At 37.4% G+C, this 546,574-nt stretch overlaps 11 protein-coding genes, 1 long non-coding RNA gene and 1 other non-coding gene across 22 annotated transcripts; 4 read left to right on the top strand and 9 right to left on the bottom strand.

Annotated features, from left to right (window-relative positions):
- Nucleotides 1-26,617: 26,617 nt before the first annotated feature.
- Nucleotides 26,618-32,723, bottom strand: LOC130407799 (NACHT, LRR and PYD domains-containing protein 3-like). Its single transcript, XM_056731042.1, is given in 8 exon segments — nucleotides 26,618-27,327; nucleotides 27,395-27,441; nucleotides 27,583-27,632; nucleotides 27,634-27,757; nucleotides 27,833-28,006; nucleotides 29,347-29,670; nucleotides 29,672-31,266; nucleotides 32,700-32,723. Coding segments are annotated over 7 exon segments (2,802 nt in total). The 5' UTR covers nucleotides 31,231-31,266; nucleotides 32,700-32,723; the 3' UTR covers nucleotides 26,618-26,803.
- Nucleotides 32,724-44,606: 11,883 nt separating this feature from the next.
- On the bottom strand, nucleotides 44,607-226,511 carry sorcs3a (sortilin related VPS10 domain containing receptor 3a). 2 transcript variants are annotated; one of them, XM_056773193.1, is made up of 27 exons: nucleotides 225,717-226,511; nucleotides 148,815-148,882; nucleotides 125,703-125,802; nucleotides 118,121-118,279; nucleotides 90,352-90,425; nucleotides 89,437-89,501; nucleotides 88,169-88,287; nucleotides 84,285-84,374; nucleotides 82,980-83,159; nucleotides 79,990-80,136; nucleotides 76,724-76,826; nucleotides 75,026-75,102; nucleotides 74,832-74,923; nucleotides 72,839-72,946; nucleotides 72,639-72,756; nucleotides 72,427-72,560; nucleotides 68,065-68,178; nucleotides 66,611-66,782; nucleotides 61,524-61,710; nucleotides 61,302-61,435; nucleotides 60,881-61,004; nucleotides 58,655-58,767; nucleotides 54,369-54,503; nucleotides 52,819-52,918; nucleotides 51,319-51,424; nucleotides 50,152-50,312; nucleotides 44,607-48,640 (listed from the first exon to the last, which is right to left on the bottom strand). In XM_056773193.1, the coding sequence occupies exons 1-27, from the start codon at nucleotides 226,416-226,418 to the stop codon at nucleotides 48,582-48,584; spliced, it is 3,741 nt and encodes a 1,246-aa protein (XP_056629171.1). In that variant the 5' UTR covers nucleotides 226,419-226,511; the 3' UTR covers nucleotides 44,607-48,581. The 2 variants fall into 2 exon arrangements, with proteins under 2 accessions (XP_056629171.1, XP_056629180.1); XM_056773202.1 differs by lacking the exons at nucleotides 90,352-90,425; nucleotides 125,703-125,802; nucleotides 148,815-148,882; nucleotides 225,717-226,511 and having other exon boundaries at nucleotides 118,121-118,225.
- Nucleotides 226,512-258,946: 32,435 nt separating this feature from the next.
- On the bottom strand, nucleotides 258,947-329,651 carry cfap58 (cilia and flagella associated protein 58). 3 transcript variants are annotated; one of them, XM_056730691.1, is made up of 19 exons: nucleotides 329,497-329,651; nucleotides 328,630-328,884; nucleotides 328,361-328,506; nucleotides 327,011-327,167; nucleotides 326,048-326,242; nucleotides 325,596-325,733; nucleotides 323,291-323,450; nucleotides 318,479-318,561; nucleotides 317,215-317,406; nucleotides 312,132-312,293; nucleotides 310,680-310,826; nucleotides 297,174-297,314; nucleotides 295,623-295,846; nucleotides 285,264-285,375; nucleotides 285,067-285,171; nucleotides 277,725-277,844; nucleotides 273,889-274,022; nucleotides 271,157-271,223; nucleotides 258,947-259,277 (listed from the first exon to the last, which is right to left on the bottom strand). In XM_056730691.1, the coding sequence occupies exons 1-19, from the start codon at nucleotides 329,500-329,502 to the stop codon at nucleotides 259,083-259,085; spliced, it is 2,739 nt and encodes a 912-aa protein (XP_056586669.1). In that variant the 5' UTR covers nucleotides 329,503-329,651; the 3' UTR covers nucleotides 258,947-259,082. The 3 variants fall into 3 exon arrangements, with proteins under 3 accessions (XP_056586669.1, XP_056586677.1, XP_056586687.1); XM_056730699.1 differs by lacking the exon at nucleotides 271,157-271,223; XM_056730709.1 differs by lacking the exon at nucleotides 258,947-259,277 and having other exon boundaries at nucleotides 270,889-271,223.
- Nucleotides 329,652-329,663: 12 nt separating this feature from the next.
- neurl1aa (neuralized E3 ubiquitin protein ligase 1Aa) lies at nucleotides 329,664-386,844 on the top strand. Of its 2 annotated transcripts, none has more exons than XM_056730722.1 (6): nucleotides 329,664-331,102; nucleotides 361,419-361,660; nucleotides 362,783-363,104; nucleotides 376,084-376,779; nucleotides 381,315-381,464; nucleotides 382,745-386,844. In XM_056730722.1, exons 1-6 carry the CDS (start codon nucleotides 331,021-331,023, stop codon nucleotides 382,984-382,986), a joined length of 1,734 nt encoding a protein of 577 aa, XP_056586700.1. In that variant the 5' UTR covers nucleotides 329,664-331,020; the 3' UTR covers nucleotides 382,987-386,844. The 2 variants fall into 2 exon arrangements, with proteins under 2 accessions (XP_056586700.1, XP_056586708.1); XM_056730730.1 differs by lacking the exon at nucleotides 329,664-331,102 and adding an exon at nucleotides 352,504-352,721.
- A 15,073-nt stretch (nucleotides 386,845-401,917) lies between these two features.
- Nucleotides 401,918-407,928, top strand: LOC130436469 (interferon-induced very large GTPase 1-like). Its single transcript, XM_056767124.1, has 4 exons — nucleotides 401,918-402,070; nucleotides 402,826-404,346; nucleotides 404,416-406,108; nucleotides 406,145-407,928. The coding sequence occupies exons 1-4, from the start codon at nucleotides 401,918-401,920 to the stop codon at nucleotides 407,548-407,550; spliced, it is 4,773 nt and encodes a 1,590-aa protein (XP_056623102.1). The 3' UTR covers nucleotides 407,551-407,928.
- Nucleotides 407,929-409,018: 1,090 nt separating this feature from the next.
- sh3pxd2aa (SH3 and PX domains 2Aa) lies at nucleotides 409,019-492,384 on the bottom strand. 4 transcript variants are annotated; one of them, XM_056766907.1, is made up of 15 exons: nucleotides 491,860-492,384; nucleotides 481,424-481,504; nucleotides 464,768-464,843; nucleotides 461,963-462,039; nucleotides 459,926-460,017; nucleotides 446,818-446,843; nucleotides 434,979-435,026; nucleotides 432,509-432,637; nucleotides 423,452-423,565; nucleotides 423,100-423,183; nucleotides 419,959-420,076; nucleotides 418,567-418,946; nucleotides 417,861-417,910; nucleotides 417,638-417,757; nucleotides 409,019-416,996 (listed from the first exon to the last, which is right to left on the bottom strand). In XM_056766907.1, exons 1-15 carry the CDS (start codon nucleotides 491,929-491,931, stop codon nucleotides 415,053-415,055), a joined length of 3,411 nt encoding a protein of 1,136 aa, XP_056622885.1. In that variant the 5' UTR covers nucleotides 491,932-492,384; the 3' UTR covers nucleotides 409,019-415,052. The 4 variants fall into 4 exon arrangements, with proteins under 4 accessions (XP_056622885.1, XP_056622902.1, XP_056622893.1 ...); XM_056766924.1 differs by lacking the exon at nucleotides 423,100-423,183; XM_056766915.1 differs by lacking the exon at nucleotides 434,979-435,026.
- LOC130436043 (uncharacterized) lies at nucleotides 491,577-494,986 on the top strand. Its single transcript, XR_008908908.1, has 4 exons — nucleotides 491,577-491,688; nucleotides 493,511-493,550; nucleotides 494,531-494,668; nucleotides 494,860-494,986. It is a non-coding gene; the product is annotated as an uncharacterized LOC130436043 (long non-coding RNA).
- stn1 (STN1 subunit of CST complex) lies at nucleotides 492,912-496,511 on the bottom strand. The gene is made up of 9 exons (XM_056766944.1): nucleotides 496,086-496,511; nucleotides 495,639-495,734; nucleotides 495,456-495,533; nucleotides 495,121-495,288; nucleotides 494,846-494,966; nucleotides 494,569-494,719; nucleotides 493,963-494,088; nucleotides 493,698-493,770; nucleotides 492,912-493,452 (listed from the first exon to the last, which is right to left on the bottom strand). Exons 1-9 carry the CDS (start codon nucleotides 496,201-496,203, stop codon nucleotides 493,295-493,297), a joined length of 1,089 nt encoding a protein of 362 aa, XP_056622922.1. The 5' UTR covers nucleotides 496,204-496,511; the 3' UTR covers nucleotides 492,912-493,294.
- Nucleotides 496,512-497,890: 1,379 nt separating this feature from the next.
- Nucleotides 497,891-497,962, bottom strand: trnae-cuc (transfer RNA glutamic acid (anticodon CUC)). The gene has a single exon. It is a non-coding gene; the product is annotated as a tRNA-Glu (tRNA).
- Nucleotides 497,963-498,506: 544 nt separating this feature from the next.
- Nucleotides 498,507-501,241, bottom strand: lrrc58a (leucine rich repeat containing 58a). 2 transcript variants are annotated; one of them, XM_056762850.1, is made up of 4 exons: nucleotides 500,613-501,241; nucleotides 499,787-499,915; nucleotides 499,462-499,712; nucleotides 498,507-499,351 (listed from the first exon to the last, which is right to left on the bottom strand). In XM_056762850.1, the coding sequence occupies exons 1-4, from the start codon at nucleotides 501,065-501,067 to the stop codon at nucleotides 499,158-499,160; spliced, it is 1,029 nt and encodes a 342-aa protein (XP_056618828.1). In that variant the 5' UTR covers nucleotides 501,068-501,241; the 3' UTR covers nucleotides 498,507-499,157. The 2 variants fall into 2 exon arrangements, with proteins under 2 accessions (XP_056618828.1, XP_056618820.1); XM_056762842.1 differs by having other exon boundaries at nucleotides 499,435-499,712; nucleotides 500,613-501,240.
- A 586-nt stretch (nucleotides 501,242-501,827) lies between these two features.
- Nucleotides 501,828-512,260, bottom strand: fstl1a (follistatin-like 1a). Its single transcript, XM_056762861.1, has 11 exons — nucleotides 512,155-512,260; nucleotides 512,015-512,071; nucleotides 508,095-508,196; nucleotides 507,856-507,985; nucleotides 507,642-507,674; nucleotides 507,269-507,399; nucleotides 506,771-506,892; nucleotides 502,950-503,062; nucleotides 502,727-502,837; nucleotides 502,539-502,639; nucleotides 501,828-502,453 (listed from the first exon to the last, which is right to left on the bottom strand). The coding sequence occupies exons 1-11, from the start codon at nucleotides 512,248-512,250 to the stop codon at nucleotides 502,412-502,414; spliced, it is 1,038 nt and encodes a 345-aa protein (XP_056618839.1). The 5' UTR covers nucleotides 512,251-512,260; the 3' UTR covers nucleotides 501,828-502,411.
- A 15,743-nt stretch (nucleotides 512,261-528,003) lies between these two features.
- Nucleotides 528,004-529,140, bottom strand: gja8b (gap junction protein alpha 8 paralog b). Of its 2 annotated transcripts, XM_056773276.1 has the most exons (2): nucleotides 528,280-529,140; nucleotides 528,004-528,195 (listed from the first exon to the last, which is right to left on the bottom strand). In XM_056773276.1, the coding sequence occupies exons 1-2, from the start codon at nucleotides 529,138-529,140 to the stop codon at nucleotides 528,004-528,006; spliced, it is 1,053 nt and encodes a 350-aa protein (XP_056629254.1). The 2 variants fall into 2 exon arrangements, with proteins under 2 accessions (XP_056629254.1, XP_056629245.1); XM_056773267.1 differs by having other exon boundaries at nucleotides 528,004-529,140.
- An 8,291-nt stretch (nucleotides 529,141-537,431) lies between these two features.
- On the top strand, nucleotides 537,432-546,022 carry gja5b (gap junction protein, alpha 5b). Its single transcript, XM_056737569.1, has 2 exons — nucleotides 537,432-538,359; nucleotides 543,730-546,022. The coding sequence occupies exon 2, from the start codon at nucleotides 543,746-543,748 to the stop codon at nucleotides 544,877-544,879; it is 1,134 nt and encodes a 377-aa protein (XP_056593547.1). The 5' UTR covers nucleotides 537,432-538,359; nucleotides 543,730-543,745; the 3' UTR covers nucleotides 544,880-546,022.
- The last annotated feature ends 552 nt before the right edge of the window (nucleotides 546,023-546,574 follow it).

Here is a 546,574-nt window from a genome sequence, read left to right as displayed (position 1 = left end):
AATGCCACCAGGGGCTCGGGGCTCAGCTGTCATCTCAAGGTAACTTTCACCAGCGCTTGGGGAACTGTAACTGAGTGTGTTTGTATATGGCTCTTCTGCGCAGTCAAGGGCACAACTAATTCAAACATAATGATGCAGTTTGATTGGCTCCATAAAAATATCATACCAGTTATGAAGTATAAGGCAAACCGAGCACCTAGTGCGTTTAGGCCATTGTTAATCAAAGACCCCGTTTTTTGGATGATAACCAGCACTATTCCCTCTCTGATTTCACGCTGTAGTTACTCCAAGGCCATTGACTCAATGTTCCTCTGGAGACACTGAACCCACAGTGAACACTGTCCACACTGCTGGCATCTCTGTTAGCAGCCGGCAGACTCGCTGCGTTTAATTACCTCTGGAGAGAAAGAGAAGAGAGAGAGAATGAGAGAGAGAGAGAGAGTCAGGCATACAGAAATAGGTATTGCTGATGTTTTTGGAATATATACATTTTTATTTATTTATTTAGAGCTTTTTCGTTCATTTCAATTCATCATTTGGGATTTCGAAAGTCTTATTTTATAAAATTTATGAAATAATACATCAAAATTAGACCTACACTCTAAAAACAACAATGTAAGAATGTAATTTTACAGTTTTTTGAAATACTGTAAAGAAAACGTTAAATCAAAGAAAAAAAATCGAATTAAAGTTTATTAAAAGTTGCGACATGTCCACACTGTGGAACAACATATAAATTGAAAAAAAAACTAAAATATCCCATGCTAAACTCATTAACATATTCAACTAATTGTACTTTTTTGGCCATTGACTCTTATAAACTGAAAGCAAGTTTTAAAGTTGCACATATCAGACTTAAGGCCAGAGCCTGGTCTGGGTGGGTGCCTCTATAGATTTTTCTCCAAAAATATCCAGTTGACATTTAAAATAATAAAAAATGATAAAACTTACTATAGATACTTAATAAATATTTATATGTATTATCTATAAAATATGAAAGTGCAATTTAATCACAGCTCACCCAAAACTGGAGATTCTTTCATTGTTTACACACTGTCTTTCTTTCTTTCTTCTGCACAACACAAAATTATATATTTTGAAGAATGTGGGTAACCAAACAACATTGACTCGCATTGACTTCCGTTGTATGAAAACCGAACCACTGAAACTTTTCTCAAAATATCGTCTTTGTGTTCCACAAAAAATGTGTCGTAAGCAGGTTTTCAACAACATGTTTGAAAAAGCCATAAAGTCTTATTTTTGGATATTTCGGATTTGGTTTTAATATTCTTCTTCTCAAAAGCATACTTTAATGTTTCACCGAGTGTTTCGGGAAACCCAGCGTCAATCACATATTCTCTCTCAAAACAAGTCACACTTCTAAGCGTAAATCCCTGAGACGCAGACAACTACCGTCCATACTGTGACTTGTCATAATTAGCTGTGACATCAAAGTGAGAAGAAGAGAGAGAGAGAGAGAGAGAGAGAGACAGACAGAGAGAAGAGCTCAGGTCCTTATCCAGCCATTCACTTCATTAACTTCCCATCTCTCCCCAGGGAACGATTGTATTCTCTAGAGGTTAAAGCAGGCTAACAAAGAGAAAGTCACTCACTTCCCTAAACTGATTTGCATGGTCTGCTAGTAATTGACATTCAGGAAAGCTGTATTTAGGATAACACAATGTCCTTATTTTACCGGCACCGTTGAGCTGGACACATCTGTCTATTGAAACAAGAACAATGATCGTCCGACAGCTATTTCGTGAAGATATTTTCCTCTGTGATTGATCTTTGTACTTATGTTGCAGACTCGAGGAAGAAGTAGATTTTAATGAGAAGAAAACGGAGCGTTCTTAAAGACACCTGGGGGAAAACAAAAGCAGGCCGACGGTTGCCGCTCGTGGGACTCCTTTCGGTTTCAAAGCCAGGACACCACGAATGAATTATATATTTCAAACGAATGGGTACTGAGTCCTGTTGTGTTCGGCCTGATTGATTACCGTGGTTAGTGGAACTGCGAAATAAGCAAACTCTAAATGATGCATATGTACTACCACTGAATACATTCATCTGCTGAGCCGAAGTACTGAAAAGCAACCTGTAAAATGTTTTCTTGTATCGATCAAACCCGTTCTTTACACTTTCCCACCCTGGCGCCCACTAAAGAAAGGGTCATTAAAAGCACTCGCCACTGAAGTGTGAAAACCACACATCTTGCTGACATCACGACTGCATTACTGAACTTTATTCTTTTTTTATTTTGCCTGTTTATCGGTAGCGGACAAGTCAAGCACAACACTCTAAATGGGATTTATAAGGTAATAAAGCCTTCGACACATTCATTCTCATTCCATTATGTTTATTCACACGCAGACTTTCCCTTTAAAAATGTTCTGCATCAGTTGACAACAATAAAACTGCTCGTACAATAACATTTATCTAACAAATTGTTGTTTCTTGGCCACCACGCTTAATGTTATAGGTGGAACTGTGCTGCTGATTTGACTTTAATTCATGAGACGTTTCTCTCAGCTTTACCTGTGAAAGCGGTCATGCAGCTGGGTCATGTGCCATGATGTCACAGAACTAACTGGGTCACGTGACATGATGAAAACAAGATGCGTCATAAAATATATTGGTTACCAAAGTAAACAAATAACTTCCCTCCAATAATTCAGCTCTAATCGAAACCATTAATCATGGTTGTGAGAAATAAGCACTTGCTCCAGCATTTGTTTTCGCTTTTACACTGTGGGGACATTAGCGAATGATTTATTTCATGATTACGGCATGAATTCTTAGTTATCTGAAATATCAGGGGATGGGTTTTATTGAGTAGATGCACACACAAGATCGCTTAAAACGTATTTTGTTGCGTCATACACCAAATGAATCCTTATTATGAATAAGTATTTTCTACATGATGAAAGTTGGTGGAACTTGCTTTAACTTTATCCTCTGTATATAGGTTGCAGTACCACCTGCTCTCTAAAGGGGGAGCTGTGGGACCACAGCACATATTGTTTGCAGTGAAGTTTATCCCACAGAAAAAAGAGGGGTAAATGATGGGCATTGATATTGCCTGTCACCCCAGATTCGTCTTTCTTTGTTTATACAACAATTACTGTCATATCTCACATCAGTTAGCTGAAATGGTGAATATATACACAAGTTTGGAAATATCCATAAGACCAAGAAGTGACAACAGAGAGAATATATATACAGGCACAACTGGAAGCAGTCAATGGCTTTTAAAATGACACTTTCATCACAAGCTATAGGTGAAGTTACACAAACTTGAAAGTATTGCAGTTTACAGCAAAGTATAGGGCGTTTTGAAAAGTTTTGTTTTTTTGATGCCTCAATCTGCCAAAGCAAGAGAAAAGGACGTTTATTTTTGATGGTACACTGTCATATCTCTCACATTATTTAAGTGCACACACACGTGTATACATTTTATATAAGATTACATTAAAACGTCAGCAGAAAGTGGACATTTGTGGCATGCAACAGTTTAAATAATATGTTCAATTTTTCTAGGATTTTCCAGTGCCCTAAGAAGATTCAGAATGCCCTGTGAATTCCTGACTGGCTTTATTAAAGCGCATTTGCAAACAAGGACTGAAATAAACCCTGTTTGTGAGGTGGCACCAGCAAACAATTGAAGATATTGAAAGTTATTCAGGTTATTCATCTTTTCGCATTGTTGCAAAGCTGTAAAGACAAAGAAAAGACAGGTTAAAATAATAAAAATAGGAAAATGTTATTTAATTAAAAAATATATGAAATAAAATTGTGTATGCATTTCAACACTTCAATTAAAAAGCAAATAAAAAAGTAAAGTGTATATATTACATAATATAAATATATATAATTGTTATAATATACATTTGATTTTTTTAAACATTTATTCAATAGATTTTATTTTTTAATCTTTTCCAGTTTTATATCTTCATGTTGACACATCTTTCATCTGAGACAAAACTGGCACCGAATACAGTGAGTTATGTGAAATTTCCCATCATCTGTTTCATTTCACTTATGTCTTAGATGTCTTACAGTATGTCAATGTATAGAGACATGTTTCTTGAAGGGGTGCTGCAATGATGTGTCATGCATTCTGACTTCTTTACAATGTTAAACGTGCTGTCTTCGTATGCTTAACATTGTCAACTTGTCAAAAAACGAGTTGGGCGTATTACGTAGTATTTCTGTGCTCAATACACTCCAACAGCGATCATACAGGTTCCTGACGGTTTTTTCAAACAAATAAAACTGTTTTGTTACAATTTTTCTTAGTCACTTATTGGACAATTCTCCCGGAAAAGCACGCGGCACGCCCATGCGGCAGCATGGAGATCAGGAGAAGGAGCATGAGTAGACGTTACTTTCACTTGTGTGCAGGAGAGAGAGAGAGAGAGAGAGAGCGTATGTTTGCGAAGTTCGGGTGTTTGTTTGTTCACTGCATTTCAGTGATGAACGTTACATAAAAAGGGGATAAAACACTGGATTTGGAGATCATTTGAAACTGATATATGGAGCCGTCCCAGCGCTTAAAGATGCCGGACATGAACCGCATGCGGTGGGTGACACTGATATCTGTGCCTTGATGACAATGTGCTTTAGTTCAGCCTACCCTTCCCCCCCACATGCGCTGTATGATTTCGGAAGTAATCTGACAGCAGTATCTATCTTTATAAATCTGATCAAACTAAATACACTTTGAAGATATGACGTATGCAATACTACTCTATAGGTACTCAAGACTAATATGAGATTTGCAGAAACCCTGCCGCTTTAAAAAAAATACAAGGCAAGCATAAAAGGAAAAAACATGTGACAAATATATTTTTTTGCACAAGAGGGTGAATAAATGATGACAACATTTTCATTTTCAGGTGAACTATCCCTTTAAATCTATGTAAAACTTAGCTGTAGTTTTGCAGCAGGTTTTCCAGTAACTAACTGTAGATTTAATTAGTCTTCTATTGTACTGTTCAAATTTTGCGTTAAAATTCTTTAACCAAAATTAATACACTTTGACATTTGAGATTCAAATTGAGCAAGAAGAGACTGGTCTCATTACTGGCATTGCACAGCAAAAATTACATTCTTCCTTTCGTCTTGTTTTCTAGTAAAAATATTTAAAACGTATTCAATAACGATATATTTACATAACAAGAAAAGTGACCTAAGATATTTAGTCTGGTTTTATAAAAGAAAATATAAGAACTAGGTAAGTTTATGTTTAAAACAAAATGGTGAATTAAATCTACAGTAAGATACTGGCAAACATGCTGCAAAACTACAGCAAAGTTCTACATATGCTAATCAATAAAACCATTTCAATTGGTTTGTGATTGAGTTAAACAGGATATTCATCAATAAAAATGCTGTAATTGATTCATAAAGAGAAGATTCTTGAGGACAGGTTGGAGGGGAGGAGTTCTGAGTGTTTGGTGACATCATCCGAAAAGAAAAGTCATTTCAGAGGCAGAGCGTGTTTTGACGAATGATTATTAACAAGTGTAAAATATAGCCCAAACTAAGTGAATTGGGATTAGTTGAGGTTCTGGATTAGTAGAGGTCGTCCACAAGTTTACACCAGAGTGAGACTGTTGAAGTCCTACCTGCAGTGTGGTCTCTTAAACAGAAGATGGCACTCTATATATACTGTTGTGTGACAAGAACACTTGTTTTGACAGTGCAAACACTTCAGGTAGATGCAACTCTAATGCTAGACAGTCAGACCGAAACAGGAGAGAATATATGCTTATAACAGAGCACAATGGTTCTCATTCAGTAACAAAAGTGTTGATGCATGAGCCGACAAGACAGAAAAATGCAAAGAAATATGCAAGCATATGCTCTTTTCCATTTGCGAAGAGGTAAATTATGACAGATTTGATGTTTGAGTTTAAAGTTCTGTATAATTTCACTTGTGTCTGCAAATTCTCCACTTCCTTATTGCCAGTTATAAATATCTCACACTACCTTTTGAAAGCCAATGCAGATGACAAGGTTCTTGAAGACATGTTGGCCAAGGGTAGGATATAAGAAATAATAATGCCCATGAGTAACTATAAAGAATACATTGACATTTGCCTTTAGCACATGCTTTTATCCAAAGACTTACAAAAATGAAAAAAGAGAACAGCAAAGATTAAACACGCACATACTCTTATGAGAAACTTGCAAACAAGAGTGTGTTCATATAAATTTTCTCTTAAACTCTATCTAATGTTGATGAATTAGGGTAATTGTAAATGAGGGAGTGTGCGTGCCTGCTTTTAATGAGCATAACACGTGCCCAGACTGTATTTACATAACAGCGCAGGCTTTTTCCGCCAACCTCTCCTCTAACGCTATTCGTCACTCGTGATAAACATGTAATCCTGACTGAGCGCGTACATAGAAACCTTAAAGCTAAGCCAAGTGTGCCATTCTCAAAAATGAATTGTTGAGTTAAATACTTTAAATTTTTCTGTAATAACAGTTAGGCTTAACAAAATCCATGTTTCTGAGGCAAAAAGGAGTCTGTGGTTGTGCAAAATGTGCTTTGAGTTAGTTCCAAATGTAACCCTGAATCATCAAATAATTTGTAAATACGACCGAGGAAATTCGCAGAGGTTTTACATTAGTGAATGAGACCCATTATCACAACAAACATATTGTTGCATTATATTCTCTGCTAAACAAAGAAACAGCAACAAGTACATTATTCTTGTTCACAAAGCATTTTCAAAATTTCCCTTAGGAACAAAAAAGAACACATTACAAAGTGCTTCAGACTCCAAGGTCCTGTGATGCTTTAAGTCTTAAGATTGCTGTCATACTTCCAGTGTCACGTCCTTCATTTGCTCAGAGCCTTTTGAAAATCATCAGACCACAGAGAAGTCAGTTAGCCTTAAATCCACTCTCCCCTCTATTTAGTCTTTAAGGCTTTATTCATTAATGTCACCCTGTTTAGACGGTCTGACCACCTACCTGGCAGCTACCAGTCAGACCTACTTGTTTCTCCTCATGTTTTACTCCTGAGATTTTAAAAACATGTGTTTTAGATTTTGAAGATGCCATGATGTCACTTGAGCCCGGTTTTATTTATTGTATTGATAATTTACAAATTGAGACAAGACTTTTGGATGGGAAAAACATATCCTTTTAGTAAATAGCCCATGGGCTTTAGACACAAACTATAAATTGATGGATTCTTGTAAGTCGAGTCAGTAGGGGGAGGGAGATTTTGAGTTTAACAGAATATGATTGGACAAAACATTTCTTCAAGTAAAGTGTTATCCGTATCCCTATTTGGAGAGTGGTTGACTTCTGATTAAAGAGCTTAGGCCACTCCTCTGACTTGCCTTACAAAACACAAGTTTATTGAAGTGTGCTATTAGCATACTTTTTTTAACTAAATGGGAAAAGAAAGTATTCTTTTAGTCTATTGTTTATGTGCTTACAATCAAGTATACTTGATATTTAGAAAGGAAGGATGCCATCCGCCATCAAATACTACAAGAAGAAGATTGAGATTGTGTGCAGAGGCTGCACATTATAGCTACTATTATTAAAAATGACGTTCAGTGTTATGATAATATCAAACGATCTGCTTCACAAAACGTTAACATGTCGCCAGGAGCCGCTTTACGTAATTATGTACTTTAGGAACTCTAAGACAGGTAGATCCCATAGACTCCCATTATATGAAGCAGAGAGGGCTGCGGATTTACCAAACAATCTTCTTTATGATTCTACTCAAGAAAAAATGTCATCCACATCTCAGATTGTCTGAGGGTGAGTAAATAAACTACAAATTTTAGTCTTTGGCTGAACTTTCCCTTTACGGTAAATCTTTTGCTGTTACTTTTAACTGTTCATAAAATTGTATCATATGTGTAGAACGAACACAATATTGATATCATGGGTTTGAAATCACGGTTATTGACAATATAGTAAACTTGTGACTCCCCAATTCTAAGTATTCTTGGCTTGTGGTTGTGTTTACTTTTGATAAGCCTATTAAATATTTTTCATATGAGTAGTAAACTATAAGCTTGATGTACGGTTTCCGTAAAGAAAACTTCCTGCAAAGTGCTTGCAGCATAAAAGCTATTTAACTTGCAGTTTAATGAGTATACTTCAAAATCCTTCATAAAATAAAACAAACGCGCTATAAAGATTTATTTAGTAAACTATAAGTATTCATTTACGTTTACTTGTAGTAGTTGCAATAAAAAAATAAAACAGCTGTAAACTATTTGTGTACTTTAATTTTACTTAAAGTATACTTTTATCAATAAAAAGTCTGCCTTTTGGTCTGAAATAGTACACTTCCAAGTATACTACCAGTACAGCAAAATTTATATAGTACATAAAGTATAGTTCAAATACACATTAACTTAAAGGATGCATGAATTAAAATCACAATTTTAACCTGAGCTTTTGTTATATAAGAGGGAATCGTATTCACACGAACATCATGTATATGTAATTTTTCAAGGTTTTATCCACCGTTTGCGAATAATGGAGGCTGCTTTGAAATGTTTTGGTATTATTTCTCTCCCGTTTGTATATTTATCATGGAAACTCTTGTAAGATTTGAGACCTGCGATCGCAGTGAACTTTTGCCCGGTTCGGGATCACTGGTCTAAAATGCTGACAGATACGGTCAAATATCATTAAACGCAATACAAGTATAGGTTATGCAAATTATATGCAAAGCCTTTCCATCACATCCGGAATAAAATCTTCCCATAATTTATAAATTACAGGAGGTCTCTAGATAATTCTGATGCCGTGCGAAAACTGTGAATGGTGCGAACGTGTAACCATTACGTTACGTCTCGAACCAAATTCAAAGAAGGCTCCAACTACGCAAACTGCTATCCAATCAAAGTGGTGGGTGTATATTTTCTAGTTTCTTCAATGCCCATTAAAACTGGGCGTTTGCAGAGCTGGCCTCAAAACCTGGGTAGAAAGTATCCTATTACTTATTGATTTTGTGGTTTTTTGATGTAAAAACCAAGCGAACATCATATAACAGTATAAGACAATAAACAAGTCCAGTTCATCAGACCTTTAAGTATATTTAATAAAATAAGTCAAATTTGACTAGAGTATACTTGAAAATGAAGTACACATATTTGTTTTATTTTTACGTAGGGCGACAGGTGTGAATTTTCCGGACACTAAGAACTATTTATAACTGTTTTTAGAAAGGAAGGAGCCAAGGTCTGAAAAATTGCGGTGTGTTGATTCTCACGTGTTCACACATTAACACACAGGCATCAACAGAACTCATTTAGAAAGCTTCTGCCCACAGCAACGGCCCATTTCCTGGCATACAACCCCCCCAACATTCACCACAAACAATTAATGATAAAAGCAAGTGCTCATTAAGAGCAATGTTCTCATTAAAACCTGTGATTAACTGTTTGTTATTTATGCCATATCTGTAATTCAACACCCACCACGAACCTCAACTACACCACTGCGCAACATCTTTGTTTTTTGTATGTTAGACGGTAGTTCGGGGGACTGGGGTTGTATACTAGTCTAATGTTTTAAATGTTGTAAGCCGTTACCCCTTGAGCTCTGGCAGATGGGAGGCATGCAAAGACACGACGTCTCGGGGGTGGGACTCGCAAAGCTATTTACACATTTCCTTTGCCAAACAGAGAGAGTAATTATCTGTCTCAAAGAGAAATCAATCCAGTGGCAGGGAAGGCACAGCAGCAATGCCAACGCTTCAAACCGTGATGATGAAAAAATTAGCTGCGTACAGTTTTTTCGAACAACTCGTCTGCTTAAAGCCTGGGAGTGAGTCTGTCTTTAAGCAAGGGATGGGTTGATGAACAGCAGCCATGTGACTCGCTCGCCTCAACTCTTATTAATTCACATATTTATAACAGTTACTTAAATTTTATAAATTCAGAAGGAATATGAAACATTTCTAACATGTATATAATATGCATATATATACATTTAGCTATTTTATATTAAAGGACACATGTACGATTTATTCGTCAACTACCCATATGCAGTTAACTTATAGTAACATTTTTCTTTGGGTAAGGTGGTGCATGTCATCAAACCAAACTAGAACTATAGTACTTAGTGAAATTAATTCCAAAAATAATTTACACCATGGCATTTAAAGAGCAGATGTAACAATATCATTCATCAAACCGTTTTTTCAATGTAACCATAAATCAGACAAAAACAACTTCTAATGGGACAGCTGGGCTGAATTCATCTCCGAAATCCGAGCCTGTCATAAAGCCATCCACTCCCCTCGAAACCGATGAAAAATTGGCTTTTTTCTGCGCAGTAAAATCTTCAGCTCCACTCGGACTCATTTTCTCTCCTAAACTGTGACATTACAGCTCGCCGGGCCCCGGCGGCTCCTAAATCATACTGCACCTCAATAAAATGTTTCATCTTGTCGTAGCACATCAGCGGCACTCCCCTGTTATACAGAATCCTGCCTGCAGTGACGGCCATCTCTGCATATTAATTTACGTCAGGTCTCCTTCAGCTCAGCAGGTGCGGGGCTCTGCAGAGCAGGCGGGCCGATGCATCAGCTTTCTAGTCTTGAAGGAGGGAAGGATCTATATTGGGGTGTCAATGCTAACAGGTAATCATTAGCTGAGCCTTTCCTGGACTGTAATTAAAGTACCGGGCTTCGTTTTCCAGAAGGTTAAAGCTAAGTTTAAGGGCCATAAATAAAGGTCTGAGAGATGGACAGCAGGTTGACTTTCTTTTGCGGTAAATCCAATGTAGGCTACTGCAGCTACCATGTTTGCTACGTAGACTTTCCTTAAAATACTGTATTCTAATCGGTATTTTAATGTATTGATACATTTTGATTAATTTACTTGTCATGTCTTTCTTATAGCTATCAGGTTATATGTCAAATTTTTCAGGGATCCACTGCTACAAAAACCCACCTGAACCCCTGCTTTACTGTACGGCGTTAAAACATTTTTTGGAAGTTAAAACACAATTCTGACTGACACATGTCTCTGAGATTCAGATTTTCATAGTATTCCATCAATCTTATTGAATTTCAGAACATGACTTTGTGTGCATACTTGTATCCGGATAACCAAACCCGCAAAATGCTAAAAGCAACATGGTGTTTATCATACGGTAAAATACTGTATAACAGTACAGCTATGACTACTGTTGCATACCTAGTCTATTATTACTGTATTTGCACTGGTATATTTTCATTAGCTGTAATACATAATAAAACGATTTAAGGACTCTTTCAATGTGTGTTCTCACCAGTTTCACACTATAAAGCACTTCATTTATCCATATTTTGAGATGTGCATAATTCAAAGTATTTTTGCCTGTATCAGCAAACAATTTAAAGCTGGAGGTATTGAAGCAGATCTTTAATGAGAGGCATATTAAAAGACCATCAACGACACAATGTAAATCCCTTCCAGCATTTGTAATTTCTTTAGATCTACTGTTTCAGCCGTTCACACTCACTGCTTTCACATTTATTAGAATTATTCTCTGTCTATAACACGTGGATCTTGACATAATCAACAGAAAAAAAATGTTGCCAGCAGTTTTTTTTGACAAGCCATGATAAAAGATAATTAATGCTTAAATAACAACACAAAACCATTTGACTCGAGACGTCTGAGAGCATTTCTTGTTAGTAATGTTATACAGACAGTATCGCATGGAAATATGAAGGGTTTGGAGAGAAGCACCGGCGCTACAGGGGGCTAGCTTTAGTCGTAAAGCTAACCCCTCTCATACTGGAAGTGATGAATGAGCTAAAGCAGAAGCAATCCATCACGAACAGGAGTATTAATTAATGTTGTAGGACTGCCAGAAGACCTGTTTCACATCAGCAAAAAGAGAGGGAGAGACTTCAGTCGGCCAACACTAGCATATAGCCTCCCCAGCAGACAGAGGCTAAGTGAGCGAAATGCAGTGTTTCTGTTGACAGATGCATGAATGTTTAATACAAAACCTGACAGCGGTTTAATCTAGTAGAACTATAGTTCATTGGTCTCATTGATTTAAATTTTGAGTGTAAAGATCGAAGAAGCATTTAGATTGTAGTGTAGCTTTTGTTTGCAAATTTACTTAGAATCCTATTTCTACATTTCTTTTCTCTGGTTAGCCCCCGCGGCTATGACTAGAAGCTATTCAAAATCCCTTCAAATAAAAAAATTTGTCATGATTTACTTGTTGCAAACTTGATCAAATACTTTTTTCTGCTTAGCACAAACGAAGACATTTGGAAGAATGTTTGTAACCAAATATTTCTGGGTCACCATTGAAAAGTCAAAAGTGCCCCAGAACTGTTTGGTTACAAGCATTCTTCAAATATCTTTCTTTACGTACAGCAGAACAAAGAAATATATACAGGTTTAGAACAAAAAAAGGGTTAGTAAATGATGACAGAATTTTCCTTTTTTGAATGAACTGTTCCTTTGAACTTCATTAGAGTATATCCCAGATCAATGTTAATGGACACACACAACATACATTCTTGTGGGATTTTTTGGATCAGATACTCAAATACATGCATGTTTTAAGGTAGACACAAACATATCAGATGATTAGTTTGGTTAATTTTTACATGTCAGGCTATCAAAAATTAAATAAATATATTAAATATAAAATAGAGATTATTTTGACTTGTTTAACTACTGATGTCTAGACCAGGGGTTCCCAAAATTGGGGTCAGGACTGGGGGGTCGCAAGGGCAGAAGGGTGGGATCGCAAGATGATTTCCAGAAATATTTTTTATTTTTTAGGAATAGCCTATTCAATCAATAAGTGTGACAAATTTTAGTTGAAAATAAATCCATGCAAATAAAAAGCCATCAGACTTTGGAATTTCCTCCCCGTCAATCATGGCCCCTGAGGTGATCACATCGCATTAGCAACTGCATTAGGTAGAGTGCAACAAGTCATACAGCACCACGTTAAATATAAATATGTGCACGCAGATAATTTTTTAGGCTTTCAATTTAGGATATTTTTCTTTTTTTATATGAAACGTTGGTTGATATCGACCAAAGAGAACATGGGTGCACAGTTGCGCACAATGTTTGTATACTTTACCCAGCTCCGAGGATAGTGGAGGTCTCGACTCCCTGCTATTGTTATGTTGGGGGTTGCGGGCTGAAAAGTTTGGGAACCCCTGGTTTAAATAACAGATTCTGTACAAGAAAACAACAACGGTTTAACCAGTGTGATATAGAGCTTTTTATTAGTTGTTCAACTAAAGCCACTTATTGTTTTATAAAATTAAAGCAGTAAAAGTAAAATGTGCTAAACAGGATATGGATTTGCCGAGTAGTAGCTGTTTACATACGTTAAATGGCATAAGTGTAAAAGTAATGCCGCCTTCACACAAGACACGATCCATATACTTGCATTCATACACGCATTCAAGTTTTTAAGACAGAAAATGCAAACCCACGCAAAAAAAATGCTTGCATTTTGCAGCATTCTGAAGGTCAACTTCTGTGAACTCTTATTGGAGGGAAATGTAAAAAAAAATATCACAAGATCCAATTTTGAACAAAACAGCTTTAAAATAACGAAAACAACAATAGTGGAAATATGTCACAATCCATAATATGTTAATAAAAAAACAATGATTTTAATGTTTTTTTTATACTATAATAAATACTTACGATCATAAAATTAAAATTAAACCAAAAACATATACAATTATACAATGCTGGAACATCAATTCTTTTGGTTGGTGGTCATATTTTAATAAAGAATTTAGTTTAATAATGATAAATTATAAATTCATGATACATTTTTATATTTCATAAAATGCCACAAAAACACTGGACCCTCTGGATCCATCTTGGGGCCCCCCAGGGGGCCACAGGCCCAAGTTTGAGAACCGCTGGTCTAGTGTGACTGCTGCATAACCATGAAGAAGGAATAGTTCTGTATATGTTCAATGCATTTGTGATGTTAAGGTGCAGAAAGCATTGAGTAAATCAGTATGCATTTAATGTTAAAGGACCTCCTGGCTCATTTGTTAACGTTCCCTAACGAGACTTGCCTCATAGCTGGCCAGCTGCTTATGAAAAATAAACCTTGTCATTTATTAGCAATGTAATTAGCAACACTCACCAACAAATGCCTAAGACAAACTGCTTCCTCATCTCACTGGCACTTTTACACAACGCACCACTTTATTAAAGCTGCATCCTGTCACATCTCTGGTGTCTTGTGAAGCCACGTTGAGAAAGTAAAGGGGTGAATCCTGAAATCTCGATAGTATTTCAAACATTTCACTACGACCCCTATAAACAGCCTGATGGGTGCAGAAAACATCTATCACTCCAACATTTAGCTCTGCAGCAGGTCAAACATTACGGGGAAATTATCACTGCCCATCGTTTCTCCTCAGGCATTATAAATGTGGCATTTATCACCAGCCTGGTCGCAGATGCGCTGGCAAAAAAATCTGATCTTATAGTGCTGATATGGAGAAAAAGCTCCCTGGAACATTGAGATGGGAACTTGAAGATGTTGCTGAAGGTTGGGTCTAGTTATTTATTAAACAAGGGTTTAGCTTTAAAGCTATGAACTGCATGTCCTTGTGCTTGAATTATTTTGTTGAAGCGAATATTAAACCTATATCAGTGCCCGGAAGGTAACTTTATGTTTACTACAATGTAAAAAAAAAATGATGCTGCCTTATACTGTAAGTTATAAGTCTAATTGCTTGATAATCTTTTTTTTTTCAAAGTACTATTTAAAAATTTGTCCACTGGCAATTTGCTGTATCCTGTAAAAAAGGTTGAAATTGCTTTACTCATATTGTTGAACTGAAGTACTGTAAAAGCCTTTCGAAAATTAAAGGTCCAGTATATGACGTTTAAGGTTGAAAATGGCAAACATCGGCTCATGCCACAGCTTGCCCTCCCTTTCGAAGCACTACAGTGTCTAAACTGAACTAAGATGTCGTCATGTTTTCGCATCTTTGCCGAATGAGATTTATGAGACGTATTTACGAAGTGCGCTCTGTAGAGCTGTTTGTCCGTTTAGGGCTTCTGTAGAAACAACATGGCGAATTCTCTGTAAGGGGACCACCTGCAGATCGAAAAAGGTAAAACAAACATAACTCTTCATTATGTAAGGATTTATACACCTCTGGAGACATAGTTATGGATATTATAAGGTAATTCTTTAAATATATCCTCCAAAAATTACACACAGCACCTTTAAAGTAATAGATTTGTAAGCCAATTTGGTCCTTAAATAATATACTTAAAGGGACACTGTACCTAAAAATGAAAATACTGTGATCATTAACTCACACCCATTTCAAATCTCTATGGCTTTCTTTTTACTGCAGAATAAGATATTTTAAATAATGTTGGTGACCAAACATCAGACATTGACTAAATTGCTTAAGTTTTGTGTCTGTACGCAGAAGTGAATGGGTACTGCCATTGGTTCCCAACATTCAATCAAAATATTCTCTTTTGTGCTCTGCAGAAGAAAGTCATCTGGGTTTGAAATGACAACAGGGTGCGTAAATGATGACAGTTTTCATTTTTGGGTGAACTGTCCCTTTCAGCAGCAAAGAAAAAAATACAGTGCACCTCTATTGACTTATGTGTACTGTACCTTGACAGTCCCTCTAGTACCATCACTCATACCAACCGTTCTTTGTGTACGTTAGTCAAATGTTTTTTCTCATTAGCATGTCTCATCTCCTTGTTTGTGCAGCAGGCAGTTCAGGATATTAGACCAATGACAGTCGCTGATATAAGAGACATTTGACGCACGTTGCCATCAAGTCAGCTATGCGACCACAGTAAAGTGAAATGACACCGCGTCTGCTCCTGCATCTGATTGTAAATTTTCCCAGCGTGCTCTTTTGCCTCACTGTAGCTTTTTGTCTCCGTTTGTGCTTTATGCCTTATTTTGGCGTTAGAATAATAAATACCTCCAGCTCCGAAGGTGTCTTGAAATATTTCAGCTTCTCGCCAATGGCATAACGCCTGAGTATCTCCTCAGCTGTCCCGGCCTGCTGTATTTGAATTTATGTGGGGCCGTAAAAGTGAAATTGATTTTCGATCGAGCAGAGGAGCTCGACTCCAGCTCATCCAGTCCCATTAGCTTTGCATCAGAGGAGACACGTGTAATTGCTGGCAATCACATATTAGGGCGAACCGTCTCTGACTGCTGACTGTGCGAAGACAGAAGCAGGAGTGGCAAATCCAAGAGACATTTCCATTCTGATTTCGTGCTGTGTTGGGAATATAATAACGCTCGATATAGGCTTTGCTAAAATGATCAAAAAGCAAAAGAATTCCATTTGTAAGATGCGACACGAGTCACACCTAATAGTGTATGCGTGTGATTGCATATGATTTTAGCAATTTTAAACCATACTGTACTTACTGTACTATAAAGCAAAATAAATCAAGCACAGTTTGCAACAAACATCCGAAGCGATAGTATCTGAGGTCTACCGACATTTGCTTGCAGATGCCACATGGTTTACTGTTTTGTTATCTATTGCAGTAAGTGCAGATAAAATACGCTTGGATGCTTTTTCAGGCTATTTGAGATCAAAGGCCAATTTTTATTTGCATTTTAATCACAAAAAAAGAAAAATCAAATAAGGATACAAAACATGTCTGGTATACAAACAGCCTGTCACAGCTATCTGTTGACACCACACGTTCTCCATGTACACACCATCAAAAGTAAAACCAATAAATTAAAAACAGAGATTCACAGCTCAATGGTTATTCACGACTTGCTTCTCACAAACCAAAGATTTATATCCCCAATTTTGACTTGACATTCTGCTGCTAGATTGTGCTGAATGGGACTCGGCAGACGCTCTGTGGGACATTCATTGCGCACAGTGTAATTCATCTCTTTTGAAACGTTCGTTCACGCCTCAAAAAAAATATTATTTTAGCTGTCATCCGTTTTGTTTCTAATCAATACCAGAAAAACAGAATAAAGCATAAAAAGTTAGATTTGATAGTGAAAATCCACTTTGTGGGTGGGGAACGTGCACGGATTGCCCACTTCCCCCAATGTGTGACTAGGTTCTTTTTGTGTGATGGTTTGTTTTACTGGTTTGAAAAACTGAACACTAGTCAGTTCATGATGGGAACCTCAGATGGCCAAATTCACTGTTATTCAGAAAATGGCACAAACACTGTAGTATTTATATCATTAAATACTGTGTTTACAAAAGTTGACAAGCACTTTTTGATACGAAATTTGATACACTTTGTGACTAATAATGATTATGACAAAAAAATAAAATCCCACAATATGGAGTTACAATGTTTCAAGGACATTTGGTTTTGATGTAAAATAATGAAACGTTTTTCACTCATCAGAGCGTGTCAATATTCTCCTGCTTTAGTCATTTTCTGTAAATTTATACTATTGTATGTTCGTTCTTACAGTCATCTCAGGGGCGTTCATCTGACTGTTAAATCCTTTGTCTGACGGCCTTTAATCTCACTCTGGGTCTTGACCCGTGCCCTAGTGGAAATCACGGATTTCGTATCTTTGAAAAATCTACTAATATAGTTGAATTTGAAAGAAGCTTATAGCGGATGATAGAAACTACACACACATAATATTTCTCTCTTTGTGGATCATGAAGCTGTTTGAATTTTTAACAGAATATGTGATTAAAAAATAGAAATGTTTGGTCTTGTGCATATAAATCAAGAACTCCCAATGAGGTGAAGCCATATGACAGCATTAGTAGAGTTTATCAACAGTAGTCAGTGCATAATGCAGTTTAATATCTATTGTTTTGACAGGATGGCAGGCCTAAAATTTCATTCTTTATAGGCTACCTTCTGCAAAATAACTTATTTGGTGCTAAAGGGTTCAAAACAAAAAAGTAAATGTTGACACAAATCTCATTTTTAAGTAAACATCACTATAAATATGTTTAATAACAACAGATTTTTAAGTAGATTTTTTTTGTTATTTGTATATCTTTTTTTCTTTCACTTGAAAAAGTCAGGACTTGTGAAGAACAGATAAAAAGAGCTCATCAATATTTCTTCTGTTCTCGTGTTGCTGTCTGCCTCATTTATAATCTCATAACAAATGCTGTGAGGGATTCATGCTTACAGGACCATGAGCTTCATGCATTACCACTTCCTTCCCGCATACACAATGAAGCGGAAGTTATGGCCAGGCGGAATGCGTCTGACACAAAACTCCACCAGTAAAATCTCATCTCGTAGAGGAAAGAGAATGAGTGTATAGAATTCAGTGAGGAAATGGAGTGTCGCCAAGGGATTTTGTGTAAAATGTGTATTGAGGGGAAACATACAAAAAAAATTGTTTCTATGAAAAAACTTGCCATCAAAGTAATGGATTTAAAAATAAATTTAATGATATTAGATAATCAAACCAGGATAAAGCATGTGCTGTATTATTTTAATAATAATAAATAAATAAATGCTGCCATATGTATTCATCCTCATGTTGTTGAAAACCTGTATGTCGCTGCAGTCCTTTTAAAACCTTGTATCTCCATATTTCGTTCATAATTCATTATAACAAATCATTATCATAATCACCATTTATGCTTGACACTGAGTTTTTGAAAATATCTAACCGAAAAAAAAGTTATTTTCAACTTTGAGCTTTTTCAATGATTGCCTACTGTCTTGTCAGTGTAATTTCCATTTCCTGAAAAACAGCAAATTTGGACATACAAGGTTTCAGAAGGACAGCGACGACAAACTGTGGAAGACAAAAAACCTATTTTGCGAAATGTCTATCATGTGTTTCCTTCTAAAAACGCCTTTTTCGGTAAAAATATCAAAATGATTTTTAAATCAAGATAACTTGAGTGGAAAGTGACTTAAGACATTTTGTCTTGTTTATGAAAGAACTAGTAACAAGTTTATGTTTTTTTTATTCAAACATACACTTGTTTAGTTCTTATATTTTCTTAAGACTAAATATCTTAAGTCCCTTTCCGTGTCAAATGTATCTATCTTAATTTAAGAATGTTTTCGATATGTTTTACAAGAAAATAAGACAAAATGCTTAGGAGGATTTTTTTGTTTTTTTTTATGTGGTTTTATGTCCATACAATGAATGTCAATTGTGACCAATTTTCTGAACTGGCGTTTTATAACCGAAGCAAAAATAATGAGCTCTAAAAAGGATAACAAGATAATAAACAGCCAAATTCAAGTCTGTATCTCACACAAATCCAGCAAATTACTTCAGAAGACTTGAAATATAGCTCATGAGTCACACGGACCACTTTAATGGCGTTATTTGTCTTTTTGGAGTCTGTTAGTAGTCTATAAATCATCATCCGCTTTCATTGTATAAAACTCTTTTTGTCTTTCACAGAAGAAGGAAAATACCAAACCCATCGCTGGTATTTTTAACAAACGTAATTTTACAAATGAAATACCACCAAAAAATAAGACTTACTAAGTATTGAATCCCCACTTCTATCTCAGCCCCTGAACCTAACATAACTGGCGCGAAAGGAAATCATACAAAAATGCATGAAAAAGATTGTACGATTTCATAGGAATTAGCCCAAATTAGACTCATCGCAAAATAGTTAAATTTTTGCCGTGAGATTGTGTTAAACTTACACTGGGCTAAACATCATGGGTGAGTAAATAATTTTGAATAGTTTTTTGGGGGCGAACAATTCCCAAAATGCTATAACTCCATTGACACTCCGCTCACACGCACACGAACAAAGGTACAGTGTGAGGAAAACACAGTCGAGCAGGTGTAGGCAGTCTAGCTCAGAGCATCAGTAGTCTTCCAGGACCTTGTCCACACTTCATGTCACAGACCGATCGCAAAGAGCATGTCTGCGTGTCTGAGAGCGAAAGCAGGGGACACCGACTGCATACTCATTAGCACAGCATGCTGGGATGTCTTTTTCTGATGCCACAAGAGTACCTGACTGCCTGTGATGTTCTCCTGAGGTCTATTCACAACACCTACACACAAACATGAGGTTCTGAAATATACAAGTTGGAAACATAAAGAGATGGAACAGTAGCAGCTTTTGTGTCGGTAACAAAGTTCGGTATAGAGTTTAAATCTACAGTATGTGGATTAAACAAAATATGCTATCAATCGTGTAGCTACACTGTAAAAACGTGAATTTAACGGAATTTTACGGTTTACAGGATTTTTTCGTGTTTTTACAAATTAGATTTCAGAAAAAAAACTGCAAGTTGCGTGTAAAAAAAACTTTTTTTAGAACCCCAGCTCCCGGATCTTTACCTTTTTTTATCAGATTTTTTAAAGTCCGCAGTTTTACTAACTTATAATACAAAATAAAGATAGTTAAACAAAAATGATTTTGTAATTTAATTATTTGGAATAGTGCACTAGGAAGCCAAATCGTTCTGGGGCACTATTGGCCACCATAGTAGTTTTGTTAATGTCTTCAATGGTGCCCCAGAACTGTTTGGTTACAAACAGACTTACAATTATATTTTTTTGTGTTCAGCGGAACTGTAAAAGGTATACAGCAGGGGTGTTCAATGTCGGTCCTGGAGGGCCACTGTCCTGCAGAGTTTAGCTCCAACATGGCTCAACACACCTGTTTGGAAGTTTCTAGTCTGCTTTGTGAGACCTTGATTAGCTGTTCAGGTGTGTTTGATTAGGGTTGAAGCTAAACTTTGCAGGCCACATGCCCTCCAGGACTGACTTTGGATACCCCTGGTATACAGATTTTAAAGAATTTAAGGCTGAGCAACCGATGACATAATTTTCATTTGTTCTATTCTTTTAAACTACACATTATTTAGTTTTTCTGGGACTCCAAGCCATGGCTTTAAAATTGTGATTAAATGGAGAGTAAATGGAAACTTTTGGTTGCATCTCGTGTCTCAGATATTTCTCCTGAATATCAAGACACAAACCTCACAAGATGAGAAATCTTCAATCTCACAAACTGAGTTCAGAATTATCAGATGAGCAATCAGGTCAACATTATTTAAGATCTCAATGAATTCAAACATTTCTCATCAAATTGACTTAGGAGTAAGTAGCATATGATTTTTAAGGTCCTACTTTGGTTTATGGATTGTCCAACAACAAGTTTATGAACATAGAAGGTGTAAAAACCCTATTATGTCATAAAAAAAGGTAATTATTGTTACCTTACTTCTTGACTGACTCTCACATGATTCGTTCCACGATTCATCCGTCTAAACCCCTCCTATCCACTACAAGCATGGCGGGACGTGAGCGAGTGACGATAATGAGTGTCAGCTGTGTTGCATGGGTATCGCTTCTCTTTGGAGGAGATCGGAAGCATAAAAGGACGAGCGACCAGAGTGTACGACGATAGAGGACAAGGCCTAGATTTTATGTTATGGTTTATGTTAGTGTGGCATTTTACGTTCGTTTTGTGGTTTGTTTATTTTTCATTTGTTCGCCAGTTACCGCCTCCTTCTTCCCATTCCTTGAACTTGTTACAGTGTTCATCATGTGTCGCAAACAAAACGCCTACCATCATAGCTGGATTACGGTTTACAGGTAATATATTATATACAGTGTAGGCCAATAGATAGAGATGGCAGGGATTTGACATTACTAGTTTGAGCCCTAGTCTGACGAAGAAACATCCAAAGACGATAGTAGATGACAATAGATTGAAAACTTAAATTAGACGGGTTCATAGATAGATAAATAAACTGTAATAATAATAATACCCCAGAAATAACGGTTATAACGTTAGCGTTATATGCATTAGCTAAACACAGATATAAGGTACACCAATATTTCTTGAAGTTCAGACAAAATAAATAGTCATACTTACAGGTTGTGATTGGGTGGAGCTGACAGGTCCATATAAGGTTGGTATTTCCCCCTTTCAAGGATAGTCTTTTAACATATCCAGCAGTGAACGTGCCAAGATTATTGTAACAATCTTTGGTGAAATGACGCGCTCACAGTAAAACCCTGGGGTTATACTCGTTTAAAAATGAATTGAAACCATTGTTTCCTCAGAAGTTCTTCCTGTGGTAGTTTAAATAAGACGCACTTAGTTTCACAACGTAAAACACAGGTTTTAGACGGCACACGAACGAGTGACAGTGTTTTGGGGGAGGAAAGAGTGAAGTTATCGCGGCATTCCTAGCAAAAAATAGGCGGGAACTATGTCTAGTGACGTAGACGCGGCAGATAGAGACACGTCTCGTTTATGTGATTCAGATTCAACTCACTTTTAGCCAATAACACTGCCATTTATTCACCTTAGGACTTACAACTTGGCAGACTGCTTACTTTCAAATACAGCAACATAACACACGGCATGAAATATATATTGTTTTCTACTTATTCTTTAAATCCAGATTATTTAACTTATACAATACATACTGTATGCACCTTTAAGAGAAACATCTCAGACTAATTTAATTATGAAACACAACTGAGAACTCTATGAAATCTCATAAAAGAGGGAACTCTGGGCAATAAAACTTGAAATTAAAACTTTCCAAATTTGAAATACCTGTATTTAAACACAGTAACAGTGCAAAGTCTGTTTTGGATCAAACTATGACCTGAAATTTAAACAAGATAAATAGTTTGAAAAAGCACTCTATCCTGCCTTGCAGAAAAAAAATGTTCATTGTATTGCATTTTTTTATGATGCCTTTCAAGTTTCATGGAAAGGAAATCCATAGATTTTATTACACATAATCTAATTCGGTGCTGATTAATTTATATTCGTACATTTAATGTAACGTGGAAATGTCACGAAGCAAGATGAATGCAAGTTTTCTCGACGACCAGGTGTGAAAGAATGTCATTAGTTTGGAGTTGGCACGGATGTATTCAATTTAATTTGTGATGTATCTTACTGCCAGATTTTCACTTTTTAATGGATTGGTCTACTGGCAGAAGCCCTGTAATCAATTTTGCACAGACATGATTGTGTGTTTGTTTGCCTGTAAAGCATTATCATTAATTGTTGCCCAACAACAATAAGAAAAGTTGTTTATTCACTCTATGGACGAAAAAACAGAACGTGGGACAACATACAGCATATTCTAATATATATATATAAAATTCGTTATCGCATCATATTATAGGAGAGGAGAATGAATAAACATTTCCTTTTTCATATTGCAACATATAAAACATACACATTGATTCTGCACACACAATGAATTAAAATGCAAACACAGTGCATGTAAACATATCCGAATGGCCTCAAAAGCCATATAAATCAAATACAGCAAAAGGTAAACCTGCAATAAACTTAAATACAGCTGCTATCTCCGGCATCAGTAACCAGCCAACTTGCCAGGTAGGACAGTGAAGGCATGCACAAACTACACACACACAACCTGTCACCTCATCTCCAAGCGTTAGTACATGTCTCAAAGGACCAGTCATAATAGTGTGTATAGAGTACACATCTGTGTGGAGACAGGTGGAAAGCACACAGGCATTCACACACACCCGCGAGCCCCCCAAACCACAGGCACCTGCGCTCCCTCTACGCAGTAATTACATTTACTACTCTATTTATGGCCACTGCCGCACACACACACACCAGGCGTACAGAGAAATCACTTTCAGCTCCTCATTTCATAGACACGAATTTGCAGATGTGCTCATCTGGATAGGTGATGGTGACGATGGTCTCAGAGGACCGGCTTATGTCAACACTGTCAAAGAAAATCTGTGAAAGTGTGAGAGGACAAATAGCTCCGCCCACCTTGACGTATGACTACAGTTTTAAAAAGTCAAGCTTTGCCTTTGCTGAGCATGATGGTTCCAATGTACAGGTGAGGGGGTTGAATCCCAGGGAATGCATGTGCTCATAATGCATCACTTGAACGCACTGACAGTTTGAATACCAGACAAATGTTTAATCTGTTAATATTCAGGCTGTTAATGTAATGTGATTGATTACAAATAAAATGATTCATTTATCAGTAAGCCTGACATCATTTGGGATTATAAGGAATTACATGAAATATAAAATTGTGAATTGTAAATTGTGCAAATGGGGGGTACATTTTTGTAACTATGGATTTTTTTATTCTTCATTGTTACATTAATGCATAGTTACAAAACAGATAATTATGTAAATGTGTATTTATATATAATATAAATAATATAGAAACTAGATTTTAGAGAAAAAAGGTTGATTTATAAGAAAAAAATGAATAGGAATAAAGAAAAAAGACATGATAAACAAGGGTGAAATATCACATATTTATGAAAACAGAAAAAAAACCCTAGAAAATTAACTTTCTGCCAAAAGACCAATTTTACGAATATTTCTGTTAACCCTTAAACCCAAATCAAAATATAGGTAATTCATTTTCTGTTAAAAACGTCCGCTATTTTAAAGATTATTTATTCATCAATTGTATTTTATCCGATTTTTTACAGAATCCGGTTCTAAGATGTCTGTATTTTATCTAGTTCTTTTATTTTAAAGTGGTCATATGGCCCGAATACGTGTTTTTCTATGTGTTATAAGTTGCCCATGCATGCAATAGAAATTTGAAAAAGTGTAGGAACATAAGATGCATTTTATTTAAAAGTACATTTCTGTCACACGCTTACAGTATTCGACCAATGACTACGCACTGGTTAACTGGCCAATCATAGCACACCTTGCTTTTCAGAGCTATGAGCTTTGTAAAAAATCCAAGTATTTCAGAAAGGCGGGGAAAGAGAAGATACAAACATGCACGGTATGTGGAATATATTGTGTTTTTTAACCTTAAATCCTGACACATTGCATTACATCAAAAACAAAGAATAATATTCGTTTTAATCGTGTCATGAACCACTGGTTTTGTTTCAGACCTCCAAGGGTGCATTTGGTAAAATATTTAAAAAAGACGAGTTATCCCACAAGAACATCTAATCTATTACAAAAATACAGTACATTCATGCAGGGAGGGTCCCCTTGGGGCAACCTGGAGTAAAACACTGGAAATGTGGCATTTAAGCAATGCTCCAGTTGATGGATCATCTCCAACTTTTTTAGAGTTGAACTTTGAAGATTTTTTAAACTGCCTACACAGGATTCACTAGTCTTTTCTATTTTGCATCCTATAGTTGCCAAGCTATACCTTAGGGAAATGAGGCTTGAAGTCCTATGATTAGACAAATGCTGTAATGGAAGGAAAATGTTTAAGGCTGAGATAATTACTTGTTTACTTCTCAAAGATGAAGAAAAGTAAAGAGTAAACTAAGTAGTGGAGGTGCTGAATTTTGAATTAGACTGAATAAATGCATCGCTTTGTTTAAAAAGATAACTTAACTAAAAAACTTTATTTAAAGTATGTTCTTGGGTATTACAATGGGTTCATTAGAAGGTTAATGACCATATAGTCTCCATATGTTTGATCACATGATCTATGCTGCTAACTGAAAGATCTAGTTAGTTTTTATTTAAATCTTTTATTTTTAATGATATTGAAACATCGCTACATTTAGGGTATTTGCACACTGTTCTGCAAAAAATGTGTGCCACCTCTTCTGCTTCATTATTGTTTATTCATCGAAATTGGATTTAAATTTTATAAAGTACTTCTTATAATGCACTCGGGTAATGCCACAGACGTTAAATTTCAAATAGTTCATACTATATCACTATATTAATAGCTTAATTTCTTAATAAATTAGTAATATTTGTTATAACTTTTGACATGAATGTTTTTTTACTTTTACTGTTTTACGGGATCCATAAAGACTTCATCTTAGAAATAGTTTTTTTTCTGTATGATACTTCTGTATGATACTTGCATGATGCTTGCATACTGAAGCGTACTGGTGCACAACCAACTCTCTAGTAGTTCATGTAGTGCATGTCACATTTGCAAATACATGAGAATATCGCTGCTGTCCTTCTAAAACCTTGTTTCTCCAAAATGTTGTGATTTTAATTTTTTGCCATTAATCATTATTATTAGGCACTCTTATGTTTGTCACTGGATTCTGCAAATATTTAATCAATAAAACGTATGAATAAAGTGCTTATCAGCTTTGACAACACAAAATGCAATCATTGAAAAAGTTCAGTGTTTTTTCTATTTCCTGAGAAACCGCAAATTTGGACATACAAGTTTTCAGAAGGACAGCGACTATATGTGACCCTGTCTGTGAAATCCATAATTAAGTCCCAAAATCGTGAAATAACAAGCATCATAATTTGACTTTAACCATTAATTTCACTACGATTTCAATCTTTGACATGACGTTACACTGCCAATATATTAAAGATATCAAGGTTATATTTTTACAGAATGTTCTTTACATTATGTAGGATGATTTTATACAGTACAGTAAAACACAAAAAAGTTAAGCTGAGTTTTTACAGGCAGGGTCCCATGAAGCTAATAAAGAATATATTACATATATTAATTTACTTTATTTAAGAACTAGCAAAATGTACTGTATAATGCAAAACATTTTTTACAGTGTCATCCACAATAAAACACAATCAGGAATCACTGTCAACAGTAATGAAAACAGAAGTCCTCTTTCCAGTCTAAAACAAAATACTTTTCTTAAAATGTCATATGCTCTGTTTTTTACTATTATTGTTATATGCATGCATTTAGTGGCAATAAAATTCTACAAAAGCAATAAAAGTCAACTTACTTGCTCACAAATAATCAAAACCTTAATAACCATGAAAGCTTTTCTGAACTTCCTAATAAAATAACATGCTAGATGAATTCTAGGGTGTTCTGTGTGAACCTGAGAAAAAAAAGAGCCCAATCTGGCAACTCTGAACAATGCCCACAGGAAGTTTCTAAATCTGACACAATGACACTGAATGATGAACCATAAATCCAGCATAGAGGGGCTCAGTGAACTTGCTTTTGACTGTGTGTATATGTGTGAGTGTGTACGTGTCAGAGACGCTGTAAAAGGACAAAATGCCGGCCGCCCAGTCCAGATACACTCCTATTCTCTTTGAGGGGACTGAAGTGACAGGTATGTCTTTGTTTGTATTATTGTACCAGAGGTTGAATCCATTAACAGTGCAGAAAAGATTCCAGGAATTTCTGTGAAGTCCAAACATACTGTTACTCCCTTCTTTCCTGCTGATTCCTTTATACGTCACGGCTATACGGGCCCACTCATCCCATTCAGCCTCCCAGTAACAGCGTCCAGTCAGACCCTCTCTACACAGGACCTGAGGAACGCCTTCAAATCTGTCTGGATGATTCGGGTATGGCAGAGCTTCGTTCACGTGTGTGATCCTTCTGTTCCCCTCGGATAGCTTGAGTTGAATGTTCGCTGTGTTGAGATCCAGTGTGAGAGCACATGCATCTGAACAAAAAATGGAAGATTTAGAACATTAAGGTCTTAATGTACATGTGTGAGAGTGGGAACCTACATTTTCGGAGTCCAGGTTTGATCATGCGGGGGTCTCCATGGTCCAAACTAAAAACAGAAACATTCAAACATTCACTTTTGTATCACTTTGATACAACAATTGAACAACTGTAATATAACTATTCTGCTTTTTTGGGGAGTGTAATTGCATTTCACGACCCCTTCAAAGTCTTTCGATGTCTCGCTTACTCGAGTTTCTCCAGTTTGCAGTTTGGATCATTGACTCTTTCAGAGAGCAGCCTGGACTCCAGTGTGTCCTGGATGATTGTAACTTAGATCCAACTCTCTCAGGTGTGAGGGGTTTGAACGTAGAGCTGAATCCAGATAACAACAGCCTTCCTCTGTCACCATACAGCCTGATAACCTGCAGACATCATCGTCTTTTTGTTACTGCAAACCCCAACCCAATATTTTTGATTTTATTTAGGTTCTCACACACCTCAGTATCTGCAGTTGGCAGTTGAGACTCTTGAGAGCATCAGAGAGGAGCTTCACTCCTGAATCCATCAGGTCATTGTTACTTAAGTCGAGCTCTCTCAGGAGACACTTTGATGATTGCAAAGACAAAGCCGTAATATTACAGTACTGGCCAGTCAGATTACAGTTAGCAAGTCTGAAAAGAAACCAAAAGATTAGGTTATATACTATACTGTAGGAAACTGGACTGGACATGTTTTGCATTTTTATCGTGCCTTAAATATATTGTACTGTAACTTACAATATGAACAATTATGAACAAGGTACTTAATGCAAGGACAGGTTTTGTTTCATGTTCAGGTTGGTTTGTATCTTTGTTTCTGTTGTTTTCCTCCATCCGAGTGGAGCACCTAAAACCCCCTTAGTTGATTTAAATCCTTTTTAAATCACGGCATTACTTGAATTGTCCCATTTTTCAACTAATTTCCAAATTTTCGTAAAAAAAATTGTCATAAAAATGAAATTAAGTAAACAATAATGTATAAGAGGCTGTGCTTTATCCTGAATAAATCACAGCTGAAGGACATTTGCGTCATGCTTGCAACCCCTTCAGCCATGATTTTCTCACAATAAAGCATTATAAAATGGTTACGACACAATACAAATATTAAATCCTTAATATATGTAAGCTACCTACAAGCAAAGTCACGTTAAGGTAGAGTGGTAAAGATGTGTTTTATCATGAATAAACCACAGCTATTGAAGAATCAGAATCGACTACCTGAACTAACCGTTTTATAAGTAAGCAATGTGTTTTATCGTGACTATATCACTACTGAAGGGTGTAAAGGCACAACGCAAAGCCTAATTGCATTTTTAAAACGGTTACCACACAAAACAAATACAAAAATTTTGTTAAGTCAGTAAAGTAAAGTCAGTAAGGCTCCAGATCCACCGAAGTGCTTTTATGCGACTGAAAGCACCAGGCGCTGACTGGAACGCCGGTTGCACAATTTTATTTTCAAGAGGGGGGCGTTGACTACTTTGATAAGCTGAGCCTGCGGAAAAGAACGCCAGCTGCTGTCATTTTCAAAAAACGCACGTTTCCATTGGAAACAATTGAAAAAACACGACGTATGCCGGCAGAAACGCCTCTGTGGACACAGCCCCTTAAAGTCTTCCTTCCCCTGGAAAAACTAGTTCCTGATGGACTTTAAACGGCAACAGAATGTTTTGTTTTTCTTCTTAAGGGTGGTTGCTAAGGCACAGCTATTGACCAATCAGAATCAAGGACTGGAACTAACCCTTAAACATAAAGATAAAACCGATGAAGATAGACGACAAGGATATTGAGAAATATTTTTCATCGACAAAACAGCACAGTTCTTAAGAAACACCAACAAAGACACAGTGGTGGAGCAATACTGATGTAAGGAGTTCACAGGTGTTTGTTGATTTCTTAATTAACAATGGCTTAAAAAAGCAACTAACTATAATTCAGATTTAATTTGTGAAATGCACATATTTAACACTCACAGGGCTCTTCTGCAGTTGGAGACAGCTGGTATGAGTCTCCGTTTGCCCTCCTCTGTTGTGTTGTATTTCTCCAGATCCAGTTCGTCCAGCACCTTCTCTGACATCTGAAGTATGTAGGCTATTGCTGAGCATTGGGCGGTTGAGAGCTTCTTTACCGAGCCTTTGTCTGATGTCACAAACGCCTCAATCTCTTTGTACAGAGTCTGATCGTTGACTTCCATCAAACAGAGGAACAGATTAATGGATCTTTCAGCTGATAGAGTATCATTTCTTATTTTCTTTTTGATGTACTCTGTAGTTTGCCTGATGGTCTCGGAGGTGTCATGCGTGCACGTCAGTAAATTCCCCTAAGAGTCTCTGATTGGACTCCAATGAGATGCCCAGCAGGAAACGCAGGAAGAGATCCAAATGTCCGGTTCCACTATCAAGTGCTTTTTTGATGGCCTCTCTATGCAGACACTGAAATACGTTCAGAAACTTCACTGTGTCTGTATTTTGGAAGATGTAATAGTAAAACACGAAAAAAGCAGCCAGAAACTCCTGACAACTCAGATGTACGAAGCAAAAGACTTTCTTCTGATGAATCAAGGATTCCACCTTAAGGATCTCAGTGCAGATGCCAGAATACAGCGAGGCGTCTGTGATGTCTATCCCACACTCCTTTAGCTCCTCCTCGTAGAACATCATGTTGCCCTTCATCAGCTGTTTATAAGCCAATTCAGCCAGTTTCATAATCAGTTTTCTGGACTGCAGGAGATTCTTTGGATCTCTCTCATCGTACTTCTGATTCTTCACATTGATCTGAATGAGCAGGAAGTGGATGTACATTTCGGTTAGAGTTTTGGGGATGTCCGCTCTGTGGTTGTCCCCTTTCGGGATGGTTTGAAGCACGATGGATGAGATCCAACAGAACACCGGTATGTGACACATGATGTGAAGGCTTCTTGTTTTTCTAATGTGTGAGATGACTCTGCTGGCTTGATGTTTATTGCTGATTCTCTTCTCGAAATATTCCTCCTTCTGAGCGTCATCGAATCCCTGGATTTCTGTCAATCGGTTGATGTATTTCGGGGGGATCTGATTGGCTGCTGCTGGTCTGGATGTGATCCAGATGAGGGCGGAGGGAAGCAGATCTCCTTTGATCAGGTTTGACATCAACACGCCTGTCGATGATGTCTCAGTCACATCTGACACTTTCTCACCTTCTGGAAACGTCAGCGTTAATCTGTTCTCATCCAGACCATCAAAGATGAACACAACTTTACACACGTCATACATCTTCGAGTCCAGATCTTGAAGCTCGGGATGAAAATCAAGCAGAAGCTTGTGAAGACTGTACCGCTTGTCTTGAATCAAGTTCAGCTCTCGAAATGAAAGCACAAACATGAAATCGACATCCGGATTGGCTTTTCCCTCAGCCCAATCCAGAATGAACTTCTGCACTGAGACTGTTTTTCCAATTCCAGCGATGCCTTTTGTGAGAACGGTCTTGATTTTGTCTGTCCTACTCGTTTTCTCTGTTTTAAAACCTTTGGGTTCGGGTAAGGCTTGAAAGATGTCATTGCAGAAGATTGGAGTGTCTTGAAAGTGACGTGTTCTGGTGTTTTTCTCCATGTGTAAAACTTCATGTTCTTCGTTCACTCCTTCACTCTCTCCCTCGATGATGTACAGCTGTGTGTATATCCTGTTCAGGAGGGTTTGGTTCTCAATTTGTTTGGTTCCCTCACATAAACACTCACACTTGTTCTTCATGCTGGTTTTGTGCTCGTCTTTGACTCTCTGGAGCACAGAATCCTGCTGCAGTTTTCCAGTCTTCCCATTCTCAGAGGTAAAAGCCTCATCATCATGTTTGGGGGTTGGAGCAATTGACTGGTCTCTGTTCATAGATGCAGTTTGGACACCAGGGATCCCGGTCTCTTCCTGGTTTTAAGATCAGAAAATACATACAAGTTTATTGCATTTTCATGAAACTAATTGTCAGCTTCCTAAGTTACTAAACTAAAAGTGCCTTTCTGGATAATATCTGGATTCGTTACTCCACATAGACACACAGCTGGTGATTGGAGATTCTGCATCAACCTCCTTCATTTCATTATTGAAATTCAATTTTGAAGAAGTGCTCCCTCCACTAGCAGATAATAGAGATGAGGTCTTTCCCCTGTAACAAGATGTTACTTTTAAATCTGCACATAGCGTGCATTTTTCTGTACAAGATCTTCTTGTTTTAAGAGTTTGTGTCCCCCCGAAAAAAAAAAAAAACATCATATAGAGCGGACCCCAATAAGACATGGTTAAATTTAAGCCCTGCTTCTATTGTGTATCCTGTTAAATGCGTTTACAATAAAACTTTAACAAACAGATTTAGTATTCATCGAAGTCAGCGTAATTCAGTTGCAGGCTATCCTGAACCCTTCAGGCTGTGGCCAAAATTGTCTTTCAAAACCAGAATGGCCAGATAAACTGGTTCATGAAGAAAACAGGAAGAAAACAACTTTTTACACGAAAGCCATGAACCCACTGTAATTACTTTGTAACACAGAAGAGTTAAAGTTGAATTGTGAAAATTATGGAAACTGTAACAGACAGTGGAATGTGCTGTGAAACATATGAATAAATAGAGCAAGAAGTAAAGAACACTTACCACCTTTATTTTAAAAAAGCACTTATATGTGACCCTGGTCAACAAAACCAGTCTTATGGGTACATTTTTCGAAATTGAGATGTGTATATAATCTGAAAGCGGAATAAATAAGATTTCTTTTGATGCATGAGTTGTTAGAATAGGACAATATCTGGCTGAGATATAACCGTTTAAAACTCTGAAATCTGAGTGTGCAAAAAAATCTAAATATTGAGAAAATCGCCTTTAAACTTGTTCATCAGGCGCACTGTGGCAAGCCATCCACTCACAAAAATAAAGTTTTAAAGGTAGTGAATTTACAAAAAATCTTCATGGATCATGATCTTTCCTTAATATCCTAATGATTTTTGCCATAAAAGAAAAATCTATCATTTTGACCCATACAATGTTTTTTTGTCTTCAACTAAAATGTTCCCGTGCTACTTAAGACTGGTTATGTTATCCAGGATCACATATGTGATGTTATTTAGAAATATTTCGATTATTTGAATTTCCTACTGCACTTTTCACATATAAAGTCATAGGTACAAGAGCTAAAAGGTTTGTTTTAATTCTTGCCGTGTAATCCAATAATCACCCCAAAAATCACATCCCAAAAAGCAGTCTCATTCCTGCATCCACACAAAAAGAATACCATCTCCACTTTTTATGTCATATCACGTTAAACAAATAAACTATTCTGCAAAAACCTGTTGTGCAGCTTTATACTTACTATGAGAAATGATGCCGCTGTTGTATGTTGTTCTGCTCAGCTTCTGTGTCATGTTTGTTGAAGTGTTGCAAGTTTTATATTTGATTTTACTTGTCCAACCGGTTGTGAGACTGTTTTTTGGATCCACCCACAACCTGCCTGACTCGAGAAGTTTATGATGTATCTGAGAAAAACATTCACAGACACAATGCTCTTCTGTGGTCAGATTAAAGAAATGACTCTTATAACAACACTTTTATTAAAGAACTGACAAAACTGGAGACATCAGACTTTACTTTACTATACAATTCTACAGGGGTTCTCAACCTTCTTGGTCAGCCATACCCTTTGACCTAAATTATGTTCTTGAAGTACTCCCTGAGAGGATGTAAATATTTCACTAATTTGATAGAACATTTGCATCTTTAACTTTCAAAACATTTATTTTGTATCTCTTTTGAAATTTATTAATGATATTTTACAAAACCATTGATATTCCTAAACGTTTTTATTACTGGATACATTGTACCTCACGAACCTTATGCAACTCCCTCGTAAAGAACCAGGGGTTTATATAACCCCAGTCATATATTTTTGACCTAAAAAGTAAACATATATATTTTTTGCCTGTTTAACACAATGCAGTTTTGTAAGTGGATAAAGTGCCTAGAAAAAAAGGCACTAGTAAAAAAATGATGTCATACACTATGACATTATCAACACATGTCTACTGTACACATCAAGGCTTACCTTTGCTTAGGTTATAACCTCAATTTTTTTTTCGTATTCTATTTTAATCTGATAGGCTGGTCTTTAAAGGGGATATTTGATTCTAGCATAAAGAACAAGATGATGAAATATTCACATCTTTTAGCCCCACTGTTAAAACTCCAATGTGTTTGCTTGTGTTCCAGACATTTGTCCCGACAGCTGAGATTCACTGATGGTGCACCCGAGAACTTTATTATTAACCTTTTTTTATTTTTATTGCAGGATTACACAGTAAACAAAAATGCAATTTCTTTCCACAAAGACTGTACTAAAACAACAGCAGGGCTAAGACATGCGTCACAATATATCAAGCTAAAGTATCATCAGATTTTATATTTTACTGCTTTAATACATCGTGAATCCATCGGGTCGACACAAATATGTACAGCAGCCTTAAAAATATCAGTTTCAGGAGTAGCCACTACACTCAGCTACCTTCTTTAATTATTTGTTTTTTCCATCTGCTTTAATTTGTGACAAGCTGCACAGAAATCAAATATGGTTGAGAGCCTTACACAGGTTTTATTTATTTGCATCTCTATATTTCGTTCTGAACCAGCAGGTCTTCTTTGACAGATTGTTGAGCACGAATACAGAAATCTACAGGGGATATTGACATTTGCAGGCTGCCGTTCAGCTGTGCCAGAATATCGAGTGGGATCAAACATTTCGCGATCCTGTAGTAAGGAATAATGTGTCGACGGTTTCCGCCCGTGGAGCTGACACTATTCCCGAAAGAGAGTTTTTATGGCCCGTTTCTGGTCAATGGGTCGGGCGTGCCTCCATCTGCAAAACCTGTTAATTAATTTCTCCATCCGTGCGGAGTCATTTTGCAAAAACAGCGAGAGGAAAATCAAACCTAATTGACCTTTGCATTGATATTTGAATTTGGCCAGATTGCGCAGTATCCTTTTAAACTGTCATTTCATGTTGTTTCATGTCAGTTTCTGTCCAGAAATAACATTCACCAGTCATGGAAACTATGAGGTTGGTGGTATCTCGTGGCGTGTTGGACCCAATGGAAGTTTCCCGCTGAAGAGCAGAGTCCTCACATAGAGTAAATGTCATTGCATCTCATGTTGGATGACCACACAGCCAGATATAAAGATATGTTATGCGTGTTCTTTTTATAATCTTATTTTTAAATATTCACATGCATATTTACTCTTGTTAATAAAAACAAGGGAAATCATTTAAATGATAGAAGTTTATTCAGATGTACTATTAATATACTTTTTTTAAACAAAATGCTAGATCACCACAACAGTGTGAAATAGGCCTATGAGCTAAATTATTATTGCAATGACTTTAGAGCATGGGTCAGCCAATGATAGACCGTATGTCCAAAGTTCGCACCTTTTGCCTAGGTGTCCCGATCAAGTGACGGTTTGTACTTAATCTAAATTGCAACATCTTGAACGGAGACGACCGTTTCAGATGTTTATTTCATGATTCTTCTCTTTCATATTCAATCAGAATTCTCCAACATGTCGGGCATCTGCGTTGAGCTCGACCAGTTTGTTATAAATGCAAATGAGATTTCTAGACAGACAAAACAGCCTTTGATGTATGAGGACATCCACGGAAGCGGGGATTTAGGATTACCATTAATTCTGAAGGTAAGGCCTAAAAATCCGTCTGGGGACCTAGTACAATCATCTGGTTTCTTTAATCTGATTCATCATAAGAAAGATTCATATTCAGCGGCTTTCTCACACTGCTCAAATCTAAGAGACTCGGCTCATTTGCTTGTGCACCACAGGGGAGACTGAGCAATCGCCAGAAACCAAACTTATGCATTTCTTATGCATGAAATGAGCAGGTGCAACACTGGAATTATTTAAGTAAACATTCAAAAACACGAACGTTCAATGTCAATTGCCGAAGATTTATCAGGGTAAAGTTGTTTTTAAATAAGTATCTCTGACGCAGTGGGACGCGGTGAGATAGATATCCAGGTTAGACAGAAGTTCTGCTTGTGCGCACAAAGATTAATCATGTGAAAAGAAACGAACAGATTACACACTGGTGCCTGTTAACCACCTGAGCACATTTTTTAGAGGGAGAAGATATTCAAGAGGCCAAGACAGTTAGCCCTTGGCAAAATATTCCATTACGGCTGGATAAATCTGGGCATTTATGCATTATTGAGGCGGTATTCTTGAGGCTGTTTTTAATTTCAGGTGGAAGATTCACCTTAGCATCCTCAGCTAATGGTGCATCAAGTATTAAAATTTGCTGTTACGCTTAGATCAAAGAGCCATCAGAATGACAGACTTGACTCAGAGTGCCGAGGACTCGCTTGAGGTGAACGAATAGGCCAAGGGTAGAAATTCTTTGACAGATGCATTGACCGGGACTAAGTCTTTAAAGTAATTTGAATCCTAAATATTGAAATGGAAGTTGATTTTCTAATGAAATCTTCGCCAGTTCCCTATCAGCAACACACTATATGGTTAGTTGATATCATCCAGTAAAAAAAAAAAATTCTTTTGTAAAACACAATTTTTGAAGAAAATTTGTATTTATTTTAAGAGGTAGCAATTTTTTTATTTTTTAATATTATATTTTATTGAGATAACTCATATCAAAATGCCAAAATATTTACAGAAATATTCTGATCTCTTTTACATATTGATTTTACAAATAAAAAAATAAAGAAATAACTTTACAATAACTTATACTGGAAGTGGAAAACCAATATCAAAGTTACATGTTAAAATAAAATAACCAAAAAAATAAAATAAAATAAATGAACTAAATAAACATCTACCTGTATATACGTGTATAGAGATAAATATACATAATTTCATAACTAAATAATAATTGGCACAGGTTGATACAAAGAACTTATTATAGTTCAATCGTGAGAATTAGGAAAGTACGAAATGTATAGCAATGTAGAGGAGACATAAACAAATAAGAAGGATACTGATACATACAATATAATAGTGTCTAATCACCTTCAACCACATTTAAGATCTAACTTAGATCCAAGTTCAAAATAAAGGATACAAAGGGTTTCCAAATATATTCAAAATATCAAAGTTTCCCTTTTTAAGGTATATATTATCTTTTCCACAGCTAAACTGAAGGACGTTTTATTGATCCACTGTATGATAGATAGCATTTATAATCTTTTCCAATAAAAAGCAATTAAACGCTTAGCCTGAAGTATGCCTATATCACTCAATTGACGAGTATTGCTACTAAGTACAATGTGGTCTGGGATACTTCCCAGAAAAAATCTCTGCTTCCATTGGGAGGTTTACTGAAACCACTACATAAATGAATGCCTTTCAAAATTCTTTCACCTAAGGGCAAATGTGTCTGGAATATTCAGGTTTATTTTGTTCAACCTAACTGGCGTAATATACGTTCTCATATATAAGACTATTATTGAGTGTTTGCGATTGTAAATTCATACATATTTCCTCCCATTTGATTAAAGAAATGTTTGATTTTAAGTCCTCATTCCAACAACTCAATTTAGGTTCCGATGATTCCTTAGAATTTGTTACCATTGTTTCCTCAGACTTTCTTCCTTTGGTAGAACACAGGTTCTAGACATGATGCACACACATCACGAACAAGCGACAGTGTTTGGGGGAGGAGAGTGAAGTTTTCGCGGCAGTCCCAGCAAAACGTAGGCGAGGACCATTTTTAGTGACGTAGATACGCGGCGGCTAGAGACACAGACTAGTTCACGTCTCGTTTGCATGATTCAGAGTCAACTCCCTTTTTTACAAGCCAATAACTTTGTCATTCATTCACCTTCGGACTTAAAACATGGCAGACTGCTTACATTCAAACACGGCAACATAACAGTCTGCATGAAATGTAATTTTCAAGATCTAATGTTACTTGCTCTTAAAGCATTTTCTCGATTATCGACATCGGTAATTTTTAAAGCTGATTTGCCAATAAATTAATTTAATTTTGAAATGCGCTATTTGGCTATTTCTCCCGCATCAGCTCATTATACATGATCTGCACAAGCCCCAAACAACGGCACAACAAAACTGCAAGATTCTTCATGAAATGTCTTGATTTTACCTTGCGTTTGGCCGATGTCATGCTACATATGTGGGGATCTTCAGAAAGTCTTAAACAAAGAGGAAACTTACATTCCCTTTCAATGACCACCACTTCGAGGATAAACGGTTTCCTTGTAAAGAGCAACATGAAGAGCGTCTTTCTGACAACTATTGTTGGTTTATTTCCTTACTGTTTACCATGGTGTTACTATAGTAATCGTGTAGTAACCATGGTTTTTGGGCAACATTTTTGTCAGAGCTCTTGTTATTCTTAACTTTAATTTTATTTTTCGTTTTTACACCAGACATAGCCTATACATCGGTTCAAAATATTGGTTATCGGTCTACTTGACCTGTAATCATAGATATCGACATTGGCCCTGAAAAACGCTTATTGGTCGACCTAAAGTACTTCTAAAATCGTATGCATTCATAAACTGTAAAAAAATATTTTTTTACAGAAATTTACTATTCTTTTAACAGATTATTCACGGGTAATGTAAAAAAACTTGTACAAAATGGACTGTTTTGTGTACATTTTTTTCACCTAATGCTTGAAATATGGTAAAAATCTCAAATTAAGGACCAAGACTGCAAATTTTGTAGAAAAACAGGGAGAACTTAATATTACTGAAAAAACTTTATTTTATTGTTATTACAGCTGCCGGAAAATTTCTGTTATTAAACTGAAGTTATTACAGTCTATTTTTGAAATATGGTCAAAAACTGTAAAAATACTGAGAAAACGTAATATATAAAAAACAATTATGGGATTTTTTTCAGTGTACAAATTTGCCACTTTTTAAAAAAGTTACTTATAACTTAAGTTACTTTATACTTATAAAATGGGTTGGTAAATATCTCCTATGGTGTGAAATGGCTAAAACGTTGAAAAACGCATAATAGTAAGCAAACATCACTTGAGATATTTTTCTCTTTATTGTTAGACACTCATTTTCATGTGCAGTACATGTAGTGTTCCTAATTTAATATGAAATTAATAATAAAATTATTTTCCTACATAAACATCATTTTTAATACTTTGTTGTCTTATCAACAGACAACAAAAACGAAACACTTTTATAGGATCTCAGTTTTATACCAGTTGTGAAAATGCAATGTCATGTCAACAATGTCGCAGTACAAATGCACAGTTGAGTGAATATTTTTTCTTTGAGTTATAATGTCTGTCTGTCTATCTCCTTTTGGGTGTTTGTCTTCAAACAACGTGTACAGAAAACCTAACTTTTTGTTTCATAGTCATTTAGATGAATATTTCACAAAATATCCTTTCGGCTTTTATCTTTTAAAATGCGTCTTTAAATCAGCAAGTTTTAAGCACTTCCAAAAAAGTACTTTTAAAGTAACTAAAGGTTATTGTCGTTTTCCGATTACACTATCAGTTTAGGACAAGAACACTTAATACCCTCAGGATTAACAGTCCATTAAGATAAAGGTGGGCAGCGGAGGAAGTTTGGGAGTCTGTATGAAAATGAAATAACTTCAGACTGATTCCATATGGTGGTTACACTAGATGGAATAGAAAGTGAAGGGCCAGATGTTGTCTGGAATCATTTGGGGATCCGACTTCATCAAAGAGTTTGAGAACTCTCATGGAATTCTTAAAGACCTTGTGAACATACTCTGTGTTTCCTGTCTTAAGTGTGTAACCAAGTGTATTATTGGTGCCTCGCTGAACGTGGCGATAAATTTGGTGCATTGGTGACGTTTCTGGGTCAATGTCATATTTATTGTGGTAGGAGTGACAGAGAGCCACATGGGATGAGGCAGAAGAGTCAAGTCATCATTATGATAATCTACCTTTTCGAAAAGGAAAGCAAAAATAGATTGGAAGATGGATTTGGATCAATATTTGGCATCACTGATGTTTCAGTTCAGCCGCGTCACACAAAATGAATTCATGTCCCTAAAATATTTTCTTTCAGTCGCTGTTAGAGTTTCCAATTACCATTTACTACCATGCGTGAATGCTCTCATCTTTATGAAAAAAGTATTTTCTAGATCTAAATTAGAATCAGTAGGGCGTTGTTATAATCTGGATATCAGAAAGACAATCATGGCATCCATCTTCAAAAATAGTCTTATTTCCTTGGATAATTTGCTTCAGCAATCCTTAAATATTAAAAAAAAAAATATATTACAAACTTTTTACAAGACTTTAGATAAGTTGCCATAATGTTTGTTTTTAATTTCCATACGTTTGATAGATGATAGTAACAGAGGTGCAGACTAAGGTGAAAAATAATAATCCTGACTGTCCGCCAGTTAACCTGAGGGTAAAAACTGCGATGAATATGCACTTTGTTGGCTGATAAATCGGCAATGGCTGATGCTGATCAAAAAGGTTCACATTAATTTCCACGTTGGGCATATTCTGAATATTTAGCACTTCCATCTGCTCCAAAGACAAGCAAGTGTACAGTCATACATAAATGTATGAAATCCCCCACTGTAACCTGTGTCATAGAAGATCGGAGATGTGAATACATTTTATACGATCTAAAAACTGTGAAAAATAGCAAGCTTTTTAACCCCAGGACTCAATTTATTTATTTATTAGGGTGTTAAGAATAGAATAAACATATGGCTATATACTTTACTAGATGTGAATTAGCATTGATTGCGCTTGATACATTTAAAATACAAAAAAAATATGTAGTGTGAGATCATTTAAGACTCAAATAAATGTAAACTAAAATGAGTTAGTAAAGAGCAAACCATCTCTTATTGTGATATCATGCATCTATAATCATCACAGAAGGACCATCACACATAATCAAGGGTTTCGCAAAAGTGCCACAAAGATTATTGAGATGCTGATTGTTCTTTAAAAGCTATTACACATCAGGAACCCACAAGCATTTTGATTCTAATAGTCATTGTGTAAGTTAAAGTCTTTCATTAGATCTTGTATTTTCACCAACCCCAACAAACTCTCAGGATTGTGAAACATGTGTCATGATTTTAAAAACAGTTCCGGTTTTGACCACTAGGGGCAGTTCGTTTGAGACGTTACAGGGGATACAGAGATGAAAACAGAACCGCGATTCTATCTCAAGGCTAAAGGTCACCGAATAATAAAGCGATAGAGAGGGAAAGATGAAGGGATAGATTGAATGTGAAAGAGAGTGTTTGAGAGAGAGAGAGAGAGAGAGAGAGAGAGTTTATGAGGAAGGTAAAAAAGACAGTGCTGTGATTAATCTAACCTGCAGTTTAATGAGGCTTCTGTCCGGCATGCCTCCGCCATAAATAGAGGAAAAATGGCAACTTGCCATCTAGCATGTCTAATCTATGTCAAAGTCGAACGAGCCAGATGCATCCCCAACCCCAAAAATATAAAGTAATGAAATAAAGTGTAATGGAGGAGACCCCATTAACTCTCAGCTTCTTTCTTAGCGTGCACGAGGGTCGACATGTCGAAACGACGACGTGAAATGACAATGCTGCCAACATCCCTGACATGAGTCTTTTATCAACTCCTGCGGAACGTCGGGTCCCAGTCGCTTCATTTCCGAACTGAGAGACTGATAATAAACGAGGGAGAAAATTATGGATTAGAAATCCAACCTACATAAACTTCCTGTTGATATAGATCACTGGCCAAAAGATGTGACGCGCCTGTATGTGCGCAGGCGTTTGTCTCATATTTTCAAGGCTACAAGCACGAGGCCCCTGGTGATAATTAAAGCGATGCCAGCAGGTGTTCTTTCATATATCAGAGTTTGATTACCGAAGTCAGTAAGTCACAGTCTCTTCGCCACTCAGAGAATTTATGGAGAGCTTCGTAAGAACACGGCCTTCATGTACTATACAGTAAATATTATCTTATTTGTCTGTAACAACTACTTACTCTGTATCGCAGTGAAGATATGCACTTGTTATTTTCAATAGGAATTTTGGTGAAGGGTAATTCACTTAAAGGTAGATTAAGTTGTAAGTGGATGGTATTGTAGCGCAAAGCCCTCTTATTCACTTGTGAACCATAGCACACAGTACTGTAACCTTGACCTGTTAGGTAGGCTGTAAATTGAAAGAGATGTTACCTTCCATTTTATGTATGGATGGAGCAAAATAATAAAATAAATTGTATGTAATTGTATATCATTTTTAAAATGATAGAAATTGCTATCATTATCATTTCAGGATTTTCACAAAGACCTGCTGTGTGCAAGTATGCATTACAATGCACTTTACAAACTTCCCTGGCTTTAACCACTATTCCTTCAGTGCAACAATACATTTATGTATTAAAAAATATTTTAGTATCTTCAAAATAATTAAGGTAAAATTTATTAACATGTTTGCATGGACGGTATAGAAATTTATGGCTCCAACTTATATAAAGAACATATTTTATGTTAAAAAAAACAATATATTCTGGTTTCACAGCCAAGTCCAACAAAGTTGGTTAATTTTCTTAACCAACACTGCATTAAACTGTATTGCCTATAGCCAGTGCTCGAATTGAACTTTTTTTGGTGGGGGTCAGTCTCGCAATATACAATTTAAATACACACTATATTTCAGAATATATTTTCAGAACTATAAACTACTTATTAAAAACAGGCCTACACAAAAGAACAGTCGTTTTGGGGCAGGGCGTTTCAAATATAGCGACATGACAACTAGCCTATAAACAAACTTAATATAAATTATTGTAAATAATTAATTCACAAAATTTACAGTATCCATAGAATGATTTATTCACATTTGTCATTATTTATTTTTTACCTCTTTAGGGGGGTCCCTAACGCCTTATGGGGGTCCCGGATCCCCCCAGGCCCCCCCTCAATTCGAGCACAGCCTATAGCACAGTTATCTCCGCCTATGTAATGACAACGTTTTATATAAACTAGAGCTAGTAAATTAAACATTAATTTAATTTCTGAAAGAACAGAACATAAATGTTTTTCTAACTTTGGGACTTGAAAAGTTTTCCTGAGACATTTTCCTCTAATGTCTGAGACCTGACTAGCAAGGGATGTACAGTAGTTTGTTCATCAAGTCGTTCCTAAAACTCATCATCTCTTTTCTGCTTTCCTTTCCCTGCTTTGCCTGATGTCCATCTTCAGTGCCTAATCATTATGTAGTCCAAATAAGATTATCAAAATTATGTAGAAATTTACTTAAGTTTGGTCATGTTTTCATAACCTAAGGGCCTTTGTCCACTGAGTACGCCTGCGGCCAACGTGTTCAATTGTTTTCAATGGCAATGCCACGCTTTTAAAATAATCCATCAGTTGACGTTCTTTTCGTGCTCAGCGCTGGATATATGCGTTTTTCCCACGATCAGCGCCGGCGTTAGACCAGGCACCTAGAGTTGAAAAATGCTTAGCTTTGGGCAAAACGCTGCGCCTTCAGCGGGCGTTTTCAGCGGACCTCCTGCCGTTTTCAGACATGAAAATGCGCCTCGGTGGACACAGCCCCTAATGTTACCACAGTCGTGTGTCATCACAATTTCGTGCCTGTGTGATGTCAACAACGTCTCACGGGAATTCGTGACGTTATTTACTAACATGAATTTCCCCCTTTTTCCGTGTCACTCAACATGAGTTTCAATCTAATGTATTTTAATATGCAATATCTTTCATATATAAATATATATCAACGCAGTCTGATGGGAATTCATACTTATTTTACAAAGTGGCTCATTCGTGTGAATTCCTATTTCCTACTATTGATATGTTTTGTTAGGATTTGACCTTTCCCCTGTGACGTTAGGTTTAGGGGCGGGGTTAGAGGAGCCATTTATCGTTGCCTTGCCACCTTGTGAAACTCGCGTGTGATTTTAGGGTTTCATGTGAAGTAAGGTGTAGGTTAGCCACATGGTAAAATACTTACGATTTATTTCGATATCAGGTTATAAATACATACATATAAATACACACGCAGTCTGTTTATTGAAAGTCACGCTGAGTGACACGAACAGAAAGTCGTGTTGAGTGAAATTAAAAAAGGTTGTGCTCACTGACACCATAAAATTAGGATATTCGTGTTGATGAACACAATTTTTTTGATTCCAAATTTCGTGTCTATGCCACGAACTGTGTTGAGACTGAGTTGGTGCAACAGTTGTTGAAAGGATCACACAGATGTATGTGGACATGGATTTCTGCGCGCAAGTAAGGCACGAGTTTGTGTTTTTGGACCAGTTAAAATGCGCGAATACGTCACTTTTACAAGCGTGAATTAGGTAACTTGCATTAAGATCCCTTTTTGCCGCTATTATCAATGTAAATGATTACTGACAAATAAACAAAATTGTTAAAACCTTAACTCGAAATTCCTACTTGGGCACGTGGTAGAAATAAATGGCTGCTGAAGAGCTAAATGTTTTTCATTGTTTTTTTTCTCAGATCAAAAATGGGAAATATCGTTTCTATTCACATTAATATTGTGCATATTTTCAGATTCGCACGTTTTTAAAATGTTCCCAGATTTTCATTCTGGACTTGTTGCAGAAAGTCTACGCTAGTCTGCAGATTTTAGTGCATAGTGTGTGATGCACTATTTTCTCTGCAAACTTTCAAAATGTCTGCAAGTGTGTGACATCATTTTTTTATCGGTTCAGATTTTGAAGTTGTCTATTGTATTCCAGCCATTCCTTAAAACATTTTAAACATGTTTTTTTTAAATGTAAAAATACTGAGTTATGTGTTATTTCAAGAACTTTGTAATAAAGAGCAGATTCATGGACACGCTTGTGTCAACACAATCAGTTTGTCCTCGTCCTTCTACCCTAAAAAAAAGTCCTTTTTATAAAGGAACAACTATCTTAAATCCCTTTCATACTCTTCTTTTATAATTTAACCACGAAACGTATCGCATAGTTGCATATCTCCAAATGTCCACCTTTGTGCCTCTGTTCATATATAGAGCTGAGATGCTCTTTTTCCTATTATTCAGCATTCAAAATTTAACCACAGTTGTGCACATACACACTGTCTAAATGTACTAATAAATAAATATAAGAAAACAAGGATTTACCTCGGTAAGCGTAAACATGTGATAATCAGACTATAACACAGACCACCAGAATCCGTATCAGATGTACAAAAATACATTTATTTGAAACAATTCCAAAATGACAGTAGTTTTCCATAGAAATATTGAAATAAAGATGTAACAATAACCATGGGTCATGCAGCTGTAGATTTATGTATTACAATTTCTTCTCAAAATATGTCTGGTTTCTATCACACGTAAATATTATGGCAAGTATCTTGTCAGTTTAATTTGCCGTTGTCGTTACTGTTACATATAATAGATCACAAAGAGATGGTTGGTAAAGCAATGAAAACAGCATTGAATAAGATTAGCAGGGAAAATTGAGAATTAGCCCATACTATTATATAATAAAAAAAAACTTTGAATCATGAAGTAATATGTTATGACAACTGCTTGGATTGCCAGACTAACCATAACCACTTCAATTGTTTTATTCAAGTGTGATGCTAGAAGTTTCCAGGGAATTGTTTTTGTCCATACTAAAAAATGTAAATCCTCCAACCAGAACAAATTTTACATTTAATAAATAGCTATAATTCACTTTTTTAATAAATATAACTATTAATAAATATAAATTATTTAGTTAATTATTAAATGTAAAATATGTATTTTATTATTTATTTAATATTCATTATTATTCATGAATAAATACCTAGGCTTTATTTATTTCAGAAACATCAATAATGATAAATAGACATTATTTATTTAATAAATACTGTATATCTAGGCTCAGTGGGTGTCCACAAATGAGAATTTATAGTGAGTGGAACATTATGACACCATGAACATTAAAAAATCAACAAAACTTAACCTCAATACTTTTTGTATAACAGATTTCACTTATGTGGATAATATATAATTTTTCAAGGGTCTGATACATTTTACAAGTCCATTAGATTCTCTGATCTTATAATAAAAATGATTATTTTAACTGTTTCATTATGGCCACAAATAGTCAGTAAGCCTGAATAAGACCACGACTGTGAATTTCAGAGATTAAGCAGCATGCTAAATTGAACCTACAATTGTTAATGAGAGAATGCATGGGAGAATGTTAAACTACAGCGTTTTCTCACATCTCAAAGGCTGTGCTGCTGTAATTGCATTGCTGACTTCAGCACAAAGCAGAGACTCAGAGAAGTAGGCAGCACAGATTAAGGGTATAAAACTGTTTTTTTGTCACGCTGTTTTGGACTCCACCAAATGCTAAGCATCATACAGAGAAGAGCAGCGTCTATAGTCAATTTGAAGATCCTTTATGGAGACAGCAGTGTATAAACCATTTAGCCATTGTGTCCGCACATGGCTTGTTTCAGGGTAAATACCATTTAAAAAATGAAACAAAAGGGTTCAATCGGAAATTGGATTCAGTATTTTTAAGATAATATCAAAAACTGTTTAAATCTGATTTAAGCATAAATATGAACAAAATATCTGAGTATGTTTGAAACAAAACCTTATCGTTCTCAGCTGTTTTTGTGCAAATCAGCATTATTTCTACATCAATAATCAGAAAAGCTATTTGCTTTCAAACTTTTCCATTTACATGTTTATCTTTGGAACGTGCTTTGATCAAATCACAAAATGGATCATACGGTTTTGTAAAAAAAAAATTATGCCAGCTTGAGTGAGTTATAAAATTCGTTCAAATCGTCAAATTCATGTTTATTTTTTCTTTTCCATTTCAATCCTACCTAATGTCAAGTACAATGTCTTAGTCAAACTCAATCTTAGATTTTCTAAGGATGAGGTCCAATTGGATATACATCAAGACTTCTGACTGAGGTTTTGGTTAGTCTGGCTGGAATATCAGTTAACTTTGATTCTCATATAATCAAAACTCACAGAGTGATATGTGCTCTGTTCCAAAGTCTAGATGCCAATCTAGGGAGCATTTTAAGGCACCACAAGCACGCCCACAATCCCAAGGCTGTTTTTTTAAGATGGGAGATGATGACGCTGGCATACAGTAACATCTTTTGGCTAGTATAACATTTTCAGCAGTCTTTCAAGGCAATCCAATAATGCATTGCAGTAGTCATGATGTAAAGAGGGCTACTTGTGAATACAATTGCTGTTTATGTAGGGCATTTCAAATCACTTATGTGATTCCTTATTTGATCAGATATTGCCTAAGAAGGCAGCACCCTATGAAGTCTGTAGACTGCCAGACAGCTCACTAGATTTTGGAACAGAGCATGCAACATAATGACGCATGCAACGGTTTATGATTATGGAAATGATACAAAAACGGTCGTAAAAAATGTAATTTCAATTCAATATTGATTTAATTTATTTTCAAAAACATTACAACCGATTGCCTTTTATCACTCAGAGAAAATCTGTCCAATTCTAAAGCCTGAACAAACGTGAACGAGACAACACAGTGTTGTTTGGTTTGTTATCAACGTAATTAATCAATTAAAACGGTAATTTATTTCTTGGGATGTTTGGCCAGCGTCACTTATATTCTGATCTATACATTTACATTCACAATGAAATCTAAGACACCATCTGCATTTTCATAAATGGTTATTTTCATTCTGTGTGAAAGAGGCAATCTACTCCAATTACAAAAAAATTAACTATATACTAAAACACTGCCAGCTATGACCTCGAGATAAAAATTCATATGGCAACATAGATGCATTATGCAACACGTGTTTACTCATTTCTTCTCATATGATGAATGAATAAAAAACTATTTACAGCATCGGCTTATGTACAGCACATCGATGAATCAATGGTCTGAGTCTTAACACTCTCTTTTTTAAATGTACCTTAAAGCAGACGTGTCCAGTGAGGTCAAGTCTTCACTCTTATATTTACAATATAACCTTAATGTAAATGGAAATACACTCACTGTATATACAGAAATAAAAATTTGAGATCTATTGAGAATACTGTACAGTTCTATGGATGAGGGATGAGACACAATATCGGTTGAAAATAGAGAAAATAATTAAAGAAACACTTGATCATAACCAGTTACCAGTTATTATAAATTACATTTCATTTCTAAATGGCCAGATATTATGATGAATACACGTAATTACAAAAAGGCATTCGTATTTGTAAGGCATTCACTGAATCAAACTTATTCTGTAAGCCATAAAAAAAAGATCATGTAATGTACATATTTGAAGGAGCTTCCTGTAATTTGCACTAGCTGAAGGTACGATGGATTCAAGGTTAAACTTTTGCTTTCTTTCCCCTTTTAGACTGATAAAGCTCCAGCACAACCACAATTCTGTTGAAGATTTCTTCCATTACAAATTCTCAATGCGTCATTCAGTAGTCATTGACTTTTAACAAAAACAACCTTGCTATAAGAGACAAGATTGTAGTTATATTCTCCCCTTGTAGAGATACAAAACCTTGCCGCACAAATAACATTTTATCACAGTGTTTTTGGAAAGATATTTCACATTTCGGATGAACTTTGCGTTCACGGCCTGATTTACATGAATGTATAATTAAAAGTTCAAATGTTAAAGCAACAGCCAATTGAGAAGCTATCAGGGCATGGTTATTTCAAGCTTTAATCTTCAAAGGGTTGTGAACGGGTGCCATCTCATTTTACTCCTTCAGTTAAAGTTCTAACCAATATATACGACAAGATCTACTAAACGTACTAAGAAAAAGAATAAAAAATAAATAAATACACAGTAGTCATTAGATGCACTCTTTATAATGTGTGTGGTTTTGATAACAAACATACTATAAAATGGCACAAAAGTGTAGTTTTGATATAAAAAATTGACATAAAAAGTAAAAAAAGCAAAGCAAACAAACTTGAACAACAATGAAATATAATTCAGATTTTGAGTTTTTTCAGCCTGTTGAAATCATACTCAATGAAATGTAGTTACTAGCGTGTCCGTATTTCCCTCACCGATCGTAACAAACGAGATGCTCATGCAAATCTGTGTAAATGAGCTCCTTAGAAAACTATTAACAATGAGTGTTTCCAAATTACAAAAAAGCAAAAGGATTACTGTCAGCTTTTAAAATTGTGATACCTCTGTACACATTATTACATTACACCACCTCCTTCCAGACTGTTTCAGACGCTGGTGCAGTTCGGAATCTCCCTTGTGCTTTCACAGGTGTTGATCACGGCTCCTGAAAGCACACACAAACAAACACATCAGCCTTGTGTAAACACAATCATCAATGTATGTTTCTGGCCTTACTCCGCACAAATCACATTCCAACATACTAACTTGTACAGTAAATGTTTTTCCAAAGTCACTTTTGTGTTGGTGTACCTGAGTCTCCATATATTTGGTAACGCTTACAAATGGAACCACATTATAAACAGTACAACAGATAAAAACCTAGTTAATGTCAACATAAATCACTAATGCATTTTTATAACAGAAAGATTTTCTTTTAACATAGTTAATACTCAATGAAAATAAGCATTTGTATTAATTCACATGAACAAAAAGGAATAAGTGCCATACAATTCATTGTTAGTTTATATTTTCTACTGCATGAAAGGTGCGGAGTGTTATTTTTTGGAGGATCTATTGATAGAAATGCAAAATAATATACTGCACATAACCAGGTCTTCAGAGGTGTATAAAGATCTTACATAATAAAGCGTAATGTTTTTATTACCTTAGAACGAGCCGCTTCTAACTACATAAACCTCGGGTCCCCTTGCATGGAATTCGCCATTTTGTTTCTACAGTAGCCCTAAATGGACAAACTGCTCTACAGAGCACGTTTTGTAAATACGTTATCTCCTTCGGCAAAGAAGTGAAAACGTGACGACACCTTAGCCCTGCTTCAGCCTCCATAGTGCTTCGAAAGGTAGGGGTGGAGTGAGATGTTGGTTGCGATTTGCAATCTCAAAATCTCAGATGCCGCTCAATTTCATACACTGGACCTTTAAATACTGTTAAAGAATCAAGCTTTATTGTAGAGTGTCACTAGTATTAACCAATAATATTACAGCCCACTTTAATCTGGCCGGTGAAATAAAAAAGCTTCCCATCCCATCGTTTATCCCACAAAATAATCTACTTTTCACTCAGTAACACACATAACGCCACATAGAAATTCATTCGTTATTTAATAAAGTGAAAATATTTCACAACATCAAACCAACACCACAGAGGGAGGGAGTACTATGATTTTCCTTGTGCTGGCAAATCGAACATGTTTTTCACAGGCGTTGTTATCACATTAACCCTAATATTACCTCAAGCGTTTTCCCTTTTATACTTTAATTAATCTTTCTTTATAATCGCTGCCAAATAGCACCAATCAAATATTAATTTGCCATTTTTATGCAATAACATGATCACAGACGCATCCACTTGGGAAACTAGGACATTTGGGCACACTGCAGATATTTTATAATCTGACAAATGTAATGATAATGAGAACTGATTTTTCATGTGAATTCATGAAAGCTTTGTAATATTAATTGCAAATTAAGCTGAACAGATAATGTCCACAATAGCAACTTTATAATATCAGACACGTCTGTATCTCAAAAATTTGTGAGGGTGAAACAAACCAAACTGTAAAAAAAAAATAAGTACAATAATTGCAAAAATTGCTAAAATGTCCTCTGGACAAAAATAACGTTAACACAAGATATCCGTAGAGGTTATACTGACGTTTAACGCGTGCCTCCATCTCTTTCTCCATCATCTCTTTCTGGGTGGAGAACTCGCTCAGGGTGATTTTGGGCGTTGTATCATTTTGGCCCACCGTACTGATCATCTCCTGCTCTTTCTCGTGGTTCACCTCCGCGTAGATGTTAATCCAGGGGATTTTTCTGCACAAAAGAGAGGGAAAGGGTGCAGTTTCACCGACCATGGCAAAAAGAGGTATCGCAATGACATGGGCTCAACCAAATGCAGCAATTTTTTTGAAGATTTTGAGATGGGACTCACACAAAACGTAGCTTGCAGCTATAATTTAGCATTAAGAATTCATACAGAATTTAAACACAAGACAACACAACGCGACCTATGAGCACAATATGCATTTATTAAATACTAATTTAATCCTTTCTAGTGTTCCTAATATAATTACAATGATAAATGCTGACTACAATGATTTTTTTTCGGAAACACTAGTTGCTTTTGGCTGTTCTGTGCCCAGGCAATAAGAGATAGCAAGAAGCAAAACACATCCAGCATTTGTCACGGGACAACCCTGAACCAATTACAACGATGTTTTTGTAATTCTCCCAAATTTCATGGTGTGCTTTACCAACAAGCAAAACACAACCGTGAATGTCATTTTCCAAGCGCGCTTTATATTTGATGAAACACAAGAAGGGTTTCCAGCCACATCTTTTCATTTCAAATTACTATTAATTTTGCGAGTTAATTGCATTGTTTTTCCAAGTGTGACATTTCCATAAATACGCTTCCTCTTTAAATTACTCGTGGAAAAATGACATACATTATTAATGATTGTTTCAACATTTCTCTCTCTTTTCCATTTGAATTATTTTGAGACGAAATAAATAATTCAAAGCGTTACAAAACAGTTTTCCAGTGGAGGAACCGCGGCTGCATATTAAACAATTCATTGATATTTTTCTCCCCTCTCACAGAATGTTTTTTCTGCGTTTCCGCCGTATGCAAACTAATAACTAGAACTCACAACTACTGTTGAGTAAAAATAGCTCAGTCTGAAAAAGAAAGTCGGATTCCAACCTATCATATCTCACTTTATATCATTATATATAGATAAACGAACTATGAAGCATGTAAAGGAATATGAATTTCAATGAATTGAGTCCTGGAAGAAGATATTTGTGACGGACGTACCTTTTAAATTTGTAGATGAGAAATACAGCTAAACCCAAGAAGACGACAGACAGGAGCATCAGCATTGCAGAACTGCTGTGTCTCGGGAGGGAGTCAACGAGAGGAGCTAAAAGAGAGAGAGAGACTTTGTATCAGTTAATACAAAAGTAAACACTGTAATTGTCTATAAGTTTCATTACAAAATATTAATGTTCCTTTTTACTTAAAATGTCCTTTTATGCACATCCAAGGCCTGTGTTAAAATTATTAACGAACACGAATGACCGCATTGCAAGACTTTTCCTGTGACATCATCTGCTAAAGATTCCCTTCAGCATTCTCAGAGGGATTTCTTTCCAGCATTGGCAACCCTTGAAAATCATTCACGGGAGCCTTATACCCTCTGGCTGTATTTTCCTTCCTGTGACCGTACTGATGAAAGAAAGACCCATGATTCCTTTGACCTTTTCTGGGAGAATCTTAAAAAGCTTTCTGGAAAATAATGTGAAACGGCTCGGCGAGGCTGTGTTTCCATGTTGAAGTGAGCTGTGGGTAATAGCACAGACCACGCATCACATGACACGGTTTACTCTGTTCTAGGTAAAGCTATTATCGCCGCAAGGCGTTAGTAACCCCTACCAAGTGGCTGGAAATACACAGCAACCAGCGCTTTTATAATACGTAATAGTACATAATGCTACATGAACCAGGTGAACTCTGGTCTATAAAATATTGATGTTCTGATGTTAATAAATGAGGTAAAACTGATCTATCTCTTCATTAGGTGTGGGAAATTAACAAAAAAAAACAAAAAAAAACCTACCCATAAGCTTTTTCCATTCAAACCATTACAAAATTATTTCTGGTGTGTGTTTTGGACAACACATAACACTCTTAGGCGACACCCTTATAGTTCCCATTAAATGCAATACAATTCCCATTATGATCAGTAAATCCATAACATTTTCATTTGTGTTTTTGGAAGGGTTTTGACATTTATGAATGTACCATCTGTAAGAAAGTTAGTTACAAACCATTCTCACTGTTTCAGTGAGCGAGTCACTTTGGTAAAAGAGTGGAACCACTTTGGATGAAGAACTAGTAATTAAATCTTATGAAAACAGATTTTGTATCAAAATCAGCCGGGAAAAAACAGACACAGAATTGAAATCCTTTCAGCTGAGACTTTCTTGCCATTCCATGGTTGCTGGTGAGCAATTATTCAATTATCTTCCATAACGGTTTCAGCATCCCCGGTGGAGCATACAAGTGCGTATCTCTCAACAATATATAGACCTGACAAGCCTCTCTGGACCCAAGAACGCAATCATCATAATTACACCAAAGAATCTGAGGAGCAATATACGGCACCCAACAGGGCCTGAAGAGATATATCAAGAGAAACAAGGCTTTTCATTTCAATCAAGTGTGCGCAGGTGTGTGCCACAGATGTCCTCTATTTATTTTAAAGATTAATATTTTCAAAGCTGTAAAAATGAATATAATGTGATTCTTTGTTACCTAAAGTTAGTTGTGTGATGTAAACGATGACCCGAGAGCCGGGCTTCAATTCAAACTCCACCGAGATCTGATTCAATGCATTGACCAGGACTTGTGATAACTGGAAAGAGAACACAACATTTAGGTTAAATACAGATCACAATATCTACATTAATGGCCTTGATGCCAAAAAAGGTCAAACGTGATTTAAATGGTTTTATAGTATTGCTATGTCGAGCTATGTGGTTGCTAGGGCACTGCAAGGTCGTTTTGAGTGACCTGAATTTAAAAAAGCCAACCAGCAACACTCTGGTTATTCTTTTCTTAATACAAAGCTTTACATAAATGTACATCAATGCATTCTAATTCATCTATTTAAGTGCTATCAAATCAATTTATCATGATTAGTCGATTCCAAAGTAATCTAATATATATTTGTGGCATGTATATTTTAATGGATATATAAATTAACTACATGCATATCTATATAACTGATATTTGCATAAATACATAAACAACTTTTATTTAAATATAATTTAATTTAATTTACATTATGTATAAATATCATCATGTTTCTTTAGTAATTTTGCATGTGTGTGTTTATATATATATATATATATGTGTTTGTGTATTGTGTATTTATTACTTATAAATATACATGCCACACACACATATATTTATACAGTATATATATATATATAAACACAAATATTTATTTTTAAATTGATCAGTCACGAATAATCGCTTTGACAGCCAATGTTATTTTAAATTACTAATATTAAAACTTTGAAAAGGTTTCTGTTTATTGAAATCAAATAAAATGTTGGCCTAAACATTATTGGAAAAAGTAAAACTAGATGAAAAATTGAAATTTGCCTCAGAAATAAACTGCCACTAAATTTATAATAATAAACAAACATTAAAAAATTTATTATTATAAAAATAAAATAAATGAACTCTAAATAGCAACATAAAAAAAGACAAAAAAATGTTTTTTTTACAACATTTTTGGCACAAATTGTACTAAAACCCCAAAAGCAAAGCTAACTTAAAAAACAAAAATAACAAACAAATAACTAAAGTAATTCTTATTTATACTTTTTATACTTATTATCTTATTTATACAATTATTTTATATTTCAATTATAATATTTCAGTTTAATAACTATTTTTATATAGTATTATATATTATTTAATTTACTGTACTTTATTAAATGATTCTATGTTTTATTGAAATATATGACATTTTTTGTAAAATTCTGAATGAACATAAAAAATAAAGCATTCCTAAAAGTCCCTACATGTCGTCCTTGCCATCTTACTCCAATTAGTCGCTGGTCCTTTCGACATTATCGCAGAGGCAACTGTGCCTTACGGGGAAAGAAAATTGGTGTAAACCGTGGTTAAAATGTTGTACGATCCCCTTGAGATTATTTTTTGACATACTGCCTCCTCTCCGGTGTCAATTACTTACCGCATCTCAACCTTTACCATTATCAGAAAACTGTAATCGTTTCAGAATACCATAATATCCATCTATATATATGTAAATCTATATGTGCACATCCAACCTGCTCCAAATCCTCCTCGCTTCTTTTCCTGCCATCTGATTGGTTCCTGGGAGGAAGCAGGAAGAGCTCGGCGGCGGTTGGAATTCCGGGAAACACGGCGACCAGCAGCTGGTCTTCGGGAATGTCTGTCGCCACCTGGTCAGCGCAAGATGAGAAGAAGCAACGAAAAGGGGGCTTTAAGGGTTAAATGATGTTTAAAATGAGGCTGATGGGATGGTATAATGAGATTTAATGGGATCAAAAATCCTGCTATTTTTATTCATCCTCATCTCATTGAAAACCTGCATATGACCTGTATCTGTAAAAAAAACAAAAGAAGATATTTTGAGAAATGGTTTTGTGTCCATACAATGGAACTCAATAGATATTTTGAGAAATGTCTCTTTGGTTTTGTGTCCATGTCATAGAAGTCAGTGGGGGCCAATGTTATTTGGTTACCAACGTTATTCTTTTGTGTTCTACAGAAGTGAGAAAGTCTCACAGGTTTGGGTTTACACACAGCATATCAAAAAACCTCAATCGATATTACAGACCTACTACGAAAGGTCTAGACGTGATTACCGACCATACAAGCAATAAAGTAATCATGTACTGTCCCAGAGACACCCATTAAAGTCCATCTGCCTCACAAAGCCGAAATTATCCGAGATCAGGTAAATAATTCAATACTGCAGAGCTCCATCGGTTATAAGCCACTGGCTCAGGACTCGACACCTTAAGCATAATTTACAGCGAGCGGTGCAGATCCAAGGCAGCCTTACAAATCAATACTCGGAGTCTTGGTTTGTCCTCAGCGTTGCAATATTGGAGAGTAAACCCCCGGGGCTCATCGAAGATTCAGTCTATGTGATATTCCTAATGATTAATGCACATCTCCACCCTCGAGCCCTTATTTCTCTCCGGCTCACCATTAGATTCGACATTCGCCCCTTTCTTTCGGCGAAATAAGGTCCAAAAAGGCCATTAAACGGCAAAAGAGAGATATAATGTAACAATGCTCTTAATTACACCCTACTAATAGCTTAAGAGTAATTGCTTTAATTAAACCTTTAAATGTCAAAACATTCGCCTTCCTGGACAGAGGAACTGCGAAATAACATTTAAAGACACGGGGGCAACAATTCATTATGTCAGTGGACGAAGTTGTTGTTAAAGAGTTGTTTGGACATCTGTTGTCTTCTCTGTCGGCCTACTTCATCTTGCCCCATTTAAGTCATTCCCTGCTCAGCTGTGTCTAATATCACCTCTCCGCCAGAATGCAAATCACGCCTAAAAGGAAAAGTTTCCCCACTGGCTTCGATATTTTTACAGAAGGCTCAGCTGTGCACATTCATATGTAAGATGCAACGTGCAACACAATAAAAAATCAATTGTCGTCATCTTCACAGAGGCAAGTAAATGATTCCTCTGTAAAATCATCTGTGTGAAGGTGCTCAGGCAAGTTCTTGAGCAGAGGTGCCACGGATAAACAATTTATTGAGAGGTTCTTACAAAGAGGCAAATTTACACAGCATGGGGCGGCTTTCGCTGAACTTGTAGAAGTGCTCTTTGGTCATGTTACTGTATACGCAAATATATCCAGACTGAATGTGGATGGAATTGAAAGACAGGGTCTGATGTAAAGGCCGGTTCACATTAGAACGATAACGATTAAGTGTTTAGGGGTGTAACGGTACATGGATGTTATTCACCTCGGTTTTGGGGTAACGGTTGGATGAAGTATTTGGTAACAATCAGTTACATAAAAACTGAAAAGCATCTCTTGTGTTAACTGTCTGTAGAGGCATCTCTGATCCATTACGCAATACAATGCATGGATTTAGCTTATTATTAAAATATGAAAAGTGTATTAGTTAAAAAAAATGTATTTACATATGATTTAAATACTACTGCGCAGTGAAAGAAAATTCACACGAAAAAAACTATTTTAAAAATGAACTAGATTTACTAAAGTAAAATTTACTTTTTGGTTAATTGGTATTTTCCTTATCATAGCTTTATTGTGGTTCATTCTAAGCTCTTGTGATGCAGTTTCAGGTTTTTAATGCTTTCCCCTCTAACCCATAAGTCCTCGTCCCTCCGTTATATTAATATCGTGAATCAATGTTACTCTTCTGTCTGTCTTGCTGAGCATTGTTATTTTATGTCTTGTACCGGATTACCTTGAAAGTAACTTGCCCCCAAGTCTATCTAGTTCTATCACCTTGCTTTCAACACCAAACTATTTGTGACGTGAATCTAAACCTCGCTTCTGACCCCCTGTACTCTCATCTCCCCAGGCCGCTTAACTGCTATCGCCCTGGTGCACCAGAACACCCTCTCCACTCTTCCGCCCATCCAATGTCTCAAATAGCCGTCTTCAATGGACCTTGACTTTGAATATTCCCTCCCTCCTTCTGTTTTAATAAACTGAGGTGTTTATCAGCAGCAGTATGGATCAAGAGTCTCCCTTGCCTCTAGGGAACTACGGAGCGCGCTTTAAACACGTTAGAAAAGGACGATTATACTTCCGGAGAATTGTGGGTAATCCTCTAATAGCAGGTGAGCTGGGATCTAAGGCTAGAAACCTGGGGTGGTGGATAATGAGTAAGAAAGAACGTGGAGAAGAGCGTGTGTGAGTGTGTTTAACAAGGATGTGGGAGATTGTTAGCCGATTTTGTGCTGAACCTCGTATTCTGACCTTGTTCTCTGGAAGATTCTTAATGTTAATGCTGTGAACTGTATTGGGGGATTGCGGTCCACCGAGATGTTAGGGGGTTATTTTGTGTGTGTTCTTGCATGTGTGTTGTGTGTCTGTACAGGTTCGGCTATAATTGTGAGGGCCAACTTTTGCTTATAAATAAAGTGAGATAGAAAGAGAGAGAGTTCTGGACGCATTGATGAGTGCAAGATGAATCATCATTATTTTCTGCTCATATTCCTGGAAGCCAAAGTCTTTCTGTGAAGCATAAGAAATCTCAAGTAAAAACCGCATACAATAAATATCCATGGATTGAAATGCATTATGAAAAGCGTGAAACGTTTTGATGAACACTGAAAAAGTGTACTATTAAATTCACATCTGCATAATGCGACAAAAATTACCATGGCGTAATTGAGCATTAAGCTGTGTAAGCCTCAGTCCACAGTTACGCTTTCGAAACTTCTTGAAACAATCTCAAGCAAAGTTAGAGTTTAATTGAAGCTGTAATTTGTAACTTTTTTCGTTAAAAAGTAAATCAATTGGGCAAATACATAAAAAAATCTATCTACTTTACCCCAATTGGCAATGATAAGCTTATTTATAGTTTGAGCTGGCATGTACAATTTAATGGGAAATGTCATTTTGACATGAAAAAATGGCAAAACAACCTGCAATTTTATGATTCAAACAGAGATGGCGATAGAGAAGCAAAAGTCACATATCGAGCTTTAAAGTATTTTTTAATAGATAAATCACAATTAATCGCATCCAGAATAATAGTTTGTGTTTATTGTGCATAATAATTTTGTATTGTATTTACTAACACATACAAATGCATGCACATATTTAAGAAAATAAGAAAATATAAAAATGAATAAATGTTTAAATAATTTAAATGATTGGTAAATATAAATAAATACATCTTAATATTTGCTAAATATACTTTATATACATGTATGAATATCTGTATGTGTTTATACATACAAAATTAATATGCACAGCACACAGACATGAATTATCCAAACACAAACTTTTATTCTATATGCCATTAATCACGATTAATCATTTGACAGCTTGATAATCTACAAATCTTAAGCACCATCAAGACCAGGTTTATTTCACATCCAGACCCTCCAAATGAATCTAGCGCTCTTTAAAAAAACCTCTGGGATTTAAAGCTACTTCTATATCAAGGACACTGATATTGAGCTCCAATGATCCAAGTATCAGACCGACAGATCCGGTAAAAAGTTAACTATGTGCACTGGAGAGAGTGCGTGCGTCGATATATCGAGCGGTGGGGTTCAACACTGGGACGCACAGGTGTCCGGACAACATTTGACATTTAAATAAACTTCACAAACACTGCAGAGGCCTTGAGCTGCGAGTCATTACATCACCAAACACATCGATCTCAATATCTAATGAAGAACCCTGTCCCTCCAAAGAGGGGGAGAGATAGAGAAATAAACAGAGAACCCAGAATAGATCTGGATTGGATGAAAACAGTGTAAAATGAAGAGATGAGGAGAGATTTGAGCGGGATTTCAGGGTGTTACGGAGATGAGCCGGGGAAAGACGGATGGAATAGATTCTCACTCACTTGGAGAACGGCCTTCTTAATTACCCGACCTACATCCTGTCTCCATTCAGGGATGTCGGGGTTGGCCTCGTCCAGATTAGGAGAGAAAGATAAAAGAAGCGATTTGAAGAATTCTGTCACAGATGGAGAAAGAGAGAGAGACCCTTAATTTCGTCTCTCATAAGATGCCCAACACCTTCTATCTGCAGTGATTTGTTCCAGATGATTTAGTCGAGCTGTAGCAGAGTTATCATTACTGACAGGTATGGAAAGGTTAGCGCTGATCACAGAAATGATTACAGTCTATTTGGCAGTTGCCAGAAGGGAGTTTTTATGACTCGCATACAGAGTCGAGACACAATTTCCAGTAATTTTAATCGCCCGGAAAGGTGTGATTATACATTTTATCGAGGGAAGGGTTCTTTATATTTATATATAGAGCGGATCAATGTTTTCTTTAAGGAGAACATATGAAACCACAATTACCATAATTCTTCGATTAGCAAACGCTAACAAGATGCAAATTCAAGACATGGGAATGAGCAGTTTTTAGAAGATTAAAATAATTATTTGCATCCTCGTTTTAAAAAGTTCACAAAAGTCTCTATTTATATCTTGATGTTTTATATGTTCACATTTATGCAATCGGCAGATGTTTCACTCAAGGCAAGTGCATTGACATTTTTTATATGAGCGATCCTTGGTTTGAAATCATGACCTTTGCATTGTTAATACAATGTTTAAACAATTGACTTTATAGAAAAAATATATTAAATACAATTTAAAAAAATATTGCTGTCCTATAATACGGGTGCATTTAAAAGAGAAAATAAGTAATGCAATTTTTTTGTGTATTAATTTTGCAAAGAAACGTAGAAACCATGCCATATTATAAAAGCATATGCTGTAGCATGTACTTGGCATGAGCTTCCAAAACGTCGAAGGGGTAAGACAGCCCAAAGGCATACAGAAAATGTCAAGGCCCCCATATTCTCTTTTACTAATAAGGATAAATAAGGATATCGTACAAACACAAAACATATTGTAAAAGAATGATAGTAGTTAAACATAATCAACATTTATTAACAATTTATAAGGATTGACTGTGAATTAGGTGCACTCCCATGTAAGAAAATTCTGTATTATACGGTAGTATATACTATACTATACTAAACTGTAAGATACATGGTTTTGAACATGACTATATTAAATATTAATTACAGGACACTACAACATTCCACGGTAAATAAATAATACTAGCGCAAATACGATTGTATACATTAGTGAATATATAAGACTATAGAAATACTACGGTAAATAAACAATAGTATAGAAAATACTACACTGCATTACATGAATAATACTATTGTGTACAACATTTAATAAACAATACAAGCAAATACTATAGTATACTAAAGAAATAATACTATAGCATATTGCAGAAAATACTATAGTACACTACAGTGAATATACGATACTATAGTAAATACAAGAGGGTACTACAGTACATAAACAATACTATAGCGTGTATTATAGTATCCTAAAATATCAAACACTACTATTGTAAAAATCATGATACACTAAATGAAAAATGTAACGGTGTACTACAGATAATAAATAATGCTTTATTAGATGCTATAGTATAATACAGGAATAATACTTCAGTGTCCTACAGTAAATAAACATAACTATAGTAAGTACAATAGTACGCTAAAATCAATAATACTATAGTGTACTACAGTAAATGAACAATACTATTGTAACCGCTATAGCATACTACAGTATAGTACTATAGTATACTACAGTAAATACACAATGCTAGTATGCTAGTACAGCAATAATACTACAGTGTACTACAGTAAATAAACACTAATATTTTGAATAATCTAATATTTTACAGCAATAATACTATAGCGTCCTACAGTAAATATACAATACTATAGTAATTGATGGCACAAAATTTGCTCATATTCGAGTGGAGGTGAACTTATAATAAATACATGGTATTTGTAATCCATAACTCTGCATATTACTCACAAATTATATCAAACTGTGTAACAGAATCGGCATAGTCAGTCTTTTGCTGTAAAAAACATATTTTAATTGAATATTTAGATGTGTTTCATTTACAGTTTGTCAAAATTTTGACATTTTGACATTTTAAAAATTAAGATTTGACTTAAATGTTGAACGTCTGACAAAATATTCACTTCAAAGAATTTACACAAATATCTTAAAAGATCTCACCTTGCACTGCGATGCTCCTGCTATCTTGTAGTAAGGACTCTCCCGATGACACCTGCACTGTAACTGTGGTCATACCCTCAGTGCTGAACGTGTAGGAAATGCTACTGTCCAACGTAATGATCGGCTGGTGCCACAAACACACGCACACAAAAAAAAGTTAAAGACAAATCACTGACATATGGGAAACTTTCGAACTACCCTTTTAGTGCGCTGACAAACAGTGCCAGCGTTAAGTTGACGTTTAAGCGCAAACCATGAACAGATTCCTGAAGCAGCGCATCTAAATACCATACAAACGACAAGAAGCGAATTATAACCGCTTCATTGCCCCTGTTCTGTTTATCTTCTTCCGTAAAATGTCTCGGAGGCCTCGGGCGGAACAAAGCCAGGCAGAAAATCTGTAATTAGGGGCTGGTCGTACCTCCGTGTTGTTCCCCAGCCACCAAAAATAGGTGAGCGTTCTGAAATGAGAGGGCCAGACCACTGCTGTCAGGTTCACCTCCTTGTTCTTAATGACCACATATGGAGCCAACAGCTGAATCTGCTCCACTGGGCCTGGAACAAACCGACACATACACACACGTACTCAATACTATAGGAACCCAAACCGGAGCAGCGCAAGGTGACTGCAGAGACAACATACATGTCACGTGCAGGTACAGAGATGACGTGTCGAACCCGAGGCTGTTCTCCGCCAGCGCCGTCACTCTAAAGATGCCCGCGCTGCGGTACACATGTCTGATTCCCTCCTGCGTCCAGCTCAGGTTCGAGTAGGACACCGCAGTCCCGTCCCCGAAGTCCAGCTGAATGTTTGTCCTCATGGAGTCGCCCTGAAAAAAACGCACACGGTTGCTTTCTTAATTACAGTGTGTCTGGCAAACGCAACAACAAACAGCTGCAACTTTACAGTACTGCTTACACAGACAATGTCCCATCTGCTTTCAAAGCCTGTTGAATTGTGCGTTAACTCTCTGATTCTGTGAATCATACATGAGGTTTCTTTCGGCAAATACAGGAGCAGGTTATTTACGTAGAGAACTCAATCAAACGACTCGGTTATGGTTAATAGTGTCTTATTTACACACTTTATATATATATATGGGTCAATGACGTGACATGTATTTTTTGTGTCCAAATTCATTATTTTCCTAAAAAGAATTTGAATAAATACATGTCATATATCAAATGGATCTACAATAGGTCCTTTATAAGAAACCCTTTTCATTTTATTGAAATTCAATAGATTTTTTGGGTTTTGGTGTTTGAAAGACCAAAAATGTCAGGTGGTGCGACCGTCCGAACATACAAACAGAGAACAAAACTGAGAAATAAATGTTAATTTTCTCAATAAAATTCTTAATAAAATATTTTGGCATGATTTTATGTTAAATTTCTTATATATGAGGGGAAAAATACTCAGTGCTAAATACATTCAACACAATGTAAATGTATACATTTACAAATGTACAATAAATCACAAATTTATAACAATGAACACAATACATTTTTTTGGACATAAAAATACATTTTCAAACTGTTTTGCTTAAAATATTTTTTTTTTCTTCTTGAAAATCTTATTTGTCATTGACCCATATATATATGTCACACTCAATATCGCATTGCTTCTCTTCTGTCTCAAATTTCCCAGTAGGTCAGTTGTTATCGTAACACAACCGCAGTCGTAATTAGGTTCGAAATATAACAATTTGTGTGTGATATGGCTGTAAATGAGAAGATGGCGTCATCTTAGTTTAATTTCTAAAAGATAGTAATTTACACAGGTTGTGTTTTCGATTCTTTCCTTCATTTCAACTTAATCTAAACCAAACTATAAGAACACCTCTTTCTCCAGAGTTATCAAACAGGTAATAAAGAAATACATGTTTGTGTTTATTGTTTTAAATCAGATTTAAAGCAGGTAACCGATAACAAAACGTGCTGCCGATACAATACAGTACATCCTTTTTGAACATGAGGTGTGACCACGTCTTGAAAAAGTGAGAAAAAGTCACGTTCCAGGAATATTTTTTTGTTATGCTCATTGAAATGCTCATCTTCACTTCCTGATCCTGAAGTAAAGTGGTCTAAATATACAGCTGCAGAAAAATTAAGAGGCAAGTATCTAATTTAATCAGCATTTCTAGATGTATTGTGGTCATTCCTGTCCAGTGTATTTTGAATTTCAGCAAATTCAAACCTCAGGAGTGACATAAAGTCATCCAACAACGTTGTTAGAGATGTGAAAGACTGACAGCACGACAAGACACATGAAAACTGTAATAAAAATCTAGGTTATCACATAATAAAAAATACTTTTCATAAATACATGTTGAAATATTACTGTTGTATTGCTTAAAAGTGAATATGACCTTGTTTTCTCTGCAGTATTTGAGGTCTAAAAAATACAGAGCATCTTTTCAGTTATCTTGACCTGTTTCTCCAGTTTTCATTTTCTGCAAATAAATGCAAATAGAAACAATATTTTTATTTGAAATTTGGGAGACATATTGTTAGTAGCATACAAAATGAAACAAAAATGATAATTTTACCTAAACACATACCTATAAATAGTAAATTCAGAAATATATTTAAATGGTTTGTAATTATATTTGCGTGGCTGTTTATACACACACACAAACAAGCGCACACACTAACACATAACGTTTTGTAAAGTGTAATGCCATGCAATGGAAATTTCATACAGTAGATAGTTCTTGAATAATTTGTCCAACTAACAGCATTCATTGCAAAAAGTCTGTTCACACATTGAAAAAAATCACATATCACAGTAACTTCCGTTAATTTCAAAACTTGTGTATCTTAACACTGTCAAAATAGGTACAAACTTGCTTGTGCATTAAGGCCACAGCTTAAACGTGTTGTAAAAGCTCATGTGTAAGAAGGTATATGAAAAGTAAAAAAAGGTAGTATTCTTATGAGGGATATATTTTCATGTTTAAACATCTTAAGAGCAGAGGACAGCAGGGCTTCTAAAGAAAAGCGAGAAATGGCTTAGAGAAGAATCGCCGCCTTGAACTTTTCAGTCTTAACATGCTTTCGCCCATAGTCTCAAGCGTCACATCTGGCCGACTAGCGGCGCAAGAGCAGGCACACATGAAAGTGTGCGATATTCCCAAATCCATACCTACAGTTCTCCAAATCCCTATTCTTTCTCTCTTTCTGCCTTCAGCACATTGTAGCGTAATGCTATTGGGATATTAATTTGTAACACTGCATTAGCAGCATATGAAGGGGGTGGTCTGTTTATATGCCACATAATGACAAATCCAAAGGCGTCTGCTTTATTTCTGTCTGTTTGCTTTTAAGCGCTGCTGACTGTGAAAGCGGCCCACCTCTGTGCGCTGGGTGGCTTTTCAAGATATTTCATGTCACTTTGTGCAGAAAATCACAACTAAGGAGTGGGAGGAGGAACGCGGAGACAAATGACAGAAGAAACAGCTTGTATTTTGAGATGATGTTACGGACACAGTGAGTACCGTGCACGAGAAGGTCACGCAAAGTCCTTTTAAGGGCACGAGCGGCGGCCATTTCATGAACGACTATTTTCAGTCATGCTGTTTAAACGATTTTTAGATTTCTAGTTAATGTGAATGGATTTTTTTTTACTTTGAACTGTTTTTAAACAATTTTTGGAATGTTGGAACTTTTCATACTAGTATATATTACATTCGTAAGTTTTTTTTTTTATATTTTTTTACTCTGGTTATTTTATGAATACAGTTTATTCTGTATTCATTATCTATGCTTAGATCTTAAATGGTTTACTTACTTGAAGGTGTGACCTTCAAGATTTTAACAAAATGCTTTTATCCAAAAGTTGCTTTGGATAAGAATGATATAAATGAATAAAAAAGGGAATACATGTAAGATGTAAATGAAAAATGAATTAATGTAAATGTGCAATTTATAGGTTTACCAAATCCTGGTTTATTGCAAATCTTTTGTCTTTGTTCATTCATGGGACATTTTTACCAAAACACATTGCAGTTCAACAGCAATATATTCCAAGGACATCCAAGTGATATTTCACCTCAAAATAAATATTCTGTCATCATTTACTCTCCATTTTGTCATTTCAAACATGTACGAAGATGTTTTGAAAAATGTTGTTAACCGGCACCCATTGACTTGCATTGGTTTTGTGTCCATACAATAGAAATTAATGGGTTGTATCTTTCTTCAAAATATCTTCTTTTGTGACTGCGAAAAAAAGTGAGTAAATGATGGGGGATTTTTGTGTGAACTTTCACTTTATTCTAGGAAAAACCAACCCTGTTTTACTAGTGTTGTAGTCGAGACCACCTAATCCAAGATGACTTTGAGGGGCCAAGACCAAGGAAGGCCGAGCCCGAGGCAAAACCAAGACCAGCAATCCTAAAATGCATCTAAAAATCCACTTAACGCAAGAATGAATAATTACAGTATATAATATACAATATGTACATAATATGTACAGTATACAATAATTACATGTATTTCTTAGCCGCACACAGAAAATACATCAAATACGAAATAAGTCAGTGATTGCTTTTAAAGCCAGAAGTTTTACATCCAACCACATTAATTAATCAAACCAGCAATGTAGTGTAATTCACACAGTTGTGGTCTTGACGGTCTTGGAATGACATCCCAAGACCACTAAGTCTGAGACCAAGAAAAGACCAAGACCATCAAACAATGGCCTTTACAGCATCTTGAGTTCTACAACACTAGTTCCTACCCGTTCAAATATACTGTAAATAGCCGAAAAATGTGAAATTCAGGCAGAATTCTAAGTCTCTTTTGCAAAACAATTTCAAGCCTATCTTTCTCTCCATATCTTTCTATCTTAATGAAGGTATAAGCCCTCATCTCCTCATCTCATCATACTGCAATGGGATAACTCCTCTGTGGTGAGATGCCTTGGGAAAAACACTTTACCTGGAATGAGTGTGTGTGTATCCAAAGACAGAGTGAAAAAAAGAAGAAAAAACCCTGTATGCATTGCACCTCAATGAAAAGCTATTCCCCTGTAGGCCTGTAATGTGTATCCGTCTAGAGCCGTACCATCTGTAGATAGTGACGCTTTCTCATATGCCACTGAGATCCAGCACAACTCAGAGCAGAGACCAACAGACACAGAATTATGGGAGGATTCTACAATGCTGCTCATATGTTTGGATGACCTATGTTATTTGAACGAAGGTGGTCCGTTTTGGATTCGGATTCTACAAAGGCCAAGAACGATAACTATACTCGTAACTATATAAAGTTGTCCATTATCCAACATTTAAAAGAAAAGCATGCACATCACAGCAATAACAATAAAAAAAGAAACAATATCATTATCATAATAAGTGATAAAATAATAACAGCCATTAAAAAAAAAACGTGGAATTTAAAGAGTCAAGTTCTTCAGGAATCTATGGCCTACATTTGTTGCAGGACTCACACGTGTTGTAAAAGATTTTTGCTCTATATTTCCTCAAGCTGACACTAACATCCATTTTGTGCACATTTAGATAACCAACCATCGACTTTTTTGGAGTTTCCACATCAATTGAATAATTATTTCTCTATAATTTAGGTCTTGACTTCATATCAGCTCCTTAATAATAGTATCTAGCCCTGCTGCATAAGACCTGATCAATGAAACTGATAATTTCATCATTTACCATTAGCAGCAGACCGTCGGCTTTTAGCACATCAGATTGTCGTGATGGATCTCACCTCCTCCAGCCGCACCAGGAAGGTCACATTGCTGCCCAAGTTGGCTGATAGTTTGTCGTCACGGGTTGCCAGGGCTAATCCTCGTGGCGGTCGATTCAGGCACTGCTGCTTTCTGGCCGTGTATAACTCCTTCACGCCTTTTGTGCAGTTGTTCGCAACCACTTTACGATACCTGAACAGAGAAAAATATGCATGGTAGACCCGTACATTTTGGGACAATAAAGCATCATGTAGGCAATCGGCAGACACTTTTTTCCAATGAATGTACACATGCAATTCTGGGGAACTGAACCTATGCCTTTACAACCTGTGCTTAAAGGTCCAGTTGAAATTTTGTGGCATCTAGTGGTGAGGTTGTGAATTGCAACCAATGGCTCACTGGACCGCTCATCCCTCACTTTGCGAAGCACTACGGCGACTGACAGAGGACTGACCCTTATTGACACTGCACGCATGTGCGGCGCGTTACCGCTCTTACGTGGCCACCGGAGCTGATCGTAGCCATTCTAGTTAATGCTTTTGTTTATACCAGCCCATTAGTGAAGCGTCCCAGAAGCATGACTCATAGCAATAAAAACAACAATATTCCAGACAAACATAATCATTTAGTCAACTATCTTATGGAATAACCCTAAAAAATTGAGAAAAAACAAGAAAAATTTAGAAAAACAATGTTGGACAGGCAAATCACGTGGTCTTACAAATTCAGCCGCTTCATGTTTGAGACCTTCCTGGTACACTGGCACCACATTGACAGACAAAAACCTCGCCGGAACGCGCCGCAGATTTAACAAGGGGTAAGATGACACCAAGTTTTAGCGTTTTACTTAATTTTATCTTATTGGAAACTTGATTGTCTCATGAAAAGATAATCTTTGCTTTCATTTTGACTGCAGCTGCATCTCCATTACCCTTTAAAATGCGCAAATTAAAATATCACATTGAAAATACACCACATGGAGACACGTCAATTTCGCAATGAGGTGGTTTTTAGGCAATACCATGAAGGCATATCTCGCAAAACTGCAATTTAAACCCTTTTTGTCGTATTTACCAGTCACGTTGTGTATAAAAAAATCACATGACCATTCGCGTTATGTTTTGGCAGAACATTGGGAAAGATAGGATGTAAGGAATTCACATTAAGTAATATCTTATATGATGGATTTATTAGGAACAGTGAGGTAACAGTGAGGTAATATGAAAATATCAGAATATATAGACATTTCTCTTCACTCTTTCCTCACAGTAGATGCACGGCACTCAAGTTGGTTTGCAGCCTGCCATAAAATGTAAAAAGAAGAAGTATGGCCGGAATGACCTATCGCGAGAAGACACAAAAAACTCTTTAATCGCTTAACATTGTTTAAAGGAAAGGCAATCATGCTGCTTTTTTTTTTTAAATCGACATCCTGAAATGGAAACCAGGCAACTATTTTGTGTGTGTTTCTTACCCAGTGCTGTTGAGGTAGTTTTGCCCCTGGCTGCAACTTCGAGATACAGTAGAAGGGTTGAACCAAAATGCTGGCAGACAGTTTCCATCACCTCTTCTCTCAAAACCGTAATCACTACAGAACACACAAACACAAATGCTTCGGTAAACAACAAAGTCTTTTTTATTTTCCAATTCAATTCTCAGATAAGCTTGAGGTTTTTTTTCTATCTCAAGTCATAAGTGATAGTTCACCCAAAAAACTGTAATATTAACTCATGTCATTCCAAACCTGTATGACTTTCTTTCTTCTGAAGAACACAAAAGAATATACACTCACCTAAATGATTATTAGGAACACCTGTTCAATTTCTCATTAATGCAATTATGGTTTCTTGAACATGACAATGAGTTCACTGTACTAAAATGGCCCCCACAGTCACCAGATCTCAACCCAATAGAGCATCTTTGGGATGTGGTGGAACGGAAGCATCGTGCATCCCAGAAATCTCCATCAACTGCAAGATGCTATCCTATCAATATGGGCCAACATTTCTAAAGAATGCTTTCAGCACCTTGTTGAATCAATGCCACGTAGAATTAAGGCAGTTCTGGAGGTGAAAGGGGGTGAAACACAGTATTAGTATGGTGTTCCTAATAATCCTTTAGGTGAGTGTCTTTTGAAGAACGTGGGTAACCAAACAACACAGTCCCTCATTGACATTCATTTTATGGACACAAAACCACATAGAGAAAATATCTTCTTTTGTGTTCCACTGAAGAAAGAGTCTTAAACATTAATTTTTTGCACATTTTCTTTCATTTATAATGCCTCTGTCCAGGCCGTTTGCACAGGTTGTCTGAGACAGGATTGTCTACATTTTTATCCATGTGTCTGCAAAATAGTACATACAACTATCCTAACATAAATATCGATAAAAATTCAATAAGATACGAATAAATAAACAAGAATGGATAAATAAGACTTATTATTGTGAACGATTACTGACAAATTCGTTCCCTTTGTGTTTCACAAATAACTCCCGTTAAACTGTGATTCTTACGTCAGCAATGTAAGTTCGAATCTGCCGTGCAACAATTCCTAATCCATCCCTCTGGTTCATGTCCTGACCTTATTACTTTTGTTTTTCATTAAAACTCCTTCCTTCACACATTCTTCTAACCGCTCCTATATACCTTCATTGATGCACAGCGAACTCATCTTGCATTCAAGCGTGTCGCCCTCTTATGCCCTCGAGACACCCAGATGTATTAATTCCCTCATGACAAACGTCTCTTCCACTCAGAGCTGTGGGCAGCGGCGTATATCCTCCATGTCTTTCCTCCAAGTCTTTCCACTCCCTCTCCTCCAAGAAGTGAATGTCTGGTCAAATATCTCCAGTGACGTTGATTTATCAATTAATTACTTGATCCACCACCCAACTCAGCGGACCACACAGTCCCTCACGGCAGGCACAAGCTTCTGTTTTCCAACAGGCTTTTAGGTTTTTAATTATGTGCCGTTCCAATTCATTTCTCAGATAAGACTCGAGTTTTATGGGACATGTGTTGTATGGCTCACATTGTTTTCATAGAAGTGTTTTATGACTTAGTTCTTCAAAAGAACTTGTTTGCTTATTTTACACAGTTAACTTACAATTTACATGTTTAGGAAAGCTCATATGCAGGAAAACTGAAGAACAAAATAACTATTGTTAATATGAAATTGCTTTCAGGAATGCTTGATTCTGTTTGTTCAGTTTCGTCATATCTGGCATCTGATATTCTTCAATTACACACCATTAGGTGAATTGCACATTTGACCACATATCAAGACTTTTGGGTAACACTTTACAATACTGTTTCTTACTTAATGTGTAACTAAGAAGGAATTACTGCAGAACATAGTAGTAATAGCAATAGGTAAAAGGAAGAAATGTCCACTGCTTGATTATTGTGATGGTCAATTGTGTATATGACTGTTTATTAGTAGTTACTTAATAGTTATTTATGTAGAATCTGAATTAGTAAGTAACTAATAGTAGTTCTCATGGAGGAATGAATGAATTCGAAAGCTATTGATTAGTTAACTGTTACTTAACAAAATTAAAAAATGCTTCTACATACTGTTTAGTAAACACATCTTCCTTAGTAGTTAATATAGATATCAGTATTAATGAGGAATTACCCATTAGTTCTGCAGAAATTCCTTCTTAGTTACACATCAAGTAAGAAACAGTATTGTAAAGTGTTACCGATTTTTGCATGATAAATAAAAAATATTTTTTTAACCTTACAACTCCTATTAATATTAACAATATCAATATTATTAATATAAGTTTGACATATTTGAGAGACATCATTTATAATTTAAAACAACACAACCCTTAACCAACCAGTTATTATCTGAGCTTTCACTTCCAAAGCTAGACGGACACTTTTTATTTTTCAAGATAATTATACTCCATATCATTTCACCAGCTTTCTTGTACATTCTCGAAACAAATTAAAATGTTAATCAAGAAAATGTATCATAATAAAGTCAGTCAGGAATTTAACTGGCCAACGAGTAAAATAAACATAAAGCAAAAAGATAAACGCACTCGAATCAGACTGCAATATTTTGACCTCTGTCAGAAAGAAATGAATGAAAATGCTTTAAATCTTCACTGTCTCCCCTCAATTTAAGATATAAAGCAAAACATTTGCATTCAAATGAAATCTGTTTAGTAGCTCATTGTCTCTGTATCATCGCAAATGTTGCCGGTACAAATCACGTAAAGAGCCATTACATAATAACATTGTGCATAATCGTTCTGTAATTACCCGGCAACAAAAAAAATATAAATTTGCCAAGATGTTGTCATAAATCTTATAATTTTTCACCTGGCAGATCTAATCCTAAATGTATTTAAACTCTAATCAACAGTTTAGGCAGACTTGTGAATTAAATATCAATATGTAATCAAAAAGAACTTATAAATATGTTAGATATGAGGAGTCATGGCCTAGCAGTTACAAAAACGCAGATGCTCGTGTGGGAGATGCAGGTTTAAGTCCAGCCTGCAGTTTTGTTTTTGCTTTTCTCTACAAAATAAATACTAAATATTATATATTTTATATAAATATTGATAGTGATCATTATTCCTGACAAAAAAAGAAATTCATATTTTAACCTATGCATAGTGGCTCAGGGTGCACTGTAAAAACAACCAAATTCACAGATTTTCCACAAAAAATGGAATTTATCTGATTGTACAGATTATTTTTTTTGTATTTTTTAAATGCGGTCAAAATAAGTAAAATTACAAGAAAAACAGGAAAAACGATTTAATATATATCCTGTCATTTTACAGGGGAAAAATAGTTACTTTTTCTGTTTCTCCAGCTCACAGAAAATTTCGGGTTTTTCTTACAGTGTGGGAGTATTTTACCAAAATCACAATGTGCAAAAAATGAGTCAGATCCTTTTAATGACTTTGAACAACTGCAAGAAAGAAACTAAATAGTTGCCGAGAAAGCTTTAAACATATAAAATCATGCATCATATTTTTAGAGGCTATAATCAAAACACCAAAGATTCAAAGGTGGACCAGAGAGATGCCCAAAATCCTTTTACAGTTAAGTAATCTTCAGTTTGACACTATAGGCAAAACTTTTTAAGTAAAAATCTAGCATAAATACATCTTGGAGACAGCATCTCTCTAAAACCCTTAATGCATTTCTAACATTTTAACCATTAGCTGCAAAATGAGACCAAACACGTGTTGAAGACATTAGGGTACAGAAACACGGTGCACTATTTGTAAGGTCTTGTTCTCAAATGAAAGATGACACAACTTGGTCTTTGAATGGTGTAGATCCCAAGGTTCTCATATATACTTTAAGAGGCCTTTTTGCAACAGACATACAAAAAAAGACCATAAAGATCAGGAGAGAGATGCATTAAAGTCCAGGGACTGTGATTATTCTCCATCCTGATCCTCGACAAGGTTACAACACCATTTACAGCGACCCTAAAGAAAAGGGTGACCGGCATGCTGTTTCAGGAACATTGTTCCTATTCTGAGATTTCTGGAAACAGCTCCCAGGACTCCGGTCAACAGAACACGGAGGCGGTACGGTTTCATAAGGACCGGCGAGCCCACCTTAACTGTAGACTGGACTACAAAAACACGGCCGTTCTGCAAAGGCTTAGCTAGACAAGACTCGTTTTTTAAAGTAGGTTCATGCAAAGTGGGCTTTGCTGTGATAGGGTTCATTAACATTACATTATTTTTTTTTTTCTTAGGATCGAACCAATGATCGTGGTGTTGCGAGAACTGCGCTCTACCAAATGATCTATGAACTTCAGCTATGCAAATGTTTTCCTCTGTTGACTTACCACTCAAAGTCATGCGCTCTGCAGATGCAGGGTTCTGCCGACAAGATCCTCGAGTTGTCCCATCCCAACATACAGTAGTTGCCCGGGCTACGTTTCATGTAGATCTGCTTCTGACCCATAATGCACGGCTCGCCCTGAAAAAAATTACATGACGGGTAGTTACAGCGTATAAAAACCTTCAATTCTGTATCTATATATTTTATGATTTTTACTTGGTTATGAAGGTGCCACGTTTGGTAGTCGCCCTCCGTGCACCTTCTTGTAAACACAGACTTGTAGTCGATTTTGATAAGCTGCCATTCGGAGCGATGGCTGAAATGGCCGAAAAACCTGCCAATGGACCGGAAAAGGATAGATCAGAGACGTTTTTTAAATGTCTTTATTTTAATTTATTTTGACCACAAACACTTACGTCATGATTTGGTTTTCTGCACCTGCCTCCACCAGAACTCCATCCACAAAGAGCGGCATGGCTGAGAAACTGTGACGCGTCCACTGGCGACCTTCATCAAAGCTCATCCTGCAGAGCAATGTCAAATCTCAGTGGAGGTGGATGACAAAAGACAAGATCACAAGCTTGCATTGCCAAAAGAACGGTTGGATTTAAATAAGAATCATCTGGCAATAATTATTTTACTGTGACAGATACAATTTTGCGAAAACAACTTTCTTTTAAGACTTGAATTGGGGACCACAGGGTCCTTAATCTCATAAAAATCTTTGGGATGTGCTTTAGAAGAATTTATGGAATAGCATTACTCTCCCATTGTCAATAAAATATACCGGCAAAAAAATAAACACAATTCAGAAATTTATCAACAAATCTGCACCAAAAACAAAGACGGTCCAAAAAATATCGGAGCATATACTTTTATTGCCAGGAAGTGTAGAGGAAATATTGTTTTTATTATTAATACATTTCTTAAATAATAAAATAATTTAATTAATTTTATATATATATATATATATATATATATATATATATATATATATATATATGTGACCCTGGATAACAAAACCAGTCTTAAGTAGCAGGGGAACATTTTTAGTAAAAGACAAAAAAACATTGTAAGGGTCAAAATTATCGATTTTCTTTTATGCCAAAATCGTTAGGATATGAAGTAAAGATCGTGTTCCATAAAGATATTTTGTAAATTTCCAGCCTTAAATATATAAAAATTTAATTTTTGTGAGTGGATGGCCTGCCACAGTGCCTTTGATTAACAAGTTCAAAGGCAATTTTCTCAATATTTTGTTTTTTTGCACTCTCAGATTTGAGAGATTTAAACGGTTGTATCTCAGCCAAATATTGTCCTTTTCTAACAACTCATACATCAATGGAAAACGTATTAATTCATATTTCAGATTATGTAAAAATCTCAATTTCGAAATATTGACCCATAAGACTGGTTTTGTTGTCCAGGGTCACACATATATATATGTATATATTTATTTATATTTTAATATTAAATATTTTACTTATATTCATTATTATTTGTAAACATTTATAATTATATGATTTAATTTCATTGACAAAAGGGATGGATACTTAAAATAAAAAAAGTGTCTGCAGTGTGTGCAGATATGGGTGAGCATCAAACAATTTGTTTCTGGATGATGCATTTAAAGGGTTAAAGTGCATAAAACCAGTCTGAAAATCCAGAGAGAGAAAATAAATATCAGGGCAACCTACAGCGACATGCACCAAACAAAAAATAGAAACCATTCATCTGCAAAATAGAGAGAAAGCAAACGCAAGTACAAGCAAACAGCAAAGGAGCTTGTACGACAAGGTTGAAACAAAACAGGGGCCGAAGTACGGAGGCGAAGCTGCTCTCGAAACCTTTGCTAAAAGCAAACGTCGAAGAGCGCTGACACATATCCATTAACGGAGCGTGCGGTCAGCCTGAAATCCGGAGTCACACTTGCGAGAAAACACGCGGCTGTGCGACTCTGCTCGCTGTCTCGCTTGAGTTGTTTAAGAGAACTAAAAATGAAGGCGCCACACTTCAGCGGTCCTAAAACTAAAGCCAAACGCTCCGAGTGATAAGAGAGAAAAGATTTTGCACTCTGGGGGATTAAGCGTCGCTGAAGCAAAACTAGGGAGGGCCAATTTGAAGAAGGAACCAATGTGTGAACTCGGGGGGGATAAGCGGGAAGCTTTAATATGGAACACTTCCCATGGTGCACGGCGTAAAAACTGTTTCCAATCTGTTATTTGGCAGCTTTCATGTCCTGCCGTTTTTATTTTCGCTCTCCTCGTGTGGTGGGGGTATGTTCGAAAAGCAGATATTTATTGATTTTAGTTTTTTCTAAGACTTAATCACATAAAGTTTCTGTATATCTAGTTATTTTTGTAAAACCTTATACATTAAATTACAGCGCAATAGGCCACTGGCACTTACCAAAGATGTCGGGTAGGAACAGTGGGTTGTTTTACTGCAACCAATGCTCCACCTTTGTCCAAAAACCACACGTTGTGTTCTTCCTCAAAAATCTGCATTATAGAAAGATGCAGATTTTTTAATGCATTATACACAAAATATGATACAACATTATTTGACCTACACTCTGAATGACACTGAGAATATAACGTTACCTGTCTCCAGGTGTTGCCGGCATCTGACGAAATGAACATCGCTACATTGTTGTATGACAGTTCCGAGCCAATATTTCCTGAAAAAAATGGAAATATGTCAAACAACACATCAAGGTAAAGCACTAGTGTGGTACGTTCAAAAAGCATGGTTAAATCAACAAATATTTATTTGTATATGGATGAGCGGCTTATTTAATTGAATGACAACCAAGTTCAATATTTGTACAATGCACGCTCGCTTAACATACAGATTCGATAAACACAAAACACACATACATACCCGAGCATGCACACCCACACATACAGCAAACCTTCCCATTAACAGGACATCTCATTGTTTCCTCAACAGTTTATCCGGTTTGTAAAGAAATAAAAAAATGTTAGTGTATAGTTTTAAGTGAGATGTTTTGCATATGCCATCTCTAGAATTTCAAATGATATCTTATATCACAAAATTTGCTCAGTTTTGTCAAGAAACCAAGGGATTTCAATAGAGAAACTTTTCTAAAAACATTTTTAAAGATCTTTTAAAGCTAAACACTTATGGTGTGTTCAACCACAAATTGAACTATTTGCGCAAGTAAATTATATACAAACTCAATGCAATGATGTGAATAGACACAAAGGTCGTGAACTGGGAGGCACGATATTTGCTTCAATTGTGTCTTCCGTGCAAGTGAAAAAAGTTCAACTCGAGCAGCATATTTCTTGCCAAGAGCTTATTGACTACTACGGCTTGACATGTCCGGATGCATAAAGACATTCCTCGTCGTGTGAGGTTAATATGTACAAAATAAATATTACTGTGAGTAATGTAGAGCGAGAAACGCAATGCTTTGTGTTTGGTGTGAACACACAGTTACCTTATGTAAATAATTTTATTTTAATTTCAACTCACTGCAGAAATTGTTATTCATTCCTTCTAAAATTAACGTAATTTTTTTAAATAACAACATTCAAGACAATACTGATTTGAATATTAAACACAACTAGGTCTCCTTAGGTCTCTGGAGCCATGAAGAGAAATCTCTGATCAATAAAATATTCCCCTGTGCTTTGAACCACTCGAGAGAGAAAAAAGACTGACATTTGAGGGACTCATTTATGTACGTGTGTGTTGTGATTTTTTCCATCAAGGGACTGCATATACACAAATGAACCGATACCCTCACATGGTCTCGTCTGTTTTTTATGCCTACATGCACCGGTTCACCCAAGCACGCCTCACGTCTAGAGTAAAAACCCGCCCGCGGCCTCCTTCGCTGAATGTCTTTGCCCTGTTCCATGCCTGTGAGAATGAACTTAGGGGTGATGTCTTTGTGTGTCCTCCAGTTGCTTTCTGAGAAATTAGTTTATTTCCTTCACATGACAACTTTAATAGCTGGCACCCTGGGATATAAAACCAGAGGACTGGCCTTGTTTGGAGAGTTCATGTACAGTGTTTAAAAGGAAGAACTATTACACAAAATAATACCAAAGACTACAGATATTACAAGACAGTTCTATTAAACACTATCAGTTGTAAAAGTTGTAAACCTCACCGCTAGATGCCGGTAAATTTCAAACACTGGAACTTTAAGACACCCAGCGTTTGGTGACCACATAGACATAACAGAAAAATGTAGGCTGATCACAAACATAACTACAACACACTTAAACACATTCACTGTCATTCACACCGAGACGTCTGTCGATTACCTGTTGCCACAATGACTCCCGGCACTGAGCTCTTAGTGGATATGGTGCCGGAGAGGTACGGGTTTTCTGACATCTGCAGTTGTAGATGGAGCGAACAAAAGGGCTGAGTGGAGAGAAAGTGACACATTCTCCATTAGCCACAACAAAGCTATTATGTAACTGTCAATCAAAACAAGCCGCCGTGACACCGCAGGTCTGAGACAAAAGCGCGGTGTATTTGCCGCGACAGCGGCGACTTTATGGTCGCTGTTACATAATTTATAATGAAGAAACAATTCCCATAATTCACAGTCGTGACAGGGGAGTAATAAGGTAAAGTCGTGTGATCTATGGCGGATTGCTTACTGTAAATCTGGCTGTGGAAGATAAGCGTGTAAACAAAACACAACTCAGGTAAATCAAGGCGATGGCTTTACATAAATCAATGGAGGGAACTCAGCCAATCGTGTTAAAGGATGATAGAGGACAACACCGTGTCAGGCTACCTCAGTTGTATAATGAAATACAACTTGGGAAATGATGATTGTTGTGGGAGTAATGCAACGTATTTATTTTCATCATCTTGTTGGAACTTTTCAATGCATTCTATTTGCTTTGAAGTGGATGTTTATCATTATCAGCGTAAATCTACCTGTCCGCCATGTTAACATGATGTCATACTGCTCCAAAATCAGAGAAATGGAGCTTTGCATGAGTTCCATGTCGGACATTTAAAACAAATTTGACGTAACATGTCAACGGTGGACTTTTAATCGCCATGTCCTTCCAATTCTCGTATGTCCAAATTCGCAGTTTTTCAGGAAATGGAAAAAAAAACACTGCACATTTTTTGTTGACAAGCACTTGTTGATCAATTTTATTGGTTAGATATTTGCAAAAACCATTGACAAATATAAAGGTTTACTAATCGTAATGATTTTTATCAAAAAATAAAAATAACAAAATATTAAGATACAAGGTTTTAGAAGGAAAGAAGCTAAATCTTATTTCATTATTGTGTATCACTGCTGTCGTTCTGAAACCTTGCATCTTCTTGTCGGAACTTTTCAATGCCTTTTATTTTCTTAAAAGTGGATGCATGTCATTATCCGCGACATGCCAAATCCGAGACATGGCTCTTTGCATGAGTTCCATGTTGGACGTTTAAAACAAATACAAATTTGACGTAACATGTCAACACTGGACTGTTAATCATTGCTGTCCTTCCAAACCTTGCATGTCCAAATTTGCTGTTTTTCAGGAAATAGAATAAAACACTGTACTTTGTAAATAATTAAATAGTGTGTTATCAAAGTTGAAAAGCACTTTTTAATAGTTTTTATTGGTTAGATATTTGCAAAACTCAGTGACAAATTTAAAGATGTACTAACACTAATACTAATATACTTACACATTTATAATACATATACTAATAAAACAAATAGATAGTGTAATGCAATGTAAGTCGCTTTGGAAAAAATAATATTAAAATTGTTATAACAATAATTTTTATTATTTGTTATCCCAAATAATTCCAAATGATGGAGATTTGAGGTTTCAGATGGACAGCAGCGACATGTTACTCTGTTATTGTATATCACTGCTGTCGTTCTAAAACCTTGCATCTCCATATTTGTTTTTGTCATAAATCAATAATGACACAGAATGTAATTTGAGAAAACCTTCATCACAGAGGTAATTTATCGACTACAGATTTTGAACTATGATCACATCTTATCCGATTCTCCAAAGTGGCCAAAATGGTGTCCACCCATCTTACTTAAACATTCAGCAGCTACAACACTTTCATGGACAGCCAGAAGCATGTGTGTTTTGTGATAAAAGGCAGGTGCGATGTTTTATTGCTGAGGTGCTTGTACTCGATCATAAAACGATAACAGGATAAAGAGAACAAATCAATAATAATGTAATGGGTGCTCCGCAGAAAAAAAAGACGAGACACAATTAATACAAAATAACATGTTTCAGCGTGGCCTCTGTCGACACTGCAACCCTTACAGTGAGCGTTAATTGCCTCTTCCAGTCATTACCCGTAAAGGCAGGGATTTGACATTAAAAAAGAAAAGCAACTCTCCTGGGACCTTTAACACAACAAAATGAAAATTACGTCTGCTCTCTGCGCGCTGCAAAATGTCCCTTTTCATCCTCTCAACGGATGGCGTGACATTATTATGTGGACGGCGAGAGGCGACGGGATTTGATGTTGGTAATCATAGGGATTATAGGGGTCTAATGAGAGTGTCAGAGGAACGCTGTCTACTTGGACTTTTCTTCTCTTCCCTTATTCTAGTGGTTGTTTCCCGGTGTTTTATTGTTTCTTTTTGAAGCAGGTTTGGATCTTAACATGATGTATTTTTACTGATAAGATCGTAAAAAATTTCCATGATTTTCCAGGCTCCGTATATGTAATGAATATTAATGGGTACTTTTCATTGAAGTATGACATGAAAAACCTACATGTAGAAAATGTACGATTCTTCGTGATTATACAACGCAAAGCCTATCGACTTTAATCAGATCCTCCGGAGAAGGACGTTACCTTGAGAAAATTGAAAAGTTAAGCCTAGTGCATTTTCAGGCTTCCTTTGACTTATGTTTTTGAAAGCTGTATTATTATGGAACATTTTTGTTATAACTCGTACAAAATAAGACAAAGGTCAGTTGAATTTCATGTTGACTTTTGCTTTGAAATGCCTTATGGTGAGTTCAGATTATAAGCGACTTTATCGATGCAAGTCGCCAGTGGGCGTACACGCTAGTGGTTGGCTGAGTGACGACATCCACTGATCACACTAGCTCTACCATCTTCCTATGGGCTGTCGCTTCTGAAAGTCGCCCTTCATTTGCATGACGTTGAAGATTTTTTAACGGTCGCCAACGGTTGTGACTGCTTGTGTCGCCGGAAGTCGCCAGGTTTCCAATGAAATCAATGGGATCTTGCTGCTTTTCGCTTGTAATTTGAACGATGGGATATGCTTTAAAAAGGGATTGGTTAAATTGAACCCATAGTTGCAGTTACTAACATTTCTGCAGAAGAAAGTCCTACAGGTTTGAAATGAAAAAGGGTGAGTAAATGAGAATTTTTCTGGTATCCTATATATGTCCCAACAACTCAACATGTTGGACTGGTCAATATAAACCCAACAGTTGGGTTCATCCCTTTTTAACTCAACGCTGAGAACAAAATAACCCAACATTTTTTAGTGTGTAGTCTCATTCTTTTCTAGTCTTCATATTTTCGTCTGTCAAAGCTCCCGCTAACTTACCAAAACACAATGAATTGGATTTCCAGCCAGATCAGTGGCGGGCGCCTGCAAAAGCCTCCAGTTGCGGCCCTTGTTGTAAGTGATGTACGTCTTCACCTGGTTCTCCACCTTCTTATTAGCGATGAGCATACCCTCAATTCCCTCTACCTGAAAAACACGTACAAAAATTAACATCTATATCCGCCGTTCCCACGCTTTCCAACTGTCACCCAATAAAGACTCTAAATTACGTCCAGACACTTGTGCCCGCTTGTACGACAGCTAACCGAAGCTGCCTGACATACTCTAGAGAATTTTGAGGTATTACTCCTCCTGACAAGCATCTAACCCACTGCCTGGCTGCTCATTCTTGGCTTGAAACCAGTCCAAAGTTAGCAACGAATCATGACAGCGGTGCCAGCGACCCGTTTTTAATCGCGGCCAGCTAGCGGATCATGCTCTGCGGCATGGTCCGGCTCTGTAAGTGGCACTAATAGGGAGTGCATTTGACAGTGTCATAGTGACGGAGCCACATTGGACGGACACGACTAATGAGGTTCCCTTCTCCGCTGGCCAGCCGTGTCAATCACAACGGTAATTATTTATTATTCTTTAAGCTTCCATCTCTCCGTTCCAATGCTCTCCAGGAGGAAGAGTGGATCGTATTCAGCACACTCGGCAAATTGGGATTGTAGAAACATCTCTGATCGGCTCAGTTGATGGTGTTAGTTTGTCATTGGATTCCAAAAGATAAATTCTTATGCCCCTCATGAAACCTTGTTTGTTATAGTCTGGATGGCACATAAAAAGCATGTTAAGGGATAGTGTGAAAATATCAATTCTTCAATTCTTCTACAAAACACAAAAGATGTTTTAAGAACGTTGGCAACATTGGCACCCATAGACTTCCATTGTATGGACACAAAACCGCTGAGACATTTCTCGAAATAACTTCTTTTGTGTTCCACAGATGAAAGAAAGTCATAAAAGTGATCCAAATGAGGGTGAATAAATGATGATGTAACTTTTATTTTCGGATAAGCTACCTCTTTAAGAAGCTTATCAGGACACCAATTCAAACCAAGACAAAAATGTTGACACCAAAATAGATCACACACGCCCTGCCAGAAACATAATATACATTTGCAAGCAATTCCTCAAATAAGAAAATTAAAAAATGCAAATTAACCCCAATTGCCGCTGATCAATACACAGATAAATATGAAAAATGTCAGTCTCCATCCCTGTCTATCCATCTGGAGCTTCCGTGCAAAAAACGGCCATTACAGTTTTCAATAAGCATTAATGAAGACTGCTGTAAGCTATTAGAGATATGGACGGACTGCTGATTCAGTATTGGCAGGGTAAGCGTGCTTCGAGCCAGCCCTGGCACAGCGGCGGAGAGACGCATCATAACCTGTGCATTAATGAAACCATCCTCGCTCACGAACACTAATGGAGACTATTTTTAGCTTCCCTGATGGGGGGAGCAGTATTTCAACTTTTTACGTGGACGGCTGCTAATTTTAAAGCAATATGATATAGTATACGCTGAAAGCAGCCATATTCTAATGCTAATATTTTACTGCAATGAAGCAGGAATGGGTTTACGTGTAGAAATCGATAGGCGAGACAATTTATATGGAAAGCAAAAAGACGGGATTATACTTTCTGGTGTTTGAATATGGTCGTGTGTTAGAGAAACAGCAGGATCGATATTGAACTAACGTACGCCTGTAGATACCAGTTCTTTATTGTTCCACACATAATAATATTCATAAATGCACTATTCATTTTATTCTTTATTTAGAAGGATTGAAAATGAACATGTATCGTAAGCATAAAAATAAGTTAAATGTGAAATTGTTATTTGCTGTGGTTTTTATATTAATTAAAGTTAAAGGTGTTAAATATATGATGTTCCTGTCACTTTGTCTTTTATTTTGTATTAGCTGAAATTTCTTTCTCTCTTAGACATGGAATGGGTGTTTGACCAAAACAAATCATGTAAAAAAATATGACAAGTGTACACAGCAAAGCTTCAAAAAGACTTTCACAAAATGAGTAACAATTCAAGCTTTGCAGTGCCCACTTTTCATTTATACTAGGAATTTTTGTCTATCTAACCACTTTTTAATCATCACCATGCTGTTTTAATGCCATAAAAAGAATAAAAGTACATTTCAATAGAGCGTGCTGGTTTATCATAAGTTTGGTGCTTACAGTGTGGAAAAACATGAAAGTTGTTAAATGATGAATTCTTTCTGTGAACCATTCCATTAAAGAATACGCCCCTGTTGATACGTCCGTGCTTGGTTGGGACAAAATTTTTGATTTTGTGATTTATTAATGCTGTCATTAAACTTAATGCTTTTCAACGGATTTAAACAGATGTACATAACGGATTTAAACTACAAATTAAATTCTGCCATCATTTAAGTTGCTCCAAACACTCAAATTTGGCATCAACAGTCATTCAGCTTCAGTCGCCATTCATCGTCAATATTTGCTTGATTTATGTTTCACCAAAGAGCATTAGTCATAGTGGTTTAGAATGACACAAGGTTCAGTTAATGACACCAGAAATTTAGACTCGGCAGAAGTAACCTTTTAAGAGGACTTCAAATATTATAAATCAAACCCTATGAATAGAAAAGCATACATTATGTACATATATTATGTAAATAATATACACCAGATAGACCAGTAATTAATTTGAGCTACACAAAACATGAGCAGTTCCTCCTGAGTTAGCAACCTCTCCCCTGAAGGCCGCCCTCAACAACATTTAACTACGACTCAATTCATCGCCCTGTCTTCTCTGCTAACTTTCATTTACGCTTGCTAATTCCCAGAGGCTTAAAATAATGTTAGCTACGCTTGAGTACTGGGGCGAGGAGTGAAGTCTGACATGAATTTTAATGCGGCCCGAGGAACAACTAGCATCTAGCGTGTAGCCGCTGACTTGAGGGAGAAAGTTAGGGTGTTAACAAGTTAGCGATGATGTATGCCTCATAAAGGTCGATCATGCTGTTGCCCCCGAGGCTGCGGCTGGTCCTGACGTTCTCCAAGGCCAAAGTGAAGTACGTCCCCCGCAAGTCGGATATGTAGAGGTTGTACGTGTCATTCTGATTCCACTCCTGGACAGCGGTAAAGACCTGACTCTGATCCGTACTTACGATATGCATGTCCTGTAAAAAAGAGAGAGGAGAAAGGAAGAAAACAGAAGTCATTAGCGAAGACCCCTTGTAGGTTTCGTTGGGCAGGAGACACAGGATTACATGTTTGAAGAGGGCTCGGTGAAACATGTGCTGTAACGTATACCAAGCTGACAAGAGGATGGCAACTGAAAAAAAAGATCTAGCACTTCAGCTACACAGTAAAAAGAAAAATGTGCGGGTTCCCTTTATAATCCTCGTTTTCCAATTAACATTATTACCCGTCTGACCAAAAATTACAATGTAAACATTAATTACAGCACTAACTTTGCGTTAGCCTCCATGTTGTGCATTAAAAGTTTAATAAACAAACAAATACCCCCCCTGCATACTGCAGTCATATAAATGGCCTGTTTAATTTGACACATTTCAACATAATGCACAATCAAGAATATTTTTTGTGTTGATTTTTATTTGAGTCATTTATATTCGAGTCATTTTTAATTCATTTTAATGAATAAAAAGTAGAGATGCACCGATACTATAATCGGTAGCTGATTATAAAGAGAGATATGCTGATACCGTCTTAATTTTCTTAATGTTATTAATTAATATAATGACTATTATATAATGATTGATCGCAATTAATTCCATTCAGAATAAGATTTTGGGTTTACATAATATATATGTCTGTGTGCTGTGCATATTTATTGTGTATTTATAAACACTTATATACTGCATACACATACTGTACATGAATACATTTTTAGCAAATATTTATATGCATTTATTTATATTTAACAATCATTTAAATTATATATTTATGTTTATTTATTTGTATTTTTATGTTTAAAAACATATATGCATATAATTGTATATTGTAAAATCAACTGAATTAATATGTGCAGTACACAGACAAATCTAATGTAAACAAAAAAAATTCTTCTGGATGCGATTGATCTCATCGCTACTATTGATATAAAACATCAAATTGCTAATGTTTTTTTTTTAAATTTTCTGTATTCAGAACACAAACTCTGGCCCTGATCATTGCCTGTTTTTTTTTCAGCGGACAGCTTGATAAATTGCTTTGTCGACCAATACCGATTATTAGCCGATATATCGGTGCATCTCTAATAAGAACTGTTAGAATCTTACCTTGGGCAAAGAATACTTAGGAATTTTAATGCGTATGAAAGGTTCTCTTTGATAGGACACATAGTAACTCGCCCTGCCTGTGGTCGTCACCTGTGTGTAAAAAAAACATATCTTACATACCAAACGATGTAAATCACCACAACTGAAACATTTATAGACAGCGTAATTTGTAGTCTTGTACTGTTGGTGGATGCAAACCAAAAGATGATTATTTATAACAAATATATTTGACTCAAAACAGCAAACAGTCTTTAAATCTTGCTGAGTCACGTTTTAAGCCGATGAAGAAATCCTTCGTTATGCACTTGTGTATACGTGTGATACAACATTATTGTTTGTACTCAAAAACAACATATTTTATTATAATTCATTGCTGCTAATTTGTTTAAACCGTAAAAACAAGTTCCTGGCCTCATTTCTCCCATTTCATATACTGTCAAACCACTCATCCGTATCCCAGTTCTGTGAATATTTGTGATTTAATGATAAACTCAGGTTTTAAACTGCTGGCTTAGACCATCAAACCGAACTATAAACTCAAAGCGCTGATTCTGTATCCACAGGCTACTTGTGGTTCTCTTTCGACCATGATTTGCAGGATACTACTTGGTTTGTCGATGGCCTTTGCGGTTCAGGAGTGGAGAGTGTAAATATCTGGTAGGACGATCAATATTCTCATTATTCTCTGTCAGGAGAAATCTTTAATTCTCGCATGCATCGCGTCTACTCCCACCCGCTCGGCGGGGGATTGTTGGGACTAATGATAGCGTGTGAAGCAAATGCACACTGGTTGTTAGCATACGCAGCAGGAACTGTCAAAGTCTTGTCATATCTACAGTTGCACGAGGGGGGCGGAAAATAAATTAAAGAATTTGTCCGAAGCGCAAAAGGTATTTCATTTTGTCAAAGTAGCAGACGGGTTTAATTCGGCTGATCTCTTTTCATAATTTCAATTGGAAGGCACATATGAACCCAAAAGGGTTCTGACATGAACATGAAAATAAAATGGGTCCATGATTATATGACAGAAACAATTATGGCTCATAGCAGAGAGAGACTTGAGAGAGAGAGAGAGAGAGAGAGAGAGACGGTCTGATGAAACTTCTAAACAAACTGCATTTTCAACGAGAATCCAAAAATGGCTCTGCATGCAACAGAAGGTGCGGGCAAGATCGATGGCTTCCAGGGGCAGCTGAACTACGAAAGAAATTGGGATGATCGATTTTTCTGTTTCACATTCTTTGGACTGCGTCGCAGCATCACAAAACATCGGGATTTAGCATTAAACCATTATCGCCAGAAATTATTATCTCCTCTGCAAAGAGACGTCCAAGAAAGTTGTGGGTAAATGTTTTGAAACTTTTTTTCCCGTAATGCTCAAACTTAACAAATAATACCCATAATGCCAATATATAATTCCCAAACCTTTCAGTAAGGAACTGCCGGTGACTATATATCAAGCATAAAATACTTCATCTGTACTGTGCTAAGACAACACAATTGAACCTTATAATTTTACTTCGATAAAAATTTGAATTGAAAAAAAAAAATACACATAATTATATATAATTAAAATCCCATTTAAAAATTATTATCAATTCTAAAATCCTTACAATATTTCTCCCAAATTTAAACAAAAGTATTGTTCCTATTTGCATTTATTTACAAAAAAATGAAAACATGTCTCCAAAAATGACGCTATTTTTGCCTTCTGAGTTTAAAATCGTCTTCTAGCCAACATCAAAAGATGTGATTTGGCGATGTACTAGTACATCGATGACGCATCTTATTATTTCTTTTTATGTTGCTACAATGTAAAGTATTGAGTGTACAGCTTGTATAATGACGAACAAGTGTTTCTTCAATAAATTCTATACAAGTTTTTTGAAAACAAAGAAAACAGAGAAAGTGACGATCACCCGATCTTTCTTCTAACACAACTGGATAAACACAACTGGATAGCAGCGTAGTCGAGTAAGAACATCTCCCAGCATGCATCAGAACACCGACTATTTAATCACTGTCAGTGTAAACATCCCTTTAGGGTATTTTTCCTCACTTACTACTCAGTCACCAAATGAAAGGGTCAAGTAACTAAAACAATATCTTTGGTCTTTTTTGTGGTCTTTTATCCTCAACAAGGTGCACGATCTCAGGCATGTCTAATAAATCAACCCCTGTTTATTTCAAGGTTCCAACAATATCCTCACAAAACACTGAAGCTTTGAACCGAAGCACTGGAGTGATTTTAAACAAAAAAACGTAATATAAACCTCTGTTTCACAATTACAGTACAGATTATCCCAATAATAGCAAGTTGATAAAGGGATGGTTCACCCAAAATGAAATCATTTTTCTAACCCTCTTGTCATTTAGAACCCGAATGCCTTTCTTCCTTCCACAGAACACAAGAGAAGATATTTTGAAGGATGTTGATAACCAAACAGCGGTGGCACCCATTTACTTGAAACCAAAGCAGGTAAATGGCTGTTGTTCGGTAACAACATTTTTCAGAATATCTTCTCTTGTGTTCTGCCGAAGAAAAAAGGTCACACAGGTTTTAAATGACAAAAGGCTAACGAAATGATGAAAGAATTTTCATCTTTGAGTTAACTATCACTTTAAGACTTATTCAGCCCAAAGATGATAATATAACTACAAAGTTTTATTGACTATGATAACAAAACAGAGGAGCATTAAAGTTGAGGGATCAATCTGAGAGTTTTTTGACAACTAATCAAAATCTATTCCAATTTAAGGGCTTGAGCATTTAAAATGTAAAACTTCAGCCCACAAATTTACAACAAACATAATGTCATCACCCATAGGCATGGACGCTTCTATGCTTTTGGTTACAGAACTTCATTCAAGCCTAAAGTTGGTGTTAACTTTTGCGAAGACTGTGTTCAACAGCATCACTATTCTGCTAGTGCAGGTATAAACAAGTACCAAGGGAAATAAAAGATACAGAAGTTTTCAGTTAGTTCTAAGTAAGAATACTGTAGACTGAGAGATCCCAACAGGGTTGTTCTTTTGGGAATTCCTTATCGCAAAGAATAGCGGTAAGACAGAGTGCTGTTATTGTTTGACACACTGTTTCACTTTCATAAATTGAAGATACCATTATATAATACAAAAATAAATAAAAAGTTGAAAAAAATCGGTTATGCATGTGGTATTCAATAGACACCTCAACGACATTGAAAAGGATTTCATGGTTATAATGGGAGTTTTGTTGGTTTTCATGGAAATCTCTGGGGGTCTCTACTTGTTATGTGTTGGGTTATATTGGTGAGATGTTGTCTGATGGATGGAAACCAATAGAACACCATTAAATCCTACTGGGAAAAGGCCTAAAACATACTACATTAAGTCTTAGTATGACCTTTTGTAATGATTTCAATAGTAAACAGCTCACGCTTCATAACTATATTTCTAATGGAAGCCATCGTGTTTTTCAGTAGCATAGGTTTTAAGTCCACTTTCATATACTTTCTCTACCCAGAAATTTACTTTAAAAAATAAACCCAACCTGAAAATGATTCACTTGAATAAGAAGTGTGACACCTAGCCCCGGTCTTGTATCTGTATTCAATATCACAATGTACACAGTAATTTGTGACTCTAATGAGGGAAAGTAATAATTACACCTTTTCGCTCATTTCCACAAACCCCTGAGGGGTTTCACAGTTTTTGCACTGATTGTATGGGAAAATTCAGGCTTAATGAAATATTGTAAAATGTTAAATAAATCAGGAGGTTACGCACACTTTATGCCGCATTATCAAATGAACCAAAGTACTAAATACACAAATGTGAAATATGGATGAGGGGGAAATTTATAAAGGACCTTTTGAATTAGTAAGGTAAGATTTGCTCCATACCTGCAAGAATATGTATTCATCTTGAACCACGAGTGAGTTAGTCTCAATATATCCGGGAAATGGATACGTCCTGCTGGATTCAGAGCAGGCGTGAGCTCTGCATGTCACATACTGACAATCTGTTGTAAGGAGAGATATGAGAGGGACAGAAAAAAAGGAACGGAGCAGATAATTAGATTCTGGTGGTGCGTTCGGTCCAATAACCCCTATCTGGATCTTAGAATCTCCCAGGATGTCTCAGCAGCAGAGAACATTAGGTGATGGAAGATCTGTAATGAGGCCAATATTAACAAATAAGAGAAAGACAGATCAAGAGAGACAGACACTCTGAAGAAAGTCTGGATCCTGTATTAATCTGCTATAAAGTGATATTCCTATCGTTGAAGTTATCCTGTCTAACAGCCTGGAGGAATGATATTCTCCTCAGCATCATCTCTTTCCCAACAAGCCATCTAAACCCTGTTAAGAAAATGTGGTACCCAATGCAAAAATAATGAACAAAAGAAAGAAAGAACAAATATTTCATATATTTGAAAAACATATATTTCAATAAATAAATACAAATAACTAGGTAAATAAACAAATAGAAAATGTGGTGTAACTCATAACAAAGAAGAAAATAAAGAGAGAAAAAAAAAACCCAGAATAAAAGTCCCCCCCAAAAATGAGCTAAAGAAAGCACAAATCACAAAAGGAAAAAAAAGACAAAGAAAGTGCGAAAGAATGAACACAAAAGTTTATAGAGACAGACAGAAAATATATTTAAAAAAAAGAGAGAAAGAGAAAGAAAGAACAGAAGACAGAGCGAAAGAAAGAAAGAATTGAAACAGTAAGATAGAACTAACTAAATAAATAAATAGAGAACGAAAGAGCGTATGAAAGTATAAAAAGGATAAAGAATGAAAGAGAGAAAGGAAGAATGTACCAGCAATGTAAATCAGAAAGTAAGAAATAAAAACTGAATGAGAGATCAAATCAATACAAGGGGTGAAAGAAAGAAAGAAAGAAAGAAAGAAATAAGGAAAAAAGACAGACAGGCAGAATGAAGGACAGAAAGAAAGAAAGAAAGAAAGAAAGAAAGAAAAAATGTAAGATTGAAAGATTGAAAGAAAACGGGTGAGCGAAAGAACAGACATAAAGATAGTTAAAAAGAAAAAAAGAAAGAAAGAGATCATCAAAAAGGTCAGACGAAAGGATGAAACAGAGAAGGAAAAAAGACAAAGAAAGAAAGAAAGAAAGAAAGAAGGAAAGAAAGAAAGAAAACTCACTGCCTTCAGACGTATGGGCCTCCATGTGCACCAGATCTAATTCTTTGTCCAGTCCTATTACTGACCTGCAACACAGACACACAAGCACAAACAGAACAATTCTTTATTACAATGACAAAAAACATCCCGCTCCATCAAAGACGTCTTACTGAAGCTCCATTACATCCAGCAAAGTAAAATAAGAGTCGCAGGATGCCACTTTCCCAAATGTCAGTTGTTGGGAAATGGAATCACAGCACAGAGTACCAAAGCTTCAGAACGCCCGTACCAGGGGCTGTCATAGGGACACAGTACAACAGAAAATGAGACTATTGGAAATGTTATTGTGTAGTATGAGTGTTCACACAGTAACACGCCTCTTGAACAACCCTACCATTTACTACACCAACAGAATCTTCTCCTGCTGGAGTGGACCGTAGCACATACTCTCTCTGCGCCTCTCCAATACATTATAAACAGACCGGCTAATAGCTCCGTTCCCTCACCAAGAGTTTAAATGTCCCTCAGCGGCCACTACTGAGTCACAACAGCAGGGAATTGAGTTTGTACATTTTTTAAAACTGTCCCGAGTCATATTTTAACAAATATGTCAACTTACTCTCAGATGTTTCTTTATAAAATATTCAGCAAGCAGACTTGAGAAAAAGTTTGTATTTGCTCTCCATTTAATCACATTGACGTCCAGGAGAAATATTAACAAAATCACATCTGTGATCTGAAATCTAAAGGACGCACCACAACATGATCATATTCTTATCACGAGACAAGATCAAAACGGCGACAATTTCAAGCGTATCCATTTTCTAGATCACTCAGATTCCTTCCACGTGTTTAGACTTTGGCAAACTCAACCAGAAAATTGTACACCGATGACAATGTCTGAGAAATGGAGATGAGATTGTGACTATCACATACCAGTAGAAACGGTTGGGAGTCACTCGCTCGTGAACAAGTTGCCACTTTCGACCAAAGTCAAACGAGCTATAGAGCTGAAAGAAGAGAGGACAAAGAGAGAGAAAAACAGGCAGTGGTTAAAATATGCAATCACTCGCTTTGTTAACGTAAAGCTATGAAACCATGTGAATAAAACTGATTCGCCGTTGTGATTTAGATTCTATCACATAGTTGATTCATTGTGTGTGGAGATTTTTCAGGGCACGTCGTGGAGCATTTAACCACAGTGCTAAAATCACTTGTCATGGTTAAGATGACCGCCACCGTTAAACCACTTATTATTGGTCGGGTTTTTCTAGGTAATTTAACGTGTAGTGTGAACTTTGTTTGTGGTTTGCTTCATCTATTTTAAGAATTGTATGGTGTATGCATGAAAACCAAATATACTGCATATAAGCACAAAAGGCGTATATAAATACAACTTTTAATAGACAAAACAGTACATTGTGCTCAGAAAACATAGTTACAGTTAAAGTTGTACTTTCAGAACATTTGAACACACATACGCCTTCCTGTAGCTCAGTGGTAAGAGTATTGTGTTAACAGCGCAAGGTTGTGGGTTCAATCCCAGGGGATTACACATACTTAGAATCAAAATGTATAGGATAATGCAGTGTAAGTCGATTTGGATAAAAAAGTGTACATGTAAATGTAAATTGCATCCAACATTTACAACTCAAGATGTTCAGATACTTGGCTGCCAGCTCATGGTAAGGTAGTGTGGGATAGATAAATAGAGCATTGTTTCTGAACGCTAGATGAAAGTCCTAAAATATTAGTCAAACCTTGAGGTGTACCTGCTTTGTGGAGCACCTCTCAACAAACCTTCGGATGAAACTAAACAATTGAAAAGGGAAACAGCTTCTATATTTATTTTTCAACAAGGTTACCGAAAATTTCAGCGTGACCTTCACACTTCATGCACTTAATTCAGAATGTTTGTGGACTGTGTTGTGAATCCATCTCAGTGTCAAGCAGGCTATGTACTGAGAAGAAGAGGGAAGATAAAAAAACTACTCTGGCATCAATCAAGAGTTAGCTAGATGTAAAAAAGTAGTATCTTTCTGGAAAGGTTGCAGACACACATGTAGAGAAAAAAATTGAAAAATTATATATATATATGTAAATAAAATATATTACATAAACTTGTAAAATAAAATAAAAGTCATATATATCATTTACATTTATGCATTTGGCAGAGGCTTTCATCCAAAGCGATTTACATTGCATTATCCTATACATTTATACTTAGGTATGTGCAATCCCCTTGGATTGTTGACACAATGCTCTTACCACTGTGGTAATATATATGCATATATACCCGTTTATGTCACACAACTTAACATTTAAATATACTACTTTTTTGCATATCTTCAGAAAATACAGCCGCAGAAGTAATTAAAAGACCCTTTTAAAATGAATTTCTGCTTTTATGAACAATATTTTTTTTTCATTCGGTGACTAGTAACAATATTTCTCCAAATTAAACTATAATTTGTAATTGCAGAAGATGAAAACTGGTCAAAATAACAGAAAATGTTCAAAATGTTTTTTTTTCATGTGATAATCTGGACATTTATCACAGTTTTCATGTGTCTTGTCATACTGTCAGTCTTTTACATTGCTGTTGGATGACTTTGTCACTCCTGAAGTTTGATTTTGTAGAAGTTCAACAGACACTGAACTGAAATGGCCACAATACATATAGAAATGCTGATTATATGAAATTTTAAAATGGTCGTATAATATTTCTGCTGCTGTACATCAGATAAATGATATATCAGATTTATTCATGTGCTCATGTACAGTCTATACGTAAACATAAGAAACAAAACAGTTTAATACAATACAAACTAACAAACATGGAGTAAAACAAGAGTAGAAAACTAGTACAGAGATCACATATAAAATGGCACTGATCATTTAAGGTTGGGCTGTTAGCTGAAGCTAGCCGTACGTAAGCATACAATAAATGTGTAAAAATGGATTTATTTGGACTGCAAGAAGAATGCTCAAGGGAGTCCTAATGGACAGGATGAGTCTGCATGGGTCTGCCGGGAATTAATTTGGAGGTTAAAGCCAAGATTTCTAGCTCACTATGTGTTCTAGTCTGTAGGTATGACAACAGCTCAGACACCCCCTTCAATATTCAACTGCAGCTTTCTAGAACCATTAGGGATGATTTTCTGTATGCTGAGACAGACTGTATGGTGTAATTTTCTATGCACTACACAAGACCGATGTGGCGTGCTCGAGTGGATTGGAGTTTCAAATGTAAGCAGTTTTGACCATGCAAAGAAAAATACAACCTTATTTTACATAAAAAATATATACAGAATACAAAAATATGAGGTAATATTATTAAATAAAACTTCATACTTCAACACATTAAATAATTTGACTTTAAAGTTCCCGTTTCTTCCTTTTTTTCGAAGCATTGATTGTTTTTTTTGGGTGTTTGACAATGGCTGTTCATGTTAAAAAAAAACTTTATATTTAACATATTTTAAGTCTAGCGTCCACCGCTGTCTCTCTTCTCACGAAACGACTGGATTCCTTCCAGTTTCTTCAAAGTCCCGCCTTCCGAAATGCTCTGATTGGTAAAGCTGACCAGGTCTGTCATGATGGGTTCCCCACTTAGAGTGTGTGTGAAGATGTCCTGGGTGATGCAATATGGGTGATACCATATTAGCGAGTTCCGCTCCTCAAGCTGTTGTGATTGGTCAGTCCCCCTCTCAGTGCACGTGAATTCATAAGACTTAGCATTTAGCACTAGACAGTAGCAATGGCATCAACTTCACTTGATCAGGGCGGATCGATCGAAGTGTATCGGAGGTCTGCTAGTGCATATGCAAATGTCAATCTTTGTTTGAGATCACGTTTTTTGCTGCTATGGCGAGGGAAATGACACCGGACCGAATGGTGTCAGAGCAGTTATCACTAATAACAGAGTTGGATAATAAAACAAGCAGATTGACCAGGAGACCTCAAGCAGGACTTCAGAGGACGTTTCATAGAAGTGTTTTAGACAGAGGTATGCGCGCACACACACAATATCAGTGTATTACACAGAACAGCTTTCACAGCCGATGTTAAAGTCATGGACGCTGTTATTTGACCGTTGGTTATCTTAGAATGTGTACAGCTGAATTCTTAAAACCAGCTGTAGTAGTATGAAGAAAGTGAAAATAGTTTAGAGCATAGCGCAGTCAAATGTTTACGATCTCTGATAACCAAACACTACTCCAGCGGCTCTTCTCTAGGGTAGACTCTGCACCTTTTTTTGGCATGTTCCTTTGGGCGGAGGTAATTAAAAGCACTCGGAATTGTGACATCATGTACCCGGGAAGTAGAGGGCTGTAGTCCGATCCAGCCGTTCTCTGTAGACCTTGAAAAGCGAATTCTGTTAGAGCCAATATCTCGCTTGGTACTGATCATTTTGGAGGTATTATTTATAATCTAACAGCAACAGTACACACTTACTGAAGTTTGAAAAATGTGATCGCGGGGAACATGCTCTTTAAATCTAAAAAGAATTGACTTTAATACAACGAAAAGTTTTTTGGAAAAATTATGAAAGAAAAAACAAAAATAATCGTAAAACAAAAAGTACCTTTAAACTTAAAATTAAATCTGTGACATAATAAAGCCAGTAGAAAAACCCAGTTATACTTATAGGTTCTTCACAGTGATGCCATAGAAGAATCATTTTGGTTCCACAAAGAACCATTCACATAAACGTTCGTTAAAAAAACATCTCTTACTGTTTTATAATCTGAAGAACATATTTTTTACCACAAAGAGCATGTTTTGTGAAACAGAAAGGTTCAGATGTTAAAGGTTCTTTATGGAACCAAAAGGTTCAATGGCATCGAAGAACCTTTTGAAGCACCTTTTTTAAAGAGAAGTGGTAGTTATATTTTCCTTCAAAAATACAATAGTCTGTTTAAAGTGTCTGAGGACTGCTACGTCTTGACAAGTCAATGAATGTAAAAAGAACAGTACAAAGATGCTTAGCATTAAACGCTGCGTACCGACAGCAGCTCATTCAGAAACACTACTGACGCTTTTGATTGGTTTACTGCCTCCCTATTGTGTGAGCCACTTTGATTCTAGCCCAGAAGTAAATTGGGTTCAAAAAGGTTCAGACACAACAAAAAAGCAGAAATACAAAGAGCAGCGGAGGTACATCACGTCAATTAGATGTTTAACCAGCTGTTTTGCAGGTCATATTCTGATACTGTATCTTTAAAGTGAATCTCCACCACTCTGACAGCATGCTAGGCATGCTTTACATTTAAACACACCTTTTTTGACCATTTATTTACATTATATACCATTAGAATTAGCCAAATTACTCAATAAAAAAGAAAAATGACTCTGTTTATAAAAGCCTACACTGTATTTTTGAAATACGGTCAAAAAACGTAAAATTACAGGAAAAGACAGAAAATTTAATTATTTGGACTAGAAGCTGCAAGGAGAATTCTCAAGCGAGTCCTAATGGACGGGATGAGTGTGCATGGGTCTGCGGGGAATTCATCTGGAGGTTAAAGCCAAGATTTCTAGCTCACTATGTGTTCTAGTCTGTTGATATGACAACAGCTCAGACACCCCCTTCAATACTTTATCACTGGTTTCTAGAACCATTAGGGTTGTTTTTCTGTATGCTCAGAGGAACTGTATGGTGTAATTAAGTGTAAAATAAGATAAGAAAAAAATATCATTATAAAATTTCATAAAATAAAACAATAAAATAATAAAGTAAAGTATAGTATAGTAAAAATAATAAAATAAAGTAAAATAATAAAATAACTTCAACACATTTAAAAATGTAAAATGACTTTAATACAACAAAAAGGTTTTTGTAAAATAATTAAAAGAAAAAAGCAAAACAAAAATCTTTCTTGTAATTTTTTTTTACAAGAAAACATGGAAATCATGTTTTTTTTACATTTTATTCTGGTACCCTAACTGCCAGAAAAAAAAAATACAAATTTATTATTTACAGTTTATTTTTTAAATACAAAAATGTAAAATTACAGAAAAGGACAGCAAATATAAAGAGAAACACAAGGGAAAACTATTTGTCATATATCCTTATTTTCTGTCATTTTACAGGAACATTTTCTTATTTTATGGTATCTTATACTTACATTTCTTTTTTTCTACAGATTTTTTTTACAGTGAACTGGCAATATTATGAATGCTTAACACGCCAACAGAGTACTTTGTGACCTAATAACACTGCTTTTAATTCCCAAGCACTGCTAGTTCCTCCCATCTCACAGCTCGCCCAATCATTACAGAGAAACATCGATTGAACGTATCGATCAAAAGCCCGATGTCCAATAAACAATCAGACTGTTTCCAACACACACAGCTCTCACAACGCTCTCAATGACTCACAAAGAATCCCGGCATCTGCGTGGGACACAAAATGATGTGTTTAGAGCCTATTTAATGAACATCGATCATTAAAACTAATGCTACAGGTATGTGCCATAGACACCCATTCAACAACATATTTAATGGGGTTTATAGGCATCCATTGACTTTAAGGCCAAACTCATGCAGTCACTTCTCTCTTTTAATCCTTTGAATCAAAATGGCAAGAAAACTGTATTTCAATGAGGGGGCAAACCAGACTGAATGTGGAACATGAAGAACGGACTAGGGGTGCTTGTTTCCATCCATCGTCTTACGAACTATAAATTGCACTCATATTTTCCTATACATAACGCTGACAGAAGAAAAATGCCAGACATATTGAATATGTTCTTAAAAAAGTGCTCTGTGACCACTACACGTCGCTAAACACATGGCCTAATTTCCGCTGCTCTAATTGTGTTTCTGCATGCCCAGCCGCACAATTAATGGTAACGCCCGGTGCGTTCCTATTACAGTGATTGATGCCTCTGTTGATCCGCCCCCTGCTGGGAATAGCATGTTATTATTCTAGTCGTACAGCAAGAAATCAGTGACCCAGTCAAGGTCTGGCCTATTTCAACTGAGATTCTTTACGGTTATTGATAGCGAACAGAGATGAACTAAAAACAGGTGTCGGGATGCAGAAACTAAGAGTAGGTTAACAGTTTTCATTTTTGAGAGTGTTAATGAAGCGGGGTGGCTCCGGAACAACCCCATTTTGTACGGCTTTTACGTGAAGGTGACATAAAATCAAAGCGAATGCGGAAACTAGCAATTTTGGGAGCGCGGCTCTGTTAAATTAGCTCCACTTGACGTGTGGAGAGAGAACTGACATTTTTCTCATTGGGAAAATATCAGACTTCATTAGGCGAAGGGTTTGGTACCTTGTCAATTTATCAGACCTTTCAAAACAAGTTTGAAGGTGAAGCTTGTCGTTTTTCGAGGTTCAAAAGTGTTCTCTATTCCAACGTAACATGCAGACAATACCAGGTTTGTCATAAGTATACCATTTCTCTGTTATATTATCCTTAAAAGTAAAATTAGTGGTGATATCCGAATTTTTGCCTAGTTTTTTTCTTTTTACGTCCAGACAAGCACAACACAACAACAGTGGATCAACCAATGGCGTGAGTCTGGGGGAGGGCTTCCTGTCTGGCCAACCAAGAGCAAATAAATGATGTCATTATTTATTCATTCTCGTGTCTTTCCAAACCTGTATGACTTTCTTCCACAGAACACAGAAGAAGATAATTTGAAGAATGTTGGTAACCAATCTCCATTGGCCCACAGTTGACTTCCATTATATGAAACACATAACGTCTGAAACACTTGTCAAAATATCTTCTTTTGTGTTCCACTAGATAAAAAATGAACATAAGGGTGAATAAATGATGAAAGAAGACAAACCTATCCCTTTAAGAAAACATGTTTGAAAACAGGTAACATTATTCAATCCGGGTAGCAGCACAGAACAGTCAATCATAGTAAATCTCAATCACCCTAGGCCTTTCACATGTAGTCCAAATACACAGAATCGGGACGGCCCAGCCGTCCCTCGCTGCCCACTGGACCACTGGTTCCCTCATAAGCATAGACGTTGACATATTGTGCCGCTGGGTGAGCTCAACCTGTGCTCATTCATCAGCCGAATGACATGCTCAATTTTAAAAGCTCCGAGCTGTCACAAAGTCGGCTTCATAGCTTCCCACTTACATCAATAAATCACTAGCTGCGGCAGGGACCCGCTGCTGACAGCCAGCGACTGCCAACAGGACGACTCCTGGGCCTTCTAATAGGAGGTGAGGGACACGGGGGAGGAAGAGCTGATTTTAATAATGTACTTATAATGAAAAAGAAAATCTATAGCGCGTATTTGCATAACGCCCTGAACACTTGGATTATTTCCATTAAATTGTGATGGAGAGGGAACAGGGACGAGAAGAAGATCCTGGAAAAACGAGAAGGAAGCGATGGGTGAAAGAAGAGTAATTTATGGAAATAAAGTTTATCCTCTTGATCTCTTCATTCAAGTTCTCGTGAAAATATTTCGGTTTACAGTAGATTTGACAGTAGATTTTTGTCTTATTAATGTGTTGTGTTGGTAAAAGAAAAGGTTACCAAATAATATTATCCAAGATATTTAAAGGGACAGTTCGCCCAAAAATGACAATTCTGTCATCGTTTACTCACCTTCTTATCAATCCAAACCTGTATGACTTGCTTTCTTCTGCCGAACGTAAGAGAAGATATTTTGAAGAATGTTGATAACAGAACAACGGTGGTGCCTTTCACTTCCATTGTATAGACACAAAGCCAATACAAGTCAATGGGTACCACCATTCAATAAAAGATTTCTAAGATCATTAGAAACATTCCAAAGTGCTTCCAAACTTTCGGTTCTGTAACATCTATTTTGTGGCAGATGTTTCATTGGTTATCTGTGTTTAGAAACGCCAACCGTTTACAGCATTAAGTGAATGTTTATGATGCTGGGACTAACAGTAAGTTTCAGCGCTAACAGCTTGATCTCCAAAAGTTACAGTAGATATCAGCTACAGTGTTTCATTTATCCATCAAGCCCAACATGTCTATGCGAGCCAGGCAGGTGTCAGATTTTGCCTAATTTATGGCTTAAATTAGCGGCAGGAGGACACATTTATGGCTCAGGCGTGGAAGAATTTATTTGATTCAATTAAAAAAATAACTATATTAAAATTAAAAAGAGACACATGCAATTTTGATGATATCGGACATCATTTGAAAGTATCACTTTCTGATATACATAAATAAATAAGACCTGTTTATATAGACAATTATTTAATTTAGGAGATCAAGTCGCATCATCTACGTATCCAGATGTATACAGTAAATTACATAGATTACATAAATAGGACAACACGGTGAGTATTGAATACATTTAGTTCATTAAAGCAATTGTTTATGCTACAATGGAAAGTTAATCTGTCAATTTATTCTCGACCCACATCTTGAAGGAATTATTTACCCCCAAAATTCCCGAACACCCATGTTTGTTTTTCCAGTAAATATTAAGGGAGATTTTTCTTTTTATTAAAAATTAATGCAGCTTGTTTGCATAAACACTGAAAAAACATAAAAGTAGACCGTGTGCTATATTCTGTCTTTCCGAAATCACAGCTTTGTACAAAGAATATACTGTATCAAAATTTTTGCCATTAATAATGGAAAATTGTCCTCTCCATTGCAGCAAAATAATATTTTTTCAGAAATATTGCTTAAAATGCTTGGGGTTAAACTTTTGTACTGTATTTATTACAACATTTAAATACCTTTTATTTCTTGTCAGATACTACTCAAGTTCCACACAATAATGATCTTGCCTGCGGAGAAGGAGGAAGAATGATAAGTGCTCAGGTTATGAAATTATGTAAATGAGCAACCGAGCGTTATTGTTCCTGAGTCTGACCATTATCATAATTCACTTTTATGCCAGCTAATTGAGTTAGCGATAAATTCCTGATGCACTTTCGTACAACACTCTAAATCATCCACCGTCCTGCAGAGAGCTTGCGATGGCAACAGCTGCACTAATCCTCCGTGTCCCGGCAAGTTAAGAACATGTACCTGACTGTGTGCTGGAGAACGTAAGCTGAAATATGCAAATCGTGCATGTGGTTATGAGTGGTTGTGGTTATCTTTGACGCCCAGGCCCCCAAAATTACACCTCTTGAAACCATGGCTCTCATGTACTTTTGCCAAATTAATTTGCCTCTCGAGTGTTTAGAACTGGTCCATTCACTAGCTCATATAAATAAAATGCTAACTCTTAAGTGCATAGCCTAATGTTCACTCCAACCCATATGAACCCAAATAAAATTGTCTAATTACTCTAATAATATTTTATTTTAAGTGTCTAAATTTCGACTAATGCACAGAAATTGTGTCTCTAAAAATATTATATTGTAAATGAAACAGAATTATACTGTTAACATGGATTTTACAAGTGAAATCTATATAGATACATTTTGACATTTTTATGCATTTGGCAGATTCTTTTATCCAAAGCATTTTCTACACATTGTTTCTGCCTACGTGCAATCCCCTGGGATTGAACCCATGACCTTGGAGTTGCTAGCGCCATGCTCTTACCACTGAGCCACAGGACAGCATATAGTAGAATAATAGTTAATATTATAATAAAACCTCAAATAACTTTAGACATTTTGAATGGATAGTTTTGATAGTTTTCATTATTTACACGCACTCTTGTCATTTTAAACCTGTGTGATACAGAAAACAAAAGAAGATATTTTGAAAAATGTTAGTATAACAGAAAACCGATAATCCCCGTTGACTTGCATTCGTTTTGTATCTATGCAATAGAAGTCAATGGGGACCAATGGTTTTTGGTTATCAACATTTTTCAAAATATCTTTTGTGTCTTGCAGAAGAAAGAAAGTCACAGAGGTTTAAATTAAATGATAACAGACTTTTCCTTTAATGGCAGAATTGAAAAAGATTGTTTCACGAATGATTTATCAGCGCACAATAATCACTCAAACACAACGTATTTATAAAAATGAGTAATTCATGCATGTATTAATGCACAAATTATTATGCAGTCAGAATGAAATACTGAAAGCAGAGTAATAGTTTCCAATGAAAAACCCTATGGAAATTTGTGTTTTTGGCTTTGCTTTGACCGTCACATCAAGCTCGGACCAAGGGAGAGCCAGGTAGGATCAGAGAGCATCTGTACATCGCTGTGGGGCAACAATTGATGGGATGGAACTGTCGCCCAAATGAGGGAGTCAGATCATGATAATTAATGAACTGATTTGGTTATTAAAAGCTCTATCAAAGAAACAGTCTTCCAGAACCCTGTCTGGCACATAAACACTAACTACAGGCGAACATGTAATTATAAAGAAAGAACAATTTACAGTAATGCCCTTCGTTAACATCCGCAATACGATGTTCATTAGTATATTAACCACACAACAAATTTCCTAGCTAACAATATATAAAAAACATACAAGAGTCTCTGGTTTGTGTTTGCACATTAAGGGAAGTTCACAAAGCCCGGGAGCATCGGTTGGGAGTCGTTCACGCGAGGCAGTGAGAGGAAGGTTAGACACAGAAAGATGACAGGCTGGAATCCGGCTAAAGATACGCGCCATCTGGATGAGCAGTGAGCTGAGAAATTCAGCTTCAACAGCATTGGAACAACCGACTTGAGAGCAAAAAGAGGTAAAGGTGCGCGCAAATACACTCAAGGGTCCCACGGGGAGGAACACAGACTGAAACCCAGGTAAAGGAAAATCCACGTATACAGAATCAAACACGGAAAAAAGCGATTGTGTATAGATCTCTATGATAAAATTCAATGATAAAAATGTATTTGCAGTGATAAATTACAAGGCCTTGATTTAAACCCAAAACGGTTGAAAGAAAATGCCCTAAAATGAGTAAGAAGTATGTGACAGAATGCACTTTTTCTATAGGCCTGGGATTAAATATGATACTGTGTGACAAGGTCAACTTTGTATTGAAGGTTAGTAGTTTTTCTTCTATTGAAGCACACAAGATGCTTTTTGAAACGTGGTGGAATGACATTTTTCGCACAAATCTGTGAAGGACATGGCATGCTGGACCGCATGCTGCCATTAAAGCAATAGGGGTCACAATGTATACTAAGAAAAACATTTACACTTTTCATTTCAACATTTCTATGTTCTTGTGCCTTATACATTTGGAATGTAAATGGCCGAAAAACGGACAAATAAATATTGTATCAAGTATTATTGCGAACAGACACGTGCAGAAATAGTACAGCTGAAGGCAGGCATCATTCCCCTCCTATTTCATCCAATGTAACCCTCTAAGGGCGCACATTTATAGCAACACGCTGGATCTTCTTTGCAAAGTCGTTCTGTATTACTAATCAAAGCAATGATGAATAAAAGGTGTCATTCCAGGCTTAAATTACACAATCCCATATGCTCGGTATTAAGAGACACAAATCCATCCACTTCAGTTAGACATGGTGGGTATTATAGCCGGTAATCTCTCGCAGACCCTCCAGAGTTATCCACAGAGACGCCGTTCCCTCAATTGCTATTAACAGCGCACGCTTGTGCTAATTCTCGAACACAATGCTTTTTACAGCAACACGACAAAAAGAAGCTTTGGTTTGTGTGTTTATCCTTATAATATTTACTCTCCCCATTTCAAACGCCGTCCCCATAGCTCGCGAGCTAGCGAAACTGTTAGCGATTATGCGTGAAATAATTAGCGGCATACATCTGCATCATTAGCAAAGCTCAAGTCAAAGAATGTTTACGTATTTAGAGAGAGTTTAGAAGCGTTTGGGTACTTGATGAGAGAGTTATCCCTTGGGATAAACGACTTGGAAAACTGTTCAATTTTCATTGGCAGGTTTGACTAGCAAACACAAATTCGGAGGTAAGCGCAGACAGCTAATTCGACCTCAAGCATGCAAATGAGGCCAGACTAGTGAGGCTGACTGCAAAACAAGATGTTTCTTTGTTGTTGTTCTGTTTTTGGTTGCCTCGCATGTTGCTGAACCTGACAAATGCCTATTGATTACATTTCAGGTAGAGCAAACCAATCGCAGTCTGCAAATGTGATACTATGTAAATGTAAATCAGTGCTGTATCTGCTCATACTAACAAGTAGCATCCATCTGCTTGGAGTAATCCTATAGCCTACAACAGATAATAACTTAAAAGACGTCAATTTCACAACCAAACATTCCATTTCGCACACACTCCCTGTGAAAGCTAATACCTATAATCCTATAGGCATCTGTCAGGTCAAGCTTATCCAGGTGTGGATGCATCTGCGGAGTGTTCATACATCTTCTGAAAATGTGTTGAATAAACCTTCTGTTCAAATCCACCCAAACTGAATTGGGGAATATACTTGAATCGTCTTTGTAAGATTAGTCGATGTGACTGTATGTAAGAAGTCATATCCTTATTAAATATAATAAATAATAAATAAAATATTTATATTATACAGGTATTTTAAATTTTATATGAAAGACTTATTTTCTTAAATATTCTTTTAAATAATAAATTAATTTAAGGATGGCAGCAAGTTTGCAAAGAATGACACTATTATTATAAAAACTATTAGTAGTAGTATTATTACCAATGCACTGTTATAGTAATAGTAGTAGTAGTACAGTAGAATTAGTATTATATTTATATTACTACTACTATTGATGATAATAACAATAATAAAAAATACATTAGTATTGACACTTAACTAGTATGTGACAGTTTAGTGGTATTAATGTTACTGGTATCTGTTCATCTCATACTCTTTAAATAGTGACATATCTAGAACTGTTTTTATTTTTCTCTCAGTAGTTTTATTTACTCTTTATCTCAGCAGGATATGCTGTTTATGAGGCTAAAGGTATCCGGCTCATTAGAAGCTATTTCTTGTTACACCTTGTTCTGTGGATCTAAAAACAATCTTGTTTATTCCCAGGTCAAAATTACCACACGGAATTTTTTTTAAAAGAAACGTATCGTATTAAAAATCAATTTTAAAAATGTACTATCTTAAAAATATTCAAGCACACAAAACTACATTAGTTCTGGCAATCAACAAACTTGGCTTTAATGGTCTGCTGTGGCCAAACTGTATATAGCAGTCAGTACTTAGTGACATGACTTGCTAACATAGAAACAACACTACCGCCTTCAACCAAAACAGCTCCACGGGTTTCTGTCAGAACTATTTTAACACCAAACAACCAAACATGTCTGTAATAAAAGGTGATGAAAACTGAAACCAGAATGAGTTTTTATAGCTTCCACTCCTTTTGAAAGAATAACACAAACTTTCTTTTTTCAGCCAGTCGGTGTATAATGATGAAACACTTACACTGGGTGCATTCAGAATTAATGGAGCTGGTAGGGAGTTAGTCATTAGTGGAATAGAAGGGAGTGCAAATGTAGAAGAAAAAGTGGACAAAATCGTACACAGCTGGCTTGCAGCGTGACACTTTGTAACTATAAATCTTTTGATCCTCTTCTGGGTCTCTGAACGCCGCTTGTTTTAAAAGGGTGCCGGCCTTCTAATTTCATAGCCTAATAAGTAAATGATGGTATACCTTCCCTAAATTATTTTTTTGGATAATGTGCTAAATGCACTGGATTTTGGTCATCAGAGGGGGCGGGGCCTAATATAAAACATTGATAAATGCAAACTAATAAATCTGATTACATTATAGTAAGGGACAGTGTTCCTTGGCTGGTAGATAGGTTGTGGGTTTGATTCCCAAGGAACATGCCTGCCAAATGTAAATATACTCCATGGTTTAAAGAAGGTGCCACACTTTGAGCATAAATATAGTTAGGGTTAATGATCTTTACAGTAATGGGTTAACTACATTCTGAAATCATCCTTCCCACTAAGAACATCAACTGATCTTTGGTCAGCTTCTGAATCTATGTAGCGCAAATGTCTTTTTATTGTACCTGAGGGACTCTTCAACAAAGAGGATATGCTATGAATTATATTTTTTGCAAAAAATTTGGCAAAGATTTTGTAATAATATGCTAAAATTAAAAATAACAAGAATCAATAAAAAAAACAAGCTTTACTAGGATTTAAAAAAATATTTCTAAAGCAGCAGACAAAAACATGTATTCACACTGTAGCACTGTAAATATTGTATTGGAATATTGATAAATTATATAATTGTGTAAATAATAATACAACAAGTTTTATTAAAATAAATACAATTAAACATATATATATACAACGAATAAGAAAAGCAATGTCTTTTTTTCTTTAGAAAGCAATCAACAATAACATTTTGGCACACTGATTAATAGATAATGAACATTTTTCACAAGCCTGTGAATGGTCAACGGTCATCAGCATCGTTAATCCTCAAAAGTTTTTATATTTATAATTTTTTTATGTTTGTACGTTTTATAACAATAAACTTTGTAGTAAATTACTCTTGCATCAAATGACATAAAAATTGTTAATAAATTGTACACGGTAAATTTGACATTTCTGTCTTTTTACTGCCATTTTTTGTTGTTGTTGAAAATAGTGAAAAAAAAATTGTTGAGATTTTCTTTTGCTATTTGAGTAAATGATAATGAGTCCCGTAAATGTGAAAACGGTCAATTTTAATGCGCTACACAGTAAACACTTACAAGTTTCCAGCTAGTAATATTTAAAAATAAAAAGAACCAAAAATGCTCAATTAAAAAAGCGAGCGAGACTGATATTTAAACGTAATTTTTGTAATGCAAAAGACAAATACATGTTTTTGTACCGTAGCACTGTAACACCTAAAGCTAAGATTAAATAATATTGATAAATAATTCAACGGTATAAATATAAAAAATAAAAGTTTAATTTATATATATAAATATAATATAAAAATATTAATAAAAAAGAAATACCATAAAACATATACAGTATGCAATAAAAAAGAAAAAAAAATGTTTATCAGAAAGCAAAATTAAACTATATGCTTAAGGAATACGGCTTTGTAGATTTCTTAATGTGCTACTTTAAACTCTTTCTATCCAGATTTAAAATTACTCTTACTCTAACCTAGCCATTTTCCTTCATTGTATTCAATCAAACCTGCACAGCTTTAGTTAAATTGAGTTCAGCGCTGTGAGGCCACCAGCGTATTGTCGCTAACGTTCATTCAAACAGGTCTTAAATTGAAATAAAAGATGGCAGTCAGTTGCAAAAATGAAACACTTTCCAGAAACAGTGCGGCATGATGAAATTGCATTTGGACTCCACTATTGAGTGAAACGCAAGCTCAGACCATGCAGAAGATGCTACATGCTTCACAGAAGGCTGCAGGCAGGCATCAGTGTCTGACATGCTGTCGTCTTTGTGAATCAGACATTTTTTATTCATTTGCTGTATGATTCTCTTGGTTGTCACTGCATGCTTCGTGGGCTTTCTCATAGTTGCTGCAATCTCGGCTTTCCACAAGAACGGCTTCTAGGCTGAAAAAGGTCCACTTCTTAAAATACTTCTCCAGTGTGTACCGTATGCTGAATGTCTCCTTCAGATGTCGAGCGAGTACTTCACTGGATCTCCTGCTGTTCCTTAAAGACCCACTAAACTGATGTAATTTCAATTGAAACAGGAAGTTCTTTATTAGCCAATAGCGCTAGCAAGCCTCAAAGCCTCGAATTTGATCAGAAGCTGAAGTGCAGAATGACTTCATAAAAATAGTTGATCTGTATTTATGTGAGACGTTAAATACTACTTATCGACTTAATTCAATAATTTGTTGCACACTAGTTTCAACTTGATTTCACGGAAATTCTTAATTATTTAGTATGAATACGTACGATACTAAAAAAGTTTCTCTATGTAATACGCATTGTTATCTGATGTCGGCCCTTCAATTTTGACTCTTTGAGGGTGATATGGGAAACAGATTTAGGATTAACTTTTAGTTACGAGGAATGGACATCAAGGTTACAAATTTATTTATAGGATTTATTTAACCCCTGTTCGCCCCCATAAAATATTTCACCATTACTCTTATTAATGTTTCAAACGTAAAGCAGACATTGGTATGGTGATCCATGTTTTGGGATTGTGTTAGATTGGAAAGAGAACCATACAATTACCCAAAAGAGAATTTGAAGAACTTTGTGTCTTAATCGAGACAGAGAGTGTGATCTGTACTTTGAGTATATTTAGCAAAGAAATGCATATTATTACCGTGGTCAACTCCTCAGATACTCAGTCAATTTGTGGATGAGCCAAGCAGCCACTCTTTTATCTTTTGGAAAAACTGACTTGTGATATGCACATTAAATACCATGTTTTCCGGCGCATTTGGTCTCTTTTATGGGACTTTCTTGAAAATGCTAAGTGACTTTTTTGAAGTGTAGTGTTTGGGGTTTATAAAACGCTATTATTTGTGTTTATTTACAAATTTTAGATATTATTTCATGTGCATGTATCTGAACATGTACATACAATGATTGTGAGAGAATATTTTTAGTGTCCTTTTTTTAGTGTCCTGTCATGTTACTATTTTACTGTATTGTTAAATAAACGTAAAAAGACTCAAAGAGTTTTCATTCCCTTGACAGACATCCGATGACTCCAAGCTGCTCCTTGTTTGAGTAAATGTCACCCATGACTATATGCCATATGTGGTATTTGATTGCACATAGGAAAGAAGGGTTCAGAAACATAGGCAGAGCCATAAGAACAGAGCACTTGAGCAGCAGAGCACCAGATGACTATCACCATGTGCTTAGGGGACGCCATGGGTCCCTGAATGCTGTGACTTTAGAAACTGCAAATGTACATACACTGAATAAAAAAGTTATCTCAGGCAGAGTCAACGTGAAGACGATCACATCATATGAAATAAATCTTAATATTTAGTGTTAAATTACAGAAAACATTTATTACAGCCGTAGGAGAAATTAGGAGACCAGTTCAAATATTTTTTATGTTATAAAATCTGTTTTATATTGATACATGTTTAGGTAAAATTATCATTTTTGTTTCATTCTTGAACTAAATGCCATTTGCTGCGTGTTCCCGTCTGATGGGCTCAGGAGCTGTTACTTCCCTGGATGGTGAGGCAGTTAAGGGATATGTCAACTTCCCCCAGGTGGAATGTGCAATCGTGGTGCACCGCAGACGCTGCCACTTGGAGGAGTCGACCAAGGCTCCCTTCGAGGGCATATAAGCTCTTTGACTAGTCTCCAACTGTCGATGCTGTGGGTTAAACTTCCTCAGGCCTCCACGCTATGGCGGGTTCATAATATTATGCCGACCCATCGGGTCAAAGCGTTAATATCTGGTTGTTGGAATGACCGACCCGGCTGCGCACAGGCCTCGTGTGACGAATGTCATGACGGGTGCTCTGGGTCAGACGTCCACGATAGTGGCCCAAGGGAGACATCTGTGGCTCAACCTTGTGTAGTGACGTTCAGAAGGCTCGCCTTCTAGATGCGCCAATCTCGCAAACGGGGCTGTGGGGTGAAACCGTGGAGGTTCTCCGTGATGAAGAAGCAGACTGCTCCGCCATGACCCAGCCAGCTATTGGTAGTGGAGCTCCCGAGCGCAGCCTGCCCCCCATCAAGAGGGTAAGGGAACTCCAGGCATTCTCCGTTTCCCATGTGTGACTAGAAATCGGGCCCGGTAATACTCACGTTAAACTTAGAACCCAGCCAGGTTATGTGCCTAAGGTTCCCACCACTCCCTTTCTGCACCAGGTGGTGAACCTGCAGGCGCTCTCCTATTGGGAAGGAAGACCAAACCTCCAACGTGTTATGTCCAGTTTGAGCATTGCGTCTGTTTTGGTGATAGCACAAGGGGAGGGCTGTCTCCAAACAGAGATAGGCACTCTGGATTGTGGATGCCATTGCTTTGGCATACAGGTCCCAGGATTGCTGTGCCTGCTTCCAGTGAGAGCCCACTCCACTAGAGGTATGGCCTCCTTGTGGGCACTGGCTCAGGGTGAGTCTCAGACATATGTAGTGCTGCGGGTTGTATGCATGGGGCGGGGACTGGCTTGCGTGTGCCATTCGCCAAAGCCTATTGGTGTTTTAAATTCCTTTCGAAGATGATAGGTTCTCAAGATCAAACCCCAGTCTGTCTCTCAACAAGACGTCTCTTTCTCTCCGAGACGTTTTTATGTGTCTTGTCATGCTGTCAGCTTTACACACTGCTGTTGCATGACTTTAAGTCACTCTTGAGGTTTGATTTTTGTTGAAATTCAACAAACACTGGACTGGAATGGGCACAATACATCTAGAAATGCTAATAATATGAAAATTTGGTATGCTCTCTTAATTGTTTTCCACATCTGTATATACTTTGTAAATAAATTAAAAAGTTTATATGGTGCCTACTCTTGCCTTTATTATTCATATAAATTACATACTATACATATTATCAATTTGACTTTGCTTTTTGGCTTGTTTGTGCATGTCTCATAATATCCCAAGTTTTTATCCTATCCTCTATCTGTCCATAATGCACGCCTTTCTAGTATGATCCGAGATCACAAAGGCTAACTGACAGCTCCTACCTTTAAGAGAACTGATCCGGCAAAAAAATAATAATAAAACAAGGTCATTGTGGAGGTGAAACAGCACAATGTCTGCATCTTAAAAACCATCAGAAGGCAAAGCAGCGGCCATTATTCAATCCGTCAGTAAAGTGCTTTTGAAGTAGCCTCGGTGAACTCAGTATACTGTAATGGTTCTATAAATAACTTGAATAATGAAGTGATATTTGTCTGAAATAGATATTACCCAGCATTTTAAACCTCAATCGCAACCCCTAAAATTACACATAATTACTCAATAAAATCTTAGAAGTGTAGCATTAGCTTTAGGCTGCGGGGTATGTGCTGTACATTTCTCCTTCTGAGCAAAATCACAATCCTTAATCCGCCATAAACAGGGGTGAGATTAAAACAATACCACCAAAATATTCAGAAATGATGTGTGCACAGTCTTGCTATGGAATTTAGCCAAATCCAAGAATATAAACAGACGTAAACAGACCCAAAGAGCCCCATTTGGTCCAAAGTACAATCCGCACACGTTTTATCAATGTTTTTGTCACATCATCTAACGCCTTTCATTTCTGCAGCACTTTACCCACAATGCACCATCTGCTAAATTCACAAAACATGCAGACTGTTTCTCGGTCCAACATGAGTGTTGTTTTATGTGTCTCCTGGCTGCCTGTGCCATAAAACAACAATACTTCGCAGAAACTCTATTTAACTTTAATTCCATTTTTTGCTCAGGGTGCAACCGAGTCACAGGAGTGCGGCGACGCATTCTTCAGAGGTTCAACAGACATGCCTTCAATCCTCCTGTCCTTTCATCTACATCCTCCATAACAAAACATATCTGGAAGGCTCAAGTATATTTACATCTGTTGCTTATTACTAATCACGATCACTGCTCTGTCTTTTCAATATTAATGTACGTCCCTCACTGACCGATGTTATATATATATGTGACGCATTCAGGGGCGGTTCTAGGGTGAGTGGATATCTGGGACTTAGAGACCAACACATACGTATGTGTTTGACGCCAACGCGTTGGTGCCAATACCCCAGTAGTTAGTGCACCAACATGTAGAGATAGTGCACTTGCAGCCTGATCTGAGTTCAAATCCTGTCTCGAGCGTCTTTTGCCGGTCCCACTTCCCACTTTGATTTTCCACTGTCCTATAAAATAAAGGCCAAAAGCCCCTTGACATGTGAGTGGCCCTAACATTTCTATGACAAAACGTTATTAAACATTAAACATTTAGCTACTTAATCCGCGATATCATTAAACACCTGTTAGCCCTTTTCAAATTTTCCCCTTATTTTGTTGAAAATAAATGCCTGATCTGATATGTGATGTAAATGTAGTTCGGCATAAGGTGGATTCAATCTTGCACTCATGTGTAACGTCGGTAGCCTACTACTTGTCAAGTGTCTTACTCACTTCGCCACAGAAGCTGATGGGAAGTTGATGTTGTTTTAGCACTCAACATTTTTTTTACGGAGAAGGACCCACTTACATTTGCCCGAGGATAGACTCGCAAAAGACGCAAAAAGGTAAAAGGCCCCCAAGTGAAATCTTTCGGGGCTTCAGTCCTCGTAGCCCACCCCTAGCGCCCATGGGTGTAAATCTAATTTAACAGTAGGGGGGGGACAATGAACATAACATTTCCCAAGAGCAATTTTTGAAGGGTTGACAAAGTCACCATACATCTACATTAAAGAGTGGTGGTTATTTTCCCATGTAGTACACTGCTATGTGCATAGATGTACTATTTTTCATGTTTGTGTACTCAAACAGTCAGTAACAGTGACAGATGCTTAAATTCTGTTTTGTAATCATTGATAAATCAGTCAACTGAATGTTTAGCTTAACCGCGGCGCACACACTGCACAAAATAGATGGTGAGAAAGCAAGCTTTTCTAACTAAATGAAAGCTGTGCACCATTTGTGGACAAAAGGGGTCTGAAATTCGCTAAATATAGTGCCAAAGTAGCTAAATTGTCACCGGTATGTGCGCGACTGTGTGTGACATGCCCCTGGTGACATTGATTAGAAATTAAACTTAAAAGGGGATTTAAACTTTTTGGTTCAACCAAAAATGAAAATTCTGTCATCTTTGACTCACCGTCAGATTGTTCCAAACCTGTATAACCTGCATAAATAACTTCGGCTAAACTTAGAGGAAGATCCGAGCAGCCAAACAGTGAGCTGTTGATTGCAATTGCCAACCTCACCACTACATGCCGCTAAATTTCATACACTGGACCTTAAAAATGCATCCTTTTCATTAACAATTATACAGAATTGTATATTGTACTAGCATGTTTGAGTAAATAAGGGTTTTTGTTTACGTCAGTGATTTTATGCAAATGCAAAGCCCTCTGTGAATGCGATTCCATCTCAGGCCGTGTGATTAAAACGTAATGTTCGGTAATGCCAATGTCAGTCATTTGTAATCTGCACAGCCATTAAAGCGAGCATGTCACTACGATTGATCTGCGGCCCCTCTCGCACGCTGTTTTATTCACCCGCAGTGAAAAGGCCGTGGCGTTTGATTGACAGTGTCTCTGCTGCGTAAAGTCTTGCTCGCTAATGTTCTCACTAAAAGCCCAAGTCATATTTCTCTGATAAGCATGAACTGGTTTTGTCGGAGATGTTTGAAAGCTTAAATAGTCAAACTAACAATCATGCACGGTGACTAGTATAGACAGGATTATCTATAAAATACATGTATCTTATGCTCATGTGCATTCAATTAAATTTAAATTAAAGGGATAGTTTCCCCAAAAAATGAAAATTCTGTCATCATTTACTTTACCTTCTTGTCATTTCAAACCTGTATGACTTTCTTCTGCAGAACACAAAAGAAGCTATTTTAAAGAATGTCGGTAACCGAACCACATTGACTTGCATTGGTTTTGCGTCCATACAATAGAAGCCAATGGGTACCGGCGTTGTTCGGTTACCAACATTCTTCAAAATATCTTCTTGCGTGAACACAAGAAAACAACAACAAACAGAAAAAAAATCCATCCTAAAACTCAGCAGAATGACAATGAAGCCGATGTAATGAACATTTCAGCTGCAGTAACCAGTTTGAAGGCCAAGACGTCTCAGTCTCTGTTTATTTCAGTCTAGGTGAGTCTGGAAGCTATGCTAATGTACTTTAAGGCAAGTGCATTTGCTTTTAAATATGCGACCCGTGGGAAGATCTCCAATGAGGTGCTGTTACAGTAAATGCATTCGGAAGCACGTCACCTTGTACTACACGTTTGGGGCTCTTTTTGATTACCAATGAAAGCCTCAGAATCCTTCGTGGAAGGTTACTTTTGTTTGTATTGAGCTTTTGTCAGATATTTCACACTATTTACTGATTCACTGCTGTCTGGTCAATTAAAAGGGCTGGGAAATGCCCAAGAGAACCACACGATCCGGAATCAGTTTCATTTAACAGCATTTTGATGCTTTCTAGCACTGTCTAGACTCTCCAAAGAGACGCCTGAGCAACTAAAGTAATACATATAGACTGTCATTCAGCACTGGACCGCACAGCAATGCTGAAAGATGCCCTCCGACGCTGATGTAGGACCGATCTTGGGCTTTAAGTGCCAAAGACAGATCTCACTGCCACAGAGACCATGAACTTGATCTCAGGCTGAAACGTTTGGAAATGTTAGAAATAGGAGTGTAGACACATGCCGGGCTGCTGAGAACAAAACTTGCTGCCCTAGAACATGACCTGAATACAGAGGACAAATAAAGTTATATAGGACATTATTACTTATCTAATTTAAATTTAAATAAAGAAATATTTAAAATAATATCATAATAATTTAGTATTTAATTATTTAATAAATATTTAAACAAGTGTAAAGTAATTATTTATTTATATAGTTATTAATAAATAATATGAATATAATGTAAATAAGTTAATAGAAACGTAAATAGAAACAATTATAAAATACATAGAAAACTATAAAAAATAATATATATTAAATAATATGTGTATGATGTGTATTCTATGTAAAGACTAATATCATGTAAAAATAATATATTTAATTTATACATATAATTTCACCTTTTTTTAAGTTCTTTACTTTTTTAAAACAAGTACACAACTGAACTGTTTAGAATTGCATTTTTAAACAAAAAAGTTGAGAAAAGCTTTAAAACAATGACACTGACTTCTCTCCACTACTCCAATAGCCCTTAATAATGCATTACTAACACCGATTTGTTTGTTTACAAAACGCTGAACGTCTCCTTCAGTCAATAAATTCTATTCGTCGGATTTCTTCTTCTCATTTCTCATTAAAGATAACTACCATGCACAGTCTTCAATGATTGTTTACAAGACCAGATTGCCACTAAATCTGTCTTTATACATTTTTTTATTACTTAAAAGATTTATTTTGCAAGATATCCGTAGACTTTTATCACTTTACCTTATCGTTGTGTAAAAATTACCACACAGCTATACTTACAACAACAACACCATAAATATAACCTGCAATCACTAAAATAATCTTTCCATAACAGTAAACAAATAATCTGCATGCTGAGAACTCACAGACCTTTCAAATATCAGCAAAATTGTTTAAAAGAATAATAAGAGAATATGGTTTGTCTAAAATATGCCTGTACTGTATGTTCAAAGTTATGAGTGACTTCATAAATACTCATATCGGACTCCAAAGATTGTCATGTCCACATCAATTAATAATTTGTATACAATTTTCAAATCTTATACATTTCGTGTGTACTGTTTTACCCTCCGTCAGCTTCTATTCCCCTCTTTCTGTTTCTCAGGAGGTAGATCGAGCTCAGTGAAAGATGTAGGAGGTCGAGAAGCACCTGAGGAGAATCCACATGCTTTTATGAGGCGTCCCATGAGGCAGATGGCCCAGGAGAGGGGTCAGAGAGCTGGAGTGCTACAAGCTGATGTGACTGGGTTCTGAATGTGGCGGATGGATGTGTTAGTTAGGACGGTGAAAGGTTACAGATAACATTGCTTGTGGGTGTTTGACATTGCATACAGTCATACTTCTCAGTATTTTTTAAGTGGCTTTGTACCATTTATCAAATCTATGGGTGTAACACATGCTACTAATAAAAAACAAATGATCTGTCTCCTTTGTTCCCTGTTTAATCTTACTCGCAACTTGAAGGAATAAGTGAGATCAGTTTTGTCATAATTCCATATGTCTTGATGTGAGCAGTCAGATACATTACAAACACAGACTCACACGTAGAAATAATTTTGATCTTTTACCTGATCGCTCTATTTATTCTTTAAATAATCCTGCTGTTTCTCTCGCTGTCTTTCATCTTTCCATCCTTCTTGGCCTGCACTTTTTTTTACTGCATTTTTATTCTGTTTTTCTTTATACATCTTTTTTCGAAGCAATGAAATGAGAATGAAAACTTGTCATTATGAAGAAGTCTAAAAACCCACAGGATGTATCAATCTGACGCTGAAACATGTTCTGTCTTTTAGCAGACAGGTGTTTGTTTTAAAATACTGAAGAAAAGACACAAGAGATGCTTAGAATGAGTCACATTGAGGAGGGAGACAGTTTAGCTTGTGTGCCGGATTTCAGAGATCAAGACGTGAACTCAGATTAATGTTCTTATGATTACACACAGAAAACATTTTAAAACACAGACATAGTGAGTTTTTTATTAAAATGTCTGGGTTTTTTTTAATTCGCTACAACACAACATATTAATATATACTGTGACATATAACACGGAAAATAAATATTATATAGTAAACGTAAACATATTATAAAATGTAATATTATAAAACATGAACTGACATAACAGGATATTGAGTAATAATGAAAACTTTGGTAGTATGTGTGTCCAAAACCTAAAGACAAAATTTTGCTAACTTAATTGTTTTAATAATAGTAGAAAATCAGGTTATCAAACAATTAATCGCGATTAATCGCATCCAGAATACAAAATTGTGTTGACATAACATATGTCTGTGCACTGTGCATATTAATTTTGTATTTATAAACACAAAAACAAACACATACATGAATACATGTTTAGATTTTTTTTACAAGCATTTATTTATACTTACCAATAATTTAAATGATATATAAAGTTTTATTGATTTTAATATTTTATATATTTCCTAAATATATATATATATATAGTATGTTATGCTATTAGAAGTACAAAATGATTATGCACAGTATACAGTTCCTTTATTATGTGAACACAAAGTTGTGTTCTGGATGCGATTAATCACGATTAATCACGATTAATCCTTTGACAGCCCTAGTCAAAAACAGTGCATGTTGACAAACCAAAACTGCATTAATATAATAAAATCTACTTTTTTTTTAACCAAATGATTGTCATTTTATCCCATGCTAAAATGGATAGAATTCTGGGACCATTGAGACCAAAATGCTGATGTGACAGAATGTTGCCAAGCATTTATAGATAGATAAAAGAAGAGAGACATTGATGATCCATTTGTCTTCCATTTGAAATGGAGGATTAGACTGAAGATCCAAAGTCGTGCCTAAAGGATAATGAAGGTTTTGTCATTTCTGAACCATCTGTTATGCATAAGTTAGCCTATGAATTATATTCTGTGTGCTGCCGATGAGTCAGACCCACAGTGAAGCACCAGACTGTTTTAGAAACTTCAAAAGCCTCACTTTATCAACAGAGAGATTCAGAATGAGAATGTTTAGTGTCAACTTTCAGCCAGAATCTAGAGATTCTCATTGGGTATGTAAAAAATAGTTATACTGGATGAGGAGATAAAAAAGGATATGTGGCAAGTTGTCTAATTGGCAATAGTTACCTTCCCTGATTTCCTACAAAGGAAAAAAAAGGTTTCTAAGAACCTTTTTGTCACCTTACTGTTAGATCAAATGGTCAATAACATCAAGCTATTAGCATCATTAAAGATATTCAATGACTCTTGCTGGTCAATAAAACATCGTCTTGAGATGGCAAGTAACAATCAATTGCTTGTTTTCAGGTTTTTGGACCACTGGCTACCCAGATGCTCCTTTATAGGAAAGGTCGACGGGTTAATTTGTTAGACTGATGTGGCCTGTGGTTTTCTAAAGGGTGGGGGGTTCATATCTTTTTAATGAATAGTCAAGAGGTGAATCTAAGCGGCATGACATCTTTCGATAAGACAATGCTTCAAGCGTTGACCTAATCAACAGTTCTGTTCGGTGACGAGTCTAGATATCATGTCCAAGCGCCCTTTCCCATTCAGAAAATGAGACACTTTAGTGCATGTTGCCACAGCTTTAATGTGTTTCATTCTGACACTAGTAATAATGGCTGTCTCCAAAGTGCACTAGAGTGTCACTCAATAGATGGCACATGGTGCATTAAAGTAGCTTAATCTTAAAAAAGCTAGTTTTAAACATGTCAACCAACAAATAAACTCAACCTTCAACCACGTTACCAATGTTACTGTGATCAAATAAATACATTTTAAGTTTAACAATAGCAATACACCAAACTGAATCTATTTATCTCATACTGTAGAGCACTGTACTCTTGTTCTTACTCAGTGAATATAGAATCAATTGGCTTTTTTCCATCGCAGTTATTTTCAGTTAAATGTTTATTCTTTTCGGATTATTAAACAGTTTCCCTTCAAGATTGTTACGAGTGGCATTTTAAAACCTGGCAGTTTTCCACCCGACTGACTGTCAAGTTTTCATCCCATCGCAGGTTTATTTTATGGTCCTAATGTGAATTTAAATGACTGATCACCCTAAAAGCAATACAATTTCTTGGTCGTTCTCATGCAAAATGACACACACAAACATACACAGACACACAAAACTTAACGCTCGTGTAAATTCGCATAAGGGTTCGTACATGCCAAATGATTCTGACTCGGTATATATTACTTGCAGGAGTATTCGTTTCTACATCCCCCTTAAAACTTCATACGATGGATAATGTATTTGCACGGATATGCCACTTAAGCAATAAAACAAATTCATTCAAAAGAGAACAAAACTACAACAAGTTGAAAATAATAATACCACATAACCCTCTTGCTTTAATTAAATTTTCATGACATTAAAATAAAAATAACATAGTATCAAGAAATGCCAAGATGCACCAAATACCAGTTACTGTAAACATAGCTTAAAAATCCTGAATATTATGGCGATCATTTCTAAAAGAGCAAACAAACTTTAAAGTCACATCTTGTTACAATAAAGCTTTTTTCGATTGCTAACACAACAATTCATGAAACAATTCACCATCTCCTGACACCTATTAACACAATCAGAACAATACACAAACAAAATAAAGCATCTGCTAAATGCCTGAATGTAAATGTTTTTTGTGCAGTTGTGTGCTGTAGTGTGTTGCATGACCAGTTCATATTGTTTTCCATGTTTTTTTTTAATTTTTGGGCTTGTAAAATCCTCTTAATCTACTTTACAGTAGTGTAATGTTTTTTTTTTCTTTTTCCAAAAGCTCATTCTTGCATTTTGCTCTATCTGCACTCTTTTATGTAGTATATTCTAATAAACACTAAGCTGTCGATTTATTCTTGAATCCCAATAAGAGGTTTTAGTAACAGTGTTTTGATTTGATCTCGCCAGTGTCTAAGACTATTGGCTTGTGTGTCAAGTCTGTGGAAAAGGTATTTTCAGCAAATTTAAATGGTTTTGAGAAGAGAGCTTAATTTTGACCTGAAACTAGGATGTTTGTAGAATTGGGTGAGATTTTATGGATTTGTGTTTCTGTTTTGAGAATATGGAGTTATCATTTCAAAAAATGTGTTTAAGCATTTGAGAAAAACTGTAAACCAAAGTCCCTTTAAGGAAGTCGGCCCACTCGGTGACCGTGTTTGCAATGCCTCCTGGCAGTTTTTTCAGACATTAAAGATAGTCAAAGGCCTTTCTACTTGAATGGGTAAAAAAAGATATCTCTAAAATCGCTGGCTGAAATCACCTTTAAATAACGTATCACCAACCAACAATTATACCTCAATCAACTCTACCGAATCACATTTTTTCAGCTACTGCATACACATTGGCAAACCTTCACAAAATTATATAAAACCACTCCCCAGAGAATGCTTTTACTGTAAATGTGGAAGATTCTTCAATTGAGCGTTGCATTTCCATTCATAGAAGAGCAGCATTTTAAATCTTTTCTTTGGTTAAACCCACATGCATCTTGACCAATTTTATTGAATTTCAACTTTTCTAAGTCCCATCAAAGCTTACCTTCTGGTCATGACTGTAGGCCAGTGCCCAGTCCTCCTGTGTGGGATGGAACAGCAGACTCAGGACATAAAAGCTCAAGCGATATTTCTGGAAGCTTGCACCTTCATCTGAACTGATGAGAATGCTGCTTTCAAACTCTGGGTCGGTCAGCACCATTATCTAGTGAAGAGAAAATGATAGAAATAAAGGTTCAATAGAGGTTTATGTGAAAAAGGTGAGTTTAATAAAAAAGAGAAAGAAATTAAGTTTGGGTAAAGAAATGTCAGCAAAGGCTGTGAAGGATCAAGTTAACTAACGTCCTTAAAATGAAATAATATTAAATATTAAAAACTTTTTTCATTAGTGCCAGTCCCCATTCACTTTTATTAGTATATTCTTTAAATAAAACATAATTTATGTTAATGAATCAAGTCTCACAAGAGCATGTGATATTGGACGAAAGCAAGTCATATAACAAGTATAACTCATTTCTCAGATTTTGGGGTGAACTTTTAATTGGTTATACGCATACATGAGAAAAACTCTGTAGATGGACAAAACGCTTAAAGCACAGACGCAAAGCTCCTCTGCTCATACTGAATTATGAAAAGCATTTCCTTTCATGCCCGTGTTCAGCCGCGTGCCTGCATCTGATCTCTATGATAATTAAAAGTCTGCCAGCTTGTTTAATGGGCTTCTGCCATCGCGGTTCCTGCCAGCGTGTAGCTTCAAACAGATCTCACCTGAACCCCAGCCACCGTGTTCGCTGTCATCATAGAGATTCTTATTACATTGTACAAACGAGCTTTTCGTGTAGTTATTCTGACACACTGGAAACAGTAGAAAAGACACAAACAATACTGGAATATCTCTATGAAGATATAAAGGAATGAATTTAGATAATCTGAACTATTCATTATGATAGCACAAAATAGGACATGAAAGACTAGTTCAAATGGTCACAACTGGCTTATCCTTTACAGAATTGTGATTGTTAACCTCAGATCAAATGAAATATTATATAAACCAATTAATTTTTAATTTAAATTACATGAGATTTTCAAGTTTTGCAACACAGTTACTATTAACTTTTCTAGCTGCTACACATATTTTTCAACAGCATGACAAGATGTTTTTTTGGCTTTCCATGTTTTCAGTATTATATAGGGGGTGCTGTTAAACATCTTCTGAGGGACCACATAATCTACTGATCCATAATCTATGGATTTAGATTATGGTTCTGAATTTGAGAAAAGTGCAATTTAGCCATCTTTTTTTGCAAATACTGTATTTTATGGAAAGAGTTCATAAAAAAATAATGAAGCTTCAAAGCAGAGGCCCTTTCCTTTCTTTTTACATTACATATTAATTGTTTGCATATTCATACAACAGAATATTCAATCAGGGTGGTGAAAATATTGTGAATATAATCAAAATTTGGAAAAAATGCTGGTCGAGACTCGAGAAAGAGTACATTAAAGGTAGCAATTAAAAAGAAAACATAACAAAAAGAAAAAATGGTCATACTTGATTTAAATGTAAGAGAATTGATTGATTGGTTTTTATATTTTTGCATGGTTTAATAACAGAATTGAAAAGTTGAGAAGGACAAATTCAGTCAACACAGTAACATGCTGTGTCAATATGCGAATAAAAGTCTATCTATAATATGTATACTAATTGTTAGAGCACAAAATATGGATTTGAAGCTTTAACATGCTGTAGAAAATAACATGGCACAAAAGCAATTTACAGTACATACTTTAAAAAAACAAACTGACCTCAAGCGTTCATTCTCCTATGAGGATTTGTTTTGTTGTTCCTAAGCCGAGAGTTATTTCACACGGAGAGTCGTTCATAATCCTATATATTTGTATTGCTTCAATGCCTTTCGGGGCTAAAAACAGTTGCAGACTTTTTCATTACGGATCGTTACCGCTTGCAAAAATATGACTCATGCGTCTTTGATGTCTTTTACTTTAAGCGCTGGAAGCTAATAGGCCCCCGAAGCATTTCAGAACACATTTGAAAAATGTGCTCCCCCTCCAGAAGCTAATGTAAGTGGGCACAAGCTGACATCTAGACGTGATAATATTTAGAAGGCAAGCTGTGAAACATAAGGACGAGACCCCCCCACCTATATTGTCTTTCTCTCTGGCTTCCATCCGCCCGGGATGTACACGGCGGCTGTTTTCATCCCTTAACCGGATTTGAATTGGAAAAACAGCGGTGCATTTGTCACTGACAAAAATCCCAACCTCTCTCCACAAGCTTTAAATACGAATCCTCCGGGGCGCTGATTTAGATAAATTGTTTTTCATTAAGCGCCAATAAACAGTCAGTCGAATCGCAGCCAGGATTTTGTTGGCCTGCATCTCCAATTTTGACTCTTCATTATGGTTACAAGAAGATGGAAAGAGGCCCCCTGTGTCTGCTGGTGTCTTCAAGCTTGTCAGATGCAATTCAGAGATTTTAAAGCCTCATCATTTTCCTTAATGTTGTATTAAATAACAGCTTTTCTAATGAAAGGAAAATTACTCCTCACCTTACGCTGTTGAGTTTTCTGTCAAGGCTTTATTTAAATAACAAGTGCGGAATGACTTCTGAAAGACAAACTTCTGTATTTGACCTAGGGAATTACATAACACAGTTTCACTCCTCTAATCGGATTGGACTCTTACTCAGCAAATCACAGCAATGCTCTCATTTGTGTAATATAGGTTTAGTAAAACATGCTTCATATAGATGATAACATTACATTTCAGTGATATTGAAATATACTGTATATGCACTTGCTTATGTATAGACGTTTCAGCAGCAAAAACATAAACAAACGTTATGTGGTCATAACGCAACTTTCAGTAGATCTCTGCAATGAATCTGTAACTGTTGAGAAGTTTTAGTTCAATTCAATACAATTAATATACAAATAATAGACATTATATAAGTAATATACATTTACTACATGAAATATATTTATTGATTCACATGAGCTACCACTTTTCCAGATTTGTAGCAATAATGATTTTATTGTCAGGTAGACTTTCATCTGTGTACAATGCAAAACTTGAAATGATAGAACTTTGCTTTACAAAGTGTTGCGAATTTGAATGATCTACAGATAAACTTTGTGATTGAAAAGCTTTCAGATGTGAACCCCCACTGTAAAATCTGGAGCGAAATTTTGAACAGTTTGTATCAGGGGTCCTCTGAGAAGCAGAATCCTGTTCAGAATGGAAAGATTGTCAGTTTATACATTTGGGTGCTTAATTTGAGTTTCGTCCAAAACTGTGACTGAAGCTAAATGTGTAACTGCACTAGCTGGCAGGATATTGACTATGGATTTACCATACAGACTGTTCGCCAACTTTATGAGTAAAGTTACAGTTGGTGAGTTAAATATGGTTGCCATCCCAATTTATTACAAAAAAGAACTGAATCAATATGGAGAGTCATTACAGACTGCTCAGATCTATATAACCATCTGAAAAAAAAAGTTAAACTGCAAGTTACTATAAAAAAAGTAGCTAGCTTCTTTGAAACGGCTTTGAATTTTTACAATGTCACATGAAAAGTATTTATTCTTGCAAACTACAAGTATTTTTGCATAGTTTTCACACAAAATGTTAAAGGATACTAAAGAATTTAAAAGGAAATAAATGTACTATAGCTAGATATTCCAACTGAATACTGTAGTATATAAAAATAGAGTTTGATAATTAGCCTACCATAATATTCTACAACAATAATATATTTCAATTTACTATAGATTTACTATAGTAAACAACAGTATTTTTACGTGATGTGTTACACCTGAATATGTGATACTGTCCTATGTTTTAAATAAATAGTTTGTAAACAATGTAAAACAATACTATTATCATTGTATTGTTCATTTATTATTTTCATTCATAAGATTCATATTTAATACTTAATATGACGGGGTGTCAAATATTTACCCACTTATGTACGTCCTTTACGATCTCTTCTCAGTGAAGCATAAAGCCACAATACATAATTACTGCAGTAGATGCCGATAATTAACCGTATCAGTTTGTGATCGAGTAAGAAGAAGAAGGCCGTTTCTCAATATGTGTTCTTCAGCGGTCTTGTGTCCTCATGTTATGGCTGTATGTCCTCAAAAAACGTCAAAGTCTGGTTCCAATACTCAAGAACAGAGAACAAATGAAATTATCCAAATGTGTTCTAGATCCTTTTGCGTGGACATGAAGTCCCAGAAGTCACTGCGACACATCCATCCAAGTTCGTTCTTCTAACGGCTGCAGACGTTACACAGTGCTGTTCTTAAGGCAGAACCGATCGAGCGTTTGGTCACGCAACGCCGCTTTTTTCTTACACAAATTATTAACTTCTGCAAAAGCTACACTTTTTACAAAGTAGTTGAGCTACCTTCAGGCTACAAAAAAATGTAGTTAAGTTAGTAGTGTCTTGTAGTTAGCTACTTCCCAACACTGTAAATAAATATATACTGTATATATTCTTGTCAATTGCGGCAGGTGTTAACACCAGTAACTATAGGCTGTGCCACATGCACGAAAGCCACAAATCTGAGGTCAGAGAGAAACTGGAGGTGCATCAGCGGATAATTAACTTTTCAAGCCACTAGCACGCATGTGAACAAACAGTCTCTACTGAACGAATGAGCAAAGACGGTTGAAAAATACAATCAATAAAAGGGGTTGAAGGATCTCTGCTATCTGCTGACACCCAGACAGCTAGCATCCCGCCAGCTAATCTACATGCAGCGCGAGAAAGTGATTGGCGCTAGTGCTGGCTGAGCAGTTTAAACTGTAGAAAATGGACACAATGTAAGATTAATCATGTCACGCAACTGCATTTTATAACAGAGTGGCGGAAATAAAAATAAACCTCATTTGTTGGAGATCGTCACATTTAATCTCCAGCCGGGCCGCCCACAACACCATGAATTCAAAGCACTTTGGATTCTCAGCGAGTCCCGTTTAAAGGCTCCGACCGAGCGGTCGAAATGTCATGCCCATCTCTCAAATGGAAAAGTGTTTTGCTAAAGGTTGGGCCTAAACTTTAAAATGGCCATGGGATCTGCCCCAGTCGATTCTTTCAGCAATGGGACTCGCAGTGTAAAAACAATGCAATCCAACAATCCTTAAACTTACAATAAACTACATCAATACAGTTGGGCTTTGTGCATGTCTGTTATGGGGTTACAATTACAGTACCTCAACATAAAAATCTTCAGCTTTTCAAAAGAGGTCATCCATCTATTCTGCTGCAAAATTGGACTATCGGGACCAATGAGAATGTCTGAGGGAAAACGGGGTCAAAAGTGTAAAAAGTATTTGACGTGATGTTGGATTCTAGTCTTTGTGATCTCGCGACCCTCAACGGGAGATGAAGATCTATCATTATTGTCAGGACTGTCACGTACCTGTATGTTTTTAAGGGGTCACCAGTTGGAATCCTCACTTGTTTGGGGTCCGTGCTGAGGTGCAACATGACCCAGGTAAACAAGGAAAAACTTTCTGACAACGTGGTAGTTCTGAGTATAAATATCAAGTGTTCCTCTAGTGTTCAAATCATTGTGTAATATAGTATTGTTGTTTTAAACAAAGCAGTCGTAATTTAAGCTGAATATGACAGCCATGTATTTTATGGAAAAGAGTTTTTTGTGTTCACAGGAAGTCAAGGAGGTTCTCAGTGACATGCAGGTTGGTAGATGACAAAAGTAGTTTCTATCCACATTTAGACACTTCGATACACAATTTCTGCCTTCTGTGGAAGTTGCAAAACTTGACTCTCATTTCAAACGAGTGTCATGCTTATTATATATATGAGATTATTTTGAATCAAAACTTTGCAGAAAAGTAATTCATGTTACCAAATGCACATCGTGCACGCAGCTCAGAGTATCATTTGAGCGAGTTGGGCAAAGATCCAGACACGATGAGTAGCTGTTTCAGAATCAGCTCATTAACCTTTCTGCCCTTTACGGATTATAGACAAGTTTAAATACTGGCCGCAGAGAATTTCCATGAACAGCAGCTCTGTATTGACAATGAGTCCATCCTTAAACTCGCAGTAGCAATTTGTTTATTTTTTAGAGGATTTATCGTTATAAACAGCAAGCAAAATGTTTGACAAAACCATGTAAAGCCCAGGCATCCATACAGCAGACTTTACGTTGGATTATATTTTTGCCCATCAGACATCATATTAATTGTTTAGTACATTTAGTTCAAGATTTGCTTCTATACATCATATATTGACAGTAATCATAACATATTAAATAAATGAAACAATTTAAGTAAGTAATGGAGTCCTGATAGCGTTTTAACCCTTAAACTTAATTATATTTTTTTGGGAATGTAAACATTATGATTAAAGGAAAAAAATGTATATACTGTACATTTCATGTTATTTATAGAAAAACGAGGAAACTTTTTATTGCTGTCCTTCCAAAATCTCGGATGTCCAAAATTTTCAGGAAACTGAAAAACACTGTACTTTTAAAATGGTTAAATACTGTGATGTCGAAATTTACAAAAACTTTTTTATACTTTAAATTGATTTATATTCAGAAAACCAAAATTATTTACGGCAAAATTACGGAATATGGATATACAAGGTTTCAGAAGGACAGCAGCAATATTGACATGAAAAAATATGACAAGTTTGTACTGTAGTAATTTACAGGATTTATATTGAAAATATTTTCTTGCTATGAATTTATTCCTAAACCAAATATTGTCAGATAATGTGAGTGTGGACCTTGATTTGAATGTCAATGTGAAGTAGGTTTTGATGAACCCGTGTTTCGATTCAAACTCACTCTCTAACTTTATTATACACCTCAACAGATACCTAAATATAATCTCTGATTATAAAATAACTGTTTCAAATGTGATTTTTTACAGTGTAGGCTGTTTCATACTTCCTACATGGGACTTCATTAAAGACACAAGATTGTGGTATAAGTTAAATTAATACATAAATAAAAAATAGAGATGGACCGATATATCGGCAAAGAATCTGTATCGGTTGATAAAAGCAGTTTAAAAACAGCCATGATCAGGGCTAATATATCCCATCAATTAAAAGAGGACAGAAAAATGCACTGAATTTGTGCCCAGTGTATAGAAAATGTTAAGAAACATCAGCAGTTTGATGTTCAATATTAATATTCATTAAACAAATGAATTACACTCAGAAAGTTAATAAATAATAAATCGTTATAGGCAGATATCAGTCTGAATAATGGGTATCGGTGCATCTCTATTCAATAATATTATAACCAAACAGGCAAACAGAAATAAATATCAGAGCTGCAACCAGAGCTTCAGGTCATTTAAGGTAAACATAGCCTTTAGCAGCTTTGGTTTTGCTCTATCATTCCAGGAGGCATTGCTGGTTGCTTGGCTTAAGTCAGACATCCCTGCTTTAGTACCACCTACAGTATGTGATTTTTGTAGGCCTTCAAAAACTGACACACAAAAAAATTATCCAAAATAACTGTCTTTATGTGAAGAGGAGGATATGTAAACACACCTCGACAAGAAGAAAGCAAGTTTTTCACGAGTCGGATGAGAGAGAGCAGGTGTCTTACCTTTCTTTTGTTGGTAGGGCAGACGTAGAGGTAACTCAGAACGGTTTTGACTCCCACTTTATCGTTCATTCTCTCATAGGTGCTCCCATAATCTGTTGATCTGCAAACAGAAAAATAATCCTCAACACACCATTCAACATGCAATTCTTTTTGTACACATGGATATGCATGCTGCATCCGCCACATAACACAAGCCTGTCTGAAAATAGCAAATTATGATCATGCGAATGCTTCACCGTTTCTTTATTTTACTTTTCTCATGCCTGTATTTCCCTGATCCTCGGTGATGAGTGGAGAAATCTAACAAACACAATCTGTCGAGCATATGCTGAGCAATTTCGCCTTGTTCTAGAGACCCGCAACCTCTGGGCATCACAGTTACAACCGTTCCTAAGCATACACTTATTTGTTTGAAATGGCTAATGATATTTACAGTCTTGCAAAAAAGATACTGATGTACATTTGGACAGGGACTGTAGGATTATGCTTCTGCCAAAAACAAGAGATAACTGAATAATGCCTGGCAATATTACTAGCGATTGCATCTTTAGTTAAGTATAATGTAACATACAGCGGCATTTTGTGCATTTTTTTCCAAAAATGAAAAAAATGAATTCCTTGTATATTAAATCAAGAGTTACTATTTTAACAGATACACATTTAAACGTTATAAGTATATTTATGAATAATACTTATATTATATTATTATGAACTGCCTGAGAAAATTGTCAGTGGGAGAGTACCCCTTAAAAATTTGATGTATGTCACTTAGGCCATGTATCTGATACCAATATGAACCTCTGAGGCAACAACCCAGGGACAGTTTGGGTAAAATTTTATACTGTTTTTTGATGAGGGTTTATTATTTAAAAGAGCCAGGATTGTTTTTTAAAATGAAGATCAAACAGTTTGGATGGTTTAATTTTGTCTATAGACCACTTCGGATGATGTAAACGAAGCGGGCCCAACACTGGTCCCGAAGAACTTCCACTTTCAACATTTAAACAGCAAACCGAACATTAATAACCAAATCAAAATGTTTAATCAAAAAACTAATATTTTTATAATTTAACTGTATATATGTAAGATTGAAAATATCTGAATAATAATAACATTTAAAATTGAAAACGGAGTTGCTTCTGAACAAGTGCTTACAACATGCAAAGTCGTCTATGAAAGGTAGTAGATATCAATAATATATTTTTTCTTAGAACACACATACACCAAATACACACATGTTTTATGAATCTGTTTTTGCAGTAAACATATATTTATAAATATATATATACAATACAAAATCTATAAATAAATAAAATTATCTGTGGACACATTTGTTTGGTAATGCATGAATGCTGTTTGGTTGTTTATCTAGGATTTAGTTAGTGACTCACAGCATCAGGTGGGATGTCAAATCCAAACCGATTGTAAGAATCACATGTTTTTTAAATTCATGAAAAGTGCATGCATTTTTACATTATGTTAAGCAGGCAACCTACTTAAGTACAGACTGTCGAGAATTTCTCTGTGTGTTTATATGTAGCTGTTCATCTGTCATTAAATTGAATCCACCCACCTTGAGATTCATTAACTTGTTATTTCGTGTACTGCATAAGCAAAGGTCACACAGGTTTGAAACAACATGAGGGTGTGTAAATGATGACAGAATTTTTCTTATTGGCTAAACTGTCCCTTTAAGTACCCCCTGAGATATACTGTACATACTCCTAGATGGGAAATCACTGGTTCGACCTTCTGTCGACCCTACGAAAGCCACTGAACCATTATAGCTTCTTATGTGACAAGTGTTTAATGGAAAGTGTTCGGAGTGCACGCATCGGTTCTTGATTCCCTTTTTTTGTAGCATGCTCCTTTTCCTCCCCTCCAACCCCAATTTTATCTCACCGACTCTATCTTGCCATTTCTGCTATCTCTATTTTTGCCTCCACCTCTCCAATTCTCCACAGCGTTGCCTATTTCCGTCCATTCAAATATGCCTCCAGTCCATGTCTCACCCACCATTTCCACTCATGAGCGGCATCCGTGTGGGCATATATCATTCTACGGCAGCCGCACGGAAACATGTTTGCTGTTCAAGCTATAATAACACTGATTTTCAGGGTTTTTTCTCTCATGACTCCTATTGTAAAACCTAACAGCGAAATTTTGTAAACGTATATAAGTTAATTTTACTTTATTTAAAATAAAAAGTTCAAGTTTAAAAAAAAGTTTGTTACTGTAACTAAAAAGCTGAATATTAAGCAGAACTCTATATGAATAACTTTTCAGAACCGATATATTAATTTATGAAGTTGCTTACACACAGAAATTAATTGTTCAATTGACTTAGTTTAAACAAGGTAATTCAACATGACTGGTTGAGGAGGAATCCAGTTCCCGGCATGCTTTGCGTAATATTGCATTTAGACAGTATTTTTGTTTGTTTATTTGTTTATCTGCTTTTCAGTAAAAACTTTAATTTCTCTTTGAGATTTAGTAGAGTTTGTTATATATTCAAGTTTTGAGGTTAGCATTTTTCAGAAAGTGGTACATGTCCTTAGGCTGTGGGAGGTTAAAGCACGGCCATAATGTGTATTGCATCTTTCAATGAGACTTCAACTGTGCTAATGATAAGTCAGTACTAAGATGTCATGCAGTACATGCTGACATACAGTAAATCTATATTGAATTTATGTATGACAACTAAAAGAACCATTAAGACTAATAAATATTGAGTTAGGTTAACATAAAATTACAGGCACAATTCAGAAATTTTTATTTAACTCATTTAAGTAAATTTGAGTCAGAAAAGTAACTAAGTATTTTGCTTATTTAAGTAAGTTATACGTTCAATTTTTTTTAATACAATTTAGTTAAGCTTACTTAATTGAGTCAAGGCAACAAGTTTGCACAATTGCATTAAGTAAACAAATTAGTTTTTACAGTGTATCAATGTCTATGAATACTATATATAAATATACTGTATATAGTACACCAATCTTGAAGATCAACGCATCAAAATAAACTTTCAAGTAACAGCTTATTAAAAGTCCCACGACAGCCTTATAAATAAAGCATTCAAATTTGCGTGAGTACCAACATAACATAAATAATTAATGCCCTCCAAATGACTTAGATACTTCATAAAATATAGCCTAAGCAAGAGCAAGTGAATAGACTCCACTTCCGAAGCCTGAATAATTTAGCAGGAGAAATGAGCTGTTAGCCAACACAATCCACTAATACTTCTCCATCACGTCCGCTTGCTGTTCACATCATCGGCACAGGGCGGATAGTGTTTTCAACACCGTCGCTGACCCCATATCAAAGCGACAACCTCAAAAACACAGACGGACGCTCGCCGCACCCACTGCGTCCACGGAGAGGCAATCTCATTTGAGAAAATTCCCATTCTCCGTCTCTCCATTCTTTTTCTCATTCCTCAGGTCGCCGTGCCAAAGGGGCAGTAATGGATTTCAGTAAAATTACAATGCAATCTTCCTCATTCTCCTTTATTCCGCAGTGGCAGCAATATAAAGCCGCAGAATTATACAGTAGAGACACGGTCACTTTCTCTGGATATTACAGCAGAGTAAAATCCACATACCGTACTGTATATTGACTCTAACCTGGCTCAGCTAGTATAATGATAGTCTGCATTGTAAAATTTACAGTGTACGAAAGAAATGTGTCGAATGAAAGATCATTTTCTAAATTTATACAATTGTAGACATATAGATGCCAATGAACATGGAGTAACACTATGTCCAATGTGATGAGGAAACTTGATCTCACGGAATTCTGTTGCTATTTTACGAGGTGGTGAATTTGGCAATTCGTAAAATCGTAGAAAACATAGGACTATCAGAACAACACCATGCTGAAGCCCGTCCCCTAACCCCACCCCTAAACCTCACTGTCACAAATTGTAAATCGTAACGATTTACTAAAATCACCGATTTAAAACATACAAATAAGATCGTTCAAATTCATACGAATGGCCACCTCGTAAAATGTTATGCCATTATTCTTGCATTGTTTTAGGAATTTAGCTTTTAGTCGATGAATTCTTATTGCAACCGATGTAAATACAACTGCTAACTTCAATCATATGCCTTCGTGTTGTTTCAAGGTGGACCGTTAAAGACGTCTGAGGCTGAGACTACTGCCCGACAGCAAAAAAAGTAATGACAAAATACTTTTAATTTGTTAAGTAGTTAAAGCTGTAAACCACGGCATTTCCAGTAAAAATGGAACCGATCTTATAAATCAGTATCTGCTTTGTGTTGGGATTTGGAGAATGGCAAGAGACTAACAAAAACAAACAAAAACTGCAAAAAATATGTCTTTTTTATATTTTTTAATAATGCTGAAATGTGTGTTATAACTCACAGTAATAATAATTATTAATTATACAAATTATTATTATATACTGGATCCTATTCAGCATTATTATTAATAATAAGAAAACAAAAACATGTGTGAAAGACAAAACAGACCTACAAACCAACACCTTCTGCTACAAGCATATTTTCTGCACATACATGTTTAAAGTTTCCACACACTGTATAATAAACTTTGTTTTCTTCTTTAAAAAAAAATGCAGACTAACAGGACTTCTTTTATTTCTGGTTGAAGACTAGGACTTGACTAGAATTAACTCTAAATCGCCCCATTGACAGAAAAAAAATGCTCATACTAAAACCTTGTCTCTCGATTTTAAGACGACTGAGGTAGTTCATTTTTTCGAAGTACCATCATGACTGGGAAAGAATAATGTTCATAATGTTCACGCTAGGGGTCTCATTATTTTTATGATGTCAGCTGAGTTATTATGAAGGTCTGAACTGTTTAATATGTGATGTGAGTGTGTGACAAGCTGATTCCATTTGTCCATAATTATTTATACCCTAGTGACACAGGTGAACCACACACGCTCGATAGTACAATAAAATCACAACAACCATGTTAAAAGAAAATTGCCTATAATTATAGTGTGGCATCCGCCCTTAGAATATTTTTTGCACAATTCCCACCGGAAAAGCTCCATTGAGACGGCCGATGCTGTTTGTTTATACACCTCTTACCGAGTTGGATACCATGTGTGGGACCTAAAAGAGCCATATAAATAACATAACCTCAAAAACAGAAGGCAAGTCAATTCAGGGAGGAGAAAAAGGAAGTAACAAAAGTTTTGTTAAGAGAGTTAAAAGACTGATAAAAATATGCCCGAAGGTACCACAACATTAGCACAACCCAACGAAGCACAGCATGGACTCTGTGAGCTTTTCCTGAAACAAGGACGGAAATGAAAGATACTTTGTTTTGGGTAGCCCTTGTGAAAATCCTTCTCAGCGATAAGATTTCATGTTTTAAATCTATACCATCTCACCGTGTTTCCCGTATGGCCGATGTCTTCCATTTTCACCTTCTAACCTTGAGAATATCAAAACGGCGGTGTGTTGCACAACAGGAAAGCTTACGTTTTTTAAAGAAAGAAAAGATGTGTGTTTCCTAAGCCCGATGCCGAGGTATGATTCCTGAGGTGTGTGACCATGTGCCATCTTTGTTTCGGTGAGAATGGGCTCAGCTCCCCAAATGGAGAAACGCATGCCAACAGGAAACCCAAGTCAAAGCAAACTTGGTAACAGAAGGCAAGCGAGCACGGGAGACAAACACATTGAGAGAAAATCGGGAAAAAGTGAGAATAAGTGGCCAGGTATCACGTCAGGGAGAAGAAGCCATATGGAGCGGCAGTAAAGCGGAACATTGTGGAGGCATGCGCACCGAACTCCAGGGATTACAAAAACAAAGAACGCTGCAGAGAACTGCAGTAAGAGCCATAACCTCTCCAAATCTCAGTCTCCCAAATGCAACATCAGAGCGAGGCCTCGCAACGTGCCTGGGAATCAGACTGGGTTTCATTTTTTAACAAACACAGGAACCCACCCGTTTTCATGGCATTCGGGTCTGCTATGCATTGCTAAAGTCCCTTAAAAAAATAGTTCACCTTCACAATGAAAATTCTGTCATTATTTACCAGCCCTCTTGTCATTTCAAACCTGTATGACTTTCCTGACTTGCATTGGTTTTGTGTCCATACAATAGAAGTCAATGGGGACCGGTTTTTGGTTGCCGACATTTTTCTAACTTTCTTCTTGATTTTACAGAAGAACGAAAATCACACAGGTTTAAAATGACAACAGTGTGAGAATTTTGATTTCGTAAGTGAACTATTTCTTTAAGTTACTGTTTTAAACCTCTGTGTTCAGGTGCTTCTAGACAAAAAAGTAAATGGTTCTTGTCGTGTCCCTCTGAGAACACAAAGGTCCGGTTGCTGATGTCAACAGGCCACAGACAGGCGGATAAGCTTCCGTGTTTGCTTTGATAATACCAGACAACAAACACGAAACTCTTAGAGGGAGACTTGTGTGGGTGGAGAGCCATGAAGTGCGGCAGAAGGAAGAAAGTATACTCAATGAGTTTGCCCTCAGCATTGTAAAAAAATTATGAAACTGAATTTAAAGGAACAGATGACCTAAAAAAATTGGTTATGCTGTGATGTAATAGACACAAAAAATTAAGAACAAATAAAAATAAATAATTGCTTATAATTGACAAGCAATTATACATTTTTCATGTGGTATAAGGAGCCGACTGAAATTTTGGGCATTGGGCACCAACAAAATTTAAATTCTGCATTGTTGGTTTTCTTCTTTTTTTTGTTCTGCATAAAGAATAAAAGTCATACAGGTTGACAATATCATGAGGGTGAGTAAATGATGAGAGAACTTTCATTATTGTCCCTGTGGTCCTCGTTCAATCTCACTGTATGGAAATGAGCACCATCCACATCCTTTAAAACGTCCATTCCACAGAAGAGAAAAATCCGTTTTGGAAGATACAAGGATGGATTAATGATAAGAATGTTCATTTTTGGGTGAACTATTAATGAAGATGAGACTATAAAGAGACCACAAAAGGTCCTTGGCTTAGATGCCCTGGGGCTCCAGCGAGCCTAGAGGATGGCAGTAAGCGCTCAGTACTGTCTGGATGTGTAGAGACAGAATGTGAGCTGAACAAGGGGTGTAGTGAAGACACGAAAATGGGTTTAAGATCTCATCATAATCTGTTAATGTAATTTGTGTCGGTAGATATGATGGGTAAAGTGTGCGTGTGCATGTGTGTGATGGGGTTAATCAGACTATGGTGTCTGACGACAGGAAAGCCTACCTGCATGGTGCAGACAGACAAGAAAGAGAGAGAGATAGATAGAGATTTGAGCAGAAAGCTGTTAATGACAGGAGGCCGATGGTAATCCTGTTGTGAATTTTTACGTTTACTGCCGATTTTTATGTGAAATTACAGATAATAAAAGTCACTTATGAGATTTCTTTAGTAGTTCTTTTCGCTCTTCTAGACAGCAGGATTACATGGTGAGAAACAGATATAATGTATTGAGTATATTCCCTGCTACTTGAATTTATATGTGTCTCGCTCTTAAGCTTCGGAGGACAGCTCAACAAACCCGTGAAACAGTACTCAAACATTCTGCGATCACAAGTCAGAGACTACAATATGATCTCCCATTAACCAAAATATGATATTCATATAAGTACATTTTAAATTCGATATTATTACTGTGTGTAAACAATTGTATCTGTTGTTGCTATGTTTCTGTTTCTAGATGGCTGAAGACTGTGATCAAATATGATAGTATAAAATGTAGCATAAACTTAGAAGTGAACTTAAGTAAATATGAAAGCTTTCATGTAAGAGCCTATGTAAATTCCAAAAGCCAAACCAATTTGACCCGAAATTTTAAGCTCCATCGCCATCTTTGCATGAAACATCACATTTTTGGTTATTTTAAGGACTCTTCTTTATCTAAATTGAAGTTCAATTCAATTCAATTCAAGTTTATTTATATAGCGCTTTTCACAATGTGTATTGTTTCAAAGCAGCTTTACAGGGGCAAACAGGAAAAACAGAAAAGTTAAAACACAGCACAGTGCATGTGAAGTCAAATGAAGTCAAAGTAACATTTCTTAAATTATGTTTTATTAACAAAGTTCGGGAGGAACCTAAGAATATAATCAGCCCGCCGGTATACCAGCAGCAATCAAATATAGCTCAAGCATGTGACATCATCACAATCATCTCAGCTGGTACAACATCAGCAATCACAGCATTCACCCTATCAGCACAAGCAAGCTCCATCATAAATAGACAAGCAGTCTTACCTGATGCTTCTCGCAAGTTCTACATCCCTCCTCCACCCCAGCTCCCCTCATTTTCCTCTTAGTCCCGCAGGACCACGGGGGGGGTGTGTTCTGGGCTCGAGCCGGTTCCGAGCCCGGCGCACTTGCCCTAACCAGGATAGAGTTCTTCGGGTTCGGATAGACCCGGTGAGCTCGGATCCCACTCCAAGCACAGCACACCATATACGCATAATCTTCATATCCATGCCTTACTAATTCATCCTACAACCTAGCTGCTTATCTGCGAGGGTGAACTCGTGAAAATATAGTAACCCTGAGAAATAATATAATAATATAAACTTACTTAGTGAATAAGGTAGACAATTTTAAAAACACTTACTTCTAATGTTCCTCCCTAAATTACTGATATTTTGTATATTCTTACCCAAGAAGTTACAAAATGCAGCTTTAAAGGTCAAGTTTAGCGCCATCAAGCAGTGAAGTCATGAACTGCAACCAATGGCTCAGTCCACTGCACTTTTCAAAGCACTACGGTGGCTGACACAGGACAGAGATGTCGTCACGATTTTGTTTCTTTTCAGCTTGAGATTATGTATTTACGAAACACTTTCTGTAGACCATGTTGTCCATTTAGGGCTACTGTAGAAACAAGGGGACCAGCGTGTGTGTAGATAGAAATATCTAAATATCATTCTAAGATAATAAAAGTGTAACGCTTCATTATGTAAGGTCTACATACACCTCTGAATACATAGTTATCTATATTATATTGCATTTCATTCAATAGATCTTTCTTAAAATAACATATTGCGCCTTTGAGACCTTTTTGAATATTTGTCATTTCAATCATGCTTGCCTGTAGATCATACTTTGCAAGTGATGTAAACAAACTCTAACTGTGGTGATAAGTTCAGCGTGTTAAGCAGCACTCAAACTTCTTTAGAAAGTGCAGAAAAGTTGTTTCTCCTGAAAGAAGAATAGTTGCGGAGATAGAGCGCTGTTGTCTACGGGGGCCAGATAAATATTACAGGAGGGTTACAGCCACGTGGCTCTTATAATGTCAAAAATATAAGCGACGCTTTATACCTTCTGACAGCTCGAATGTGTCGAGTTATTAATAACTAAAATGCAGACTGAAAAACCTTCTTGTGTATAACGGTACGGTTACAAAACACAGTAAATCTCCCAGATAAATGCTATTATCTCACCGCTACTCACGCGTGTTGATGGGTGAACTTTTCTAATCACTGTTATCTTCAGGACTGTCAGGATGAAATACTTGCACTATCGTAGCATGTCGTCTTTTGTTCATTTAAATCCTATTGTGGTATCACTGAAGTTCCATCAGGGGACTCAACAGAACTTGACTTCACACCCAGACGCATAACTGAAAGTTTAATGATGACTTAGAAAATCCATTCTGTTAAGCCACCGCACCGAAGAGAAAGAGACTGGGAGGGAGGAAGGAAATGGAGAACAGGGAGCTGGGGTGGAGAAATGACAGATGCGTTTGCTATCGCGGCGTCCGAGGAAGAGGCAGCAAATAAAATTTTCATAATCTGGACTTTCATCGGCCATTTTATCTCAGCACAGAGAGCTTTTGTACATGCTGTCATTGTGTTTATCGCTGGAATAAACAATCACACACAAAATGTAGCGTGTTCGCAAGTGTGGCGACGCACAAACAAATTCACAAAGCGATTTCCTCACAAAAACACACACACTGTGCGCAACCTTCAAATATTCCTGAGACGTTTAAACTTACAATGAATGTGCATTAGATGAAAAAAGTAGCTAAAAATGTATTGTTTTCTACAAACAACATTAAAAATGACATATGACCAAAAACCTATGTTTTGGACACATTAAAAAGATAAAAAAACAAGATATAACATTCCCGTGGATCATCTTGCAATATAGGGTCCTTCTGACGCGACTCGAACGCATCAACACAGACACTTTCAATCTGGAATACACCTTTCAATTTCCTCTCAGACACACAGCCAAGCAACACACACGCTCAAGACGTTTCGGGCCCCGGGCGGACCGGAGGCTGCGCCAGCATCTAGTCTCTAATAACAAAGCTCATTGAAGCGTAATTGAAAATGACTTCGGAGAATTGCAACGTTAGGGGAGCATTGTGGATATCTGCAGGTGTTGAGAAGAAACACAGTTCAGAGAAATCGAGTGTGAGGGAGCAAAAGATGAAAGCACCTGGGGGTTTCCCGACAGACAGCCAAAAAAGATGAATGCGGGAAAAGAGGGCGACAGGCAAAGAATTTAAAGGGACAGATCGTGGGTAAATTGAAGAGACGAAGCAATTACGTGTACACAGGGTGTAAAATCCGATGGACATTTGCTTTATTTATTGCTTTCCTGAGGTGACCACAGACATGAGACATCTTTAAGGTTAAGATAAAAAGGGTTAAGGTGGAAAAAAAGAAAGAACATTGGAAAAATGTATGATATATGGATGCATTAAATAAACAAAACAGCATGCATTCCTGCAGGAGAGAAAAAAGGGGGCGTAGGATATGAATGCTAAAACTTTGCTCTTAAAGCGATACTTCACCCAAAAATAAGGATTGTTTCATTATTTATTCATCCTCCTGTCGTTCAAAGCCTGCACAGAATATTTCTCTTAATTCTTTAGAACACAAAAGAAGATATTTAAAGAAATGTGTCCGTACAATGGAAGTCAACGACGCCCAATGCTGTTTGGTTGCCAACATTTTTATATATTTATACATTTTCTTTTGTGCTCTGCAGTTGGAGGACAGTCATATGGGTTTGGAACACGAGAGTGAATAAACGATGAAAGAATGTAAATTCTTGGGTGAGTTACCCCTTTAAGAAGGATTGAAAAAAAATGCCACAGACATACTTATGAATAAAATAAATCTACTATCAGGCAACGGAGACGTGGGACTTTTTTTAAGATGTTAAAAGATCAATTGAGTTACTCTTGAAAATAAAATATGGTATATTAAGGGTACGGGTCGCTTCACAACTCTTTAACACTTGCCCTGAATCTGTCTTTCTGACTTGAACCCAGCATTTAATGATTCTTAAATAAAGGTAACAGTGCCCTGCAGTCAGTCAAAGGTCTTGGCCTGGATCGAAACGGTCAAAAGAGGTTAGTCTTACACAGCCTGGCCTTTAATCTAGTGAACACAGTCTGATTTTTGTACTAGTTTACTCTGACCAAGAATCACCCACTTATCATACAACAATAATACACTGGTGCATAGTTATTACAGATTTTAATTTTATTTAGTTGTATTAATACTTTAAATAAGCTTCTATTTTAGAATTGTAGTTTGTATGTAAATGTTAGTTAAACTTTTAGCAATTTTGCTTTATGCGTTTGTCATTTTATGATGTATTTGCTGATTTGTTATGTTACCATTTAAGATGAATACATTTTTATTTTTGTTTTATTTTTGTTTGTGTTTATAAAATGTAATTTGAGTTCTTTAAATTTATATCAGTGTATTTTTGAGGCAACATTTCAATTTTTCAATTAGTTTAAGTTTTTCCAATAATTTTAGGTCAATATTTTATTTGATTTTGATGAACAGAAATGTTTTCAAAATGTTAGCTAATTGGGTCAACTAAATAACCTTGCAACTGCCGGAAACCAGCCAATCAGATTAGAGCTTTTCTGATTAAGAAACTGTTTTTCAGTTTTGTGTGCAAAACCCAGCGATTGGACTGTGGGTCTTTGGATGTGTCGTTTGAAACTAAACAGAAATGAGGAAAATAAAAATCAATACGATACAGCACTGCAACTCTTCTGCCCTGATATGAAATCAATAGACTTTTGTCAAGTATCAATATTTTTAACGTTATTATTATTACTCTCTCGAGTTTTGGATTTTTAAAACCTAATAAACATTTTTTTTTCATCTAATAGCCTAATGATATGATATTAATGCTTATCTTATTTTTCCAGTTAAACAGAGGATAAAAGAGATACTTCACATTGAAATGCTAGAGCATTTTTATGAACTGCATTAATGCATCACAATTGAAAAACAATGGTGTGACGTTCAACTTTGAGTAAATCTGAGAATTAATAAGCATGCAGAGACTCTTTAACGGGCCACAAGATTAAAACAAACTCTCAGAATGTTTACAATGGATAAACAAGACCACAACATAACATAACACAACTCATCCAGCCTGCAGCTATCCTCGGCAGACCTTCCTTTTGTCTTCTTGATCTTCGTAAGAGTTTTTATGCTCAGAAATAAATGTTTAAAATTAAAGTATTACATATCCAAAGAGAGTGATCATTTTTGCATGAAGGCAGAGGCATTCCCAGGTTGCAGTCACATCCATGCAAACATTGGTCTCACACACATGGTACATGGGGAAAAAATGCTGCCTGTAAATGGAGATCAGACTGTGGTCAATTCAGGATCATCCCCCGCATGACAACATCCAAAGCACAGAGCTGCGGAGAGAGAGGATGAGCTGCCTGTTTCTAGTGTAATCTAGTTTAAGTTTAGCAGAGTCAGCTTGTAGGGTTAAGCTTGGCTTACACGGAGAGGAGCTATAGTAAATGGAGAGGAGAACATCTTGACCATTATTATAAAAAGTTTTTTTTTTTTTCTTGTGGTTCCCCATTAAAAAAAGAAGATCTAATACATGCTGATGTTTTTATAATTCTTTGCCCTTGAACAGAACTTGCATTTATGAGCAAACAAGGCTTCTCATAAATACATCTAAACTGTTTTAAAGGTACAGTGTGTAGGATTTTGAAGGATTTAATCACCAAAATGTAATATATAATACAGAACTATGTTGTGAGTGGTGAAGAAATACCTTACAAAATGAAACGAGATGTTTATATTACCTTACAATGAGCCATTTTATGTACTGTATATACACCGGGGGCACACCCTTACATGTAATTTATCAATGTGCAAAGCCATGTTTCTATAGTATCACTACACGGACAAACTGAGCGCATTTTGTAAAACAAAGGATGCACGGGACTATGTTCTTCTTCTTCGGCTGTGTTTTTAGGCAGCTTGGAAAGAGACTACATTTGAAGGATTGGCAGAAGAAGAGGAAGAACAATAACAGCATTTACTTGTCGTGTTTTTTATTAGAAATATAAACGGTTCTTTGTTGCAGTAAGAAGCAAAATTTGCGATAATGGCGGACCACACATACTCTGCACACGAGCCGATAGAGCGTCAATCTGTTCTAAAAAAAGACAAAAAACGGCAGAAAACCCGAATAAACATCGATGTGGCTTTTCCCAAATGGAGGGCACTGAAGCAGGAAACAGGTTTGCGAAACAACGCCGAAGTTGCCAGCTTTCTGCTGGACCGGTAAGTTTGTCTAATGTCCGTAATATAAGTGAACTGTTTGTTTGATAGCTTTAGCTAATAGATGAGCATGAGCATCAAGTGAGTTTTTCCTTGTTTTTAGCACTTTGTAATTGACCTATAATTCCTTTTTGCATGGCCGTGTGCAACTCAAGTTAGAAATCATTTTTACAATCATAATTTGCATAAATCGGGTGTAAATTATATTATAACAATGCTTAGCTTCTGTGCATACAAATGTGTAATTTAATTATTGATAGGATAAAATCCAAACTTCCAAGTTGCATAGTTTATCAGCAATACAGTGTCAACGAAGATTTGAGAAGATACAATTGATCAATTGGGGTGATACCAAACATCTGCTAAGACTTTCGCGGTTAGATTACACGCCTTTAGCATTAGCAAGCGGTTTCAATAGGCAGTTAGTTACGATACAAGTTAACGTGCCAAAAAATGCTATGCAAAATAAGCGAATAAATCACTGACACAATGCTAAACAAGTAACAATAATATTCACTATAACGATTAGAGTAAATAATAAATTAAGTCAATTTAATTTATTTCTTTTTCTTTGTAAATAAACCTCGTCACTTGACTTGCAAAGGTTACTCTCAGCTGTCTCAGACGATGACATCTCTGTCCTGTGTCCGTAACTTCAGTCTGTTGTTCGCCTGTGAGACGTAGATTGCAATTATCAACACCGTCGATAATGGCATCTATCATTTACGAAACCTTTTGGTCCTGTAACGCCAACCGTAGCTTCTCTAATGGGAGGGAGAGGGGGGTATCGGAGCTGTAGGTTGCAATTTCCTACATCGCCAATAGTGTCATCTGAAACTTACACAGAGAACCTTTAAGTTGAAACAACTTTTTCTACTGTGCTATAACTGTGCCCAACGTAGGGCCCTATGGAATCCATTTTATCTTGTCCCAAATTTAGTGCGATTTTTTTCTCAAATTTAAAAATTTCCGCATTACTTCCATTTTTCATATTCCAATTTTCAGTATGTTTTTTTTTTCTTTCTTCTACTAAATATAAAGTAGTACTTTGTGTAATTTTACTAACATGGTTTCTACAATTTATGGAAGAAAATAATATAGCAAACTAGCTTTTGGGTGTGTCAATATGTTCAAGTTAACCAGACTTTTATTTTGAAATGCTTTTTAAATGAACCCCTGTGTTCCGATCAGCATTCGAAAAGTAGAAAGGAAAATTCAGTATGTCCCAAATCGTAGTAAATTGAAAGTAGTAATCCGGACGGTCTACTACTTGAAGAACAGGAGGATGCACACTCAGACGGCTAATATTACCAACAACTCACCCCGAGTAGGCAGAGTTTTAAGACGCTCCACTGCATTTATAAATTACATAACTGATGCTTTACTAAATTAACAAATGTAAGTGTACAGTAAACATTATAATGAATGAATAAATACCTTATAAAGAGCTGTATTTTGATGTGTGTGACAGTTACTGGCCACAATGTTGTATGTCAACTGTTAGTATGTCCCAGTTTGTGCAATCTATTTTGCCATGCTCTCAAAAGTACCTACTAAAACACAAAAACAGTAGCTACTATTAGGGCTAGTATAAGTAGGCGTAAATTAATTAAGTAGTATACATTAGAACGCTGGGGCACACTGTATAAAAGATGGAAGGTGTGACACTGCTTCCTTCCATTGTAAAGAACTGAGTTTAAACGTCTAACGATGGGCATCGACATATTACGCAAAATGACAAAACGTTGCAAAAAAACAAACAAAAAAAATGTAACACCCTGTAGTGATGATGCAAGAGTTGAACTATGGCAGCTGAGAAGGCCATTCTTAGTTATTTTTGAAAAAAAAAATTGTAGCCTGGTGAAATCGCTATAAATATGAATAGTTGGTTATATCTTCAGGGGGTGGCCAAAGAGCCCCCAGATGCACTCTTCAGGATGTGGAAGCACACGCAAATTAAAGAGAGAAACACTCATGAAGAAAACTCTCAGAGCAGCTCATTCATGCCAGTACTGGGACTCGAACACGGGTCTTCGGTGTGGGAGACAAATCTTTGCCACTGAGGATTGTGAGGACTTGAGCTGTAGAAGTGATGAATTTAATACCACTTCAAATATTCACAAAAAAATGAGGCACGAGAGAAAAAAAAACTTGTGAGAAAAAAGTATAATCCAGCAGAGGTAGTCTGCAAACATGGAAATTCAAAAATCCAACAAAAGATAATCCACAAAGAAAAAGGGGAAAAGAAACATGCCGTAAACATAAGCAAGCGCTCTAATAACTAGTTAGATTCAGTTGCACTTGAGAGACTGGCTAGACAACCATAAACACCAACCAACGAAACCGGGGACAAAAGACTACATAAACACACAGGGCAAACAAGGCACATGTGGAATCAAATGACAGTGATGAGGGGCAACAGGTGAAGACAATGACCTCTATAGGTGTCAACCAAACAATGACAGTCCCAAATTCTGACAATGTGTTCATGTTCCCTGTAAAGTGAAATGCAGACACGCCACATAAAACTCTGAGTGTTACGCGTGCAATAGGCCTACACGAAACCCTGCCACTTGTGTTATAACAATAAATACAGCAAATTCCGCTTTGATGCATGTGCAGAAATCATACACGGCTTTAAACACGTATGCCACATAAATGCACTATTCTCACCAGCGATTCAACAAAAAGAGAACAATTTAAATCAATGTCAATGAAAAATTAGCAAATTAAACACTATGCAAACAAACAAACCTATGTTGTTTAGACAGCAAAATGAGAGAAACAGATTCATGTTTCTGTTTTCACATCTCTGCTGATATTACACCTAAATCTGCAATGTATGGCTTCTTTACGGCATTATGTAGTCGAGAGGTTTTTAAAAGCAAAATATAAGGGCAGACTCCAATATTAGGACTTCTTGTTATTCGCCTTTCCGTCTCCTGACGCTTCTTACGCTTCCAAGGGGTGTTTGATAGCGAGTGCACGCAGGCACTCATATTCTCCTTAAACTCACTCGAGCGTCTCAAAAGACGCAAGAGGCTCATTGGTGCTGAAGACGACGCGCTCTTGCCAAAGATCCAGCCTGCGAGCGAAACCGCGAGTTATCATCTTCCTTCAATCTTTTCTTAGGGCTTTTTTAGTTGTCTGTTTCTTTCTCCACCAATTAGTGGCTTTAGATTCAATCAACCTGAACTTGTGGCTCTAGAGTGAAATATTGTTGGAAAACTCTTTTGGAAAGTTTTCTTTTCCTTGGCAAGGATGTTAAATCTAGCATCTAAGCGTCGCTGTTTTGAATCTGCGAGGGCTTATTTCCAGAGTGGTGCTATTTCAAGAGCATTTTTCAGATCTGTTTTGGTTGTGTAATACAATGTTAAATGTGCCATTACGGATATGCGTTACACGTTCTTTGTTTTATTTATTTATGGTATTCAATTTGGTGGTTTGGGTCTTGTTAATTAGCTCTACTGCAGGGATTGAGAGTTGATAGTTCACATAAAATAATAATTCAGTCATCATTTATTCACCCTTATGTCACTTTAAACCTTTATGTGACTCTTTTGTCTGTGAAACACGGAAGATATTTTGAGAAATGTCTCTGTGATTTTGTGTTCGTACAATGGAAGTCAATGGGGTACAATTAAGTTATTCTTCAAAATATTTTCTTTTGTGTTCTGCACTAATCAAATATGTTTGGAATGACATTATGGGGGGTAGATGAATAAATAATGTTTATTTTTGGACGAAATATCTCACCTAGCAATAGCCTAGCAACCACACTTTACCTTCCCACCAAACACACACAAATACCCCCATTTTTGAAATACAAAAAACCCCACTCAAAAGCAGCATTCCTGTATGCTAAAAATGATATTAAACAAATAAACACCTCGCAGAACTTACGTAGAGGTCAAACTGAAAATAACTATATTTCTTTCATTATATCGTTTAGCAATAACACACACAGCCCAGATCTTTAAATCCCTAAACTGTAAAGGTATATAGTAGGCTGCCTATTCTCGACATTTGTAAAGAACAGTTCTTTTAAACAGCCAGTGTGTCAACGCTAAACATATTTTCCTTGCACCCACTTAAAATGCAATACAAAAACCAAACACAGGACCATTTTCGTTTAAGGAAACACTATCAATTCTACAGATAAGCACGACTGACAGGCAAAATATGACATATGTCACCAAAATAAATAAACAGAGCCATGATAAAAGGAAAATGAGACCTTAAACCTGTAATCGTCACAGTGACAAAGAATATCTGTCAACCATACGCTCATTTAGACTCTATTCCCTCGAACGAAAGGCCCTCGGGGCCAGTTAAAACAGGACGGAATGCGTTCTCACTCCACTTTCCGCCACATCTGCCGCCTTGATGGGATTTTAATATGATTACAGCAAAACATAACAAGTGCCTCCAAGCCGGCGACCGAAACTCAAAACTGTTCTCCAGTTTTACAGAGAGCACGCGTTGAAGGAGGCGATGATAATCTCAATTTATTATTATGACAGACGCCAAATTAGAGCCGGCCCCAGGATATAAGGGGAAGTCCCAGCACAGCGTAATTAAAAAGGTAAGAATATCAATAGGAAAATAGAGTGCGGTAAATGACCTTCTGAATAATAATCCTTAGTGATTTATGAATGTAGTCGAAACGCAAGGAGGGGGAATTTTTTCATCAGTCTCATATATATTAAATCTGGAAGCATAATCCTGAGGTTTATGAGCAAGAACATAAGAGTAGTAGGGAATCAAATACAAGGATTTAGTGGTTTTGTTCAACATGCATGTGAAACACAGACCATAATGACATCCGATTATGAGTATGACCCAAATCCATCACACAAGTCACATATAACACTGTTTTAAAAGGATGTTGATATCCTCCAAAAAAGGACTGGTGGTACTATGATATTTGTCACCCTTTATGATTGTTTGTGACGTAAGCAAATTGTAACCAATTAAAGTGTAGAAAATAGCTGGTCAATATGTTTCATTATTTTAAAAAGGACCTTTTTTACAGAATTCTCAAAGTAGCGGGTTTTATCTATGTCAGGGGTTCAACCCAAAATAAATTTTAACCAAGCTACTTTAGTATACAGTACATTATTACATTTGGTAAAATAATGCAAATTAGTTTTTGATCAACTGCTGAATGTTCAATCTTGCAGGAAACGTTAGTTTCACGTCAGTTAGACATCAGTTTTACGTCCTTTGACGTAAAACTATGTTAAGTAGTCTGCATTTTTTTGTTTCAAACTTAAAACACATAATGGTATTACTCTCATTAGTCCAAAAAACTAGGATACAACATTTAAAGCAGCCCAAAACTTTACTTCATAGCAGCCGACGTAAATTCCAAACGATTTTGGCAGTCAAGATATCAGATTTTTTTATTGTATTAGAGAGTTAGAAGAATGTTTTTTTTTAGCTGACAGCAATATAACTGTCTGTGTTATCTGATAAGAGCTTGTTGTTTGGCAGCAGAAACAAATGTCAATTCCATAAAGCCACTGACACGGCAAACAAAAAAACAGCTAGATATTCTTCCCCCCTAATGTGAGATGGCACGAAGCGATTCCTGTGGAAATCGAACATCGCCAAAGTTCTTGTTTTTCCTCTTGCTGAGAGCTAAGTTCCGACTTCTTTAAAAGGTCACAGACATCAGGTGAGTCCTTCACTGAAAGGTCTGACTGGTGCTGAAGGCGCTGACCTGTGAAATATCAAGTCTATATAGGACCCGTCGTCTCCAAAATGATGCAATTTGAAAGTCTGTCAGTGGTCACCCTTGCGTGACCCCCATTGGCAACGGTGTCTGAAATGAGGGTAGATGGTCCAGAAGCACCTTCATCTGAGGGGCTTTTATTGAGGCGGAAACTAAATGTAGTGTTGAACCAGCAATTCTAGGCAGTGTTAAGTTTCAATCGGTAATTGGTAATTCGCTCAATTACACAGACTGATATCCAACACACTGACAAGCACATTGAGCAGAAGTACAATTTGATTTGTGAAGTATGAAGTAATCTGATGCAAATATGTGCAGTGAATATATTTACATCATCTTGGATATACAGTAGAAAAGAATATCAGGACATACATATTTAAAACTTGTTGGACGCTTTCATGTTTCTGGTGATCACATATGTGCAGTAAGGAAGGGATTATATTAAAAAGTATATCTATCTATTTTTCTCCCTACTTCTCTACCTACCTACCTACCTACCCACCTACCCACCTACCTATCTCTCTACCTACCTCTCTACCTACTTCTCTGCCTACCTACCCACCTACCTACCTACCTACCTACCTACCCACCTACCTACCTACCTACCCACCTACCTACCTACCTACCTACCTACCTACCTACCTTCCTACCTCTCTACCTACCTACCTATCTACCCACTTACCCACCTACCTACCTACCTACCTACCTTCCTACCTCTCTACCTACTTTTCTGCCTGCTTACCCACCTACCTACCCACCCACCTACCCACCTACCTACCTACCCACTCACCTACCTACCTACCTACCTACCTACCTTCCCACCTACCTACCTCCCTACCCACCTACCTACCTACCTACCTCTCTACCTACCTACCTACCTCTCTGCCTGCCCACCTACCCACCTACCTACCCACCTTCCTACCTACCCACCCACCTACCTACCTACCTACCTACCTACCTACCTTCCCACCTACCTATCTATCTATCTATCTATCTATCTATCTATCTATCTATCTATCTATCTATCTATCTATCTATCTATCTATCTATCTATCTATCTATCTATCTATCTATCTATCTATCTATCTATCTATCATCTATCTATCTATCTATTTAAAAATAAGTTTGCAGTAAATGCAGCAATATTTGCTCAACCAATGGCGTTGAGTTTGAGGCGGGGCTATGTGCATGGAAAGGCATGTTCAGAAACCCCTTTCTATACTTGAAAATGTATGTTATTCTGTTTGATCAAACTTTGTGGCACAAAAATTACATGTTTCAGTTTAAAGGCAGAATATGTATAAGCCTGCCACATAAAATTTGACAACAGTAATACATTCTGGCTGTTGTTTCTTTTCTGCACGCTGTTCTCTTTACTTTCCCTTTGATTAAATTCCAGTCCTCACAATTTGCAAAGCTGTATCAGACGTTAAAAGGCTCATTTTGCATCAATTAGAATTATAAATACGAGCCGCTTTCTGTACCTCAGAGATTCCTAATGTTCGCGTGACACGGCGCCACAGAGCTTTGAGCAAAACAAGTATCAGTTCTATTATTGACATCGATATTTCCTTCACATCCACGCGCACGGGGGGCTCGTCCGCTTTGAATATTATCTGGAAAAATGACTGATCTGGCTGAATTGTTTAAGGTCACGCTGTTCATTAAAACTGACATGCCGTTTCTCCGAGCGAAGCTGGTGCCCTGACCTTTCGCGAAAAGTCAACAGCTGTCTAGTTTTCTGGTGGCGGAACTAAACTTCTCCAATTGCTCATTCGAAATCTACCTCCGTCTTAATTGAACTTTGATCTCAATTAACAATGAAGAAGTGTGGGCCCTGGAGTATGTTTTATAGCAAAACACCCTCCGAGTGACCCAGACTAAATGCACACGCCGAAAGAAAATAGGGACCTGTTGTGCTTATATTCACTGTAAGTCTGTTTAAAAAAGAAAACAGGTTTGTAGAAAACTTTGTAGTTAAGCCAATACATACTTTCATTGCTTTGTGAACAGTCAATGTGAATTGTGGGTGCAGAAGCAGACCAGAAAAAAATGAAATACACAGTTTACATTTACATTTAGTCATTTAGCAGACGCTTTTATCCAAAGCGAATTTCAAATGAGGTAAACAATGGAAGCAATTGGCACAACATAAGGAAAACAAAAGCATAAGTGCAATAAAACTAGTCTCATACAGCCTACCGCATTATACAGGACTACGTTTATATATATATATTTTTTTTAATTAGAAAGAGTAGAAAAGAGATAGAAGTCAGAACTGATCGGTCAGTTGCTGTCTTCAGCCGATTCTTAAAGATCTATAATTCTTTGGCACTGTTTATATATGTCACATATATTACTGATTATCTTTTATATTATAATTAGATACAGAAGAAAAAGAAATGCCTGCAAGTATCTTAAATTGCATCATCAATTTTAAAGAAAACATTCAATCTTGCCATTACTAAAACACAGACCTGTCATAGCCTGATTTTTCTGTAACGTTGGACTAAAAATGAGAGAAATCCGTAAATAGTAAATAGAAAAAAGCCATCAGTATATCCCGAGAAAACCCATTAACCTTGAAATCCTTCCGCCCTACAGCTGCTCACGAGCCGAGCGTTGATCTTGTCATCCCAAATCAAACGTCATCCCGAGCCGTCCGACTTAGGCCTCCAAGTACAGCTTTATTCAATCTAAATTGAAGTTCTCAACTGACCATGCGGAAGGTTGTTTCCTATATCAACCTCAATTGCACAATACATTACCAAAACAGCAGTAAATGAGAATCTAACAAAGCCAATAAGGATTATAATAGGGATGACAAAATAAATTGATTTGAGATGGAGAATTTAAGAGGTAGATGAGTGTCAGGCTGCATGTTGGAAGTCATTTTTCTGCTCTGAATATTAAGAAACAATAAGAAATAATAGAAGATAGCAGCTACTTTACCAACCATTTGGTTACACCTAGATGTTAAATTATTTCAACTCACTCTATTATTTAAGTCAATTTTGTGGTACTCATACTGGATTTCAATCAATATGAATCTGTTAAGGCAGCAATTTTCATCTGAGATATTTAAGATTGTAAACATGCAGGATGGCATTTGATTTGGAATGAATCAGATCATGAAAATCTTAACAAACAGACAGTACATACATATACATATCATAAAGCAAAAAATGAACATTTTAAAATGAATATGCATTCAGAATGTACATATATATTGTATGTACGTATAGTTATAGGTATATGTATACATATATTCCAAATGCATGTTCATTTAGAAAAGTTCACCTTTACTTAAAGACGTGCTATTAAACTGAACTGAGATTACTATTACTGGTACCTAAAAAGCTTTGTTATTAACAAAAAAATCATGTAAATGAGCAACCAAGGGGGGGGGAGAAATATGTAGACATGACAACTGCTGAATTTTGTGCAAGTCCTGATTCCTTAGCCACAGCAACAATAGAAATCATCCATGCGTTCTGTTGCCTCTTGTGTTTGTAAATGTGAAGTCTCTCTTTCTCTTCCAAGCATTGAAGGGATATCACTATCATCAGTCTGAACATTTGTCTCCCAGTAATCTCCGACAAAACAACATCATTACCATGCTGAAAAGAAACAACTGCGAACATCTGAGACTGAGAAACAATGGAAGGGGAAAACTCTAGGAATGAATTTATTACGACATGTGATGAAAACAAAAGTGGAGTATGTGTGGGCTGGGAGCAGGGACACAAGGTGTAATAGAAAAGGGGAGAGAGAGAGAGAGAGAGAGAGAGAGAGATGGTAGCTTTTATCTCACCTCCATAGAGTGCTTTCCGTTACACTGCCGAGGTGAAAGTCGAACAGTTTGGTGAGAATCAGAATCACCTGTGAACAGAAATATCAAATAAATATTTAATGGCATATTTTTTGACAAATCTTATTCACCTCCAACACATTTATCTTTATTTCTCACCAAAGTAACCTACGCGAGACTGTTCAGTAATAATACAATAAATGTTTCAGGTTTTTACAATTTTGGTCTCTGAAACCAAAAATAAAAGAATGCACACATCATGCAATGACTGTAAGGGACGAGATAACATTAGAAGACACAGCACTATGACTGTACTGTGCTAAGAAGTAAATCATATAGGGGGTGTGTCCTAATGTGTTGCTTCATTTGAATATGACCTCTGAGGCGGCTGTAGGGGAGACCGGAGTTATTGTCATTTTTATGTTTTCCCTTATAACTCAGAGAGTAGCACAAACCTACATGTCATCTTTGGTATAAGAAACATTCTGATTTTTCAAAAACAACGTTCAAAGGTTCCTTACACATGTTAATGATGACATCTTTCACAACTGCTGTTGTGTTATAATTGGCCCAAAGCTCAGACACAGGATTATTTCTCATACAATAGCTACCAGCAACCAAAGTTAAAGTTTATTAAAACTAAAATTATTAAAACATTTCTGTTTATTGAAGTCAAATGAAATATTGACCTAAATATTCTTTTAAAATCCAAAAGTAAATGAAAATTTAAACTTTTGAGTTTTAGTTGAGGTCAATAAGTGAAGTTTTGAGTCAATTAAATGATTAACTTAATATAAATAGAACTATACTAAAACTAAAATAAATTCATATTTTATAGCAACATAAAAATAAGCAAATACATAACAATAACAAATCAAATATTAATAATATAAAATATTAATAATACTTAATATAATATGTATATAAATAAACAATAATAGCTAATAAAAAATATGATTAAAAGTTTAACAAAACTGAAAGCAAAACCATAACTCTGCAGCAAAACATTTGACAAAGAAACGTAGAGATAGAATAGATATTAATTTGAATTCACAAGCATCATAACCTTGGACATCTGAAGAAAACATATTTAACATCCCAAAAAATGATTTTAAGAGCTACTGAGCCAGCCAATCAGAACGGCAAACACGCATTCATGCAGATCACATGCAGAATCGCTTGTTCAAAATACCGCCCCCAAACATGTTTGACATTAAACAATCACAGAGAAATAAAGACCATTTTTTGCTTATGCTTTTTTTAATACTGGTGGAAAGACACTTTAAAATCATAAAACCCATAAACAACTGAAGTGGTACAAATTTAAAACATTGATATATGTGCCTGTCAAATCTACATTTGAGTTTTCTAGTAATTAAAAATGTCAGCTTTTTACATCTGACACATGTCAGACTATTGTATATGTTTGGGTTGTTTATTTAATAAATATGGCGTATTGATTAATGTGACTAATACCAAAAGAAATCTGAAGCTGCATTACCTTAACCATAACTTTTAACCCACACAAATGCAAGGCCTTATACTGCAACTGACAAACGCACAGCCATGGAATATCACTGGCGGTTGAAAAACACGGTGCCCTGTGTCGACACCGTACATAATGACGGCTATTTCCTTCTGTCAAATCCTTCTGTATTTCCTGTTCAGGTCTAGTTAGGCCCCAAATGATGGGCTTCATTTGCATAGTCATGTTCTTTTTCCTTTGATAGCATTGCCTAGTGTAAAACAGGCCTCTACCCTGAAGCGGAGCCACAAAAAAACCTGTCACTTTGAGTCATGTTGGTAGTAGCAGCTACACTGTGTCTGTTTCAGCAGATAAAATTAAATAAACCAAAAAAGAGGAAAGAAACTGCTTTTTCAAACCTTTCTTCCCAACAGCATGAAATCCTCGTCTGACCGACTCAATGGCTTGACAAAGGGAGGCTGAGTGAGAATGCTGTGTACCAAGACCATGGCTACTCACTTTTCAAATGGAGAGCAGGTGGCTCGACCCGAACAAGGTCAGTGTCCACAGAGAAAGGCAAGTTGTCGAAATAAGACCACAGAGAAAGGAATTATGGGAAAAAATGTGGAGTCTTGCCCAAGATGTTTAGTAAAGAAGGAAGGAGAGAAGAAAAACAGAAAGCAACAGAGGAGAGAAAATACAGTATGTGTGTGAATGAGATTTTTGGTGTCCCTCAGGGTTTCCATTCGTCATTGTGTGAAGCCCCTGACTGCTCAGCTGCAGTGGGTTTTACACAGATATACAGCGCAAAGCTTCAACCTCTTAATGCATTTCCGCATTTCACATTTGAGCAGATCTGGAGAAGTCACCTCTTATAACACCTCTTTTTACTGCTACTCGGCACAATACACAGGCAACACTCTTAAGTACAACCAGATACAGGCAGTTTCAAAATGAAGCAAAATTAAATACGTCTATCACCTAATACCATTCAACATGACTATAAGAATAGCTTCTATAAGAATATGCATTAATATTTTATATAACAAATGATGCATATGAAGTCATAAAAAATAAGAGACTTCAAAATTAGTTTCATTTTTATCTGAATGTACTTTTTTATAGGGATGTGTTAAGTAAAATGGTCATTTTTGTTTCATTCGCTGAACTAGTGACAATATTTCTCCCAAATTCCAAATGAAAGCATTGTTTCTATTTGCAAAAGATTAAAGAGGACAAACAGGTCAAAAAGACAAAACAAAGATGGAATGATTGCAGATTTTAAATGCTGCAAAGAAAACAAGTTGATGAATTATTATAGATTTGTTTTTATTTTTACTGTAGCTTTATAAATATTTAAAATCAGCATTTTTTATATTAATTCAAGTTATTCAAGTTTGCTTTTTTCATTGTATTTTTTTTTTTATCTTGCTATGTAGGATTCATTTATTTTTACTTTATTTTTTGTATTTTTATTTGCTTATTTTTTATGCAGCTATATTAGATTGTTTATTTTTATTTTAGTTTGAGTTTATTTTTTCTTTTTATTATAATTGAGGGGCCTTAAACTTATTTCTGAGACAACGTTAAAAATTTTTTTTTAGATTAGTTCAATTTCGAGTACTTTATAGCCCAGTATTTTATGTTTTTCATTAAACACAAATGTTTTTAAAGTTTTAATTTTAGTAAACTACAATAACTGCCAACACAATACTAATGTTTTCGTATTTCATGATCAGTTCAAAAATTATTATGATTTCATTTATCTTTGCATTTTCATTCCTGTTTTTTTTTCTGTTGAAATTCAACAGACACTGTACTGGAAGTGTGATTTTTTACAAATTCTGCGGCCCATAGTGTTTGTTCCTTGATAAATACCTTCAAAATGCTTCAAAGCAACAAAACTGCAAAACAAACATACTCCATTTTGCTTTCAGACTGTCGGTTTCGACGGCTCACCCAGCAGTTAATTCATTTAACCTGTCACATGGTTACTGTGTACAAGTTCAAAGACGACACAAGCAGACGCTACTCCTTCAGCGGCGCTTCTCGCAGCCAAACCCCAATTGACCCGCAGTTAATCGCAGAAATGTCAATTATCCATGATTCGGATTATCATCATTGGACTTTAATTAAAGCAACCGTGGCAAACAGAAATATTATTAGCATAACTAAATGTTCCGTGTCCACAAAGACCAATTTAAAGTGTCAAACTCAATTTTGCACACTGGAGCAGTCTGGCCCTCTTCTAATAAAGGGAGTAATGACTTCTTTAGAAAATAGCCTTTGTCTCTCTCTAACGGCGGCACTTTTAATTGTGTTCCCTCTCTCTCTTCGACTCCCCCTCTCTTTTGAAGTATTTCCAACGCTTTTATCTCTTGATAGCCGGAGGCTGCCACAGGGTCAACTATACGCCAACCTGTGTGGCCATAAATTAAGCATTGCATTTTAAGCAGGAGAGCGCGAGACCTGTTTATGAGTCACAGAAGTCGAAAAGTTGAGTCAAGATGAGGACCCGTCTGTAGGTGCGTGTAGATTAAATAAATAACTGCGATTTGCAATAAAAGAGAGAACGAAACAAGGCCTGAAAATCTTTTTCAACAAATGTGAATGTAGCTAAGCTTAATCTTTAGAAACTGTTGTCAACTTCAGCAGGATAATTAAATATTATATGCACTGTTTTATTTTCTGTTCATTTTGGCTTGTAGATTTTTGTGTAATTTTACTCGAAGTGAAATATTTATCTATATTAAGCATATCTCAAAATCATGTTTATATGCAATAGTCATTGCATTGAAAATTTGCAGGGGGTTAAAAATTGGCAGTTTTAAGTTTATTTTATGTTGGGTAATTCTGTATCTAACATACCCAGTAATTCCCTCAATCAATGTAAAGTATGGATAGATGCATCTTAATGTCCTCTGTGTGGGAAAACTGCATTCAATCAACAAATGTTTAGTATATGCAGCTGCAGTCTATTTCTGCACACAGTGAGAGTGCATACATGCGACGGCTCAAGACGAATCCTCATGAACGCCCACTGGTGCCCTTTGGCTGACACCTTTACAATGTTCACCATGACAAAACGGGTGTAGAACAGGTTATATCTTCCTCTGTGGTGGGAAATGGATGAAAAGTTTCAGGGCAACATTATGATGAAGTAGCACTGGAGATGCGGACTCTGAATCGCTCCCTGTGGATTATCCCGAAGTATTAACCTTGATCTGTCAACAGGTTTGAGTTAGATGCTGTAACAATAGGGATGTTAAATTACAGCCAAGTAAACCTGGAACGTTTAACCGGTTTTCTTCTAGCGAATGGTGACCGAGGCTGTCTCTGCTCTCAATTTACTTTTATTATAAAGACAAATGCATGCTTGGATTTTCTGCCACAGTTTTTTGGTTTCATGCAAGAAATGATGGTTAGTAAATGATTGAGTAGATGAATTTTGGGATGAAAATTAAGTATGCAAAATAAGAGATAGTTTAGAATCTCGGTGTAAGTATAAGCACATAACAAAAATGTTGCTATTTACTCAATTATATGAAGGAAGATAATGTATATAGTGACAAGCACAAATGGATATTCATAACACAATTTAGTTATGTCATTGTGGTTTGCAAAATACAAGGTTTTATTAATATGGAATATGTTGTGTTATAAACACACACAATCATGTCTCTCCCTATCTAATTGATTGTTTCATATGCCTCAGTAAGATATCAGACATTTGCTAGCTTGTGTTATTTCATACAACCTCATCAAAACACCAGGATCTGTTTTAATCTAGTCAAAATATATCCTGGATAAACTACTGAAATCTATTTGGAAAGACAAAAAAATGTTAGTTAAGACCCTCCAATGCTATGGACCCTTTATTACCCAAATGCAGACCAAAACCTACAGGAACCACAAGATTTGGATGTAGACTCTGATGCAGACCTAAATTAGAGCCTTAAAGGGACAGTTTACCCCCCCCAAAAAAAAATCTGTCATCATTTTATGACCCTCAAGTTGTTCCAAATCATATAATTGTCTTTGTTCTGTTGAACACAGAGAAATATTTTTGGAAGAATACTTGTAACCAGACAGTTCTTGGCCACCATTGTAAAAAAGACAATGGTAGTCACAAGTTCCCCTGAACTGTTTGGTTTCCTACATTCTACTAAATATTTTCTTTTGTGTTCAACAGAAAAAATAAAAAGCAATTTTTGGGAGTTTACGGTGGCAAAGAAATTTTGAGTCACAAGCATATCTTTCTCTATGTTTATCAAAACAAAGACATTTATACAAATTTGGAAGAACTCGAGGGTGAGTAAATGATGACAGAATTGACATTTTTTGGGTTAACTGTCCTTTTAAGTGTCACGATCTAAAATACTGACCAACGAATCAAAATGAAACAGCACAGGACAGCAAACACAAGGGCATTAAATAGAGGAACTGTTATGCGTCTATACTTCTTTGACCCAGCTTTTCTGTAATTGATCTTGTGTATGCCTTCTATGTATGCTGTCTTTTCTTTTTATTCTTTTTATATTAATTTTAACTCTGTTCAGATTGTGCAGCACATTGGTCAACTTCGGTTGAATTCAATAGTGCTATATATAGAAACGTGACATTGACATGTAACGTGTCTTTTGAGTCCATAGGAGGAGCTGTGGGAAAGCTACCTGACGTCATCGGGGACGCTGTAATGGCGTTCTCTCTTTCTCTGAGATTCTATATTCCCATTGCTCTCACAGTTGATCTCCCAGTGCATTTTTGGATTATTTTCTTTTGTTTTATTATGCTTGGATTTTTGATAATAATTTTGTTTTGGTTTAATTCAGCAGCAGGGGTAGAGTATTTATTTATAGCTTACGTTTTTTTATTTATTTAGAGCTGAGCGAGGGAAGCAGTTGACTGCTGATTTCTTTTTATGTTATTAATTTATTAGATTTTGATTATAAGAATCTTTATGAATTGTTATATTATTTTTCTAACAATTTAATTGATTTTCGTTATTTTATTTAAAATGGAGGATTTTTTTAATCAATCAGGTGTTCTGATTATTTTATATGTTTGGCCAGTTTTCCTCTTATTTAATGGTTTAGTTTAATGAGCCAAACTGATTATGGGCCGTAATAGGAACTAACAAGGGAAGATAACAATGGGCAGGTGTGGGTATTGAAACAACTTAATGCGGAAACAAGGGGGTGGGGTCAAGAGACAAGACTGGAGAGAATGTATGGCATGCCAAACAAACAAAGCCATGTCTCTCTCCACATTGAAAATGTGGGTATGTCATGATCCTGCCACAAGACTAAGAAAAACATGATCGAAAGAGGCAGAATCATGACAAGTCTCCTCTTCATCTTCAAGAACATCACAGGCACCTTTGTGTACCACAAAAGCACATCCACAAAACCATTACCACTTCATAGATATTTATGAGCACTAAACTGATCATTAGCTGCTAATCAGGCCAACAAGAAGACTCAAATGCAAAACTTAGTTTGCTGCCTTGTGAAGGTTTGACTGGAGGGTTCCTATCACCATCTAATTAAGCTACTGTAGTTCAATGCCATGGGCCGTCACACTGTCTCCCTGCACACAAGAGTAAAAGGACATGTTCGGTTAAGGTAATGTTCTCATGCTCAGATCCATTACACTGCAGAGAAATCACACATATGTTCCTACTGTAGATCACCACATCAAGTGTCAAAACAAACAGACAAGTATTTCTAATTAAAATCAATGTGTGATGAGCGCTCAGAACGGATCGGGCAGAGCTTTAATTAAGAGGATCTTTAAAACGTGAACCTCAAGACCCATCTGTCAAGCCTGACCCATCGTATCTACTTATACTTGATGACAACGTTAGTCGGTTAATAAATGAAAGAAAAGTGGATCGCATTTGGTGATGACAGAAACGATAAAGCTGATCTGCCTGATCCTGACGAAGTTTTTCTACTCAAGGAAAAATCTTGTAAGCGCTGACATTTTGCATAGTGTGAGAGCAAACCGATAACTGTCATCCCGACTTCTGGCGACAGCGGAAGTTCGTCGCCACGCTTGTGCACGTAGTCTAGTGCATTGCTGGCGGAACGTACTAAAAACATTAGCATTAAAAATTCAGAGAATGTTCAAACATAAACGTTTTTAAAACTTGATTGAAACGATACGGGAAAGTTTTTATAACGTTGAAATATTAGCTGGGGCTCTACACACAAGTAAATATAAGCATTAAGAGTTTCACTGAAGTGCCTGAAAAGGTACTGTTTGATCCATTGACATCTTTTCAACTGAAACAGGAAGTTAGGGTGGGGCATACAGAGTAGCGCCTCCCTCTTTTTAAACCAGCTAATAGTGTAATGTTCACCTCACAGTCTGGAATGAGATGGCTGATGTTTAGAATGAAAATCCATGATCTGTATTGGCAGAGAAGAAAGTTTGGACTTAAATGGATGGGTGGATTGGCACCAGTTTGTCGACTGAATCGATTTATATGAAATGAATCATATTTTCAATGCTTCACTAAAAATATGCTAAAAAGACCTCAACCAAAAATAAATGTGTCATTATTTATTTACTTTAAAACCATTCAAAACCTTGTGACTTTTCTAACAGTGGATCAGGAAAAGAAGATATTTTGAGGAATGTCCGTACAACGACCGTCAATGTGGTCCAATGGTCTTTGGTTACCAACATTCTTCAAAATGACTTTTTTTATGTTCTGCAGAAAACAGGTTTGCAATGACCTGATTTTCCGTTTTGAGTGAAATAAAAAAGTCCCCAAAACTAAGTAAATGTCTAGATACAAGTGACAAAACAAACACTTTGTTAAACAGAAATGTTTACTCTGACTTTAAATGCTTTTTGTTGATAAATCCATGCTTCGTCAGAGCCCGGGGGAGAAACAAGATTACATCATACATCTAGTGTCAGAGTTTCATCTTTATAAACATCTTTCGCCTCAAGAGATCATCTCGGCGCTCGTCTTTACTTTTAATCAACAATGTAATTAAAGGTTTCAATCACGCTAATGGCTGCCATTGATTCCCATTATCTGGGATATATATCTACAAAACAGATTGATATGTAATACGCATTGTTGACTCCACTCCTTCACCGCTTCAGCTCTTGAAGGAGAATGTTACTATGGCAACAAAACCCCCCACAAAAATATGAGGCTATATCAGTTTCACTCTTCACACAGGCAAACAACCATCAGACATTCATTATTATTATTTAAATGCATTTAGCCAGGAGTACAAAAAGAAAGTAAACAGAATCTATAAGAACTGTTCAAAGTTGATCAATTTAACTGCATAGACTGTCTTTGTTTTTGTTTAGTAACCAATGTACGATGCTGCAAATTATTATTGATTTATTTACAGCAGTGCCGTGTTATTTCCAATAAACTAAATTGCCGGTTAGTTAATAACATTCACATTTGTGTGCTGAAATACACAAAAAGTATTGCACTTCAATTCCTTCCAAAGTGTTTGTATCATTCTAAGCTGTCACGTTAGATACTATCATCTCTATAGAGGGCGATTATGCATTCAGCCAAACTATAAAAATATTCTTTCAAAAAATACATGACATGCTTGCGCTACTTGGATACTTTGACATTTGCTTTTGTGCGGATCTATTGTATTCTTGAACCTAAAATTCCATTGACACATCCTCTAAAAAGGGAAAATACACTGCAAAAGCATTTACAGACTAGCGTTTTCTCTCCCTCGTACGCCCACTTCCCTTTTCCCAGGGTGCATCTGCTTCTCCCTGGCTGCAACTCAAGCAAGTCGAGCGAATCAAACACTATTTGACTGCATAGAGAGCAGGTAGCCGGGCCTTAGTGTAAGACAAAAGTTAAACCCTTTGTGTAAAACTGCATCTCTCTCTTTATCTCTAATACAGAGAGCACCCTGGATCTTTCCAAATCTTTTCAATAAGGTCACTTGAGCTCATTTTCTAACTTTAACTTTATTTAATTTACCTTCCTAAGGCCTTTTTGTAATTTTTCGGGGGCCAAAACTCTGTAAACAAATGATTTAGTTTCGAGCACTTGTCGCCCGACTCTGACCTTAACATTTAAACAGCCATTCAGATATTATGCCAAAATATTTCTGTTAAAAGCGCAGTTTTTGTAATTTGTACATCTTTGTACCTCAGTTTCAATAAATTCAAGTGGAAAAGAGTTTAGAAAGTTACGAAAGTTACGAAAGCTTTTCACGCTTTTGACCAGAACAAAACCAATCTAAAAGGTATGCTTATTGTCAATCATTTTTATGTTAGTGAACCTTACAGAAATTATAACAAAGAATCGTGAGGTACAAAAAAAGTGATACAGCTACAGAGTAAACTAACACAAAACAGAGTGACTTTTAGAGCCCTGAAAAGAAGAAAAAAATGTGTATGAGACGGTTTCATAGGACGCACGCCCAAAGTTCTTCTGGTCTGTGTTTGGTTATAATAACAATTTAACATTATTATTATTTTTCATTTAATTTATATTAGTATTTTATTGAATTATTAATATTAGATACTAGTTATTGATTTATTGTAGAGGTTTACCATAAGTTAAGCTTAAGCCACATAGCGTTGTTGCCGATAAAACGTCTATACAGAGGAGCTTCTCTAATGATCCTTAATTGTTTCTACTTTTTCCAAAAATAAAAAACTTTGCTTTGTATACTGTGGTAGGCTATATGAGACCAGTTTATTGCATGTTGTTCCAATTGCTTCCATTGTTTACCTCATTTGCAAGTCGCTTTGGATAAAAGTGTCTGCTAAATAACTAAATGTAAGTGTTATACACAAACAATCATTTTTGAGAACATGGCGTGCACATGCATTTGGCTGAACTACACCACTAGTGTTTAATTGACTTTGATTTTTATGAAAATAATATTTTATTTTAAGAGGATAACTTTGTCCTGACAGGAAAAGCCCTGATAAAATTCAGTAGATAAAAAGAGCATTTATTTGATTGATATCAGGAAACAGTATCTTTGATCACATAACTACAAATTTGCGAAACAGTGACACGAGCTCATCCCTTCAAGCACAGTCGCGATTTAACACATGGTCATTGGCAGTGATCTCTCAGACGCAAAGACCTCTGGTGATGTATATGCCCGAAGCATTCCACTCTTCCGATGGAATCACAACAAAATGCTACACACTGTCCTCCCTTTCATCCTCACCTTACAAACAATTATCTTCATTCCACTCGAAAAGGAAAGCATCGCTTCAGATTTTTCACGTGTCATTGATTTTTTTATGCAGTGTCTCACACGCTCAGCATGTCTACTTGATTATTACCTCTCTACATCCTCCCGTCTTAATTATGTCTCTCTTTCACAACAAGCTCCTGTCAAACAGATCGCCCCAAAGGAAGCGAGGGGGGGCTGAAATATAAGGCACATCTGAAAAATGGAGACGAGTAACTCATGTGCTAACCTCACGTCCAAACATCAATCAGGCGAAATTAGAAAGGGAATATGTTGTCTGTTTTACAGCCTTGAGATACGACGTCTGCCTAGTAGGTGTTACCACGGAGACTGCTCCCTGTCATCCGTCAAGAAGTGAATCCTTAAGGATTATGGGATGTTACCTGATGGGCCATGCGCGGCAACTTAGCAAAGCGCCGACTGTCAAGGACAGCGTGACGTGAAAGCTAAAAGATGATGAGAGGTTTTGTTTTTTTGCATGATTTATGGGTTCTGTTCTATTAATGCAAGACCGTTTTATCGGACGTACGCGTCTGGCCCGAAGTTAACTTTAGCATTCGGTTATAATATAACAATTTAGCTTATATTTATTTTATTGTATATTTATTGTGTAAAAGGGGTCATATGGCGCGAATATGTGTTTTTCTGTGTCTTTGGTGTGTTATAAGTTGCCCATGCATGTATAAGACGCATGAAATTTCAAAAATGAAAGTGTCGGAAAGAAAGATGCATTTTATCTTAAAGCGAATGCTCACCCCGACCTGCCTGTGGTATGATTTGATGGCCCAATGTATACACAAGTAAGGTGGGCGTACCTGTCAGTACAATTGCTTAGGAACCCGATGTTCCAACTATGGTAAGAGGCGTTACGTTTCCCTCACACGCTTGCAGTATTTAACCAATCACTATGCACTGGTTAACTGGCCAATCATAGCACACCTCACTTTTCAAAGCGATGAGTTTTGTTAAATATCTGCACGTGTTAGAGAGGTGGGGCAAAGAAGAGAACTGTAAATCTTAGTGAAATTTCTTTGTGAAAATGTGGACGTGTCATTTGACCTGTCTAAATTACATTTTGAAGCTTTGCATAGAAGGTCAGTACGATCTTTTAATGCATGGTAAGAGCTGCATAAAGTTATAGTCTTTAATTCAGCCATAATGTGAATCAAAATTTACATATTTTGAGTAAACTCCTCATTTCCTAAAATCATCACATTTTTACGAAGAACTGTCCTCTGGAGAAAATATCAGAGCAATTCAGATGAAAAGCAGCAAAAAATAAAGAGAGAGAATAAAGCTGCTTCCATGGAAAGAACCAATGTAAAACGACTCAACGTGAGGTAAGGGAGACCGGTTTCAACTAGAAACACAAAAAAATATACGCATCTTGGACGTTAGTTTATATGGAAACAACGTTTTGGGGGACTGAAAACGCTTGAAGAGGGGTTTCAAAGTGCATCTTTTTTGCAAACACCGCCTTTTTCGTTTCCATGTAAACTGCAAGACGGAACTTTCTGATGACTTTACGCAAATGCGTACACTCGGTCGCGCGAGTATGGCCAAAACAATATGGCGGATTCCCGTATGAGCTCTCGCTGCTCGACTATGTATTAACGTTTCCCGAGCAAAATATAAATTTGATGCACCAATAAGACAAGCAGAGACACACAATTCACATTTGTCAGACTTTAAACACACATATACGTCGACCAGCCGTATTAAAAAGCACTTTTGCCTTATTACTGTGCATGTGTATGTGGAAAAAGGCACGTCCTGTTTCTTAACACAAAAAAATGGGCATCCACTGGCCTGGCGTGCATATTACAGCGTTTTTATCCGTTTTCCTGGATCTGTGTAAATGCAGACAGTTTTGATAACGCTGTTATGTGTATGTGAAACTTTTCAAAAATGCATTGTGTAAACGGCCCCTTAGACTTCCTAAAAATGCCTCTCTCCTCAGAGCAAATGCACAAAAAGCAGGTTGGCCATGTTTGGGGTGCAGTGATTCAGCCTGGCGTTCACAGAAAGCCCTCTCAAGGTCTGTACACATGAGTCACTGTTTCAACTCCACAACACTGAACTTTAGGCCCTCGGACACTCCACAGAAGTGTAGAATATTATCTCAGTAGAAAGGTGAACGACTAATCCTATAAGCACTCTGGGTTGATGGCTAGAAAGTGTTTATATAACAAAGAAAATTCCTCTTACATTGTGAGAGTAGCCTTCTTTTACTAAAATATTTTGCCAAAACTGATCCCAAGTTTAATGTGCCATAAGAGATGATTTAAAAATGAGATGATTTACTTTAAAAGACTAGAAGACAGATTTGATAGTATGCAACATTATATTTGTTTTGAAATGGTATACACAGCATGTGGCATTTATTAGAGGAGCACCGATACTAAATTTCTAAACCGATAGTCGATTATTCCGAGTAAAATGTTCCAGCACCATATAAATTCTGAAGATTAAATTAATATTTCTTAACTTTCTGAATGATATTCATATAATGACCATTATTGGTTATCAAACTGGTGAGGTTTATTATCATATTTTATACACAGAGCACAAATTCATTCCATTTTTCCTCTTTTGATTGACAGGATATCGGGCTTGATAATTGGGGGTGAAAAATTGCCTTTATCCTCCCATACGATTATTGGTCGATATATGGGTGCATCATGTATATCGGCCGTTAAAAACAGTCTAGTTCCAAAACAACTGTTTTTTTATTAGAGATGCACTGATATATTGGGCGTAAAATCAAGATACATCTTACATCTTCACCTTCAATTGCCTCCTAATTCATTTTGTACACAATGTTCCTTTTGATGATTTTGTTAAAAAACAATTAGCCCTCCAAAGGTCAAAGGCTCAGATGAGGGGAAAAAATTAAGTGTATGGGGTCTTTGGTTTAAATCTGACCACCAAAGCAAATGCTTTGCAATTCAATTTTGCTTGCTTATAAGAACACTTGAATTTGAGAGGAAAGAGAAATTAGTGCAGCGAAAAAGAGAGAGTTCACACTAAGTGTTGACCTTTTCCTGTTCCCTTCAAGTACTCACATTATCAGGTGTTTACCATGAGCACACTTCTGCTTTTGTGTGGGGGCCGGAACAACAAAAGCCATCACCCAGGAAACTAACCCTTCTGCATATTTTATCCAAAGCAGCACACTTCGCAAAATGACCATAATCGTCTATCTAAGGATGCTTTTAATCCAAAGAGATTTACAATAGAGTAAATGAAGCAGCTGACCTGGAGTAACTTGGGGTCAGTGGCCTCAAAAGAGAACACATTGGTGAGGATGTATAAATGCTTGATATAAGTTTCAGGGAAAGATATAAATGGAGCTTTTGATAATGCAGGACATGGACTAAATAGAGGGGAAAATCAACAAGTGTTTATCATACATGGGAGAAATATTCCAGGAATCATTTTATAAAATGGGTGTTCAGGGTTTTAATCTAGGAAAAATGTGGCTATATGTAGACAAGAAAAATGTGTTGACAGTTTCACTACTGTTTTGACAGATCACTTACCGTACATATTTTTGTTCTTAATATATATAATGCAAGAAATAGTATCATTTTAAAGAATAAGTAAGCACATCTTTTTATTCTAGCCTGAAAATGACACTATTTTTGTGTTTGTTGTCACATCATAAGACACCACATTATAAACTAGAAATTTGGATGATAATATATTTATGGGTGGTGTATTTTTAGAGGTATGGAACATCTGATCATACGCTTTATTAAGAAGGGTGGATCATCATTTAGTGAGTTATATTATTTATTTAAGATACTTTAATTAAAAAAAATCATTATTGAAGCTATTTTAACATGTATTTATTTTTAAATAAAACTATTTATTAAATAGACACATATTCTATACATTTCATCATTTCCTGTTTTTTTACATTTTATTCTTTCTCAGTTTTTTCTCCAAATTCTCACCCACTTTTGTTCCAGTTATCTGTATCAATCCTATTTAAGTATATACTGTAATGTAAAATTGTGAAAATTGCTTAACTTTAAATAAATGTAATTCACCATGTGTTCGATAACCAAAACTGTTTGTGTCCAGTGCCAATGCGAAGCTTTCCTACCAGTTAACCACTGAATTATATGTAGCTTTTCCATAGAACTCTCTGAATCTTACCGGGAATCTATTCGTAATCCTTTGAGAGGACATGTAAAAGAAATGAGTCTGTATTAAGGCAATTTATTACGACCATTAAGGCTTATTAGCCAGAACGTAAGCCTAATCAACTTTCTCCTTGATACTCTATATGCACCTTGAAGACAGCGCACACAAACAAACACCAACGCACAGAGACGCACAAATTCCCTGATCGTTACAAAGCGCTGCACATTTATTTTGTCTGTCAATATCCTGGACGCAGTCGATGCATCTCATGAATTTCCAATTCCTTAAAGTCACAAAGATCCAGAATTTCCCATTGAACCTCAGCAAGCTTTAAAACTAGTCTGTGTTATTTTCTTTCCTGTTTCATGCTTCGTTCTGATTTGATGGGCTCTCCTGTGTTTGCCAAGTGGTTGATATCCTTAGGACAACATCAAGTTGACCCTGGGACAACATTTAAACCAATCACAATTCAAAAATAAATTTACAATTTATTTTAAATTGAATCTTCCAGCCAGGATTAGGTGCTTCTAGACCATTGTTTTTTATTCATCATTTCCCTCTGATTTTATGGGTAAGTTATGGTTAGGGTTGGGGTTTGGTGCGAGTTTAGGTTTTATTTATTAAAATGTTGTTCCTAGGTCAACAAAAAATGTTGTCAGGTCGAGCGATTAGATGCATTTCATTATATCCTCTATATCCTCCTTGTTTATTGTTTAGCGTATAGATCACCAGTTCACTGCCCTCAAATGTATTTTTAATGTCTTCTGCTATCAATTACATACACAGCATGACTCCCTCCTTTGATAAAGAACACAGAAAACACACATTGTTTAAGAACCTCCAACGTGCCTCGATATAACTCAAACTAGCCCGAACCACATAGTTTATCTAACCCACTCTGAACGGAGAGCCCATATTATTATGGAAGATGGAGAACCAAGACAAGGCTTATGCCATGACTACAGACCATATCTCTGGAAAGACATCATATTTAATTTGACATCTGCCGCAGATGCATCATGGGCCCTGAAAAGAGAATTTCATCATAGCGTGTTCCACCTCTATATTTCGTTCTGTCTCTGTATTCTGTCTCAGTAAAGGTGAATTTTAAAGGACTGTGCAAAGAAGGACCACAAAGCTCACTACACACCCCTGCAGGAAACGGAGAGACTTTGAAACAACAAAGATCTGTCACATTGCTAGAAAAAGAGTAATACAAATGCCTTTCTGTTGTTTTTTTACTCGCTGTATTCCCCAGGTCAGGTCAAAAGTGTGACCCCCACTGTCAGTTTTGATCCAAGTAATAATCATCTCAAAATGGTGCATTCATAATTCTCGGTGGAAGGACTAACAGGTCACTTGTTAACTCAACACAGAAAGGAGAAAAAAACTGCTAGAGTTAGTTATGACATACAGCCCGAAATAAAAAACAAGGGTATAATCAAATATTCTTGGCTATTCATTTTCATTGAAGTGAACAAGGTTTGACATGGTTTTATTTTTCCTGCTTTTTAATGGAAAAACATGTAGATGTAAATTAAATAATCAATTCCATTTATCTAGTGAAGCTTGGAATGAGCAAATAGCGGGGTGGACCCATTTCCGACGTGGAGATGGAGAGAGGCAGTGCTTGTGTGAACAGAACATAATGTGCATGGCAGTCATGCATCTCAATTACGGCAAAGATAAAACTGGTTTACTTGTTTTTCTGCAATGTTTTTCATTAGAGTTTTTAAGTAAACACATTTTTTAGCACTGTAGGATTTAAATGTAATAAAAGCATCCTGTTTCTTCATTCTTGTTTAATATCGATCTAAACTATTCACAAAAACTATGCAATTATTTTACTAAAAAAAGTCTAGCGCCAACGCCCCATTCAGCTCATATTAAACATGCATCATTCTTTCCATAAACAGCCTGTAGGAAATTTCATTCCAAAAAACCGGTTGATGATTTTAGTTATTACAGTTCGGACCGGATGCTGTTCCCGAACTCCACTGTATATTAAAACAATTGCAGCCTGCCCGCAAAGAGAAAAGATGAATCTTAAAATATGGCATAACTTCACCTCTACCAAATATTTTCTCTACTTTATTGGAATATGCAGAATAATATGTAACCTCGGGCAGTCCTAAACCTGAAATAACCCAGTAACATGTCAGAATGTGGATCTATGATTACATTTCTGTGTGTGTGTGTGTGTGTGTGTGCGTATGTTCTAGTTCAATAACTCAATCCCCATGACATTACAATCTGTGTGATGTTTTCACGTTGTGTAGCTGTGTGTTAATCATCCGGGTGATCACTCAGGTGGGCTGCCTACGAAGACGGTATTTTAAGGCGCTTATATTGGGAGCACTGCGTATGGGTTGTTCCACACATATGTCAACCTTATGATATAATAATCAAGTTGAGGTGAGATGTCAATATTTGGTGGTTTAAATACACTTTTGAAGTTACATTTAAAGTTTTAAGACATATTTTAAAGCAAAGTTTCAAAGCGTGGAGTAAATTGTCTAAAACGGTCCATATTTCTTATTAATATTTTTAAGTATTTAAATATTCTATTTTTTCTTCATTTCTTGAGTATTATTGCTTTTGGTTTGCACATTTTAATTCACAGTTATCCTACAAAGTATGTTGTCTCTGAAAAGTGTGTATCTTTTTTTTCACAGCCATATAACGCATTCATTTTTGTCTTTTGAAATAGAAAACTCTTGCAGACACTGATGTCTGGACTCTATCATTAGAGGTGACTCATTATGTAAAAAACATTTTCTCAGAATTTATGCTGAAAATGAATGACTCAAAATGTAACATCCATAAAAGGTCTTATTCCGAGTAAATGGGCACAAGGAAATTTTAATGAAATAACTATTTTACAGTATGTACCCCATTTCTTTCCAATTTGCACATTTTAATTCACAAAAATCCTACAAAGTATGTTGTCTCTCAAAAACACGTGTTCTTTTTTGCCACATCCATAATGCGTTGATTTTTCTCAATTTTAAAATAGAAAACTTGTGAAGACATATTTTTCTGATATCAGGCTTCACTCACCAGGGGATTAGTTTAATATAAACAGATGCTTCAATATATTGGTAAAAAAAACATTATTCAAGAATTTATATTTTAAATGTTGACTTTAAATGTCACATCCATAACGCTGGATTTGCCTTTCTCTAGATGTTGTTGCAGCTATAAATAAAAAGACTTCACAGCAAGATGGCTCACCTGGTTTTGGAATCAAGTCACTGAAAATGCATCTGCGCAAATATCAACTGCAAAAACAACTCACGATTTTTTTCTGCCGAAGACCTACGGCAGTAAGACAGCATGACATATTGAACTGTTTTCTATCCTGTTTTGTGTCAGAAAATACAGCACCTACTCAGACCAATGCCAAGTTCACTTTGCCCAATTTTCAAAGTCGTTGCATCAGTGTTCTTTTTACACTGCATGACTATCTGAGGTAGCATAAAGTTGCTGCAGAATTCACATTGAACGATGGATCGGCGACAGGAGATTACACATTACTGCATGACTTAACAATAGGTCAGAAACTGTCTCGTCCTCAAACACATTTTACAACCAAAACGCTTGCGAGAAGTGATCATGTAGTGTGAACTCAGCATAACGTGGGTCATGATCCGGTCCTGCTTGTCAAGAGATTTCTAGTTTTGTGGACTGGTTCATGACAGAACCATGTCTATGTGTGGAAGCACATGGCCTTTGTTTTGTTTGCCTTATGCCATGTGCTCTCCTGTCGCAAGTCTTTGCCCCGCCCACTCGTTTCCTGTTAGTGTTTAATTCCCTGCATCTGGCCATTGTTATTATCCCTCATGTGTTTCCCCTAAATAATGCCCTTGTGTTCTCAGTCCAGTGCTGGTACATTTGGTTTTCCTGCTCCTGCCTGACCCTTTTTTTATCTGAGATTTCAGTTTATCCAACAAAAGTTTTTTGTTAGAATTGTGTGTTTTGATTTCTCATCGTGGGTTTTTGTTCATTAAATAAGTTTTTGTGTTCATCTGCTGTCTTCAACTGGATCCTGTCCTTCAGATTCATGGCAAAGGTCTATTAAGCTACGGGCGGGACACATTTTGGAACTTTTGAGACAAGTTTCTACAACTATGGAAACTTATTTTACAGAATTGAAAAAATTGAAACTGTTACACAATACTCTGCTCAAACTCCCGCAGGAGATTACTGTATGTCACTTTGCTTTGTTAGGTTTTTCCCCAGATTTGTTCATGTCAGTACAGGAAAAACTTTTTAAATCATCATCATGAATGATTCGTGTTTGTTTCACTTGTTTAGAGAAAAAAACTACTCAAACCTTGTTTGTCATCATAAGTTTTGTGGTTTTCAGGGACGAGTTTTTAGCTGGTAATCCTGAGGGAGACCAGCTAGTTTTTTCTATTTAACCCAAGGAAATATAGTTTTTTAAAACAAAAACGTTTTTCAATTTTTTTATATTAGATTCTCATAGTTTAAGACTGCAAACTGAGGTGTGGTGCAGGGCTAAAACGTAAATGAAGCACAACATTTTTTTTTTCTTTTTTTTAAGGCCAGTTTAAATATGAATTTAACAAAGTTTTTTAATATGTAATATGATGTTATGTTATATAATTTGGAGATGCACCAATACATCAGCCAATAATCTGTATTGGTCTGTAAAATCTAATTTGAGTTTAAAAACAGCCGATGATCAAATGCAATAAATTTGTGCTCTGTATAGAAAAATGTTAAGAATTGTCGCCAGTTTGATGTTCAATGGTAATAGTCTTCAGAAAGTAAAAAATTATTAAATAAATCTCCAGAATAGGTATCGGAAGATATGGCTATAAATAATCAGCTATATCGTTGGAGAAATTTTGTATCAGAGCTAGTGTTGTATTACTCGGGACCGGTCTCAAGACCATTATATGATGTCTCGGTCTTGAATGTCTTTGGTCTCGGTCTTGGTCTCAGACTTATTTATTTCAAGACCGGTCAAGACCAGAACTGTGGGGATTACAGAATTAAATTGCTGCTGCATTGTCTCATTTATGTGTTAATATCATTCATGTTATTGGATGTAAAATTTCTGGCTTTAAAAGCATTCGCCACTTGTTCCTTATTTGATTATTCTGTTACTTTTGTTTCTCTTACTGCTGGTAAGGGGCATTGTCATAAAGAAATCTGTCAACAAAATGAATAAACACAAAGGCCCACAATATCCGTGATGTGATTGCTCACTCAATGTTTTGAAGGTCACATCTTCCGTTTTTATCTTTTTATCTTTTTTTTTTGTGTTACAATAGGTCAGTGATAAAACATGGAAAATTAAACATCCTACATATAATATCTGCTCAATAAATCACCCAAGTTACTTCAATTATTTTATGATGACTTTTTAGTGTTTTGTGGATCTTTTGAATTATTTTTGGGAGTTCTGGTCTTGGTCTCAACTTGTTCTAGGCCTGCCTTGGTTTTGTCTTGGTCTCGGCCACAGAAAGTCTTGGTCTTGTCTTGGTCTCGACACTCTCTGGTCTCGGTCTTGGTCTCGGTTTTGGTGGTCTTGAATACCACACTAATCGGTGAATCTCTAATAAGTAAAAAAGTAAATAAAAAGTAAGGTTAAAACTTTCCAGGTAACTTTAAAAAACGAAAGTGTTGAATATAAATTTTAAATCGACCCTGAACTGCCCGCAGCTGAATAATGGCCAAAAACAATGACACATCATCATCATCAAACGGCCATCCCCTTTTCCTAAACGCGCACACACGGCAATTCATACCCGCTGTCACCCTGTCATGTCCTCTTCTCCTCAACGCCGCCTCTCTCAGGGTGGGTTTGCATCCATCCTTCAACAGCCACGTCTCTCCCGCCTCCGTTTCCCCCCGGTGCTGCCAGATCAATGCTCCTGAATGGCTAGCCTGCAGCATTTCCGCTGAGTCAGGTGGGCGAGAACAAAACACCCCCTCGTCCCCAGAAGCATCTCAACCCTCAATCTCAGCGTACCTGCAGCCTCTGTCAGACCTATGATGGCTCCCAGGATACATGTTGCATAAACACAAACCGGGACAAGCATCTGAGGTAATTTGTGTCATTGTGGGATGCCCCAGTCTGTTTGGAGTAAATCCGCAGGTCTGAACACACACACACACACAAAGTCAGCCAGCCAATTTGTCTTCATTCGTAACAATCTGTCATAACTTGGCCATGTTAGGATTTTCTGGTAAAGAAGTCTTTACCTCTTCTCCCTCATGTTGCTTTGGGCTAAACGTAAGGCAAGCCGAGCATAGCGGCGCGAGAGCTCCACGAGTGCGTGAGTCGCTGACCGAGTCCACCATGCTACGTCTCCGCCGGCGCTATAATTTCCATATGTCTCTGCGGCTACTCCTGCCATCCATCACAAATGTTCTCTGGGCGAGACAGCTGTCCTCTCCTTGGGAATATTCACAGCCCACCGGCCCATCAAATTATATCTAATTCTCTTTCAGTCAAGCCTGAGACTCCAAAGCCAAGCCCAAAACGGCCCCTGACCGTCGCTGCGAGGAAATTAGAGGCTCTCTGTTGTCTGAGCAACTGTTGCCGGTCGGGAGTCTATCGAGGGAGTGTGGGATTGTGAGGGAGTCGGTGACATTTAAGAATATAAGACTGGAATCTAATTTTCTTTGTATCTTTTAAACGAGAGTGAGGGAGAAGGTCAAAAATAGTGTGGGACATCATTAGAGTTTCGTTTTGGAAGTGACAAAAAAGGCAACAAGCAAGTATCTCTATCATAAGATACTTCCTAGACATCAGTTAGATGGAGAGCGAATGCTGCCTACAGAGTGCACTTCCTAGATGTTAGAACAGAGCCGCAGTCTGCATTCTCATCTATCTTGTCCTCTCCTTGGGTAAACCGTCCCTTTGCACAGTAGAGACTGGGAACTCGGTTTGTACATAGCCGATTTCCTGCATAATTGAACACAGCCGGCCTTGTGGGACGGCCAGTTTGTTCCATTCCACCCCAGCTGTTCTGGCATTGCGCTACATCCCCCCCCCTTCTCTGCGGACCCCTGCGCGTCCCTGTTCGTTCTTTAGTCTACATAACGTCCATTGGTGCTTGGCAGGTGAAAGGCAGTTTACGAGCCAATGTGCAGAGTGCAGCAGTAAAGCATTAAGAGACAGAAATAGTGGATAGTGTACTTTTGGCGAATCGGCAGATGCAGCAATTTTTCTGATGCTCGTTTTGATAAAAGATGCAGAACACATCTGGCATGCTCGCACCTCGGGCCCTTTTTAAGGACGCCTGTTTTTAGCACTTCCCGTCCCGCCTGCTGTTACACAATGGTGAGCCATGTCAACAGAAGACAGCGCAAGGGTGTGCAAGATTCAACATACAGTATAAGCTTTCTGATCACCTCACGTACTGTTATGTTTAAATGTGCTTTTGTTCTTTGGGGCCAATGTTGGTTCTGATGTGACCCCTTATGTGTCATTTATTTGATGTTGGCCGGCACCTTGTCAGTCGGTATATTCCCCTCTCACTATAGTGTTTGTCTTCTTTTTGTTCTCTGTTTTGTCCTTTCCCACTCTATAATAATAGTCTGATAGCACTAGAACTCTTACGTTTTTCTGAGAACAGGAACAACAGTTCAATTGGTAGTGCAATCACTTACGCAAAATAGTCCTATATAACTGTTAATATATTGACAAGCACATACAAAGTTGCCGTTTTTCATATATTGCAAATGTATTGTAAATATATTGCATTGTACGTTACGGTGAGTATATTCCAATATATATTTTTTTCGTAAGGGATGTGTTAGCTGATTTTTTTAAATAAAAACGGGTCAAATGTATAACTTGTATGCATTGTATTTAGGGCTGTGAAGCGATACAAAATTCTAATCTAATTAATTCCATGATGTTGCGATTAATTAATCTAATTAATCGCAAATTAATCACGCATACATGTTCAGCGAAAATGTCTCTGGTAATATTATTTGTAATTATTGACCAAAATAGTTTGGTTACCAATATAATGAAATATGTTCCTTTTCCCCAAATAAATAAGTATTTACGGTAAGTAAATATAAATAAATATAAATAATCTGAATTTTCTTTTTCGGGCAAACTATCAAAATTTTTTAGTATTGTAATTATTTAACTTTTTTTATTTTGATACTGTTAAAATTCTTTGAAGAAACTGCCAGTAGGTTGCGGTAAATGTCATTCATTCATTGGATTCACTGAATTCGTTCGGAATGCTGTAAATGACTCTTTATGAATGAGCCACTAATTTATTGATTCACTCAAGAAATGTATTAATTTAGAAACGAAACCACGCGCAACGCTTTTCCCGAGGCTTTATAAGTAATATTTTTGTTAAAAATGAAGAAAACAGACAAAGTTGTAAAATCTGTAAGGGTAATTTCTTATTTGTTAAACTGTTGTAAGCTTTAAACTCATAATTGGGTGTGCACTCATAGTTTTCTGGACAAAAATAGCACTGGTGTGATATGTGCTTGTGATATTGCATAACTTAATAAATATGAAACAAAAGCTCATTCAGAGTCATCATTTTGGCACAGACATCTTTAATTTCGGCTTCTTTCTGACAGAATTGTTATATCTCATATCTCAAATATCTTATAAAATAAATACTATGGGAGTCAATGGGGGATGAGATCTGCTTGGTTACTTACATTCTTGCAAATATCTCCCTTTGTGTTAAGAAGAACAAATATATTTATACAGGACTGAAATGACAAGAGCGTGAGTAAATGATGACAGAATTTATATTTGCGATGAACTATCCACTAAGTAAAGTCAAACATCAAACTGACATTTCTCACAAAAACCCATCCATCATTGAACAATCATTATTATAAGCTTACCTCTGTGAACTAGGTAGACAGTTTCCAAAACTGATTTAATATGTACTTGCTCAATAAATTACTTGCTCAAAGTTATGGATTGTAGATTAAAGCAGGGTACCATTATAAATCCACTTTAATGCATTGTTCCCCATGTCAAGCTATGAATCTGTGAAGTACAGAATACAAAGTAGGTTTCACATTTGCTATGTATACAGAATATTCTCTTTAACTTTTGAACTTTCACATACAGCTATTCATTAAATCTCTGAGTTGAATGTAGAGGGTCGTACCTTTTTCCAACCCTCAACGCTCAAAACCATGTCTCTTGGCAATTGGATTTCTTCTTATCAATTATCGGTCTATGAAGCGCCCATTGCCTCGTTATCCACATGATGCTCGGTAAGAGATGCTATTTGAACCCACTGAGTTGCATTCACTGTTTGTAAAGGTCAAAATCAGACTTTGGCCCCAGAAAGAAGCTCACAACAAATCACGATAAATAAAACAGTCCTGAGAGCTTCGCCTAGCTATAATGATGAGTAAAGGTCAGTATTTCTTTACCTGGCTGGGATTCAGCTAATAAGAAACAACATCTTGTTCAAGGAATAAAGAAACATGTATCATTATTGGGGCAGGACTGGGAGTTTGCTTTTGTGATAAAACAACCTTTTAATGTTTAAAAGTGAAGTGAGTGATTTCACGATACTGATTTGCAAAATGTTTGGATTTAAGTAAGCCTAACAGCATATGAATATACAATGATTGGGGGTGGTACTATCTGTCATTCCAACCAATGGCAGAAAGAAAAAACGTTGTATGGAAAAAAGGATATTTTGCGTAACTTAAACTAAACAAAAATCACAAATGTAGCCTAAGCAATTACCTGAAGTAAGTCTGGTATAAATTGAGTCACTAAAATGATTAACTTAACATAAGTAAAAACAATTCTAAAATTGATATAAAAATAAGTTTGACTCAATATAAACAAAATAAAATAATAAAATGACAAAAGTTTACAAAAAGATTAAACTAAAATGAACATAAAAGCTAAAAGCATAAAAATAAAGCTAATTTTAAAAATAAAACTACAATAAAAGTTAAAATAATTTCAAGTAAAATGACGTCAAACTGAAATTAAAGTAAAACTGTACATGATGGCTCAAATTACAAATCATTATTTAAGCTTTCCGCTAATTTGAAAACAAAATAATGACAAATGTATAAACTAATAAAAAATACTAGTGCTGTAAAATTGTATAATCGCGATTATACATCTTTGAAGCTTATTTAGTTTGATCACATTTATAAAAGATGGATACAGCTTTACGATTGTTTCCAAAACATACGGCGCGTGCAGGGGGGTGGGATAGGCTGAACTAAAGCACGCACGCACCCATTTCCAACAAAACACAGACATCAGTTTTACTCACCGCATGCGGTTCATGTCCACCATCTTTTAGCGCGGGACGGCTCCTTAAATCAGTTTCAAACGATCTCCAAATCCAGCGTTATATCCACAGTTTATATAACATTCATCACCATATGCAGTGAACAAAAACACCAGAACTTTGCGAACGTATGCTCTCTCTGTGTCTGAGTATGCTCTTTCTCGTGCTCTCCTGTGGCCGTGCCGCATGCTTTTCCGGTAGAATTGTCCAGTAAGGGACTAAGAAAAGTTGTTACAAAAAAGTTTTATATGTTTGAAAAAAACTTTCCGAAACCTGTACGATCACTTGGGGAGTGTACCGAGCACAGAAATACTATGTAATACGACCAGTTGACCATGTTAAGCATGAGAAGATGGCACGTTTAACATTGAAAAGAAGTCCTAATGCATGAAACACCATTGCACGGCTGCTTTCAGCAAAACTCCATCACGTTGGCTTTTTGCCATCAGATGAGTGCAGGCACATTCACTATTACTCCACATGTGTCTATCTACACATGCATTATTTGTTTGAATTCAGTTTACAGAGGTAGGCGATGAAAACAGAATCAGGACCAAGACCCTGAACTACAGGCCAGAAAAGGAATCCAGCCTGCAGGTAGGAGAGGTCTGCTTGGTCCCCCCGGATGCAGAAAGATAATTCAAAGGCATCGCAGCTAAAACCCTGACCCTGGTACTCTGTTTGCACATCCCTTCCCTTTTCTGTTAGACTTCCCTATATAATGAGAAAATAAATAGATTTCTCAAGTTTGAGCTTGTTTGTTTGTGCTTTGTTTGTTTGCTCTTTTGCTTTATGTGACCCGAACCAATCCATCATCCACGGTCGGCTTTTTCTGCTCACCTGTACAAGCAGCACCATATGGCAGAGACAAGCAAATGTGTACAAATCTGCATTTGTCTTCATTGCGGAAATTTATGGCTGGAAGACGCGGTCGGGCTCAACCAAATTGTGATGGCTTTTTCTCCTTCCTTGGCAATACAATTTATTTTGCAAAGCAATAAAGCACCTTGTGGTGCATTAACAGTGTCCTTATTTCAGGACAAATTGAGTCTGAAACAAAAATACAACGCAGCCCTCCCCTAAACACACATACGGGCCAACGTTGTCACAGTACAACGTTTCAAGTTGTCCGCCCTGGATGACGACCCTGCTGAGAATAACTTGAAAAACAGCACGGAATAAAAACCGATGGCATGTCCTCTTTTGAAAAGGGGCATTTTGCAAGCAAAGCAAAGAGGAGAAAGAACGTGTATGTCTGTCTGATGTCGAGTTTCATCTGTCAAATGAAAGTCAAGAATGACATTGACCTCAAGTTTGCATTTGGGCCTAAAATATTTGCTTTCAAGGGTCTTGAGAATTTTCATTTTTGTGTCCCTGATAAAATCCATTTACGAAACGTTTTAACCAAAACGTCTGTAAAAAGTTGACAATCTTGCAGCCCTGTTTCACAACATACAAAATATTTCTCATTGCAAACAACTGTTATTGTGCTACCTAGTTTACACAGATGAACCTTGTATAAGAAATACTGCAGATATTTGAACATAAAAGGGTGTTTTTAAGGGAGTCTTAAAAAAATCTGTATTGGCCTCAGAGCTAAACTTCTCAAAACAGAACTGTTTCTCTTTGTTCTAAAGCCTCAAGTTCAGCGTAACCCAGCAACAATTGCATAACAGGAAGAAGGGCTTATCTTTCATCATCTACATTGTGCATTCTGAGCATTATTTTATGAGCAGATACACAAAGACGACATTCATTTACAATGCCGCGATGTTTCAGAAAGCATGTCTTCCTTATCTGCACTGTAACCTAGAAAGATTGCCAGGAGCGTGTAGGACAGAATTGAAAATACCGTCTAATTTAGAGTCCCATCTGGGACTCGTGACACACACACACACACACACACAGACAAGCATGGTTTCACCTCTGAAACACACCAGATTCGACCGGGAAACTCTCTGTGCAGTAGTCCCGGGAGCTAACTGGGATTAGTTTCGCTATGGTTAATCCATAATTGTTTCTTTGTGTTCTTCAAACAGAGATCTATTGTGTAGCAAACAGGCTTTTATTTCTTTCAGCAAATGTAATTGCAAATCTCTGATCCCACTAATTTATAAACTTCGCCTTTGACAAGGTCCTTTACGCGTACAAATTTCATCATATATTAACCCATTTGACGTGAAATGCCCATAATTAAAATAAATTTCTCCATAAATTTATTTGTGATTTATTTCATCTTTATGCCGGTAGATAAATAGCTAGACTGGAAGACTGGAATGTGGGAGAGATACTAATTTTCATCTTTTGAAGTGACATTTCACCCAAAAATAAACATTTAGTCATCATTTATTCATCCTCATGTTGCTTCAAACTTGTATATGACAGATCTGTGAAACACAAAAGATGACGTTTGGAGAAATGTGTCAGTGGTTTTGTGTCCACACAAGGAAAGTCAATGGAGGCTGTTTGACAAGTTTGGAATGACATGAAATAATTTTTGCAATTCTAGTCATGGATGTTAATACATTCACATGAATACACAATTGTTATAAAGTTTGTTAGTACCATCATCTCAATGTCTAGTGTTTTTAAATAATTCCAAAGCTCTAGAAGCTAAACAATAGCAGAAAATACTGATGCTAATGGTCAATCCAGGCTTGTGGCTAAACTAGGGGTACTTTTTCAATCATGCTTCAACTATTCATTAAGCATCAGTGTTTGCTGCACCTGAACAGCGGTCATCTCTGCTCTATCCGTCCCAAAGGACCGTCCGTTTGTCTATCTGCACCTTTGATGTCTGTTTTTTGTCAAAATCTTCCTCGCACAATTTCTGTTCTGGTTTCCACAGTTGATGTGACCATCCGATCAAATAGTGCTTGTGTACATGTTTGTATCACAAGAAGTCCCTTGCATCCCCGATCCAAGATATCTGAAGAAAAATTGCAAAACCGTCTCTTAGCCCACGGCGAGTTGCCCGAGAGGAGATTAATATCATTTGACGTTGGATTAATTTGCCTGCATATTTTCTGGCAAAGCGCATTACGTGAAGCCAACAGAGAGAAAAGATGAAGAAGACATCTGGCTACGGGTTGTAAATGAGTTCCTAAAATCCCGTTAATTGTTTTCATCACCTTCGCATTCGTTCTCATACTGTTTTAATCAACACGGATTCGTAAATCCGAAACATTGGTATTAACCGATGACTTTGAAAGAAACAAAAAAAACGCTGGCCAAAAAATCATACGAAATCCATCAACACGACTGCCACTAAAAATCTCTTGAGCGTGCATTTCCTCGCCCGATTTCCATTATCCCATCACAGCCCACCTCCATCCGCAAAACTCCAACGTAACTTTTATTCCTCCATTGATGAATTTCTCCGCCTGACGGAGTAGATTTTCCATGCTCATTAACCTCTCGCCACTGCTGTAGCTTAGGGCTACGTTCAGGTTCCTTTATCTTTTGCTCAATATACCTGCTCAATAGTGCATCTCCCTGTCTCTGTGTCTTCCTCCACCAACCCATCTGACCTTAACTTACCACAGGCGAACCACTGCCACTCCTAACTACAGCCTGTCATTCTTTCCCCCGGGCATCAGGTTGCTGAATAAAGGGTTTCTGTTATGTTTTCGATACTGGTGGTCCGAGGCATCCACCTTAATGGATCTCCATTGTGTTGAATGAAGCTTTCAATGTTATTTAAGCTCAGATATATTCATAATTTTTGCTGGTAGATATAAACACACACAATGTATGATGAATAATATTTATTATGTTGTGTGTCATATACAGATGTGTTTAGCCAACCAACAAGCTTTACATACATATCACCATATAAGCGGCTAATGCTTCAAACTCCAAACACCTCCATATTCATTGTGTAAACATCCTCCATCCGTCGAGAAAATCTGTTAAACTGTTCATCTGCATGCCGCTGTGCTTCGGATTTAGAGCGTCGAGGAGGCTTTCGGAAACCGATTTTCTCCTAACCATGCCACGAATGTGGCGGGAAACCTTTGAAAACTGTTAAGAGTGCATGTGAAAATGGACTGGATTTGGTGACAGATGCTAAGAGGCAGTGTCAATGTCTTACAACATCAATCAACCTCTCTCTATAATTGATTTGTGACCCTGGACCACAAAACCACTCATAAATCACACGGGTTTATTTGTAACAATAGCCAACTATACATTGTGTGGGTCAAAATAATAGATTTTATTTGATGCCAAAAATCTTTAGGATGTTATGTTATCTTTATGTTTATGAATGGATGCAGCAAAATCGCAAAAAAAAGGCTGGAAACATGTCTACAAACTTCACTCACTGTTGTTTGCTCTTTGGGAATTACCAACTCAAGTTCGGTGTGTAAAGCTTAGAATTTCTGCTTTCAGGGTTCATCTACTCTCCACAACGTCATTACAGTGGTAAGCCTGTAGAGAGCGTTAAAACAAACTAATTTCTTCTAAGCAACGGCCTGCTAGCGCATCGAGTAGACAACTTTAAAGCTATTATTTCCACTTTTTGATGTCCCCTGAGATTCTAGATTTTCATATATATGTATCTGTCCAATCCCAACAAACCATACGTCATCGGAAAGCCTATCTATTCTGCTTTCAGATAAAGTAAAAATTTACTCTTATGACTGGTTTTGTGTTCCAGTGTCACATTTATTGTCAGAAATATTGGGATAGTGTTTACCAATTTTCTCTTGACTAAAGTGCATTTTGGACTTTAGGGGGTGCACCGACTGGATGACTGCGATCTCTAAAAATTCACTGAATAATAAAAACTACACACAACTTTTTATTTAGACACCCGATGTCTTTGTGTTATTTACATAGTGTTGAAACTCCTCACAAGCAATGTTCCCTCTAAACTGCGCGCTTGCGCAATCGCGCACTGCTCCCGCGATCTCCGCGCACAGCATATCTATGCAGCGCATAAAATAAAATCCTATCTGATCCGTAAATAAATGCATAAAAATGTATTCTGTACCATTTTGCAATGCAAGTCAGTGAGTGACAGGTGACAACGTCTTGGTTACGTATGTAACCTCAGTTCCCTGATGGAGGGAACGAGACGTTGTGTCGAGAACGACAGATGGGGTTCGCCCTTGAGAACCAATCAACTCTGACTACTATAGAAAAGGCCAATGAAATTTGGCGAATGCAATTTGCATGCCGGGCTCCGCCCCCGGAAATCCGGTATAAAAGGAGGCCGGCGTGCAGCATTCACTTACCTTTGTTCTGAAGAGCCTGAGACCTCTCAAACTGCAGCAGACTACGATACGTGTTCGTGGCATAAGGGACACAACGTCTCGTTCCCTCCATCAGGGAACTGAGGTTACATACGTAACCAAGACGTTCCCTTTCTGTCGGTCTCTCGACGTTGTGTCGAGAACGACAGATGGGGTTGCCTATGGAAAACGCCACAACGCTGTATCGCGTCACAATCTCTAGCGAAGCGACGGTAACAAGCCTGGGCGTGTCATCTCGAAGCTTTCGTGAGACTGTAACCTTCCAGTGTGGTGGTCGGGGGGTTCCAGAGCTTTCTTGGAGAAAGATGGGTACAGCCCTGACCGGTAACTTTCACGGACGGGGCCTTAGCTCTCTATAGGCGAGAGGCCATCCAGATCAGTTTACACCGGGTAAGCGCGACTCTTAATCAGAGAAGCGCTACAGAGGCCACCTCCTACCCGTGGGGAGGAATATGGTGGATATAGGTATGGTCTCGTCCTTGGAGGAGAACGCATGGAACGTGCGGACTGAGTAGTTAACCGCGAGGTGGAGGCCCACCTGGGGAAGCTCATGGGTTACCAGGAGTGGGAACCATTCTCATGAGGATACATCAGACGGAACAGCCCACGGAGGGGGTGTTACAGACGTCCGGTAGCACTAGGTCCGGTTAGAGCTATCTGTGATAGCTCACATGGTATCCCGGCCTAAGGGGGAAGGCTGCTCTGCCCAGCCAGCCCCCAGGGGGTGCTTGTTTGGTGATGGATGGAATGCCTATTCTTAACCAGTGTCTGGGTAAGAAGGGAGGCTGGTGAGGTACCAGTTTCTTAGCGATGTGTTCGGGTAAGAAGAAAAGGTAAATAGCACACTGACCCAACCTGTTAGAGGGTGGAAAGGTGCTTTCGCAGGCATACGCCCCCCCGGATGCCAGTCCTACATGTCGCCACGCAGGACGTGGGCTGACACCGGGTTTACGCGAAGGTTGTTAACCCTTGCGAAGGTGTTTGGGCATAGCCCAACCCGCAGCTCTACAGATGTCTGCTAGAGAGGCGCTTCTGCCAGTGTCCAGGAGGTGGCTAAACTCCGTGTGGAGTGAGCCCTCACTGCCAATGGGCATGGGAGATTCTGAGATCGGAATGCCGTCGTAACGGCGTCCACGACCCAGTGCGCCAGCCTCTGTTTGGAGACAGCCTTCCCCTTCTGCTGTCCTCCAACAGACACGGAGCTGGTCAGAGCTTCAGAGCTCTGCGTGCGGTCCAGTACGTACTGGACACAACACTAATCGGGTTGGGTCTTCCTCCCCTATGGGGAGCGCCTGCAAGTTCACCACTTGGCCCCGGAGGGAGTAGTGGGAACTTCTTGGGCACGCATCCGGGCCTGGGTCTCAAGATAACGTGAGAGTTTCCAGGGCCGAGTTTAAGGCAATCCAGGGACACGGAGGATGCTCGGTGGTCCACTACCCTCTTGAAAGAAGTGAGCGCCGTCAGGAGGGCCGTCTTACTCTATGAGGAAGATCGGAACCTCCGAGGGGCTCTTTGGGGGGCCCTGAGGCTCCCCAGGACCACTTAGGGTCCCAAGAGGGTATGGAGCGGAGATGAGGCGGATTCCGCCCTCTCGCTGCTTAGGAACCTGGTGACCAGGTCGTGTTGCCCTAGAAACTTTCCACCGACTGAGTCGTGATGAGTGGCAATAGCGACTACATACACTTTCAGTATGGAAGGGAGATGTTAGTCTCCAGTCTCGTGAGGAGGGGAACACAATCCTGATCAAGCACCTCAGTGGGTCTTTCTCGTTGAGAAAGACACCAGGACGAGAAGAGGCACCGTCTAGAGGCGTGTAACCGCCTAGTAGATGGGGCCCTTGCCTGGGTGATGGTCTCAGCCGTATAGGGGGAGTAGCCATCTTAGGATCTTCTCGTCCCGTCTAGAGACCAGACATGGGTGTTCCAGAGGTCTGATCTGGGATGCCAGAACGTGTCCTTCCCCTGAGAGAGCAGGTCCTCTGTCAGGGGAATGGTTCAGGGGGAGTCGCTGTCCAGAGCATCGGCTCTGAGGCCAAGTGCGGTTAGACCGGTGTGGTGTAACCAATAACACTTGGTGCTCCTGCTCCCTGACCTTGCACAGAGTCTGTACAAGAAGGCTCCTGGGGGGGGAAGGTGTGCTTCCGCCCATCCCGCGGCCAGCTGTGCGCAAGGATATCCGTGCCGAGGGCAGGGACTATCAAGCGGGCAAATGGTGGTGTTACGGGAGGTGAACAGGTTTTACCTGGGCCTACCCGAACAGCCTTCAAATGAGCTGGACTGCACGGGGGTGGAGTCGCCACTGTCCACGAGGCATAAACTGGCGAGAAAGCACGTCGGCTGTCTAGTTCAGTTTGCCCGGGGTGTGTGGCCTGCAGGGAACGAGTCACCTGTTGACTCCACCGGAGGAGGCGTCGAGCAAGTTGTGTTTAGCTGCTGTGTGCGAACTTCACCCTGACGATCTGTATTCGCTACAGCTATAGTGCTGTCCTCGGAACAGCACGTGCATGTCTCGCACGAGAGGCCGTAGCCTGCTCAGTGCAAGTAGCATAGCCCACAACTCTTGGCAATTGATATGCCAGCGCAGGCGGGGGTTCGTCCAACACCCCACCTGCGTGCCCGTTGCACACTACACCGCACCCCTGCAGGGAGACTTCAGTCGTCACCACGACCTGCCTCATAACCTGCTCAGAGGGACCTGAGTCCGTCGAAAAAGTCATAAAGACTAGGGGTTATGGTGCGTCGGCAGCAGGGCGGCATCACCATGTGCCTGCTGCCGGTGTGCCACGCTCTCCTCGGAACTCGACTCTGAAACCAGTGTTGGAGCGGTGTCATGTGCATCAACTCGAGGGGTATTAGCCCGCGAGGACGCCATGTGTCCCAGGAGCCTCTGAATTGTTTCAGGGGGACCGCTGTCTGCCTAAAAATTTTCATTTCAGACAGTTCAACACTGGTTGGGCACAACTGCGGACAGGTGTGCCGACATGGTGACAGAGCTGAGTTCCATACCGAGAAAGAGGATGCTCTGCACTGGGGAGAGCTTGCCCCTCTCTTGGTTGACCTGGAGTCCCAATCGACCTAGGTGCCGGAGCACCAGGTCCCTTTGTGTACATAACAGATCTCGCGAGTGTGCCAAGATAGGCCAGTCGCTGAGATAGTTTAGTACCCGCTCGCCTTCCTCCTCTCAGGGAGAAAGGGCGGTCAGGGACAGACCGAAAGGGAGGACTCTGTACTGATATGCCCGCCTCTCGCACGCGAACCGTGGGAACGGCCGGTGTCGAGGAGGATCGAGACATGAAAGTAAGCGTCCTTCAGGTCGATTGCCACGAACCAATCCTGACACCTCATAGATGTCAGGACGCGCCTCTGTGTGAGCACCCTGAATGGCAGCTTGTGAAGGTGCTCTGTTCAGGGTACGCAGCCTTTGGGGGCAACCCGCCGTCTTTCTTGGGAACGATGAAGTACGGGTGGTGACCCACTGAACATCTTGGTTTTGAGGGACGAACTCGATGCCTGTTTTGCCAGAAGGGTGGGGACCTCTACCCGAAGTACGGAGGCGTCCCTGCCTCTGACAGAGGGAGAGATGATGCCCCGAAACTTGGGTGAGTCTCTGGCGAACTGGATCGAGTAACCAAGACGGACCGCCCTCATTAGCCAGCGAGACAGTGTGGGCAGCTCTCGAGCTCCCAGGGACTGTGACAGGGTGACCAAGGGGACGGTCTGCTTCATCATTCCCACGGGGGGTGGTTCGTCGGCTGGCGGAGCTAACCATGTCGCGGGGAGTCCCCGGAGGGAAGGTTTTTGCTCCGCCTGCTTACCTGCCTGGCGGGACAACGGCACGCACTGTCGGTTTGAGAGTGGTGACGGCTGTCGTATATGTGTACGACCTCACGCCTCGCCAGGGTGTGAGGTCGGTTCGCCGAGCACAGTCCAGTGGAGTGTGCGATCGGCTGCAAGTAAACCCGGGGAGAACAGAAAACTCAGTGAGTAAGTGGGCGCCAAGCCCTAACAAGGGCCCGGCTTTGGTGACGAGGCAGGAGTCGTCCCGTACCGACCGATCAGAGCCGTGGCTGTGAAGGTTCGGGCCCGATGTTGTTCTCCCTGGGGTCTTCCCGTCAGTGTCCCTTCTCGCGAGGAGGTTGCTGACGGGGTGGAGGTTTCCCCCTCGACCTCTGCTTCCGGGGTGCCGCCTGTGGGGGCACAGGAACCGGAGCCGATGTCGAAAGGGTCCTGGGTTGCAGGGAAGCAGACGTCACGTGAGATCTCGGAGGCCTGTAGGCGGCCGAGTCGCGGCGTGAAAAAAATATGGTTAATTGCCACTGTCTGCTTCGCCGTCAAAAAACTGCTGAGCGCAGTCCTCGACGGTGTTACCAACAACCCACCCTGCGAGATGAGTGCATCAAGAAAGCGGACTTCCTTGCTGTCACTCTTCTGCACAAGGTATAGCCGGGGGTGTCTCTCCTGGACCACTACCGTGGACATCGTCCGACCCAGGGCCCGTGCCGCCGCCTTAGTCGCCCGTAGAGCGCTGTCAGCGGTGGCACGGAGATCCTGCATTATACCCGGGTCGGCCTTACCCTCGTGGAGCCCTCTCAACGCCCTGGCCTGGCGGACCTGCAGGATGGCCAAGGCATAGAGAGAGGAGGCAGCCTGGCCCGCAACATCGCAAGCTTTCGACACCAGTGATGCCGAAGTCTTACGTGCTTTGGACGGTAGGAGTGGTCGATCCCCCCCCAGGTGGTAGCCGTCCGCGGCACAGGTGCACCGCAGGCGGACGTTCCACCCGGGGGATCTCGACGCAGTCCTTGGCTGCCTCACCATCGAGGGAAGTAAGGGAGCCGGAGCTGGTTTCACTGGAACGGTCCGTGAGAGGAGCGTTCCAAGTTTTACACAGCTCCTCATGCACCTCCGGGAAAAACATGGCACCCGGGGTGGGCGCGGTTTGCACCGCGCACCGACCTCGGGAACCACGTATCCCCGGGTTAGCACGGATGACATCACTTCTGCTTCCTCCTGAACTCGACCGCTGGGGGTGGAGTTTGGATTCGGCAGAGTCGGATGCCAGTCTCCCTCCGATGCTGCGAGCGACATCTCATCTACGTCACACATCGTTTCCGAGTGTGTGCGTGAGGATCCGGACGGTATGCCACCGCCGGTTGGGGAACGTTCAGAAGAGCGAATCGGGGTGCGATCGGCCCGTGAGCACTTGGCTGGCGGGTTTACGTTCGCAGAGTTCCCCGTATCACTAACGCTGCTAACGTGGGTGGTCATCGGGGCCGTAGCCACAGATGTCACAGCCCGGGTAGCAGACGAAATGGTGGCTGGTTCCCGTAGGAAGACAGCCACCCGTGACCGCAACTTCTGAATGACAATCTGCCCGCAGTGCAGGCAGATGTGTCAACGAACGCTGCTTCAGTGTGCTGGACGCCCAGACACCTAATGCAGCGATCGTGTCCATCCCCCTCCTCGATGAGGGTGCCGCACCCAAGAGAACAGCGGGACATGCCGCGCTGGAGAATGCTCAGTCAGTCCTGAAAAGGACTTTTAGAAAAAATTTCTAACACCTCCGGAACCGCCGAGACGCCCAGGGGAAGGTCGCTGCAGAAAGGGACGATCCGCTGTAACACGTCGTAGCACCAGCGTGTAGTTGTAGAGGATTGAATCCTGAGTTGTACTCATGAGCGATGGCTCTGAAGAACAAAAGGTAAGTGAATGCTGCACGCCGGCCTCCTTTTATACCGGATTTCCGGGGGCGGAGCCCGGCATGCAAATTGCATTCGCCAAATTTCATTGGCCTTTTCTATAGTAGTCAGAGTTGATTGGTTCTCAAGGGCGAACCCCATCTGTCGTTCTCGACACAACGTCGAGAGACCGACAGAAAGGGAACAAGTGGTAACTACAGTAAAACGATGACTAACACTGTCCTGCCAATGAAATGATGCGTCTCACACTTATTTACTTATGCAGCCAATCAATGTCATTAACAGCTCTTTATGCGTACGTGCCGTTGTATAGCAGGTTAATGCTTAGTTTACAGAGAGGGGTCAAAATTAAACTAGCTAACCCAAAACTATGGCGAATCGAACGGTTAGTGGCACATCCACTCACCAAGCCAAAGTAAAAAGAAATGTGGTTCTTTTAAGATGGAATGGCTGTCGAAATATGTGCGAACAGAAGAACAAGAGGTCTTTCTTTCAAGTCCAATTTTTTCTGCAGGACTTTTTTCATACAGTTATATTCATTATGAAACGAAATATATGCATCTTATTATATGGTGCCATGTGGATGCTAAAACGAGCCAAATGTCAAAAAATGCCACATCCGAGGCCCAAGCTGACACCGATATTTCTGAAAGGAAAAGTGACTGATTTGATGACAAATGCACCATTTTTAACATTGTTAAAGTAATTTTTAGTAGGGGAGGATATTCCAAAATACCTATTTCCACCTCAGGACAATGTATCAAGACTCTAAAACCGCATTCACACAGCCTGCTGATCCCGAGAAAATTGCCAAAATTGCCAGACTGCCTTCTGTGAAAGCAAACGCGTCCTAGATAGATCCGAAAAATGATTCCGGAAAGGGGACCTAGTAACATTAACGGGATCAGCCCCGGAAAGCCCCCTATCATGCAGCGGTTTGAGCTTGGGGTTTAAAAACCAGAAAGCACTTCGATATACAAAAGTTTGCATATCAACATCTAACGTCCAATCAGCTGCCATGTTGTTCAACACAATGAAACCACTGTTGTAGCGCATCACTACCGCTTTCTTTTCTGACGAGCATATTATATGTCACGTCCAGATCGTGTCACGTGTCTTTACGGGATGTGTGTAAACGCACACACAGATTCCAGAAAATCATGTGCAGTGTGAATGAACAAAATCTAACGACCCCGGGACAAATTACGGAACTCATCTTCCGCGTATTTTCCAGGATCTCTGTGTGAAAAGGGCTTAAGAAAGTAACACTAAGACAGGGGTCAATTGTCAAATGTCATTCCAAAGTCTTTGTTATTGTTGTTTTAGTCTTTGCAAGAAGTTGTTAATTTGAGGTTATTAATAATTTGAACCACCAAGTAGTTGACCAGAAAAATGAACAGTCATTCCAGACCTAACTTTAAGCTATACACCCTGAGCACACGAGTGCAGCACAGTCTCAGACCGGCAGACTCAAATGAAGCAGAAATTAGAGAAGCGTCCATTTGTATCCCATTTTAATGAAGTGACTAAACACAGCCGCAGGCTTGGATCTTCAGAGAACAGTAATGAATCCATTACATGAAAAAAATGCTTTACTCAGAGCCATAAGATCCTTTTTTCTTCATGCGTAAATGCACTTCAGGTCCGGCTTGCACAAAGTAGATAAGAAGTTCATAAACAACGTTGTATCATAAACAACAATATTTCTATGGAGACTCTTCTGTGCTGCATGATGAATAGTTGTTATATTTCACATGGTTCGTGCAAGGTCTCGTTTAAATTTAATTTAATGCCAGTTTAATGTAAGACCGATCAAAGAACATCACATTAAGGATGTTTTATGAGAAAACCCTCAGGCTTCTAACAACCTATTGAGAAACTTTGTAAAGCGATGTTTGTATGCTGAATTTGAACATAAAAGCTGCTGTGTAGTTCCCACTAGGGTTTTCACAGTTTTATTAATTATTATTTTTGTTTTGTTTTAAATTTTTATATTTTCCTTTTTTTAATTTTGTACTTTTCTATAACTACGTTTTAACTGTAGTTTTTACTGTTGCAAGTTTAAGCACTTATAGTTTCAACTATTCAAATATATTTAACAGTACTACATTTATAGCTTCATGATAAACTTTTTAAATTACATTCTTCAGAATTTATATAAGTAAAAAAGGTTTTGATGATACAATTTTCATTTAACCGACCTTAAAAGGTTCACAAAACGTAACCTTAGGTGCCCAAAAAGGTCAGAAATTGTACGTTTTGTATCTGTAGACATACAAAACAGAGCACATATAATTCAATTACCATAACTTCTTAACCCTATAGAGATGCAGCCTCCACAGTCAAATATCTATATACTGAAAAAGATTGTTACAAAAATGTTTCCAGTTGAGAACAAGTGTAGTTTTTTTTCAGTTAAGCCCACTCATGCCCTTTTACAATGCAAAGCATTGTAGTAGGCAGTATAAAATGACAACCTTGAGGACTTCTAATTACTTTTGAATTGTAATCTGGCTGCAACACAGGCTCATTGCAAATATGTACCTCTGCCTACATTTGTGCTGAAATACGTAGCTCCGTGTACAAACGGAGTTTGGTACAAACTGAGTCTCCGTCCGCCTTAAAACTCTGATCCGGACCGGCTGCGCAAAGTGATATATTAAAAAAATTGCCACCGGTATGGTGTAGTTAGAGGGGGGCACGGTGGCTTAGTGGTTAGCACGTTCGCCTCACACCTCCAGGGTTGGGGGTTTGATTCCCGCTTCCGACCTGTGTGTGTGGAGTTTGCATGTTCTCCCCGTGCCTCGGGGGTTTCCTCCGGGTACTCCGGTTTCCTCCCCTGGTCCAAAGACATGCATGGTAGGTTGATTGGCATCTCTGGAAAAATTGTCCGTAGGGTGTGAGTGCGTGAGTGAATGAGTGAGTGTGTGTGCCCTGCGATGGGTTGGCACTCCATCCAGGGTGTATCCTGCCTTGATGCCCGATGACTCCTGAGATAGGCGCAGGCTCCCCGTGACCCGAGGTAGTTCAGATAAGCGGTAGAAAATGGATGGATGGATGGATGGTGTAGTTACGTCAGCTTCGATTTTGAATTGGCATTGGCTTCTGGTGTCTTGTGACCGGTTGCGTCATTACGTTCGCCTACGTGGCATTGGCAGTCCCGCTCAAACTGCGTCACACGTTAAAATCTGGAACGCGAGTAAATAAAACCTTGTGCTCATCACACAATATCGTATGGTTACAAAATATTACGAATGTAACTTGACTTGTTTGTAGTGTTTTTATACTGTTTTTGGTCACTGTTTGAAATAAGTACTCGTCGCTGACTTGTATTTGCCTGTTCCGTGTTTTATATGGTTGCGAAGTTGGTAGGTTTAGGATCAGGGTGAGACTGGGGTTAGGCGCTCTAACCTTTTTACTTGCTGTGCATGTGTCGACTTCTTAACTTTTAATTAAACACATTAGAACTGAGAAAAAATGACCTCTAGTGGAAAGTCCACTCGAAAGATGCAGCGATTATTTTACATATTTCAAGTTGTAACTGAATGTAGGCAGATATTCTTATTTAATCTGTCTATCGCCCACTGATTGAGACACAATATAAAACCATAAATAGGAACTCAAGCCATTGTCCAAATTAACATTTGATCTCTTCTATCAATTGAAGCACAAATGATGTAACAGTTCCTATCTCATCACAATAATCAGATTCACATAATTTCTCAAAATCAGTAATCATATCTGTCTAGTATAAGAAGATGTTTATTCTCACAGTACTCTCTTAGAAATCACACGTCTCTAATGTGTTCCTTCTCATTCATCAAAGAAGCCGAGGGCCAGATTGTGCCTGGGTCTGCTCAGAGGAAAACTGTCTTGCTATAGGGCTGCTCTTTCATAGCTCAGGAGACTTCATAGAGTTCTCAGTTAATAGAGCATAAATAATCAATTCATGTCTCTGAAGTTTCTCCTAAAAAGCCTTATGAGAAATAAAACAAAAAAAACTGAGCGCTATGACACTAATGTACATCTGACATCATTTGTTCTTGAGCGAGTAAACTTTTCACTGGCTAAGTAAAGAGTTAATGTGGTTCATTACCAAGTCATCCACATGATATTAAAAAGTTTTCAGGTTTGATCAGTCATTCTCAAAATAGTTTTATTTAATGTCATACATCTCAGTCGAATTGAAAAGCACAACTAATTGCAATGCAAACAATTTTTTAATAGAGCTACAGCACTGGTGGTTATAAATTACAAAATAAATGCTAGGCAACAGGGTGGATGTTTAAAAATAGAAATGTTTTTGACACTTAAAAAAAGAGAAACATTCCAAGAATTTTTTGTATTATCCCTAGCTCATTACAGAATGCCCGCGGAGTTCATTTTGCACTGAAACAAAACACAGATGGCTTTTGAAATTGATGTGCTTACAAACAAATGGGCCATGAACACGGGTCTAAGCTCTCGAAGTATAATACTGTATTTATTTCTCTAATGGAGACTGGGAGAGAGGTAAAAAATCATGTCAAAATGACCTATCTAACAAATCGCAAGCGTGACATTTGCACTGACGTTTAGTCATTTCACCACACTGACAGACTCGAATTTCCCAACAAACAGTATCTTCGAAATGCCCTTTTTTTAATTACTTTTTCATTGTGTCAGATCAGTCAAAAGTGTGTGGAAGCTAATGAGAGTTTTATTAAGTTTGGTGACAAAAAATCATCCGCGTGTCTGACACCGCGCTTATCTGGCCAAACCGACACTCACGACTACACGTTTTCGTAGGGTTCCTAATTAAAGTTACGATGATGGGTGAGAAAATGGAACTCAGGATGTGACTTAGCATTCATAACGTCAACCGGTACAAAACCAGGCTGACAAGAGCACGTAAGCAACGTTTACAATTAAACAACAGTGTCATTACTCAGTATCGATATTAATGGCAAATACACAAACATCTCTGTTAATGATACATTTCAAAAACTTCGAAAGCTAACAAACCTTTTTTTTCTTTCCACAATACACAGAGTACATATTTGAAATGGTGGAACGTTTGGAAAAGTTTAATTAGCATGAGATGCTTACAGGTGCTGTCAGAAACTGCTAACTTTTTCAATATTTTACTTTTCTCTGTACAGTGAATGATATTTAAGGCCACTTTATTGGAAACAAGTGAACAAAAATGAATCTGTCTGTGTGACTATATGGATGATATCGTAATACAGTAAAACCATAAAACAGTTTGTATCATAAAACTCTTCAATGTTGTATGAAGAGAAAGAATAAAAACAATTGCATATCCTTTGTTTTTACCATTGTTAATTTTTTTTATTTAAAAAAAGGCATCAAAAACACTTTTTTCTGTGATGTGTAAACGTTAAAATTTTTAACATTTTTTGCAGGGTTTAACACATTAAAGTTACATTTATATTTGCAAAAATTGTTGCCGTAACTATGGCGTTTTTGAAACTATTAATCCAATGATTAATTCAATGATTAATCGCGATTAATCCATCCAGAATAAACCTGTGTGTTTACATAATATATGTCAGTGCATATTTATTTTGCATTTATAAACACATACATTTATAAACATACACAGACATACTGTATACGTTTATAAACACAAACGTTTATTCTGGATGTGATTAATCACGATTAATCGTTTAACAGCCCTAGGAAGTTGGCGAGTGAACATATGATGTATGCACAAAATGAGAGTGTCGGTACGATTCTGAGGTGCCCTTGAGAAAGGCACCTTACCCCAACTAGCTCCCCGGGCGCTGCATAATAGCTGCCCACTGTTCCGGGTATATGAGTGTGTTTACTTGCAGTGTTGGTGTTGACTCAATGAATGGGTTAAATGCAGAGGTCACATTTTGGGTATGGGTCTCCATATCTGACAAATAGGTCACCTTCAATAAGTAAACCAATGTAGGAAATTAAATTGTTCACCCATGTTTGTATTAAGCCATGTGGTAGAGCATTATTGGTCCTCGTTTTTGAATATTCCTGTTTTCTTAGCGTTTACGGTTTCTCTTTGCTATAATTCCCTGTCACTCAAGACTGTCCAAAGATCCACATGCCTTGAAAGAATATTTTCTTCCCTGCCATGAGACCAACAAAGACCAGCAATATTTGAAACTATACTGCCTGTACCAACCTACTTTTGATATTTTTGCTTGAAATATATATTAAAACATTTTAAACCTCGCAGACTTACAGATTATGTCTATCTTTCCATTCACAGTTGAATCTGTGCACTTCAAATCCAAAAAGTTTTTGAGTGTTGGAGCGAGACTGAATCTGTCACTTGCGATGTGCGAAATATGCATCAGACAGTCAGTGAAGGGACTGTGGGTGTGTACCATGGGAAGATAAGTGGGAGGAGTTAATGGTCCTGATGCAGTGTTCATGCAGGAGTTTATACTCTACTTGGCAATTAAAAGTTATAAACTTCTGTCTGGGACGGAACAACTTTAGTAACTCGTATCAATGTCTTTGTGTGAGCATGTCTGTCCTTCTAGATATCTCAGAATGCTCTCATATGTACTGTATGTCTCTCAAACTCTGTTTCCTCTTTCCCAGGCAACAGGCTTGGATGAACAGAGCTTTGTATCTCAATCTGCCAGCTTTGTATCGCAATCTGCCACACAGAGACACATCTCACATATTCATAGACCACTACCCCCAAGTGGATTTTCAAAATTCAGACTTTGAGGTCAGAGTGTGTATAATTCAAGAGAAGAGATGTTCTTGAGAGCATGAAACTTAAAGCATGAAGTTTAGATGTAAATTCATCTACTAGGGCTGTTCAACGAATAATCTCGACCAATCGCATCCAAATAAAAGTTTGTGTTTACATAATAAACAATCTTTGAGCTCTGCATATAAATTTTGTAATTATAAACACATACACATTGATGTACTGTATATGTTTAGATTATTTATAGATTAAAATTATATATAAATATTTATTTATTTTTGTGTGTTAATTTTTTATTAAATATATACTACATGTACATGTTTATAAATACAAAATTTACATGCAAAGTGCACATTATGTAAACTCAAAATTTTATTTTGGATGCGTTTAATCGTGATTAATCGTTGAGCAGACCTAACATCAACTGCAATAATAATAACTATAAAACATACAAACATACATCAGTGACTTAAATCATGATAAGTGTAAGAGAATAGCAGAGTTCACACTACAACTTTAACAAGTGCATATAAATATATGGACACAACATGTAACATGTATGGTCAAAACATTTTTATATAGCCTAGCAGCTTTACTTAAAAATTTCACAACGTTTTTCAAAAAACGCAGTTTGTTATTTCAAAGGAACATAACAGCCCACCAAAAGACACATTTTACCCCACTCCGCCCTCCATTACAAAGATTAGAAGCCAGTCAGAAAAAAATAGGCGCGAGAATGGAGGGCACTCATCCGGCACGGTGGAGATTCCTAATGCAGCGAGCTGATCAGTTTTTAAGTATCTGTGGAGGTTCACTCCAAGGGCAGGTGTCAGGAAAATGAAGCGTGACACATGGTATCGTGTTTGGCGGTAAATGATCCATGAAATAGCCAAGAGGGAAGAAAGAGTGTGTTGTGAAACACGGGTACGGGCCGGTTTTATGCGCCTCGAGGTGTTCATGCATCTAAGATTACCGCACGGCGCGCGAACGCCAATATCTGTCACAACAGGAGAACACAATGATCTTTTGAGAAAGAGGCTGTCAGTGATTTTCCTGCGATGATGAATTATACAAAATGTGTCATTTGAAACAGCATTGAGGTTCATACACTGACCTGACAGAAAGAAAGCTTTCAACCAAAAACAAGTGTGGTACTGAACTTTCATCAGGATGTTTACTTTGTTGCCCTGCAACATGATGTTATGATTTTGGTCTTCTCAGCGTTTTGCCATGGAAAACATGGGGCTTAAAGAATTGGGTGTGACACGAGGCTAAAAATACCAACCCACCCACAAATAGGTTGATATGAATGACCTTCAGAAACAAACATAAAAAGGAAAAAGATATGAGTCACAATAAACCACCTCAAATTATTTTAGCTACTGAGAGGATAAGTCAAGCTCAAACCTAATCATCCTTTATGCCACTTATTCTTATTGGGGTCACGGTCAATCTCAACCAGTCAAATTATGTTCTTATATATTTATGGTAGATATAAAATGATCAATAACTAGAAAACCCCATATTTGGTCCAAAATTATCTAGTCTAAATTGGGTTAAGAAACTTCTTTGTTTCTTCAAAAAGAATTTAGTTTGATCAAATTTATAAAAGACCGATACAGCTGTATGATTATTTCCGAAAACAGGCGAGCCCCTGGAGGCGTGCAGGGGGGTGTGACTACAGAACGAGCACACAATACATGTTTACATAATACACGTACGCGGCAATTGCCAACAAAACACAGACGTTTGACTCTAATCCATTAATTAAAAGCTGACCATTGTGAATTGAGGAAAGGTATGGAGACATTAAAATATTATAAATCACTATTATTAGTTTTTTGTTTTTATTTGCTCAATAAATCAAGTTAAAACATTTTTCTGGTACTTTAACTTATTCAAATAAATTTACCAATTTAAACTTTATTTTTTAAGTTATATATGCAACTAGATGTATTATTATTTATTTATTTGTCAGTTTAGTTTAATGAAATAGTTCACCATCAGAATGACAACTCTTTCATCATTTACATACCGGTACAACTTTCTTTCTTCTGCAGAACAGATGAGAAGATATTTTGATAGATCGTAACAGATAATCGTTGGTCCCTATTGGTTGTGTGTCTATAGAAGTTAATGCATGGGGACAACCCTCTTTAGTGTTTTGCAGAAGAAAGAAAATTACACATGTTTAAAATGACTACACGCTGAGTAAATGATGACAGAATTTTAAAGGCGAACTATTCCTTTAATTTAAATTCAGGTGACTTGTGAAGCCAATTTGCTTTAACAAACAATAGGATTATATTTGGTAACATTAGTAAATGCATTAGCTAACATGAAATAACAATGAGCAATATAGTTTTTCAGTGGGTATTAATCTGTTAATGTTAATATCGATATAAATATTTATTTTAACTAATGTTAACAGTTACGACTTTTGTTCATGTTATGTACTAATATGTTTAGAAAGTTATTCGTAAATACTGTTTAACATGAGCAGACATTAACAAATCCTGTAATTGTCGTAAAGTATTGTTTATTGTTAGTTCATGTAAGGTAATGCATTAACTGTAACACATACTACTTTACTGTAAATAGTTCCCTTAAAATTTAATTTTTTTAGCTGAAAGTGGTGGAATTCTTTATGCAGTGTACTTGTTTTTGCTACAAGTTTTATTTGCATTTGAACTAACTTGGACAGCTGACCTCCATCACAAAGTTCACACTGACCCGCATGATAAAACAAAAAATCTGATGGGTCTCTATCCCCTCTCTAAATGTCCACTAGAACTTCTCCCTGTAGGGGAAGATCTGATTCGAACAGCCAATTAACCGGCGGTGCTCGAAAATTTGTGCGTGCTCAGCCCTCACACTACCAACCCGTTTGACACTTCTGAAGCTTTTTGTGCACTTACGTGGAAAGCCAAAAAAAAAACCGGCTTCACCAGTCCCTTTCAGTCTCTGTCTATATTTGATGGGTTGTGTTGGAACATGAGTTTGCCATCAGTTCTTCTCGACTGTATTCTGCCTCCGAGACCTCTTTGAAAGTTGTAGGCGACCGTTTTTAAGAGCCTAAGTATGCGACTGCATCTTAAGTGATGTTTTGGAAGTGGAAAAACTTATCTGCAAATGCAAGGAGGATACGAATAATGTTCTTAACAGGGAACATTTAAAACTATCCGATTTGATAGGGGAAAGTTTAAAATTGAAGAAAAGCAAAATATTGAAGTGCTTAACTTTTTTTGTTGGTTGGAGAACTGTATTTGGAACACATGCAAATCACATATTCCGTTAGAGACTGCGCCAAGTCAATGCCTACTGCAAATGTACATTAACACAAAGGACTTTTAATAGCATTGTGGTTTAAAATAAGCACAAAAGACCTTTAAACACATAGTCTTCACTGGAAAATGACTATTAAAGGAAAAGTTCACCCAAAAATACAAATTCTGTCATTCTGTACTCACCCTCTTTCCAAATCAGTATAAATGTCTTTGTTCTGATGAAAGCTTTTAATCAAACAGATCTTGCCCTTCATTGACTACCATAGAATGAAAAAGTACAATTGTAGAAAAAAGTGCCCCAGAACTTTTGCTTTCTTACATTCTTCAAAATGTGTTCTTTTGTGTTGAAAAGAACAAAAAATATATATTCAGCGATTTTTACCTACTATTTGATTCAACGGGTTTGGTTTTAAGCATGTTTCCAAATGTTTTCTCTGTGTTCATCAGAACAAAGAAATGTATACATCTTTGGGACAACTCGAGGGTGAGTAAAGTACAGAATTAGCTTTTTTTGGGTGAACTATCCCTTTTAAAAGCTCACATCTGAATTTCCCGGAACCAGCAGATTTACACTAAGTCAATTCAACAGCGCATTGGGTCTGCAATCTAACAGGACCTACTTTGGCTTAAAATCCTCAGTCAAACCCTTAGTTTGTTATTTAATGAAGGATCTTGTCAGAGGCGATTTAACAAAGCTCCAGCTATTTTAAATATTTAGGTTTAGCCTTTTTAAACGCCAGTGCCGCTGAAGCTTTTGGGTCTGACGTTAACAGTTGACTTTGATCTGTGACGTGCAAGAGAAGGTAAATCTCAAGCGATAATGATTGCACGGTTTGGATGGTTTTAACAGGGCTTTTTGTAGTTGGTGCTAAAAAGCTGTCGATCCACATTTTGCTTGAGCTGTGGTACACATTTTCGACAAGAACGATGCAAATTAGAAGGAAATAGTTCAGGTGAATACCATCCAATTTTTTCTAATTTCCTAGTTCACATACATTATTTTATTATTGCTGTATAACTTAAGCTGAAAGAATACTGCATTTCATTCGTGTGCAAAATAGCCACAAGGAGCTCATTGTTGAAAGAAGCTTGCATATACCCAAGCGGACTGAAACAAGGGTACAACATGCCCCACAAACATCAAAGCTTCTACACAAATTGGGAAGAACTCATCAAAAACTTTTTAGGGAACACAACTTTTCTAAGGGTTGGTGAGGACATTAATGGGAACAAAAAGAGCCCAAAATGTCCGCCTAAAAAGAGCAGGTCAATTAATTAATAATAAGACGGAAAAGTGCAATGGAACAAAGCAGGGAAAGGCTTAGGGATGATGAGACATTCCATTCCATTTTCTACCGCTTATCCGAACTACCTCGGGTCACGGGGAGCCTGCGCCTATCTCAGGAGTCATCGGGCATCAAGGCAGGATACACCCTGGATGGAGTGCCAACCCATTGCAGGGGACCAGGGGAGAAATGATGAGACATGTTTCTTGTAATTTTGCTATTGATTTCCTCAAGATTTTTTGCACATCATGTGTTTGTTGGGTTTATCGATACAGGGTCTTTTGGACTTTATGAATGAAAGTGTGTCGTTTCTGCATCACTAGCAACAGCAAAGTGAATAAACCTCTTTTACAAGAGTCGGAAACTACGTCAACACATGGTAAAGCGTCAGACACCTGGACCTCATCACTTCCTGTTTGCTGAGAGAGCGTGGTTTGAGACAGAGCTCCGTCAAACTTTTTCTAAATATATCGTTTATTCCTGTTATTTCTTAATATTTATATTGTAAATTGATAACTCACAGAGGGTTAAACCTATCCTTAAGTGTATCCCATACCAAATATCGTCATATAACGCACAGATAGATTTGTTTTATACGATCATTCGCTATTAGCACTCAGGCTGTTAGCATTCCCAGCCTTTAGTTTCTGAATATTGCCTTTACTGCTTAACTCACTGTTCTCATTATGACACCACTAATGGCTAATGATTCAGATATGTGTTTAACGTTACCTCTGAGTGCAGATGATGAATCTTTCTTCGCACTTCAGTCAGAACTGGAAGTATTGGAGAAGCAGATCCACGATCTACTCGAGAGGCAAACACGTCTGCGAGAACGTAAAACGGCGATGGAAACATCCCGGGCTGACGCTCGCAAAGCTGCGGTAAGTGTTCGACGTGATTGTAATACTCCTATCACTTCTACTCCGTGTGTTTTTATGCACAGAGCCCAGGCTTCAAGATCACGACGAGCCGAAATGAACTTCACTCCTGCACCTGCACACACACGGCGGAAGGCGAAATCCAGGACCGGAGCGATGACCTCTCCCCCACCGCCGCGACCGGTCTTCGAGATTTCTACGAGAAATCGCTTTGTCGCCCTCTGCGAGACGAAATCCAACGCTGTGGTCATCGGAGACTCAATCGTCCGGAACGTACGCGCCTCCTTGAATGAAGGTAAGGTGCGCACTCACTGTTTTCCTGGCGCCCGTGTTCTCGATGTGTCTGCGCAGGTAACTGCGATTCTGAAGGAGGATGCAAGAGTAGGAGCCGTAGTTCTGCACGCGGGGGTGAATGATGTGAGAATGCGGCAGTCGGAGATCCTGAAGAGGGACTTCAGGAGTCTGGTCGATACTGTTCGCAACGCATCGCCCACGGCGAGGATCATCGTATCAGGGCCGCTTCCAACTTACCGACGAGGGAACGAAAAGTTCAGTAGACTATTTATGCTTAATAATTGGTTAATGTCATGGTGTATTGAACAGAAGCTGCTCTTTGTAAATAATTTTGATCTGTTCTGGGAGCGACCAAGGCTTTTCCGCCCCGACGGGCTGCACCCCAGCAGCATTGGAGCGGAAATTCTGTCTGACAACATCTCAAAGACGCTACGCACCATTTGACTAGTAAGTACAAATTTTAACTACAGTCTGTGTTCTTCTCACCCAACTGTTAAGAATGTTACTGCTTTCAAATGCATAGAGACTGTGTCTGTCCCCCGAATAATACAACCAAATAATAATTTATTTAAAAGTCAGAGAAAAAATCTTATCATGATTAAACCAAAAGACAATATATTTAATGAGCAAAGTTAGTTAGCAGTTAGTTCAGAGGCAACGCCTAAAGTTTGGGCTACTTAATATTAGATCACTAAATTCAAAGGCAGTTATTGTAAATGAAATGATCACAGACAACAGTTTTGATATACTTTGCCTCACTGAAACCTGGCTTAAGCCAAATGATTATTTTGGTCTAAATGAGTCTACTCCTCCAAGCTACGGTTATATTCATGAGCCACGTCCGGTTGGTCGAGGTGGTGGTGTCGCAACAATATTTAGAGACTTTCTTACCGTTACTCGGAGAACAATGCATACATTTAAATCATTTGAAATGCTTGCGTTGAACATAACAGTTCCAAACAAAAGTAAAAAATCATTGGTCTCTCTTACATTGGTTACTGTGTATAGACCCCCTGGGCCTTACACTAATTTTCTGATAGAGTTCGCAGACTTCTTATCGGATCTATTGGTTAACGTCGATAAAGTACTGATTGTTGGAGATTTTAATATCCACGTAGACAGTGCTAACGATCCATTAGCTGTGGCGTTTAAAGAACTACTAGACTCTTGTGGTGTAACACAATACATCAATAGACCTACTCATCGCCTTAATCATACCCTAGACTTGATTATATCTCACGGAGCCGATCTAACCAATATCGATATTATACCTCAAAGCGACGATGTTTCCGATCACCATCTTATAATATGTACACTGCGCACTGCAGAAATCAGTTGTATATCTCGTTATCGACAAGGTAGAACAATCACCTCAACTACTAAAGATAGTTTCGTAAAGAACTTGCCAGATCTGACTTCTCTAATAACCTTTCCAATGAATATAAAATTGCTCGATGACATGACCAGCAACATGGGCACTATTTTCTCTAATACATTAGAAGCGGTCGCACCTATGAAGTCAAAAAGGATAAATGAAAAGAACATAGCACCATGGTATGATAACACCACTCGCGCCCTAAAAAGAGAAACGCGTAAACTGGAGCGAAAATGGAAACAAACCCAATTAGAGGTCTTTAAAATTGCATGGAAAGAGAGTGCAAGCTGTTACAAAAAGGCACTAAAAGCAGCAAAAGCCGAGCACTTCCGTAACCTCATAGAAAATAACAAAAACAATCCAAGGTTTTTATTTAGTACAATTGCTAAATTAACAAACAAACAGACTCCACCTGACCTGGGTATTCCGCCGCACCTTGGTAGCAATGAATTCATGAATTTTTTTACAGAGAAAATCGAAATAATACGAGACAACATAGCTAAAACCAAACCTCCAAGTTTGTCGGAAGAATTAGTTTCAACCGTCACCCAAAAAGAAAAGCTAGAGTGTTTTTCTCCTATAAATCAGGAAGATTTAATTAAAATTATTGCAACATCCAAACCGACGACATGCTTATTAGACCCCATTCCGACTACTTTATTAAAAGAGTTACTACCTGCTGTAATTGAGCCCATTTGTAACATAATCAACTCGTCTATTAATCTAGGACATGTCCCAGGACCCTTTAAACTGGCTGTAATTAAGCCTCTTATCAAAAAACCAAATTTAGACCCAAATGAACTTGGAAGCTATAGACCGATTTCAAATCTCCCGTACTTGTCTAAAATACTAGAAAAAGTAGTGTCAACTCAACTGTGTACCTTCCTACAAAATAATGACATGCACGAAAAGTTTCAGTCTGGCTTTAGACCGCATCACAGCACTGAAACTGCGGTCGTTAGAATTACAAATGACCTTCTTATTGCTTCAGATAAAGGAAACATCTCACTCTTAGTCCTGCTTGACCTTAGTGCTGCTTTCGATACTGTAGACCATAAAATACTACTAGATCGTTTACACCATTATATCGGTATTCAGGGACAGGCACTGCAATGGTTCAGATCTTACTTAACAGACCGATATCAATACGTCCATTTAAATGGGAAATCGTCAAATCTTACGCAAGTCAATTATGGATTACCACAGGGATCGGTTTTAGGACCCTTGCTTTTCTCCATATACATGCTGCCCCTCGGCAACATTATTAGAAAACATGGAATTAGCTTCCACTGTTATGCAGATGATACTCAGCTATATATCTCATCAAGACCAGATGATTCCTTTAAGCTATCCAAACTGGCAGAGTGCATCGAGGACATAAAACATTGGATGACTAGTAATTTCCTCCTTTTAAACTCTAGCAAAACAGAAATATTACTTATAGCACCAAAATTAAGTAAACCGAATATCTCCGATTACAGCCTGCAAATTGAAAGCTGCACTGTTACTCCAACAAATACAGTTAAAGACCTAGGCGTTATATTAGACGGCAACCTGTCATTTAAAAATCACATCTCAAATATCACAAAAACAGCCTTCTTCCACCTTAGAAATGTTGCCAAATTACGAAATAGTTTATGTGTTGCAGACGCAGAAAAGCTTATTCATGCATTTGTGACCTCACGGCTTGACTATTGTAATGCTCTACTTAGTGGTTGTCCTGTATCATCCATAAACAAACTACAGTTAGTTCAGAATGCAGCTGCCAGAGTTCTTACTAGGTCAAGAAAATACGATCACATAACCCCAGTTTTATCATCGCTTCACTGGCTACCCATTAAGTATCGCATTGATTTTAAAATTATTTTAATTACTTACAAAGCCCTGAACGGTTTAGCACCTACTTACTTAACCGAGCTTTTATCACGTTACAACCCATCACGCTCGCTGAGATCTCAAAACTTAGGACTTTTGACAATACCTAGAATAACAAAATCCACCAAAGGTGGACGAGCTTTCTCATACGTAGCACCTAAACTCTGGAATAGCCTTCCTGATACTATTCGAGGGTCAGACACACTCTCCCAATTTAAATCTAGATTAAAGACACATCTTTTCAGCCAAGCTTTCACTTAATGCATAGTTAATGAACAGCAGCTACGCTAATTATTCTCTTTATTCTCTTTCCGCCTCTGCCTCGGGATGCCCATCCCGAGGTAGGAAGAAGTTCCACCATGTCCAGACGACCGACAAATGCCCATCCCGAGGTAGGAAGAAGTTCCACCATGTCCAGACGACCGACAGATGCCCATCCCCAATTTGAGATTACACCAGATACAGCTGCAGACTGACTGACCATCCCAGCTCCATCTAAGGCAATTCCACCAGCTGCCAAGAGAAATATGACCATCGGACCATCCCAGCTCAGACCACTACATCCCCAACCAAGAGCAAAGACGGACTATTTGTCTTATTAATGCTGAAGTTACAATATTTGGTATTAAATGCTAAACTAAAATCACATGTCACCAGTCTGAGTGCAGCTATGACACGTCAGAGGGGATCTGGCCCTCCCGGTTGAGCCTGGTTTCTCCCGAGGTTTTTTTCTCCATTAATCAATCATTGGAGTTTGGGTTCCTCGCCACAGCAGGGCAGTGTTGGCCTGCTCACCGGGAGACTGCATTCATTCATTTATTTATTTAGAAATTAGATGTTATTTATTAGAATGAACTTACTCGTTGTATAAATACCATGCACTGTGCTGTGTTTTAACTTTTCTGTTTTTCTTGTTTGCCCCTGTAAAGCTGCTTTGAAACAATACACATTGTGAAAAGCGCTATATAAATAAACTTGAATTGAATTGAATTGAATAAAGCAACTTCAAGATTAAATCCCATTGTAGTAGAATGCGCTTGTGTCATTTAAAGCTACTTACGTTTATTTGTACTGGCTTTTTTGTGACTTTAATAATATATATTGAAACATGAACATTTATATCTGTGCATTTATCTGTTTTGTGCACTCCGAGTGCTAATAGTAAAAAGTGTTTTGAGTTATACACCCTAGCTCACATGTTATTCAAACGTGATCGCGTCACTGTATTATAAGAAATTACTTTAAAATCTAACAAGTGAATCTTGTTAATATTTGTTAGTAAATTTGATATCATAAACTACTATGGTAAGGTTTATTTGATTTTTGTTCATTTAAAAGGTAGTAAAACGCCTGACATTATATATTTTACATCATTCAAATATTTTTGATTATGTCAGAATCACTAGCGAGAACAGACATCAGGAGACATTTACTCTTACTTTCTGAAACAGAAAGTGTGATGCCAGTCTGACGGGAGGAATATGGGTGATGGTTTTCCAGCACGATGACCTGCCTTTACTGTTACATTAGTTTATTTACCAGACCAGACGGACATAAAGAATATAAAAAGCGAACATCACCACTGGATTTATTATCTGCAGTTCAGTAGTTAAAATCAGCAAGTATCTCCCTCAGGTTGCAGTTCTGTAAACAGTGCAAACCTTAACTTGAGACAAAAACAGCAGTACTAGAGCTCCCTCTTAGCTGCGGGGTGTTTTTAAATTAAGATCTTAACTTTAAACAGGCGGTAATAAGGTAATACGCTTGTTTACATAATTTATACGAAGACATTTAATCCATGGGGGGGGGCAATGCCATTTGAGAAATATTTTGACGCAGTGGCGACATCATAGTCTAACAACAGAAATGCTATAAAAAACGAAGCATGTTTTTTTATTATTGACTATTATTTGCGAATTTCATGTATTCTTGCTGTTGTTAATTTCCATATCATGTCACTTAGTCGAGGCTATGTGGTAGCCCAATGCACACAGTTTACTCTGTCGCACACAGCGGAAGGGCTGTCGTGGAGGCTAAACGCAAATAAATGCAGTTTACCCATCTCTGACATGTTAACTTTTTCTTAATCCGGATGTTAGCTGTAACAGTTTGCTCTGGTCCATTTCTCACAATGATGAGCCGCCAAAGTTACTACGAAGCACGTGGTTTAATCTCGTCAGCGAAAGCTCCATCCATCACTATACCTTTTGACAATCACTTGAACTCCCGGGTGGTTTCACAAACTTATAAAGAAAACAACAAAACCACTAAAGCAGCTTACTCTCCTTCTCTCCGTCTGCTACTTTTCTCTCACACTCGTGAAAATGCCGCACCCGCACTACTTTTCCCATCAATCATTACAGTCAGGACTACAAACCCCACGCACAATGCCCATATTCCTGCAACAGTAACCAGTAACATGTCATGAACAACCAAAATTATGCATTTTCCCTGTTCATTTTAATTTGTTTAATTTACAGTTTGCACATTTATATTAACTGAATAACTAAAAGGGATATTTTTGGGGGCCAAAAATATCATATATAATATCATATTGGGGGCCAAGTAATATAATATTTGCTATCAATGATGGAGAAAAAGAGGCCAAAAAATAAACTATGCAGAATAGTTCAAGCGTCTAAGTTAAATTTCAATATTGTTCCTCTTGCTTTACTGACAGCATGCAATTGAGCTGGCATCAAACACCACTAACTTACAAGTGCCAAAATCAATGATCCGGCATGACTTGAGAACGTTCCAAAGAAAATCTGTGCCTTAAAGAAAATTTGCTTACTAATTTGACTGGTGACCTAGAAAAAAATATATACTTTATATTTCCTCTACATTCCTGCATCATATTCATAGCTCCTGTTTCTTCCAGGTTTATTATGATTTCGAGTTATGTGGAAGTGTTCAAATTGTTATGTTAATGCTTCATCATAATATTCACAGCTGTTGATGTTTCTCTAAACACGTGGTATTCAACTAAAATATGCAATTGTTGATTGAAACTGTGATGGTGTTGCTAATGACCTGGAAAAACTCCTGATACGTTTATTGGTGCGCCGCTGCCAGAGTTCTTATTTTCCCACCCATAGAGTCCCACCATACATGCATGCCACAGAAGTGCAACAAACACAGTAACTGACAGATGTAGATAGATGGGCCGTTTTTCAACCATAATAAATCATTTGATCGATAGCGGTTTACCACGTCCAAGTACCTGTAAATTGTAACTGCCATGCGGGATGGTATTGCTGTGCAAGGGCCACTGAGGTGGTCGTGGACACGCCTTGGAGAAAGACAGGGTTGACAACAAGGTGAAGAGCGGGATAATGTTCATGAGTCTAAAAAAGTGTGCCCCTTATGTAACATACTGGACACTTAAATTTCGAAAAGACATTTTGCAGCCACACATTACGTAACACACAAAAATACTTTGACTACACATTCTTAAATATATTTAGTTTAGCAGATTTTCCTCATTTTTAATTTTTCACCTCGAAAAAAAGTCTTAACTATTAAATAATCCAGCTGTGTACAGTAGTGGCAACCTGATCACAGGAATTTGCAACTATCTTTCGAGGTGGCCAATTCGTACGATGTGACTCGTACATAAACAAACAATTATTTGAAAAACACCACACTGTAACCCCTTCACCTAACATCACCCCTAAACGTGACATCACTGGTGTGAAATCAAATCATACGAAAGCGCCTAAATAGTAATGAACTGCCGTGATATAATGTTGGTAGTGCCCCAATCTCTACCTAAGATATTTATTTGACTGCTTCTACTCATTTATTGTATTTTAACAATGTGATCTTGTCTTGATAAAACCACGAATGCGTAAATAAATAATTCAATTTTTTTGCAGCTCCCTTACGCAAATGCTAACAGCAGTCATCAACCGAGGTGATTTTGGAGATTTGGGTCCATCTGCGACTCTGTGGGTCTTAACAGCCACTAACGTTAATGAACTGCCGCATTTGTGTTTTCGTGTGTAAACATGACACGCAAAGGCAAATGTGACCATTAGGGGTCCGAACTGCACAATACTATCCGGGGTGCAAACGGCACAGATGAGACAGCCTGCATGTGGGCGGATGCTTTGAAAGGACTGGAGGTTTTCTTTCACATGATGCCAGCTGTGTTGCATCCCTCACAGCAACAGTTCAAACGCTCTGGTGTTTACTTTGTAGCTATACCTTTCCATGGGAATAATTTAGTCTATACATTAGCGCCACAGCAAGCTGCACAGGGCCATGTCCGAGCCGCGGGAGATATTAGCCAATATTGATACACCCCAGCGGTCTTTGAGAGCCAGAGTTAATGAACAATTACCAGTAACCTGCAGGTAGTCTCGCAATCCTGTTTTTCTATTCATTTTTCTTCCTCATTTTTCAATGTCTATAGAACTTCCTTAAATGAAGCGTTTTAATTAACTTGACAAATTAACTTCCCTCTTGGAATCTTCGAGGTGTGATATTCCCGTTATGAGGGAACGTGTTAACAGGGACCTCTCACATGACAAGAATTTACATGTAAATGATGGTCGAATATACTTTAAAAGATTTGTTGCATCTGATAATGCCATTGTTACATTTATATGATTATAACAGTGAGCAAATATAGATCTTTTCTTTTTTTGTGATTTTCAGTGAACGCCTGATCTAGACAGTCATTCCCATCGGTTTTCAACAAATCGTCCCAAACATGTGAATCTTGCACGCCATCAGATTACCATTTTAACCCTCATAGTTTGTTGCTTAGTGGGACATTAAAGGTTACGTATGCAGAAATTGAAAAAGCCGTCTATTGATCCTCTGTAAGGCTTCCCACAGAAGCGGGCATGAGGATGGGCTGAATTAAAATACTTCAGACACTCGGACAGATCCAGTGCCAAGCGTTCCCAGCCTGTCCTCTTCCAAGCCAAGAATACTAATTGGTCTCTTTTGCTGCTAATAGAAAGAGGGTTAGACTAGGCGTTGAAATCGCTGACTGCTTTGGCTCGGGAGTCACAGTTTGCCTGAGGTTCTTCCTACCTACGCTTTTCAGATTTGCAGAGTTCATTTAGAACACAACTATATATCAAATAGTAAAAAGAGAGAAGATGGCAGGGATAGAACATGTGACACTCAGCCGGTAGATAAATAATATTGATCCAAGACATTTACCCTGGCAATTGCACACTAAACATTCCACACACATAACACGACAACGCTCTGACACTCAAAATCGCATCATTAAAGAAAGAGATTCATACTAAGTTCTCACCGCATGACACATAACTCAAGAGGAGCGACAAACACAACAGCGCAAGTGCAAATAACACTCTAAAACCAGCAAACAATGAAACGGTTATTTGCATGATTTATTCATGCCGTGGTGCATGCTGGGATACGAGTCCACTGCAGAAACAACTTGCACTATACAATATATATTCAAAGGAAGATAATTTTCAGGCTTCATTGAATGCTGCAAAATTCATAAAATGTGACAGCTTGACAGTTCATATCCACAGATCTGGATCTCGTCTTTTATTACATCTATTTATTTTCGCAGTCTCTATTCCTTTATTCGCTAGAAATATTCGCTAGATTTCTTTTATTACATTTTCACTCTTTTTCAGCATTTAAATGCATTATATCAACATTCTCATTGACTGATGCCAGTCTCGCACGGTGAAGCATGAGATATCGGATGGCGAGCTTTGTTATGTGGAAAAATCAAGACAAAACACAATTTCCAGAACTTGGAGTGCCGACCGCACTGGTGAGGCTTTCACTAAATGAATCACAGCATAGCAAGAGAAAACGCTGGAGTCGGCCGCCTCTCTGTGGGGTCTCTGGTGCAATTAATGATGTGCTGATATATTTATTTAGGTCTCATTAGAATCCAGCCCCTGTGGGGCGAAGTCTGTCTTTAAAAACCCACTCACTGGAGAGTTTATTTTGTTAGGCCAACATAACAATGGATAAATGAAGCATTACCAACAACCCTTCAATGACCCGAGTTTACTGAAAATACATTATGAATCTAGCTGATTATAAAAAAGCTTGTTTAAAAACACACAGACAATTTCATCTTATGCATATGAATTATATATGTTGGAAATTTGTCCACGCATTGCCATACTTGCTTAAGTGAGCATGAATATATAAAGTCAAACTTTCAAAATGTATTTCTTAGGAGACATTAAGATCAAAGTTTGACATCTATTTGCATACAGAATTGCTATTCTTTAGTGCATTTATTTCCATACTGAATTGTTACTGGTATTCTCTTTAACATCTATTTGCATACTAAATTGAATTGTTCTTGTCTTTTCTGCATCTGATTAACCATTTATAGACATTTTTGGGTGTTCATTTTCTCATTCGCAGCTAAAAGAACCAAAAGCTTGCGTAAAATGAGCGTTTCACCCGTTTCCGAAATGTGTCAGAAACTTATAGCGCTACCCAGACGTTATGTGGTTAGAGCAAGCACAGAAAGTTAGGCTAGAGCTTAGATCTTTCTTTTGTTCATTCTATCCAAGTTACTTTCACATGCTGAATATATACTTCAAATGGATATTGCGGACTTTCTTTTTGCTTTTGGCTGAAATTACACATCATTTTTTTCAATAAATTATTATTTCATGCTAAATTTTCTTTAGTGCAGTGGGAGCGCTTTGGCCGATGTTGGAAATAGCAAAAGGGGTGGGCCTTGTGAAGGGTCAATTCTCTCACGAACCCCCAGGGGTTCACAAAGCTGTTTACACTATAGATATGTAGAGCAAAATCAAAGGGCCTCAGTATTTAGAACATATCCTTATTTAATAACTGATTTTAAAACTGCAAAAACTTAAAAAATATATATTCTTTAAATTCTTTATATAATTTCAAACTTTCCTGAGGACTTCTGTTTATCATAACTACTTACACTCAAATCCTTTTGTGTTCATCTCTTGCATTATGAATCAGAGAAAAAAATCATAGCCCTTTAAAGTAATGATGAACATCATTTGCAAATGCTTAAACAAATTGCTCTACTCAGTCGGAACAACAAAGTAATATTAAATATTAACCTCATACAACTGTATAATTAGAACATTTCTAAATCTCTATAAAAAGGTATTGGATTTTAAAATGCTCATTGTACATATATTCTTTATACCACACCCTCAGAAATTATTATATATTATTATATTATAATATATATATTCATTATTTTATTTGATTATATTTTAACAAAAGTCATTCAGCAACAGAATGCATTAACACTCGTTAGTTTTCAAGTTGCCATGATGGTCTATATTTTATAACATGTGTTTCCATTGTAATAAGCTCTCGATTATTTAACACACGAACGATTTCTTCTCAAAATTGTCATAATCAGTTTAAAACATGCTGTAATGAGAAATGCCTCCAGGGAAGATTCTTCACCAAGAAAAAGCGTTGTAAACTAAATCTACAGTTCTGATTTAATAGGATCTTGTGGCCTCCATTATACTCATAATTGGGGAACTGAAGAACGCTTTCAAGTGTTAGAAATGTTGAAAAAATCTCATCATCACCAATTATAAACAGCTTATGTTGTGACAGTCTGAAAACGTCTGAAACTATGGTGACTAATGCTTTTGTTCAGCATTTTTTTTTATGAAATACATATTTTGTGCATTACAGATCATATTATCAATAATTGGTTTGATTTGAAATGGGCACCATAAACCTGATAATCTACAACATTATTTACAAATGTTCCAGATAATATCTGCTGTCTATGGTTCAACTGAAACATGAAAATCCCACCTTTTATATGTATATATGTTATATATGTAGAGGGAGGTAGAGAGAGAGAGAGAATGCCTTGTGTATAGCATTTTATTCTACTGATGTCTATTGAAGAGGCAATAAGTATCTCGCTAATGCTTAAACCGCCATTTAAAGTTTCTTTGCTCACATATCTATGCTCTCTTAAACAAGTGCAGGACCTTTAGCTATCCACGTCAAGGACCTTCACGGCTTCATCCAGCTGATATCTGCGAGAACACCCATGGTCTATATAACACCAACAATGGCCACGAAAGTCAACAGCATGGCATCAAAGCCAGGCTAGCGCAGCGGCGAGGATCTTAGCGACTATCTGTTGATCACATTCAAAGAGGTAATGCGAGACTATCAGCCGCAAAGCAGCAACTATGATTTCAAAGAGCTTCAGATAAGAGAAAACTATACAGAGTTAAAGCACCATTCAATTCAAAGCAACGTTTACCTAAAAATTCAGCTTTTGTTGATAACCCTAATCTTCCAACTTTTATGTACAATAAGGTATCTGTATGTAAACTATGGTTTTAGGACAATTTTTTTAAATCTGTAGACTAATAAAAAAATTGTAAGGTTGCTACACAAAAAGGGAATTTATTTATATACGTCCCTCTGTCCTCCATTTAGTCCTCTTACTGTATGATTGCATCACACCCAAGTTTCCTTTCAGTCCAGGTTTATAACCGACCCGAAAACTTCATTGTAAGGACATTTAGCAGAAAAATTAAATTCAACAATGTTTGTTGTCTTTTTACAGAGATTTCCAAAGATCAGAAATATTAGGTGTACTGAAAGTCAAGAACATTTCGAAAGTTTTAAAAACCAGAAGACCCAATCATTTAAATTTAGATCAACAAATCCAAAGCAAGACCTACAGTTCCCATTCTCTTGGTCTCTAGGCGTTGTGTCGAACCTAGGCTCGCGTAGCCAGACCTTCAGACTGACGTAGCCAGACCTTCATACTTAACTCGAAAGTTAACAGAAACAACAATGATTATAAGTTTATTCCATGAACTTAGAATACTTTTAAGAATTGAGCATTATTCGATCGGGATGAATTCTTATAGCAACCGCTGTAAACACGACAGCTTACTTCTTAGATCAGAAGGTTTTGTTATTTTCAAGCTGGACCGCTAAAGAAAGCAAAACGCATGTCCTCCTGAAATCCTGTGAAATTCAACTAGACAGATGACGACTTCGAACCTGTTGAAGTGTTTCCACAAAAGTGTGCATTATGCATCAGACGTTCAGCCAACGAACCGACTGGGATTTGATCTTGAGAACCTATCATCTCTGATTGTCCATTTTAAGGCAAGTGAAGTTGGTGAATGGCATGGCATGCCAGTCTCCGCCCCGTACATACGGGTATAAAAGGAAGATGGCGTGCCCATTAATTCCCCTTTTGTTCTTTTGTACTGCTAAGCTGAAATGCTGAGCACATTATCTCCTGATTATCTACTGGATTCTACGACGCAGTAGAGCGGATTCGTCCTGGTGTGTGCGATTTCCCCTGGGCATTTCTGTAGCAAGCCATAGGTGCCTATTAGAGCAAATTTCCTAAAATAGCAAATTTCTCACAGTGCGCACTTGTCTGCTGCTTGACCGGACCCCGCGTGCATGTTCAACACAACGTTGAGAGACCGACAGAAAGGGAACTTTGTGGTTTCGTAGGTGCCCTCAGTTCTCTGATTGAGAAAACGAGACTTTGTGTCCTTCATGCCACAACGCTTCACCAACCGCTGCAGCGACCGGGAATGCCTCTCAGGTTCCTCAGCCCAAAGGTGAATGAATGGGTACGCCATCTTCCTTTTATAACCGTATGTACAGGACGGAGACTGGCATGCCATGCCATTCTCCAAATTCACTGGCCTGTTAATAGTAGAATCAGAGATAATAGGTTCTCAAGATCATACCCCGTTCTGTCGGTTCGACACAACGTCTTGTTCCCTCCATCATGGAACAGAGGTTACATACGTAACAAAGACGTTGTGCTCTATTAACGTTGTTTCCCAAACCTTCTCTATTTTTATCTTTCTTGTCTCCTCTGTTCTTTTTCATTAAGTCCACATTTCCCAGAATCCTCACCCGCGCCGCATACTCGGATCTCTCTCATAAGGGCGAGCTTTCCTTCTCTGACAGATCTTAAGGAAAAGATCTGTTGTTTTATTCCTCCTCTCTGATTGGATCTGTGCCTATAAGGAGGATTTGGGAGCAACTGGTGATTCGGGGGAGGAAAACGGCAAAGCAGCAAAAATATTGCGGATGTTCCCGTTCATTCAGCTGTTCACATCTGCCTCATTTTAATTAATGGAATCTAAATTAAATGAGTTATTTGAATTGTCAATTTGAGTCTTAATGGAAACATGTCTGAATGTTCAAACGGGTCAGTGGACCGTCTTTGCTCGCTGTAATGAACTATAAAGGGAAATCATGTTCGTAATCATAAAGTAATAATCGAGACGTAAGGATACTAAATATTTAAAATATATTTGATAAGGGACATGACATAAGAAAATCCTGACAAATTAATTTAGAGGATGGTTTCATGCAGTGTTTATTAAAAAAGAAGCGTACAAAATCTCAATATTAAAGTACTTCTATGCAGGTTCAATATGCAAAGTCAACAATAAGTCCTTCCAAGTCACAAGTCACCCAATGAATAATCTTATAATAAAAATGTTCACATGTCAGTCTGTCACAATCCAAGTTCGTGAAACAAAAAAATAGCGACTGACACTAGACAACTGAAACACAAGGGCTTAAATACACAGAAAAGTTCACAACCACGGGAAAACACGGACTGGGATTGTGACACAGTCGTGTGTTGATCGACCTGAGAGTGAGTAAACGGTGACAGAATTTTCATTTTTGGGTGAACTGTGCCTTTAAATGCATAAGTGCATATTTCCATTTTAGTATTGTGTATTTTACTTAAAGTTATACATACGTTGTTGGGACACATGGTATCGGATAAAGAAATTAAGTTTCCTTTTGTTTTGATTTAATCTGTGTTCATGCTCTTAAAGCTTGATTTAAACGCAATATGAGAAGTGAAAACTATAAAAAGGATGTCATATACGTATGATACATCTTGTACACATTAGCTTTTGGTTTAGCCAAAACACTGGCAAAAATCTTTACCTGATTTATTTCTGATTCATTTGGTTCTGCTCCACCAAATTTTAAGGCAAAACAGGAACTGAATCCTGTTGAAAATATGTATATCCTGTTGGGTGGATGAAAGCTTAATTGGGAGTGAAAGGATCTTTTTAAAGAGTTACCACATTTCAAGGACTGTAACTTTATCATTACTGTAAAAGCAGACCTGAATATTTCCGTTGAGCTGAGTGATCAGTACAGTGCAAAAGTCTGAGCAATAAGCATAACTAGGATACATTTTACTCTTGATCAATTGACAGAAATGCTATATAACATAGATAACTATGTGTTCAGAGGTGTATAAATACCTTAGATAATGAAGCATTATGTTTTTATTATCTTAGAATGAACTATTTCTATCTACATACACCCTTACATGGAATTCTCCATGTTGTTTCTTAGCCCTAAATAGACAAACTGCTCTACAGAATGCATTCCGTAAATATGATATCTCATTCGGCAGAGAAGCTAAAACCTGACAACATCTTACTAAAAAATAAACCATTAAAAGGTTATATTCACAGAAATTGAATGTAACTTAAAAAAAAAAAATCAGGAGGTGAAAACTCTTTTTTGACACACTCCACAGATCAGACGTAAAGTATTCCAACCGAGGCCGAAGAAAAGTAAACTGTAAAATCTGCCACGCCTTGCACGTGCAATCCAAGAAAAATCCGATCTAGAGATTTGCAAAATGGAGGAAAAATGCTGTCTAGATCAGATGGATAAAATATTGATTTTCCACTCCAGTTATACTACATCAACTGGCAAAAAAAGAACATCTATTGTTGAAACATCTACACAAGGTCTGAAAGACAGAAGAAAGAAGTAAACTTGTGATTGTGAGGTTTGTGAGTTTGTCTGTGTGGCTGCACGCAATTCAAACACATTGTATCTGCCTGAGCATTCGCGAAAACACAAACTCACACATGAACGCACACGCCGCGTGCAGATCGCAGGCTTTCTACTCGGCTGCTTCAGCTCTCCCTGGCCGCCTGTGTGCATCGATGCTGGAGATAATACAGTGGCTCCATCTCTTCTGTGCTTTTACAAAGTCTCTGTGTGTTTGGGATATCTCGGGCACGGCCGGGCCAGACGTTCACTTCTCATCGGATGTCGTTCACATTATCAGTCTGCAGATCTTTGCAATGGACTAAAATGAGAGCATTTTCGGAAGAACTTACAGCAAATATCGCATACAACAAAAAATGCTCCCAGGGCCTTTGAGTGTTGTAGCTTTTGTTCTAAACTGTGACTCTCATTAACATAATACAATATTTTCAGCACAAACGAAAAGCAAATGCTACAATGATCTCTAAATACAGTTTTATCGTGTTAGAGGTACTATATATGAGATTTATTTACTTTATAATCTTATTGAAAACTGGGTAGAAATCTGCTTAAATGCTCCTTAGATGGATGTAATCTTTTTTTGGCTTTAGGGAAAATATGACTGAGAAAATCCGTGACAGTGTTGAGCATGAATACGAAATGCAATTACTCTATTTTGTTTGATTTGTATTAAATGCGCCTTTATTTAATCCAAGTTTAGTTTGATTTAATTTTATTTACTTATTCCAAGTAGTAATGGTGCATAAAATGTATTGAAACGATGGAACACTGATATGAAATGTACTACTACTTACTATTATACAAAAAAAAATTCTCACCCTCATGTCATTTCAAATATTCCACATTTATTCGGTGGAAGACAAAAGAAGATATTTTGTGAAATGTTTCGGTGGTATTGTGTCCATACTGTACAATGGAGGCCAATTTTGTTTGGGTACCAACATTCTTCAAAATATCTTCTTTTGTGTTCTGCAAAGTAAACTGAGTCTAACATATGTTTCGTATGACATGAGGATGTGTAAATGATAATATTTGTAATATTTGGGTGAGCTATCCCTGTAACTCGCATATTTTAGTTATTATTTTGACCGAACCCAGTCATAATAAAGACAGCTACTCTCAAACAGAGTGATGTCAGTCCCGAGAAATCTCGCCACCGAGAGTCAATTTTGTCACCTGAAGGGCCTTTTGAGGGTCAGGAATTGGTTAACCTGCCTCTCTATCCTTTAAGCCTGTCATATCCCAAACCATGAGAGGAAGGGCGATCAAATAGCCCAGTGGCCTTTGAGCCCATGTTGACAACTCGAGACTCTCCAAGTGCCCGGAAACTCATGAATATTGCATTCGTCGCATCGGCGTCGACAGTGACAGAAGATCTGGCATTTCTGAAACAAACATCGCATTGTGTCTTGGATTAGTTGAATTTCTTGTTTTGAATGCCGGACCACAATAAAAAAAAACACACTTGTTGAAACTTTTGTGTCAGATTTTAACTAAGCATTTTGAGAGTGCACGTTTGATGAATGCCATCCATTCCCAGAATGCTTTGCTGCGGTTGTTGTTTAGTCACCGTATGTGGCGCCAAGAGTTAAAGCTTTGAATATGTAGTATTTGTGTGCATCCGATGGGTTCTTACTCCATTTCTCTTCGTGATTTCGGGAATTTCGGTTAAATATCTTTCTTGAAAGCGCAGTGCTCAAACATTTGCTCCATCAGCTCCAATAGACTTTTACTCGCATTAAAAACCCCAGCGATGCCATAAAAAATGGAGCCGCCTTAACAGCTCAGCGGGTGAGGAAAATGAGACAATGGCAAAAAAGCATAGTCACAACTCTTAATGAGATGCGAATATACAGATGGCACCGAAAACGCACCCAACCGTTCAGCTTCAAGCTCTACGCTTCCCCCTAGTGAGGGTGCGTGCTACTGCCTTAGGATGTTTCTGTGGGCAGCTGCACAAAGCTATTCACCCAGGAAGAAAATAGGAGGGAGTGTGTGTATTTGTGTAAGGTTGCTTGTTTTCACACCGACAGAAAGCAACACGCATTGTGTGCACACTAATGATCCGCAGCCCAGCACGTCATGTTATGGCTGATTGGACAAAATACATACAGTATAAACACACATAGATACACAGATCGAACACAACAAATCTGACCTCTTGAGCTTCTGTGCTTCTGTGCTGGTCAAACTTATGTAATATGAATTCCTAAACGGTGGAGAACTTCAGGAACATTCTAGATATAAAAAAACAATAATTCCCATGAAATCTCTAAATCTCTCCATGAAAAACTGATTTAGTTGCCGTTTTATAAATCAATATCACTTCACATGTTCATGTATTTTACATTACACAATAGTAGAATAGTAGCAGACTCTACAGGTGTGGCTTTCTATCTGCGTACATGAGAACGACTCAAACGTGTATTTTCTCCCTGGAAGATAATATCTGGGAGGATTTTTAGCTGGTTATTTTCCTTGAACTTTGCGATCAGAGGGTTTATGTGAACGTGCTAGTCTCAAACTTTCCTCAGACTGTCTAATGCGTCCTGAATTAAGCCATCTGCAACACGAACATCAATAATGGCCTGTTGTTCTCTAATATGCAGGAATTTAAATGGAAGAGAGAGCAGGGGAAAATATCTCTCGTGAAATGATATTTAGTAAAATCGAAGACACTGTACTTAGCACAAACTTTAAAGTAGGAAAGTGGAAAATTATGCAGTATGAAAGATTTATAATGATGGCTATTTGCATACTTGCATAGTTTCATCGTATGCTAATAAAATCATCAAGGTATTGGTATTTTAATATATTAATTCTCTAGCTGGCAGAGGTCAGGTCCTGCTGTTCCCCTTTCATATAAATGGTAAATATTAACTGACCTCTGACTTTGATGATGCACACTATGTGCATATGATTTTAATTGGGTAATTTTTGTATTGTTGCTTAAAGGGACAGCTCAACCAAAAAAAAATGTGTCATTGTTTCCATTCCTTCATGCTGTTCCACACTGTAACATGAAACAAAAGAAAATGTTTAGCGGAATGCCACACTTTACTTTTATTGCATACAAATTTAAATAATGGAATTAATTAATGAATAAAGAAATAAATGAATGCTGTCAAATCGATTAATTTCGACTCGATTCCAAAATAAATGTTTGCATAGGTGAGTGCCATGTATTGTTTATATGTATATGTATACATTCATGTGTACAACAAATATTTCCATAAGTATATACATTTGTTTTTACATTATGAGTATAAATAAATATTACTTATATTTCTTAATTATATACGTGTATGTGTGGTCAGGAAGACGTGACGAGAGCCGTGAGGCGGGGCCGGTGGTGTGATTGATAGTTTGAATCAGCTGTGGGCACACTGGTCCCGCATGTCACGGAGGAGATTGGGAGTATAAAAGGACGAGCGACGGGACTGTTGACGAGAGAGGAACGGGCCCGAACATCTTTATGTCTTTTACGTTTTTATGCATGTTCTTTTGGCCGGCAGTCGACCGTAAGGTGGCTGCCGGCTGTCTTCTTACTTTTGATTTCATTTGATTAAAACTTTATTTAAATGTCTGCCAGTCCCCGCCTCCTTCCTTCCTTTATAGGGAACTTTATTACAGTATGTTTGTGTATTTATAACAACATATAAATATATACTGCATATATACATGCCCCAAACATATCTTACATAAACACGAAAACGTACATCTAAAATAAATAAATAATTCTTAAAAACATCTCCTCATGTTCCACAGAAGTCATTAAGTATTTAAACAACATTGAGTGAGCAAATTAAACAACTTTTTTATAGAGCGTTAGGGTTAAAAAATATATAGATGCTTTTAGCTGCAACAATGTAAACAAACGTAATGTGGCCCATTCTTAACTTCCGGTAGATATCCGTAAATAATCAATGACTGTTGAGTAGTTTAATTTTAATTCAACAAAATTGATGTAAAATAAAATAAGATGTAAATTAATATCAATAAAAATAAAATATGAAATAAATTGTTATACTGCAACCAAACACAGACCGGAATTTTACTTTGGGCCACATTCGAAAAAAGTCTTTAAATCTACCACACTTTTAAAACAAAACAAACTCTGCTTGCTTCAGCTTTCCAACCTGCCAAACACAGCAATACTGACTCAGCAAATAGCATAAGGCTATATTATTCACTAACTATTTCACCAACCAATGATAACCTTTATCACCTGTTTGACCTAAAAACCTACTAATCAGTTTGAGGACGAAACATATTTAGTTTTTTTTCTCATTGTTGTACTAATGGCACCAAAAAACACTTTGTAGCTCTAATTTGCAATATTACACTCAAGTTCCAAATAATAATAAGTAAAAAAACATTTAATCTAATCTTGGCTTTGTCAAGGTAGCCGTGATGTAAGCCTCTTAAACTTGCTCTTAAGATAATTAATATCGCTGCCGTTCCAAGTGTGCAAAACTAAATTGGCCGATGCAACTTTAATTAAGCACACTTCTTTCACCTTGTAGCTGATTATATGTTATCTGGTCCGCTGCTGAACAACTTCTGAAGTGTGGCGCCTCTAAATGGAACTGTCCTGCTGCGTTACAGGCGTGAATGTTTGATATTATTATGAAGGCCGTGTTCGCAGGCCCCAGTAGTCATCTCATTTGGAGAAGATGACACATATGGAAGTAGGCAGGAGGGACGCGAACGATTGGGCAGAAATCAAATGAATTTTAAATGCTTTTTCAACTTTTAATGGCCCGCGAGAGGCTAGAACTCAACTTGGGGAGTACTGAGAGCAACAGCGTGACAGTCGGACAAAAGTGTGAATACTACAGTACAGGCCCATAACATTCTTTCAAACTTGTAAGTGGTATTTTTTCTGTTAAGAGGAAATGGTGAAGAATGTTCACAAATCACTTTTATTTATATTGACAGTTCTTTTGATCACCTAAAAGTACCAAAAAAAACCTTGATAAAAGTATGCTTTTGCACTTTATTCCAACTTTTCTGAAACCCTTTTGCGAGGAACACACAGAAACTGAACTGATTGAAACCCCCCTTGAGGATCGCACAAGTGAGTGTGAACATCTTGGGTGTGAACTTGTTTGTACGAGCGACTCTACATCTGCGCTTGTAATACTATCATATTCAGCATGTATGCAGTGTTTTTTAGTGATTGGCCCAATTTTATTAACAAAGCGCTTTCAGCGAATAGGACGTCTTCTCACACACTGCCCTGCGAATACGTTATTGGATGGAGTACAGTAAATAAGGATCATGCACATTTAATTTGCTCTTTCACAGTCTTCCCCTTGGCAAACACGCTCCGTATTGCCATAGTAACAGCCATGGTGAACAATCATAGAGCTATTTACTGACTTAAATTCACAGAACAATGAACCTCACACATACACATATACTGTATACCTATGCTCAATTAAACAATACTCTTCATCTCGGTTGCTTACGAAAACATAAGTTCTTTCTGCCTTGATATTTTGGCCATCTTTGTTTTGGTACCCATTTAATTCAGCTCTTCCATGCATTCTGTACGTCTGCATCATTGGCTCTCTTTGAAATCAGAGCCTGAGAGTTTAGATGAGATTGGAAAATGCCAGGTGCACATGGACAGTTAAACGAGTAATAAGGACTGGAAGCAATTTCCTCCTGCTTTATCGAACTCTGTGAGATGGGCACTAACCACATATAACTGAATTCACCATCTTGTTTATTTATATTGAAGTTGATTCAGATGCGTGAGCTGTGGTGCGCAAAATAAAAACGTACAAGGAACATATTTGCTCTAATATTTGTGCATGCAACATTTTGAAATGGACTATAAACTTGAATAATGCTTAGTTAGAGAAGCAAATAGTTTTCCAGTCACTGGTTATCATTGAAATAAGAAAAGTGAACTTGTTACAAATTGTCATCACAAAGAGAAATTTCGAATCACAATCACACCCATTCCACAAATACGAACAGGATTTTGAACAGAACAAAAATGTAGGGCAAGATGTGTTTATGAATAAGGGATATATTGATTAATGGTAGTATTATTATGTATGTATGAGCTAAAAACGGCTCTGTATATATATATATATACAGTATATATATAATTTTATAATAAATACATTTTTATATTATATTAATGTATATATTTTTATATAAAATTAAAGAAGAAAATAATGGAAAAAAATGTTGATAAAAACTAAAGCTGTTTTGGAGCAAAATAGACCAAGTAGACTTACATATTCTTACTGTTTGGCCAAAAACACATAGAGATATTAATATCACATAGAATATCAATCATAATAAATGTAATTTAATATTATATGTTTTCATATTTTATATTGATTCAATTTTTGGTAAAATTTAAATACATTTTAAAAAGGAATACAACTAATGAAAAAACTCATTGATTAAAAAAAACACATTTACCTATGCCACCTCCCACTTATTCAATAAACCATCGAATTCAAATATGTATGAACGACTTTGGGGTAAAGTGAACTTGGTTTGAATAAATATGGCCTTACTTAACAAAAAAAAGCTACTGACTTTAATTTAGAAGCCCATTAATATCCCCCCTCAACTTCCTGTTTCATTAGAAAATAAGTAAACAGAAATAGATTCAATTTAAAGTACGCATGTTACTTTAAGTGCAGACATCATACTTCAATTTTAAGATGTTTTTTTCTATAGATTTTTCCTAAAGAGCATATCACACCTGTTTTACCAACAAATTGTGAATGAAAAGGTTAGCTAATGGTGAAAACGTCATCTACTGGTTATATTAGCAAGTCTAAATAAAGATGCTGAAGATGTCAGTGTGGGCGGCATCATGCACAATGGGCCACATTCATGACACACGTAGAGAACTGTTTGTTCACAAATCGATCAAAAAGAAAAAAATCAGAAAACTTATTTTACTCTGTTTATACACCTGTCCAATAACTGTGGAGAAGAGGCAGGCCAAACACTACAGTGACCAACCATCATACCTGTACAACACAACAATGGATAAGTTAATATTATTTGTTACTGCATTTTTATACGCAGTAATATTTTTCGAAACAAGATATTAGTAACATGTAACATACAGCCCATTAATCTCTTATGCATTGATGCAATATAATGTAGCCAAACCTGAGAATGGAGTCCAGAGGATTCTACAGCATTCATACAGGTAATTAATAGGCAGAGATTATGCTAATTGTGAATGAGCGTGCATGCCTGGCCTCTTTACAAGTGATTTATATTTATAAACACGACCCATTTTACTATCAAATTTGATGTTTATGAAGAATTGAATCCTGAGGAAAGTTTTCGGGAAGGACAGATATACGCATTTATTACTCGGAATTTGAGTAATTGAATCATGAATGAGGCCCAATGTGTACATTGTACAAAGTCAAATGAATTGGGTGTACAGTACAGGTTAAACACAAAAGCAAATTAATGAAATGTTTTTTCCTGAGGCCTGCATAATTTAATCAATTGTTTGGAATGGAGCTGGAGAGGTGCTTTTTCCGGTCGAGTGAAAAAATGTTCACAGTGCAGGAGGGGCAGGACAAATATCACGCCAACCAGCCAGCACATCTGTACCACCGTATGTGTACAACTACTAAAAACATGACGAGGTCTGTACCGGATGATATACCCAAACAAACTATCTGTGGATCAAATACTAGTACCGCATTACGTGGGGAGCTTTTATTTGATCACAGCAACCAAAAAACACTTCCAAGCTGACATTTTCAAAGAGCTCCTGGCATTTTCAGCTGCTTCAAAACACTTGTGCGGACACATTTCTAGAATCACAATCAAATGCATTAAAATAAATAAATAAAACAAGTGCCAGAATCCAGACACAAGACTAAGTAAACTGTTAAAGGAGAGTTCACCCAATTCTGTCGTCACTATTCACCCTCAAACCTTTTAAACTCTGTACATGACTCTTTCTTCTGTGGAACACAAAAGTAGATTTTATGAGAAATGTCACATTGGTTCTGTGCCCATACAATGGAAGTCAATGACTTAAATAACAATAATGTTGTTTGGTTACCAACATTCTCCAAAATATCTTCTTCTGTGTTCTGTATTGGATTGAAGTGACATGAGGATATATAAATGATGAAAGAATTGTGTTATTTTATCACTTTTTGCTTCTGAAGGACATATTTATGTTGACATCTATTCACTTCCCATGCCTCATATTTCCTTCCTTGGCAAACAAATACACGAGGAAAACGCTGCTTTTTAATATTTTTGAATTAAATGTACAATATGTGATGACAAAAAACCTCCAAGTTAAAGAAACACCAACACAACCCATTCATGTGATCCTTCAAAATAAGTAATATTACCAAATTAGGAAAAAAAACTTTGTGTGCGCTATGTTTCAGCAGTGAGTAAACAGCAAAGCTTTCAGAAGCGGTAATGGCGTTAATGTACCGTATTTTGATTTTCGCCAGAGAATTTAAGCAAGCAGATTAGTTTTAATTAGACAGTAAAGCGCTGGTTCTGCGCAGGAATCTGTCAACATTAGTCTACATCAAGACAAGCTGTAAATGAACATTACACACACACAATCATTAAAATTCTCTCTGCCAAACTCACCCGCAAGTGCATAGATTTCCATGATTTAAATGTGAGTGTGGAGATCTACGGTCATGTCTTATTCATTCATCCTCTACCCTGATTAGAGTGTGTGGGTGAGACATTTTAAGGCCACGTGCACTTTGAGAGAAGAGTTATGGTCCGTCCACATGAACACTGTAAATCAATGTAAAAAAAAGTCACATTGTACCATCTGGCCTAAATTTTTGTTGCGTCCACAAAGACAGCAAAAATTTGTTTTGGCCCCTCTGGATGATTCTATTCGGAATGCATGTGACCAGCGGATTAAATGTAAGTTTATTCATCATTGAATGAGAGAGTGAAACGCGGTTTCTCTCCAGTATCTGGACAAGTACAATATTACAGCGATTCCAGATAAACAATGACGCTCAAAACTGCTCCGTCACACAGCTAATGTTAGAACAAAACCAACAACATATCTTTGTTCTAACAAACAATAAAACCAACGCTACTCGCATACTTGCATACTCCAAATCAAAGAAACCTCCGTAGGGTGATTTTAAGACTATCTTTCTCTCCACAGACTCTCTGCTGGAAAGTATCCCCATAGATATATATTAGGACGCGGGTCCTATCGCGTTTCTACCAGGAAGTCTTTATAATATTAGCGCAGGTCCTAGCTCCTGCCTGACTTTTATCCTTTCTTTTTATACTTAAAATCCAAAGACCTTACATTTTATGTAATGAATAAGACATCGCTCCTTCTACAGTCTTTCTAATGCACGCATGATCTCACCTGGGTCAACATGATAATGACATCTTTTTGTACTATGGTGGCCACCGTGGTGTTTGGAATGAGCGGTTTGTTGATCTACAATACAATACTAGTGGCCGCTGAAAATCACAAACTGCTCCTTTAAAACCTGTATGTGACTCTTTCTTCTGTGAAAAAGCGAAAGAAGATATTTGGAGAAATGTCTGGGTTTGTGATCAAACAATGGAAGTCAATAGGGTACGTTTGGTTACCAACGCTCTTCAATATATCTTCTTTTTATGTTGTCCAGTTTGGAAGAAGTTTCCAAGTTTGGAAATTAGCATCACTTATTTACTGTAAAAATCTCTGATAGCACTGTATTGCAAAATTAATGCATGTGTATATATAGGACTATGCAACTGATATCATAGCAGAACGGATTTTAAAACTACCTCACTTCGTCTCACAGTCTCGGAGAGAGAGAGAGAAACTGCCTGAGCAACCCAGCAGGGAAAACAGTGTTTAATGCAACAGAGATGAAACCAAATCACATCTGACACTCTGTTATATCAGTCTAATTAACACAGGGGGACACATACATTTGGAGACACCCTTGTTGCCTGTTTGGGTTCAGCAGCCAAGCATGTCATTATGCTGGATTGTTCTAGTCTCCAGAGCCCATCCTTTTTCCGAGGAGTATGTCGACCCCCCAACAATAGAGATAATGGCTGGGTTTAGCTTGTACACAGACTCGTCACGATTCTTATCTCAGATGATGAGGTTGAAATGCTGATGTGCTGTGCGTGCGTGCACATGAGAAAATGAATATTAGGGAGATACGGTACTATATACTGAGGCAGATAAAAGGATATTTAATTTAGGTACTTTTGATAGGAGAGTGTCCTGACCATTTTTGAAAATTGAAAATGTCAATTTCTCCACAGAGACTAGAATATTTGAAGTCAATTCTGTAAAACCAGAGGCAACAAACACTACTTGAATTAATTCCAACAAGTAGAGCAATATAGTTTTTTCGAAAGAGAGCAAGTCTGTAGATCAGAAAATATAAATCATCCTTGCCTAAAATGGGGCGGGGCTTAACCACAGAATGTGTTCATTAAAGAGAGAAGACACCTGTATGACTTTCTTTCCTCTCCAGATATTTTGAAGAATGTAGGTAACCAAACAACATTGGCCCCCATTGACCATTCTATGGGCACAAAATCGAATAATTTTCAATCATTCAGTCAATCATTTTTCAAAATATCTTCTTTTGTGATCCACAACTTTTGTTGAATAATTGGATTATGTCGCTGTTTTCCACTTCCCAATTAAACAAAAGAAAGAAGATAGTTGTGAGTGTGATATTGCCCACAAATCTTAGAATGTCAGCCAAAAGATTTGGCTCATAGGCCAACCCCAGAGATAAATGCCTGACCGTACTGCCAGCTTTCACGAGAAGGAACCCAGCTGCATAATAAAGGGCCTAAAAACAAACGTGTAAACACTAATTGGAGTTCGGGGGCCATGCTATACGGGGATATGTACATTATTTATGACATTCCATTGCCTCCTAGTAATTAGCATCCACGCTAAATAAACAAATCGCTTTACAATACACTTGTGCCGCTGAATTTTGTTGAGGAATGCTGTTGAAGATCTATGCTTATTCTCATGAGGTATAAAGTAGGTGACTTATTGAATTTTATCTGGATAAGTGTGCTTTAAAAGTTAAAGTGTGCCTGAAATGAAGTGTTGGTGTAGCGTGCTTGATAGAGGATTTGCATATAGCTATTCCTATAAACAAATTCTTTTTATTTAAAGCACGTATTGGCAAAATGACTTCTGATTCAAAATGAACTATATTTGAATATTTAATGTCCATGAAAAATTCAATAAAATATCTGATGCCACGCCCCTTTCAGACACAACATGGTTTTAGTTCTTTGACCTACAGATATAATCTTCAGAAAACGTATATATACAGTACATATGAAAAACTCTCCTTGACAAAGCTCATTTACCCCACCAGTTTACACTCGTTTTTATGTTTAAATATTCACTGAGGCGTTATAGTTTAAAGAGATCCCTCAAGCATGCGACAACACGGTCTATAAAAATGACCCAATCTCTGCGACTATATCCGAATCCATTCGAGCATGTCAGGCTTACACTTCAGAGCTTATGCAAATCAAATGTGTTATTTTCCTTCTGAACGCATGACATCCAAGCATGATGGGACAAGTAAATCAAAACATGAATAAATAAGACATAAATCTGCAAACACCAGAGATAAGCTCCAGTGGATCACATCTTTCTCCACACTTAGTTAAACTCTGTGTTTCACATGGAGTGTTTATAAAGTTTGTTTATGGGTCATGTGACAACAACTTTTGGTTCACCGTCTAATCTGTGGCTGTCATTCAAAATGACTGAGCCGAAATAAACCTTGAGAAACGCTATGACATCACACATAACATGGTCTCCATAGGAAAAGAGTAAAAGATAGCTTTGGTTCTCCAAACTGAATGCACGTTGCTTAAATATGATACATTAAGCCTACACTGGTCTTCATACCTAAATGCCAAAGAAATTCACTTTGCATATGGTCCCTTCATTCATCTCTCATAAAACCTGGAACCAATGAAAACTTAGCTTTGCAGCAGGCATGCAAGCAGGGGGAAAAAACATGCTTGAGTAGGCAGTCCCTGAACAGGACAAAATCTTGCAAAATGGCTGCCTCAGTCCAGAAGATAATTATGGGAGATTTACAGCTGAGGTGGTGAGGGACGGGACCCGGCAGGCAGTAACCCTTCCCCAAAATTGCTGTGTTTTTTTCCCATTGACAGCAACTAAACAAGTTAATAAAGCTGGATGCAATATGTGGACAGCGCGTGAAAACGGCAGGTACTCTTTAGATTTATTGAAGATTTTTGCACAGCTGGGCACAGCGAAAGAAAAATAACGGATGAGGAGGTTTTATCGTTGAGGGTGAACTGTTAAGACTTTGGACAGAAATGCGGCAGAATTTATTTCATGTAGCCTGAAATCAGGTTGTGACACCTGAAGCTCAGGGTAATTTTCCTTTTTAAGAGGTTAATAGCATAATAAAATATAATGCAGATAAAGTGTAATATATAATATAATGTACAGACACAGAAAACAGGCATATCATATGAACCTGTTTCTCCTCTCTTAATGCTCATTTCACAATCCTCAAACCCACCTGTCTGTGACCCACAAATCTCAACATTCAGACCTGCGCAAGTTTCCAGTTTTCTGTTGTATGCAAGGAGAGAGTCATTTTTGCGCATACACCTTCGAATCAAAATCGGATAAATTGACATGAATATTATTAAGATTGTAAGGAAGTACATAATAAAGTCTCATGATCTCAAGTAGCCTCAGTTGTCAGACACAACAGACTCCAGCCAACAACCTGCTCTCTCTCTCTCTTTAACTGACAGTGGAGAAAGATTCGTCATTACATTCATATTTACAGACTTTTCACCCACAGTCGATTCAACTGAATGCGATTTAAAATCAACTATTTTAACACATGCTGCGCTGGGGAACATAAAGGTGTGAGAGAATACGCCTGTCCATATGCATTATGAAAACAGGGGTGCATTGTTCTCCAGATATTACTCCTGAACACAAACAGGTGGTTAACACTCGGTGAACATGTGTTTTGTAAACATATCTGATGTAGGGGTTATCTTATTTTAGGACAGGTCGGGGAGCTTATCATAAATGGCCCCAAGGTATAGACTACATGTGCGTGATTTCATAATGACAACAACTGGAGTTGAGATAAATCCTGACAACAATACGTGACACTGAGTATTATGACGCACTGGGGTTTAGAGTTATTCACGTATGGTTAATAATATAGCACAATAGAGCAGCCAAGTAGGACTTAATGTTGCGGACTTACGCTGCTGTTTTTTCCGGACCAATACACGACTGCGTGGTTGTGCGCAGAGTCTCCAGCCAGAGCAAAAGTGCTGCTGACCACTCTGGGTTCGTCTGGTCTGGAATCCGATACTTTGCCATCACCATCCCTGTTCGAGCGAACTTCGGTGCGTTTAGCAGGTCCATCCATCCGCAGACCAGGGCTTTTTCTTTGCTCTTCCGAGCGCGCCTCGCCGCTCCGTGCGCTCTCCATGAATTCGGGCACGCTTCTTTTAATTCTCATACGCGCGGCGTCATTTTGCTTTTCCCCTGGTTCGAATTCGGATTCACTTTCCAAATATTCGTCCGAAAACATTTCTTCATCCAAACCGGACTCGGTTAAGTTCTCCGTAAGCGCACGGGAGTCCAAACCCGCTGCGTTCGCGTTTTTTTCCAGTTTCTCCACCAACCCAGGAAAATCACCTGCCGCTCGTCCACTGGGTACTCCATTCGGATACAGAACTGTGTGAACCTTGGGTTTCTTTTGATCCTGTCTCGAATATTTCCCAGTATCAGATGGGTTTCGTAGATAAAGATTCCCCGCGTCACCCAGTTGCATTGGCGATATACACGGTGCGCAAGTTATCTCTGCCTCTACATTTGGAAAAAGGTACAAAGATGATAGAATTAGCCAGGTAAAAAGAGTAAAGTGTGAGCCAGGGAATATACCCGGACAGGTCTCCATCGTTAGAAGATATTTGGGGGAATGCTTATCCCCTCCTTCCGACTCTCAAACGCGCAGGGAAGGAACTCCAGCGAAGTGTCGGGGTTTTAAAGAAGTGCTCCTCAGCTACACTGCTCACGTTCAGGGATGTGATGGAGTAAGGCAGTGCATAGGGGAGGTACTGAATCCAAGCCAAGCTGCTGCTGCGTCTAGGGATTGTGCGAAAGAGAGAGAGAGAATGATGCGAGTTGGGCATAATGTCATCGTGCGTATAATGATTCAAACTCTTTCATTTTCATTTGAAAAAAATTGCATAAATTGTACAGTTATTTTTTTAGAAATTAAAAAGCATTTTTACAGTTAATCTAACCGAGATTTCCAATTTAGCATTTCTAGAATGTCATTTTATTTTCTATCCATTTGTAGTAATATTTGCTTATGGCACATTGTCCTGTTTGCACAGCTTAATACATTGACTCCATTGTCAAACTGCGCAAGTGATATAAAACATCTGCATGCCTCGTTGCGTATATCTTGATGAGTTTTTTCTAGAATCGTTCATATAGAGTATAAACGAATTAAGGATATCCCTGAAAATATGTTGGTCCTTTAGCTTAAAGCCTACTAAGAGGGGAGATATCTTGGAGGTTCGGCACGTGCGCGCGCGCATAAGTGACATTTATTCTCCTGTCAACCGCGCGAAGATGCTGCGGCCAGACAAGGCGCTCTATGTTGACAGGGACAAAACTGCAGGAGCTCAGCATGGACACGCAACAGTCCTCACAAACCAAGGCACATGATCTGCATCAGTAGGTTAGATTTCTTCAGCAGAGACAGCGATGGTCGCATGCTGTTTTTGATGTTATGAAAGAGGATTTGTTTTGGTGTGTTTAAATAATAATATACTTTTGTCGACAAAATGATCCCCAGAAATTTGCTAAGTATGAGTTAACTTCCTTAACTAAAATATTCTAAGGTTCCGTAGCTAAAATATTTAAGAAAATATATTTATATTATTTTATAATAAACATGGTAGGTGCTCATTAAGTATACATTAAAAGTTTTGGGTCATTTTAAATGTTTCTCATAACCTTAAAACCCACTCGCTTTAAAATCATCTTAAATGTTTAGCTTAAATTCATAGTTTTGCAAAATAATTTACATCAGCCTATTACAAAATAACATTTAATATTTTTTTTAATAACATTTTTTAATTAGATTGATTTGGTGGTTCTAGACAAAGACTGGTTAGTTAAATTATAAATATTTTTTACTTATTTGGGATGTTTGTAGAAAAAAAGTGCGGAATAGTTTTCGATAACTTGTTGAGTGGGAAAAAAATGTTATTTAATGCATTTCTTTAATGTAATATCATTCTCTGAGATTTTTAACATTATCCGTTAGCCTACATTAAAGGAGGGGTTTCCGATTTTCGATTTACGCTTGTTTAGACAAAGTCGGGCCGACTACCAAAACAACATTGTGGCCAATCAGCGCTAACCAAAGCGAAAGATGGGGATAGGACTGTGTCTGTTTAGGTTATTTAAACATCAATAACGGCTATGAGAAATCGGACAGCCTGCCTTTAACATACATTTTTTTACATAATCGTTTCGGATTCAAGAAAACAAAGTCAATGTCCAATGCTGTGATTGTGACAGTTTTGCATATTGAAATAACTTTAAAAAACATTACGATGGAGGCACACCTCAAATCAGATAACCATGATAGCATGATCAATAACAATCTTTCTTTTGTTTTAACTATCTCTAATAAACCAGGTTACGTTAACATACACTAGTAAATATGGTAAAAACTAACATAGTAACTCACTTGTGTTCTCATATTGTTTAATAAATCCAAAACAGTTGACATTGTATTTTCAGTTTCTCAAATGTTTGCGAATTGGTAGTAAAACGAAGGGAACAAACAACTGTCTTTCTGAAGGAAACAAACAACTGTCTTCCTGACGCGATCTAAAACTTCATCCAAAACACCCTTTAAAAAAATTCCACGACACAGAATAGGCCTTACATAGAGGTTGCCCTGGCCCTTGAATCGTATTTTAATGGCGCCTTCATATTAAACAGGGTCAGGTTATGAAATGGTATTATTGTGACACTCCCGTTGGTCCCTAGTCTTGTTTTGCCCCAAGGATGTCCTATCCCCAAGCTCCCTCATGAGTCCCTCATTGACTTTTGCACCAGCACCCCATCATCTAGTTCATCCCCATCCCCTGTAAAGCCCTTGTTATCTGTTTAAGTTCCCCCTTTGTTCAGTTCATTGTCAGTTATTAATGTAACGTTGCTTGGTTTATGTGTTGCTCTTTTGGATAGCCCCTTGTCCCGTGGATGTTTTTGGTTCTTCATGTTTTCTTGTTTGGTGTATGTGTTGTTTATTGGATTACCCTGTTTTGTTCCTGTTCACACCTTTTTATTAAACCTTTTTTAATCACCATCCGTTCCGTGTCAACATCATCTGTGGGCTGTTACAGAATAACCGATACCCTAAAATGGTGGATCACTTGCGGCTCAACATCTATCCAGAGGACAATCTGAGGTACCACCTCAGCCAGGATGGCCGTCCAGAGACATACATGTAGGACTTCCTGGAACTGAGCCAGAGGTGACTGCGGTACGTCCATCCAAGTTTGTCTTCCGAGGCTGCCGCGCAAGACCGGTCTCCACGAGAACACAAGTCCGTGCTTTGTGTTCTAGGAATTGAGAGACGGCCAGGCTCCAAATTTGAATGGTGTCCCAAGCGTATTTTCACGATTGAGGTGTAGAAAATCCAGTGTTCAGTCAGGAAGGCAGCGCAATCCGATGCTTCTCACCCATTTAGTAGGTGTGTATCTTCTCTTTCTGCTTTTGCCTCAAGTTCTGAGTTCTGAAACTTAAAGGATGTTTTTATAACATTGGCATTATATGTCTAAAAGTACAAGAAATGTGATTTCTCGATTCATGACACCTTCAAAGAAGCATGAGTAAGTGACCCTTTTAAGGGTAGTGTTTGAATAATTTGTAACAAGTTGGCTCATGCAAATCCCTAAAATGCAAGGTGTATTTCACTTTGCTCTTCTGCTGCCCGGAGGGGCATTCGTAGATTGTATTGATTACAGCTAAGCGCTTAGCATATGATACGCATTCACTCAAATTAGCAGCTAGATGGATTTTTTGGCCTATCCTCCTGCCCGTAGTCTAACCCCTGTGGGTTAAATTGCATAATGTGGCAGATTACATCTGGGCCCAAGTGAGTGAGTACTAAGTGAGTATTTGTGGACAGGTGTCGAGAAAGGCTTTTTATAATGGTCTGAGATCACGTGGGAAAGATTTCGGTCAATTAAATATAATATAATGAAAATTGTATGAATCTATAAAATAAAAGCTAAAAATAATGACCGAAATCAGTGGTTGTATGTTTTAAATCATCAGCTTAATACAATCTACTGCTTTTCGCTCTTGAGTCAGACACATTTTAATAAATGGTAAAACAGAGTTAATGAAAGTCAAAGAGTCAATGAAGATCTCGGATAATGTGATCTTGTGGTTGCTGGGTAGAGGTCATGGAATAATTATCTTTCACACATTAAACCAGTATAATTTACATGGGGCCATCGTTTTCTTGAGAGCACCTCACGGTCTGCGCAGAATGTTAATGGCAAAGATTCCTTAAAAAATGAAAGAAAGAACAACAGCCTTTGGAAAGAGTCATGCCCCTTTGATCCATCCCGGCCTATATACAACACATTTGAAAAACCCTCAGAAATGTAATAACTGATAATGTTATTACTTATTCTACCACTTTCTATGCTCTTGGTGAATTTAAAAACTTTTCATATTTCAAATTGTGTATTAATTTAATGCCATTTTTCATTGCACCGTATGGACAGTGTACCTCCTATAAAAGCACACATACAATTCATTTACTCGTATATTTAAATTTAAGTTGGGTTCAATTTGTTATCAACTTACATTGTACTGAAAAAAGAATGAGTTTACCGAACTTACTGCCCTCTGCGTTGTGGATACACGCACAGCAGGCAATCGAACAACCTCTACACAGTACGTGCATGTGCACTCATGCCTTTTATATTCTTCTCATTCCTTCCTAATTAAATGGTGAAACGTCTTACACGAAGACCAGACAAACCGCTAATAAACTCTCAATGGACTTGTACATTTTACCAATGATTTATGTCATCTTTAAACAATGTTTGCTTGCATGAATGGTCTTCAACAAAAGAAAAAGAAAATGAAATATACACGATATGATTGTCATTCTCAGTTTTTTTCAACTGTTCGGGGCTGATTGGTGGTTTGTTAAAATTGACTGTGTGAAACAGACAATGTTCCACTTAGCATTGAAGCCAGCTAGGAATGTGAATTGTGAATCCATTATTTGTGTTCCATTGAGAATCAGTTACTTGGTCTTTTGCGTTTATATTTTTGTCTACTGTAATGTTTTACACGATGCGTAACTGTTGCATTTCTATCGCCATCTCTAAAACCTAAAAGTGCCGGTTAATTTACGTACATACTTTAATGTGTGTTGAAGTCAAATTAACTTATACACCATATCCTGCAAAGTCGAATCCAACATGTTATCCCGGCAGCTGCTTATTTTGTTTTGCCCGATGAACGGTTCTGATAAACTAGTTGACGTGGATGTGCAAATTGAGAACCACTGAGTTTAAGCTATAAAAATTGTTCTGAATAAGTATTTTTGCAAGTTGGCTAATTCATACGAATTCAAACGATGTTAATTGAACAAAAATGTACGATTATCAGAAAAACAGAACACGTCCTAAAATGAACAAATCGTACTAATTCATACGAATCAGCCACTTCGTAAAAAAGTTAAGAATTCGCATGAAATTGTGTTGCTTAAGCCATCTTCCTCCCTAACATTTCTTTTACTGATTTGAGTCAAATTATTTGACAGCAGTCTGTTTGCATACTCCTTTTATCCATTTTACAGCTGACTGCTTAAATTAATCAATATAATTTGACTTTTTGAACGTGAAATGCTAAATGCGTCCGTAGCATCGAAATGTCAAAGTTATGGTAGCCGCGATCCTTTATTCTTCCTCTTCAACTCCTCCACAAGACCCACAGTCTGTTTCTCAAATGCCAGGCTCTTAGATGTTGTTTTCTCCTTTGTGTAATTTTTTCCTCTTTGCTCATGGTTTTGTTTGGGATAGGTTTTTTGCAGAAAAAAGTCTGTTTGTTCTTTCCTTCCAGCTGGGCTCTGATCAGAGTTTTGGATCAAGTTCTGTTGCCCCAGGCTACATTGACTGGATGGAGATACATTTTGACGTGCCGGTACTTCCTAGAATGGCCTTGGTGAAATGTTACCCTGAGGAGGCCCAATGCCAGCTGTGACCCCAGGCAGACAATGGTTAGATATGAATTGATTCAATGCTTTTAATACCAAATTATACTTCTTTATAAAATCTACAGTCCTGGCAACGTTTGCTCACACACAATTTGGTACTTGTCAGATTTAACTGGACGAGTTGATAGTCAATGTGATAAACGGCAACTGAGTTATTGTGTTCAGGTACCTGTGAACTTGAGGCAAAACTAATACATGCACCGATGATGACTTTAAAAACAAGCAAATAATAAAAAATGGTAAAAATGGCTCTAAAAAGTTTAGTTATGAGTAAGCATCTTGCAACATTTCTTTCATTTAATAATTTAAATAATCCAATTAAATTAGTGCATTTTAACGTGTGTCTTAATTGTCCAGTTATAAGCAGCAAAAATTGAATATAAAGGCCTGCATGATATAATAGTTTGTCATTAGCAAAACCAATCAAAGTGATGCAAGTTACATGATTTGATGAAACTTTTTATCCTTTTTGAAATGTTCCTCCAATGCATAAAGTTGTCTGTTCATCAGTCAATACGAATGAACAGCTGCCCATTTGCTTGTTAATGAAATCGACAGGTCAATCAAGGCATCATTTGGCCTTAACCAAACCAACCTTGAAAGAGACCGTCTCTCACTTTCACTTAAATAAGGTTTAAATGGGCAATGTGTCTGCGCAGACAGTGTACTTTCAGCTCGAGCAGATGTCACTTTGCTCTAATCTTCAAGCAGACGTCCTTAACGAAATCCTGACATTAATGATTATGAGGTAAATCGTGTAACCTCCCTTACATCAGTGGAACCACAGGGTAACATCTTGCTAAAGCTTCAGTTTGGAAAGTTATTTCATTATTTCGTGGATTTGCAGGATGCCTTCTTCCCTCCGGCTAGGTTGCGTGGGTTGTCTCGAATCCTCGTCTTAATTTCCCCGCGCGTTTGAAAGCGGCGTTCTGCTCTTGACATAACCAACTCCACTGCGAGTGTCTTCTGTTGCTTATGAATAGCGTTTTTATTCACATTCGATCTCTGAGGAAAACCTGACTATAAACACACCCACCAAAAAGTATTTTTGCCAGACATTCATTTATATTCTTCAGTGTGTTTTCTTTGCACTGGAAGCTGAGCATTCGATACTGAAGTGAGAGGTTGATTCACATGTTTTAGGATTAAAAAGAAAGTGGGCCTATTACAAAATTCTTGAGGCCAAAAACAATATTATCTGACTGAATGCTCATTGATCTCGTGAACAGGTGTCAAGAAACTTTAATTCCCTGAACATCGGAATGAAGGTCATGATTTCCTGAGTTCTCAGAATCAGTAGCTCATGAATAAAATTGGAGCGAAATGGTTTCATGCTTAAAAGCCATTCGCATCAAGAGCAAAGAGATATTTCGTCATTTTATTTAATGGTTTTGTTTGTTTTTAACCAACGTTCACGCTGTTTTACACTTATGGCAGCAGACATTAGAAGTCAGGAGAAAATGTAAAACCATCAGTTAACCGTAAAAGATCCGCAACAGCTGTGATTTACCTGCAGGTTTTTCTCATGAATGTCTCCTTTAATTCTCTGAATGACATTATAATCACATAACAGCATCAATAAGAAATCTATTCAGTTTTAATTCGGGGTTTGTTGTGTATTTCCTAGTTAGGAAACCTATGCTCCCGTGACCCGAGGTAGTTCGGATAAGCGGTAGAAAATGGAATGGAATGGAATGGAAACCTATGCTTTGCGACACAGCAATGCTGTCTTGCTAACAAGTTTGATTTGCCAGAAGCAAGCTGGGTAATACACCTTCAGAAAACGAAATCCCCCCATGTCCCCCAGGGCCCGTAACTTACAACTTATTTGATCAGCCGGTCTGAATATTACTGTGTGAATATATAAGCTATTCTGCAGGAGCGTGTTAAAAACCAGCTCACTTAATACGCCGAAGCTGTGCTGAGAAAGATCGTCCGAGGAAAAATAGCCCCTGATGTTTGGCGAAAGCCATGGATCACTTTCTCAAAGTCTTTATTCTGAGAAAGAATACTGAAAGATTGCCAAAATAGTTTTTTTCCTGTTTTGATAGACTAATGGTCTGTTTAGTTTGCTTAAGGGCCAAAAACAGTTACGATGCAGGTTTGTTGGAATTTAAAGTCTTTAAACATACATTATATTGAATGCTTGAGGGAGCTAGATCTTAGATTTGGTGTGCAGAAAAATTGTCTGCTAGATTACATCTTAAGTATTGTCTGATATGGATTTGAAATGACCAAAAAAAACTGAGTTATTGGTGAAGTACTTCAGTTTGGAAATTTTTGCAGCATCTAGCGGTGAGGTTGCCACACCGCTTTCAAAGTACTATGGCAGCTCTCACAGGACAAAGATGTCATTGTTTTCATGTATTTGCTGTAGGACATAGTGACATACATATTACTGCTAAAACTCACAAATACACTGTAACTGTAAGGCTGGATAGTTATACTCTCAGCCACCATATTGAGCATGGTAATGCTTTTATGAAAAAAAGTGATTTACTGTTTTAACTGTAATGCCTGTTTACAGTACGAGAACGCTGAGCACCTAGCAAACTTGCTGCTGAAGGTAAAAATAGAACATTTTGATTCATTTAACTTTATACTCCACAACCGCAGAGTCAAGAGCCTTGCTCTATCCACATTATAATGCCGGCTTTTGGTATTGTGTAAAATAAATCCAACTCTAGACATGCCTCAGGGAATGCCATTTGCCCCTCAATGCAATAATACAGGTAACTGTTTTCTATGAGAGATACACAATTTTCTGTATTCTAGCTTTATTTTACTCCCAATATCTTATTCTGGATGATATGAAGAGAGGTGACATAATGCAATATTGGCTCTAAATACCACGCTCCAACCACCAACCCACAACCCTTCAACAATAGTTTTGGTCATTGACAGCGTGAACGTTCTTGTCTACACTATCCTTCAATGTTGGACTGCTGGGTAAAGGAAAGTTTTGCATATGATGAAACTATACACAAAACACATAAAAATGGTTTTGAGAGTATTTTTTAAACTCCCTTAAAAAAACAGTACAATGCCGTAAAATAAAAGTTTGTTTTCACGTTATGCCTGAAAATGTTGTTAAAAATCACGTTATTCTTTTTAAAAAGAATGTCAGATGCATGGTAAAACTTTGTTGGACTTTGCAGCAGGTTTGCCAATAACTTACTTCAGCTTTAATAACTACTTTATACTTTCCTATTAGTAATGTTTTCAATTTGAGTTTAACTTTGCTGTAATCCAAATTAAAACACGTTGACTTTTGAGATTTAAAATGAGCGAGAAGAGACTGGTCTCGTTACAGATATATGCACAGCAATGCTGCAAAAAAATACATTCTTCTTAAGCAGTTTTTGGGTATCATTTTATATTATATCTACAGTCCGTTACTGGCAAATCTGCTGCAAAAATACACCAAAGTTTTACAGTGTGGGCAAAGAGAGGGGACTGAAAACCAGGGTTATTAAATGGGGTGCTTGGAATATTTCATCAGTCAAGCATTGAGATTTATAGTTAGCGGAATAAAATCTATACAGTATGCCATTAGGATTTAGTGCAAACCATAAGTCAAATGTGTCCAGACAATTCAGCACCAGGATAGACACGTGTTAACTCTGTCAGATGTAAAACTAGAGGCAAGTGACTCCAAGATTGAATAGTCCAAAATACACATAAGTAATAGAAATACAGACGACTACTTAAAAGTTTGATTATGGTCTTGCATTTTGCTATCATTTCATCATAGTTCAAGGCACAGTAACCTGGCATAAAATGATTATATGTTCTAGAAATAAACATATATTTTGCTTTCGATGGAAACTGGTAATTGTATTAATTTTGGTTTTGTTTACCTGAACTATTTCTATATTTTTATTTCTTGTGTTAAATCTGAAGTGCCAAACCTTAGTTTACAACAAGCAAAATTAATCCCAGTTACAGTTTTATAACTTAAAAAATTGTCCAAAGAATATTTAAACAATAAAAAGATGCACTCCAAAAACTTTTTAATAAACTGTAATAAAACAGTCAGAAGGCAAGCCAAAAGTGCAAACTACTCTCGACTTCTTTCCCCATGAATGCTATTTATTCATTCCTGTTTATTACTTTTTTCTCTGTAGTCTTCATGACATGTCTCATACTAAGAAAAAACATATTGCATTAGGAAGGGAGCACAGAAGAACCGATTTATCACATTGTTGCATCTTTGTGTTAATAGTGTCGCACCATCTGACACAAGCCGCTTTAAAAGCACTTAACGCATAAAAGTTTGCATCAGATTAGATATGTGGTCATTACTTTCTCATTCTAGCTATTTTAACTTCAAGACCCCCATTTGGGAAAGCGATGTCAAGCTACTCCTTTCACAGTCTTTTAAGACGTACCGAACTGTCATCGGCAGCGGCGGCGTTCAGCAGCACTTAAAGTCAGCTTCTTTATAGAGCAGAGAGAAATATCCATCATCACAACCTTTCATTCTTCATTTGCCTCTTTGATTTAGTTACAAGTAAAAGTGAGAGAAACAAGAGAGGGTGTTGTTTTGTAAATCTGAATTATTCATGGCACGTTTTCCCTCGTCTATGAGATAAAGGCAGTGACAGTTGCTGATTTTTATTTAGTACGCTTTAAAGGCACTACAGCTGAAATCGTACCCTTCCTTCAAACACAATGGGGAAAGCAGACATGACCTTGATCAGAAACCCCACACTGCTCCCCGCCACCCGCATCCCCGAGGTCCCTAACAGATGCTTGGGGAAATAAAACCAAAACTGAAACCAATCTAAATGCGCTACAGATGTCCGCTTCACAGCTTCGGAGACGGGGCTCCCGACATGTCTGAGCCATAAATCTCCTTTAATTTTGAATCAGGCAAACAAGAAACTTTGCGATATAAACATTACATGAACACAGTAGTACAGTATCTACATAAGATTTGCAATTATGTACGACAAAAAAAGTGATTGACTTATATAGAACATACAGTATTTGTAAAAATGATTCGATTTCCATTTTTGAGTATTTTTATCACAATACAATATCAAAATACAGTACGCTGTCAAACCCCGTACATGTTTTCCTCGTGCTGATGTTCCCAGCATGCACCAGGCCATGACAAATGATAATGGGTTTGATGTTTGACTGTTTGCCATTTTCATGCACACTGTTATTGGTTATATTGTCACCTCTAATAACAATGTTGTTGTTGTGACCATAAACTCATTTATGATGTGAGTTCAAGTTCACCCCGGATGATGTGAGAAAAAAAATGAAATAGCAATATCTTTATATTTAATAAACATTTAATTTTAGTCTATATGTATATCATCGTACATTGTAAGACTATCTTATGTAAACTATTCAGTCTCAGAAAAAAATAAGAGACCATTCCAAATTTCATGTAATTTCTAGATGTATTGTGGTGATTCTAGTGCAGTGTCTTTTGAATTTCAACAAAATCAATCGTCAGGAGTTACGTAAAGTAATCCAACAGCAATCTGAAACAATGACAGCAAAACAAGACACATCCAGTTAATCATACAAAACAACATTCAAACTGTAGAAATATCCATGTAGAAATATTACTGTTGTGTTGTTTAGAAGATAATACAGACTTGTTTTGTTTGCAGTATGTTGAGGTCTGAATAACAGAGAGCATATTTTCTGTAATTTTGACCTGTTTCTCCAGTTTTCATTTTCTGCAAATAAATGCAAATATAAACAATATGTCAGTTGTTCACAGAATGTCACAAACATGATCATTCTACCTATAAATTGCTAAACCATCATTTTCAAACATTACCCGCTATGTTTTCTATATAGAATATATTTAACTTGAATGTGAAATACTTAAACTTTCTGCAAAACATTTAAAGATTAAAATTGTGTAGCCTTAAGTATATGTCAATTTCGCTGATGACCTGATGATACAAAAAAAATATTTATTTATTAAAATAATTTATTTCTCTCATAAGTGTGCATGCGTTGTACCTGTCTGAAATGGTCCCTCGGTTTCAAAGGGACTTAAAAAATCTCTCAGCATTTTAAAATTCATTGATATTCCAGCATAAATATAAATGACACTGTAGGCCTATATGCAGAACTTCTTTCATCCTGGACTATTTTATTGAACTCTATCTCTCTAAACCCGTGCTTTAAATAATAGGCATACTTGTTGTTTATTTCATCACCTTATCAATTATAAAACAAAATATTCGGAAAACATCAAATATATCTTTAGATATTTTGAAGTCATGCTGGAATGGTACAGTCCCTCAGGCAAAGACCTGCCAATGTACTGTACAGCATAAGGGGCCGATCAGAAAGACTGCATTTTTTGCCGTTAAGAATCGGCTCTTTTGAATTGTTTCAGTTGGAAGGGAGCGTTTTGCGCGCTGCTTATGCCCGCCGGGCTGCATTTATGGCGGAGCGCTCTGATCGAGAGCCTGAAGTTGACAAAAAATAGGTAGACGTCATGCACTTTTTCCCCATTGTCCAATCGAAATAATAGAGAGGTAGGGCTTCCGTTGTGTTGACGGTACTTCAAAGTTGCTTAATTTTCTGGAAGACGGCTCTCACCAAATCCATCATGGAGGACAAACTTGTAGTGGCTGTCGCGGGTTAACTGAGCAAGGTCAGAGCGAGCACCCTCTGCTTGTACATGTTTTAAAGTCTGCTAATATGACAGTTAACAGCAACTAGAGATCTCTCGCTATATTCCTTGACTAACAGTACATCTGTTTCGGTTGTTTCCTAGCAAAAAAAAAAAATGCTGCGCGTCGCGTTTTCATACATGAAAAACGCGTTCTTTGTACTCTATTAGCGGCCGATCACAGAGTTCTCAATCAAATACACCTTTAACGTTCGCTATTTATTTCCATTTATGTCAAGGAGTCATTTGCTTAACCCTGCTGTAAAAATCTTTATGAAGTGACCCATTGACTCAACCGGTAAGTTGGCTTTAGATTAATTATAACTATTAGTCTAGTACTCCATGAATCAAGTCCATTTCTCTGGTCCTATTCATTCAACGCTTTGCAAAAAATGCCGTTTTTAAGGTTCTAGATTCCATTTATAAATCTCCACTTTCCAAAAACAAGGTACAAAATAGGGTCTACCCTAAGAAATATGAAGATTTTTTCCCATAACTAGCAAATGTCTACAAACCCTAAAAGTTGATAGTTCACAAGATAATGAAATCACCACATTGTAGTTGTGTTGTGTACTTCCAGACCACCGAACATCACCGTATGATTGAATGGTTACAGAAGCATAAACAAGTACTTGAGCAAATAAGCATAACAACCCCTTGTCTGCGATATTTCTAATGCAGCATCATTTGTGGATTTCTCTGAATAATTTCGTTTTCTGAACTCAGTTGTCTCCTAAGCCTCTGTGGCCATGCGGAGTCTCTCATTTCTGCACCAAGTTCTAAGGTTTTGTCACTGTGTGAGATCCATTCATATTTTGAGAAGTGTGGCACGTCTAGACCCAGACTACTTGAGATTCAGCTCCGTTTTGACCACGGGGAGAAATGCACTTAAATCATGTCTCAAGAATTCACTCGCAGCGACTCATGTTTACAGGCGTAGAAGAATATCAAAGTGTGCCCTGAACCTTTCCAACAAAAGTTTTAAATATTCCACATTGACAAAACAGTTACTTTTGCTTTGTAACTAGTGAACCATGTAATATAAAAACAGAATAATAAAGATAATGTGGTATTGATTAACAGGATGACAGCAATAAATGGAGGTTAATGGATATTTGTTGTCTGAATATGTGTTTTTGAATCATCTGAAATGGTCTTTTTTTCTTCCAGACCTTCTTCAGCCTTTAGAGCCGCTGTGCACGAGTTCTGACTTCCTAAGAAAAGATTAATTTAGACCAACAGGCACCAAATCAGTGGAACTGTCCAAGGTGCTGGCCTTTGATCTGCAGCCCTCACCTCATCTGTCTCAAGATGTCCAATTTAAAGAGAATATTTTAGAGAGGGCGAAATTGGCTCAAGGTAAGGGTCTCTTCAGTTATATGTCCAATCTGTGCCCAAAAGTGCGATTAAGAGAATAATTAGCACGTGAGAATATACAATATTCAGAAAAAGTGTGTGAACCCTTTGGGCTTACTTGGATTTCTTCATAAATTGGTCATAAAATGTGTTCTGATCTTCATCTAAGTCACAACAATAGAGAAACACAGTCTGCTTAAACTCTACCGCACAAACATTATACGTTTTCATGTTTTTATTGAACACAACATGTAAACAATCATAGTGCAGGGTGGAAAAGTATGTGAACCTTTGGGTTTAATAACTGGTTGACCCTCCTTTGGCAGCAATAACCTCAACCAAACGTTTCCTATAGTTGCAGATCAGACCTGCACAATGGTCAGGAGAAATTTTGGACCATTCCATTTGGACCTGAAGAAATCCAAGTAAGCCCAAAGGGTTCACATACTTTTTCTTTCAACTGTATTTATACTTAAATGTAAGGAGCTTGTTAGAATACAGAATAAGTTACTGTAAAGACAATTTTATGAGTAAACAAGTGAATCTACATTTAAGTTAATGTATACAGTAATCCATTTAAAAGGTGTATATATACAATATGTTTGAAGGTCAGTTTGTTTACTGTGCGGTTATACTACTCAGCAGCAGAATGTACTGTACATTATGACAGGGATTATGGGGTACTCTACTATATGGAATCAGTATGAAAAACACGTTCGTCATGATAAAATCGATCAGTGACTCTCTTTGGAATTTGCTGTAATTTATTGTAACATTTCTTTTCAAACTTTATAGGATAACAATTTATTTTTGCTACTTACAAACTTATTTCTGCATGGTTTCGGTGAAGGTACTTCAGTCTGTCTGGTGAGGCTCTGAGGATATGTCAAAGATTTGAAAACTTCCTGGCACTTGAAAATAAATGAAAACTCTGAAAAGTGTGTATGCTAGTGCGCTTTCAGGGGAATGCTACATGAAGAAGAAAAGTGCGAATCTGAGACAATCTCGAAAAAAAGTGCTGATTAATACAAAAAATAATTTCGAAGAACATGATCAGCATAAAATAGTGGCACATATAAATCTGGCCAATAATGACTGTCATGGCAAAGTGAATATCCATGGCATTCTATCACTTCTCCGCTGTATTCGCAGAGATCTTTCTGAGAACTTAGAAGGATGGTTTTATTGAATGAAGGCTTGTTGGTGATCACAGCATCATGTTTTAGCATGTTTCCTTTCAGCAGGGAGTCCAAAACCCAAAGATGGATGGAAATCTAGTCTTAAAGAAAACAATTTACATTTAGAACATCTATAGGAGACAATTGCAACTGTCATGCACTGAATTTATACACCAAACAATATTCACAAAAGTTGAGACTGAGTACATAAATTCAGTACAAATTTATCTTAAAAAATAAAAGGTGCTTTACGATGACATAGAACATTTTTGTCTAAACGTTTTCACAAAGAACCTTTAACATAAGGATATATATAAAATAAGGATCTTCAGATTATAAAAAGGTAAGAAAGAGATGGTTCTTTTGACTGTGGTTCTTTGTGAAAAAATGGTTCTTATATGGCATCGCTGTGAAGAACCTTTTAAGCAACTTTATTTTTAAGAGTGTTGTAATAAGATTGAAGTAGGGAAGGAAGGAGGCGGGAACCAGCAAACATTTAAACATTTAATATAAATAATAACAGCCGGCGGCCCCTCACGGCCGACCGCCGACGAACAAAACATAAATACAAAACACTAGAACATAAACACTTCGGACCCGGACCTCTCTTCGACGGTCCGGTCGCTCGTTCCTTTTATATGCTCCCAATCTCCTACGTGATTCGAGCCCGGTGTGTGCACAGCTGGCGCTAATTCACAATTACTCACCGGACTCGAACCACGGTCTCGCCCCGCCTACTCTACTACAAGTGTATATTCACAGTAAAGTTCTCTCTCAGTCCAATAAAGAATGAATTATTTCCAAAATTTAAACTTTTTGTATGTATTTTATGTAAGTATGTGCACTCAAGAAAATGTTTTTAACAATTTTTAACTGGGTTCTTGTAAGTGTCATCATTTCTGTTTTTTTTATGGCTTAATGGAAAAATGGCTACAATAAGGTTTGTAGTTAAGAAAACCACCAAATATTTTCAGATCTTAAAAATGGCGGTAAGCCAACAACTTATAGTGACTGCATCCTTGGGGAAGACATTAAATGTTGTCATCACGCATAGACCTCTCAAAAAAAATGCAACATCTCTAGAAACGGGGATGGATATTTATTACTCACCAGGGAACACGTTTTTAATGATGTTTGAAAAAGTTGGAGGCTTGGTGGTGGTGACTTTGATATTGACAGAAATGTAGTCTGTATTTTAGTATAGCGATTGTACTTAGGCTTCAAAATACCAAATATTGTGTTAATTTTAAAGATTATCTTGATAGACAAAAAGTGTAATAATCATAACCCTTTGATAAACTAGGAGGTCATTTTTGCGATATTTCAAAAGTCTATGGGTAAAATCCAAGGGAAAGAGTACTGCGCTTACTTTCGAGTTGGCCAACAAAAAAACATCATCTCTGCGGCACTTTATTAATCTTGAAAATGTTTATATTTGACCCAACTGTGGGTTTAAACAACATTTAGAAAGCATTTTGGAATAAAACAGCCCAGCATAGGTTGAAAATAACCCAAAATTTGTTTTGAGAGTGTTACAAAATAGAAGTATACTTGTATACATATAAAAATGTTATAGGTTCTTTTCACAGCGTTGGGTCAAAAAGGGACAAACTCAGTGGTTGGGTTAAATAAACCCAGAAAATGTTAAGATTTGATCCAACTATTGATTAAAACAACCCAGCATGTTTTATTTGAAACAAGCATCGTTTAATGTAAATCCCTATATTTGGGTTCGTCCCGCTTTGACCCACTACTGGATTGAAATTAACGCTGTATTTTCAACATACCGTGCACGTTTGTATCTCCTCTTTGCCCCCTCCTCACTGAAACGCGCAGACTTTTTACTAAGCTCATCGCTCTGAAAAGCGAGGTGTGCCATGATTGGCCAGTTAACCAGTGCAAGCATGTGACTGAAATGTAACGCTTCTTACCATATTCGAAACATCAAGTTCAAAAGCAATTGAACTGACAGGTACGCCCACATTACTTGCGTATACATTTGGGCAGTCTTGGTCAAATCATACCACGAATTGACGTAGATTTGTGGGGGTGTGGTTAGACGAGGCAATTCAGGCAGGTCTATGGGTTGGATTCGCTTAAAGATAGAATGCATCTTTTGTTCCGTCACCTTCATTTTTGCAATGTTACGTGTCTTATACATGCATCGGCAATTTATGACACACCAAAGACACATAAAACATGTGTTTGCGCCATATGACCTCTTTAATAAAATAGTATCCTTTATATGCAAACTAAGGTGGGATAGAAAAAAATACTTAACACAGAGTTCATCTCTTTAATAGGATTTGATAGTGCTTTTGAAAAGAGCAAACTGGTTACATGACTACCTGGGATTACTGTTCTTTTAGCGTAGAATTTTGACCTTTTTATTTCTTACAAATAATTAGGTCAGACTAACCTTCTTGAGCCTATATTTGGACATGGCAGAACCCCAGCAGACTTAATTTGGCGGCATTATAACGGAGTTTCATTTCTGAATTCCTTTTTTCAGGTCTGTGTTGAGTAGCAAATCTCCTGCCCAGTCAAGGAATTCATTACAGGTCAAAACAACCCAGCACTCTTTGAAACAGCACCCATTACTCTTTGCTAGACATTTCAGGAGGTCTTACTTGCATGAAGAAGCACAGGATCCTTTGGGAATCTGGGCAGATCTGGGTCTAGCCGAGCGAGTTGTGCTCCTTTGAACTGGTGTAGAACTAGTTTCCCCTGCCAATTTTTCATGTTAACCACATAAATAGAAACAGTCAAACCGGACCAGCGTACAAATGACAAAGTTTCCAAAGACCTCGCCAGATCTAGCTGTTGGAATTAATTCGGAGGTCTGACGTAGGCGTTAAAATGTGCAACTTTAGAAAATCTCATATGATTCAAAAGCCAAATATGCTAATGTATTCGGGCGCCTGTGAAAACAAGCCAATCGCCTTCAATCTCCGTGTACTCCAACCATTTCAATTAATATCACAGTGAAGAGTGCATTTTTGCTCCCATTCAGTCTCTCACGCTCACATGAATAAACAGCTTTTGACTACCGCTTCAATTTTCGTTCCAAGTCCTGCCGAAACAATGGCAATCCGAAGCTAAAGTTAGATGCGAAGGGTCTCCAACGAGACCTCACTTTAATTCTACGTGTTTTTTAGCTCTAAATACACGTAGGGGATTATCAAGGTCACGCTAGCGGAGCTAAACGTTTCCCGTTCTCCCGTGTGCTGGAGTGAAACCATATGTAGTGAGTCACAGGTGCACAATCTCACAACACTCCAAACCAGAGCTGGTCCTCCGCCAACCATTCTTGTATTTTGATAACCCTTTCAAACAAATAGCGTTGTATTAATAGGCGCCCCGAAGTGTGGCAGCTTCAGCGTTTATATATTTACAGTCTCCCCCAAAAACAAGCCACCGTGTGTCCGTTTTGATTTATGGCATTATGGGCGAAAATTGCTTTGTTAGAACCTCGTCTGACCCCGTGGCTCTTCCGTGATACATCTTAAAACGCGTGCATCCTCTGTTCGTGACCTGCCTCTTGTACGTCCTGCTGTCAAATCAAAGTTGTTTAGCCTATCTCTACCCCCTTACCAATAAAAGCGGACTGTTTGGAAATAAACAACAAAACCAAAAGGCTTACGTGCATAAAATACTAACGCAATGATAAAAGGGGATGTTTGGATTTACAGAGAAGAGGCAGATGCTAAATCGTAACACCCCTGAGTATGGATAGAGAGTGTCTAAAATGCTGTAGCCTAAATGGCAATCTTGCAGTTAGATATCAAGTCCAAAATCAATTCCACTAGATTGAGATCATTACAAAGTATGCAAATTACAAAGCAACGGATTGACGGTCCTGTGGGAATGTGTCATCTTGCCGGTCCGTCTCGGGAACAGTCTGTGTTCATTATGGTTAACCTTTTCGGGTCACTGCGTGTTAAAAATGCAGTCGGTTATCACCTGTGTAAATGAAGCCGGGTATAAAGTACCGTTAACGGGTCAGATGTACAACAGCTTCCATTATCATTGAACAAAGCTGTTCTGTATTTATACAGTTTAATCTGCTAGAGAGGAAATTAGATTTTCAGTACGTTTGCCAGATATAGACTGCGTATTTAAAATACTTTTCTTTAAATGGACATTGCACCTAAAAATGAAAATTATTTCATTATTTGTTCACCGGCGTGTCATTTCGAACGTTACTTTCTTTCTTTCTTCAGAACACAAAAGAAGTTATTTTAAAGAACAATGGTAACCAAACAACAACACTGGCCCTCATTGACTTCCATTGAATCGAGACAAAACCACCGAGACATTTTTCAAAACATCTTCTTTTGTGTTCCACAGTTCTGATGTTTTTACAGTTTTTTCTGATCTAATAATTTTTTATATACTGTAATACAATTTCATCTGCACCCTTTTACTGTAAATGATTTGCATACTATATTAAATGCGATAGTCAATGTTTACTTTCATTCTGCATCAGTCTTTACGATCTCTATTCATCTGACATAAGTAACGCAATGCGGATAGTAATAGGAACACGATCGTCTTCACACATACGTGTGAATGCCTTTTGAAGCAAACCACTCGACCAGAGGATAGAAATAATTTGGCTTTGAATGCGAATGTGATTCAGCGGTGAGTCAATGACATGATAACGTGCACCGTGTCTAATCCCCAGCTAGGCTTTTTTCGGTGATATCTGTACGATGCACATTTGAGACCGAGAGTGTCTTTCGTTACTTTGGATCGTGTTTAATGAGGCTCTTTCGAGCGAAAGAGGAGGCGTCTTACAGACCAAAGAGGTAAACATCTGTTGCTTTGCCGATTAAACCCTGTATGCTTTATGTTTTCTCACATCTGTGATTTCGAATGCCCTGCAATACAGATTTACTTGGTTATTTTTGTGTAGTTTGATTCAGGGAAAAGCCGTTATTATATTTGTTGTATTGTCCTCTGGCTACATGCTCTTATAAAGTTCCGTAATTAAACTTTGTTGGACTAACTTACAGGAGCTTAGAGAGGCTATTTCAGTGAAATCTTCTAATCCCTGTAAAGTCACCTGGTGAGTCACTTTTAGCAGTCGGAGGTCAGGAGATGAGAAACACTCGTGTTTGAGAACATTTCTGACCATCGCAGAATGTCCTGTTTAAGTGTGTTTCAAATTTGAACATTTGTCTATATATATTGTACATGGTTGAATTTGACGGCTACAATAAATCTGCATAGCTGAAATCATCAATCTTCTCATGTCAAGATGACAAAAATGAAATGAACTGATACTGATTAACAAAGTATAATGTTACCTTTTGTATTAGTTGTATTACTCGTCATATGCGCACGTTTTATATAGTTATTTAAATCCTTAATTTTTTAAGTAAAATCAAATTGGCTTACTTACAAGTTTAAATGTTTTCACATTACTTAAACTCATCAGAATAAGTTAAGAGGAATAGCTCATCCTCCAGTTATTACAAACCTTTATACATTTCTTTGTTGTGCTGTTTGAAGACATTTTAATAAAAGTTTGTAACTTAGCCGTTTTGGATCACCATTGACTCTTATAGTAGGACAAAAGACTACTATCAGAGTAAATAGTGACCCAAATCGATTTACCGGTCAATCTACGTTCCTACTCTCACCTATGGTCATTAGCTGTGGGTCATGACCGAAAGGACAAGATCCCGGATACAGGTGGCCGAAATGAGCTTTCTCCGCAGGGTGGCTGGGCGATCCCTTAGAGATAGGGTGAAAAGCTCGAGCACTCGGGAGGAGCTCAGAGTAGATCCGCTGCTCCTCCACATCGAGAGGGGCCAGCGGAGGTGGCTCGGGCATCTTTCCGGATGCCCCCGGGACGCCTTCCCGGGAAGGTGTTCCGGGCATGTCCCACTGGGAAGAGACCCCGGGGAAGACCTAGGACACGCTGGAGGGGCTATGTCTCCCGGCTGGCCTGGGAACGCCTCTGTGTCCCCCCGGAAGAGCTGGAGGAAGTGTCTAGGGAGAGGGAAGTCTGGGCATCCCTGCTTAGACTGCTTTCCCCGCGATCCGGCCCTGGATAAGCTGAAGGAAATGGATGGATGGATGGACATCTTGGCATATAATGCACAAAGTAAAGAAACGTTTTATCAGATGTACATGTAAGAACCCGTTGCAATTTGGTAGATTACAATATCACAATACAAGTCAATAAAATGTATTCAAAACTGCAATCTTGAATGGACATTAAACCCTCGTGTAATGTGTATCAATTTTCCTCTTCTGCAGAACACAAAAGAAGATATTTTGAAGCACGTTGGTAACCAAACAACGCTGGCCCAAATTGACTTCCATTATATGGACACAATATCACTGTGACATTTCTCAAAATATCTTCCTTTGGGTTCTGTTGAAGAAAGAGCCACCTACAGGTTTTGAACGACACGAGAGTGAATCAATTTGAAAAGAAATGTTATTTTTGGGTGAGCAATTCCTTTAAGTACTGAATGGATGAATGGAGAGAGAAAGAGAGAGGCTGAAGTCCACAGTGTAATTAAAGTCTACTTGCGAATTCATTAGGATTTTCAATTGGTCGAAAGGAGAATTTCAATTGGTCAAAATGTCTTTCTAAAGGCTTCATTCTCATTGAGGAAGTGAGGCTGACTAGCACGACTGACATCACATTCATCCTGTCATGAGTCTACAGCAAACTATCAGCTTGTTGACAAAGAAAAGATGTTTGAGAACATACAGGTTCTCGGCACCATCTCAGCAGTCTTCATATATTAAAGTAAAAACAGCCAGTCAATAGCTCCAGAGAAAGCCGTTTAGACGCTAATTGAAACCATTTTCCCTTGCTGCAGGGGAGGCCAAATTACATCGTCTTTGAGCGGCACGATTGAGAAAAAGAAAATTCCTTGAACAATTGCAAGCCTCGGAGTTCACTCTGACTCACAATTGCCTCTTCTCCCACGCCATCGTAAAGCAAATAGCCATTTCTTTGTCATTATCGTGGTTTTACATTACACTTTCATCATATAGAACACATTACCGCTGAGCTCAGAGAGAACCAAACAACAGAAACAAAGGATGGATTAGGTACACACCGAGGAGAAGATGCACGGCGACGTGATATATAGAAGCAGCCGCGTAAAGCGATATTAGCAAAAATCAATTGCAAGTACGGTCTGGAGCACAAGGCATAACGGAGAGAAGGTAAGCATCCCATTAACACTGAAGGCTACTCAAAGTTAATAAGGACACGATAGTGCCAACTGGACAGAGAACAGGAGGGACATTTGCATTTAAATTGGAACAACTTCCAAAATCCTATCAGCCCCACAGATGTAGAGGAGTTGAGTGGTGAAGGGGATTGAATGTGTATAGTTCTGGTAGGATGAAAGACTGATTGTGGAGACATTATCGATGTGAGTCAACTTTAAGAGAAGCTAAAGACAGACATCCATCTTTAGATACTCCCCAGAGGGCTTAAGATAGAGTCAGAGGAATATAGCGACATCATTTCTCTTTCTTGAACACTTATTTTTTTCTCCATAATATCCCAAAGGCACGTCTATGGAGGCATGGACCACGGCCACAGACCCTAGTGGCACACCCTGTTCACTCTGTAAAGAAACCGAAAAGTCTTGGCAAATTTGCTTTGGTTGGCTGTTTATTAATTTAATTTTACACACCATCAAGATACATTTATAAGTGCTTATCAAATCTATGCAATTAAAATTTCATATATTCTTTTCACACTGAGGTTCTCACAGCATATCGGTGTTAACGATAACTGTGATATAAAAAAACTTGATTATCAATATTGTGGTCTTTCTACGCCTACTGTAATATAGTAAACTATTCAACACCCTTTAAAAAACTTTGCTATAAGAGTCACAGTGGTTACAAATGATATTTCGGCCTCCCTATGCTTGTGTCTAAAGTGTAAATAAATTGACCAAAAAAGAACAAAACGCAAATTAAACAAATAAAGTTAAATTTGACTGAAACAACCCAAACAACAAACACATACAATGACAATATTGTGATATAAGTGTATGTAGGCTATATAATAATATTTATCTTAAAAATCTGATATCATGAGACCCCTACTTTAGACACATACAGTAAGTGTGGACTATGACTTTAATGGCTATTGTTTTAAAAATCTAACTGCCAGGGTTGCCAGGTCTCTGGTTTTCCTAAAGAATCGCACAACTTGTTACGCAGGTTGTTTTTTATTCTGTAGGTAAAAGGTGGATAGATTTTTTTCCATCAGCTGTCACTAAATTAAGAGAAAGTTATCGATGGAAAACAAAGTGTTTATGACCACTACTATAAAGAATTTGATTTATAAGAAAATGTTGAATTTGCATAACAGTTAATGTAAAATACTGTATGTATTTTAAGGGTGAGAGTGACATATTTCGAGTTTTGGCTCTTGGCTTGGGGTCATTGGGATAGTGTTGATAAGCCATTGTGGCTGGTTTTGTTATGCAGATCTGGCAACCCTGCACACCAAGGGGGGCCTAGTTATCACGCTGCGTGCACTGAGACCAGCCCAATCGTTCCCATCTCACCAAGCCACTTCTCCCTTCATCTTTCTTTCGCTGCTTTTATCTCTAAAGTCTTCCCGGCCACTTTTTCTCCCTCAAGTTGCTGTCATATCTAATTCACTCGAAGGCATAATCATTAAGACCCGCGGATGGTGTGCTGAAAACTGGCAGTTTCTCTTATCTCCATTACTCCTGCACTTTGTGGGCACTCCCGAATTTATCTTCCCCCCAACGGACCGTCTCGCTGTAGCCCTGCTATTTGTTCCTCTCTTGAAGGCAAGTAGTGGTTTTCTGCTAAGAACCGGATCGAAATACTTCATTCCATAGTAAAGGGCAGGCTGAGAGGACCGTATTATTTGAAATGTGAGATGGCCATTAACATATGGTAATGAAGTGAGCTTTACCAGCTACTGTATGACAGATCACCGCCATGTGCGATTGGGGGGCAATGATGACATTGCCCTGTGCCGCTCTTTCCTGCACAGCAACGTAAATCAAATTTAACTCTCATGTTCTGTTGAGCTCTCCTTTACTTTTTCATTGTTTGGGTCACTGACCCCAATGATTAAAGCGTGAAAATGATGATTATAATTATGAAAGAAGTCTTTTTTTCCTGCTTGTTCCTTTTTAATTTATCCTTACTGAATTATTATACTGACTTGTGATAAAAATAGAAATATGTTTATCATTAACTCCTACTGGAAAAATGTAAGAAAAGCAAAAACAAAAATCTAAAATGTTTTGTTTTGACCTCAAATGCCAGACGGATTAAACGCAATCCAATTTTTACTACACGGTTTTCGCGACCAACGGAAATCATGATAGGAAAATGATCACGTTATCATGTTTTTAAACAAAATAAATAATGCCATCAGTAAAATGTACTTTTATTTTGTGGTTTGTTTGTAATTTGGTCAATGGAACACGTTCAGAATTTAAGTGTAGGGATTGGACAGAGAGTTAAGCAGAATTCAGGATGTTGTACTTATGACGATATCGATAATCATGTTTTTTTTTTACATATATCAGCTATTGTGAATAAGGGTATATTGTGCTGCCTCTAATTCTAGGCATGTGAAAATCCCTTGGTCTCATCACATCTCATGTGTAACCAATAGTAAGGACTACTCGCATGTGACATAGAAAATTAAATGTTAGGTAAAATGATCACAGCGCTGAAGGGCATAGAGATTTTCAATGTCAGAAAAATGTGACCGTTTTCCATTGTTGTTTATGAACCACATTCACGCAAACAGTCCAGTTTCTCTGGAACATCACAGTACACCATTACAAGGGACAGAATCCGAGAGACCGAGAACAGAGTGACCTGGAAAAAATAGCCAAATCATTTCACAATCGCTCTCTGCTAATGCTTTTCTGTAACTGCCATCATCTCTGTCTCTCTAACTGATGGGCTGGTCATCTCTCTCTCTCTCTCTCTCTCTCTCTTTCTCTCTCTCACTATGGTGAAACCCATTGGATTGCCCTGATGCACATTTACAGACAAAAGCCATTCTCAATAAACTGCTAAGTACACATTTATCAGCCAGCAGATGAGCACAGTAGAATTATTCAATTTCAGCTAATTTTAGGGTTTGTAAAAACATCTTACCATAATGTAATAGGTGTAAATTTGCTTGCATTATCTGTCATTCTAACATCTCCAAATTGTACTAATATTGCAAATCTGCCAAAACAACAATTAAATAAAAGATGTATCCTTTATAGGGCAAGTAGCAAATTCCAGAGTTATTATTTTTACTCTGCTATAGCTCTTCATAATATGTGGGGAGAAAATAAAGTGAACCATATGTGTTTTGGTAATATTTTGTATTGACCGCAGTGATATTTTGTAATCAGCGCTCACATTTCTTCTGACCTGTTAACCCCAGGAGTGAAACCTTGGCACATTACTCATCCTGAACAATTTGTGCTACTAAAGAAACGATACCTCAAATCACGGGGCTTCTCAAAGTAAAAAACCCAAAAACAGACATTGAAGGAAGGATCTGATTTTGAGTGGTCACATTTTTCGAATTAAATATAAAAATATATTTGGCATTTAGAATTGCTTTAGATATTAAAAATCATATATACTGAACTAACAGGAGCCATCTCTTGTGTGATGTATAGCCAGGTATACAGGCAAACCTCAATAACATTGGCCCATCATTTACATATTCATAAAGTGCAAACAGTCCTCCACAGTGTAGCGGTCCTTTGGGACGCTGTTTAAAACCACGAACCTCACAGTGACGTCAACACAGGTGGATGTCATTATCATCTGAGAAAGGACATCACGCTTTAGAAAAAAGACAGGTTTCGTTGAGCAAGTCCAAGCCTGAAAATTAGATCTGGGAGAAAATCATTACGAGACGAGATGGACGGACAAATCTTCTGGGACCTTCCTCGCATCCCCAGGTCCCATTTGAAATATGTTTATTTGTATTCTAATGTCCGGAGCGACATCACCTGTCACATATCATATTGGCTATTTCGCGAGTTCCCATTTGTGTCGGTGTGCTCTGCCGATCAGTATTTAAAAGGCATTAGAGGAGGTGTAGATAACTTCCACATGCTGGTGATATGACCCTTACGCTTAAAGGGACTGAAGAGATGTCTGTTATGGCTGACAGATGTGTGTATGGGTGTCCTTGAGGAGTTTCGAGGATGTAGGTTACACTTTCTCTCTCAGAATGGTTGAGGGACATTGCACTGTGGAGGTTTTTTTTCCTAAATTAATAGAAAACAACATTTCGGTCTTCAAGTTTAAAGGGACAGTTCACCCTTAAAGAAAATTCAGTTATCATTTACTCACCCTCATTTCAATCCTAACCTGTTTGACTTCTGCCTGACAAAGTCAGACTTCTCACTTCCGCTCAATTTCAGTTCAGTTCGCTTCTGTACTCATTCTGATATAGCAAACCATCTCCCAGATTATCTTCGGCTCCTCCATAAGCGACGAATTTAAGATTTGCAAACAAGTAGAAGTACTGGACCTATTACCAGACTAGCATTGTAGTGTTTAACCCACCTCGGTGACAATGCTCCGTGATGGCAAATGCAGGGCTTTCCTCCGCTTTTTTATGGTCCTTGGAGTTTTAGGGGGTGTATATCGATCTCTTTTATCTGTCCAGCTGGAACTGGCACCCTTTTGACAGGTCAGTGTCTCCTTTCTTTCCCAGTCCTTGAATATTGACATGTTATGCTGTAATCTTGCAATTAAATTGCAGGATTTCTGACAAACTCGAAATGAACAAAAAGCTGTTTTTAACAGAACTTATCCTAACTTTGACAGTTGGCTGCAAATATATATTTTTTTGTCTCTACTGTTAAATATCAATTTAGATGCACTAATTGTACCGTGGATGCGTAGATTTACTTCACATAATCTGCATACCTGTGTTTACAGCGGAAGTTTGAGGCAGCTGAGCCGGCGCATAACATACGACATAACCAAACGTTATGTGATAGGCCTACGGGTACACCAATGATTTTAAACTTCAGAAAAGCGCCCCCCACGAGAAAGTGAACGCTTGTCAATTATGCACTTCTATACTCAGTCTGCCAAGCAAAGCGAAGTAGCAGAATTTGGTGTTACCAGGCTAGTTTGACTTTATTTTGTCGCTCTAACACAACAATATTATATTTGGAAGAATGCCGGTAACCAAACAACATCATCTCCCATTGATTCCCATATATGTACACAAAACCAATGGCACATTTCTCAAAATATATTAATTTGTTCATAACTTGTATATGACTCTGTGGAACACAATGTTGTGTAATTAAATAATGATAGATTTTCATTTTTGGGTTAAGCGAGGACAATAACTATCAAGTTAAAAAAATGATATATACTTAATTTCATAAGTTTAGCAAAATGCAACTATAGATTTTTTTAAATCTTTTCAATATTATTTCAATTCAAATGAATCATGAAGCAAAGTTGATTTAACTTAAATACTTAAAGGGATAGTTCACCCAAAAATGAAGATTCTGTCATCATTTACTCACCCTAATGTAATTTCATATGTAATGTCATTATGTATGTTCATATGTATAATTATAATTTAATGTTCATTTATAGGTTCTCAGTAAACTTTTTATTACATTTTCATTAGGTTATAATACAATTTTGGTGTTAAAAAGGTAACTAAAGCATTGTTAAAAACAACAATGAGGATCTAGTATAATACTGTAAACACTGTAATAAAATCAACAATAAGGCAGAGTTTTTGCTTAAAGAGATAGTTCATCCAAAAATGAAAAATCTGTCATCATTTACTCACCCTCAGGTTGTTTCAAACCTGTATAAATGTCTTTGTTCCGATGAACACAGAGAAAGATATTTGAAAGAATGTTAGTAATTTTCATTGACTATCATAATAGAAAGAATAAAATGTTATTCCTAAATTCTTCAAATTATCTCATTATGTGTTCAACTAAACAAAATACGATATTGCTTTTCCTGTAGTAGTGGATGATGTCCCAGAACTGAAATTTGCTAACATTGTTCCAAATATCTTTCTCTGTGTTTAGCATGTGTGTGATGCACATTTTGAGTTTGGCCTCAAGTCAACCTCTCCATTGACTGTCCTTGATGAGTTGAAGTCTATAGGGAAGTCTTTCAACTCGTTCAACCTGCTGTTAGTGTCTCATCAATGCACGTTCGCATGTTTTCATGAACTTGCGTTTACCTAAAGGTTTGCACGCATTCACTCGAACCACTCAACCTCTTCATCTCTCTTGCTTTTGCGTCTCATTATCATTCCAGCAACTCGGCAGCAGATGTAATTGAACCGATCAAGGTTCCTTCCGATAAAGCAAACGGAATCATTAGCTATAATGAAGTGAATGCTCTTGAGCTGAATGGATGGAGAATTCTGTACTCTGAATGCATGTTCATTGTACTTCTATTTAAAACAAGACAATATGCCTTGTTTTCTCATACCTTTTGACGAGTCGGATACGGCGCCGAACATTCTGATCCGACATCTTCAGAGACACAAACCTGCTGTGCCCAACCACGAAGCCTGGGAGGATCCCCGCACGTCCCAGAAACACACACACACATTTGTGCAGTACACTGTAGTGAGCATAGCTTGTTAACTTTCCTGAGCGCCCTGTTGAGACGGCATGAGAGAGAAAAGAAAGAAAAGCGCAGAAGCAGCACCAGTTGCGTTAATGGTGTGTAGCGGCAGCCGGCTCCATTTCACAGGGAGTGTATTGTCATTAAAATGTCTCTCTTACATGATCACACATGGTCTGTTTTATTTTTCTCTCTGAATCCGCGGTGCACTGGGATACGAGCAGAAGAAGGTCAAAGGTTTTGGATAAGCTGAAAGGATAGAAAGACTTTTATGTGACTATCACACATTTCTCAAAAGGAAATAAACAACTTGCCAAGTGTAAAAATAGCAAAGATAAAGGATTTAAAATCATGCTTAATATTTTTTTTACTGAACACAGTAAAAAAGCAATAAAACCAATCTGTAAATAAACCAAAAAATGTACCTTATTAAGACAGTAAAAATGGCAGTTATGTGCTACTTAAATTTCTGGTCATATTTTCCATGGTTGTTCTTTTAGTTAATTATTCAATCAAGTCAAACAAAATTTTGCCATGTACAAATAAATGAACATTACTTTTTACTACACAATTTTGTAGCTTTCTATTCAATTTTGTTTAGGCATATTTCCTAACTCCTCAGCAGCACCCAAAATAACTCAGCAAATGCTGTTAATGCAATTTCTGGGTATTTAATTATTTTCCCACATCTCTTACCAATTATTCCTAGTTTGTGGAGCATAAAGTAAAGATAACAGCACCCTGGACCCGTCTTATGGCAATTGCAGCGTGCATTCAGTGAGGTTACACTTGTTCTATTGTCTGTTTTAGAGTGCCAGTAATGAAGTGGACGTGCTTCATAAATTCACTTTGTAGTTTCTGAGAACCTGGTCCTAGATGTTTAATTCAGTACAAAACATTTTAAGTAAATGTAAACAGGGTAAGAAGTGCACAGAATTTAATAAGCCCTAAATAGTAAGTAGTCTGCAACTATATGCTTACAAGTTGCCCACAATGTGTAGAGAAATAGCTAGTTTGCAGATTTTAACATTCTTTCAATTCTATTCAGTATTTTACAAAGTTATTCTAAGCAGTTCTGCATGCCAACACCTTAATGACAAATGACCTTATTCATCAACTCTCTACCCATTGGGTCTTTTAAGACCCACAAAAACGTACTAGTGATCGCCTGATGCCTGACAACACTTTGGTCAAACAATTCATGTGATTTATCAGTGCCTAACAAAAACAGTTCTGTAAAGTATGGAATTTACCGGGAGCTTAGTCTTCATGGCGTCCAAAGGTTTGAAAATCTTTCCTGCCAGTGCTAAAAACTCTACACACCCCTAACTCTGGAGTAAAGACCCACCTGCTCAGTGTCGCATGCAGTTATCGATCATACCTCAGTTGTAGTCCAGCCTTCATCTCTGAAGCCATTTCTTGCTCCATCTCTCAATTTCAATAGCGCCCAGTCAAAGGTTCAAAGTTAAAGGTCTAGTGTGTAATTTTTTGAAGGATTAATTGACAGAAATGAAATATAATATACATCACTACATATGTCGTCAGAGGTGTATAAAGACCTTACATAATAAACCGTTATGTTTGTATTAACTAAGAATGAGCTATTTCTATCTACATACACTGTGGGTCCCCTTACATGGAATTCACCATGTTGTTTCTACAGTAGCCCTAAAGGGACAAACTGCTACAGAGCGCGTTTCATGAATACGTCATCTCCTTCAGCAAAGAAGCAAAAATGTGACGACATCTTCGTTCTGTGTCAGCAGCCGTAGTGCTTTGAAAGGGAGGGGTGGAGTGGGTCAAGGGTTGCAATTGAAAACCTCTCCTCTAGATGCTGCTAAATTTCATCCACTGGACCTTTAAATATATGTGGTTAACAACAACAGTTACAACAGCAGGACAGCACAGAGTGCTTCTTTGGCTTTTACTGTCTCGATCACAGCATTTAACATTGTGGCTGGTCCAGGAGGGATGTACCTGTAACTTTACATGGTTATGTTGGATGGAAGTCATTGGGCGATTTCCACAGGCCCCGTTTCTGTGTGGTAATAAATACAGATTCTCACTTCTATTCCACAGGGATGAAATAACTATGTCAGATTGACTCTACAGTCCTATTGTCTTCTGGCTACCCCACAAACCAACACAGAAAAATGGTTAGATGGTGCAGTAGAGTAGGCGGGGTGAGACCGTGGTTCGAGTCCGGTGAGTAATTGTGAATAAGCGCCAGCTGTGCGCACACCGGCCCGACTCCTTCCTCCCGGGTTTCGGCACCAATGTAATACAACTCCATAAAATGGAAGGAAGGAGTCGGGAACCGGAAGACATTTTAAACATTTAATAAATTAATATAACAGCCGGCGGCCCCTCACGGACGACCGCCGGCGAACAAAACATAAATATAAATACAAATACAAACATATCACAAGTTCGGGCCCGGTCCTCTCTCTTCGACGGTCCGGTCGCTCGTTCCTTTTATATGCTCCCATCTCCTAAGTGATTTGAGGCCGGTGTGCGCACAGCTGGCGCTCATTCACAATTACTCACCGGACTCGAACCACGGTCTCGCCCCGCCTTCTCTACTACAGATGGGTTTAGTGTACACCGTTTTTGGAACCTCAAAGTATCTCTTAGGTACTTGAAATAACCACTTCTTCAGTAACCGTCTTTAATGTTCGAAATGTATAAAAACAAATTGGAATGCCGCAATCTTGAAGTACTCTCAGACGATAAGCTTAGAGCTCTCTTTACTGTGAACTACTTCCTAGATGACTGCGAGATCAAGATTTTTGACAAAAAAGCACAATATTTAATATAACCTTGGCAACAGCTGAAGCCATTTTATGTAATGAGTCAGGCTTATCCGGTATCTTTAAAAGGTTTTGATGACTCAAAAGCGATTGTGATTGCAACTGAGAAGCAATTTCTCTTTCCCTTGTTGAAAGTCATTTTATCTCTTCCCAGTAAAAGTGCTAACACATCAAAACTTCAATGAAATTGCATTAAAAGACATTTCCAGTCATTTGAGGACAGCCATTTTGCCTAAAAGACTCAAATCAAGAAGTTTTAACCAACCGTATCATACAAACGAGTCCCATTCTCATTTTAAACCTGCACATTCATACATTTCTTATCCTGCTTATTTAGTCCGTTATTAATAATCAAGTCTAGTCACATCATTTCTTTCATTCATGCACTGCATATTAACAACGAAAACTCTCTGAAATAACACACTTGACATTTACAGTTGTTGTAAGGGTTTCACTCCGTAATCTGTAAGACACTTGAGACGCTTGTAATGTTCCAGAACCTATCACGCTGCTTGCGTACTAGACAACATTTTAAGGCAAGCTCCTTAATACCTCAATGCCGCAGCTTCCTGCTTTCCATATATGGCAACACTATATGTAGTATGTATAGGTGTATGATACCTGGAGGGAGCATTCCTGTACATCACAATACAATCAATACTTGATGGAACATGCAGCCTGGGATGTGTACAACCTCCATGAAGTTCTTGGGTATTTATGTATTTAGTTCTGGCAACATTCGTCATGTCAACAATAACTATTACTGCAGTAAATTGTCTTGGCGATATTGATTGGCTGACGGCAACACAAAAACACACAGGGTCCCAATTTCCACTTTAAGATGACTCAAAAGCAGGCATAATTTTTTTTTAAATAATGCTTTGAAGAAGACCTCCAAAGTGATGAAATAATTACCTTGTGCAATATGGGCTTTTATGCAGCAAGATAAAATATTAGAGTGAAATAAAAGACATCTGCGTTCGTCTTGATGCAACTTCCTGACACACAAACAGTATTCAGTAAAGCCTCTATTAAATGACTACATGTAAATGCAAATCCAGATCCTAGTTTATAATCCACACTTTGGGTTCTGTTTAACCATTTTTACTGTGGCCTCATTTCTAATATAAATTAGATTTTATGACCATTAAGTGTGTAATAATTCTGAATAACCCACTCCTGACCGTTTTATCATTTATGGCCGAGGGGCAAAGAGAAACATCAATGTCAAACAGTAGTGCGATCGCTCTACTGCGCTTCAATCAGCTCCCTAGCTTCCTACTCAGGGCACTCACTAGAGCTCTTCCAAAATCATGATTATTCCTGCGCAAAAACATAATTGCAGACTCAAATTTCCCACAATGCATTGCAACAACAGAGAATGCAATGTTTGATAATGCACATAAACCAGAAAAATCTTTCTTTTCACATGTTAGTACCATATACATGTACATCTAAACAGGACAAGAGATTTGTTTGTGTGTCAGTATGCATGAGTGTTTAGTACTAAATAGAACCCAAGACTCTTATAGAAAAATAACAGTTTTTATTTTATCCCAGAGGAGGAGAAAAAATGGGTCTAGTGTATTTCTCAAAACCACCGACTGAAGAGCAGGCCAGCACCAACAGAGGCGTATAAATGCAAGATAACACGGTGTGGTTAGAAAGGATGATAGGAGAATGGGTGAAGTGGGTGTCGGGTTCTGGTGGGCATTAGGACTGCTGCTCGAGGGCCTGAAGTGTCATCTTGTTGTGCTGCTTCAGACTGAAGCCCCCTCCAGTGAATCTGGGGCCGTCTGGACGCTGAGGCTGGATCGCACGCTGTCCCGCCTGGGCGAGACTCCGTTCTTTCTCCCTGCGGAGATGACAGAGGGCAGAGAGGAGAAAAGCAGAGTCAGAGCTGTTTGTGCTACTTTTTAACTGCCTGGTTTATTTACACTTTCATTAATTGCATTTATTTACATCAGCACTGTGCAAAATTAAAAGTGTCAGAACTGAGCTTAAAAAACATTATTTCATTTATTTAATCTACATCACATACGGTTGAGGTTCAGAGGCCTTGCAGAACCCGCAAGTATATATTAAAAAATATATATGAAATCATTAAAATTGATTTTTTTCTTTGCTTATTAAGATACAGATTGTATTGAGGGAAATGTTTTGTATCTTGTGTAGCTTCTGAAAGGCTATATTAAATAAAAAAATATGACATTTTATATTTGTATACATTCTGAAAGGCGTTTATAAACAAAAAATCCAAACCTGTATGACATTCTTTCTTCTGCACAACACAAGAGAAGATATTTTGAAGAACGTTCAAATTGACTTCTCATTAATGTCCATTGTGTGGACCCAATACATTTACAAGTCATATACAGGTTTTGAACAACACAAGGAAGAACTGTTACTGTGCAAACTATTGCATGCATAGTACATCTATTAAAGACTCCTTAAACGGATTTAACTTTCATTTTATTAAGTCTACGGTGAGAAAAACAAACTACCCAAAAGTCTTCAAAATGGAGACAAACAAGTAAGATGACTTTGATGTTGAGGAGCAGCTGTGACATACGTACATGTTCTACCATATGTTTTCAACAACTTAGTTATGATGACAAGCTTCTATAAAATGGGTTTCGAGACCCCAGAGTTGTACATTCTGTTCTATTCGGCTGCACTTGTCTAACTGTTGGTAAATCATTAAACGTGTACGATCCCTTAAAATTAAAACATGCACCATATGGTTAAAATTAAATATGAATATTATGCACATTTATTTATATGTAGATGTATACACACAGACACACACACACATGTATAGACGAAATGATACAAACACACACTCTTTCTGTATCCCAGGAGAGAACATCTGTATATCACACAGCTCGCTTTCAACTCTGCTCTAATGATCATACAGTTCACTAGATATCTCATGCAACACACTATTATTCCAGTACCTCTCAAACAAATACACACACGCGCGCGCTCAACTCCCTCTGTAACTTTGTTTGTCCAACACCAAATGGCGTCAATTAATATTCACTGAGTGTGTAATGCAATTTCACAGTGGGGCCGATGAAGACATTTGGCAACAAGCTTTAAACACACACACGAACAAACACAAAGCTCATCCAACCTTTGTTCCTCCCATTGGTAAACAAACACAATGAAATGAATGAGATGAAATATGCTGATTCTCAGATGTGGCTCGAGACATCTGTGAAATGAACTTTGATTGAAACACCGTTTGGTTTGACAAGTAGCGCCGTTGCGATGGGGAACAAACGACTTCTGGCAACGCAAAGTATCACCCTGATGACTCACAGCACAGATACGTGATCGTTCAGGAGGGGAAAAGGTGTGCCATATCAGGACATTATGAACTAGCAGCTGATGAAATTAGTTCAGAGTGAGTTTTTGGAATGAGATGACTCGATGGCTCGTGCGTGTTATTGCTTTGTGATCTCCTAGCTACAGCAACAGAGACAAACAACATCAAGTGATTTCTTTGATTATTAAAGGGATAGTGCATTCAAAATTCGGTCATCATTTGTGCACCCTCATGTTGTTCAAGAGCTTAAAAGACACAGTTTGAAGAACACTGCTAACCAAAACAACTATGAAATGTCTCAATTATTTTGTGTACATGCATTAGAAGTCAATGGGGGTCAATGTTGTTTGGTTACCAACTTTCTTCAAAACAATACAATTTATACAGGGTCGGAATGACATGAGGGTGAATAAATTATGAATGAATTTTCATGATTGGGTGCACTAAAGGAATAAGAAACAAGCAGATAGACAAATCAATATATGATGTACTGTCATCGGTGTCCAAAACCGACGGCCAAATCCGCTGTTTTTCAGAAAATGGAAAAAACACTGTACTTTGTAAATGATTTGTCAAAGTTGACAACCACTATTTAAATCACAAAATATGGAGACATGAGGTTTCCAAAGGACCGCTATAGTTCTTGCATATTTTCCACAATACTGTATAGATCTTCAAACTACCCTCATTTAGAAAGTTTTACATTTTTATATCCAGATTAACTGTAAAAGCCTAATAAAACTTTAAAACTTATCAAGGTATTTTTATGATAATAGCCCTTTTATGCATTGTAATCCTCTGATAACGGGCTGACGATGACAATTAAATTATGAACATTTTTATGTCATATTTTTTCATATATTTAATCAAAGATTAAGTTTGGCACCCTGAGTTTCCTAAAATGTGAATAAAATTCCTTCTTAATTCTCAGTTCCCATATAACCACTGGGCTCAAACGATGGTTTTAAAGCTGCAATCCAAACCTTAAAAAAGTTTTTTTCACCCTCATGTCATTCAAAACCTGTATGACTCTTTACAAAGATGATACTTCGAGACATCTCTGTGGTTTTTCTGTCCATACAATGGGAGTCAATGGGGGCCAATGTTTTTTGGTTACCAATGTTGATCAAAATATCTTATAAAGTCATATAGGTTTGAAATGATGAATTAACTTTATCTGTTTTCATTTTTGTTTCAAACTGAGTTGATTACAAAAAAAAGGCAAAAGGTGTGAACCGCTGCTTAAAGAAATGTACAAAACTGTTTAATTTAAAGAGTATATAACATGAGATCAGGAAAATTACATTTCATGCAGTGTGAAATGTTGCCATGTTCTAAAGTAAGCAGTCTGCCAGGTTGCAAATCCAATGGTGAATGAATAAAGTTATAGGCTTGGAAAAAAGGGAGTCGACTCTGAATCACACAAACGAGTCGTCCCCTAGCCTGATTAGCCAACCGCCGTGGTTTTACGTCACTACATATAGTCCCCGCCTACGTTTTGCTAGGACTGCCCGCGAGAACTTCACTCTTCCGACATAATAGTGTTTTTACACCTTCTATGTACATAAACTGGTTGCTGGACCCTCCATAAACCAAAATAGGGCCTTACAAATCCCTAGGTATTAACTCTTTAAGAAATATATTAAAACAGTTGTGATTGGATCACTTCTAATGGATGTTAATACCAGTTGTAAACTTTAATTGAATCACAGTGACGTGTGATATTATTTCTCCATGACCATCTTTTTACAAAAAAAGTCCTTAAATCACCATGACAAGTGATTTTCATCATCTCTCATATCTTCAAAAGCAAAAGCTTGAGCTCGAAGCTCAAAGCTGAACACAGACTCAACAATATTTCCAGTCTGGAATGCATCGTTCCTGAACCAGCTCTTGATATCAGCTCTCCACAGCCGTGTCGCAGGTTAACCGCTCCTCACGGGCCATGTGTTTCTCCTGCCCAGAGGAAAACCAAGACCTCTGATATCTCACACGGTCCTCTGACCCTTGCACTTATCGAAGCGAAATGGTGCTCTGCTGTGTTTCCCAGCACATTCATACCCAAAAAGTCAAACCCCACGCTTCCTATTCTCCAATTAAACAAACATCCTTCATCAAATAATATTCATCTATTGTTTATGAAATGCATGATTAAGTCATTGAAAGGAATAAATCGATCAGCATGTCGGGCAGAGCTGCAATAAAAGTCAACGGGGAGTTTAAAAATGAGCGAATCTCAAGAATCAAGACATGAGCGTATCACGTGGAATTATGGGTAAAACAGTGATGTCTGGAGTTTAGCAGAAATGTCCGCATGATGCAGGTCATAACAAAGGGAAAGGTATGTTTGCTTGTCTCATATCAGCCGGCTCACTTCATCTACCTGATTATATGTGGCCTGCATCACAGTAATTCAATTATAGCTCCACATATAGAAAAAGAGAGAGAGGGTGGAGCGAGCGAGAGGGAGGAAAAATGGCAGATTTAGAGAACTGAAATCAATAGCAAACGACGATTTGTGTGTGTTTGAAATGTAAAGGTTTAACATTTCAAGACGTACAGAATGTCTGTGAATATTCTTCCCACGCATCTTTACAAATGCAGAATGATTATTTTCTTTTTTGAAATCTTACTTTTAAGTGCTAATCCTACGTTCTTACATATTCAGATGGCATATGTTCAGATGGTGCCATTCTTGGCACAGCACATTTTGTTATCTCTCTGATATACCGTATTATCTTACATTGAGTCAATTTTCAATAATTTGTGCCCACAACGGGTTTGACTCGCATCGAACACACAAGTCATGTACAATCTGATCTCACAGGAATTTTTGGCTATACGTGTGAATTGTGCAAAAACGTGCGATTGTTCGAAAGAAGAAATACTGAAGCCCCTCCCCTAAACCCAACATCAATGGAGCAAAACCAAATCAGATTTAAAAAACAATAAATAAGATCATACGAATACGAATTAGCCACTTCGTAAAATAGTTGGGAATTCCCATGAGATTGTGTTGGAATCTACAGTGAGTCACACTGGCAAAAAGCAAATTTCATTGCAAATCTCCTTTTAAAAAGCTTTTCACAATATAATTTTTTAATACGCATGAACTTACATTTTATAGAAACGTCAAATGAATATCAAGGCTAACACAAACAGTTATCCATCCCAAACAAATAATCCCACGGTGAACATCATTGGACATGTTTCATTCTGCTATCAACTGAATTCTAATGAATCAGAAATAGATGGTGAAGCTGTTGTCTGCAAAAATAAGATTTTCTTACAGCATCTCAACAGAGGATCACCGGCGTTCTTTTTCACAAAAACAATAGCCAAATTATGACTCCCATTCGCCACTTACATTAGTTGTTAGGATTGAATGTGGGGGAGGGGTTAGGTAATCTAATCCCCCATCAAAATCAATGAGGGTAGTCATAATCTATTGGGGAGTCAAAATTCGGCACAACACCGGCAACAAATCAAAGCACCCTGCCATCATTTCACTTAAGCTCTCACTTTGTTAGCACATCTCGCCCATGAAGCATTTGATTCTGATGGCATGAAACACGCATTCACCCCTGAGTCAGCTGTTATGGTACAGCATCCAAACCACAAGACTTGGCTAAACGCCGACGTCCACTTCTTAATTAAAGTGCAGGATGGCGCTTTCGTATCTGCTTTTAAGATTTGGTGAAAAAAGAAGGGGGTAACGGGGTTGACTGGCAACCGAGTAATTAAATCATCATTTCGCTTTTAAATAATTTACAGCAGATAAAAATACAAGATGTTTCCACTCCACATAACTCTTCAGAGGCTAAGCACTTTTCGTTTAGACAACAGTAAAAATTAAGACCCTGGGGCTAAATTTTATTCCAGTATTTTTTATTTAAGATTTAACATACTCCAGAATGTACCGTGTTTACTGCTTCATTTTGTGCCTCATTCCTGAGCTCTTTATTAAATGGGCCTTCAAGGACAAGTGGCCACGTTAAGATCACACCCTCCCATCTGTGTTGGAGAAAGAGGCAAAACTGTTGTGTCTCTCGAGATGGCATTATTAGTTAGCAGGGGTGTTTGTGGGGGATCCAATGCAGTGTCAACCAGGAGAAGCGGTGAAAAAATGAATATTTCTTTTGGAAAGAGTCATGCGGAGTGTGGAGTAGAGAAAGCGAGAAATAAATACAGAGAGATGAGAGGCAGAACATTTCACAGTGTAAGGTTTTAGGTAATATTTTTTTAATTTTATGGAACACTGGTTTTCTTTCAAGAGTCAGTCAGACTTTTGATTTAATACAATACGTGGGTGTAAACTGTTGTGGTGTTTTTTACTGTAACTGTGTGGACTACCACAATGGGGTTTTATAGTTAACAGGCAAAACACATTGTCAATAAACTAATGACTCAATATAAGCATTCATTGGAATGCACGGAGCCATGAACAATCTCTTTAAAATGACAAAACGTTGACACAGTATTTCCCACTATTTCATATCGTCCTTATCAGATGTTGGGGGCGACTATGTAACCTCAGTGTGGACACTGTATACTATATATATTGTATACTTATACCATATTATGTTAAACATGGAAAATAATCCCAATCCCCAAAATATAGTATACATTACAGTATACATAGTAACTAGAAAGTAAAAAACATAATTCCATTGGGGAAACAGCCTGTATTCTGTGAAATGCTGTAAAAATATTGATCGCATTATTGCCACATTTCAGTGCTTTTGCAGATGCTGGCAAAGTTGTGCAACATCCATCCATCCATCCATTTTCGTTACCTCGGGTCACGGGGAGCCTGCGCCTATCTCAGGAGTCATCGGGCATCAAGGCAGGATACACCCTGGATGGAGTGCCAACCCATCGCAGGGCACACACACTCACTCATTCACTCACGCACTCACACCCTACGGACAATTTTTCCAGAGATGCCAATAAGTTGTGCAGCAAAATAACATAAATCATTCTCGGATCTTTGTCGTCACTCCTTCTGGTCCCAGTAGACACTTACTGCAAGGGACCAGATCTCCTGAAAGATCTGATCAGTAAGAGAAAGAACCGGTACTGAACTGAGTGTTTTAGATGCACTGCTGAAGAGAACAGATGTATCACTATTTCCTTCACACTGCACTCTAGATTATCTCAGCAGTTCTTTTTCTAAAAAAACTCATTTTAATAACAATGAAAACAGGAGAACATTCCTGCAGCAGCTTATATGACAAGTCCCATCTGTACTTCAAATCAGTTTCGTATTTTCAGATATCTGAATTTAAAATGTTGTGGCTCAAAGGAATCATTTTTTAAATTATTATCATTATTGTTGTTTTTTATTTTTATTATTGTTGTTGTTATTATTATGGTTATTATTGCTTTATTATTATTATTTTTATTGCAGCACAACTGATTAATTAATTTATTGTATTTTGTAAGATTTGGAACTAAGGTCCTGACTTTAAACTTTGATCAACTTATGGTTTTATCCACCATCCTATTAAAATTATTTTTTATTTTGGCTATAGATGTACAGTATATCAGTAACAGTGACTTACAGTGTCGATTAAAAGTATCAAAACACTTTTTTAAATAATAAACAGAATTATAGAAGTTAAGCATGATTAAATTAATTATCCTTTCCCAACTTAATATGCAAAAACATCTATCGAAACATTTCTGTTTATCTATTAGCTAAGGTTTCGGTTCGGACTACAGGTACAACTTACCAATGGCAGATGAGGATACGGTTCGGAAAAACTTCATATTTATTCGATTTGGTGACATTTGGAGGAATGACTAACTTCCCCTTAAAGTGTGTCGACAGTTTGACAGAGTTAATCAGTATAAAAAGAAACTAGAAAGGCCTTTATTCCCAAAAAAAGTTCAGTTCTCTACAAACATCTAGACAACAACCAATGGCTTGAATAACGAACAAAGCTCATGGAAACTAATGTCTCAATCAAAACTTGACTTCATTTTCATTCAAACCTTCACGAGATATTTAGCGTCTGCATGTACTCAGTCAGCTGTGAGAAAAGGAACCAAGACCTTATTCCTAAAGTTTTGTATTCATGTTTATGTGCGTGTACACGCACGCTTTGTGATTCTGCCTTGTCGCGCTTGATCAGGTCTCATTACCGCTTCCTGTTCGCATCACACCTCATAAACATGGCTAGTGTTAGCGCTCTACCCAGAATGCAATAATCCACCTGTCCTCATTTGCATGCAATTTACAGTGAACCTGTCAGCGTTGCGCTCGGCTCCTGTCTGTTTTCTCTTTGAGACCGAAAGTGTCGAGACACCATCGCTCAAAGCCTGTCATGCGAATCAGAGAATTTATACGGCGAGCCAGCTGTGATTACATTTCTCTCTGTTACACACGGCAGGCAAAAATAACGACAGAAAGGAATGAGTGATTTGATGACAAACAGTATTAAAGCTCTAGTCAGAATGTGCGAGATGTTGAAAATTATTTGTTTATTTTGCTGTGGTTAGGGAAAATATTGATAGCTCGCGACAAACGTTGTCTGGGGACATAATTGACACAGCAGGTTTATTTTTCCTAAGTCAAATTCAGCACTTACAACAAACTGCTGTGCCTGCAATGTCAAGCGCTAATCACATTTCCAGGCCTTTAATTTAAAAGGCAACTTTGGGAAATATTTCTGTCGCAAAGAAACGCTACGAAGAACCATTTGTAGCCTATAACATTTGGGACGTCAACGGGCGCTGTTTAAATATTCTTAATAGCTATTGATTTCTTGCTTTTTGCTGTTGTGACATTTAGTTTGAAATGAACGACCTTCATCTCTGTGAATGAGGGAACAAGAGATCAGAGCGGAAAACAGAAGTCTGAGACATGTGGTCCGTTAGGCTTTTATCAATCGATTGACTGAGAAAATGCTCAGAGCTTATTATGCACTTTATTTAGAAAGTTGATTTGCTTTGTTCTTAAAGTGTTTTATAATTGTAGAGAAAATGTTAAAATGCCTTTGGTTGACTATTAATCCTGAGTGTGAAGCTCAAACTCAATAACATAAACTCATTTGAATCGAAGACTTAATGATCCTCTCCTCCTCTGAAAATAAATTATTGGTTTATAAATCAGAGGTTCTTACTTTAAATCTTTCTTAACGTTTTCTTTTGTTTTAATTATTATTATCATTATTTTTTTCATGTTATGTTATGTTATGTAATTATATATATTTTTTTATTTTTTTATTTAATTTAATTTGATTTGATTTAATACAATTTACTTTAATTTAATTTGATTTGATTTGATGTGATCTGATCTGATCTGATCTGATCTGATCTGATCTGATCTAATCTAATCTAATCTAATCTAATCTAATTTAATTTAATTTAATTTAATTTAATTTAATTTAATTTAATTTAATTTGTCACTAACTGTCCTTTTTATTGTTTTATACTATTGTATGAGGTCTACTTATGACGTTGGCGTGTTTTTCAAAATCAATAAGTAATAGGCTAGCTGGGTTTTGAGACCGTCGACAAATGCTTGTTGTGCTGCATTGTAGACATGGAAGTAAATGTCAACTGCTATGATTGGATGGCAGTTTATGTAGAAAACTTAGTTGGGGCCTTCTGTGAATTTGATTAAACACGTAACGTTAGGTTACACATTATCAGGAAATATCAAGCAATCTCTAACTCATATAAGATTGCTGCGCCATTCCTGTCAGATCTAATATTGACGGTACAGCACTGCTTTTTAATTTTAGTCTCTCCTCAAAAGCAGCGTCGACCTGGGCCTTGTTCATAAGGAATCCGAAGTGAAATGAAGCGAACACATGCTCAATGTTTTACCCACGTAAGCTGGAACGTCTTTAAAAATAAACTTTAACCACGCATTACTAATGTTGGAATCCGAAGGAAGGATTATGCATCGACTGTGTTCTTCCACAAACAGGCACTGCACAATATTTTACGATCTTTAACGGCATGTTTATTCCTTGCTCGCTATATCTGGTTCCGCGCAACCTGTGTTACTTCAGTACTGTCATGGGCGAACCAGTGGGCGGGGCTAGAGAAGTTGTTGTTGATATTCTTCTGTGGAGGCAGTGTTCAACCTATCAATGACGTCATAGATAGGTGCTTTCCAGGACCTGGCGTTCAATGGGCCTGGTGTCAATATAAATTGTAATTTCAGTAACAAGGGCGTTAACAGGATGTTCGCTTGAATACGATTACCTCTTATATAACAAAAGCTGGGGTTAAAATGTATGTCTTTATTCGTGACACCTTTAAAATATATATATATATATATATATATTAAAATTAATTTATTTTAATAAGTAAAAATTATGTTATTTTGCATAAGATGATGTGACCGCTTGAATGAGACACCTCAATGCACATCTCTTATTCCTGGTCTATCACACAAATAATATTCTGGGTTAGTGGGCCGTGCCTGGGGAACCAATGCCCTTCCACGTCCCCCAGATAACTGGGAAAATATCAGAGTGACATCCCTGTCTCTGTCATCCAGAAACATTAGAACGGAATTTCAGATAAAGACTGGACATCCTGGAAAGCTGTGTAGGTTTGTATGTCACCCATGCCTGTGGGAGTCCCTCTTACTGTAAGATACCCAGACCGAACGATGGACCAGCCAAGTCTTCACGCTTACAAGCACAGACAAATAGGTCACCCTTTATACACAAAGCCAATGTTCATAGCGCTAAGATACCACAGAGGAAAGGACACCGACGGGCAGTTAAAGCGAATTAAGCCAAAGTCTTGAGCGAGCCAAAATGGCTTCCAGAGTTTCGAAGCAGATGGAGCCGGTTTCCTCACCTCAGTGGAGCCGAACCGTACAAGGCAGAAAAAAAGGAAAAAGGCTTGAGATTAGGTTTAAATGGTCTGTGAGCATCTCATATTCAGCATTAGAAGAAAGAAAGAAATATAGAAACAATGGCAGAAAAAGACGAAAAGCAATCTAGACAAGTAAGATTAACAGCTGCATATCAACAAATATGTTTGTTTTTGTACTGATGGATCATTTCATAGTGGTATAAAGGCTGGGGAGCTATTTTTAATCTCAAATTAATTAGGGAAATTTCATTTGGTCTCGAAAGCAACCACGCAGTCATTAACATTAGGCAGAAAATTACACAGCGCCGAGCCTTTTGATCAGCGAGAGGCTGCTATTAGGAACAAAGACAACGCTATTCATTTACTTTATAATGCCACTGACGATTCTTTCAGATGGTGCTCACTTTTTAAACCTAAGTGAAGAGTCGCCACTCTGCCAGAATGTGAAATGTAATAGTAATGATTAGAGATTGTTATTAAAAGTATTACCTGGTTACACGCTAATTCATTCAAATCTCATTAATAACGTTTATTATATATTAATGATGAGTCTTTAAATTAAGATAATTGACATAATTTCAAATATTATTAATTATATTATTTAAGTTATTTATGTTGTATGATTATATATAATTTTGTAAGGATAAAACAATTTATTATACATAAATACGTAATTTTTTAAATATATGTATTATACTGTTACAGTACATTATGCTAAAAGAACAAAATATAGTTTAAATTTCGATAACTTTCGATAAAAGTGTCCGCTTCGTTCATAAATGTAAATGTATATTATAGTATTATATAAATTATATATAAATTTTAATTAAATTATAAATTATAATTTTAAGTAAGAAATTAAATTCTTGTCATGATAACAAAAATTAACAAATTAAATAATAAAATAAATGAAGAGTTTATTTTAAAAAACCATGCTTTTATTCTTTTATTCTGTTGTGTTAGGTAGTTTTGTTATTATTACTTAATAAAGCAATCCAATGGCAGTTTGATAGATATTAATTGTAATGCACAATAAAAAAAGATTTTGTTTTTGCAAATGAACTCTTACAAATGCATTTCGGGGCGTTTTTTGTTTGTTTGCTGTTGTTACAACTTTTTGTATAAAGCACTTATTTAGACACATCAATTGGACCACCATATAAAAAAATTAAATGAATTTTTACAGTATACCTGTCCCAGTGCTGAACTTCACAACATCTTGTTTACACACACACAACTGTAAGTGTATTTGGTTACAGTGCAATTCACTACACAGTAAATAGCAGTTACACACAAAGGTCTTGCATTATTTATTGCATCTTTCAACCATCTCAATCAATCCATTGACTCGTTTTGACCCATCTGTCTCCATCCATTGATGTTTCCATAATTGCTACTCTGAGCCATGAAAGATTTTCTGCCCATTAGGAATGTAGACAGGGTGGGCCGCAACACAGAAAGGTTAAACAAGCCAGGCGGGCTGATTTTCATTCTCTCCATGCAGCGCGTTCTTTCCCTGCTCATAAATGCTCCTATCATCTCCTGTCAGGAAACCCTACCATATCTGCCTCCTGTTTGTGTGGCCCGCAAGACAAGCTGTAGACCGGGGTGGTAAAACAGGGAGACCTGCAAGACCAGTTTAAACCAGATTAGACCAGCAAACCAACTCAACCAGATGCATTATTCTTCAAAACTGCTTGCATTGTTCTGTGAAGTGCAAACAGTATTTAACCACAGAGTGAATCTTCTCAAACCACGACAAGAAATGTAGAAATCAATCATTCAGTAGCCACAGTTTAATCTGGCTGAGATTCAGTTACAAACCAGGTAGCTAGTATTTCATTATAGAGTCGATTCAGTTCAGCTGTCGTGTCTCAAATACAGATCTTCTCCGGAATATCTCTTTAACCTAAGCTTAATACTCACATCTCTTCTTTGGCTTGTGAAAAACAGGAACCTCTCTATTACCCATAAGCAACCAGTTTTACCTGGTGCGAGAACACACGTGTGGGATTTGTGCAGAATTAAGCCATTGGTCACAGCCCCCGACATGTCAGAGGAGAAAAGGAAATCGATAGGCTGCCCATCAGCCGGGCTTAAGTGTAGTGCTTAAATGTGCCGCCAGGAGAATTCAAAACAGCAAGATACCGAAGAAGGAGGAGATGTGCGAGGTAGACTTGGACAAAGGGTTTTGAATTGTGTGTTATAGAACAAGATTTTTACAAATTAGTTTGCTCTTGAGAATAAATTACGCAAAATAAAGTTTAATCTGAAACTTGAAACTAGACTGTTAAAAATGACTCTCTTTATAAAAAATAGACAGTTGTAAAAACACACAAAACAGGAATTTCTTATTTAGTACAATATCCAAAAATTCTTAAATCTCAAATACATTTACTTGAGCAGCAAAATGACAAGTCTTGTTTTCAATTACATGAAATTATGCTTAAAACATGCGAAGACAAATATCTTAAAATAAACATGAATTATGTTTCACACATATGGACGTAGCATTCATGATGTCAACCGTACGTTTCTGAGGAGATGTTTTAAAGCTTAAAGTGGTCAGAGCCATTTTAGCAGCGTGGATAATCGAAAATGGGCAAATAGGCGGGACATGGTTGGAGCTGAGGCGCGTGGTTGCTGAAACCACTTGTCACTCAACTGGCCACGCACCTAATTTGCAGAATTTTAAGGCTTAATATAAATAAAACGGGTGAGTTTATTAAAAAAAAAAATGAAAATCACCCTCTTCATTTTTGTCATGACGGGTAAAATTTGCTATATAGACCTAAATAATTCTTGTACCAGGCTGTAACATATTTTTCTGCTTTAAAAGTTGCCCATTTTAACATGGGGCTCAACGAGTCTAGCTGCTAGTGGATGAATTGCAGTTTAAGTCATTTCCGTCTTGGCTTCACAATCAGTATATATATTTTCAAAAGTAAATATATATTTATCTTAACAAGTTTTAGATATTTATACTGGTAAACAGAAACACAAACTATTTTCAAGAAATACCTCTCTTGTTTGTATTTATTTATTTACTGTGGTACAATGTACAAAACAATATTCACTTTCGCTTCAAATAATCAAGTCATATAATCCAATAATAAAATCCAAATAAGTTTTTATACTCCTGTGAATAATTAAACTCACCTTATATCTTAATTATTGTATAAATCACTTCATTGTCTGTGATATATGAAAATGAAGATCATCAAAGATGATGGATGCTGTTTAATTTAGCTGTCATTAAGGCACAACGCAAAAGTAGTCAGGCATTTTCCAAACTAGTCAGCCACAATGTTAAAAAAACATAAATGTGTGTGTGGTGGTTAACAGCATGCTTAAAAACGTAGAAAACATGAGCAGTGTGTTCGAAAAATAAGGTTCTCCCCAGTTAAATTACATGCATGCTTTCCAAAAGACCGCAAAATTAGTCAGTTCAAAGGCCAATAGCAAAGGAACTTGGCAGGGATTTACTAATCAGCGTTTTTCTCCCAAATTAACACAGACTTTATATCACTCTATAATTTTCTGGGTCACGATTTGCTCCCGAGAACACGAAGACAAAACGAGAGAAGTCGTTCCAATTCACTGGTTCATTGATTTCTGTCCAGCTCCAAATGTCTTTTTCCCTTTATCTTTTTTCTCTTTCGCCGTTATTTGAGGTATAATTTTCAGCTGTGTCACACGGTGTCGTTCATGTCAGGTCATTTCCTTTAAGGGCCATGGAATAGACGGATACACAGAGCCCACACACAAACTCAAAGTGTTTTCTGTTATCCTGACAGATGCGGATATAATATTGCAATGCATGCTGATTTGGGATTAATGTCTTGCACTTGAACCCACACATGCTCAAATACTTTAAGAGAAATTTTTATTCACTTTATTCAGATAAATTAATTATGTACTATTATCCGAACATTTGCTTTTCTATAACTACATATGTTTGAAACATAAAAGTGCAAATTACTTTATGTGAGTTACTGTGAAGTCATATTACATCAAACTGATATTCAGACAGCTCTGCTTAAATCAAAAAATCATTATAACCAGTTTTTTCATTGTTAAATTGCGTAAGGTAAGGAGACAGCTTTTAACACTGATTTGTTATGTATTTGCTGTCAATAACTGCTTTTTGGGTATTTCTACCCCAAGTACTGCAGCTTTAACTGAAAACACAACAGCATATTGGTTGTATCAACATTCAATTTCAAATTTTGGAAACATATTCCAACAACTATAATGATATTGGAGGTTATAAATAATAAAAATCTCTCACCTGAATTCTTGGTCTTTGCGCTTCTGCGCGAGGTATTTCTTTTTAACCTCCTGGAGCTCGTGGGCCAGGCGTTCGTTCTCATATTTATACTCTTCTGACTGAGACTCGTACATGTTGAGCTCAGCTGTAAGGGCCTGTGGAGAAAAGACAAGACGGTAGAGCAAGAGACATCGTAAATAAAGTTTTGTTAATACAAACTAAAACATCTCAACTCAAGAGATGATAGATGGAGGCAGTCATTACCTAGTTTGTTGGCCAAAACCTAGAAACAAGCACACCTGTCTCAAAGTCAATAGGGTTTTATAGTCAATAACGTTTTAACGGCGCTTGCTAAATGTCCTTACAGGTAAAATCTTAAAAATAATGGGCACAATTATAAATAAATAAAAACTGGATGGAGAATCATTCCCCACAGTACATCAGAAAACTACTGTATGTTTTTACTCAAATATAGTTGTTGGAAGTTTGGTGATGGTGGTGATGTTGGTGATGAGCTACCACGGTTAGCTTTTTATTTCTATTGATTCCATTTATGCTTCAAAATTGTAAAAATGTATGTTCGTTTGTGTAAATCTTGATGGGAAAAATGTGTAAATATCATAATCTTTTCATACACATTATTTATTGACTTATTTATGGAAACAGCAACTCAAAATGTGCATCACATGTCAAAAAAAAGAATTTCTTAATAAGCATTTTTATCTTTTCCAAGAACAAATTTCTAAACATTCTCAAATTAAGAGACATTTACTTGAAAATTTAAGTAACCTTTGATATTTAGTCTTGTTTGATAAAAGAAAAAAGGAGAATCTTAAATTTATGTTTAAAACTGGAAAAATAAATCTGACAATTGGGACGAATAAAACCGATATTTAACTCAGAAACTAAAATCACATTTTTTATTACCCCACTGGCAGATTTTGTATTTATTTTTTGCTTGTTTTAAACATAAACTTACTTTAAATTCTTAAATTTTCTTTCATAAAACAAGACTAAATATCTTAGGTCACTTTCTTTTCTTTCATAAGAATGTTAAGTAAGCAGTTCAGTTTTGCAGTTCAGTACAATGATTTCACCACGGCCACATACTCCATGTTGTGTCTGCCACCAAACATCTGAACATCACTAATCCCTAGGCCCCAAACCATCTATCAATTACTATCAACCGAGTCCTCGAGCTGAGTTTAGCCTATAACAACCATCTCTTCTCTACAAACGCATCCAGAACAGTCACGATCCATCACTAAAGACGCTTTAGGCTGGGGCACGTGAACACCTCATCTTCCCCTCGGAGCCAGAAATGGAGTGATTTCCTCAGTGGAATCTCATTGATCTCTGTCAATCTTTTCTCATATAAGTCAAGATCTAATTGTCATTCCCCCAATGCGCTGGAGAGCACGGTGACCCAACAGCCCAGAGCTCAGTGATCACAGTGAGAGAAAAGCGATTCCAGAAGCAACGGATTTAAAGCGAGAGAGCAAAGAGCCAGATTTATAACCTACACATTCACTTATAGTGCAGGAAACTGGGTCCTTGGGCAGAATATTTTGCACGACGGGCCTTGAAAAGTTTTTGAATAAAGTTGAACTATTGTTTAATTTCGTATCTCCGTTTATACAATTCAACATGAATAATCACTTCAGATTAAAGTTTGACATCTGTGATGAATTGTCAGAGGTTTGCCAGAATCAGCAGATAGTTGCCAAAGGTTTGCCAAAGAAATTGCCAGTATAGTGGCCAAACGGTCCATTGTTGCCAAAGATTCGCTGCAGATTCTCGTTTGTTTAATATTAATTGCACACTTGCCATGGCGAACCTGCAAAAACTAACTCTTCAACTTTTAAACAAACAAAAATAATGCTTTCAGCACAAAATATTTCAATTAGCAAAACACTTAGTCTACTGTGAGGTTTTCATACAGCCTAACTCGCGTGGTTATTTAACAAAGACAAAAGCAACATCTCCCAAGCAACCACGGAGAGTCAAAAGGATCGTTGTTAATGAATGTTAATTTACTGAAGGTGCTGGACGGGGAGTTTGCGTTTCAATCAAAACAAAAGGTTGGGATGAATTTCACCTCGCTTCATTAGCAGAGCTTCTGTTCTAATTACGGTGGAGTTGAGATTGAGTTTGTTTATTCAAAGCTTTGCCAGTGACGCCGACGGCGCATTATTCATTTTAAGGCTGGTTGTAAATTACAAGAAAGCTAAACTCCCAACACTAGGACGTCATTTGTGAGTTCAGGGGCGCTAGAGAGTTTTATGACCAGCGCTGCAGATATTCTAATAGATCAGCTGTGGTTTTCTGCTGAGCTCAGGAGTCTGAAAGTCTTTAAAGTCGGTTACGGTCATTTCTTTAAAAAATGGCGAACGTAACGGAGTGCATTATCCAGGCGGCAGGGGAAGAAGTTTGTCTCATTTTAGAATCCTTGGATCCTAAATGACGAAAGCGATCAGAAAAGGTGCTTAACTATCAACTTATATCAAGGCCGTATGGATATTATAAGGCCATCTGAAGGTCAGTAAAGACTCATAACTTTTTTATCTGCTCTCATCTCTTGCCTTTTTAATGGGGCGGGAACGAGGCAAAGCTTAAACAGGACTAAATCATTAAAGATGACGTTAGTGCCGGCTGTCTCCAGCAGTACGTGAACTCTTAATTAAGTGCTGAGGTAACTAATTATTCATTTGATGTGATGGTGAGAAGGAGAGCGGGAAATGAGGAGAGCAGGGAGACCGAGTGATTTATGCCATTATAAGACGTTTAGTAAAGGCCTATTCACACCAGGACGATAACTATATTAGCGCCTTCACCAAGAGATTATGTCCATTTTAAGCTTGTGCTTTGCAATTTCAATCTTTATAGACCTCTTCTGATGACGTAAACAAAGATGGTTCAACGCTGGTCCAGAATAACTTCCTGTTTTAGTTAGCTTAACACTAGACAAACGTTTGAACAAACTACAAGCAGCAGAATGTTAATAACAGATTGAAAGTTTGTATTAAACAAAAATCTTTAAGATTTATTTACATATGTAAGATTAAAAAATACTAATAATAAATAAATAAAAACTGAATCAGAAAGCTTCTGGACCAGCGTTGACATCTTGCAAAGTGGTCTATAGACTGACTTTATTCCGTTGACTTGTCGAAATCGAAAACAAGACTACAATGGTTTGGACTATCGGGTGTCTGTGACATGAGTAAACAAATGATGCGTTTAAAAACAACGTTAGATTTGCTGTATGTGCATGGAATGAAACTTGTACATGGCAGGTTAAACAGTCACTAATGTGATGGTATGGCTTAAGTGGTCAAGTAAAACAGCTTTTGTGACATGCATTCTATGCTTATATCATCACATTAAAGATCATAAATTGTTAAAAAAATCTTTCCGGTTTTCTTCCCTCCTCTGCCTCGCTCTCGATTTCAAGATGGCGGTGGAGTTAAATCAGTCTATAGTTAATGTCTGGTATGAATGGACATTTCATCTTTCAAAATCATATTTTTCTGATGATAATTACACATGATTTGTAGATTTACTTTGTTAAAATGTAGTAATAAAAGTAAAAATGCATGAAGACAATAATAAATATTTCATAAAGTAAAATGATTAGATATAATAATAATAACAAATACATGATATTATACATTTATTATTATACATAAACATGTATATGTACATACACATTGAACATACATATACCGACTAAATATCAATTAATATTAAATAATAATAATAATAATAAATACAATTATTATTAAGTAATAATTAGTTCCTGTTCACTCTATTTATGCTCATTGTATTATATTTAAAAATTGAAATAAGGCGAGTACCTTCAGTTGTTTGGTTTTCTCCCTGAGTGTTCGCTGATACACCTGCAGTTTCTCAGCGGCCTCCGGACCGGGTTGCCTTGCCAGGATGTGTTTCAGTTCAACATAAAGTTTTTCTTTCTCCTACAACCACACACACACACACATAAAGCACACATTAAAACTACAGCAATGGTATGACGTAGCACTTTGCATCATAAGACACTGAAGTATCTATTAAACAAAGTGAGCATCTCTGCTCAGTTAAACATCCACCATAAAAGTGAACACTCAGTATTTTCTTCTTCTCTTGGATGATGAACCTCTTCGATCGTGATATTTCTCTAAATGATCAAAATCATACCAACATGGCTTTTTCACTCTCACATAAAAGAAAACCGTTACAAGTGAAATCAGGGAAGTGCCGACTAATTCGTTTAGTAAGCGTGTGTTAATTATCGGAGCGTGAGGAAGACAAGATGGATAAACAAGATCCATCGTGGCACTGACCACGTATCAACACGTCCCACTCGACAACAGGCAGATATACGGGCCGTCGATGCTGCTAATTAGAGGGAGTTCTCAGTCTGAACTCATCAATGCTAATACATTCAGACTGCCTGCTGTTTTAAATAATCACTAATATAAAGCTTCGGAATTTTCAATAGAATGTAAATGATGTACCACCGGAGAAATCATGAATTCAGGAAGTTAAAGGCGCCTGAAAGGAGATCGTTGGAGATCGGAAAGCTCAGGCAGAGATACGCGAATAGCCTCGATGACCCCGAAAGAGTAATTTCTCATTACACATTACTTGCAAGTACACACACTGGCAATATAGATTTATTGTAAAGCCCGGAAGCTTATTGCATCTTTCCTTCCACTATTTTTCTCAAGATATTTTTTTACTCTCTCTCTCTCTTTCTCTCTCCTGCCACGGTGGCCGTCTCCTCATAATTCCATCAATAGTGAAGTGAGTGTGTGATAGAGAGAAAGTGAGTGCATGAATGATTTATGACCGAGGGTCCGGACTTTAATATACTGACTTTTATAGGATCACAACAAGGCTGAGATCAAACCCACTTTCTGACTGCACTTTTAACCACCCCTCTCTCCCCCCACCTATGTTTCGCAAACACCTGCGCCAGTTGTGTTTTATCAAAGTATACATCACTTCAGCATCCAAAAAGCATATTTCTTGGCCCTGCGTGGGCTGAGCTTTGATAACACTAACGCACTTACTGTACATGTGTGCTCAACTGAGGGACACCCAGCAACGTGTCTCTTTATCATTATGTGTTACTTTATTTATTTTAAATATGCAACAAAAAAATACTTTTGGATTACATATGATGTAAACCACCGGTAATGTTTTACTCTGATTGATTGCAACTCTTTAAAGAAAGTTGTGGGCCAGCCAACAATGTTAAAGTACATAGATACTGTAAAAAATACAGAATTTCATTTTACAGATATTTTTGAAACACGGTAAAATAAATGTAAAATTACAGAAAAGACTGTATGACAAATGCAAAATAAAAAAGCATGTACATTTCTTTATGATTTTATTAAATTATTATTTACTTTTTAAATGATTTAATACGGTGTCAAAGTTGACAAGCACTATAAATGTGCTTTTGCCTGCTGAACCTATTTTTTCCCAGTCAAGGAAGAAAGTCTGGCTCTCTTCCAACAATCACATCACGGGCCTTTCAAAACCTCATCTCGATCACCCTCCACATGTCTAGTCATCAGCTTTAGGAAAGAGCTGTTTACACAAGATGCAGCCATGTATGCAAAAACATCTAAGCAGCACAACCATAAGAAACTGATGAATTTGAAAATTTAAAAAAGCATTTTCACTTGACACATTGTCTTTAAGTGTGTCTTCTTTCGCATAAACTAAGACTGTAAAAAATTCACTAATTTAAACTGCCTGACATTAAGTTACATAAAATTAGCTTTATGAGTCATCCATCCATCCATCCATTTTCTACCGCTTATCCGAACTACCTCGGGTCACGGGGATCCTGCGCCTATGCTTTATGAGTCAATTGAACTTAATTATATTGAACAGACTACAACTCGATTGATTACGTAAATCAACTCAATTTAAGTTTAATTGACTCAAAAAAGCACATTTTATTTAACTTAAAAACTTAAATTAAACTGCTTCATTACATTTTTAAGTTGTTTTTTTACAATCTAATAGATGAATTTAAATGAATTAAATATCTCTTTATCCTTTCTAATTAATTAGATATCTCATTAGCACACATTGCTAACAAGATGTCAGAGCGATTTGCCTCATGTGACATTAAAGCAGAATCACCTGAAGTGACCCGCTCCGCTTTCTCAGTTCAACTCGTAGAGCAGCGTAGAAGCAAACAGGTGTTCTCCGTGTCTTTAAATTCAAAGATGGATGCTGAGTGACAGTGACAGGAACATGCTTTAAATTTCCACTGGCTAGAAACAATTTTTCTTTTCAAGGAACTCGGACGACTATTGCACGTTTGTCGGATTGTGCATTACGACGGTGACACCCTCCCTTGACAGCCCGTCTTGACAATCACAATGGCTTTGGTTTTTTACATCGTGGCAAGAGTAAAATAAGTGCAGACGGGAGACTGATATTTCTGAGTGAGACATCAACAGGTGACGTGTATGCAGTGCTGGAAAGAGTACTAGAAATTTGTACTTAAGTACAAGTACTGTTCCATTGCTGAATTAGAGATGATAGTGATCAGGTGAGACGGGTGCAAAGGATTATGGGAAGTGTAGTCTAGTGGTAAATGAGGGCAGAGAGTGGACCGTTACAATAACTGAATACTCAGACAAAATAACAATTCATTTTGTTGTTCTGTCTGTCCTCATTTGGTCAGTTTTCCAGTTAATACCATTTATGCAATTCCAACACTGTTCAATCATGTGTACTAGATCCCATAATGCAGAAATTAATAAATAAGTGCCCAAAATACTGCATGCAAAAATGCAAAACATTTGTAACCTAAATTGCATTGGATTAGCATTATCAGTCATATCTGGAGATGAGCTGGCTGATCAATTACTCAACCTCAAGATTATGAGAAGGCATGAAATTTAAAAAGAGAATAATCCACATTGATAAACTATTTACAATAAACGCAATATTTAACGAAAAAAGTGGCATAGTAATTTTATTCACTGGGACTTTAAAAGGGCAACCACTGAGCATTGATTTCCTATATAGAGTATATAAAAGTACTCCTTAAAGTAAACAAAACATACTTAAAAAGTAAACTAACATAAAATACTTTCTAGAAAGACATTCCCCTTTACCTTCATGGTTCATACCTGTGATGTAAACTAAAGCACTGGCTATTTAAACAAGTAGGAATATGATATGCTACACCCAATCTTCCTGTTTCAATAGAAAATGTGTCAACAGTGAAAAAGAAATGTGCTTGTCGAGTGATTTCATCAGGTCTCTTGAGTTCAGGAAGATTGAGGCTTGTGAAAATACTTTGCTCAAAAAGTCATAAATACAAAAACACCCTTGACAAAGTGATGATGATACATGATACACCATATCTGAAAAATAAATATCACCTTTGAGAAACGGCTGCCTTTTGCCCTGTCAGTTATTTTAAAACATAACTTCAGCGTTTTACGGCGAGGCTCTTAAACACCAGAAGCACGTCCATAACACGCTTTACAGGAGCGTGCGGTAAACACCTTAGCTCTGGGAAGGAGATGGAAAGAATGCAACATTTTAAAGAAGTGCTCTCGCATGAGCTTTGAAAATTAGAGGTCGTGACCTCGCTGCGAGTGCTGGATCTCTCGCACTACAAACCCTTCTGTCTATCCAAATGAAAACTTTGGATTGGAAAACTCAATCTGACTTGAGGGGGTCCGATGCTAAAGTTTCTCCGACCTCACGGCTCAACCGTGATGTGACGTACGGAGGCTTATATAACGCTAACTTAAGGCCATAATAAACCCTGATGTTTGTTGCTGAGAAAGAATGATCTTCCTCGTGTACCTCAGCTGGTAATATGACATGATAAGTCAATCTATGACAGTGTCTTGCAGCCGCTATGCATGAATAAATAGTTAACCTACTAATGTTCTCTCCGGATTTGCCTGCACGAATATTAACAGAGATGATACGCTCCAGGTCTGGATTATTATTCGACTGCCTCACTGCAAATAATGGGAGAATTAGAGTGTCTGTTTAGCTGAAAAATAGAAAAACACTGTTCTGTGGTCCGTTCTTTATTTGTCATAAAGAGATGTTGTGTGTAAGACCGTTCTGTCTATCTAATGGATATTATATACAAACTGGATCTTGTCTCTTATCATTTATAAAGCAACAGTGTTGTCATACAGGCAGTGCAACAATGTGTTTTCTTCAATGGATTTTAGGTATTGTGCAAACAGTAACAGAACAAAACAGCAAAACTATACATACACCACTGCCTACCAGTGACTATGAAGCTTCTTCATATTTCTGAGTGAGTTGAAGGGGTTTTGTGAGGCCATCAGGTATCATTTAATTAAAAAATTAGGACTGAACCCACAACGTTCTCTCTTCAGGGCCACGCTCTTCTGATGTTGCGTTTAATGAAGATGAGAATAAAATCAATAAAATAGATTCAAATTAGCTGAGAATGTTCGACAAACTAAATATTCACATACAAAAAAGGGACCAGACATTACAAGTTTAAAAGCCCACGCTGCCCATGCATTATTATTTTAAAATCTATAAAATTATATCATGCATTATTTTTCATTTCAGAATAATTATAATAAAATGGATAACATTTTTACAAAGTTAGAGAATTCTAACAAAATAAGTTTCAGACCTTCAGTCCACACAGGTGTAGTTCACCACGACAACCACAAAGTGCCCAAAAATCTGTTCTTTTCATTTTGAACCATGTATCTATTTCTGCGACTGTATGATCAATAATTTGGCCACTTTTGAAAATATTTACAAACTGTTGAATAATGCATTAACTATTAACAATGTCGCCTGAAAATGAAACAAAACCAAAACTTGAAATGTGTGCTTGTGCTATCGATTTCTAAAATAATGATGATATTTGGTAAAGAAAAACACAAAATGTCAAGTGTAGTTAAACTAATTATGAGTTCAATTAAATGATGTACATATGTTTTTTGGGGCCATTTTACAGTTTACTTTTAAGTTACCATATAAAACTATAGTTAAAAAATGAAAATTAAGAAATAAACTGTTCTGTGTAAATCAATTCTTGAATAATTACAAAACTGCCAGATCATCTGCTGTCGTCCATCACCGCTTGTATACATATTGACAGCGGATTCTGAATTAAAATTAAAATCTGGTCTCAACCTGAAAGAGATCAATGAGATGTTTGAAATGATCTGATACATGAGAATAGCTGCTCGTGTCCCGCAATTGTGATCCAGTGTCTGCTAAGCTTCGTTTGATGCAGACGGCAGAAAAGTACCTTTTAAAGCCAGCTGTGTGTCTGATGGTAATGGCATTTTGAAAGCCCATTTTATCATTTCAATTACTTCTCAGCTACACAATACTATTCCTTGACTGAAACCATAAAGAGAAAAAGGAAACTCTTCAAACCGACTGTCGCAATCCACATCAAACCGTCTCGTTGTCATGGAGTAAATGGGATGGCTACTTTTGGAACATTATGTCTGTGATTTTCAGACAAATTGAGACCTTCGTCATGACCAAACCAATTAAAACCCTCAAGTGTATCACAAACAGCACAGAGGATATAAAGCTACAGAACACTGCAACTCTGCTGGACTGCATTCATAACCTAATCAGACGTTTCTGGTGCACTTATGTAAATAAATAATCTTCTGCAGAACCACGACCCGCGCACCTGCTACATCTGAGAAAACATGTTTGTTTTTAGTGTGAGTGATGAGCAGCACTAACAATACATTAGAAATGTCTAACGCTGTTGTGCCCTCAGAATAATGCACGTTATATACGATAACAAAGTGTGGAAAATTACTGTGCTTCATAGAAAGTATAGACTGTAATTCAAACAATGCCTATCTTATTCACACAATATTGAATGAAATATCTGGATATTTCAAGTCTACCACTGTCCCTCTTCTAACAAAACAACTGGATTTCTGGATTTTCCCGTCTTTATAAAGTCCCTCCTTCCAAAACGCTCTGGTTGGCTAAGCTGACCAGGTCTGTCATGATTGGTTCCCATCTTAGCATATGTGTGTGTGAAGATGTCCCAGCCATACAATATCAGCGAGCTGGTCAGTCCCCCTCTCAGTGCACATGTATTCATAAACTTTTAGCAATAAACAGTAACAATGGCATCAACTTCACTTTATTAGTTAAAAACATGCGGATCGATCGAAGTGTAACGAAGGTCAGCTAGTGCATGTACAAACGTCAATCTTTGTTAGAGATCGCAGATGTTTTTTCCTACTATGGCGAGGGAAATGACACCAGACCGAATGTCGTCAGACCGGTTATATAATTAACACTTATAACAGATGCGTTAGTTTTGCCTTTTATATTGGACCCTAGTTGAATGATAAAACAAACATATTGATTAGGAGACATTTGCAAGCACGACTTCGAAGGACGTTTCATAGAAGTGTTTTAAAGGTAAGCTATGCGCACAAACACAATATCAGTGTTTACACCGAACAGCTTTGACAGCCGATGTTAAAGTCATGGAAGCTGTTATTTAGCAGTAATGTGTGTAGCAGAATTATTATGACCTGCTGTAGCAATGTGATGAAAGTGAAAGTAGTTTTGCGAGCCGAGCGCTGACAAAAGATGGGGACAGGGGTGTTTCTGTCTTGGCGATTTGAACATCAACAATGGCTATGAGAAATCGGACATCCCGCCATTTAAAATCAATCATTTTATATCTCAGAGTCACAATGAAAGTTGTTTATGTTGTGTTAAATTTGACTAGAAAAGCCCCCTAAAGCGTTAGAATGAGCAAAACATGAAATAGAGTCTATTTGAAGTTTTTTATTTTACTTAAAGTGCGTCAATGTAATAATGACCACTTTAGTAAAAAAAAATCACATTCACTTTGTGAACCTTGACCACAAAACAAGTCATAAGGGTCTTTTTATTGAGATAAATAACTCTGAAAGCTGAATAAATAAGATTTCTATTGATGCATGTTTTGTTAAGATTTGTTAGAAACAGGTTTGTTTTAACGCTCTTTATTGGCTTACCACAATTATGACAGAGAGTAGATAAACTCGAAAGCTGAAATTACAGATACCAAACTTGAATGTGTAATTCCCAAAAAGGGGGCAGCAGCAAGCAAGTGAAGTTTGTAGGCTTTCTGGTATACCTGATTATTTTACAACATCAAGCTCTTACTTGTAACAGAAGCTCTTTCTCCACAACATCTTGAGTCTTAGATATCAACCGCCGCTGCAGAGAATGAATCTTCTGAATCAGTTCGAACATGCTTGGATCACTTGCCTACATGGTCCAAGGGAAACATAATACTTTCTCAATCATGTAAATAAAATACTTGTTTGTCAATAATGAGCTACAGTGATGTAAAGTCGCACCTCTAGTTTTCTCCAGCGGTGAACATTCATGGGACTACTGAGTTCCTCCTCTAGAGCTCGACATCTGGTTCTCTCTTTCAGCAGTTCCCTCTGCATGTGGAACACCTCCTGTCTGCCATCAGAACAAAGACAGATCGGAAATAAAAAGAAATAGCTGGCTGGCTGGAGTTTCCAGGCCATAACAAAATCAACAATGTTCTACTAATTTACAGGCTGTTATTTAATAAAGGCCCTTGCATTTTGGCACTACACAACTGCACTCTGAAAATGGATTTCAGTGAGAGGTTTAAAACCTCTGCACTTTACTTAGTTACATATGCACCACAACAAGCCCAACCAGAAAAATGCAAACAAGCGTTAATATGAGAGAGAGAGAGAGAGAGAGAGAGAGTGAGTGAGACATTCTTGAATTGACAGGTCATTTCAACCATGATGTTTAAAGTCCAAAAATACAAATTCCCTATTTCTTAGAGTGGCTTAAGTCACATTAAACCCTATACATGTGTCATGGAGCTATACGATAATCTATCAATTGCTAAACGATATGTACTTCTACTCGAATGCTATGTCTCTGAACTTTTCACTAAAGCAACGGGGAGAGACTGATAGTGAGAGCGCACAGCTCATTTACCTGAGAGCAATGAAGGTTGAATTTACAAGGGTGTTAGCGGTTAGCATGCTAAATTGATCAATAAGTCATTTCCTATCGGGAAAAAACACCCAAATTTCGACGTACTATCATTTGTCTAGAAACGCAAGTCGGAAAGTGTGTCGCTGCGCTGAAGAATGCCGAAAGATTGCTTGTAAATGGTGCGAATTGATTTTTCAAGGCCTGCGTTTTGCCGTCATTGCTGATGCAGACCAAATCGATGAAGTCTCTAATGATCATAACTGTCGCGTCGTACGATTTCTTTATTACATTCCCACGCTGTTGTGTTTATATCCTGATGGGAGTTTTAAATCGAGTATTTATAGATTGAAGCTGATGACTGGGGGAGTCAAACAAGATTCTTGGGGCTTTGAAGTTAGGCGTCTATTGTATACATGTTGCATCATTGACAGAGGTTTACTCTGAGGGTAAGTCGGATGATACTATTGTCTTCTACGCCCTGTTTAAATCTGTCAGTCGAGAAAGATCACTGTTTCTAACTACTACTGCAAATATCTACTGTATATATGTCCAACAACATCCATTGTTTACAGACATCAAACTCTTTTAAAGTTCTTTCAGGAATCGATCACAGATCTAATCTAACTCTGAAACTGTGATGACTCCATGTGTATCTAAGAAACTGCATATGTAGAACGACAGTTCTATGAAAAGCCAGGGCTTTACTGGAGATGAAATAAAACACATCTGGTGGTGCTAAATTCTATTTGTCCCATAACAAAAGCCTCTGAACTTCATGTAGACACAAATACACGACACATAAAGCGCTCTGTCTCAAAACTTTGAAAAGAAACCACGCGTAACATGCTGGAAATAAAACGATATGTGATTTGATGATATGTGCACGCTCCGACTGCATTAATCTTAGTCAAGAGTCATTTTACCGCACTACATTCAGAACAATGAGCCTGAAAGGATCTCCTGTTCAGATTGGGCTAAAATCACAGCAGACTTTTCTTTCGCTTGCCTTTGGGCCTAATTTATGCATTTTAATTGTATTTTTGGCAAAGCTTTTGTTTTCTTGCTCTCACCATTCTCTTCACAGCCGTATTTCACATGAATACATCACTGTCCGCTAAAGCAAGGCAAGCCATCCATCTTTCCATGTCAACAAATTAATTCCACCATGACAAATAAATAACTGATTTAGAATGGGAGAAAAGCATATTCTTCGCCCATGGGGTTCTCTTATTCGCCTATTTAGTTTGGTATTCCTCCTATGTGTCTTTGTGGCTGTTTGGAGTGAGATTTGCATTGAGATACAGATGGTTAGAGCAAGAGTAGGTTAGGGTATATAGATTGATTTATTCGGTAAGGCAGGTTTGATATCACACACTTAAACTTTAATCACAGTGCTTATAGAGTTCAGAACTCATGCACGCACACACAGATACACACAAAAATCAAAAATCACAACACAAACCGTACTACATTTCATAGCTCTGCATTGATTCAAAGTGTGAACAATGTTTGTGTGAGCGTGAGGTAGAGTCCTGATCTCTAAAAGGCAGTTATGTGAAAACCTGGCAAGGATTTATTTCCTGTGTTGCTAAATGGGGCTTCCCAGTGGCACTGCACATTTACAGTCAATAGCAGACATGCCAACAAAAACAGCACACAACAAACAAGACAGCGATGTTCATAACTGGCCTTTTTAAAAAGTGCAGAACCAATTATAATCAGCGCCATTTACATCAACAACCTCCCACGACAATACCCTCACTAACAGCATTAACAATCAGCTTGTATAGACTCAACCTCTTTTAGAAAAGAAGACAAGAATTTGTCCAAAAATATAGCTGCAAGCAACAGTTATGAGTCCGAGCACATTGGGAATGTCTTGTATACTTGCTGTTCTGCACATAAAAACTATTTGCTTCCTTAAATTTTTAGGTAGAATCAACTTGGCTTTACAAGTCATTGCAACTTGCTATTTTAGGTTTCAGCCAGGTAAGTGGATATAAATTGAAGATTAGTTGGAATATCGTTGAAATTACTTACAGTATTTTAATGCCATCTGCACCTGGATTCATTAAACATTTTTGATAGACCTGAAACTGAATCTTACTGTATGTTTCCACAGCAGAGGGAGAAATCAACACAAAACCACTTACAACACCTGCACTGCTTTGGGCAGTGTGCATCACTTCCCCGTACCCATATAAATCCCACAATCCACATGGGCAGCCATATTCTTGACTTTTTTTTAAAAGGAACTGAAAATACTTGATCATTGTCAACCAAGCATCCTAGTGTAAGTGTTATTGACATTTTTATATGCATCTCACTCTTGGAAATGTACTTTGTGTGTGGAGTATCCCAATATAAGACATTATTGGCTCCTTAAGCAACATTTTACTCAGAAAGTGCTTGCCATTTAGTAGCACAATGAAATCAATAAAATATTTTATTTAAAAAAATAACAGATTTTTGGAATAACAGTTTTTTAAAAACTGTTGCATACACTTAATTTGAATATACTTTACATATAGCTCAATATTTTTAAGTATATGGTAATATATAAACTATACAATAAAATAAATAGACCAAATGTAAAGAAGTAGGTGTCAGAACCAAAACAACAGCAGATGAATCTAATATACTTTACCCGCTGCGTATGCGAAACAACAAGAATCTAAGAAAGCCCTTCGATCTCGAGGATCTTCCTCGAGCATCCGGACCGTTATGCCATGTTACAAAGCTCGAAGCAGCTCAGCTTGCAGTTAGACAATGCTTAAGAAACGTTTATTTAACACTTATGAAATATTCATGCTGATCCGAATGGAAGCCGATTACGGGAAATCCATCTGTCAGGCTGCCACTCAGATGCTTTTTGAATAAGTTGGCATCTTATGAGCCAGGGCACGGGAGGAACATATGGTCTGTTCTGTATGCTTCATGTAACTCAACCAGCAGTAGATGAGCGATAGAGAGAGCTTCAGGGGGAAAGAGGAGAAAAGGAAAGAGGAAATAGACTAATGAAGGTAAAGCGGATAGGGAGGAAGCGATAGGGCCACAGTAGGAGAGATATACGGAAGGAAAAATAAAGAACAGAAAAAGAGAGCAGTAACAGAGTTGCTGGAGTGCAAGGCCCCAGAAGCATGGAAATGTTAAGGGTGAGTGTTCTCTAATGTTTCTTTGTTCCTGTTCCAGAGAAGAAATTATATCATTTAATTCCACAAATAAAGAAAAAGACAGAAAGTATGTAAAAATGATGGAGGGCTAAAGAACATGTGCTAGCGCATTTCTAAGCGTTGTTTTAATTGACGTGAAAGGCTCGTGAGGGTAACCCTGTGATTCAGGCAGATTTATCCAAACATAATTCATTTTCAAGTGAGGCCTCTTTGAAATCATTTGAAATGAAGAGACCTTCTCATTATAGCTGCCAAACATCCAGCACAACAATTTGGTTCTGTGCTGCATCAAAGAAACACTTGCGCACACATACTTTCACATCATTGGCTTGTGCTCTGTTTTTCATTCCACGCTGCGAGTCAAATATTCTAATGAATATTCTAGGCCAAATGTAATACAGTTCATTATGGCATAAATTGTAATGTTCGCAATCACTACAAATTCGATACGTCAAACGAAGTACTATACTGTGCTTGACTCAAGTTTAGGGGTTTGTTTTAATCCCCAAACTATGAGTATGAAACACACATAAATCTCTGTGTAGAAGTGTTTCTGCCATCATTCTGTCAACATTTATTCACCCTTGTGTCAATCAAACCTGTATGGAAAACAAAAGAAGATATTTTGAGAATTATGTCAGTGTGATTATACGCAGGTCAATGGAGACCAGTGTGTTTGGTAGCAACGTTCTTCAAATATCTGCTTTTGTGTCCTGTTATCATGCATTTGGCAGACTCTTTTATCCAAAGTGACTTATATTGCATTGTACTATCCACTGAAGAACCCCAGTTGCCGTTCTCTTACACTATATGGAAATAGGCTCAAATATTCTTAAATGTGGGCAGAACATGACAGAATTTTTCATTTTCATGTAATATGCATTTAATCAATTTTATCGGAGGATTAATAAAAAAGATATAATGCGTTGATAAGTATCGCTCTAAATTCAGAAAACTTAATTGGAAAGTCTTAAATACAGTAGCCATAATATCTCGATTCTCGCATACCTGTAAGTTTTTTATCCAGAATAATGGTTGAGAATGTTAAAGGAAATTAAATCGCTGTATGACTATAAGAAGCATATTATCATTACTGTACATGCATGATTCCTGATTGCAATCTCTAGTAGTCGCAGGAGCAATTCATTCATCTGAGATTATTACAAAACCCGTCACATTTACATTCCAATCAATCTCTCTCTGTTGAGTGGATGCTTGTTTCTGAGAGCTTCTCATACACCAAATGAGTTGTTTCCACCTTTTCTATAGCGGTGTTTGTGATTGTTTATGGCACGACATAATTGCTGGTTATGCTGCACATGCGGTGAAGAAATAGGAATTATTTGACCTATTCACAAGATTTTACAAGCTGGTTCTGTAAGATTTTTGGAACATTATTGCTGGGTGTCTTTGGATGTTTTGATACAAGTAATAGTTCACTCAAAAAAAATCTGTTGTCATTTACTCATCCTCCTATCATTTCAAACCTGTGTGACTTTCTTTCTTCGACAGAACACAAAAATAAGATATTGTGAAGAATGTTGGTAACCGGCACCCTTTCATTTCAATTGGTTTTGTCTCCATACAATAGAAGTGATACTGATGTCTTCAAAATATCTCCTTTTATGTCCTGAAGAAGAAAGAATCTTAGGGGCCATTCCGACAGAACGTGTTTTCCCATTCCAATGCGAAGAGCCTTGCACACGAGCGCCGCTATTTAAAGATGCCGTGTCAAGTTTAAAAACAATCTACTTTTAAATGCAGCACTGCTCATCAATGTCAATTCAAAAAGCAGTGAACCAATCAGAAGAATTTGGAGGCGGGGCAAGCGTTGCAAGCTTCAGAGCCATTGAGATAGAAAGTCGCGTCTTCTTCGTTGACTCCAATGGAACAGTTTTTTCACAGTTTCAATAGTTCCAGGAAGTTACCAATAGCTTATGGAGCTAAGACTAAACAGACCAACTGAGGTCAACTTCTAACCCATTTACAGACGAAAGCTATTTAATGAAAAAATCAGAAATAAAGCATTTAAAGAGAAAACATAACTTACTGCAATTATTTAAAAGGCTCCAAGAATCACAAGACATGGGCTCTCAATAGTTCCTGGAAGTTACTAGTTACGCATGGAGCTGCGACTAAACAGACCAACTGAGGTCAACTTTAAACCCATTTAAAGACTAAAGCCCATTAATGAATAAAAAGATGAAAGAAATAAAACATTTCAAGAGAAAACATAACTTCTATCTGAAGGCTCCATGAATCACGTGACGCTCCAGCGTTTCAGACTTCAGTTGGCAGAACTCTCTCTCTCAATGGCTCTGGTTCCCAGTAGCAAGTTGGCATGACAACTGTTTTATCTGACTGCAACATGGCGGAGGAAGCGCATAGTGGCTATGTCTGGATTCCCGCATCTCGAGACCCTTGTGTTCTAGGCTACGCTTTTTAAAAACCATATCAGAGCGTTTTAAGACACAGAGACGCTTTCTGTCTGAATGGCCCCTTACAGGTTTGAAATGACAAGGGGGTGAGTAAATGACTTTTGAATTTTCATGTTTTAGGTGAACTGTCAATTTCTAAAAAATTCTCATACTTGACTGAACGTCATGGCATCCCAGATATATATGACTTTCTTTTTCCTTTACCTGACCTCAACCAAAGGTTTTGTATAAAATGATCTGTCGCTTTAAGTACATTTGTAGGTCACAAACTGAAACAAAAATAATCCAAATGACTTAATGAATGACTTCAGAAGCAAAGAATAAATGTGTGTGAAAAAAAAATGTTTTATGTGTCAATTTTCTTAGCAGACATAAATGTCTGAAAATCTATTGATTTTTCTTTTGTGTAGAGATAGTACATTTGTTCTGGCGCCTTTTTATGTCATTATTAAGCACAAGCTGGACCCGACATTTTGTTAAACGTCAAAGATTCGTTCAACTGTACTTTTAATACTTTCTCCTATTTTGAATCAATTTCTGTATGTTCGGGAGACTGTTAACAGGCCTACTTTTTGATACCTTGATGCAAGAGTTCTGCTCTTCTGAATATCGAAGAATAAGACGTGATACAGACAGCCAGTGAATGGAAGAGCATTTACAGTCTGATGCAAAGACTTCTGTCAAAGTAGATTGTAGGAAAAAAGTGATGCAACGTCCTGGCAGAGAGAACTATGTTATACTGTAATCTGGAATATAAGAGAAATATCTGAAAGGGCATCTGAGTTTAAGTGTGAGGTTTAATGTCTTTCTGGGCTGGGCAGCCACCCAACAGGATGAAGATATTGTTCAGTAAATTCGTCACGAGAGGGCGATCCTCAATTCTCTTGACAGTTTCAATGAGGTCTTGAGGAGATTTTTCCAGACGAGAGAATCCGGGCTGACGGCACCAATATCTGTATGAGCCCATCCATGAAGACGGACAAGGATTAGTGACAGGAGCACAGCAACCAAACTGTAAAAAAATCCTGTTAAAAAAACGGACATTTTCTGAGAGCTGGGGCACCTTATTTACCTAAAATAAAAGTTTTTCCTGTAAAATTACATATTTTCCTTGTTTGTATTGGGTATTTAACAATTTTAGAATATATAAAAAAAAAATCCTTCTAAATTAATAGATATTACAAACAAAGAATCAAAATGCACGTTCTTCACAAAAATCCCATTGCACTGATGACAGCAATAATTACTCAAATTTGCCACATGTTTACCATGTCTGCCTGCGAATCTGAGAGATATTTGGCATCCGATCTCGGCATCATATCAGCCCATCTGGTACAGAGGCGGCTGGCTAGTCTCTCTGCATCCTTACCACTGGCTTATTTATTCTCACATATGTTTCAGAGCACAGGAGGACAATAAAATAGGGACATGGCAAGAAAATTATGGTGGGCTGATCACCCCCCAGAACACCATGGTTAAATCACTTGAACAATCCGCCACACTCTGAGCTGAATTGTGTGTGGTCCACAAAAAAACTACACAAAGCACACCTGGATGTGCTATAGGGGAGGGGTGTTCTGCAAAAATGTATTTTGTTTATTTTTAAACCATGAGAGTGTGGCTACATTGTCTGGAGAAATAAAGAGTAGGTGGAAGTGCTAGTTTGTGTGCCAGATAACAAAAGCTGATATGTATATTTCCTGCTTAAAGTACGAGTTTTGGATTGCTGACGGTAATCTACAAATTATTGGAAAATGAGTCAGATGAGTAAAAATTACAAGATGTTTATCACTATTAGGTAATTTCAACAATACCTCAGCTAGAAAGAACTTTTTTATAAATAGCCAGAGAACATGGACATCAAACAACTTGAAAAGTAGGGGTGTCATATTTTAACCCTTATGATCCTGGCTCATACATTATGTAATGTTTTCCATTAACTTCTTGCTGAAAGCTTGCAGGAAACTAGTGTGTCTGACTGGTATAAAGACTTGCAAGTACTTAAAAGTAACACAGATATGACTCTGCCACAGGGTACAGTCTCATAATCAAAATAGTGATTAAGAGGTCAAACTAGTCAAAAGATTAGAGGTGTAAGGTCCACCGTAATGCTTCAAAAGGGAGGGGTGAGGTGAGCCGTTGTTTGCAATTTACAACCTCGCCACTAGATGCCGCTAAAATCCACACATGGAACCTTTAAGAGCACCAAATAAGTCATAGCCATAAACATATATGTTTATTGCTGTAAATGATAGATTATATTATAGATCTGAGTCAAGATACAATACTCAAAAATGAATTTATATTATGTAAAATGAATGATTTTGTAGACTACTTATAATCTGACTAATTATTTTATTCTAAACACAAAAATCCTAAAAGTTGCCCTTCTAAACATTGATGTCAATCTTTGATATGCCCTAAAAATGGCAAGTTTTTTTTTTTTACAGAATTTCCTTTACACTGTATATGGTGTATTCATGTAGTAATCAGTAAATCACCAAAATAATTACTTAGTTTTCACATACAGGGTCGCAAACCTGATTTAGTGAATATATACTGCACATTCCTAAAAAAAGGATATAAATAGGATATGTTAGGCCCTCTTTCCTTCTTCCCTTGAGGTGGGCAAAAAAAAAAAAATTGGTCTCGAAAAGAGATGTTGTAACTAAGATATTCTTGTCATTCAACCTTATTTTAACCTTTTTTTATAGCCATGTTTGAAAATGTTTTGGATAGATTTGAATTGAAAGGACTGAATTTTCCTCAATAAAGTAGTCAAACAAGAGTGCTTTGTAAAATAAAATTTAGTCCCTCTCTCTTTATTCTCCTTTTGGTTCAAACCTTTGGTTGAATAAATTCTGGGGTGAAGGAAATATCAGCACATAATTCAGACTCATTGAATATTTAGTGACTACATTGGCCTGAGACAGAGAGAGAGAGAGAGAGAGAGAGAGAGACTGCAGGAAAGGTTAACACCATGCCTGATGTTCATAAAGGCTATGATAGAGCATCTATTATGGATCCAGTTTGGCTTTAAATTGGAGAAACCTGTCAGAACTTTCAGTTGTTACCTCACTGTTTAGTGCATTGCCATTTTCACTCTACTGACAACCGATCATGAAAATGTATCTCTTGTTCCCTTTGACCTAAAAAGCTTGATTATTGAGAGTGAATCAAAGCTTTTGAAAATATCAATAAACCTTTCGCAGGTCAAATCCGAGGAGAGGATTATTCAACAAGCACCTAATTAGCTCCGTCTCTCGATGTTGCATGTACATTTGATTGAGTCATAATCATTATGTCATTTATCCTCTTCAGTACACACGAGTGTATCTGAAAAATATAAATGTTTTCCACCTGCCACTGTGTCGGAGTTACAAGTGAAGAGTGTGCAGAGATCAAAAATGAAGAAGCTAAAAATGATGACGACAGTATAAAGATAACAACATGGTCTTTTTGGTGTGTTTAAATGTCCTGCAAAAAAATCTGCACTGCAACCATCGATGACCACGTTTACATGGACGTCAGTAATCAAATTATTTGCCTTATTCTGAGTCTGCTAATATTCCAATTAAGAATATACCTTTCATGTTCCCGTTTACTTGTTACACTACATAGTTCGATTAATGGCATATGTCATTACGTCCCTAAGCGACGCCGTTCGACGTTCCCTGATGGTATCAACAAACAGTTTGGATTCTCCATGGTATCACTTACAGTTATTGGTGTTTCATTTATTTTGGCATCTTTCTTGTTTCAAGAAACTCTGTTAGCATGCTCCATTCATAATCCGAGTATTGTCTTAATCGTGTTAATATCGGATTATTGTTGTCCATGTAAATGTGGTCAATGTGACCACGGGGAATTCTAGAGGCAGCGGATAATAACTGATAACTAATGTAGATGCACTAACAACTTTAGCTTATTTTTACTGTTCTGTTCATATTTTGGCATCTGATTTTTACTATACAGCCAAACAGAGTTTGTATTTTGGGGTGAACTGTCCCTTTCAGTCTAAATATTCTACCGCAACAGAAATCCTTCCTTGTGCGGAAACATGCATCACAAAGAAGTAATCCAGCAACTCCACCCAAACCTTTCTCCTGTGTGTTACCTGAGATCTTCAACTTTAGAGACTGTCCTGGTGAGGATGTTTTGTTCGCGCTTTTGCCTCTTGACCTCCAGCTTCAAGAGTCTGATGTCCTCTAGTCTGTCACTGTACTGCATTTCACCCTTGCTCATGATCGACTCCTGGATTTTGATCTTTTCATACAGCAGTGCCAGCGCTTCGTTCCTCCTCACCAGTTGTGTCCCCAGGAGGTCCCGCTCGCTTATCACCTTGACAATGAGAACATGTGCAAATATTAAACACTTGTAGATGGCATACTGGTTTCTGTGAGAATAACAACAAACAAACGTGGAAAATGATTTCACCTCTAGATGAGGTTAGATGATCTATTATAGAAATAAGCAGGCGGGTGTTTGTTCTGTTCGGGGTTCTGATGACTCAGCACCGCAGTGCCAGTCTGTTCATAATAAGTGCTGAAACACCTCATCTAAAACGAATACAATATGATGGCTTTTTCCGATGTTAGAAGGACTTTTCAGTGTTGTATTACTTATAGTACTTACCATTCTGCAAGATGTAAGCAACATGAATAAGTACTTCCTGTTTCAGTTTTCTAGCACTACACGAATATTAGAAACAAACACAACCAAGAGACTACTTAACAACGCCAAGGTCGTGGGTTCGATCCCAGGGGATTGCACACACTTAGAAAAAAATGTATAGGATAATGCAATGTAAGTCGCTTTGGATAAAAGCTGCCAAATGCAGAAATGTAAATGTAGAACTTAATTATAATGTTAAGCAAACATCTTTAAAGTCCCCCTGTGGTGAAAATATTTTTGATGTTGTTTAAAAAGCCAAGTATTTTCTCATTCATTCCATCCTGATGGCTTGCCCCATGGACTTCCAATGTAAGTAAAAAAATTTACAAACTCAACTGAACATGAATAGGTGGAAATATAAAATATAAAATAAAATGTTGGTGATGTCAGGATCCAAAAGTTATTTGGACGTGTTTCATTTTAGGGTTTCATATTCTGGTCAATGAGAAAACTGGATTTTCATGAAAAAATTGAGCACAATTAAAAATGGATTCTTTTATCCAATAATGATGTGAGATGTGAATTTGCATGCTTATTAGAGCACAACAGCATTAGCTCAGCGATCTATTAAAGTCAAATAAGTGAGTTAAGTTTCCTGCATACTCCATCCCAACAGTACGCCAAACGGAGATGCTCCCTATATGAAGACCTTTCCAATATAAATTGGCTTATAAATTGCATCAAAAATATCATTTGTGTATTTTCAAGCCTTTCCTACTGTGTACTCTTTGCATTACTGGTCAGCTGGTCGACCTTCTCACGACACGCTGAGAAGCTTTAATTTCTTTAAACTGCCATGACCGATTTTGGCCTCCATATTGGTTCCTCTCTCCTCCTTTAAAAAGAGCTTGACCCCCGGACCCCTCAGAAGTGAGACTTTAGGTCTAATGACTTTTGAGTGAACCTAAATTACACTCTTTCATCCCTAGAGTCAAACGCATGGCGGCTGTAAAGGAGGTACCATAATGCGTTGACGGGAGATACCATTTGATACCTGATCGAGTTCTTTCTTCTGTCGGAGTCTCTCAGTATCAGCATCCGCTATGATCCTCAGCAGCTTGTGTTCATCTGCCTCCTGTTTGTCAATGAACTGCTTGGTCTCTAGAGCCTGTTGCCTCATTTTCTGCAGCTCAGCCTGTTGAAACAGAGAGATTGATCTGGTTAACAAAGAGAGGAAAAAAGTTATACTGATGTCTCTGTTAAAGGAATAGTTTTCCCTGAAATGAAATTCTGCCACTATTTACGAACCCCTTATATCATTCAAGTAAACAAACGCTGTTTGAAATTCTGGATGTGTGCATGGTCTAGGTGCAAACATCAGCAAAGGGGAATATTGTGAGTGAAAAATGACTTAAATGTTGCTCCGTCCCGACAGAAATCCATCATACGTCTGCAGAAGACCAGACGATTTTTCAAAAAGCAAAATACAGGATCTGAAGGCACGAGGGTGAGTAAATGATGGGATGCTGTATAGTAAATATTTTCTCTCTCTCCTTCTCTCTTAATACTCAAGATTTAAAAGTGTTTAAACAGCTTGATAAACAGTTTACGTTGACAAGGCATCAGTAAACATTTCACACACACGCATGTGTGCACTAGGAATGGGAGGTTCAGAGCTGCAGTTGTGTTATCATCTCATTTTGTGTGCAAGAGCACAGCATGTCCTTTTTCCAGGGCGAGACCTGTTTGTGTCTGACTTTTTCACATTTCGACTGTTTTTTCTGACTCTTTGCATATTCAGAGAGTTTGAGCACGGGGTCGGTCGCTGCTGCCGGGTTTGGTTACGATGTGTTCTTTGTGAAGATAGACAGCATACAACCCTGCTTTACAAACATGTCCTGCGTGTTATTGTGTGTTTGTGTAATTTATCAACGCATGTTATTTTCTGTTTGGACAGTTTTACATCAAAACAAATATCTTTACTTTTCGTTTTCACTTTAGTTACCAAGACTTCAAGGCCTAGAAATAATCTTAGCTCAGCTAAAAAAACAATAGTAATATAAATAAAATTGGGAATGACTGTTTTCTTGAATATAAGTCATTGCATATTCACCCACACATGGACTCTATCTAAAATGAGTAAAAGGAAAATTTGAAGAATCTTCACACAGCTCATTTGCATAAAATTCATGATATCCGCAGTGACCATGTCTGTGACATTCCATAAAGGACATCTAAAAAGCATTAAATTAATAAAGTCAATATGACTTTATTATATGCACAGTTTTCCTAGTCTTCTAACGCCATACGGTGGCTTTTGTGTGATGAACAGACAGAAATGAATGTCATTATTCAAAAAATATCTGATTCACATTTACATTTAAGCCATTTTGCAAACACTTTATTTAATGTGACATACATACTGTTTATGACCCGTTCAGAACAAGGACAATAACCATAACGTTCTAATTTTAAGAGAATTGAGGCATGCACACCATATATTACTGTGGAATGCTATGGTTGGGATAATTTTTTTTTACAAATAATGAACAATCAAACATGGACAGGCTATCAAAATCCATTCGGATTTTAAGGAGTGATCTCATTTAATATATATAATAAATAAACATAATATTATAATCTGTGTGGAAGATAAAATACGCATCAAAGTTATCTTAGTAGTTATCTTTATTAAAAAAGAAAAACTAGAAAAACGTGTAGTTTTATAGGGAAACTGTTATTTTAAAACTTCAGTTTATTTTTGAAAGTTTATTTTTGAAATGCGGTCAAAAACTGTAAAATAACAGAAAAAGACATCAAATTTACACTAAAAATGTGGAAAACAATTTATTTTACATCCTTATCCTTCAATTTTACAGGAAAAGACTACTATACGGTAAATTTCTGTCACTGTAGCTGAAAGAGAACTTCATTTTTTTACAGATTTTTTTACGTATAAATATAAAGAACTTATTAAGAAATCACAAAAATATCACCAGTGTTTTTATAATTAAAAAGACTAGATTTAATTTAATTTTATATATTTTAATATTATAATATTTGTATACACTCAGTCTCAGTATCTAAGGGGAACAAAAATATTGTTAAAGAAACTGTCCAAACTGTTTGTGTTGACTGCACTTTCACTATAGTAGCAGTAGTGCATCATGCTTTTGACCTCAGCAATGAACCCACAAACATCAAATTATTGCTGTGACAATCAGCAAACATCAATCCTTAAAAAAAGATATTGAAATACTGTACAACAAAATCAACAACAGATCTAAGCCAACAAATACCAAAAGAGTAATCCATATTAATCATATTATTATCAATTTAACATGATGTAATCCATAACTTGCTTCACTTTTTACAATTCAATGAAATCCTCACAGCTAAAATTCATTTGAAATGGGATCAAAAGTTAAATGCATTAGAAACACTGTTTGATGTTGTTTCAAGTGATTTTGTGTTTGTTTGTTAATTCCTCGTTCCTTTTGATTGAGTTATTGTCCTGAGGTCTTGCTGAACATGATTGGCAGCACCTCTATGATGTCATCTTGATAAGTTTGTGCTTTGTGGCTGAGGATTTCTATTTCGCTGGCAAAGACGGGTATGAAATTGTATGTCCATTTGATAGGTCATAGCCTCAATTTTGCAGTCTTTCAGATTTTGTTCCTGCAGTCTCTTATGTGTGTTTTTCCCATATAACAAACTCGGTTCCATATGCGGACCCCAGACCACATTTTGATAGAGTGCCAATAGCTATATTACAGTTCAAATTCATTTTTGATAGAATCAGGATGTTGATTTCTTGTCTCTTACTTTATTCACATCAACAGAAATGTCCACCAAAATCTACCATCAATGTTGCTCATGGATAATGCACACATTCTGTATTTTAATTATTTTACTGTATTTTACGTACATTTTTAGAATTTCTTATGTTAAAATATATATATATATATATATATATATATTTTAATAAGAAAAAAAATCAGCTTATATTTGCATGACGTTGAAACGCATATATCAAGCAACTACAAATAACAGCTTTTAAACCAATTTCAAAATACGTCTGAGTACTGCATTTTTTTTGGGCTAAAATGGCCTTAAAAAACAAAGCCTTTTGAAACATTATTATTAACAGCTTTTGTTAACGTTAGGACTCAAAAGTTCAAAAAGTGCAGCAGGTCAAAATGTTGCAGGACGTTCACCTTGGTGAGAGACCCTGAGAAGATCTTACATCTGACTTCAAAATCCATCTCTCTCCGTCTCTCACCCCTTGACACTTATTTTATTGCCTTTGGCAAATACGGTGAGGTAAACATACAGGTCTGCCAAGAAAAGAGAAAACGGATAGAAGCGGTTGGGCTAGACAAAAAGAGTCAGAGGCAGGTGAGGTGTGAGTGCTTTACACCTGATTTGATACCCGTCTTAACCTTTGTCACCCATGGGAGAGAGAGAGCAACAGTTGGGAGTGTCTTAAGACCAAAGACCCTGATCAGTATCCAGGCGAGGTACACATGTGGCCACCGCCCCACCACGCCCGTCTGACATTAAGGGCACAGATTGAACCAGAATTCGATTCCATCTCTCGCCCTCACCTGATACATTTATTTAAAAACGCCTTTGCGCCGACCAACCCAACTAAAATCTGATGACAGACTTGCAACATCTTAAGCATGTAATAAGATTTCTCCGAGATCGATGTGCCTCTCAGCATGCATAACAACCAGCCAGACAGGGGGGGTGCTGAGAGCAGCCTCTCCCCTCATTACCCCCCGCCGTAGCCTCTTGTGATGAGAAAGCAAGCCGTTCATTAGCATGCTAATCAATTCTTATGAAGTGGACTAATTGTTTTTTTCATAGGGTTGAAAGTTAGCAAAGGGGGAAGTCCCTTAGCTGGGCTGCTTAAATATCACAGGAGCCTTGGGCTGCTCGCTTTGTAAGGGCGTGAGGTAACAAACAACAACAGGAGGAGCTTAAAGGTCAGTGTCCTGGCACAATAAACTCAGCGTGTGGATACAGAGAAACCTGCAGGACATAGTGGCTTTGCTTCTTATGACACCGTCGGACTGTTAATAGGCTTTAAATCACCTTGTAAATCTTTTAGGGGTGTTAAATGTAAACGAATGCACCAAAAAAATGAAAATTCTGTAATCATTTACTCCATTTGACATACAAGTTGTAACAAATCCACATAAATATCTTCGTTCTGATGAACATAACAAAAAGAAATTGGGAAACATGTTAGCAGCTGGCATTTCTGGGGCATCATTGACCACCATAGTAGGAAAAAGGAAAATAGTCAATTTTTTGCTTTCCTACATTCTCAAACATATCTAATTTTGTGTTCAACAGAACAAAAAAAGAGAAACACCAAAGAAGATATTTCGAGAAATGTCAGTGGTTTTGTGTCCATACAATGGACGTCAATGGGGGACAATCTTGTTGGGAGTCCAACTTTCTTTAAAATATCTTCTTTTGTGTTCTGCTGAAGAAAGCGGCATACGGGTTTTGAACCACAGATGTTTAGGCAAATGGTCATTAACAAACAATGCTGTCCAGGGAATGCGAAAAAAGCACGTTTCGAAATTCAAGTGGCAGCATGTGGCACTTCACAAAGGCAAAATGGAACACAAGGGTATTTCAAATGAGTCTGATTATCTTGCATTGGGCACAGGTGCGGTAACTATGGATACGCGAGACAGAATTCCGGTAAGGATGTCCCCTGCTGACAAACCATAGGGTCAACTGAGTTCCCAGAGTTGAAGATGTCTTTAATCGACGCCCACTGGGGTCATTATTCTTCGTTCTCAACCAGCAATTTTATTTGACCTTCACAATGTTAGAAGTATTACCTCTTTCCGTTTCCCATCTCATTTTAGCAAGACAGGTCCATGAAGATCCTCAGCTGTGTAAAGACTTTCCGAGACCATGTGTGAGTTAGATTAACATTTTCCCAGACCTAATGTTGTGTAATTGGAGGTAAAGCGGTGACTCGCCCACCAGCGCCGCTGCAAAGATTAAGCCGTGACAGTGATGCATTCTGACAGCGCAGGAAGTACAACGTCAAACTGGAAACTAACGCTTTGACAGCTCCGGCATGGAAATGTAACAAACTCAGGTTTGTCACCATTTACCAAAGAGCAATATTGGCTTTCTGTCACAGGTTTAATATTGCTGACAATTGTTAAACACGTGAGATGGCTGACGGAGAACCTCTGACAAATAAATAACACGAGTGACAGTGACGAAGCTGCGAATCGCCTTTTTTACCAGTCAGCCTGAAAAAATGAATGAAGTGTGACTTTTTAAGTGTCGCGTACAAAGCAAAGCTAAATGAGATGTCTTCACTTGAAGCTTTTTCACATCATGATGTCATTAAGTGTGTGAAGTGTGAGGCCGCAGTGAAAATGTTTCTATTTTGCATATCTTTCTAAATTCATATTTTTTATTACGAAATACACTACCATTTAAAAGTTTGGGGTCAGTTGATCACATAAAGGTTTTGATATGGAGGTGTCAAGACAAAAATATAAATGCACAAACATAGGTACAAAGAGGCTGGTTGATAAAATGTTGGGAGAACATTCTATACGCTTTTAGATTTTTCATATCATATTTCCATTTTACTATTGCAGTTTTACTTTTATTATAAAATGTAAACATTTTAATAATTGAATAATTGACCCTTCATTTTTTAACGGCAGTGTACGTAATCAACATGACAATAGTAGTACAAAATAAGCATGAATTTCAGAATGTCTCTCTTATGCTGACAGCGTGCACTCAAGCTGGACTGACCCACATGTTTGTGCAAACCTGCTGATCCATGTTATCCCAACATGTTTTGAGAACGTTCCACAGAGCATCCTGTGTGCTTCAATGGAGACATGTAAATCTGACCTTTCCTACATCACAGCTAACATGATCCATGCCACAAAATGTTGTTTAAAATGATTTCTTTTTTATTTGCATTAAAATGGTTTCCAAAATTTACAAGTTTAAATGAAATGTAAATCCCAGATTTTTAATGTGCATTCAATTACAATATAATGAGATGTTTTTCAACCTGTCATCTTTAAACCCCAAAATAAAAACCAAAGCCCAGTCATCCAAAAAAAGGTGAGAAGTTCACTCAGTCAACCACAAAATCTGCCCGAAGCTTGTCGAACTGAACATCGTCTTGCTTCTCTTCAGTTCACCACCATACCCAAGACTAACCGAGAGACATCCCATAATAATAATAAATGAGATTCATTAAGATTTTATGAGAAAATGTGCAAATGGCATGTGCTTCCTCCTCTTTCCATCTACACATGGCTGAGAACTTTATTGAATAATGAATCTCTCACATTCAGTGGCATTCTATCTTAAGCAAGAGGCAAATGACATCTCGTGAAGGGAAAACAGTATTCTGAACGAAAGACTAAATGACTTTTGACAACACGCTAAAAGGCTTCCAACCACTTACAGCTTAATTACGAATTCCTTAAAGAACGAAGGGTGACTGAGACCGGTGACATGAAACATATCACTTTCTACATTAACATACTTTGGGAAGCTTTTTTAATGTGAGATCAAATTCAAATTAGTTATTAATAGCTAAACTTCATAGAAAAAAGCTATTACAAGCTAAAAACTAAATAACAATATTGAAGTTATAAGGGGTCGTAATTTATACATAAAAAATAAAGGTTAAAAGTTCAAAGGTTTAAGGTAATTTACTCACTTATTCATATTTCTTCACATATCGAATAATTGTGAACTCATCAAAACTATGCAATAATACAAATTTGGAAATTACATTGTGATCAAAACAAATTATAATTCATAATAATTATCATACATTATTAAATACCCTATGTTTAAGGATCTTTAGCCCTTTGCCTAGAATTTGTAGAAATTACGAGTTTATATGCAAAAATCTTTTTTTTATTAAAAATGTCCAAAAATGTTAATGGTTTTATCAGGATTGGTTGTGTTTGTTTGCTCCATTGTGTTTCTTTTTTTGTAATTATTAATTGTGAAATGCACAATTAAAAAAGACATGATTTTTGAAGATTGAGTTATCTGTTTTTATAAATGTTGATCCTGAACTGTGAAAATGAACTTCTGTCTATGCCGAGCTATTAATTGATGCTTTTTCTGAGCCATTTCGCCCATTTCAGACACATTTTTGTTAAATTAAATTAGTCAAATTAAATTTATAATACGGTTGGCTAATAAAAATAAAGTAATCTTTTTCCACAATAACACTTTTGTCTACAAAACTAATTTTATTCATTTAGGCATATCTATTCAGGGGCCGGATTTACAAAACATTCTTAAGAAGAAAATTCTTCTTGCCCTATATTTTCTTAAATTCGGTTTTAAGATGACAGTTAGCTATGTTTTGTATTCTAAATTCTTACACTTTTTCTCACGATTAATTAAAAAGCCTGTGTCATTTTATTCTTCTGTAAAGTGCCAGTGCACTTGTAGCCCAATCAGATTTCCAGTAAAATTGCAGTAATTAAAGTGTCGGAACAAAAGATGAATTCTATCTAAAAGTGAATGCTCACCCAGACCTGCCTGAAACGCCTTGTGTAACCACACCCCCACAAATCTACATCTACCGCACAAATGTATACGCAAGTAAGGTGGGCGTACCTGTCAGTAAAACTGCTTTAGAAACTGATGTTCCAAATATCGTTTCATTTCCGTCACACGTTTGCAGTATTCGACTAATCACTACGCACTGGTTAACTGGCCAATCATAGCACACCTCGCTTTTCAGAGCGATGAGCTTTGTAAAAAATCTGTGCGTTTCAGAGAGGCGGGAAAAAGAGGAGATATAAACATTCATTGTGTGTGAAAAATACAGCGTTTTTTATTCGTTTTAGCCATGTCATGTGACCCCCTTCAAATTATTAAATAGTGGACAACTAATAAGGCCTCTCTACTACCCTTAACCTCTCCATACACTTTATTATAAACACCTGTTTTGCCATTTTCTAATATTTTCTTTATTTTGTTGAAATAAATGCCTGTATGATATGTGATGTGAATGTAGTTCGGCAAAAGGTGGATACACTCATACAGTATGTAGCGTCAGGACAGCTTGTCATGCGTCTCACTCACTACGCCACAGAAACTGCTTGGAGAGTAGTGTTGTTTTTACACTATAAATGTTTTTTTTTCCAAGAAGAAGGACCAACTCACATTTGCCCATAGGTAGACACGCAAAAGACACTAAATGTAAATGGCCCCTAAGGGATTCGTACACGGCAAGGAAATTCAACATTCTGGGCTTTACTGAAAACATTCGGGGCTACAGCCCCCATAGCCCACTCCAAGCGCAGCCACTGTTAAGAACAATGTAACATTTTATTTAAAGAACAGTTTCGTGAATCCACCCCCGGATCTAAAGGTTTGTGAGATTTCACGCAAGCTTTAAAAAAGAAATGACTATAAATTGTAAAATAAATGTATTTTATTTATATTCAGCTGCTTAATTGTTTCATTTTTGAGTTAAGCTAAATAATTTTGCTTGAAAATATATCTAGCTACAAAAATATATATATAACCAGGGTTTTTCATGCATAGAAAAATTGGAGGCGGGCGCCTAATTGTGATCTGGACGACTCGCAAACGAATGACTCTTCGGAAGCGATTCGTTTAAACTATTGAAACTTTTCAGGCACTAGAGAATATTAGAGATCATTGAACCAAAGGAGAATGCAGGATGGGAATGATCATTCCTATGAGCTGCTCCCTTCATGGGGCAGAGCCCTTAGAGTTTAGACTTTGGAGTGAACAGGGCTGCATTTCGTGAAACATTCTAAATGCTACATTATATCATAACGGGGCAGCGATATATTCTTAAGAGCGACATAGTGATATGAAGGTTTCGGGAAACGTAACCCAGGACATTTGGTTGCATTATGTAGACTTTTGGATTGCACTTGGCAAAGGGAGCGACGTAATTTCCTCATTATCTTCTGCTGGCATGCTCCCGTGACAACGCAGCATGGTGTCCGTCAGCAGATGTCCCTGTTTTAAAGGAATAACTTAAGCATAAAACCTGACTGTTTGCAAATAAACGATACATTTTATATTTTATAAAGTTTTATTTCTATGAGTGTTTACATTTTATATAACATATTATGAATGTTTATTTGCAAATGCTTAAGTTATGCAATTAAAACAGCGACATCTGCTGACGGACACAATGCTTTGGTGTCACGGGAACATGGCAGCTGAAGATAATGAGGAAATGACATCGCCCCCTTTGTCAAGTGCATTCCAAACTTCTACATAATGGCACCAAATGCCCTGTTCGTCTAGACTCCAAGGGCTTTGCTCTTCGAAGGAAGTAGGGTATAGGAATGATAATATATTTGGAATGTTACTTGTGAGAGTTCGGTACGAATACAGGTACCATTACACCCCTAATATCTAGACTTTAGGAAAATAAAAAAAAATCACATATTACAAGGTCTGAAAATGCAAAGCTTGTCTTCATCCTTCTTGGACTTGTTCAGATAAAAACTGACTTTACAATTTGGTTTTTAGGAGCGATGGAAAACAAGATCCAGAGAAGAAAGCTGAGGGAAAATTGCAGCTGTGGGGCACCTGTACACTTAGAGTATAAAAGGCAAAGGGTTAGACACAGGCTCGAGGAAACCAAGAAAACAAATGAATGAAGGTGAAGGAAAGGAAATGCCAGGGAGGGTTACGTAAGCCTGCAGTGAACTCACTATAAATTTAAAGTTTTCTGCATCCTGTCCCTACAGCACCTCCAAACATAAAAGATTACCATTTTCCATCATTTCTCCAACTCTCTAGTTGCTTGTCGAGCTCCTTTGCTTTGATTTTTTGTCCTATCAGTCTATTCAAGTTCCTATTGCTTTTGTTTTGTAAAGTCATGCCTACAAATGTTTACTTTAAAAAATATGTTAAATGCTGGAAGAACAGGAAGATTCAGGTGGCACTAGATGTTTCATGGGGTTCTTCGTTGTATTATTTATCAAATTAGTCTCAGATGTTTCTCCTAAAACTGTTCAGATATACGGTAGGAGGCTTGAAGGGATAATTCACCCAAAAATAACTATTCTCCTTAATGCATCTCATGTTGTTTAAAACCTGTATATGACTCTTTCAGGAACACAAAATAAGATATTTTGAGAAATGTCACAGTTTGTGTCCATATAGTGAAAGTCAATGAGGTCTAATGTAGTTTGGCTACCAACATTCTTCAAAATATCTTCTTTTGTGTTCTACAGACACATGAAGCTCATGCTGTTCGAGAATGACATGAGGGGAAGTAAATGATGAAAGATTTTCATTTTGGGGTTAAAAATACCTTTAAGCATTTCCCATTCGCTCTCCATTTAATCTCACTGATGTCTAAAGGAAATAATTGAGATATTAAAGACATATCATGTGACTTTTAGTTAGTCATGATGTTACTGGTTATAGCAACTAGACAATTTGTTAAAGATACAAAAAAACACCACCAAGATCTAGATAAAGTCTAGATCTGGCACTTCAGCACATGCATCCAAGTCCAAACCAATTTTCAATTCCACTTTTGGTGATAAGCCCTTTTCTCAACAGGACGCAGAGGTCTTTATGATTCAGCCCTCGTGATTGTGAATTAACTGATTGTACTTATCGGGCGAGAATGTTTACCAAAGAAACTTTCCTGAAACTTCTCGTCCTCTGGAAGTAATTGCAAGTGCTCTTCTGGGCTTGTTGATGACTGGTCGTTTTCGAACGTTCTCTGTGGCTTTCGTTCATTAGTAAGGGAATATCCACAGTGGGAACATTGGGCTCAGCTCAACCATGCCTCTTACTTTGATTAGTAAAGGAGAAGCCTGCTCTCCAAAGATTATGTTGATGAGAGTGTCTGTAGAGTTCGCAGACTTTACTTTTGCTTTGTATGCTCTCTCCCTTATGTTTCCTTCTACAGTACTCTATCATATCTCCATCTCTTCCATCGGGCATCTTGTCTTTTCGCCTCACGGTTCAAAAGAAAGGTTAACATAACAGCCGTCATATTTCCTGAGAACCGGTCACGGTGGCAGACGGCACCTCCTGTGGCATGCTGGGTAATCTGTTCTAGTTGGGTAGCTGCCCACTAGCCCTTGAGACCTATTTTGCTTTATTAATGAATTCGGTCCATGTGCTTTTACTAATGCACAAACCGCACACGCTTTAAAGGATCTTCCGTGGCACTTAATGCAGTCGGATAGCATAAAGGCATTCTAAGAACTGAATGTTGACCTATTCTATTGTATGGACAAAAAACTGTGAGACTTTCTCAAAATAGCTTCTTTTGTGATTTACACGGTTTTGAATTACGTAAGAGTTAATAAATTATGACAGAATTTTTAAGTTACCTTTGGACATTAAACTAAAAAAGTCTGTTTCTTTAACTCACATTTCATACCCTAATGAAATACTTTCTTCCGAGAAACACAAACGCGGTAATTTTTGATGTCCTTGTGGCTCTCTTCCATGCAATTATGATGAATGGGGATTTTGGAGCGTTCAAGCTTCAAGGATTCAAACCTATCATGATGTCATCATTCACCAGTACACATGAATGATTTAAAATCTTTTCATCTGTGTTCCAAGAAAGAATGAAGAATCAAACATTTTAACAGGTCACTGTATACTTATGTTGTCCCGATTTCTTTCTAAGTTCATTTTCACATATTTTACTTAAAATCATTATTCAACATCCATTTATTAACTAAATTGCTTAGCTTTGTGTAAAACAGAATAACTCACAGTCAGCTGTTAATAATCGCAAAAAAAACTCTTCTGACTCTCTGTCAGGGTCCTGATCACCCCATCGTTTTTTGGTGAAAATTACCGACTATCTTTATCTCTTTATCTTGTGATCTTACCCTTGTCATCGGAACTTCAAACCTTCCATCCCATTTAGAGGAACCTTTTATTCTGAAACAATCTGTTCAGACCATTGGTCCACAATCTCCAAACAATCTGTTCGGACTAATGAAGATATTCCACTGTGTCCCAGAAATGAACATCTCAACTCATCATTTTTATATGCACATAAATATCAATGAAGATTAGCTAACACAAGATTTAAAAATGTGCGCCATCAATCAAACCTCTTGTCATTCATTCGATAAGTCAGTTTCTCTCTTCCTTTCTCTCTTTTGTCTTTTTCTCTCTGAATAACCTCCAGTCTGACCAGACCGGTGTAGACCTCAGAACGAGGTCATATATCATTTAAAACTCTAATAACTGCCAAAAAAGCATTGCATATTCATTAAGACTTTCATGTTGGTTGTTGAACTGGAGTCAAAGCCCCCTCTGAACTCCAATATATACTGTATGTATAATTATATATTTCTGTCATAAAATATGAAGTGATATTTTGTGTTTCCTTTATTTCTTTTCTCTTTTTTTTGACTCATCCTATTTGGTATTCCAGTTTTATCCTGTGAGGGTGATATTGAAAGATTTTGGCAGGGAGAGGCAGAATTGTGCCTTTCCATTTGATACGCACAAAGATCTAATGAAAGGATTATGAACAATGTCTTCACGCAGATGAATGAAAAGGTTACCTTTCTAATGCTGTCTGGTCATATTGCATACCGCAAATGAACAGATATAACGAAAGTGACCAGTCTATTACATAGAATTCATATTGAAGATCGCACATACAGCTACACCTGAGCCTCATTATACCGTAAAGTCAAATAATATGTACTATACGTTCTTATAAGAACTAACTAATCCTGATAGTATTGCTTTGCTAAATCTTATATTACTACTATGAGGAGTAATAAGATAACAGTTGAGTCCCAAAATGATCAAGATTTTCCAACACAACAAGTTTATTCCTATCATGAAAATAAGTGAAAAAGCAACATGCAAGACTACATTTAAAATAAAACACTCCACATTTTTAAAAACTTAGAATTTTGTCAATTCTGTGAAGGCTGAACAATACATGTATTGTGCAACTGTCCATTTTGTTTCACCACAACACAATGCAGTACGAAATTCAAAATATACTGTAGATGAAACATCCGTTATAAATTATTAAATAAAAAAAAATCTGTGAAGTAGTGTTTTACTGTTTTGATGTTATTTTATGTTGCATTATGTTGTAGGGCCTTTCAAAAATTATAATAATAAAAAAAAAAACTGAATATAAACTGAAATAACATGTTATAATTATAAGAATTTATAATTATGATAATAATCATTATTATTATTCAAATTTTTTAAATTCTATGATATCATTTATTATTAATATTATTATGTATATACTACATTGCATAAGTTATTATTATTAATAATAGAATGGAATTTCTTCTTATTAATTCAGGATATTGTGTCTTATTTTCCACAGTGGATTTACATGCCGTGAATTGTTTTACTCAGAATGTTGTTTTATGTATGCTTTACACTTTTCAGTATGTGAAGTACTCACATTAAAATGGGTGCAAACAGCAGCCTAATGGTAGACCGTATTTAAGGCATAGAGAAAAAAGTGAGGTTGAGAAACATGCATGAAACAAGTTACCTTAAGAGTTTCCCTCTCTCTCTCAACTTGCTGAAACTCCTGCCGTTCCTTCTCCAGTGCAACCTCTTTTGTTTTGATTTCATCTTTAAGCTGGTCAAACATGTGGTTCACGATCTTCACCTTGCGTTTCATCTCCACGTTCTGATCCTGAGTGTGAAGGAAGGAGAGGCGGGTGTGAGGTTTCCCAAATTCAGACACAAAGACGTGAGAGAAAAGCACAGCAACATACTCAAATCACAAACGCACACATAGGACTCTTCGCTACGGTAAGATAAAGGTAACAGAGCAAGAATAGGTCATCAAGGTAAGGCTGACAGCAAAGGACAGACGCTTTCACACATGAGAAATATATCTTTAGAGTTTCACAACTGAGTTCTGCTGCAGACTGCAGAAACTAAAATACTTGGTGGAGTTTTCCACACTTTACATAAGACATCATCTCCACAGCAAAAAAATAAACATTTCTTAGCATTTATGTCTTGTTTTCCAGTACAAATTTTTAAAACTTCTTAGATCAACATGCATTTACTTAAAGAAGCAAAATTTAATTTTATGACTATTTCTGAAAAATAAACCAAAGGTAGTGTTACCTTATGAAAATATAAAATGAAAACCTAAATTAATTAAAAAATTGAATTACTTTTTATCCAAAGCGACTTGCATTGCATTCAAGGTATTCAATGACATTCTATTTCCCACGCGGGAATAACAAAGTATCTATCTTCTAAAGCTTTGTTACTTAGCTAAAAATGGAAAAATAACACACTTGCATCTGAAGTAAACAAATATTTAACTATGAACCTGAAAAATGATGTGTTCTTTCTTTACGGTGATTACATTTCACTTTGATAACCTTCATTGTTAATTCCTTTGAATTCTTTAATACAGATATTATTATAGTATACACACATATATATATATACATATATATATAGTATGAGTATATATAAAGAGTTTGGTTTCTAAATGAGATTACTCAAATAATATTTATCAAAAACTCTTTATTGTGCATTCCAACTAATATCAATCATACTGCAGTTGGTTTGTTTTGATTTAAGTCATAATAACAAAAAATACAGCTAACTTAAACAATAAAAACATGATATCATCACAAAAAAACGAGTTCTTTTAGAATCCAAACTCTTCACATACAGGATATATATATATATATATATTTGATTTACTTCCAAATATTAATTCACAACGGTAAGAGTTCACATAATTGCTATTATATTTTTTAGGCCTGCACACCATGAAAGTCTACCTATTATTTCCTATTCCCTACATACAAGTAGAGGTAGATTCCTGGACAAAGATTAATGTTCACCTCAGCCATGTTCATGGGCTCTTGTTGGAAGCATTTCCCAAAGATGTCACCCAACGGATCTATTGGCCTCTTCGCATGTGCTTACTGTGAACAGATCTGTCTTGAGAGAATCTAAACACGCTTACCTTGGCCTCAATAAGGTTCTTGCTGAAGAGGTTCCTCTCCGTCCGTACATCTTCATAAAGATTCTGTTGCTGCTTCAGTTTAGTTTCAGACTCGGCTATTCTCTTCTTGTATTCAAATATCTGCATCTCCTTCATTTTGATGTCTTCAATGTTCTGCAGAACCTGTAGATGCAGAGAGAATGTTTTTAAAACGTTGTGTGAAATGCAAACATTTTATAATGATTTGTTTGTTGCGGTGCATTCTGGTATTGTTTATCCGGCAAGAATGGATTTTTTAATAGCTAAACCTTTGCTTTCCTTCTGTTTCTGTGGTTAGAGCATGGCGCTAGCAACGCCAAGATCATGGGTTCAATACAAATGTTTTAACAAATGTCCTTATTCACCGAGAGGTTGCAAACAAAGCAGAATATGTTTGAATGACAGGACACGGCACGGACACGTCATTCAAACACACATAAAACAGTATGTATACAGGGGTAATTGTAAAATAAAAAATATACCCATACATCATTATAGATAAGGAAAGGTTTTCTGACTAAAATAGTGAATTTAATTGTCTCTAAGCTTCCAAATTGTTAGAATATAATGTTACACAATTCATAGGTAGTTCCTTTGTCAACATCCCAATGTTTTGACCGTCATCGGTTTTAAGAATCAATCTAAATTCCTTCGCTTCACAGGACTACACATGACAAACGCTTGGTTCATCGAGTGATTTCGCATCATTGATTCACCGCAGAGTCATGGCTCGTTTCAAGAAGGGTTCGACTGACTGGCAGATGACAAAGAAACAAAGCAAGAGAAAGAATGGTAATTATGTTACAGTACCATGTGATTTGATTACATTTCCATATCTAGTACACAAAAGCAGCAGGCTGTTTAGATTCCTTTTAATAAAACCTTTGAAAGATTGCAGACACTGTTCGCTCACATTTTCATTCTTTCTGTTTTCTTATAGGGTCTCCTTTTATGTACAGAAGAACAAGCATCCTGTTTATTTTATAGAGCAACAATCAAATGTAAATGGCTTTAGTGCTAAAGTATATACTGCTGTACAATGACCTTGAATGGTTGTGGTTTTCAGGTGATAGCATGCAAGTCAATCTGTAGAAAGTAGATGCAATGTAATGAGAACGTCTCAGGGATATGAGCTGTCTTATTGCCCGAAATGACAGACGAACTATCAACATTAAAAAAACATAACATGCAATTGATCTTTCTGTCTTGTTTATTGATTAGCTTGAATAATTTATGCAAAAGCAGATGCTTTTAGGCTGTAAAAGAAGTACTTGTCGACGTATCTAAACGTTTTCTCATCATGTGAGATATAACAGCGGATCGGCATCAAATGGCAACTTCAAATACTTCAGAAAAGCTGAAAGATAGCTTAGCAATGACCTCCCTATGACCTCCCTAAAATGACCTCCCTAAAAAAGCAGCATATGCTGAGCTATGTTTTTAAACCAGCTAAAGACCAGCATATAGCCAGCTTAAAACAGCACAAGCTTTAAAACATACCAAACCACCATATGCTGTTTTTTTTAAACAGGGCTGTTAGCCATTCTGTGAATGATAAAGTCCTTACACGGTTCTATTTGATTTGTTTCGGCGATGGAAAACAACCTTTGCATAATTGAAACTAGGTGTATTTGTTGTATCGAGATCTCATTTATAATCTTTTTTCAGTAGTCAGGAAAATATTTATTCACTGAAAATTGCAAGCATGCTGCTGTGGAGTCAGACCCCAGGAGGAAAAACTATTAGCTAAAAACTTTCTCAACATTTAGCCTCACTAACTCTCACAGCTGAACCTTTTTTACCTGGAATCTGATTATTAACTTGTCAAAAACAAAAGGATCGTTTTTTTTAACAAATGTGAGCAGAGTACATCCAATGCTGTGTCTCAAATAGCCACTGGTTACTAGGAAACTGTGATTACCCTTCCAAAATTATCACTTTGTGCAGTCTAACCTTCATGCGACTATATTTGCATGTGTTACTAGAGCATCAGTGTGGAAAGTTAAAGATCCAAAAATATATATTTTCTAAAGTTAATTACTAATTCACCCTTTGTGACTTTTTTCTGTTGAACACAAAAGGTACATTTGTATTACCCGGCTATTACTTTCGACATAAAACCTAACAGGATGCTATAGGTGTGTCAAATCTTCATAGAGCGCTCTTCAAGACATGCTGTTTTAACACAAAGAATTTAATCACATCACATCATAGTCTGCAATTATAATTAACAGTACTGTTTGCCAATTTGTGAAAAAAATGTGTTTGAGTCAACATCACAGATGATGTGAATCATAATAACATTTAATTAAAAGAATACCTGTAATTATTCAAACTAAAAAAAGAATGACAAGGCTGTGGAAAGTAACTAAAAACAAGTGGCCGCAATCTTAGCTATCTATCATTTTAAAGGGATCGTTGATTTATTTCCAATTATGTCATTCAGAACCTGTGAATGTTTTAGTGATTTTGTGTCCATACAATGGAAGTCAATGGAAGCCCAATGTAGTTTGATTACCAACATTCTTCTAAATATCTTGTTTTGTGTTCAGCACATAAAGAAATGTCATATGGGTTTAAAATGACATGAGATTGAGTAGATACAGAAAGAATTAAATTTTTTTGGAAGTTATTTTTATGTATATGTTATATCCATTTATCTGTGCAGTTCATCAAGAAAATTTGAAAAATAAGTCATTTAAACTACATCTATATTGTGTTTTGTTGTTGTTTTTGTGTTGCACAGAAGAAAGTCAAACAGGTTTGAGGGTGAATCCTTTTTTTATTATGGGTATATAAATATTAATATTGTGGGTATATAAATATTCCTTCAAAACTCAAGTATATTGTTGATCTAAACTTGAAATATACTACTAAAAGGACAGTTCACGCAAAAATGAAAATTTTGTCATTCTGCCGCTCTGTGCTCACTGTTACATTCAGCCACTTGGGTTTAGTTTATAATGGCCAAACATCAAGATAAATCGAGTCAGGAGTGCCATAAACAGCGTAGAAGACAGTTCAGCAAAAATACAAATTCAAAGTCTTCATCTACTCACACTTAAGTTGTTTCAAATCTGTATACATTTATTTTTCTGATGAACACAGAGAAAGATATTTGGAATAATGCTTATAACCAAAGAAGTTCTCGGCCACTGTTGACTACCATAGTACTAAACATTTATTTTGAATACTGTACACAATTGTTTTGTTGAACACAAAAAAGATATTTTGAAGAATGTAGGAAAGCAAACAGTTCTGGAGCACTTTTGGCTGCCATTGAAAATTGTTCTACTATGGTAGTCAATGCTGGCCAAGAACTCTTTGGTTACAAGCATTCTTCCAAATATCTCTCTCTGTGTTCATCAGAACAAGGAAATTTATAGAGATTTGAAACAACTTATGCTGGGGCCACAACAAAAGATAATCGGGTCGATTTCTCACCTTCCGACAGTCAAGTCCTGATGATCTTAAACGGCTATAAGGGTTATCTTATCAGATTTCGCTGTGGTGTGATGTGTGTTAACAGTGAATAAACCTGATCGGAAGAACATCGAAGCCTCCCAGATCGCGAATCTTAAATATTCAACATGTTGAATATTTACGATCAGAAATCCTGATGTGTGTGGTAAACGCACAAGAAGTCTCTTGATTGTCACGTGTCAACAAAACAATACCCTTTAAGAAAGCCAGCTGACAAAAGTATAACAACCTTAGTTATCACTTCAACAAACCCTTTTCTTTATTCTGTCAATTTTCTGTCAAAAGCATTACAAATAATTTTAATAAAAACCAGGCTATGTGCACGTTTACGGTAGTGGTTGGTGTACGAGTTAGCGGATGCTTTAAGGTGGAACAGAAAAATAAGGGAAGGTCCAGTGGAGCTAGTGATGCAAGTAGACTGTTTCGGTGTTGATAATGTCAGCATCTTTCTTTTACAAAACTGTATTAATATTCTTTTTGGAATTACTGTGAAGACATAAATACAACAATATTTGAGTTGCAATAAAATAATATCTGATGCTGTGCCACCTTAAATGCTTTACACAACGCTCTCAGCGATGAATAATATTTTTTATATAACATAAAAGGTTATATGTACACATTTGTTTTTTATTGAACACATATATAATAAACAAAGTTTAAAGTGAAATAATAAATGACGTATTCTGAAATCTCAAGAGAATTTGCGAGATTTCCTGTGTTCATAGTCAGAACTCTGTTTGAAAATCTGTTGATGTGTGGTTTTCTGTCACGGCGCACCAAACAATATAGGAGCAAAACGATTAAATCTACGATTTTTTTCTCCTCATATTTGTGGTCTCTAACCGGTTAAAACTCTCAAAAGATTTCAGTAAATCTTTTGGTGAGGCCCCACCATTATGGGTGAGTAAATAGACAGCTTTTTTTTATTTTGGGTGAACTGTCCCTTTAATCCAAATCTATTTCTACAGGAGATGTAGTATCAGCTACAAACATAAATACCACGAGTTGGGAATGTTTACTACACTGTTTATGGCACTCCTGACTCGACTTATCTTGATAGTTGGCCATTATGAACTAAACCTAAGTGGCTGAATGTTACCGTGAGCACAGATCGGCAGCCACACACTGTTGCGATAGCAACCGCATTATAAACTCATCAGTAAAATGACTCACACATGCACGCTGAAGGAGCGCAGAATGAAAAAATGCCTAAAGGGATAACAAGGCAAAAACCAAGACGAGAATGACTCTCCGCTCGTCGAGCACCATGTGTTTGTGTGTGCGGGGGCGCTACTAGTAATTTTCGGTCTCCTGAATTCAGTCAGCAAGGTCCCTATATCATCAAAGGTCCAATCACTCGATCATTGATTGAGGGGTCCCACGAGGGAACAGGCCCTTTCAGACACTTGCAATTCAGCAACTTTTGATGTAAGAGCCTTATTTTAGTTTGTGTTTTGACACACTGTGTGTGTGAGAGCGATTGGCAAAGATTAGCGATTATGTCACGTCGCCCCATTTTTGCGTCCAGCTTGGACAGACAAATTGCTGACGTGCAGCGTGTGTTTTGGACACGTTGTACCTTCTTGGTGAGATCGCTGGCCTCGTTTATGTAGCGATCTCTCTCTTTCTCCAGCTGATAGATGATCTTGCGTTGTTTCTGGGCTTCGTCCCTGTAGTTCAGAATCTCCTGTTCGAGGGTCTTCTTCGACTGCTCGTGTATCTTGACGAGCGTTTGCTGTTTCTCAGTTTCGTTGGCCGCCTTGATCGTGTTCTGAGAACACAGACACACAGAGAGTTTTAACAAAAGATCAATTTGTAAATATACTTAGCAAAAGTGACTCAAGATTTTCCAAAGCGTGAGAGAACGAGGATTTGATTCTGTGATGTATTCCTGTTCCACAAATCAAAGGACAGATTCTCCAAGGTGAGCCGATAGCAAAAGCCATGTTTGTATGCCACGGCGTGCGCGTTTGCGAGACAGAACGTCTCCTGTGCAATTAAATATGAATATCCAGTGGTGTTCATAGGCACAATAGCGATGCAATATTCAGCACGTCAGCAGAAACATCATACACCTTCGCTTGTTTTTTTTAAATCCATCTGTGCACCGCAGCGGCGTCGGGAAGCTTTGGGAGAACTAAATTTAACAATACAATCTGGACTTGTTGCTGCTGTAGCATCAGCTTAAATTAATGAAACAACCCGGAGGCAAAAAAAACTTTATTAAGATGCATGTTGGAACAGACATGGTGGTAGTAGACAATGAAACTTAGAAAAAAAATGCCATGGACCGACAGGCCAGACTCACAAAAAGTCTATGGGGAATAGAGAACCTGCTCTTTGTGAATCTGTTCCGTCTGTCTTAAAGGGACCGTTCACCCAAAAATAAATATTTTAGGGTTAGCATTTACTCATTTGTTCCAAATCTGTCTAAAGTTCTTTGTTATGATGAACACAAATAAATATATTTAAAAGAATGTAACAGAACACTTCTTGATCACCATTGACTACCATAGTAGCAAAAGTGCCCCAGAACTGTTCCTACATTCTTTCAAATATCTTATTTTATGTTCAGCAGAACAAATCAATTTATGAAGCAATTTTTCCCACTGTGGTAGTCAATGGTGGCCAAGAACTGTTTGGTTACAAGCATTCTTCCAAATATGTTTCTCTGTGTTCATCACAACAAAGAAATGTATACAGATTTGGAACAACTTGGGGGTGAGTAAATGAAGACAGAATTTCAATTTTCAGGTGAACTGTCCCTTTAACAATTCGGTTGAAGTGGGCCTATTGTTATTTCCGAAGTTCTGAAGATTTGTAAAACATGTCCGTCCACAAACCTTATTCAGAATGTCTCTCTCCCGCACCAGCTCATCTATAGCCTTCTTGTCTATATCTGTCTGGTTTTTCGAGTTCTCCATTTCTACAAAAAGAAACAAAAAGGGAACATTTACAGCTCTTCTTTTGAAGCGCGAATATAACTCTAATATTTACAAGGCTCTTTGCTAATAAGGTTGTTTTCAAATGCACTTTCATCAGCCCCTGAAGTACCAGAATAAAATAATCACACAATTCAAAAGCCCATTATGCGCCTGCAGGCGGAAGGAGGTAAAGAACTGGGACATTTTAAGACGGAGAGCCAACACGGAGAAAGGTGCCTAGATCCTGTGTTGCGCTGTCATGTGAGATGGCCATTCCATGTTCTCTCCTCAGATGACCCCGCCTCCCCCGGTCCTCAGACAGCCAGCTCACTGACCCCGCTGTCACAGCTCATCTCATCAATCACTGAGCCAACCTTGATTAAGATGACAACATCCATCACCGTGGAAACCCCGATTAAGATGACAACGGGATTCTCAGTCCATCCATCATGCATCCAAACACCCTCAGTCTAATCAGAGCCTGGAGACGTCCACTAAAAACTGAAGATTTCACTGTAAATTACTGGCTCGATGACAGGTCCGATTATTTGTCATTCCGCACAGATGGGATCAAGGACACAAAGCTAGGTTAAGTGGAGAGATGACAAGTTCCTTTTTTTTTGTGGGTCAGGAAGCATGGCAGCAATCTTTTACTTTTTTTGTTAATGTTCAAATAAACAAAAATCTGTTGTTTAGCAAGTGCTTTAAAGTGTCGCAAAACCTCCCCTTTCAGCTTAATTCTACCTCACTGTCGTTTTTGAAAAATGCAATAAAAATGGCCGTGAACGCTGTTAAAAACCAGCGAAGGATCCAGGATGGGCGACGTGCACTCCAATCACAAGGCGCTGTCATGAATAATTAGGAGACATGTCTTCTCATTGGTCAAGAAAACACAGTCTCAGAAATAATAATGAGACACCGACACGTCATCCATTTTTGCCACGTCACACGGAAGGTAAAAATAGCACTAAAAAGCTAGAAATTAACTAGATTTCTCTACTGTAATAACCTACAGTTGCTAACTTTGTTTTCTATGATGTGCAACACAACCAATTTTGTTTAGATCGAAACAAATGTTGTTTAGTCGCTCTTTAAAAATGAAATGAAATCTTACAAAATAAAAGTTCTATTAAATTCACATTTATTTAATTTAAATGTAATATAAATATATGTATATACATGAAATAAAAATCTGTCATAATTTATTCACGCTCATATTGTTTAAAACCTGTATGTGACAATTTTTACTGTGGAACACAAAATAAGATATTTTGAGAAACGTCTAATTGGATTAATGTTGTTTGATTACCAACATTCTTCAAAATATCTTCTTTTGTGTCCTGCAGAAGAAAGAAAGTCAAACAGGTTTGGAATGACATGAGGGTGAGTACGCAATGAAAAAATATTACATTTCGGGGTGAACTATCCCTTTAACCCACGTATTTATTCAACATCACACACAAATGAAGCAATACTTTGTGCAATTCCACGGCTCCTTGGACACTTGTGGTAAGATGTCCTCTGGCATGCAGACCAAATAGTCAATAATTGAGTGGACTCACGGAAATGTTATGCTACACTGGCCCTAGGCTAACCCTGAGCAATACGGTGTGAAGACCAAGGTTACGCACCAGCACATCTACATTCGTCATTTAGTTGCTTCTTTTAAAACCAACCAAAGTACCTTGCCCAGGGGCGCAAGTGACAGCTTCTCAGCCCTCAAGGGGTTTGAACCTGCAACCTTTGGTTGCAGATTCAAACCTTTAACCGTTACACAACAGAGCTGACACCATCAGGCCTGACTGCGCGTGGTCAGTTAGTTGGAACATACGAGGGTGGGAGGGGTGAGGCGAGGGTTCCCTGGTGCCAGGGAGAGGTCACAGAGGGTGACAGAAGAAGGATGAGGTGAGCAGGTTTAAAGGGAAGAACTAGGAGATGGATGATGCCAAGCACCTGAGTTTAATATATTAAAGAACAGGTTCAGCTCATATGTCTTTCAAAGCTGCTGCACTGCAGGTGTGAATCTCAGAGAGGATACGCAACCCTGCTCCAAAATGAGAACTACAAGATGTTCAAACATCCACACTAGGTATTCTTTGCAACAGATCTTGTTAGCGTTGGTTTTGAAAACGATTTTGAGAGTTACAGAAACGGCTCACGCCCCCCAAAATAAAGCAAGAAGCCCTGCGAAGCAGCGGGTTACAGTGCCTTCTACAACAGCTAAGGGGCGGAGTGCCTAAGTTGTTATAAAACGGCTGTTATAAAACGGTTATTAAATATGCATTGCATGGTTTCATAAAATAAAGTAAATAAAAGGATATTTAGGATATATTATGCGTTTGCTCTGTCTCTTTCTCTCTATTTATTTCCATTTCGTTCTTTCTTCCTTGGTACGTTGATAAGAACGTTGATAACCAACCAACCTTGGCCTTATTGACTTCCATTGTATGAACACATAACCACATACATTTCTCCAAATATCTTATTTTGTGTTCCACAGTCATACAGTACAGGTTGACATGAAGGTGAATAAACCATGACAGAATTATTATTTGTGGGTGAAATCTCTCTTTAAAACTTCTCTGTACTATTATGTTAACCATATCCTAGTGTTTAGTTAAATCACCCTAAAAACTATTAAAAAAGTCACCATTTAATGCCTCCAGATAAGCAGTCTCAGCTCTAAACATGAATCAGAATGAGACGGAGGTCACTTTATCACCCCGGAGTCTAGTGCTGCCCGAAATTCATTTCCCCTAAGACAGCCGTACCTGAAATGTGTTGTTTCACACACACATACTGGATCTCTGGGGCTTGCTAGGAAATATTTGTAATGTTGGAAAGTTCTGTTATAAATTTACTGGTTTGACTTTGGTTACTAGGTGTCACACATCAGTGTTTTATCGACAAATAAATTCACATCCCAAGCAAAATGCCGTTAGAGATTTTTTAATGCCACGCGTACCATGTCCTTACCACATCACAGATATCACTGAAATATGTGTCCCGAGAAATCACACCTGTCACATTGTGACAGGCCTACCCGGGGGAGTGGCACATACTTTATGAGCCAATCAGAGACGTTCCCTGACTGTCAATCGTTTGTAGCTGACATCCAGCTGAAAATGATTCCAGCATCTCTTTTCCAAGTTAAAGAGCCATTCACTTTAATTCTACCAAAAAAAAGAGTTCTTTAAAGTGATAGTTCACCCCAAAACAAAAATAATGTAATAATTTACTTACTAATTTTCTTCAGCAGAACACAAAAGAAGATATTCCGAAGAATGTTGGTAACCAAAAAACGTTAGTCCCCATTGACTTCTATTGTATGGACACAGAACCAATGCAATGTCCATTGAGACCAACAGTATTTTCTTTCCAACATTCTTCAAAATATCTTCTTTTGTGCTCTGGAGAAAAAAGTAAACTAACTTTTTCGCCATTTTGTGTTGTTCAGAATGATTCAATTAACAAAAAACAGTTTTTTATTCAATCGTCCATTCAGTCATTCATTCATTCATTTATGTATATATCAATTTGTTTGTTTATTCATTTATTTATGTCTTTAAGAAAACACCAGCAATATCTTCCGCCAAATCTTTATAACAAAGGTACTGAAAAACAACAGATGTGTGAGGAATGGAGTGCAAAAAAATGGACAATGAAAAAGAAAGCAATTTCTCCCAAACTCTGCAGTCTGAATATTCAAATCAGCAATAAAGAACAAAAGAAGCAAAGACACCATGTGCCACTGTAAGAGAAATATATAAGAGGTGGAGGAAAGAGGTCAGATGAGGAAATAATATGAGATGAAGTATTCATTATTTGAATGTAATTACTCTCAGCTCCATCTAATTTCCAAGAATTATTGCCTCTGTTTAGAAAAAGGACAAAGACAGAAAAAGTGTGTATTAAAAGGCTGGAGAAGATTTTCGTAAGGTCCTCTTATTAACCTTAGCGAAGGATGCCCGCACCAAAATCGATTGTTTCAAACTTTTCTCTCTCTCTAAAAGTGACCAACATCTCATATGCACTAGAAGCATCAAAGGCGCTTGTCACCTTTGAAAGTTCACCAAGGATGAACCAGAAAAAAGTGCCCGAATCTCTTTACTTCCCTCTTTTTAGTCAACAGAAATACACTGGCATATAGACTTCAGCTCTTTTGAAATTGCAAAATGGTTTTACACAGTACATAGAAGAATTGTAGTGCTGTATAAATATGATTAGATTTAGAAGGCCGTATTACAAGCTGGCTTTGATAATAGTTTGAAGTATATAAGAAAAGGAGAAGCTAAAGATGTTGCACAGCACATCAAAAACACAAAAGAGATGCTGAAGGCCATGCACATCCGTTGTATATTTGAAAAGGCTGTTTTTGCTCTACCTGGATGGCCGAGAGAGAGAGTTCTGACATCACTCACATTGGCCCCCATTGTTTGGGCACAAAACATTTCTCAAAATATCTTCTTTTGTGTTCCACAGAATCATATGCAGATTTTGAACAACATGAGGGTAAAAAAATTTAAATTAAAATTTTGGATGAACTGTCCCTTTAAGGGTATAGAATTTGTGGATGTATAATTTAATAAGAGCTTCAGTTTTCCCCTACAATAAGAATGCTTTACATTAAACAATAAAAAGAAAATAGAATACACAATAAAGACCTAAATACCATGTCAGCCCCTGAACAGAATGAACACACAGGTTGCGTATGAGTGTGTTTCTACTCGCCTCTCTCCAGTCCAGTGATCTGATTCTTGAGCGTGTCTCTCTGTTTCTCCACCTCCACTTTCTGCTCCTCCATCTGTCTGAGTCTCCGCTGCACCCCCTCTCTCAGTTTGATGAGTTTAGCGACCTCCTGCTTTAGCTGGATTGCTTCCTCCTCTTTCAGCTGAAGCACACAGGATACAGGACATTAGTGACGGACAGACATGCAAAGAATAGGATGAACGTAGGATAGACCCAGAGCCAGTATAGACAAAATAAGACATAACATAAAAAATGTAATTTAGAAATAAGGATAGTAGCGAACAAAATCTATTAAAGAGGACATCTGAATTGGTCTGCACCCTTTGAAAGCCTCATAAATTGGTCAATAGGATTGTATGAGCATAAGGGGAATAGAAATATGATTAGCTTATTATTAAAGTTGCGTCAATACCTATACAGCTCAGTGCGTTTGTGTATAATGGAAATTTGTTCAGATTTGTTTGTGTAAATGAGTAACTACAGCGCATCAATGTACAAGTGTTGCGTGTCTCAATTATAGGCTCACGGGTCCCCCGTCGCTTTTCCAAACCAATCTGATATCATATCAGACAGATAATGAAGGACAATTCTCAGAGGATTACGCAGGTGCGTTTGTAAGGTTGTGTGTGAGGCTAGGTTTGGTCGGGAAGAAAGAAAAGCAGATAATTTGCTTTATCGTTTTTTACACCCGACAGGGAAATCAAACATCCACTTCTGGTTAAATTAATGGTGCTCTGGAGACCCCCAAAAGCTCCTTGTCGCAAATCTCACCACATGGAGGAATACAGTGAGTGCAAAACATAATATGACAAAATCTCTAGTTTCAATTGTCCTTTTCTTTTCATACTTTAAGTCATCATAATGTAGGCTATATCTAAAATATGAAAAGCCTTATTTATTTATTTATTTATTCTCCAAGCGTAATAAGATCAAGCATGTGCTTTGAGATTATAATGTTATGAAAATACACTTTTGTCATTTCTCATAAACAATGTTTTATGAGGTCTGGCAATACAATGGCTTAAACAACATTTACCGAATTGCTTTTTCTTTTCTTCAACTACATTTAATTTCACATTTTTTTTTTAAATGTTTAGCTTCAAGTAGGCATTGTGAAGACATTTTCTCTTTATTTCCTCAGGCTGGCGACTAATGTAAACGCCAATAAATAAATAAATGCATTTAAAGCTGCCTGAGAATCTGCTAAGCATTGGTTCTCAGATGCACGAGGCATTCCACAATGCAGAAACTCTGCCCCCTAGTGGCAAAAATGACAAACAATGTACATGGATGAAACAGTAAGAGTGCATTCAACTAGACATGGGAATTTGATTTAAAGATTTTTTTGTCATGTGATTGCCTGCTTACTCCCTTCCTGAGCCAAAATCAGAATTTTGAAGTCCATCTTTGCGAAAGGCAGCAATCTCTGTCAGTCTGTGCCTACACTGACAAAATTTCTCAAGCAGTTTGCTTGCTACGACTGTGCGTTTGTTATCTTATTAGTCAACAATTCCAGTCTGCAAAATGCGGTCATAGTAAACAGAATGCCTAACAATATGCTTCATATCCTGCAGAGATGCGCGATCAAATAACAATCTCCCACCGGGTTCGAGTCACCGCAATGCAAGCCGAAACAAAGAGAATACGGGGTATTTCATTAAAGGTCTTACATTGAGTGTATTAACCCCCACTGTGATTCAGTTATGAGTCGGGCTCCGGTGGAAGGTGTGCGAGGGAGAGATCTATCGCAGGTCTAACGGGAGGCGATGAGGAGCGTAAACCTTCATCCTCCAGGGCATTAATTATATGAGAGCAAGACAATTTTGACAGAAGTGGGAGAGGAGAGCGCCATAAATCTGTAGTTTAGACTTACTGTAGACTTTGTGTGTGCACGGTACATACTTAACTATGCTGTAAGGGTCAAAACATGTATCAAATCTGACATATACAGTATATCTCTTTTGGGACATCTGAGGTGGCCGCATGTAAATAATCTAAAAGTGCAGATAGTGTTGGCACATAGTCCTGAATAACAAAACAAAGTGTTTGGTACAGTGTGTGCCCAATTAAAATGTGTGTGTATTAACTATATACGTGTGCAAAGGATTAAAAATGCCCTCACAAATGTAGTAAAATATAAAAAAAAAACTTGTAATGACATTTGAGGTAGTCCACATTATTAAAAAAAGGTTGGGAAATAATATATATAGTATCTTTAGCCTTAAGAAAGATTTAAAACCAATATGTTTGGTTTAATGTGTGTGTGTGTGTGTGTGTGTGTGTGTACCTTTAGGTCTGATGCCCGCTGTTGGTTCTGCAGTGAGAGTTGTTCAAAGCTGACAGAGTTTTGTTCATTATCCTGCTGCAGTTTGGTGTTGCGTTGTTGGAGCTGTTCCAATTCTTTGCTCACTTTCTCATTTATGATCTGTCAGGAGAAAAGCACACATTCCGTTCAGTGCGTGTGACTCTAATATGGCATTATAAACGTCCTGCTAAATATTATATCTGACAACCTTTCCCATTCAAATCGTTTTTTTTATTCTGAGAAAGTTTTCTTGTGGGTTTAGAATGCAATAAGACATCCTACCGCAGTATCCAAATCAGTTTAGCTCCCTCTCTCTCTGGCTCTCATAATGTTACATGACACCCCCGTTCTCACTGACCTCAGATCTGTGTATCCTATATTAACCAGATCAGATCACCGCTGGTCTGCCCACACCTGCGAGATTAAAATCTTACTTTTTGTTCCTGTAGCTGTTGTTCGAATTTCTGCTGATCATCCTGCAAACTTTGGCTCTGCTGAGTCAGAGATTTGATTTCAGATTGTTTGGAATCCAGATCTGATTGAAGCTGCTTCAATTCCTTCTCCAGCTTCTCCTTCCTTCTGGTTTCCCGTTGAACCTCGTTCTGATGCACCTGGATGTCCTGCCGGAGCTGTGAAGAGACAGCGTGCACCCAGTGACATAAATGATACCTATGCCAAAAATTGGTGTGGTGTGGTGTTGTTCCAAACAGAAGTGGAAATTTGCACTGCATGCATTGACATACGATGACCATGTTCTAATTTATCCAGAGAGGGGTCATGAGGGGTAATTTTAAGCATATCTAATCTTTAATGACTGTTGTTATCAAACCCTGCTCCCTTTAACCCTGAAGCTCTCACTGTGGATGGGCTCAGTACATTATCACTTCAGATTGGAACAGTTTACTTTAAGTTAGCTCGAGTATTGATTTTTTTGCTATGTTGCACACGGTAAACAACAAAAACTGGTTTATTTTTGCAGGGGAGGTGACAGAGGATCATATCTGCCCGCATCTGCCACTTTCACAGGTTTAATGTTCCACTTTAAACTACATTTGAAGCTAGCACCGTTCGATGGCCTGTAGTTTGAAGACACACAATTTTCAGTCCCACTATTGATTTGTCCCCGCAGCCAGACTTTAAGGGTTTCATTTATTCTCCAAACATTTTCATTGTCTTAAAATGGGAAAACGGGCTGTAAAGCCTAGCACAAACAAAGACAATTACATCTTTAAATTACAGTTTTCGTATCGAAACATACTTTGGATTTTCACCATCTAGCCGAAATGTGTATTCAAACACCTATTAATTTGATCAGAAACCTTGTCTGTTACACTGTAAAGAATGAAAGTGTTAAAACAAGCCCAGTGGATGCATCACAGTGTGCTATCATGTAGTACCTGAGCTATCGTTTCCATCGCTTTGTTCTTCTCGCTCTCTATCTCCTGCTGAGCGCTGGTGGCTTCAGTGAGGTTCTCCCGGAGCGTGACCACTTCTGACAGCAGCTTGTCCCTTTGCTTGGATAGCTCCTCTTTGATCTTTAACAGATCAACCATGCTAAAAACATTTAAGGTTTTCGTTTTGTTATTCAACAAGAACCCAGAAGAACGTGTCAACACGACTACAGGCTCAAGGATTTGGCGGATACAATGAACAAAAGTAAAAAAGTAAAGTTTAAGTATACTAGTAAGTTTAGTAAGTAATCAAAGTGTACTAGTTGTATACTTGAGTGTAGTGTTAAAATACCACTTGGTAATACACTGGTAAAAGAAGTGCATTAAAATACTGTACACCTAAATGTATTTAAAGTGCTCTATTTTCACACACTCATTTTGTACTTAATATACAAAAATGTTGTCTTAAGTACTTTTTAAGACAAACTTTAAGATAAAAGACCTACTGTGCTATTTTGAGACACAATGAATAGAAGTACTAAAAACTGTTTTTATTAAGTAAAAACTTAATATGTCAAAAAAGAGCACTGTAAGTATACTTATGCACTTTTTGTGTACTTTTTAGTCTACAGAAGTACACTTTTTAGCACACTTTAGTGTAGTTAAGAGTACACAACTAGTTTACAACTTTGTTTTTCGTAATTATACCACAATTGAATCTTTACAGTATGCTAATAGTTTACTAGTAGCGCCTTTATTAGTTATACTGTAGTTCATAAAAGTACACTTTCAAGTAAATTACTACTTTAGTAGTTTTTAGTAGAATGGTTTAGTAGTAAAGTATAGTAAAAACTATTTATAGCATAGTCAAATAGTAAAAACTATTCTACGTTTTATAGTTAGAAAAAACATACTAAGGTAAAACTCTAGCATAGTAAAAAACTATTAGCAGTATAGTAGTGTAGTAGTATAAAACCAAGTTCAAGTACGGTATACTTAGAATACCTAATTATATTTTAAAATATATCTCGATCAAAAGATTAAGCACAAGTAATACTTTTATGTCAAGTATATTTCAGTACAAAAAAGTAGACTGAAAGTTTGTTTTTTATTTGAAAAGAAGTACAGTATACTGGGAAATGGGGTGTTCTGCAAAAACAAAACATTTCATGTGAAATACATGTTTGGATCCCATTTCTTGTTGTAGGGGTACAAAACAGATGTATGAGGGGACTAAAAGGATGGTTAGGATAAAAGGGTGCTATAAAACATGTTGCATGACTGTCTGTGTTTTCACAAGAAGTACTTCAAAAGAAATTCTGAGAAGATGCCAGACATGCAGCCTACATTTCTCACCTGTGTTCTTGATCCACAGAGCCGGCTCCTTTCTCCACAACCTTGTTGAGATTCGTGATTTCCTCTTTTAGCTTTTCAATAGTTTTTTTGGCCTGAACTTCTTTTTCATGAGCGGCTTCCACCATTTTCCAGGCCTTATCAATTTCCTAATTGAACAATAAAGAATGGTAACGTACACAAACGATAATTGGTTGAGGCAAATGATGTGGTAACAAATTTAAAGTAAGCCAATCATTCACAAAGCTTGTGTTCGGTGGCGGCTAATGTACCATTTTAAGAGTTGTAATTGTGGCTTGATCCTCATCGACCATTTTCATGGCCGTGGATAATTTGACATTGCTGGACACAATCTCGGCGTTCAGCTCCTTGCATTTTGACATCAGCCTCTTTTCGTTCTCATGGGACTTCTGCAAGGCTTTGGCGACCTTTTCGTATTCCACGCGGAATTTCTCGAGGTTCCTGTCTCCCTCTAACTCCTTTAACACCTCCTGGAAATCAATTTCCTGGGTGTCAAATGAGCTCTCCTGTAATGTTTGCAAAGGGCCATTAGGAAGCTGAAGTGACATCATCAAGTGTGACATGTGATAGTAAAAGTTTCACCTGACACAAACGGTCTCAACAATGTAAATGATATAGGGTGTTACTAGCAGATAGTTTATTAGTCTTTCCCCTAAGAGTAAAGTAGCCTACTTAAATTGATTAACTAAAATACATTTCATGTAGCATTTCATACAAAAACATGAAAATTCGAACAAATTTTAATACGAGGAATTTTTTGGACATTTCTTAACATTACATTGGACATCTAAAATGTTCAGCACTGATAAAAATAATAAGAGCATAATATAAAATATATTGATATAACACATGAAATAAAGTATAGGCCAACTGCTGTGACGTTTTCTGTATTATAGTAGAGACAACTAAATAACATCACGGTATATTATACACATAAATATGTCACGTCAATGTGTTTTGATCGAAACCCTATACCTCTTGAGCTTAGCGTATGTGTTAAAACGTTATTAAAATCACATTTTTCAACTTTCGTAACGAAAAGGCACAACCGAAGCTTGTTGCTTCTATGTTTTTTTTATTTCCCTCCTCATCTGAGCAGAACGTGAAGATCAACATACCTCCATTGTGGTCTTTTGTGGGTCCTCTCGACAAATATACTTCTTGTTATCTATTTAATAAACTCTAATCAACATAACGAGAATGTTTCGCGTCAAAAAGACGGACGGCGGTTGTTTTTAGGTCACTATGGAAACGCGTCCTCGTTGCGTGGCAACCGCGACTCCCACAGCACTTTGGTTCAACCAGTTTGCACTGAGGAGGGATTGTCACGGTGCACAGCTGTCTGAATTCTTCATAATAATGCACGCAGAACGTTTTTAGGATTAAATGCATCTTGCTTTGAAGAAAAACGAGCCAAGAATGTCATGGTTGTAAAGTTAATCAGCGCGTGGATGTGGTTTTGTTTGTGTGTTGTTTTTTACACTAGGTGGCAGCTTCACACAATGTAACGCGCTGTAAGAAAGAGCGGACCGTGGTTCTTAATACACAGGGTATTAAATAGTTCTTTAATACATTCCAGTTTAGCTAATTTAGTTTAGTTTTTGGTGTAATGGTAAAACTATGTTTATTGCGTTGGGAGCATGGTTTTACTAGTACGGATTTACTACAAGAATAATTAAAATCTACGCATACTTAGCCATTGTTAATTTTTGCAAGGGATACATAAATTATGCCTGTAAACGCTGCATGGTATGAAACGCTCGATTGCATAAAATGCCTTTAATTATTTTATAATTGCGCTTCACGATCCCAGCCATGCCGAATGATGTCATATGACGCAATGAGAGGTGTGGAAATGGGCGTGGTGAGTCAGTGACGTCTCATCGGTGCCTATAGTTGACACACAGGCCCTTGGATTTTCTGTACGGTTGGCATTGTTTGGTACTTCTCTCTCTCTCTTTTAAGGTTACCTTTGAAAAAGTATGCAAAGTCATAGTAACACTGGTCTATTAGATAACAATATGTTCAAATTATGGTATAGTAAGACAATGGTATTGATATACAAATAAAACCAATATAAAATGTCTGCTATAGTTAAACCTCAGATAATTCGTACAGAATATGCTAGATACTTGACTTTGATTCGCTGCTTTCCTCGTTATAAAACCTTCACTACGAGCATTACTGTGTAGATTTCTGTATTATATAATTGTGATTATGTCGGGGTAGGAGAGATGCGCGTAAATTCCTGCGCGCGTGTATAAACCTACCAGAGCAGGATGACTATGACACCACACAGGAAAAAGGTTAACAAATCAAATCGCTTTTCTGGGTTTTTTTCTCGTTCATTGCAAATCTTCCACAGTGTCTAGCTTTGGTTTGTTTGAGATCTGCGTGCGTTTTCACGAAGCGCAAACGCGCACCTCTCCACCTGCATCCCGGGCGCGTTAAGACAGCTGGCTTATCTTTTATTGACATTTTATGCATCGGAGGGAAACTTCAATCTGTGTTCCGCCCGTGTTCGTTTCACGCCCCACTTGTCACCGACATATAGCGTCAGTAAATCTAGAAAGGGACGAACAGGGCGGGTTTTTAAAGCCTGACGCGTGAAGCGCAACATCTGGAGATCAACAGCAGCAGTCATGGGCAACAGTGTGTCCGGTCTCACAGCACTACATAGAGGACAGCACAACAGATTTCAAAGACTTCCAAACTCGTACAAAGGTCAGTTTCTGAAGCTTTTCCCATTTTTTTCCAAGCTAAATCCTCTGGTTTCTAACGATTGCGCTTCATGGTATATGGTAACCTTTGAGCTCTGGTGGGTGCTGAAGGACAGCGCTCGGACAGGCCACAGCTTCTTACATGTATGCATTGTGCATATAAACCTTTTGCTTTACACTTTTAAAACAAAGGTGTTTCAAAAATCTGCAGGGATATCATAGAATAACGAATTAAATGTCTTTATCCATTACCACTTAAAGTAGCTTTGGATAACAGCCTCTTCCAAATGCATAAATGTAAATGAAAACACATGATCGATTTTTTTCTACAAATGCATTTTGGAATAAAAAGTGTTTATGTTAAAATTGGTTTATGTGTGAGCTAAGCATGAGCAATTGTACATTACCTAATATAAACAATCTTACTTTTAAGTGTTGCCTGATGATGATGTTGTAGTAGTGGTAAAACAAATGTACAGTGGCCATGTTACACATAGTACGTTACTGTAATTGAGTATTACAGTCATAACAATTATGATGCATAATTACAAGCAAAACACTAGGACATGCTGTTCATTATCATTACTCAGAATGTCCTTATGCAAATGCACACCGTGTGTCTGATGCAGCAAAGGACAGTGTGATCCAAGCAATCACTAAACCAACTCAGCAGCACAACACCTATCAGATCCAGTGCAGACTGTGGGTTCTAAAGTTAAACTAGGCCCATCAGGTGAAATATTTAATTTCACTTTCTTGGACAAAACATCATTTGAAATTATTCTTTTGAATAAATTATTTTGAATCACTTGAACTTCTTCGTGGTGGTGCTGTGTAGGAGGTGTGCAACGATGGAACCAGTTTTGTAAAAAAAAAATCTATTCTTAAGCTCCTCTGATTCATGCATAACCGAGCTTCTGATTATGAACATTATGCCATTGCAGATACCACCCTGCCTCTCATTAACAAAAAGCTACATCCAAATAAAGACATGCAAAGGAGGATTTAATTGTCTGCGTCGTTGACAAGGCATTCCAGTACATTTCTCGTGGGTTCATAAGACCCAGTTACAGCAATCAAAGGGCAAAACGAACGATTTGTACATTGAACACTTTACAAAACACTTAAGCCTATTTAGCTTATGACTTCTTCATCATTGCAGGAAATCAGAGAGAAAGATGATAAAACACAATTATCTCTTTTCCAATGGTTGAATGCAGGCAGACACGCCATCTGGTCTATGCACACAGATTACACAAAAGGTGTAACAAAGCGCCTTTTATCGCCAAGAAGCCGGCCCTTTAAAAAGCACTGCAGTAAATACGTAAATTTTGACCATCCCAAAGGAAACAGGACCGCAATTTGCCTACAAATTTTGTGATTAAGTGTTTGCAAGCATGTGCTCTCGTGTTTGGAACAAGAGGCAGAAGGTACAGAGAGCCCATTATCCTGTATAAAGAGATCTCCTTGACAACAGGGCATAGCATGTAAACCGTTGCCATGGCGATTATCCCTTAGTAAGATGAAATAACAGGATTGAGAGTAAGATGTTCCTTTGTGCCTTGCTCTGGAGAGATAAAGACCGAGGTTGAAAGTAAATTGAAGATTGGTTTAAACCGTGATGTTTAATTTTGTTCCGTGTTGCCACAAAATCGTGTCTGGCTGCTTTTCTTTTGTCACTTTATTACGGTCAAATTCAACCTGAATTCGTACCAGGAAACGGAAACTTTTTCTAACCGTATGACTCACAGAGCTGAATGTGGAATTGATGTAAATTGATGAAAATGTATTTTCGCATATAAAGAAAGTCTGCAGAGTCACAACAGTGAGCCGTGAGGTGAATTATGTATTTTACAAAGGGAAGGAAGTCCAAAAGTGGTCAAGAAAATAAAGATGTGTTTGTGTGTGAGCATCTGTGTACCTACAATCTATCATTGTGTGTTGAAAGCATGCGTGCTTAAATGTGAAATTATGTAGACTAGTGAGTGTGCACTAAACAGTGCAGATCTTCACGCCATAGTTGGTCTCAGCCTTGAATGACACAATGATGGGCTAATCTGATAAGCTGACTTTGAGTGACTCCCGCAGTCTTGATAAAAAAATATTTACCACGTGTTTCTTTAAAATCACTTTTAACATTTAAAGATAGCAACTTTGGTTCATTTGGTAATCATATGTACTAATTCTTAGGTTCACTAGAGCTGATACGCAAATCCTCAAAACATGGCGTAATGGAAAACCAACACGTTACTTCGGTCAAGCTTGCAAAATTCGCTCATTGGTTGTTGTGTTTGTGCTATCATCAAATTCCAATCAGAGCTTGTTCTCTCACTCAGGACAGGCTGAAGGAGGCCATAAGGGAGACTATGTTACTAAATGCTTGTTGCACATGTTGTACAAACCCACGCTTAACGTTTGCACTGACTAACACTGTGAATTAAATGTAAACATCTTCACAGTCTGATGAAGTTCTCCCGTTGGGAAAAACTGTTTAGTTCCGGTACATTTGAAGTCGCTTTTAACATGGCAAGAGAAAAAAAAAGTGTCTGTATTCTGCAGTGAAGTGGATGAATAATGGCTCATGGCTCATTTCTGACAGCTGCCTGATTTGCCTCAGCTAAATTAAAAAGGTCAGACTTACAGAGAGTTGTTAACAGCTCAGATGCGGTTTATGTGGTTTATTAAGCATGTCCGTGTCCACAAACGCGTCCGCACAGCTTTTTGAGCAAACTCAATCGCTGATTAGATAGATGTGTTCGACACATGTGCAGTACGTCAAGTAGTGATGTTACGTCATTGAACGTATCGTTCTTTTTGAAGAAACGCATTGAGTCATATTTCATGTTCACTTAAGTCTCTTCCTCGAGTACAGAGATCGTATTGCCTTAATAGAACACGAGCCAATGAAGTTTGAGTATGAGCTTTGACAGAGCATTTGATTGGATGTACTGAAATAATAAGCCCTTAACTGAAAGAATACGCCCTTAACTGAAAGAATACGCCCTTGACTGAACGAACAAGCCGGTGATTTGAATCTGACCGAGAAAGACCTTGTACGTACACGAACGAAAGGACCAGCTGATTCTAGTTGTGAACGACATGAACGATCGGTCATCTCGTTCATAAACAAACTGAATGAGCTGCTACTTCTCACTCGTGACCGAAATGAAAGAGGAGTACAATGTAAAGATCTTTATGAAAATTAACCATCGTTTTAATATAGTAAAGGCAACTATCTTTTTAGTATAGTTTATCATGCCAATACATATGGCTGATGTGTTATCCACTATAAAATTACTAATAATTGTTATAAGTAAATTTGTATGGTTCTCCAATACTCCGACGGCTTTTTAGTGCAAACCATTAGCCCAAAGTACGCAATTACACAACTTAGCTACTTGAGCACTGGTTAAAGCCCAAATTAACTAACTGAGTTGAAATCATTTGCTGACAGCTTGGTCCCCCCAGTTAAAAAATACCACAATCGCCCCTTGTTGTACTGTCAGGGCCTTTTGAGCCTGCATATGAAAAAGCATGTTGGAACTAAAATGGCGGTAACTCATGAATCCTTCGGAATACAGACTTACAGTCGGTCTCGTTTGAAAAAAGAAAAGTAGCTGGTTATTGCAAAAAAATGTCCACGCAGTCTCAAGAATTGGGCCGCGCGAGGACGTGGTGTACCGTTGAACGCAGACCCTCCTAATGACGAAAATTATGTCATGCGGACGGCCAGACTTTACTTCGAAAGTAACTCATGGCTGATGGCATGCAAAAAAAGAAAGAAAAATAATTTTGTTTTGATGTTGAAAGTTGTTGTGGGGTTGCTGTTTGATTGCCAGTATGTTTTAAGTGGTTGCTAAGGTGTTGCTATGAGATAACTATAGTGTGTTCTGAGTGCTTGGTGGTTTCTAACTGACCTCATTTAAACAAGCTTAACCCCAAGGCTCTATGATCTTGGGATTCATAGATATTTTTAATGTTTTAAAATATTAAAAATAAAAAAACACGGAAAAAACAACTAGTATTTGCTTATTTTTTTGCGGCAAAGTTTTGTAAACTATGTACATTTACTTGTCTGCAAAAACTTAAAATAAAAAGATTAAATCCTACTAGTTTTTTTTTTTCTGTGTTCATATTTAACAAATCTAGATATAGATTTTTTATATGATTTTTTTAAATCATTTTGTTTCTAGTTACTTTATGTCTTTTTCGTTCAATTTAGACAATATTGTACAAAAAATCATGCCAATAAAGTACCTTGAAACTGAAATGGCCTGTTTATCAATTTACAAAATTAATCTCTGTAGCTGACAAGATTCATGTATATAGAGCAAAAGTATTCATTCGTTCTATCAAAAAAATTCTCTTTTTGTAGCTACATTGTCCTAGACATTGATCTAAAGAATAACAAGTCTCGTAAGTTCGCAGCTGAAAGTGAGATGTTTTCCATCCAAAGAAAGGCCTTCAGATCAATTGGCAGCTAAGGACTATTAATCAGTCGAACTGACTGTGGAGACCGAGGTCACCGGTGGGAACATTTCCTCCAAGCTCGATAGAAATTGTGCAACACACATGGCTAACCTGACTTTGCCTCTGTTCGAGCAGCCCATGGTTGCTCAACTAGACAGGAAAATATTCCAGTAATCAAAACGTCCTCATTAGGGAAATTACAGTTAGTGATTGCATTGCAGACATCAATTTTCAACAAAGCTGGGAGAACATTTTGGGGAGGTTGGGAATAAAAAAGCGGTATTGGAACGCAGTCTGTATCCGACGGCTCGATTTAACTTAATGATGTCATTTCTCACAAGCAACTTTCAGTGGGACTTGAAAATGATGTGTCGTTGTTTACCATGTGTACGTTACTCCTATGTTATTCGTTTTTACTAAAAAGTGATGCGTCCCTGTGATGCTTCTGAATCTAAATCCCTAAGCTTTATGTACTTTTTACTGTGACTGATAAGACTGGAGTAAATGCATTTTGGGGACGGATTGATTTATTACTTAGTGAAAAAATAAAACTGAAAAAAAAGCATAATACATGTTTACATGGGCAAAAGGTACATAACAGTCAAACACCTTCCATTAATCTTACTGTAAACCCCCTTTACCCTCAATATCACAGAATTAGATTATGGTCAGCGTGCATTTCACAGCTATGTAGATAAAAGATTTGAGGTCAGAATACTGTGTCAAAAACACAAACACGTGTTAAAAAGGGCCACATTTATTTCTCAGATTAGAATCTGTCATCTGATGAAGTGTTTTTCTGCGAGGTTACATAAACAGAATTGCGGCGGTCGGTTATAAATCAGGACATAAATCTTGTGATATTTGTTGTTTTCCCTTCTTTAAGACCACATGTGTGTTTGTGAATTATAAAAGGAACATAAATCATTTATTCTACCTCAGTCAATTCTAAGAATTCTTTGTTGTGCCTCAAAGTGAAATTGACTTATATGCTTAACTTTATGTAATATGAGGTTTAATTTATCTTAAAGAGCGTAAAAGGCAAACTGTCTTCAAAAAAACAGTCCGTTTATCAGATACAAATGTACACAATTATAATCGAACAGTAAATTCTGGCACTCATGAAAACAAGACAATTGTTTTATTTTTACTTTTATTGTGTCAATAGTAATAGTTTGACGTTTTATTTTAACAACATAGTGACTTAATGGAGTAATGAATAGAATGTTTGAGGGACTTCTCAAATGAGCAACTTTTAATGAATATTTGTTTTCCATGTCCGACAATTTTTCAACATAAACGGAAATACAATTTACCAGTTTTATTCTGTGCCTCACAATCATAAGGTTTATACATGTGAAGATTTATTAGGGTATGTGGGAACACATGACTAAAGCATGACATGATAATTTTCCTAAAGACTCATAACATTTTAATACAAAGACTATATTTAAAAAAGATCTTGTATGGTCTTGAAAACCAACATGGTGTGCCAGTTCACGTTCCACAAGAAAACCACTTTACTTCCATTTTGTTCTGTGCAAAATAATTTTATCAAGGATTGGATGAGTTTTCTCGCTAAGTTGTTGAATAAGTCAATTATCTTTGAACAGAATAGAATCATTCACATCATATATTATTTATGTGAGTGCTGTGATCAAATAGACTGGCGTAATGAAAGCCTGGAGAATATATAACCCGATCAAACAAAAGAATGCAATGGAGAAGAACAGAGAGGGAGGGAGACACATAAAAAGAGAGAGAGCATGCCTGCAACGACAAGGTCACGGTTCAAGTCCTAAATTGTAACAGTGGACAAAAGTATCTACCAAATCCAAAAAAGATAGAAACAAAAACCTTATGACTTAAGTTGTTCAACGTTGTTCTTTCTTTCTTCTGTGGAACACAAAGGAAGACATGTCTCAGTGGCTTTGTGTCAATACAGTGGAATTCAATGCTGGCTAAGGTTGTTTGGTTATTGAAGTTCTTCAAAATATATTCTGTTGTGCTGTGCAAGAAAGAAAGCCATAAAGGCTCAAACAACATGACGTTAAGGAAAAATTGACATTTTGGGGTGAACTAGCTACAATCAGGGGCGCAGATGGGATTTTTTTAACTAGGGGGACCAAGCTGTCAGCATATGATTTCAACTCAGCAAGTAATTATGCGTAATGTGGGCATAAACTAGTGCTCAAGGAGTTACTTTGCATAATTTGGGCGAATGGTTTGCACTAAAAAGCCCTTGGAGGAATGGACGACCACACAAATTTACTTATAATAATTATTTTCAATTTTATAGTGTCTTCACGTCAGTAAATTTACCTCAGTCAACTTATTCAGTACATTGGGTTGGATAATAATGTTATTCCAGGGCCCTTATTTAGTTGTGCAAGTCCAGAAAAAAATGCCTGACGATAAATGGTTTGATTTATCCAATCATTCCTTTTGTGTTAATTCCCTATTTTCCTCTGTCCAATCACCTAATTGCATAGTTATTCTCTCCGCATTTCGCTGTGATGGCTAAGTGCAAAAGACTAGTTATATAAATACATAACAAAACTAATCTGCCACATCTGGGAAAAGTCAACGGGCATAGGATACTCACATTGTTTGGTTTTTGAAAAAACTAGGTGAATTGTTTTTTGTGTCTCCATTGCTTTTATGTGGCACCTATGCAGTCCAGAAAAATCAACAGCTCAGTCATGGACGATTGTAAATGATCACTATGGTTACCACCACTACAGGTACAATTGAGGCAGCTAACAGCTCCTCATAGGACCCCGGGGGCTGGTCAGGAGTTGTAGCAGGCTAGCAACAGCATACAGAGAGCACAGAGAACGTAAACGTCGGTGGTGGCAGCAACCTAGTATGTGTGTTTTGATAACAGAACAGCATGTAGTTACAAGCGGGGTAAAAAGTAATGATGAACGGTAGATTTTTATTTGTGCGTCGGCCTGTCTCTGCCCCAAACTGATTTTGAAGCAGTGACGGCAAAATTAATTGTCCGCCAATACTTAGGTTAATGTACATAGCGGATTTTGATCCACCCTCAGTTTTACCAATGTTTGTCGCCTTTCGTAGGGACAGTGAGGGGGACGGATCGGTAGGCTACACTAAGAATCTGAGGGGGTCATGACTCCTCCGTCCCTTGTGCCATCTGCGCGCCTAAGTACAACAAATCCACAAACGTCTTCGTTTATAGATTTGAATTATGAATATGTCTGGCATTACAAACAGCAGCACGATTGTGAAAACCTTAAGAAGCTATTTCAAAAAAGCAGATTCAACAATAGAAGATTAATCAAACAAAGCCATATTTCATCACTGAACACCAGCATGTCGATAAAAGAGCCTTTTAAATTGTAAACAGCTGGATAGCTGAATACAACATGCTGAAAACGCAGTATGATATAAGCTACCCTACATTAGAAGCAGAAAACAGATGGACTGCACACAATTAAAAGCTATCAGTGAGCCAGGAAGGTGAAGACATCTCGATGCCCAGTTCTGCCAGACATTTGACTTTATGTTTGAAATCTATAATTAGACACACGAAGACACAACGATCACTGTTCTCTGCTGCTTTGAACCTGGTTCCAGACGGATGATATATGGGTTTATATTTGTGAACTTGGGTCTATGAGCAATAGTGGGAACTGGCTCAACAGAGGAACTTGACAGTATGATTAAAGAGCCTTTAAAACTGTACTAATCCGACCCCCTGGCTGGAATAAACTATTTCAAAAGTCTAAAACTAGCTTTGTCTTTTTGCACAAAAGGGAACTGTATTGAAGAATGTTTACCAAGAGGCCACAGGGGCCACCAATCCAAACCAAATTCAAATTTCTTCAAAAAATGTGAAACTTGATTCTGAAAATGTGTGAGCTACTGTTTGATAAAAAAAATTGTGAAATTACACAACCATTCCATTCCATTCCATTTTCTACCGCTTATCCGAACTACCTCGGGTCACGGGTAGCCTGTGCCTATCCCAGGAGTTTACACAACCATAAATATTTCAAATTTCACACATCAAATAATTTCAAATGTAAAATTATTTTTAAAGAAAACTCTTCGTAGCCTGATCACACAAAAGAAACATGTTCATGAACGAATTCTTATGTAAATCACTAGAATGTGGTGAGTAACTCGTACAGATACTCGTACAGAGTTAAATTATATTAGGCTACAGTCGTTTTGGTGCATTCAACACAGTAGAGGGCAAAGTAAATGAACATACAGAAAATGTGCATACAAGGGTTGCCAGATCTACATAACAAAACCAGCCAAACTGCCTAAACAACAAGTCACTCTCATATCTAAACATACATACATATTTTACTGTGACTGTTATGCATTACTTATGAATTCTTCTCAAATTCATTGTATATTTGTAAGGATATACACAATCTGTTTTCATAAATAACTTCATCCTACCTTAAAAAAATCTATCCACTCTTAACCAAAACGGTTAAAAGTGGCATCTCAGAAACTGAAGACCTGGCAACCCTAAAATAATATTCTTTGAAACCCCAGACCTGTCAACCCTAAAAGTGAGCTTCTGGAAAACTGCAGACATGGCAACCCTGGTGCATGCTGTACGGCATTAAATAGAGGTAGTATAGTATTAGCCTAACACAAGTACAGTAGTATGGTAGAATGCATTTCAAAACGCAGAAAACACAGTCCATGTTGAAAACAGACTGTGCTGGATGTGCATTTTCATTACTACCAGATTTGGACCTTCCCTGTTGTTGGTATTTTTCTCCCAAGTTTCTCTCTAGAGTTGAAAGGGATTGTCTGTACGTTCATCTGGGGTAATTGTTCGCGTTTTAATGCGTTTCAGGATTTTGTAAGCCCTGCATGAGGAGTGAGGCGTTCGGCCCCCTGGAGAGGCTCCCTGTTGGGGTTTCCCCCACCTCGTCACAGATGGAGTCCAAACCCAGAAACAGTCGCAGAAACAGATGATATTTTCCCTCCTTTCACTCAAAGCATCAAAAAGACTATTAAGTTAGTTGTTCATGCAGATTATATAACTACCTATTCAAATTACTTTTCACCTGGTTATCACAGGATTTTACATGTTTTTCCCCAAAGTCATGCAATTGTAACTCGAATGTTAATTTTTGAAACAATACCGCATTGCTTGTCATGTAGGCGGTTCTTGGCCACCACGGTGCTGTTTGTTGTGTCTAGGCCTTCAGCACATGATTCAGAATATAAAAGCCTTCTGCAGATCCTGTGCCTTTTTCCAATTTTATCCCTCCATATTGTGCGATATTATCCAGAACTGTATTGTTTCTCCCAGTCTCTCATTTCTCACTTTCTCCACCTCCACATCCCAGCCCTCAGGCCTAGACTGCACTGCGTGGGCCCTGGCATGTGTGCGCGGGGATCTGACAGCGTGTTTGTGACCCATAGAAGCCGCGCGGACGCTCATCTCTGGGTGCTTTAGATACACAGGCTGATAACAACGCGGGCGTTTGTGCTGCTGTGGTCATGCCTTTCAGTTACACAATCGGAGCGCTGGCCTGTGAAATGTGCATCCTGGTATTTTAATATCAAAGATCTTTCCGCCCGAGGCGATTGAAATGATGTTCGGAGAAACGTTCACCACAGATTTTTTATGCTAGAGCTTCATGAAAGAGCAGGTTGTACAATGTGTATTGAGGTTTTTTAATACCAACCAAAGGCGGTTATATCATTTTATGGGCCGATTCAGCCGCAGCCTATCACTTTAAGATCAGAAAGCATTCCGATTTTCGAGCTCCCGCGGGTCAACGCTGTATGCAAGGGGTGATTTTAGCTCTTAAACCATTTCATGCACTTTTCCTCATGTCATTCCAAACATGCATGAGTTTCTTTCTTCTGCAGAACACAAAAGAAGACATTTCGAAGAATGTTGGTAACCAAACAACACTGTCCCCCATTGACTTCCATTGTATGGACACAGAATCACTGAGACATTTCTCAAAATAACTTTTTTTTTGTTCCAGACGAAAGAGTCACATACAGGTTTTGAACAACATCGTAGCTTTTTATATTTTACATTTTATATAAAATATAAAATATATATATTTTTTCATTTTTCCATCATCATCTGTCTCCTCTCATCTCTTTCTGTAACTTTGTATCAATAGCTCACAGACATAACAAAAACACACTATAATTTACACTATTCTCTACCTCCACCCTCTGTGATAGGATAATCTGTGAGCGAGCACCAGCCCATGTGAGACGGGATTACGCTTTTATTCGGGGAGTTTTTATCCTGCTTGCCATCTGTCAGATGCACACGATAGAGATTTGAGACTTTGACTCAACAAATGATCACTCAAAAGCTTTAAAAACTACAAATAAGAGCATTGGCCCTGCCTAACACCATCACCAGAAAAGGCTGAATGCATATTTAGACTATTTGTAGAGTGAGTCACATCGCTATAATAAAATGTAAAAGTACACCTCCCCCAAAAGAGAAAAATAATGCTGTGTGCACCTGAGCTCAGCTAGAGGTCAGCGCTTCACCTTCAGGATCAGCCATGTCCATCATCACCTGCAATTAACAGCCTTACCCGTCACCTGATCCGAGATCAGGCCTGCAGGTCCGCTTTTCACCTGTCTGCTTCAGTACCATCAGCACTCCAAAGTGTCTCTCAGGTTTAACGCTGTAGGGAACGTCAGTAGATCCTGTATTCTCATTAGGAAGAGAGATTTCTCCTGGTGAACAACCTGGTGTCAACATATACATGTGCCCAAAGTTGTATGTGACCTGCACCCATAAGCATTTACGATTATATCTCAAATCTCTTCTTAAGGCAAAAGTGAACATGTGGTAATCATTTTTTTTAATGCAGATCCACATGAATTTGTTTCTTGTCTGAAAACAGTCATTGTTGACATGACTATCTTTCTTCTGTGGATCCGGTATAAGGTTTTCTTTCAGAAAGTGGAAGAGTAGCATGCGGTTCAAGTAAACTGGGACTATAAAAGAAGAAAAAATAAAAATACATAATTTAATTATAAATAATAAATAATATATGAAATATGATGATAGGCCAAAACATTCACCTATAAAGTTTTTTTTATATAAAATATAGTACTATATGGAATACACAATTTAAGATATTTTTTATCTTTTTAGACATTTTAACCAGTCCCCCAAAAACTACTTTAGCAAGCTAACCATAACAGACCACTTTCAATGATGTAAAGAACTGCTTGAAACTTCCCAAAAAACTTCTTGTTTTTAACACTACACAAACGTTTGAACAAAAAACAACCAACTGAATATTTATAACCAAATCAAAATGTTAAACAAATATATTTAAGGAATAATCCATGGCTAGTGAACCTCCGCGAAGTGAAATAAAATCCTTTAATACAAGTCTAGCGTTAGATTATCCTGCCTATCACATGGTTGTTTGCCAAATTAATCTTGTTTAAATTTACATTAACGCATTTGGCATACACTTTCATCCAAAGCGATTACATTGCATTATACTATGTATTTGTTTCTAAGTACCGCATGTGCAATCCCTGGGATCGTACTCATGAATTTGGCGTTGCTATCCCCATGCTCTGACCAATGAGCTACTGGAAAGTTGTTCTTTATGTTTACAGTCAAATTTTTGATCAGACAGGAAAATTAAAGACAAAGAACACCTTCGAGCCAATCAGATTCAAGTTTTCCAACAGACCATGGTACGTTTAAAATTGAATTATGAATATACTTGCTAGAAGTGGTTATTTCTTGCAAAGTGGTCTACAACTTTCCTCAAACAAAATTACATACAATCACTTAAAGGCCCAGCGTGTACTTGTTTGTAGGATCAATTGACAGAAATGCAATGTAATATTCATACATTCAGAAGTGTATAAAAATCTTACATAATGAAGCGTTATGTTTTTATTATCTTATATGAATTATTTCTATCTACATTTACCGTGGGTCCCCAATCATGGAATTCATCATGTTTTTTCTACAGTAGCCCTAAATGGACAAACTGCTCTACAGAGCAGGTTTCATAAATACTGTACGTTATCTCCTTCGCCAAAGAAGCGAAAATGCGCCGACCTCTTAGTTCTGTGTTGGCTGCCTTAGTGCTTTCAAAGGGAGGGGGAGGACTGGAGTGAGCCATTGGTTGCAATTCGCAACCTCACTGCAAAATGCCACAAATTATAATATAATCAAATACATTCAGAAATATTAAAAAATTTACGTGACAACATTAATAATTGCCCTCAATGTCATCCCGTCCTCAGAAAACCTACTCGACTTGTTTTTAAGAATCTCAGAACATTGACGTTTTGGTTTAAACCCTCTTTTGTTTGCTTTCACAAGAGCAATAACATTTTCCTTAAAGAGCGTTCAGTGCCAGGCATTTCGAGCTAGAACTGTGACAAACTCAATCAGTTATGAGATATAAAAGCAGTATTTGGCATAAGCGTAATACGACTGTCAAGGCTTAAGCAGATGTAACAGTTTTTGTTTGCACGCGGCCTTGAGGGAATATGGGGTTTATGATCAAATCTGTTATGGGGTGTAAATTTAAATTCTTGCAGCCAGAGCTCAATGACTGATGAAATCCCGAGACCACAAATGATATTAAAGTTCATACTAGTGGCTTCACTTCATTGGACACTCACTGACACTCACATTGGTCAGCACTGACTCATAGTCATATATACAGATGTTTAAATCTGTGTCCTAAAGGAAAAATTCAACCAAAGTTATACATTCGGTCATCATTTACTCACACTCATGTTGTTTCAAATGTGTATGTTGTTTTTTCCTGGAACACAAAATGAGAATTTTGAAGAATCTTCACACATGTTTTTTTTTTATTTCACTAAATCCAAAAAAACACATTAACAGTGAATTATGACCTAAACATCAGTCTGCTCACACAAAGCTAACTTGAGACTTCAGAAAATGTGTAATGTAAATCGAGCCTATGGTTCTGCAACTAAACCTTTAAAAAATTCTTCATTTATTCACCCTAAATTTGTTCCAAATCTGTATACGTGTAGTTGTTCTGATAAACACAAAAGAATATATTTCAAAGCATGGGTCTGCAACCGTGGTCCGCGCCCCCCTGCAAGGGGTCCACTAATTATAGTTTACTCATAGGCAACTTTGTGTTAAAAATGTAAAGCATGGGTACAGAAATATTACAACCAATGTTCTCTTTAAGCTACACACGGATGTGGCTGCGAAGACTCATTTAAACTCCTGCGCATTGCAATTTAAACCTGCGATCAGACAAAAACATTCATTTTCCATTCACCTTTGACTACCATTTTAATTTTCCCACTATGGAAGTCAACTCAACGATGACTCAGATCTGTTTGGTAACAAGCATTCTTCCAATATCTTACTCTGTGTTCATCAGAACAAAGACATTTATACAGATTTTGAACAAGTTAGGACAGATTTTTAATTTTTGTGTGAACTGTCCCTTAAGTATTATTTTCATTTTGGACGCACTATTTCTTCTAAGGGAGATATAAATGGAACGCAAACCTCTTAGAAAGTCCTTTTCATGATTTAAGGCTAAAATACACTACAAGACTTTTGCTCAGAATTTGCCCAGATATTCAGTCTGGACTTGTTACAGAAAGTATATACGAGACTGCAGATTTGATCAGTTAATGTGTTTCCATCTGGAACTTTCAAAAAGTCTGCAAGTAAATGATGTCTAGTTAAAAAAAATCTGTTCAGATTTTAAAAGTCTTGTAGTGTATTCCAGCCATTAGTCACCGAGACACAAAGGTAGCGATATGCATATGTGATAGGCACAGTGTTTGCCGTTACCGTCCATGGTTACAAATGTTTTGTTGATTTACACTTAATGTTTAACTTTCTATTTAAAAGTGAAACATTTACAACTACAATATGCTTGAGTTACGCAGTAAGCTACCTTTCAGGACTGATCTCTGGTTGAACCTCGAGCTTTGTGTTCTAGCCAAACACACTTGACCAAAAACACATGCAAAAACAGATGGGGGACTGCTATATCAACAACAACTTGCCACTACAAGGGTCAAAACTTTGCATTGCACTTATGGAAGTGACCCTTGGTGCCAAAATCCCAACGTTCTCTCGACACGAGTGCAGCAATGGTTATCTGGTCCAGTGCTGTAAGATGATTTCAAAAACCGCAAACTTCAGCACTGCCCCTGACTGAAAATCTAATTGGACTCAGCAAAACTTATGGAAACATAGAAACAGCTGGAGTGTATTAACAGTAATATAATGACTAATAAACAGTCTGTTATGATCGAAACGGCAATTTCCACGATACACATGGCTTATTGAAGTAATACCACATGATGGTTGCGAGACACGAGCAGCGAATACAATTTGAGGAAATCCTCAAAATGTGGAATTTTCAGCTGCGTGTCAGGAGAAGAGAAGGGTCTTCTATATAAATGTTTCAACTTAAGGAGAAATTCAATAACTTCAGTTAAACACCATTCACAGGAGAACCTGATGTTGTTTCCTTTGGCAAGTGAAAATGTTCTTTTTTTGGAAACCGCTACATTGTCACTTAGTTCTGTTCTAGAAAGAAAGTGTTACTGTCTGTCTGCTTGCTGTCTTCCAAGGTGGCATCCTAAAAGATGACAAAAGACAAAAGATGACAAAGGATTTGACGTTAGCATGTTGCTAACCTAGACATTGTGTATCTATCCACCTATAGATCTATCTATCGATCTATCATCCTTGTATCTAACCATCTATCTATGAATCTATCCCTTTATCTATCCAACTATCTATGCATCCATCTATACATCCTTCTATGCATCTTTCTATCTATCCATTCATCTATCCTTCCATCCATACATCCATACATCTGTCTATGCAATCATCTATCTATGCATCTATCTACTCTACAGTATGCATCCATCCATCTATCTATGCATCCATCCATCCATCTCTTTATATGCATCCACCCATCCATCAATCCATCTATTAATCATTCCATCTAACCATCTATCTATGCATCTGTCAGTTCATCTATGCATTCATCTATGCATCTATCCATCAATCCATCCATCTTTGCATCTTTCTATCATCAATGCATCCATCCATCTATGCATCTATCTATGCATCCATCCCTCCATCCACTTCACACTTAATCTGTCAAATGAAATCCTTCTTCTCCAGAATACCTTTCCTCAGAAAAGCAGCTATATTGCCCCTTGTAGATACGTGTGTGTGTGTGTGTCTGTGTGTGCATGTGCGTGTGCGTTTGTATATTATTAAACATGAATGACAGATCCTATTACCACCTGACACTCATATCCTCTCTCCGGTTCATTGCAGGCCTTCACTTCACTCATCTTTCATCCAGGATAAAACCTGAGATAGGAGGACATAGTTAATACATTTATAAACTAACTTTCTTCAAAAAAAAGAGTTCGGACACTGTAAGAAAACTGTCAAAATATAGAGTTTTTCTGAATTGCTTTGGCACATTTTTCCAAACAGTCTTAACATTCTCTAATCTGTGAGAGCAAATGTCGCAACTATTTGTTGGAACTTTATTGCATGTCCGCAAAATGTAGTAACACACCCAAAACATTTGATTCATGCTTCAAAACCTAGTTATCTTGTCAGTAATTTGGCCAGTGCCACCAAAATAGAAAGTGTTTTTGTCATCGTGTGAGCCACACTGGTCAAAATGTTCAGTTGTTTTTCACCATGACAGTCAACCATTGAAATTAAGGTTTTATAAATAAAATCTGATATTTATTACTGTAATAAGAGTCAACAGTACACAGACAAAAAGTATATGAACATTTGTTTTTATACGGTACATTTATTTTTTAATTACATGTGAAGTGAAATCTTGCTTGTCCAATTACTGTATATTTCTTACTGTAAATTAAAATGTTGGGTTATTTCAACGCAACATTGGGTCAAAAATGCACAATCCCAACAGTTGGGTTATACTGTAAATTATCCTAAACTGGGTTGTTATAACTCATTGTTGGGTCAAGTATATACATATTCTGGGTTACATTAACTAATCAGTTGGGTTTATCCATTTTTACTCAAAATAACACAATACTAACATAATAATAACTACGTAATTGAAAATAACCCAACATTTTTTAAGATAACACAGTATGCTTTCTGAGCTTGGTACTATAGGATTACCATGGTATCTTGTAGTAAAATTGAAACATAAGGGTTTATAAAAATGACAATCATTTCGTTAGTACAGTAGTATCATGCTTTTTTGGATGATGTTTATCTGATAGAATAACTACATTTTATAAGGCGACAACAAGCTGTCTCTCTCTCTCTCTCTCTCTCTCTCGCCCCCCTCATATCATAATGAAAGCATCTAATGTTTCTCTGTAATATTTTGCACATGGCATGCTGCTGTACAATAGATCTGTATTTGAATTGTCTTATTGTTTAGAGACTTTACGAGTGTGTGTGTGCACGACTTCTTTCTGCAGCTGCCTCCTTATTTAGTTACAGCAGTGGCTCAGAAAATCAAAATCAACACTCTTTCATTTAAAGTTGGAGAATCAGTACACCACAATGGTGGATTTATTACACTTACAAAACTTACCATAGTACTCTGTTTTGAACACTGTAAAAATGTTCGGGGAATACAGATATACTATGCTACGATATAAACACTAGTACCATAACGGCAGTGTTTGCGTAACATTTGTGAGTTTTCAATCTACATGCATTGGGCTAATTTCACATGTCTGAAAGATTAATTGTTATCAAAGAGGATTCTATCCTTCATGCATTTTTAAAAACACTTTAGAGGAACTCCACAAACACCACGCTAATGCGTGTATATAAATGTTCTCATTGTATGCTGATGAATCTGCATGTGCTTGCAATAATTCTGCATCTATCTTTGTGTCTAAGCGGACACGTGTGATTTGAACCGTGGTCCGTGATCGCTGGTTGTCGTGGAAACCTCCAGTACTCTGCAGCTGCTGTTCGACAGCAAATGATGGCAGTAAAAACATGAGTACACACAATCTCGATCTGTTTCCGTGTCACACACACACGCACACGCACGCACACGCACACACACACACACACACACAGAAACACACCTTGGGGGACAGTGAGTGTTTATTCAATACACACCAGCTTGCACAGCACCATGACACTAGAAGCAACGTCTGTCCTTGATCAATATAATCAAGGTAAATTTGGCTCTGGCCTGCAGTTTTCTCTCTTACACCAGATAACAAGGAGATGCTTAGCTCGAGGCGATGTAAGCAAAAGCATATTTCAAGAGTGCTCTATGAGAATACAACAGATACTGTAACTCACATAATGTAGCAATTTGCAGTCTATAAATCCCATTTAAAAGACCCAAGAACAAAGCATATGGCATCTAAATTCTATACTCCAAAAAGATGCACTGGAAATATTGATGACTCATCTTGCACTCAGGGTAGTAGCATATCCAATGCAATGGTCTTAAATACAACATGCTTTGGTGTCATATAACAGGTGACATTTCAAAACAATCAATTAACTAAATGCTATGACAAAGATTCTGTGTGTAGGTCTAATTTTAAAAAGGTTTTTTGAAGTATTTTGACACAGGATGAGCAATAGAATGCATTGCTTTATTAACAGAACCACTCAAAAGCATTTCCATCTCTTTGAGGGGATTTACGTAACAGCTTCTGGAATGAAAACAAAGGAGAAGCATTTTGGTGGCAACTTAATGCATCACTGACAGATGTGCATCCTCAGCTTCTCTTTGACTGCACATTTTAGGTTGTATCTGCAAAAGTGCGCTCTCACATTTAGATCTGATTCCTAAAGGTCAGCGCATTAGGCCTTGGCTCTTTCCCAGCACTTGGATGCAGTCGGGATGAACCGCAGTGAAAATCAGGTCCAAAAATGCTGCCGTGGCATCCGTTGTCTTTTGGTTTTGATGAGGAAAGGATTTCACTTAGGAAATGTACAATTACAACATGCTTTTAGTCATCACAGGTTTTATGATATTTACATCTGTTACAGAGATATTAGGCAATCTGCGTACCCAGAACTATATGGTGACAGCGATAAAAACATTTTTTAGTTTGCACTAGGTTGACACTAAATGCAACACATGTCAGTGTATCTGGAATTACTATTGGTCTCATGCATTAGAAATATTATGGGAAGATTTAGGTTTGGAAAAAGAGGTTCAAATTGTGATTTGGTTAAGGTTGGCAGTATTTGAAACCAGATCAGTAATACAGTAACGTTAAAACAAATTTAAAAAGATTACATTTTGAGATACTCAAGAAAAATATTTGAAATAATTTGCCTGAAAATAAATTCTCATGAAAGGCTTACGCTTAAATGTTTCCAAGTAGTTTCTGGATGCATAGATGTAACTTTTGTCTGTGTACAATGTTATGTACATATGAATTTCTTCGAAAAAACAAAAAATGCTATTTTATAATTTAGATGAATTTACAGATGGAAAATAAAGCTTAATCAACCTAATAAAAAACGATCCGCTACATCACAAACGGCTCCAAAAGTCTCCTCAGAATGAAAACAACCGAACAACAAACAAAACATGCGCTGTCACAATTCCTAGAGGAGGATTTTGCAACAGCATGAATTTAGTTGTGTGTCATGTATTGTAAAAAGATCTCGATTTATCTTTCGTAGTGCCGCTAATGAAAGCCGTATGAAGGCATCCCATCACTGTAAACCAAAGTAGCACGAGCGCTTGTGCGTTTCGGCCGAGGCCTGCCAAAATGTGCGCACCATGTGTGAGTCCCCGTTCCACCACACCAATCAGCATGTCGATGTGAAGCGAGCGATGATTTCATTTTGATCAAAGTGCTGGGGTTCTGGAGCGAAAGCCTGCGGTTTGTTATGGTTTCCTTCAAAGTTCCGATTGTTAAAAATGGGACAGTGAAAGAAGTAAATATTATTGCTAACGTGATTTTAGCGGATAACGTTTTGCACGTAATCAAAACGGTAATGTTGAGAATACTTTTAATTGAGTTGATATCATTTATTTGGTCACGTGATTAAGTGTGGGAGCTCTCTCAGCTGTTCGCTCTCGAACAGATTTATATTTACATCTGGGTGTAGCATAAACGTTATTTGAGAATTTCTATCTTGGGTGACATTTGTTCCATCATGTCAATTCGAAAATGTTATGAATTTACCGTCCCGTGAACTGTATCAGAAATAGCATTAGCTCATTGAGCTCTTCTTAAAGTGCAGAAAGAATTAGATCTCCGAGTTCCAGGTTACTTGCCTGGGATTGGTGATGACATCCTAAGAGTACATTGTTCCTAATGGTTACAGTACTTGACCTTAGCTGTAATGAGGCTGTTTTCCCAGCACCGCCTTCTCATGAGAATTACTGTAGAGGGGGTTTGCCATATGGATTTTGTTTGGAGTTAAATATCACAGGTCTGACAGAAAAGCGATTGTAAAGGACATCATTTATCCCATGCATTTCAAAGCACGGCATAATATATACAAAATGATGCCGTACAGTGCCAGCTAAATACACGCGTTACACATCATCTTTTAGCATTTTGACTGTTTCCAGAAACGTGATTTTTTTAGTTATCTGACAAACCTCTTCTGTGTTTCTGTTGGCACATAAAATGCAGAAGGGTGTGGCTGGTGCCAATCTCTGAACACCCCCACACTGTACAATTCCTCTTTTTGGTTAACCGACAGATACACTTCCTCGTGGGATGTTCAGATGTTAATGCACATTCACTGTAATGAAAGTTGTTTTTGTGTTATTAACATGCCACAATGGTGTATCAAAGACGGCATTGTGCTAAATATCAAACAACAGCAAGCTTTAAGAGTTTATTACCACAATAATTTGTTTTATTAGTTTTTAACATCAAACTGTTTGATCACTGTTTTTGTATTGTTAATATGCCATACATGCAATGGCATGCCTTTTATGCTTTAAATTCATAATGTAATAAATGACAACAGTAACATTATAAAACAGTAATCATTTTAGATTTGATTATCATAATGCATATAACAGGCAAATATATATGAATGGGCCTAATTGTTAGTTTGAAAGATATATTTAGTTTATCAATATGACAAAAACACCATATGAATTGTAATGTAATGTTCAAATGTTATAGTTGTTCAAATTGATGTCAAACTTGACATCTTTTCTAGTTTATTAAAACCGTTGTATTAAAACATATGCTTTGTTTACCATGATCTTCAATTATTTATTATTATATCTATTATTAGAATACAACCTACTATACATTCCCTGATACGCTGCATATTGCGAAACAGTTTTATCAAATAAATACATTAACCAAGGTTAGTTTTCGGCATTTTGTACCATAACAAAACCGTAACCGTACTTCATATTTTGAACTGCAGGGCCATTGAAAGCAAATAGGCATACGTGTCCACGTGTGGGCTGAATAAAACACAGCACAGTGCATGTTGTTTATAGAACAAGACAGATCATTCTGATAAATAATCATAAATGATATCTAATCTTTGATTAAAAGTTAATGTTAAACAAATAACAGGGAAAGCTTATTAATTGTGATTTAGGAAATATCATTTGTTGAAACTGTTTAGGTCTAATTTTGTCTTATTTTGTGATCGATATCAGACAACATTGGAATATTATAAGCAAGGAAAATAGTAATGGAATAATGTAACTGGGTGCAGCTATAACTTCAAACTGCTGTCATGTGATGTAAGTTTAGCATTAATGGCATGTACAGTTGTGTTTTCAAATAGATAACACAACTATTCGTAGGCTATGTTTGAATACATACTGACAATTTTGTTAAGGTATTTATTTATATACTCTTTGTCAAGTATAAAGCTCTAAATCGCACAGCTCACAGGGGTTATGTTGAGGCAGTGGCGCTCTCAGACTCCACCTCTATGTAAATGTCAGTGTGGCGCTGGTGTCCGTGCGTGCGCTCTGCTCGCGAGTCAATGAGCGCGGAGACAGGAGGAGGGTCCGACTGTTTACATCTCCTTTCGGGGGTCGACGGAGATTTTCATCCAGCATGATGTCGTGCGGATGTATCGCACCCTCAACCCTTGAGATATAACCGCGGCAAGCGCACGAGAGTGACCCGGCGTTGAGTCATGGGAGGCCAGATTACCCGAAATGCCTTGTACGGTGAGCAAACTGCGTTACGGATCTACATATATAACAAGGGCAGAATGCACATATCAATTTATTTCCGTCTGCCGTGCGCTTTTTTACTTGCATTGAAGAGAGCATATAAATGCATTTTCGTTTATTAACGTCATCAAAATGAATTATGGCTGCTTTTGTATATATATTTTTCTCAAGATAATGTAAAATCTCACATTTTGCGCTTCCAGGAACGATACAGTGCAGCTCCTAAGGAGCGCGTCTCCGCGTGCAGGCGCTCGTTTCTGTGAACGCGCTTCCTGAGAGACGTGTTTCCCCCACAGCGGTTGAAAGGGAAGGGAATTTGTGGGGATTCCCTCTGTTGTTGCGAATAAGGGGGATTTGCTGCGGGTTTTCCAAAGCCTTTCTTTTCGTTTGCATGCACGTGATGCAGCTGGCTCCAACGAGAGCCAAATATATCAATACATCAATTGAATGGTCCTGCTTTGATAGCATGGGTGTTGAGCATACAGATATACAGTTGGCTGTTTTGGGCACAGTCTTGTTTTTGCAAATCTCGATGTTTTCCATCCGCCTGCACGGAGTATAATCCTTACAATGTTGCATTTATAATTGCATTAACTGGAAGAAACATGAGCACAGGCTTGCTTTTGGCCTGGCGTTAATCCGAACCCTTGGTGTACCTGACCCACTTGATCATTACTTTTAATTAAAGCACAATATCACATCAAATTAGGTAAATAGGGACTAAATCGAGATCGACATCTTGGAACAGAAACATCTGTATTTTTTCCCACAGAAAATGCCTCCAGTTTATTATTATTATGGAGGTTCAATAATAGTGGAAAATCTGTTTATCCATCATATCAAAAGTGCATAGTTGCATTTATATAGGATTCTAGTATACAGTTCAGCCTATAAACAGAGCTGAGATCAAAGGATTCTTTTATGTTGTTTCGATTATTCCGGGCTTGGTTGTGGGGGTTGTGTATCCAATACAAGAGTGGGTAGTGTCAACAAATTTTGGTTTATCTTACAAAAAAAGACCAATTTTGGGGATCTATCTGGTGACCAGAATGATGAACTATCTGCCTGCCTGGTTTCACTTTCCAAGTGCTATTTCTGAGTCAGGGATTGTTTTCTCATTTTTATAGCAGACTGACAGTACAGATGAATTGCTTATGCTGGTACGCAAGCATCGTTCACCTCAGATTACAGTGGTTTACTGTATCTGATCTTTGTAGGAGTCACGACAGCCGTTTTTCTCACGGTACTCGCACAAGACTGTCTGGTTTTTGTGTTAGTGTACGAGACGGAGATAAACATGTCTTATTGCATAAATACATATGCTTATAGACTAAGAATGATTGTTTAAGACTTATTTCTCATGCACCATTCACTCTTAAATAAGTCTAGGCCTCTAACACATGAAAAAAGCAGTATTGTTTTATGACGCCTGTTAAAGGGACAGTTCACCCAAAAATAAAATTCTGTCATTGTTTACATTGAAGAATTACAAAGTAGTCAAATGTGCCCCAGAACTGTTCGCTTTCCTACATTCTTCAAAATATGTTCTATTGTGTTCAAATTTATAAAGCAAATTTTCATACTGAGGTAGTCAATGGTGGTTAAAAGCTGTTTGGTTACAAGCATTCTTCCAAATATGTTTCCAAATTTGTACAGATTTTGAGTGTGATTAGCCTACATAAAGACAGAATTGTCATTTTTGGGTTAACTGTTCCTTCAAAAAGGCACATTTGTGCTGTTGAACTCTCCAACAGAACTGGAGCGAACATGAATGCATATTTATGGATGTTTGTGTACCACATTGCTAGTTCTGCTCTGTTTTGGTCTTAAAGAAAAAATGCCCCTAACACCATGTTTTACAGGGTATTAATCCCTAAATGTTTTGTCAGTGTTGATCAGTTAATAGCTTCTAAATTCAATATTGAAGGCAAGTCTGTGCAATTTTCTAATGCATGTCTATGGAAGTATTGTGTGTCGAAATTCTGTATACAACTTTTTTCCGCAGAACACAGAAGATGATTTTTTGAGAAATGTCTCTTTAGTTTTGTTTTGATACAGTGGAAGTCAATGGAGGTTATACCAACATTCTTCAAAATATCTTCTTTTGTGTTCTGCGGAAAAAGTCGTACCGTTTTGGAATGACTTGACTGTGATAAGCATTTTATTTGGAAACACACTTGAATTCGCCTAAAGCATGAGGGACAGTGACTTGGGGGCGGAGCTTAGCGGGGGGCTCACTTTGATAGACAAAGCTAATTTGTTTAGAGCTTCGTACCATGCGCTGTAATTGTTGAATCAATGACCATGACATCGTTTTGTTGAAAGCACAACAAGCGATCCATTTGCAAACAACATACGGAAACTGTTAACACTGGAACAAAAGTTTGTTTGGACTAGAATTTTTAATGGGGCACATTGTGATTGATTATCAGTAACTGTGGTGACGGATTATTGGATATGGATTTGAGTAGGCAAGTGGAGTAAGGGCTTGTATGTGGAACCCCCGCTACCGGTACATTTCTTGCACCCTGGCGTGACATAAACACATGTGCAGGTCAGGTGCCTGATGCTGCTAAGTAACCATCCACCGCAACTGGCAAAGCACAACATCCTTGATGAGTCATTTAACCCCCCTCCACCCCCCGCTCTGCAGAAATTAAACGACACCACATCACGCTGGTGTTTATGTACGGATCGGATCACCCAGGAGCGAGCCGTGGCCGAAGACCAGGGCTTAGGCCTATATCCACAACGCTCGCTTAAGGTATTGCCACGCGACCACATTGTTGCTTATTGTGTTCGGACCATGATTGTGAACACAGGTGCAACAGAATACAATGAAACAATAGATGGAAACTGATGTTATCTTTATTACAACCTAATTTAAAAAAGATATGCATCTTTGCACATGCCAAACGATGCTGAACTGACCTCAGAACAGCAGGAAATGGATGCAACTTGTAAAAAAGATGCCCATTGTATTGCTTCCTTAAATAATAATAAATAATATAAATAAATACATAATTTATAATTATAAGACAAAAAATTGACTATTTGTAGACATTTTGTTTCCGAAGATATGTAATTTTTTAATCCAGTCAATTTTTTAAATAAGCATGTCAATACATTTATTTTAATAATACATAAAAAATACTACCATGATGATACAAGAACTTAAAATCAAAAATTAAAAACCAAAAGTTTTTTAATCATGCAAAAAAGTAATGTTTTACGATATTGTGAATCATCATAACCCTAAAATATTCATTTTTTGTTGTTAATTTCGATTAGATTCAGGTGCTCGGAAAAACTAACTAAATAAAAAAAATTAAGATTGTACATGTTCGTTATTCATGGTTATACTAAATGGAAGCTTGGGTCAACAAGCTATTGTTAGTTTTTTACATGCAACACGAGCATCATATTTTATTTGCCTAGATAGAAGACTCAAAATTAAACCTTCGGAGTAAAGACACGTTTGATTTTCACAATTTCAAAAATAATGTTTAACAATCTGATCTACGAGTGCAATGTTAGGATATACAGTATTATTGAAAAGTTCTGTTTAGTATAAGTGGAGACTCTGTGTGTCTGCCTTCAGACTTGAGCTGTTGTTCAAAGTGTAAGTACGAATTGAAGTGATCCTCTTGTGCTGATGTTTGATATGTGACAGTTTGTCTATCACGTCAGATATCCCCAGGGGATATGTGCTTGGGCTGGTCTTGGACCCTCTCTCGATGATTTCCTGTCTATTTTAACCAATGACAGAAGCATGATATTCATTAGAATAACCAAGAGGATATAGTGCCAAGCCGGTTGGTGTGTGGTCACATGATGAGTCTCTCACCTCAAAGGGATTTGCACATTGCGGTTGCCAAGTACACCGCAATTTCCCTGTTGATTACTTTTATTCAAACGTGTGTGAATTGCATGTACACCAGCGAAGAGTCTGTTTTGCACCTACATTATACTGTATAGTCACAGGTTTTCTGACAATCTTTTAATGTCAAATAGAATCTAGATTATTTACATTCTGCCATCTAATACAATAAACCACTTTACATAGAGATTCAGACGCAAACGTATAAATACAGTACAAATATTAAATATAACAAACAACAGGAAAATTGATATGAAATTTTCACTTCAAAATAAAGTCAGTGCTTGACATATCTACATTAAAAACATATTTCTGGAATTAAATTTTAATTTCAATAGATTTTGGTTATAGTGCTACTTTTACATGATAAAAACCTGCTGCATGGGAACCTTTAGAGACACTTCTAACACACTTTTGCAAATGACTGAGTAAATAATGATCATATCACATGAACTGGTTTTCTGTATTATTTACATATTCACACTTGAGCCTAAGGCTGTTACAGTCCTCTTTGTGTTCACATGCAACATAGGAAACTGAGGAAATATAAGGCATTTAACTGTCTTTTTTGCTCTAAACTATAGCCTTCTTGGGATATGTACAATAAAATAATCTCAAATACTCTCTCGCAAAAGTTTGGATCAATTTGTATATTTGGAAAACATGCCCTTGGGATGCTCCGCTGGACCAGCATTGAACGTGAATTGAGGCTGCATGTTTACCCAAAACCTGACATTGTTTGACCTCCAGCCCTGAACAGGTGCTCATGGTAATGAGACTGTAATGGGGTTAGAAATACACTCGCAGCTTATTCCACACAGCGATTATAAACACGGCCTGACTGGCACCAGGAGACAGACGAGTTAAATAAAGCAATTCATACAGTACAGTAGTACTGTATGAATACTGTGCTTCTTAGGTCATTTCTACACTCCTTTTCAATTAAAGCCTGCACTTGACATTTTAGGAACATAAATGTTTGTATTATCAGTTTATTACACTATGGTGCGGTTTCCCAGATAGGGTTCAAGGCTAATCCAGATTAATTTCATTGTTAGAGGTGTCTTGATCGTAAACTACTTGCACAGACATATCTTAAAATATGTCTGTGTGATTGATTTGTCTCAAGATGTACACCAGTCATGTTTTTGTGAAGTTTGTTTTTGAAAACAACTTGCATATTCTCTTTTAACTAAGGCCAAATTTTGGTTTAAAATAATTCTTGACCGGAAAAACCACCCCAATGAGTCCTTGACTAAAACCATTTCTGAAATTGAAAAGAATGTTGAAGCATTGCAAAAACCCTGTAGAATCTAACACTGACACAGAACAGAATAGGAACGTAAAATAATATGTTTTTCGACGTAAATTCAAAACAAAATAAATGATATATACCCTAAAATTAGAAAATTCTTTCATGATTTACTCATCTTCGTGCAATCCCAGAAGACATTTATTTTTGATGATCATAGTATTGGATGTGAATTTTGGAGCTTTAACATCTTGGGACCTATATTCACATAAAATTAAAGATATTGTTATTAGAAAACTAAACCATTTTGTGCGAAACAAAGGTCATCATCTAGGCCACTTTTGGAAAGTTAAAGTCATTTTTTTTACATTTTTTAGAATTTTATTTAAATATAATATTGAAAACTTTGTTTGCATTCGTGTTCCATATTTGTACTTGGAGTGTAAACTGAAGCTTTCATCCATAACATATTTCTTATAATATTTATAATAATTTGTATTAATTTTATAACATTTTTTATTATTTTTATAATTATTTGTATTTAAAATTTAAGGGCTACAAAGTATTACTTTGCGAGAGGACCAACAAGCATTATAAACAGATCAAATTGTAGTCAAAGCTTTATTTTGTTAACATTTTTTTATGCTTTTCTTTTGTATATTCAAATACAACCCATATTTCCTGAAACATTCCCCAGACATTTACTTGTGGCCGCTACTGTACATCTGGGATGGCATGAGGGTGAGAAAATATGGCTGCTCATCATGAGTTGATCTTATGTAACAGACTTCTTACGCCCAATGGTTATATCACAAAAGAGTGTGGTTACCATAGAAATGGCAGCATTATTATGCATCTGTATTATAGCCCAGAGCAGAATCTGTTGTATGTCGGGAGAACATTTGCATCACTGACTTCCATTACATATGATGTGTTTGTATTTCTGTATGAATCTCAGATAGTGAAGTTAACGATGACAACATCAACTATTAAGAAATGTACACAGATGCTAACACAACCTCACAATCACTCCAAATTCAAGTTTTATTTTTATTACTACATTTTCTAAAAGTAAGATGAGGAGCTTGCTCATGTGAGACTCAAAGTCTTGATGCTCGGGTTTGTGAATGATTGCCAGATGGTTGCCATGGTGTTCTGGGTGGTTACTACTGTAGCTGGCTGCTAGGGGGTTCTGTAATAGCAATTCTTGCCTTTCCAAGCACTACAAGATCGAGATCAAAGTTTAGATGTGAGTTAGGACTACAGTCCAAACCCATAGATTATATAAACGTGCCAACTCATGATATAAAACTCATTCTGCAACAAATATATTTAACCCTGGATTTACAAAGCAGTCTTTATTTTCATTTATCTTTGTTTTATTAAACATTTAACACGATAATGTAGCTGATTTAAGACCGGCTTCCTGAGATTCATCTCTACCCAGACAGATCTATGAGAAAGCAAAAACGCTGAACTCAGATCAGCAGTAAAGTAAAGGTTTTCTCTCTGGCACTGTTGCTAAGAAACCTGAGCTGCTACTTAACCTCCATTTTCTGTCTGACAGCTGTAGCTCTTGTTTGGTAATTTATTCATTTCAGAGTGCTCAGACTGAAGCAGGGATGCACAATGACCGTCTGCTAACAGGACGGCCCACACGCACACATAGCCAGACATAACGTACAATACTGATGAGACATCTGCGGTTTATTAATGCGTTTACAATATAAAGTTTTGTCGTAAAATGGTTTTGCACAAGGCCTGGCAGATATAGAAAAGATGGCTCGTCTTTGTTCATAGGACAGGTCTCTTCTTGAGACTGGCGTGACTGTTATCTGCATTGCTCAGGAAACATGTCACTGGCCACTATCAGTTTACTACTAGGGAGCCACAATAGCCAAGCTGATTGGTGTCGGTGAAAACTCCTCCAACTGTGTCTGGCCCATTACGGACCTGTGATGGTGTGTTATCCAGTTAAAGGAGCACATTGCAGACTAAGTGAATGCCGGACATGAATCATTAGAGATAGTCGGCAAGGACAGTGGTAGTCAAAAACTTGGAACCTTCTGCGGGTGTCTCTAATGATTGTAGTGATTCTGAAGTATTTGCAATACTGAAAGTTTCATACTGTAGTTGATAAGATGAGTGCAAGGAAAATCCTTACTACACTGGAAAAAAATGTCGGTTCAACTAAAAAAAGTCACCTGTGAATTAATTCAACCAAAAAATATTAGTCAGCACAAGCTTGAATCAAATTAATTGAGCAAATTTATATCAACTAGGTAACTTATGTTTTAAAAGTTGAACCAACAAGAAACAAAATATGCATATTTTTCTGTGTAGCAATCTTGATTTAATTAGCAGTTTTGTCATGATGTGTTGAAAAGTAAAAATATTTTGTTTTCTTATAAAATATAAAAAATTATGTTTTTGCTTAATACCAGCAAAAATAGAAAAATAAATGGAAAGGTTAAGTGGATTTATGCTTAAAACATTGGCAGATATTTTTGCCTGTTTTATGCATAAACATACTTACTTTAAATATTTTCTTTCAGTAAACAAGAATAAACATCTTTGTTTTTCTGAAAAAAAGTATGTTTATGCTTTAAACCAGCTGAAAGAGAAAACTCTTTTTTTTCAGGAAGAAAATATCAAAATTAAGTATGCTTTAAACCAGCAAAAATAGAAAAATAAAGGTGAGAATTAAGTCAATTTGTGCTTAAAACAAGCAATGGACAAAATATGTATTTTTTCTAACAGGAACAATTTAAATTAAGTATATTAGAAAAAAAATATTTTACATTAAAATTAATTGAATTTATGCTTAAAACAAGCAAAAGGTTAATTTTTCACTCCATTGGCAGATTTCCTTTCAAGTATCTTGGTTTATAGATTTTTTATTTAATTCTAGGAAAACAAGACGAAAATACTCTCTAAAGGAGAAGTTAAAATATAGTTCACTCTTAGATGCTCCGGTATTTTCTTTGGTTTGGAGCAAATATATGCTGTACCTTATTATATAACTACCTTGATTCAAATTCACTTAATTGTATTTACCTTTACTATTTGTATTTGTCCAAATTAAATATTTATACCATTACCTAGTAAAACTCTGCTAAAGCCAGGTTGTGGTGCAGTTTTACCACAACTGCATTTTCTGGTATAACTTGTCGTAACTTAAAGGTGCTTAAGGGTGGAAACATTTTTTGACATGTGGGTGTATCAAGTCAAACAATTAGATTCTTGCTTGGATCCCATCAACGTGTCAGTTTATTATTTATTTGCAGCCTCTAATTGGCTTTGTTTTAGGACCGAAACTGGTGATGCAAAGTGAATCAGATATGTTGATGCAAATCACTTTGTCCAGTGAAAATGTGCTACAGGAGCCCTAGTGTGAAACTGTTTCAGACAATGAAAGCCTGATGCTTTTTTATGCGGTTCATTGATTTGAAAGTAAAGTCCAGGCTTAGTCATATTTAGCCTGGGGTTAAAACACGAGTACATCTGAGTGAAAAAAAACACAGTTGTAGCTTCATATTTTGTAAATTATGTTTTTCAGACTCTTTCGGAGGACCGTTCCCCTCAACTATTCACAGGTGTCACCACAAACCCAAGCGCTGTCTGAACCTGCATCCATGCGGAGGTGTACCCGTGAGCCCCCTCCTGTTCCACCGTAATGCCAAAGGCTCTCAGATCGTCATGGATCTGACACAGAAGAGCGTCAAACGCCAGGCCAGCTTCTGCAACGCCATCACATTCAGCAATCGACCAATATCTCAGTATGAGCAGGTCCGCTTAAAGGTGAGGAAAAATGGATGACTGGAAATGTTGGAATATTCGGAGAAAGTGTGTAGAGCCGACATATTTTATGGGGGGAAGACGTGCGTGGGCGGATACGGACACTTCCGAGGATCTTTAAGAGGCCATTGGGTGTAACAATATATTATTTTATCTTTTGGCATGCAATATTCTCCACTCAAATTTCTTAAATAAGGACTTGTATTATTCTTGTCAATTATTCCAAATATTTTTCCAATAGTTCGAGCTTGATTAATAGCACAATAATAACACTTATATTACCTTGATTTTCATTTTCGTACACATGAATGGTTACTGTATATTTTAAGATTGGAAATCTAGGGCAAGAATAAAACATCTACTGTAAGCATAAAAGGTATTTCAAATGTTGCAAAAATGAAGTGGCAAAGGCGTGTTTAAACATTACCAGGCCAGCTTGTTGATGCAATAACAAAGCAAAATAAACACTCCAACCCAGACTGTGCCACACAACCTCGCCTAACCAGTTACTCAACCAATGCAGACATCTATGTGTGTATTCATTCACTCACTAGTCCAGTTTCTCCATATCTTGATATTCTCATGAGCGCATGGACGCTCCGACATAACTCACCGTGTTCCTGACATGTTTGTAGTTCTCATTCCTGGAGTCTAGGCAGTTGTTACTTTAAGTCAAATAAAACAGAGCTCCTCTACTCCAAACACACCACACAACTACCTCATGCAACCCCTGAATTGTTCCTTATGTTCAGCCATTTACGACCACCACAAAACGTGCCCCCTGCCCCAACGGTCACAATTACTCGGCTTGAAACGTTGATATAATTGTATGAATAGCTTCAAAATGTCACATGTAAGTTAAAATGAATGCCGAAACTTGTTTTTGAGTTACGCGGTTCATTATTTTCCATTATTAGACTTTGTCTTTCTCAATAGAATTACATTTTCTACATGAGAGTAAACGTTTTGGGGAACATTTGAATATGCAGGTTTTGCATAAGGTTCAAAACGCTGAACTCTAGCTATGCCAAAAAAGACTTAAAGCGTTTATTTGGTAGACTGTGTTTAATGTGTCTTTTAAAAAGACTACGAGGATCATTGAATGTTGTCTTTATTCCTCTCTAGATCACTAAAAAACAATGCTGTTGGAGTGGAGCTCTCCGCCTTGGATTCACTTCTAAAGACCCGTCTCGAATCAACCCCGACAGCCTGCCCAAATACGCCTGCCCCGACCTGGTATCTCAGAGCGGCTTCTGGGCCAAGGCCCTGCCTGAAGAGTTTGCAAACGAAGGAAACCTCATTTCCTTCTGGGTGGATAAGAAGGGGAGAGTGTTTTATCGCATCAACGACTCCAGCCCCATGCTGTTCTTCAGTGGCGTCAGGACCACAGAGCCGCTGTGGGCTCTCATCGACGTGTACGGTCTGACACGAGGAGTACAACTACTGGGTGAGTCCGAAAATTATAACATTAGCGCTTCAAGGGGTTTAATTGACTTGAATTAAATTTAATTTACATTCCTGGTCTTATTGTGAATAAATGTACAACAAACTGCAATCCCTTTGTATTACAGCCTGTTTAAAGAGACAGTCCAATTCATTACGATTTTACGAGGCGGATACTTAGTAAAAATTTGTATTATGCGTATCGAACAAAAACGTACGATTATTAGAAAAAATCTATACCGAATTACCTCTCTTAACCTCACCCCTAAACCTAACCGTCACCTGCGCGAAAGCAAATCTTACTAAAACACACAATTTCGAAGAACAAATACAAAGAATTAGCCCCTCGTAAAATAGTTACGAATTTGTGAGACTTTACATTGGCAATCCATCATTTTTTCCTCTCTATCGCCATCTCTGTTTAAAACTTTTCATTACGTCATACTATAATGCCCAGATTCACAAGGCTAAGGACTAGTCCAAGACTTAAATTAAAGTTTGAGATGTCGTAACTGAAAATAAAATGCCTTGACTTATCTTATTAGCAATAAACATGTAATTACCTTTGTTTTGTGTCAAGATGCACACCAGTAATGTTTTTGTCAATGGCATTTTAATAAAAGCGACTTAAATATCCTAATTTAACTAAGGCATAGTCCTGGCTTAAGCTAGGCAATGTCTATGAAACCAGTCCTAAATGTTTTGTGAAATCAAACCTGACAGCTTATATTATAGATAATTATTATAAGCTTACCATTGTGACCTGGGGGAAAGTAAAGAGACAGTTTTAAACACAGATTTTGATGCACTTGCTCGATAACAGATTTTTGCTTATTTTTGTTGCAGCTTTAAAGTTGTCAAAAAAGCATTTTTAAAGTGCATGATCCAGAATAGCTCCCGCTCTAAATATACTCTGTGAATCATACAGCTTATACATAAAGGCATACCATGCACCTTTGATGTACCGATGCATGTACGTGTTCGTGATTGGGGGTGTGAGAGTCGTTGGATAGTCTAGGCATTCGCGTCTCACGCATACATGAAGCAGCCTGTAATGCTGTCATCATGTTAATTATAGAAGCAGGTCACACACACCAGAGATAGCTCCATTTATCCTAATTGAGCTCTGTGGCAATTGAGGGTAGCCTCCCCGGCCGCTATCTGTCTGCCGTGTGGGATGCGTTTCGCTACGCGTGCGTACGCGAGTAACTTTATCTGTGGCTTGGCTTCACAAGGTCCGGCGTTGACATGCACCGCTGAACCAGTGTTCTTCGATGGTGTAGTGTCACCGAGAAATCAAAGAATGCACGTGTATGCGTAAGTGTGTGTGCGCGTATCCACTCATTTTACTTCTCGGTGGTACGGTCACTGCTTACTCAATATATTTTCTGCAAGCAGGGCAAAAAGAGTTCCATCAAACTTTGACTCTTGGAGAGACAGATCTCTCAAAAATGAAGGTTGTTTTATCGTTTACTCACCTTCATGTCATTCCAAACCCGTATGACTTTCTTTCTTCTGTAGAAAATATAGGAAGAGATTTTGAAGAATGTTTGTTACCGAACACTTCTGGCCCCCATTGACTTACACTGTATGGACACAAATGCACATTTCTCAAAATATCTACTTTTGACTTCCACAGACAGTACAGAGGGTGAATTATTGAAAATAATTTTAAATTATAAAAAAAAGGGGTTGACTTTCTTTCTTCCGCAGAACACAAAAGGCGACATTTAAAAAAATGTTGTTAGCTGGTTTTGTTTCCTTTCAATAGAAGTGAATGGAGTCCAGTGTTATTCGTTTACCAACTTTCTTCAAAATATCATCTTTTCTGTTCTGTACAAGAAGGAAAGTCATACAGGTTGGAAATGACAAGAAGCTGAGCAAATGATGACAGAATTCTCATTGAAGGATGAATTTAAAAGGGTACGATTGCAAGATTGAGTTTAAATTTGCGAAAATGTAAGTGTCGGAACAAAAGATGAACTCTATCTAAAAGCGAATGCTCACCCAGACCTGCCTGGTATGCCTCGTGTAACCACAGTCCCATAAATCCACGTCAGTTAGTGAATAAGTGACATTGACGAAGACCACCCAAATGTTTTCGCAAGAAAGGTGGCGTACATGTCATTAAAACTGCTTTGGAACCTGATGTTCCAAATTTGGAAAGAGGCGTTACATTTCCGTCACACCCTTGCAATATTTGACCAATCACTAGCACTGGTTAACTGGCCAATCATAGCACACCTGGCTTTTCAGAGTGGCGAGCTTTGTAAAGAATCTGCACGTTTCAGAGAGGCGGGGCAAAGAAGAGATACAAACATGCACGGTATGTTGTAAATCAGGTTTTAACCTTAAATCGTGTAACGATAGTAATTGTTTAAGCCTTGTCATATCACCACTTTAAGTTGATTGTTCATCCCCCCAAAAAATGATATGATAATCTACTTTTTCGTGTTTGAATACCCTGAAATATGTACACCTATAACATTGACATAATAACCTTAACCTTATCGGGTGTCCGATAACCGAATTATACTTGTTTCGACAAAGTGAGGCCCAGTACCCAAAACAACCTTGTAGCCAATCAGCATTAAGGTTCACAGTCTACAGGATGGACATTATTCGAGCCGAGCGCTAACTAAAGTGAACGATGGGGGTAGATGTGTGTCTGTTTTGCTGATTTGAACATTAACAACGGCTATGAGAAATCGGACAGCTCACCTTTAATGGACGAACAATGAATTACAAACTCAGGAAAGTTTGCTTTTTTATGCCTGTCTTGATTAGGCAAGAAAAAAAAACATTTGTGAATCATTTACAGAATGAGGCTTAAGATGTATTTGAAAGATTTGTGACTCATTTATACAAATGCCATAAATCCTTGCTGGTAATTTGAGCTTTTCTTATCTTGAGAAACCGCGTTTGGAGTGCCTCGGGCCTAAATACATGATGAAACTTTCTCATGCATCTGTGAGCTTAAAACACACAAGTACGGTATACACATTAACACGTCTTACACAATAACACACACAAACCCACTCTTATGACACGGCTTTCACTGTGGATCCTGATCATTTGAGATACCTGTCCACCTAAATTGCATGCCTATAAATTATGCCGGTGTGTGTATGAGAATGGATTACTAACACTTGACATACTGTACACTAACATGGCCTTCATTGGGTATTACAGTTGCCATCCATGCATATCAGGACAGGTTTTACAGCAGAGACCGTATTCAAGTTGTCATATACCGTAATAAATTCCCTACAATCAGAGAGACCAAAAGCTCATGATTTATTAGACTATGATTATTCTACGAGTTATATTATAGACTTAGGCCTACAGTATATATACACTTTCTTGACTTAGTTCAAATACACTGATATTTTCTGTCATCTGTTTAACTTCAAACCTGACCGCTTTAGTAATATCCTTTGTGAAACCTTTTATTCTGGCCATTGAAACTATAATTTCCTGCGGTGATGTATAAATGTCATATGCACTTTGGAGAGTTACGCTTTGTGGACTTAAATACAGCATTAAGACGGGTTTTTAGTTAATTTGCCTATTTGTAAGGGTATTATTTTCATATTATAAATGAAATAATGCAAAAGGAATTGCCGCTTTTCATATATTGAAAAACATAAACACTTGATTCAAATATGTGGAATAGTAATATTTAATATATTGCATTATATTACCTAGTATTATTCCACTATTGGGACTCCCATATTTTGGTTTGGTAAAGGAAGTTGGATATTTTTAGTAATTGAACAGCTGGAAAAAGCAAAGCCCATGGCAGTTACTAATAAAAATATAACCTCAAGCAATAAATTTGACTTGTAAATACTCATCACTTCCTAAAAGGCAATTCTTGTCATTCAGACTTCCCTTTTCCTTCAGTAACATCGAAACGCATTTTTTCCCATGCACCTGAAAAACCTGACAGTCCTAAAGTACTCATGTGATGAAGTGTCTAGCCGGACCTTGAACCCGCCCGTGTGGTGTGGTTTTCAGGGCGCCAAAATAAAACAGTAGTGAAATGAAGTCTTCCCCTGAGGCGTTTCCAAATGCAGTGAGGCTGGAATGTTGTTTAATAAATACACCGGCCGTCAGCCACTCTTTTCCGAAACGTGCTCGCTAGCCAGGCTAAATGCAGAAGTTGTTATCGGAAAGATTAATTGTTTTGGGTATTAACGTGTTGAAACAGGCTTAGGATTTATGCCGCCTATTCTAAATATCTTTTCAGTCTTGTCAAGTTTACTCTACGGTTTAGAAGTCATGCGGCGGTATGGTTGCTTTAAATTAAATTTTTAGTAGACTTCTTTCACAGTTACATCACTTACAGTTTCAACTACAAATGTGTGCTATTGCTCTATTTTGCTGGGAGAGACAGTTGCTTATGAACGTCCCTTTAATCCATTTCTATTATGGTTTATCTAGCTGTGATTGTTGGATGTCTCTAGTACAGTATGTACAATGACAATAAATGACTGTGGATTTATTCCAAGCATGAAACCCTGATGGATGATGCTGCAGAACAGACCATTTTATCTCTTATAGCACATGTCAGAGAAGTGGATAGCAAGGCCAAAAATTGTCAATTGCTGTCAGGTAAAGTTTATGTCAGTGGGTTGTGACAGAAGAAATTCAGCGTTACATTAGCCATTAGGGCTGGTCAGTATGGCAGTGTGTTCAGTTCAACAAAAGAAATGTGCCGACAGCTCGAGATGTAACTGTGTAATTTATATTGTGGTGGATGTACAGCTAACCTCCCACCCACAGAAGCAATGTTTGTTTAAGATTTGGATATATAGCCTGCTGGTTCACATCTCCGATAAGAAGCTAAAGATGACTCCGACACTAACAGGATGAGGCATTGAGTAACTGAAAGAGCCAAGCCAACAGATTCATTTTACATTTCAGATTTAACAAGCTTTTAATTCCCATTAATAAAATGTCCAATGCAGTCTAGAAAATATAAACACCATACACAAGGCCCCTGTTCTTAGTTGCAAGTGCATAGCGACCGATTTTCATTTACGTTGACGTTGCTTAACAAAAAATAAAGTATTAAAGGAATAGTTAAAAAAAAAAAAAAAATCACATACACACAACAAAGTTGTTCACACAAATCGGCTAAAACAAGTTAAACCGCTGTATTATGCAAGCCAGGTCAATAGTTGGCGATGTCACTTTGGCTTCTTATACTTAACTTAAACTATTAAAACATTAATTTTCATTAAAAGTTACGAATTGTCAGAAGAACCCAAGCACAGGCAGCAGCGGTGAAGTGGTTATTAACAAAGATATTATATTTATTTAACAAAAATACAAAAAGACCCACAAGGGGGTAAAACAACAAGGACAAAGGGATAATACTCACAGAAACACAGGAACGTAAACTAACTAAAAGTGGACTTTGACAACACTTGGCATAAACTAACATAGACTAGACTTGACTTTGATTGAGAATCACAAGCAGAAACAAGACGTAATGTGTTCAAAGACATGGAGCAAACAAGCAAAACGAACAAGCACAAGACAATAGACACGAGGTCAGTTTAAAAGTGGACCAAATCAAGAGCGAACAGGTGCAGGGCATGAAATAATAAACAATCAATAATGAAGAGACAAGAGGGCGGGAACAGATACGAGACCGGAGAGAGAATATGGAAGGCCGATAGGGTAGTAATGCCTCCTCCACATGAAAACCTAGGCTTCGCCATGACTCTGCCACAAGCTCAAGTGAGACATGACATGATGAAGCAGAATCATGACTTAAAATCTCATAAAATATTGGCCTGAATTTTTTTTTTTACTTAAAAAAATAAAATTGCCACAGGAATAAGATGAAACGGCTTGAGGCACTGAAATTATTAACTCAAATTACTCTTGTGCCGGGAGAACTTTTTTATGTGGTGGTAATTGATGTAGCTTTCATGATATGGTAGACGTCGACAGTAGTATCACAATGATAAAATCATTACAAAAACAGCTCAAAAACATAAGCTAAGTTCAGTGTTCTAGTGTCAAAAACAAGATTGATAACTTTTTCAAATATCAACCAATAGTGTTTAATTAAATATGATAAAACATATTTTACTACATACTAGATTTAAGTAAGTAAACACCTTTAGTAAGGTATACCTGATGAAGGTCATGGACCAAAACGTTTTATTTAAATACATTTTGATACTTTTGCAAGATTGATAGTGTGCGGGAAATTGTGATAAAAAAGGCACAAAAAAACAAACTGTCTTAACAGCCCATGAGAGTATCTGAACTTACCAAACTGATGTTGTACTTGAGATTGTGTTAAAAACAGTGACATTCTATGCAACGTACATGATTGCATTATAATTTCACCTCCACAAGTTCCTTTATCAATAACCTTACAACCCTCGTCATGCCTTCTGGGTAATTAGCAGAAACATTGCTATGCTAGTAATGCAACAGAGCAATTATCATGATTTATTTGACGCGATTGTATGATTTGGCTACACTAATTCTCAATTAGACGTCCCACACTGGGAATATAGTCCTCCAATAATAATATCTTAAATATGTCCAATATGCACTATTGGGACAGAATTTGTCAGACTGCAAGCTTGTTTCTGTGTACTCACAGCTATGGCTGTTAGCGGTAGTAATTGTATTTGTTTGGTTGACCGGCTGCTTTGGGGTGGAACAAAATAAAAAAAACACTACAGAACAACAGATGCTGTGCCATTTGGCTATTTGACAACGTTTTATTTTTCTACTTCTTTGTAAGCACGAGGAGAAAAATAATCTAGCGAAGAAGTGCAAGTCAGGGGTCAGAATCTTTTTTCAAGAGATCACACCAACAGGAAGTTCTGGGAAGAGCGGCTCAAGGTGGTGGGAATATGTAGCGTGACACATCACAAAACAGAACACCGTCCCTTTCCTGCCGTTAAGTGTCCTTGTATCCCTTCTCCAAACTTAGAACTCCACTTTTCCTTCATTTCCCCTCATACCAAGGACTCGAGACATCCAAACATGGACAGAGATAAGGTGTGGCTGTCTTATATATAGGCAGAGCACTTCAGGGCCTCTTTAAAGGAGTTAGGGGCAAACATCAGTTTATAGACTGCTAGATAAACATCCTCGTATTTGGGGCCGCGGTGAAACATCACAGAGCGACTCACATTTCCCGGGTACGAGGTGGACGTTTTCGGTGTGCCTCTGATATAATCCAATTTTAGTGAGTGCTGAATTGGTTGCGGCTATTAAAATATATAAAAAACTACATGGAATACTTCATAATACCATATCACATGTGGTTGAAAAGAAATTAAGTTTATTCAATTGAAGAGCAAGTTGAGTGAATGAGGCATTAATATAGCGCTTTATAAGGGGTTGGGTGGGTGAGGAGAGATCTCTTTGATGAAAGATTATGATACAGACCAACCTTTATTCTTTAGAATAGCATGCACAGATTGTGTTCATAATAAGACTAGAAACAACATGGGGTCAGTTTTGATTTCCGTTGACTAAATGTGTGTCATGAGGCAAAGAAACTATGGTTGGCCTGACTACAATTTGGATACGAGTCATAAGGGAAGGCCTTATGCGCCTTTTGGAGAGAATCTGGACGCGTGCGTGTGTGTTTGAAAGAGAGAAGAAGAATAATGACCTCAAGGAAGGAGCTTTGGTTACCCAGGGATCATTTGTCAGTGGTCCACGTGTTGACTGTGGGGCCATTATTTTTAACAAAGAGAGCCGACAAGGAGCGTGGCAAGGAGCCAAAATGCAGAACTCTATACTGTCGCCCCCTACTGTTACTCCCAAACACACACAAATACACACACAATGTCCTGTTTGTTTTCAAAATGTAAACAAAATCAGAATTATCATGTAAGAAGTCAAATTCTTCATAGACAAAACCACCAGACCGTACTTTGAAAGTTTAGGCGAAACATCTGAGACAAAGTTAAGATCCATGAAACATGACTGAGAACCAAACAACATTTCGTCAACTATAAGGAGCATTCTCTGAAAAAGTTGTTCACTTATTAACAACGTTAGCAGATGCAGAAAGAGAAATAACTAATCAGCATAAAAAGATGAATAAAGAACAATCTCATCCAGAACAACTGCATCCAGCGCCTCACAGCTAAACCTCGCAAATCATAGCAAAGAAAGTGCACTTCCATTTTTGGCCATTTTGTTCCTGGACTCTTTCTGACTCAACCAAGAGAAGCTTTTGTTTATCAGAAACCTCATCTGCTTATTTTCCACTGGCTTTTGTGTTTAGCCTAACAGGTGCTGGACGCTGGTGAAAAACCAAAAAACAACTAAGACAAAAAAGGACAAAAAAGTTTGTTTTGCTTTGCTTTTTGTCTATGCAGCTGCGTCCCCGTCGTTAATGCACAAGCTTGGATTCAGATTGTCTCTAAAACCACCCAAACTGTATTTTTTAAGAGATTATGGTCTTGCCTCAGCCAATCGCATCGCAACCCTTCTGGAGCTCGTTTGAAAGGGGCCAATAAGACAAAGGGAAAATGGCGATTGGCAACTGAGCAGGTGCAGGGGTAATTAGAGGGGCAGCAGCTGCCGTTGGTCACACAGATCTTGGCACGAATGTTCCCGTACCCCTCCCTCACTTTTTCCACCTCTCCTGCTTTCTACTCTAAACTGATTTTGATCTCTGTATTGCTGAGTGACCAAACAAACATCTTTCCATAATCAGCAAGGTTCAAAAGTTAAAACTAAAACTATTAAAACATTTCTGTAAAGAATTTAAAAATGTGTGCCTAAATATTTAATTATGAGGCACTTAAGACCAACACAAAAACAACACAAAAACTGCTGTAAAAATAAATGAAACCTATATAGGCGGTTTCAACGCAAGAGCTGGCACGAAGTAAACTTACGGTCTGTGTTTGATGATATTATAACAAATAATTATCTAATTTCTATCATTATTCATTTATATTAATATGCTTTGTTTATTATTTGTATTAAATTCAATCAAAACTATACTCAAAAGTTACGATTCTTTGCGGAGGTCTACCTAAAGTAAAGTTTGGGCCACATATTGTTTGTTTATACAAAAAATAAATAAATTATTAAAATGACAAAAAAGCACTTTCCATTCCATTCCATTTTCTACCGCTTATCCGAACTACCTCGGGTCACGGGGAGCCTGCGCCTATCTCAGGAGTCATCGGGCATCAAGGCAGGATACACCCTGGATGGAGTGCCAACCCATCGCAGGGCACACACACACTACAAAAAAGCACTTAAATATGTTAAATATTTTGTTTATTAATTATTTAATGATTTTGTTTATATATTTAACATGAATATATTAAAGTGAAAGCTAATTCAAAATATTTTAATTACTTTGATTATCAGTCATCGTTTGTTTGCCGGAATGGATAGTAAAAACATTCAAGGCATTTTGACGTTTTCTTTTAAAGGATTTGTTAATGAATGGGTTTATTACATTTATGGTCAATCTATTTCTATGCATATAATAATAAGATAAATAACCATATACACAAAATTAAATGCATGGACAATGAATGAGTCAGAAACCGGCAGACTGTTGAAATCACTGTAATTGTGTCTGTTTCGCACAACCGATGTTTTATTTTACCGATATTATTGTTATTATTTGTTATTCTTATATTATATTATATATTATTATATTATATTATATTATATTATACTAAAGAGTATAATAGAATATTATGAAATCATCAACTGTTCTCCATTTCATGTTGTTTTATGTTGGCAGACGTATTTCACCCTTACTCAAATTTAAACTGGATTCTAGGCTTGCGTCACTCTATCTAGGTTCAAGGCCGCATTAAACAGATTAATCCTATTTACAGTCTGGCTTTATAGTAATAAGCCTGATTTTGAAAGACACTCTCCAGTCGGACCCCTAGTGGTGATGTCATCCACGGGTTCTCTGCTCAATCATGATGGGTGGATTCAACTGTGTACAAATTGTACCATAGTCTTCCAAATGTGCAGTCAAAACACTCAATGGGGACAAATGTCAAAATTAATTTAAGAAAATGTTACTTTAAAAAACGACTTATATAATGCCTTCATTATCTCAAGTGTTGCCTGTAGATGACTTTAAAATGAGCTGAAAAGTCCCTCTTGGCTCGAGTAATCTGTATTGCCTTAAGGCTATCCCTCTGCTGTCCTTAGCACTGTAGAACACTTCACTCATTAACAATGAATACCACATTTGTTTCTTTTCAAGACACTTTAAAGCAAGGATCAATAAGGAACAGCAAGTCTCTATGTTGGCTGTTTGCTCATTTTGAAGCATCTTTACAAATGTCAACATGTACATGCATGGATTGAATACTTATGTGTACAGACTCAAGGAACCAAAAGTAAGTATTCAAAAGAACCAGGATAGCCCGAAGACTTTCAAAGCCCAAGGCCACACAATTCTTAAGAATATGTCTTAAAAGGCCTCAGACGAAAGACTGAAAAAAGGGCGATAATATGCTATGATAAAATAAGCCAAATGTAAGTCTCTATAGAAAGTGGTCTATAGAAAATGAGTATCACAAAGACAAACAATGACAACCCAGAGCATTGTGATCATAAACACGAAATGAAAGCAGATATCTATCTGTGATGGTAGCCAGATGATATAGATGTTGTAACAGTGGCTCTCAATGTTGGGACACCCAGTTGGAAGACTTGATCCCAAGAAAAACAAAAGATTTGAATCGACAGTAGATGAGCACAACAACTGTTAAAAAGCATTGCCAAAACCTCTAGCCCGAAGGAACTTGACAAGACCACACACAAACAGGACCGAGGAAGAGGTTGTAATTTATGCCTCTTATAGCACCCAACATCTTGCACCCTACCATATCCAAACTCTTGGTCTATTTATTTGACTGTATTTTATTTAACTGTATTTTATTTACTTACCATATCTCTACAATGTAAGTATTTGAATGCTTTAGTGATACAGTATTCATTTCGAAGCTAGCCAGTAATTCCACTAAGGCTCTGTTTACTTTTATTTTAAGAGAGAGAACGATACAGCATGTCACAGATATTTATGCGCTATGTTTGCACATTAGACTGATGTTATTAAAGGAACGTTCATTGGCCTGTTATCTCTGTGTCAGCAACTTAGCTAGACAAACAGTCTCATGACAGTCTTATGGAAAAATGTGTCTTTATATATTCGGCAGAGGCTAATTGAAAGTGACTCTACAGTGCATTCAGGGTATGTGTTAGTTTATGTCGCCACGCATCACACCTATGAGTATGATGTCACTATCGCTATGCTTTATCTTGTTGAAGTACAGGAAATAGTATACGTCCTTAGAGATCTAGAAGTTTACTTTCCTGATCTGTGTCCTTAACTTTTAGTCTACTGAGGCACTCTCACAAGCTGTAACCGCGTCTGAGCAGGTTTATCTGTGACGAGAGCTAATCGGCGGTCCCTCCGGCTCACTGCTGGTAGATAAAGACAGGAAGAGGAAGACAGGTGGAGGTAAAAGAGAGAGAGGGGGGTAAAGATCCTCACTTTCCTTTCATCTCCTTCCTTTATTACATCTCCTGACCTTAATCGTTGTTTTTACCATCTAGCCTTCGTTTGTTTTGATGTTTGACTGAATATTTATATTTTATATCTTTTTATAAAAGTAAATGAAAGTCAACTATTTCACATAAAGAATATTGTTCCTCTGTATCACTATAGAACACTTCGGCAAACGTAAACAATGCGGATCCAGCGCTGGTTTAGAAGAACTTCCCGACAGTTTTAATAAGATACAACCAACAGAACATTTATGACCTAATAAAATGTCAACTTAACATCTTTTAGATTTAATTATATGTGGAAGATAAAAAAAGTAATACAAATAAAAATAAAAACAAAAGTGCGTCTGGACCCGTGTTTACATCTTGTGAAGTGGTCTATAGGTGTAGTGTGGGCTCTTCTATTATGTAAAATATAAAAGATTTGTTAAACTTTATAGTTATCGTTATTGCTGTAAACAGGCCTTCAAAATAGATGGCTAATATTAATAAGTCGAAGAGCACGACAGGTTACCTTTAATGCTAATATTGTCCAGAGTCTGACTGTCTTTGACTGCACAGATGAGGTCTAAATACAGGTCACACTCCAGCAGGGCTATCAGTTACAAAGGAACCACAGTATTCAGCTTGTTTGAGTGCTGTACTATGATAAGATAGCTAGCCTCCATTTAAATGAATGTAATACCTATTTTTGGCTACTTGGAGTGGGACATTACATATGGTAAACGCACAACACTTTGCTAGCGTAGCATTTTATCAAAGTTTTGAACTATTTTGGGCAGCTTGGAAAAGCGTTGTGGTAATGTTGAGATTGCTATACTGTACTATGCAGGGCTACTATTACATTACTATAAAGTTCTATTCCTGGCAGCTGTTGAGGAATAAATAGTAAAGAATGTCAAAAGGCACTCCCTGGTGGCCATTTTGGAAAGAACTATTCATTACTCTGTAGTACAAACAATTCGAAATAGTAACATTTATTGACCAAGTCCATAAAATAGTCCTGAAGCACACATTCATCTTGGAGACATCCGTTTGATGTCTGCATTTACATCTGAAAGGCGTATTTTTGATTGTTTGCTTCTGTAATATGTCTCTGAGATGTCTTATGTCAGATAGAGATCTAGAAAATATCTGTAAGAAGATATAGAATGTTATGTATGTAAAACTCCCTTTTCTAAGACATTCAGCAGATGTTTTTACACAGCAGATCTTTAGCAGATATATAACAGACGCACCTTTGCCACCTGGGAGTGTTAAAAACTGTCTCCCTGGCTAAAATTTTGGTAAAGAAACGTAAATAAAGACTATTTAGCTTTTTCAGTTTGTTATCTGTCCAAGATATGACAATCAAAGTTTTTGTCACAATTACTCAAGTATTTCAATCTCAACTCCTAACTATGTATTCTGTCTCTACCCCACAGAGAGTGAAATCGTCCCTCCAGACTTTCTCCGCCCGCGATCCTTCACCACAGTACGCGGCTCCGCCACTTTACGTCGCGAAGGCGACACCTCCCGTCTGTCCGTCAGCCTGTGCGATCTTAACTCGCAGCAAGAAGACACGAGGCTCCGCCTCCCACCTGCTCCCGTTGCTTGCCCCATTCCTCAAAACTCCATGAATTCCCAGCAGTCAACGCTTCTTCCTCACACCCTGGAATGTGACTTACGTTTCCACCAGCTCCGAGGTGCCCACATAAAGACCCTTAACGAACAGACCGTGGCGAGATCCGAACACGGCCGTGAGGAGCGCACGCTGGTATTCACCGACCGGCCGCTCAAAATCGGTGAAACCATATTCATCAAAGTCATTAAGTCCAGTCAAGCGCGATCCGGATCATTGTCGTATGGTGTGACGTCGTGCGATCCGGCTGTGCTCCGCCCAAGCGATCTACCTTACAATCCAGAAGCACTGGTTGATCGCAAGGAATTCTGGGCCGTGTGCAGGGTGCCCACCACTCTGCAGAGCGGCGATATACTGGGCTTCCTGGTTACACAGGAAGGGGAAGTGATTCTGAGTCATAACGGTACTAATGTGGGAATGCAGGTGTGTGTGGACAACTCACGACCACTTTGGATGTTCTTCGGACTTCACGGTGCTGTCACACAGCTGAGGATTCTGGGTAAGCACGGAATTGTTGTTTTGCTACATTTTTAATGCATAAACATGCATAAACAATTTTTTTACTAAAAGTATATCTTTAGTTCCAGGTAAATATGTATGCTTTATTAATACAAAATTCAGATTTGTTGTGCAGAATTATTCAGTACATATTCAGAAGAAAAATTATATATTGCTATTGTATTAAAACGTTTTTTATTGCGTTTTTTCAATCACCTCAATTTCATATATTAATACATACTAAATAAAAATTGGACGCACTTGATTAACCTTTCAAAACACTAGACAGCTTAGTCGGTCTCACCCACACACCTGCGACTGACACAATAAAGCTAAACTAGACAAAGTACGTGCACACAAACACAACTAAAAACAGGAAGGTACAGGACTGTGTGGGAGGTCTGTGACCTCCCTTAGCTCTGTTTTCACTTTACAAAATGTCCAAGATACAAGAACTCCCCGCATGTTCCCAGCGCTCACCCGTCTCATTAGCATGCGGTGAGGGAAAGGAAACGAGAAAGTGAAGAGGCGAGTGGGCGATTCACACTTCATTTGAGAGCATTCATTTGAGAACACGTCTCGTTTCTCTCCATTTCTCCATTACCGTTTGGTGTTTTTTTTTTTCGTGGAGATTCTGATGTTTAAAACGTCCCTGCCAATAAAATGAAAATCAGCTTGAACATAAGATGAAATGCTTGTTAAATGAAATGTCGTGCTAAGTAAATGAAGCTTGATTTGTTCGTTTTTCTTTTCAACAATTTATTCACCCTCATGTTGTTCAATACCTGTATATGACTCTTCCTTCTGTGGAACACAAAAGGAAATATTTTAAGGAATGTCTTGTGTCCATACGATGAAAGTCAATGGGGACTAGTGTTGTTTGGTAGCCAATGTTCTTGGTTGAAAGGCATACAGGGAAGAAAATGAGGGGGAGTTAGTGATAACAGAATTCCTATCATTATTGGAAGAGGAATTTATAAAAAATGTATCAAATTATTAAATATTTATAAATAAGGATATATTATTTACATAATATATATATATATATATACATATATCAGAGCTGCACGATTAATCACTATTTTCACTAAATATTGCGTATATCGGACCGTCTAGTGCGAATATGATATCGCGACGGTTTCGAATATGTATTTATGCGCAGCTTGTCTGTGAAGCACTCCTCTTTGTTCAGTAGTAAGTGCGGCCCCATCTGAAATCACTATGAGTTTGAGTCGCTTATGACGTGCCTTTGAAAAAGCAACACCGGTCAAACATAATTATTATGAATATACTTTATAATCATGAAAACATCTGAGATGGCTTGAACAATGACAGGAAGATTCCTGTAAGCATTTTCTGGAACTAGCGGCCCGTCCAAAATGGCCTACTTCCATACTATATAGTAGGCGAAAATGAGTACGAGTCATCAATAGTATGTCCGAAACCTCAGTATGCAAAAAACGACGAGATTTGCGAGTGTGGATCTGATGGACACTTCTCTATACCATAATGCCACGGGAGCTGAGCAACGGTCAAATTTTTTAAGTAAATCAAATAAATATAGCGTAAAACTTAAAGTGGGACGTCCGTTTTTAATGTAAGTTCTAATAGATGAATTTCTCATAACCAAATTATATTTGTATCAACACACACGTATAGGTTGTTGTTAATACGACATAGGTCAAAGAGCATATGGGTCACATGACCATAAAACATGGCGGACGCACACATGTTCAAAATCTATTCATACTACTACCACTCATACTATATAGAACGTACTGTTTTAACGGCCGATAGTTGGTACTTATTCAAATTCAGTATGTCCTGTCACAGCATGCGATTTTGGATGTAGCAAACATGTGGTATTGTACTTCTTCTGCTGCACCTTTTTGGAGTTTCTCCACATGAGCGCCCACTGGCTTTCAGATGCAGCAGCATTTAACCTTACTTCACTGAAGAACTGCAGAAAAATACGTAATAAATCGATTTATTATAGATAATTCAAATAGATATAAATGGGTTTGTTTAGTTTACCTTCTTGGCCCAGATACGGTTTATTCGTTATAACATGATGTTGATCAGTCATCACCTGCTTTTTTCCCAATGATGTCACATTTACAGCTCACAATGCCTCGCCTCATGGATAGCTAATCTGATCTGGTCTTTATCAGAACCATAATGCGCAGATACAGGAAAAATCACGCTCGTCTTATTACGCCAGAGCACAATAACAAATCAAAAGCGAACGTCAGCAGGCCTTGACATGTCATCCTTGCTTTCCTGTTGAAAACAATTACGGCTAAATATATATTCTGCCTTTCTGAGGGAGATGCAAGCAACTGATATGATACACAGTGATGATATCTCTTCTATATGTTTTATTTGAACTCAACCAGAGCCAAACAGTAAGTAATAAACCGCCTGTGCAAATGTTTACGTTTGCAGTCACACAGCTCTCTGATGAAGTGATATGATTAAACATTTCTCCTTTTTCCACACGATATAATAAACCAAATACAACCTTGCATAGTTTGCTTCCCAAGAAGTATGTAAGATTGAAAACAAGGAATTGTTCAAGAGAGAGTTGCTTCTGTTGTCCGCAGCTTAGCTCAAATTAAATCAAAGCCATTCACCCTTGGATAGATTTAACTGCCCTAAAGTCAAACTAAAATTAAATTAAAGATGCAAGATGTGACTGAGGATACACATATAAGGAAAAGTATTACAAACTCAAGATCTAAGTCTTAGAAAGTCTTTGAGAGTTTTATAATTCATTACAGAAATGGATTGTACTGTTCCTGAATACTGCAAAACAGCCGTGCTAAAATACACAGATGTTAAAGTCACTCTTGAGACCCATTCCCATCCTAAATCTTACACATATATTTAAATATATTTAAATCATAATGATATTTGTTTAATATTGTGCCTAAAATATATATAGAATAAATATATAGAAAAGACTGACACATAGTGCTCATTTTCAGCATGACAAAGGGCTTTAGAGAGGACTGACTCTCTCTAATATCTTGTTTTGAAGTCTCTCACTCCACGGCTGTTCTAGCGTCTAAGTTAATCTAGTTGAGATGCTCTGGAATAGGGTTGGCCCCTTGTGATCCAGGGCCAGCTGCTCTGGCCTGGACGAGGGGATTTATGATGTGTCTCTGTGTGGCATGATGGGAAGGTGGAATGGTATGTTAAACTCAAAGAGGATCACTCTCTGTGGACTCCACCCTACCCTGTCTACACGTTAAAAGAGGATCACGTCGTGTGAGGAAAGAACATACATACACTTAAACCACAACCTTTAGATGGAGCTTTGGGGAATATTATCAAAGATCTAATATTGCCACAGATAGATTTGGTTCAGAGCATTTGCACGGTAAACAGACTGGCATTGACTAACCTCAGAGGATCCTGCATTCAGGGGTTTAAATTCAGCTTAGTTCTGGTTCAGCCAATTCTCCATCTCCCTTACATATACACTCGTATATCATAGGACCCAGCATACCAGAAATGAGGTCATGTCACTTTAATTCAGTATCTGCTCTCTCTTAAACAGACAGTTCACCTAAAAATTCAGTCATCATTAACTCACCCTCATGCCATCCCGATATTGACCTTCTTCAGTGAAACCCGGCAGGAAAATCTCTGAGGAAAGTTCATGCTGCTGTCTTGCAAACAATGAAAGTGAATGGGGACCAAAGAAAAAAAGTGCAACTAAATGCATTAAAAATATTAAAGAAGTACATTTGGGGGGTACAATGTCTTTTAGAGTCAAACCTCATACAATTCCTTTTAAAGTCAAATGTACTGAATAGACATTTCAGAGTATTCGCTGAAAACTTTGTATGAGCGTTGTGCTCACCATTCACTTTCATTGTTTTGAAAAGTACCAATTTGACATTATGCTATACTATAAAAATGTTTTGCTACTTCAAGAACCATCAAATTGGATTGACAAGCCATTTCAGCGTCCTATTATACATTTTCACAAGTGGAATTGCTTAACTAATTTGAATGAGTTGAAGACATTTTAATGAACAAAATGAAAAGGCAATTTGATTGTACTTAAAGGAGCAAAGTAAGAAATGAGGTGTACAAAAAAGATGCTAAACAGAGGAAAGTGAATATGTGAGGTTCGCGTGATCTGTTAATGACTGTCAGGGCATTTTTAAAGGTGTCAAGTTCAGATTCTATCCTAGACTCTTGCAGCCAGAGCAATGTGATGGGATTAGTGGATCCAACTGCCCAATATCATTCATGTGAAGTATTACTGACTTTAATTTGTGCAATCCTTTGCGAGTTTAAAATGCCATTCCACTCTTCCATCACACCGGACAAACTGATGGGACTCGTTCTGTTCAGTCTAAATGGGGCTATTAAAATCAGTACTTAATAAATTACTTAATATAGTACTTCAATATTTTCAAGCTTTAGACTATACTATAAATTAGGCCCATTATCAGAAATTATTGAATGGTATTTAAAAAAAATCAATATGTGTTCATATTGTATTGCATTGTTTCTTTAAAGGTTCTACTTTCTTGGGTGATGCTCGTGACCCGGCCAGCCCTGGCTCGCCCTCTGCTTCGCCCCTCTCGCCTTCAAATTTGTGTGGTGGAAGTCCAGAGCCCGGCATCACTGAACGGGGATGCTCTACATCTTTCTGCAGCTCAACTGAAGGTCAGCATGTTTCTGAATTTTTTTTTGTCAGAACTGTTCCAACTGATCCAAAAAGTAGCAAACTTGATAAGACTATGGAAAAACTTAAGCAAGTCAACCAACAATACAATTAGCTCTCCTGTAGCTCAGTGATAAGAGCGTGGCGCTAGCAACACAAAGGTCATGGGTTGGAGCTCAGGGATTGCACATACTTAGAAACAAATGCATAGCGTATAGTCAAATGCATAGTGTATAGCAGTCATCCTCAATTGGCGCACCGCTGTCCGGATCCGGACCTTTGCTTCGTTATGCATCACAGCCTAATGAACCATTTAAAACTTTTGACTATGTCAGTTATTAATATTGAGCCCCGCGTTCCTCTCAGGAACATTTATGTTATTTATCTTTTGCGGCTATATCCGCATGAAGAGCAGCAAACACGTGTTTATTTTAACAACAGTAGCGCAGACACGCAGATCAGATAAATGGACACACAACAGTTAACAAAATGCAGCAAATATTAAAGCATTTGTAACCATCAGTCTGTTTACTGTTTGCTATATGTCTTCAACCTTACAATCAGATTTTGTGATATTTCATAAACCATTACGTTTTTCTCTACATCTAGCATAAACATTATTGATCAGCACGTAAACATTTGTGACCCTGTGAAAACCCAGACTAAATTCTCATGATCTAATAAATTATTAGACATCAAACATCAAAGATTAATTTCAAGCATTAATTTCAATAAGATTAGCATAATTCAGTCAATATCTTCAATATTGTTATATTTTCACGGATTATTCTGTACGATGAATTTATGAAGAACTTTTGGTGGGTTTCCACAAGCAGGGTCACAATTTGTAGAACAACGTTCTAATTGGGAAATTATTCAAAGATATAAAGTATTTCTGGTATGAATGGCATTGAAAGGCTAATTTAGTAAGTAACTTTGTTTACTGTTTATGATGAGCATTGTAATTGTGACATTACATGTGCATAAAAAATTAAACAATGTTCCTGTATTTCCATTGGTTGTTTTTGTTATGTTTTATTGCATTATTATATTTTATTGCAATTATATTTGTTTTAGGTGATTGGATCTTTCATCTGTCAAATAAATAAATATGATAAAGTGATACTACGTGAATTAATTCTTAGCTCAGCAATATAACTTAGGCGAAAAGAAAAATTAATTGTATTAATATACAAATACTAGAGTAGTACTATAGTGAATGTTTTACAGTGTGAAATAAAAACAGTAAGCAGTACTAAAAAGCCAACTGTCTTTCTTACAGGAACAACACCCAACTCGCCCATCAGCCTCCCTAAATCACCCACTTTCCCATCCGCCTCTGGCTCGTGGCCGGACGAGTGTTCTATCTGCTACGAAAACACAGTGGACACGGTCATCTATGCCTGCGGACACATGTGTCTCTGCTACACATGCGGCCTCCGCCTCAAAAAGATGGCCAACGCCAGCTGTCCTATCTGCAGGAGAGCCATAAAAGACATTATAAAGACCTATCGGAGCACTTAGGGCCCCCACCTCGACCAATCCGAGTTTCACAGGGGCCACGGATAGATCTGTGTTTAAAGAGAAGGTGACATCGCATTTCAGGGACATTTCTCTGACTTGGTTCTCTGTTGCCATGGCAATGACTTTCGAACCCTTGAACTTCCAATGCTCAAGCGAACGTTCACAGGGGTCTTTTCTAACTTACGATGTCTGTTGCTTTGGTAACCGCCAATGTTGCTCTTTAATGGATATCTTGAGCAGTTCAGGATATTTCAGGTGACACGCGGGAGACCCGTTTATTTCTGTGAGCCATAAGAGACTGCAGCGGTCTCATTAATAGCATAGGTGCATAAACTATACAGCTGGAATCATATTCATACAGGACGTAACAGTTTTGGATCTCGCTAAGTTTTCTCGGCTGACATCAGAGTAGCTAAGGCACATTCAGAGATGAAATTCATGCAAACAACGTCTCAGCATTTCACAATTTTTGTCTGTGCTTGACTGAGAAAGAGATTAAAGGTACAATGCTTTCATACCTCATCATTTCACGCTAGATATGCTTTGTTTTTCTGCAGCTTGCCTTTGTTGTGCTCTGAAATATTTCCATGTTGTGCTGGAGGTCTTTGTGGATTGATCACTATTCGATCAGGTTTTGTGACTTACAGATCTAATCAGTTAGTGGTCCGCTATCATTTTTTGCGTATGCGTGTGTTCAACCAGCAGATGTTATGGCGGGATTAATACGATAATTTGTTGCGTTTATATAGCGGAACGATTTACCAACGAGCCGTTGCAGAATGTTCTTAACAACTCCTTTCCGGATAAAGACAATTAATTTTATACATTTCCATCGACCCAATGTCACTCGAAGATGTAATTAGCACCCTATCCTATGACCCTAAACCAAAGCTCAAATCAAAGATGTAAACTTTCCAGATTGCCGATTTGGACATGCACGGTCTGATTATTTGCAGAAGAGAGTCAATTGTTGCCATAGCGAGCAAAGTCTACAAAGAGGGAAAATAGCCGTGAGGCGCTAACCAATAAAAGAGTCGTTTGTGGCGAGAGGATAAAGTATCTGATTTGCTGACATCATACATACTTTTGTATCCCCCTTCCCAACCCAACAGTTTCTAGGGTCCCAAATAGGGGTATAATGGCTTACAGCTTACAATTGAATAAGAATTTAATAGAGTCATTGGGAGAAGAGATTAAAAAAAGGCTGTGAAGCTGGACTATAAGTCTTGATTGTTGCTGAGAATAGAAAAAGCAGAGTTAGAAATATCGAACGAGTGAATTATAACAAGAATAAAGTAAATATATATTGTGTAGTCAATTGGTGGCATCTTTTTTTCTGGATCTGGAGGATGTGTAGGACGTCCTGATGCTTTATGACCACAGTTGCTTGTTTCTGAAGTGAGAAGATTCTAAGAGACATAAAGAAGCTCAGTGAGCAGTTTGATAAAGTTTCTATGAATTTGTATGGGCTATCAGGTGAGTAGGTAAAAATAAAAAATATACGCCTTTAAATATCATTATAATTTTTGTCCATTTTTACACCCCTCCCAAAAATTCTCATCAGTGCACAAATATATTTTACGGTAATAATAAATACCAATAAGAGTACAGGGGTTGCAAAAACCCTCAAAAGCTACACATCTATATATAATACACAGTAATAAGGATTCATAGGGAACTGTCATAAACATGCACTCTTATTTTGGGTTATTTCAACCCATCGTTGGGTCAAAAATGGACGAAACCAATTGTTGGGTTAAATAAACCCAAAGAATGTTTATATTTGACCCAGCAATGAGATAAACAACCCAGCATTTGGGTTAAAAGAACCCAGCATAGGTTATTTACAACCTAGCGGTTGGGTTTGTCAATTTTTGAGCCAATGCTGGGTTGTTTTTAAGAGGGCAAATTTATTCTACAAAAAATAAAAACAGACTTGTTCGTTTTGATGGTAGCTGTAAATTAGATTTCCTGCAAACACCAATTCAGATTCCCACCCAATCCAGATTCTATCGAACAGCTGCAACAGGCTCAAATCTTTTTTTTATCAATTACATCGTGTCATTTACTGTAAAGCAACTAAGCAAAAGAGGCACAATAGTGAGTGAGTGAGTGAATGTGTGTGTGTGTGGTTGGATGTGACAGCAGCTCAAGTAATATTACTCAACTACAATGGACTGCAGGCTAATATTGTTCATACTAGCCAGTGAGCTTGTGTGAAGCAATTGTGACAACTGGCGCTTAAATTCATGCTGCTATTAGTGTTAGCCGGCTCTTCTTCAGGCGATGCTAACAATGTGTCGAGAAACTCTGTTCTAAGTTGTGCTCTGTTGTTTGTGGTGATTCACTTTTGAATGTTTGTTTATGTTGATTAGAGGAAACTATTAGAACATAGACGTACAGTATATGAGGTGTGTCTGGAGCTCTTTTGTTTTGTCTTTTGGATTAATGGACCGAAATTATGATTGTATAGTTTGCTTTTCAGTCCCTCAGGATTCTACACCAACATATTTCTTGACATTTGTGCTGGTTGTATCCACACAAGCCATACTGAGAAGGACATCTATAAGGGGCTTGGCAGCAATTGATGAAAACCAGCTTTATGTTAGGAGTGAGATAACGTGTATATACACTCCATCTGGGGTCAACTCATTTCATTGACAATGTTTTTTGGTTTAAAGATGTGTATTTATATCCCACTTGTGTACATTTACTCACCTGATTTTAAGAGGTACACACTGTTCTGAGAATGTCCTCGAGGCCAAATATTCAATTTGATTTACATTTGTAGTCAAATAAGAAAGGCACTTTTCAACCAATCAAGTCAGTCAATTTGTTCTGACAAATATAATTTATAAAATAACTAATTTAAGCAATTTTTCTATTTCGCCCCCCTTTTTATCTCCCTCTAAAAATATCTTTTGCACAATTTAGGGTGTATTATAAGAGCAATCTTTGTGTTTCTGCCACTTTATGAAATTTTATTCTGATTTTAATGTCCCCTTTATGACATGTTTGGACAAAATCAACCTTTTCCAGAACATTTTCTCGTTTAAATGTTGGTAATGAAATGGCAATTGAACCGGACTATTTATTTTACATCCGCACTACTTACACAGTGTTGTTTTACTGAGGACCTGGAGTGGGACAAACAGTCCGAACATGCCGCCCATGGGTCCACCTTTGATTGTCGTCGACCCTGTAATGTACTTTTATTTATACCGCGTGTAGAGTACGATGTGTTGAATCTGATATGTCACAGATTCCTTATCTAGCTTTCCTGTTTCATAATTATTTTAATCAAAACTGTAGATATGACAATGAACACAGCCATATTAGCACATTGGCACCGACAATAATGTTGTAATGTTGTAGATATTTTGAGTTATGAGTGGATAGTGGAGTAACCGTATGTGGGATCAGGGATTGCATAAATTGTCACCCCAACCTTAAGAAAATTTGAATATTTTTCAATCGTAATGAAAACCAGAAGTTTTTTATCTTATTATATATAGACAAAATAATGTGAATTGCATTTCTTTATTCTTTCTGTTTGTCAGTGTGTTTTGCTCGCTCATAACCCATTGGTAGACAGTGGGACCAAACAAATATCTGAATCAAAACGTTATGATTCCTCTTTCACAGGGTTCAGTTAAGGGCTGTAAAATGAGTTAGTGATTTATAGTCCATGAGGTCAGTAGTGATTTCTTCATGAAAAATGGCTCAGCTTATTGTGGCATTCTGTTTTTGACTCAAACCTATGATTTATTTTTTCCTTAAAAGTCTGTGATGAGTTTATGAAGCTTTGTTTTGTCCGAGTCAAAGATGACGGTCAATAAACTTTGCAGATGCATTTCAGTGAGTGTGACGTCCATTCTTTCATTTGTAATATATTTCCTATATTTTTGAGAGAGGTATAGAAATTCTCACTGTTTATTCATCCTTATGTTATTCCAAACCTGTATGACTTTGTTTTATATATAGTTTGTGTTTTGCAAAAGAATGTTAGTGAACAAACAATATTGGCCCCCATTGACTTTCATCTTTTCTGTAGAATACAAGAAAAAAAAAATATTCCACAGAAGAAAGGTTTTTTAATGACATGATAGTCAATGAATGACACTTGAACTGTGAACTGTCCCTTTAAGATCGTCAGTCCAATTCCCAGGTAACATAAACACCTTGAATGGTGAAAAGTATTGTGCATGACCTTTCTCACTCTCAGTAAATGTAAGATTTACAAATTGCATTAAAATTTAAATCTTGCACCTACCGAATCTCATTCCCCACTGACACCAAGTCATTGATTCATATTATTAGTTACTGGATTAACTGTAATAACCCAATGCCCAAAATGTAATACAAAAATATTGTCAAAAAGTTAACTAATCAGGAACCAGATCAATAGCTGTGCAGCGGTGAGCTGGTCCTGAACCAGACGCTAAAGGTGAAGCGTAACAGACATCAGTCTGTAGAGGATCAAACGTGCCTTTGATGCTGCGCTCGGATGTGCTCTGGAGATGAGAGGAAGATGATGAAGGTCACTTTGAAGGATGCATATTTCTGTGACCAACCGCAGGGCAATTCACTGTGAACATTTCATTTTTTATCTTAATTTAGGTGGTGTACTGTTGGCAGATCAAGCTTGGTAAATGCTGACCCCTAGTGGACGACACACTACCTCAAGTTATGTACTATATCAAAGCCCCTTCATCATGGCTGAGAATTTACGGTTCTGGTCATAATGTGAGCAAAGGGCTGGGAGTGGATTACAAACAAGACATATGGCAGAACAGAATACAATGTTTAGAAATGAGTAACTACATTAAGTAAGACTCTTGTCAATAATATTTAATAGTACAGTTAACAGTCGATAGCTGTATAGAAAACAGGTTTAAAATTAAAACTTTGTACTGTCGCTCCGGTTTCTTTTATCCAAAGGTTAGGAGTGGAAGGATTTTGTTATATAGATATCGATCTTAAGATGATTTTATTTATGAATGTCAAGTTCTCTCTGACATAAAGACTTTGCAATGATTGAAAGAACAGAAAAGGCTTACGTAGACAAAAGTGACAAGGTTAACTACAAATTGAATAGGATGATCAACATAATGAGTCCAGCAAAGGGTTATGGGAAATGTAGTGTGCAGTGATAGTCCGAGTGATGAGAGGAGTGCCCTCTAGTGGATTTGATAGGGCAATTCAGCTGGTCACTGTTACAGCAATACAGTGAATGAAAATAATATTTTAAGCATCTGTCATCTCCCAGTGCATTACAGTATAACATGGGCAGTTTAGCAGTATGAGGACTTCAAGGCACTTATATTCAGCCTTACCTGGGAAAAAACAGAAGCAACCCATTTACTGTGAACAGATAGGCAATGGGCTATATGCACGTGTACTTCCACGTTTCACGGGAAGAACCCTAGGCAGTTTCCGGTTGGGGAGACTTAAAGTAGAGAGAAACGGGAAACAGAGAACATACATTGCAGCACACAACAGTGGTATATGGAAGTGGCGTTCTACCATATTTGAATGTATAACGAAATGTAAACTTATGAAAGTATGATTTCAAATATGGTAGAACAGCACTTCTATTTACCACGGCGGGATGTTAGCATCTGCTACATGTAACTATTTTTTTGTTTGTTTTCCATTTCTCTCGGCTTTAAGTCTCCACAACAGGAAACTGCCTAGGGTTCTTCCCGTATACACAGAAGTAACGCGTGCATATACAGTGACCTCGGCTATTATTGGCACCCTTGGTAAATAAGAGCAAAGAATGCTGTAAAAATAAATCTGCATGGTTTCTCCTTTTGATCTGATATTCGGAAAATCTAAAACATTCCAACATTTCATTACAGTAAAACCATTTGAAGTGGGGGGAATATCACATTATGATTTTTTTTCTCTATACACTTTGGTCAGATATGAGTCTTTTCTTTTATGTCTGACTAGGATTGAGAATATATGGCAAGTCATCCAATTCCATTCCTTCATACAGAATCTCATAAGATCCTTCAAATGTTGTTCCTCTCTTATCTTCAGTTATTCCTACACATTTTTTATAGGGTTCAGGTCAGGGAACTGGGATGGCTATGGCAGGATCTTAATTCAGTGACACATTTTTTCTTGATTTTGATGTTTATTTTGAACCAGTGTGCTGATGGAAGGTCTAACCATGACCCATTATAATATTTCTATAAGAGCAAGTCAGGTTTTGATTTTATATCTGTTGGTATTTGATATAAAACATGATGCCATGTATCTGAACAATATGTCAAGGACCTTTGGTATAAAAGTCGGACCAAAGACCAAACCTGTCTTGTTTGAGTCAAGACAACTCTTTTTCATTTTATTGCCATAGACCCCAATACTGGTTGAAGTTCTGGTATGGCAGATTAATATGGTGGAGTTTGTTTTTGCATGAGAGCAGAAGATTAGTTTCTTGAACAGTGTCCCAAACAACTTGTGGTGATGGAGGTGCAGTTTCCCTTTATTTTTATTAAATGCTTTCTGACGCCAAAATTAAACTGATTACTGCTTCTATCCATCTGTGCACTTAGTTTTTGGACACTCAAATTCTTCTCCTTGCTGTAAATTAAATGCAAATTACATTTAATTGTTTTAACTATTTCCTTAAAGCCATTTTGTATTTTGTGTAGATCAACAGAACTATATTGCACATCAGAACTACTGTATATTCTTTGGTTTTATCCATTGTGATAAATGATTAAGGCCACGTTCACATTTTTTTCGCTGGCAGCGTTTGGTTACAAATAGCAGCCGAATGCCACGCATGAAAGCAGCCCAGAGAAACAGATAAGCAGCTTCTTTTGGAAGATCGCAAAAAATAAGCTAACAATGGTGATGGATGTCAGTAGTATAAGCATATACTGTGTGTCAAAATGTTGATTTATGACCCCCCTGTAAAAGGTCTGTCAACCAGTCACTCAAATGGTTCTTTTATGGCCTGTCAATCTTGATGGCATTTATGTTGGTGCATCCTATGGCCCTCTTCCTATAGTAGGCTACCTACACACCACTAATCAAAAAAGTGTGATTCCACCTGGCTGATTTTCTACTTTGTGAAAGACGCTTGTGTTTGTAAATTAGAGAGAGATAAAGTAAATGATAATGTGATGTTTCTTCTAAGAGTGTGTTGTTTCCTTGTTTTATGGCTTTTATCTGGCAAATGAGTATTTGAGACTTGGTGTCATTACCTGGCAAAAGGTGTCCTGGCATCACAACATGGTGTGAAACCTGACGGTTGTGTTTTTAATAAGATAGATATGAAGTAAATGTTTATGTTTTCTTCTAAAAGTGAGTTGACCTCAGGTTTAAGACATTTATCTCACAAATGATTAAAGTGTTTGGGTCAGCATTCTTATCATTGTGCCATAAACTACATTTTGTTTCAATGCCATGCCTTGACATGTTCTTCCTGGTCATGGAGGATTTTTTTTTTTGCACTTCTAAGGGGTGTGTTCTTCAAACAATGGTATAGGCGTAAGACACTGAACCAAAAAAGGTTTGTGATTCCATCATGACTGATTTTCTGGACATGTCTGTGTGTCTACGATCTAGTGTGAAGGAACATCCTTAATGTTTGTATTAAAGACTTTTTTTGATATTTTTGGCAATAAAAATCAAACATGTTCCACATCCGGTTTAGAGTTAAACTTTTAAAACCAGGAATAAGAAAAAACCCAAATCAATCATCTTCAATTTGTTTAGTTCTACACTGTTTTATATAATAAATGTTTAGCTTCAGATGATATCTCAAGATCTACAAGAAAGATAGTGCTATCCCTTAGTTTAGTTCTAACCCTAGGTTAAAATACAGTTGTTTAGCAATTTTTTCAAAAGTCAAGATCGATTACCGTTTGGCCGCCACTCGACCGAGGGAGCTGCTGGCATTTTATTTTCGTTTGGGTTTTATTTAAAGTTGTTTAACGTTTGCCGGTTCCCGCCTCCTTTGATCCATCCTTGAACTTTGCTACACTGATTATTAGGACTTTTTTTCACGTTGCTCACGTGTCTGCATTTGCAAATGTAACCATTCGTTTTTAGTTGTCTCATCTTTTGGCATGGCAAACAAAGAGTCTTTCTTTTCGCAACGAAACAGACAGCGTCTCCGCAACATGGCTGCGGCGGTGACGATACAATTTTATTTACAAGTACGCCCACTTTACTTGCATTTAGATTTGGGCGGTCTTAATCAGGTCATACCACAAAATGACCTAGATTTGTGGGGGTGTGGTTACACAAAGCGTTTCAGGCAGGTCTGAGTTAGAGTGTGCTTTTAGATCGAATGCATCTTTTGTTCCGACACTTACATTTTTGCAATTTTAGTGTCTAATACATGCATGGGCAACTTATAACACGCCAGAGACAGAGAAAAACACATATTCACGCCATATGACCGCTTTAACTCATGAGCCTGCAACAGACTGTGACTATTAACTGTTTCGTTTTAGTTTCAAACCGCTCCATATTCATTATTTCGTGTTGTACTTTTTATAGCAAAGAAACCCATGAAGTCTAAACAGTAAGTGTTTACGTTTATTTACATTTATGCATGTGGCAAACGCTTGGCAAAACAACTTGCATTGCATTTTGTTATACACAATGGTTATACATTTGTTTCTAAATGTGCAATCCCCTGTGATCGAACCCATGACTTTGGCATTGCTAGTGCCATGCTCTAACCACTGAACCACAGGAAAACTTTTTTACGTTTTTTTAAGTGCAGTTATTTAAGGGTTTGATGTTTTTTCAACGGTTTGCGTCAGATTTAAACTTTACACGAACAGTATAAGCTGAATCGATGGGGCTTTTCACTCAAAACTGGTGCTGAATATGTAGAAGTTTCTGACAGAAAAAAAAACTGAGCGTATTTAAAATAATAGCAAGAGAAGTCCACTCTGCAAGCTTTTTTAAGTACCTCCGTATGTGTAAAATTATTTTTAAGTTTTTTCCAGACAGATCTGCGGATTGTGTGCTGGATTGTGCATTACAGGTAAGTGATAAAATGTAGTTATATTTAAGAATATCTTAAACATGTACAACTCTATTTTGACAAACAAACTAAAAATGGCTATAGCATGCAGGAAAATGGGCAAGTTATGCAGACAATATGTCTTGTGAAATGATGTAAATGGGATTTTAAATGTTAAGAAACATATAGGGCCCTATCTTGCACCCAGCGCAATTGACTTTGTACACCGACGCATGTGTCATTCCTATTTTGCACCCGCGCAAAGCGCGCTTTTCCCTCCACAGAAGCACGTCGCTAAACTAGTGAATGAACTTGCGCTCCCTGGGCGGTTCAGCGCAAAAAAGCAGGCGTGTTCCGGCGCAAACAATCCCTGGTGCTATTTAGCTGTTCCATTAAACAATTGCGCCACTGACCAGAAAAAAACTAGTCTAAAGTCAGTGGCGTGTTGCGCGTTGTTCATTATGCTATTTTAAGGACGCATGCTTGACCATAATGTATAGCGTGCACAACGCGCATACACTTTGCTCATGTAATCTACACAGATGCAACAGTTATTTTTGCAAATCATAAATTGTTAAACTAAAAAAATGTTAACACATGAGATGACGGAATTCATTGTGGTGTGCCACGAAGATGTGAAAAAACAGGCATAAATCTAGTTTACAAATTATTCAGGCTAATTGTAGTAATTAAGGATCAGACCTGTTTGCCCAATAGTGGCAATAAGACATATATGTATATAAGGACATCTGACAAATTGGTTTGTCCGTCAAGAACCAGGAAAAAAAATCGACTGAAAAACTGAAAAAACTGAAAGACTGAAAAAAAAAGACTGTGAAATCACCTTTACCATAATGTAAGTACATTAAAAACCTTAGTCTTCAACTTACCAGTTAAGTTGAGCGTGCTCATATTTTTGCGCCTGGTAAATACGCCATAATAATAGCAATCCATAATGGAACTTGCGCACCTGCTTTTAAAGGGAATGTTGGATGACGCTATGATTGGTTTATTTCACGTTACGCCCAAACCACACCTATGAATAATGAAGCTACTTCAGACCAACCCATTCTAGATTTGCGCCGGGCGCAAGAGCCATTTATCCCGCCGGGAAAATAGCAACAGCGCCGAGACCCGCCCACAAAGTTACTTGCGCTTCGCGCTTTGACACTTGCGTTTCAGATCGTTAAAATAGGGCCCATAGTGTTCCCAAGATAGCTGTGCGTTGGTTTCAGCTTTTAGAAAGTTATTAATTTGAAAGATTGGATGTTACCTCTATAGTTTTGGCCTAGTTTTATCTGATTTAGACAAATGTTTAGGTCTTTTGGTCTTCTTTTCTTGATTGCTCTAGAAGTACAGTCGTGGCCAAAAGTTTTGAGAATTACATAAATATTGGAAATTGGAAAAGTTGCTGCTTAAGTTTTTATAATAGCAATTTGCATATACTCCAGAATGTTATGAAGAGTGATCAGATGAATTGCATAGTCCTTCTTTGCCATGAAAATTAACTAAATCCCAAAAAAACCTTTCCACTGCATTTCATTGCTGTCATTAAAGGACCTGCTGAGAATATTTCAGTAATCATCTTGTTAACTCAGGTAAGAATGTTGAGAAGCACAAGGCTGGAGATCATTATGTCAGGCTGATTGGGTTAGAATGGCAGACTTGACATGTTAAAAGGAGGGTGATGCTTGAAATCATTGTTCTTCCATTGTTAACCATGGTGACCTGCAAAGAAACACGTGCAGCCATCATTGCGTTGCATAAAAATGGCTTCACAGGCAAGGATATTGTGGCTACTAAGATTGCACCTAAATCAACAATTTATAGGTTCATCAAGAACTTCAAGGAAAGAGGTTCAATTCTTGTTAAGAAGGCTTCAGGGCATCCAAGAAAGTCCAGCAAGCGCCAGGATCGTCTCCTAAAGAGGATTCAGCTGCGGGATCGGAGTGCCACCAGTGCAGAGCTTGCTCAGGAATGGCAGCAGGCAGGTGTGAGCGCATCTGCACGCACAGTGAGGCGAAGACTTTTGGAAGATGGCCCTGGTGTCAAGAAGGGCAGCAAAGAAGCCACTTCTCTCCAAAAAAAACATCAGGGACAGATTGATCTTCTGCAGAAAGTATAGTGAATGGACTGCTGAGGACTGGGGCAAAGTCATATTTCCGATTGTTTGGGGCATCTGGAAAAAGGCTTGTCCGGAAAAGAAAAGGTGAGCGCTACCATCAGTCCTGTGTCATGCCAACAGTAAAGCATCCTAACACCATTCATGTGTGTCCAAATCTTGCGTGTAACTTAAGGTAAGGATGGGTTAAGTCATATAGACACACCATTAACATTGCAACAACATCTCTATAAACCAGTGCTTCAGTAAATAAATCAGTTGATAAATGGTTAATTACTTGAAGGATGAATATACTTTTTGTGATACCATGTAGTCCCATTAAATAGATATGAGGCTCTCCAATCTGTGACAGACTGCGTAAAAAGATTGTGGAATACTTTAAAAACAATGTCCCTTAAAGTCAAATTGAAAAGGCTTTGCAAGTCTCATCATCTACAGTGCATTACTTCATCTAAAGATTTAGAGAAACTGGATAAATCTGTGTGCGTAAGGGACAAGGCGACACTGCATCACTCATGATTGTGTCAATGACATTACTAAATGGGCCCAGGAATACTTCCAGAAACCACTGTCGGTAAACACAATCCGCCACGCCATCAGCAGATGCCAACTAAAGCTCTATCATGCAAAAAGGAAGCCATATGTGAACATGGTCCAGAAGCGCCAAAGTGGAATAGTGTTCTCTGGTCAGACGAGTCGAAATTTGACATTCTTGTTGAAAATCACGGACACCGTGTCCTCCGGGCTAAAGTGGAGGGAGAACTTCCAGCGTGTTATCAGGATTCAGATGAAAAGCCTGCATCTCTGATAGTATGGGGGTCCACAAGTACATATGGTATGGGCAGCTTGCATGTTTTGGAAGGCTCTGTGAATGCTGAATGGTGTATATAAATGTTTTAGAGCAACATATGCTTCCTCTCCAAACGACGTCTATTTCAGGGAAGACCTTGTATACTTCAGCAGGAAAATGCAAAACCACTAAGTGCAGCTATGACAACAGCAAGGCTTCGTCGTAGAAGAGTCCGGGTACTGAATTGGCCTGCCTGCAGTCCCGATCTTTCACCTATAGAGAACATTTGGTGCATCATTAAATGAAAAATACGTCAAAGATGACCACAAACTCTTCAGCAGCTGGAAACCTATATAAGGCAAGAATGGGACCAAATTCCAACATCAAAACTCCAGCAACTCATAGCCTCAATGCCCAGACGTCTTCAAACTGCTCTAAAAAGAAAAGGAGATGCTACACCATGGTAAACATGCCCCCGTCCCAACTATGCTGAGACCTGAAGCAGGAATCAAATTTGAAATGAGCTCATTTTGTGCATAAAATTGTAACATTTCTCAGTTTAAAAATTTGTTATGTTATCTATTTTCTATTGCGTTGAAAGTCTTTTAGTTTTCATTTTATTCAAATTTAAGAAACGTCCCAACTTTTCCGGAATTCGGGTTTTATACCCTCAAATACACAACGTGCACTCAACGTGGATCTCTAACTATTTATCAACAGTTTTGCTCAGCTTAACTTTTGACATACTAACATACCTGTTTTACGAGGTGGTATAAGCACTTTGGCCTAAATCCTGCAGCTAACAATGGGCAACCATTGACTTGGATCTCTTCCAGAGTTTGGCAGGGCAAAAAGGAGATGTTGATAGAAAACTGGAGAAGATGGGGGAGATCATCTACACCTATGGGTGGAGAGATTTAGAGAATAATTTATCCCCCAAACACAGAGGATGCCTACCCGACGACCCAGTGAAACCTCAGACCTCAGACATCCTTTGCTCTATTCATATTCTTGACTGCTATGACATGCATAAGGCGTTGGAAATGTGGGCAAATCAACTGGGCTGCAATAGTGGGATTATAACACCTTTTCCTAAGCGAATCTTTAACGCATTTCAAAATAAACTTTATTTCCTTTGTATTATATATTCTTCAGTACTTATGATTTTAACTCATTTACTTTTTAAAGAACTCATTCATTAAGTTTCTTTTCTCTTTGTGAATCATTTCTATGTAACACACTTTAAATAACCGTTGTGTATGAAATGCGCTATATAAATAAACGATGCCTTGCAATGCCCAAATGTGAGAAATCGTTGAAGTTAAGAATTGGGACCTCAACAAATTCATAAACAGATGAAAACAACATACACAAAACCAGAGCTAACAATCCCACAACAAACATAAATCTGTAAAACTTTTCATCTCACCAGTGCTTGTCAGCAACGCATTAACCCTACACAATCAGAGTCACTATTCAATATAGGTGATTGTTCAAAGGTACACAAAAAAATTATTAGACATTTTTTAAAATGGATGAGATTGTGTTTAGATCTAATGATTTTGGATAGGTGGGATCAATGTGGTCTGTACAAATCTAAATTTGTTTTTGCTTGGTTAATAAAACAGAAATATTAAGGTATAATTAGATCTGTTTCAGGAATTCATTTATAGTTTACCAATTTTAAATCTGAACTCCGCCATGAAAAATGTAAACTGCATTGAAAGAGAGTGTTTCATTTGAACAGTTTCTGGCATCAGGCCAAAATAAATATATTTCCTTTATTTGCTGTTATAATTGCCAAAAAAACTGCTTATACAGACTACTAATATAGAACAATAAATAAATAATCAGACATTCATGGAAAATATAAAAACACGAACACAGGTTGTGCCGATGTAATTCTTGTAACCAAATTCCATTTAGCAGTTTTTAGGTAGGTGTTTTCCAAGCAAACTGATTGAAACTTTAAACAACTTCCTTTTCCTCCTTCGTAAGAAAAACTAACCTGATTAATCCCAATCAAACCGGTTTTCTGATTGACACTTTAAACAACTTCCTTTTCCTCCTTTGTAAGAAAAATTTACCTGATTAATCCCAATCAAAGCGGTTTTAAGATTGACACTTCAAACAACTTCCTTTTCCTCCTTCGTAAGAAAAACTAACCTGATTAATCCCAATCAAACCGGTTTTATGGATGACACATTAAATTTTAACCCAAGCTTAGAACAACTGATTTTACAAGCATTGAAGCTAGACATTTTGGATAAATCAGCGAGGAAAATAAGACAATTGAACAAGAACTTAAAATAATGAAAAGGTCAAACTTAAGTATTTGATTTTTTCACAAATTCAAAGAACTATTAAAAATAAAAAAAACATCTGAACAATTATAACTAAAATCTGCAAAGAAGTAACCATGCAACTAATTACAACTAAGAAGTGGATAAGTAAAAAATAAAGCATGAAAACATTAGGAAATGTTCAAATGAGAAACTTTACATAACAAAATAAATTCCTTTAAAAAAAAAGTTCTTAAACTTGCAATGGCTTTCTACTTTCTGTAGATTATTTCAGGAAAATGAAAAAGTTAACCTACATTTAATGGCTAGCAGTTGAAATGGTGACCATCGGTTTCATTCGTGAGGTTTAGTAAAACTTGCAATGAATATAACAAATGTTACTTACACATAACATCAAAAAGCACATGTCATTTGTAAATATTAAAAAACAGGGACAAAAAACAACTTCTAAAAAATGCAAGTGTATATCCTGACAACTTTGTACTGACTAAATGCAAATATCGCATCTATTCAAAAGGGTTTACAAAAGGAGAACAACTTCTTGACATTTGAGGATACAAACTTGTAAAACCGGTACGTTAGTATGTCAAAAGTTTTGAGCAAAACTGTGGATATATAGTGAAAGATCCACGTTGTGTATTTGAGGGTATAGTATTACGATTATATCACATACTCTTTTAAGCATGTCTACTTAATGGGACAACATGATATCTAAAAAAGTATATTCATCCTTAACTATTTAACAACTGATTTATTTACTGAAGCACTGGTTTATAGAGATGTTGTTACAATGTTAATAGTGTATCTATATGACTAAACCCATCCTTACCTTAAGTAACACATAAGATTTGGATTGGGTAATGCACATGAACTACACCACAGAAAGACATAAGGTGAATTAAAATGCTACTGATATGCATGTTTGCCAGTACTTCTAGAGCAAACAAGAAAAGAAGATGAAAAGACCAAAACATTTGTCTAAATAAGATAAAACTAGGCCAAAACAAGAGGTAACATATAATCTTTTAAATGAACAACTTTCTTAAAGCTGAAACCAGAGCACATCTATCTTGGGAGCTCTACATATTATTTAAACATTTAAAACCCCATTTACAGCGTTTCACAAGACACATTGTCTGCATAAATTGCCCACTTTCCTGCACGCTATAGCCATTTTTAGTTTTTTTTGTTAAAATCTAGATTTGTACATGTTTAAGATATTCTTAAATGTAATTACATTTTATCACTTACCTGCAATGCACAATCCAGCACACAATCTGTCAGATCTTTCTGGAAAAAACATAAAAAGCAAAAAAGCAAAAGGCTGAAAATAAAATAGAACATGCCCCGTTGATTCAGCTCATACTGTTTGTGTAAAGCTTAGATCTGAAGCAAACTTAGTGTTTAGACTTCTTGGGTATATTTGCTGTCAGATGTACAACGCAAAATGATGGATATGAAGAGGTTTGAAACAAAAAAGAAACAGATTCTAGTCTGTTGCAGGCTCACGAGTTAAACTGTGAAAAGTAGATTTTTTGAGTCCCCCAAAAACTCCTATTTCCATAAACACATCCTTAGCAACAACTAATTTAACAGTAGCTACATTTAAAACCCCACCGTTGTGACACAGTCTGTACTCAACAGGATGCAAAGAAGTTATTTGACTATTCTAAAAAAAATTAAGAATACGGTAAACGATCTTGACTTTTGAAAAACAACAACTGTATTTTAACCTAGGGTTAGAACTAAACTAGGGGATAGCACTATCTATCTTGTAGATCTTGAGATATCATCTGAAGCTAAACATTTATTATATAAAACAGTGTAGAACTAAACAAATTGAAGTTGAAGATATTTACTAGTTTTTTTCTTATTCCTGGTTCGAAAAGTTTATCCCTTAACTAGATGTGCGACATGTTTGATTTTTTTATACCAAAAAGATAAAAAAGAGTCAATAACACAAACTTTAAAGATTTCAAAGACTTCACATTAGATCGTAGACACACAGACATGTTCAGAAAATCAGTCAGGATGGAAACACAAACCTTTTTTCGTCCTTTTCTTAAGCCTATACCATTGTTGAACAAAACCTTGATTATTACTTTTAGAAGAACCTGGAGTGAGTTATTAAAAAAGGTGAGTTATTTTAATGTAATAAACATATTTAATTCATACAGGACAATAAGGAAAAAAAGGTATATAAAAGGGAAAAAATGTGATTGCGATTGTTTCCATGAACAGTGGTAGTTTTAGGTTTCAGTTAAACAAAATGTTGACAGATCAAAAGTCAGTTACTTCTAGATCGAGTAAAAATGTCTGTCCTGTCAGCATTTTTTATAATTACTAGCATAAAATGTAATCATTATTTGCTTATAGGCTTGGTATAACAGAATACTTTGAGGCAATTGCCACAAATATAAAAAAAATGCAATGTTGTTTTGTGTTTTTAGCACAACATGTTTTAACATAAAAAACATATTGCTGCTGTCCTTCTGAGACCTTGTATCTATAATTCGTTATTTTTATTTATTTTTTAACATAAATCCTTATGATTAATCAAACCCTTATGTTTTTCACTGGGTTTTGCAAATATTTAACCAACAAAACGTTTTTAAAAGTGCTTGTCAACTTGTTAACACAGCATGTAATCATTAAACAATATATTTTTGATGTTTCTAATTTAATATGTGTTCCCCCCTAATTTCTTCAAAAACAGTGAATTTTAAATCTCAACTATGTCGCTTGAATGATGAAAATTCCTCTCACTCTCCCTTCACTGCGGTCAATACCATTTCATGGAAAGAGAGATATCTATAAATACCACAAATTCCATTTTCTACAAAAAATGTCCTGAGATATGTATAAACAACCTCTCCAATCATATAAAGCATCAACGGCAGTTTATAAACTGTCATGTGATTTTCTACAAACTTTTTTTATTATTTTAAAGGTAGATTCTTTCTGATTGGCTGACAGAAGTATATAAGAATCACCAGAATGCACCATAGACCACAGAACACAGAAGAGTGACTCCATTTACCTTTCTTTGACTTCTACTGAGTGGAAAACAGGCAGAGAACAAGGCTTCTGGATTTCTTTTTCATCTAAAAGGTATTTTGTTTTAAGAATATATAGAATAAATAGTAATTATATTTATGACTTTGAAAAGTGAGTAAAGTGTCTTGAGTGTCAAAGCCTAAATTCTTGGTGTGCTAGTGAAGTTTCCAAATGTAAAAAAAAATGGATCACATCATCTGAACTTGCCACAACTTGACTTGATCAAGTTGATTTACCATTTCTGATAAACACTCAGAAGTTATGAATAACTAAAATATTCCTATTTTAAGATATTTACAATTGATTGAATTTAATTGAGCAGAAATAGAGCCAGCACATGAATGGTAATTTGTGAAATTATTATAACTGTTGAAAAACTTTGTATTATCAAACATTTAATATAAATGTGTTATATATATGAATTAAATTTGCCTTTTTTTAACCCATTATTACTTCACTGTTACACCAGTTGAAACCCCTGTGTTCCCTCATGCTTAAAAACATTTATTTTCCATTTCTCATTATCATTACCATTACCATTTGGACTTATTCACATCCTCACGGCAACATATTTTGACAATTCTAGGTTATCTAAGCAGAAGATTAAAGGCAGCTATGGACATACGATTACTGACATGATTATCGTCAAATCTGAGCCATTGTATCCAGCATACTATATCAACTAACATGAGTAAGAAATGTCATTTTTTACATGCCACCTTGACACTACAGTAAATATGCGATAAATTCACAAGAAAATTGTTAATGTTTTTCTTTAAGTATATTTCTTATCACATACATTTATATTCTACAGTAATGGTATTCTTATAGAACTACAGTAATAGAATTTTACAGTGGGTTTTATTTTTGATGTAGATCATAAAGTTCCTATTCCTTCTGTTATCATAGTGGCAGGACCAGCAGCAGACGGAGAAACTTCACAGTTACTTTTGCTGGGAACAGCCTGGAAAGAAACACTCATTAAAGCATGTTTCGTCGCAGTTGCTATAGTGGTAGTTGTAGAAGGAGCAACAGCAGTAACTGTAGCAGTAGTAGGAGCAGTTATACTCATAGGATTAATATGGGAAAAGCTAGCAAGAACAGAAGTGGATGCAGCTTTAGTAATATTCACATTGGCAGTAGGTGTAGCAGGAATGGCACTAGCACTACTGAGAACATCAACAATAGCAGTAGCAATTACAGGAGCAGCAATGGTAGTAGTAGCAGAAAAATGGGCTAGAGATCATAGACAATGGACATTAAATCTAGTCAATGGGGTAATACTGTGGGTAACTAGAAAAGCATTAACCATAGGATCAGCACTGTCAAGTCCGAATGAATCAGCGACATCAGATGCCAAAGAATCAGCAACATCAGATGCAACAGAACCAGCAACGTCAGATTCAATAGAACCAATAATGTCAGATGCAACAGAACCAGCAACGTCAGATTCAATAGAACCAATAATGTCAGATGCAACAGAACCAGCAACGTCAGATTCAATAGAACCAATAATGTCAGATGCAACAGAACCAGCAACGTCAGATTCAATAGAACCAATAATGTCAGATGCAACAGAACCAGCAACGTCAGATTCAATAGAACCAATAATGTCAGATGCAACAGAACCAGCAACGTCAGATTCAATAGAACCAATAATGTCAGATGCAACAGAGTCAGCAACGTCAGAAGTGATAGGACTTGTTGAAAGAGCCGTGGGAGCACTTGGATCTGGATTAGCAAGATTTGTGGGAAGAGCAGGATCAGAAATGTTTGGAACAGCACCATCACAGACACAACCAGCAGAGATGGTAAGAATGCAGATTTTATTATGTTGGCTTGACAAAGCCAACAAACTATTCTTTGTTCTTAGCTTATTATTATTATTATTATTATTATCCTTGTCGTTCTCCAAAATTTCTGACTGCTACTCCTCCTAAATCTTTCAAGCTACATGCACCAAACTGCAAACAAATCAGTATCCCTGAAACTTCATTAAGCTACAAAGCCACGCCCATAGCAACAAAACATGTTAATTTAGCAACCATATAACAAGACCTATAACTTTACATCAGAACATCATAGAGACATGGGGGTTGGTTCGTTTCACTTGGGGGTTGATGCATCATCAATTGGCTTCTGCTAAGCCACGCCCATAGCAACCAAACAGGTTACCCCAGCAAACATTTAGCATTCCCAATATCTCTGTATGAGAACATCATAGAGACATGGGGGTTGGTTCGTTTTACTCATAGCTTAGAGTATGATCAAATGACAGATGCTAAGCCACGCCCATAGCAACTAAACAGGTTAGCCTAGCAACCGTTTTGCAATACGTCCTTAAGTATTTAAAGTTTAACAATAAGACCTTTCAAAATATTTCAACCTCTTCAGGAGGACAGGTTTAGCAAGCCAACAGAAAGTTTGTACTATAACTTTACAGTCTAGTTAAAATTATTGTTCTTAGTGTTGACTTTAATAAAAAAATACTGAATTAAACATGATATTACTTATGCTATTTCTGTAAAACAGGCATGATCACACGTTTGCTTTGTCTATTCACCAGGGGGAACACATGAATTCTGGATCAGTTCAATATTTACAACAGGGAGATTTGGAAAAAATAAGATATCTATTTCAGAGGCTTCATCTTGAAGGCACACAGCAGAATAAAAAGAGTGCTGCAGATGTTCTTCAGATAACCGCACATTCATTACGGTCTCATGAATCTTGTGCGGATGAGGAGCTGGTTCAGACATTCCTACAGAAACTACTGATGATGGACTACAGAGCAAGAAATATTGAAACATTTAAAGAGACCAATGAGCAGGACAACACGCTTCAAAGCGGGAATGACTCGTCTGAAGATGCAGGGGATGTTTTTGATTTTGCTGTGTTCAATAAAAAAACCAGCAAAGCAGATCATGTTCACCTGATGGATGTTCAGATGGCCGTGTTTCATTGTGCCGATATTCTCCTGAGGCAGCTTATGGTTACTAAACTTTCCCAGTGTCAGTTTGCTCTTCCTCTGCTTGTACCTGATCCATTCACACAAAAGATTCAGTTTCCTCTCTGGTCGTTCAGACAAATCAGCAAGAGCTGGAAGATGAGAATTTCAGACAAAATCGTCAGTAAAGTCCAGCCGGTGTACAAAGCAGAAACTCCAATGGTTTCGTTTTTACGGTTTGGCTCTTTGTCTTTGTCCAAGTCTCAGCTGATGAACAGTCTGATCAATGAGAAACACAACACATTCTTCCACAGGAACTGTCCGGGCAGCAGCAGAAACAGACTTCTGATGGACGGAGTGGTGGAGATTGCCTGGTTCTGTCCCTCTGGGAAAAACACAGATAAATTTAATGAATGTGTGGCATTCTGTAACCTACACGGTGATGCAGGAGCCAATGAGAAACAACTGCAGATTCTGAGTGAAATGTCTTCAGTCAATGTTGTCATTCTACCACAACTCGACAAGAATGACAAAAGTGCAACAAAGATTCAAAACCTAAACAGAGACAAAAAACCACTCATATTTCTTCTCACTGAGGTTGAATCTGCTGTTATTAAGAATAAGGGAATATACAAAATTGGTCTGAAAGACAAAAGTCAGTCAGAAGTATGTAAAGAACTCAGAAGAGCTATAAATGACTGTCTCTCGTCTTCAGCATCAGCTTCTGTGTTCAGACTCGAAGATGTGCACCAATTCTCAGATATCAGAGTAGATGAGGAAGATGATGAAGACTGCCGGAAGGGAAGAGAAGCAGCAGAACAGATGTTGAGTTTACTGAAGAATAAACATCTGACAGATATCAAAGGGTCATTTCTGCCCTGTCAGGGAAAACTATGGCATCAGTGGTCTGAAAAGAACAAAGAACTTCATCGGCCTCATGGGGGGGATGATCTAGAATTAGAAATAAGCAACAGACAAAAAGAAATGAAGAAAATTCGTGAACAGCAACATGAATCTAAAATGAGTCCGTTCATCAAGTTCTTTATAAAACAGATGAACTCAGATGCTGCATACACAAAGTTCTTTCTTAAGTGGCTCAGAAATCTTCTGGATGAATATACATCAGCTGATATTTCTGCTGTGCATCACAAGTATAATGAAAAGTGGTCAGAAGTCTTAAAGTTGAAAGATAATCCTGAAAAACTCAAGAAAGAGCAAAAAGAACTGGAGAAAATATCTGAAGATCTTCAAGCTGCAACCTTCGGCTTGGAGCACATCCTGAGAGAGATCGGTCAGATCTATGAATCATGTTCATCCCTAAAGAAGAACAAGACAGACCTGGAGTGCTCCTACTCTTCTCTCCCGAGTATTGCAGCTGAGATGATGATATCAGGATTTCCGCTGGAGCTGATGGATGGAGATGCTGCTCATGTTCCTATGATCTGGGTAACTGCTGTTCTAGATAAACTCATCCAGAAACTGGGAGACCAGAGAGTGTTTGTGATGTCAATTTTAGGAATTCAGAGCTCTGGGAAATCCACCATGCTGAATACCATGTTTGGACTTCAGTTTGCAGTCAGTGCTGGTCGCTGCACCAGAGGAGCTTTCATGCAGCTGCTCAGAGTGTCAGAGGAGATGAAAGAACAGCTGAAGTTTGACTATTTTCTGGTGGTTGATACCGAGGGTCTTCGTGCTCCAGAACTGGCTGGAAGGAGCACAAGGCATCATGATAATGAACTGGCCACATTTGTTGTGGGTCTTGGTAATCTGACCTTGATCAACATCTTTGGAGAAAACCCCTCTGAGATGCAGGATATTCTTCAGATTGTTGTTCAGGCCCTTATGAGGATGAAGAAGATCAGACTGAAACCCAGCTGCATGTTTGTGCATCAAAACGTTTCAGACATCACAGCTGGAGACAAAAACATGGAGGGAAAGAGACGACTACAGGACACGTTGGATGAGATGACAAAACTTGCTGCAAAAGATGAAGACTGTGATGCAGACTGTTTTAGCGATGTCATTAATTTTGATGTACAGAATGATGTGAAGTATTTTGCGCAGCTGTGGGAGGGCAGCCCACCCATGGCACCGCCAAATCCAAACTACTGTGAGAATATTCAAGAACTAAAGGAAACTATTATCTCACATGCCACAAAATCAGACGGTTTGAAACTCACGCACCTACGTGAGCGAATTCATGATCTCTGGGAGGCTTTACTAAGTGAAAGTTTTGTGTTCAGCTTCAGAAACTCTCTGGAGATTGCATCATACAAGAAACTAGAGACAGAATATAGCAAGTGGACCTGGACTCTACGCAGTGCCGTGCTGGAAATAGAGAACAAACTACAAATCAAAATAGAAAATGAAGGAATTCATGAGATTGAGAAAAATGATCTGCAAAGAGATCTGAAGGAGAAAAGTGAAGAAGTGAAAAAATCTATATCAGAATTCTTTGAGAAAGACACAGAAAAAGATATCCTGATTCAGTGGAAAGTGTCATTTGAAATAAAAATCAAAGAGCTTCAGGATAACATTTTAAACAAAGCAAATAAGAAATTAAACGAGATTCTTCAGCAGCGAGGCCTGAAGAAAGAGATTGATGCTCAGAAGACACGTCATGAAAATACCCTCTTAGAAAAGAGCAAAGAACTTGCCTTAAAACACAAAGACCAAAATGACGATGAAATACTGAAAAAAGAGTTTGATTTGTTTTGGGAAGCCTGTGTGAAGAAGACCATCAAAGATACTCCTTCAATTCAAGACATTAACATATTAAGAGATGTGAAAAATCATCTCAGTGACAACTATGAAAGTGTCTCTGTGGAACATAGGAAAGAGATCAGGAATATTTTCACTACGCAACAATATCCAAGTTATGTTCAGTTAAAAAAGTCTGTTCGTTTTTTTGAAGCTGTCAAACATCCTGTGAGAGCAGGTAAAGAGGCACTTGGTTTAATTCTGTCTAATGAAGATAAAGCACAAATAAGATCCTTGATCTCAGACGTTTGGCAGGAAACAGACAAGATGATCATTTCATTTAACATGTCAAAGATGGGCTACAACACCAGCTACATTCAAATACTCATAGATTACATCAAGGCAAGAATAGTAGATTATGAAGGACAAGTGAAATATAAATTCAAGAATGAATTCTTTGTGGATTTGGTATTTTCCATATTCAATAGAGCAAAAAACACTTTCATTGACCAACACAGAATGTTCAGGGATGCCAACGATCCTGTTCTCTATATTGAGAAGAAGAGGACAGAATTCTATAGTATTTTCCAGAAATACTGTCAAGGAGCAACATCTTCTGCAATTTTTGGTCAGATCATCTGTCAGAAACTAAAAGAACCAGTTGAAAAGAATGTCTTCGAAAAAACTGCCAGAACTGTAGCAAATGAAATACAAATGAACAGCCTTTCACTGAATGGAAACAGATCAAATCTGGAGAAGCACATCTTAAAGAAGTTGGCAGAAGAGGAGAAGTTTGACAAATACATTAACTATATTGAACATCCCGAGGATCACTTCAAGAGTTTCATCAGAGAGGAAGTGAATGAGTACATCACTGTTAATTTCGGTAGACTTCAACCCAAAATGAAAGAGAACATTGACCACCTGCAGACGATGATCATGACAGCTGCACATGAATCTACTGAACATGTTCAAAAGAACAGCGGAGATGTTGATTTGTGGTTAAAGTTTTTCACACAAAAGCTCTCAGGTGTTCTGACGTTCACAGTGAAAGACCTGAGTGGAGTAAGATGTGACGATGTTGATGATTTCAACCTATTAGAAGATGTGATAAGAACAGAACTTCCATTCATTATGTCTGCCGTCCCTAAAGACAAAGATACATTTAATAAAAGACTGGATCTCAGCAACAGACCAGATGAGATTCTGATTGATCACTTCTGTCAGTGCTGTTGGGTTCGGTGTCCATTCTGTCATATCATCTGCACCAACACAATAAACAATCATGATGAAGATCACAGTGTTCCTTTCCATCGTATTGTTGGATTAGCAGGGATGTCCTATAGAGACACAACAAACCTTTCTATTAGCATCTGCACATCAGCAGTAGCAAGTGATCGATCTTTTTATTCACATGATGAAAAATTTCTCTGGAGAGAATATAGAAAAGCCGGAGGAGTTCATGCAAAGTGGAGCATCACTCCTGATCTCTCTGAGCTGCCCTATTGGAAGTGGTTTGTGTGCAGATTCCAGGAAGACCTAGAAGACCATTATGGGAAAACATTCCAGGGTAGTGGAAAGATTCCGGATGAATGGAGAAAAATTGAAAAAAAGCAAGCTATTGAGAGTTTGGTTAACATGTAATGAAGATAAACTAGGAGCTGTAAGAGAAACCCCGTAATTACACAACACAACATATAATATAAATGATACGTTCTTTATTCTCAGTTATTTGGTAATTGATCATACTTTGTTAACTGTTTAAAAATTGGTTAAATAGTTTTTTATTGAAATTATTATAATTATTACAATATTATTATTAAATCATTTACCTATGTAAAACAAATTACAAAAATATTTTTATTATCTTCTGCAATAAATCAATTAAAACATTTAATTAATACTATTTACATGATATACTGATTAATTAACCACAATTAATTAACAATTTTTTTATCATCAACTGTATTGATATTTGCTATGAAAAAAGGAAGGTCACAAGAGACCCATTTATTTCTTTGAATGTAACTGCTGTTTAAATTTTAATAAAAGTTCTTATTTAAAAGCAAAGCCAACGTTTTCTTAATTTCAATGCAAAACAAAAATGCTCTTTCAAGGTACCAGGGGCCTTATTTTTTTATTATATGTAAAAAAATCACAATGAATATACTGTATATATTAAGCAAGGGGAAAAAATAAAGGAACCACTCAGAAATGATTCAGACATGTGTTTCAGTAAAAGTTTACGACAACATTTCTCCCCCTTGTGTGACTCTATGCTCTCTACTGGTTATCTGTTCTCTATAAGATTGAGCTTTAACCTTGAATAAATAAAAAAAGGCAAACTAAGAGGCCGTTTACAGAAGGCCGTTTCAACTTTTTATGCGTTTTGGATGTCTTTTTATACAACAACAACGTTTTGGGGGACTGAAAACACAAACGTCTGAAAACAGTTCTCGAAGTGCAAGTTATTAAAAATTGCATCATACGCATTTGTATTACATGTTTAGTCTGTAGGCATGCTCGAGTATTACCAAAACAATAATGGCTGCCTCTATACCGTGTGTTTGTGCTGTACATGATATCTCTCCAGCAAAAAGTATATTTATTGCACTACTACAACCAGCAGAGACATAGTATACACAACCTGTTAACACACATAAGCCCACAAAGTGTATTAAAAACACTTTTAGCTTAAAACAGGGGATGCGTATTTGTTTTGTTTTTTATATATAGCGGTTTTAGTGGATCTATGTACAGTATATAAATGCAGATCATTTAAACAACGGTGTTGTGTTTAAGTGAAACTTTTATAAAACGCAAACTAAAAGCTTTTCCGTTTTCTACTCCATCGTTGTCGTATAAACATGCTCTAAGTGCATGTGCTCATTGGGGGGCACTGAAGGAGGGTCGATTTACCCATGGCACCATTCAAGCTGCTGCTCAGGTCAAATGGAGAACACATAAAAATGTTGTCAATTCAACAGAATAGCAAACAAGAAAATGCTCAAAATGTAATTAATAACTTATTGTGACTTCTCTGTGCATACGGATCTGTAAAGATGTGTTCAGCTGTAATTGTGTAGTCCATTAAACAAACACGACATTGAAGTATAAGAACAAAGAGGATACATTTTATTGTGTTTTTATTTGAGACGATGCAAGATACAATGTAAACATAAAAAGGTACAAAAACAAAATGTAGAAAAAACACAAACAAAGACCTTGCTGAAAATTAAAAGCTGAAGATTTAGACCACCTTTTTTTAAGAAATGCATAAAAATGTAGAGCTTGCTGAACATAATATAATATCAATGCAGGGCTTTCGATATTTTCTAGGGCACATTGTTTTATGACAAAAAGGCTTTGCACATATCCACCCAAACATTCGTTGTCCAAAGGTGTGTAGCATATGATTTAGTTAGACAGCCCCCTACACTCGGCCTTGACCTGTCTGAGAGTTCGCCGAAGGTTGAAAAATGATTCAAACTCTACTTGAGGGGTAACTGGATTACAGCGACTCTTTTATTTGCTTTATACATGAGTTCATGTTTATGACCACCACTTGAGAAAACAGTCTGTAAAGTGAGCACACGACAAAAAAAGACCTCAATAAGTGTAACTTTTAGAGAAGTGAGCAGTTCACTAAGCAGTTGATTGCTTTTAATTGAGATGTTAGTCGCCCCACGTGCTGTTGTTTTGGTGACTGTTCATTATGAGAACAGAAGTGTTAATTAAAGCAGACAGCCAAACATAGTCGGTGACAGGAAACATCAAGAGATAAGATCCCCGCAGCGTGTGCCAACGTTGACCTCATCTCATAGAAAGAATAAACAAAATCACACCCAGCTGCCTTAAGTCAAATCTCTATCCTTCTCATAATAAATGCAAATTAGCAACATTATACAAATTAAAACCTACCAAACCCCCCCTAGCACTTCAAGCATCAAAGCATACCGCACAAACGGCTTTCACCCAAATCCACAATATGAGCCTCCTCTAGATCCCAGCTATAAGTCTACGCAGATAGCACATACCTATGTAAGCTGGAAAACATCTGCTGTGTAAAAACATCCGATAAACGTCATGCATTCTAAATTATAAACATCTTCTAGATGTCTATATGACATTTGACAGGAACCGTCTCATAGACGTCTTGCAGATGTAAATGCAAACATGAAAATAGACGTCACACATATGTTTGTGTGCTATCAAGGTAATGGACTAATGAACAGATCAGAATTTTCTGTTAACAAGGGTACCTTCTTCAAACCTTAAACTGACAGATTTCCACGTATTTCCTGATAAATATCGCGACAACCAACGTACATTTTCACAATTCCTGTTTCACACCTAAACGACACTTGAGCATCGTATCGACGCCTCTGTAAATCAAACCAGCCGCAGGAAGCGCAAACGATTCCTCCTGATGATGTTATTACGCCTCGACATGCTGTTAGCCATTAGAGTCGCTCTCAATCTATCACTGCATCTGATCCGAACCCCCCCCGGCGACTCGACATCCACAATCAGTGTGACATTTGTATTCACTGCGAACGTTTTCCTCGACATCTGTATTTAACCGACTGCTCGGTAATGTGATTTCACAGCGACTCGACTCCCGACGGCACAGTGGGTGTGCTGGTGGTGAGAGGTCCTATTCTCTTTCTCACATTCTGTCACAAACATTTTAATTGTTTTAAGGAGGTTTATAGCGGTATCGACAGAGTCTCCAAGGCCCAGCGTGTGCGTACTGAAGTACTGTGAGATGTTTGCAGAAATAACAAGGGACGGTAAAACTTTTTTTTCTCCAAAGCTTGACTGAGAATATTGTTGATAGTGTTGATAGGACATTTTAATGCACCATTTAATCAGCCAGTGAATATTTTATAAGTCCATTACGACCGTATTTGAGACAAACTGACAGTATTCCCGTCGAACCAAACAATACATAAACAATCTAGTCACATTCACTTTCCACCACAAATCCCCACACAAACCACCTCAATACATGGAATGCCCTCACAATATTTTACTTCCTAACAACCCAGATAGCACAATGCATTGGGCTTACGTCTATTTGACATCTACATTTACATCTGCAAGAAATCTGCAATACACAGTTTGCTCATCTGCAACACGTCTCGGAGACGTCTGAACGTCTGTAATAAGTCTGCTAAAGATCTGGAGATCTACTGCGTAAAAACATCTGCTAAACATCTTAGAAAGAGCAGCTGTACATCAACTCTAAATCCTAAACATCTAACAGACATCTTCTAGATGTCTATATGTTGTCTGACAGCATTCAACTCCGAGATGTGTTGCAGATGAGCACACTATGTATTGCAGATGTCTTGCAGATGTAAATGCAGACTTAAAATAGACATAAACTAGATGTATGTGTGCTATCATGGAATCCTCTCTTCTGATTCCTGTTTTATCCTAAAATAGCCCAGCTAGCACACCGACGTCTGTAAGACGTTGGCTAAAGATCTGGGAAAGATCTGCAGTGTAAAAACATCTGCTAAACATCTTAGATAGAGCCGTTTTACATCCATTCTAAATCATAAACATCTCACAGATGTCTAGACGTAGCGTGTTCAACAGAAAAGAAAACACAAAGTAGATAAGAAACTATAGTACCAGATATTAGAAAGCTAAAGACAGTTCCCTCCTCAAGACAGGCCCTAATAACGTTCATCATTTTCAACCGACGTCAAACTCTCTGTACATGTAATCAATCCTTATGAAAACAGAAGTCATAAATGCATTCTAAATTCAAATGGCTTCAAACCAGAATGTCAGAAATTGTGATAAACCCGAGTTATAATACGCAGTGACACGTGACTTGCGAGGTATGCAGTCCGTGTTATTTAAAGATGTGGGAAATTAAACCCGGATCCGCAAACGATATTACGTAAAAAAAATTACACCAATTATGTTACACCAAACGACAATGATACAGTACTGTATGCGTGTCCTCGCTGTTGACAAATGGGATTTAAGAACGGGAAGTCGTGTTCACCATGGCAACGGTTGAAAGAAGGGGCGGATGTCAGAGAGAACGTCAAGCACTTGGCAGTGTGTGACGTGGAGCTCACATGTACTGTAGCTACTGCTGGTTTGCCCCAGTGTCTTTAATTCTACTACAGAAAAATGAATATACAATTAATGAGAATTTTTCCAACAGTCTGCATGAGCTTCTGGGGTCAACATCTGACAGAAAGTTACAGTAGATTAAAATGTGAGTATCAATCAGGGGGTTTACCATTCAGAATAATGTTTTAAATGTTTTAAAACACAAGGTGGCATGAAGTGCTCACATTGAAGAAAAAACAATGGGACAAACCAGGCAATATTTGTCACTTACTCCAATGACAATTCAAAAACCCTTACATATTTAATACTTCAATGGTGAGATGGCTGTTTTCTATTGCACATTTTCTTATTCCATCTGAGTATGTCAAAAGTGAACAGGAGGGAAAATGCAAAATTAAAACACAATACTGAAACATTAAATAAATAAAAAACATAATGAAACAAAGTTAGCGTAACACATGTAATGCGTGAAACTAGTTTCCCTTGTAAATTGTATAGGCGCAAATGAAGAATAAAGTAGACGCGTTAATGGAGTTTCTCTTCCATCACAAGCACTGCGGTGTAGTGAGTCAACACATTTTTTATAATGCCTTCGTCAAAAGGGGCGTGAGAGTGCAATGGCACGCTTTTTTATTATTGAAATCTAAAAGCACAATTGCATGTATTTGTACTTTGAAATTGCATTATTGCTGTTAAGATTGTTTACCAACAATTTTGGACCAAACATAATATTTGAGATCCCCATATAACAAAGAACTTATGGATACCTGAAGTTTTTTTACAAGTATCATTTTTCTTATAATAAAATCAATGTAATTTATAACCTGTTATAAGAGGACAAATTATAGATATTTACAGATAGCAATTTGGTTGCTTTGTTATATAGTCTTGTGGGTGGAATTTATGCTATTTCCAATTGTATTGCTGACTTTGACTTCCAATGAAAAGATTTGGAGGATAAAAAGTAGAGAAAAAACTCCAATAATGTAAAAAATCTGGCATTATAAGTGGCTCAATAATGAGAAAAGAAGCGCCCGTAGTTGCTAAATGTGCAGTAATCAGCCTCTAAAAAAACATTTTCCATTAAAAACAAAGCTAAAAACATTTTGCTGAATTAATTTGAAACTTCAAGACATCTGCTGTAATTAACGGAGGCCAAAATGAATAGACAAATGACAGCATTTTAGGAAAACAGCTACGATTACAGCAGTAGCCAATCTTTCAACATCAAGTTTTTCGAGACAGCCACCAATGGCAAAATATTATCTAACATTACAACATGTTTTTTAAGACTAAGAATTTAAAATATATTTCTATGAAAATTATAAATAAAAAATAACTAATTTCGTTAAATAAATTACATGCTGACGAAGTGCACTGCATCTTTAAATCGACACATTCTTGCTCTAAGGAAAATGCTTGGATGCGTCGATTCACAACAATTGAACTACTTCATTCATCATTATTGTCCATGTGTGATCACACAACCACGAAGCAAACAAGACAAAATAAACTACTATCTTCTTAATAGAATATAACTGCAATCTAGCAGGTAAATTAATGTTTCAACTGTTTAACACTATAATACTGTCCAGCAGAAAACAAAATTAAAATATTTGTAGTGCTGAGCCCGAATAAGAGCTCGCCCCGTTCATTAGAAAAATATTTCAGCAGTCTTGAACATCAGCTGTTTGACGCAGTTTTCATAAATGTTATTTAATTGAATTAATTGCATTTGAAGAGGGAATGAATCGCTCGAGCTTAACAACCTATGAAGAAGATTTGACAATGGACTACGATACCAAGAGTCTGCAAATCTGTTCTAATATCTTTGTCAACAGAGGCTAAAAAAATTAACTAAACGTCTTTAAACTGCCTATCGAATAACTTTAGATTCAATACTGCCCAGCAATATCTTAATTCTTTAACCTTGCATATCAATGTGCTTTTCTTTGGGTTAAAAAAGATCAAGTGATTCCAGATAAAACGATTAAATAAACTTTGTTCTCGGTTCTGAAACCTCGTTTAGGTTTTGCTGAATACACCCTATTTCTCTGCACCCATTAAATAAATACTAAACGTAAAACAAACTATGTTTTCCTTTGGTGTGATCACATTTTGGGCTCAATGTTATTGTTACTACTTTCCCTGGGATAAAATGTCATACAATACGTTGATTTTCCAGTCCTGATTTGCGAATCATACTACTAAGCACGTACAGAGCAGAAAAATCTTTAGTCCTGATATCTGAAGAGTCTACATTTATCATATAACTAGAAACAGTAGGACCGGATGCACTTTGTAAACTAAACGTGGGCTTAAACCCAATATGAGGTGGTCTATGCATATCCGCATGTTGTTTTCACAGACTGTTTTTCTTTAACATCTTTTATTTGTTCAGACTGTTGAGAATTCGAAGAATGGGGAAGATAAAGAGACAAACGTAATGACACTGTGTGTCAGGGTGGAGGGTGTCTGTTTGGATGTGTTAAGATGTTACAAGAAAGCAGAAATACATCTCTAAGGAAGATATAAAAACACAAACACAAAACAATTTCCATAAAAAAACTGGTTTTAAAAAATGACAGTCAATTAAAGTTACGCTTCGTTTTTTTTGAGTGTACTCAATGCAGGACAACACTGTTGGTCTTCCTGTTGAACATTTTGCTGACACTTTTCTTGTTTGAGAGTGCTAAAGACTTGTTTTGTTATGCACCTGTGCTTAAAATCTCTTTTGTTCAACGCTGTAACAAAAATATGTTTGGTGATTTCTGTAGTCGTTGGCCTATGGCACTAAGTTTGGTGTTGATTCACTGGTGTTTGACTGATTCCTCTGGACATTCAGTGAAAGATGTTTAAAGGCACCCATTTGGCATAAAGTTACGGCAGGTATTTTGCTAAACATTCACCTGCATTTCTCTAGGTTCAATGTAAACCCCTTTTTTGAAAAGGCTCCGTCCTTTTTATTTCCAAGCAAAGTCTTTCAATCTGTCTCTCTTTTTACATTTCGATTACAATTGTGCATGTCTAAAACCAGTTCAAGGGAGTTATTTCTTTCTCTCCAGATAGTTAGATGGCACCCATCCTTTACGCCTGTGTAAGCTATCTGCAACCTGGCAGTACCACCATCCGTTAGGATTCTTTTCTAAAACTTCGAGACTGGTACCCTCAGAGAAACCCATGGTTTCTTCGTCACCACGGTAATCAGCGATTGACACGTAAACTTCTCGAAGGTTGTTGTGAATAAGATGCGTCTTCTCGATGGGCTTGGGTCTTACAGTAGACACCGGTATTCCATTCCTCTGGCCGATTAATGGGCTTGAACTTCCAACGGGTGCAGTAATGATGGTCCCAGCCCTCACCCGCACGTCGGTCACTGGCTGCGGTCGAACGGCAGTGAAGGAAGAGTTTCTTCGTACGCCACCTGCAGACCTCGTGTGGTCACCTGCTCCCAGTGATTCATTCCTCCTCAGGGATCCCGTGTGAATGTTGGTGTCCTTCAGAGGCTGGGGCGGGGACACAAACACAGACTGAGGTCGCACCGCTGCTTGACGGATGCCATTCCGCATCCGCACGCCTGTACCGTTCAGCATTGCAGTTGGTTTACCGAAGCCCCCTGGTGGTTTGGATGGGATTGGCGGACTGGGATTGCTCAAGCTCCTCAGGTTCTGTTGATTGAGGTTGTTTAGGGCCTGGACGCGCTGCTCGTTCTTCTCAAGGCTGTTGGATTTGTTGGACCTACTAAGGTCAACAAGAGGACTATCACGGACATCTTGAACGCCTACGTTGTGGAGATGATTGACAGCCTCTAGGTAGAAAGTAGGTGCCCAACCTTCCTCATCACCCCAACGGATGTACCACCATCCGCTTTCCTGTTTTTCCAGGACCTCCACCTCAACGCCAGCCGGAAAGCTGACCTCAGACTCCTGTGCTCGTTCGTAGGCATCTGTGGTTCTATAAAATGCACCTTCGTGGTGTGACTCTCCATCTCGGCTACCTTTAGAATATACGCTGGAGAGATCGGAGGTACTTCTCGAGGTGATGGAATCTTCAGAGGACACAATGGATGCCGCCTCTGAATCCTCTCCACGTACCACACGGATAGCTCCCTGCCGGAGGCTGCCGGTGGGACGCAACTGACGGCGTAGGCTGCTGATATCCATCCTTTCGGGACTTTGCGGCTCCGACTTTGTAAGGAGAGGTTTGGGTCGCACCACTGGTTTGGGCCTAGTCAAGGGACTCTGACTGGCCCGGATTTCCACATCTTTGCGCATGACGGGCTCTCTTTTGGGATTGCGAACTGATTCGTCTGATGATGACCTGGGGCTGTGTCTCTCGGCACGGCCAAGAGAATGACTCCTGTTTAGGTCGGGGGGAACCTTTCTGAAGGGTCTCCCTCCTCCAGGAGAGACAGAGGAACTGAGAGGTTTACGTCCCAAAGTGAGACTCCTCGGGGTGTCTAAACTGCACCTGCTTGAATCTCGAGAAGAGGAGAAATCATCGGAGGAGAACCTAAACCCTTCGTTTTCATAAATCACCTCCTCTTTATGGACGTTCTCCAAAGAGTTTCTTTTCCTCAAGGGCGAGGTCATCACTTTCAACAAAGGAGAGGCTTTGCCAGCCTGCGCAATCCTTTCTGCTGCTGCTGGATTGCTTTTGATCTCAAACTTGGGTTTTGGGTCTGGTTTCAGGGGATGTTCCAGTTCGGCCTCAAAGCCCATGGCAGGAACATCGTATTCCGGCTCCTCGTAGGGTACACGCTGAGTGGAAGATTCTGGAGCTTTAGAAGCAGAGCTGCCCAGAGAAGGTGAATCCTCTGAATCCTGTTTCTTGATGGGTGGAGCAGGAGGTGGAACTTTGGGGCGGGTGAGTGTGCTGGTTCTCCGGCTTAGATTGGGTTTCTTGCGTTTATCGATGTAGGAGCAGGGTGCCCAACCCTCCATTTCCCCGATTTGGACATACCACCAGCCACCAGAGTTCTTCTCTATGACCTAAAAAGCACATCATAAATGTTTAAATAATACAATAGCATATTGCATTCGTTTCCAAATTATATTATCAGCATAATAAATTGAGTAAAAGGTAAATTTAATAAAATTATTCATTTCGAGTTTCTTTGTATGTGGAATGCAGAGTTGGCTTAGATACCTCATATTTGTGCGTGTTAGCCTAGCCTGATCTAAGAATGTTTCAAATGGTTTTAATGAATGACAAAGAAAGGGAAAAAAAAATATTTTGTACAAAGTTAAAGGATTAGCTCAACCAATTATTATTTAATCACCCTCATGAAATTCCAAACAAGACTTTCTTTCCTTCTTTGGAAGAACACAAAAGAAGATATTTTGGAGAATGTTGCAACCAAACATTATTGGCCCCCATTGGGTGCCATAGTATGAACAGAAAACCACTGAGACATTTCTCAAAATATCTTCTTTTACGTTTAATAGAAGAAAGAGTTACAAAACAGGTTCTAAAGAACTTGAGGGTGAATAAATAATGACATCATTTTTTTGGGGGGTAAGCTAACCCTTTAAATTGTGAACAATATACGACATATTTTTGTTGTATATAAAACATAATGAAAGATTAGTCTGTAAATACACAGTCAAAGCAAGAACATGTGAAGCTTTACATCAGCCTTTTGTCCTCCATGGAAGCTTATGCCATCAGAGATGCTGGACTGGAAGTCTGCAATGGTGTAATACTCTGCTTCCACACTAGGAGGCTCTGGAGGTTTGGGCAACTGGAAGGCCTTGCGAAATGAAAAGCCGTATAAATATAAGTAGCGAATAAATAATTATTGCTGTCTATGAATTTAAAATCTATTAGATCAATTTCAGGCTCTGATAACTTACCAGATTTGTCTCTCTTCGTGGAGGGGGTTTTTGTCTGAGGTTTGGAGATCCTGTCATTTAAATACAAAACATTGTTGAAATGTGTCCCTTTGCTCAAGAGTATGAATATTATTAGTTTAATCAAATCTATCTAGGACTTTTAAGGTAGCAGGAATACAATATAAATAAGATCATTTAATTTAATTACTTGCCTTAATTCTGTCAGTCTCTTGAAAGTAATCTGGGTATCTATGTGTTTTATTTAGTATGTGCATCTCAACACAACAAAACATTTAGGAGACGTGGTATGTGTGTATTATTACAATCTTGGGATTTGTTAGTTGTGTTTTGTATGTATGGGATTAGATAAAACAGCAGCAAATACAAAAAGAACTACGTGTGGAACAGGGACGCTGAAATTGTCAACTCATTATCACAGTACACAACACCCAGACAATATGTTAGGAAATATCTGTTTACCACATAGAAAAGTTACCTATGGCATCAAGTCCTACATGTAAAATAACAACAATATTAACATTACTATGTAAGATATCAAGATTATATTACTATTCTACTTGAATATATCTTTATTGTAATTTATATATTTTCCCAATATAAACAATAAATATCAGAGCAACATTAGATTTTTTCCCATCTCTTTTAAACATTTGACTGTTCTATAGTATCATTTTATAAATATTAATTTGACTTAACTAACACTTACCTATCTCAACTCTATGTGGTGCTACCCGGGCTATAGCAGGTGAGCCCGGCTCTGCCCTGCTCTTGTTCTCCTGTAGGGCGGCGCTAGATCCAGACCCCACACCTAAACCGCTGCCCACTGCGGGTGCCCCTCCAGCCTCTTGGGCGTAAGGGATTGGTAAACTGATCTCGCTCTTGGAAATGTGGCGCTCAGGGGAGGTGGGTTCTCCGTCCGTTTGAATGTCCTTCTCGCTGACAGCCTTCTTGTTGAGGAGGTTACTGATCTCCATGATATTTCCGATGATCTCAACAGGGCCTGTCAGAGTCTTCTTCCGCGGGGAAAGATCATCTTTCAGCTTCTTCAGGTATGAGGCTGGGGCCCAGCCCTCTTTTCCCTGATACCTGGAACGCATTAAACAGGACCACAATTATGGGCTGGTTACACAGAGCTTTTAATTCTATTTATTTAGTGACAGATCTAAACAAGTTGTGTAGTTTGTTTAGGAAGATAAAAAATTGAAGCACGGACTGTTGTAAAACAAAAAAGTATACTTCAGGTTCAGGTAAGTATACTTAAAGTACAGTTCTCAGTATGCTTAATATAGCAGGTATACTTAGTATACTAGCAAGTATACTCATATCAATTTATTTTGATTCTTGCTAGTAATTGAAGGATACATTCGACATTCAGGCATAGATTTTGCTATTTAAAAAGCATGTACTTGCAAGGCAACATATTAAAAAAACCTGTATGTTTTGTTTTGTTTCTATTAAGGTAATCATTTTTATATTTGACGTATACCCTTTAAAAGATTTGAAGTACATTTCACATTGTCTACAATTCAGGTTCAGTTTAACTCATGTTTTATTTACTCCAAAGCTGTGCCACTTCTAAAGCTGACTTATTACTATTTAAACTTGAACATGTAGGTTTATAAGAAAGTTTGTAAAACTATGTTTAAAAAAGTATTTAATGCCTTAGTCAAAAGAGTGAACACAATGACAAGCCAATGCTTAAAGCGCAAATTCATCCCATCATTCAACCAGACAAGTAATTAGCTATTTTCCTCCTGACCACTAGAGGTCAGCACACTCTATGTTTTCAATGACTGAAAGCTCTGCTTTTGACACCAACACAAGACATTTCTGTCCCAAAAGGGTACAGAATGTGTTTATGACATCAGCATTGGCAATAAACGAATAGATTATTACTAAATGCGGTCCTCTAGGGTGTTTGCATTTAAAGCTTTGCATTGGTATGTTTTTCTGGTTACAGAGTGGACCCCAGACACATTGCAACATGGGGTTAGTTGTAACATTCTCATTAGGATGACAGATTAGAGAGTACTTTTTTCCATAATCATATTCTTGAATATAATGTAGCACATTAAAATGAGAGGAACTGATGGATTACCTGATGTACCACCATCCTTCAAGGTTCTTCTGGATGACCTCCACGGTTACTCCTTTCTCGAACGCGATCTCATCTTTTCCCTGACTGGCATGCGCCTGAACAGTGACATATTTCTCTTCTGAAAAAAGAAATAGGAATGAGAGTGTGAAAATGTGTTGACATGTTGATGTGTCATTAAACTATTGTGCTTTAATGGCAGTTTGACAATGTTTCGATAGGCATGCTTATAAATGTTTTAAAACTTTCAAATCTCCAATCTGTGACTTACTTGGTATAAAATTAGCCCAAGCAAGACTGGAGTTTACAGTAAAACACTTTCAAAACTCACACCATCACCAAAGTCACGAAAACACAGTCTGTTATTAATTCTGAACACAAACAATCTCCAGAAACCAATAAGCATGCTGAAAGGAATCCACCAGAGAAATAACAACAAGACTCACATCTCTACTCTTTTCCTAAATAAATAAATAAATATATAATATGGAGGGCAATTTTATGATAACATCTTGTATGATAACAACATACTTTATGTATTTAATTATTTACGTATTTAAATACTTAAATACATACATATTTAATATTTTAATATTTGTAATAAATCATACTTATATCTTATACAGTACTATTCATAAAAGAGACGAAATTATGTCTGTAGGCCAACTCTTCTTTTATTCCCATTTTATTATGAGTAGTATTAATATTCACACTATGAATTTCCCTTTTCTCTCTCTTTTTTTTCTTATTAGGGTGATATACGGCCTGGTCTTGTTCTTTATGTTTCATGAGATTAAGCCAATAAAAGAAATAACTGATCAGGGACAAATTTTATTAAAAAAAATATTTTAGAGCCCTGACGGCTCTTGAGGTGCATACAGTATTTTCTTCACCCAAATCGCACATAAAACTTAATTTAACAATGTTTACACACTACATATCTGTGTTTAATATCTAGATATCGAACTCTGCTGTCTTGCTGCTAGACAGAATTTACGGGCAGCTTATATCGACGCTATAAAGTTAGCTTTAGTGACAAAAATTTGAAAGAAAGTGTGTTGATAAAAGATGTATTATTAGAGCAAAAAGTGTTGATACAAGATAAAAACATAAAGAGAGATAAATGTAATGGTTCTCCTTTTTCTAAGAGGAGAAACACAGTCTGTCAAAAACAGACGAGATGAAGTCAGGCCAGTTAGTCACTCTCTCTCTCTCTCTCTCTCTCTCTCTCTCTCTCTCTCTCTCTCTGTCTCTCGCTCGTCACATTTCTATCAACAATTTCCTGATAGTAAACACATTGGGAAATCTGCTAAACGGACACGCAAATGTGCACAGAGAAGAAACACACATATGATCATCACATGCGAGTACACAAAGATAAGACATTAATATGCAAATGAAGAAACACCAAGCCTGAACTTCTGACCTACATCCCAAACTGTTTATAAGACTCAGAAAAAAACTGAACCAAATTATAAAAGTAAAACGCATCATAATGAGAGACTTAGGTTAAAAAAGGGGTACAAATAGTACAAAAATTGAACGCCTCTAAATTTTCCATCAGTCAGCAGTATTTTCATAGGGAACCGATCTGGATACTGGAAAACCTCGGCTCGATCCAAAACACATTAGATTGGTTTTGCATGCACTTGTGTGCCAACAGACTTTTACAAGACAAGTTCTGCCTCTGTGACCGAGAAAACTGCTGCTGTATATTGAAGAAAGCTTAAAGAGAGAGAGATCACAGCCACATACATCATTCCAGACATACTGAGCTCGCTGGAACTCACATAAATTCACTGGGGGACGTTTTGGGGGCGACGGGGGCTATCTGGATTGAAAAAAGTTCCCATTGCGGATTTCAGCCATTTATGGCATATTTAAAGTGACAGTTCACCCCAAAATAAAAATGTGGTCATATTTTTTATCATGTTGCTCCAAATTCATATTGCTTCCTTTTTTAATGTAAAACACAAGGACTATTAACTATTATACAAAACTACAATCTTTTCTGCAGAAGAAAGTCATGCAAATTTGGAGGGTGAATACATTTTTTGGATGAACTGTCCCTTTAAGTCTATTTCAATGATAGTGTTAGGAACTATCCCTTTACCGAGCTATAAAAAAAATCACAAAAACTCCATGATCGAAGTTGCTTTTCTTGTTTATAGAGCGACGTTCCTCCTGAAACCGCCGTCTGCTCTTTGTCTCGGGACCAACCGTCCACTGAATCATTAGTATGTATACAGTAAAAACTAACAGGATTAGAAAGCAGCCGCACACTGTAAGCCACCGGTAGAAGCCCAGATCCAGACTTTCCATTGTGGGTTTCCAACGACATCTTAAATGATTCAGAGTAAAGCATGAAGGAAATAATGAGGGAGAGACACGCGGCCGCAAAGCCGCGTCACAGCCAATCCAAAACTTCCCTGTCCCAATCTACACAAGCACCCACCAAAAACATAGAGAAAGAGGTTACATATCCTTAGTTATGCGGATTTTACAGAAGAAATGAAAACTAGAAGTATAGTTTTTGGGTGGAAACTCTGGTCACCATGGCACCTATCAAACACCCTGTAAATACAGTATGGGATGGATATATAGATAAAATAGATGATAGAAAGATGATAGATAGATTAGATTTCTCCATAGAGATTCATTTAGCATACAAACATTCAATCCCCCATTGGTCCACACATAGACATTTTGTTCTGAATCTATTTGGTTAAAATAATAAAAAACACTTATTCTTAAAGGGAAAACCTTTTACTCCATAATTATCCAAATCACCCAAATTGCAGGATGCCAAAAACCGGATGCTTGCGTCCACAAAAGGTCTTTTCCTTAGCCAGCTTCACCCTAAACAACCAATATTTTTGATTCATATACATACACTCATACACACAAATACAGATGTGAAGCGTGCAAAGTAAAATAAAGATTTTACAATGATGAAACAGGCCACCCAGCATGCCTTGGGTGCCGGATCCAGAAATTGTACTGGGGGTTAAGATTACAAAAAGTTGCATGAAAGAGATCATTACAGTGTAACCCCGTAGAAACAAACAAACGCATCATGCAGATTGGTCACACACGTCTGCATGCGATCACATCCGTGGGATGCGAGTTTGCGTGCGTTTTCACCTCGACTCTGTTGGCGGTTGACTATTCCACCTAGCGTCCATCTGCGGTCCAGCCTCTTCAGATGAGCCTTACGCCTCTTAGTAACTGACGCGGTTAAATGGCAGCGGAAAAAGAACACAGACATGACAAACTCAGATGAAGGGAAACATTGATATTAGTGTAATGGAGACGCATTATTACATGAAAGAAAAAAACAGCTGTGATTGGTTAGGAGGACTCCTGGCTACGACATTTACTGTAAAGCAATGGAGGAGTTCGATTAATGTTACTGGATTTTGGCGAAGCACATGGACCTACATGATGAAATATTTACAGAGCTTATGAAACACCCTCTCAAAAATAAATCAAATACCTTCTCCTGATCTCGATGTTCCGAGATCCAGATCATCTCTGGTGCCGCTTTGTGAGTCCAGATACGTGGCAGGAACCCAACCCTGTTCTTCAGCCGTGCTGACAAACCACCAGCCTACAACATGCAACATAGATAAAAAATAAGTACTTCGTCCACACATAAACCTCAGTGACAAAATATTACTAATAATGTGATGATATCAGAGCCAATCAAACCCTGACAGAAACATTGTCACTATTACTAAGATGATATTACTGTTAGATAAGATGATGCATCTGTGTGGTTTATAAACATTAAGAAATCCCTGATGCACATACATTTGGTTTGTACTGATCTGATCTGATGGGAGGTTATGTTTTGGAATGCACAAGAACGCTCGCTCTGGTGTTATTTAGTTTCAAAGTGTTTTTGAATTTGAGGAATTCCTGTGTGACATTTGGGATCAATTACACTTCGCACTTCCATAAATAACAAAGATGGCGACTGTGCGTGTGTTTTTAGAAATACTCTAGAGCTTGGCATAACCAGAAACATTTACATGCATCATAAAAATAACCAAACGCTGGATAGAAATGTCTTGCTTATTTTGATGCTTATATTAATGCTTAATTTATCTTATTTTAATGTCATCATGATGCCTCAGATGTTTGATCAGGCCCTCTAAAGGACCCCAACCCCCTGGATGACAAAGGCTGTCCCAACATCTTACGTAATGATATAGTTTATGAGCGTTAGAGCTGTGTACATGTGTTTTTGAGCAATATAACCTCTTCAATAAAATGATTTTCCTCTGGCTGTTCTTCATTAGTTTATTGTCCGAACACATTATGTGCCGATGACTCTCTGTAGTTTTAAAAACAAAAAACAAACAATGATGGCAAGAAAGGAAAAGCTAACCGCAAAGAAAAAAAAGAATTCTACCATTTACACTAAGGCATTTCACAGAAGCTTTTATCCAAAACGACTTACATTTTACATGTAAAATATGATACATTTTATCCGAGTATGTGCAATCCCCTGTGGGATCGAACCCATGAACTCTAACCACTGAGCTACAAGAAAGCAAAATCCTTTTGAACAAACTGGTTGCCATGGTAACAGTGTATCAGCTTTGACATTGCATTTGATACAGTTTCTTAGACAAGAGTGTTAAATAATACAAAAGTTCCGGCATAATTCAACAACGAAGCCCCACTCAACACAAATATAATGTAAGAAAAAACTTCAAACACACGCACAAGCACATGCATATGTTTTTGCTTGTGCAAACACTTGGAAAACACATTAGCAATGACTTCATCTAATGGAAATACAGTTACGCTTTATAGCCAAACACAGTTCGATGTGTAATCATGGCTGTCAACCACAACCCTGTTAAGTTCTGAAGTCTGTTCTCTGTATAATTCAACAGAAATAATAAAGAAAATTGCATCTTCCCCAAAACATTTTTGGGGGTGCAATGTGCCTTTAAGGGACCTGTTTGCAGGCAAATAGCTGCTGGAGGACAAATACAAACTGAGATCTAGTGCTACATCTGTGCCAGCCGAATAAAACACTGCTTATATACAGACATCATGACTTTTACATTAACATTTATCAGACATTAAGAGACTGTTTAATTGTTTTATTTATTAACAATTTATAGGCATGTGTTCTGGTAAAATAATAATTTTGTTTCATTCTGTGAACAAATAACAATATGTCTACCAAATTTCAAATAAAAATATTGTTTCTATTTGCATTTATTTGCAATAAATTAAAACTGGAGAAACAGGTCAAAACAACAGAAAATATGCTCTGTATTTTAACAGACCTCAAATACTGCAAGGCAAAATAAGTTCATATTAACTTTTAAGCAATGCAACAGTAATATGTGTATTGTTCTAAATAATTTTTTATGTGATAACCTTCATTTGTGTCACAGTTTTCAAGTGTCTTGTCATGCTGTCGGTCTAACACATTGCTGTTGGATGACTTTATGTCACTCCTGAGGTTTGAGTTTGTTAAAACACAAAAGACACTGGACTGGAATGGACACAAAACCTCTAGAAATGATGATTAAATTACATTGGAAGGTTTTTTTTCAGTGGCTATATATATAAAGTATATAACAATAAAGTAGTCAAATCCACAGGAGCAGAACTGGCTTTTAGACAGACTGTATATACTATATACCACCCTGACACAGCAACTTTATACTGTATCACCCGTGTGTGTACAACAGTGAGAGAACTTAAAACAGTTCGTGGCCACCCTGCCTAACTGAGCCGTCTGAATGACATACTGTTTCCTTGTTTGCTCCCACCAGGAACCATCTACAGCCGGCACAGAGGGTCAATTCAATCAAAATGCAAAACGGTAAGGCATGCAGTTCAGCCACCACAAAGATGCTTTTCATCACCATCGCCGGGTGTAGATCACATGTCTGTGTGTGTGCTACAGGTGATGTGTGTGCTTTGGGACACTTTTAAAGGTTTCAAGACAACTTAAAAAGATTTAAATCAGACCTTTTTAGTGCATTTCAGATACCCGACTCTGTTCCAAATTCCAATTTATCAAAAAAAACTGTGTATGCTGGATTAATTGTGTTTTGATCCTGGTTTGCTGGTTTATGCTGGTTCTGAGCTGGTTTAGGCTGGTGAGGAACCAGCATATGACATTCTTAAACCAGCTAAGGACCAACACATGACCAGCTTAAACCAGCACAAACCAGCATCAAAACATACCTAACCCAGCATAGGCTGCTTTTTTTCAACAGGGATGTTGCGTTCTTTACACAAAACCGAATAAAGAAGCATCTGGTGCCTGAGATACAGGTGGGCTTCCTCTTCAAAGCAAAACTTCCAGGCCGTTTCTGAGAAAAATGTTGGTGAACTTGAGAGCGAAAACAGGATAATAAATCTTGATGTGGTCTCTTTGACTGCATATCTGGCTCTGAGAAATGCTTCTGTTGAAAGCTGCCTATGGATGCAATGAATTTTGCCGGAAGAAAGGTACGAAAGAGGGTTTTGAAAACATTTCTCAAATCAACGTTTCTGCAGCTTGGTTTGGTCCTCCATAACAAAGATTACCATAAGCCCTTTAGGGTTCAAAGGTTTGGTTTAGGGTCACATGAGTTTTAATCTAAAAGTGCTTTCAATATATATAAACTGTTTTGTTGATATGGTTGATTGTACACTTAGTCCTCGTTGTCATCCATATCCAAATTACTCATTTCCTCTCTTTAAATATTTTTTTTGTCATATAAGACTCACACAGAATCACAATACAGCTGTTAAGTGTGGGAGGAAAAACCAGAGCTCACAAACACACTAAACGTGTTTTCACACACTAAACCTGTTCTTTTCTTTCTCATGTAGCTCTATAAGAAGTTAACATTCTGACAAAACTGTGTCAGAGAGTATTTACTGTAGATGTTAACACAGGTGTACAACTTTTCACAGGTTGTGAATGACACTGGACACAGCTCTTAGTTTTCTGAAGTGTGCCGTAGTGACTTGGATAATCTGAAATCGACACGTTACATGTAACTAAAATGAAAGAGAGAAATAAGTCAGATGATGAGTGAGTGTGGCTGAACGAAAGAGAGAGAGCAGATGTTTGGCCTGCACATCAAAGCTGCTGCAGTCTCACCACACATTCCCTCTATCCAAACGGCCGAAAGAGGAAAAGACAGAAGAAAGACTTTCCTTTCTCTTTCTTATTTTAGGAGCTGAAGTGGAACGCAGAAATGCCTAATTGACATGAAACAAGGACGGTTGCGACGTATGAAGATTACCATATGCGTCGTAGAAACATCTTATGTTGGAAGCTATGACAACAGTGACAAGACTGAGAGAGAAAGAGAGAGAGAGACAGAGAAGTGAAGAAATGTCACATATACATATTGTTTTTATTAAGCTCACACTTCAAATTCATGACACAAATAAACCAAAAAACTGCAACCAGTATCTGCATATACAAAGTGTGCATTGCCATTTATTCATTTACACTACAAAGTCTACAAAATGGATATGCAAATATATTTTTTGCGCAATCATTCATTTAATTAATCTACTACATCTCCTGACACATCCAAAAACTAGACTGTTGATAAGAAAATGAGAAAATGTTTATTTTTAGGTGTACTGTCCCTTTAAGATCAATTTTATGTATATCACCAATACATTAGAATTTATATTGTATATATATTTTGTAAATAAAAGCAGGAGCTGCTCTGATCTGATGTTGAATCTCTGAAATGTGATCTCACTATGGAAATTCTCATTCATGTTTTGGACAAACAGAGACACTATATTTATTTATTATTAATAAAAATAAAATACACTTGTGAAGCCATAGAAGCCTCTACGACTTGTATTTACTGCATAAAAATACTGTCTATAGCTGTGAAAATACAGAATACTTTAAGTACATTTCAAACATTTTTCCTTAATGCAGGGTTGCAGAGCGTCTGGCTTGTTTTCGGTCACCCACAAAATCTTTCCTGAAAAGCTGAAGTATCAGGTTTAGGACTAAAGACCAAAATGGGTTTTGCGTAATCTGACAAAGCCGGAGGCAAATAGAGGCTCTCTTTGGTCTTAGCTTCAAAGGCTGGTGATGTAGACCGTTACATATCGCTGTTCTGAGATCAATGTTGTGGTTTGGATTTGCTGAGGAACAGCTGCTCCTAGATCAGCATGAGCGTGCTATTTTATTCCCTGGAATTTTCTTCCTGATTCGCGGACCAGAGAGTGTTGTTTTCGAAGAAAATTTGGCTGGGGCCGCTTGTTCTGTTTCCTCAAGAAATTAATTGGTAAGAGAATGACAAAGACCATGTGCACGAATGACATGAATAAAAATTCTTTATCTTTGTCCATGTAAACAACCATGTGATTCGCCAAAAAAAACTAGTAAAAGGGACAGTTCATCCAAAAGGCAGATGTCAATCTTTCAGACTTTGTTCTGTCAAAGTTTTTGTATGCAAAATTTAATCATAACATGATTTTCACAGAGGAAAGAAAGTCAAACAGTCTTAGAACAATATGAAGGAGTGTAAATTCAGAATTTAATTGTCAAAAAAATTTAAGAATCGCAACAATCCCAGATTAATCATTTTAAGGGAATAGTTAACCCATAAATTAAAATTCTGTCATCATTTACTCACCCGAAAGTTGTTTCAAATCCTTTCTTTGTTTTAATTAGCACAGAGAGAGATATTTGGAAGAATGCTTATAACCAAACAGTTCTTGGACCCCATTGACTACCATAGTATAGGAATGAATACTTTTCCATTTTTTGTTCTGTTGAACACAAAAGATGATATTTGGGCAATGCAGAATATGGGCAAACAGTTCTGGGGTACTTTTGACTACCATTGTCATTTTTCCTACTGTTGTAGTCAATGGGGTCCAAGACCTTTTTTGTAACAAGCATTTGTTCAAATATCTTACTCTGTGTTCAACCAAACAAAGAAATGATTAGAGGTGTGGAACAGCTAGAGAGTGATTCATTCGTGACAGAGTTTACATTTTTGGGTGAACTGTACCTTCAATTGATGCATTTAATTCGCAATTCGACGATTTTGCCTCAACGTCGGCATATATGTATGAAAGAATTAATTGCTGAGAACTTTGCATACGGATCTTAACATGGGTTAAGTCAAACTGTTTTTTATTTTTGCAGTTTCAATTTGTGAAATTTAGTGGCATCTTGTGATAAGATTGTGAATTGCAACCAAAGGCTCACTCCCCCCGTCCCCCCTTTCTTTTGAAACACTACAATAGCTGAAACAGAACTAAGATGTTACCACAATTTCCCTTCTGTGCCGAAGGAGATACAGTAGCCTATTAACGAAACGCCCTCTGTAAAGCTTTTGTCCGGTACTGCAGAAACAACATGGAGAATTTCAGGTAAGGGGACCTGCAGTGTATGTTTATAGATATAGCTCATTTTAAGGTAATAAAAACATCACGCTGTAAGATGTAAGGTCTTTATACACCTCTGAACACATAGTTATGTATATTATATTGCATTTCTGTCAATAGATCCTCCTAAGTATCACACAATAAACCTATAAATATTTAAATATTAAATGATTAACTAATAAAGATCCCCAAAGCTATAACACTAAGCTTCTTTAAACAACACAAGTTTGAACTATTTGGTCCAGGTTCGGCAAGGGTCTCCAAGGACCAGATCTCCAGCAGGAGCAAAGCCAAGACAAACCAGCCGCCCTGAGACCACGAGCAGCTCTGTATTGATTCTGTTTCAGTGAATGGGGGATTGCGACTGAATGAATGGACCCAGGGGAGAGAGAGGCGAGCGGATGGGAGAGAACCTTACAGTATTGATGGCAGAGAGCAATTTTCATAGTGAGGCATTGTTCAGAAAGTGCAGTGTGAAATGGCTGCCCAATGAATATTTATCTAGAATGATTTCAATAAAAAAAATTGTATGTTACCAGTAAGATGTGACAATATCAGTATCCGCCAACATTAGCATCCAACACCCTTAAGACTTTTCAAACGATAGTTCATGCAAAAATGGAAATTCTTTGATCATTTCCTTCTCAAAATTGGTCAACCAATGCTTATTACATTAACTTGAATTCACATAAATACAATTAATATCACCATTCACAATGGTTACTTGTGGTATCGGTTTGGGAAACGTGGGACACAGTGAAGCTTCTGTAAGATCCCGAGGCCCTGCAAGATCCATTAGTCTATTATGAAACTCGGGACAAGGGGGCTTTTTCCATCCCTACCTCTCCATGAACCAGAGAAATGTCAAAGCAGCGCAACGTATGCCAATATTTTCTTATAAACGTAACATTAGAAAATCAACATAATATTAACTATTGGTAAAAAATAAACCCTTTGACAGTTGTTTTGTACTATATACTAATGTGATGTTGAGTTATGGAGTCTCCTGAATTTGCAGGATGGCCAGAATTCTTTCATATCAAGAAATGCTTTGGGCATTTGAGGAATTTGACAGCGAAAGACGGACAGAAGAATCACAACAGGAGTTGGCCTAGATGTCTCTCTGATTCCTTCCTCATTTTCTCACTCTGCATCTTTTTCACAACATCACAAATCTAGTGATTCACGTGCTGGCAACGTCTGGTTTATTTCAATCACGTCCATCGTCTCTAAACTCAAGTTCAGCTGACACGCTTTGTCCACACTGTGAAACAGCTGGAGTTCCCCCTTGCCTAAACAAACCAAGACTCATACGCCTCGAGTCTTTTTAGTAACACATTGTCTTATCTGAAAGCAATCTACACCAAAACAGTAAATGGATAACTTAAATGTAAGTGTTAAATAAATCTAAAAGGTATCGTATGTTAATATATTATAGCTTCATCTGCTAATGGTTATTCAGCAGAAATTCACATTGCCTTTAGAATTTTTTGCTTAAATCAAGCTAGTATTACAATTTGTCCCAACTGATTATTTTAAATTTTGACCAGTTTTTAACTTTAATTAAGTTTGAAATTGCTTAAAGTGACAGTTCACACAGAAATATAAATTCTTTCATCATTTACCATCTCAAACCTGTATGACTCGCAGAACACAAAAGAAGATATTTTAAAAATGTTCTCAAATGGCACCCGTTCACTTGCATTGGTTTTTAGTCCATATAATAGAAATGAATAGGGTCCAGTGCTGTTTGGTTACCAACATTCTTCTAAATATCTTCTTTTGTGTTCTGCGAAAGAAAGAAAGTCATACAGGTTTGAGATGACAAATGGGTGAGTAAATGATAACAGAGTTTATGAGCAAATGATGACCGAATTTTATAAATAAAGCCAATTTGATTGTACTTAAAAATTCTGTCATTCACCTTCAAGTTGCTACAATTCTTTATACATTTCTTTGTTCTAGTGAACACAGAGAAAGATATTTGGAAGAATGCTTGTAACAGATTTGGAAAACCTGAGGGTGAGTAAAAGATGACAGCAAAAAATTGTATTCCTCTCAATATTTTGTAATTATAATTGTACAACAGTACCAAAATAACCCCAAAGACACATTTTACACTATCTTTTGTGCACAACTTTCATCCTGACATCCAAAATTTACTAGCCAAAATTGTTGCCCCACGCAATGTCTTATTTTCGCCATTGTGCAAACTAATAAAATGCAACTCAACCTATATGCATGAGTTTATAACATGAACGCATCCAACATCAACAATGACAGGCAACACACAAACGTCTGAAAAAGTTTCCAATATCTAAAAACTTTGTGCAAGGTAAATTTTTCTTGAGGACTGTATCCACATTAGAATTCAAACTAAATGTTTACTTTATACTGACATATACACCCCGGCTACTCCAAACAGTGTTACTGTCAAATACTGAATACCCAGTTTGTTTGTGAATTATTCTTCAAAATTCCCTAAAAATCTTTGATTTTATCTGTTTTCCTCCCGAAAATATGATGCTAGATCTTCGTTGCCTACTTATCGTCGCTAGTTCTCTGGTTTGCAAATTTTCTAGACGTTAAACAACAAGCCCCTTACCCTAACGCGCAATACGCTGCGATGTTTGGCATGCAAGACAAAGTTCAAAACACTGAAAGAGTCAACATGTTCAGTCTATCCAGTACAAAGCAACTTTCAACATTTGCGCAACTCTGGGCATGAAAACCACATCTCCGCTCTCTACCTCCCAATGTTATTCCACAATATGTTGTACATAAACTCTAAAGATGTGACCCTGGTCCATTAGTACATATTTCAATCTCGTAAACATCTCAAGTCCACCTGGCCTCAACTACAAAGACCTGAAGAAGGCTTCTGGTCAAAGAAGCGTGCACATGACACCTCCAGGTGGAGCCAAGCACCTACATGAGAGGGAGATGTCAAAGGAAGAGAAGACGGAGATCTTAAGGGACAAAGACTAAAGGAGGAGTTATATATCAAAGAGGAAGCTTTGAAAGACCTCACGATGGAGGGATAAAAACAAAGACCTCTCGATACCGTTCAATGTGTGTAGGCAACTCTGTGTCTCATGGTCACATGGTCAACAAATGATGTTTTTAAAGCATGCATGTCTTAGGAACTCACCGCTTTCGCTCTTCTCGATCACGTCCACCGTTTCTCCCGCCTTCAAGCTGATTTCCGAGTTCTCCTGCCGTTCGTAGTTGGACACCACCACGTACTGCTCCAGCACCATGGGCTCACTGCTGTCTAAGCCTGCAGGCAAGGGGAAGAAACAGGCTGTCAGCCAACGTCCCGCCATCCCCGTGCCTCCCCCGACGACCCTGCCCTGCCAGCGACCTCCGGCCCGACCCCCGTACGCCGCCATCCGCACCACGCAGCCTAGCGCAACTCAAATCCCAGCTCGCTGTGCATGCTCCGCAACGGCCGGCCATTTAGATGAACCTTAGCCCTCGCCGGAGACGGGGGTGCACGCGCATTGGAAAAGGCAAAACGAGAACTACCACCAATATAAACTCGCTTCAGGAAGTCGACGGCTCAGCGGGGTTGCAGTGACACCGGTTCTCCATAATTTTGGGGGAAAAAAAGGGCAGAAGCTTAGGAAGGGAAAATAGCCGGGAAGGAGAGCAGGAGCAGCTTACGGTAGGGGACGTGACTTGGAAGTGAAGGAATAAAAACGGTTTTCTTTAAGATCAGGCCTCCCTCGCTCGCTTTTGCTCCTCAGTTTTCAATCTCTCTCCACCCATCTGGGTGAATCAGGGGGAGAGAGAGAGAGACGCCAATCAGGGCGGTCCGCTCTCCAAACCTTAAATAGAAACATATGAATGGGGCGAGCAAAGAGAGAGAGAGATAGAAGCCGTGTTTATTTGAAACACAAGTAGAAAGCATTGCAGCTGGGGTTAAGCTACTTTCCGTCATCTGCTTTTGCTTGCTCTCTTAAACCTGTTCTCCTGAATCTATGACTTCACTTCGTGGATCCACAGTGGAGCTTTGCACAATATCATCATACATATGATATCAGTTTTTTTACTAATCGTGACTTCTATGAACATTTTTAGACGTCTGGTCATAATACACAAAAACAACTTTTATAGTCAACTTGAAATCACAACCTGCACATTTGCATAACATCCTATCAATTTCTTATTTTGTTATCAAGTTTGTTGTTTGAATCTTTGATCAAGCGTCAAGAATATGCTCCGCCTCTTTTACGCTGATGTCACGAAGGTCTTTAACCACTCGACTCCATTCAAAAGGAATGCAAATGTTGTTACGCTAAAATATAAAAAAACACATCAAACCATTCCGTTTAATCCATTTCGTGATTTTAGGCGTATTTTTACTAAAACTTCAAAAAATTCTTGCTGGAGCTTTTGTCCGTTCTTTGAAAAGTTCTAGCACTTCAAATAATTGTGGTTGTTTTCAGTTTTCAAGTTGTGGTTTTCTGGACACTGGTAGATCGAATGAGAAACATTTCAACTGTTTTTACAGAAACAGGGAATGGAAAGAACGACGGGGCAAAGGTTACAAAAACCTTAGCATTGCGTAATGGCACAAACACAAATAAAGGTATAACCTCTTAGTAAACAAAAACTGGAAAGCACCAACACAGTTAACTACTTTAAGTTTTAAGTACACCAAATAGATACACAATTTGAAAAAGAAAAACACAACTATTGAACTAATCCTGGTGCCATGATGGCCTGAAGTTTATCTCTATCAACAGCTGTGTTTTCAGCAGAACGTGTTGGTGTTGATGGTGGATGAGAGGGGAAAGGAGGAGCTCTGAATCTTGTCACAATCCCCAGCAGGGATGCAAGAGGCCGATTATTTCACGGCATCGTGTCATGTTAACCCAACAACATATTGCTTCACCGAACTCAACTTTTGGCTGTGATGAAGTGAACTGTGAAATACATTCTTGACATTTAGCACAATTTGTGACAACGTTGCAAATATTTCAATTTCACACAGAGTGTGTTTTACAGGTTTTCCGCAGCATCAGTTTAGCAGTAGCTCATTATCTTCCTCATTTTAATGCTTTAGCAAACCGGAAAAACGCTATGCCGTACAAAATCAATGTTTTTCTGTCTTTTATCGTAAATAGGCCAATTATGAATGGTGTGTGCGAAGAGCATGATGGATATGGGCCCTATAGCTTTGTGAGTGTCAGCATTTATTACTGTCATCTTTAAAACTTTCCAGGAAAGGACAGACCGCAGCTATGACGTTGTTCTATTCGTATTCTCTTTTCACACCGTATCTCTTGCTAGTCATCGCTTGCCACGCAACACCTATTTCAGCAATCTCATTCTCCAAAATAAAACAAAATGTAAACAATGAAATGTAAAAAATAAAATAAAATAGCATTGTAATGTTTGCATTTTAAGGGTGCTGGGAAAATCCCACGTTGAACCAAGGGAAAGAAGTGGGTATTCCAAATCTACAAAGTCTTTCTAGTCTATTATTTACTAATGTTTAATAAAAGACAATAAAGGCTAATTTGTGAGAAGAAATGTGATGGGATTAATGACCACACAAAAGCTTTAGAAAAAGAAAAGTGAAAAGCACATAAACACACATTGGACATATGTACCTGAGGCCTCACATTTGGTCGGACTGTCCTGAAGTCCATACATCCAAACTAAAGGCAGCAGAAAAGATAGAAGACAAAAGGAGAGCAGCAGTAAAGTTAATAAAGAAAGTTTGGAAAGAGACACAACAGCAAGAATTGCATGTTTTGATTAAAGCTCAGAAGAAAGAAAATCCAAGTCACTTGTGCACATGCTAAAAGAAGTAGTGATAAAATCTGAAAAAAATATATATCCATGCATATGTGTTCCAAATATATAAAATAAGACATATTATAAATATTTAAAATATATTCTTATTTTTGTGTAAACAATTATGGGGAAAACAATTCAGTACAACATGTGCTTCTATATGGAAAACATAAAATAAAAAATGTGTCATAAAATGTATGCAGATTATTGATGCAAAACAAATTGGGCTTCAACTCCTTTATGCAATTTTAAATTTCTTGTTTTTTGATTTCGGGTTATAATATGACTCACATTCCTCAACAGTGAAATTCACCCATTAATACATTCATGTCCTATTCAGTCTGTTCAGTCTCTCAAACTGGATTTGCCAAACATCCCATACTGGCTAAATGGCAAGTAGTGCAAAGAGCACACAGCTTAACATAGATATTAAGCAAGACACCATCTGGTTACAATACCCATAAAGCATCACATGGTACTTAAAAACTATGTGACTGTGTGTGTGCGCGCGCTATGACACTGAAAAGCAAATACATTTTAGTTCAAGGGTGTAGGGATCACAGCGTAGTTTCATAATATCTCTGTTATCACACACACACACCAGCCTCCATCAGGAAATTAAATGTCACACATCACCATCCCTGAAAAACATCATTAGAAACGAACGAAAGAAAAAAACATTTATTGAAATATGTTTCAATTAAGTTCCATAAGAAATACGCAGACTTATCCCAGACACAATTCATGGTGTAGGTACACATTCGATTCAATTCATACCTTCGACCCCACAGGAAACCCCTCGCCCAGTAACCGTCTACCCTTACATGTTCTGATTCATTCCTGACATTTCTTACCTCCTACACTGGTGGCGTGCAACACGTTAACACAACAAATAAAACCGTAGAATTTGATCCGGGCAGCTGTTACCCTTTCACGCTCCTCTGGGACCGGTCCCCGCCCAAACTCTGATCTGAATCTGCAGAGTGGTACCAGCCTTGCCAGAGAACGTCCAACACGGGCTGATGGATCAGTTACAGAAATGTCAAACAAATGTCATGTTTGATATCTTTGTCTCTTTTTGGCTTTGAATGAGCACCGACAAGTTTCAAAGCGGTTCCCGCAAGACAACAGATCAGAGTTTAAAAGCGTCTATGTTGGAAAATGACAGCTATACTTATAGCGGCAGAAAATCAGGCAACATTTTATTTATATTATTTGAACCAAAATAAACAAATATGGATCCTTTAAGGGTTACTTCACCCTAAAATGAAAATTCTGTCATCATTTACTCAAGTTTAGATTGTAAAACCTGTTGAAACCTGTAAACATTTCTTTGTTTGCTGAACACACAGTAAGACATTTGGAAGAATGTCAGATCTCACCAACCATGTACTGCCATAGTAGGAAAATAAATACTATGGGAATCAATGGGGGGTGAGATTTGACAATCTTCCATATATATACATTAAAGTGTGTTCAGCAGAACAAAGACATTTATACAGGTTTGGAACCATCTTAGGGTGAGGCAATTACAGAGTTTTCATTTTTGGGCCCTTAAACCCTGTATAAAAATATTTTATAGTGTACTTTTGCCAAACAAAAGAAGATATTTTGAAGAATGTCGGTAACCAAACAACACTGGTCCCTATCGACTTACACTGTATGAACACAAAACCACCGAGACATTTCTTAAAATAGATTACAGTCATATACAGGTTTTGAACAACATGAGTGTGAATAAATGATGAATACATTTTTATTTTTAGGCAAAAATAAGACTTAAGGGTCCAACTGAAGCCCATATGTGAATAAAACATCAATGTGGATGGAAACAATGACAAAACCATGAAAACATTTGCAAACTATAACCTGTTGTACTTTCCAATCTTGTTCTTTGGGTCAACAATGCACTCCCTTAAAAAGCATTCGAACAGAATGAACTGAAGTTCCATAGAGGTCAAGCAAACGCTCCACACACCCGTGCGCAGGTCCTTCCCGGCAAAGCAGCTCTCCACATCTGACAGATATTAATTTTCCACCTAACTGACCTTCCCTTCACACAGACGCAATGAAGTACTCACTGCTCATGAACATACACACTCAATCCCTCACAAACTCCCAACCATGAACACACACGAACACACGGAGACAGAGTAGTGATTAAGTTCAGGTCAGTGTTGTTAGCAGTCTGTTTTGGTTTCTCTCACTGTAATTTATGTCTCTTTCCTGACCCCAAACTGTCAGTCTCGAAACATTACAGAAAAGGCATATCTCTTAGTTGTGTTTAGGGGAACATGTGTTTGACCTGTCCTTTGGTATAAGGATAACTACATTTTCTGAAGATAAATTGCAAAATGCACCAGCACAATTGCTATTCTGTTTCACGAGTCTCTTACATTCTGGTTTGAAGTTATGGTTCGAGTCATATATTTTTTTTAATTAGGGTTCGAGCCCGAAGGGCTAGAAACCTATTGTATTTGTTGGTTTTATTATTATTATTATACTTCTTCCCTAGAACTGATACTGCAGCCCAAACCGTAAGGCCGACAGAGCTGAGACTCGGTCAGATGGTAGTAGTCCTTGTCGCTACTCAGATACACGGAGCCAGCCAAATCGACCCATAGGTGGCGCTACAGCGATAAAAAACGCGTTTACGCTTGTTACTCCTAAACCGTTTGTCGCACACCCAAGTGTTTTATATCAGAGTAATCACTGGCTCAAAACTTAAAAAACGTATATCTCCGATTTCATTTCCGCCATTATAGATTTTTCGCTAATTAGCATTTTATGAAAAAAATAAAAAATGAACTAGTCCCTGGATTTTTGCCCTATCGGAACCAAACCAACGCTGATGAGTTCTGTGGAGTGTGAATATGAATAATTATTAAAAAAAAGTTGAAATTTTCATCCCCCATCGCTAGAGGGCGCAAAAATGTCCAAAACGGAAGTAACATATTGAACTAAAATGGCCATAACTCCTGAACTGTTTGAGATATCTTCATGGGGCTTGGAACATATGTGTAGACCCTCAATCCGGGGTCAAGGTAAAAAAAATGTTGCGTTTGGCCACTAGGTGGCGCTATAATTTGAATGAGCTAGAAAATGGCCATAACTACGCAACAGTTTGCCCGATTGACTTATTATTTGGTATGGTGTGTCTTTGTCTCATTCTACATGAATATCTAAAAGGACATTGGCGTATCTTAAAAAACATGGCCGCCATTGGCCAATGAAGTTTGAGCACTTATTAGACCGGGTTAACGGAGGCCGAACAAAACGACGCTCGCTGGGCTTATTCGTCTCATGGTCTTTAAGGTCTGTAAGAAATGTGAACTCATTCGGCCACCGGGGGGCGAAATAACGCTTTAGGAGTGCTTAAACAATTGTGTATCACGTGACATTTGACATATACAGAAACTATTGGTATCATATGATAGTACTCTTCATTCTGAGCAACTTTGCCTCTGGAACAACTTCTATCGATCGAACAGTTTGTGAGTTATTGCTGATGATGTCAAAAACCTACTTTCGCGAACTAGTCGTTGGATTTTCGACCGATCGGAACCAAAACAATGCAGATGACTTCTTTGGGAAGTGTTTGTAAATAATTATTGAAAAAAAGTTAAAATTTCCTTTCACGGTCGCTTAGGGGCGCCAAAATAAAAAAATGGGTGGAGCCTATCACATTTAAATGGCCATAAATCCAGAACAGCTAAACATATCATCATATGCCTCGGGAAATATATGTAGACCATCACTCCGAGGTCACATACAAAATAACGTGGCGTTTGGACACTAGGTGGCGCTATAATAGTAAAAATGGCTAAATGTACATGTCTTTTGGTGGCCTAGACAACGGTGTGTCACGTGACATTTGACTAATACACAAACTATTGATATCAAACGATAGATCTCCTCATTCATAACAACTTTGCCTCTTGAACCATTGATGTCTATCAAATGGTTTGTGAGTTATTGGTGATGATGTAAAAAACCTACTTTTGCAAACTTGTTCAAGGATTTTCAAGCAATTTCAAAATTTCCACCACAGTACATTTCTCTGGACTCTCTAGGTCAATAATCATCAAAAACATGTTGAGTTTTTTTTGTTTTGTGACCATAACAGGGTCCTTTATTATATTAGCGTGAAACGAGTACGGTGAAGGTCGCTACTCCTTAATAATTAATCCAACTGACTTGCCATTAAGTACTATTATACATATTATGACACAAAACAAGCATGCAACATGTGATCCTTATCGGAAGAGGCATGCCTTCACAACAGTCAAAAAGGTGAAATATCATACATTTAAAATTACTGTTTTAAACTTGTCTTTAATAAGTACATCATTTGCTAATCAAATTGCTAATCAGCCAGTCACATAGCATAAACTCAATCCATTTTGGCTTCTAGACGTGGTAAACACACTTGCTGAAGTTCAAACCGAGCATCAAAATGGAGAAACAATTGGATATATGGTATGGGATATATTAGATAACACATACCACCTGAGGATTGTTGCCAACCATGTCCATGTTTTGATGGCTACTTCCAGCAGTAAAAAATGGACCATGTCAGAAAGCTCAAATGATCTCAAACTGGTTTCTTAAACATGATAATGAGCTCACTGTACTCCAATGGCCTTCAGAGTCACCAGACTAAACCAAATAAGCATCACTTAAATGGCAAGGTCTTCTGGAATATTGTTGCAGACCATGAATGTGAATCAATTATCTATTTAAATTGGTCGTATTTTTTTTATCAATTCTTCAGAACACAAAATAAGCTATTTTGAAGAATGTGCATTGTATTAAAAAAAAGACCTATATATGTGCAATAGAATGTTTTAGAGACACAGGAGTTGCTTTGTTTTGCTAATGGCTTCATTCTTTATCAATTGACAGCTGCCAAGCCACGCCCTTAGCAACCAAACAGATTATTTTTTGCAATTGTCTAGCCAGACCTACATCTCTGCAGTAGAATATTATAAAGACACGGGGCTTGGTTCGTTTGGCTTGTGGTTTGATGTGTTATTAATTGACAGGTATTAATTGACACCCATGGCAACCGAACAGGTTAGCTTAGCAACCGTTTAGCAAGATCTCTATCTCTGCAACAAATCATCATAGAGACATGAGAAATGGTTTATTGCACTCGTCCCTTAGGTATTATCGGTTTACGCCCGTTTTTGCATACGAGTGTACGCATGCATGGTCTGTATTAAAAGTTACCAACCGTTTCTGTCATATTTCTTGCTGTGGAAGAGTGTCATTCGTTGTGGATTTGTTACGGTGCCATTCCTGAGCCTAGTTGACAATGGCAAGGCCAATAGAGGCCTTAGACTGCTCGAACCCGCTAAATGCTGCTTGCAGCTTTAATTAGCTTTATTTTTCATACAATGATAAAAGTAATATGAAATCTCTCAACAATAAGCAGCATGATTTAAAGCATTGTTTATTGAACAAACAAATGATATGCAAAAAGATAATAACTTCATTTAAGAGGGTTGTAAAACTCCCTAAATATAAATATATTTTATATTTGTTTAAAGAGGACCTTCTGCCGATCTCATATTAATCTTGAGTTCCAATAGAGTAGTATTGCATACTTTGTATCTTCGAAGAGTATTTAGTTTGATCACATTTATAAAAGATGGATACAGCTGTACCATTACTTCCGAAATCATACGGCGCATGCGGGGGGAGGGGTAGGCTGAACTAAAGCACATTGTCAACAAAACACAGACATCAGTTTCACTCACCACGTACGGTTCATGTCCGGCATCTTTAAGCGCTGGGACGGCTCCATATATCAGTTTCAAACTATCTCCAAATCCAGCGTTATATTCACAGTTTATATAACATTCATCACCCAAATGCAGTGAACAAACAAACACCTGAACTTTGCAAAAATATGCTCTCACTCTCTCTCTCCTGCACGACTTGAAAGTGATGTCTGCCCATGTCCCTTCTCCTGCTCTCAATGCTCCAAGCGTGAGCGTGCCACATGCTTTTCCGGGAGAATTGTTTTGTGTTCAAAAAAACCTTTCAAAACCTGTACGATCGCTGGGGGAGTGTATCGAGCACAGAAATACTACGTAATACGGCCAACTCGTTATTTTAAAAGTTGATCATGTTAAGCATGAGAAGACAGCACGTTTAACATTGTTAAGTCAGAATGCATGACACATAATTGCAGCACCCCTTTAAAGATGGGGTAACACGCTATGTCATGAATTCTGACTTCTTTACACTTTTGAACATGCTGGCTTCGAGGGAGTGAAGTTTGAGGTGTATTTGTTTGTTTTTTTAAAAGCATTTTAGTGATGAATGTTATATAAACGATGGATATAACGCTGGATTTTGAGATTGTTTGAAACTGATAGATGGCGCGCTCCCAGTGCAAAAAGATGCCGGACATGAACTGCATGAGGTAAGTCAAACTAAGTCATATGTCAGTGTTTTGTTGGCAATCGCCGCTTATGTGCATAATGTAAAAAACACGAAGGGATTAATGCTCTTAGAAGATACGACGTATGCAGTACTACTGTATAGGTACTCAAGCTTGAGATTGACAGAAACTGTGTGTGTTGATCTTAAATTTATTATCTTCTACTGTAGGCACCTCAAATCACATCTATTCTAATATCTCATGTACAGTATTTGATTGTGGACATATATTAATTCAAACGTTTGTAGGAACGAGCATCCCTGCATTTACCTGTTCCTACAAAAATGTTGTTGTTTTGAAGATTATGAAATGTACCCATTTGTTGCCGATGAATGCTCAGCGTGCAGGCTGCAAATCACAGAAACATTAACAGAATAAAATCAAACCATATGCTGACCAGTTGTGTGTTGTTTGGCACGGAGGTCAGAAAAGCTTAAAACAACTTCTAACAACAAAACAAATGTTATGCAATTTGCACATTTGCCTTATGTGATTTTCGGTTTATATCCATGCCGGTAAATTTATGAAAAATAAAAAAAATTATAAACAAGGTTTGCTTCAACTTTACTTTAAATAATTGACGAGGTTGATTTTATGTAAACAGTACTTTTGAGTGCAATATTTATCTGTTCCTTTAAGACTTTTACTCAATTAATATTCTAAAAGGCTACTTTCACTTCTACCCAAGTAATTTTCTGGCAAGATATTTGTATGTTAACTCAAGAATTGCTTTTAGGTACTTTAACCATCACTGGCTCTGTAGTTCAGTTCATCCATAATTTCTAAAATAACTATTTTTATTGAACACTTAATCCCACTTTAAAATGAGTTTATATGCATAACTGTCATTTGACAGGTTAGAAAACATTTTTTGGGAGAAAACACACCAATCTATTGAAAGCCCTTCCATTCGACAAATGCACATCCAGCAAACATACACAAACATGGGCACGACCATTCGTCTAAAACTACTCCCCCTCCCCTAAAACTCCCATCTGTTTCACATGACTCTCTCTCCCTCCCTCTCTCTCTCTGTCTCTCTCGTATGGACCCTCGATTCCTCCACAGAGCCTTAAATCTCATGCAAACACGATCAGCTAGTCGAACGTCACACTGAATCCACTCTGCTACGTAAACTGGGTCTGTCTGACTGACCCCATTCCAGCCGACCCCATTCACCCCCTCACTCCAGCTTTCCCCTCTCCACATCTGCTGTCACACGGGATGAGAGGATGTGGGGTCAACGACAGGGAAGATGGTACGGTAAAAAATGTTGCAGTGTCTCAGATGCAAACTGCCGAAAGGAGGTGTATCATGTTGTGAAATTGCTATAGAGACTAACAAATAGATTTAGATAAACAGTTTGTAGAGTAAAATAACAATTAGATTCCAGGCGACTTGTTCTGAACCAGAGGGGGCCTTTAAGAGTATGTCATTATATATATATATATATCATTATATAACAATGACACACATGCCATAAATCAAAATAATTATGGTGGAGCTGTCCACCACAGCTTTACACAAACAAACTGCCTAACCATACACAACACATTTATAGTTAAGGATCTCCAAGCAACGCTTTAACCACTTTGACTGTTTACTGCCTTAATAGTTCACTGCTTTTAAATTTGTATTTTCATGCGTTGAACTACTGCAAACCAGTCTTTTAGGGTTTTTGTCAATGCCTAGGATTAGGGCTGTCGAACGATTAATTGCGATTAGTCGCATCCAGAAAAATGTATGTGTTGACATAATATATGTCCAAAAAAAAACGCACACAAACATGTATATACAGTATGTAAGAAAAATATAAAAATGAATAAACATATATATCTGTAAGTGCCTATAAATGCAAAAAAAATACATAGACAATTTCCCTGTTCATTTTCTTATTTTTCAGATTCTGTTTAATTTCAACGATGTTATGCACCCTTTAAGATTTAGAGGTTATCTGTGATATCATATTCAGTATGTTTACACCCATCTCCTGTAAGCCTGAACATCTGGATTTAGGTTTCTCATCGTAATTGACTTTCTCTGAGGGTTTGGCAGGTGGAAACTGCCCAAGCAGATGGGAAATTAGATTTGGGGTTTAAGGCGTGGGCAACAGGAAGAAAAGATCTGATAAATGTGTAGGATGTGCTTTGGTTGTTGCAAGGTCTTTGCTAATTCAATAGGTAATGTCTGGTGTATGGATCGGTAGTCTGGTGTCTTTAAAACAGGTTGGTAACCTTAATGCTTTAAATCCATGTGGTTTAAACCCTGAGGGTGATCCGAAGCAAATTACAGTGTTTTATCAATCCATTCATCTCGAGGACTTTGTAACCATGACTCTACATTTGGATCTAAAGGAACACTGTAGTTACTCTTTGCTGACCCTTGGATCAAACGTGCATCAATGGATTATTGTTAAAGGTTGGTCTCGAGACAGGCGCTTAGCCAGAAGGTTGCTCCAGGGGATTGGCCCAGAAATAATTTCACCGTAAATTGCTTTGGATAAACGTCTATGCTAAACAACAAATTGGTAAATGAGTTGTAAAGTGCCTTATTGTAACTTCCCTTTTCATTAGGGCTAGATCAGACTCTTGTTGGTCTGACCAAGATTTTTACAATTGATTTAATCCTCAGGGTGCAGAACTTCTGAACAGGTGGTCGGGGCTGACATAAGCACAGTTTTAAGAAGACGGTCCTCTGGCAGAATCAGTCGAAACTTATCCCTATTTGGGGCTTAAGTGTCTTAAACCCATCTGCTTGTCAAGATGGTCTCTCCCTTTGGAATTAGACCTAACAAGCCAAAAGGAGCTCTTTAGGGTCTTGAAGAATTATGTCATTCTTGATGTGCTTACGGAGTTTATTGTAGCATGTGGTGCTGCATATTGTTGGCATGGTAAATTATTATATGCAAAATTCTATACGATGACACATTTGGCAGGTGCTTTTTTCCTCTCAGTTATGCTAAAATTTGCTGACAGCATGCACATAAAAATATTACTACTAGATGAAACCGGTTTCAAATCTCCAATTTCAAGAATCTGACAGTTAAAGCAACACTTCGTAGTTTTTGACCTTAAAATAATGTCGTGGTATAGCTGTTAATAGGACAAATTCTACTGCTGCTGTTACCTGAACAGCCTCATTGTGGCTACAACCACACTCTGTAACTTCTGTGTTCGGATCGGTAAACACATCTCCTGCCTGCTGAAAAGTGTGACATGGTTTACAAACAACGGCTCTGCATTCGCCGGTTTCATCAACTTGGTAAACAAATTCATGTGTATTGCGCTGCTCACGGGGAAGCTTATACAGCGTTTTTATTTACAACACTGGTAAGATACAATTGGGCTTCATACATGACCCGTTGGATTGCTTGATTCTGATTGGCCAGTCGCGACATTTTCAGGTTCATTATTCCCAGATAACAACCTTTCAAAACTAATAAGACACGGTAACCCGGATGCAGCATGTTTTTGACAGGATTTTTGGACGATTGAAATATAAATATCTGCCAAATGCATTAATGTAAATGTATGTAAATGTAATAATTCATAATACATGACAGTATATTTACAAATGATTAAACCAAATTGCCTGTTCGTGACATTTGAACGTCATTTCTTACCTTAAAATGGAAAGTAAACTGCTTTTCCTCACGGATTGTCACCATTCAGTAAAAATGAGCTAATAAAATATTTCAAATTCATATTTCATGTCTATTTTTTTCTCAAGTAGCCATGTAATAAGCGGGAGAATGTACAGGTAGCCGGCTGTTATCGCGAAATAAGCCCCTTTAGTGTGATACAAGACCCTCTGCTTCACGTCAGGTCCTGATCACATCGTCGGGGCTTATTTCTGCAATAACAACCAGCTGCCTGTACATTATCTTTTACTTATCAACCACATGGGTGAGCCGTAAGCCAAAGATCTATAGTGTTGCTTGAATTCTTTTGCACCAATTAATAAATAAAATCAGTGGGAAAAAGATGTCAAAATATTTATGAGTGGGTTGTCAATGCAAGAAAAAAGTGCTTTAGGTATTTAAACTTGCGGGTTAACTTGCCCCATGTTAACATTGCTGATTCTGAATCTCTAATAAAAAATTATTTCATTTTTTGCCATAGATCATTATTATTAGTCACTCTTTTTGATTGCAAATATCTATCCAATAAAAAGTATTTAAAAGTATTGACGACGCAGTATTTAATCATTTAAAAAGTAGTGTTGTTTCCATTTCCTGAAAAAGAGTGAATCTGCACTGAATCTGAAATTTCAGTAGTTGTAGTTATTTTAAATGATTCATTATAAAGAAGAATGTATATGAAACAACATTTGAAATAAATTACAGGTTACAACTCCCAAAACTTAAACTAAATTCAAGCACATTCCCAGAAAATAAATATTGCATATAAAAGCGGAAAGCAAATGGTTTAAAAATGGAAAATGGGAAAAAAAGTGTGTGTGTGTACAAGATGGAAACTCCAATGCTTACTCATATTCATATTACTGAAGTGTGTGTATGTGTGTGTGTGCATGCGTGCGTGTGTGTGTGTGCTTGCGTGTGTGTGTGTTATTAGCCACAAAACACACACATCCTGGCATAATATGCAAAGGAACCTCTAATCCTTCCCATAAATCTAGCAAAAACCATCTAAACCGAACATGTTATTATTTATACCCTCACATTCGTCGGAATAGGAGTTAACACAACCCCTGCGCCGAGGACACTTTAACCTGACATATTTCAACATATCATAAGAAACAAATGAGTTTTTACAGAACGGGACACGGTGCCAGCTGCTTAACACGGTCTGCTGAACGGTTTTGACTTTCTATGCTGCCTCACCCCAAGCTTTCAGTCAGACAAATTGGCAGGATCCTCTCTGGCAACAGCGTGCGGTACGAATGCACATACTTTCATGTGGCATTCCTTCAAAACCCACCGTTTCTTTCCGAACCTTGTACAGCGGACACCCCCGCAGCTCGGCAAACCTCTGAGTCACGTCCAAATCTCTAAAGGATCTCAGTCATAATGCAGTCCAACCCTGTGCTACCTTAAGCCGAACGCAAAAAAGCAAGTCATCCAGTGCCGCAGGAACACAGAGGGCATGCGGAGTTAGTGAAGCGACCGGTTAGTACTTTCTAGCAACAGGTTTAAAACTGATGTGACAGGTATAAAAAAGAAAATATAGAGGAATTCTTACCTGACTTGCGTTTGGATCCATAATCCCTGTAAAACAAGCAACAGCAGAATGACATAGTGAGTTGCAGTAAGACAATGTCCTTCAGCTGTCACACACCCGCAAACACACACACACACACACGCTATAGATCCATTGAGGGCAATATGCGTGCCGGGACAGCGAGCAAGTGCATTTGAGTGGGTGTGTGTTATGAGCGAAGGGGACAGCTGCAATCTCCACAATATCTGATCATGTGACCCAAACAGAGATCTTTCCATCCCTTCTTCCACTCGTTCATCTCATCCGCTACTCTGGGATAAAGAGAGTGGATTACTTAACACGCCCCGAATGATAGATCGCTGTGAATGACATGTGTGTGTGACTTATCCATGAGAGTTCAAATCAAGTTAAACGGTTCAAGGGAGAGCACGAGATAAGGATAAGAACCAACACAGACACACATAATTTACCAAATGTGCACAGACATAAAAGACAACTTTTGATAAACATACTGTAAATGCACTCATACACACAGGAGACATTGGTTATTTAAAAGTGTATGTCTGATTGGGATCGGGTACCATCACAAAAAGTACAAGACATCAATAACCAACATCACCCAAATCATCCAAAAACACTTTACAGCATCAACAATGTTGCAAATCTGTCAACTAGATCTTTTCAAACACACATCCACATTTTTTGATATAAAGAAAAGCTCATTTTGCTCACACACACACACCAATTAACAGTTGGTATTCCCCCAGAAACCCCTCAGGGACTGTAGCTTCTAATATCCACATTCCTACATCCGCTCCAAAATATGACAAGCCCTCCATCGTTTCTCATTCCCCTCGTCTAACATCTCTTTTTTTCTCATCCATCTCCTTCTCAATCTCCTCCTTTGTGGCTCCCGCGGGGGAATGAATATGCTATTTTTCTGACTGACTATGATGTCACTGAAAACCTTCTAGAGAGCCACGATCCAGAATGAGCTTCTTTGTCCATAACAGGGGCCGGACACTGTCCTAATAACCCTAAATCAGAAAGATCTGCTATCTGGACGGCATAAAAAGGAAACAGCCAGCATTAAGAAGGATATGGATCGTGACATTTATGAATATGTACCACTCACATCCTATAAAAGCAGGAAAATTTCCAGGGCAATCTAGTTAAAAAAGACTAAACCATTCAGAGTCGGATGCCAAAGTGTTGCTGTTCTCTGATTGGTCAGTTTTGTTGGCATCTAAAACCAGGATATAACAAAAATCATGGGATATCAAAAGACATTTCGGGGGGTTTATATGAAGATGTTTTAAAACTAGCAAGTATGTTGTTGCTCTAGGTTTTGAGTCTAAGAAATGTTTAGCTTGAATTCACTGCCTGTCAAATGTGAAAAAAAATGTCTGCTAAACCTCTTCAGACCAATGAAATGTTCTTACTGTTAATGTCTTGACGCTACATTGTGTAATAAATGTCTCCCATTTATCGCTTCAGGCCGTGTTTAGCGTGGACAGTGTTATTAAAAGCGACGTTTAACAGATCTTTGCCGTCTGTCCACAGGTCATATACAACACCTCTTGTGTCGCCCCAAAAGCATTTCACAAAACAACTACAGTTCTCAGCTTTACAAGTCCCACGTTCACTATTAAGTGAGCGCCAGTGAACGATGGCGATTTCACACGAAGAAATGAACCTCATGTCGATTGGTCACTGCCTTGTTCATTCACATCACTATAAAGACATCCTCGTAAAAGTTCAATTATTTATGCCCTATAATTACACACATGATGCGTAACTCGTTGAGTGGCTCACTGTTGCCATGGTACAACCTTAGAAAGCATCTATATTAGTAACATGTACAACGTACTTTCACTTTTGGATTTTCTAAAACATTCAATAAAAATGAAATCTGCCGGTATTTGTAAACTATCAAACCTCCAAGAATGATCAAAACTGAAATTTAGCTTGTAGTATGAGAAATCTATAAACTGGTGCACTCCAAAACACATTTACATTTAGAACATTTAAGCATTTAAAACATACATTCTCTTATGGACCAATGATTTGTATTACATCATTTGGCACTCAAGCTTCTCATTAAAGAACTGTGCCACTGTGACTCAATATGTCCCAAACCAATTTGGTTGATTGACACAACAACAATCAAGTAAAGCAGTTCTGATACAAGATTTGGAGTATTTGTTAGCCTGATCATTGCTTAAACATGACATTTGTTGTTTACAAAGAATCTACTTTAGGTTCGAGGTATGCTGGTTTTAAGTTTTGGTTTACCTTGTCCCAAATGTTCTTTAACAGCAGGAACGTCACGCTAAACTCTCTTACAATAACAACCACTGAGGACCCAAGCAAAAATGTAGCACAATATATTTAAGGCATTATGGATAACAAGCTCTTAAGATGATAAGTGGAAAAAAAACAACAAGAAGTGTTAACAAGAAGAGCATGTATTTGCCGCTTAAACAAGCAAACTAGTTCAAGAGAAATCAGAACCAGTGCAGTGGAAAAACTGCAAAACTGTTTCATTTTTGAAATACAGTAAAAAAAACTTTATAAACGTAATTCTTGAAGAAAAAAGTGCCCCAGCTACCAGAAAATTCCAGTTTTGCAATACTAATTACAGTAAAAGACTGCAAAGTTACAAGGAAAACTATGTAAAATGTGTCATTTTACTTTCAATTTCAGTTTTTTTTACAGGTTTTATTTAACTGTGAAATACAGTTCATATTTTTACAGTTTGTTTCTACAACAGGTCCACCAATCGTTGTTTAGGTGTTTATAAGTGATCATGTATTCCAAACTATCAAATAACTTCTGTTGCAAGTACACGTAAGACCAACCAACAATATCTTTCATTGTGCATTTACAGGAGTGTCTATGATCGAAGGTGGGAGGCAGATAGAGAAAAGCTTGGAAAGATAGAGAGAGGCAGACAGTGGTGTGTTCACTGGTCCGAGCATCTGTAAGGCATTAGAGAGGCTGAGGAGGACGGCCTCACGAGGTGAGACGTGGATGAGGAGGACAGGAGGTGCGAAAAGGAGGGAAACGGGTGGTCTTGCAAACCAACTACCTCTGACTCAGATTCAAACAAGCAACTATAGCAAATGTCTGGAAGAACGAAAACATGAATGATCCTCTGATCTTATTGAAACTAATCCTACCCACAATGACAGAGAGAGAGAGAGAGAGAGAGAGAGAGAGATTTCACACTCTGGGCTTCAGGACTTCCTGTTATGGTTCAATGATGTTTAGATATGGAGCCTTCAGAGGTATCTGACTTCAAGCTGTTGTTCTTGAAAGCACTCCGAGATTGTTTAGAAGGCCGTGTTTACCTCACTACGAGCATCTAGTCCAGTAAAACTTGAGTCATCATGTTTGGATGTTCTACTTTTGGGGCCAAACGGTTCCTCAGTAAATCCATCCGGATGCAGAAATCTTCCCTGAATTATAACTCATTACAGTTTTTTCCATCACTCACGGGTTGGAATGATTTTGTTTTTGTGAAAGATGCTCAAAGTTCTCTCAAAGCTTGAAGTATCCGACCAAATCTCTTAAACACACAAACGATAAAAGCTGTTAAGATCTTTAACTTCATTTTCAATTTGAAGTCGTGTTTCACAGGATCTTTTGTTCATTTGGCGGTTCTGCACTTTTAAATCTCTCTCTTTGCCTTTAGCAATACACAAATGACTGATCATCTAATCCGGCCTTCAATCAACAGCACTTTACTTAATTGACCAGCTTTATCCAGCACTAACCCCCCGAAGACACAATAATCTGTTAATGTGACCCGTGACCACCTGGGTCCAAACCTAAACAATAAACATATACTACAGGCTGCTCTACACAAGTCTTCTATTGATCAAGATCACAAACAAAAGTCACTTTAATTGACCTGCAACTTTTAAGGACACATTGGACACCGGCGTTACACATAATTATCTATGAATGTCTTTGGATTCTTTTGGATATTTGAAGCAACATATTTTTTCTCTAAGAAAAATACTTATTTCAAGTACATGCATTTCAAGCTAAGCTTTGCGCCAGATGGTGACTATACGGTTTTAAAATGAAGACAAAACTGGTAGCGTATGAATCCTGAAGTGTTGAATGTTTTTAATCAGGTATCTCTGAAAAAGCACATTACTTGTTTTTTCAAAATAGAGTTAGATCACCCGCATTTAATTACGCCGACACACTATGTTCCCCAGGTCAGGATTTACAGCGCTCCATGTGGGAAAACACCATCTACCCGTGACCATCCGTCATATAACCAATCACTAAATGTGCACACGGTCGACACACAGAGAGACAGTGAGGAGGTCTGCTCAACATCAGATGGTCTGAAATAGCAAACGTCTGTTTGTGGTGAAAACACTGTTCTGATCATTGCCATCTGTCTGAGAAATGATGTAAGCGTAAAGGTTCAATGCATGGAATAATGGAGCAGAGCAATCTTACAGAAGAGTTGACTACAGGTTTCATAGCATGAATCACGAATCTCTATTCCACAGAATGTCTATTTTTGCAATCGCATGGAGACTGATGGAAATTTTCCACTGCTTTATTTTTGTTTTGCTTTCCGGTACAAATGTCTAAAAATCCTTTAATCAATTTACTTGGCACAGAGAAAGAAAGTATCAAATTGAGTTCATGATTAAAACAAGCAAAAATATCTGCGAATGGGGTAAAATAAATAAATCTGAATTCAGCACTTAATAAAAAGGTAAAACTTAATTCAAGTTGTTTCTTACCCCATCTGTGGATATTTGTGCTTGTTTTGAGCACTAGAAATCGAATAATTTAGTTTTTTATTTCACAGACAACAAGACTTAATTTCTTAAGTCGTTTTGCTTCGGAAGAAAATGCTGCATCTTGATTTTAAGAATTTTTTGATATTTTAGAAAAAGGTACTGTTGGTGGTGCAATGATTCAACTGGTACATGAAGCCATTACTACATATTATGACAGTTCTTGTATATTCATGCACCAAGGTACTTCATACTTTGACAACCAAGCTGTCATGTCTTAAAAACACGGTACCAGGTTCCACAAAAAGTAGTAAGAAACTCGTAGCTGAAATGTGTCTTGCTCTGCCTTTATGAACTATTGTTGTGTTCCTACAATCTGTGACATCTGAGTGTACTTTCAGATCTACTGTATAGTGTGAATGTGTGCAAAACACCCTCTTTTGTAAACAAAAAAGGAAAACACTCCGGTGTGCTCTCAACACATTCTTCCACAGTCTTCCCTGATCTCCTGGGACTCCGGCAGCTTGTCTGGGAGCTTTGGAGCCCGAGTGGAAAAAATGTGTCTGACAGGAAAGGCAACCAGCCGGAGTGTATTTTAATAATGTGTGCGTGTGTCTGTGTGTAGACCGCTAGACATTAACTGTATATGATTATTTTTAGACTGCAATTAGATTCTATTTTAATTTCAAATCCTACTGCACTTTCATAACTGCTTAATATAGAAGAGTACAAATGAGCACAAGACAGTGATATATGCTGATCTTATAAAGTCATTTTTATAATGTTAATGTTATTATTTTTGGTAAGAAAACTATAGTTTCTGTCCAGTTCGTTTTCTAGAAACTGCAAATGTATAATTTACCGTCTCTGCAGGGAAAAGAAAAAATATCAAAGAAATTCTAATGGATTTAGTGGAAATTGTATTGGCCTTAATGGAAACTCTTGTGGTTCTGCAGGTTACATGTTGGATGCTGTCTGTCGGATGTTATCTGATGGATGGGAACCAATATTAAATCCTACAGAAAATGTCAACAGCACACGACATAAAACATTTGAACTGGTTTTAATGGTAAACAGCTGCTGGTTAATAAGCATTCAAAAATGTCACCACAAAAACAGCCTAATAAAGCGCGACATCTAGTGGCCACAGAAGGAATAAAGGTTGAAAACGTTGAAATAATAAAATAGTAGCGCAAGTTTGTTTACAAGAACTGTTCATCCTTGTCAGAAACACATTCATAAATCATATTAATGATTTAATCATATTAATGCTAAATTAATTACAGGCTTCAGAAGAGTTCCTAAAGATGAACTGTTCTGTTAACTTGAAAAACGTTTGTTTGTGGAAATCAAGATACCGAATATCCTAGTTAAACTTTGGGTCCTGTAGGAAGATAATGGTACCTACATTTGTTGTGATTACTGTTTTACTAAAACACAAAAGTTAAATTATAGATACGTTTGTAAAACCATGGTTAGTTTCTATCTTGCCAAACAAAAATTTGGGTTTGAAACTGTGTGTCAACAACACATTTACTGTGAGCATCTGTGGAAGCACATTACATCTGTTTAAGATGCAAATCCAAGTTGCACCAGCAGGTGGCGCACAATACTAAAGTGAGTTTCATCCTTTGGAAAGATTTGTCTCTTCAAGATTTACCTCTATATCTGTTTCCCTTTAAACCATTACAATATGTTTTGATGTTGTGTGTTTTGGTCCTCATTCCCATCTGGCAGATAATAATTTACGAGGAGAGACCCACATGGACCATTATAGCTTCCATTAAAGCCAGTACAATTCATGCTAAAAACAGAAATTTATGTGATTTATTTATATTTTTTATCAGGGCATTCATAGCATGATGTAACGTGCGGGCATCATGAATCAGTGGCTCATTCTGGCTATCAAAGATCATCTTTGTCTGATTTCATCAGATGGACGACTTTCCCTTCAGCAAAGAATAAACAGAACACAAGCAGGACTAGAATCAAACGAGTAGTTTAAAACTATCATACAACCAAATTGAATATGGGGTCAGTTTTCCTTGAAAAAAGGGGATTGTGGGATTGTCACCGGTCTGGAATCAGTTGTGCTTTTCAGAAACAAACTAACGTGAATTTCAGATCTTCCAGCATTTTCTGTAAGTGGCCAAACTCTCAAGATCAAGAGTATGTATGCGTGTCCCCTGGAGGATACACTTCCCGGTGGAAATCTTCAGCGTATCAATAATTCATATCCCTCTAAAAACAGAAACACAAGCATTACACTCAGCGCACACTTACAGTGTACAAATGGCTCTCGAATTTCATCTTCACTTCAACAGTCCTGCAAACACACCGCATTTATCTGCTCCATTATTCCACGTCATTCAACCATTTCTGACTTACAGACCAAAGTGTCTGACAATACGATCATTTCGACTACTTTCACACTAATTTACAGATTTTTTTTGTTATTTTGTGGCCTAACACAAACAAAAGTGTCCAGTACGTCTATTAACGTTTTCCTTATTGTGTGGCACGAAATAAATCCATACCGGTTTGGAATGAAACAAGTGATGATAGATGATCAGAATTTTCATTTTTGGGTGACCTGGCCCTTTAAATGTGTTCGATGACACTATCCTCTCAGCCAATCATGTTAAAGTCTGCCGAAGTCTGGTTGGCTCCAGGCACATGTCTGTTTGACGGTGTGTGAGCAACTGTTTCTCTTACAGTATGAAACATCTTTATAATAGAGCAGCGCTGCATTGGGAATTTATGCTTCTGCTGGAAGATCAATACGTACAATAGGATCTACTCTTGTATGACCAATTATATACACTGCTACACTTACAAATACACTTTTAAAACAGCAAGTTGCAAAGCAGACCAAATTCTTTTAGGTTTACTATGCAAGTGGTGCTTTCTCGTACAAAAACCAAGCATACAATGTGAGGATGTCATAGGCGGTTGCCAGGACATTCTATGCGGTTGCTAAAATATTCTGAATTGGGTTAACCGCATCACTGTCTGGTTGCTAGGGTACTTTGGGCAGAATATTTTACTATCAAGTAAATTCTCAAGTGTATTTACTTTGGGAAAAAAATACAATACATTATAAACCATATATCATACTTTTACTCCAATACATGTCTGCTTTTTTTGTAGCTGTAATACGCAAGTACATAAAAAATCTAGTACTTTCTTGTTTTTACGTATTATACTCACAAATTGTACTTGTGTAAAGGTAAGAAAATATGAGATTTGTATTGTACTTATGTATTAAAAGGTCAAATAAATGTATGAAATAAAGTGGAGTAAAAAGTATGATATATACGTAGTGTAGTGAAGTAACATTTTTCATTGTACTCCGATATAGTACAGATACTTAAAAAAACTTATTTATATGGGAAAGTTCACCCAAAAATGAAAATTCTTTCAAAAATTGTCAAACCTGTCTGACTTTCTTTTTTTCCTACCTAACACAAAAGACGATATTTTGAAGAATGTTGCTAACCAAACAATGGTTGTACCCACTGACTTACTTTGGTTTTGTGTCTGTATACTAGAAGTGAATGGGTACCGCCGTTGTTCGGTTACAAAAGATCTTCTTTTGTGTTCTGCAGAAGAAAGAAAGTCCTTCAGGTTTAAAATGAGAGTAAATGATGACAGAATTTTCATTTTTGGGTCACTAAGTACTGTCCCCCTCTGACTCTTGGTGGTTGCTTGATGCTCATTCAGCATCCAAGACCAAAAATCCATCCTAGTGTATATATTTCTTCGATGAAATCTTTACATTTAAGGCATTCTGATTGCAAAATGTGGCTCTGGTCCCTCTATTGTCAGATAATGGCATTTTTGCAACCATCGTATCGTCCACCAGGAGGAATTTCGTCTTATAGCTTAAAAAAGTAATTGTTTTGTCTGTAGCACAAACAACACAAATTACAAGTTATACCCTATGACCAATCGTACCAGTGATGCTGTGAATACTAACAATGACATAAACTCTCTCTCTCTCACACACACACAGAAAGATCTGAAAGATCAGGGTCCCTGTTTCATTTTGATTTACTAACTGCTGGTCTCGAAACGATTCAGACCGTATATCTGAGATTCACAGATGTCCTCACATAGCCTCACACTTTTTGCCCATCACACATTACTCACTGGTTAACAATATGTACATCTACACACATAAACCTGAAAAACATGGAATAACATTGAGCAACTAAACATTATATTTCGCCACAGAGAGACATTAGACTTAATAACTATTAGCTGTAATACTTATCAGCTGTCACAGAACTATAACAATTAAGACTTGGTATATGAACAAGACATCAACGCAACAGAGAGAGAGAGAGAGAGAGAGAGAGAGAGAGACGTGTAAGGTGCAAAAAAACAGGCGTAAATTACTCAATGTGTTAAAAGGAACTGTCTTAAAGCTAACTGCGACATCTGCCAAACATGAACAAACAGCTTCTAGAGATGAGGAACATTAGAAGACATGTTTACAGATTTTATATAAATAGGAGCAGAAAAGCATCTTTGATGTGGAGTTCTAAAAATCTGCTCTTGGAATTTGAAGAGAAATATTTGAGTGTGTTTTGCAATTGTTCGACTGCAGTCTCAAAGGAATAGTTCAACTTCGAAATGAAAATTCTGTCATCATTTATCACCCTGTTGTCATTTTAAACCTGTATGACTTTCTTCCTTCTACAGAACACAAAAGAAGATATTTTGTAAAATTTCGGTAATCAAAAACCGTTTGTCCCTATTGACTTCTGCTCAATGGGGAACAACGGTTTTCTGTTACCAACATTCTTCAAAATATCTTCTTCTGTGTACTGCGGAAGTCAAAAAGTCATACAGGTTTAAAATGACAACAGGGTGAGTAAATGATGACAGAATTTGTATTTTAAAGGAGAACTATTCCTTTAAATCTCAGAACACAAATGATGTTACATGATATGGAATTTTAACACATGATGTGTTTGTAACACATGTGTGTTGATTTTGTGATAAATAAATAAAAGGCACGACACAAGTTTGTGTCCTTAACTAGACACAGAGATGTGTTCAATTTAAGAAAAGATTGTATTGTTTTTAACAGTTTTTAGAATGCAGTCTTAGACAATATATTTTTGGGAAACCCTAAAAAAACCATGTGTGATTACTAGATATTACAATGAAACTTATGTAAGCGTTTCTTTGTCTCAATGTTGTTCCGGAGAAAAACTAATGAAAATCAGAGCACAAATGACACTGGTGAGCCTGTTTGTATAGTTTTCACCTATTTGTACATCACTTTGGATAAAAGCATCTGCTAAATGACTAAGTGTAAATGTTCAAAAGAAAATCTTGCTTGTCTTTTTAATATGGCCTACAGATTCAATGGTCTACTTTATAAAAGAACAGCCACGTCACCGAACCAGCACATCTGTAATTCTGAATCAAGCTAAATCTCCAAGAAGCAGCAATTTATGACAATGCTGCCATTCAGAACAGCTAATCATAAAGACGCATAATGTGCTGTAAGGCACATACAAATTTTACCCTGGAGCGATGGAAAAAAATGACGCTAGTGAGTCATCGTGCAGTTTCAATTTGGCTGAGAACAAAAGATGCAGTGACTGGTACTGTTGGGGACATACGTCATAGGGGATTTCAGTGTAAAAAAAAGTAAGAATTAAATCGTATAAGATTGTATTACGAAATATATATAATTTGTGTGAATGTGAGACTATAACTAAATAGCCAAACCTTTTTTGTGAAAATATCTCTCCTGCCTGTCTGGATGTGGATGGATGTGCATTTAGGAGTCATTATTCCCTAGGACTGCTCATAACACAGCCTGGATGGATGCATTTTACTGGAATTTGCACCATGTGGTGTAAACAGTTCCCTCATTATGTTCCAATATTCCATAATGATAATGTGTTTGAATGCTGAGCAGCATGCCCAAAAGTGCTGTTATAAACCACCAGGATGTCAGAGGTGTGATCTGGTGGTTAACACACATGCCCCAGTCATGTTGTGATGTGGTGGAGATATCGAATCTGGTCTGATCCAATTCCCCCTTTTCCCATAAAATGGGTTCTCTAACGATCCATCAATATAAACTCACAGTCACTACCGATGCCTTTACAGGGCATTCTGCAATGCAGATACTACCAAACAAATTCTCCCTTCCTGCAGAAAATGTCTTAGTCTTAGTAAAAAGTGATTCGACATCAACCACAATGCGAGACATCTTAAGGCATAATGAAGCTATTTGAAATGCAACGGGTGGGTCTATTGACGTCACTTTACCACAACGGGGTACAGGAAAACTACTGTAAGTGAACTGTACATCATTGAAGCATCAAAAAAGTCCTGAATAAAAACAACCTGTATAGTATTTCAATTTTTTGACATGGAGCATGATCTAAACTAAAAACAAATACACTAATCCAGGTGTGAACTGAATGCGCTCAACCTTATTTTGTCATCACTGAATCAGTTTAAGTCTAGAGAACCGTCCACTGGGGACATAAAGCAACATGAAATCATGAAAAGTGCTCAAGGTTGTGCTGCCGATGAAGTTGTATTTTATGTCTGGAGAGCTCGCTTGTTAAGAGTGAGCAGTGTGTGTGTGTGTGTGTGTGTGTGTGTGTGTGTGTGTGCAGTCACTGCAGCATATGATAAATGTGTTGTGAGGATAAAAATATATTGCCTACTTGATTATCACCAGGGAAAATTCCAGGAAAGAATTACATACAAAAATGAGATATACCGTATATATAAAGAGGGAGAGAGAGGGAGAGTTTTAAGACCCAAAAATGGGTCATTCATTACCCTTATGTTGTTTTCTTTTACGTCATGATTTTCTGTTTTCAATAGAACACAAAAAGAAAAGTTACAATGAAAAAGTTAAGCAAAATGCTGAAAGTGCTGAAAGTACTCAATGTTTTTCTGTCCAATGGCAACCAGAGGATGTTGAAATCCAATAAAATTCAGCTTCACATAAAAAAGAAAGAATTATTTTTTTCAATAATTTTTTCTGTGGAACTAATTTCCTCATATAAAGCTATAGTGTAACTTGGAAATGATGGAATATCACGCATAAATCATATAGACCTGGTCACCATTCACTTGCAAAAAAAATTAAGGACACAATACAACAAAAATTTGATGCACTTTAAGGAAGCAAATCATGTCAGAGATCTATGCAGTGCATTATACACCGGATGAGGCACGGCGCAATGCGATGCGACAAGAGAACGCATAAGAACCAGTTAGAATTTTAAATTGTGTCCACACTGGATGAGGCGCGGAGCGAGAATACCATTAGAATAAGCTGTGTGTCATTTCGCATTGCATTGCGTTGCACCGCGTCCAGTGTATACATGTTGTTACAGTAAAGACTAACATTCATGAGACACAAAGACACAAATAATTCTGGAACCATCTAAGGGAGGACACTCACACATTTTGCACCTGCCTGAGGTGGAAATGACAATATAAAGACATATTGTGTTAGGAGTAACTAGAAGGCACGAAAATCTCTTTTACATCGATACACAATTGCACTTCACTCTCACACACACAAACACACACACATATATAACGAAACGGTGTCAATTATCAGAAGTCCATTTATAAGCAATTAAAGAATAGTTTGAAAGCTTGATGCAAATATAGCAGAAGGCTGGATCATTTCCACAGCACCAGAAAATGTGTGGGAGTGTGAATCAGTATGTGTGAAAGCGTGCACGTCTTTATGTTCTAGCATGTCTGCACGTATATATGTGTATGTTTGGAATGCATAATACCATACTGTCTGTACTATTTCTGTATGTAAACTATACACCGAAAAACAATTTTCTGTAAGCACGGAATATTCTGATGATGCAATGGACTTTCCATCACTTTCCATATTGAGAATAAAATTACAAATTCGATCTCTGGCTCAATATTTTCTCCAAGGCAGCAATGAGATTAAATGGGGAGGAAATGGAGACCCTTGCTGACTTTCTGCAGCAAAAATTCTAGTAATCTCACACTTCATAGAATTTTCTTTGAATATCTATCGGCATCTATGTTAATAACATGAAATTGAGAGTCATTTCGGTAACTTCAGTATCGTTATGTGGGTTAAAGACAACTCAAATAGCATTTTTTTTAATAAAATGCACTAAAATACAGACTACAGCTTTAAACAAATACGTCATACAATATACAGTATTGCATGCAAATGTGTGTTCAAAAGCACTTTGCATTATATTTGTGTAAATTAAAGTACATTTAAGCATCTGTGCAAGGATTCGTGTGTGTTAGTGTCGATTTTGTGTGAACATGTAGACATTTGTGTGGGTCTCTGCAATACTTACTCTACAGGAGGGCTCATATCTTCTGGTCTGGTCTCGAAGAAGTGAAGAACTTCCTCACTCTGTGAGATCTGAGGAGGAAGCCGGACCAACGCCTGGGGGAAACACACAACACGATATGGACTGTCAGACCCGAAACAACAAAACAACCAAGCAGAACAGAACAGACGAATAAAACAGAAGATAGCAAATGGTTTCTTGAGACCCCAGAAGGCAGGGGATCTAGTTCAAAATCCATTAAGTTTCCAAGAAATGTATCAGTATTTATGACAATGCTTTACATTTAAAAAAATGGTAAAACCAACAATACGAAGTAAAAAGCTTTGCGGCTTCAACATTTTTGTGTTAACAACTGCGTGGTTAGTCTATTTAATTATAATTTACTAGACAAGAATGGCAGAAATTACTCATTGTGTCATTCTGAAATGAGTCAAACATCACAAAGAAAGGACGAACCGCCTGTGATTTCAATTTTTGAAAATATGTTAATATATAAAAAATATGTTTTTTCTTCTGTGAGTTTCATAAATGTCTGACAAAATCCAGTCTGTGTTCTGAGTGCTTTCAAAGGACTCGAAACGATTTGCAAATTTGTTCGTGAAAGAACAAAGGGAAAAATAAAAAAGCAAATACAGAGCGGAGCAATAGAATCCCTGGAGAAGTTGCTGTTATTTATTTATCTATGGAGAACACAGAGCAATTAAATGGAGATGCTTTGTCTTATTAAAGCTTTCAGGAAATAGCTGGTAAACATTTTACGGTTAAACCTTCCAAAATACGTCTCTCTCTCTCTTCTTGATGGATGTCGACATGTTTAACTGATACGGCGGAAAGAGGACACAGGATATCTGGAGGAAGTTAGTTATCTCAATGGGCTTTCATTTAAGGTCCATTGAAATAATTGTTTAAACCAGGGGTGTCTAACACAGTGCCCACGGTCATCTGGTGGTCCACATGGAGCCTGTGAGTCACTTGCACATTACATAGAATTAATGGTCCAGTGTATGAAATTTAGCGACATCTAGCGGTGAGGCTGCGAATTGCAACCAACGGCTCACTCCATCCCCTCCCTTTAGAAGCACCATGGAGGCTGACATAGAACTAAATGACGTAATGTTTTCACTCCTTTGCCAAGGGCGATAAAGGATTTGCGAAACACTCTCTGTAGAGCAGTTGGTCCATATAGGGCTACTTTAGAAACAACATTTCGAATACCATGTAATGGGACTCGCGGTGTATGTAGACAGAAATAGCTCATTCTAAGATAATAAAACATAACGCTTCAGTCTTTATACACATAGTTATGCATATTATGTTGCATTTCTGTCAAAAGATCTTCCAAATGCACTGCAAGCTTCTTTAAATAAAAGTGTCATCCAAAGGCATCAATGTAATTAAATGTATTATAATAACTGACTGTTAACATAAAAAATTATTTTAAACCGCATTAGAGAGTTTTGTTGAATGAATGGTTTAAATTATTACAAACATATGGACTGTAAGATGTAAATAAGGCGTAACGTGAAGTATACAATTACATCAAGATTAGTTCCAAGCAATTCCTAACTATTTTTAGAAGTGCCGTTTTAACTTCATTTGTGTGAATGTCATGGAGACTGTCGCCACAACAGCCGTCCATCCAAGACATCCCATAATGCCGCCTCACTTCAACAGCTGCTCTCTACTCGATTGAGTGTTTGTTTACATCCACTGTGTGTTTGGCTTGTGTGAAAATATTGGCTCTGTGCCTTAAGGAAGGAGGGGAAGAGAAAAGACGCTCTAGAGGAAAAGATAAAAAGAACGAGAGATCTAGCTGTGAAATTCCCCTAAAATTATTTTAAGAATATTATTGAATAGCTTATAATAGAAACTGTGTATTGCAACGCCTGAACTTATCGAACACTTGCCGCACTTTCTTTGCAGTTCCTTGTGTTGTTTTTTGTATGAAATGCTCTTATTAAAATCATCAAACAGCTTAGACATATTGAATAAGAATATTTAAAACAAACTCAAAATCACAAAGAGAAAAACATGACTTACTCTGCAATAGTCGTCAATGAAGCGTAACCTCTTCATGGCCACGTCTCGCACATGACTTCGTCTGAAAAGGATTTTGCCTTTAAAACAAAAGACAGAATCAATGAAAGCAAAGTTTTGTACTCGTGATCAAGTAATCATGATGAAAACTGCATAACCTCGTACAGTAAGCACACTCCGTTAACACCGGCTCAATGTAGCATAAACCTTTAGAAAGGTCTCGGCAATACTATATAAAGACCACCTACTGATGGGAGACATCACGTGTCCCTTTTAGATGCGATCTGGAATATCTTAATCAGATTCAGAAGCTTCGAGAAGATAAGATCATGTCTCTCAGACCTCCGGCTATCTGTCGCCCTTCTGTCTCAAAGCTGTTAAGGCTCCAGGCGAGATTGTGAGCTGCTCAGCATTGTGCAGAATGAACAACAACATCTTCTGACAACCAATTCAGTTATTATAATGTGAAGGCTAAGAACCGTAATTGTAATTTTGTGGCGTTGAGTTCTTTAGTTTTAAGGCAATCGATATGTTACGGACTAGTTGTTGACAGACAAAATTTCAGCAGATGTACTCATTCAGAATTGAAGCAAGTTTCGTTGTGCCTACAGTCAATGATAAAGACGTTCATCCTTAACTGGCTTAAAAGATAAGTGCATGCATGATGTACATCTGTTTCCAGGCAGAAAGAGCTGGATGAATATCATATCCATCATCTGACTTGTGATGGAATAGCTCGGGTGAACCAAACCATAGTGTCTGAAACCGCTCCTTCCTATATAGTGCACTATATCGGGTGTCCGCTATTTAGTAGTGGTGTCCGAAAGCTGACAGAACGACTTCATTTGTTCAGTCTTTTTACCAACAATGCATTCTGATTTTGAGTGTACATTCGAGGTAACTTAGATAAAAATTTAAACGCGATAAATAGAGCTGAATGTTGACACCACTGTTCTCTGTAGAGTTGCTTGATAGTCGAATCCTCTTAGCTTGCTTAACTGAATTGAATGTTTGAGACTTGGGAGGAACTATTGACAGAAATGCAATATAATATGCATAACTATGTCTTCAGAGGTATATACAGATAAGGAAGGGTTATATTTTGTATTACCTTAGAATGAGCTATCTACATACACTGCGGGTCCCCTTACATTTCTCCATGTCTTTCTATAGTAGCCCTAAACAGATAAACTGCTCTACAGAGCGCATTTTGTAAATACGTTAACTCCTTTGCCAAAGAAATTAAAACGTGACGACATATTCGTCCTTTGTCAGTCACCGTAGTGCTTCGAAAGGGAGGTGTGGAGTGTGCCATTGGTTGCAATTCACAACCCCACCACTGAAAGGCGCTAAAATCTACACACAGCTTTGAATTTTCAATCTGAGGCATTTGCCTCTCTATCGCCATCTGTCTTTAAAAGATAAAGTTGCAGGTTACATTTGATACTTAATATTCTTATGTGGCTAGAAGTCAAATGACGCCAAATGGACATTTCCGAAAAAATCGTATCCGACAGCTCAAATTATTACCATTATAAATCATAATTATAGGCTTATCATTGCGAAAAAATGTATGGGGTAGGGAGGGACTTTTGAAAACTGATTTAATGCTTGCTCAATAATTTATTTTTGTTTATTTTGACCAATTGGACCAAAAATAGCGTTGATTCATCTTTACGAACCTGCTCTGACAATGTCCCCACCTCTAAATAATGCTCTCGTTGTGACGTTAACAAAATCCTATTGGGTATTTTGAAGGGTCATTTCTCCCCTAAATAAAGACATTACATTATAAAGAAATAAAGAAAATACATTACTCACCCCGCGTTGTTCCAAATCTGTATATATTTCTTTGTTCTGATATACAGAGAGAGAGAGATTTGGAAGAATGCTTGTAACCAAACAGTGGTGACTACCATCATGGAAAAAATTACAATGGTATCAAAAGTGCCCCAGAACTGTTTGCTTTCCTACATCCTTCAAAATATCTTCTTTTGTGTTCAACAGAACAAAGAAATTAATTGTTTCTTTTATGGTAGTCAATGGTATGGTGGCCAATAATTGTTTTGGTTAAAAGCATACTTCAAAATGTCTTTCTCTGTGTTCATCAGAACAAAGAAATCTGAGGGTGAATACATGAAGAAAGATTTTTCATTTTTGGGTGAACTGTCCCTTTAAATAATGGGTTTTTTAAACACCCCATCCCAACTTCCAGCATCTGTTTAATGTCCCAGCGGACCACAATAATTAGATTGAAGGTAAATGATGACAGTATGTAGATTGAAAGGTTAGACACTCCACACCCTTAATGTTTCCTTACAATCGCAGTAAACGATCTTATAATCCATTTAATTTCATAGTTCTCCAGCCAACGATACAGCAATTCAGTGAATAATGTAATGAAGTCAGTGATAATCTGACTTGTTGTGGATCAGTTTGTTCGTACTGAGATGTCAGGAAAAAACAGAGTCTATCAGAAAGACTGTTGGGAAAATAAGAACAAGCGAGACACCGGGTGTCCAGGGAATAGAACAGCCGCATCAGCAACAGAAAAAAACAAGTCTCTCTCCCTCTCCCCCTCTCTCTCTCTCTCTCTCTCCTCATTTTCTTCTTATTGATGGGTGTTGTTCTTAGGGATCGACGCTGCTCATTTCAACGACTCTTGTGTGTGAGTCAAGAACAGAAATATGACCCTGTCCCAGCATTACGATGACTTACTGTAGACAGATCTGCTGACATCACATATTTGTGTGTTTGTGTGAGGGGGTGTGTATGTACAAGGGAGGGAAGACTTGCTCTGTCGTTTACCTGGAAGAAAAGGGATGATCCTTTTCTTGGGATCTTTTTGCCCTCCCTCGATTGGGAACTTGTCCAGAAGCTGCATCTGCGGAAAGACACAAAACACAGGATGTAAATGAAGCAGCCAATAGCAGACACCATTAACTCCTTACTGAGATGGAACACACAGACCAAACCCTTCATCGCAAAGTGAATTGTGCGATAAAAATCATGTGTATGTAATTTATTTGCGGATTTTACGGTTTTGAAATTTGCGGTTCATTCAATTTTTTCAAATCTCTTCACATATATCCCTTTGGTGAATGTGTAATACAAACCGCTGAAGATGATTTTTAAGGATCCCACAACCAAATGTAAAGCTCGCTTCTTAGAAATAGAAAAAAACCACCAGATTGTGCATTAACAGCTGTTTCCATGCAAACATGACCCTGCCCCAAGACTCCCAGAGGGCTGTTCATTAGTAAGAAACACACATAAGAAATGAGAGATTGAGAAAGTTTGGAAGTAGCTGTTGTGGGAACCAAATTGCACAAGAAGAAGATTAAGAAAGGATTAGGAAGTCAAATCAACTCAAAAGCACAAATGAGCAGCCAGGAATTGTGTTTTTAATTAACAGCTCGGACATGACTTTCAAAAGCATTTAATACCTTTATCCGCACATTTTTAAAATACGTAATTAATTAATGAAACGTATATGCAACGAGCAAGACGGGAACAGAGCCGTGAGGGAACGATGCAAGGCCTGTCAGCTGTGCGTTGCGCCGCTCTCGCATCTCTCACGGAGGAGATCGGAAGCATATAAAAGGACGAGCGACAGGAGTTTACGACGAGAGAGGACCAGGCCTGGACTATACGTTATGTTTTATTCTGTTTGTGTGGCCGGCAATTGACCGTGAGGGAGTGAGGGACCCTTTACTTTTGTTTTGTTTTTTGTTCATTTTATTAAAAAGATGTTGAAAGTTTGCTGGTTCCCGCCTCCTTCTTCCTTACTTGGAACTTTGTTACAGTATAAATTTAAGTTATAATCTTGAATCTTTAGAATCTTCAGAGTCTTTAGATTTGTGAAGTTGTAAAATCTTCAGTTTTGGGATTTTGAATCTCAAGAGTCTTTAGATTATGATTATTTAGAATCTTCTGAGTCTTCACATTATGAATTTGTAGGATATTCAGTTTTTCGATTATGAAGCTTTTGAATCTTCAGTGTTGGATTATGACTCTTTAGAATCTTTATATTATGAATTTGTGGAATCTTTAAATTATGAACCTTTAGTTTATGAATTTTTAGATTAAACATTTTTAGAATCTTCAGAGTCTTTAGATTATGACCTTTCAGAATCTTAATATTATGAATAAGTAGAATCTTCAGTTTTTGATTAAGAATCTTTAGAATCTTTAGATTATGACTGTTTAGAATCTCCAGAGTCTTAACATTATGAATTTGTAGGATATTCAGTTTTTCGATTATGAATCTTTTGAATCTTCAGTGTTGGATTATGACTATTTAGAATCTTAATATTATGAATTTGTGGAATCTTCAGTTTTTGGATAAAAAATCTTTAAATTATGAACCTTTAGTTTATGAATTTTTTGATTAAACATTTTTAGAATCTTCAGAGTCTTTAGATTATGACCTTACAGAATCTTAATATTATGAATGTGTAGAATATTCAGTTTTTGATTAAGAATCTTTAGAATCTTTAGATTATGACTGTTTAGAATCTTCAGAGTCTTAACATTATGAATTTATAGAATCTTCAATCTTTGGATAAGGAATCTTTAGATTACAATTTAGATTACAAATCTTTTGAATCTTCCTTTTTGGGATTTTGAACCTTTAGAATCTTCAGGAATTTTGGATTTGGAGTCTTCAGAACATTTTTTTTTTAGATTTTTTTTCTCGACCATCTTCAGATGGAAGACATCATCTGATGTCTTCAGATGATTTTAAGTATCAGAGTCGTTAGATTTGGCATCCTTTAGCATCGCTCTCTCTCTCTCTACCTCTCTCTCTCTCTCTGTGTCTGTCATTAACTGGTGTCTAATGTCTCTCTCAAGAGGCTTGTCAGAATGTTTGTTCTCCTGTTCCCACAAGGTCAGATCCATGAGACAGGACACACTAGATGTGAAGCATCTCGGACACTCTTTCTGCTAGGCTTGCTAAAAATTCCCAAGAAAACCATAAGTCAAGCTTTAACATGAATCCATGGCACAGGACCAGTGGAGTATTTGAAATTCAAGTCGATCTGTAATTGAGGACACAAAGTGGACAACAAACTCAGATAACACCACTGTTTATATACTGTATGTATGAGGTCAAAGCAAGCTCATTTTTTGGCCATAGAGTGACAAGGAGAGCTAAACAATGTAACTGGGTCAGACAGCGTGTAGAATTCAGGGGTGAAAATCAGAAACATTATATCTACCCCCACTTCTAAAAATACTAATCTAAATAAAAGAATGTATGAACATCTACATTTAGATACGCCCCAATGTACTTAAATAGTTCCTAACAGACAGTATCACATTTTAAAAGAACTTTGCCTTCTTTTATTAAGTCTATTCAACGCAAGTGCTTTTCTGAGCTTCCCTATTCAGGTGTTACTTTGACTATCAGCTAATGTCTTAAAGATGTTTATGGCATGCAGTGGACTCTTTTACAATGTTTGCTCTTCTACACAAACATGACACTAAAAATGTAATGGCTTCCATGTGATGGACCTGGTTGTGCTTACTGGATGAGAATTACAGGAAGAGTTTTAGCCTCCTAAATATGTTCATTCTGATATAAGAGCAACTAGAACTACCAAGAATCACCATCAGAATAAAAATCATCTTAATAAAAAAAAGACATGTATAGAAGACTGTGGAGGTTGACAAGAACTGCATGGCATTACCACATTACAAAATGGCTAAAATAAAGAGATAAAGGATAGACAGAGAGGCACAAAGTTGCATAATAAAATTTTAAAAAGGAAAACAGAAATGAACAGATAAATAAAAATGTAGAGACGGAGTGAAGAAGAAGGACAGTGGAAGAGAAGAAGTGTGTGTGGACCACACAAGAGAGAAGTTGTATTTCCCAACCACTGGGGCACCTGGAAGACTTCCTGAGTCTCCATAGCAACAGGGGGCGGGGAGACAGGAGAGAGACGCAGCGATTGGATGAGAAGGTGAATCTGGAGTAGAATGAATAAGATTGGAGACACACACAAATACATATCCCTGCTATCCTTCTGAAACCTTGTATCTTCCTATTTTGTATGATTTTTTTGCCATAAATTATTATTATTGGTCACCCTTTATGTTTGTATCTGGGTTTGCAAATATCTAACCAATAAAAAGTATTAAAACGTTCTTGACACCACAGTATTTAATCATTTAAGAAGTACAGTGTTTTTTGAATTTCACAAATGACAGCAAATTTGGACATCCGAGGTTTTGAAAGGACAGTGACCATATGTGACCCTGGACAACAAAACCACTATTATGTGTCTATTTTTCAAAATTAAGATTTTACGTCATCTGAAAACTGAATAAATAAGCTTACCATTGCTATATTGATATTGTTAGCACTTTTGACCGAGATGCAACTATTTAAAACTCTGGAATCGGAGGATAAAATCGCCTTTAAAGTTGTCAAAATTAAGTCCTTAGCATAGCATATTACTCACAAAAATTAAGTTTTGATATAGTTTCGGTAGGAAATTTACAAAATAGCTTCGTGGAAGATGATCTTACTCAATATCCTAATGATTTTTGGCATAAAAGAAAAATCTATCATTTTGACCCATACAGTGTTTTGTTTTGCAGTACTATTTATACTGTGGGGGCAGTCTTATGTAGTGTTAAAGTATTAAATGAAAAGTGAAATAATCCATAAAAACATTTCAGACAATACACCTCATATTGTCTATCTTGTATTTAAATGCAAGTTCGATTTCTTTTGCAATATCCTCATGAAAAAAATGTCTTATTATATATTACACCATGGTGTAAAATGACTCACACTATAAGAGGTCATACCGCACACTCCCACCCCAAAGTAGTAAAATAAGGTGCGAAACACAAATGACGAAAAATTATAAAAGAAGATGTTGAAAAACAGGCACAGTGAGATCACTTCTAACGTGATTTGCTTAAAAAGTCACATCACAGAGCTGCTCCGGGGGGCCTACATCAATTCGTGCTCCATGATACATCCTGTTTCAGATGAGAGTGACTGTGACTCCATCAAAGTCAAGGATAAGCGTGTGAGTCACATAAAGCTCGTGATCAGCCCTTTTACGCAGCTGCATCAGGGGGCCCTCCTGGTAAAACACATTATACAAGAGAGTGAGCTCTGTCATGCAGCTCCATCAATGGGCTCATTCAAGTCATACACATCAATGCATATTTCATGACACTTAAAACAGTGACCCTTGTTAGAAAGGTACACCAGGGGGGCTGCTTTGCAGTTCTAAAGGAGCTTATTCTACACTTCTGTTCCGTTTCAACTAAAGTCTATTTATAATGCCAGTCAAGGGTTCCTGTGCCAAACACAGTCAGAATTCAGATGAATACTCTTTACCTTCTTTGAATGAATCTGGCTGAGAAGTACAGTACATGTCCCGTGACCCAAATGATGGAGGCGATCACATGACCTCCTACTAATGCCTGCTGATAGGTCTCATGTTGTATGATATCGTTGACAACCAACAACACAAAGTTCAGTTTATACAATTCTTGATGTTTACTTTGCTGCTAGAAGATCTGAGCTTTAAAGAAAATTGTTTTTGGAAGAAATGTGAAGTAATCTGAAATGACTTGCTGAGTTTCAGCAGGGGGACAGATTTTTTAACATGAAAATCTTGACGTTTCGCGCTGACTTCATCCAGCTGGAGCCACACAGAGAGCTGAGAACATCTGCTCAATGAGCTGTTTTTATGAGAGAGAAATTGCAAAACAATGTGGTTTTAAAATTTTCTGATTTTGGAAGATAATGTGAGTGATGTTAGTTCTGAAAAAGTCGCTCCCATCGTGCAAGTGATGAGTTAGGCGTGGCCAGAGAACTGATGCGTATCAGAGTGGTTTTGTTCACGTTGCTATGTGGTTGCTAGGGTGTTTTGTGTGGTTTCCAGGGCATTGCTAAATTGTTTTCAGTGGTTTCTAGATCAAAATAGCTCACACCCAATAACATGGAACCTAGATATGGCAAGAGTCAATGTAAGTTTAGGGATTTATGTGCCTGGCACACCACAAAAAACAAAGTCTGATCACTTCTGAAAACAAAACTATATCCATATTCATAGATAATAAAAAGCATAACTTTAAAACATAAATCACGTCTTTTGTACAAGCAGTGTATGCAAGTTACGTGCCACAGTTAAATACATTTCTAATTTATTTCTATATCGCCTTTTACAATGTTGCGTCAAAGCAACTTTACAGTAAGCAACCGAAAATAAAAGATAAAAAGTGTATTAAATATTTACAACGGTTTTTGGTACATTAGCTGTACGCAAAATAAAAATATATCAAACTATTAAATATCCAAAAAAAGGTGTAATATCAAAATATAAAACCAATACCAACCGGTTACCAATGTTCTTCATTATCTTATTTTATGTTCTGCAGAAGAAAGGAAGTCATACAGGTTTAAAATAAGAATAGGGCGAGTAAATGATGAATGTTCTTTCATTTTTGGGTGATCTGTGAAGGGTAAGATGTTCTATAATCAAAGGTATGATGAAATAAACCATCTCACTTTTGGCCGGGCAGACGGGGACATTTCACTGTGTTTTAAGGAGCTTGTTTGTCCTAAGCATGTTTGTCTTAAATCAAGGTAAAATGTAGACTGGTAGCCAAAGGGTGCGAGTACTCGCACTGATCCAAGAACGCACTAAATCCCCTGATTACAGCAATACAGGCAGTTTTATTGATACCATTTGTGTAAACAGTGTGAGAGATGGAGGTAAAGATATAAAGAAAAGAGAGCGGGCGGATGAGCTGGATTCCTTGAATTATTCTGTGCACCGTGATTGACAGAACACACGTGATGCAGTTCTGCTACACACATGAACGCAAACACAACACACTGTCACATTTGTGGGATCTTATAGTGAACGTGAATCACATAAAACACAAACAAGCACAGATGTCCTGTAGAAAGGTTACTAATGGATAGTGTGAATGGAGTCCGGACATGCATTAGTGAGCACAGTACTAAGTTTCACTAGACATATGTGTATACCTATACGCACACACACATTTATACACACATTTATAATATATATATACTATAAGTGCCTTTCAACTTAGTATATATTACAGATAGGTCTTGGGTTGATCTAGGACCCTAGACAACATTAACAACAATTACATTTAAAGGAACTGTTCTAACTTCTAGCATCATTAACTGAACCTTGTGATTTTTTTTAAACTACGAATATAATGTGGTCTCTACTCTTAACTACTGTGAATTGTCAATTGACACCCCCACATTTGCTCTTAGGTCAGTCTAGAAATTGTAACTTGAATTAATCTCTGTCAGACACGAGAAGGAAAACAATGCCCTCGATGTGACCCTCCGTCTGAACCTACAGACCAGTCAGGGTGGAGCTGAAAATACTACGGGACGAGACGTGAAACAGCACTCACCCATGTATCATCAGAGACGCTTCATGCAACCTATGGGTCACAGACAGCGACTCGGAAACACTCCCTAACAGAGGCAAAGCTCTGAGTAATGAGTCACATGTTCCTCAATCCTCACCTGTCTCTTGTTACATTAGACAGCTGTGTCTGAATCACACACATTCACAAAGATCTGAGACGAGACACAGAGAGAGAGAGACAGCACTTATACATCACTTAATTTCAACATCCAAAAAAAATCAATACAAATTGGGAAAATAAAGTTTGTTTTCAATAACAGAACACAGAGCCTCTCTTTGACACCAATTGTCTTCAAATACAAATAAACAATAATTGATTTATAATATAGGAAATCATTTCGCAACCTTGATTTGAATAGAGCAGCGAAAACTGAGACCACATTGAAATCAAAGATTTTTTTCAATTTGATCTTTTCTACTCATATAAATTGACATTTTGTTTTTCTCACTATAAAATTCAACAGTTAAAATTCCCTCTATCGTGTCCTTGTATACTTAAAGTGGCTGTGCAACGGTGTTTCATGCATTCTGACTTCTGTTAAACCTGCGGTCTTCTCATGTTTAACATGGTCAACTTGTCAAAAAACTAGTTGGGCATACGTAGTATTTTTGAACTCGATACACTCCCCCGAGCGAACGTACAGGTTTCGGAAAGTTTTTTCCAACATACAAAAGTATTTCATAACAAATTTTCTTTCTCCCAGAAAAGCACACGCGCATGCGCTGACGTCACTTTTACTTGTGTGGAGGAGAGAGAGAGCATACGTTTGCGAAGTTCAGATGTTTCTTTGAACACTGCATTTGGGTGATGAATGTTATATAAACGTTGGATATAACGCTGAATTTGGAGACCGTTGAAACTGATATATGGAGCCGTCCCAGCGCTAAAAGATGCCGGACATGAACCGCATGCGGTGAGTAAAACTGATGTCTGTGTTTTGTCGATAATGCGTGTGCAGGTGCTTAAGTTCAGCCTACCCCTCCCCCCTGCACACGCAGTATGGTTTCGGAAATAATCGTACAGCTGTATCTATCTTTTATAAATGTGATCAAAGATTCGAAGATACGAAGTATGCAATACAACCCTATAGGTACTCAAGATTAATATGATATTGGTAGAAACTGCGTGTGTTACGGCCCCTTTAAAAACAAAAACAAAAGGTCGCATTGAGAATTCCACAATAAAATAGTTCAACAAATGTTTCAAAACAGAAAATAAATCTATCACAAAGTACAAAAGTGTGTCAAATTGACTCCCTCTGAAAACAAAAGGGACACTCTTGACCAACATCTGGGTTTAACACAGAAATTAAGGCATTAACTGCATTGATGCCATGTAAAATTCTCCACTGTAAATCTCCATTCTTTTTAGTTAATGGAGGTTTGCAAAAATATCTCCACAGTGGTTTTACATCTTCTTCAACAGTTAGAAAAGAATGCAAAGGTGTATCAACTTTTCCATGTAAAGTTTTCTTATTAAAATTTTTGACACAGGCTTTATATATTATCTTCTCATTCACCGAAAAACAAAACAGTATGCAGAGAGAGAGAAAGCATTCTTTGGCACTGGTGTACTCACATTTTAACAAGCACACTTCTCTCACAGTACAGCAGTGAGTAATTGTGTGTGTCCGTGGTGACTATTTCAGCAGCATATGTAGGGCAGCCAACAGCAGGGATAGAGAATTTGTCTCTTCTCGTCTGCCCACACCAAGATTTAGCCTCGTTCTCCTTTTTAATCTTCATACGGGGGGGGGGGCAGAATTCAGACGTGAACCCCAACAGCACCAAACTGATCTCAGAACAGTAAAACAGTAATGACACTGTCCTGATTTTGAATTTGTAATTCTATTCTATTCTACTCTATTATTTTCTTTTGGGGTGCTTTGGAGTACTTGATTCTGATCGGCCAGTTGCAACATTCCAAGGTATGCAACCGCACACACAGGACCATATGGTTAAACCAAGGAAGATATTTGGAAGAATGTTAGCAATTTTCAGTTCTGGGACATCATTGAACATTGCATGGTAGTCAAAGGTGCCCAAGAGCTGTTTGCTTTCCTTAAGTCTTCCAAATATCGAATTTTGTGTTCCATTAAAAAAAAATGGTAGATAGTGATGGCCCGGAAAAAGCCCCTGAAAATATTTTTCCAAATCTCTTTCTCTGTGTTCATTAGAACAAAGAAATGTATACATTACTGATTTGGAACAACTTGAGGGTGAGTAAAAAGGTTGTTTGGATTTTAATTTTTGGGCCTCTGAATGATGCTTAGCTCATGTAAGGGGAGGAGAGAGAGAGAGAGAGAGAGAGAGAGAGAGAGAGGGAGAGAGAGAGAGAGAGATCCAAAGGACTTCCCCCGGGAGTGAGGCAGTGCCCATAGAGGTAGTTATCTGTGACAGTGACTGTATGTGTGTATGTATGTTGCAACTATGTGCAGTTTGTGTCAGAGAATGAAAACCCCAGTAAAATCAGGTCATCTAAAAAAAAAAAAACTTTAAATACCCTGCACATTTACGGTGTCCTGTAAACCAGACTTGCTTTGCCCAGTATTTCTTTGAATTACAAACTTAATTCTCGGGTTAGCTTTGACAGCACTAAGTCAGTATTCCTGAAGTATATGCAATTATCACACAGTTAAGACTATTATAGCGTTTAAAATAGCTTTAAATAACATTTGGTTGTATTACAGACTGTTGAACACCTGAATAACCTTTCCTTCTAGGTAACATGTCATGTTAATAACATTTGTTAATATTTGTATTTCATATTTATAGCATTAGGTTTTACTGTGGCGTTTTCGTAAATGACACATTTTGCTGCCTTGACAAGTCTACTTACATCGCAGCGGCTTTAAACATTCAGAAAAAGTGCTTCAAAGACAGACGCACTCATTATTCTGTGGCTCTCTGAATAATTTCCATGTTTTGTGCCAAGCTTACTCCAGCACATCAAAAGAAAAGAGCCTACCCATCCCTGGCGAGAGCGTGTGCGTAACTGCACGGGGAAAAACTCCGGAGGGAAGCGTTTAAGCAAACAGAATTCTCTCTTTTGGGGAAAAAAGCTTTACTAACACCGTTTAGAGCCGTCATCCCGTGCACGTCCTTCCATTAGGGGGTTTTGTGTGAGGACTAGGCCAAACTTTAGACAGGACCAAAGTAAGATGATTTATTAACAATAAGCGAACTTATTCACAGGGTTTGTGTCGCAAAATCCAATGCATACAACTTCCTGAGGCACTACAGGTTTTGAAACAAAGGCTTTCCTAAATAGAGAGCTTAACCTTGCAAAAAATCTTATGCACTGCAATGCAAAAAAACTGAAAAACGTTGAGATAAAATATTGAACAAATATCAAAGCTGTTTTTCTGAAATATCGCAATTCCAAATTCACTGTTTGAAAAAATAAAATGGAAAAAAAACTTTTTTAATGATTTCCTACTGTGCTGTCACTGTTCACAAGCACTTTTTAATACTTTTACTGGTTTGATATTTGCAAAACCCACAAACATAAAGGGTGACTAATAATAATGATTTATGGCAAAAATAAATCCCGAAATATAGAGACACAAGGTGTCAGAAGGACAGCAGCGATATATTTCATTTAACACGGTAAAAATGGCTTCCCTAATAATTCTTTGACACACTTTATTTTATATTGACGTATTTTAGCTTTAGCTTAGCAACACTGGAGTTATTTCCATTAAGTTTTTATTTGTATGAATTTTATTCTTACATTTACAATCTCAGTCTGAAGTATCTTCAACTTGTTTTAAAGTGGTTTAAAAGTTGTAACTAAATGTTTAAAGGAGTCACTGCGGAATGGAAATGTTTTGGCATATTTATTATAAGTTCACAGGCCGGTTTAACAGCTCACGTCAAAGATTGTTTGTTCTGTGACTCAGTCTCAAAGTCTACGAGAACATCGAAGAACATCATAGAGGTGGTCAACCACAGTCTGGCACCAAGACAAAGAAAAGCCCAATACACCTACACACAGACCTGTAAGTACACTGACACATACACCACCACATCCACAGCACCACACAGATCAAACATTCGTGACTCCAGACCTTAAGTATCCATCATGATGCTGATGAACACACTTCCTGTTACACTAAACTTTACAGATATACAGCTGTGGAGACACTCCAATTATCTTCTATTTTGGTACCAACTTATTCTTAGATGTTTCTTATGGAATTTATTTGGAGAGACCAAACCAACACAACTGTTGTCATTCAGTAGAGAGATATAAAATGATTTTGAGTTAGGCAGCTGCGCTTTAAGAACGCTGTTAAAACAATCATAAAAACATCAAGATTTAAAGTGCTCAGCAAAAACTCACAACAAATAGCATTTATTCTTAAGGAAATTCACAATGGTTTAACTAAAATAACAATCTCTGAGTGCAAAGATAATTTATTTAACGTTGAATAAATGTCAAATTGGTTATTGTTGACATTGAATCAACAGTCAATGAAGCAATTATTTTTGCTATCTGGCATAGATTCTTATTTTTATTTGTAGTAAAACCCTTTAAACTGCAAATAAAGCATGGTTTTACAACAGTAATGATATTTGAAGGAAAACTATGGTTTTACAAATAATAATACATTTAAAAAAAGATTACCTATGATAAAACCATGGGTAAATTTTCCACGGGCAAAGAGTTTCATGGTAGCATGTTGCTAAGCTAACCAAGTAAAAGTCCAATAAGCCTAATATACATAACACATGCAAACTTTGAATAAAAACCCTTATGGCTTTATATGCCTTAAAATGGGGATTCTGTAAGATACTCAGCCCTATTACAGAATAGTAGACACAACTAAGATTTTTGATTTTTCTTTCCCATGAGTCGCTTTCCTTCTCTAACACCAGTCATCTCAACTTCAAGGAGTTAAATCTAGAAGTATGATGGAAACCACCAACTGAACGTCCTGGTTGGTAAAACACTAAATTTAGTTTCCGCTTCTTTTTCTTAGCACACAACTGGCCTCAGATCAGCAGCCAACGGCAACATCTCCCTTCATCACAGACTCAAAACCCTCCATTGTTCCTCTGAGCACAAGGCCACTGTTCTCTGAAGTGTAGGTGTCGGTCTTCTGACTAAAGCTCAAACCCGCTCATGAAACAAGCCTTTATCCAGCATCAACAATCAGGGCTCTTCTTCCCTTGCTAACCTCAGTACAGTTGGCAGTGTAGAGCGGCCATGAAAAATGCTGAGACCTTGAGTTCCTTCAGGCCATTGGTTGGGATGTGGCGTGCCTGCCGTGCCTTGTGGTTTAGGTCCCAATTTTGGACTTTAAGCCAGGCATGCCACGCCGCCTATGCATTCCCAAATCTAGACTGGATGACCCTGCGTTTGACAGAGCATGTACTGGATAAGATTATCCGGTTTCACTTGGATTCATGTTTGGGAAGTTTCAAAGGACATAAGGTCGGGGAAAAAGAGCCTGTATATTGGACTAAACTGCGGATGGTACAGATAACAGTCGGGTTTTGCGGACTGAACATAAATTATATTTTTTGATATACAAGCGAATATCAACAACTTTCCTAAATCTGTAATGTAGAGTTTTGAAGTCCTAGGAAATGTAGCCATCAAACAACTTTTACTCCAGAAGAACCGCAGAGAGTGTTTCAGTCAATATCCAGGAAATTTCACCATCATGGTTCTGCTTTAGGTGCAAATGAAAATAAAACTCAAAGCAGATGTCATTCCCACATCATTTTGACAGGGGTATCATCCTTATTTACCCTACATGATGGCATTCAAAGACACTGTAAGAGACAGCAGCTACTTTTATTTCACTCATAGCTTATCAATAAGCCTAAACAGAAACATGTTGTTTAATGACATGTGTTTTCTGGTTTTCTCAAAGTAACTAAATTGTATAGCCCTTCAAAGAATTGTTCACCCAACTATGAAAATACTTGCATAATGTATTCACCCTATGCCATACCAGATGTGTACAACTTACTTTCTTCACTTAAAGGGATAGTTCTCCCTAAAATGAAAATGATGTCATGAATTACTCACTCTCTAGTTGTTTCAATCCTGCAAAAAGTTCTTCATTTGGTTGAACACAGAGAAAAATATTCGGACGAATACTTGTAACCAAACAGTTCTTGGACCCCATTGACTACCATGATGTTTGCTTTCCTACATTCTTCAAAATATCTTCTTTTGTGTTCAACAAAACATAACAAATTATAAAGTAATTTTCCTACTATGGTAGTCAATGTGAACTGTTTGGTTACAAGCATTCTACTAAATATCTTTCTTTGTGTTCATCAGAACAAAGAAATTTAACAGATTTGAAACAGCTAGAACGTGAGTAAATGATGACAGAATTTTTATTTTGGAGTGAACTATCCCTTTACACATCTATCAATAATTTTATATCAAAATGTCATGTTGTCTCTTATTTTTAGCTTCAGATCAGTGTAGTGAATATTTTTAATTAAATCTATCAACGTCCACCAGTTTTCAGTGCCATTCTGTTTGTTTATGTGGATCTATATTACGTGATATATCATTTGCTAAATTCATATAATGATATATAAGCACAAAATGCAGTGCTCGAATTGATGGGGGACTGGGGGGATCCGGGACCCCCATAAGGCATTAGGGACCCCCATAACAAGTATAAAATAGACTTTGGGGGTCCATCAGATATTTGTATTTGAGTGAAAATTATAATGACAAATGTGATTAAATTCATATGGTAAATTTCGTGAATTAATTATTTATAATAATCTATATTAAGTTTGTTTATGGGCTAGTTGTCATGTCTTTGAAATTTTAAACGCATCACCCCACGTCTAAAGACCGCTAAGCGCAGGACAGTGAAAGAAGCATGTTCTTTTATGTAAGCCTGTTTTTAATAAAAAGTACATTCATATCATTATCAAACATATTGTGCATTTTGTATAAATTGTAGCCTATATTGCGAGACTAACCCCAACCAAAAAAAAGTTTTATGAGGGGGACTTGGTTCAATTTGAGCGCTGACTAAATGTGCATTTCAATAATGGATGTACGTGCTAGGTGTAGAGCTATGCGGTGCTGAGAACCATATAAGAAAATAAAATTACAGCGTTTTAGTATAAAATTAAGAAATCTAGAATGAGGGTGAAAAAATTATAAAAAAATTGAGTAAATTATTCATTTAAATGTGAAAATAACGTGTTAAAGCTACACATAACTTTAATATGATTATTGAAAGAGAAAAAAAAATAGGCACGCAACTTCTCAGGTTTAGCATGCTAGCAATCCAACATTATCTGGCTCACTGTTGAGGGCGCTAAAACAAACATGGAGAAGTTACATCTCCTAATTGTCCCCTTAAAAGGAATGTATCCTCACCCATCTCCATTTCTTAAAACCTCTGTCAGACCAGATCCTGCCTATACCCTTGTTATGATTTATCCTTCATTAAATTCAGATTCCCCTTCGTCCAAAGGAAACCAAAAAGCTATGAAAGTAAGACAAATTTAGCATAAATCCCCTCCTACATTATGCAGATGTCAGTAATCAGCAGTGTAGTATGATCAGAAGAAGAACCACTGAAGAACAGCCAGAGGACTTGACAGTAAGTCACGCCCACCTCCTCAAAGCAGGATGAGAGGAGTAACCTAACCAGCAGAGTTCAGCTCTTTAGTATTCCGCTCACAAAACATAATTCTGTACCTGTATATCCTTACAAGACTTGGTTTAGATTACAAAATGAAGGAGAATGTGAAAAAGATCAGAAAACGACAGATGCAAGCTTCCATTTGCTTCATTAAATGGCTACAAGACCGGCGTTTAGAATGGCCTTGATGTGTTTTTAGCTATACACAAGCTATGTGGGTGGTTTTCCCACAGAGACCAGAGAGGACAAAAAAGGACGTGGAACTTCAAACAAGAACCTAGAAGTACAAACAATACTGGCTTCCCAATATACATCCAAGAATATACAACGATCCCTTTTTGAACATGTACTATGGTGCTTGCGCTATAAACATGGCTTACCTGTGGGCAATTTGTGTATCTTTTGTGTGACTATAGAAACTTTAATGGTAATAGTTGCTATGAAAATAAAGAAGTTTCATAAATCCTTTAACAGTAGCATGCATGCCTTTAAAAGGTTATCAGAATTTGTTTTTGTTTGGACGACTGATAAACTCTGCTTAGCTAACAGAAACTACCCAAATGACAGCATAAGATCTTCTTGGTCAGAATGCTCAAATTTACTTTAAGCGAACTGTGAAGCATTAAGGGACGGTTAAACAATGTTTAACCATCTGCCAGCTTATAAACACAGCTCACTTATTTGATTTGAACCAAATGTCTGCAGTATGCTAATGCTAACAAACAGTGCACACACAACAACAGAGCGTTTTCTAACAGCTAAGAATCTTTGGATACACTGACCCAAACACTTTATAACCCCCTTTTATTGCACAGTTAGCGTTACAGTTAGCGTTCTTTGTGGACACGTTTAGAATAAGTAACGTGACGTCATCGTGACAGACTTAGAGGGCGGTGCAAAACTACATATTTTCAAAAAAGACAAGTTCTGGTTAACTTTCAATCAAAGCCGTCAGTCTGAATGAGCTTAGCCCCAACAGCTCTTGAAAGTGGACGAATTTATAGACACATTTTTTCCATTCAAACAGTCTAACAGCTAAAGCACGGGGGTAATAAAAGCGCTTCCCAAAATTCAAACCCAAACCTGCACACCTCCAGAATACTGTGAACCAGATCCCATCCCACAAAGCAACGATTAAATTCCGAACAATCAAAAGTGCTTAGCTACCAAAATCTTGCCACTGCTGTCAGCACTGCCGAATGCTTTATTTATACATTTCTTAGAAACGATCCCAGACGTTGACAGCTTCATAATGTTCATCCTTCTTCCTTACGTTTGTTTTTCTTCCAGCCATTTATCCCATACGGCAAGAGAGGAACTGAGGAGGAGGGAGCTGATTGACTGTGGTGGTTCGGCCTCTTGGTTTATCAATGGAGGCTTTGACTTTACCCCAGAGCCGCGGCACAACAAGGCCGTCATTACAGCTTATGTAAAACACTGACGTTTTTAACAAATCAACAATCTCCTTAACACACTGTGGAGAACACTAACTAGAGGCTTCATGGTATTATAAAGAAACTACATCCAAAAACCTAACTTATTACTACTTTTTTGATCACTATTTATACACAGTGCAAATATACTTATCCAGTGCTGTACTAACATGCATCTTACAACACATTCAAACAGACATGCTTACACTGCAACTAAATGTGCTCAGTCATCCACAATCTCTACATTTCTTCCCAGACTTTGCAGAGGGGCCCGGCTGCACCTGAAGGTTTGGGTGCGAACGCTTCCTTTCCCCTGTTCTGCTTCCAAAGCAAATACTGTTCCTGGCTGAGGTGTCCTGAGATCTAAACATTACAGCTCTGTTGAAGGGTTGCTCTTTTATTGTGTAAAATACACTCATAAATGTCAGTCCAGCAAAGCCCTCGACTGAGCCCTGTAGCACACGGCGGAATGCTACATTAAACAACATTAGAAGTGGATCAGGTTATTTTTCTTAAATCCTTATTATTGATTTACGTCCGTGTGGTTGGTAGATGCTTTTATCTAAAACAACTTGAAGTGCATTCAAGGTACATTTCATTAGTCAGTGGATTCAAACCATAGCCACAACACTCCACCAACCTATATTTTTGTTTGGTATTGTTTTGATAAAGTGTCGTGTATCATCATGTATGCCACAAGGAAAGTGACAGAAATGGGCAAACAGACGAAAACGCATGTAGCAAGCCAAACTTTGTCCTCAAATCTGCATCTTTTAATTCACTCTCTCTACAGCAACCCCAATAAAAAAGATTCAAATCTAGTGACACATGGATTCCTCAGTCGCTGGATGTCAAGTCGGCTATCCAAATCAAACAATGCATCATTCCCTAGAAAATTTCCAAAAATAACCAAAAAGACCAACGCTAAACATGAGTTACCTGAAGGTCGAAGAATTTACTGTATCTTCTGTAGATGATGTGAGAAGTGGAGTCTGAGTATGTGACATTGATGAGATACACCTGAAAAAAATAGAGGAAAGAGCATTAAATGTTAAATAGGTCTTGAATTACTATATCAAGACATAGATCATTGAACTATAAGCCACAAAACATACTATTCACAATTATGAACAACTTCATAGAACAAAACCCAGATAGCACAGGTATGTCTGTCCGATGTCAGCTAAAGATCTTGAAAAAATCTGCTGTGTAAAAACATCTGCTAAGCATCTTAGAAAGGGTTTTACACACATTCTTAATCATAAAAAATATGTATGACATCTGACGGGAAACATCTCAGAGACATATTGCAGTTGTATGTGTGCCATCAGGGAATGCCCATCAATCGTGGCTTGGACATTCTGTGACATAACTCATTTTAGAAAGAAAGAAAGAAAGAAAGAAAGAGGATTTTGAGAACCGTTGTTTAAAGATCAAAGAGCAGTATGCTGTGGTCACGAAACCCCACGGTCTAGTCAGGAAGTCTTTCCTGCACACGTATGGTTTCCGACAAATCCTTCTCTATTGTCCTGCAGGCAGAATGAAGAAATCTACATTCACAAGGCCACCATCAGGCACAGCGGATTTGTTAAACTTAGGGGAAACTCCTGTTCGCAAATGACATCAAGAATGAGACAATGACTGTCTCGCACCCGGCTCAACTCTAGGCTTACTCTGTTCTCATAACACAGGACACATGTGATTTGTCATTTATGACATGCTTTGTCATGTTATCTAATATGAAGTATTGTATATGAGTGTGGCGACGCTAAACAAAAATAATCCAATATGTTTTTGTCATTTTAGCGTAAACACAGTGGATTTGTTATTCTGTTGGATTGACTGCTCCAACATAGGATGTTCATGTTGACCGTTTAACCGTTAACCGATAGTAAAAATGTTGACTTTTAAAAGGAATGTTTATCCTTTGATCATTTTTTTATAATAATAATATTAATTAAATAATGAATTCATTGAATAACGCGTGCCACCAGTGTAAATTCCCCACAAAACTTTTTCAATCATACAACCCACTTCAATCATACAACCCACTATTGTTAAGGCCACATTCGTCAGGGCTTTACTCCTCCAAACGGAGTGCGTCAACGGTAGCCTTGCTCAAAGCTCATTGTTTTAAATGAAGATGCTAGCGCTCACAACGTAGCGTTAGGTAAATGAAAACGAAAGGAGCATCCCTAGTCCAACGTGTCGATTTCAGGCTCAACCAATGGTGTGAGTTTGGGTGGGGCTACTTGTTTGACCAAACTACGGAAATGTGGTTGGGCTGTTCGGGAGGTCAAAAAGGACAATGAACCTAGTGGGAAAATGTAAGACTTGAGAAGATTTCACCCATTGCTCCAGAAAGTAGTACCAAAGAAACTCGCCGATGGGCATTCTGACCTCAACCAGTAAGCAACCACCTACCAAGCACCAAGAACATGTTTGCAACACACAGCAAAGCCTAAGGAATCACTCACAACACCCGAGCCATTCATCCATAAAACTGCCTATAACATGGACACGCCGCTCTCACATTTCCTTTAAAAAATCTATTTTTTGCAGTTCTGCTAGCGCTAGAGAGTAAAACTGATAAGCACATTTTAAGTCCTTTAGAAACCTATTCCAAGGCATCTGTACTTAAATACGGGTTGACCTAGTTTTAAAGTGCCAGTCAAAACAGTCCATACTATAGCTGAGATACACAGATGAACCTGCTGCAACATACAAACAAATGTCTGTCTTAACATACACACGACCATGCTTTTTATTTATCTGGTTTATATTCAGCACATTTAGTGACAGCAAGTACATCTTGTAAGTGTGCGATATTAGAATTATGAACATGATGCTCCGATTGCACCTTTCTGGCAATAAGCCTTTAAATAAACACCAATTGTCCAATAAAGCAAAATCCAATATAATCTCACCCAGGCAGGGTGATGACCTCTCGCCACGGTATGGTCTGTTACGTCGAGGCTGTGCCTTAACTTTTTTGGCAAATAGCACTGGTGCTAGAGAGGTTTTAAGTTCTGTAGCACAGGCAAAACAGTTGTACCACAAGTATAAAAGTCTTTAAAAAATATGCAAGTGCAGTTCATCACATGAATGGGCAGGTAACTGAAAAATGACATTCATGTTACATACAGATGGATAAATTCGCGCCACATCATTTTTAATCTACCAAAATTTGTTTTAATTTTCTTTATTTGTTTAAAAGTTCTGTGTTTTTAATTTTTTACATTAAAATATATGGTGGTTTATTTGTTTAGAATACTTTATTATTTACTATATTAAAGCAACATTTTGTAAAAAACAGTCACTAGATGCCGCACAAATAAAAACAACAACAATTGCGGAGCTTGGTGATGCTGTGAAGGAGTATGGAATGATGGGATCTGTTTACTTCAACTCCACCACTGATGGCCATTGATCAGACGGGAACGAGAAATCATGGTTAGCGGATGAGGTAAAGTAATAAAGTTTTATAAATGTTGAGTATAACTGGGGTCCATAAACAAGTGACTGCTCGAAACAAGCTAGTGGCTTGCTAGATATGAACGTAGATATGATGCCATTGACAGGCGACTGCATTGCCTGTGTCACTGTATAGAATGGCAATTTTCTAGATTTTTAGAAGGAGTTGAAAACATTTGAGATGTTTTAAGTACTCAGCTGAACAAAATATATAACACTGGCTAATTTATTCATAGCACTGACCTATTTTTAGTAGCACGTGCGACATATATGTGTCGTAATGTATCCGAGTATGCATACTCCCTTGATGAAACTTAACCATTTTATTTACAGTAACCATAGTTCACACAATAGAGGGTTTTACGACGCGTCATCAATCCGGAAGTCGGCCATGTTGGAGGCATTGAACGTAAACACTGCTATTGAACCGAATGGATATCGCAGATATTGCTGGAGAAAAAAAGATATTCTTCTTTAGAAATAACTGAAATTAGTAAAACAACGTCTTATGTAGTACATTAACCGTTCAATCCATGCTGTTGTTTAGATCTGAATATCTCCAATATGGCCGCGCATCTGGGTAACTGACCAAACCGTGACGTAGGTGCAAACCCTCTATACAAATGGTAACACAATGCTAATCTTTTACTTTAATAAAACCATGGTTCATTTCTCAAAGGGCTCCCTGAGGGTTTGTCGAAAAAATAGGATGCCCTAAAACAGTATTTTATAATACAACAACAAAAAATATTTATTATTTATGTATATATTTTGTGGCTATCCTGTTCAATGTTCAAATAACACTGTACTTCTTAAGTGATAAATAACTGTCGACAAGCACTTTTTTTGCAAAACCCAGTGATAAGCATTAAAGGGTGACAAATAATAATGATTTATTAAAATCATAAAATGTGGAGATTTCAGAAGGACAGCAACGAGATATATACTCTAATAAATGAAAACAATTGGCTATATCTAAATACAAATATATTAATACTGTCTAGAAAATTGTGTCTAGTGGTTAAACTGTACTTGTTGAACACCCACACCAATTGTTTTTCAAATACAGAGTACAGTTTGACACAGCCACATCATGTAAAAATCATTTTTCTTTCAAGTGATATGACAAAAACATTTAAAGCAATTATAACCCTGTTTACACTTGAATGTTTTGGTAAAAAAAAAACATTAAAAACAAACTAGGGCAAAAGAAAAGTCCTCTAAATTATGAAATTGATTTTTGATGTACTGTGCTTTTACATTAGTAACAATAACCACAAGAACTTTGCTATTTAAAAGGCTACGGTTACCATTTTTAAAAGATATTTCTGTAAATGCTGAAAAACTTTTTCATTTTCACTATTAGTGGATAGCTGATAGCCGATCCTCGTGTGAAAGTCTGGCTTGTTGAGTTTTTCCTATAGGTTGAGCACAGTCTGGCCTCAATTATTAGACGAGCAAAGTGTTTGATTTACCGTGTCCTCATATAACAGGGGCATGAGTTTAGTCGTGTATCAAATATTATGTCACGCACAATAAAGTGGGAAACTGCCTCAGCATTTTTGCGCGTAATGAAATATGAGCGATATCGTACAAAACGGGCAGATGTCTGTGGTAGAGCTTGACAGAAGGGGACAGAGAGAGACAGTGGAATCTCTGAAGTGTGACGCGAGACAGATATCTCACATGCTTATGTGAGTTTTTTCGTTGTGCCAGATTGAAGTGCCCCCCCTATCAAGTGAATGCTGGGAAAGACCTTGGCTGAACCACATCGTGCCGTTTCCCACAGCATGCATGTGCAGCTATCCAAACAGAAACATGCTTATCACACACGGCGTGCCGCGGAATGAGGTGTGTGTAAATGTGTGAGAGAGAGAGTGTGAGAACGGTTCTTTAAAGAGCAAGTGCTACAAAGATACTCTGTGCCTGTGTGGGTGTGTTCAGGAGTTATTTAAAGATCATTGACCGGACTGGCATGTTTGCTCGCTGAATCTGCCCTTCCTTGCCCAACTGTAATTTGTAATTTCACAGCAAAGGGCAGCCCTAAATTTGCCGGTGTGTGTGTCAAAGATGCACATTCAACAACCATGTCTTGATTGGCCGATGGAACCGTCCTCATGGCAACCACATTGGAAAATAGGATTGCCGAAAGCCCACGCCCAGAATATCAAACGCAACTTTGCTATCCCGGAGAGCTAAAATAACATTTCGGACTTTGGCGGTGCTCTTGAAACAGAACCAACTAAACCACTGGAACAAGTATGCACTATGCACTTCATTATTTAACAATGAGCAACAAATATGAAAATCAAAATTTAATGTGTGTAACCAAACTTTTCTGGGGTACCATTGACTATCATAGCAAGTGTACTAAAAAAGAACAATCACACTAACACATCTAGTCCACATCTAGCACACAACTTCTCATTCACCTTCTGTTTTCAATGGCATGCAGTGCTCACAGATAAAAAACCTGTTTTAGGTTTTTCAGAACCTGCAGGCAATCATCAATAATCCCCAAAATAGGGAACCAGAAAAAGCTCATCAACCACTGATAAAAAAACATAACATGTAGTAATATAGTATTATGCATTTACACCACTTATAAGAAGTCAGTTTAAACACTCTTCAACCAGGTCTGAATATCGAGACGTGATGCTAAAACCAAAGCTTTCTTTTATAAATATGCAGCAGTAATATGTAAAAAATCCACTCCATCACATATTTTCAAATAAACATCAGCTTTGCAATATATGCAGCTTTTCTATTTATACAAGAAGGTGAAAACAGAGAGAGAAACTTACTCGTGAAGGTCTTCAGATTTGTCAAATAGAAAAGGATGAGGAAACCTTTAGCAGTCTTGGTGGGGCTTAAAGTACAGGCCTTACCACTAAAGCAAGTCAACCCCGCCTAAAGAAACTATTTAGAGATCGAGACATATAAAAGCCTATCCATCTACCATATGTCTGACTGTACCACATTCAGACCTTCATAGAATTCAACTATGCTCCAATCCGTAAGTTTCTCTTATACGTCGTCATCTCTGTTTGAAACTGCATGTTACTTTATGTTCTTTTCTTGATGTCAAATTATGTCCGACTAACATTTTCTGACAAATTGTACCCAACCGCTCAACTTATCCATCATTATTACAAGTTAACCGTTGTGAACCGAGGCTGGTTCTAACCTTAATAAATAACATTTTGTTGTTTCTTTTAAGCAAAAAGTTACAGATTGCATCTTTAACAAACAAACTGGCCAGCACTTAGGTTGTCATATTTCGTTCTCATTAAAATAAAAAATGAACCCCTGCCCACAACAAACAATTGCCTACAACATCTCTAATATCTGATTATGTGACATAAAAAGCATTGTTTGTCCTACGAGGACATTCCCATAAAATAAAAAGGTCGGCACCAGCACCTACTGTAGATCTCAGGGGGTGAATGTTTACTGCACAGTTTATGATGCATAACTATAGGCGGGGTCACTGGTAATGAGCTTCTCAAAGGCTCATTTTCCCACAGGCATTAATAAATCATTAATTAAACATTACATGCATCCACCTCATGGATTCATGCGATCAACATTTCTGCTGAAAGCCCCCTCACATCTCACAACATCTCTGCCTAATAAACCCGTGACAGGATCATTGTTTTGCATTTTGTGGTTCAGTTCCAGTTTCCTGTAGCCACTGGCCATCTTTTCTTGACCTCTTCCGCCCTGTTACCTATGTGCAAACGCAAACAAGCAGATTTCCAGCATCCACAAGGGATGCAGTACAGGAAGTGGAAGGGTTTCCTGGAGAAGTGCAGTTGAAAAGGTGTCAAGTCAGCGTACGCAAAAGCCTTTCAGCGTCATCACCTCTGGCCTTTCAGAGCGCTCTGCCCTACAAAACTTAACTAGACTTAAAATTTGCCTAAGTCAAAAACCAACTACTGACATCATCATTAATGGTCAATCTATGTTTTTTCAATGGTAACAATGGTATCAATAACGCACTGGAGCCAGTGGCACGTTAAAGTTGTATATTTTGTTAGTGCTAGTGCTCAATACAATCTTGTGTTACCAAATTATAGTATATCATTGTGTCCTGCATTGCTCTCTACAGCAAAAATAAAAAATTGAATCTGAAATAAATATATTTTTTAAAAACAACTGGAAGGTTCCCAACGACAAAGATTGTGTCTAAGTGCACTTCGAAGGGACAACAATCATGGCAAATAGTAATTCCAAATAAAAGTCCCTTAAACTGGCAGTAAAACCATTCTTTTAAAAACACGTTAATCTGCCTATACCAATAAATTGTTAAAATACTCAACATATCAATAAATAGCGATAAATATTATTTTGATTATTGTTAATGGAAAAATGTTCACTGACTCAACCTGGGAGTGAATTGCCATCCCTCTCCGCAAGACTCTTCTACCAAATGTCTAATAGTGCGGCACGGACAGAATTGACAGAGAAAGACCATTTCACTGCTATTTCTCAGCTCCATTACACCTACATGGCTTTTCAGACACGCCAATTTCATCTTTCATCCCAGTGCCCTTTCACAAAGCCCGATTCTGCACATCAGACCATAAAACCACAAAACCTCCTCATTAGTTCACATAATTCCAAGCGTATCTATTAAATAGACGCTGTCAAACATGTGGCATGATGCAACATTCATTTGCAGAATAACTTCATATCTTTTTTGGCGATGACATCATTAGCTACTCTGAGAGAAGAACCCATTTCCCACTTTGGCTGCTGCTCACTTCCTGCCCACACATGTTGTCACCAGCGGCTCTGGAATCATTTGTTCTCGATGATGTAATCAAGCTGCACCGAAAGCAAGAGAGTTTATTCCGCAACAGACATCGGCTCTACAGAAAAAGCAATGAGCTGCAGTGCTTCGAGATGTCATGTTGGACAGGGAACAAGAGAAGAGGAGGAGGAGAGAAAGGAATGGAGACGAAAACATGGAAATTAAAGAAAGGCGACGAAAGACAGGATGCACCCGGAGTCTTTTGTCAGTGGAAAAATTGAGAATCTGAAGGATTTTGGAGGAAGGGGGATACTTTATAGGTACAGAACAGCAAAAGTTATATATATTATATATATATATATTATATATATATTATATATATATATATAATTTTCCAAACCTATTAGTTCAAGGTCGTTCAAGCTTTTAGTTTAAAGGGTAGTTGACAAATATACCACATGTTTCCTAGGGGTGATGTAGCAAACCTTTAGAAAACAAACTGTTAATAATATATTATTTTATTCATACTTACAATTATAATATAAAGAGATTTACCTTGATTGTACAGTTATTTCCAGATTTGCCTTACACCATACATGTGTACTACCCCAAATATTTCTGATAATTGAAATCAAGATAAAAATCTTTTTATTAAAAAAGTATTCTTTGAAAAACTAAATAAAAATTAGAAATGTTGCCTCAGCAATAAACTCGGAAATAAAATAATCAAGTTATCAAATTATTTACTGAAAATAAGATAATAAAAAAATCAAATTATTTACTGAAATAAATCAAACTATACTTAAACTGAAATAAAACAATAAACTAACAAATAAACAAAAACAAATAAAATAAATTATAAAAAAACACTAAATACTACATTTAACATGAAATCGACAGATTATTTAAAATATTTGTATTTATATTTTATTATAAAAAGCCATGCAGATTCTGTTTGTTGTCAATGATGTCAAACCTGAAGTGCAACTGAGATTTGTACAGTAAGTTACATTACCAAATAAGTTGAGGTCTTGAAATTAATTTTGGTCCATTCGCCCCTAAATTGTATGGCTTTAGAAGATTCCCAGTGTTTAATTTGCTTTTTGGAGTGACAACCCTTTTTCCCCAAAGGCTTTCATTTACTCGCAGAGATGAGTAAATATGAAAAGTAATTTTGGGTTGAACTCAGATCTCAGAGTTCATGGCCTCTGTCCCTTTTCACAGTCAATAACACTGTTTTGCAGGGCATGATACACACAACACAATCTCAGCATGGCAAGTCGTGGCACGATTTTCTTGTTGTGGCCAATGAGGGCAATCTAACAGACGGAAACAGTAAAGAAAATGTGTCATGGACAAAAGCTGTCAAGACAGCAGATTGTCTGGGGAGAGCCTCAAAACGCTCGCGCAAGCACACACATCTCGACATGGGTCTCTGGTGGGAAGCAGGGTACTGTAATGAATCGTGTGTGTGTGTGTGTGTGTGTGTGTGTGTGACGAGACACATCCCACAGTACTCTTATTCTTCTTATTAAGAAATAACAGAACCAACTCCATCCACCATGAGGAGTGTTTGTGTGTCGACTTCCTGCCTGGAAATATGAAACATATTCCATTGCATGACTACAATTTTTCGTAAATCCTTAACTGACTCATGATGACAAACCTTCGATCATTTCTGATTTCTATATCTTTTCTACAATATCTATACAAAGAATTTTAAAGGCATGCTTACTTAAACTTATATATACTAAACTTAGCTCTGAACACTGTAGTAGGCTTTGTGAGACATGTTTTTATTGCCCTTTTTGTTCTCCTAAAGTTGACCCAATTGCTTCCATTGTTTACCCAACTTGTAAGTCGCTTTGGTTAAAAGCGTTTGCTAAATGACTAAATGTAAACCTGAGGTTGTGATTATTCGTTGTCATCCTTCCATGCGCTTAAACCTTACTCGACTTGAGTAAAAAAGGAAAAAAGTTCTCATATGTTTTGTCTAAAAACTGCCGAGCTTCCATTCAAAGAGAGGAAGTCAAGACCACTTCTGGGGATTAAAACAAGAGCATGTGGGTTCATAGTTCCCCTCCTCCTTTCTCTCCCTCCATCTCATACTGAAAGCATAGCCAGCTGTTTGACAAACATTGCTAATGAGACCTAACAACTGCCTTTCTTTATTTGCTCTTTCCAGAGTCTGCGGAAGGGACAGAGCAGCGTATTCGCTCCCCGGGAGAATGCACCGAATCCCACGATGGCAATGGGGGAAGGTTGTTGCACTAACGCTGATCTGAGAATAGTTGTTGCTGGAGTTATAAGATAAAACGAAAGGCTGATGGCGAACTGGGTGTCTAGAAAGCCAAATTTGGTGTAAAACCAAGTTTAAAACCAAAAGAGATTAATTCTGAGCTCAAACAGGGTTTTTCCAGACACTAACCCTTTAGTACAAAGGACTGGATTTCCAGGCTTCTTTAAAGGCGCTCGAGATGCTCTTTGGGACCTCCTCATGTCTTGCAGGAATAGCACGGACCATCAATTCTTGCACAAACATCCCAGCTCAAGTAAATGCTTTTAATGCCAAAAGGGACCACACCACATAAGAAACTCTGAACTTTATTTCACCTATACTTTAAACACATCTACTCTATTGCTAATCCACAACATGGCCCTGCATATGTGCCTGCCAAGCCTGTTATCATAAATATTTAAAAGAAACCTCAGAGCCCATCTTTTGCAGGCAATACATAGGCTTCTACTCCAGCCATATAAGGGTACTTCTTCAGGCCACCAAACCTCGAAATCTGTCGGTGAAGTTGTGGCCTAAATTGTTCGAATGGGGGTGTAACGCTGGACGGCGTGAATAAAAGTTTATTAAGAGAGAGACCCTTACAGCTGAGCTTGAAATACCCCCGGTGTTACTGCATGACGCCAGCTGATCAAACTGCACGCCACCGATAACCATTATCTCTCTGACTCATATCAGGTACGTAAATAACAAAGTGTTAAAGATGTCAATATGGTCAAACTGCACGATTTCATACAAGTGACACCCGCAAGTGCCATTCGTCGGTATCCAGATGTCTATCCGCACGCTACAGAAAGGAGCGCACCAGGTTCGAGAAAGACGCAAAAGGTAAATAGGCAGCCGACTCACGTAATGTTTGGATGGGTTCCTCCTCTTCTCCACATCCACCACTTTAACATCCAAAACTGTGCGAAATTGCATTTTGGCAATCAAACGCCGAGACGCGTTGAATAAATTCCCAGCGCGAGGACGCGTTTGCGCGAATAATATCGCTGTGCTTCTTCAATGAGCGCGCACGACTGTTGCAGTCCCTGTGTTATCCCCCTGGACCTGATACAGATAACGAGATAGTATATAATAGCGGGGTATGAAACTTATATCCGTCTGCTGAAAACGCAAATCCTAATATCCATATCTCTCAGAACGACTCGCGCGTTCCAGACGCGTTGTGGAATCCGAATCGACGCGTCGTTGAACGGATAACTTGAGGATCGGCGCGTATCCTTTGTGTTGCGTGGACTACTGTAGTCTACCTGGAGTGAGGGGGGGGGGTCTCGTCAAACGTGAGCGGCGCTCGTCATTGAGGCCAGGACGCGCATTAAATTCACCGCGAGGTCCGTGCTCGCTGGAGAACGCAGTCAGTGCTCGGCAGGAAGCGCGCGCCGCACACACGCTTGGATATTTGGGAAATGGGGTTGGGCTTTTCGACAGGAGCTCTGTTGCAGTTCAAGAGCGAAAAAAGCTTTATATCATTGTCTCCACTCGTAGGAAAGACAAAGAGAGCGCGTGTTTCTTTCGGTCTGAGCTGATGCGTTTGAAGGGCAGCTGTTGAGAAAATATTATAAACCACTGGAACGTATAAACTGAAATTAACCTGTACACGCTAAATAAAGAGACATGTGATATAAGATAAAATGCACTTCTGTAATAACAAAGTCACAGGTAGATTTACAATGAACGAGGCTGAGATTTAATAGATAAACGGCTATCTACCAATAAGAATGAAAGCGGCATAGAGACAGATGTGCTCACGAATTTCACAGCTCACGTCGCCCCCTAACGGCCGCTAACTGTAACTATAATTTGTTACTTTTGTAACGAAAGATCTCTTTTCAAAACCTTAATGCTGTATGAATTGTTATTTCTGTAAGAACATTACATGAATAGAACCAAAGCCAAAATATTTTATAAATAGAATCGTTTAATCATTTGAACATGATTTTTTAAAGGGATTGTTGACGCCAAAAAATGACATTATTTACACTTATGTTGCTTACACATAATGTGGCTTTCTTTGTTTTCAGGACCAAAACAGATTTTCTTTCCATTCGTATGCCTTTGGGACACTTGGAATATCGCATGATGTTTTTTGATAATGCTTCCATCCATTTGAAGCTTCGGAGACTATGCCCTGCCATTGTAAACACGTTTTTAAAATGTTTGCTTTGGTTTAGAATAACAAAGATATCCACAGGGGTTTAAACGATAGATTGAGGACATAAACAATGACAAAACTTTTCATTTCTGGGTGTAAAAAACTCGTAAATTTATGAAAACAAAAAAACTAAAGAATGGTGTAGTGTGCTTCAGTTGTGCTGATAATGTCGCTGTTGCACTCCAAGAACGTCAGTGCCACCTGCAGGGCCTCGCGACTTATGTTTTGGCTGTAGTGCTGTCTTATGCTGGATAATAAGTGCAGGATATGACATCCTTTCTCAGCATCTGCAAGAGAGCAACATTTGAGGTCTTCTGCTGACATTTTTTGCTTCATCATTTTCAGATCATGAGTGGCTGACTACACTATCCTGCTTACTGTGAAGGTAATACCACCCAACTACACCAAATGTGGATGTAGTTTACAATAACTTTAACATGTAAGAAGAAAGACCCCACAACTGCCCAATCAAAATAAAGTATTTCAAATGTTATGTATTTAGTATGTAAAAGAAGTATTTCGAAATACATACATTTTTCCCTTTTAGTATCTTCTCTTATTATGTTCTTGATCCCTGTGTGGAGATCTTTGTCTTGTTCAGTTACCTACAGCCATCAAGAAAAAGAAAAATGTAATTAGTCAAACCTATTATTTAAAAAAAAAATAACATAATTCAGTTCAGCCCTGAAAATGTATAATGCATTATGGGAATAAAATACTAGGCAAGACTTTCCTGAGATGAGCCAAACCACAGCTTTACTCTCTTACTATGACATCACACGTATGGGTGTACATACATTGTAGACTTCATCCTGGGTTCGAACTTTGCGGAATATTTTTCCCTCTTCCTGGAGGTGGCCTAGGGTCTCTTTTAACACGTTTCGGATTTGCGAGGGAAATGACGGCCCAGGCTGATCTGACTCCTTTAGACAAAATGTAACGTTTCATTATCAAATCATCCTCACAACATCATTCAAAACACCAATTTAATCTTAAATGTATGAAATAAAAGTAAAACATTTGACAAAGTACATGTAAATGCACTATATTTTTGTCCATGTATATTCCATTATTAAATGGCTAGAAAACACGTTTATGAGCTACTCATCACCATATGTTGTTATCCTTGAATCTCCAGCATCTCAGAGGAGATTTCACAAAGGCATTAAATACGACCGCTCCTGCCTGCTGCCATCAAACATTACAACATGATCTCCCCTGCTGCGCCTACCACACGTTATTCCTGGCTGTTATATCTTATTACAACCCAGCCAAGCGTAGTGACATTGAACAAGGACAGACTCTTGGTAGCTTTATGCATTCATATTGTCCACTGTAGTTGTGTATTATGTGTACATATTATAGGTCAGGAGTTCATTGCAGGTCAGGGTCAGACGCAGTACCTGGTCTGCCACAGCGTTCTGGACCAGTGGATGTAAAAGGAACTCAACATCATAAGGTCGAAATCTGGCCACCCCTTTCTCAGAGAGGAACTCCTGAAGGGTGAGAACTGATCGAGACACCAAAATCTGGAAATTTGTAGAACCGGTTGCCCTGTAATAAAAAATTGTGCATGCTTATAAGAATTTAAATGCACATTGTGTCTATTCTTACAAGTAGATTCAGTCTAAACTTGCTAAACGTCAGTTTACTGCGATGTTAAAAACAGATCTGTCTTACTTGTTGGCACACAGCTCATCACCAGGTACCTGGAACGGCTTATCATACCACTTCCTGTACAGCTGAGGCATTTCCAGCATACGTGAAATCTGCACGGCCATCAAAGGGTCATCCACTTTATCTAACACATTTGAAAAAAAAGAGCAAAACATTATATTTGTTCTACATACAAACTAATTCTACCTGATCATAAAACAATAAAGACTAGAAACATTTATATTCTCACACATTAACCATGTTTTTGTCCCAGCATCACCGCATGGCCATCTACTCACAAAAGCAGGAGGCTTTAATCTCCCTCTGACCCCGAGAGGTTTTGACAGCTCCTCGAACCCTGAGCAGGTCTCCAATCTCGAGCACAGAGCTCTTCCGTTGAGTCTCCTTCAGCCGCCTGAGTTCACCTTCGATATTAAATCCTCCAGAGGCTACACTAGAATTTCTGCCTTGAGCGACAATTTCATTTACAAGATTATTTTGTAGTTATAGGAGAATTCAATATTTTTTGCCACATAGTGTCCCCAGCAGGACAAACTATATGCCATTTATTATAGATTTTACAGCATATTCCATTTTTATGGAGAGAAATAACTGAGCATTTTGTGTAACTTACATGTTGCTGGTTCCCCCAGATCTCTCCATTTCTCATCTTTCCAACAAAGGCAGTTTATAACACCAGTGCTGTCGTCCACTGCGTGATGAAAATAAACAGACAATCTTCAATAAACTACAATCCTAGAATTAGGATATTCTTTATCATTTCAAAGGACATACATGCTCTTCACACTCAGGTTACCTCCATAGCAATAGAAATCTTCTCTCTCCCTCTTGCAAACGACTGTCCCAAGTACATCCACCTGGGATACTGGATGAGTCTTATAGAAGTAAACACCTAGAAAACGTTGGTTATGGGACAACTTCATTGTGTACTGATAAGTGCAAAATAAAAATATCAATATGTAAGCTTATATAAAGAAGAACACATTTTATATGTGCAGTATAGTACTTTAATAACAGCAGACAACCAATAACAAGTTACAACTTTTAGTAACTGTGCTATTATGTTCAGTAAATTTGTAATGTGATATAACTATGTGACAGTATATCATATATATTATTTTGTAATGTTTGTAATAATTTATATTCTGGGGCAGTTTGATCATCTGTGACGGTAAAGTGGGACCTTATAAAAATGTCAGTTCTAATAGTGAACAGTAGCACAAAGCTGTTGTCTTTATCCTACCAGGCACTTGTCTGGACTCCCCCATTTCTAGGATGTCTATGATGTAAAGTTTGCAGTATGCTGAGAAGACAGTGTCCAGACCCCACAGCAAAGATGGGAGCTCATCAACATCCGCCATTAGACATCACACATCGATCGATGCTGAGCACTGAGGTGCATTTCAATTCCGCTGTTTATTAAATTAATTATTTGCTTATTTGAAATATACTGAGCTAGTATCTACAAAAAATGGACTACACTCGTGTTTGTGTATTTCCGCCCTTGCGCAGTAGTCCAATTGCGCACGTTGGAGGGAAAGTCCGACAAGGATTTATTAATATTAATGAGACACGTCATATGACGCTCTAGGAAGACTTCCGCGTTTTCCACAAGCCCCGCCCTGAAGCGTCTCTCTGCGTCCTATGGTTGGACCTACTAAATGAGTGACTTTTCATCTGACCAATAGCGGACAACAAGGAGGCTTTCTAGCCAATCCTGTCACAGAAGAAGTAAAACTGCACTCTTTTGTACGTTTATTTAATTATATTTTAACATATTTAGTTATATTGCTTCTAAACCGGTTTTAATTAATTGATTTCTTTATTAATTTATCTTTTAATATTTGTTTTGTTCAAAAGACCACAAATAAAGGGAAAAGGTTTGCGGGTCTTGGTGTTTTTATTCCACGTGTAACCCCACGACTTTAGGTAAAACCGTCTCGCTGGCTACAGATTGAACACTCAAGTAACCTACAAGTAACAAGTTTATATATTTAATATATCTATATAATTTTCTATATTTTGTTTTGTTTTTCAGAAATGATGTATCAACACTAATACATTTGTTTAGATTTGTATTTCGCTATGGCATAAATGTTTGTATTGAGCTTTGTACACTACAAATTCCAAAACAAGACTTGCTAAGCAAATGCACTCTACTTTATAATATATCCATTACTGCCTCCTTCTGGACTAAATCATTACTAATTTCTATTTAAAGATACTGTTCCCCCTGAGATGGAAAGATCATAGCCTACTTATCTCACATTTACAGTGCTAAATTTCAAAACCACAAGAAGTTGTTTCTCAGAATTTCTGGTTTATATCACTTAATTTGTCAATCAGATTATATTCTGACTACTAAACATGTTGCTGTCAGACATGGTTCACCTTTGCTCAATGTAAAAATGCAGTTGGCCTCAGACAAATGACCATCCAACCACAAACCCATAGCACTAAACACTACACCATTTGGCCTAAATGAGGGGCATACTTGAAGGGGAAGCCCATCGGGGCTACATTTGGCCAGTTAAATCAGGGGGAACGGTATCTGACAGCAGAATTCTCAGCTTTAAACTTTCAGTTTGAAAAACATGGCAAAGAAAGAAAGCTGGCCTCTAACCAATGACTGCCCGATAACTCAAAGCACTAACCAGTTTGCCTATAGGAGGTGAACTCTTGAAGGTGAAGACCACCAAGGCTAAATTATTGAGGCAGGGACGTTATCCCTGTTCCTGTGTTCAATTATATAGAAAGATCATAATTATACGTTTCAATACCTATTTTTCCATTTATTTTATATAAATACATTTCTGTATTTATTCATTTATTTTGCATTTTTACATTTCGACATGGATTTACTTTGTATTATTTATTTATTTTTAATTTTTGAAGGATTGGTCTTCCATAACATCTTCATCCGTGTTAGAAATTGTGAAAGTCCAACGTACAAAATTCGTCAGATTGAGCACAGTTGACCTGCCAACACACACCATTTTCTTTCTAATAATGCTTGTAGGAATCGGCATTTCCATAGAAAAAACTACGTTCCCTGACCGGGAATCGAACCCGGGCCGCGGCGGTGAGAGCGCCGAATCCTAACCACTAGACCACCAGGGATCTCTGAGCAATAGCGTCGACGAAACAGACCGGTTTTTTTAACGTTGTGTCATCCACTGCATATGACAATGAGGAATAGCCAGTATGGACCTCAAAGTTTCTTACATTTTTTGTGTAATTTTCTTAACCGATTAAAAACGACCCCCTGCGCTTTCTGAATCCTGACTTCGATCTGTGAAGCTCAGAAATCGCTGACTCACACTGTAAACGGTCCTTTCATCTCAAAGACGGACACGTTCCTCATCTCAGTGCAGAGGTTTTAAAATTATAGTGTCACGTGTCACCGTAAGGTCGTAAATGGTAATAAACGAGTGATATCTGTGATAAATGTAGCAGCTGTTGGCAGACTGAAAATAAATTTGGCCATAAACGCATGAACCCACTGACCCAAAACGCTCTGAGACAAAGCCGCACACATTCACCCATGCAGTATTGTGCATGTGCAATACTGTTAAAATGATCATAACTGTAAGACAGAAAGGTCATACACACACTAGATAACAGCTGGGGCTGATGAGAAACACACACGACAGATATGTTATCTATGAGGAGATTTGTTTTATTATTATTAAGATTATTCACCAGATCATTATAACTAGATACTGTAAACTACATCTGCTTCTTAAAACATTGCAACTGAGCAAACCTTTGGCAATAAGTCAGTGTATATATATATATATATATATATATATATATATATATATATATATTATACAGTTTAGAGAATGTTTGGCGTCAATCCTGAGAACTTCAGTATCCAACCTTTGGACGGAAGAGTTAGGGCAGACTGACAGTCAATACAAAGGAAAGGTTAAAGAGTAACCCTTCATGTATTGATCATGAGAGCAAAAATGCAGTTTGTTCTTCATTTGTCAGTAGTAAAGCTTGTATGTAGCAGACTAAATCCTTAATACTGTTTTTAAAAGTGATGCAACAGTGGTTTTATATGCAAACACTTTATTAGTGTAAAATTCCCTTAAGATCCCTTGATTTATAAAGGGAATATTCAACTTAATAAATTATAATTAGCTTTACACGGTTTAATCTTAATAAACAGTGCTTTTTTGGTTGAGTCAGGTTTTAGGCAGGGGTGTCACCAGGGACCTGTGCCATACGTTTCATACTGTATATATGAACACATTCAGTAATAAATCGAAATCATATAAAAGGTAAGATTTCCTGTTTGAGGTCCGTCCTATCCCAGCAGTACTCTTTGGAGTCTGTCTGGAGGGACGCTGTTCTCGTCCTCCGACTCGGCTTCGCTCTGTGGATTTGAGCTGCACGGAGAGGAGCACTGAGGAGAACAGAGGTAATGCATGAGCGGCAGGCGGTACTTCCCACAGAAATCCACAAACTTGATGTGCCTCACGCACGAGTCGAAGTAAACACCTGCGAGACAAGAAACAAAGCGCCTTGAACATCCAAGAACTTGACTGTTCCACAAACCGTTACGCTGCGGTTCGGTCGCCTACCTGCACACTTCGGATTCGGACACTCACTTGCCAAGTTTAAATAATGGATTAGATTGGACGGCAGGTCATTCGTTAGGTACAGGAGGTTGTTTGATTTGATTGTGCGACCGGACAGCTCCAATAGGGAAGGAGGATTGTAGGTCATGTCCTTGATGAAGCGCACAACAAGAGGGTTGCCACGAAGACTGAGCTCCTGCAAATGCACGAGGCTGAGGATCGTTCGAGGGAGGAAGGTCAGCAGGTTGTTGTGAAGACTGAGAGAGAGCAGGGAGTGCAGTCTGAAAGACATAAGAGTTTCTTGTTAGGAAGCTATTTGACCTGAGAACGTGCAAAGGAAAGAGCACATACTTACCTGTTGAGCTGGGGCGGGATGCTTTGGATGCGATTGTCACACAGAACCAGATATTTCAGACAGGTGAGGTTGGCCACTTCCGGTGGTATCGAGGAGATCAGGTTTCCTCCCAAATACAGCATCTCAAGACTGGACACAATAGACATCTGAACTATAACAAAGCTGTATCGCTGAGTTTATAAAACATTGAGGAAAGGATTGTGCAAACTCAGGAAGGATATTTCTGTGTTTGATTAACTACTTGATACTTATTGGACACAGGAAGCTTGATTCCAAAAAAAGTGTCTTATGTAAAGAATCAGTGTTTAGACTGTAGAGTTGATCAATACCCGACAGATTAAACAATGAAGACAAACATTCACAAAGGAAAAATAACCAAAAAAAGGAAGGAAATGCAAAGTTCAGACATTCAAATTAAGATAAGAGAACATTTAGCAACATGAAGGTTACAGACCCCTTTTTTAACATTCTAGGGTGGGATTGAATCATTAACTTAAGAGCAAATAATGTGTTGTCTATTTTGCTGTCTCATGCTAGGTTGGTCTTTCCTTTAAATGATCCAAAAACAAACGCGGGCCATAAAATGCGTTCAACCTAGTAACGCTGAATATTTTTGTAAAAGTTGAGCCATGACTGAAGACTCTACTGGACTTTATGGCACAAAGGAGATTATATGTACATAATTATTATATAATTTTTTATTGCATCAAAAGTAGGCTATAGTATCCATTTTTTTAGCAAATTGTTTTCAATTTGTTTAACCATTGTTTTATTCCAAAATGCTCAATATATAATAACACTCTGGTGAGACAGGCACACAGCCTACCAGGTCAGATTCTCTATTTCGGGAGGGATGCTCTTCAATCTGTTACCACCAAGTGAGAGCGACTGCAGTTTGGTGAGTTTGAGAAACTGCATGGGGACATCCCCAAACCTGTTTCCACTCAGATTCAGAGTTTCCATCTGCATGCACGCAAAACCCTTTGGAAACGACGATTCATCCAGCAGATTGTTTTTCGCCACGAGCGTCTTTAGGTTCGTTAACCGTATAAAGTCTTCGGGTATTAATGTGATGCCGTTATTGCTGATGTCCAGATATTCCAGGTTGGATAAAAGGCAGATAGAAGGAGGAAGAAGAGATAAGCGATTATAAGCGAGATGCAGCTGTTGAATTTGTTTTCTTTTACTGTCAACGATGTGTTCCAAGTTCATGTCGTCCAGATGGAGACGCGATAGATTCAACACAGCGCACCTGTCGTCCATGCTGGAGAAACGCGCCATAGTACAGAAAATGATATTATAAAAATTCAATGCAGAATACAGTTAAACAGAGAAACTTCGGATATGATCCATTCACATATAATCTGTCCTATAAAGTATGGATAGCACCAGCTAACTCTACACATAAATGCACGGGAGACGGTTTTATCTGGGCGTACAATAGCTGTCACGCCTCTGGGAGTCATTGGTTGGTTATTCTGCTTGTATGACCATAGCAAACATGATGTAATCGCGCTGCTGTCATAAGAGTCTTGCGCAACGCATCAAGCTGCAAGTGCTGGTTTGGCTTTCATCAGTGCCACCGTAGACGCCGCATTGAGCGCTTTGGTCCGTTGCTGCGATACGTCAACGAGTCCGCCATATTGGAGAGGAAATTTCTCAAGCGATTGCTATGGTTTATGATTTACATGGAGCATAAAACGTTGTCTTTGGTAAGTTATATTCATAGCCAGAAATATTTTTATTGTGGACCAAAGTTGTGAAAACTCATGGCTTAAATCGGGGGAGAAGTGTAAATGTATTTGTGCTTTTTTTATTCAACCGTTTACAAAATAAATGTGTTGCCTGTTCCAATATGGCGGCGACGTTGACTCATTATGACTGCAATGCATTACTAAATATACGCAGTTTTACTCTATTATTTATTGATACATGTGTGAGACGAGACATTTGAGGTACTGTACTCTTTATTGAGATTTTATGACCATCGGGATTTTTGTACAAAATGTGCATGTAGCCTATTAAAAATAATTTCACGATCCAAAAACCCATAACCATCCAAAAAATACTTTTCATGCAAGATAAAACGTGTATAAAAACATTGCCAATCAATCATGACAAAAAAATAGATTTTGTCTTTGACTTTCACACCCCGTGCAACCACAATTATTTAAAATAATACATTTTGATATGAGGCTTTATCTATAAAATGTCCTTATTCATTTACATTAATTCCTCAAATTGCGTTCATTGTTTCATATTTATCATTAACTTATCTAGGTTTTAAATAACGCATTCAAACATGATCTGCATTCAAACATGAGCTGCGTTCAAACATCTATCCAACTAAATTACTTGTAAAGCAAACATGTTCTTCTTGCCTTACAAAAATATCATCATTACACGGAATGTAGAGCAACACTATTTTCAACTGGTTTACAGTAACGTTATATTGCAGTGTCTTCAAATAATATGACAAACAGATAAAAAACCTAAAATCTAAATTGCATTAATTAACAAAACCAACAAGAAAATGGAAAATATTCATTTAAACCACCCCATTTCATGAAACTAGTTGAGATTAAAGATCTGGACTCATTTTGTCCTTTTCCCCTCCGTCTTCTCTTAAACATCTTTGGTGGTCACTTTCATCTCCTCCGCAGTTCCCTGTCAAAATAAAAGTAAAAAGTCAGGCATTTGGTTCGGGCCATTCACACACAATACAGAACATAATGTCATGCCTAGCACCAACCTGAAATTTATTGAGTTCGGCCACTCTTAGAGTCCATTCTTCTTCTGTCATATCCTTGTCATCTCCATCCATTTCATCCAGAGCAGGTAACTTATTTAAACCTGACAAAAAACCAGACCTTTATGTTTATTTCCAGGCCAAGATAAGGAACACAAGACTAATATCTCTCAGGTCAGAGTCTTGCTCACCATCACAGGTGACAGCAGTGCAGACCCAGTTCCCGCAGGCACAGACACAGCGGTTACAATCCACCTGAGTCTCAGCTCCATCTTCATATGTCTCGTCTTCTAGAGCACAATCTAAACAAAACACACAGACAAACACAAAACAACACTTTAATAAACACACTTTTGTTGTAAAGCAGTGTTAGACCACACTATAGAAAGTAAATATGGTGGTTATTGATCTCACGTCTCTCGGGAGGGTTGAATCCAGGTCTGAGACAGTTAAGGAACTCTTCGAAGCTCAGTTTCCAGTCGGCGTTTTCATCAGACAGCTCAATAAGAGCATCCACACACAGACTCCTGTAAAAGACACAAACCACACCATTACCACCGATGGCTACAATCTACAAGAAAAAGTTTCTACTTCCAGACTGGTGATAGACATTGAAGAGTGGCCTACATCACATGTCTGTCTGGGATTAGATAACAAGACCGAAAGTGATTTAATCATTTGACTTTCCTAACTCTAAACATTTAAAGTCAATCAAATCCATTTAAATGTCACTACAGTGCCTAAACATCAATTCACAATACACTTTTGCCATTTATCAATAAGACCAACTTAACTAAAATGAATTACAATTTTTAAAGATTTTGTTCAAACACCCCCTTGAACTGCAGTCAAGAGGATAGCAAGTTCATAATCATTACTTTTTATAGACTAGCCCAGAAAGATTTTCCAAATCGTCCGAAAGAGATTATCAGGACCTGCTGTAAAACATACTGATATGAGTATTGACACAGATAGTGTGGAATAAGCAGATTTTATTCAACCTCACAGCTGCAAACCAGACACCAAGACAGTGTACAGATTAAATGTACTTTAAGTTAAGTATTGTGCAAAAAATGAGATGAAGATGAACCAACAAAGACGATAGGATGCCATAAATAGGACAGAGTATGCTAATATTACACCTGTCATGAAGGTTATGACTGAATGTTTTGTGAGTAAAAATCCTTCTAAAGCGTGCATTACTACGAATGCTTTTTTCTGTTTGAAGTTTATTAAATTTACTTTCATTGTGTACTTCTTAGGTAATGAAAAAGGTAAAATATGCTTAAAATGGTTAAAACTCACAAGATGAAAAATATTGTTTCGAAATTTAGGGTCACGTGGCTGAAATGTTCAGATGATCTTAAAAATACTTTTTGAGGATATATGCACCAAAAAGAAACTATTATTTAGAAACGTGGATAAAAAAGTATAAAAATTAATGAGTAAGAGAATTATCATGTACAATAAGGATGTCACGATTCACTCAGCTCATGATGTGATGCGATTCACGATACGATTCATTCACAATTTATTTTACAGAATGGGTTGAGACAATTTAGAAATGGCCAACTGCCCTTTTATTATTTCTAAAATGCTGCACATTTCTTTGTAGAATAAAAAAATATTTTATGTCCAATAACAAAACTAAACAGAAATTTTAAAACAAATTCCAAATAAAATAAAAAAACACTAATACAAAAGTCTCTTTAAAATAGTGCTGTCAATTGATTAAAAAAAATAATCGGATTAATAACACATTGTGTCTGCGATTAATCATGATTAATCATCACACATAACGTTACTGTTTTTAAATATAGTTTTACATTCTAATAATTTCACTCTTCTCCAAATTAATGTAGAAACAACAGATTTCTTTAACAGCATAATCTTATGAATGAAAGCCAACATTCTGATATCAGTTCTGCAATTGATGTCTATATGAATGATTATTTTATTTATTTTAACATAAAACTTAAAAAAAAAATTCAACAGAATAATTGAGAGCTATCATGTCTAACAGGTAAGAAATATACAGAAATTGAATGAAGTTCTCTTTAATCGTAAATTCTAAATTAAATACGGAGGAATACAAAACATAACTTTTCTTTTGTTCTTTGATTAACATTACTGATAAGAGTCACAGCAGCAGGTTTAAGAATACGGCCCCTTTAAGAGCTGTCTTTCTATGAAGAGCTAACGCCATTTGAACAACTCTGCATTCATTTAAGATCTCTTTTAACACGTTGAAGTCTGTGCTTACGAAACTGCTATTCAAAACAGACTTTCTGGCATAATCTTAAATGGTTTTGTTCATTCAAGCACGAAAGAGTACTTAAGATTTACTTGAGATTCACTGACGCAGCCTTTAGCCCGTGACTTTTTATACCAATCGCGCATAAATGGTTTAAAGGCCTTTACATGAATAAGAGCGTGATTATAGAACATACCGCTATTCAAAGGATAACAAAATATACGGATGCTGCTTTAATTTCGTTTTAACGCATTAATCTGAAAAAAATTATTGCATGCGTTAACGTTGACAGTCCTACTTTAAAATAAAAAAACGAAGTGTGTGTCTTTGCTTTTCGTTGATTTATTTTACATTTAACAAATATTAGCATATCCGTGTTTTCTGAGTGTGCAGTGAACACAGATGCCCCTGCTGTTCAAAACATGTAATGCGATTCAAATAACATCTCAACCGGCTTGAATTTATAATCAATTTTCAACCAACTCAAGGTGAATCGTTACATCCCTAGTGTACATGACTTGTATGTACAGTATTCTAACAGTCCACAGCAATTGAATGTAATTCATTTAAAGGTCCAGTGTATGAAATTGATCTGCATCTAGAGGTAAGGTTGCGAATTACAACCAATGGCTTACTCCACCCCTCCCCTTCTACCATGGCTGTGTCTCGTTTCATAAGGCTGCGTCTTCCAGAGGTCTCTTTCGAAAGCTGCTACGTCGTCGATCCTGTCTCGTTTTATAAAATTAAGTAGGACTCTCCAGAGGCATCCTTCAAATGCGTCCTTCTTTGACAGGATTTCGGAGCATACATGAGCAGTATCCTTCGTTGTTAGAGATAACCCCCAATTCTTTGCGTCGGCCAACGTCTGTTATTTGAATAAATGACAACCGCTTCACATTCAATCAAATATGTGGTGTTTAAATGTAAAAGTTTATAATTTGTGTCACGTTTTTTTAATCTTAAAAGGCATATGTAGTAAATATGTGTTTATAAGTGTTTAGTGATTTATTAACGTTTTGAAACAGTAAGGCAAAAATATTATATTTGTTTACATTTTTTGGCATTGTTTAGGTTAAGAAAGTAACAAGGTTTTTAACTTTTAAATCATGCAGAAATCATATAAATTAATTTGACAGGTGTGCGAGTGCAACGTGTTGTCATAGCAACGTGGTACTTCCTGTTTCCTTTTCTGCCAGTATGTCCTAAGAAGGATGTCTTGTTTAATTCAAAATTGAGAATCCTCCGTATACATCATTGTGGTAGAGTAGGCGGGGCGAGACCGTGGTTCGAGTCCGGTGAGTAATTGTGAATGAGCGCCAGCTGTGCGCACACCGGGCTCGAATCACGTAGGAGATAGGGAGCATATAAAAGGAACGAGCGACCGGACCGTCGAAGAGAGAGGACCGGGCCCGAACATGTTTTACGTTTGTAGTTATGTTCTTGTGTTTAGTATTTATGTTTTGTTCGCCGGCGGTCGTCCGTGAGGGGCCGCCGGATGTTATATTACTTAATTAAATGTTTAAAATGTCTTCCGGTTCCCGACTCCTTCCTTCCTTTTATTGAATCGTATTACAATCATCCTTTAGAGGATGATACCTGTGGAGGACACAAGGATGCAGCCTTACGGAACAAGACACAGCTTATGGCAACCAACAAGAAACTAAGATGTCGTCACGTCTTTGTTTCTTTCCCAAAAGAGACAAACTGTCGAGCAGTTTGTCTGTTTGACGAATTCCATGCAAAGGGGACCTGTGGTGTATGTCGGTAGAATAGCTCATTCTAAGGTACTAAAAACATAACGCTTCATTATGTAAGGTGAAGACATAGTTTTCTATATTATATTGCATTTCTGTCAATAGATCCTCCAAGAAATTACACAAAGCACCTTTAAGAAAAGGTAACACTGCCCAACTTACTGTACATAAATTTACAATATCAAGAAGACTGTAAGTGTGTGTAAGGGCTGTGTTGTATATTTGACCTAAGCAGGCGGTTGTTTTCTTCCTCAGCATAGGGAGAAGTGATATTGATGGCCGTCTCATTTTGCTGAATAAACTTCAGGAATTCTGAGGAATCCAGCTGAGCGTCGCCATTATCATAGTTCTGTTGGGAGACAAACAGTATTGAGAACAGAACAGGTGCTTTACAGGCGTCTGAAGCTCTTTTCTCTATAAAGGCTGTGAAGACTGTAGAGGTTATTTCTTGGAAACATACTGAATATACATTGTCAGTGCTTCAATGAATCTGTCAGAGTCTGAGACACATTCAAAGTAATTAAATATATATATACCTTGATATATAAATGTATACTTTGCCACATGCATTTAAATGTCACATTGCATTCGCTTTCAAAAATCATTACTGTAATACATCATTCTTGTTGTCTGGCCATTTGCCTCAAATTTTGGAGCTAATCATCCAAAAATAAAAAAGTGATAAATGAATAGTGTTTGATCAAGTCATCTTTTGAATCACAGACCTGGAAGTATCTGAGCATGACATCTGAGAAGTTGGATCCTTTGGAGAACCAGCCATCTGGCTCCACCTCCGACTGCAACCATTCAATCACATGACTCCTCAACTCATTACGGTCAGCAAGGTAACAAACGACTGCAAACAAACGTTGATTTAGTACACACAAGTTACAAAAAAACATCTGATTTGTCAAAAAACTGTATATAATTGTCTAGGAAACTGTACATGTTTCCACAAGAAGAGCTTTTCAGACATGATTTCAATAATTATTGCTTAAAATTTAAATGTGGTTAATTTTTCCAAGAATTCTGAATCATTTCTCCACACTTTATTAAAGTACTTTGTTCTGCAGAACACATCAGATGTGTTTTACTCACTTGGACTGTTGACAATCTTCTCCACCTTTTTCTCTAAACAGGGAAAAAGAAAAACGCCTCAGTGATTTTGTTCACCATCCACAGTTTATAAAACAAGGCGCTTTCTTTATTCAAAGTTCTTAAGAATTCCAACACACCTTTACTGTATTCCATGATGCAATAGAAATGACTTATTCATTAAAGGAACATTAGAAGAGCAAACAAACACACACACCTTCACAATGTCCATCATGGGCGACCTGTACTTTGAGTCCGGTCAGACATGCGTCTCGATGCAGCTCGCAGTGGTTACGGTACGTCTTTCCATTGCTGCCACAAACTGGGCGCTTGTGTGGTTTACATTGCTAAACAGAAGCACATTGACATTAAATCATCTCTGCGTCCAAGTACACCTCATCTAGGTATATGTATGTGAAGAGGGCACGTGTGTATGACGTGCAGGGTTGTTTTTACCTCGACACACAAGCAGGTGGCTTGTCCTTTCTCTGTGACCGCACATTCTCTACCGGCTCCACAGAACACATTCGCACAAACTTTACTCTTACTCCTCACCACCTACACAATAAACATACACAAAATAAAAACATTACAAATCTTCTAACAGACAAGGACCTATATGACTCATGTGTTTCTATGATGTTACATTGACATTTGGTGTTGGACGTGGCTTCCACCTCTTGAACAAATTGAGATTTTACAGCTTGGGTTGTATTGCCTATAGTTCAGTTAGTCAAAATGCCAAAGCTCACAATTTACATATGAAAATTAACGTTCATATTTCACTGGCATGAGGATTTAGGAGAGAAAAATATTTTAAACTTAACCACAAGATGGAAGACTAGATTGTGAATGTAAAGAGTAAATAAAACACAAATTATCCAATATTATACATTGTTTTAAGGGATAGACTCAATAACTCACTCACTAACCAGCAGACGTATTCTGCTCTGTTATAATGCTGTCTGATTGGTCGAGACAGAAGTGAAAAGCCCTTTGACAAAGTTCCAGATGGGACTCAAATCTGTTGACCTTTGCCATGTAATAAAGAGAGTGAGTAACAAAGAGTCCTGACCATGACAATACAACAGCACATGCTGTCACACTTTAAAACTAACACACACACGGCAGATGGTGCACACATTCAAACCATCTACACTGTATTCATATTTCTATGAATTACTAGAAGAAAATCATATTTAATTGTATATCACAATTTGTGTACAACTAATGGATTAGTATTGTTTATCATTGTTTATGCGCTTTGGTTTGTATACTAATGCATTAAAGCTAGTTGTCAATCAATTTGGGTTTCTACAATAGCAGATGAAGATATCAGCAACGGTATATCTTACAAACCTCTTGATCTATAGCTTTGAAAAATGTTTGCAGTAGCCTTAGACAAAAGAAGGAAATGAAAGTAGGCAATTGACCATTGGTTGGGAATCTGACACTAAATAAAATGTTACTTTTGTTATTTGGCGATCAAAAAATAAAAAAACTATCACAAATGTGGCTGCTAATGAAGTGTTACCCTTCAAAACAGAACAAGCAAGTATACACAAATGCAAGTACACACTTGCTGCCGAAATGCAATTGCATTGACAGAATGTCTTAAAACAGGCTGTGATGGCTGGAAATGTGTTGACTGGAGACATCTGTCCATCTGTTCATGCCCCTTGACCCCCAACTCTGACCTTCCCCTCAAACCGAGGAGATTCTAGGACACAATAGAACTCATGTCCCAGAGAAGTGCGTAAGGATTATTTTCGTGGGTTAGGATGGAGAATCCTGATGCACTCTTTGTCTGTCTCTGTATCTGTCTCTTTCACACATAAGGGAATGTGTGCACCTGCAATGAATATTTTACACAACAGATGAGTTTTAGATGCCAACAGTGTGATCTCACATGAGAAATACTTCACAGTTTTCTGTGTGTGTGCGTATGTACGTGTATACAAGTGATGATTCCGAGTGCCAGACAAATCATATGCACAGAAAAGTGAAATGGAAACATTTATTTTTGACCGTTAACCGACTTGTCACATTTCCTTGGGAAATTTAAATTTTTCTTGTTCACTACAGTCTCCATTTCCTATTCCAGCACACACTAAGAAGGTACTAAATACAGGATAAAAGGTATTAAATTAACATAAAGGCCAAGAGAGTAAGCAATGAGAACGGAAATAAGAAAATATTTTTAACAAAATGCTGCCTTAATAAGCGGACAGCAGAAGAGATCCGAGTCAAATTTCACTACAGCCAATGACTCGACAAAATGTTATCTCCATAAAAAAACTAAACTGAGGTAAGACCTTTAGACTCACACGTCTTCTTCTAGCAGACTATTCAACACAATGAACACACACACTCACAGAGAGAGTGGGCCTGATGGGAAATTCCTTACATTCCAAACACACTTTGTAATTTGACATGTTTGTCACAATCTGTGAGTCACCTTATCACAGCTTGTTAAAAAAAGAGCCTTGAAAGCTTTTTGATTGGCTAAAGAAAAAGAAATACAGAAGTTTGTTCGCATTATAGTCTAGTATTAATAACTGACTTAATTCCATTTATTAAATGCTTTCCAGGGTTTTAAAATCTTTTTAATACGAAGCCATTTGCTTGAACTTTTTTATGTGGATAAAAAAATGATCAATACATAACATTGATTAATTAGATTTTTTTATAAATGACCAAAGTTCACATATGGGTGGAGGTGTATCTCTACTAAACTGAAAAGACACAAATCTTTATAGATTTGTCCATTGTTGAAACTAAAAAATAAATAAAGAAACGTAGTGTGCGAGCTTTTGTGTGCAGTTTTTATATTTTATCATTTTTTATGATAATTTTATAAGACATGTAACCACTGACTACCATAGTTAAAAATGGATGAAAAAGGTCAAAAGTGTCCCATAACTGTCAAAATATCTTCTTTTGTGTTCAAAAGAACAAAGAAATGTTTAAAGCATTTTTACAAGCATTTGGCTACAAGCATTCTTCCAAATATATTCCCCTGTTCATCAGAACAAAGAAATTTATACAGATTTGGAATTTTTGTAATGATGACAGAATTTTCATTTTTGGGTGAAATGTTCCTTAAAGATAAATGATTGTTGTAATGTCTGTCAGGTAATACAAATGTTTTCTAATAAGTTTAATGATCTGTAATGTACTAAAGTCTAAGACTGAAGATAAAGGGTCATGACCCTGAGAAAATGCAAATGATCTGATAGCATCCTGCTTATCTTACAGCTGCTGTATCACTGAGCAAGTCACTTAAGCCCCTCTTTCTGCCACAGGGGGTACCAAAGTAGCCTTCTGTCTGTCTGTCTGTATGCATCCAAAGTGAAGACTGGGTAAAAATGTTAGAATGTTTATCTAACCTAGATAACCAAAATTTATTTTATATCTGAAAAACAGCAGACAGTCCCGTGAAGTCACCTCTTAGGATGACTCTCCACATCTGAATGCGTGAGCTGCTTTCTAATGAAAAGGCATCGCATCTTTCTTCCTGATGATTTAACAGGCCTTCAGGCGCCCACATGAAAGAAGCAGAACATCTGCCGTGTCTAACCATGTGTCAGCACCTGCAAGACCAGCTGATGGGGCACATGTCAGGCCTTCAAATCAAACAGCGTCGCAAGCACACAAACACACACAAACGCACCACTTTTAGTGCATCTGTTATAGTCAACCGGTGCTAAAATGGTCTTATCCCACCCAGGTGGTAACTGATGTTGTTGTTTTGCTCTTCAGCTATACCACACGTAACCATTACTTTGCTGATACCTGTTAAAACAAACACCAGCTGTTTATGCATCTGCTGAAGTGAGGACGACATCTGACCTTCCTTTCTCCTCTGTTTGCTCTCACAGAGGGTGCTTAAAGCTCGTTGTGTGAGAATTAGTATATACCTGTTTATAGGGTTATGTATATCTGAGCTATTAAAAAAAGAAATATCCCAGATATTTTATAGTTTCTCCCAGTGGACAACTGGAATACTTTATGCTGAGGGGAACCTGAGCACGGTCAGCAATGTGGCCACAACTGCCAAGACAATGGAAACTTCAATATCACTTGAGAAATTAACAATATTGTGGATACTTTACAAGCCAAAATAGGGCAGGACATAGATAACAAAAATATTGTCTTTAAGTGTAAAACTATATACTTGGTCTTTAATGTACATCACTTTGAATCACTTTGGTTATCTCAAGACACACAACTAAATTTCTTTGCACCAGACGCATTGTCTGCACTTAACAGGATGTAACTGCGGCAAATAAATGTAAATCTTTTGTCTAGATGTAGTTTTACCTTCAATATTAGCTGTTGTCTGTATTTTAAAGCAGTTCGGTAAACGTTCTTACCTCTGCGTAACAGCAGACGACGAAGAGGAAGGCGCACACTGAAAGAGTCCGAATGATCTGTGGCAGGACACGGTGACATTAGAGAAAGACTTTAGATGTGAAAGCGCATTAAATCCGTTTTATAAAGCGCGATCACTTACCATCGTGCACGAGCAGAGCTGAGAGCAGGGATGAAGGATGGAGCGCAACTGAGGGACAACATTACATACTTCCCGAGAGAGTGAGTTATTTCCCATCCCCCTGTCAGACCCCCAAAACACACGCACACTTCCCGCGCGCGCACATACACGTTTGTTTTGGTGTCCTTATGGATACATTGTTATTTGCACCTGCACACACACTAAGTAACAAGTGATGTCATAAAGTTTTATTGCTGATACACAATGATTAAAATATTGCCAAAACATTGAAGACGTAGGCCCGGTTTCACCGACAAGGCTTAACTTAAGCCAGGACTATGTGTTAAATAGTTAAGTCGCTTTTATTAAAATACCTTTTTAAAAACCCGTCCTTACGAAAAAGAACATGGCTGTAATACAGTAAAAAACAATGGTTATCACAAAATAAATGTAAAAAACATAGTAAACGATGGTTTTGCACCAAGTAATCAATTGCACCAAAAAAACATGGTTACTACACCACAAAAAATTGCTCATTTTCGTAAGGGTGGTGTGCATCTTGAAAAATAAACAATGGCAATGACATGTTTTAAGATATGTTTGGGCCATTTATTTTCAGTTAATACAGCTCTAAATTTCATTTTAGTCTGGGACTATAATCTTACCCTTAAAAGGGATACTTCACCAAAAATGAAGATTCTGTCATCATTTACTCACCTTCGATTTGTTCCAAAAGTGTGTAATTTTTTTCATTAAAAATATTTTTGTAAAAGATATTTAAAATAAGGCTTTTAGCCAAATAGATCTCAACACCAATTGACTCTCATGGTAGGAAAACATCTATGGTAGTCAAAAGTGTCCCCGAACGGTTTGCTGTCCTACATTCTTCAAAGTGTCTGCTTTTGGGTTCAACAGAACAAAAAATAATAAAGTCATTTTCATTTTTTGGTGAAGCCTTGTCTGTGAAAACGGCCATTAGACTATTACAATTAGACCAACAAGAAACTATACACCCACTTAAAGTAAATGTGACCCTGAAGAACAAAACAATCTTATGGGTCAATTTTTCGATGTTGAGATGTTGACATAATCTGAAAGCTGGATAAATAAACTTTCTATTGATGTATTAGTTGTTAGAATAGGGAAATATCTGGCTGAGATATAACCGTTTAAAACTCTAGATTCTGAGAGTGGAAAAAAACTAAATATTGAGAAATGCTTCGAAGTTGTTAATCAGGCACTCTGGCAGGCCATCCACTCACAAAAATAAAGTTTTTATATATTTAATGGAGCAATTTTAAAAAATATCTTAATGGAACATGATCTTTACTTACTATCCTAATGATTTTTGGCATAAAAGAAAAGTAGATAATTTTGACCCATACAATGTATTTTTGTCTTTTTCTAAAAATGTTCCCGTGCTACTTAAGACTGGTTTTGTGATCCAGGGTCACAAATAAACAATCTTAAGTGACAGAAAAATATAGAAACAGTTTTGAATGACGTATATTGGTGGAACTATTTGACACTAAGATGATGTAAAAAAAAGTGTTCAATTGTTAGGTTCTCTCAGTTCCAGACACAGAATTTCTGTGTTTTACATCTGTCCTCACTTCTTCTAAGAAAAAAAATTAAAGGGATAGTTCTCCTAAAAATAAAACTTTGGAGATAACTTACCCTCAGGCCATCCTTGATATCGACTTATTTAGTACATTTTTTTAGGGAAACCATGGACCTTGATGATACATAAAATCCTCACATGCCCTAAAAGAAGATACATGAGTCATTTTTATTTTAGGTGAACTGTCCCTTTAGGTAGCTGATAGATCAATCTCTGGGATAACCCTTGAAGATCCTATTGATCTAAAATTTGAGTCCAGTTTCACTAGATCGCTTTCCGTCAGGAACTTATTAAACCTGGAAATATCAACTCTGTTGTGAGTCAATACTTTAACCCAACCACCAGGGAGATACAGAGCTGAAGGGAAGAACAGCAGTCAGGAGACAAAGTGATGTAAAATAACTGAAAAATGATTTATTGAATAATCTCAGTTGTGCTTTAATGCTCAGTCTTGACTAGAAACAGATTTAATATGTGTTTTTAACCATGCAAGATTACAGTGTCAATATATCGTGCCTTGAGACTATTGGATACTCATATCAGCATAAGAGACAATACAACTCCCAACGAGGTTGAAAAACAGGAAAGTAAGGAACCAATAATACGAATAGAAGTGAATAAATGGATGAATACATGTGATAAATGAATATTGTAGTAAATGAAATAGAATAATAAAATTAATGAAAAACAAGAAACAAGTGTATGTTTCCATCCAGATTTATCACAGCATACAGGTCAAATAGCCCAGATGACTCTTCAAATATCACTTTTCTCATATGTGCTGTGGTCATTGAAATACGTGACACCGCTAGATGGTGCTGTTGGTCAGAATAAAGAGAAATGTTTCAAACACAAGGTTAAAGGGATACTTCAGCCAAAATGGAAAATTCTTTCATCATTTTCTCACCCTCAAGTTGTCCCAAACCTGCATGAATGTCCTTGTTCTGATGAACACAAAGAAGGATATTTGGAAAAATGCTAGCAACTGACATTTCTGGGACATCATTGACTACCATCGTAGGACAAATGATTGTATCATTTTTTTTCTCTTGAACACAAAATGAGCTATTTTGAATTACATTTTAGGAAAGCAAACAGTTCTGGAGCATCTTTGACTACCATTTAAATGTGTCCTACTATTGTAGTCCATGGTGGCTAAGAAATGTCAGTTGCTAACATTTTTCTGAATATCTTTCTTTGTGTTCAACAGAACAAAGAAATCAACACTGGTATGGGGCAAATCGGGGAGTATATGATGACAGAATTTTCATTTTTGAGTGGAGTATCCCTTAAAAGGTTTTTACAGCTGTTGATACATATATATTTCAGTCCAGTCGTCTAAGTGATTTCCTCTGTGGTTGTTCCTCCCGGGCAAGCGGTCTGAAAACCATTTGCAGCAAACAGAGTTCACTAGAGTATAACTTTCATGTTTTTCTTTTCTTGTCGTATTATCAGAGACCTGAAAATAACATCATAAATTAGTGAAATGTGGCATAAGCTGCAGTGGGTGTACTACTGTTGGGGTGATGTAAGATCTTTCAGGCCATACCTCATATTGTACAATCCGTAAATCCATGACCTTTAATGGTGGAAAAGAGAAAAAACAATGATGATTGTTCCTCTCTGGCAAACAGTCTGAAAAAATATTCATAGTAAACAGAGTTGACCTTCTCTGCGTCACTTTTTTGTCTTTTTTTTCTTCTCGTCTTTATGGGGACCTGAAAATAAAGTTAGAGCATAAATGAGTGCTGTCAGGGGTGATACTACCGTTGGGGTGATGTGAGTTCTCTCAGGCCCTACCTCATTTTGTGCAGTGCATGAATCCAAGGCCTTTTAGATGGAAAAGACAATAAGCAGTGATGGTGAATACTGCAATCATGATGCAAAACACAGTTTATCTGTCTCTCTATCTGTCTGTCATAAATTCTCTTACCTCATCCTCAAGATGTGTTGAGGGCGTTTTGTCCCTGTTAAATGAAAAATAATTAAAAGTCCTCTTAGTGTTCTCAATGAATTGTTCTTCGTGTCTTATTGTTATTTTAGAATAAACCACTCACATGTCAATTCCACAAAAAGCTTGCACTCACTTGTTCTTTTTTTTCCAAATATATAAGCAGGTAGCAAATACCAATACAACAACGAAACCCCACAGCAAAGTAAGCACAGTTATCCTCAAAAAGGTGCTGTAATCCATGGAAGACTCTGGGTGTGACGTCTGGCTAAACTTTTATTATAAGACTAAAGAAGAAAAATGTATTACATAATTATTTTGCTTAAACATCTTTCAATGTGCTGTATTTTTAAGGTGATTTTATTTTGCAATTGTAACAAATAACTTGGTAACGTGATTTTGCACTTTAAGTCCTGGTTGCAACTAGGTTACGTTGTTGAATGCTTTTTACATAAACAGATGACAAACACTTTACTTAAATCAGTATTATTATTTTTTTGCGTTTATCTTTCTTTGGAATAGAGAGCAATAACAATAAAGCTTACCTGTTGATTTTTGATCGGTTTAAAACCAACGCATAATCCATTCATTGGATGTCATACTGTACAAATAAACATTAGATTAGTAAAAATTAGTGGTGGGCCGTTAACGGCGTTAACTTTTGAGACTTTTGACGCGCGATAAAAAAAATGTCGCCGTTAATCTATTCTCAAAGTTGGGTTGGGAGCTGGGTCTATACTACGCAAGCTATGATGACTTTCACCTTGATATTTTAGCGCGGATGTATACCAGCTTAACTGCACTGTACGGGGCGAGAACGAGATTTTTCAACTCGCGTGATTCGCGTCATTCGCGGAAGCAGAAGCCGCCTCATCATCTCATAACCAGGGCTTCATTCGCGCGATTCGCGCAGTAAGTAGGTCTATTGGCTCTTTGCATTAACATATAAATCACTCGCGCTTGACGCGCCATTCGCGTTTGGTCTGAACACAACATAACGTTACTGTGAAATTACCGCATCAAACGTGACGTGCTAACATGGATGCAGCTATGAAGCCGCCGGGTTTGCTTCAGGGAATATTTATTTTTAAGAAGCTTCCCAATGGAAACATCGACAAGACTAAGGTTGTTTGCACCTTGTGCAATGCGGAATTGGTTTAAAAAAACAAACGCTTTCTCTCAACAGGTAGTGGTCCAGCCTTAGTTGAAACCAGTAACTTTGTATTGAGATCTAATGTATTATGGCTCCTGTATGACATATCGCTTGTTGCTCCTTCACTCTCTGTAAGTCGCTTTGTATAAAAGCGTCTGCTAAATGACTAAATGTAAATGTACTGTAGGAGCTCTTCCAGTCTCAAGTACCACCTAAACACAAATCATCCCTTAGCTAATGCGGAAGTAAACACAAGTTCATTTTATTGAACATAATTTAATTTTCATCACCAATTATCATAGTAGAACAGCTTTCTCAAGCAATTTGAGATGCATTTTGGAAACAGGAGATGAGCCCCTGGTCTAATGCACCACCTGGCTTGAGAAACCCGTTCTCAAAGACTTACTTTTAGTCATTATTTGGGTAGCACACATATTCTGAATGCCTTCGGCAGAATTCAAATGAGCCATTTTAATCTAGATTAATCTAGATTAATTCCAAAATTAATCTAGATTAATCTAGATTAAAAAAAATTAATCTATGCCCACCACTAGTAAAAATCTATTTGCACTAACCTACAGACACCAAATGTTGGTGTAAACCACTGCAGATGATCATAATAAATCTTACCTCTACATTTCAGTAGACAAACTGTCCATGTAGCTCTTAAGTGCATGTCTGCATGTGTCGACTGCGTAACACATTTCCTATCAGCCACCTCACACAGGAAGTCATCTCACAAATATTCACACCCTTTCTAAAATACAACATAAGACCCCCGAAAAGCGTATTTAAATAAAAATGAAATATCCAATTAATATTTAAGCGATGCCAAAATCGTTGTCGCTGTATTTCCTTACTTCTTTATTATCGCTTATGCACCAAAAATCAACAAGGGCGGAGGAGAGCTATGAGCAAACCCTCACAAAAAGATACCATAAGTGATGGTACCGATCAGTACCGGGGTAGCCTATATTAATCTAGTGTTGACTCCAATTTAAGGTGCTTCAAAGAAACAAAAATAAATAAACATGAAAGCACCATTGCAATGGCTTGAGTGTGTAGGTGTGAGGCTACAGAAATGAGTCTCATTTTCATGCAACGATATTATCGCGTTATCACAATAAAAGTTAGCAAAATTATTTTTCTGTTAAATAAATAAAACATGTAAAATTATAAAAAAATTACCTTAAACCTTTTATAATTTGGAGCATTTCGCCGCTTTCCATTTATTATAAAAACATTGTTACAAATATAAATTTTATGCGCAGTAATAAAAATGCATAACATTTATTTTCAGTCACATTGAATGTCATTTCTGACAGGACCACTGTCGTCAAATATTTAAACAGTAGCAATATTTAAGGTTGGCAAAATGAAACTGGGCAAACTCTTAGGCTTTCATGGACAGAACGAGAGCTCAGCAATATATGTCCCCCCCACCTGGGGAACCAGAACAATTCATGATGCGTAACAGGATTAAATGAAAATGACCCGACAGATAAAGGCAGATATGGAGGAGATGGGGATGGAGGTGGGTTTTGAGTGAGGCACGTGGAGCTGATAAGGAGCAAAGAAAGGCAACTTAATAGGACACAGTCTAGGATGTGTTTTATGACTATTGGTTAACAATGATAAGCTGCACCTGAAGTGATCAGTTGATGCGAGCTAGACTCATGTGTCCTGCCAGAGGCTATGCTTGATTTGATCTTTGACTACTATTTAGATTTTCCAGCTATTGTAGTCAATGGTGGCCAAGAAATGTCAGTTGCTAACATTTTTCAGAATATCTTTCTTTGTGTTCAAGAGAACAATGATTGTAAACGCTTGAACAGGCAATCAAAAATGAAAATTGAATTTGTAAAAATGATCTCTCTGTCTGTATGTCTGTTTATCTTTAATCATACGTCACCTCATCCTTATGACTTTTTGAATATGTTTTTTTCCTGTTAAATAAACATCAATTATTAGTCATTTCTCAATCTTCTAAGTTAATGTTCTATATGTTATATTGTAATTTTGTAATTAGAGTTAACCTGTCAAATGTCAATCCAAAGTGTACTCCCCTTTCCAGACATCTCAAAAGCAAGACGCAAGTAACAAATGCAAGAACACTGAAAGACCAAATCAAAGCAAACACGGTCATCCACAAAAAGTTTCTGAAATCCATTTTAGACTTACAGGCTCTGGTTGTCACTTTTGGTTGTACTTTAATTGTAAGATAAAGAAAAAAGTATTGCATAAATATGTTGTTTGGACACCTTTTAAAATATGTTGTATTTTTAAGAAGGGGGACCGGAGGGTGTGCTCCAACTATCGGGGATCACACTTCTCAGCCTCTCCGGGAAAGTCTATGCCAGGGTACTGGAGAGGAGAATCCGGCCGATGGTAGAACCTCAGATTCTGGAGGAACAGTGTGGTTTTCATCCCGGTCGTGGAACGCTGGACCAGCTCTATACCCTCTCTAGGGTGCTGGAGGGTTCATGGGAGTTTGCCCATCAAATCCACATGTGTTTTGTGGATTTGGAGAAGGCATTCGACTATGTCCCTCGCGGCATCTTGTGGAGGCTGCTCCGGGAGTATGGCTGCCCTTTGTCGCCGGTTCTGTTCATAATTTTTATGGACAGAATTTCTAGGCGCAGCCAGGGGCCGGAGGGCGTCGGGTTTGGGGACCACATGATTTCATCTCTGCTCTTTGCGGATGATGTCGCCATGTTGGCCCCATCAGACCAGGACCTTCAGCATGCACTGGGACGGTTTCAGCACCTCCAAATCTGAGGCCATGGTTCTCAGTCGGAAAAGGGTGGCTTGCACACTTAAGGTAGGTGGAGAGTTCCTGCCTCAAGTGGAAGAGTTCAAGTATCTGGGGGTCTTGTTCACGAGTGAGGGAAGGATGGAACGGGAGATTGACAGACCGATCGGTGCAGCTTCTGCAGTAATGCGGTCGCTGAACCGTTCTGTCGTAATGAAGAAGTAGCTGAGCCGCAAGGAGAAGCTCTCGATTTACCGGTCAATCTACGTTCCTACTCTCACCTATGGTCATGAGCTGTGGGTCATGACCGAAAGGACAAGATCCCGGATACAGGCGGCTGAAATGAGCTTTCTCCGCAGGGTGGCTGGGCGATCCCTTAGAGGTAGGGTGAGAAGCTCGGTCATTCGGGAGGAGCTTAGAGTAGATCCGCTGCTCCTCCACATCGAAAGGGGCCAGCGGAGGTGGCTTGGGCATCTTTTCCGGATGCCCCCTGGACGCCTTCCCAGGAAGGTGTTCCGGGCATGTCCCATCGGGAGGAGACCCTGGGGAAGACCTAGGACACGCTGGAGGGACTATGTCTCCCGGCTGGCCTCAGTATCCCCCCGGAAGAGCTGGAGGAAGTGTCTAGGGAGAGGGAAGTCTGGGCATCCCTGCTTAGACTGCTGCCCCCGCGACCCGGCCCTGGATAAGCGGAAGAAAATGGATGGATGGATGGAAGGATATTTTAAAAGAAACAGCTCAACCGGAAAATAAAATTCGGTCACACTTCAGTATAGGTTTTATTATTTTAACATTTCATGCTATTGTGGTAAATGATGTCCCAGAACTGAAAATGTGTAACATTCTTCCAAATATCTTCCTTTGTGTTTAGCAGAACTTACTAACTAATACAGGTTTGGAACCACTTGAGGGTGAATAAGTGATCGAATTTTTGGTAACACTTCAGTATAGGGGGCCATTCTCACTTATTAGATGCTTATTTTTGGCATGTTGGCTGTTTATAAGTACTTATAAAGCACATATTCTGCATTACATCCCTAATCCTAGCCAATACCTGAACCTAACAACTACCTTAATAACTGTTAATAAGCCACAAATTAAGAATTTATTGGGGAAAATCATAGTTAATGGTTTGATAAAGGTGTCACAAAACTGTTGTACTTTCCTAAATTTTTCAAAATACACCTTTTTTTTCAATTGAACATATTTTTTATACTATGGCAGTCTATAATGTCCCAAAACTGAAAATTGCTAATATTTAACAACAACAGAACATAAAAAAGTACACAGGTTTGGAACAACTCAAGGGTACGGAGCCCTTTTAGGGACATGGTGGTCGAAAAAATATGTTTTTGTTTAAAGCTTTTGCCTTATCTCTGAAAACTTTTGAGATTTTGAGGTTCCCTCACAAAATGCAAAAAAAAATCCGTTATCTCGCAAAACATTGAAACGTCCTGTTATCCCGCTCCGTACATTAACAGTGGGGCGGTTCATACTAGATTTCTGGACCAATAACTTGTGAGCTAAACGTTGTTATAACACAAATAGCACATAATTCCTTAGACAAGGATCAACAACCTAGTCTTCCTTAAAACGAGAATATAAATTGATCTCTATATGTGACCCTTGATCACAAAACCAGTCTTAAGTAGCACAGAACATTTTTAGTAAAGACAAAAATACATTGTATGGGTCAAAATTATTGATTATTTTTTACACTCAAAATCATTAGTATATTAAGTAAAGATCATGTTCCATGAAGATATTTTGTAAATTTCCTACCTTAAATATATAAAAACTTTATTTTTGTTAGTGGATTGCCTGCCACAGTTTCCCTGATTGACAACTTAAAAGGCAATTTTCTCAATATTTGGATTTCTTTGCACTCTCAGATTCCTGAGGTTTAAACGTTTGTATCTCAGTCAGATATTGTCCTATTCTAACAACTCATACATCAATAGAAATCGTATTTATTCCGCTTGCATATTATGTAAAAATCTCAATTTCGAAAAATGGTAAAGGTTTTGTTGACCAGGGCCACATATGAGCAGGTGACATGGATTAGTCCAAAGGGACCGTCTACAAAGTGACTGTAAATCCGAAAAGCGTTATTACAAAAATAGTCATTAATAACTTAAATGTAATACACTGTAGTCTCACCAAATTCAGATTACACATTAATGGTCTCAAAAGTTTTGCGAGGGAACGCAACAGTTTTGCGAAATAACGCAATAGCTTTAAAAAAAAGATCTTCCCTTTCATATCTTTTCCAACCCATGTCCCTAAAAGGGCTCTGTAAGAAAGAGATGGTTCGTCTGAATGGTTCTTTGTGGGACCAAAAAATGGTTCTTCTTTTTTAAAAATTAACAGTAGATTCGTCAAATGTAATTGCACTAACCTACAGACATTATCTTCACCCTGCACCAAATGTTGGTGTAAATCATTGCAGATGATCACATTCACAGTAAATCTTACCTTTAATTTTCAGTTGACGAAGTTTCCAGCTCTTGCATGGTCTGCATGCAGCATGTGTTTGACTGCAGTGAATAGTCACACAGGACTGAACATTTTCACAGCTTTTCTAAAATAGAACCCCCTAGCCATTTTGTTCCTTGCTGTTTTTTAGCAAGTTAATATTCAACATCAAATCACAAGTTGGTAAAGAGAGCTCTGCGCATTCACCTTTACAAAAAGATTTTGTATATGACGGTACCTATCAAATGGTATACTGTGATGTATTAATCAGGTAATGACTGCAGCCCAAGAAGTACAAAGAAACTTTAACGGCAACAAAAAAAACTGGGAAGTAGCATGACCATAGCGTGAGCGAGTAGATGTGAGGCTCAGCATGCCGTTGTATTATTGAATTGTCTCATTAAAGCAAAAATGACCTTTCTGTTAAAGAAATAAAAGAACAGCTTAAATGCTTAAAATTTACCATTTAACAATTATTATACCTACATTTTTTTACAAAAATCACTGATAAAAATCATATTTATTATTACCACTATCTGCTTTGTCTGAATATCCTGTTAAAATATAAAAAACGGTATGTGTTAAATGTTTCATTACACTATGACAACCACAACATGAGCTGTTCATCTTTGAAAGTCTGCTTGCAAACGTGCTCCATATATCACGCCTAAGCGTTTCTTCTTCTTTTTAATTTCACATGTGAAAAAGCAACTTATTTATTTATATAAGATGCACTTATCTGATCAGTATAAGGTTCCAATAACCAGTTCTCACAAAAACCAAAGACAGTGAATTATTTCTTAAGTGTTTATTAAAGACACAACAGGGTAAATGAGAAACAAACATCCTTTGGTACAGTGACAAGCAGGCATTATCAAAGTTGTTCTAACAACCTTACAACATGACGCTATTATAATTTTGATAAAACACCCCCTTATCAGAACACCGACAAAACATACAAATGTATTTTGATCATTTTTTAATTGCCACTTACAGGTGCTGTGTGTAATTTTTTGGAGGTTCTATTGACAGAAATGCAATAAAAAAATAACTATGTCTTCAGGGGTCTATAAAGACCTTAGAAAAGAAGTGTTATGTTTTTACTACCTTAGAATGAGCTATTTCTATCTACATACACCGTGGGTACCCTTACATGGAGTTCGCCATGTTGTTTCTACAGTAGCCCTACACGGACAAACTGCACAACAGAGCGCCTTTGGTAAAAACGTTATCCCCTTCGGCAAAGAAGCAAAAACCTGATGCCATGTTTGACCTGTATCAGCCTCCGTAGTGTTTTGAAAAGAAGGGTGGTTGGAATTCACAACCTCACCACTAGATCCTGCTAAATTTCATACACTGGACCTTTATGTAAACAAGTTCTTGACTTACATTTAACACACTTTGACTACCATAGTGAGAAAAATTGCTTTTTAAATTCCTTAATTCTGTTGAACACAAAAGGAGATATTTTGAAGAATGTACGAAAGCAAACAGTTCTGGGGAACCTTTGATTACCATTGTAATTCCCAGTTCCTTACAAATGGTCTGAGCTTCCTCATGCATCGATGTATGCAAGGTCAACGGGTTTAAAGCAGAAAAACATCCCCTACATGAAGTGTTCTTACGTGTGCTGTGATTAAAGAAAAATGGTACACCGCTAGGTGGTGCTGTTGGTCGCAATACAGGAAATGCATCAAAAACAAGTTTAAAGGTGTTTACAGCTGTTGATTCATCTTAGTTTGGGAACAATCGTCTAAACGATTTCCTCCGTGATTGTTCCTCTCTGGCAAACGGTCTGAAAAATATTCATAGTAAACAGAGTTGACCTTCTCGGCGTAACTTTTTTGTCTTTCCTTTCTTCTCGTCTTTATGGGGACCTGAAAATAAAGTTAGAGCATAAATGAGTGCTGTCAGGCGTGATACTACCGTTGGGGTGATGTGAGTTCTCTCAGGCCCTACCTCATTTTGTGCAGTGCATGAATCCAAGGCCTTTTAGATGGAAAAGACAATAAGCAGTGATGGTGAATACTGCAATCATGATGCAAAACACAGTTTATCTGTCTCTCTATCTGTCTGTCATAAATTCTCTTACCTCATCCTCAAGATGTGTTGAGGGCGTTTTGTCCCTGTTAAATGAAAAATAATTAAAAGTCCTCTTAGTGTTCTCAATGAATTGTTCTTCGTGTCTTATTGTTATTTTAGAATAAACCACTCACATGTCAATTCCACAAAAAGCTTGCACTCACTTGTTCTTATTTTTCAAAATATATAAGCAGGTAGCAAATGCCAATACAACAACGAAACCCCAAAGCAAAGTAAGCACAGTTATCCTCAAAAAGGTGCTGTAATCCATGGAAGACTCTGGGTGTCACGTCTGGCTAAACTTTTATTATAAGACTAAAGAAGAAAAATGTATTACATAATTATTTTGCTTAAACATCTTTCAATGTGCTGTATTTTTAAGGTGATTTTATTTTGCAATTGTAACAAATAACGTGGTAACGTGATTTTGCACTTTAAGTCCTGGTTGCAACTAGGTTACGTTGTTGACTGCTTTTTACATAAACAGATGACAAACACGTTACTTAAATCAGTATTATTATTCTTTAGCGTTTATCTTTCTTTGGTATAGAGAGCAATAACAATAAAGCTTACCTGTTGATTTTTGATTGGTTTAAAACCAACGCATACTCCATTCATTGGATGTCATACTGTACAAATAAACATTAGATTAGTAAAAATCTATTTGCACTAACCTACAGACACCAAATGTTGGTGTAAACCACTGCAGATGATCATAATAAATCTTACCTCTACATTTCAGTAGACAAACTGTCCATGTAGCTCTTAAGTGCATGTCTGCATGTGTCGACTGCGGTAACACATTTCCTATCAGCCACCTCACACAGGAAGTCATCTCACAAATATTCACACCCTTTCTAAAGTACAACATAAAACCCCCGAAAAGCGTATTTAAATAAAAATGAAATATCCAATTAATAATTAAGCGATGCCAAAATCGTTGTCGCTGTATTTCCTTACTTCTTTATTCCCGCTTATGCACCAAAAATCAACAAGGGCGGAGGAGAGCTATGAGCAAACCCTCACAAAAAGATACCATAAGTGATGGTACCGATCAGTACCGGGGTAGCCTATATTAATCTAGTGTTGACTCCAACTTAAGGTACTTCAAAGAAACAAAAATAAATAAACATGAAAGCACCATTGCAATGGCTTGAGTGTGTAGGTGTGAGGCTACAGAAATGAGTCTCATTTTCATGCAACGATATTATCGCATTATCACAATAAAAGTTAGCAAAATGATGTTTCTGTTAAATAAATAAAACATGTAAAATTATAAAAAATTACCTTAAACGTTTTATAATTTGGAGCAATTCGCCACTTTCCATTTATTATAAAAACATTGTTACAAATATAAATTTTATGCGCAGTAATAAAAATGCATAACATTTATTTTCAGTCACATTGAATGTCATTTCTGACAGGACCACTGTCGTCAAATATTTAAACAGTAGCAATATTTAAGGTTGGCAAAATGAAACTGGGCAAACTCTTATTCTTTCATGGACAGAGCGGGAGCTCAGCAATATATGTCCCCCCCACCTGGGGAACCAGAACAATTCATGATGCGTAACAGGATTAAATGAAAATGACCCGACAGATAAAGGCAGATAAGGAGGAGATGGGGATGGAGGTGGGTTTTGAGTGAGGCACGTGGAGCTGATAAGGAGCAAAGAAAGGCAACTTAATAGGACACAGTCTAGGATGTGTTTTATGACTATTGGTTAACAATGATAAGCTGCACCTGAAGTGATCAGTTGATGCGAGCTAGACTCATGTGTCCTGCCAGAGCTTATGCTTGATTTGTCTGAACAGTCATAAAAAAGTGTCACTTTAACCTACATGACAACCACAAAGAAGCTGTTGTTTTCTGTGTGTGTGTCTTTAAATGTCACAAATGTGTTGGTGGCACAGCATTTCTTCTTCTTCTTTTTTTAATTCACATCACAAAAAACCTACTTTAAAAATCGTTTTCATTGCATGCATTTGTTTGGCCCTTATCTGCACTAATCTGAGCAGTGTAAGTTTCTCACAAGTTCTCAGAAAACGGAAGACAATGAGATATTTCTCAACTGTTTATTAGAGACACAACAGGGTAAAAGGAGAGACAAATGCTGTATAACATCTGCTTGAAGGCCTTTCAAACAGTAACAAGAAGCCAAAATGATCTACGTTGCTCTATGTTTGTGATTTATTAGATCTGTCAGTTTGATAAAGCACCTTCTTAATAACCTTTGTGCGGTTTAAGTTGCAGTCTACTCTTTACTGCATAACTATTCCACTTCATGCGGTCTGCCTGAAGCATTATGGGTGATTTCAGTCATGTAATCAGGAGTGGATGAGCACTGGAAGTATATACAGCCTGTGAAATCCAATAAAAAACTGTGTTCATGCCATTCATTAGGTTGTTTGCCTGTTTCTTTTTTTTCGCCAGCAACATATGACACCATTTTATATTAACAACAAATATAAATATATGGTATGTGATGAAACTATTTTTAGGGTTAAATAATCTTAAAACACTCGGATGTCATACACATCATTTGCACAAGTGTGGTATGGAGACGTCAGAGGTTAACAGGCTTGCAGTGTAAAGTAAAAGAGCAACATAATGAAACAAGAATCATGAAACTGAACTCTTAGTTGACAGACCATAAGCAATTTTTCTTGCGTTATACTGTATATCACACTGATGTCCAAGGCATGGTTTGATACAAAAGACATGGATTCACAAAGATCATTTAAATGGTGGAACTTTTAACTTTTAAAAAAATGATTTAAAGCTGCAATTCATAGTTTTTAATAATAATGATAATAATAATAAAATTAAATCTTTCCCTCTATCATCATCTCTGTCTGAAATGTAAAATTTACAAAGTTAAGTTACATCAATACATTTACTTCAGCCTAAAATGTTACAGATTGCAGCTTTCAAAATGGCCGTTCTTAAAATCAAGGGTCAAAGAGAGCAAACAATTTTAAAGTTGTTTTTATAATGACACAGTCATCTTTATCATAATCATGGCTACAAACGCGGTGAGACACAAAGAATGTGCCGTGCAGTATTTATTATGGCTAAATACACTTAAGTCTAGCAAACACTCAAAGTCTTTTAATGAATAAATGCACAAAAAAACCTCAAAGTGAGTGAGTGAAACTTAAACACTTTACATCTATCAACTGTGGTGATTCCTTTTAAATTCAAAGTGTACAATTCTTTTGCGAGCGATGATGAACAATTGTTCAAGGAAATTTTCAGCATTTGTTTTATGTCGCTTATAAACTCATCCACACTGGACATTACAGTACGATTTACACACAAATCAATAAGTTCAGTCGAGTAATAATCATGTATGGTTAAAGTTATTGAGGTGAAATTCATCATGCCCTGACAGTCTTCTTTATCGGAATCGTAATAACAAAATATCACATACGACGTTTAACTAATGGCTAATCCAAAAATGTAAACATCAGAAGCTCACCTTCGATGAGGAAAATTCTGGATAGAAAATGTTACTGTTAAAAAACGGCTCTTAGTTTGGTAAATACGTTCTTCTACGCAGTTGATGTCTAACTTTGGTTTGTTAACTTTGTACCTGTTTGATGAAACAGTACAAAAAATACTGTATAAAAAATGAATCAAACTCTCAAGTTTCCTCACGCAAATTGCACACCATTTGTTTTTTTTCGAATTGTTTTTCTTTAAAATAACAAGCTGGTATGATAAGTGTCATAGCAGTGCCGTCACCGGCCCACCCCTCGCTTGTTTTTACTTTATAGGTGCTTTCACAAAGTTAAATTTCGATCGCTGCACTTCCAATTTAGTTTGAGATCATTTATACTGTCAAGTCATCCGACCGTGCACGGCTGCTGGCCTTGCTTAGACTGCTGAGGGGTCTCGTATCTTCTATCGTCTCACTGGCTTCCATGGCCAGCTCGTCCTTGTCTTCATCTCGGCGTAGGATGCCTGCCGCACTCGGCCCTATCACGGTAGTCTGGGCATAGGATGGCAGCATCTCATCGTACACCTTGGACACGTCTTTCTTAGATGCACTTGCTCCATCAGATTTTTCCTCAAATGGCTCGTAGGGTGCCGGCAACTGCTCCGCTACCTCTGTCAAAGGGAAGTAATGCGACGTGGTCTTGTCCTCTTCCAACAGCTTGTAGCCTTTGACCTTCTGGATGGCGGACACCGCCTTCTCGGCAACCCCGGGTCCCTCGACTTGGGACTTGCCTGACTTACGAAATGCGAAGTGGATCTTTTTCAACCCCAAATGGCTGATTTCTACAAAGTTGAGGAAGAGGGAGACGCAAGCCACGGCCAGCATGAAGATGATGAAGACGGTCTTTTCAGTAGGTCTCGAGACGAAGCAGTCGACCGTGTTCGGGCACGGCCAACGGCTGCACTTGTACAGCGGTAAGATTCGGAAGCCGTACAAGTAGTATTGACCGACCACAAAGCCTACCTCAAAGAGAGTCTTGAAGATAATGTGACAGATATAGGTCCTCAACAACGTGCCCTCCAGACGGAACTTCTTGCTGCCCTTCGTGCTGGTTTCCTTGGCCGTGCGGACGCTTCCCTGATCAGGTGCGAGCGGAAGCCTCTCCTCGTTCATCTCTTGCTGCCTGTTGAGTTCTGCCTCTTCTCTTTCCTTGCGTTTCTCTTCCATGTGTACGTGGTGGACGGCATGGCCCACGTACACCAGAGATGGGGTGGAAACGAAGATGATCTGGAGAACCCAAAGGCGAATGTGCGAAATAGGGAAGGCCTCGTCGTAGCAGACGTTCTCGCAACCGGGCTGCTGCGTGTTGCACACGTAATCCGACTGCTCGTCGCCCCACACAAACTCCGCGGCCGTCCCCAGAATGAGGATTCGGAAGATGAAGAGTACGGTAAGCCACACCCTACCAATTACAGTAGAATGCTCGTTGACTTCCTCGAGGATGTTGCCAAGGAAACTCCAGTCACCCATGGTTGACTGTCAGAACTGCGGAGAAAACAAGGAAATGTTAAACAATGACAATTTAAATTGTGTTCATTGTAAAATTGCATAACAAGGGTTTGAAGATTAGAACATAACTGATTCAAAAATAAAAGAGATGGTTAAAGGTAACTATGTCGTAAAGTAGTTACTTTAATACATTAAAATATTAAAAAACATTAATTTATGATATTTAATTGACAAACTCTGTTCCCTACTGAATTACAAGAACATTGCGTTAGCGTCTCAAAAAGTTCGATTCCCAGGGAACATATAGGGATAAAATGTTTAGCTTGAATTCCAGGTAAGTTGAAAGGATGAAAGGCCAAAATGTATAAAGATAAATGTAAATATTTTTTGCCGAAAGTTTCGCTCAGATGCCTATATAAATAAAAAACATTTGAGCCAATTCATGTATTTGTATTTAATGTATTTATCTCGGTCAAACTTTTATCCCAGCCAATCATAAAGTTACAAAATAACCCTGTAAAAATTCACATAAAAATGTACAAAATACCCCCTAGAGCATAAAAAGAGCATCTATCCACATCATATGTGGACTACAGAACAAACTTTGATACAGGTAAATCAAATAAAATGGGCAACTTGCCACAGTAAGAGCTCCACCGTATTTATGTTCCTCCTTCTCTTGGCACACTGCAGTGTGAAGTGAACTTTTCAGTCTCCGGTTCCCACCTATGGCCTCCAATCCCTGTCGCCCGACCGAGCAGAAGTGAATGAATCCAGTCTGATGGTTGGTTTTTAGTTTGATGCAATATTTAAGCTGGGAGCCAGACAGCCTTTATTCAGAGGGCGACGGAAAGTGACGCGCAATACAAAAGGATTCACAAAAACAACTGCGAACGTATAGGCTATGACAGACATGAGGGAAAACGTGCAGTTTTAAACGAAAATACTACTGTTTTAATTCAACAAATTGACTTAGCGGACATTGGAATTTGTACTTTGACAGGAAGTTAGCATGCGCGAAAGGAGATAGATAGATTTGAAATACTAAATGTGATTTTTGAACGTCCAGTCGACAGTTCATGTTTGTGTTGCCTGTAAAAATGTGAAGAGTGAATGCTATGCTACATGCTAAAATCCTCATAAACTGTTAAATCTGTCAAAACATATATTCTGTTAGAAAATAATTATTAGTTAGTTTGAGTATTAGCAACATAAATCTTATCTAGTTTGTGTTGGATTCAATTATTTCTACTGAATATTTTTAAATCACAATATGCCAACCACACAATGTTTCTGTGTCACACTGAGACATTCAGGATTTTATGTTCGATACTCAGGCAACACACATGCTAATAAAACATATTCTGTTTGCTAATTAAATGTCATGTACTCTGATAAAAGCATCTAAGCATCCCAGAAAAAAATCTAAAAGTTTTAAGTCAAATAGTGCAGTGCATGTCCTGAGAAATTTGACTAAGGAGATACGTAAAATAAGTCACATAACAAAGTTCAAATGAAGCGATAGCCACATCTTGTAGTTGTTTTTCTACCTCATGTGACTCTCTGACATAATAATAGAAACATTGTGGCTGTTTATTAGTTTTTTTTGTGTTAAACTTAGACCCACTTCTTTTTGAGGCAAGTCACGGAAGAGAAAATAACCTGTTTGCTCTAAAACAGGAATAATAATAACATTTACATAACGTAATATCATGAAAATATTTTTGATTGACAAAGGGAAACATTATTTTTTGTTTTACAATTTAACATAGCAAGATAAAGCCAATATAATTATATGATCCCAAACATAATCTCTTATGAAAAAGTGCTTTGTAGATGACATCATAGGGTAAGCGCTGCCATTGGACGACGCTACAAAATTACGTTCGGTGATTGGTTGTAAATTATATGTAAGCATTCTAAGGCTGGGACAGCATATTTAAATGTATGCGAATTCAATACTTTGCTGTTAAGGTTGACGTAAAGAACATAATATTATATATATATATATATATATATATATATCAAATTATATACTTATATATATATATACATTTTATATATATATATATGTGTGTGTGTGAGTATGTGTACTGTACGTAATAAATAATATAATACATTATTAGCCTTTTATCTATAAAATAAGAAAATTGTAGTGAACTCATTGACCCTGTTGCATTACTCTGGAATGAAACACAGAGGCAAAGATTACATAAAACTACCCTTGTACTATCATTTGACTACCAGAAATAACCGTGTCAACTGTGCTGCCTGAAGAAAAGTGCAAATGTAAAAAATGAGAAAACAAAAGGATGCACTGTTGTATTCTGTGCTGGGTGCAGATCTACAATCAGTCAAGATACCGGGGTCAAAAGTTGTTAAGATAATACATTCTTTGTGCAGATGAAAGCACATGAGTATTTATCTTCTGACTACTATTTTCAACTTTTTATTATTTTTTATTATTATTTCACCGTCCTGTAGGCTTATTGATGACATTTTTTCAGGTATAGCCTACTGACCTCCTGGCAATGCCAGATAGGCCTACACCTCAGAAGACTCTTCTGAAAATGCTACGCTAGTATCTCAGCACAATTGGCATAGAACAGGCTAAATGTTTAGGCAAATCGTCCTCGTGTCAGCTTGACCCCTTCATTTAAAGGCTACTTGTTGATATTGCCGGCGCTGGCAAACTAAGCCGGCTGCAGAGCGGTGAATAGGCATCGGGATTTCAGACAAAGGCATGATGTCATGATGAAGTCCGTCGTGTCTATTTAACGTGCGCATCCAGGCATGACCCTAGATTGTGCTAATGAATCAGGCCCCAGGCTACGGCTAAGCATGGGAGCATAACTCAAACAAAGTTATCTTACGGCGATCTGCCTACATGCGGTTGCGCCACATGTTTCCTGCTCTTGAGGGAAGATTTAGCTGACAGCCATACAAATACATAGGACGGCTAGCGTTAGCCTATAGGTAGCATTAGCAGTTAGTAGTAAAGAAGTTCAATGGCAGGGGGTGACACGTACCATGTGCTACCAATCTGCTAAAAAACTGTTTAGACCAGTCTAAAACGGTGTGCTTGTTTTAGCTGGTACACCCAACCTATACGTGCTGGTGTGCTTTTTCATTCTGGTTTGCTGGTTTTAGAGAGTTTTGGGGGCGTCAGCTATCTAATTTAGATTTCTTCTACCAGCATGGTTGTATGATTCCCAATTTACAGTTTGGAGTACATTTAATAGTCAATGTACAGTGCATTGTTACATAGAGTCATTTTGACTTCATGTGGTTTGACTGCCCTGCTGAATAAACAATGCAACCCAGCACAAAACACAATATGTAATGTAATGGTTAAATGCTTTATATGGGAATTGTATTGGTTTTAATGGAAGAAATAGTGTGTCAACTGGTATGTGATTGTATTTGTGGAACGTTACCTGTATCTGGCAGATCAATCCTGTTGCTTCACCATTTACATTTATGCATTTGGCAGACCGACGCTTATATCCAAAGCAACTTCCTTTGCATTATGCGATACATTCCTTCTAAATATGTGGATGTATGTGTGAATGCAAATAAAAAAAATAGAAATAAAATAGAAATAGAAATCTGTATCAAGATGGAAATCTGAATTATAAACAGAAATATATTGTCCTTAGGTGTGCAGGACCAAAATACAGGCCGAGATGTATAAGTATAGGATATGCAAATCTGTAAATATAAAAAAATTATCCAGATTTTATTTCAGATAGCCTACAACACAGTCTTCTGTATTACAATTACTGTGTGAACATTATTAACATTTTGAAACTATAGAAAAGTAGACTCTCAGAAATCCAGCATGGATTGATAATGGAGTCCATCCTTTAACTCTTCTCTTCTGCAGTAATCCTCATTAATCTCTAACTCCAGCATCCACCATTTGGTAGATCAAGTGTGGGTGTCTCTCCATTTGTTCTTCATGCATACCAGAGATACCAGCTACAATAAGGAGGATTTACCCAATCCACTCTACTTCCCTTACATGGAATAGAAGAGAGTGAATGTCTGTGAATCTACAGAGTGGCACAAACACGTGGATTCTATAGGTTAACATCATCCATTTGATGTAATTGGATAAAAAAATGATATACTTCAAAGCGAGTAATGATAACAGGCTGGTATGGTTCTTTACTTAGAGTATTTTTATCAATATTTTCGTCCGTGTGAAATATTCAGATGACAAAAAAAAACAAGACATTATATTATTATGCAAAAAAAAACGTGTGCAAAGTATTACGCAAGAATGTCACCCAGTAAACAGACTGGGCTATATTGGGATGTTACATACTATTTTTACGGAAGTACGATGACAAATGACCATCTTACCCCACCCTGAACAACAGTCCCAACTTTCCATGGCCTTATAACGTATCACCACCGATACTGAATTGGCAGGAGTGAGGGTGGAGTAAAGGTGATCAATTGTTCTGTCCAATCTCACAGGAAATAGATACGAGACTTCCTGTATGTGGGAGTTTGGGTTAGGGTACAGAAGGAGGAAAGAAAAGCCCATGGCAATACAATGGAGAGACGGAAGAAAGGAGTGGCAACAGAGGGACACCGCAGCCGGCCTAGAGTATAATGTGATGCAAGAAGAAAGTAAAATTAAAAGGTCTGAAAGGGGGAACGAATCTAGACGATTAATCAAGATCATCACCTCAAACCGAATTTCATCTAGTTCCCATTAGAAGGAAAAATCCCAGATGAGATCTTAAAACTCAAAGGGGAATCAGTGAAATTAAATGAAATTGTTTGTTTACTCACAAATGTCTCCATTAAAGCTTCCAAAGAGATCTAAACAATGTCAAACGTTAAATACAATCATTAAAGATTTCAATGTGAGCGTCTCTCAGACGATAACTGGTGTCTGTCACTTAACAATGTCCTGCAGCTTCACAGCTTAAAACACCCACGTGTGTTCTAAATGCGTTTCGGGCCAAGTGATTTAAAAATACTTTGACCATTAGTTCCTGTGTTAATTTGCTGTTGTAAGTAACGTTCTACAACATGAAGAAAACAAGAACACTATTTTCAAACGCCTTCATAGCAGTTTGCGTTCTAATAAGGTGGACATTTGTCTATAATCTTGTTCATTGACTCTTTCACTGTGGACAGTTGTAGACAAACTTAGTTCCAAGATCTGTACGTCCCATAAATAGGTTGTTATAAATGTCTGAGACATTGTTAGACACTAGTTAGCAGTTATTGCAAAAATGGCTCGGAAAAAGGATATTAGTTGTCAAGTCTAGCATGATTTAATTGAAGATAAACGTTGGTTACATGGTAATATTTGCTTAAAGGTGCAGTATGCATTTTTTGGGAGGAGCTTTTGACAGAAATGCAAAATAATATGCATAACTATGTCTTCAGAGGTGTATAAAGAGCTTACACAATGAAGCGGTTTGTTTTTATTACCTCAGAAAGAGTTATTGTACATCTATATACACCACGGGTCTCCTTGCATGGAATTCACCATGTTGTTTCTACAGTAGCCCTAACGGACAAACTGCTCTACAGAGCACGTAAATTAAATACGTTATCTCATTCAGCAATGGAACGAAAACCTTACGACATCTTAGTTCTGTGTCAGCCCCCGTATAGCTTTGAAAGGTAGGGGTGAGCCATTGGTTGCAATTCGTAAACTCACTGCTAGATGTCGCAACATTACATAACTCGGACCTATAAAACTTACAAAATATTTTGTTGCCCACAAACTCCACTTCAAGCGAAATCTGATTTCACCTACATTTCTCTAACCTTTGCCCTCATAATCTTAAAGCTAAATTTAAATGTCTATGGTACAAACCCGAGCATTTGTGGTGACAAAGACATGAATAAGTATTTCTAAAAAGTTATCTGCTGAATGGAAAGGTCTCCATCTTTTCTCCTTTGTTTCAGGAGAATAAAGACAAGAGAAGCAAGAGACTTAACAGGTAATTCTATTCCTATTTTTTTAAAAGACAGCGATATCACTTTGAACATTGCGAGTGTTTAGTTTGGTGTTTGCGTATGTTTGGAGAGGCTTTTTTGTGTAATAATCCGCACTGCTATTAGAAAATCAATGAAGGTCAATAGGACTAAATTAGAAAAGCAATAGAAAACGAAAACCGTGTCATGAACATCAGGTGGATTAACGTGGTATAGATGGGTAAAATGTGAGGGGTCAGGGCAGGTCACCATCTGCACAAAGGGTCTCGCAGTGGTTTCTGGGAAAATAGTTTAATGCCTAAAGTGGTTACTGCTGAACACAAACATTGAACATTTGCACTGTTAAATAAAAGTATTTAAGATTTTTGTATAGTAAAATTACATCTTTTAATGTTTGTTAGTGTTTGGTTAGTGTTTGTGAATTTGCAGTTTATTCCTGTAATGTGACTGCAGTTCAAAAATACGTGACATTTTTTAAATAAAACAGTGAATGTGATGACACATTTACCTCGCAGATTTTTAACCAATCAAATCCTTTCTAGAAAGAAAATGCCATTTCCTCAATATCACATATTCATGCATCCCACACACACTTCCTGTTCAAACAGGAAATTATGATAAAAACCTTGTCTCTCTGCGCTTGTCACCTTTTGCTGTTCGAGAGATAAATATTATTTCACATAATCATTTATTCCCTGGTCTGCCCTTTGCAGGTCTTGTTTCACTCTTAGAGGTGGTACGGGTCATGCAAATGGACGATTCTCTCAACACTATCCCTAACAGCAGGGCTAAATGAGGAGAAAGGCATTTTATCACATGCTGAGGAGAGAGTGGCATCGCTCACCAGGAAGTTGATGACAACTCAAAGTGTCAAAGTCACACGTGTACCCAGAGACCAGGGGAGGAAACAAGAACAACATCGGTTTGTATTATTAGAGCTTGCAAAGACAAGACCGTCTTAAGTATTGCACAGCTGTGCTATGGACATAAAACGGAGTTAACAAGAAACCATTCCATTCCATTTTCTACCGCTTATCCGAACTACCTCGGGTCACGGGGAGCCTGTGCCTATCTCAGGAGTCATCAGGCATCAAGGCAGGATACACCCTGGATGGAGTGCCAACCCATCGCAGGGCACACACACTCACTCATTCACTCACGCACTCACACCCTACGGACAATTTTTCCAGAGATGCCAATCAACCTACCATGCATGTCTTTGGACCAGGGGAGGAAACCGGAGTACCCGGAGGAAACCCCAGAGGCACGGGGAGAACATGCAAACTCCACACACACAAGTCGGAAGCGGGAATCGAAGCCCCAACCCTGGAGGTGTGAGGCAAACGTGCTAACCACTAAGCCACCGTGCCCTCCGAGAAACCATTATAACTGACGTAAATGCATTTTATTTCCCGTGTCAAAAACAGACATAGTGTATAAATGAAACACAGTTGAAAGAAAGACATGAAAACCCAGATTAATGACACTTAATGGTAGCCCGGAGCCAATCTGGTCACATGGTGCATCTCTCAAATGTCCCCTTTCCAATCTCTAAGGACTTTTAATGTTCAAGAACTTGTCATGTGCTTCCCAGTTCAGAACATCACCATTATAAGAGAAGCATTATAAAATAATCGATTTGTTGTTGTCGTTTTTGAAAGGTTGTGTGGAAGCCAAGGAGACATGTTTCAAAATGACATTGTAATGGATGTGTTTAACCCTCATGTATAGTTTGTGGACTGAAGGCAATTTTCATGACTCATTGACAACACATTGAATATTGAATTATCAGGTTTGTATTACAGGGCTAACGAAGGCGTGTTATAAACAAAATTGTAACTTAATGCTGTGCTTCAAATGACCCCTTATTTTCGGGATCCAAATGTTTCCCCAAACAGAGATGTTTTATGAATAGATTGTCTGGAAAGTACATCCTGGCTTTTTGATCAAACCTAGCTCAGGTATATCTGCATACTGTCGTCTGCAATATCAAAACTATTCACGAAAGAAATAAAAGCGGTATTTTGCACACCGGGCCCATAGTTGGTGATGTCACTTTGTGAAGAAACACTCCTACACACTTGCACACATACGCGTGTAATTTTTTATTTGTATGTTCATCCCAGTTAACAGGCCACTTCGTTCATTCAATCTGTACTTTCAACGGGTTGTTGGAGAGAAGACCTGTTACTAACTCAAAATAATCACCAAGAGAGTGCAAGCCCCAGTCAAATTCCCATTGTTTCTCAATACAATCTCACTTTCCTTCCTGATAATGAGATATTTCTCCGGCTAAAACAAAGTGGCAGGCGGGCATTGTAACCAGAGAGAAGGAGGTTGAGGAGCAATGGGAGGGGAAAAAGGAGGGCAGAGGAGCATAGGACGAGGGAGGCACAAGTACTTCTGCTGGTAATTCTTTCCATGCCCTTTTGCATGTGAGAACGCTTCCATCTCGTCCTCGACCGGGCTTGACCTGCCTGCAGCTGTTTCTGATCATCGGCAACGACACCGTCCCTGTTCTGCAGAGGACCCAGACCCTTCCGGAAGAAGATTGATTGATTCGTTTACTTTTACGTGTTATATCCGTGCTTGTGTGGCATCAACGGGGTGTCCGCCTGCAAACACCCTCTGACATACATTCATTCAACGTTTCTTTGATGAGAAACCACAGCGTGTCATTTATCCATCCTTTAATCGTTTAGCGTAGAAAGAGAGCTTGCTGTTCCTCCTTCGGCGTAATAAAGAGTCCATTGTGCATCAGCCGGTGGATTATAAGAGACTTTGACACACAAGAACAGATCGAGATCTGTCTATCATACGGCCCTGTTGACGACTCTATCCTGTCAGAAGAAGAGGAATGTACATTTTTCTTAATAACCTGCCGAAGTGTCAACATTGCCTGCCCGTGAGAAAACCTCAAACCTCAGTATGGCTCTACATTCACAAGATCAGGATCTTTAGAACACTTTGATCAGAGATAGATCTTTGCTTGAGAAACTGCTCAACCTCAGGCAATAACATACGTCATATCAAAGCCAAGCAACATCCGCTAAAGCTCTGTGGTCTCCGAGGCTTCATGACTGGCAGCCCAGAAAGCAGTTCTGGGAAGTAACTCTAAATCTCAAGGTTCACGTCTCTGGTAAAGACAAAGGCCGTGGAAGATCCTGTCAATCAACGTCTCCAAAAAGCCAGTTTGTCCATCAGTCTGAAGGGAAACAAACGCACCTGACGGATCTTGACGTGACACCTGCTGAGGAGCTTCTGTTTAAGGTAAACTGATGGAGTAAAAACAATGGTTCGTTTTACATAAATGTGATTATTCTTGGTATAGTCTAGAACAAAAAATTATAATGCATTTTCGAGCACCTTGCTTTCCCGACATTCTTCAAAATATCTTATAAATTAAGAAATAAATAAAAATCTCACTATGGTAGTCAATGGTGGCCAAGAAGAACATTGTAAAAAAATCTGCTCCTTTTATTCGTTGGCAACATCCAAGTTGTAGTGTTTGCCGGTGGGTCGCATACAACCTCAGCACGTACACCAACTATCAAACAGCCACAATAAGAGAATACATGCGAATGCCTGGCTTCGAACAAACCTCTGTATGTGCTTATTTCATACACTACTCTTATTGTAAATGAACAGTGCTGAATAAACAAACTTGCATTGCTGAATCTTATGGGAAACAGGTTGATGAATATGGTATTCTTACAGTAATCCAAAGAAAGGGTTTGGTGACACTTTATAATAAGGTTTCACTTGTTAACGGTAGGTAAATTACTTAGTTGACATAAACTAACAATATTCTACAGTCACTCACAAAAATTGAAATTAGTAAATGCACAATGATCTAACATTATGAAAAATAAGCTACTGTATGAGCATTAACCACTTCCTGCTGGCCCAACAACTGAACATTAAAGCGATCAACAATTTTTTTAATCAACAATGTAGAAATAGTCAGTGGTATGACCAGAATGTCTCTGTAAAGGTTCAGCTCAAAATACACCACATATCTTTCATTACAATATGTTGAACATGGCCATTTCTGGCTGCAATGGAAAGGGCCATTTTTGTGTGTGTTTCTCTTTAAATGCAAATGAAGTTGTGCGCCCCACCCCATATGCAAAATATGACGTAGAGCGCTTAGACATGTGCTTTGGATGGCATCAAGACAAGCAACATGGCGGAAAGCACAATTACGACTGTAATGCCCCATCCAACCAAAATCATACACTAACTGCAATAAAAATGACCTTAATGACTTGTTCATAAATACGAATTAAATGGAGAAGACAAAAACATAAATAGAACAACATTTGTTGCATGAAATGTTGGCCACCCCGTGACCCGAGGTAGTCGGATAAGCAGTAGAAAATGGAATGGAAATGTTGGCCATTGATGATTAATCATGTGCATGCATATTACTAACAGACATAAAGACGGATTTAGGCAAAAAACTTGCATTCAGAGTACTTGTATATGACAGACAGGTATCCAAAGATCGGCAACCAGGTTGTCTTACAAATGCGCACCCTGTTTCTATCCGCTTTAATTAGTATTGCACTTTGGATATATATGAGAAAACACTGCTATACTGAGAGGTCTCAGAGCATAGATTTTTCAACCTTTCCCGCTACCGGGAGCTCTCGACTCATGGTGAGCGTCGTTCGACTGCCCCTGTGGAGACATTTCCAATAAGTCCTGAATTGTTTCTCTTAGTCTTTCCAGACCGGAGATAGGGAGCGGTGAATGTTGGTTTGTCGGTCCGAAAAAAGTAAATTCTTCACGAATGCCAAGTCATCATCATCCCGCCCGAGACTTAAGATCATTATAACTCCGGCCCGGGTTCACAAATACAGAATGGGACCCGCTAACTGATTTGTCCAAGTATCCAATAACACGATTCAATTTGTAAGGCTTAGCCTGACTGCACTGTTTGCTATTCTGAGATTCCAGATGTAAAGTTATTTAAGTACTGCCCTTGGCTCCATTAAACAGCTGAGAGCGCTGATATCGCACACACACCCTATCTGCTGGAAATACTTGTCACACCCGGCTCATCATCTGACGGAGGTCATAGACTGTAAACGGGTCACTCTCTCTCTCTCTCTCTCTCTCTCTCTCTCTCTCTCTCGGGGAGTTCATTCGGGATTAGTTTCACCCAAATATGAAAATTGCAAATATTTATGGTTTTTGTCTGCCATTGGATAGAAAAAAAATACAAAATTACAAAACAAAGAACCTAACAGCAGGCTTATCATTGAAGAGGTCCATTTCCTTAAGTCTTTTAAAGTGATAGCTTTGAGATGATTCATATGAGTTGGTTCGTTTCAGTGAATCGGTTGATTCCGAATAGGTTCTCGAGTTTGATCCGGTCACTGGGTTTAAGAGATGATTGTAAGTGCATTGTGACTTACATTTCAGTCTGTTCCTCAAAAAAGCCAACATATGACTTAAGAACACTTAAATATAGCACTATGACCAAAGATATTAATATTAATAAGATGCGGCATTGAAATGAATGGGGCGGAATGCTACGCTCAATATGGCCGCCCTAGCGAAGCTTTGTGCATGTGTAGTATCTATAGCAACTTGAAAAATTATGTTTTTAAGCACAATTTGATTATAGGAAACAAACGTTATGCAGTTTTAAATGTTGTTTTTAAATATGTCGTTCAATTGTAGATTGGACGATTGTAGAAAGGTCAGCATTCCCTCTCACGTCTTGTTTGAATAACATAATAACGGCATTAACTGCCCGGAGGCGCATTGCAAAGAAGGCCACGCCTTCCCTTAACGGCCTGTATTGCTATAACACAATTATTTGAATCTTTTTGATAATACTTTAGTGATGCTTTTTGGAAAATCACCAAATTATGACAAAATGATCATGTTTGGGTGAACTACACCTCTAAATATTTTATGAAACAGCCAATTCCACTGTTATCTACATTAAGGACACTTATCAGCTTTTCCTTTTCTGCTGTCTGCAGTAGTGCTGACTCAGACGCAGTCAGGACAAATAGAGACCGGAAGATCATGGCTCTCTTCTTGATGGCTGTTATTTAGCAGGCCGTATCTCCAGATGCCCCTGTCATGAAAAGACTCCTACATTGTTCTCCTTTCCTCTGGTAAACAAGTAGAAAAGGGAGTAGGTCTCGCCCCCTTCCTCCTGAAAGTTTCAGTGACACAAAAATAGCCCATGAAAAATTCACTTCCATTCAGATAGAGTAAATAATATTTCATTGCTAAGTCTGATGACAAAAGTATTGTATTTAAACAATGGAAGTCAATGGGGGTTAATATTGTTCGGTTACCAAAATAAAATAAAAAATGTGTTCTGCATAAAAACAAAATGAAGTCATGCAGGTTTAGAATGACATTTAAGTGAGTAAACGATTAAATATTTTGATTTTTTCTTGGACTTATAAGGAGCTCTACCGATTCACAGCTCTTGAGACTTCTTTCCCAGAACCCCAAGTACACATGATTAACATGGTGTTAAAACACGACATCAAACTGGTATTTGTTCGTGTTCTGTAGGTGCTGTTGTTAACCTCTTTGTTCCCGGTGTCTTGAACTCTGCCAGTTTCCTTTCAAGTACCTTGTAAGAGGGAAATTATATTGTTTGAGATTGTTTCCTCAAAGGGGAAGGGAGTGAGACACACTCACATAGAGACTCCAGGGGGCGTGTGACCAATCGCATTCAGTCTGTCCTTCCCACATCTAACGCCAAATGCACATAAACAGGGCTTGGACAAAATAATAGGAACACTCATTGTTATAAGAAATAATAAGGATTGTGTATAGGCTACGGTGGAAAAAAACCCCACTATACATTGTCTAGTCTGCATGCAACACAAGGTTTTGAATGTGTTGTGCATTGGTTAGTACGGATTTATGACCAAATAAGCTTTTTGTGACTTTTTACTCATAATTTAAATTATATGTACAAACTTGTTAGTCAAGCTTTTGTATTATGTCATGTGGGCTATTGAGAGGCTGTTAATAAAGACTGGAACTTCCCCGAACGCAGACATATTCTTAAAATAATATTAGGCATCTAGGTTCAACCTTAAACCTTTTGACCTGATTCTGAATTGGGTCTGTTCACACAGTGTGCAGTTGAATTTCTATATATGATTGTTTTTCGATGCTTTCCCCAGAGACATGACCACTTAACATACAGACTTACTTGCAGAGTTCACTTGATAAACGTCTGAGAGTTTTCTTGCATCTCTCTTCCCATGAATCCCCTGGAGAACTCAACTGAGACTCTGATGCTAGATAAAAAGAGACAAAGCCCACAATCAAAATAATAAAACAAATAATGTGACAATTGGCAATAATACGAATATAAAGAAAAGAAATTACACACATTATAGTTTGTCCCATCCTAAAGGGCCTTAAAAACAATTCGCATTTTAATCTAAAAACGATTTAATCATGAATTGCAATGTAAATTCTGCTATTTTTAAATATTACGCATATTTTCCTGGACAAAACTGAAACTAAACCTTACCTTAATAAACATGTTTTATTTTATTTCACTTTGAATCCAATACTTGAAATTTATAAAAGTATTGTCAGTGCTTCTTAGTACACATTCTCACATATAATGATCACTTGGGAAATACCTAAAGCGTTTCATACCCAAAAGAAAGCAAGATAAATGGCACTAAGTATTTGCTTCTTTTGAGTTTATTTTTAGCAGCAGGTTCCTTAAATTCCTTCGTCTCTCTTTCCCAGACTCCCAGCATTTGACAGTGTGGGAAACGTTTATACAGAAGACTAAAAATCGGCACACACACTTGACATAGAGATATGTTTGTACTCTATTCAAACACAGCTTACCATTTATTTAAACACTATTGATATTACAAAACTGAATTATTAAGCCTATAGTTTAATGTAAGGTTAAAATAAAAATAAACTAAGAAAAGAAAAAGTTTAGTTGACGTGTCAGATTTTTGTGGAAAATATCAGTTTTTCTCATAAATATCAATATGTAAAGTAACCTGTAAATTTTTGTCTTGATAATGATGATGATGAAGAGACAAAAGTTATGGATGGCAGCTTTAAACTGCCTCAAATGTTATTGTACGATATTACAAATACATCATCAATATTTAAATGTAGTTTTTTGCATGTTAAGCTAGCTACACTAAAATATACAGTAAAAGGCACATAAAATTGCACGTGTTTCAAGTTTTTCATGTAAATTTGCAGTCTATTACAGCAAAAACGTTTTTTAGAAATATTTTTTTACTGTATTTCATGGTGAAAAGAAGTCCAACTCCATAAAAAACTGTAATTTTCTGGCTGCTGGGGCACCAGAAAAATGCAATAAAATAACAGTTTTTCCACATTGATTTCAGGTATTTCTTCATCGTTTTCAGTAATTTGACTTTTTTTACTGTAAAATTCTGTTAAATTACACATTTAATTTAATACTTGCAAAATCTGTACAAATATTTTATGTACATTTAGCTATTGGCAAGAATAAAAACATTTTCATTTTCCTATGACAATAAAAGAATACTGTAATTCTTTATTCCAGATCCTGACTAAAAACTGAAAACGTTAGTGAAATTGTGCTTAATAGCTTTTTGTTCTCTTTACACTTTTTCTCAGGATCACCGGATTAATCATGGCCGACTGGAGTTTGCTAGGAAACTTTCTGGAAGAAGTCCAAGAACACTCCACCTCGGTGGGAAAGGTGTGGCTCACCATCCTCTTCATCTTCAGGATCCTGGTTTTGGGCACGGCAGCGGAGTCGTCCTGGGGCGACGAACAGGAAGACTTCACCTGCGACACCGAGCAGCCCGGCTGCGAGAACGTTTGCTACGACCAAGCCTTCCCCATAGCGCATATACGGTACTGGGTGCTTCAGATAGTGTTCGTTTCCACGCCCTCTCTCATCTACGTGGGTCACGCCATGCACAGCGTCCGGATAGAGGAGAAGAGAAGGAAAGAGCAGGAAGAGGACGGAGCCCAGAGAGATCGAGGAAAGTACCCAGAGGAGGAAAAGCATTGTGAGGAGGATGAGGGCGGTGGGGGTAAAGTGCGATTGAAAGGTGCCCTGCTGCAAACGTACGTACTGAGCATTCTCCTCCGCAGCGTGATGGAGGTGATCTTCATCGTGGCCCAGTACATGATCTACGGGGTCTTCCTGAACACGCTCTACGTGTGTAGGGCCTCTCCGTGCCCGCATCCGGTGAACTGCTACATCTCCCGACCTACAGAGAAGAATGTGTTTATCGTGTTCATGCTAAGTGTGGCGGGCGTGTCTCTTTTTCTAAGTATTGTGGAATTATATCACTTGGCATGGAAGCATTGTAAGAAGTGTGTGGACAGATACAAAGCCTCAAAGCAACGTCCGAACACCCCATCCACTGTAGCCGCGGCCTCACCGAATCCATCCACGCCGATTCGTGCTTGCACTCCACCTCCCGATTTCAACCAGTGCCTGGTGAGGTTACCCCCATCGTCACCCAATGTACAGACACACGGTCACTCCATAACACACCCGAGCTGCCCACCCTTTCACGACCGACTGGCACACCAGCAGAATTCAGTGAATTTGGCCACCGAACGCAACCACGGTGAGGACTACCTGGGGGTGGATTTCTTCAAGATGAGCTTTTCGCAAGCACCCACAGACACACCCAACTCGTACGCCTCTCCTTTGTTGCTAAGCAGCGAACATGTAGAGGACAGGAGACGGTTTAGCAAGAGCAGCGGAGCCAGCAGCCGCATGAGACCGGATGACCTTACAGTATAGGGTCGACCAATCGCATTCTCAACCGGGATGTGTGGGGGTTACTTGGAAAGAGTCTAGTGATGTTGCGCTTGATCTAACAGAACTGTTTAAAACATGACAAGAATCTGTTCACACATTCGCACAATGCGACTAGTTACGACTTTAAGATCTTCATTCATTTTGAACACAACTTCACTTTAAAGGTCCAGTGTGTCATTTTATTTGGTGGACCTATTGACAGAAATGCAATATAATATACATAACCATGTCTTCAGAGGTGTATAAAGACCTTACATAATGAAGCGTTATTTTTTATTTCCTAAGAATGAAATATTTCTTACGTGGAGTTCTCCATGTTGTTTCTACAGTAGCCCTAAATGGACAAACTGCTCCACGGAGCATGATTACTTTATCTCACCTTCATATACTGGACCTTTATCTCAACAGATATGTTAAATCTTATATTTAACATGAAGCATTCAATGTTTTCAAATCTGCATTCAAATCTGCATTCAGAGACTTCAATGCATCTGTGATGTAGGAGGTTCTTTTCTGCATGTGAACATTCAGGTCTAAAAATATAGATTCTTGCATCAAAGTCCCCATTGACTCCCGTTACATGGACGCAAAACGATATTCTCAAAATATCTTCTTTTGTGTTCCATTGAGAGAAAAAAGCACATATAGGTTTTGAATCACATAAGTGAGAAAAAAATAAGATTTTTGGTGAACTATCCCTTTTATATGATTCATCTAACTTCATTATAAATCATATGTGTGCACTTGATATACATATACCCTGTGCCAAAAAAGTGAGAACAACAGAAAAATGGGTAATGGCGACATGTTAAAGGATCTTTAGCATCAAAAATTAAGTATTGATTTGGAATAAATGTCTTACACACAGACTTGTGAAACCAACATTATGAACGGAGTCAACTGGGTCAAAGAATCCACCAACCTATAACATATTTTTAAAAAAGGTAAATGAGAAAGACCAATGTGAAAATAAAATCCTTATTGTAAATCATCAGACCATTAATATCTTTGTCACATGCAGCTCTTTAAAAACATCAATGGAAGTTACATCACATTTCACACTATCCTATCAATATTGTGATTTGGTCTTGGATTTGTATAAACTGAGAGACTGTATAAACTCAAGCGTTACATGTTTGCTTTACCCAAACGATGTTCTGCAAAGTTATACACCGAGTATTTGCTTAGAAAACAACATACTTTTAAATTTGACTTGAGCAAAATGGCTGTATTATGTATGTTTTGCTTTGTATTGCTAATACACCCATCGCTTGTAGACAGTTACTAGTTGCTTCATTTTAAATGTCAAATATCTTTATAATGTACATTTTCAGTGAATTTGAAGTAAATGAGTAAAAAAGTTTTTGCAAAAAACATCTACAGATATCTTTCGACAGATATTACGTCATCGACACCACCACCAGATGGCGCCATCTCTCTCCACTCCACCACTTGCTGGTCAAAGTCAAGTAAAGACTGCACTAGCAGAACCTTGAACCCAATCTCTTCATGTCATGTGTTGGGGAACAGAGACAGAGGATGGAACAGGACTGTGCTGTTTCCAAAACGAATTAGGTATAGAGTCATAAAGTATGCAAATAAATATGATTATAAATGCAACAACTACAATCCTACGTACTTATTCCCTTTTATAGCGATGCATAAATTGCACAGAAT

Source organism: Triplophysa dalaica, chromosome 2 (assembly GCF_015846415.1).
Source record: "Triplophysa dalaica isolate WHDGS20190420 chromosome 2, ASM1584641v1, whole genome shotgun sequence".
NCBI classification, from domain to species: Eukaryota; Metazoa; Chordata; class Actinopteri; order Cypriniformes; family Nemacheilidae; genus Triplophysa; species Triplophysa dalaica.
Note: the sequence above shows the minus strand (reverse complement) of the source record. Positions and strands in the feature narration are given on the sequence as shown.

What these genes read in the sequence shown, in the direction of transcription:
- neurl1aa (XM_056730722.1), top strand. Translation starts at nt 331,021, where the DNA reads ATGGGCAACAGTGTGTCCGGTCTCACAGCACTACATAGAGGACAGCAC. An exon ending in ACGAGGAGTACAACTACTGG is followed by an intron (nt 363,105 to 376,083) that starts GTGAGTCCGAAA and finishes TCTACCCCACAG; the next exon opens with AGAGTGAAATCGTCCCTCCA. An exon ending in CACACAGCTGAGGATTCTGG is followed by an intron (nt 376,780 to 381,314) that starts GTAAGCACGGAA and finishes GTTTCTTTAAAG; the next exon opens with GTTCTACTTTCTTGGGTGAT.
- stn1 (XM_056766944.1), bottom strand. Translation starts at nt 496,203, where the DNA reads ATGGCGGATGTTGATGAGCTCCCATCTTTGCTGTGGGGTCTGGACACT. An exon ending in AGATTTCTATTGCTATGGAG is followed by an intron (nt 495,534 to 495,638) that starts GTAACCTGAGTG and finishes TTCATCACGCAG; the next exon opens with TGGACGACAGCACTGGTGTT. An exon ending in GATTAAAGCCTCCTGCTTTT is followed by an intron (nt 494,967 to 495,120) that starts GTGAGTAGATGG and finishes CAAATGTGTTAG; the next exon opens with ATAAAGTGGATGACCCTTTG.
- cfap58 (XM_056730691.1), bottom strand. An exon ending in AGAGAGACATTCTGAATAAG is followed by an intron (nt 317,407 to 318,478) that starts GTTTGTGGACGG and finishes CTGTGTTCTCAG; the next exon opens with AACACGATCAAGGCGGCCAA. An exon ending in TCTAAAGTTGAAGATCTCAG is followed by an intron (nt 285,376 to 295,622) that starts GTAACACACAGG and finishes TTCTGATGGCAG; the next exon opens with ACAGGAGGTGTTCCACATGC.
- fstl1a (XM_056762861.1), bottom strand. Translation starts at nt 512,250, where the DNA reads ATGGGAAATAACTCACTCTCTCGGGAAGTATGTAATGTTGTCCCTCAG. An exon ending in TCATGCTCAGATACTTCCAG is followed by an intron (nt 506,893 to 507,268) that starts GTCTGTGATTCA and finishes GTCTCCCAACAG; the next exon opens with AACTATGATAATGGCGACGC. An exon ending in ATTCAACCCTCCCGAGAGAC is followed by an intron (nt 502,838 to 502,949) that starts GTGAGATCAATA and finishes TGTTTTGTTTAG; the next exon opens with ATTGTGCTCTAGAAGACGAG.
- lrrc58a (XM_056762842.1), bottom strand. Translation starts at nt 501,067, where the DNA reads ATGGCGCGTTTCTCCAGCATGGACGACAGGTGCGCTGTGTTGAATCTA. An exon ending in GAAATAGAGAATCTGACCTG is followed by an intron (nt 499,916 to 500,612) that starts GTAGGCTGTGTG and finishes TATTGTGTCCAG; the next exon opens with TCTTGAGATGCTGTATTTGG. An exon ending in ATCCCGCCCCAGCTCAACAG is followed by an intron (nt 499,713 to 499,786) that starts GTAAGTATGTGC and finishes TATGTCTTTCAG; the next exon opens with ACTGCACTCCCTGCTCTCTC.
- sh3pxd2aa (XM_056766907.1), bottom strand. Translation starts at nt 491,931, where the DNA reads ATGCAATTTCGCACAGTTTTGGATGTTAAAGTGGTGGATGTGGAGAAG. An exon ending in TCATTGACGACTATTGCAGA is followed by an intron (nt 460,018 to 461,962) that starts GTAAGTCATGTT and finishes TGTTTCCCCCAG; the next exon opens with GCGTTGGTCCGGCTTCCTCC. An exon ending in TGGATCCAAACGCAAGTCAG is followed by an intron (nt 435,027 to 446,817) that starts GTAAGAATTCCT and finishes TGCTGCCTTTAG; the next exon opens with TTTGGATGTATGGACTTCAG.
- gja8b (XM_056773267.1), bottom strand. Translation starts at nt 529,140, where the DNA reads ATGGGTGACTGGAGTTTCCTTGGCAACATCCTCGAGGAAGTCAACGAG.
- sorcs3a (XM_056773193.1), bottom strand. Translation starts at nt 226,418, where the DNA reads ATGGAGACCTGTCCGGGTATATTCCCTGGCTCACACTTTACTCTTTTT. An exon ending in ATCCAATTCATTGTGTTTTG is followed by an intron (nt 76,827 to 79,989) that starts GTAAGTTAGCGG and finishes CTCTCCACTCAG; the next exon opens with CCCTTTTGTTCGCTCCATCT. An exon ending in GGCTGGGGAACAACACGGAG is followed by an intron (nt 61,005 to 61,301) that starts GTACGACCAGCC and finishes TTGTGGCACCAG; the next exon opens with CCGATCATTACGTTGGACAG.
- LOC130436469 (XM_056767124.1), top strand. Translation starts at nt 401,918, where the DNA reads ATGTCAGATGCAACAGAGTCAGCAACGTCAGAAGTGATAGGACTTGTT. An exon ending in AGACACAACCAGCAGAGATG is followed by an intron (nt 402,071 to 402,825) that starts GTAAGAATGCAG and finishes TCTATTCACCAG; the next exon opens with GGGGAACACATGAATTCTGG. An exon ending in TCAGTTAAAAAAGTCTGTTC is followed by an intron (nt 406,109 to 406,144) that starts GTTTTTTTGAAG and finishes CTGTGAGAGCAG; the next exon opens with GTAAAGAGGCACTTGGTTTA.
- gja5b (XM_056737569.1), top strand. Translation starts at nt 543,746, where the DNA reads ATGGCCGACTGGAGTTTGCTAGGAAACTTTCTGGAAGAAGTCCAAGAA.